A 576,716-nucleotide genomic window follows, 5' to 3' on the forward strand; every position below is an offset into this window, starting at 1 on the left:
TCCGGACTATTGTTAGACAGCACTTACATCGACAGCCATTACATCGACACCATTAGTTCAACAGCTCAATAGGTCGACATGGTTTTAGGTCGACATACCATTAGGTCGACATGTCATTATGTCGACAGCTCATTAGGTCGACAGCTCATTCGGTCGACATGTTTTTAGGTCGACACTGCCATTAGGTCGACAGTGTCTATGTCGACAGTCAAAAGGTCGACATGGGTTTTTTCACAGTTTATTGAGCCGACATGTGCCGACAGGTGGTATTTCATGCCCTACTATCCACTAGGGCGTGGTGGGAGAATAAAATAGTGTGCCCGAAGCATAGCGAGCGGCTGCGGTACACTTCAAACTGTGTTCATGTCGACTGTGTCGACATTTCGGCCAAAAAAAAAACAGTGAAAAAACCCATGTCGACCTTTTGACTGTCGACATAGACTCTGTCGACCTAATGGCAGTGTCGACCTAAAAACATGTCGACCTAATGAGCTGTCGACCTAATGAGCTGTCGACCTAATGAGCTGTCGACATAATGAGCTGTCGACATAATGACATGTCGACCTAATGGTTTGTCGACCTAAAACCATGTCGACCTATTGAGCTGTCGAACTAATGGTGTCGATGTAATGGCTGTCGATGTAAGTGCTGTCTAATATCCGTCCCAGACCCGACCACCCCCTCCCGCGATTCGCTGGACCTCCGCGACCACCCCCTCCCGCGAAACGCGGGACCCCCGCGACCCTCCCGCAAATCGCGGGACCCCAGCGACCCCTCCCGCGATTCGCAGGACCCCTGCATCCTCCCCTCCTGCGATTCGCGGGACCCCTGCGACCCCCCCTCCCGGCATTAAAAGGGCCCATGCCCCCCTCACGCAATTCACGGCACCCCCCATACCCCCCTTCCTGCGATTCGGAACCCCCCACGACCCCCCCTCCCGCGATTCATGCCCCCTCCCGCGATTCACGGACCCCCGCACCACCCCCCTGCGCCCACCCTCCCTTGATTCACGCCCCCCTCATGCAATTCACGGCAACCCCCCACACCCCCCCTCCTGCGATTCGCAGCCCCCCCACGACCCCCCCCCCTCCTGCGATTCATGACCCCTCCCGTGATTCACGGACCCCCGCACCACCCCCCCTTGACTCACGGCACCCCACGCGCCCCTCCCGCAATTCACGGACCTCCGCAACCCCCCCTCCCGCAATTCACTAACCCCGACAACCCCCCTCCCGCAATTTGCGGACCCCCCTTCCCACGATTCAAGCCCCCCGCGCCCCCGCCCACGATTTGCGGACCCCCGCCCCCTCCCGCTAACCGCGGATCCCCACACACCACCCCCCCTCCCGCAATTTGCAGACCCCCCAGACCCCCTTCCGGCAATTCCACCCCCCAGCGGACCACCGCGTCCCCCGCTCCCGCATTTCACGTAACCCCGTGACAATGGGGGATCCTGTACCACCACAAGCAGGTACTGCCCCTAGGTGGGAAATCCGGCCCTGGCTGCCGCACTGCAGGTTTCCCCACTGCCCTCTGCACCAGCGCCACAACTTTTATCAATGTCTTGCCCACATACCACTATTATACAGCCTCCTGCTCTCATGCACGCTCACTCCCTCCCAGTGGGAGGAGACGCTCACCCACTGCCGGGAGCTGCATACTGTCCCCCACCCTCCTCCAGTTCTAGGGATGCCCATCGACCATCAATGATTTTCAAATAATCAATGGTTTATGGCCGATGTTAAATACTTTTGCCATCAATGTGGGAGGACACTGCCCTGCCTCCTGTTCTCCTGCCACGTAACTTCCGCCAGTGGAGACCCGCTCACCCTGTGTTGCCCACATTCCCCTATCATGCTTTACCGCCCAGCCTCCTGCTCTCATGCACCCTAACTCCCACCCAGTCGGAGGAGACACTGACTCCTGTATTTCTGTGCTGCCACGCTGGACCCTCACCCACTGGCAGAAGCTGCACAGTGTCCACCACCCTCTTTAGTCCCCCGTATGCCCACACACCCCTATCACTACCCAGCTTCCTGCTCTCCTGAACCGTAACTTCCACCACTGGGTAATCGCTGATGCTGTGTTGCCCACATACCCCTATCATGCCTCATATCCCAGCCTCCTGCTCTCATGCACCCTAACTCCCACCCAGTAGGAGGAGACACTGACTCAGGGCCACCGTCCGGTACTCCTGTGCTGCCACGCTGGACCCTCACCCACTGCCAGAAGCTGCAATACAGGGCATCTTTCATACAATTCTAACCATATTTCTCACAATACAAATGTTCACAAATTAAGGGGCGTAGCCCCTTACGCCGGTGTGAAGAGCGCCCGTAGGGCGCGATGAATCACCTAGTAGTATTATAATTGCCTTACCTGGCCCAGAACTGGAGCACACAGATGGTGGCTTCGACTTGGTTTTAACATTGGGGATGGTCACAATTGGAAGAGGAGAGAGGATTGTGCCCCTTCCTCAGGGGTAGCTGCTCTACATTATTGGGGCTGGGCGGCAGTGGTGGCATGCAGAACAATATGTCAGGATAATGCTGCAGTGGTCCCCTTGTGTTTTAAAATAAAATCTTATTAAAAAAAATGACAGTGCCTTGGTGCCACCCCTCCTGAATCCGCCAATAAGAGAAAAAGGCTTATCGTTCAGTTTCTTATATTTTTAGGTTATTCTGTTCTATATTAAAGCACATTTAAATCCAACTGCTCTGACTTATATCTTACATAAAATAGCTTCTGTAAGTCGCAACAGGGATCTTTGATTAAAGGAGGCCACTTCTGAATTGAGGCATGTTTGCTACTCTACAATGTTAATGCAACAGAGGGTCAACTGCAGACCGTGCATGTGCCACGACCAAGGTATTTTTGTTAGGTATGCAGCCCCTGGGTCGACAATGTCTAGGATTGACAGTCACTAGGTTGACCAATAATGGTCGACAGTGACTAGATCTACACCTGAAAGGGTCGGCATTCCATAGATCAGCAATTAAAGAAGGTAGACACTCAAAATGTCAACACAAGTTTTTTACATTTTTGGAGGGCAAGAGAAGATCCCTCTCCAGAAACAAATTGTAGACCATAGGCTGCAATGGCCAATCTAGGTGGCGCCAGCTATCGGTGTAAATGCTTGCATTTTAGTGTTTGATCAAGAAGGAAGCAGCCCCCCCCCCCCATTTCCCAAAAATGGGCACTGTTGTAACCTTCTATACTTAGATGAAGGCAAGATATATATTTATGATATCCCTTTCATTCAGCCTATATCAAAATAAATTGAAATGAAACAAAAATCATGTGGATACTGATATTTCCTCAAGATTTAAAAAAAAAAGACCTGTAAGTCTGGGTCATAACTAGGGGTGTGTAGGGGGTGCTATTGCTGCTGGGTGTGAGGGGTTGCTGCCCCTTGCAGGGCCAGATTAAAGGGAAAGAGGTCCGCACACACAGGGGCCCCACCCTTGCTGCCTACTCCCAATCGTTGCCATGAGGCGGTGGTGGTATCAATGGAGGTGGGGCCGGGGTAGTCACTTCATCGGGGTGGGGCAAAAATTACACGTTTCCATAGAATCGTAAACCGGATTCCCTATGTTCCCTATATATGAGGGACTGGGGCTGTGAGGGACTACCCAAAATAGTCAGCTTTCTCTCACAGGTTCCACGGACAGTAGCCAAGTACACCTTGGGAATACTCTACTTCCTATACCACTTCCTATGCCTGAAGTCATGACATCAGAGGTGGAACTATCATTGGTGCAGGGAACTGGGGCCAACTGCTGCTGCCCCTCTCTCCCTCTTCCTGTCACCCACTATATTACCCTGTCACATCCTGCCTCCCCCTGCCTCTCTGTCACCCTCTGCTTCTCCCTGTCACCAACTACTGGGTTGCATATTGTGAACTTGTGTTTGGGTGGAAGAGGGGGGCCCAAATGATATTATTGCACCTGTGCCTACCACCCACAGGTTCCGCCACTGCATGACATCATGGGTTTAAGGTCTGGGCTGGCACAAGGCACATGTTGCATATAGGCAACAAATGCACTTCCCAAACACAGCAGTAAGAAACGTTTTCTGCCAGGTGACGCTGCGTCCTGCATGTGTCTTGTTTTTTTTTCCTTTAAATGCCAATTTTGCAGGTACACAACATTAATGTGAAGCCCAGAAGACAACGAATCCACATTATTTTATTTTGTCGGTCTCTTTAAATAAAAGTGCCTAGCTTTGAATACAGAGCGTTCTCTCATTCTGTCCTGAACGGCAGAGAAGTCATCCCACTTAGGGGATTAAATGTACAACATATCTTGGACACTTTGCATGAATGTTATCTTGTTACACTTTTTTGTCTTGTTCTTTCGGCGACAATAATACGATTTTTCGCAGGATTGAAATCGGGGTAATCAGCCTATCTCAGTCGTAATCCATTATCCTCAATGTACGATTCATTAGTGTACACCCAGTCTGGTTACTCTTCCTTTGAACGTACACGGAATACAGGTGAGTGACCATTTACTCTCATATATACATATAGAGAATGTGACTCAGCTTTTACAGTACTGTAGTTGCAGGATTATTTTGTATTGTCGTCTAGCAAGTACTGTATATAATGATTGTAGTTCACTTTAACTATCATTAAAATGTATTGAAAAATATGGCATCAAAAGGCCACATAGAAACTTTGCCTAAAATACATTTCTACAGTCAATGGGGGAAATTTACTAAGATGCGTATTCTGCTTCACATGTGATGTTGCTCTGGGCGACCAATCAGATCCTGTCTACTATTGTCTAGAGGGTGCTAAATAAATAAGTAGATTCTGATTCGTTGCCCATAGCAACATCACATGTGAATTAGAATATACATCTTAGTAAATTTGCCCCAATAGGTCTAAAAAACTTATTTTAAGATTATATCGGATAATAAAAGATACTTAGGGGAACATTTTCTAAAGTGTGAGTTTTCAGAAGTGAGAGACGTTACCCACAGCAACCATCAGCTCTTATCCTCTAGAAGTGGCTAGGTAAATGATAAGTAGAATCTTATTGGTTACGCAGGGCAACATCTCTGACATTCTAAAAACTCAGTCATTATTAATTGTACCCTTTATTCTCCTAATATCAACTGTACCTAATGAAACATCTTTCAAGTGACTTATTGGTGTAATATTAAGTACAGTAGGGGGTAATGAGAGTTATTGTATATTTCATTCTGTTTTAAAGAAATGATTTGGTGTCGTTTCCGGGAAACTTAATTGTAGCACTGCAACTATTTGGGCTACATGGCTAAATGACATCATTAACCCTTTGTGCGCCAACATCTCTCTGAGATGTTGGGGGAGATTCTCTAAACTAAAAATGCGGTAAAAATCCTGTTACCGGGTTTTTACCGCATTTTGGGATGCTCTAAACATCCCCTGCCGGGTCCACGACGGGGGGCATCGCCAGCAAAAGCCCATGGTTTTCTACCATGACCCACTGCCCCCCACCGACCGCCGCCGTCCCCGCACTGACCCCCCCCATCATCGGTGCCTGGGCAGCACAGTGCTGTGCTGCCCGGACCTGTGACCTCCTCCTACCTGCACTGTGATCCTCTTCCGGGCGCAGCCAGGTAAGGGAGGGAGGGGGGAGCCGCCGGGACCCGCTGTCTCTCACCGCAAAGGACAGCTCTTAACGCAAGAGCTGTCCTTTGCCATAATTATCGCATATGTTAGAGCATATGCGATAATTATGTAGGCGATGGGCGGTGAAGGGCGGCGGAGCTGGGCTGTGGATGTTAGAACATCCTGCCCATTGTCTGTACAGTGCTGTGGACTACGGGCGTGATTGAGTGAGTCTGCATACACATCCCCTGTGTACACATCCCCTGCGTACACATCCCCTTGCATGTACAGTAATAATTACCCAAATTTATTATATTGGAGGAAGAAGGATCATTTTAATATAACAAGCTTTCTCCTGATTCCCTTCTGCAGGCTTATAGATACTAGGGATGGCCGATGTTGAATACTTTAGCCATCAATGTGGAAGAACCGGATGGCTTTCCTACATCGAAGGCAAAGGAGAAACAAGGTTTCTTTTTTCTATAGGTGCCAAAGCATAGCTCCGCCCCTGACTCCCTGAAGCCCCACCCCTGAGTTCTGATAGTCCCATGGGCCATTCAGTGAAAAATAATGGATGACCATCGATAGCTAAAACTATCGATGTTTATCCATCAAAATAGTTTAATGCTATGGATGGATTTTTGCAGAATCACCATCGAGTGCGACTGCAACGATGGCCATCCCTAATAGATACAGACTACAGTGGCTTGCAATGCAGTGTTATGTAATGGGTGATACATTGCGGTAACACCTATTCTAACAATGCAACATAATAACATAGTAGTAGTCTCTGGAAGAGAGTTCCAGAACCTTACTGCCCTGACCGTAACAAAGGCCCTTATTCTGATCGGTGCGGCCGGAGCCGATTATGCGGCCAGGACCGTGCGTGCGAAACCCCGCCTTCCATACGGATCGCCAACTCCGTCCGTATGCGGTAAGAAGCTGGCCGAACGGACCGCACGTGTATTTTTCACGGAATACGCCTCCTCCATCTAAGGGAACCTCCCCCATCATTCGATGGTCGCAGACCATCGAATGCAGGACCGAGTGCTCCACCAGCTCCCGCAACCTCAGACCACACGGACATTTTTCCGTGCAAAAGCAGGGATCTGGGCGGGCAGCTGACATCCGGCGATGTCATATGTCCGCCCCCTACACGTGCGTCACGACTGCATTACCATACGTACGCCCAGCGTTTGCATGGGAACGCCCATGAAACGCGGGGCGTATGCATATGGTAATGAGCCCAAATAGCCCTTCACGCCCCTCTCCACCCCCTGTTCGGAGTGTTCACATATCATGCGGGATTTGGCCGTACGCCCCGCTCGCACATGCGCAGAGACGCCTCTGCACATGCGCAGACACAAAACATCGGCGGGCCGAACGCACGCGGATATATCCGCACCGATCAGAATAAGGGCCAAAGTCTTTCTTTTGCCCACGTGTCCTAATCTCCAACCTCAAAGCAAAGAGGTTGCCCGATACTGTAGTTCAGAATATTGTCTTCTTACATATATATTTGTACATGTTAATGTCTCCTCATTATCGTCTCTTTTCTGACGCAAACGTTCCTAATTTGTCTAATCTGTCCTCGTAGCTTAAATACTCTATCCCTTTTATTAGCTTGGTTGCCCTTCTCTGAACGTTTTCTAGTTCTGCCATGTCCTTTGTGTAGTGGGGCCCATGATTGCACCCCAAATTCCAGGTTAGGTCTTACCAGTGCCTATAGAGTGGAATGATTAAATTCTCGTTCCTAGTTTCCATACCCTTTTTATACTTGCTAGTATTCTGTTGGCCTTGCTGGCTGCCCCACGACACTGTGTGCTGCACTGCAGTTTGTTGTCAATTAGGACTCCAAGGTCCTTTTCCATTTCTGATTTCCCTAATTCAACCCCATTAAGGTTATAATTTGCCCCCAGGTTATGCCTCCCGAGATGCATAACCTTACATTTATCTACATTGAATGTCATTTTCCATTTGTCTGCCCATTTATGTAATTTATTTAAGTCCCTCTGTAGCATGGAGACATCGTCGGGGGATGCAGTTAAAATCCCGGCGGTCGGGATCCCGGCGTTCAGAATCCCGACCGCCGAAATCCCGACACATTCGCCCTCCGTGGGTGTCCACGACACCCCTGGAGGGAGAATAAATTAGTGTGCCGAGCGTAGCGAGGCACCGGGCCCGCAAGGGGGGGGCGATCCACGTCCCCCCCTTGTCGGCATTTCGGCTGTCGGGATTCCGGCCTCGGGATTCTGAACGCCGGGATCCCGACCGCCGGGAATCAGTACTGAATCCATCGTCGGCTGTTCTAATCACCCTACACAGTATAGTGTCATCCTCAAAGATGGATTCTTTGCTTAGTATTCCATCCTCTATGTCACTAATGAAAATGTTAAACAGAAGAGCCCCCAGCACCGAGCCCTGTGGTACCCCACTTAGTACTGGGGCACCATTTACCATCACTCTCTGTTCTCTATCCTTTAGGGGATACGGTCATTAGGTCTACACCAGCTAGGTTGACAAGCATTGGGTCAACACCACTAGGTCGACATGGGTTTAGGTCAACATGGGTCAAGGTCGACATGGGTCTAGGTCGACGTGGGTCTAGGTCGACGTGACATTTGGTCGACAGTCAAAATGTCGACATGTGGTTTTTCACTTTTTTTTTAGTCGACATGTGACGACTGGCAGTATTTCATGCCCTACCATCCACTAGGGCATGGTGGGAGAATAAAATAGTGTGCCAAGTGTAGCAAGGCACCGTGCCCAAGCAAGGCGAGGCACCGTGCCCGAGCGAGGCACCGTGCCCGAGCGAGGCGAGCGATGCGAGGGCATGCGGTGCACTGCAAACTGTGTCCATGTCAACTGTGTCGACATTCGGGTAAAAAAACTGTGAAAAACCCCATGTCGACCTTTTGACTGTAGACCTAGTGGTGTCGACCCAATGCAATCCCGATATTGGGTGAATGGCCATTGTATCGGTGCGTTCGGAATGTCAATGCAGGAACGGTATCCGATAAGTGGGTTATATCGGTCCTGCAGCAGTCAGTTACTATGTTCTGAATGTAGCTTAAACTACGTGACTGATGGAACATTCCATGTCACATTGGCAGCAGCAAGGTCGGTGGAACAATAATTTCTTTATCCACGCCTCTTTCTATTCCTATTAGTAATGGGGGACCAAAGCATGCCGAGCAAAGAGAGCCTGCGGGTTACACTTTGTGTGTGTCCTACTTTCATGCACCCCCTACCATCCCGGCTGAGATGGTATGTCCCGTCAGCCGGTAAATTCACTGTAGAGGATAGATACCCAACCATCAGGACTGGAATGGTTGCATCTCAGGTGCTATACAGCCGACCTCCATATAGGAGACTCTTAACCCACTTCCGGCTTCATTGGTAGCATTTCCCCGATCAGCAGTGGCGTAACTACTGTAAGGCAGGCCCAGCTGCCGCTTGGGGAGCAAGCGGCAGTGGGGTCTGTGTGGGGGCGCCGGCACCAGCTCCATGCACTGATATGCTGCTGCCTGCACTAGAGGCGAGCCAGCCGCAGCGCGGATGCGGCCATGGCAGAGACGACACATCCCCCCACTGATTCAATTGACTGTACACCGAGCCGGCTATTAGCTAGTGTACAGGATGGGCGGGCGAATGGGCATGCTAGGGTGGCCCGGGATGCATTGGAGCCAAGGGAAGCAGCAGTGTCTGCTGGTCTCTCTTCCTCTACCCTGCTTCTCTGTTATGCGTGGGGAAACACGCTGGAGAGGAGCCCGGGGTAGGGGGGGGGAGGACTACAAACTTTTTGGCAGGGGGGAGTAAAATTTATAATTACGCCACTGCCGATCAGCCATGCATAGAACAGGTGTGTACTCAGCCTTACCTTAACATGGTATAACATGAGACAATATTTCCTCAAGTTGGGGTTTAGAACCCTAGTCAGGGCCGGTGCTATGGTGTCCGGCGCCCTCCTGCAAACCATAAATTTTGCGCCCTTTCACATTGCCATTGCAATAAGCTGCAGCCCGGTTGTGGGAGCGTATGCAACATGCGATCCTATGGAGGATCTCAGGTGCATGTACATGTAGGCATACACCCTCTCAGTGCTGTGTCCACAAAATGTTGCAGGCACTAAAGGTGCCCATACACGCTGCGAGAATCGCATACGTTATGGGCTAGTTGCAATGTGTGTGCGATGCGATCCAAAAGCAGTACAAAAAGTATGTGCAGCACATACTTTTGTACTGTGCGATGCGATGCCCGCAGGAGCGCACATCGCATCGCACGCTAATATTGCAGCGTGTATGGCAACCTTTAGGCACATAACCCAGCCCATTATTTAAAGTGTCTAAACTAATATAAAAAAATCTACAATTATTAAAAAATTTGTTATAAACATGTATAATAAAAGACTCACTTTTTTTTTTTTTGCTGTTTAACTGAGGACGCCATTACACCCCTCTTGTGACTGAGGGGGAAAGGAGGTGAGAGAAGGAGGAGATGGAAGAAGAGGGGAGGAGATAGAGAGGGCGGAGTGTTGAGGACTGGCAGTGGCACAGCACACTGAGAAGAGGGCAGGAAGGGGAGGCGGCGCTGCTGCCTGTTAGTCCTTTGATTGACAGCTGAGAGGCGCAGGGAGCAATGGGTAGGGGGCGGATCCGGACATGGCATGTCATCCACGCATTCACAGACAGCGCTACATGCCTCAGCGCAAGTGTCCGTGAGGAAGAGGGGGCAGGTCACAGGAGGAGGATTGTGTGTGCGCGGTGCAGGGAGCTTCTCAGTCTCTCCATACTGCCACCTGCTGTCAGACAGGCCCTGCGGGCGACATGCAGGCTGTGTGCACTCGCGGTGCAGGGAGCAGCTCTTTATACTGTCAGACAGGGGCGGTGTGCAGGAGGCAGTGACAGTGAGGGCTGAGGCAGCTTTAGCAGAGCAGGGAGGGAGACAGCGCCTTTTCAGCATGGCGCCTCCCTGCTTTGCAGGAGCTGCTGAGTGGGTAGCGCCGGCCCTGACCCTAGTAAAGTAGACCAATACAGTGTTACTGAGGATCTATTGCTGTAATACTTGTCAGATATGTATTCTTCCAAATGTGAGAGCAAATGATCTTCCACGAGCCAGTTTTGTCACAAGCAGAGGCAGAACTCTGGGAGGCAATGGAGTGATCTGCCGCCGGGCTCCTGCTCTCAAGGGGTCACCTCACAACCACTTCCAGTTTAAATCCATTAATTGAAAGCCATCAAAATTGCTTCTGTGGCTGAGTTCTGAAATATATATGTGTTCTCCCTCTCTTTCTGTATATACATACAGTATATAATATATATTTGATAACAGACTATATATATTTTGAGTAACGTTGTGTGGGGGGGGGCACCAATATTCATCTTGCCTCCTGGGCAACTGGGACGAACTTACGCCACTGGTCACAAGCAGTCCTTTAGGACCCTAGGTCGCAGAATAGTTTATTTTCTAAGATCCTTAAATGTCATATATCATCTATCTTGTCGGATAATAACGCTCTGTGATGCAGGGTGCCAGTGGCGGATCCAAAGGTGGGGGCTGCAGGAAAGTTCAAAATTCAAATAGGGGATCCACACCAACTGCCATTCCAAACTGACTCAGTGGCAGTTGGTGATGCGAAAATGGAATCATACATAGAACATAAATTACTTATGTGTGTTTAGTTGTTTAGAAAAAGCTGGTTTTATTTATATTCCCTATTTGCTGTACAGTGATCCCTGTCTTTACCCGATGATCCAATATGCCATGGTTTCCAGAGAATGTCCCCATGAGTTCAGTTATCTCTCTGATGTGCTGCCTGCTTTTCCTGAGCATCGGTGAGTGGAAATAATACTCATATTTATTATCCAAATCAAAATGTTAAAAACATATATAGAACGTGTTTTGATTTTGGTTTTAACCGCTCTGTGAGCGATGTTCAAAATGTTGATTAAAAATACCGTCGCTCACATTTGTTATATAAATTAAAATAAAAAATGTGTAATAAAAGATGATATTTCCTATATGAGGTAACATTACAGGTCATTGATGAACAAAAATGTTTGCTTGGCAATTTTCACACCTACAGTATTTTAACAAATTCACTTGGCGCTCAAAGGCCTAATTCAGCATCTTGTTTTGTTTTCGGCATAACCACCCTCAAACATTTTGGTGCACATTTAGTTTTTGATTAGATTAAAAATTGTTAAAGTAAAAAAAAAAATATTTTTTTTTTATAAAACACAAATTCCGAGCTGAGGAAAGCACCAAACCGGATTTTAATTATGTTTGGATCCACAGAATGCATATGGATTTGGAAATCTGAACCCCTTCACTAATCAGAAGGTGACCAAATATGATAGGTAAAATAATGAGGAGACGGGATCCAGAATTCTGCAAAAATTTAACATTTTTAGTGTGTCGTTGACAGTGGTAATATGGCGCTGTGCAATGGGTCACAGAACTGTGTGCGATTTCACGCAGTTTCCACGGCTCCCTCTGCAAACGGTCCGGGCACGCTTGTGTTGTCCAGACCGCCCGAACCCCGATGCTGTGCCAATGTACCAAAAAGACGGCATCACCCCCCCCCCCCCCACACACACACACACACACTGGTACTAAGACTGCATTCGCCTTTTACTGAAGTGCTCAGTGTGTGTGCTGTCACGTGTACGCGCAGAGGTACAGAAATCGCTGATTAGTGATTTCTTCGCTTCTACAACTTGAGCTGAATTAGGCCCAATTATCTTTATTGCATTATACTAACACAACAATAAAACATTTGTTTCTGAACATTCCTCCTATCAGTGGTTTTTGCACTTATCAGAACCCGAGAAGACGTCAAATGAATTCAGAATACAAAATATAATCACTTACAGCCTTTCACATACCGGTGTCAGCTGAAATGTTATAAAAATACAAAAAATGGCCAAGGAAATAAAATGCATTACTGTGGTGTGCGCTTAGTACCTGATTCAGACCTGTTCGCTAGGCTGCGTGTGTTTGCAGCCAAGCAAACAGGCAGGGGCGGATTGGCTACGCAATCCGGCCCGGGAAGAATAGCGAAGCAGCTGGGGAGGTGCACGCGTTACTGCACAGGGGACGGGGGGTGCGCTATTGCCCGGGGGGGGGATGTTACTTACCAGGCTGAAGGCGGCTCGCGGGTGACGTCCCCAACCAGCCGCTGCCTGGTCATAAAGAGGGGCAGGATAGCCCAAAACAAATATGGCTGCCACACCACAGGGCTGATAGCACCGGCGCCGACACAGTTGGCGGCCCAGTCAGATGGAAATCTGGACCGGCCCACCGAGAAATGGCCCGGTTTCCCGGTTGGCCAATCCACCCATGCAAACAGGTAAACGCCTCCTAACCGAATGCCCGCCCCCAAGTGATTCCCCGCATTTGCATGCGAGGGTACGTGTACGCTTACACACCCCCTTGCATGGGGCCGCACGAGTGAAAAATCACCAACCATTGAAATATCCCCCCCCCTTCCCATATAAAATTCAGTCTAGGCTAACTTTTATTTCTGACGAAGATGGGCAAAAAGGGGGCAGGCGCTGATGTCATGTACTTTTCTGGGGAGGGCTTTCAGTTGCCCCGACCTTCTGCAGGCTGTCACTGTGCATACTACATGTACAGGGGGGTGCATCGGAGTATACATAATCTCCATCTTATGTTTATTGTATTTGATCATTTATTCTATGCGCTGTAGTCACTCATTTTAATAAATAGTAAATTCTAAAAAAAAAACAGATAATTAAAAACAGATGCTAAGAATGCAAAATACAGAGAATGTAATTATTCACTTGGTCAATACAGAAAAATAGTTTTGTTTTTTTTACAATTTTTTAAAAAAAATTCTAGGGACAAGTCTTCAGAACTTGTGACTTCCTTGGACATTAGGGGTGTCCAGCAGCTGTGATGTACTGTATGTACTGTGATATATTTTATGTTTTATAGGACCAAGTCTAACAGAAGATAAGCAGAGAGAAAAGAGAATAGCTATCCTGGGCACCACAGGTGACTCCATCTCCTGTACATGATGTTTCTTAAATGCACTTGTTTCTCAGACTCCCCCGAATGTCAGGTAGTTCCCCACAAACTCCCAGGAGGAGGCTCCCACCTGGATCCCGCCCACTTCCCCGGCGAGATAGGTGGTGGCTTGCTGTAGAGTTTTCCTGTGGCTGTGAGGGCCTGTCCACCCCTGCATGATTATTATTATTATTGATATGGCGGAACAAGGGATCCGCAAACGCCCAATTACAGAGTACATAAACAAATAAGCAAAACAGTGACTTACAGGTGAATGGAACAGAGGACAAGTACATGCTACATAAACATGGCGGCATCAGCAGAGGACACTGGGATAAGTATCAGGGTGATAGAAAACCAGGATTTGGTGCCATCAAAGAGGAGGAAAATCACAAGAGGAAAGAGGGCCCTGCTCATGAGAGCTTACATTCTAAAGAAGACATGTCATTAGGCTGCGTGAGGATGGGCATGATGATATCAAAGCATTACTGCACCCACTGCCCCAAACTCGCCGCCTCTTGGAGCCCACAGGGGAGGGAGGTCACAAACGTAGGCAAATATTGTGTATTCAATTATAAACCTTTCCCCCATGTGATTATATGGTACAGTTATATGAACTATTGTATTAAAATGCACTTACTGTGCTGCCTACTGTACTGTCTATATAGAATGGTGGCGGCCATTTTGTTGGTTGAAACAATATCAGTGAGAATACATCTGATTATGACAGGTTACATTTCAGAGGAATGAGGCACAGCACGAAGGACAAATCAAAGCAATCCATTCAGTAATAAGAACAGGCGACAGAATGACATCCCATGAACAAAAACCAGTACAAATTAGGAAAGGGGGTATGGGCATGCCTCCTTTCCTATACTTACAATGGGCAATTGGAGACCCATAAAAAGGGTACTGTACTTGTCTAAAAAGGTACAGTTGGAGGGTATGCGCTTTAGTAATCTAAAGGCATAAAACCATTTAAAGAACCTGTCTAGTGGGCAGTTATATCTCTTTATTTTTGGGACACAATAGGTTTTGTCTGAATGAAGCAGAGACAGAGACGGAATTATTTATACACCTGCTCATCCAGTGTGCATTTCATCCCTTTCTTTGCAGCCACACACCACCCTCACACACACACACACACACACACATACCACCGGTCCTTGCCCGCCCTCTTTTTGCTGTGCGTTCCCCCACCGCTGGCAAATGACGCTTGGAGGCTTGTGCCTAAAGGTAAGTTTACCAATCATAGGCGTGCGCAGCACATTTTATTAGGGGGTGCACCGTCAAAGGGGTGTGCCTAGCACCACATATTGGGCATGTATAACACTGCCCATTGGGTGTGTCTAACAGCGCCAATCAGGCGTGTCTACCATCATCTATTGGTACTCGCTACAATATAAAATGGCTCTCAGTATAATAATACATGCAAATAAAGTAAAAAACATATATGGATGATATGTAGTGATATGACAATGGCCTGGTACAAGTAACAATGCAAAACATACATAATTGATTGATGGGTGCTTCTTTCAATGGAATACAGTTCTAAAAAGCAAAAGTCTTTAGTAAAAGGTATTGTTGGTAGGGAGGCATTCATAAGGGTGGGCACAGCATTAGGGGGTGCCTGTGCACCCATAAGACTCAATGTGCGCACACCTATGTTACCAATGCCAAAATAAAAATGTAATTGTTGTAGTCTAGGTCAGTGGTCAGGGAACTCGGTCCTCATTACCCCACACAGTGCATGTTTTGCTGGTAACCCAGCAGGTGCACAGGTGTACTAATTACTCACAGACACATTTTTTAAGGTCCGCAGGTGGAGTTAATTATTTCACTTGTGATTCTGGGCCTTATTCTGATCGGTGCGGCCGGATCCGAATATGCGGGCAGGACCGTGCGTGCGAAACCCCGCCTTCCATACGGATCGCCAACTCCGTCCGTACACGGTAAGAAGCTGGCCGAACGGACCGCACTTTTTTTTTTCATGGAATACGCCTCCTCCATCTCAGGGAACCTCCCCCATCATTCGATGGTCGCAGACCATCGAATGCAGGACCGAGTGGTCCACCAGCTCCCGCAACCTCAGACCACACGGACATTTTTCCGTGCAAAAGCAGGGATCTGGGCGGGCAGCTGACATCCGGCGATGTCATATGTCCGCCCCCTACACGTGCGTCACGGCCGCATTACCATACGTACGCCCAGCGTTTGCATGGGAACGCCCATGAAACGCGGAGCGTATGCATATGGTAATGAGCCCAAATAGCCCTTCACGCCCCTCTCCACCTCCTGTTCGGAGTGTTCACATTTCATGCGGGATTTGGCCGTACGCCCCGCTCGCACATGCGCAGAGACGCCTCTGCACATGCGCAGACACAAAACATCGGCGGCACGAACGCACGCGGATATTACCGCACCAACCAGAATAAGGGCCTCTGTGAGGAGACCTGCAAAACATGCACTGCGTGGGGTAATGAGGACCGAGTTCTCTGACCACTGGACTAGGTAAACTTCCAGTAAAGGTGCACATAGTGAATAATCTGACAGAACTGTGCACTGGCTGATGCAGAATATACGGTAAATGCTGCAACATGCTATATACCCTGTATTTGGATTAAGTGCCATTTGTTTTTGTCACAGTGATCCCAGCAGCCTCCGTCGACCTTTCCCAGTTCAACTTTACTGACCTGGTGAACGGGATGCTCGGCAAGGCCCTGAAAGGTAAATACGCTTGTGTAAGGGGGAAGGGCTCATTTAAATCCATAGAATTGTGGCATAATCTCAAGAAATTCTATTGTCGATGTATCGATATCCGAGTAACATTTCTGTACTTACTGGAGAGAACCCACCTCAATGTTGGCTGCAAAATCAAACCACTCAAGATATTAATGTTGTATTTATTGCTTTAGTATATGGATGCTAGGTAGACAATACATAGGTAGGGTCAGGGTCAAAACTTCAACAAGGTAAATGATCAACATGATCAAAAGGTCAACAGACTAATGGTCGACACCGCAAAGTTTTAGATATTTTTTTTCATTGTTTAGAGTTAGTATAAATAGACATTTGAGAGAAAGGTTAGGTTTAGTCTGCCAAAGGAAACGGTTGGGGGGGGGGGGGGGTAGGGTGAGGCATTGGGTGGGGGGAGGGGTCTGGGGTAGGCCCTAGGGGAGGGTGAGGGTTGGGATAAGATTAAAATAACAAAACAAAAAAAACATTTGACCTTTTGTTCATGATGATCCTTTGACCCTGTAGACCAGAGGGGGCAAACCGGTCTTCGAGATTTACCAACAGTCCATGTATATCAGGCAACCTGTGGATCTATAGTAGGAAAAATACAGCAGGTTTCACAATGTGACAGTTAGTAATGACAACAGCTGTGCTCCAGCTAGGTGGGCTGGGAAATGTGACAGTTAGTAATGACTACACCTGGGCACCAGCTAGGTGATTTGGAAAACGTGGACCGTTGGTAGATCTCGAGGACCGGTTTGTCCACCCCTGCTGTAGACAACTTTTGTTGATGAGAACCCGGAATCTGCCACGCCGGAGGCACACCCCCAGCTGGAAAGGGGTTTGAGCCTCAATTGGAGGGGGGCGGATCATCATGCAGGGAGGTGTGGCCTTGCGGCATAACCCCCACCATCATCTTTTCGGGGGCATGCCCAGTGCTCCATGAGAAGCAGGGTACCCACCTGGTTCCCCTTTCATCTATTCTGTGATCCACAAACAGCGGGGTCACTGGCTCCCCCAACTGTCCCCCTGCCAGGCCCACGAATGGTACAGTGTCCAAATAACAGGATTGTTATCGGGACAGTTGGGAGGTACAGTATGCGGTAGACCATCTGGCATCGACCGATTGACTGTTTATCTATGTACTGTCTAGCCTTCAATCCACACCCTAACGCTACAGCCTGTATTAGACTAATGAAGCAATTAGGTTATTATTTGGACAACTGGTGTATTGAAATTGAGACAAGCATTGGCAGACCGTCAAAATACTGACATGTTTAAAATACTGATATTCATGATGTCGTCATGTTCAAAATGCCGTCACAGTCAAAATGTAGAAATATCAAAATTTAGAAAAGTCAAAAATTAGAAATGTCAACATTTAAAAAATGTACAAGTTTTGAAATGCCGACATTTCAAACAGTCAACAATGTTTTTGGGGGGGTCTATGTTGATATGGACACCGTATAAGTGTACCGCATACTTTTTACCCGGGCCCGGATCTATTAGAGAGGGGCCTGGGTCCTGCTCCCCTTTTGCACGGAACCTGGCAGTTGGGAGAGAGATTACAATCTGTCACCGCAGTACAGGCTCTCTCCCCAGCTCAGCACACACTGCTCAGTGCCGGCATGTACTGAGCTGGGAAGAGAGGCTGTGACAACCTGTTATCTCTCTCCCACGCAGTTATTTTTTCCCACAGGCTGTGGCCCTGCCCCCTCCCAGAGGCCCCACCCCTCAGGTGCCCCCCCTTCCATTTTACTGTAGCACCCCTGCCTCACTGCACTCAGCACACTATTAGAATCTACTGTAACTCTATGCCCACTTTGATCGTGAAAAAACTTTTTGATATGTCGACAGTTTAAATGTCGGTGTTTTGACCGATTCGGCGTAATGGATGTTGTCATATGAACATGTCGGAATTTTGTCTGCCAATGGTTGTTGTCTGTATTTTTGACGTGCGTATTTTGACTGTCCGTAAATTGACGGCATCCAAGTGACAGACGTGGTTGTTGCCACAACCGGATTTTGTGTTGCTCCGAATTAATTAATAAATCCTTATTTTTCAGGGAGCAGAAACTTCTTCTCCTTCCTGAGTGTGACGTCATACAGCTCCTTCGCCTTCCACAAGGTTACAGTCCTTATATATAACAGTAGGTTCCACTAACCCCACCTATTCCATCCGCTACACCACGTGGTTTCCGTGACTTTGTGTAACTTCTGGTTTTGATTTCTTTCCAGTTTCTAATTTGAAACATGTAGACTACCACAAATTTCCCATGAGATATTGCTACTGTTTAAACAACAGGACAAACGACTTGGCAGGTGAGGATTCAATCACTTTGTAATTAAGTACGTGATCATTATAATAATGTCTGGGGCATTTCTGTTGGTTGTTTTACTAATTCATCATGACAGCTATTCCGTATCTTCCTTTCTTTATAATAATTTAGGGGCAGGTTTAACAACGAGTCATATTCTTGTTATCACTCATTAGGGGCCAGATGTATCAAGCTTCAAAAAAGTGATAAAATGGAGAGTGATAAACAACCAGCCAATCAGCTCATACCTGTCATTTTTCAAACCCAGCCTGTGACATGGCAGGTAGGAGCTGATTGGCTGGTTGTTTATCACTCACCATTTTATCACTCCAGTAAATTGGATGGCCCTCCCGGCTCCCTGGAAGAATAGGCAAATCTCCCAACAACCACTTCACCCCGCGACCTGGCCAATGGTGCAATTTATGCTGAATCCCGTCATTGTAACTATGCCCTTCTGGTGTATGACACCTCAGCATTGTATGACAGGGGGCGTGGCCACGATGAAGAACATTTGGCCACCACACTGACCATAATGCATCCATTGCAGTGCCACACCCCCACCGCACTCACTCCCTGTGATGCATCATCCCACCCCATGCACCACCCACCACTGTTCCGACCTGGCTGACCCAGGAAACGAGCAACTATTCTATAAACCGATTGTATTTATAATAATAATAATCTTCAATTGTTTTTGTTAGATTACACCCTGTTGCTGCTAGATATAATTGGAAATTCATCTAGCTCACTTAAGGAACTCTTCAAATCCACTTCTATTGTCTCAGGTCAGTTTGTCTTTCCTTATTTATATGCAATAATATAAAACAATTTATTTTTAAACATCATTTATTTTAGTCAGAATAAAGATTAATTAGTAATTCCTGAAATATTTAGCAATTTGTTTTTCAATATAGAGCGATTGCCCTCATTATAAGTACATTGTGATTTCCCGCTTTCTAATTTGGCCCCACACACACACAGCAGCCATTGGAGTTTCTATCATTCTAATGGGGGGGGAAACTATTCTAACGTCTGATTTCTCAACAGCTTCCCGACGGTTTGGGCTTAAGTAACTCAACGGAATGCAATTTATTTTAAATTTTAACTTATAAATTATGGAAAAATCTCAACAATTAGCCCAAATATAGTAATGGTCAAAAATTCACTAATTATGTCAAAAATGATGGGGGAAAGTGGGGGCAATAGTTAACAAAGATCAGCCTTGTCGCCATTATACTACAGTACGTCAAAGTGTTGTTAAGGAACTGGATTGGCATTAGAACTTTTTTACACTTAAGTAATGAACAAAAAATGGGATAATTTCTAATAGCGCTCTAAATGGTATATATAAAAAAATAATAATTACGTATCCGCCCCATTATCCATTACCACCGTTGGATACATAATTTTTTTTTTTTACCATTTAGAGCGCTATTAGAAATTATCCCATTTTTTTGTTCATCACTTACGTTTTCTGGGGGATGGAAATATCCCCTTTGGGTATCTGTGGAACCCATTTTTTAGTGCACTTTTTCACACTTGTTCTGGTGTCCCCTTCAAAGTTATTGTACCTCTGGGCTCCAGCTTGGGATAACTAACATTCTGACCAGTCTGGCAATATCCCTCTGCCACCATGAATGAAACCTTTCTAAAGGATGGGAGGTACGTCACAGGGGGTTGTCGAAAATCCAAGCTCTGTCCCTGGCTCTGCTTAATGGGTGGAGGTACTGTATGTGGCAGGGGAAATGAGTTCCACCAGTGGCGTAACTACTGTAAGGCAGCCCCAGCTACCGCTTGGGGGAGCAAGCAGCAGCAGAGTCTGTGTGGGCGCCAGCACCCGCTCGACGCACTGACATGCTGCTGCCTGCCGCTGCCCACTGACTGAGCACTGGAGGTGAGCCAGCCACAGCGTGGGTGGGGCCATGTCAGAGATGTCAAATCCCCCCACTGATTCAATTGACTGTACACAGAGCCGGCTATTGGCTACTGTGTACAAGATGGGCGGGGGGATGGGTGTGCTAGGGCGGCCTGGGATGCGTCGGAGCCAAGGGAAGCAGCAGTGTCTGCTGGTCTCTCTTCCTCTCTCCTGCTTCAGTTTCTCCGTTATGTGTGTGACGTCATCACTTCACACGCTGGGGAAACATGCTGGAGAGGAGCCTGGAGGGGGAGGGCACAAACTTTTTGGCAGGGGGGAGCAAAATTTATAGTTACGCCACTGAGTTCCACCACCTCTTCAGGACCACTTTAAGCCCTGCTTGTAACTGCTCTGAATTGAATATGCAGTTTCCAATGTATGTGCAATTTGTTAAAGATTGCGACATAGGATTTGCGTGCATCTCAAGCAATGAAAAGAGTGGAAAAGTGTAGCTTCTACCTACCATTTTATAGGATGCATAAAAATCTGCAGGCCTTCACATAAAAATAGTCCCATCCTCGGGGCAGCACGATGATGATGACCAATTGCCTAGTTGGCCGCACAGTTGGTCCATAAACCGTAAGTTTAATTGTATTTCCAGTTTTCTCTCAAAATGAGGCAACATTTATAATTTTATCTATTTAAGGAGTATATGGGACCGATAATCTAGGGCAGGCATGCCCAAACTGTGGCCCTCCAGCTGTTGTGAAACTATGCATCCCAGCATGCCTTGCAATTGTTTCAGCAGTTACTAATAGCAAAACTGTGGCAAGGCATGATGGGACTTGTAGTTTCACAACAGCTGGAAGGCCGTAGTTTGGACATGCCTGATCTAGGGTGTCCCGCCCGGGGCCGTCAGTGTCCCACGGCCGGGGGGGGGGGGGGGGCGGCAGTTGGGAGCCCCCCCAGCCCGAAGTGACTGGGGCGTGACCCAATGATGGCTCATTTGCATATACCCCCTCGTTGGCATAGGCCACACCCCTTTTCAGATGCGCCACGCGAGTGTCCCTTTTTCCCTGCTGCAGAAGTTGGGAGGTATGATTTATGTGACACCGGCCACACCCACACAGCACTGGTCACAGCTCCTCCCCCTTCTCACTATAGGCCTATGAACATTTTCAGGTGCTAAGGGCAACTTGTAAACTCCTCCACTCTCTTCCCTGCTTGACACATCTCCTCCTAAGGTTGTTTTAACTTTCCTGCACAAGCAAAACTTTTGCCACTTTGCAGCCTATTTATTCTAAACACAGTAATGTAATTAGTGGCGTAACAAAATCAAATTCCAAATCTCACCACGGCGGAGGTACGATCCAGCCTGTTTCTGATGATTAATATGCGACGTCTTTTTTCTTTCAGTAAGCCAGAGCAATGAGTCAGATTGCATATATTTCTGTGTGATGACAGGCAGAACAGGTAAATGAAATGTCATTAGCGAAACAAGGGCCGAGGACAAGGATATTCTCCCGTTATTTATCAAAATCGATGTTTTTTTTTATTAGGAAGGAATTTATCCGACCTCTGGGATTTGACAGAGAAGTCTCCTGTCGTCAATCTCACCTTCCCCCAGAATTTCTCCTCTGCGCTGGGTAAGTCATGTTCGCTTTGGGTAAATAATTAATATGATTATATTAAAGCAACACTCTATTTGGGAGGGGGGAAGGGGGGGGGGAGATAAACTTGAAACATTTCAATCTCATAAATCGTGATAATTAAATAGCGCCATGATAAACAAAGCGTTGTTTTCGCCTGTACGCCGTGCATAATTGCTCATTCATCTCAATAAGTTCCGATTCTTTGTCTTGGAGAACACACTTGCATTTGTCAATCAGCTGATCGCGTAAGCCCGGCAGAAAACCACTAATTACATTTCTTGCAATTAATTTATTTTCATCACGTTTATTTTAACGCTTACCTACATAGAATGTTATAACTTTGGCTTAGAATTTTAATAATATCGGCTTGATCATTAGCAGTGTTGTCTAGACTCTCGACGAACAGTATGGAAGACTTTTGGTCCCATGGTGGCGGGGACACACACACCAGAAAGTACAGTATAGCAGTGAAGTCTACAGAGGTGGGGCTGCGGCACAGTCAAAAACTCAAATAGGGGCGCAACACCAGCTGCCAATGAGTCAGTTTGGAATGGCAGTTGGTGGCAGTGGGTGTGGCTCCCCTATTTGAATTTTGAAATGTGCTGCAGCCCCCTCCTCTGGATCCGCCACTGTAGTATAGTAAATAGTGGTAAATATTGGGTGACACTGGTACAGTCAATTGCCCTCCACAATAAGAGATGTGACCTCGTCAGAAGGTGTGTTACCTTATAGGTCTCCTGCTGACTTAACTGTAGGGTGTGGTCTTGTGAAAAGTCCCTCATTAACATAAATATGGGGGCGTGTCCATAGGTGGGGGGTGCCATGATAGGTACGGCGGATCAGGTGACACCACTGCATCTGTGCTGCTCCTCACCACTGGAACTCTCTTTCTCTCCCTACCATACTTTTGGTGCTTTTCCTTCCTTCACTTATATACCATTATATATACCACTATCTCCTCCCCATTGCCAACAATGGCAATGGAATGGGTCACAGGGTCAACAGAGTCGGAAGTTAATAGGTCAACACCAGTACATCAACATATGAAAAGGTCTTCATCAGTTTTTCATGGTTTTTTGGGATGTCGACATCTAAGCAAGTGGACCTCCAATTAGTAAGCAGTGTACCCTCCCATGGCTCACTCCGGGCTCTCTGTTCCTCATCTAGATAGTAAAGTGTGAAAAAAGTTTTGAAAAAGTTGAAAAAAATCATGAAAAACGTATTTGACCTTTTAATTCTTTGACCATTGTCACATTGACATTGTCTATGTTGGCTCTATGCATGTTGACCATATGGTGTCGGCATATTGCCTGAGGACATAGACACTGTCGACCAATCAGCCTGATCCAACACAACTACATTTTCAACAATGGTTATATATATCCTGTGTCCTATGTTATGAACATGTTGTACTGTATGTCTTCTGCGTGTTATCATGATACAGATGGGTGTACCGGCATGGAGCACATTATAACAGTCCCTCCACCGTGTTAATATAGTGCAGGAATATTACTACTGTAGCCGCAAGTGCAATATCAATATATTCCTCCAGCATTGCTCACATTTGTTATATAAATTCAAATGAAAAACGTTGTGTCAAAAAAGATTATATGTTCTATATAAGGTGACCATTACAGGTCATTATAATGAATAAAAATATTTGCTTTCCAATTTTCACACCTATTTTCGGCAGATTTTAATTGAATCATCCGCATTATGGTAATTACAGCTTTATTTGCACAGATTTGGACTCTATTCTTCCAAACTTGATAACATCGCCCGAAAACACAGAATTTATAATGAATGTTCCGACAAAACTCTGGACACTGAGAAGTAAGCACTGCACATGCCTTTCCGATGTTGTTTTATTTAAAACTAATTGCAACCAACAATTCAATTAGTATTAAGTATTAAATCTGGACATTTTGGGGAGCACATGGCAATTGACTATTGGCTCCTAACCATGGAAAACAGACAAAAATTGGTCCTACAGACAAATTGGTATATACAGTATATGCAGATGATTGCTTTTGTCCATTTTCCAGCTTTTGGGAGCAAACGGTTGATTGTACAGTAATTTGTTCCCAGAAATTTCCAGATTTTCATTCCAACCAGCCAGATTGGAAATATAATCTAGTATGTATGGGCAACCTTGAGGACCAAGGTTGGGAATGACTGCTCTAGACCAGTGTTAGCCAACTCCAGTCCTCGAGAGCTACCAACAGTTCACGTTTTCCAGACAACCTAGCTGCAGCACAGGTGCACTCATTACTGACTAACACATTTTAAAAGAGCCACAGGTGGAGCTAATTACTTCACTTGTGATTCTGTGAGGAGACCTGGGAAACATTAACTGTTGGTAGCTCTCGAGGACTGGAGTTGGCTACCCCAGCTCTAGACCAACCTGCAGCCAATTAGCTCATGAGACAAAGAATATATAATAAAATAAAATCACACTTTAAAATGTGTCATACACTCACAATAATGAGAACAATTTAGCAGCAAAGTATCTTTAAAATAACTGTAAATTGGGCTTATCCTCCAACATACATATAGGCCCTTATTCACATTGACACGTTCGCATGTGAATTTGCATGTATCACCCAACTGCTCCCATTGCGCATGTGCAAACTGCGAAATTCCTATTCGCAAGCAATCTTTCAAGCGGTTTCTGTCGTCCGAGCGAAGGTTTAGCCAGTAGGCGTGATGTGGGCGTTTGTATGGGCGCGTCCAGTATAATGAGCAAAACTGGGCGTACACATGGGCGTACACGTGGGCGTTCACTTCGAGTGGTGCATACCTCCCAACAGTCCCGATTTTATCGGGACAGTCCCGATTGTCAGGGCCTGTCCCGATGTCCCACCCGCGGGCGGCAGTGTCCCGCGGTGTGGGGGGCTGTTGGGAGTCCCCCCTGTCAGCTGCTAAGCAGCGGGGAATAAACGCTGTGCGCTTGCGCACAGCGTCTATTCCCGCAGCCAGGGGACTGGGGGCATGGCTAGAGGCTCACAGAGCCTCTGGGTCATGCCCCCATAGCGGCAAAATGGGGGCGTGGCCTCGCGGAAGAGCCACAAGTATAGGCCATGCCCCCAAATTAGGCCACGCCCCCCGAAAATTTCGGCGCACCTCCGGCGCGCTGGAGCATCGTCACGCTTCCAGGGCATCGAAAGTTGGGAGGTATGGTGGTGGGTTTGCTTTCGCATGACTGCAACAGGGATTGTTCCCACACAAACTCCAAAACTTTCGCAAGCTCAAAGCAGGTTTTCAGTTTCGCACACCATACTTCTTGTGAACTGCTCATTCGTACGCTTAAAACACAGTAGCGAAATGGGGAAATCAATAGCACCTGAACACCATTGTGACCAATTATTGGTTGATTGTGACAATCATTTAACTCTGCTCCACTTCAGTTTGCATCACAAAACCAAACAAGTGTTAGCAGACACATTTAAATTATTATGGTAAGGTGAATTGTAGGCCACAAATGCAAATGCACTTAACACATTTATTACTTGCCCTTATATAACAGACCTTTATGTACATTTTCACTCTGCCATGTGTAGCATGTTTGCACTGTCAACCAGGGCTATTTTTGTGCAGGCTCAAGCAGGAACTGTGGCCCTTATTCTAGCTTACTCTTTCTGACAAAATATTTCTTAGATGGACAAAACCATGTGCACTGCAGGTGAGGCAGAAGTAAAACCCCACCCAAATCTAATTATCTCTGCACAAGTAACACCTGCCTCACCTGCAGTGCTCATGGTTTTGTCCATCTAAGAAATATTTTGTCAGAAAGAGTGAGCTAGAATAAGGGCCACAGTTCCTGCTGGAGCCTGCACAAAAATAGCCCTGCTGTCAACATTAGTCGACATGTGTCAAGTCACATATGCAACATATATATTAGGGACAAGAGCATGTTCGCACGCACACTGTGGTGCATGTGCGTGTGAAAATGTGTTGGCGCGTGCGAGCAGTTTTAATTGCATGCAATGAAAGGCCACACCCTTTTTAGTATGGGTGCGAACGCATGAGTTCGCAAGCCCTATAGGCGTGACTCTGCAAGATGCGTATGTGCTGTTATCAAGTGTAACACTGCGTGCGTGCGTGTGTGCATGCGAACGAATGAACCTGAATAAGGGCCCTAGTCTTCATCTGAGTAATTCTGCATATTGGAGGATAAGCCAAATTTACAGTTATTTTATAGATACTTTGCTGCTAAATTGTTCTTATTATTGTGAATTTATGTCACATTTGAAAGCGTGATTTTATTTTATCATATATTCTTTGTCTCACCGGCCGGTGTGCGCATTTATTTTTATATTTTGCATGATAAATAAAACGTTTTATTAACAAAAAGTAACACATTTGTTTTCTGTTAGTTCTCTAGCGCTGTTCAACTTGGTGTCTGTATATTGTCTAATGCTGTGTACACACAGGGGCGATAGGGGCTATAATCGCTGGGAATATGGTCACTGGAGACCATATTGCCAGTGATGGGAGTATGCCCAGGCTATAAATCGTCGGGTGCGTGCTCCCGTTTTCAGCCCCATTCTAATCGCTGGTCGCAGGAGCGGGACCGCCGGCAGAGGTTCCCCTTCATCAGCGACCATCTCTGGTCGCTGATGAAAAGGAGACACTGAGCAATATATCTCCCCCGTGTGTACGCACCTTCAGCCGAGAGTTTCCCAAACTCTGCCATTACAGTACATATTTTAAGTCTATCCATACTTGTCGTAAATAAACTGACTGGGGTACTAGTTAGGTCACCTGAGCTTCACCATTGATATCCTGAACACTTGGACTGTAGTGGCAGATAATGGGAAACTCTGCAGTAGCCAATCAGAATACTACTACATTTACAAGACTGGACCAACCTGCAGCCAATTACAGTAGTTATTAGAACACTGGCTGGATTAGACCAACAGCTAGTATCATCCGATCTAACATTTTTAAATGAACTGTGCCGGACAGATAATGTACACTCAACTAAATGTGCATGAATGTTGCTCACTGTTTTGGGCAAATGTCTTGCAGGAGTCATGATAATCTGCCCGATTGTTGTGCAGTGTTTATGTGTCTAAAGGTGCATACACACTGTACAATTTTTTTGACCAATTTGGTTGAAAGACATTTCCATTGAAGCTTTGGATATCTTTCAAAAAGAGCCTATAAACTGTAGCTAGATCTTTTGTCTTTCGCCTGTCGTCAATATCTTTCGTCAACATCTTTCGTCCAGGACACTGGATTCAATGGAAATGTCTTTCAACCAAATTGGTCAAAAAAATTGTACAGTGTGTACGCATCTTTAAACTAACTTGCAAATTAAGCCCACAAGCTTTGAAATGGGTGCTATAAGAAACTGCTTTCTAAATCCTTTAGACTAAATAAGTATTTAATATACTGTACAATGCTTTGTGAATTTCCCGATCAGCATCTACAAGTTCTGCACTGGAAAACCCTGATGCTGACCGAGCCATCACCAAACATTTTAAAGGACATCAGGACCCTGTTCATAGAATATCTTCTACACCCAACTCTCTACAACACACTGTTTCTACTATTCCAAGGAAAAAACAAGACATTTATATTTTGCCCACACAAGAAATTCCATCAAAAGACCAAAACTTTCTGCTTTCCCAGTTACCCCCCATGATGCACGGAGTTGCCCCAAAAGAAAATAAAAATTTTCCTACCAGATCCTCTTCACTGGTAGGAACGGTTGAACAAAAAGGACATCAACAAGCTTCGGACAAAATATCTTTGTTTCCACACAACTCTTTAAAGGAACATAGTGTGTCCTTTTTGAGTCATAAAACGCAAGAGGGGTCTTCACTGAGACTGCCAGGTTGGACAACAATAGCTGCCTTAGAAATGTTACAAAGACCCTACACTATGATGCCCCTGTTGGCTGGACAAAGTCTACAGAGTACTAATAACTCTGCTACTGAAAAGATGCCGATATCGGAGGGGCAGTTCCCCAGTACGCAAAGAGGTCACTCAGTAAGGATGTCCTACACAAAAGTCTCCCCCGGGAATGTTGATACTGTACACCCAATAGTGGCTACTTTGGTGAAAACCATTTCTCCATCCCATCATGGAACCAATGTGGATATAGCACCACTTAGAGCAGACAGCGAAACCTTCGACAAACAGAAAGACTTCAGTACAAAAAGTGTTCCATGGTCACAATTAACAAATGGAAAGAAGGTCAATGACCCCTCGGGGACCCATTCCTCTTTGGGTAAGTTGTATTGTTTTGTCTTTCAATTAAATCTGCATAGCTCAATGTGACAAAAGTTTATCTAAACTACGTTATGTATCAACAGGCATTCTAATCAAGGGGTCTACAGTGGTCTTAAGTCCCATCTTGTAGAATACCATTTCCTGAGGGTGGGGCCAAATCAGGGGAGATGTGGCAATATATCCTCCCCCAAAAATGTAATTAAATACTGTATGTGCACATTTGAAAGAGGTGGATCCATTGGGAGGGGTGGTCAGTGTAACCCCCTCACCCCTAGTAAAGCTACTGCTAACCATTATGGGACATCAAACAAGGGGAGAGATCAACAGTCTCCTCTCTCTCCCTGCCTGATACTGACTCAGGTCCCTGTCAGGCCCCACCAACCAGCCCGAGTCTGGGTAAAGGGTAGCCTTTCTCCCCATGCTCTGTGCCAATCAGTAGTTAAAGTGGAGGGGAATGGGGTGGAATCAGCTAGAGGGACAGAGACAGATGTGACAGTGTAACTGGCACTACTACTACTGTTTGGATTATGTGTATGAGCAATACTACTGTGGAAATTATGTGTAAGCGACGCTACTGTGTGGCATACATGTAAACGGAGTACTACTGTGTAGCATAACTGGAACAAGGGGCACTAATGTGTGTCATAATGTGAATAAGCGGCATTACTATGTGTTGTAATATGAACCTGGGTCACTACATGTGGTTTAGTGTGAATATGATTTTGCTACTGTGTGGCATTATTTGTATTTACTCTTTATAAAGTATTGTAGGTAGTGCTCAAATATTGTAGTTTGCAGGGGTGCCAAAAACCCTGGCACTCACCCGTGCTCCACCTAATGGGGATGGGGGGGGGGGGAGTGGCAGGAGAAATGAGTTCCACCACCTCTCAAGGACCACTTTAAGCCCTGGTGCCAATGCATGGGAATCACAATAAATAAAAAAGGTACTCTTTACCTAGCACGGCGCCCACGATGTCCATCGCGGTCATCGGTGTAAAAAATCGCGATTTCCCATAGGGATCAATGTTAAATTTTTAAATGGACCCGATTTTTCAGTTCAATGCCTCAATGCCCGCGATTTTGCCATAGGAAACAATGTTAAATGGGCCACAGAGCCCAAATAGGCACCCTTAGCAGTGAAATGTCCCCCACAATTGTTAACGACAATTGTTTACCTGTGAAGGTATCCGCGTCCCCTCGCGGGGCTCGCTGCACTCGCCACGCTTCGGGCTCGGTGGCTCGCTGCGCTCGCCACACTATTCTATTCTCAACTCCACGCCGACGTGGATAGTGGGGGTATGAAAAGGTCGGAGGACGCGTACCGCCGCCCCTCGCGGGCTCGCTGCGCTCGCCACGCTTCGGGTTCGCGTGGATCGTGGGCTGTCGTTAACAATTGTGGGGGGCATTTCACTGCTAAGGGTGCCTATTTGGGCTCTGTGGCCCATTTAACATTGTTTCCTATGGCAAAATCGCGGGCATTGAGGCATTGAACTGAAAAATCGGGTCCATTGAAAAATTTAACATGCATCGCGTCGGTCGCGTCGCACCCGTTACTTTAGTGCATACGATGGACGCAATGCCCGCGATGCCCGCGATGGGCGCCGTCCTAGGTAAAGAGTACCAAAAAAAATTGTTCAAAGGGATGGAGATATTTTCTACCATAAAAAACGTTGGGCGTCACTCTTTAGCTGGCCAAGTGCTGGATCCTCTCTTACATACATAGTAACATACATAGTAATTAAGGCTGAAAAAAGATGTTAGTCCATTTAGTTCAACCTATCTAACTTGTAACTACTGACTTGAATAAGTCATATCTATAGGATTCCCTTAGTGGCCAAAAATGCATCCAGTTATGATTTAAATTCATTAACAGTAGTTGCTGTAATCACCCCCCACCGGCAATGAGTTCCAGAATGTTACTGCTCTAATGGTGAAGAATCCTCTTCTAAATTCAGTACGGAAATGTATTTTCCTCGAGCCTCAGTACATGCCCGCGTGTCCTAAGTATAGGCCTGTTAGTGAACAAATCATCTCCCAGTTCTATATGATTCCTAATCCTGTATTTGAACATACTAATAATATCACCTCTCAACCTCCGTTTCTCAAGTGAGAACATATTCAGCCTGGTTAATCTATCTTTGTATTCTAGTGATCCAATACCTTTACTAGCTTAGTCGCCCTTCTCTGTACCTGTTCCAATTAATTTATGTCCTTTTTAAGGTGCGGTGCCCAGAACTGAACACAATATTGCAAGTGTGGTTTCACCAATTCCTTGTAAAGAGGCATTATCACATTGGCAACCCTTGAATCCATACCCCTTTTAATGCATGCCAGTGTCTGGTTTGCTTTTGCTGCTGCACTTGAGCAGTGTGCACTATTACCCAATTTTTCATCTATGATGACCCCCAAGTCCTTCTCTACAGCAGAATTTCCTATAATAACTCCATTTAGCCTATAAGTAGCGTGTTCATTTTTGTTCAAATAATTAATTACTTTTTAATGTTAAAATGCATTTTCCACCTTTCCGCCCACCTTGCCAGTTTATTTAAGTCACTTTGTAGTATTTCCAATTCTCTCCTGAGTTAATTTCCTTACTCAATTTTGTGTCATCTGCAAATATTGCAATTTTACTCACTATGTCACTTCCAATATCATTAATGAATATATTAAACAAGATGGGTCCCAATATTGAACCTTGCAGGACTCCACTTTGGACCTTACCCCAGCTGGAATGTATGCCATTTACCACCACTCTCTGTCCCCGATTGTGCAACCAGTTTTTAATCCAATTAAATTTTTTATCTCCTAACCCTAAATTACCTAGTTTCATGAATAACCTTTTATGAGGCACTGTGTCGAGCATTTAATCTGTGGGAGATCTTCTGAAGATTCTCCCCTTGCAAATACAGAAGCAAAAAATTAATTGAATAATTCCGCTTTCTCTTTTCCTTCAATTACCAGGGTACCCTGCTTATTTTTTAGTGGGCCAATATTTTCCTTCCTTAACCATTTGCCGTTTATATAACTGTCTCATTTTTTTGGATTAGATTTGCTACATTATCTGCCGCTGTTTTATGTTCAGTCTCTAATTTAGCCATCTTGGTTGTATTTTTAAATTTCTTATTACATTCTTTATATGCTGGAAATGATTTCGGTGTCCCATCTTGTTTAAATGTTTTGAATGCCCTCCTTTTTTTCGCTATTTCAAATTTGACTTTGCTGCTAAGTCACATAGGTTTCCTTTTGACATTTGTTATTTTATTTACCCTAGGAATAAATTTATCAGTGCCCTCCAGCAGTATTTTTTTTAAAGTTTGGTGGAGGCTAAACTCTGCTGGCTACTAAAGTCTGTGTTTGCTGCCAGGGCTCAGCGATCCTAGAGTCCTGTGTCTTATGTCTTCTTTCTGTCTTATATCTTCAGCCACTTCCAGTCTTCTGTGTTCCAGTGCGGCATCTTCTGCGTTTCTTCAATGCTCCTTTACCCTGGCCGATGTCTTGCATTGACCATACAAACCTCTGCTCCTTCACAATTATGGCCATCTTAGTCTGCAATTCCTTAACCAGGGCTCCAGTTGAAATCTAGGTGTTTTTGAATTTCTGCATTATTTTCCAAAAAAAACTAGAATTCCAATATGTAACAAAACGTTTTCCCCACAGAATCTCTGCTACCTCAAGTTAAACCCACAATTGATGGCCCCAAAATATCTTTATATGCTTACACCCTTTCAAGTAAGTAACTTTGAGTAAAAGTGAGAAATGTTGGGAGAGTTTCCCCCCTTTTTTTTTAAAAGCGGCAATCATTTATAAAATCAACCTTTTTTTTTCATTGTAAATGATTGCCGCTTTAAAAAATAGGAAAAATCACCTAAAATCTATGACTTTCTGTATTTCACACAATATTACATTTAGCCCCTATATTAACTAATTAAAATCAGTATACAGTTTGTATACAGTATATAAAAGTTGTATATATTGTAACACATGCGCGCGCATTGGTGATGGGGCCGAATTTGGCCCTTAAAATATGGGTCTTACTCATCCCCTAAGTCAGGGTTGCCTACTTTGAGAAGCCAGCCCAGAGAGGAGACTGTCAGCAGCACTTCGGGGGCGGGACCTGATGTAGATGTCACCAACTCCCCCCCCCCCCCCGTATTGCAAATCCTGCAATTCGTGGGTCTTTGGGGAGGGAGCAGGGCTAAATGATGCTATTTGCATCTTTAGCCCCACCCCCTCACCCTGAAAAGCCCAGGCAGGGACATGCGTTGTGATGTTGATACATCAGGCAGCATTGCATCCCCCATAGAAACCAATGGGGGATGTGGCGATCGGCGGATCAGGGGGGATCGCAGCAGGGATCGAAGATTCCTGCTGCAGTCTCTCCTACAAGCATTTGGTGGATTCTTAATAGTTGCGTCTAACCCTGAAAACTAGAATTTGGGGGGAATTAGCTGCAAATTGTATATGCTAAATGGGCCCCTTCTCCTGGGATGTGGCAGCTGCCCATCGATATTGCTAAACTATGCAATGGATTACCATCAATATTTTTACCTATCGATGGTCATTCATTTTTTTTGAGTGATTGGCCTGTGGGCCAATGAAAACACAGGGGCGGGGCTTCGTGGGTGTTGGGGGTGGAGCTATGCTCCGTGTCCCGGCACTGGGGGGAAAAAAAGAAGCAAAACATCGGTTCTGCTTTGCCATCGATGGAGGGAATCCATCTGGTTCTACCCCATCGATGGCAAAAGTGTTCGTCATCCGCCATAAACCATCGATTATTTCAAATCATCGATGGTTGATGGCCATCCCTACACAAAACTCTTCCTGCTACACTAACAAGCAGGCAGAATGTGAGAGATCCACTTATTCCCGGACTGTGGGGGACTTCCCCAAACATCAGGAGCCCCCTGCGGGATCTGGGAGGTCAGGGAAGTACTGTATGTATAAACAGCTTATAGAAAGTTCAAGTAAACACATGGCTTTTAGAGGTTTCAGCAATGTATAGTAACGGCGCCCCATGACCACTTATGCCCCTTTCAGACCGCACTTTGTAAACGGTATATTGCCGTTTTTTTACCGTTTTAAAACGGTAATCTGTGCGGTCTGAAAGGTGCAGGACCACTTAACCGGTTAGAAAATACCGTTTTTTCTAACCGGTTAAAATGCAGGGTCCTACCCGTTTCGGAACCGGTATTTTAGGCTCAAAATTGGGTTCTGAAACGGTATTTAGGACCCAGCCAATGAGCTGGGTCCTAAATTCAGCACAGTGAATATTTAATGAGCGCTCATTAAATATTCACAGCACTGGAGCCGCCCCGCGCCCCCCGCGCGTGTCGACACCCCCCCGCGCGTGTCGACGCCCCCCCCCCCCGTGTCGACTTACCCCCGTGCAGCCGGTACCTCCGTTGTGGATCCCGGCACTGCAGTTCTGTATGGTCGGAAGCACTTATGAAAAAAAGTGTCTTTCAGAAAATGGCTGCCCCATAGGAAAACCAGTTTAAAAAAACTGTCTTTCGTATGGGGGCAGCCATTTTCCAAAAGTCACTTTTCTTATAAGAAAAGTGACTTTTGGAAAATGGCTGCCCCCATACGAAAGACAGTTTTTTTAAACTGGTTTTCCTATGGGGCAGCCATTTTCTGAAAGACACTTTTTTTCATAAGTGCTTCCGACCATACAGAACTGCAGTGCCGGGATCCACAACGGAGGTACCGGCTGCACGGGGGTAAGTCGACACGGGGGGGGGGGGGGGGGCGTCGACACGCGTAGGGGGAAGGGGGTGTCGACACGCGCGGGGGGTGTCGACACGCGCGGGGGGTGTCGACACGCGCGGGGGGTGTCGACACGCGCGCGGGGGGGGGAGCTGCACGGAGGGGAGGGGAGGGGAGGGCTGAAGGCTGAACTGGCTTTGACCCTGTATTTGGAAAGTTTCCAAAAACGGGTCTGCCAGTGTCAAAAAATCGGCACTTAAACGGTAATATACCGTTTAAGAGCTGCGGTGTGAAAGGGGTTTTATCTGGCAGACCCGTTTTTGGAAACGTTTTCAAATACAGGGTCAAAGCCAGTTATGCGGTCTGAAAGCAGCATTATTCAGCAGCATCTATGATGACTATGCGTTGTCCGCCTATCTGCTTATCCATTCTAGCGCTGCCCAAGATTCCAGCTGTCCTCCTGGTGCATGTGATCGGACTAGAACGCGACTGGCATAATCACCATATCGGCTGCTGAATCAGCGGCCATGCTCACAATACATAACATTTAATTTCTCCCCCCACAGAAGTTCTTCTACCTCAAGTTCAACCCACTATGAATGGTCCCAAAAAGTCTTATACCCAGTCAAGTAAGTACGTTTTTATGTAGACATTTTCCTCTGAGTTCCTTATTAATCCGTTGGAAAAATAATGTTTTGTCTCCACTTACCGAAAATGTTCTGAACTATTCCCATCGGCGACGACCACCATGTCTGAATCGCCCAAAAATGGAGCTAATGTGTTAGCGAGTTATCCAGCTGGTTCTGTAATTCTGGTTCCCGTTGATAGATCTACAGTGTCTAAAAAATAGATAGACAGTCAATAGTTTTACCCTAAAATGTCAACATGCAATAGGTCATCAGGGTCAAATGTTGACAATGTAAATGTGTCGACACGAAAAAGGCAGACACAAGAAAAGGTGATTTTTTAATAATAATGGCTATGTCGACATAGAGGGAGAAAATAATAGTGCGCCGAACGTAGCGAGGCACCGTGCTTGAAGCATGGCGAGCGCAGCCAGTTGTAGTCATTTCAACAGTTGTCGACATTGACACCAAAAAATTGCGAAAAACTCATGTCAACCTTTTTGTGTGTCTACCTTTTTCATGTCCACATTTTGACCATGTCCACATTAACCCATGTTGACGTATTGACCCTTTGGAATTTTTGCACATCGACCTTTTTGGGGAGACCTATTGGCTGTCTATCTATTCACCATCTATCTAATAATCCACACCCCTGAAATCAAAGCAATACCACTGGAGAAGCGGGCAGCGCTGGTTCCGTTTCCTTCACACTGCAAGCTCTCATGAGCAGGGCCCTCTTCTCACTTTCTCACCCTACTACATATGTGGGTGCTATGACTGCCGCAGCAGCAATGTTTATACACCTTCTGCATGTCCTGCCATGTTCTGTGCTGTAATCCACGTTTCTTATGTTCATACTGCTTCTGTGTATGCACCTTGGGAGGCGCTGCTGACCCTTTGTGATCCCATGTGAATAAAAGGTAATAGGAATAACAACAATGCGGTGAGACATCGCTGCCTTACCATTATTTCATGCAACAATACCAGGACACCGGGTTCCTCAGGCTGTGCAGTGTAGTGCTGGTGCCTCTGGTGGTGTCCAAAAATCATCATGCCCCCTTCTGCAGCCCCATGGATCCAGAGAGCACGTCAGGTTATAGATATTTTGAATGCCAAATTAATTGCCCTTGCCTTAACGCTAGCCCTCCCTTCCAGCGGTCTAACGCTAACCTCGGTAGCCAACTGCCTAAACCTAGCCCCCTACACCCCACAGTCTAACCCTCCCTCTAACCCTAACCCTCCCCACAGCACAATCATAACCTCACACCCACTGCAGCCTAACCCTAAGCCCCACCAACCCCCCCACTTTTGCCTAAACCTAAGCCCCCTTCCCCGGGCACATGCTGTCACATTCTTACCATTCGGCATCCCGACAGTTGGTATTCCGGTGCTGGCAGCATAATAGATGTAATAGATTTCAGGATTACTGTTCCGGTCTCCCGTTGGTAGTAGTGGTGCCAGCGTCGGTATAATGACTGCATCCCAATGAATGGTTTATTCAAATATTTTATTGTTCTGTTTTAGCCCTTGTAGTACAAATTGAAATGAAGGTGCAACCACTGAACAAGTTCTTTTAAAAGTTATATATTTTTTTATTTTAAATAAATTGATTGAAATTCTTGTACTCCCTGTGCTTGGAGCAGAGACTTGCTGAAGGTTCTAATGAAAATACGGTCAATGTCTGGGGCACCAGCGACCAATAAAAGTACATTTGTCTAGCTGCGGCTGTGCTAACATGAACACACTCCCGTGTGTCTGCCTGCATTGCATACTGTTCTCTGCACATTCTGACTGCCTGGTTCTGCTGCTGCATAAGAGGGACAGCTAGTGATGTCACTGTGTCACTGTGCTTCCCAGCAATTCGAAAACATTCATGCATCTAAAGTTGTCCAATTATTCCATCTGAAAAAAGGTCACTCAAACTGTCCCAGGAATATTTGAATAATGTCATTCTGTTGTCCTTTTGTGATATCACAACATATTTGACACATGAAGATTAAATGAAGCTCGCCCTTTTCGCTAAAATAATTGTCTGATGAATATGACCTGGCCTTTGACTGATCTTTATTGAAAACATCTTGCCAATGAGTTACTGCCGCCACTGACCTTTGCATCCTATCTTACAAATACCTGCAGATTGTTCTGGGTGTGGAGGGGAAATGTTTAACATATTAATATTTCAGCCAGAATATTAATTTTCAAGAATAGAAAAAGAAAATTATATTTTTGGCTTGGACAGTTTTTGGGGGCATTTTTTACCCCTTAAAAATGTAAACAAATTTGGGTACTTATGTAATATCTGGGCTCCCGTTTTTCTTATGAGACCGCGTCCCCTCGCGGGGCTCGCTGCGCTCGCCACACTATATAAAATCAACTCCATGCGTAGTTGGATAGTAGGGGTATGAAAAAAATGGGGTGCATTTAACATGGGAGCCCAGATAATACATAAGTACCCAAATTTGCAACTTAGCTTGTAGAACAAATGATTAAACCGGGAAGAATGTGGTAAATTACTTGTGTAACGTCCCCATGTTCAGCTTGACAAAGGCGACTTTTATTCTCGTTGAGAACAGACGCTAGACAAAGCTATGTCTGTCAGTGGAAGGGACCAATGTATAATTTGTCCATATGTTCCATGAGTCGGTATTAAGTTGTCAGAATCAAACATCGAAGGTGCTTTTCAGCACATCCTAATTAAGACCACCGAAGACTGCATGACCTTCCGTATCACATTACCTGGAATCTGAAGTGTGTCATACTAGAAAAAAAAAGATATTGGGCGAAATTTAATAGGATGAGAGATTCAGAAAATGAGAGATTTGGTAAGAAATCTCCATTTTTTTTTAAATCGGCAATCATTTACACTGCAAAATCAAACTGGTTTTGCAGTGTAAATGATTGCCGCTTTAAAAAAAAACCCGGGAGATTTCTGACCAAATCTCTCACTTTCTGATTCTCCTATTAAATGTCCTCCATTGTCACTTTACAAACACTTTATTCCATCACTACAAAATTCTGCATTGAAAACTATAGATGTACATTGACCCATGTGTTTTGGTTTTGGATCTGGATTCATTTTCATGTTTTGGTTTGGTTCTGGTTTCTCGAAACCACCCTCATGTGTTTTGGTTTTGGATCTGTGTTTTTTTAAAATGGCTAAAAACAACTAAAATCATGTAATCTGTGCCTGATTTTATTCCTACAGTATTACTAACTTCAATAACATTCATTGGTCAACTGCTGAAAAGCGTCAAGGAGCTGGCTGGTTACTAAGGAATGGAGCAGCGGCATAAACTTGCGACACATTGTACTGCACTTTAGTGTCTTCTGGTCCCAATACACCGTAGAGTAGAACCCCTTATAAATGTTTGGCAACCCAGTAGTACCCCTTATGCATGTTATACCACACAGTAGCACCCCCATTCACACATTATGCCACATAGTAGCATCCCTTATATATGTTATGCAACACAGAAGAGCCTCTTATACACTATGCAAATTACACAACAGTAGAGCTGCTTTTTTTTTTATACACCAGTAGAACCACTTATACAAATTACACCACACTAGAGCCCAGGGCTGTCTTAACACTAGAGCGGGCCCCTGGGCAAAATAATTTGAGCTATCCCCCCACAACCCCCCCCCCCCACCTATGTGTGGCAGCAGCAGCGGCGATCCGTGCAGTGGGGCTGGGAGCTTGTTGTAGCGCTATTTGCTGGGCGGCGGATGAGAGCACTATTTGCTGGGTGGCAGATGGGAAGCGCTGCTGATTTTAAAAAGACTGTCCAGATGCTGATTGGCCGTACGCCCAGTCTTTTCAAAATCACCAGCGCTTCCTACCTGGCAAATAGAGCTACATGCTCCCAGCCGCCGCCGCTCGGATCCCCACCACCTGCCGCCGCCGCAGCAGCTCCCCGGGGCAGTACCGTCTTCTCCATTGGGGTAGGCCTCTAGAGTCCTTAGGCCCCTGGGCAACTGCCAATTAAGCCAAATGGTGAAGGATGGCACTGCTAGAGCCACTTATACATGTTACACCACAGTAGAGCCCCTTTATACACATTATGCCATGTGGAGCCCCATATACATTTAATGCTATGTACACATTGGGGTCGATTCAGACCCGTTCGTTTGGTCTGAATTCGGCCCTGTCCCCAGTGTTTGGAGCGAACGGCTTTAACGACTTTCACATCCCCTGAGCCGTTTGCTCTTGGAAGGTAGGGCCAGTAGCAGGGGAATGCCCAGCATTTTATGGGCATCCCCGTAAAAACTCTGGGTGTTCCCATACGCACGCAGACGTGGCATAGCATGCTCGGGGCAGGCGGTTAACATCACATGACACCAGCGCTCACCCTCTAATTCACAGTAGATTCACTTATACATGTTACACCACAGTTGAGCCCCTTATACATATTATGCCATGTAGGGACCATTTTTTTTCTCAAAATGGACAAAACCATGCTGCACTGCAGGTGGGGCAGATGCAACATACTGCCTGCTTTTGCATGTAGCCAACAAATATATTAGACCGCTTCATATTTACATTGAAATATAGATTTGAGTTTGAACACATCCAGCCCAAATCTAAAGCCCCATATACATTAGGAGATATTGTTCACAAAGGTCTTTCTAAGAGATAATGTGAACAATATTGCCTAGTGTGTACACTCAGTATCATTAACGCATGTACGTAATTAACAACCCCCTCCCTAGTCCTGCATGTTCAGACGAGGGAGGTCCTCGTTAACGATGGACATACTGCAGCATGACTTCCGCTCCCCCCCCCACTGCCGGCCCCCTCGCGCCCGGCATCGGCAAGTTGGCAGGGATCGGGTAATGTGTGTTGGGCTTTACTCTCTCTGCACATGTTACATCTGCCCCCCTGTAGTGCAGCATGGTTTTGCCCAGTTGCTCAGAATGAGCAGCACTTTGTGATTCCCTTTTATTGTTATTGGTTACCTCATTTTGTGACAATGTTCCGGCTCTGGTGACTCTAGATGATTGCTGTCATTAAAGACGTTAGGATCGAGAAAAATGAATACTATGGGCCTGATACGGGCCCACTCGGGCGGGGCTGCATTCGGCCTTGTTTTGCATGGTCGTATATGCGCATGTGCAGACCCCTGTGCGACCATCAAATGATTTTTCACGTGTGCTGCCGCATGCGAGGGGATGTGTAAGCGTACTCACGCGGCGGAGGTGCGGCGGGCATTCGCTCGGGCTGCTATTTAAACTGTAGAAAAAAATATGCATCAAACCGTGCGCTACAAAAAAATGAGGCGTGCCGCCGTGGTGACTTATTCTGAACATGTATCTAGATGCTCAAATGGACATCACTAGCACAACAAATATTAAAAGTAACTACTAGTGGTTCCTCATTTAAGTGACGCCCAACTATATGGACACAGAGGGTGAAATGTAATAGGATGAGAGATTCAGAAAGTGAGAGATTTGGTAAGAAATCTACAGCCTTTTTTAAAGCGGCAATCATTTACACTGCAAAATCAAACTGGTTTTGCAGTGTAAATGATTGCCGCTTTAAATTTCCCCCAGAGTGTACAAAAAATATATTGGACATTCCAAATCATTTGGGAAGTAATTTGAATGGAATTATATGTCACCTGCGGTAAAAACACCAAACATGCTAACGGCTGATGAATGAACAAGGCCCTTATTCTAGTTGACTCGGATGGATGCGTATTTTCGGACAACCACCTAGTGTTCTTAGCCCTGCCTACCGTACGGATCGCTCACATCGTCCGAATGCGGTAAGACGCAGAGCGAACAGATCGCGAGTGGATGTTTCATGTGAACAACTCCCCCATCTGTGGGAGCCTCCCCCTTCCTCCGATGGTCGCCAACCATCGAATGATGGACCGAGTGGTCAGACAGCTCCGAGTGCTCCAGACCACTCGGATATTTCTCCGTATGAAAGCAGGGATATGGGCGGACAGCTGGCATTCGGCTATGTCAGCTGTCCGCCCCCCACACGTGCATCACGGCCGGATTACCATACGTACACCCAGCGTTTGGGCGTTTTCAATGCCCAAACAGCCCTTCATGCCCCTCTCCACCCCCTGTTCGGATTGTTCTGACCGATAGTTTTCTGTATAGAATTCACGCCGTATTCGGACTTGCGTGGCGTTCGCACATGCGCAGAAACGCCTCTGCACATGCGCAAACACAAAACATCAGCCGTCCGACCAAACACGCAGCCGTCCGACTCAATCAGAATAAGGGCCCATGTGCATGAAACACTACATAAACACTATGACATTACCTAAAATGAAGAGACTAATACTCCGTTCTCACTGCCGGCAAATTCCCGGGTCGACCCGGTAATTTGCCTTTTAACACAGGTTTTTGCAGTGTGAACTGTCTGCATACCCGGATCTCATACATGGGTAAAACCCTTCTTTCTACCCGTTTTTGAGATCCGGGTATGCAGACACGGGTTGACCCGTTGACACTGCACAAAAACCTGTGTTAAAAGGCAAATTACCGGGTAGAACTGCTTCACCCGGGGATTTGCCTTGCAGTGAGAACGGGGGTCCATTGCCGCCACTTCCGGCATTTAAATGCCGGGAAAATGCTGTGTAGTTCACATACTCAGTGTGAACACGGCATTACAGTAGGTTTGGCAGAGAATGTTAGCTGATTTATTTCAATAAACTCTGAACTTAAATATCTGTAAATAAAGGGATTAAATAATGGGGGCAAAGAAAGAACGGCTAAACTCCTACCCCCATCTACAGAACTACATCATTCATACCAAACAAGCTAACCAAACAAATGGTATCCACTCAACCTTCTATCCTGACTACCCACCTGTCCGGGTGGTGTCTCAGCCCCCGTTTCGGTGGTCCAGTAGTAGATATACACAGTCAACAAAAGTGAGCGCACCAAACCACAACTAATCAATTAATGATCATCTATAAATTACCTAAAACAGGTAATCTGCCGTTCTTTCCCGCCAAACAGCTAATGCAAAAGTTACCCCATCAACCGGAAAAAAAAGGTGAAGGAGGGTGGTAAGACAAAGGAAAAAGAAGCTGACTCCACCAACAGCTATTCGTTATGAACAAAACTACCCTTTCCATCTCTGCGTCCCTATTGGATTATACTGTATGTCAACTGATACCCACAATGATGTTTAACCCTCTCCACTCCTCTTCAGTCACTATGCTCCTCTTCTGTTATTTTTTGATTGCCGCTTTAAAAAAATGGAAAAAACTCTCCCAAAATCTATCACTTTCTGATTCTCACACCCTATTACATTTCACCCCCTGTGTCTATTTAAACTCTGTAGGGCACTATGGCCCTTATTCAGATCTGATCTCAGTACAAATTTGTTCTCAAAATGGGCAAAACCATTTGCACTGCAGGTGGGGCAGATGTAACATGTGCAGAGAGAGTTACATTTGGGTGGGGTGTGTTGAAACTGAAATCTAAATTGCAGTGTAAAAATAACGCAGCCAGTATTTACCCTGTACAGAAACAAAATAACTCACCCAAATCTAACTCTCTCTGCACATGTTACATCTGCCCCACCTGCAGTGCACATGGTTTTGCCTATTTTGAGAACAAATTTGTACTACGATCAGATCTGAATAAGGGCTTATGATTGTGGTCATTATCTCACATGATTTATAAACAGAATAAGAGGTTCTTCTATGCTGAGACTTAATTCCACACAAAAAAAAGAGAAAATGCAGGTGCACAGTCTAAGTACTATACACTGCTAATCAGAATTATTATAATACATTCAGAAATACAACATATGTATAACATAGAATCAAACTGAGGTGCTTAGCATAATTGTGGCCAGAAAATATAGTCCCAACAACCATTCATATGTTGTTATATTGCAGGGTTTATTATGTTTATTCTGAATAGCCGGTGCACCTGCATTTTTCTCTTTTTTTTTCCTGTGTGGGACAATTGAACCATTTCCTAAATTAATATAAATTTTGTTTCCGCTGACTGCTGAATTCTGTACTTGTTGTATATTCCCATGTTATGATGCGCTTAGATATCATTGTTTTTTTTTTTGTGTGTGTGTGTGTGTGCGCGTGCGTGTTTTGTTGCTTAAAAAGTGAAGTCATTTTCATTATATTTTTGCCATAGGAAGACCAGCACAATACATTACATGCTTTTTCTGGACAATTTTTCTGTGTGTTGCACTTAAATATTGTGGGGTAGATTTATTAAGCTCGGTGAAGTGATAAAGTGTTTGGTTTTTATCACCGGCCAATCAGCTCCTACCTGTCATTTTTCAAACCAAGTCTGTAACTTCATAGTTAGGAGCTGATTGGCCGGGGATAAAAACCAGACACTTCATCACTTCACCTAGTTTAATAAATCTGCCCCTGTGTCTCCTCTCTCTCTTTCTTTCTTTCTTTCTCTCCCTTCCCACTCTTTTTCTCTTCACTTCTCTCTCTCTCTCCCCACTTCTCTCTCCCACTGTCTTGCTCTCTCCCACTGTCTTGCTCTCTGTGTATTGCTCTCTCTCTCTCTCTCTGTCTCCCGTCTCTTCCCCTGCGTATTTGTCTCTCTCTCTCTTTCCTTGTCTATGTCATTCTCCCGTCCATCTCTCCTCCCCCGCCCCTCTTTCTCCCTCCCTCTCTCTTTCTTTCTCCCTCCATATATTTCCTTAATTCCTTGGGATTAATGAGATGGCATATTCGACACTCAAGTCCCAAGAAACAGGGTATCTACACAGAGCTTCAGGCAGCAGTCAACGCAAATATTCCCCCCCCTCCACATAAACACACACACTTTCCCCTGTCATGGGGCCCCCCTGTCATTTTGTTCTGGATCCGCCCTGTGTATGTATATGTATATATGCTGTGTGAGTGTTGAAAGTTTTCACATTTTTTTGTCCCGAATGTCAACATAGTCGACATGGACACCGTCAAAGTGTACCGCGTCCCCTCTCATGGCGCGCTGCGCACCCCATGCTTCAGGCTTGGTGCTTCACTATGCCCGGCACACTGTTATATTCTATATTCTCCACCTACCGACCCAATGACAGTATAGCATGTGTAGGGGGTGGGGTACAGGGGATGGGGGGGGGGGGGGGCATGGGCAAGGTAAGTATATTTTCCTGACCCCTGCTGGAATTACTTACATTGGGATGCCAGTGTCTGTATTCTGAATGCCGGCATCTTGTCCCCCGGTCACCCATATGTATCCCGGTATTTCATTGTTAAGTAGTCAATATCTATTGGTAGAACCTTTATTAGCTGTGTGTGGATATTGTGCTTTGTTTGTCTACATAGGCACGGAGAAAAATGTTAGTAAGCTAAAACTAATGAAAACATTTCCCTCCACGGAATAAAATTCTGCGTCTTCATTACTGTTCTTCATCTGGAATATTTTGCTTTAATCCTTCGCCCCACTACTTGTGAGCTGTCTTCTTTCAGGATGTCGGCAGACCAAGCTAATGGGGGCTGCGGCCTCTGTCCCGCCTCTCGTTCCAAAAGTAAACTCGTGCGTTATGGAACTCTGTAGGTTCTTCCAGCAGTGTCTCTGTGCTAGACAAGAAAAGTATTCAAGACACAAGAACCAGAGGTACAAACATTATGTCTGACTTGTCCTGCTATAGCGTAATACGATTATAATCCGGATGAAAGTGTCGACAGTGTCTAGATAGACAGTCAATAGGTCGACACCAAAAGGTCAACACGCACAATATTGATAGTAACAAAATGTCAACAAAAGACAAATGACGAAATGGAATTGATCAACACATGAAAATGCAGACGTGGGGTTTTCTGTTTTTTTTTTTTGGTGTCAATGTCGACCCCTCAGTATGTGGTCCTCCAATTAGTGTAGCACGGACCCTTGCGTGGCTCGCTTCACTTGCCATGCTTCGGCCCAGGTGTCTGGCTTTACTGTTTTCCACTTGGATGTAAAAGTATGAAAAAATCTAAAAGAAAATTAAAAAACAATCATGAAAAACTCTTCATGTGTCATCCATTGCCACGTCGACCTTTTGCAAGTGTTGACCTTTTGAGAATGTCAACAATGTATGGCGACCTTTTTTCAATGACTGTGTTGAACCTTTGCGCATGACATTTTGGTGTTGACCTCTTGACTGTATATCTAGACACTATCGACCTACAGTATCACCCAGATAGGCTACCGGCTATTGGACAGCCATTGCCATGATGATGTATATCCTTCCACACCAAGACAAATAATGGTTCTATAGGATACAACCAGCCATACACTCTGAATTGTTCAAATTTCCTGCCCCATAAGTACATAGGGCCTTATTCTGGTTGGAGCGGCCGGGCCGTACGCGCACGTCCCGGGGTTTTTAATGATCTGCGCATGCGTACATTCGCTAATGCGCAGGCGCGAACACTCCACAACGCTCACGGACGGGTCTCTACGTGCGAAAAAACCTGTACGCGAGTGTACGGGCATTGGGGGCGGCATAGGGGCGTGATGAGGGGAGCGGCCGAAATAATGAGGGAAAATGGGCGTAAATATGGGCGTACACGGGGGTGTGCACCAAAAATGAGCGGTGCTACTACCGCACGATCGACTAAAGCACCGTTCATTTCGGACACAAAACAGGCGGCCGCCAACCGCCATCTCAAACCACCCCTACAGATACCGCATGCCAGCGTGCGCCTGGGTTAGCTAATTTACGCGGATTACTACCAAACACATACACCTGAATGTAATAACCAATGCTGCAGTCTATTAAGTCCAAACCATGATTTCACTACCTGCAAGCCACACACAGCACTCAAACACATTGGAAGCTTATCTTTCTATACTTCTCTACATTTAAAGGTTTGTTTAATTTAAGGTAAGAATCTTTGTAAGACCTGCTTATATATGCAAAGGTAGGTATTTGTTAAACAGTTATACACATTCACTACGTGCTTTCATAGACTTTACACAGTAGCACACTCAATCGACACAAGTCGACATGTGTCAACGTGTTCACTCTAATACAAACATAGGTTTTGTATTTATGATACAATAACATAAACCACATCTAACACCTACAAAGGATGTTTCAGCAATGTTTTAATCCCATGGCCACTATTTAGCACATTAATTAATTCAATCAATTAATTAATTTTCATAATTATAGTTGAAAGGCAAGATTTGCAGGTCCATATATGTAAAGGGTATGTCAGCGTGCACGGACGTACGCTCACTCTCACGAGCGGTGCCATAAGCTGACTTTTCTATTGAAAACAATAGGGACCCGTCCGTGCAAGCTTGCGTACGCTCAGATAGCCGCAAGAAGTCGGTGGGAAGACGGACGAGAGACGTCCGTAAACGGTGGTGTACGCTCAGTTGTACGCCAGTTGTCGGAGTGTAAGGGCTGGCCCGTCCGTGTACGTTGGCGTACGCACATTTGTACGCCACTCCCCTTCGACGTTGTTTCTGGCCGTACGTATGCGGCTGAGTTGTGGGTGGACTTAACCCCAACGGCCGCGTGCGGATAGCGTACGTTAATAGCGAACGTACGCACGTTTGGCCGCTCCGATCAGAATAAGGCCCAATGTGTATGAGGCAACTGATTGGTCAGGTCATTGGTTAAAATGGGAAAAACAATTATGATTTTTTTTTTTTAGAATAGTCTTGGAAAATAATAAAAATAAAATACACAGAATATACACGTTAGTACAAATTATTACCATTTTATTTTATAGTAGAACATGTATATTATTCTGGCTGTGCATTAATAAAAACTTTTTAATAATCCCAAATTAGGATTATTGATTTGCTTTTTATTTTGTTTTAATTATTTTATAATTACTGTTTTTTTTTTTAAATGGTCGTTGAGTTCTCAGATCCAAACTTACACTGTTTACTGAATCTCTAGGCACTGTACACAGTACTATTCCTGGTACCTGAGAAATGCCACTTACATCTGTGACAAAGTTCAAAGAAATCCACTTAGGCGCAGTGAGTACTTTTTGTTTTGCCTGATTCCAGATGACATTCCTGCACAAATAGAGGTTATTATTTCTTAGAGAAGAACAGCACAGATCCTACTGTTGGATCACTATTCTATAACACAGCAGGGGGAGGGGACGTGGCGATAAATAGGGGGCGGTCTGAGAGCATCGAGAAGTGATTTCTTTATTGCAGCCCCTCCTCCACTTTACAATGCCAATACATCAGGCACTGCTAAATATGGGGCGGGGCTACAATGACGCAATTTAACATGAATCGTGTCATTGCCCCACCGGAGTTTTGTTCAGTGAGCAGCAGGTGGCAGTTGGATGCTAGAGACTTGCCCACTTTTCCGGGTGAATGAGAGTGCCAACCGATATTCAGGAGCCTCCTGCCTATTTCGGGAGTAGGCAAGTATGTCCTCACCTCTCTGGGGGGATTAAAGTATTTTGCATGATACGGCCACTAGATGTAGCCTAATGGAGCAATTCAAGTGTTGCCGCATTCTGGCGTGCACAACCACCGGCGCTGACTATACTGTTATTTAATTATAGGTGTATAAAGCATTGAAATTACATCACATTTTCATTACCATAACGCACAATGGGAAAAATCTAATCTTGGAGAGAGAAAATAAATGACCAACCAATCAGCTTGGAATTGTCAGTTTACAGGCTGTGTTTGAAAAATGACAGGAGCTGATTGGTCAGTACTTTATCAAGCTTTGGTAAATCTCATTTGGCAGCTCTATTATCCTATATGCAGAAGCATTTGATGCACCATCTGACATTGCGCTGGCTCTGAGACTGACACACTAAACAACTCACAGAGTCACTGTGCTCTGTAATGGGCAGACTCACTGTGACACTGTACCGCAGCCGAGACCTGCTGACTAACGGCTACACATTCCACACATGGTGCTGCCCCTCCCTAGGAACCTGCTGAATACTGTAGCTCTGGTTTGTCTTCCGACCCGCCTGGGTGGTGGTGGTCAGGCTAATGTGTAAAATAAATGTTAGCATAGCTTTAATGTGTGCAACTACAAGTTCCAGAAAGCCCTTGCATAGTATCCACCACCGCTTTGCACCACCAATGCAAGTTGTTACTTGGTAAATATGTGACATTCAACATTGTGACATATAAGGGCTATTTCACACGCTCCCGCTCCTGCCGGGCGGCGAAAACCCGTACGGCCAGGAAGCCGTGCAGCACACAGTAGTTTATCATGGAGGGGATGGCCACAGCCCGGCAGCCGTCCCTTCCAGTGGCGGGATCCGGCTTCAACCGTGAGGCCGGGCCGTGGCAGTCCCGTGTGAATGGACACAGTAGTGTCCATTCTCAACTAATGTGTGCGACACGGCTCCCTGGCCGTGCGGGATTTCACTGTCCGGCAGGAGCCGGAGTGTGTGAAACCGGCCTCACACTTGCTACATATATAAAATGTTAGCATGCCATGAAATAATGTGATATGATGAACATTGCATTAACACATGCTAAAACATTGAGTGAAAGCTATTCTCTAGTGTCAGCCATTCCGCTCATTAACTGTCCTTTAATTCAACTAATATACATTGATGTGCATAGAGTTTTTCTATATTATATTAAACACCTACAGCTAAATAATGATAGTTTTATATAAGTTATATTTACTGGGTATGCGCTGTTTTCCATTTCCAATGTTCCTAGATTTCCCAGTACTTCAGCCAATCATCAGCCTGGGTACATGCTAAGGCTCCTCCCCTGAGCTTCCCACGCATGTAGTCTGGAGTTCTGCAAGGGAGGGTCATTGCTGCAGGGGAGGGGCATTGATGTATTCTCAGCCTAAATGAATCCTGCATCTGAAAAGCAACTATTTCCCAGAAAGTATAACACTGTTATATATAGCTTCTTATAGTCTTCTAAAGCTTCTGCATAATGCTTTACTGAGTGCTGGCTCTTCTTTATTAGATAACTTGCAAATTATGCTTACTAGTTCTATAAATGAATAACGGATTGTTATATACTGCACAGTGCCGCATACTGTATTACTCTAACTACTTAGGAATTTGTACAAAAATCATGATCACAAGTCTATGACTAAAAGTTCATAATTGTACCACAGTAGGAGTTTTATATATCAGTTTCCTGTAGAATAAAGTTACAAGGTTCACACAGAAAGGCAAATGGTTTGGATGTAATAGGCATTTGTGTTCTCCTTACCATGCAACAGTAACTTCACTAATGAATCAGCTTCACCAACCTCTCTCTCCGGCTGGATGATCTGATCGAGTCTGGTGGTGTAGTGCTTAAAAGCAGAACAGGTTACTGGAAGTCATCGTTGTTATTGGAACGTTATAATGTGCTAGTTCCGAATTGGAAGGAAATTATCTTGTATAATGGACAATTTAACATTTACTGAATTGTATCTGTATTATCAAACACTTACTTTCTAAAACATTTATACATCAGGAGCCTAATTCAGGTATGCTTGCCAAAGCAAAATCTCTCTGTAATGGGAAAAAAAACCATGCTGCCCTGCCGGTGGGGCAGATGTAACATGAAAGTAGGAGTTTGCTTTTGCAAACCAACCGGAATAACCCCCTTGGTGCTTCACATGGAGAGTAACTCTGAGCACCCGCTGAATTCAGACAAATTCGCTGGGCTGCGAATTTGCAGCCTGAGGGATTATCAAAGGACCGCATGCACGTGGTACACAGTGCACATGCGCCAGCCGTAATTGCGATCACAGACAACAATGGCTAGCCATCATTGGTCATAGGCAAATTGATTGACAGGCAGTAGGGAGTACCCCAGAAAATGCAGGCAGCTCCTGGTTATTAGGAGGGAGGGATGCTGACATCGGTTCCTGATCTCCCCACAGCCATCTTAGCACCAAGTAAGTCTCGGCTTACATGGCGCTGCACATGGGGGTTGGGGGAAATTAATTTGATGGTTGAATGAATTTCCCCCTCTTTTCACAGCCGAGCACATGGGCGGGTTTTCACTCCTGCGGGGTGGTGTGGGGTGGTGTTTATCTGATCGCTAAGGTCCGAAAACTCATAGCCTGGCGATCAGGTCTGAATGGGACCCAAAGTCCTGGCTGTCCCCTCCTTACCTGTTCTTGGAACGTTATCTATCTTCTGTTAGTGTCTACTAGTACTTGCATGGACCATAGAATGTTGGGGCCATTTTGGAATAATAACTATTATCATCTTGGAGAGATGTTGGAGCCCATTTAAAAACAAATATTTGTGGCAAACCACCCAAAACATCTATTTTTGAGGTTACTCAGAAATATTAGGTATCCCCTTGATGTATCTGGAGAAGACCACTGCATATGTCAAGGAACTTTGCTGCGCTCAATTTTGTTAACAAAAGAAGCCACCATCCATTTCCATGGAAGCGGCTTCATTGCCATGAATTTACACAATAAACACATTTCCACTTTTAATGTGACAATTATCTTCAGCATTTCAGAGTATCTTTAAGTCTGATACTGACTCAGCTTATAATTAACACAATATGGCTTCAACTTGTTTACACTGTTAAACTTAGAGAGCCAGGCTCACTAAGCCTTGGAAAGTGATATAGTAGAGAGTGATAAAGCATGGGCCAAACAGCTGCTAACTGACACATTTCAATCACAGCCTGTAACATAGCAGTTAGGATCTGATTGGCTGAAACCTTACCACTCTCGACTTTATCACTTTTCAATTCTTAGTACATCTGGCACTATTGATCTACTACTGTATCAAACACAACCTATGTAGATGTATGGCATGAAGCAGTGAAAAGACTGGAGAAGTGAGCCGGTAGAGAATTTTGTCATCCCATTAAGTAATGGCATCCAATCAATTAATGCCTATAATTTTATGGAATACACTTAAAAAAGTGGTTGATGGGATGCCAAAATTCTCCACTGTTGCACAGAAACCCCCCTCCTCTTGGCAAGTCCCTTAAATTATGACAATAGGACTGGTATATAATATGATCAATAGAGCTGCCACCGCATCAGTGTAAGGGACAAAGAAGAGCTGCTGCAAATGCCCGGTCTGAGCAGCTTCTTCTACCAACTTTGCTGTGTGTGTGTGTGGATCTGAGCCCTCAAACATTGCAATAGACCAGAGTGTAGCTGCCAGGAGGAAGAGACAGGAGCCTTAGCATGAGGTGGGAGAATGTGAGCTTAGAAAGTGCATTACCGGTTCTATTATATCTGTGTATTTTTTTATTTATAATGGCATGTTTATCTTATTTAAATGTTTGAAACAGCCTATACTATAGACCATCTGTATTCATAAATATTAATACTGTATCCAGTGTATAAAAAATCTTATTTTTAGGGCTGTTACCGCTCCCCAGACTCCCGTACTTACTCCAATGTGCTGCAGAGTGGGAGACTTTGGAGTACATTTGGAAACCCCCTCTAAAAATCCTGTGTTTGCCACTGGTGCACCCTTACCCCTTCAGCAGCAATGATGATTTCCCCAGTCTCTTGTCCTCCAGAGAAAACCTGTGTCACCACACCCCACCTTATATTGCATTCCTTGGTGTATCCAGGTCTCAACATGCATAGGCAACCAGTATCTATTGGGCATGTTGCTGGTTTATCTCTGTTTTGGTGCATATTGCTCTATCTGTTGGCAGCCTTCTACATTGCAATACCCATTGGCTCCCATTGGAGCAAGGGGTATCACACAGACACTGACATAGAAAAACAGAGGGAAAGGTGAGGGGTGGATGAAGAGACAGACAGTTAGTCAGACCACCAGGGAGAGAAAGCAGATCAACCTTCGGTCTGTCAGGATACATATTTTTTCCAAGGGCGACAGTCAAGTAGTTGAAGGCGGCAAGCGCTATTCTAGTGTTATGGTAGCTTGTCACTGGGAAAGGCCATGACACAAGGAAGGACCATATCAGGGAGTGGTGCTGTACCAGAGTAGAGTGTGCATGAGCAGGTCTCCTGGATAATGGCATGGCGGCCATATTCCTGGTGATTTTCTTACTATGCCCCCCCCCCGCTGAGGAGGGTAAATGGGCTAAAGGGTAGTTTCAAGAAATAAGAAAACAACAAGCTAAGTGCAGACAATTGTAGTATTGTAAGGACAATTTGTGCCTTTGTGTAATTGTGTAATTGACTCTTAAGCTTTGTACTCTTAAAAAGCATTAAACCAGAATCCCTTTCTTGCATTCAGTAAAGATGCTTTAGTGTCCCCATTTTCCATTTGGTTCCCTTCTCCTGGTAGGATTGTAGGACTGTAGCAGTTTATTTATATCTTTATGTAATGGCATAATATCTACTGAAAGGAGAAGGAAATGTGAAAGTATAATGACGAATGAGCTTTGTGTTCCAAAAGTATTTATATCTCTAGTGATTTCAATTTTTAAAACTATAACTTACCTGGGAATAGAACATAACAAATGCAAAAGCATCAACAGAAAACGTAACTCGGAATATGTACAAAGATACATAACTAAAACATAAATTGCTTTAATAACAAAATAAAAAAAATGTAAAATAACCCTTATCACATACAGTATATAATGTGTGTGGTTAACTGAACAATCAGGGAAAAAGGAGTCTATACATTAAATATAATATACTAAATCTAAACACTAAAGGCCCCCATACACCAGAACGAGATTAGACCCAAATGTCCAATCTCGATTGGTCATTGAGCGCATTGAGCGCAGACGATGCAGGCTCCCGACGGTTGTGAGGTCAGCTCCCAGATGAGACGCGCGTTTCATTCATCAGCTCTCATTATGGTCATAAGCAGATCGTATGTGATTTTTAAGCAACTGAAATCAGTACTGAAAGCAACGGTCATCACTACAAACAGAACTCACACCTATACATTGTGGCTTCAGTCATGTCAAAAAGTGGTGTGCAAGTGACTTGGCTCCGTTCAGCATCTTTCTCTCTCAAAATGTGCATCTTATTTGCATAAGTCAAACAAATGGGAGTGACAAAACTACATAACTAGATTACACTGATGAATTTGATTTGCAATGCCTGTACCTCTCTATGTGATTAAAGTCACAAGCCTAGCAAATGGGGTTCACTGTGAGTGGTGGTGCACTGCGTAAGCAATAGAAAAACATTGAGAAAGAGAAGGTAGCTACACCTCTTGGTGCGGCTCAGTCAAGCAGGGTTGCTCTCGCCAATTAGCATATCGACACTAGGTATAGAAGAACATATCAGCACCCCATGCTTGACATAGGAGATATAACTGAAAATGATGTGCACTTTGCATATGCAAACACTCCAATGCGGCCCAGTGACACAGTGACACCCATTCAGTCGTCAGTGGCAAGTGACTAAATTGTATATTACTTGTTTGTTGCATGCAGATCCATGCAAACTTGCAACTTAGAATCTGGCCATTAACAGATTTTACAAATACTGGGGAATTATAAAATACAAATCATTGCCCATCAAATTAAACAAACTAAATATTTAATACAAATATAAACAGGTGAATTAAATATAAAAAATATAAATTACCTGGTATAAAATAAACACACTAAATATTATCTAAAAATCTAAACAAGAGAATTTAAAAAAAAAAAAAATAATTATCAGCAAAAATAAATACACTACATTTTAAATTAAAATCTAAACAACGGAATTATGCAAAAAAAAAAATCTTATTTACCAGCAAAAATAAATCCACTAAAGATGAAATAAAAATATAAATACATTATTTTAGGCTCCTACAGTATGTGATATTACATTTATTTTTCTGAATTAAAATTCTCTGAGTCTAAAATCAATGTGCAATAGATTATTTTTCAAGGAAGTTTTTTGTAAAATACTAGTAGTTAAATAAACCAAAATGTAATTTTAAATGAAATATGCTATCATATCTCTAATAAGCCATCCTAAGCTATGTTTTCTTTCTCTTTTTTTTACAGCATTAAAGCAAAAATGTCTAGCAAACATCTGCAAATCAATCTAAATTCCTGTGAGTTATTTTCTGGATATCACATACTTGAAATTATTTAGAGTATTTATTTCTACCAGTCTGAAGCTCAGTATTGAAGTATTATTTTTTAACTAACCTTATAGGTAATGTTAAATAAATAAAAATAATTTTGACTTACTGTTAATACATATTAATGTATTGTATGTAAACAATGACTGTCATGCTTAAAATTTAGATTGAATAATAATAAAAATAATAAATCTTTCTAAACTTTTCATAATTGTCATTTTAAATGTTTAAACTGTAAAACTAAACCAGCAATAAAACTAAAATTTTAATGTAAACATTGTTCTCAGTAGTTGATTTTTCAAAAAATCAAAAGTGGTGTGAAAATATGTGTAAACTCTAAATAATAAGGCATACTGTATGTAAGTGTCTGAGTTTGGCGGAAGTGCAGGATGCCGGATGATCTTAGATCATTTTTATAAAGCTTCAATCCTTAAGTAGCAAAAACTAGGTTTCGCCTTGTAAATAATGCTGCTTTAAAAAAAAAATCCAAAATTGGCCGGCACCCAGCAACTCCGTCAAACTCAGACACTATTACGTATTCCCCCAATATCTGTATCAGATCTTATGTCGTACTGTAGCTTCAGTGTAATTCTTGCGTGAGATTTGTCTAAGCTATGAAGAAGTGGAGAGAGAGTGCAGTATGGATGGTGTAATTGTTAGCATTACTGCCTCGGATCACTGAGGTTATGGTTTCAAATCCCACAAAGACTGTGCGGATTTTGCATATTGGATATTTTGCATATTGGGGGTTATTCTGATTCATTTGGAAAGGTACAATCACTCTCTAATGGACAAAACCATTTGCACTGCAGGTGGGGATGATGTAACATTTCCAGAGAGAGTTAGATTTTGGTCTTTTATTGTTTCTGTGCACGGTAAATACTGGCTGTTTTATTTTTACACTGCAATATATATATATATATATATATATATGTATATAGGGAGAAAAGGCTGGCACTCCGGGGTCTTTGAAAACGTGCTGTATTAATGGCAAAAACGACCAACGTTTCGGGGATGGTCCCCCTTTGTCAAGGTGCGTGGTGATAACCTTGACAAAGGGGGACCACCCCCGAAACGTTGGTCGTTTTTGCCATTAATACAGCACGTTTTCAAAGACCCCGGAGTGCCAGCCTTTTTCTTGATTCTCCATACTAACCTTTGGAAAGGCACCAGGGCAGCTGAACAGCAGCGGTGAGTGCCGGGCCGCACTAACCTGTATATATACTGTATATATATATCAGTTTGAAGTACACCCCCCACCCAAATCTAACTCTCTTTGCACATGTTAAATCAGCCCTACCTGCAGTGCATATGGTTTTGTCCATTAGAGAGTGATTGTGCCTTTCTGAGTGCCTTACATTATCCCGACGTATGCTTTTATTTTTTCACGTTTCATAAATCTACCAGTAGGGAACTTTGCTCCTGATAAAAGGTTGTGTGCATGTATATGTGTTTAGGGCAGACTATATGGGCCATGTGGTTCTTATTGGTGTCCAATTCTATGTATCTATAAGATACTGTATCAACCAAGTGTCATTTATCAAACACATTCCGCAACATGGCAGAAGCTGATTGGTCAGTACCTTATGTCTCTCCAAGCTTGGATAAGTCTTCTCCTTGTTTGGTATAATAAAGAGTAATGCACCCTCTACTGTATATTATATGGAGGTTAGAAGTCACTGGTTGCAATCACACAACACTCCACAGACACCTTTTCCATGCGTCTGAATGGTAGCCATACTGTACATTTCAAAGAAATTGTGATCTGAAAATGCATGACTCCACTGACCACTTCAGGGGTGGGCCAGGCTCCTCACATAATTAGTACACAACCCGACGTCAGTAGGGGGATGGCAGGGAATTTAAAGAATGCAATTTTTCTACACTTGTGTCATATTGGCCCCTCCTCGTCCATATCGACCCACAATTCCCATTATTATATCTCCATATTGCCCACTCCACAAGGCAGAATGTGGGAACAGCCACCAGTCACTATGTGGACCTTCCATTAAGTATGATCTACAGCAGGGGTCCTCAAACTATTTTGCTCAGGGACCCCATCAAACAATTAAAATAATGACAGGACCCCAGCCAGTGACTGCAGAAGGCTATCACATCACATGTGTAGTCAGCAGACAGCACATACATCGTAGCATTGTGGAGGCACAGAGTGATGGGAGGAGTCTAATATACCATAACCCATCACATCACATGTGTAGTCAGCAGACAGCACATACATGGCAGCATTGTGGAGGCACAGAGTGATGGGAGGAGTCTGATATACCATTACCCATCACATCACATGTGTATTCAGCAGACAGTACATACATGGCAGCATTGTGGGGGCACAGAGTTATGGGAGGAGTCTGATATACCATAACCCATCACATCACACGTGTAGTCAGCAGACAGCACATACATGGCAGCATTGTGGAGGCACAGAGTGATGGGAGGAGTCTAATATACCATAACCCATCACATCACATGTGTAGTCAGCAGCACATACATGGCAGCATTGTGGAGGCACAAAATGATGGGAGGAGTCTGAAGTAACAGACAACTCAACAGATTTTTCAGACTCCTTGAATCACTGACTGAGATTAGAAAAGTCATCAGCCTGATGTTCAGCATTATGGAGTCACGACCCCATGCTGAGAAGGTCGGGACCCACAGTTTGAGAACCGCTGATCTACAGTATATATCTATATATATCTATATATATATATGTCTTTGTTTATATATATATATATATATATATATATATATATATATTGTTCTCTTGTCATACAGTTGATTATTTTCTCCATTAATAGATAAGAGAGACAGAAATATAGATCATTTACTGAAGTGTAAGGGTTCTACCCCCTGAATGGTGGTGACACGCTACTGTTTTCACAAACAGAGGCCATTGCCGCCCCCTCCCTACCTCCCATGTGTCAGCAGACTATCAATCATTGACACTCTAAGTCCTACAGTATGTCACAAAGTACAGATAATCAGTACTTTCCAAAGATGGGCACAGGTATGATGCCCAATGTGCAGTTCAGTTTTTTAGATGTCCGAAATTCTTGGTATCTGAGTCGAACCAAGTTCTGATTTTGGAGCTTCAGAACTCAGAATCTTAGAGTTTTGGAATGCTTTGTAAGTCACTCTCTCCTGATATCAGGGGCCTTTTCTCACTGGTCAAAAAGACTGGAGAGAGAGATAAAGTGGAGTAGTTACCCAAACCAAACAATCAGCAATGACCATGTTTTGACTCGCTAAATGCTGGAAGCGATGGTGTGCCAGTGGTGGACTGCCCAGAACAAGCGGTGGTGCTACTACATGCAGGGGTGCATAAACTGAATGTCTCAGTGTTTACACAGGTCGGCACATGCTAAAAAAAGGAGACTAACATTAACATACAGTATTGTTGCATGTCCAGAGCACAATTTTTGTGTACATTCAGTGGTTTGTGGGTGGCTGTAGAGTCTTTTTTGAAAAATAACTTACTGTATTTTGGTAATTAGAAGTCCACATTGTGCAAATAAAGGGGGTGATTTAATAATGATCAGACGGTACCTTCAGATGGGGAGGGAGTGGGGCATATGGGGGCGGAAACTGGCCCAGAGCAGGGGAACGCCCAGAGTTTTATGGGCATCCCCATGAATACACTGGGCGTTCCCCTGGGATTGCAGGTGGGCCAATGTCTGCTCGGGGCAGGCGGTTGACGTCACATGACATCAGCGTCCGCCCTGTCTTCGGCGATTTGCGTAAGAAATAAAAGTCAGATCAGACTGACTTTTATTTCTGAAGGCGGGAGAATTAACTTGATGGTCGGTGACCATCGAACAATTCACCTGCAAGCGGCCGGAAGCGAGGGGATCTGTTAGCGAACACATCCCCTTGCATAGCAGGGAAGGGATTTGGGCATGGGGGGGGGGCTTCCCTTTGGTGGGGCAGCCTTATGGTGCTCGCTAAGCAGCGAATGACCGCTGCTTAGCGAGACAACCTGAATTAGACCATATGGGCTTTGAGCGGTTATTTACCTTGTGGTTCATAAATGGTCCTTTTAGTCTGTAATATAAGACAGAATTCCCGGGAACTGGGAGGGGATTTTTATGCCAAGTAAGTGTCTCAGTAGTTACCCAAACCAACCAATCGAATTGTAACTGTCAGTTATCTAGCACAATCTATGAAATTACAGTTAGAAGCTGATTGTTTGTTTGGGCAACTTCTCTACTTTAACTCTATCCTCAGCTTGATACATCTCCCCCTAATATATTGATAAATGTAATGCTTTTAATAAGCATTACAGCTGACAGTGACTATAAGTGGCTGGCTGGGCCATCTGCTACTTAGTGACACTCAATGGGGGCTGTCTCATCCCCCAGGTGTGAAGATGAGGAGCAGGAACTGCAAGACTCGCAGCCGTGAAGAACACTGTCTGCCAGAGAAGAATTTGAAATAATTTTTCACTTCAAATACATTATACACTGTATGTAATTAATCATTCCATCTTTTGCAATGTAACTCCTGCTAAATCAATGCACTCTCTAAAAATGGCTGGAAGGTTCTCATAAAATGGGTAGCACACCCGGCTCCTAGAGATGGGGGCAAGTATCCTGCTTTCCCCGCCATAGTCGCATTGCATCAGGCACCCCACCCCACCATAAAGTGCCTGCTTTTTTTCAGCACCTGAGCTATGATGACACATTTGTGATGCCATGGTTCTGGAAAGTCCACCTTCCCACCAGCCACCTTTCCACCAGAGGAGCTGAAGCAAATACAGTATATACTGTATGCAATTAATCATTCCATATTTTGCAATGTAACTCATGCTAAATCAATGCACACTTGCCTACTCTCCAAAAATGGCTGGGAGGTTCCCAAAAATGGGTAGCACTCCCAGCTCCTAGAGATGTGGGCAAGTATCCTGCTTTCCCTGCCATATTCACACTGTATTGCATCATGGTAGCCCCACCCCACCATAAAGTGCAATGAAATGTAAATGAATCCATCCATACATAATTAAATATATATTTTATAGTGATAATCTTAAATCTAATGTTCATATACAAAGACTAAAGTCACATATTTAAAATATTTATTTCTTAATAGAGCATATCTACCCACAATATCTATCTATCTATCTATCTATCTATCTATCTATCTATCTATCTATCTATCTATCTATCTCTCTGTCTGTCTGTCTGTCCCCAGGCAAGGTGGGATGGGAGGCGCCCCGGTGCCCACCCGCTACATGGGGGGGGGGGTGGTGGTGGGTCCGCACCGTGTGTGGGGTACCTGCGGCACCCGCAGCAACTTACAGAGCCCCGTCGGGTGCCGCCATCTGGCCAGGAGAGAGGGAGCCGCCCGCAGTACCGCCCAGTCGGAATGAAGTGGCTGCTCCGAACTGCCGCCCTACAGTGGCCGGCACCCTAGGCAAATGCCTAAAGCTGGTATCTATCTATCTATTTGATATTCTGAGCTCACACATCCTTGCGCACATGCGCACATGTAGCGTAACATACATTGAATGGCAGCCACCACTGCAGTTAACGTTTAACGTTTCATGCACTGAATATTGCAAACCCATCCACCCCTCCTTTTGCTAATTTTAAATCTTCCTTTCCAACCACAACCGTTAAAGGAGTATCGACATTTGCTCATCCTCATACAAAGTGAGGAAGCATCTTAATTAATGACATTTTTTATAAGCTATCAATTATCTTGCTTTAACTAATATTTATGAATAAACTTAAAAAAATGTTTACTTAGTAAAAAAAATAAAAGCCATAATACATCATGGCAGGCTGGTCATGAACGAAGAGGTTATGTATCTCTCACATATCTGTCATCATTATTAGTTACCTCACCACCCCATTAACCTCTCTGTTGTATCAACGTAACATTCACATAGAGCTTGTGTGACAAGAGAGGAACAATAGTCCAATTGTTATTTAATTAGTAGCTGAGCAGCGGGTCAGGCAGCCAAGCAAGGAATGGCCTTCACAACAAAGACCTTTAATATAGATGGGTTTGACATATTATTAAGAGAATATTGACCTTCAGGTATTCCATGAAGGGATTACTTTATGAATGTTGAACTGAGTTAAAAGAGTTTAAAAGAGGTGATCACATGGGTCTGACAGACATCAAAGTTGATATAAGTCACTATGTACTTTGCTTTTATAAGTCACTCGTCCTCTACCTTAAGGCTCTCCAGTAATATTCCTAAGGTAAGACACATATCTGTTACTTTTCCCTGCAGTTGATTTTGCTAGAACACTAATATATATCTATTATTGCTATCCTTTTTTATGTTTGTGTCTTGCTTTTTCTATTCTGTCCTTTATTCAAGTTAAATTAAAAATGTTGACCAAAAATACAAAAAAAAAAACTTTTAGATTTTTTTTTTTACACATTTATAACAAACGTGTGAAGTGAATGTGTAAAAACAAACTAGCCAGAGGGCAAGCAAAAATACCTTTTTTTTGCAGACTTCTTTAATAAAAAAAAAAAAAAAAAATTATCCAAAAGTGTATTTAGCTATTCAAATAATAAACCTGTTACATGAAAACTCTGTATAAAAGATGAAATACAAAATCTGTTCATTCTGTAACATTCCACATAATAGAGGATTAGTCTTCACAAATGCACAAAAATATATCACTTTTCATCACTAAAGGCAAAACAATGCAACTAAACTTTCTATTCAGTCACTCACCACTCACTAAATTATACATTATACTGTTTTATTTGTCAGGCAGAATTAAGCAATGGTTATTATACATCTGATCAGTTTGTTGATGGTTTTGCAGATAGGTAAGTTAAACAATTTATTTTCTTTTTTTTACATTTTAAGATTACTTTCAATTTGTCAATGCTAATCTAATATGAATATTGTATTGTATATTGTAATACTTTTTTTTAAATGTATATAATTGAAAACGTGCTATATGCTTAATGATTTAAAATCATAAATACATTTTACATTTTAAAATCGTTTCCATAATATTTTCTGTCATTTGTAATTCTTTTAATCAGTTATAATAAGTTCATGTAAATTAAAAATATTTTAAAAAAAATATTTTTTGTAATTTAGCATTTAGTTTAATCAGTTATAACTTATTCCATGTATACTATAAATCTTTTTATTTCCATAATCATTTTTATAATTAGTAATTTCTTTAAATCAATTACAACTTGGTTTATGTAAATTATTCTGTATAAAATACATAAAACTATTTTTGATATTTATTTAGATTTTTGATATTTATTTCACTTAGTTGTTCAGATTTTTTTTTAAATTCACTGTAAATTGTGAGACTGAGAGTAGCAATGTCTCCTTGAGGTGGAACAGTGAGTACGGGATTGCATGGGGATTTCTGCCTTTTGAAATTTTTAAAAAAGAATCTGTGTGGCTTCAATTGTATGTACTGTATTTCATTCTGCCTGAACTAGACCTCACCGAAGTCCTGTTCCTGTTGAAAAAGACCCATTATTTTATTCTCTGTAGAATGGGTTTGTAATGGAAATTATGTCAATTGCAGTGAATATGATAGGGAAGCTTTGTATGTGTTCTATTATGTTCGTTTTTATAATTTCTAGTATCAAAGCAAAAATGGCATAGAAAAGAACCTTACCTTGCCATACTAATGGCAGATACAAATTAGTTCATCCAATTTTACTTTTTGTTTTGTTTTTATGAATGGCTTTTGTCTCCGGATAGACCTGTTGTATACTATTGGCTTGTGTATACTGCTTTACTGTAGTGTTCTAATACAAATACTGGAAATCTAATCCAGTTGTCTACTGCTCCTTCTGTAAAAATCACATTTCTAAAAATGTAGCTCATAGATTTTAAAACCTAAAGTTTTAGACAGTGTTCTGGAATGTTAGTTATTTTGAAAACCCCTACATTTTTACACTCGAATGATTAAAATATTTTCTCAAAGCTATATATATATATATCTTGGCTTTTAGCTGAGTGGGTTCTAACTAAAGGCTCTGGGCCAGATGCACTAAGTGTCAAAAAGTGATAAAGTGGAGAGTGATAAAGTACCAACCAACTAGCTGCTAACTGTTACAGGCTCACAGCCTGTAACATGGCAGTTGGAAGCTGATTGGCTGGTACTTTATCACTCTCCCCCTTATCACTTTTTGAAGGTTAGTACATCTGGTTCATAGGTGTTTATAAGTTCATCATTGGGAATGTCAACAATAAAATGTTGACAGCCTTTTTTTAAATGGTTTTAGGTTCTCTGCCATTCTTTTCTACGGTTAGCATTAGGGTGTAGTTAGGGTCGGCAAGCCCTTGTCTTGGCACCACAAATCTGCATAGTTGACATACAGTACTGTACCAGCTGTCAAAATTCACAATGTTGACATTGTGTATGTTGACATTTAACATATCGAACTCCTGTCCATGTTGACTTTCTGAATGTCAACATCCTTAATAATTAGAGCTTTATTATTATTATTATTATTATTATTATTATTTTTATCATCTTTTAATTATATGGTGCCACAGGGGATCCACAGAGCCCAATTATAGAGTACATAAACAAATAGACAAATAAGAACACAGTGACTCACAGTATAGGACAAGTACAGGGTAGAAAACTTGGCTACATCAGCAAAGACACTGAAATAAGTATCAGGGAGGCAGAAAGCTGAGGAATTTGGTGCCATCCAAGGGACTATCGAGTAGAAGTTGGTTTAAATAAGAGTTGGAAAAGGACATAAGAGAGGGCCCTGATCATGAGAGCGTTCATTCTAACGGGGGGGGCAGACAGACAGGTGTGACATGGAGCGGAAGACAATGATTGTGGGTAAATTAATGATAATTGTTTTCTGATTAATAGTTTCTTAATTTTTAGACATTTAAAGTAACCGTCTACAAATTAGACACCATGCCCGAACCAATGGGAGGGCACATGGTACACTTGGTTGGTGTACATGTCAACATTCGGGACAAAAAGAAATGAAAATCTCAAGTCGACCTTTTTGACTGTCGACCTTTCCATTGTCGACCTAATGCTTATGTCGACCTTCCAACCCTGTCAACTGTGCCCATGTTGACCTATTTCATGTATCAACCTAAGTCCTAAAAGTGACCTAAAAGGGGTCAACCTAATGACCCATAACTGTTGTCCAGAGCATCTCAATGAACAAAGAACATGATACGATTTCTGTTCTGGAAGTCCTGACTTCGTCCAGGTCTACATTTGAGTTACATTTGAGTAACTCTATGATGAGGATATCTGTCAGATATAGACAATCATGTGTGACTACACTGATTGGTGCTCTCTTTCGTTCGGTGGTGACAGTATTTCACTTTTTGAGCTTTCAGTGTGTTTCAGAAATGTTACTTCTTATTTTCCCTTACCTTTACTGGTTTAGAATACAGGGACAATTTAAGGAAAGAGGTGGCCTGTGTGCAGCCACTGTGTGCCCCCTCCCTGTTACTGCAAGGTCTACTGTTAATGAGTAGATCTTCGGGAAAATGGTGCCTGAGCCGGTGATTTCTCTACTGCCTGGTTCTTAAAACATATCACTACTTTAAATTTGGCCTGAAATATGTCACCCGTTGTTAACTATAAATACAAAAAACAATGGAACAGCACTGGAACAATTAATACTTTTCTAACAAACTTTGTTCATTATTAGCTGTTAGTGGTCTGCTGTTAGTTCAACTCTAATGTCTAAAGTGTAATGTTAAGGTGAAATCAGGCCAATGTGGTTGATTCATTTAAATTTGTGCAATGCATATTTCAAGGCTGTGATGTCCAATAGGGCCATAGAATGGAGCAAGTTTATTTAAGAACATACAGTACTAGCATGTTTATTTATTTATTTGGTACTTGTGTAGTTTCACGGCACCACCGCACGCACAGTCTGTGTTTGAAACTTGGCAGCTTGCCAGACTCTGTGTTTACTGTGCGCGTGCCGCTCTAGCTGTTCTCAGCGCAGTACGTGCCTGCTTTACATATGTAATCTACGTTATCAGCGTAGCGTTAGCAGCAGCGTGCGCTGACAGGTCACTGTGGTACTTGTAGTTCCACAGTGAAATAGACAGTCCTGCACACCGCTGACAACGGGGGCATGTAAACTGGACACCCCGGCACAACGCTAACATACGGGGCTTCTAAACTAGACACCCCGGCACACGCTAAAATTTAGACGTTAAAGCGTCTAAATCCAGACTCCTTGGAAACCGCTAAGAAGGGGGCATCTACATAGGGGTGCACTGTGCAAAACACTCTTAAACCTGTTCACAATGACACTAGTCGACGTAACAGCTGTCGACCTTGTTAATTCCACTATCCACGCCACCCCGAAGCGTGGCGAGCACACGCGGTACGTGTCCAACCGACCTTTTCATACCCCCACTATCCACGTCGGCGTGGAGTTGATGTTATAAAGTGTGGCGAGCGCAGCGAGCCACCGAGCCCGAAGCGTGGCGAGCGGATGCAGATTACTTCACAGGTATACGCGCCCGCTCGCCATGCTTCGGGCTCGGTGGCTCGCTTTGCTCGCCACACTTTATAAAATCAACTCCACGCCGATGTGTATAGTGGGGGTATGAAAAGGTCGGTCGGACGCGTACCGCGTCCGCTCGCCACGCTTCGGGGTGGCGTGGATAGTGGAATTAACAAGGTCGACAGCTGTTACGTCGACTAGTGTCATTGTGAACAGGTTTAAGAGTGTTTTGCACAGTGCACCCCTATGTAGATGCCCCCTTCTTAGCGGTTTCCAGGGAGTCTGGATTTAGACGCTTTAGCGTCTAAATTTTAGCGTGTGCAGGGAGTCTGGATTTAGACGCTTTAGCGTCTAAATTTTTGCGTGTGCCGGGGTGTCTAGTTTAGAAGCCCCGTACGTTAGCGGTGTGCCGGGAGGGCCAGTTTACATGCCCCCGTTGTCAGCGGTGTGCAGGACGGTCTATTTCACTGTGGAACTACAAGTACCACAGTGACCTGTGCCAGCACTACGCTGATAACATAGAGTACATATGTAAAGCAGGCACGTGCTGCGCTGAGAACAGCTAGAGCGGCACGCGCACAGTAAACACAGAGTTTGGCAAGCTGCCAAGTTTCAAACACAGACTGTGCGCGCTGTGGCACCGTGAAACTACACAAGTACCATTTATTTATTTATTTACAGTTTCTTATATAGCACAGCAGATTCCGTTACAGTTTATTATATAGTGCAGCAGATTCCGTTACAGTGTCTTATATAGCGCAGCAGATTCCGTTACAGTTACTTATATAGCGCAGCAGATTCCGTTACAGTTACTTATATAGCGCAGCAGATTCCGTTACAGTTTCTTATATAGCGCAGCAGATTCCGTTGCGCTTTACAATAGTAGACAGTGATAAAACAAACTGGGTAACAACAGACAGACTTAGAGGTAGGAGGGCCCTGCTGTAGGCTTACAATCTATAGGGATATAGGAGGGAAACACAAGGACAGGCACCAGTAATAGCATAGCAGTCCCACCAAGTTACAAGTCCAGAAGGGAAGCTATATAACACATCAGTGCCTTAGAGGGTTATGCGTGTAGAATTTAAATATGATAGGCTTGTCTGAAGTGGTGAGTTTTCAGGGAACGCTTGAAAGTTTGGAGGCTAGCGGAGAGTCTTTTTGTGCATGGAAGGGCATTCCATAGGATGGGAGCAGCCGTAATAGTGAATGGGAGCTAGTGATCCGTGCAGAAGAGAGACGCAGATCTTGTGCAGAGCGGAGTGGTCGAGATGGGAGTTATTTTGTGATAAGTAGAGAGATATATGTTGACTTGTTCCATGCATCCTGCATCCCCGAGTACAGTGGTGACAAAGAAAGATCAATCTTGCTGCAGCATTAGGGAAAGACTGTAGAGTATAAAGACAATTGCCGAAGAGGATAAACAGGATGTGGTTTCAGTAGTCATGGTGAGAAATGATCAGAGGGGGATATCCAGATGGCTGATAGACAATTTTAGGGTCTACAGCGAATATATTGACACCATATGGTTGACATGGTCAATACAAGCCATAGGCTATGGTCAACACATTAAAGGTAAGCATGTGGAATTTTTCAATTTCAAAAAACTTTTTAATACGATGCCATCCATATGGACTCCGATTGGGAATGCTCGCCATGCAAGGGGACATGGTACACTAATCGGGGTCCACATACTCAGGTGTCAACGCACACCAAAAAAAGGTGAAAAACTGATGTTGATCTCTTCATGTGTCACCCTTTTTCATGTTGACCATTTGCTTGTGTTGGCAATTTTCCACCTCGACCTTGTGTATGGCTCCATTAGCATGGGAACGCCCAACTACTTGTTGCTGTCATAGAACTTCCAGTAGACCATGTTATCCATAGAAGGTAATACGTACCTGCTGAATACTGCTTTTTCTGCTGTGTCTACACAAATGTATTTTTTATTGACAGTCCCCATATATTGAGATGACCTATAACACTTCTAGAGCACAGAATTATTGAAGAGCTTTAAAAAGTTGGCAAAATCTGTGTCTTTGGTCCATTCAGTTCATTACTTTTATGGTTCCCAAAATTTACCACTTGCGGATAAGAATAATTGCAGAAATTCTACCATGAATCAAAGGTGCATGGTCACACATCGTGAGGCATAGTCACTCACTGTTCGGTGGTGGTCAGCAGTTCTGACAGCAAAGACCACCCCGCTGTGTCTTTCCCCTCCACTAAAAACACAATTTGAATTCAGCACACAACATGGCAAAGCTGCAGGGGGACAGAATATACCTCCCATACTTCCAGCACCAAATCAGAAAAAGCTATCCTGAACAGCAAAAAGGTAAAAAGCTTTCAGACTGGTACTGTGTAGACCGTTGGGATGTTTCATTTTGTCAAACTCATCAACTTTATTATTGCCTAGAGAAGTACTAAAGTATTTTGAGATCTGTATCATACAGTGCAAAACTTAACACTTATTGGAGTTCTTGCTAACTTTAAAAAACATTCTTTAAAGAGATGTACAGTTCGGTTCTCTAGAAATCAAAACCCACATGGATTTTCGTTGATTTGAACTGAACCGATATCCATTCCTGATATTATTAGGAAATCCGATCCAAATTGTGTCCTTGTCTGGATCTTTTTGAGTTTTGGAATTCAGATTTTAAATCTGAATTTTGGGTTTTGGACTGCAAAAATTATATAATTTCAACTGTTTTTATCAATTTTCAAAAAATCCAAAACCCAAGATTTGGATTTTAAATCCGAATTCCATCAAAACACTTGAGGGTGGTTTTGAAAAACGAAAACATGACGATGAAAATAGAACCAAAACCAAAATATGAAGCTTTTCACACATTGCCATGAGGCTGAATAATCATATGCTATTTACTATAAGGATTCCACAATCACTCATTTACATTTGGCAAACAAGCATTTTCTCCTAAATCACAGTTATGGGACTTACACTCGCGCAATTTCAGGGCATTTGCCACTACATCGCTTCGTTTGTAGGGGCCATAGCTATAGCGATGTGTGGCCCTACGTGTCGCTATCGTCCGGCGATTAATATCCAGCAGACATTGGCGAAATGCACTAAGGTCCAAATTTAATGCAAAAAGCAGATTCCATAGATTTCTATGGAGGCTACCACTGCCAAATTTACCAAGATCTGGAATGCTTCACATTCCAGAACTTGGCCCCAGTAGAAAAGTCCAGAGACTTTGCTAAATTTACTCGAAGAGGGGGGGATGCTTCCCCAGAAATGGCACCTTACACGACTTTGCAATGGTTAAATACCACTTGTTCTTTGATTTGACCAACTGCATGCGTGGATGTGTGCCTGACCACTTTAAATTGTGCAGCACGGATGGTGTAATGGTTAGCATTACTGCCTCACAGTGCTGAGGCCATGGGTTCAATTCCCATCACGGCCCTGACTGTGCAGAGTTTGTATATTCTCCCTGTACTTGCGTGGGTTTCCTCCGGGTACTCCGGTTTCCTCCCACAATCCAAAAAATATACTAGTAGGTTAATTGGCTCCCAAAAAATAAACTCTAGAATGTCTGTGTGCGTGTTCATGTGGTAGGGAATATAGATTGTAAGCTCCACTGGGGCAGGGACTGATGTCAGTGTTCAAATATTCTCTGTACAGCGCTGCGGAATATGTGTGCACTATATAAATAACTGTTAATAATAATAATGGATTAAACTGCTATGGGAAACTTTACTATATGTCAATTTTAGGGTGTTTGATACATCTCTTTGATACACATGCACAGATCCCAGATTGCAACAGTGAATAACTGTTTGGTGGAAGAATACATACTTGCAATAGCCATTGTGGGATATGATGGGGACATTATTTAAAGTTTTTGTGTAAGGCTCCTGCTTATTTTGGAAGTGTTTCCTGGGTGTACAGTATGTATTGGATGGATGTGGATACAAATTTAGGGCCAGATGCACTGTTTCAAAAGTGATAAAATGGAGAGTGATAAACTGCCAGCCAATCAGCTCCTACCTGCCATGTCACCGACTGTTTAGTCCATTCGCTCTTGAAAAAAAAATAAACCCTAGTTTTTAAGCTCTAGTGGGGTAGGGACTGATGTAAATACATATTTTCTAACTATGCTTTCTAAAGTGCTGCGGAATATGTCTGCACTATATAAATAACTGGTATTAAAATAAACAAAAAAAATAGAATAGAATATGTTTCTCTACAAAGGTAATGTAAGGTTTTGAAACGAGAACCTCTTATGAGTCGCTCAAATAGGGGTGTGGTTCAATTTATCTCCAGTAAAAAAGATAGACAGCCCATAGGTCAACATGCAACGGTTGACAAGGTCAAAAGGTCAACAGGGTCAAAATGTAGACAATAGACTAGTTCGACAGGTAAGAAATAAGTCTACAGTGTCAAAGGTCAACATGGCCTTTTCTATGATTCACCATATCTGAGCCACATTAGTGAAACTCAGTGGATTTGCTTCATAGTCCAAGTGGATGATGAAAAAGTAGAAAGAAAAATAATTTGTGCCAACCATTTGTGTGTTGAGTCATCACTACTGTCGTGTTGACCTTTTGAACTTGTATAGCTTTTGTATGTTGACTATTTCGGGTTTACCTATTGACTGTTTTTATACTGTAGATCTAAAAACCGGATACCCCTGAGTAGTGCCACAATTTCCACATCTGCAATGATGTATTTAAAAGTTTATTGGGTACTATTAATTATCATTCAACCTTGTTTTGTAGAAACCACATATGCTCAAGAATCCGGAGTCTCTCCTGTACTATCGGAACTTACCGATCTACCGTTAAGAAACATCAGTAAGTAAGAGGAAAGGATCTATTATGTACATTCCATTCTTATAAGGAAATGCCCCCACAGGCTCCTACTATAAGCTGCTACAGTAGGTATAGGCCTGGATGGATTTACATTGGTGTTATGGTCTATAACACCAATGTAAATCCGTCCAGGCCTATACCTAGCAGCTTATATATCAGTGTTCGATGTATGTTCACAACAATAATTATACTGTGGTATAATTAGATGGATTATCATTGTCACTATATAGTTTCACTCCACCTGAACCTTCCCTTCTTTCTCCATTCAGTTTGCCTTTTCTTCAAATGCCACCTTTTGTGTAGTAGTCATCTCCCATCTCCCAGGTCCATCTACCTATTTCCTCTATACTGTAACATTGCAGCTTGGCTTTACTACGTTATCTCCTTTGACCTCCCTTCCCTATCCTTGGTGACTTTCACATCCCTATTGGGAAACACCTTTGACACTGCTGATTCCAAAGTTCTCTCCCTTACATCCTCCATTTGCCTATCACAATGGTCATCCACTTCCACCCAAAGCCGTAGTCAACCCCTCAGTATCATCTTCACCCACTTATTTAATCTTTCTGGTTCTTTCTCTCCATTCCCAGTCTCCAACCACCCTCATCTCTACTTCACCTCTTGCTTCATTCCCAGCTCTTTAAACTTCATTCATCAAGCACAATCCTGATAACCTTAATCCAGCAGCCTTCTCCTCCTCCTCCTCCTCCTCCTCACCCAAATCCCCCCTTTCCACTATCACTGATCTGACTTGTCCTAACCAGATTGTCACCCTGTACAACCAATCCCTTGCCTCTGACTATGATTCACCTGTCCGTACCACTTTGATCAGCTTTCACCAGACTGAACTCCAACCCTAACATGCTCCAATATCTGCCTCTCTCCCCCTCCCTTCACCCATACCTGCCCCCTGGCTTTGCCTCCTTCTTCACCTCCAAAATACAATCTATCATGCAGGAAAACTCTGTATTTGCTCCTTCTATCCTCCCATCCTGCTCTCCATCCTTCTGGTCCTTCCTCTCTACTACTGGGGAGGAGATCCTGGCCTTCCCTCCCTTTACACACTCCACCTGCCCCCCTAATCCCAAGCCCTTCCATCGCCTGCATTAGCTTTTCATCAAACATCTGCCTGCATCTCACCCACCTTTTTAATTTCTTTCCTCTCCTGATATCCCACCCTCTACTCCTTCAAATCTCATCATAGTTTAGACATTTTCCATGGTAATCAAGGGCCATCTTTCTCACTGGGCTGGGTGGGCTATTGCATGGGGGCCCCACAAGCATAGGGGTCCCAGAGCAGCCCAAATCAAATAAATAAAATTAGATTTTATTTATGAATGTAGGGTGTGCTGTCATCATGCCTGACGTTGTCAGTGAATGTAGGGCAGGATGTCATCATGCCCAATGTTGTCAGTGAGGAGCACCAAGAGAGGTGAGGTTGTGTAGGTAAGGGCCCAACTGCACTACCCAGGAGTCCATAATGCTGTCAAGATGGTCCTGTGGAAATCCCATGAATATCGGCATAACGGTGGCCTTATTTGTTACATTTAATAGGAATACAGTATGTATTTGTTTTATCTTCTTGACTTCTTCCAGATAACATTACCTTCAATGGGGTCTTTAAAAATATAGAAGGCGTGACATCATTTCTAGGTAAGTACAAGTAACGAGTTTGTAAGTCACAACTAGCTACAGCAGAATTAATGCTAGAACTTTGTTTAAACAGGACGATTTGTGTTTCAAAAACTCATGTTCATTGAATAATAATTGAATGGTCCATTTGAGCGCATGAACTGTTTGTTTTTAGCTATTTTTATTACACTTGCATGGAAAGGTCACTATGTGGCCAGTCCGACTATGTGTTACTGTGGGTGAGATTTAATAGGATGAGATATTCAGAAAGTGAGAGATTTGGGAAGAAATCTCCAGGTTTTTTTTTAAAGCGGCAATCATTTACACTGCAAAACCAGTTTGATTTTGAAGTGTAAATGATTGCCGCTTTAAAAAAACTGGAGATTTCTTCCAAAATCTCTCACTTTCTGAATATCTCATCCTATTAAATTTCACCCACTGTGTCTGACAATTCCAGAATTTTTTTTTTTTTTTTTTTACAACTGTGTCTTCTTTGTCATGCAGATTGCCTCGGTTCCCACTTTACTTGGTTACAAGTTATATTTACAAATTTTCCCGCGCTGCTTAACTTTGTAAGCAAGTTGAAATGCGTCACCGGGCTCTGCCCCAAAGACTTGGAGGACTATGGCTGTGCCTGTAGATACGAGCTGGAGGGGCTTCCTGTAGATGCGGCCGACAGGTGAGGGTTATGGGGTCGATAGTGTATTGTCTGATGCATATTATACATGGGATAATGTAACCATTACTGTCAGGCCCTATGTATGGCTTCTTGGCACCTTAGGCAAAACTTAAACCTACTGCCTCCCCCACCAACCTCGCACTGCCACCAATACCCACTTTCCATCCCATCAAATGATAGTGTGGAGGTGGCATCTTAGAAGATCCACAGTTGACACCAGCATCAAGTACAACAAGGATGTCTTCCTCATAGACCTCCTTCATTTTGTGATAGGCAGACTCAGTGGCACCCCCCCCCCCCCCAGATCCCGCACCTTAGGCATTTTCCTTAATTTACCTAATGGTAGAGCTGGCCTATTATTTAAAGCAGTAATAAGACATTTATTTGTAGGGTTCTTTAGCCTTTATTTTGGTATAAACTTCCAACAAAACTATGGAGCAGAAGCTTTGCACGTTTGTGACTTGTTTTTAGTATACTCCATACAATTCATTGGATCTGCCCTTCTTAGTGGCAGACGTGTTGGGAACACGCCGGCAGCCATTTTATTGACTAGTTCCTAGTGAAGTAATGAGCCAGAACATTAAATCAGGCAACAAAATGGCTTCCGCAAAGCTAACAAAATGTGATAATAAAGACTAAAGCAATTCTAAGTTGTATGCATCCACAGAAATGACAGAAGGAATGTCAATGATCATCTTATTATTATCTTGCTGAGACAACACTATGGTCTATCTTCTAGCTGTTGTTTCCAACATCGCAAGTGCTATGAAGAGGCTCAGGAGATGGACTGTATCTGGGACCCATCCCAAATTATTGCTGAAGCCAGCTGCCTCTCAAAGAACCTAACATGTGGTAAGACACCAAGGGGACAAGGCCGAGATCCTCCACCACAAATGTATTTCAGCCTCTAATGACTAAAGAAATAATAATTATCCATTGCCAGTTGAGATTAGGCCTTGGTACTGACCAAGCAAAAGCAATTGGGCAGTACACATTATGATCTAATTTGCATATGTATGATCATCGCAGATCAGGTGAAGACCACACACATTGGCTTTTGCTCGGGCATCAAATGGTTTGGGTTCAGACAATTGGACTCAGGGTAATTTTTTTTATTGGCCAAAAGGACAAATTGTAGAGTTATACTTAGCTCATGTGGCAGCTATTTTTCTGTATATTTGCTCTTGTACAGTAGAAATATCTCTGGGATCATGGCATGGAAGCCATTTTCCCGGAGACCTACGCATTTACTGTAGGAAGTCTACTCCTCTTCACCGCACAAGAAAGAGGAGGGGGGCCCTCACATGATGGACCCCCTCTTCTCTTCAGCCACCCTGAACCAAGTGTGTGAGGGATACATACAGATGACCAGCAGTCAGAATACCAACCCTGGCATCCCAATGAGTATAATTACCATACCCCTGCCCCCCAAACCTTCCCATATAGCAGCCTAACCCTATCTCTCCCCGTGCAACTTGACCCTCCCCACTAGTACATTCCCCTAACCCCTCCACCTAAACCAAACCCCCCTCGCCACATCCAAAGCCTAACCCCCTCTAAATGCTAAACACTAACCATACCTCCCTGCAGCCTAACAATAACCTCCTCCACCCAAAACGTAATCCTGCCACTAGTGGCTAAATCAAACTCCCCTCCCCCCCAACCACCTCCAGCTCTGGTCAGATCCTAACCCTACCTGGCATAGTTACATTCTGCATCCCAGCAGTAGGGATTCTGGCGTGGAATTCATTGCACCTCTATATAGTGAACGTTGGCATCCTGACCACCATCCATCTGTGTATTTGAGTGATGCTAAATTTAGATTATAAGCTCCAATAGGGAAGCAACAGATGTGAATGACCCAAATGTTCTCTACAGGGCTGCAGAATATGTTTCTAAATAGAGGATAATTATTATATCGATCATTTTTGAAATAAGGTTCCCATCTAATAAGACTTAAGAGCCACAGTCATTGTGAATGACAAAGGTATACGAGAATTGTACACATAATTATTCCCCCGAGTCCTCATTGTAAAGCCGGACAGATGGTGGAAAGCAGATCTGTAAATGGGGTCTTGTGTTTCTTGTACCCCCCAGAGTCTGGCCATGAATGTGAGAAACTCCTCTGTGACTGTGACAAAGCCGCCATTGAGTGTTTTGTGAACACGCACATTAACTCTTCAATAAAAGGGATGGATATCGCCTTCTGCCCGGATACTGTTACAGGTAATAAATTGTACAATGTTAATCCCTGAGACCAGGCGACATTCCAGAAACGCAGGTGGCCCGGAGACTGAGAGAAGACCTCTGTTGCCCCCACAAGGCGGTTTCATGTGGCAAGCGACTGATTTACTTATTGAAAAATGGAAAAAACTGTGATTTTTGATATTGATACCCCTTTGTATCTTTTCTCCCCAAAATGCCAAATGGGTCTTCCAGACAAGCCAAATCCCTTATACCAGGGGTTCCCAATCTTTTTTGATTCACGGCACCCTAGAGAATAAGAATTTTTTTCACGGCACCCCTAGGTCCCAAAAATTGTATTTAGATTGGGTTTATATGCGATTCTTATCGGCACTTATGTGGTAAAGGGCAGATTTGCTTCTGTTGGTACACATTCTATGATTGGCAGCCACCAGCACTGGTTTTGCTCATAAATAATTAACCATTAATAATTTTGAGTTGGTCCTGGACCACCAAGCCGCGGCACCCCTGCATGTGTCCTGCGGCACCCCAGGGAACCACGGCACACAGTTTGGGAATCACTGCCTTATACCCATCTAGGAACGCCATGCCTCTGTGATGTCACTGGCTCCCAACTAATTCTCAGGTTCTTTAATGAGCTGATATAATCGTTTACATGTAGTATAACAAAATACGGGTAGAACCTTTCTCATAGATAATATGCCATCGATTTCAGGCACAATAAACAACAATAAACTTTTTTTTTTCTAGATTTCCCAGAAACTACAGTCGAGAAAAGTGAAATGATCTTGGATTCAAAATGTAAGTTCTATTGTCTGAAGTCCGAGCATGGCCACTTGTAGATACAAACGTAGATCCACATTTTCAGTTTGTTGAGTGCAGCAGCTGCGTTTGATCATTTATTTATGCAATAATGCTCACCGGGGGGGGGGGGGTTTGGCTCATCTGCTGCTGCTTCTTCAGTGCTGGCCGGGCGGAGGGGGAATGGGAACTGAGAGCCTGGGAGGTGCTGTGCGTGCATGCGCAGCAGCCCTCCCGCAGACATTTTGGAAGTGGGCAAAGTGCTGCGGCTGCTGCCCACGGCCCAGCCAGCCCAGGGGGGAGTGTGGCCGGCCCCTTTTTAATGACTTTTGGGCCGGCACACCGGGAAATGGCCCGGTTTCCCGGTGGGCCAATCCACCCCTGATTACACTTATTTGTTTTATAGCATTAGTGGCAATACAAACAATATAATTTACCCTCCGGCTTAGGGGTAAATTTACTAAAATTAGAGTTCTATTAAAGATGGAATGCTGCTCATTGCATTCAATCAGATTCCATCTATTGTCTTTTAGAAGATGATAAATAAATAAGAAGTAGAATCTGATTGGTCATTACAGACCATACAAAGAATAGTATACCCCTGATTTATCAAGCAGCAGTTTGCTTTTAAAATCGCCGGGCCAACCCTCCCAAGAAAATTACCCAGACAGGCACAATGGCTGAAAGAACGGTCACATGAATGATTTTGACCAGGGGAAGCCAACTCCTGTCCTTGAGAACTACCAAGGGTTAATGTTTTCCAGGTCTCCAATTAAGCGATCAACAAATCAATTAGAATAACCTCCAGAATCACACGTGAAGTAATTAGCTCCACCTGTGGATCTTTTAACATCTGAGTTATTAATGAGTGCACCTGTGCATCAGCTAGGGCCTTGATGGCTAACCTTGACACTCCAGCTGCTGTTGAACTACACATCCCAGCATGCTCTGCATCAAATTTAGCATGGTCAAATAGCAAAACTGAAGCAGAGCATGCTGGGATGTGTAGTTCGACAACAGCTGGAGTGTCAAGGTTAGCCATCAAGGAGCTAGGTGGTCTGGGAAATGTGAACTGTTGGTAGCTCTTGAGGACTGGATTTGGCTACCTCTGATTTTGACAGACAAAATGGATTGACAGGAATATCATCCAATTACATTACTCCCGACATTTGAAAATCGGATCCCGGGACTTCGTGCACCCGAAACCGCAGTCAATCTGCGGTGGTTTTTGACAGGTTCTAAACAACACCAAAACCACTGCTTAGTGAATTTAGCTATATGAAGCACGTAGGCTAGAATGGGATACAGCAGCGCATTTTCCCTTGTACTTTGCTGATAGGCAAGTTCTAGATTCAGTCAGCTCCCGAACTGCCTGCAACTACAAAGCAGCTGTCTGTATAATTCTCCTCCTTGTTATATCTCCCAGGCTGTGACTCACGCTTCCCCGTAAGGGCCTAGTCTCAGATAAATGCAGGAGAATATAGTTATAAATTACTGCAATTACAGCCGGAGTCACAGGGAATACCACATGTAGGTGCGTACTTGCATACTTTTGATAACTAGTTTGAGGGAGATTATTGTTGGAAATAGAATTTTGCACAGCGCCTTATTGAGGGGGCGTGTCATGCTCCACCCAAAGGGCGTGTCTAGTTCGATATATGGAGAGATTGTGAAAAGAGATTGTGAATGTGGCACCTAGAAGCGTGGGTGTGTACTGTTACATCTGAGATGAATATTTTCAAATTATTTCGATTCAAATGTAGATGAGCCCCAATGAAGTTAGTAACAGACTATACTTGCTAAAGTGCTGGAAAATGGTGCTGATGATTCAATGTAAATGTATCTATCTCTCATTCCTTTTTCCCCAAAAAAAGTATCAGTGTAATGTGGGCTAGGTGACATGAGGGAGATTTCTAGACCAATGAGGGAGAGAGGGAGATTGCTGCTATTTCAGGGAGTCTCCTGCAGAATGCAGGAGGGTAGGCAACTATGTGTAGGTGTAAGAGGAAGAATGCAGAATTATAATCCTTCTGCCAGACTATAGAACATACTGTACTTCCTACTTTAAATTTCACCTCTCCGGGAGAAGCCAGGAGAGGCAACACGTCAGGGGGGCGGGAGCAAGGCTGACATAATTTGGCCCTGCATCATATTGCATCATTTTAGCCCCGCCCCATCTGCACGGACCCGCGATTTGCGGTAGTTAAACCAGCGGGCAAGGGGGGGGGGGGGAGCGGGGGCTATGACCAGAAAGCGGGAGACTTCCCAGGGGGCCGGGAGGTGGACCCGATTTTCGGGAATGATTTCTCTCCCCTTCGGCCACATGCAAAGGGAATGCCACATGCTAGGGAGGGGATGCGGGCAGCGTGGGCGGGCGTTAGGCGGCGTGGCGCTGACATGCATGTGTAATGTTCCTATATCGCATGGTATATAATGACTATCTCCCGCATTGTATATATTCTCAGCACAGCACAATAGAAGTGTGGATACGGCGTATGTTGCACCACAAGAAGGTACGTCTGTGCTCCTCTCTCTCTATTGGTTAATCGAATCTTACTCATACAATTGGTGCCACCAGTTACTGACACCTGTAACGCCCATGTCCTGCATCAGCCACATTCCATACATTCTGTAAGATCTACTGGCATCACTGGGCTCGATTGGTCGATAGTAATTAGGTCGAGTCGATAGATAGACCACAGGCAATATGTTGACACAGGAAAAAGGATGACAATGACAAAAGGTTGACACAAGCAAAAGGTAAACATGGTCTACTCATGAAAAGGGTTATATGAGTTAATCATGATTTAGACATCCCAAAAAATCATGTCGACTTTTTCACGCGTCGTCCACTTCCATGGAAACCTTTTTTTTTTGCGTGTGTCCACTTTTTGTTAAATGCTGACCATGACCATGGCAACCTTTTCCATGTGTCGACTTATTGCCTGTCAACCAATAGTGATCGACTTATTGACTGTCGACCTGGGGCGCTTTGTGCCTCATACCTCAATGATGCCTTAGCAACCAAATACTACCGTTGGAAAAACTGTATGTGTGATTTACTAACTTATTTTTGGGCAATTTTGCTTTTATGTACGACAATGCCGGGCTGGTATTGATTGACAGTCAGAGTACTCGAAGCCAATCAGGGTCTCATTTCCACTATAGCGTCCTGTTCCCACAATCCCACAATAGCATCCTGTTCCTTACTTTAGCGGCCACTGATTGGTTGGCGACTGTGCAAATTACGGAAAATCATGTGGATTCTGTCATCTGACGCATGCATTTAGCATCCATTCACTGTGATACATGGACAGGGGGCATACCAGCAGCCAAATGGGGCGTGGCCTTGCAGAAAGTGCCACAATCAAAGGCCACGCCCCTGACCACGCCCCCAAAAGTGTGCATTTGTCCCTCTTGTCCGTTATTCAAAGTTGTCAGGTATGTTATTACAAAGAGAATATTTAAAGTACCAGTCAACCAGCTTCTAACTGTTATTTTTTCAAACCCAGCCTGTAACATGGCAGTTAGATGCTGATTGGCTGGTACTTTGGAGCCCTGGAGATTATTGTGGGACCACGCATGCACAAGTCCTCCGTGTGTGTGGCCACAGTCAGCGATGGTCTGTGATCGCCGGCCGTACGCTGGATGATTGACAGCCGGTCAATCCCCTAGCAACCTCCTGGATCATGAAATTCTTGCCCCACCCAAATCTAACTCTCTGCACATGTTACATCTGCCCCACCTGCAGTGCACATAGGGCCTGGTTCTGGTTCACTTGCAAAAGCCAATTCTCTAATGGACAAAACCTTGCTGCACTGCAGGTGGGGCAGATGTAACATGTGCAGAGAGAGTTAGATTTGGGTGGGGTGTACTTCAAACTGATATCTATATTGCAGTGTAAAAATGAAGCAGCCAGTATTTACTCTGCACAGAAACAAAATAACTACCACAAATCGAACTCTCTCTGCACACGTTACATCTGCCCCACCTGCAGTGCACATGGTTTTGTCCATTAGAGAGAAAATAGAGAGAGAATAACATATTTGCAAGTGAACCAGAATCAGGCCCTCATTCCGAGTCTTTGACCTTATGATCCCCCTGTGTTCTGCTGCCACCTGCTGCCCTGTGTGTGCATTACATGCCCTCTACCCTGTTCACGTTAACTGTCTCTCACATGTTAGTTGCAGTAATTGTGCTGCGTAGCTTTTGTCCCCTTGAGAACATCATAAGTAAAAAAAATGTAACTAGATCGGACCGTCTTCATAGGTTTCATTATTTTCACCTTAAAAGTGAAACTTCAGGCTTCTTGCCAGAACAGAAGATGTTGACTCAGATCAAAAAGCTTTTGCACGTTTCTTATTCAGGTCAAGTCACAACTTTTCCACACTGGCCGATTTTGAATATCTCAATTGAAATTTTTTCACTCCGCCCTAATATATATATATATATATATATAGAGGTCGAGAGGACCGGCACTTAGTATATCCAATAGGTCAACAGGTGAGGTGCCTTCCACATCAGAAATATATAATAACGATTTTCAAAAAAATGAAAACAGGAGGCGGCACTCAAAGAAAACGTGGGTAAATTGTATTAAAGCATAAAAGTGCAAAACTGGTCAGTATACATGGTCAACAGTTTCGGAGCTAACGCCCCTTCCTCAAGACCACTGACACATCAACTGAATCAAACAAAACATAATGGTGAAGTGCAGAAAACGAAAAACAGAATGCTGTAACAAATTGCATTTAAATAGTGTAGCACTTACGTGATACCAGGGCATTGCAGGACGCCAGAAGCAGCTTCCTGCTGTGTGTGTAATCACCTGACCTCTGACATCAGTCAGTTGTCCTGGCAACAGGATGAGCGTCCGTGCCTGTGTCTGGACGGAGAGAGCAATAAATCAAAGTTGTGTTAAGAGCGCTCTGTCCCTGTGTAGGGAGACGCATGTAAACATAAGTAGTGAAGCATGTTAGGTGCCTGTGCCGTGTTGAAGATATAAAGATTTAAAATGGATTAAAAAACGTGGAGCTCGAATAGAGACAAGCAGAGGATGTATTCTAATATATATTCAAACCGCTGGTGTCACGCATGTGTGTCTAATAAGATTAGCACATATACATATTAGGAAGTGTATAAGACAATTCAATATATCATATATTAACTCATTACATTACATCAAATATTTAAAGAAGACATATATAGTATGTGATACGCGGGCATCCTGCATTCTTGTCAGGTTCTGCTAGATTTGAAACTTGCAACACAATGTTGTATTGTTGTGGGAAATACTGTCCCACTGCATAATCTAGTTTTACTTCACCACAGAAAGGGAACCAATGAATGATAATTTAATACCCCGTTACTATACTGCTACCTGGAGGGCTGTTAGGGAAAATATTTTTACAGGAAGATATTTAAAGATGTTTTTTCATTGAGTCCGCGGGGAGCCATTGAGTCCAAAAGATGGATCCAATGGGTCTCCCGCTGGAGGAGCTTTCTCAGTCGATCACCCCCCCGGATTGGCATGGGTACATGTTCTATAATGAGATGTCTAAGCTGGGACAGAGAATGATTGTGTGCCCGGAAGTGTCTGGCGACTGGCTGGTCTATATCTTTGCCCGCTAGGCAATTTTTGATGGCCGAGCGGTGTGTCGCAGCCCTTTCGCGGAAAGGCCGACTGGTTTGGCCTACATACAAAAGACGACATGGACACTGGATAATGTAAACGACAAATGGTGTGGTGCAGGTCACCACCTGGTTGATCTTGTACTTGTGGCCAGATGTGGGATGTTGGAAATACGTACCAGTGTCCATGTGTCGACAAGTTGTACAGGTGGGGCATTGATAGCAGCCGGGGGCTTTAATTTGTGTGCCAATGGGTACCATGGGAATCAGATTCGTTTTAACAACATAATCTCTGATGTTGCGACCCCTTTTAAAGCTAGACATAAGAGATGTCCGGGAGAAACATGGAAGGTCTCGATCACTAGTGACCAGTGGCCAGGTGGCATTGAGAACCCTCGGTAGGGCTGCACTGGTGGATGAAAATGTAGTTACAAAAGGGATCTTTTTAGTATCTACCTTACTTTTGCTGGCTAAGAGTTTTGTGCGAGGTATTGCAAGAACTTCAGTTTTCTGCTTCTTGAGGAGTCTATAATCATAGCCCCGTTCTAAAAACCTATGCACTACAACATCTAAAGCCTGATCCAGAGCTTCATGATTGCTGGTGATGCGGGCAATGCGTAGCATCTGTGACCTAGGGAGGCCCTTCTTCAAGCTGGGGGCATGGTGACTGCCATGGTGAAGAAGGGTGTTCCGGTCGGTTGGTTTTGTAAAAACCGTGGTACTTATCGTACCTTTGTCAAGATGGATGGTCACATCCAAATAGTTGATAAAGACAGAGCTGCATTGCATAGTTAGCTTAATGGGGTTGTCCAGTGCATTGATTTTGCTTATAAGATTATTTAACTCATCCGCACTGCCACCCCACACCATTAGGAGATCGTCTATGTAGCGAGAGTAAAAAATAATGTGTTTGGAAATATTGACATCTGAAAAGAAAAAATTGAATTCCTTGAAAAACATGTATACATTGGCTAGCGATGGGGCCACATTGGACCCCATCGCACACCCAGTACGCTGTAAATAAAAATTGCCATTATGTAAGAAATAATTTTTGGTCAAAATGAACTCCAAAAGATTCAAAAACAAAGGAATATCCAGACGGTCAAAATTATTCGAAAAAAGAAACTCTCGCATAGTAGACAGTCCCCCGGAGTGTGGGATGACAGTGTACAGACTAGAAACGTCCATGGTACTCAATATGGCAGTGTCCGGGATGTCTTGTAACTGTTGGAGTTTGATGAGTAGCTGTGTGGTATCCTTCAGAAAGTATGGTTGTGACATGACTAGGGGCTGGATTAGAGTGTCCAGGAACTGGGAAATGGGTTGGCAGAGGGAGTTGCGAGCTGAAATGATGGGGCGGACCGGAGGGTTATTGCTGTCTTTGTGAATTTTGGGAATGGAATACATTACTGGGATAATTGGATGATCAGTGGAGAGGGATTTCCAAACTTTATTGCTGATATGTCCATCCTGTAGAGCTTGTTTTAATATGATGTCCAGTTCTTTTTTGAAATTTGTTGCCCGGTGACCCTACAGCCATTTTCAAAAAAGAACTGGACATCATATTAAAACAAGCTCTACAGGATGGACATATCAGCAATAAAGTTTGGAAATCCCTCTCCACTGATCATCCAATTATCCCAGTAATGTATTCCATTCCCAAAATTCACAAAGACAGCAATAACCCTCCGGTCCGCCCCATCATTTCAGCTCGCAACTCCCTCTGCCAACCCATTTCCCAGTTCCTGGACACTCTAATCCAGCCCCTAGTCATGTCACAACCATACTTTCTGAAGGATACCACACAGCTACTCATCAAACTCCAACAGTTACAAGACATCCCGGACACTGCCATATTGAGTACCATGGACGTTTCTAGTCTGTACACTGTCATCCCACACTCCGGGGGACTGTCTACTATGCGAGAGTTTCTTTTTTCGAATAATTTTGACCGTCTGGATATTCCTTTGTTTTTGAATCTTTTGGAGTTCATTTTGACCAAAAATTATTTCTTACATAATGGCAATTTTTATTTACAGCGTACTGGGTGTGCGATGGGGTCCAATGTGGCCCCATCGCTAGCCAATGTATACATGTTTTTCAAGGAATTCAATTTTTTCTTTTCAGATGTCAATATTTCCAAACACATTATTTTTTACTCTCGCTACATAGACGATCTCCTAATGGTGTGGGGTGGCAGTGCGGATGAGTTAAATAATCTTATAAGCAAAATCAATGCACTGGACAACCCCATTAAGCTAACTATGCAATGCAGCTCTGTCTTTATCAACTATTTGGATGTGACCATCCATCTTGACAAAGGTACGATAAGTACCACGGTTTTTACAAAACCAACTGACCGGAACACCCTTCTTCACCATGGCAGTCACCATGCCCCCAGCTTGAAGAAGGGCCTCCCTAGGTCACAGATGCTACGCATTGCCCGCATCACCAGCAATCATGAAGCTCTGGATCAGGCTTTAGATGTTGTAGTGCATAGGTTTTTAGAACGGGGCTATGATTATAGACTCCTCAAGAAGCAGAAAACTGAAGTTCTTGCAATACCTCGCACAAAACTCTTAGCCAGCAAAAGTAAGGTAGATACTAAAAAGATCCCTTTTGTAACTACATTTTCATCCACCAGTGCAGCCCTACCGAGGGTTCTCAATGCCACCTGGCCACTGGTCACTAGTGATCGAGACCTTCCATGTTTCTCCCGGACATCTCTTATGTCTAGCTTTAAAAGGGGTCGCAACATCAGAGATTATGTTGTTAAAACGAATCTGATTCCCATGGTACCCATTGGCACACAAATTAAAGCCCCCGGCTGCTATCAATGCCCCACCTGTACAACTTGTCGACACATGGACACTGGTACGTATTTCCAACATCCCACATCTGGCCACAAGTACAAGATCAACCAGGTGGTGACCTGCACCACACCATTTGTCGTTTACATTATCCAGTGTCCATGTCGTCTTTTGTATGTAGGCCAAACCAGTCGGCCTTTCCGCGAAAGGGCTGCGACACACCGCTCGGCCATCAAAAATTGCCTAGCGGGCAAAGATATAGACCAGCCAGTCGCCAGACACTTCCGGGCACACAATCATTCTCTGTCCCAGCTTAGACATCTCATTATAGAACATGTACCCATGCCAATCCGGGGGGGTGATCGACTGAGAAAGCTCCTCCAGCGGGAGACCCATTGGATCCATCTTTTGGACTCAATGGCTCCCCGCGGACTCAATGAAAAAACATCTTTAAATATCTTCCTGTAAAAATATTTTCCCTAACAGCCCTCCAGGTAGCAGTATAGTAACGGGGTATTAAATTATCATTCATTGGTTCCCTTTCTGTGGTGAAGTAAAACTAGATTATGCAGTGGGACAGTATTTCCCACAACAATACAACATTGTGTTGCAAGTTTCAAATCTAGCAGAACCTGACAAGAATGCAGGATGCCCGCGTATCACATACTATATATGTCTTCTTTAAATATTTGATGTAATGTAATGAGTTAATATATGATATATTGAATTGTCTTATACACTTCCTAATATGTATATGTGCTAATCTTATTAGACACACATGCGTGACACCAGCGGTTTGAATATATATTAGAATACATCCTCTGCTTGTCTCTATTCGAGCTCCACGTTTTTTAATCCATTTTAAATCTTTATATCTTCAACACGGCACAGGCACCTAACATGCTTCACTACTTATGTTTACATGCGTCTCCCTACACAGGGACAGAGCGCTCTTAACACAACTTTGATTTATTGCTCTCTCCGTCCAGACACAGGCACGGACGCTCATCCTGTTGCCAGGACAACTGACTGATGTCAGAGGTCAGGTGATTACACACACAGCAGGAAGCTGCTTCTGGCGTCCTGCAATGCCCTGGTATCACGTAAGTGCTACACTATTTAAATGCAATTTGTTACAGCATTCTGTTTTTCGTTTTCTGCACTTCACCATTATGTTTTGTTTGATTCAGTTGATGTGTCAGTGGTCTTGAGGAAGGGGCGTCAGCTCCGAAACTGTTGACCATGTATACTGACCAGTTTTGCACTTTTATGCTTTAATACAATTTACCCACGTTTTCTTTGAGTGCCGCCTCCTGTTTTCATTTTTTTGAAAATCGTTATTATATATATATATATATATATATATATATATATATATAAAAGCTAGCATAAGCCCCTATAGAAGCCTGCCTCCCAGCATGCCCCGCGGTTGCCACCGTCACTGAGCCCCAGATGTCCAGTGATGAGTGAGTTTCTATCGGAAGAGCTGTCCTTTGCATTAATAATCGCATATGTAAATGCATATGCGATTATTAAAAATGCGGTACTCTGCGATGTGCGGCGGGATGTACCAGCGGAGGTTAGTGCATCCCGCCCATAGTCTGAAAATGTGTACCAACGTAGAACTCTCTAACTGTGCTGGTGCTACAAGTCCCAACACTTTGGGTTTGCAAGATGTGCTGGGACTAGCAGAACACTACTCATAGGAACCCTGTGATTGCTCACCTCTCTCCATGCAGGAGCTGCGGAGGCCGCCAGGCTACTCTAGTTCATGCAGATATCGCAGGCATCACTGTGGCCGCTTCCTCTCTGCTCCCTCTCCTTTACATCCATACGTAGTTACATAGTAGTTACGCTTGAATAAAGACGTGCATTCATCGAGTTCAACCTGATCCATCTGCTACATCCCTTGGTACTTGTGTATTTTGGCGGTGCCCCCGATCTCCATCGCGCAATATTTTAATCGCATCGCATGCCATGCACCCGATGGCATGCGATGCGATGCAACGCGATTTTTGCCCCCTATGCGATGAAAGATTGTATAAGCACCCTAAAGGGTGCTTACAATGTTGAATGCACCCCCACGCCACCCCCCCCCACTATAAACGTGAACCTGAAGCGTGGCGAGCGCAGCGAGCCCGCGAGGGGCGGCGGTACGCGTCCTCCGACCTTTTCATACCCCCACTATCCACGTCGGCGTGGAGTTGAGAATAGAAAGTGTGGCGAGCGCAAAGAGCCACCGAGCCCGAAGCGTGGCGAGGGGACGCGGATACCTTCACAGGTATCGGAGTCCCCTCGCGGCCTTCACAGGTATCCGCGTCCCCTCACGGGGCTCGCCACGCTTCGGGCTCGGTGGCTTGCTACGCTCGCCACACTTTCTATTCTCAACTCCACGCCGACGTGGATAGTGGGGGTATGAAAAGGTCGGAGGACGCGTACCACCGCCCCTCGCGGGCTCGCTGCGCTCGCCACGCTTCGGGTTCACGTTTATAGTGGGGGGGGGGGGGTGGCGTGGGGGTGCATTTAACATTGTAAGCACCCATTAGGGTGCTTATACAATGTTTAATCGCATCGCATTGTATGGCATTGTATGCCATATACAATGTCATACAATTTAAAAATTGTATGGCATTGTACAATATCGCGCGATATTGCGTTGCATCGCATACCATCGCATGCCGTATGGTATGCGATGCGATGGGCGCCGCCAAACTACACAAGTACCCATCCCTTATTGTGCGTTGTGTATTCTGATTTATTTAAAGACAGATTATGATTGTTATTTGTACCCCTCAAAGTTTTTACCCAATAGATGTTTGTCCAACCTTATTTTAAATGTATTTATTGTGTCTGCCGACACCACCTCTCCAGGAAGAGAGTTCCATGATTTGGCTGCCATGACCGTAAAAATAAAATCTTCTTTCCTCTAGTCTAAACTCATGCCCACATGTCCTAGAGTCCTTCCTCAAAGTGAAAGGTTGCCTGACAGTTCCTTATATTGGCCCCTGATATATTTGTACATGGTTAGCTTAGCATGTCTCCCCTTAAATGTCTCTTTTCTAGCGTAAATAATCCCAATTTGTTTAATCTGTCATCATAGCTTCAATTCTCCAACCCCTTTATTAGCTTTGTTACATGAGATTGTCCTGGGCCTGGACCCCAGTAAGCTTACAGACCGCACAGTACTGCTGGGAAAGGGAGCAGAGAAGGAAGAGGCGGTACATTGCTCCTCCCCCTCCAACTAAATGTTATTTACATGATGTGCAGCTCAGCCTCCTCCGAGTCCATCCTGCACTGATCACTGGCAGTGCCGTGCGATGGGCGACACAGTGGAGCTGTGTAATGCAAGCAGCCTGAATGAGTGCTGGGGCGTAGGCGGTGTAGTGGAGGCGCCGGTTTAGTGTAATGCGGGTGGCCAGGATGGGGGGAGTGGAAGCGGCCGCAGAGTACATTGAGTGTGGACGGGCTGTGCGGCTCGTCCACCTGTAGAAATGGCCATTCAATCCCATGCATTAAGATGGCCCTGCCTCCCTGCACCCGGAAGGCTAGGGAGGAGTAGTTCACTGGTCTGGGCAGCACAGCAGGAGGTTTGCTTGGACACAGGTGAGAGGGGAGCGGTGGGTGGTCAGTGCAGGGCGGCGGGGTTCATGATAAGAAGGCCATAGGCTTCTATGGAGTATCACCAGCTTTTGCTGGCAATACCCCCCTTTGCGGTAACCTGGCGTGCAGGTTTTAGTTAACACCAAAATGCTGTAATAACCTGGATAACGGGGTTTTTACTGCATTTCTGCTTTAGTGCATCCCACCCAAAATCATTAAAACAATGGAACATAGAGGTTGGCGCAGACCTTTTGGGTAGTAACTTCTGCGAGTTATAAATTCCACCCACAATAGGTACCAGGTGAGGCAGCCATTTTGGATGCCCGTAGGGTTACCCTGTGTGGAAAGGTTAACCCTAGAAGAGATGACACAGAATGAGTGGTTGCATTGTCCTAGAGCTAGGGGTAGTGTCCTATCGTTGACCTATTGCTTGTGTCAACCTTTCAACCCTGTTGACCTTAGTCATGTCGACCTATTTTAGATGTTCACCTATCCCTGTCGACCTTTAGTGGTCAACCTAAGCCCTGTCGACCTTCAGCGGTCAACCCAATGCAAGTCAACCTAAATTGGGTAGACCCAAAGACAATACCCATAATGAGCGAACGAGAGAGAGACCATGTCAGGGAGAGTAAGAGAGAGAGAGAGAGAGAGGGAGAAGGAGCAAGCAAGAGAGACACTACTTGATTACTTGACTGGGGTGGAGACCTAGATGGGGGTCATGGATGGAAGCATGAGGGCATGGGTGAACGGATGGTAGGAAGAGCACCATATGGGGGCATAGATATATATTGGCAAACTCGAGGAATAACTGGACAAAGAGCACCACCTGGGGGCATAAATGAACAAATGGGGGTCATTAATGGACAGACAGATGGACGAAACGGGGCGTAAACGGTGTTTGTATCTGTTTGGCAACCCAGGTACAGTAAGCAATGTTTTTTCCCTGCCTGCCTGTATCTATTGAAGCTGCAATATAATTGTTGGCTGGAAAAATATGAAACCTCACAAATCATTCCATGGAATTCCCCCTCCCCCATAGCACATGACTCAATTAGTTTTACTCCGTCTCCATTTAGTGTCCTACATCAATTCCCGAACCGCTGCTCATTCACTGTGTATTTTTAAACCAATTCGCACAAAAAAACGTAAAAACTTTTAAATGACCTTTTTTTGCATTTGAGATATAAAAGGTTTGAAAATAATTCAACAGGAACAGAACTTTTGTTCCGACATTGAAGATATTTCTTTGAATGGAAGCTTGGATGGCAGACACGCACTTAATTAGGCAAGAGCCCCATACAAATAAATAGAACGCTTTGTCACGTAGAGTAACTACTAGTTCAATCCTATTATATTTATATATATATATATCAGTTTATACAACAATACTGAAGTTTGTTCTTCGTCCCGAACATGCGTTTTATATAAACGAGGACAGCTAGCTATTAAAGTAGAATGGTTCTTATTTTATATTATTATCTCTAGACAAGTCTTCACAGCTGCGGATCCAACGACCATGGAGGCAATTATTTTAGACTCCTGGAAAGTGTTTCAGTAATGACTGTGTATTTTTATTGTAATACAAAGCTCTTGGGAGACGACATCACTGATACGTTTTCTAGAGCAAAAAATAAAATCCCAGTTAGTGAATCTCTCCCACAGGCGCACTACTCTCAGACAAACGTACGGAAACTTGATGTAAAAGAATCTGCAACAAAAGTTATTCGATCTGTGGATGAGAGATACGGTTCTGTTCCTACATTAGCTTCTCAACTGAATGTATTTGTTTATTAAACATCCTAGCAACTGATGTGTAACCTTGTATTTGCATGATAATTAACACTTAATTTAAACCTGAAATAATGACTTGGAGACTTACTGTAGGGCAGTATTCAATGAGGCAAATTCGCCATATTTCACGGCAAATTTGTACTATTCGCGTTGGAAGGTGATTTTTTTTGTGTCAGAAAGCAAATCACCCTACTCAACATGCACTTTTCACCGCCTGTGAACAGTGAATGACGGAGAATTCGTCGTCTGATAGTCTCCGTAATTCGCTGTGGTTTTTCAATGGGTTTTTCAATGTGATTCCCCGTGAGTGTATTCAATGATCAGATGGCGAATTGCTTTCTAAGTGATTTTCGCTGTGTGTCACCGTATAGCAAAAATCAAAGGTTTTTTTTTTTTAAATTGGTGTAAAAAGATCAGGAATTTTATTCTGTGAAGGGGCCTGCTATTTTTATTCATGTGCTTACAGCACATGAATATATATTTAATTTAAAAATTTGCCCTTAGGTTTGGCAGAAAGTGTTAGCTGTATTTATTAAAGAACTTTAAACTAGTTTAATTGATTGTAATTAATTAATGGTGGCCAAGAAAGAACGGCTAATTATTTAAGCTCCGCCCACAACGATCCTACCTAATCAACAAATATCCTACCTAAACAACAAGCGGTATCCACTCAGCCTTCTACATTGACTGTCTTCCCGTCCGGGTGGTGTCGCTGTCCCCGTCCGGGTGATCCAGCGAAGGCCTATAGTCAACGAAGGTGAGCGCACCGAAAAGCAACTACTGTATATACAATGAAACATCCTTTAATGAAGACCTTAAATAAATTAACCTGCCGTTCTTTCCAGCCAAACAGCTAACGCAAAGAAACACCCACCAACACCCAAGTAAAGGGGAGGGAGGGAAACTCAGGAAAAAGAGGGAGACTCCTCCTCTTCCTGCAACTCATATCCACAGCTATCGTTGCCATACCCTACATCCTTATTGGATGCTTCCCTAAGGTTCACACAACCTTGGATGTTTAACCCACTACTACATGCATATTTCAGTCATTTTTTTTAATAGGATAGGCTGCACTCTCAGTAATGTCACTGGCTTCTAATGAATAGATAGGCTGCATACTCAGTAACGTCACTGTGAATAGGCAGTGACTGAATAGGCTGCACTCTCAAGGATGTCACTGGTTCCTAGTGAATGCATCAGTAATATCTGGTTCCTAGTGAATGGATAAGCTGTATTCTCAGTGATGTCACTGGTGCCTAGTGAATAGATAAGCTGAATTCTCAGTGATGTCACTGGTGCCTAGTGAATAGATAGGCTGCAATGTCAGTGATGTCACTGGGTCCTAGTGAATAGATAGGCTAGATTCTTAATGATGGGACTGGTTCCTAGTGAATGGATAGGCTGCATTCTTAGTGATGTCACTGATTCCTGGTGTAAGGATAGGCTGCATTCTCAGTGATGTCAATGGTTCCTAGTATAAGGATAGGCTGCATTCTCAGGTGATGTCAATGGCTCCTAATGACTGAATAGGCTGCACTCTCAGGAATGTTACTGGTTCCTAGTGAATGGATAGACTGCATAATCAGTGATGTCCCTGGTGCCTAGTTAATAGAAAGGCTGTAATGTCAGTGATGTCACTGGTTCATAGTGAATAGATAGGATAGATTATTAGTAATGAAACTGGTTCCTAATGAATGGATAGGCTATATTCTTAGTGATGGCAGCCTTCCTAGTGCATAGATAGGCTGCACTCTCAGTGATGTCACTGGCTCATAATGAATGGATAGGCTACAATGTCAGTGATGTCACTGGTTTCTAGTAAATGCATAGGCTGCACTCTCAGTAATGTCACTGGCTCCTTGTGACTGGATAGACTGCATTTTTAAGTTGCTAATGGATGGATATCCCTCACTCTCTGTGATGTCAATGGTTCCTAGAGACTGGATAGGCTGCATTCTTTGCGATGTCACTGGCTCCTAATGGATAGGTCGCATTCTCAGTGATGTCACTGGTATTTAGTGAATGAATAGACTGCAATCTCAGTGATGTCACTGGCTCCTAGAGACTGGATAGGCCGCATTCTCAGTGATGTTACTGGTTCCTAGTGGCTGGATAGGCTGCATTATCAGTGATGTCACTGGTTCCTAGTGGCTGGATAGGCTGCATTCTCAGTGATGTCACTTTTGCCTAAGTAATAAATAGGCCGCATTCGCAGTGATGTCACTGGTCTTAAGCGAATGGCTAGGCTGCCTCTATCTACTAAACCATTTAATTGTATTCAGCTATTGCTAGTTACAGTGCCGTGAAAGTATAAATGATGGATTTTCCTGCTTCAGAATGATTACAATAATAACACAATACAATTAATCGTACAGCATTTGTCTCAATTTTTGCTGGTTTGCGGGAAGACATTTTCTTAAACGTAACAAACTTGTTATTCCAGTTGCATTCCATATCGGCATTAAGTTTTCCTTCTCCTCAAGCTGTTCTGCCTTGGAAACATCTACATTTTGATTAATTGAACGACTCGCGAGCAATACACGAGGTGCAGATGTTCCAGACTTACTGTACGCTCCCCTGGGCTGTGAAGGAAGAAATGTTTTTGTCTGTGGGACTGTGGCAGCTGTCACTCCTGGTTATGAGCTGGTGGGCGATCTTCTACTAAAACACTCAATGCAGCATTAATCCCCCGACCCCCGATGAGATGGCCAAAACATCTAGCCTGCTCTCACATCTTCCTAGGCTTGTCACACAACAACACAAGATACACAGATGTATATTACGGGCAACAAATATTACAGCACATACACGAACTGCAGGTTTTAAAATTGCCCAGAGAGATAATTGTATTAGAATTTTTTACTGATTTATTTATAGTAAATGCTAGTGTACTAGACAAATCAGTTTATTTCTGCAGGAACCGCTGTTTTATGGCCAGAAAAGAGGGACTTATACTGTGCCCGTCTCTTACCAGAGGGGTGACATTCAATAGGATGCGAAAATGTGATTTTTGCGATTTTTTTCCGCCAAAAATGTCCGAAATCGCACTTTTTCCAGAATTCGCATATTTAATGAGATGCAAAAAGAGCAAAACCTCAGATTTTGCCGCAAAATCGCACATTCTGAAAGTGCGATTTTTCATCGCGCCGGAACTGGCATCCAGATATTTTCTCATTGAAAAGTATCCAATTCGCATATTTAATGATATGCGAAATCGGGAAAATGTGTCTAAAATTCGCCACATATGTTTTTTTTTAACACAAATTCGCATATTTCCTCAAATTCGCACATTTTCATGCCTAATTATCACACATTATCGCACTTATTCACACTTTTTACCCGGAATACGCACCTCATAAAATCTGCGAATTCGTGGCAAAAAAAATGCAATTTTAAAAAGTGCGATAATGGTAGAATTTGAAAGTGTCTAAAAATCGCATTCTATTAAATGTCACCCTTACCAGACGTGAGGGGGGAGGGGGGTATAGAAATGTTGTGCTACACACTCCCGCACCTTCTCCCCCATAACTCCATATTCTGGGGCGATTCAGACCTACTAAACGTGGGCCTAATTCGCTCCCCTGTCTGAGCGGACGGAAGTATGGCACAAATATGCGCATGTGCAAACTACAGGAGCGAACGGCTTTGTCGAGTTTCACACTTGCCAGTCCGTTCGCTCAAAGGTTGGCGGCATGGGGCGAAAGTAAGGGAAGGCCCAGCATTTTATGGCCGTGCCCATGAAAATGCTGGCAGTACGCATGAAGAAGCAAACATGGGTTGGCTGATGACATGTCACATGACGTCAGTGTCCGCCCCCTTTTCAGCCATCTCTGAGCGACCATCGAATGATTTTTGCTAGAGAGCGGATTAGGGAGCTGGAGAGGAGCAGATGTTCCACGGGATGGCAGGTGGCGTTTACCTGCGAATACACGCAGCCTAGCGAGCAGGTCTGAATCACCCCCCTCTGTGTGATGCATGCACAGAAGGTAGCAAAGGCTTTGGTGCAGTGTATTGCCAAATCTATTAACAGGCAGCTGCCTGGGGGCTCCGGAATCTGTGAGGCTCCCCTGAGTCTATCACAAAATTAAGGATGACTCTGAGAGAGGCTTCGCATTACGCATTTGTGCGTGCGTCGACCAAGCTGGCCGCTGCTTGTGAATGGAGGCTGGGGGTTGGGGGCTGACCAACATTTCATGGGAGTTGCCATGAGAACGCTGGGCTTTCTCATGCTACTGGAGCCGTGACGGACATGCAGGGGGGGGGGGCAGCTGTGTGCAAATGTACGCGCCTTGCGAATGGTGGGCCGGCGTACCACCATTCACAAGCCGGGATCTGAGTCACTCTCAAATTAAGTGAATCCGCATCCGAGTGAATGAACCAGAATACCCCCCCCCCCTCCTTAATGTAAACGACACTTTCATGTGAGGTTCTGGGTGCTGACACACCTTGCCAGGGCCGGTGCAAGGCACCGGAGCGCCCCAGGCGAGTCGGGGTGGGGGCGCCCCGGTGCCGGGGGAGGGGGGGGTACCTGTCCTGCAACGCTGTCCGGTGCCGGGGGAGGGGGGTACCTGTCCTGCGGCGCTGTCCGGTGCCGGGGAGGGGGGTACTTGTCCTGGGGCGCTGTCCGGTGCCGGGGGAGGGGGGTACCTGTCCTGCGGTGCTGTGTATTTAAAGCTGGCGGCGGAGGCAGCGGGGGTCCCTGCAGTCCATTAGAAATAACGAGCGCTATCCGCCGGGCTATGCGGAAGCGCTTCTGTTGTGAAAACACTGGTAGCATGCTGATTGGCTGAGATCAGCGTGCGCCGTGCTGCCAGTGTTTGGTTGGGTGATTTCATACCCCCACTATCCAACTACGCATGGAGTTGATTTTATATAGTGTGGCAAGCGCAGCGAGCCACCGAGCCTGAAGCGCGGCGAGCGGACGCAGAATACATGTAAAGTAATCCGTGTTCCCTCGCAGGGCACGCTGCGCTCGCCACACTGTATAAAATCAACTCCATGCGTAGTTGGATACTGGGGGTATGAAATCACCCATGGGTAACTATACAATTAAAAATCGGTTCTTTACAATGAAAAATCGCATTGCATGCCTTAAGTAGTGGCATGCGATGAAAAAATTGGGCGCCCAGATAAGTACCATTAATATAGAAACCGGCGTAAATGAATTAAACCGGATTAAACTTGGGTAATTGTTTTGCCATTTTTCTCTGGTGTACTACAGGTGCCAGGTCATGCTGGCATTTGTGGTTGTTTGAGTGCCAGCTTATTCTGACAGACAATTTGGGCACCAGGCCGTACTCGTACCTGTAATTAGCAGAGGAAATACTGTAATTCTTCTATTTTATATGACTCTTATGCCACCGGGGATGCCCTACTCAAGCAGTTATCTTACCGGTGGCGTATCTATAATAGATGCAATTTGCACAGTGCAAATGCCGGAATCACCCAAAAAATGGCCGCAGTGCGATTTTTCACAGTTCTGTGCATGCGCAGTAGAGTCTGAGCTCTTTCGTGTTTGCAGATGAATGACACTGTTTGTATTTGTTTTTTTTTTCATTTTACGAATGAGAACGCATTATTTACTAAGCTGCCAAGTTTGTTGAATTTGTACAGTATTTTCCGATTTCACAGCCCTACATGCATGCCTGAATTGGGCTCTATGTTTATATGGTAACGCATGATACAAATATGGTCATTGTTTTAATTCTAGGGGAACAGATTTCTTTGCAAACTGACATGGCGGCATTCCCTTCTGCGGAAGAGATCACACCGGTGACAGGTACGTTCTGTATCACACTATAATATAATATCCGACTCTTCACTGCTTGCAAATAGCATGAAGGGAATAGACACTGTGCAAATAGACACACATTACAGCGAGGACTCCCAAATGCCCCCCCCCCCCCGGCCGCGGGACACTGCCGGGCCCAGGAGGGATGCGGGAATATAAAAAAAAAGGGACAGTTCGGAGGTATGCATGATCCCCTCTTGCGGGAACCCCTGATGTAAGAGAGAGACAGCACATGATCACACAGGGTCTTCTGTGCTGGTGTTCAGTCATCCATAGCATGTTGCTGCTAGCGAGTTGTGACTTAGGGTAACAGTTTTTGCTAGTAGTCTTTCTTTAGTTAAACACATTTATTTAATTAAATTATCTGGTGTCTATAATGATTTGGCTAATGCTATAATGGTATGGAAACCAGCACATCCAATAAATATAAGTAGTGCCTGCAAGATGCATACAGTCCAGCTCCCAATAAAATAAAATTTCTATACCTTACACATACTTACAGTATATGTTTAGGGATGAATTCACACAAGGTCAAATTGCATTTGGAAATGATTGCATAGGCATCACAGTAAATTATAGTACTGTATATTGTGCTGAGTGAGAAGAAAATAAATATCACAGCAAATATATATATCAAGAAGCCCCATATTTCAGACTGTAAACAAAACTTCACAAAGGATAATGTCAAATAAACTACAATATGAAAGGGATTTAATTTATCCTGGAATGTTCTGAGAGATGCAATTTTGGTGGACGTTTCTGGGTGGTAACGGGCGGTGGCAGCTAGTAAGACATGGGTGTGTCACAGTACTTTCTTTAAAGTCACAATTGCACTGACATATGTAGGCAGCCATGTTCAGGCAGACAATCTGCATCTCCACAGGTCTGGTGCTACCTATACTGGTGAGATTTATGGTGCGTCTTAATACGCACATTGCTGGATTAGTGCTGCAGCCAATGGATGTCTCAGTAGGAAGGAAGACTATTGGCTGAGGAATTGGTATAAATATGCAGTCGCAGCTATCTAATCTCATTGATGATCATATACTCTTAAGGCACCCACCCATTACTGTGACTTTTTCGAGGGGAGAAGTCTCATCCGATCCCCTTTCAGCCACCCAGGAAGATGCTGGGTGGCAGGATTGCATGCAATAGATCGCACAAGGTCCTTCTGCATGTGATATATTGCATTCAATCCTATCCTGCAATGCCTGGAGGCTGTCTGTGTCGGAGATCCCGTAGGGGTGTACATCAGATTAGAAGTCAAAAACATGCAATTTGGCAACTTTCACACGATTTCTCTGCCTAAATCGGAGGAAAAGTGGCCAAACCGGACTAGTGGATGGGGGCCCTGCAATACCCTTTTTATCTAGCTTAGTCAAATCTTGCTATTGCCATTAAGGTACCATTAAAAGTTTTTTATAACCAGATGTAGAATACACTGAACTTCTGGAAGCCATTATAATAATTTATCTTTTCTTTAAAGTCTCACCCCCTCCTGCCAGCACAGCCCGTGCCATAGACCTGTCTGCTGGTAAATATTAATTTCTTGTTTCTCATTTATATGTAATGATTTGTAAGATGTAATGAAAATTTAAGAATGTACAGTATATATACGGAATTGGTCTGCTGTATATAATTAATAAATCATTTATAATGTACTTAAAATTGCAGAAGTTCCACAACGGGGGAAATTTTCTAACATTGGCGACTACGAAAGGGTAGGAATGGGTATGTCTGAGATCGGCCAAAATACGACCCGAGAATACAACTAATTTACTAAACTGCTGTACTCTCGGGATTCGTATTTTCCGATGGTGAAATGATTCGTATTTGGCTATCGAGTTTCCCGCCAGCCAAATACAGACGAGGCTGATGCATCGCATGGTTCAGTCAGATCCGTGTGTTGCTTCTCTGTGTAAAAGAAGAAAAAATAAATAAATTAAACAAACTGCACGGGATCCCCCCTCCCAAGCATAACCATCCCCAGGATCTTCAAGTCGTGCTGGTTGCAGAAATACAGTGGAACAAATTAAATTAGGTTCCCCTGTATTTCTATAACCAGCATCAGGCTATTGGAACAGGCCTGGTCCCAAAATAAAGGGGACAAAAAGAGTAGGTGATCCCCATATTTTGGCAACCAGCACCGTCCTTAAACAGCCATCAGGGTATTGCCATAGCTGGTGGACACTTATTAAATGGTCCTGGGGCCAAAGCATTACCTCTCTGGCTTGTCAGTCCAGGCCAAATCCATGGGGAGTGGAGACCCCCAAGTAAGGGGTCTCCTGACTCCAGGGCACCACCGTCCCAGGCTACAGCCCGAGGCTGTCACCGACACCCCTGGGTGGTGGGTGTCGGACTGATTGTGTAAAAAATAAAGGATTAAAACAATGTTTACACAAAGGTATTGGGTTTTGTAGTAGAACTACAAGACCCAGCAAGCCTCCCCTACATGCAGGAACTTGGAGAACAGAAGTCCCAGCATATGGAGCAATAATGGGAACCGATACCCAAATAAAACACACAAACACACACACATGATTAAAGTATACATTTATTACACACATCATACATACTTATCTTGAGAAGAAGGTTCGGTCCACTTCTCCAGTAGAACTCCAACAGGGTACCTGTGAAAAAAAAATGATACTCACCACTCCACCTGTGCAGATTGTGTCCTCTTCAGTCCCTGTAGGCATCCACAGTGTTAGAAAAAACAAACCGCAAAAACCTGGTCTGATGGGTTAATAATCGCATATGTTAGTGCACATGCAATTATTATGGATGCAGAAGCCTGCGAACGCCATTGAAGTGGGTCCCCAGATGCTAGTACATCCTGCCCACAGCTTGTAACATGGCAGTTAGGAGCTAATTGGCTGCTACTTTATCTCTTTCCACGGCTCAGTACACAGACCCCATTGTCTTAAAAATATCAGTTTGTAACTTATGCTAAACACTTTGCTTTCGTTCCAGATCCCTTCTGTGGTTTTAATCCATGTCTTTATATCATCAAAGACTTTTTTTATGTGGCCCCTGAAGGAACATGCAGTAGATTGTATCCAAAGCTCTGTCATGCCCATGGCCATCCCCCCCCCCCCCCCCTCTCCTACCTGAATATAGAAATGTCTAGCTATAAATAAGAAAGTTGAAAATTCAAAGTGATATATTTAGTAAAAGTTGCAGCAGGGCACGTTGGAGAAATGAAAGTCGTCTGAAGGTCAGCGTCATGTTTTATACTCGTCTCTTGCCTAAAGCTTATCCTTGAAACTTGTACTTTTAATCCCAGTACACGTAAGAGACAGACTTAAAATAAGTAACTGATGTATAAGAACATAAAAAGGTTATTCTGTGTAGAGCTGAGAAACGGGTGAAAGAAACACTATTTCAGGATGAGATAAAGTCCTTTATACATTTTAAACTTTGAATTGAACACCAGGCGGGTAGAACTTATTGTATTGTTCTGAGAATAATAATAAAAAAAAACAGCTGTTCTCATTCAGTAACAAAACACAATATATCTTTGCTAATTACTATTTATGCAGTATATTGTCTTCGGCAGTGTCTTGTTACTATGCTCAGTCTTGCCAGGGTTACGACCTGTGACACGAAACGTCTTCCACAGCTTCATCTTTGTAGCAGTTTCGCTGTTCCTCAACCACTTTAAGCCACCTACACAGCTGTTTCTGTTTCAGTTAATGACTGTGTTTCAACCTACATATGAAAATGAGGTTTATTAGCACCTGTTTGGGTAGCATACACCTGACTATAAACCTACAAAATCCCTGACTTTGTGCAAGGTCTCCCTAGTGACTTTGGTTAGGTCCTAACTGCATTTAAGCTGCAAAGGATAAATCCCACGGGTTTCGCGGTCCGGGCTGGTGAATGCGGAGAGAAGCCATATATGGTTTTATTTCTCCCAATTATAATTATGTTATCTTTTGATTTCTAACTCACAGCAGACTTAGACCAGCTACAAGGAACTCCTAAAATTGAAGGTAAACTTGGAACAAATGACTTTGAAGATGTATTTTTTTTTTAAATCAATTCATGGAGAGAGATAAAGTCATTAAAAAAAATGACAGATAAGGCCCCCATATACTTTTGCCTTAGCTGGGGGGCTAACCAACACCAATAAAGGGTTAAAGAGAGAACTAAACATTTTTTGGGGAAACTTACCAAGACAGTAGATCTATTTCAGATGGGATGTTGCTATCAGATACTATATTTTATCTTCTAGAAGGTGCTAAATCAATAAGTAGATTCTGATTGGTTGCCCATAGCAACATCCCGTGTGACATAGAACTCCCATCTTAGTCAATTTCCTCCTTTGCGTGTAGAATTAGCAAACCTTGGCTTTGGCTTCGCTCTGATTGGCCAGTGTGTGAGAAAGCTGTTGCGATTGGTTAGCAGCTGTCAGAACCCACATGGGATTTAGGTGAAATTAAATTCTCCGTCACTGCATCAATGAGGTTTATGGCTAAATCCTGTGAACGCTTTATAAAGTGTAACCACCTGCTTGGTCTATGTTTATAGGCGCTGCCAGCAGAGACACCGCGTTATCTGGAAGTAAGTTAGTGCGGACGCTTATATATGACTTTGTGGTCTATGTACTGTATTAAGACCCCTCTCACTGCTCATCGCACTGCACTACATTTATAAAACAAGTAACGTCATGGCGGCATCTGAGCGACGGTCAGAACCCCAGCAGCATTGGGCGATAATGGTCACGTCAGCCTATATCTCTACAGGCCAGTGAGTAGTCCACCAGCACACGTGTGACCCAGTTTATAGGGTTCTGTATGCACAATGGAGACTTGGGTTTCCTGCCTGTAGTAATCCTCTGTGGCGGTGGCCTGGACAAACCTAATCTCAGCAACCACTAAAACTTGGCCATGATAGGTCAGAGTGTCCAATGGCATTTGGGTGCCTCCTTTGACTACCATACAACCATCAGCCCAGTAGAAGGTTTAATACATTGCGAGGAATACAGCGTGTCTTGTGGTTTACTCATATAAGGCCTGATAATAGTGTGTTCCTGTTCCAGCTGCAGGTGACGCGGACAGCAACATAACGCCGGCGGATGAGAGTAAGTAAATGCCATTTACAGCTATAGATTATATTAGTAATTACTAACAAGCTGCGTGTGGCAGTATCATCAAAGATGGCGCTGATGAGCAGCTGATTCAGTGTGGGTCTGGATAGACCCCCCCACACACAGGGAAGAAAAGGGGCATGTAACCACTCCTACATGCTGCCATGTTGGCATACAGCCCAGGTGCGGCTGTTGGTGAGTACCTAGTGGCTAGGAAGCCTGTGCTCTTACCTGCAGGAGGCAGGGAGGACAAAAAACTACCCTCCCCAACTTTGTTAATGCCCTCAGTGGGACTCCTGAGCGCTGCAAGGTAGCGTGCTTCCAGTAAAGGGGAGTGGCCTATCCCGAAGGGGGCATGGCATCACATTACCCAATTACATAATTCTTGGAGCACGAGCCCCCAGCCCCTCTGACTCACTGAATAGACACTGTGACTCTCAACTGCCCCCCCACCCCCACTGTGGGACACTGCCGGACCTACAGGAAGGTCCTACGGAAAATGGGACAGTTGGGAGGTATGGATAAAGTACTGACCAACCAGCTCCCAACTGCCATTTCCCAGCCTGTAACATGACTGTCAGGAGCCTATTAGCCATACTTACCTACTCTTCCAGAATGGCCGAGTGGGTCCCGAATATCAGGTCCCCCTCCAGGCCCCTCGGAAAGGTAGGCAAAGCCTCAATCATCAGCCCCCACACCCCCTAGCTCTGCTGGTCAAATAATTCAACATATAGTACCACCCAGACTCGAAGTGCTACGAATCACGGCATTTACATTAATGGGGTAAGGGCTTAATGACATCAAGCCCGTTCCCCGAGAAACGCTGCAGAGAGTCTCTTCTCCGGGCTTCAGAGAGGAGACACTTAAGGTAGGCAAATAAGCTATTGGCTGGTACTTTATCTCGTTCCACTTTATCTTAGTAAATAAACCCCTAAATTTGAAAAGCTGTGGTGACCCAGCCAGGCCACAGCCTGGGATTTACTATACCTACAGGAAGCAGGCTGTGAGACCTTGCATCAGGGTTCCACCGGAAAGGTGGGCAATCCTCCTGGATTCCAAGGTGCCCACCCATTCACCCAGGGACCCGGTATTTAAATACCGCAACGCTGTTGCTTTTGGAGAGTGGTGGGGCTAAAATTACATATTTTAGCCCCGCCCCTACATGAAGACCCGCAAATCCCGTTTTTTGCAGGGCTGGGGGTGGGGCTTGATGATGCTGATATCAGGCCCCACCCCCCGCAGCTCTGCTGACAGTCTACTCTCCATGCTTATCCCGGAGAGGAGACTGTAGAAGTAGGCACCCCTGCCATGCATGCATGCTAGCTGCCGAATATAGTAAGGCACCATGCGCTCTGCGTGGGGCTAGGCTGTTTTTGTTTGGCCTCCTTTATGCTGACAAGAGTAAAGCAGTATTTCCATGTATCTAACCATGGACAGCTGCATGTGGACTCTTTTTCAGCAGCTGAACACTGCACCACTGGCCAACCGACCAATCTAATTACCCCTCATTGTCACAAGTGCTATAATCAAGTGCCCAAATGATCTCATTCATCATTCACACTGAGAAACGTGAGTGAGCTTCTTGTGACCTACAGTATAATAACATATATGTATTCTGATGTATTACAGGCACTTTTCACCCATCAGATATCACGCCCACAAGTAAGTGTCCAAGTGCAGCCACGGATATTAACCCCACAAGAATACTGTATATGAATTCTATAACTACCTGAAAAACTAGTTATTCAAGAACTTTAATAACACAAGTACAGAACATTACAACAGTCTTTTAATTTTTTTCTGGCATTCTTAACTTTTTTTATATATATATTTTACAGTGCTTTATTAGTTAAAGAATTACACATTTAGTGCTTTAATTCAGATAAGAGGCAATAAATAGATTTTTTTTGTACCGCAAACTTTCTTTTGCTATTTAATCTTAGTTTTATTAAATCCTTAATCATTTGATGTTGTAGAGATTTATAAGTTAAGTTACTGAGCTGCAGTCTCCTAATTATATAAACAAGGGGTGAGCTGAGGACAGTTATTTCTAGTCCCATAATGCCTCACGCTCCAGAGATAATAACACAAAACGGCAAGAAGAGACAAATATTTTAGATATGTTCTAATTCTTTTGATAGATCATTTAAAAACAATAAATAAATCTATATTTATCTTGAACAACACTTTAGGGATTTATCACTAATCTCAGTACGCAGTTGCGCTGCACTAATTACAGCCCAAGTCGCATTGCGGTAATGATAATTACTGCCTGCTTTTAGCATTTTGTAGGTGCTGAGAGCGGGCTTCCAAAAAAGTCCAACCACTAGGACTTTGCGTGGTCCCGTCACGCATTGGACCTTATGCTAATCCATATGCTCCCCTGCGCGTTCACACAGGGGAGTGAGGGTTTGCGAAACACATGTATGCGCATGTGCAGCCGTTTGGTGCGAACGGGCACAGTGAATTGATTATTCACTATCCCGTTCGCACCTAGCAGTGCAGGTGGGGGCCAGCGGCAAGGAGCCAGTGTTTCATGGGCATCCCCATGGAAATATAGCGATGACGGGGGGGTGGGGAGGGGGTGCCGATTGACATCAGCTGCCCATCCTCTTCCCGTACAGGGAGCCTGCAGATCTAAGATACCATAGAGGTGTCTTAGACCTGTGAGTGTTTGATGGTCCATCAAATGACTTTGTCCCCGCACACAAGGCTGCGAATGGATATTTATGCTAAACATCCATACACAAGGCGTGCGAGTGGAGGTGGGCAGGTGTTCGTGGAGGCCCTGGGCGGTGCATATGTGACACGCAAAGTTGCGAATTTCGTAGCTTCGCGTGTCAACCGGAATCACCCCCATTGTGCGCATGTTTGAAGGTTGGCCTGCATATATATCAGTGGAGCCGATTGAAAGGGACCCACAGGGTCCTCCCCAAAGTAATGATGCAGTAGCTCATAGACTCCTAGGGGTAAATTTACGAAGATGCTGCCCATAGCAACCAACCAGATTCTACTTATTTATTTTGCACCTTCTAGAAGTTGCTACGGGCAACACCCCCACCTTAGTAGATTCTGTTTGGTTGCCCATAGCAACTTCTTATGTAAAATAGGACTCCCATCTTAGTAAACCCCCCCCCCCCCCCCTATCTGCTCCTACCTCCAATCTCTGTCTTCACAGCTCCCTCTCTCCATGGGGGTTATTCTGATTCACTCAGAAAGGCACAATCCCTCTCTAATGGACAAAACCATGTGCACTGCAGGTGGGGCTGATGTAACATGTGCAGAGAGAGTTAGATGTGGGTGTTTTATAGTTTCTGTGCAGGTTAAATACTGGCTGCTTTATTTGTACACTGCAATACAGATATCAGTTTAAAGTACTCACCCCACCCAAATCTAACTCTCTCTGCACATATTACATCAGCCCCGTCTGCAGTGCACATGGTTTTGTCCATTAGAGAGTGATTGTGCCTTTCCGAGTCAATCAGAATAACCCCCATATCCAGCAAGTATCAAACAGATAATTTTGCTTTCACTTTCTATTAAGAAGTAATTTGGTCCCTCGAGTGACCTCTAGTGGTCACTGGCAGTACTCCCCCTAAAAGAGTTGAGGAGGATATAGCCTTTTATATATATAGATAATGATCTGTATTTCAGAGTCAGATATGAAAACAGCAGAAGAAAGTACATTGAATTCTGTGGGGTCTCCTGCGACAGATAACCACGCTCCCGAATCTATAGAACAAGGTAAGTGACAAACAAGGTAAACACTGTTATATATATACAAACACAATGGGTGCCGTGTGTATGCGTGCGGTGTCTGTCCAGTGCACAGAGGCTGGTGGCATTAGGCCACACCCCCAGTGTGACATCTATGGAGGGGTGTGTTCTAATGGGCCTAAGGCCACACATGAGGTCTTGATCTGCCAGATTCCCCAGCAATTCGAGATGATATCATCTCCAAGCTCCAGCTTCAAAAGACTGCAACCATTGGCAGTGTAAACGCCTCGATCCAGGAACATCCCCGGTTGGTGCTGTACTGTCCCAAATCCTAGGCCAGACCTGGGAATTTGGTGTAAAAGCGGTATTACTACGTGGCTGTATTAGCAGCAACAGGGGGAGATTTATCAACGAGAGATTAATTACTAACCAGCTTCTGTATTATTAGAGATGGTCTTTGGAAAAAACGTCAGGAACTGATTGGTTGGTCATTTATCTCTCTCTCCAAGCTTTGATCTATATCCCCCACAGTAAAATAAAAAATTGTCAGAGCGATAAGTGGGCCCTGCTGGCTAATTTACAGCTGGCCTTTCCCACTGAATGCTTTATCATAGGGACATAGGGATATCCATTGACCATCGATGATTCAAAATCATAGATGGTTTATGGCCGATGTCGTATACTTTTGCCATCAATGAACCAGATGCTTTCCCTACATGGATGGCACTGAAGAAAGGTGCCGGGACACTGAGCATAACTCCGCACCCTCGACAACCCTGATTCCCCACCCCCATGTTCTGATTGGCCCATGGACCAGTCAGTCAAAGAAAATGGATGACTGTCGATAGCTTAAACTATGGATGGTTGTCCATTACATAGTTTGTCACTATCGATGGCGACTTCAACAATGGCCATCCCTACCCCCATGTCTACACTGAAGACATCCAAATCTACCAGTCTTTCCATCTTCTATCATCTTATGTGGCCAACTGCATTTCTGCTATATACATACACCTGGGTGCGCTGATACTACAGTACATAGAACTCAGTATCCAAAGCTGAATCTCATCACCTCTTAATGGATTTATACCATTCAATCTATTTCATTGTCAATGTCCCATATTTCTTTTCTTACCCAAAACCAAACTCTTCTTCATTCTGCTACAAACATTTCCATTCTTTCATTTAGCCTATATTCAATACAACTCATTGGTGTTTCTATAATGTTCCACACCGCACACATTGGAACCATGTTTTATTACTGATCTTTCCTGAGTCTAGCTGAAAATCACAGCCAACATGGCCACTGTGAATGCACAGTAGTGAAAGTAGTCTCCTGCACATGGTGGGTACCATGTTTCTGGGGCCTTGCACTTACATAGTAGACTCTGGCACAATGCCAGAGCCTAGTGCACCGTAGAGAGGAGGGGGCCCAACTGATGTCTGCATACAGACCCCCTACTCTGTTAAAATGACCCAGATTCAACCTAAATGTTGCAGCTAGTCACCCCTAGTTACATCAGCATGAACAAAATAGTAAAAAACATGGTGGTATACTGCATAACCCCCCCCCAGCGACCCGCCGTGTCCCGCAGTTAACCCCCCCCAGCCTGAAGGGAATAAACATTGTGCGTGACCGGGCGTGTCCTCATTTGCATAGACCATGCCCCCTATTTACATAGGCCCCACCTCCTTTCAGATGCGCCGCACAAGTGTCCCTCTTAAGAGGGTTCAAAAGTTGGGAAGTATGATACTGTATATACCTGGTCCCAGCTTCATGGTGTTATAAATGCCTGTGTGTGTATACAAAACAATAAGACTGACTTTTATTACCAAAGGCGAGAAAAATCATTCGATAATGTGCGACCATCGAATGTTTTACCTCCCGTTCAGCCGCATGCGTGTCAGCGGGCGTCCAGTGTTTATCTGTTCTCTAGCCTGCGAGTATACGCAGCCTAGCACACAGATCTGAATGAGCCCCTCAGTTCAACCTTAGAATATAACACAAGGGAGCACCGGAACTTGGACATCCAAACTCTGACCGGCCCCATAAATGAGAACATATTCCGTAGAACATGGAGAGATGCAGTCTGTGAATTCTAATGGCCGCAGGGAAGAGCAGGAGAACACATTACCCAGTGAGGTGACTTTACAGCCCAGGAACTAAATATAGCGCAGGCTGCATCCAACCAGGGAGAGCGGAGGAGAAACATTAGAGGGCAGCAGGAGATCAGTTAGTACCAGGCCGTACCTCGGGGAGAACGCGCCTTATAAGTGACATTAATTGGAGGCTGATCCCAGATATTCTGCACACCCTGCCAAGCGCAGGACTAGTAATTGGACACTTAATTGCTTTAGAAAAAAAAAAAAAAAGCACGTAACACAGTATAACACTTGATGTAGCGATAATATGATAGTTATATAAATATATATTTACCAGGTATTTGCTGACAATGGGCTTCGCTCAGATATACTGTAGAATTAATACAGACGGAAGCGCAGATTTCCAGAGGGGGCTGTTAGCGTGATCCTCTGTTCGTTTAAAATGTGAAGACAGATTTATCTCACTCTCGTATTGCAGAAATACAGCTGCTTACTGTTTGCACACTATATCTAAAAGCAAAATTAATAGTGGTATCGAGAGAGGGGGGGGGGGGGTACTAAATATGTGGGCCCAGGTCTGATTTAGGGGCCCAGTGGGGGCCCCCATTACCTGGCAGCAGATTTTCTCAATTCAACACATGCTGCTGTGTGCTGGGCTGCAGTGCAGGTGCCCTAAGTACAGATTTTTTTCTGTATTTTATGCTAATGATGCACAGCCACGCCTTCCACAATTAGGCCACGCCCCCTGAAAAGTACCTGGGCCCAGACAGGCTCTCTTCTGCCCTGGGAATTAGTCACAGTATCGTTTGTCCAACTGTCCTGATTTTCACATGACAGTCCTGCTGTCACAAATGGCGCTGGCCATGCCCAAAGTGACAAGACAGGGGCGTGGCTCACCTGTGTGGCATTTATGCGAAGCCACGCCCCTTTTAGAGGGGCCATGCCCGATTTTGGAAGAGTCTCGCATCATGTTTTCAAATGTTGGGAGTAGGGATGGACTTCGGAAGCTCACCATCAAAAGCTGGCTCGTCATTCACATCTTTCGATTTAATGGTAACTGACTCGCATCAAAAGAATTTGATATTCGTAATAAAAACGTCTACCACTTGAAAAAGTGATATTCGTAATAAAAACGTCTACCACAAAACAGCCCTGTTTGCGCACGTAAATTATGCCACTATATAAAGCATTGGTGAGACCTCACCTCGAGTACGGAGTACAGTTCTGGGCCCCACACTATAAAAAGGACATCATAGAATTAGAAAAAGTCCAAAGGCGAGCAACAAAGCTTATTAGGGGAATGGGGAATTTAAGCTACGGGAAGAGATTAAGCAATTTGGGACTATTTACATTAGAAAAGAGACGTTTAAGGGGGGACATGCTCAACATGTACAAGTATATCAAGGGCCAATATAAGGAACTGTCACACACCCTCTTTTCTACTAGAAAGGAATCTAGGACGCGAGGGCATGAGTATAGATTAGAAGAAAAAAGATTTCACTCAGCTAGTAGAAAGAATTTCTTTACGGTCAGAACAGTCAAACTCTGGAACTTTCTTCCCAGAGAGGTGGTAACGGCTGGCTCATTAAATGCGTTCAAGGCAAAGTTGGACAAACATTTACTGGAGAAAAACATCCATGGGTACAAATAAGAAATATAATCTGTCTGTAAAATATCAGAACCTACCAAATCAGCAATGGATATCTATACCAGGTTGAACTAGATGGACGCAAAGTCTTTTTTCAGCCTTACCTACTATGTAACCTTAAGCAGGGTATCACACATCATTTTCTGCAGTAATACCTCTGCAGCATGGTTGGGGATGTGACTGGAGGGGGGACCATTGCAACACATGTTTATCGTTCGATGGCAGCAAACATTGGAACGCCACCATCGAATGGTAAAACCACTGCCCTCACGACAAAAATATTGATGGTAACATCATTATGAAATGCAGGTGATGCACAGGGGCAGAGGGCTGTTTGCGAATACCCCACTGATACGGGTTGGCTCTCTCTCTCTCCAATTGTGCACAGATCATTCTTCTCTCAGCAGGATAAAGCATTCTGCGCCTTATGCCCCCCTCAGTACAGATCCCCCAGCACACTGCGATGCACCAGTGATGTGTGCTGAAGGATCTGTCACGGTGAGAGAACACTGGTGATGACTAGATTTGTACTGCATGCAGTATAAATCTAGTCATGTGATCGCGACCAGTAGGACCGCGCATCGCCGTTGACAGTGGCCTAACACACGGAGCAATCCGTGCTTCATTTCTAAGCGATTTCTAGACAGATATCTTAGAAATGGGGCTGTTATCGCCCCATGTGTATGCCCCATGCCTGTCTCCACTTCAGGGAGACGGCCAGGGTTAGGTGGGTGCGGGGAGCTATGGGGGAGTGGCGGGAGTCTGCGGAGGGCTCAGTCAGAATGGGACGCACAAGCCCCCTCTTCTGGTGGATAGTGAGCAGCGGCGATTTGCGATAGAATCACCAGGAGCAGCTCTAATGCATACCTCCAAACTGTCCCGTTTACCGTGGGAACGTTCCGTTTTCTTGGGACGTTTCCGCATCCCTCCCGGGGCCGGCAGTGTCCCGCTGTGGGGGGTGGGAGCAGTTGGGAGTCCCCTGGTCACACATGAATAGACTCTTGCGCACAGCGTCTATTCCTGCAGCCAGAGGGGCTGGTGGCATAGCCAGCAGCTCACAGAGGCGAAAGCGGGGTGTGGCCTTGCGGCAGCAAGTACAGGACATGCCCCTTCCCACTAGGCCACACCCCCAAAATGTTGGCGCACTGTGCCTCTTTCATGGGATGAAAAGTTGTGGGGGAAGCTAATGAGAGCTGCTTCATCTGTACAGTATATGTCTGTGTTTGTTGCACATAAAGCATTACACCTGTGCTATTTAACCGGGTGGGCCAGTAAATAATGCAAGTGACTTTTTCTCTCTCTTGTAAGTGTGCGACAGGTTTCACTTCCACAAACTGAAAGACGATGGAAATGTGATGAGCGAGTTACCGCTGCTGGGAGAAATGCTGTACTGTCTGACGGGACGGTGCCCCGAGGAGTTTGAATCCTATGGCTGCTACTGTGGACATGAAGGGAAAGGGCAACCGCGGGATGTATTGGACAGGTAACATCCGAAGACCAATACCTACAATCTATATGACGAGGCAGCTGACACATCAATATAGGTTACTGAGGCAACCGCATAAAACTGTGGCGGTGGTGCATCAACCACTGGAAAGTGTAGTGAACTCACCCATAGCAACCAATCACATACCCTCCAACATGACCCATTCCATTAGGTACAAAATGCTCTGTTTCTGGACCAGTGAGTTACAGAGGTGGAGCTCCAGCACAGTCCAATATTCAAAAAGGGAGCCGAACCTAATGTCACTCCAAACATCACTGTGCAGGACTCACTGGCAGTTGATGTAACTCCCCCTCTTTGAATTTTGGACTGTACTGGAGTCCAACCTCTGTAACTGCCACTGGCAGGGAAGTCCATGAACAGAGCATTTGGTACTTGTTTCCTAGCACGGCCACAGCGATTTACATCGGGGTGGTCGTGTCGGAAAAATCGGGTCGATCGCGTCGCATGCGATGCGATCGACGCGACCGACCGATTTTGGACCCGATTTTTTTTTTTTAATGAAATGTAAATCGGGTCCCTGGGATCCGATTTTACATTGGATTCAATGTAAAATATTCCCAACCCCCCCAAATGTCACGGCGTACACCCCACCCCACGATAGACGCCAACCCGAAGCGTGGCGAGCGCAGCGAGCCCGCGAGGGGCGGCGGTGCGCGTCCTCCGACCTTTTCATTCCCCTACTATCCACGTCGGCGTGGAGAATAGAATAGTGTGGCGAGCGCAGCGAGCCAACGTGCCCGAAGCGTGGCGAGCGCAGCGAGCCCCGCGAGGGGACGCGTATACCTGTGAAGTTATACGCGTCCCCTCGCGGGGCTCGCTGCGCTCGCCACGCTTCGGGCTCGGTGGCTCGCTGCGCTCGCCACACTATTCTATTCTCAACTCCACGCCGACGTGGATAGTAGGGGAATGAAAAGGTCGGAGGACGCGCACCGCCGCCCCTCGCGGGCACGCTGCGCTCGCCACGCTTCGGGTTGGCGTCTATCGTGGGGTGACGACGGGGACATCTATAATGTGAAATGGGTCATATTGGCCCATTTCACATTTTTCACATTTTTTCAGGATTTCAATGTTAAAAAATCTTTTAACATTGAAGCCTATGGAAAAATCGGGGGCATCGCGTCGGGACCTATGTTAATGGTCCCGACCGACGCGATGCCCCCGATATTTTACCTTTCCCGACACGATTTCAATGTTAAAATATTTTTTAACATTGAAGCCTATGGGGAAATCGCGGGCATCGCGTCGGGACCATTGTTAACGGTCCCGACCGACGCGATGCCCCCGATATTTTGTCCTAGCCGGCCAAATGGACCTGATTTCAAAGGAAATCGGGTCCATCGTATGGATCGTGTACCTTAACTTAAAGGTACACGATCCATACGATTGTGGCCGTGCTAGGAAACAAGTACCGAGCATTTTGTACCTAATGGAATGGGTCATGTTGGAGGGTATGAAATCAGCTTTGAGGAACCATTTATAAAGTACACTTTCTAAAATAATACAGTAGGTAGTTGCTGATTGGTTGCTATGGGCAATATCACCGCTGGTCCACTTCTCCACTCTTTTTTACTGTTTGATACATTAAATGCAAAGTCAGCGAATAGTTTCGTTTTGCTTTTTCCTGGGACAAGGGAGCATAGCTCCGCCCAAGACACCTGTGAGGGCCCGCACCATATCCTGATTGGCCCACAGGCCAATCAGTCAAAGAATTGGGATGGCCATCGATATGTAAAAACATTGACGATCATCCATTGCATAGTTATGCACCATCGATGACAACATTGGCCATACCTATTCGATGGTCGCCGCCTATCGAACGATTTCTCTTCCCTTCTGAAGTAATAGTCAATGACTTTTATTTAAGCTGGAGATGGCTGAATAATGGGCGGGCTCTGACGTCATGTGACATCAGCCCCCCGCCTCGAACAGCTTGGCGACATGGAGATGAATGATGAAGGGGACATTTGCTTGGCCCACAGCATTTTCAGCCTATGGAACAGTTTTGCATAAAGTACAATGATTATATATAGCAAATTACTGGTACATAATTACTTTAATAATGCCCTTTCTATTCTCTGCATGATACCTGACCACCTTTACAGTTACCCTGTAATGACATCTTCCCGTTACTGTCATTAGCTGCTGTTTCTCCCATCAATGCTGCATTGAACATCTAAAGAAAATCGGCTGCTTGGCGGACAAGAACGTGAGGTCGGAGGTCGAGTGCGTAGACCAAACGCCTACATGTAAGTAGATTCTTTCTATAGGTATTTTCTGTGTTATATGATATAGGGGTACGTTTACCGAAGCTTCTAAAAATTAAAAGAGGTGCTGTTGCCCATAGCAACCAACCAGATTCTGGTTGGGAGTGATAGAGTGGAGGTAGTGTCAGTGTTATATAGCGCAGTGGGAGTGAGTGATAAAGTAGAGGTAGTGTCAGTGTTATATAGCGCAGTGGAAGGGAGTGAGTGGAGGTAGTGTCAGTGTTATATAGCGCAGTGGGAGTGAGTGATAAAGTAGAGGTAGTGTCAGTGTTATATAGCACAGTGGGAGGGAGTGAGTGGAGGTAGTGTCAGTGTGATATAGTGCAGTGGGAGGGAGTGATAGAGTGGAGGTAGTGTTAGTGTTATGTAGCGCAGTGGGAGGGAGTGAGTGGAGGTAGTGTCAGTGTTATATAGCGCAGTGGGAGGGAGTGAGTGGAGGTAGAGTCAGTGTTATATAGTGCAGTGGGAGGGAGTGATAGAGTGGAGGTAGTGTCAGTGTTATATAGCGCAGTGGGAGTGAGTGATAGAGTGGAGGTAGTGTCAGTGTGATATAGCGCAGTGGGAGGGAGGGAGTGAGTGGAGGTAGAGTCAGTGTTATATAGTGCAGTGGGAGGGAGTGATAGAGTGGAGGTAGTGTCAGTGTTATATAGCGCAGTGGGAGTGAGTGATAGAGTGGAGGTAGTGTCAGTGTGATATAGCGCAGTGGGAGGGAGTGAGTGGAGGTAGAGTCAGTGTTATATAGTGCAGTGGGAGGGAGTGATAGAGTGGAGGTAGTGTCAGTGTTATATAGCGCAGTGGGAGTGAGTGATAGAGTGGAGGTAGTGTCAGTGTTATATAGCGCAGTGGGAGGGAGTGAGTGGAGGTAGAGTCAGTGTTATATAGCGCAGTGGGAGTGAGTGATAGAGTGGAGGTAGTGTCAGTGTTATATAGCGCAGTGGGAGGGAGTGAGTGGAGGTAGAGTCAGTGTTATATAGCGCAGTGGGAGTGAGTGATAGAGTGGAGGTAGTGTCAGTGTTATATAGCGCAGTGGGAGGGAGTGAGTGGAGGTAGAGTCAGTGTTATATAGCGCAGTGGGAGGGAGTGAGTGGAGGTAGAGTCAGTGTTATATAGTGCAGTGGGAGTGAGTGAGTGATAGAGGGGCTGCAGTTTTTCGGTGTGATAGAGCGGAGGCTGCAGGGAGTGTTATAGAGCGCAGGCCATAGTGAGTGCGATCATTCTTACATTACAAACAACCGCAGAGTGCAGTCTCACTGGCTGGGCAGGCGTGGAACTGCAGCAGACTCTCCGCTGAGTCCCTGTGATGCCGGTGTCACAGCATGCCAATCCGCTACTCCAGTAGCAGGTTGCAGAGTGGGGCGAGCGTCTCTCCTGCCCGCCGCTGACTAGGTTTGTGCCAGCGTATACACCCACAGCGCAGATGGCACCACTGGCACACACCTAGTTACGGTGCTGGTCATCAACATGCAGATGAACAGATCATACATGGCCGAATTCTCCCATTAGCTTACTGAAGTACCCTGCCGCCACCGCCATACGAAAAACAGGCCTTGAATGTGTGCGAAAGAATCCCATTGTGTTTAGCAAAACCACCACTTTAGATTCTAGCAGCCGCCTCGAGTGGCCTCTGTATAAAGCCAGCATGGATTGTGTTACTGTACACGTTTCTCCTTACACACAGGTATAGGGTGGAGCATCTGCGACAAGCTCCTCTGTGCGTGCGACAAGGCGGCTGCCGAGTGCATGGCAGCTGCTCCATTTAATGCCACCATGAGGGCACTGAGCATGAGGCAGTGCCGGGAGGAAGAGCAGATGCTGTGCGGTAACGCAGGCGGGGAGGAGACACCGAAGCGGAACATCGAGACACACTCGGTGAGCTCCAGCTCGGAGGAAAGCAGCGAAGAGCACAGTCCCATGAGAGACATAGTGAGGTCCGGACACTCCAGATCACCGGTGCCAAGAGGGGGAAGACGGAGACGCTCTTTGTATTTGGGAAATTAATAGGAGAGGGCTCATATATGTGTCTATTATAAAAGATGAAGATTAGAAGTTTGAATTTGTGTATCCATAGAGATTAAATAGCATTGACTTGCAATATAAGCCAATAACCGTGACAGAGTTAGGCCATCGGGGGGGGTGTAAGGCCATTAAAAGCTCAATCAAATATGGGGAGAGGGGTATAACGCATAAAAAAAGATGGACTAAGCGTATTTCGGTCTTGAGGAATCCACGCGTTTCGCTTTTACTAATAGAAACTACTATACTGGTAGCACATGTTAACTCCATGAGTAAATGATATTGTGCTATATAAATGTATCATTATTATTACAGAATACAATATAGGGATTGAGCATATACCCACCCCCTCCCCTCCCCCGCTACACATGAAGGGATGCATGTGGCAATCGTTCAATCTGGACCTAGTTAGCACACGCAGTGGGGATCGGGATGCTAAGTCGACAGTCGTTCGACCTGGTCAAAAGGTTGACATGAGTTTTTGGTGATTTTTTAAATTATTGTTTAACTTTTTCATACTTGGTCTCCGATTGTGGCTGACCGTGGAGTTTCCCGAGGGCAGCAATAACGGACGGAAGCACGTGGTGCAATGCAAGCCGCACAACGGAATGCGGTACACTGATTGGGATCCATGTTCTCATGTGTCAACATTCACGGGAACGGTCGACCGCTGTTGGTTTACAGACAACAGGCTGACACATGAAAAAAGGTCGAATTTGACAAGTTTTTTTAAAACTCATGTTGACTTTGTTGGCGTTGACCTAATTAATATACCGCACCCCACACAGTGTAGGTAACAACGCTATTAATTAGTCCTGAGAAAAGGGTTTAAGATGAATTCTTAGAAGCTGGAAGACCCCCCATTAAGGCCTTGTTCGTTGTAGAAATACAGCAGGTTGTGTGCATTGGGATATTTCATAGTTGAGCTGCTTAGGACTCTGTCTCAGACAAACCTTTGGCCGTCATAAAGCCCCGGATGGGAATCGGAATGTTACTGTTTAAACGAACGGATACTTTTTTTATTTAGAATATTTTTGTGTGTGAATATTAAAATGTTTGATGACAAATGTATTAATGACAAATACATATTGACTATACCAGAGTTTTAAAAATGAACCTTAGCATGATTTACAGTAGCTCAAGTGTGAGGTGTATGAAGGCTTATGTAGGGTACACACCAGAACGACCATGATCGTCCGATGATTTCCTTGAAATCGTCCGATGGTCACATGATCTGTTGGAGCACACGATCTGCAAACCATTTTTTTTTTTTTTTACATACAATCGGTCAAAATTGCATCGAAATTGGGGGAATTGAGGCCAAATCGTTCTGGTGTGTACCCAGCATTACAGTTTTTTATGCTTATTCTGCATAGATGGGCTTACACTGTACAGTAGGCTGTTTGAATATAACGTGATATCATTTGAGAAACATTATTAAATATATTATGAAAACATTTTCTCTATGAACTTTTTTTCTAATTAAAATTAATTTACAGTAACTTTAGTGTTTCCACATACAGTAACTGTGACAAGAGCCTCATAACACTACTCTGTGCTGCAGGGACCCCCTGATCCTCCCACTATATAACTCTTAGTCTGTGGCTTCCTGCTGCCTTCATTCCCCTCCTCTCATCATGTCACTGCCCCTGTCACATGCAGCCCTGTCCTCACTGACACATCACTAATCTCCTGATATACTCTGTGCTGCTGGGGACCCTGCTCCTCCCACTATATAACTCTCAGTCTGTGGCTTCCTGCTGCCTCCATTCCCCTCCTCTCATCATGTCACTGCCCCTGTCACATGCAGCCCTGTCCTCACTGACACATCACTAATCTCCTGATATACTCTGTGCTGCTGGGGACCCTGCTCCTCCCACTATATAACTCTGTCTGTGGCTTCCTGCTGCCTTCATTCCCCTCCTCTCATCATGTCACTGCCCCTGTCACATGCAGCCCTGTCCTCACTGACACATCACTAATCTCCTGATATACTCTGTGCTGCTGGGGACCCTGCTCCTCCCACTATATAACTCTCAGTCTGTGGCTTCCTGCTGCCTCCATTCCCCTCCTCTCATCATGTCACTGCCCCTGTCACATGCAGCCCTGTCCTCACTGACATATCACTCATCTCCTGATATACTCTGTGCTGCTGGGGACCATGTCCCTCCCAATATATAACTCTCAGTCTGTGGCTTCCGGCTGCCTCCATTCCCTTCCTCACATCATGTTACTGCCCCTGTCACATGCAGCCCTGTCCTCACTGACACATCACTCATCTCCTGATATACTCTGTGCTGCTGGAGACCCTGCTCCTCCCACTATATAACTCTCAGTCTGGTGCTTCCTGCTGCCTCCATTCCCCTCCTCACATCATGTCACTGCCCCTGTCACATGCAGCCCTATCCTCACTGACACATCACTAATCTCCTGATATACTCTGTGCTGCTGGGGACCCTGCCTCTCCCACTATATAACTCTCTGCCTGTGGCTTCCTGCTGCCTCCATTCCCCTCCTCACATCATGTCACTGCCCCTGTCACATGCAGCCCGGTGCTCACTGACACATCCCTCATCCCGATATACTCTGTGCTGCTGAGGACCCTGCTCCTAACACTATATAACTCTCAGTCTGTGGCTTCCTGCTGCCTCCATTCCCCTCCTCACATCATGTCACTGCCCCTGTCACATGCAGCCATGTCCTCACTGACACATCACTCATCTCCTGATATACTCTGTGCTGCTGGGGACCCTGCTCCTCCCACTATATAACTCTCAGTCTGTGGCTTCCTGCTGCCTCTATTCCCCTCCTCACATCATGTCACTGCCCCTGTCACATGCAGCCATGTCCTCACTGACATCCCTCATCTCCTGATATACTCTGTGCTGCTGGGGACCCTGCTCCTCCCACTATATAACTCTCAGTCTGTGGCTTCCTGCTGCCCCCATTCCCCTCCTCACATCATGTCACTGCCCCTGTCACCTGCAGCCCTGTCCTCAATGACACATATCATTGAGGACATGGCTGCAGGTGTAAATGCTACAGTGTAAATGGTAAACATCTGTATACGACTTTTACTGGCAGCTCATATTCAGAGCCAAATCTAACTTTTAAAGACCTCTGATGTGATTACATTAGCCAACATGTGCGGAAAAATTGGACATTTTACAGGATCCCATTACATCCGGGCCCATATCTCTATATTGCTAAAATTCCTTTCACGTCGCTATGCTGGGTCATGCCTTTGACTATGTACATGGGTTTATTTCAGGTGTGACCTGGCTGAGAGCCATTTCAGCCTGGCGGTTGGACCCGGCTGACGGGGCCAGACCGGGCACTTAAAGATCTTCTGATGGCGTGAATGGATGCCGGCTTATCCATTCACACTGCACTGCGAGCCGGGTTGAACAAGTGTTTAACCCTGCTCACTACCTGAATTGAAATGCCGGACCGGACTTATTTCATCTGGTTGATTTCACACTGTACAGAATCCTGGGTTGCTCTGTGTTCACATGCAATAACCAGGTATATTGATGGCAGTCTGAAAAGGGTTATTAATGTGTGTGTATTATATAGATCTAGGTACACATATACAGGTTGAGGCTACAATATCCAAAATGCTTGGGACCGGAAGTATTTTAGAGATCGGATTTTTTCCATAATTTGGGATACTGGCATACCATAATGAGATTTCTTGGGGATAAGAAAGAAGTCTACATATATATATATATATATATATATATATATATCCTGACGACAATTGTGACAATACAATTGAAACGTTGATACAAACATTGTGTCCAGTAATTTCTTTACAAGTCGTCCAGAGTGCCGCACTGTATACCTGTCTATCTCTCCTCTACAATTGTGATTGGATGTGGGGCACTGGACCAAGCTGCATGACTTTATCACAATGACCCCAAGTGCGCCACCAGGGAGCAGCTACTCTATAAGTCTCCCCTGTCAGCGGGAGACGAAGAAGAAATGTAGACACCGAAGATATAGAGAGCGCTGATATAATCCTCCACCTATTGAGAGTGCAGTGTTATAAAGCATAATTGTATTCAAAACAACAGTATGTTATAAAACAAATACTTTTTATTAAAAGGTTTTTCTTTAAAATGTATTTTGTTGTCATTTCTTTCAAGTTGCCGTATTAAACCAACGCGTTTTGCCCTTTTACAAAGGCTTCCTCAGGGTTTTTTTTTTTTTTGGTATAGACCGAAAGAATAATGAATGATCAGACACTTGTGTACAATGTCGGTCTTAATCAGACTTCCCACAATCTAGGACAGTAGAACATCCAATCGCCATGATATAGGGAATGGATCCTTTCGAATCCCGACTTACAGAAAATAAAATTGATGGGGAGCCGTGTGCCGGACGGATACCACCACGCGATGTTCCACCTTCAGAATGGAACTTCTTTGTGAGAAATGGGGGCTCAAATTTCCCAACAATAAAAGGCCAGTTCCTGGCGTTTAGCTGAACTACTGTGTGACTTCCACCAGAACCACACAGTAGTATCATATTTGTGTTTAACAACCACCCCCAGTATTTCCTATGTAAATGAGGAAGTATAAAACAGAGAACAGGTACAGTAAATAAAAACACAGACATGGATTCCCTTGTTTCATTGCTTTAATGTAGAGTACACTGAAATCATGTAATGACTTTTCTATAAAACACACAGTGATATAAAACAAAACGGTACTTTAGGACTTGAACAACATGGCTTACAGCATTTCCACTGAAATCAACATTTCAATACAAATTACAGTATTAAAACATATATCGAGAACTCCACCTGAAATGTAATATCCGAATTGGCCATTCACTGAAATGCCGCCGCCTCCGTCCTGTATACTAACCCTACCCGAGCAGCGCCTGTAGAGCTGCCCCCAGAAAATTACTCCTGTAGTAACATTCGGGGCACGGAAGCCGGACTTGTGTACAGGACAGAGAGCATGCAGCACTTCAGGGGAAAATTGGGCAAATGGTTCATCCCATTGCATCAGCTGAACATAGTAAGCACCACCCAGTGAGCAATCTTTTGTTTTTGCGTGGAACTGCCAACGTCCGTTTCGCCTGCATAGAACACTAAAATTCAACACAAAAGCACAGTAATAATGCTTGAAAAAAAGCAAAACACCAGCGCGGTATAGAATAAGAACTCCAGTTCCAGCATTTCGATTCAAATTTATTTATATTTTTGCTACTAAGAAAAAGTTAAGGGGTAAATAGGAGTAAAGGAAAAAATAAAGAAGTTTATGCAAAGTGCTTTAAGCACAGACAAAGCCCTCCAGCATTCACTGCGGTTTACAGAATGCAGTGGACTAATACACATATTGTGCCATCTCCCAACAGGACGTAACACCATTAAGTACTGGCGATGGCGTCTATACTGTACTGATATACAAACCATGCTAAGAAGCTGAAACCGTGTGCACCAGGTAAAAATTGCACTGCGATTCCATCTAAAATGTTAGGCATGGTACACAGCCTGGGGGAAGGGGGTGGGGGGTGAGATATAAAGATATATCATTTATAAGTGCATTCCATAGTGCAGTGGTTTATGTTGAATTATATTATTTTGCTAACTTTCCATAATGTGCACCACCATCAGTGAAAAATGTGATGTCGCTGGGTTCTAGAATCAGGGGTGACGAGAGCAGTGTTGGGCCCTGGTAATTCGATGGGCCACACCCCCTTATGCAAATGTAAGTTTTGCAGGGGTAAATCCAGGAAGGGGGGGAGGGGGTTGCAATCTGTTTCATCGCTTAACCCTTCCCCTCCTGCACTAGTATTAGAGACCGATGCTGCTAAGCCGCAGCAACCTCCGTGCACCACCACAGCCCAGCCAGCACAACGCAGCGCATGCTGGCTAGAGAACAAAGCTGCTGCTGCTGCCGCTGGTGACTGATAAGGAGGGCAGGGGTATCGGTGCACCTGGGCCCTGCTAATTATTACCTGCTCCCCGCTTCCCCTTCTTGACGGTAGTGCCTAGAGAATGGACAAGGAGAATACTGGTTTCCAATCCACGGGACATCTTTCAGTTTAGAGAATATGGTTTCATTAAAGCAGGGACTAACCCTAGCTAAATGTTTGTCTGATTGTGAAGAGCTGAACGGATTTATTTGCATTGCTCGGTTCTTATAGTTTTAGCGGTACTTGTGTACAATCACGGCTCCCACGATGTCCATCGCATAGTAAAAAAATCGCATTGCATGAGATTTTTAACAGAAATGCATCCAAATGCATTGAAATTAGTATCAAACATGTTCAATGGCCCCCAAATGTCATTTTTGAGGCTGTACCTCCCCCACTATCAACGCGAACCCGAAGCGTGGCGAGCGCAGCGAGCCCGCGCGGGGCGGCGGTACGCGTCCTACGACCTTTTCATACCCCCACTATCCACGTCGGCGTGGATTTGAGAATAGAAAGTGCGGCGAGCGCAGCGAGCCGACACGGATACCTTCACAGGTATCCGCGTCCCCTCGCGGGCTTCACAGGTGTCCGCATCCCCTCGCGGGGCTCGCCACACTTTCTACTCTAAACTCCACGCCGACGTGGATAGTGGGGGTATGAAAAGGTCGTAGGACGCGTACCGCCGCCCCTCGCGGCCTTGCTGCGCTCGCCATGCTTCGCGTTGATAGTGGGGGTGGTACAGCCTCAAAAATGACATTTGGGGGCCATTGAACATGTTTGATACTAATTTCAATGCATTTGGATGCATTTCTGTTAAAAATCGCATGCGATCGCATGTGATTTAAAAAAAAAATGCTTAAAAACTGCAAAAATCGCATCCCATCGCATGCCACTACATTTGGCATGCGATGGGAGCCGTGAAAGTACACAAGTACCGTTTTAGCTATATTATCTGTAATATACAAAATATATAGGTAACCCTTCTGGCCAGTGAAGAGCTGGAAACATTTTCTTATATATATATATTTTTTTAACTATAACTTTACATGTAAAAATAATTTTCTAAGTCAGCATAAAGATACTTCACATCAGAGTTTATACAGCACTTGGTGTGACAATAAAACGACACACAGTGTGTGTACGAGGAACGTGAAAGCAGGGTTTTTTTTTTTTTAAACAAGATAACATCATCATTTGCAAGATCACTCCAAAAACTACAAGAGTAACTACTCGTACAATGCAGAACCAACCTCGATCTGGAACAACTGTATTTTTAGCTGACAAAAAACACAAAAAGACACAATACAAAGTCCTCAACACAACACTAAATTCAGCCTTTTCACACAATCACAGCCTAAATGTATTGCACTCTATCATAGTACAATGTATGTTTCTGCAATCCTGTATTTCGCACTGTTTTATATAAAGTTTACCTGCTCCCTATACATACGGTAGACCGCCGTTGTGGGAGCACATATTCACGAACATATATTACTGCAAAGCAAGTGCACAGTGCGTCAGCGGTGTAACGGTATTGTTGAGAGTTAACAGGTTACATATGACAAATGGCTGCCTCCAGTATTTGAAGGCGATGTGTACACTTTAATTGCAGATATATACAACCTCAAAGAAACACAGTGGTTCGGTTTTTTTCTTGTTACTGCAAGCCACACAAAATACATAGATCTGATATATTTTAACCCTTTGAGTGCCGAGTGAATTGGTCAAAATCGGTGTGAAAAATCGGGAAGCAAACATTTGTATTCATCATAATGAATGGTTACCTGGTACTTGTTTCCTAGCACGGCCACACCGATTCTAATCGGGGGCATCGCAGGTAAAAAAATCTAATCGGTCGCATCGCATGCGATGGTCCCGACGCGATGCCCCCGATTTCCCATAGGGAACAATGTTAAATTGCTCAATTTACCCAAATCAACAGGGAACAATGTTAAATGGTCCAGAAACCCCCAAACACCCCTGAACAGTGAAATGGCCCCCCAAAATGAGTTAACGCCACCCCACGATCAACGTGAACCCGAAGCGTGGCGAGCGGCGGCGGTACACGTCCTCCGACCTTTTCATACCCCCACTATCCACGTCGGCGTGGAGTTGAGAATAGAATAGTGTCGCGAGCGCAGCGAGCCACCGAGCCCGAAGCGTGGCGAGCGCAGCGAGCCCAGCGAGGGGACGCGGATACCTTCACAGTTATACGCGTCCCCTTGCGGGCTTCACAGGTGTCCGTGGCGACGCGGACACCTGTGAAGCCCACGAGGGGACGCGTTTACCTGTGAAGGTATCTGCGTGCGCTCGCCACGCTTTGGGCTTGGTGGCTCGCTACGCTCGCCACACTATTCTATTCTCAACTCCACGCCGACGTGGATAGTGGGGGTATGAAAAGGTCGGAGGACGCGTACCGCACCCCCCTCGCGGGCTCGCTGCGCTCGCCACGCTTCGGGTTCACGTTGATCGTGGGGTGGCGTTAACTAATTTTGGGGGGCCATTTCACTGTTCAGGGGTGTTTTGGGGGGTTTCTGGACCATTTAACATTGTTCCCTGTTGATTTGGGTAAATTGAGCCATTTAACATTGTTCCCTATGGGAAATCGGGGGCATCGCGTCGGGACCATTTAATGCTTATTTAGCCGCATGCGACGCGACCGACACGATTTTTTTACTTTTCAAGGCATTTCAATGGGAAATCGGGTCCATCGCGTCGGGGGGCCATCGCATACCACTATTAAGGGCACAAGATCAATGCGATTGTGGCCGTGCTAGGAAACAAGTACCGGTTACCTTATATTGGAAATATAATCTTTTTTATTTGAATTGATATAACAAATGTGAGCGGCTCTGAAATATTTAAGAGGATGTATTGCACATCTCTCAAAGAGATGTTGGCACTTAAAGGGTTAATATTAATCCCGAGATTTCTAGTAAAGTGGATGCCAAACAATTAAACAGATATTATAATTGCATGAATGATGGCGGCTTCTGCTACTGAACCTATACAAATGCGCCAAAGAAACAGTAGTTTGCCAGTAAAGCCATAGTATATATATATATATTTTTTAAGCCTACGGCAATATAAACAGCAAAAGTTGACGTTGATTTAAATTTTTATTTAAAAAATGTGTTAAAAGGAAAAAAAAAAAACACGATTTAAAAAGATAAACTAGTAAAACTGTGATCCCTTTACCTCGTTTTAAATTAAAAAAATTAGGAAAAAGAAATAAAAACAAGAATTGCACAAGTATAACCCAATACAAAAAAAATTAAAGCATCCCTTTTTTTTCCTGCAAAACCAAACCTGGCACTTTCAGACCCGGACAACCTTAAATTAAACATTTAGCCTAGACCTAAATGACTAGTGCCAAAAACTACGATCTGAACCAGAATTTTATCTTAAAATTATATATTAAAAAGGGCGCTCGATCTTTAGCGTGGTCAAATAAATACTTTTTTTTTTACATTAATAAAATAAAAAAAAGCAAAAAAAAATTAAATTTTTTTTTTTTCAAAAATGAAAGCTCGGCAAAACCAAAGCACTTGGGTTTAATGCGCTCTCTGGATCCCATAGCAAAATGTGGGCGTAATGTTAATGGATCACATCAATGGGGAGAATGAGAAATGGGGACAATCGGGATGAGCTGCGGAACCGTATCGGTAATTTATTTCATCGCACCAGTAATTGTAACTCATGCAGACAAATCAGCTGTTCGACTTTCCCTTTAGTGGTATTTGGTATTCATAGCTTGCGGTTCCGGTAAGTGCCTTTGGCTACGTAACAGTAATACATTCCTCCCTTACTGTATGCATTCTATACAGCCTCTGTGAATACTACGAAGCACACAAACCCTAGATGCCCGGGGTGAATGAATCGGGGGGTCTGCTATTCTAATAGACGCAAAGATCGGGAAATTTCATCTCATACACTGGGATGGAATGGTACTGGGCGTGTCCTGCCGTGATGGTGATTGTTCCGGACGGGCTGGGAGGCGGCCTGAAATGACAAAGGCAAAATGCAGTGAAAAAAAAAAAAAATCAAAGCACGACAAAAACATTATCCTACTAGTTAAAAGCTAGTCTTCTGCAATGTACTTTCACTTTGAGCTGTGACAGTTTTCCCCCCACAAACTCTCCACCCCACCCCCCAGTCCCTATCTGCTCCTACCTCCAATCTCTGTCTCCACAGCTCCCTCTCTCCATACCCAGCAAGTAACTGTTCATCTTGCTTTCACTTTGTATTAAGGAGCCCAGATGTTACATAAGTACCATATATATAAGCAAAGGGAGGGAGAACAGTTACTCAGGACTTATGTAAGCTTAGCAGTCACTCTACTCTGGTGAAGGTCAAGGACCTGGAAAAAGCTGCATTTGACCAGCGAAACTTGTCGGTGAGTGAGCTCTAGCACACAACTGGCACCTATTCCCTCCATCCAGATGAACTTGGCAAACATTTCATTCAATATTTAAACCACCAACTTGGAAAAATACCGCATCCTAGTGAGGACGGCTTTGACATACCGGCATAATGCAAAACTCCAGCGGCTAATTCACCCACTCCTTGCTCCAAATTCTTTGGCGAAGATACCAGGATTGTCACTTGTGAGGAGACTCCAGCGGTTAATACCACCAGTGGCGTAACTTCATAAATTGCACCCCCCCCCCCCCCGCCGTTGCTGTCTTTGTAAACAGTATGGTCCTGGTGCCTAACTTGTATTAGGCTTTAGTGTTTAGGCTATATGTAACTAATTGTTATATTCTTAGCGCTGCTTTTTCCTTTTCATGCTTCTAGCTTTTTATGTCGACCTTTAGGGGTAGACCAATTGACCCTTAGAAACATGGCACAATATCACACCTTTTATTTACATTACATTCATTATCTGAATATGCACAAAATCAGATTTATTTCATGTTACTGCAACCAGAACATTACCGGTAACCCTTTGGCTTAAATGGATCTTTTCGGCATTTCCGAAGCGTTCGTTCACATTCTGCGCAATTACCTTATAGTCAGCTCCAGGATCTGCGCTAGTTTATCGTGCAGCATGTTCGCCTGGAACACGGAAGCAAAAAAAAAGAAATTAATTTAAAATGACGGCGCAAATATTAATAGCGAACAGGAGAGAAACTACAGGGTTAGCCTTTACATGGTCAGTCATCTACTTAATCTTGGAAGTTAATTAGGAACGAGTAATTACAAACGTGTCCCGATACATCCATCGTTTCTGCACCATACACCGCGACACCAACACGGCACGACTCTCTATCATGGACAGTGACTCCCGGATATTTGCATGTACAGTAGGTCGCAGCCGCACCCAAATTCATCTATAGCAGGGGTGGCCAACCGGTCAGAGGTAAAGAGCCGAAAAATATCGGTAGTCAAGCTAAAGAGCCGACATCATGCGCGCGCCGAAGGTGCATGTGCCAAAAAAGGGGCGTAGTCTATTTTGACCCCTTGGGTGGGTGTGATACAAATATGCCTCCAATAGTGCAGTGCCATATATACATATGCCCCCAATTGTGCCAGATACACATATGCCCCCCACAGTGCCAGGTATGCACCACACAGTGCCGGGTATGACCCCACAGTGCCAAAAAGCTGGTATGCCCCCACAGTGCCACAAACTGCTATGCCCCCACAGTGCCACAAACTGCTATGCCCCCACAGTGCAAATTTCCCAGCAGCACTCACCATTGTTGTTGCTGCTGCTGCCAGGCGGGGAGAGGACAGTCTGGTGTCCCCCTGCAGTCCTCCTGTCATGTCACTGATGGGAGGAGAGCACAGCACACCGCGCGTCTCCTTCCCTCTCACTTCCCTGTGACTGGGCCGCCCACCAATTAAAGCTCACTGGCCGGCTCCTGATTGGCTGCTGGCCCACGAGCTCTGATTGGCAGATGGCCCACTCACAAGGATGCACAGTAAGGGGTAGGAGAGATGCGCGATGCGTGCTCTCCTCCCCTCAGAAGGAGAAGGGATTCAGGGAACCGGCAGCAGGGGGGACTGGGACAGACGGTGGGCGGCGGGCAGCAGGAGCCGCACTTTACAAGGGGGAGAGCCGCATGAGGCTCAAGAGCCACAGGTTGGCCACCACTGATCTATAGTGTACTGGATTTTTAGGATTTATATTTTTGTTGCAATTGAGTTGGTATAAAGTTGCACACAAAGCGCCAGGGAGCATAGTGCACCTTACACCTTACTCTTATTAGACCTTTTTGGATGGGCGGGCACAGGCAGGGGGGGGCAGGATGTCAGCAGCGGATGGATGGGCAGTGGGTGGTGCCTGTGTAACGCTTGAGTCAAAAAACCCGTGTAAGAGCAGTTTCCACAGCTAGTTACCTGGGTTTAACCCGCTAAAAGCCCTGCTTGGTTCCCAGGCAAGAATCTGATTTTTACCTGGTCACCATTTCCACTGACAAAAATCGGGCCGATGCGCGTTCGTGTGCAAAGTGGAAAAGGGGTGACATTACCGTCAAACAATTATATAATCCAGAACTGTTTTGGGTACTTGTGTACTATAGCGGCGCCCCCGATTTCCATTGCGCAATGTTTTATCGAATCGCATCGCATGCCAGTGGCGCCACGCTTGTACACCTAATTTGCACACACAGCTAACGGAGAAGCATTAGGCGGCGCATGGCGCAACGGTGTGATTCTGTGTTGTGGGTGTGTATTGCTGCGGGTTGTGGATTATTAGATGGATAGTCAATAGGTCTACCCCAAAAGGTAGACACAAAAAGGTTGACATGGCTCACATTTTTTATGGTGTCAATGTCGACATGGACCCCCTCTATGTCGGTATGGATGGTAAAATAAGAACAAGCCATTTTAAAACAAAAAATCATGAAAAACTCATGTCGACCTTGTCATGTGTCATCTTTTTCATGTCGACCTTTTGGAGTTGACCTATTGACTACCTATCTAGACGCTGTAGATCTATCATTCAGAACCACTTGTGGCGCGAACGGCCATAGAGCAGTAACGATGAGCCTGGTTACATCTGTATAGATCTAATGTGGATACAATGGTGAACATTAAATCTAGGTGCAGCACATAGGAGACAGTCACAGGATAGACAGATTGATGGATGTATATAGTCTTGTTTAATTGGTCACATTGGGGGGGGGTGAAGATACAAAGGGGCAGATGTATTAAGCTTTAACAAGAGATAAATGCAAGGGTGATAAGGAGATAAACGTCCAGCCAATCACCTGCTAACTGCCATGTTACAGGCTGTGTTTGAAACAAGTCAGTAAGGAGCTGATTGGCTGGACGTTTATCTCTCCTTATCACCCTTGCATTTATCTCTTGTTAAGGCTTAATACATCTGCCCCAAAGAGGGAAAAAGAAGTGTTAAATTGGAAGGTGATAAAGCACCAGCCAATCGGCTGTGTTTCAAAAATGACAGTTAGAAGCGGATTGGCTGGTTGTTTAGCACTCTCCATTTTAATCCGTCTTGCAGCTTGATACATCCGGTCCCATGCATAAAAAGTGCGGCATCACTAATAAAAGGGGAGGAGCCTCTCACTTTAGATTCACATTGGGCTGCGATCTCTTCAAACGGCGCCTTTTGGAACTTCTCTATAACGAGACGTCTCTTCTCCTTCTCCTGCTCTTCCATGCCGGTGTTATCTGAAGGAAGAAGACAGAACATGGAGAGACACAAACCCATTACATATTGCATTTTGCTAAACTATTTCTAGCAATTTATACCCTTTGAAAGGAAAGAAAAAAAACACAGAAATACTGATTGTTCCCAGTAATGTTGCATTTCTGTCATATTTGATAAAATATTTGTTCTGTTTGTTTCAGGGGGTCCTGACATTTAAACATTTCTGTGTGAATTTTAATTCTTTAAAGATGAATTCTACGCTAAAGGAAAATTGAGATCTGGGTGGATCAAATGGGGCCACCAGTGTGTTATGGGTGGAAGGTCCCCAAACTGGACCAGCTGGACTAAGCAGGGCCCTCAGCCTCCAGCAAACATGAGCGACTGCCAACGTGCAGCCAGTGTGAGCAAGTAGAAGCCAGAAGAGTGGCCCCAATACCGCTTTCAGACCGCACTCTAGACCCGGGTTATTGCCGTGTCCTTGCAGCCCCAACACGGGTTGAGGTGCGGTCTGAAAGGGCCACCTCAGGTCGAGCAACACGGGAGTTCAACCCTGGTTACGACCAGGGTTGAACACGGCTCTGGCCTGTGTCAAGTGCAGTGTGAACGGGTAGCCTGGGTCGAGCGACTCAGTTCCCGTTCACAGTATGGAGGATGCCAGTGCTGTCAGCTCCAAGCGCTGCCTCCTCTCCCCGGCCCCAGGTCGGATGTGGAGCTTTCAGACCGCAAAAGCCGAGTCGCTCCTAGGATGGACCAGTGTCCTAATCCCATGTGCAACTCTGCATTTGCACCCTGAAAGCGGTATTAGAGACCTGGAGACCTCGATAAGGCCTGGACCACAGATACAGATCAGTGAACTTTTGGGAAAGGGCCTAAGTTTTGGGTGCAATAATAATTAATAAATCATTTTTAAATTCTCCTATTCTAACATTTGCCAGTGGGGAGACGCTGTTTAACCTTTTAAAGGGCCTACACCTCTGTGAGAGACGTGCAAAATATTTGCTAAAAACCCCCAGTGTCGCTCACATTTGTTATATGAATTCAAATAAGAAAAGCTGTGAAAAAAAACAGATGATATTTCCTATATAAGGGAAACATTACGGGTCATTACGGTGAACAGAAAGGTTTGCGCTGCAGTTTTCACACCTATTTGGCACCCTTGGCACTCAAAGGGTTAATATAGTTGACATGAAAACTAACGAGCAAATCCGAAAGACGACAAAGTCATAAAGAATTCGGGAGAGCTTATACTGAACTTACCAATCGCCTTTTTCAGCGATTCAAAGGTAATCTCTTCGGTGTTGACCTACAGAAGAAACAGACTCATGGTCAGCTGTAACGTAAAGCAAGGAGACGCAGAGACAATGAAAACGATTCGTCCTGTAATACATTCTCGTGCATGTGCTTACGGTGTATCTCAACCCAAAAATAAAAGCAAAAACACTAGAATCAGAAAAGATTTGGTGCGCCATTGCCTGTGTATACCTGCCTCCTAATTGTGCTATCGTTTAAGGGCATTACACATTTTTTAGGACATTAACAATCTAGGTCCGCCTCCCGGTGCCTAGAGAATGCCCGCAGCAGCATGCGAATGGAGGTGTTCGCTGACATAACCATTCGCATGCGGCGGTGCGTGGGAAAAATCCTTCGATGGCCGATGACCATCGAAGGATTTTTTGAAGGGTCGCAGTTAAAATTCAGTCTGAGCTGACTTTTTTATGGCCCGGAGATGGCCGAACAGGGGCTGGGCGATGACGCCCTGTGACATCAGCCACCCGCCCGTGCAGGCTTTGGCATGCCTGAGTTCACATGGGGACGCCCACAGGTTTTTTTTGGCACACCCACCATTTTTTTGGGCACGCCCGGGACATGCTGGGAATCCCCATCCTCCAGCCCCCTGTCCGCACCACTGTGTGTACGCCTCAGCAACTGTGATAGTCACCGATGGCGTTCGCATTGCGGCCCTCTACATGCGTATATACGCATGTGCAGAGCCACACCGTCGGTCTCCTGTGAATACACCGGGGACCGATCACTGCTGAATCAGGATGAACATCCTTTTCTCTTTACAGGTGCGGCTGAGGAGCAGGACCCCTGCACCCATCTATAAGTAAATCTCTATTACATCATTACACAGATGACGATGACCATTGTACTCTAGGCCAGATTTTGCGCCATTTGCCTTCCCTTGCAGACCGGTATCAGGTGCTTTAACAAAGATTATGCTGCCATAGACCGTTCTGTAGCGCGGAACATAGGACTTGCTTTTCTTCAGGATCTAGTTAAAACGTTCTAAGAAAGACAGTACCTTGTCTTCTGTGTTGTTACCGGACATGATGTCCACTTGGATAGATATGGTGTCCACAATGCTCTTTCTTCTGGAAAGTCTATCTTCATCTATTGAAACAGAATAATGTTAGCACAGTGGGCTGGGGCGATAATTCCATAGTACTGGAAACCTGCCCCGTCCTTGCAGAACCCTTCCAATCCGCCACCATAACTCCTGGGATGTGGGACCAATGTTAGACAGCACTTACATAGACAGCCATTACATCGACACCATTAGTTCGACAGCTCAATAGGTTGACATGCTTTTAGGTCGACATACCATTAGGTCGACATGTCATTAGGTCGACAGCTCATTAGGTCGACATGTTTATGTCGACACTGCCATTAGGTCGACAGTGTCTATGTCGACAGTCAAAAGGACGACATTGTTTTTTTTTCACTGTTTTTTGGCCGAAATGTCGACACAGTCGACATGGACACAGTTTGAAGTGAACCGCAGCCCCTCGCATCGCTCGCTTCGCTCGCAATGCTTCGGGCACGGTGCCTCGCTGCGCTCGGCACACTATTTTATTCTCCCTCCACGCCCTAGTGGATAGTAGGGCATGAAATACCGCCTGTCGGCACATGTCAGCTCAAAAAACAGTGAAAAAAACCATGTCGACCTTTTGACTGTCGACATAGACACTGTCGACCTAATGGCAGTGTCGACCTAAAAACATGTCGACCTAATGAGCTGTCGACCCAATGACATGTCGACCTAATGGAATGTCGACCTAAAAGCATGTCGACCTATTGAGCTGTCGAACTAATGGTGTCGATGTAATGGCTGTCTATGTAAGTGCTGTCTAACAATAGTCCGGATACCAACTCCTGCCGGGAATGACCTCTCCTTAACCTGCCTGTCCTGGCAGAGCACTTCCAAACCACCACCATAACTCCTGCCGGGAATGACCTCTCCTTAACCTGCCTGTCCTTGCAGAGCACTTCCAATCCGCCACCATAACTCCAGCCGGGATTGACCTCTCCTTAACCTGCCCCGTCCTTGCAGAGCACCTCCAATCCGCCACCATAACTCCTACCGGGAATGACCTCTCCTTAACCTGCCTGTCCTTGCAGAGCACTTCCAATCCACCACCATAACGCCTACCGTGAATGACCTCTCCTTAACCTGCCTGTCCTTGCAGAGCACTTCCAATCCACCACCATAACGCCTACCGTGAATGACCTCTCCTTAACCTGCCTGTCCTTGCAGAGCACTTCCAATCCACCACCATAACGCCTACCGGGAATGACCTCTCTTTAACCTGCCTGTCCTTGCACAGCACTTCCAATCCGCCACCATAACTCCTACCGGGAATGACCTCTCCTTCTTGCTGGTTCCCACTATTTGCATACACAGGTTACAGAGAGTCAGCGTTACAATACCGTGATTCCTGGGCGATCTTATTGCACCTCTCTGAGGTCACTCTACAAATAAATGTCTTATTACCGGTTCTCACTAGACCACAACAAAGCTCCGATCTTCTAAACGGCAATGGATCATAGAGAAGACAGTGTCTAAGTCCACACCTATAGGACGGCACGTAACATGTCCACATTGACAAAGGGTCAACACAAACAAAAGGTGGACATAGAAAATGTTGACACAGGGAAATGTTGACATGCGTTTTTTCAAGGATTATTGTGTGAATGTCAACACCTGACCATGTTGACCCCCAATCAGTGCGCAAACCCCAAACATCGGCCGGGAGAGCGAATTCTTCCCGCAATGAGCGGGTCTTTAAAGTGTTAAAACAAAACAACTCATGTCAACCTTTACATTTTGTTGACCATTGCCATGTCGTCCTTTTGTTAATATCAACCTTGTGTATGTTGACCAATTCACTGTCGACTTATCATCCAGATCCCTTCTAAACCGGAATACTTACCGGACGGACACTGCGAGGTTTAAAGCGCCATTCAATGCACAATGAACGTACCGCTGTGACACTACACCGATGCCCAGGGTTACCAAGCATTGACACAACAGCAATTGGTCTGATTCAAGTAAAAGCATGTGATGCGCCATCGGAACGGCGTGGAAATGTGCAGCACACATCGCAAGTACAATGTTTTGCACTGTACGTAGTGACTGCACACAATCAAATCGCACCCTTAAAGCTACAGAGCAAAAAACTATTACAACAGCACATTAAAGATGGGAAATGTGTCTTGTATAACAGAAACTCATTAAAATGACGGTATTTCTGCTAATTACTAGAACACGTTTATGCAACAGCGGCTCCCAGCTATTGTGAATCTGCAAACCCTACAGTGCTGAGACTTCTAGTTCCACAAACGCAGAGATCCGGCGGCTGCCCGCCAAACTCTGCTGTAGCAACGCCGCGCAGCTGTCCACTGACTTCACCTGTGCTATGCAGAGAGAAAAATCATTCCATATACAGTAGTACTAGATGAAACATTTCCCACTGAGCGACCGCTCTTCTCCCCTGAGCCAATGCTTCACAATGATCTATAGATGTGACTTAGAACAATAGAAGCCCTGGGCTCCATACAATGCGACACTGTGTTAAAATAGACTAATGACTAAACAAATAACCACATTTCAAATCTAGAAAAGGACACGGATTAGAACAGATCTAATATTCTAGAGCAACTACTACAGTATCTTATTTACTACATGACTACATTAAGGGGGGATTCCACTTTAAATAAACCCTGCTCCAAAAACCCTCCCTTCCCAATGTCGGTACTCTGGTGGCATTCCATTGCTGGGGCCAGACCATTCCCAAGTCTAGTCCAGGGGTAGCCAAACTGGTCCTTGAGATCTACCAACGGTCCACGTTTTCCAAACCTCCTAGCTGGTGCACAGGTGTAGTCATTATTGTCACATTTCTCAGACCACCTAGCTGGTGCACAGCTGTAGTCATTACTGTCACATTTCTCAGACCACCTAGCTGGTGCACAGGTGTAGTCATTACTAACTGTCACATTTCTCAGACCACCTAGCTGGTACACAGGTGTAGTCATTGCTAACTGTCACATTTACCAGACTCCCTAGCTGGTGCACAGGTGTAGTCATTACCAACTCACATTTCTCAGACCACCTAGCTGGTGCACAGGTGTAGTCATTACTGTCATGTTTCCCAAACCACCTAGCTGGTGCACAGGTGTAGTCATTATTAACTGCCACATTTCCCAGACCCCCTAGCTGGTGCACAGGTGTAGTCATTACTAACTGCCACATTTCCCAGACCCCCTAGCTGGTGCACAGGTGTAGTCATTACTAACTGTCACATTTGCAAACCTTCTGCATTCATTCCTACTACAGATCCACAGGTTGCCTGAGACACAAACTGTTGGTAGATCTCAATGACCGGTTTGACCACCCCTGGCCTAGCCCGACTTACAGATGAGATCTTGGATGACCATGACCAAGGTGGGACCTTGGAATGACATGCCGGTCTGGCTCTCACTAGCCAAGGGGAGCACCAGAGGCGATGGACACCGCAAAATAAAAGGGAACCTTGAGAGTTTCCCCAGGATTTGGCGTTCACCAAAGTTCAATCATTGGGATGGGAGGAGATTTATTTATAGTGGAAACCCCACCGGATGTGGATCTCGGCAAACACTAAGCGGAGGTGGCACTACACAAGCAGAGATCACAAACTGGTTCCGCTATGTTACGCGGGGTGTGTACGGGAACAAGTCTAGGCTAGGTCAGTCTAGGAGGGCGCAGCCGGTGGGCGGTTTACCTTTCGATTGGCTTTTACGCAATTTTTTGAGTGATGGGAAGAAAGCTACGTTAAGAAAAGAGAATATATATTTTTTATGGTGAGAGAGATCCAATGGAATGATAAAAGCATTATTCATCGTGGGGGTTATGTACCAAGGTGATGAGGCAATTGAATAAAGATGCCATTGAGAACAATGGCAGTAATGAACTTCCATATCACAATATTGGTACATAGCCCCTATGCAACGCACTGCAATCACCGAGTCATACACACAGCAAAATAAAAATGAACCAGTTGTACTCTAAGCAGGAAAACATAAAAACATATTAAAGGACTAAATCGCAACGTCCATCAAACCCCTGAGGTCATAACACTCTCCCTGATACTGAGGACATAGAAACTTGCTCATAAAAAGTTGCAGTCACCTCTCTAATTTGTGGATAGCTCCAGTCCTCCACCCATCAGTATATAGACAGCCAATCTCTGTCTGGCTGGAGGCAGGTAAAGAATGGTGAACTCTGATTGGTGAATAACTCCAGCCATCCACCAATCAACATACAGACTGCAAATCACTGTCTGTCTGGCAGTAGGTAAAGAATGGTGCACTCTAATTGGTGAATAACAACAGTCAACCGCCCAATCAACATGCAGACAGCCATTCAGAGCAGCCGGGTAGTATTCTATTCCCGCCTCCCAAGAAAACCACCAGCCTTGGCAGCAGATCCCCACGCCAGCTCTCCTCTACTCGAAAGACCCTAGCAATATGGGGCCCTGGACAGCTGCCCAGTGTATCTATATGTGAAGATGGCCTTGATCAGTTGTTGTGGGAAACTTTGGTGACTACAAATATCCCTATAACGTAAAAGCAGAAGGCCGCAGACTAAATGTTTTAATAAATGTAAACACTTGCAAAGTGGAAACAGCAGCCAGCGATCAACACTACTTATAAAATCAATAGGTCTTTCTCTCTGAATTAAAAGAATTATTAAAATATCCTAAGTCTAGGAATAGAATCCATTGAACATCATACATGTTTTATCTGCAGTAGATTAGACAGGAGGGTTTTTAATTCCGCACAGAGTGCTCTTACTTGTTCGTCCTCCTACTTTTGTACCTCTGCTGTCCTGTTTATTATTATCTATTTGTGAGAGAATACTTTCTCTGGTCTTTGTGTTTTTCTCTTTCTTGTTTTTCTCTTCTTGTGTTTTATCTGCAGCACTTAGCACTGGTGAGGGACCCTATAAACTCCTGGGAAGAGTCTGTTACATACAGTAGCATTACACTGGAAGCGGACCCGTCCCTCCAGACTGGGGGGGGGAGCACAATATAGAGTTACAATGTTCTTTTAGATGTCATTGCTTTGGAATAACAGGAGGAACATAAAATAAGAGGTTGCACAATGATGTGTTGTAAGGAAATGCTATAATCAAAATTCAGGCAAAGCGGCTATTTTGGCTCCAGTGCATGTAAACAAACCAATTTCACAAAGCTATTCCGTGCGCTGCCTTTGGCGATGTCGGCGGTGAGTTAGGTCAGCCTCAATGTCAGCAGAACTTCCAGAATGATATTTTAGAACACTGAACTTAGTATAAATGCAGATATAAAAGTTACCCATTGCCTACAAGTGGGCGGGGCTGTTATGCCACTAGTGACATCACCATAGCACACACAGCACAATATCCAATGCACAATACAATGTACTCCAGTGAATTGCACCTCTTTAAGTACTAGGAAGTAAGATACAGTAAATGGCCGTGATATTATGTAGTGTAAATGAAAATAAAGGTTTCAACTGTTAAAAACGGTTTTAATGCGGGGGGGGGGGGGGGGGGGGGGGGGGGGGATCAGGCAACCCCAATCATTTTATGCCTGTTCGCCAGAGCCATCTTTAGTACGAGCAATTGCACCAGCCTCATGCGGAAACAGGCTTCGCTTCTTTGTAGGCATGGCTCGACCAATCAGCTTCTTGCTATTGTTTCACAGATGTAGTATTACCACAATGAGTAGGGAAAATACCTGGAAGCCCCAGGTAACCCTTTAGGTTACCTACTGACCATTACTGGTTTGTAACACTTATGAAAGGCGGGTGGGTATGAAAATGGCGCTATAGGTGATATACGATGTTGGAAGATACGGTACCATAAAAAAGTTTTGTTTTTTAAAACAAATCACAATTTATTCCATAAAGACAATGATAACAATATAATAGTGGACAGTGAACACAATGACTCCCAAAAGGATGGGAGACCTCCCCCTGGATTGGTGCTGCGAAGGACTATGCCAATAATAGCAAGTGTGGAAACCAAGCTATTCAGCCCGGCGCCACCGCAGAGAATGTGCCCAAAAAAGTGCTGTAGTATAAAGTGTCTGTGCTGTAAATGTTCCAGATCTTTCGCCAAGCTACGCGTTTCGGAGACTTAATTCTCCTTCATCAGGTCTGGATCCAGACAGCGGTATTTACAGCACGGACACTTTATACTACACCAGCACTTTTTTGGACACATTCTCTGCGGTGGCGCCGGGCTGAATAGCTTGGTTTCCACACTTGCTGTCATAGTCCACCACAGCACCAATCCAGGGTGAGGTCTCCCATCCTGTTGGGAGTCAATGACCTTTATTGTGCTTCATATATTAAGTGTTCACTGTCCACTATTGTATTGTTATCATTGTCTCTATGGAATAAATTGTGATTTGTTTTTCATGGTACCGTATCTTCCAACATCATATATCACCTGTAGTGCCATTTTCATACCCATCCTCTACTTTGTTGCATGTCAAGGAGTTGGTGTTTTCTCCTTTTGTGTATGAATAGGCTGCATGGTGCGATATTTTAACGTGCACAATTATTTAAAACAACTAACTTATTTATATTGACTTATGAAAGACCAGTGCAGAGTATTGATGTCCAGCCTCACATGGATACATGTATAACACTCGGCAGAAGACCATTATGCAAAATAGGAAGCTTAAGTTCATACTGCATGATCTAAGCTGCAGCTTCCGGATAGCCCCTGCTCTCCCGTCTTCCAAACTCCGCCATGACAGTCCAGGTTTTAAGAATACCCATGCTTAAGCACAAGTCATTTGATTAGTACAGTATCTCAGACAATTAGTTTAAGCCAAATGGACTCAAGTACAGATATCCCTAAGGGCTGGACTGTCATGGTGCAGTTTGGGCAACTCTGCTGTAAAAAACAGGATTCATCGCCCCAAATGAAGAGAATGATTTAAATAAAAGATTTAGATCAGGCATGTCCAACGTTGGCCCTCCAGATGTTTTGAAACTACACATCCCAGCATGCTTTGCAATAGTTTTAGCATTCTCTAATAGCAAAACTGTGGCAAAGTATGCTGGGATGTGTAGTTTCACAACATCTGGAGGGCCAACGTTGGACATGCCTGGTCTAGATCAAAGGAAAAAAATGTCACATATTGCAAGCTTACGGTATAGAGTTTAACAACCGTAAGCAATGGTACATATACTGAATGTTATTCGAGGGGTCAGTGTTACTCGAGAGGTGATGTGCTGTGTGGTGATACGGATGTCACAGAAGATGCAGTTACGGGTTCTTACCTGTCACTTGGGGCACGTACGGGACAGACAACCTCTCCACGCTGTATCCGCTGCCCCCAAGGGATTCAACTATTTTGTTGGTCAAAAAGAAAACACTTTTATCCAGCTTGTCCAGGGACTTTGGGAGGCTGTTAACACAAACGAGGCAGAGTGAGACCTTGGATACCCCAAAAACTGATTCTACACAAACAATAAAATAGCTGCATATCATTAATTACTAATCAGCCATTCTCATGTCTAAAGGGGCCCATACAGCAAGGGGCGGGGGCGATCTTCCCATCCCACAATCCGCCAGCACCGTCGCCTGGATGCGCCGATCAGCGCCCATTGATGATCAGCAATCCGTCGGGGCACCAGGGATATTAAGCATGTTAAAAAGTCCGAAATCTGCAATCCCAATCAGGGTCAGGATTTTTACACTTATTTAATATCCCCGATCCCCCGGCACAACCATCAGATTGTTGCTCCAATACACCGCTTGTGTATGGGCACCATAAGCCAGAGTTCTAAATGAATTCCTGTACTGTTTATCTTGCATTATTTGCCTCACAAACTTCACTGCAAGCATCAAATATCCGGTGAAGTAAGAGGAGATACTATAGAAATACAATCAGATATGAAAGAATTTGGGGTTTGGGTATTTCCTCTTCATTATCTATAGATTGTAAGCCTGCGAGCAGGGCCCTCCGACCTCTGTGTCAGTTTTTTTCTACCCAGTTTGTTTTAACACTGTTGTTTCCAATTGTAAAGAGCAACGGAATCTGCTGCGCTATATAAGAAACTGGAAATAAATAAATTATTAGCCCACATATCTTTCTTTTATTGCAGACGAGGCTGTATTATAGTGTTTGAGCAGCAGTAACCCATGGAAGGGACATTTCCAGTTGATCGCAAATGCAAAAGCTTCCTGAAACAGACAAAACCATGCTGCACTGCAGGTGGGGCAGACGTAACATGTGCAGAGAGTTAGATTTGGGGGGAGTTATTTTGTTTCAGTGCAGGGTAAATACTGGCTGCTTTATTCCTACACTGCAATTTAGATTTCAGTTTGAACACACCCCACCCAAATGTAACTCTCTCTCTGCACATGGAACATCTGCCCCACCTCGAATTTCGGAAAATCCCTGTTTAGTGGGTAACCGCAAATAGCTGTCACAGTTTCAAGACCACCCAGCAGGTCACATGTTCCAGGTCACCTGACAGGTGCACAGGGAAATTTGAGCAACTGTCACATTTACAAAGAGCACAATGGTGAGGCATTGTGATTGGCTGGTGGACGTTTTGCCACATAACTCTGGATCGAAGCAACCAATTACAATACGATTCTGCAAATGTATCGACCAAGAGCTTTCATTTGGTATATGCGCTTCTCAGACAACGTCATCATAAAAATAAGTCACTTATTTAGTAACATTACCTGCACTTATCTCTGAAAATTACTTCTGGCAAAAAGTAAGGAGCATCCATGTTTCTGGTCTCTATAACCTACAATATAAAAACAAGACACGGATTTAATAGAGAGGAAAGAAGTCCAAAAAATGCAAAACTCGTGAGTGAGCTAAAATCTGAGCAACTGATTCTGGGTAATTTGGGCAGCCACGTGTATGACATGAGATCTGCCGGAGCAGCAGCGATGGTCCTTGTGTCTCAGCTTTACAAATATCACCGCAAGTAACAAGATGATGAAGAGACCTATCAGAATGCCACAAAGATATAGGAGGAGACGGAACGGTACCTTGCTGGCATGCTGGCAGAAGGCCGGAACTGCGATCATCTGGCTCAGGAAGTTCAGGTACGCAGACACTAGGGCCATGATGCTGCACCTGTTAAACATCTGCAGGTTGTCCTCATTACTGATCGCTATATCCTAGGTGGGAGAAAGGGAAGAGAAAAAGCAGGTTCCGGGTTATTAGTAACATTAGCAGCAGCGGGAAACAGGAAGTGGAAGAAAGGACGGCATCAAAATGACCGCAATGCCTAGGCCACTATATGTTCATGGTCAAGACTAAGCTGTCAGTGTTGTTTCAAACATGGCCGCAGTTTCCGTTGCAACAATGTGTGTAGATGTACTGAGCGGAGAGGAGGCCTGGTTGCAGACCGAGATGGGGTGTCGGTTGTTCTTAAATAAAATATTGCTCTTTTTAAGAGTAGCAGAACGAGTGAGGGCCCATTGCTGGTTCTATTGGTGTTCCTAATATAACGCCCTGTTGGGCCCCTGTGATCTGTGAGTGAGGAGCAGTGACATAATCTCGGGCCTTTGTGATCTGTGGGTGAGGAGCAGTGACGTTACGCTGGGCCCCTGTGATCTGTGGGGGAGGAGCAGTGCCGTTACGCTGGGCCCCTGTGATCTGTGGGGGAGGAGCAGTGACGTTATGTCAAGGCCCTGTGATCTGTGGGGGAGGAGCAGTGACGTTATGTCAGGGCCCTGTTCTCTGTGGGTGAGGGCAGTGATGTTATGCTGGGGCCCTGTGATCTGTGGGTGAGGTGCAGTGATGTTATGTCAGGCTCCTGTGATCTGTGGGTGAGGAGCAGTGACGTTATGCCGGGGCCCTGTGATCTGTGGGGGAGGAGCAGTGACGTTATGCCGGGACCCTGTGATCTGTGGGGGAGGAGCAGTGACGTTATGTCAGGGCCCTGCTCTCTGTGGGGGAGGAGCAGTGACGTTATGTCGGGCCCCTGTGATCTGTGGGTGAGGAGCAATGACGTAATGTTGGGGATCTGCAATTGTTGGGTGAGGAGCAGTGAGGTTATGTCGCACCCCTTTGATCTTTGGATGACCAGCAGTGACTTTATGTCGGGTCCTGTGATCTTTGGGTGAGGAGCAGTGACGTCATGTCGGGGCCCTGTGATTTGTGAGTGAGGAGCAGTGACGTTATGTCGGGCCCTGTGATTTGTGTATGAGGAGCAGTGACGTTATGTCGGACCCCTGTGATCTGTGGAGGGAGGAGCAGTGACGGTATGTCGGGCCCTGTGATCTGTGGAGGAGGAGCAGTGACGTTACGCTTGGCCCTGTGATCTGTGGGTGAGGAGCAGTGACGTTATGTCGGGCCCCTGTGATCTGTGGGTGAGGAGCAGTGACGTTACGCTGGGCCCTGTGATCTATGGGTGAGGAGCAGTGACGTTATGTCGGGGCCCTGTGATCTGTGGGGGAGGAACAGTGACGTTATGTTGGGGCCCTGTGATCTGTGGGGGAGGAGCAGTGACGTTATGTCGGGCCCTGTGATCTGTGGGGGAGGAGCAGTGATGTTGTATTGGGGCTCTGCGATTGTTGGGTGAGGAGCAGTGACGTCATGTTGGGGCCCTTTGATCTGTGGGTGAGGAGCAGTGACGTTATGTTGGGGCCCTGTGATCTGTGGGTGAGGAGAAGTGACGTTATGTTGGGGCTCTGCGATTGTTGGGTGAGGAGCAGTGACGTCATGTTGGGGATCTGCAATTGTTGGGTGAGGAGCAGTGAGGTTATGTCGCACCCCTTTGATCTTTGGATGACCAGCAGTGACTTTATGTCGGGTCCTGTGATCTTTGGGTGAGGAGCAGTGACGTCATGTCGGGGCCCTGTGATTTGCGAGTGAGGAGCAGTGACGTTATGTCGGGCCCTGTGATTTGTGGGTGAGGAGCAGTGACGTTATGTCGGACCCCTGTGATCTGTGCAGGGAGGAGCAGTGACGGTATGTCGGGCCCTGTGATCTGTGGAGGAGGAGCAGTGACGTTACGCTTGGCCCTGTGATCTGTGGGTGAGGAGCAGTGACGTTATGTCGGGCCCCTGTGATCTGTGGGTGAGGAGCAGTGACGTTACGCTGGGCCCTGTGATCTATGGGTGAGGAGCAGTGACGTTATGTCGGGGCCCTGTGATCTGTGGGGGAGGAACAGTGACGTTATGTTGGGGCCCTGTGATCTGTGGGGGAGGAGCAGTGACGTTATGTCGGGCCCTGTGATCTGTGGGGGAGGAGCAGTGATGTTGTATTGGGGCTCTGCGATTGTTGGGTGAGGAGCAGTGACGTCATGTTGGGGCCCTTTGATCTGTGGGTGAGGAGCAGTGACGTTATGTTGGGGCCCTGTGATCTGTGGGTGAGGAGCAGTGACGTTATGTTGGGGCTCTGCGATTGTTGGGTGAGGAGCAGTGACATCATGTTGGGGCCCTTTGATCTGTGGGGGAGGAGCAGTGACGTTATGTTGGGGCCCTGTGATCTGTGGGTGAGGAGCAGTGACGTTATGTTGGGGCCCTGTGATCTGTGGGTGAGGAGCAGTGACGGTATGTTGGGGCCCTGTGATCTGTGGGTGAGGAGCAGTGACGTTATGTTGGGGCCCTGCGATCTGTGGGTGAGGAGAAGTGACGTTATGTTGGGCCCCTGTGATCTGTGGAACAACAAATAAAATACAGAGTCGTGGAACACACCTGCAAAGCAATGGCCACCCGGATCAGGTCGATCACCACTTCTTCATTGGCCAGTTCGATGGCCACCAGAGCCAAGGTGGTATAGAGCAGCTCATAGTTCTTATGTACGTTGTCCTCCTCCTTACAGCCCAGGTATATGTGTCTGTACAGCTGCTGGCCATGCTGCACACAAGCACAGGGACATGTAAGCAGGACCACAGCAAATGAGATCTTGATTTAATATATAGTTACACTAGTAAACATGGAGGTACAGCCATGTACCAAAGCCATAACTTATCGGCCCACAAGAAGACCCCACATCCAACAAGTGATCATTGGCTGAGAATCTTATACACCTGGAACCAATACATCAGTATAAGAACCTCCAAAGCCCATTGTTATACCGTGCTGTTCGTTACATCACTCAGGAACAGATTCTGCTCTGTCACTATGTAACTGATGACATAAGCAGATGACATCACTACAGAGGATGCTCTACAAATACTCATCTGCTCAGAATCCACGACAGTCAACATCCCAAGTGTAACTGTACCGGAGAGGGTAAGGGATAGGCAGAGGGGGTAAGGTACAGGTTAGGGAGCAGGAAGCGATGGTTAGGTTTGGGGAAAGGGATAGGCTGCAGGAAGGGAGGGGGTTTAGGAAGTGGAGAGGGTCAGCATCCTTATCCACCGGATGTCGGGATAGCAGCATCGGTTTTGTGAGGGCTGACATTCTAAGCCCCGGGATCCTGTACCTGACCCGTACACAATCAGCAAATAATTGTGGGAAATGACCAAATAAATTTGATTGCTCGCTTTGCGTCAATGGAGAAGTCCAAGTGTGTTAAAGGTCAGCAGAGCGGTGCAGAAACCCATTAGGGTTGTACAGCTGCTAATTATAACAGAGCAGATCCCCGTACCTGTGTCCTATCATAGCCACAAGTGCCAATTAAACTTAATTTATGTCTTAATAAAAAGTTTATATTGCACAATAAAACGAGCGTCTACATTTTAAACTTATAATAAAAATATTAGAACGACTATAAAAGGTGGCATTTAAAAAATGCAATAACCTGAGAATATAGCGAATAACAGAATTCTGAAATCCAAACTGGTATAAATAGGCAATTTACAAGCGAAGCACATCTGTGCATGTGAATGAGGACGCAGAATAATATTCGGTTTTCTTAAAAGTATGAATAAAATAAAGTCGGTAATGCACCTTTTGCTTCCTCGGTAAATAATGTTTTGAAATGTATTCAGAACAACGCCCGTATGTCTGGGCTCGGAGATAAAAGGGCCTACACACGGGGAGATGTGCTGAGAGATCTGAGCAATGTAGATCTCCCAGAATGCTCAGCGCACAGTGCTGCTCAGCATTCTGCGGGGTGGCGTTAACCTGCTCCATAGGCTCCAAATATACACAGCTTAGCGAGCAGGTCTGAATTACCCCGAAAATCGTCTGTAGCCCTCCCGGGTAGCTGCCGGGGAAGTTAAAGGGAAATGTTGGTAAAGTCTTATCTATGTATGTGGGCCTATAGCGTTCCAGCCAAAGGGCATTAGAATCCACAAACCACGATCAGGAAGATAGTTCCACGTTCTGAAGTTGTGCAGTCACCGTCAGGTACAGCCATGGAAGAAAGTTCTGGATCAACACTGGTCACAGGAATATGTATTGCAGAGCGCGAGCTGTCAGCGGGGACGGTCTGCACTGAGAGCGACACTAATTTCTCCGGCAAATTTCACATTGGGCGATGGGAAAAGGACAATCTAATGACATTTAGACTTCAATGACTGTCAGAGACTCGTCTTCAATTAACAGTCAGAGACATACATTCGTCAGATGGCCTTAAGACATAAACTACCTAAATGAAGGATGTATTTACCTATCCAGCCATTACAATAAATGCTGAGTCCTTATTCCTATATTTATTTACTCTATAAAGGGCAGATGGATTTCAGGAGAACAGCCGTCTGCAGAGCATGTGCCTGCGTCCAACCATGCTGCGTATACCCACCGTTGGGGTTTGCTGCGCTCCAGGAGTGGACCCGTTTACCCATCCCTGGTGTGAGTCGGCTTTTGCGGTCTGAAAGGGGTATTAATGATCTCCAAACACTTTTGGAACACAAGAAAAAAGATTGCAGTAAACGGCCGCATGGGTGGAGCTGTCCGCATCGGACCCCTGGGCTTCAGCATAAACCAGCACGCAATCTTTCTGAGGTCACCCCTCCACTGCCATTGGCTGGCTTCAACGGAGTCCAGGGGATTCCCAGGCGCCTGATGCGTACAGCGGTGCCGATCCCCGGGGATCCAACCAGCACATATATTGGTACTTGTGTATTATCACGGCGCCCCTGATTTCCATCGCAGGGCATTGTACAACCACAAAATCGCATCGCACCGCATGCCATATGATCGGATGCGATGCCCGATTTTAAATTGTACAGGCACCCAGACACGATTTTACATTGTACACCCACCCTGATGGGTACTGACAATGTTAAATGCCCCCCTATTGTTAACGCCACCACACTATCAACGCCAACCCGAAGCGTGGCGAGCACGAGCCCGCGAGGGGTGGCGGTACGCGTCCTCTGACCTGGAGTTGATTTCATATAGTGTGGCGAGCGAGGGTACGCGTAATACTTGTGAAGTAATGCGCGTCCGCTCGCCACGCTTCGGGCTCGGTGGCTCGCCACACTTTATAAAGTCAACTCCACGCCGACGTGGATAGTGGGGGTATAAAAAGATCGTAGGACGCGTACCTCCGCCCCTCGCGGGGCTCGCTGCACTTGTCACGCTTCGGGATCACGTTTATACTGGGGGGTGGCGTGGGGGTGAATTTAACAATCTAAGCACCCATTAGGGTGCTTATACAGTTTATAAATCACATCCCATCGCATTGTATGGCATTGTATGCCATACAATTTTAAAATTTTATGACATTGTAGAACATCGCGCTATATCGCATCGCATGCCTTATGGTATGCGATGCGATGGGCGCCGTGATAATACACAAGTACCACGTGTCCGCTCGCCACGCTTCGGACTCGGTGGCTCGCTACACTATATATAACCAACTCCACGCCGATGTGGATAGTGGGGGTATGAAAAGGTCGGTCGGACGCGTACTGCCGCCCCTAGCCACGCTTCGGGATGACGTGGATAGTGGGGGGCCAAATAAAAGACATGATATGTCATTAAATGCTATAGGCCATTAACTGGCATTATTATAGGTTCCATCAGAACCTATATCTCATTGCATCGCATGTGATGCTATTTTTCATCGCACACCATCGCATCGCATGCCATACGATGCGATTTTTTTATCGCACCCTATCTTTTTAATGGATTCACTGACACAGAGCAGTGAATACATTATATAGGAAAATCGCATTGCATCGAATGCCATACAATATGGCATGCGATGCGATTTCACTACCGTGAATAGCCCTCTACATAAACGGCGTAGTGGGCGCCGTGATAATACACAAGTACCAACAATTTTTCTAATGATAAATGTTCATATTCTGTACATCTAAGTAAAAGCATTCAGCCTCACAATCTCTGTAACTGGCACAGTGGGGTATATCGGGTTGGCACAGTAAGGTCCCGCCACATGTTTGAAAGTTCTCCTGTGTGACTCCATGTTCTCACATGCTAGGGAACTGGCGTATGACGTAGCAACGTCCTCGTGGCCTCCAGGCCACCACCAACGCATTTCGTCAGCAATGACTTCACCCACTGACACAGTAATTGCTGACGAAACGCGTTGGGCGTGGTCTGGAGAACACGAGAACGTTGCTACGTCATACACCTGTTCCCAAGCGTGTGAGAACATGGAAGGCACACTGGAGGACTTTCAAACAGGTGACAGGATCTTAAGATGCGTTTTCAAAGTTACACGAGACCTGGCGCATCTCCCTACTGCCAGGCCTTTCACCCTGCATCGGGTATTGAGGTTACATGCTTATCTGTAAGCACCCGACGTTTACATAATAAACCCCAAACAAGGCTACAGTAGATTATAAGTTTCAGGTTAAGCTCTTCGATAAGTCTCTGAACCGTTCACGAAGCGCTACAATGTAGAAGCGGCAGCTTCCAATACAAGTTGGCGCATGTCTACAACGGAGATCTGTTACTCACCTTCTTCATGAAGTTTACATCCTGTTTGCCGATTTTCTCACGTTTAATTTTAAGGTCTGCCACATCGGGAATAATTCTGGGGGGGGAGAAAAAAGCTCAGTGTATAAGGAGAACATTGAAACATTCTGTAGAAATGATCATCGGTCTCACATCTTTCGCTACAGCAAACTAAGGGTAGTGTTATTCCAAAATCAGTTGACCCAACATCAGTAGATGGCACTAAAGTATACAGTATAATTATTGTGTAATTTCCTAGACCGTCCTGGAAATAAGGTATTGCAAACAGATGTTTCAAATGAATCACACAGGTTTTGTTGCACTGAGATGTAAGCTGCCCATTATTATTATTATTATCATTCTCAGTTTCTCATATAGCGCACACATATTCCGCAGCGCTGTACAGAGGAAATATTTGAACATTCACATCAGTCCCTGCCCCAGTGGAGTTTACAATCTATACTCCCTACCACATGTACATGTGCACGCAGACATTCTAGGGTTAATTTTGTTGGGAGCCAATTAGCCTACCAGTATATTTTTGGATTGTGGGAGGAAACCGGAGTACCCGGAGGAAACCCACGCAAGTACGGGGAGAATATACAAACTCTGCACAGTTAGGGCCATGGTGGGAATCGAACCCATGACCTCAGCGCTGTGAGGCAGTAATGCTAACCATTACAACGTCCGTACTGACCCGTATATATAACACATGGTGGGAATAGAACCCGTGACCTCAGCGCTGTGAGGCAGTAATGCTAACCATTACACCGTCCGTACTGCCCCGTATATATAACACATGGTGGGGATAGAACCCATGACCTCAGCGCTGTGAGGCAGTAATGCTAACCATTACACCATCCGTACTGCCCGTATATATAACACATGGTGGGGATAGAACCCATGACCTCAGTGCTGTGAGGCAGTAATGCTAACCATTACACCATCCGTACTGCCCCGTATATATAACACATGGTGGGGATAGAACCCATGACCTCAGCGCTGTGAGGCAGTAATGCTAACCATTACACCATCCGTACTGCCCGTATATATAACACATGGTGGGGATAGAACCCATGACCTCAGTGCTGTGAGGCAGTAATGCTAACCATTACAACGTCCGTACTGACCCGTATATATAACACATGGTGGGAATAGAACCCGTGACCTCAGCGCTGTGAGGCAGTAATGCTAACCATTACACCGTCCGTACTGCCCATACACCTAAAGATTTATTGTCCGATCTAGTTGGTAGTAACAAAAATCTGGTAACATCTGAATGAACGTTTATGTCAGTTGACGATTTGCTTTGAAATGCTGGAAACGGTCAGTTGCTCCCATAAGTTACCAAGGGGCACACAAATTAAGCCTTCAGAAAGAGATACTGTAAATGCGAGGGGCAAAGAGTGATAAATGTCCATCCAATCAGCCCCCAACAGACATTTTTCAAACACCGCCTATAACCGCACAGTTAGGGGCCGATTGGCTGGACGTTTATCTTTTTAAGGCTTAATAAGTCTGCCCCCAGATATTTGCCCCAATCAGTCTGAATGGACAATACATTGTTAGGTGTATGGCAAGCTTAATAAGACGACTAATCAAGCAAAAAAAAAAGAGGCTACGCTGCTCAGCATAAAGTCAACAAGAAACATTTAGCCGCAACTTTGGGGAATTTTTAAACCTCTCTCATACTTTACCATCCATTTAGATTATGATTGTAAACTATAAACAATGCCTTGCGTGAAGTATGGCGAGCGAACTCCGCGCACAACCAGTCCTGATATTTCCGATCGTTGGAAATATTTGCACTGTCGTAAAGCCTGCGGGTTGTCGAAAACTTAAGAGTTACATTGTCAATTGTCGAAAACGGAAGCTAAATTGTTGAATTTACAGCTGGAAGTGGCGCATTGCGGAAAGCCCGGCAGGTAGTGAGAGAGGACAGGCTGCCGCTGCAGCACAGCCTCTCTCCCCAGCTCAGCACACGCTGCCCAGTGCTTGTGCTGAGCTGGGAAGAGAGGCAGCCTGTCATCTGTCCAAGTTTTCAATCACCACCCACCTGCACCCTGCTGCCAGTCTGAAATCCCCCCCCCCCCCACCCCCAACTCCCCCTCCATTTTACCGAAGCACGGCTGACCTGTCGGCGCCCCTGCTCCCTAAGGGGTAAATTTACTAATATGCGAGTTCTATTGAATCTGGGATGTTACCCATACAACCAGTCATATTCTATTTTGTTATTTAGGGGGGAGGGGTATGCAATCTGGGATCACGGCTGTCGATCCCCGCCCACAGCCGTGATCCTGGCCCGTTTGCGGTCAGATCGGCCGCATAACGACAGACAGGATTCAATGTCCCACCTGCCGATGGGCGCAAAGGGGGCGTGGCCGCGAAAACGGCCACAGATTGTCGATCTGCGGCCCGGATAACGACAATCCACGGCCGTGATCGGCAGAACCGCCCCGACAGCTTCTGAAGTCCGTCCCGTTCTGCCGTGATCCTGCATCAATGCTGTCGTTAATTGACAGCATTGAATAGGGAGCCGCCGCTGTTTCCCACGTCGGGGAGGATTTTTTTCCGTACAATGGTCCATATTTTAGTACAAGGAGGGATTTTAGTGCACGCGGATAAAAACCAAACCACTCGCATTTACAAAGGTCAGATAAATGACACTGCAGAAAATACAGAAGTCCGTCATTGAATAACATTTTCTCTCTGCGCTCATCAAAAATTCATGCCGTAACCAGTCTGCCTGTTTTATACCCCTCCAGAGAACACAAAGTTCAGTGTTTAAAAAAGATATCAAAAAAACCCCCACAAAACGGAACCAGCCTACTATGAAATATTAGAGAGTAATTACAGCCATGCCAGCAATTATGTTACATTCTCAATCTGCAGGGATGGAACTGTCAGAATAATTATCAGACATATTTTCCATAGCTACATATATTTGCGGGGCAAAACATCTTCCCTATTAAATAAAACACAATTACATACTTAATTAAGTCAATAATGAGTGCGAAAAGCTTTCAGCAGCGATGTGAAATATCTGGGGATAATTTAAACAGCAAAACATTTTTTTTTGCCTAAACTGCAAACTATATTAATGTAATGGGAACAAATCTGAAGATCTAAAAATAGCTGTAGACGCGGCGGCACCCTTCAGAGGGAACCGCAAGTTCTATAGGAAAACTTAATTGTTCACAATTCAATTTATCGTATAACAGATAGTTGCCGAGCTGGCCATACACTAGTGCGATTTGGCCACTTTCTATGCGGTTCTGAAGGAACGGGGTGAGAAATTGGGTGAAAAGTGACCAAATCGACTCCTACCTCCGACTAGGACAGCCTTTTGTTACACATTCTGGTGTTCGATCTCAGCAACAACTGAACCTCTTGACCATATATACATGCCATATATTTTGGCATACATTTTGTGCCGAGTTGCTGCCGCGTGATTGGTTGAAAAGATATTTTGAAAAACGAGCGGGTGTACCTAAGTGGCCAATAGATAACCATCTACCGACTTGTAAAGTGCAGTCCTTCATATCTCCTAAAAATAGTAATAATTACGAGTAAAATGACTATTTAACGGGCGGCGATCGTGGCTTTGCCAAGTACGTACCTGATGCCTCGGAGTTTAGCTCTGTTGTCATGGCGATCGATAAGATTGTGTAATATTTCCAGCACTAATTGGCGCAGCTCGCAGTCCTCCATGAGACACGGAGAGAGGAGGGGGTCCAGAAACGGCGAGGGGAGGGCCGCTGCGATCGTCCTGGATTTGTAACCCGAAGTCACCTGTGAGTCAGACACAAAATCGTTAAGTGTCCATTTAAACAGAGTTCAAAATTGTAGCTTTTCTACTGTAATTGCCTATTTATCCATAACTACAATTCAGACGCGGATTATCCTGGGGGGACAGATGTTCTGAATGAAAGTGGTATACGTGCCTCAAATTCTTCTTAGTGTTCATTCTAGCACCCGCTATCTTTGAAAACCCATGCAGTTCCTCTTCCCTGCCTGGGGTGTCGCTGTCTGCTTTGGTGTTTCTAGCACAGGTCTGGTTTGCATAGCAGTGCTGATATACAGACCACACTGTGCTAGAAGCACTACAGCACACAGCGACACCCCAGGCAGGGAAGAGGAACTGCATGGGTTTCCAAAGATAGCGGGTGCTAGAATGAACACTATCTTCTCATATGTAAAACGTACGTTTCAGTTTGCGGAACTAATTATTTTAAATAGATTCTAGGGGGGTAAATTTACTAAAGCGTCCGAAAATGACAAGAGGGGTGCAGTTGTCTATAGCAACCAATCAAATTTGGTCTATTATTTTCTAGAATGTGACAGGCAGAATCTGACAGTAGGCAGGACACTGAGGTATAGTTTTTACACAGTACTAGCGAAAAGCCCGTCAAAACGGCTTCTGCAATGTACTTTTACTTTGAGCTGTGACAGTTTTTACTTTCACTTTGAGCTGTGACAGTTTTTAGCCCACAAACTCTCCACCCCACAACCAGTCCGGATCTGCTCCAATCATTGTCTTAACGGCTCAATCTCTCCTTAGTAATTTGTTCTGTCGAGTGGCCTCTAGTGGTCAATGGCGGTACTTCACCGCATAGAGGTGGAGAGTGGTAGGCTTTTCTATACTGTACAGTATATTATATATATTGTATAGATAATGCAGTAAGCATCTAAACCTGGGCCTACAATACTGGAAACGTAACAGAACATTGCAGTTCTTACCATGAGTAGGGATCTCAGCAACATAAGCTGAATTCTCTTTGTTCCCAGGTCCCTGAAATACAGTAGAAACAATATTACAGTATAAAATGTACACCCCACTTACTGTATGATACACCTCCAGTATAGTAAACCGAAACAAAACCTAAAACTGCAGAAACACCAACAACATAGAGAGATCGATCGCTACCAAGAGGATATCGACACAAGCATTAGGTCAACATGGGCAAAGTCGGTTTTTTGAGCCGACATGTGCCGACAGGCGGTATTTCATGCCCTATCATCCACTAGGGCATGGTGGGAGAATAAAATAGTGTGCCGAACGTAGTGAGGCACCGTGCCTGAAGTGAGGGGATGCGGTACACTTCAAACTGTGTCCATGTCGACAGTGTTGACAATCGGATAAAAAAAAACGGCGAAAAACCCCATGTCGACCTTTTGACTGTCAACCTTGCCCATGTCGACCTAATGCTTGTGTCGACCCAATGTCCTGTCGACCTACACCCATGTTGACCTAGTTGCTGTAGACTGAACGATCCTAACCCAATGAAAGACAGTAGTTCCAAGATGATGGCGGTTTAATTGGACAGATTGTAAAACAGGGGCTTCTAAGAGGCACACTAAGAGTCCAGGTTTTCAGGATAGCCATAACCGAGCACAGGTGACTTAATTAGTACGTCAGTTATTTGGATATAATTATCTGTGCTTGAGCATTGGTATCACTAAAATGTGTGCCAGACCCCTCACAGCCTGACACATACATTTCTGTACATACCCCTATGTAGAAGAAAATCCTGCAGCTCTATTGCAGTGATACAGTAACATAAGACTGGGATCTACACACTCAGGGGCAGGTGGGAGAGTCCTCCCCTTATTTCTGGTGATCAGACCAGAAGAACCTACACTACAGGGAGTGATAGAGTCCAGACACAGCAAGGTCCTAGTGCAGGGGTTCCCAAACTGTGTGTCGTGGCACCCTGGGGTGCCGTGGAGGACTTGCAGGGGTGCCCTGGGTTGGTGGTCCAGGATCAATTCAAGTTATTTATGTTTAACATTATAGTCAAATTGTGCACAAACAGAAGTGAATCCTGTCCAATACCACATTACTGATCCTAAGGATGAGATATAAACACAATATATTTTAACTTAATATTTGTTTTTAACTTTCTCAATGAGAAACCTGTAGCCTAGGGGTGCCGCAAAATAATTCTGATGCTTCGGGGTGCCATGATTCCAAAAAGTTTGGGAACCCCTGTCCTAGTGACCAGATCTGCTCCGTCCTGACATCAGAGAACACAGGGGTCTGCTCATCTGATGCTATGGGGGGTTCTGTTGGCAACCACATTTTGCGTTTCCTTCAAACACCTTGTTAATGATAAATGAAAGGAAAGGTGATTATCGTCTTTATGTGCAAATAGAGAAAGAGAGGGATGGGGGGAGAGAAAGAAAAGGGAGGGAGGGAGAATGAGAGAGGGGACGGAAAGAGAGAGAGAGGGGCGGAGAGAGAAAGAAAGGAAAGGGAGGGAGGGAGAATGAGAGAGGGGACGGAAAGAGAGAGAGAGAGGGGTGGAGAGAGAAAGAAAGGAAAGGGAGGGAGAGAGAATGAGAGAGCGGACGGAAAGAGAGAGAGAGGGGCGGAGAGAGAAAGAAAGGAAAGGGAGGGAGAGAGAATGAGAGAGCGGACGGAAAGAGAGAGAGAGGGGCGGAGAGAGAAAGAAAGGAAAGGGAGGGAGAGAGAATGAGAGAGCGGACGGAAAGAGAGAGAGAGGGGCGGAGAAAAAGAAAGGAAAGGGAGGGAGAATGAGAGAGGGGACGGAAAGAGAGAGAGAGGGACGGAGAGAGAGAGAAAGAAAGGAAAGGGAGGGAGAGAGAATGGGAGAGGGGACAGAAAGCGAAATGGTGTGTACACGGGTTGGGATCGTTTGGTCTACGTATGTTGGTCGACAAGCAGTAGGTTGACACCACTAGGTTGACATGGGTCTAGGTCAACATAAGCATTAGGTCAACACAAGCATTAGGTCAACAGTCAAATGTCGACATGGGGGTTTTCACGGTTTCTTTTACCCGAATGTCGACACAGTCGACATTGACACAGTTTGAAGTGCATCGCATCCCCTCGCTATGCTTCGGGCACTATTTTATTCTCCCACCACACCCTAGTGGATGGTAGGGCATGAAATACCGCCCGTCGGCACATGTCGGCTCAAAAGACAGTGAAAAACCCCATGTCGACCTAGACACTGTTGACCTAATGCGTGTGTCGACCTAATGACCTGTCGACCTAAACCAATGTCAACCTTGACCCATGTCGACCTGATGGTGTCAACCAACATACTTTAGACCAAATGACCGTATCTCGTGTACACATGGTGAGATTCCTTTGCTATCCGACGTGCTATGCAATATTTGCTAACTCATGTGCTATTTACATACAATCAGCATTAGATTTCCACTGTATAGTCATTGCTGCCCTGTCTATCTGGGTTCTGATTTGTTCTGTCCTGGGAGCGCGCATCGGGAGCGCAAGGTAAAAACCTGTGTGATCTGCATACGATCCCGATACGATTCTGACTATATAGTCAAAATCTCATGCCAGATTGCACCCGTGTGTACACACAAGAGAGGGGACGTAGAGATAAATCGAGAGGGAAGGGGGAGAGAAAGAGGAAAGGAGAGATGAAGAGGAAACAGTTGAGAGAGAGAGAGAGAGGGACGGGAAAGAGGCAAAGGGAAGAGACGGCGGGAGAAAGAGAGGGAAGGAGAGAGAGCGAGCGAGATGGAGAGATGTTCATGAGTTTTTGGTTCCACTTTCAGCATGAACTGACAGAACAAGAGCCACGCGGTATAAGATATATGAGCTGGCAATGTGGATCCGCGAGTCTCTTGAAGACATAATTATGCCCCTGCAGGAATGTTCCTATCCCTGACAGATGATTAGAGAAGCAGCAGTAATAACCCATCTGTGCAGCTCCATAAATAGGACAGAGTATTTATAATGTCACAAAACAGAATGGTTGCTGCCGGTCATCCCTTATATACGCAGGCCTATTGGTCGGTCATGGATGAGGCCATTTCCAGCATCAAATACAACATCCCCATGTGGCGGAGGGAAGCAGAACCGTACCCCCCGATATAAATGAACTACTTCGCTGATGATATTTTCTCCTACAACACCGCTCAGAAAGTGACAGTTTGTTTTACTACTTATTGAAGTTTAAAAAGTATTTTTAATAATATGTCAAAAGATTTTATTTAAAAAACATATTATACCTTGGGGGTGTCCATAGGCCCCATTACAACCCCCCCTCCCCCCAACCCATTAGCAGAAAACCCACCATGTGGTTTTAATATATAATAATAGTACCCGACACACCCTCTTCGGATCCGACGGTCAGAAACTTTCCGAAACTCTAAAATTAAAATAAAGTGAATCGGCGAATCCACATTTTCTTGGCTCAGAAACGGACGTTAATTTGGTGAATTTAGCCGCCATTTCTGACAATGCAGAAAAGTTGAATAAGCCCTGTCCGATAACCAGAGGCGATGCAGCACATAGCGCAAAGTATTACGGTCGCATTAGGGCTGCAGAATATCAGTGATATGAGGTCCTTATGGACAAGGCCAAGATCTGGTCTCTCTGTTGGATTGGCAGTTGGGGGTCACGCAGTTGACCGTTGGTGTCGCCAGTTAATCAGATGCCTTGATGTGATGATTTTTTACCTCAAACATCATCATATATACTACAGTGACTCATAAACCAGCAAGTCATTTCTAGATATGATTAACATGTACAATGAATAATAATGGTTTAGAAGGGGTGGGGAACAAGCCGCAATCAACAGTAAAAAGGTGGACCACTATTGGTAGACAGTCAAAAGGTCAACATATTTGAAAGGCTGACATGGCCAAAGGTCGACATGGAAAAAGGAGTATATTCAAATTAAAATAGTGTTAAAAGACTTCCTTCTTACTTAATTGGCCCCCTACCCCTCCCCTCCAGGAAGGAACCTGCATTTCTTCAAGATCGTAACAATGTTAACATTTCCTAAGTAACAATAAAGACCATGCCTTCCTGCAGTGAATGGGAGAACTCTGAATCGCCATAGCAACCTGTGGCCGTTGCCAAGGTAACAGACACATGTATATTATGCTTCTCATCAGCGGAGTTTTTATACCATTGCAAATAATCCAACAAATCTAAACTAACAATAATAAAATAAGAGCAGAAGTAAATAAGAAGAAAGCGTCTGTGTAATGGGAGGGATAAGTAGAGAGGCAGCGTCACGGCCCGCGCACGTCAGGAGTAAAGTCGGGGGGCTACAGGTGCGCTCTGTGAGTAATACAGAAGTGTGTCTATTTCTGCCGGGCTAAATTTATAGACGCGTAGGAAGATCGGACAAGTGCACTGATGAGAGCATCTGTGTAACGGAAGACATCGCGCTGACGGTAAGCTGTACGGTAGGGCAAGGAAATGCGCACAACAACGTCATGTACAAGCCACCACACAGAGATCAATAAGGATTTAATTAGATTCTGATTGGTCGCTATGTTCACTTTCCCCTCTTTTCACTTTAGAAGCTTTAGTAAATGTACGTCTTAGAACGGGTCAGGTTCTTCTCTCCCAAATGACACCGGAAAACCAAAAATAGTAAACTGGAGGAAACGGTTTCAGAAGAGAAATGCAATCCCGGATCTCGGCTGTCGGTCTCTCCCGACAGCCGTGTTCCTGGCCCGTTTGTGGTTTGACAGACAGCAAATCGGCAGGCGGGGTTCAATGTCCTGCCTGCCGATTGGTGAAAAGGGGGCGTGTCTGTGTAAACGGGATTGTCAATATACGGCCGGGATCGCAAAAATCCGCGGCCCTTATTGGCAGAATGGGCCCGACAGCTTTTAAAGTCTAGCTCGTTCTGTCGTGATGCCACTTCGGTAAAGACAGCATTGAATAGGGACCCGGCGCTATTTCCCTCGTCGGAAAGAGCGTCGGAGGATTGCATAACCCCCCTTAGACTTCAAAATAAAAACTTATTATAGAAATAACGGTACTTGTTTCCTAGCACGGCCCCCGTCGGGGTACATCGCATGCCTTAAGTTAGGGTACTTAAGGCATGCGATGGACGCGATGGACCCGATTTTCTGTCTTTAACGAGCTCAATTGCCGGTAAAAGTGAAAATCGCGTTGATCGCGTCCATCGCGGCCCCTAATAAGGGACCGCAATGCGACCGACGCGATCAATGCGATTTTCCTATAGGGAACAATGTTAAATTAATTTAAAAGTGAAAATTGGGTTGATCGCGTCGATCGCGGGCAATTATAATCAACCCGATTTTACATAGGTGACAATGTGAAATGGGCCAATATGCGCTTGCCACACTTTATATGCTCAACTCCACGCCGACGTGGATAGTAGGGGTATGAAAAGGTCAGAGGACGCGTACTGCTGCGCTCGCCACGCTTCGGGTTGGCGTCAATACCGGGGTGGCGTTAACAATGGGGGGGCATTTGAAACATCAGGGGGGTTTTCTATGAAAATGGGGTGTTTTGGGGCATTTTACATTAAAATCAATGCAAAATCTGGTCTCAGAGATTCCAATGTAAAAATCGGGTCCATCGTGTCGATCGCATCGCATGCGATTTGGTTGGCATGCGATGCGATCGACGCAATTTTTCCGACCCGATGCTTACAATCAAAATCGGTGGCGCCGTGCTAGGAAACAAGTACCGAAAAGGGGATTTTTGTAAGAACTTACCGTTCGAACCCCTTTCTCTGAGTCCAGTCCGGTGACACAGCTAACCTTGGGATGTAGAGGGGTCCGCCAGGAGCCAGGCACCTATGCTTCAAAACTTTGGGAGCAGGCTCCTCCCTTCTGCATCCCATCATGCCTCAGTTCGACTTCAAAAGCACACTAGGATACATAACTCAGAACAATGCCTGAACATCTTTTATATATATATATATATGCACATATCTTTCAAGGCAACATAACATTAACCATAACATGGCAATACATGAACGGTACACTTAACTGAGCGTAAGGGAGGGATCGCTGTGTCACCGGACTGGACTCAGAGAAAGGGGTTCGAACGGTAAGTTCTTACAAAAATCCCCTTTTCTCTTTCGTCCAGTCCGGTGACACAGCTAACCTTGGGACGTTCACGAGCCGGTCCTTTGGGAGGGTACGCTCAGACTAGCAGTTCTCATCACTGCCCGTCCGAATGAAGCGTCCTCCGACGCGAACTCATGGAACCTGTAAAATTTTGTAAAGGTATGAACAGAGGACCAGGTGGCAGCCCTACACAACTGCTCCGCTGTAGCCCCATGGCGCACCGCCCAGGAAGAAGCAACCGACCTGGTAGTGTGTGCATTAATACGAGATGGAACAGGTCTACCCGCTTTACAGTAGGCAAAAGCAATGGTAGATCTTAACCAACGTGCAATGGTCTGCTTAGAAGCAGGCCACCCAATTTTATGCACATCATATAACACCAAGAGCAAATCTGATTTGCGAAAGTCCTTTACCCTCTCAATGTATATCCGCAAGGCGCGGACAACATCCAACCTCTTCATTTTGTCCCTATTTTTAACCCCTTCTGGGGGAACAAAAACTGGAAGTACAATATCCTGGTTCAAATGAAAAGACGTCACTACTTTAGGTAGGAATTTTGGAACTGTGCGTAACACAGCCCTGTCATCATGAAATATTAAAAATGGTGATTTACATGATAAAGCACCCAACTCTGACACACGTCTGGCTGATGCAATAGCCAATAAAAAAGTAAGTTTCCATGTCACATACTTCAATTCCGCAGATCTAAGTGGTTCAAAAGGAGGATTCTGTAGCATGGATAGAACCAAAGACAGATCCCAAGGTGCCACTGGCTGCTTATAAGGTGGTTTGAGTCTAGCAACTCCTTGTAAGAACGTCTGAACCTCCGGCAACAAAGCTACTCTTTTCTGAAAAAATATGGATAAGGCCGATAGTTGTACCTTCAGCGATTGCAGACTAAGGCCTGAAGAAAAACCATCCTGCAAGAAGTTCAAAAGTCTAGACAAATTGAATCTGGAGGTGTGTAGTTTCTGTCTCTCACACCATCTAATGTAGATTTTCCAGACCCTATGATAGTTAGCCGCAGACACTGGCTTGCGGGCCCTCAACATGGTCTGTATCACCTCATCAGAAAACCCCTTTTTCTTCAATAAGGCGGTTTCATAAACCACGCCGTCAAACTTAGACGAGCTGGGTCCTCGTGAAGGAACGGGCCTTGTAACAACAGGTCCTGGCGTAGAGGAAGTTTCCATGACTCCTTGGACAACCTCAGTACAGTGGAGTACCAAGACCTCCTGGGCCAGTCTGGAGCAATCAGAATTGCTCGAACCTTTTGGTCCCTTATTTTCCTCAATACCCTCGGCAACATGGGCAAGGGTGGAAAAATGTACACCATCTGGAACTCCCACGGCACTGTCATGGCGTCCACCGCCCATGCAGTCGGATCCCTTACTCGGGAGCAAAACGTCTGAACCTGACGGTTCGATCTCGTTGCCATAAGGTCTATGTCTGGGAGACCCCAACGACTGACAATTTCCTGAAAAACCTCCCGGTGGAGAGACCACTCTCCCTCCTGTAGGGATTCTCTGCTGAGATAATTCGCCTCCACATTTTTGACTCCCGGTATAAAAATGGCCGATAACGCTGGAACATTGATCTCCGCCCAGCTGAAGATTTTGGATACCTCGGCCATCGCCATCTTGCTGCGAGTCCCGCCCTGATGGTTCAAATAGGCCACCGTCGTGGCATTGTCCGATTGAATTTTCAGTGGAGACCCTCTGAGATACGTCTCCGCCTGTAGTAACGCATTCAGTACTGCCCTCAGTTCCAATATGTTTATGGGCAATTTTGTCTCCTCTACTGACCAAAGTCCTTGTAGTCTTAGATGAAGGGTCACTGCCCCCCAGCCCTTCAGACTGGCGTCGGTCGTTATGACCAGCCAATCCCAAGATCTGAGAGATTTTCCCAGTTGTAAATTCTCCACATCTGTCCACCACAAGAGAGACCTCCTGGACTCCGTGGACAGGTGAAGAATCTCCAATTTCATCCTTTTGGCATCTCCTGACCAACAAGCCAGGATGTTCCATTGAAAAATTCTGGAGTGGAACCTGGCGTACTGCAAGGTTTCGAAGGTTGCTACCATCTTTCCTAGTAGTCTGACTCCCTGCCACACTGATGGTGTCGGGGCTTGTAGAATTTCCAAAACCATCAGTCGAATCTCCAGCGCTTTGGATTCTGGGAGAAACACCCTGTGAAGATGTGTGTCTATGAACACCCCCAAAAATTTCAGATTTTGCGTCGGTGTCAAGTGGGACTTGGGTAGATTTAAAATCCAACCCTGATCTCTTAAAAACTGTGTCGCCCTCTCCAGGTGGACCTTCAACTTCTCTGCCGATTCCGCTTTGAAAAGCAGATCGTCCAGGTAAGGGATAACAGTTATCCCCCCCAACCTGAGAGCTGCCGCCATAATGGACATCACTTTGGTGAATACTCTCGGAGCCGTGGCTAGTCCAAAGGGGAGTGCCTGGAATTGCCAATGCTTCTCTCCTATTGCAAATCTTAGCAAGGACTGGAATTCTCTGTGAATTGGAACATGGAGATAGGCATCTTGAATGTCTACTGATGCTAAAAACTCCCCTGGTTCTATACTCAGCAGCACTGACCGTAGAGATTCCATGCGAAAGTGATCCACCCAGAGATGAGCATTCAAAGATTTTAAGTTTAGAATGGGTCTGAAAGACCCGTCTGGCTTGGGAACCAAAAAGAGTATCGAGTAAAACCCTTTTCTTCTCTCCCCTAGGGGCACTGGAATAACCACCCCCTTCTCCTCTAGAGATATGGCTGCTGCCAAAAGAGAAGCTCTGAGGGAGGCTGTTCTTGGTAATGGCGTTGGAAGGAATCTGTGAGGGGACGGTCCCCTTAGTTTTATCCGATATCCTTCTGAAACAATGGAAAGCACCCACGGATCCTCCGTGGCTACCTTCCAACTGTCCTGAAATTGCAGGAGTCGACCCCCTACCCTGATTCCAGAACAGGGAGTCTCCGCCCCGTCATGCCGAGGGTTTGTCCTCCCCCTTGGCAACGTGCTTCTTATTAAAGGCGCCAAACCTGGACTTGGAAGTCCTACCTCTGCCAGCTTGAAATCTTCCCCGGCCTGATTGACCTCTGCCAGATGCTCCCCCCCTAAAGGTGGAACGAAAGGACTGCTTGAACACTCCAAATTTCGACCCAGTGGACTTTGAAGTAGTGGGAAGAAAAGTGCTCTTACCACCCGTCGCCTGTTTGATTATCTCATCTAATTCTGAACCAAACAACAACTCCCCTTTAAAGGGAATATTCTCTAAGGACTTCTTGGACTCACTATCTGCGTCCCAAGCCTTTAGCCAGAGAGCCCTTCTGGCCGTGACAGACGTGACCGACACTTTTGACGCCATCTTGGCGCCCTCCTCGCTGGCCTCACCAATGTACTCTGCGGCACACTTTAATTTTTCAACCATGGCCAAAGCTTCTGCATCATGCTGCAGATGACTCTCCAAAGACTCAGTCCACTTGATCATGGCCTTAGCCACCCAAGCCGAGGCAATGATGGGCCTCATAGTGAAACCCACTCCCTCAAAAACTGCCTTTAAACAGCCTTCTACCTTTTTGTCAACCGGGTCCTTAAAAGCCGCGCCACCCTGCACTGGCAGTGCCGTGGCTTTTGACAATCTGGCCACGGAGGAGTCCACCAACGGAACTTTCTCCCATACCTTAACATGATTTTCCGGCATGGGATACATGTTTGCATATTTTTTAGCCATCAATAGCCTCTTGTCCGGGGCTTTGCCAGCCTCACCCAGCAGAGCTACCATGCCCTCATCAGATGGGAAAGACACTGGTTCCTTTTTACTCCGCTTAAACACACACTGTGCAGAGGACTTTTCCTCTACAGGTAAATCCAATGCCTGTTTGACGGCCCAAATGAGGTCCTCAATACCAGAGGCTGAAAAATCTGCTTCCTCCCCCTGTGACCAAGTTAAATCCTCTTCCTCCACATCATCATCAGCATATACAGGAGGAACCACTGTGGAACCCTGCCGTAGCATAAACTCATCAGAAACCTTTGTGAACTGCTCCAAAAGGGAAGACATTTTATGCACCCCCTGCGCAGTATCCTGCATTGTCTGCAGCAATATGGGGTCTCCCTGAGTAAGTGGGAGAGATCCCTGAGATGAGGGAATGGGACCTGGTGATCCTACCAACGATCCCCTTTGCCTGTTTAACGCCTCTGCCAAAGCTTTTACAGACTGTCCCAAAGCCACAGCCCAGGCCGGCTCAGCCTCCCTGGGACTAGTAATGCGAGTTCCACAGGGGACAGCTTCACAGGAAGGGCATAATTCCCCCTGGTCCAACTGTTCAACCGACATATTTACATTACATTTTTTGCAATGATAAAACATCTCAAGCGCTCCCTCCCCAGCAACAGAACTGCCCTCGTCCGCCATGATAATATACAGTACTAAACACTGCACAACGTTCAGGCAAAGTCACAGAGTAATGCACCAAGTGTACTTATCTGTGTTCCTGTTGCTAGCGATACCGTGGAGGAAACGTTCACCAGAGAGACTTCTGAGCAGGCTCTGTCTTTCTCAGCTCCGCAGCAAGCACAGAGTAATGGCGCCAGAAACGAGTGGAAGAGTCCACTCTTCCAAACCTTGAGGGAAGTCGCGCTTTTGGCGCCAAATCCCCTTCGGGCGCACCCACCTTGTCTCTCTCTATCTCCAGTAACTCCCCCTCTAGGGATTACTTGGAGTTGCCCAGAAACGCTGGGCGTCCTGTAAGGAGCTTCAACTCCCCTGGGGGATTTCGGCTCCCAAACCGTTAAAGATGGCGTCTGCCATCGCTGGAGGACCCTTCCCCAAGATCCCCTTCTAGCAAGGCGCTGGATGGGGTCCCCCGTGGCCCAGGACCAGTCTCCGTCTGAGCGGAGCTCAGCGCCGTGCAGAGTGCACATTCTCCTGAATGTACCTCTCTGCACACAGGACACTGACAGGACGCGCTTCTGTCTGTGTCCTGCTGCGCTCTCAGCATGTAATGACTTCCACAGAAGTCCTATGCTGGCAAAACCTGCACTATAAGTTAAGAAAATAATAAAACCTAACTAAAAACCAAAGAAAAAAAGTGTGGCTGCGCGCAGCCACTCAGCATTGCACCCACTCCTGTGGGCACCTAAACGAAACTGAGGCATGATGGGATGCAGAAGGGAGGAGCCTGCTCCCAAAGTTTTGAAGCATAGGTGCCTGGCTCCTGGCGGACCCCTCTACATCCCAAGGTTAGCTGTGTCACCGGACTGGACGAAAGAGAAATATCTGCTATTGCATGCACACTGGCCAGGCATGGCACCTTTGTATCAGCTTACCCGAGCTGGCTGGTATCGAGTGTGTGAGAGGACCCAAATATTGGAACCTTGCCCATGATGAACATCATGATCTCCGACCTCTGGTAATCTGGCAAATTACTTCCAAAGAATCCTGCGGGGTAATAATCATAGAAAAATTAGCAAAATCCAAAAATCTATATAAACACAGAATTGTTGAAACTGAAGGATGAAGATGATGATACGTTCTAGACCTACGTAACCTACTGTAAGACATGTGACCAAACATCGCTCAGTGCGTAAAAGCACGCTCTCTGTGACAGACAAATATTAATACAAATATCAAAGATGTAATAAATATTCTAAGAAATATGGCCACCCGATCCCCCGGGGCCCCCCCATATCTCTTCCAACATATTGGCCAATTCTCACAGAGAATTATTAGTGAATACAGGGGTATATTCAATGCATGTCGAAACTGCCGTCTTGCCGAAAAGTTTTTGACATGAGTAGATCAGAAGGGGATCCGATCTATTCAATGCTAGCTGTGTTTTTTCGGCAGGTAGAAATGTTTCGTCCTGCCGAAAACCAGGTGGATTGACGGAATAGCCGCTAATCCACCTGCTTTTGACGGAAACACAGCCTAAACCGAAAGGTTTTGGACATGTTTCCGGAAATCTCAATCCGACATAAAAAGATGACAGATTGAGGCAGGGAGGACTGTGCCGGATGAGCAGCAGCAGCAGCTTAAATGGGGCTGTCCTCCTGTCCGCCACCCGTCCGCACCCACCGCCGCCGGGCCGGGTGAGAGCAGCTCACCGGCCTCGTCCCGGCTCCCTCTGCCCCTCACCGCCAAACTCACCCGGTCCCCACACCGGCCAGGTGAGCATCAATCAGCGCCCAAATCCGACATCGGATTTGGCTGCTGCATAGAATAATGGATGCCAGATCCATGCCGGCAAAAGAATTTCGTTAGGATCCGGCATCAATTGAATATATATCATAATATTCAGTACTCACAACTGGGGTTAACTTACAAAGATGGGAGTGCTACAGTATTTCAGATAGGATGTTGCTATGGGCAACCAATCAGATTCTATCTATTATCTTCTAGAAGGTTCAAAATAAATAAGTAGATTCTGATTGGTTGCTATGGGCAACATCCCATGTGTTACAATTAGCATTTTGCCCTTCTTCTCCACAGGAGGATTCTGTCCTCCCTGAGCTTTCCTTTGGAATGTGGCATTTAAAGGCACAAAAGACCTGAGAAGCCGAAGACGGACGTCAAACACATTTGTTATGGACCAAATTCGTAACTCGCCGGCCCGTTCGTTCGAACTAGGTCACACATCTTACCCAATCAGAGGAGGAGGGGTGTGGATCAGGGGTGTGTCTGATCTTACCCAATCAGAGGAGGAGGGGTGTGGATCAGGGGTGTGTCTGATCTTACCCAATCAGAGGAGGAGGGGTGTGGATCAGGGGTGTGTCTGATCTTACCCAATCAGAGGAGGAGGGGTGTGGATCAGTTGGTCACCAGCAAGTTGTTAGACAGTCGCTAGGTCAAGACCATTAGGTCGACATGCATTTTGATCGACATGAGTCTAGGTCGACATACAGGAAGGTCGATACATAAGGTCCACATGGGTAAGGTCAACAGTCAAAAGGTTGACATGGGGTTTTCCACTGTTTTTTTACCCGAATGTCAACACAGTCGACATGGACACAGGTTAAAGTGCACTGCTGCGCTCGCCATGCTTCAGGTTCGGTGCCTCGCTACACTCGGCACACTATTTTATTCTTCCACCATGCTCTAGTGGACGGTAGAGCATGAAATACAGCCTGTCGGCACGTGTCGCCTCAGAAATCAGCTGTCGACCTAACCCATGTTGACCTTATATCCCGAGAAGAGACAGCAGTACAGGCTGCAGAACAGCGCCTGCCTTATATGACGGAACAGGATAATTTATGGGCAGGTTGGCATTTTTATCTAGTACAGTACATGGAAAATGTGTGTGAATTCCAGGGAAGTCAGGTGCGGGTTTGAGTAAATCGGAGGAAGCACAAACAGATTATCTGAGTGTATCTGGGAGCACGTGAGGCTTTTTGCAGTAGCGGGTGGCTTTTAGGAACAAGTTGGACCTCTGGGTGACGTGTACAAGGTGGTATGGACATGTTGGGGCATTTTGGATATAGGAGAGCAATTTGTAGCAAGAGGGGGAGAGGGCGGCATGCACTGGCTCAGAGGGCAATGTGCAGGATTTTTGGGACATGTTACAGAGGTAATTTTAGGGTTGTCTTTTAATTACTGAGACTAAAGGCAATGTGTGCTTCCCTCTGGAGGATTCAGAAATAATGATATTGTACTTCAGCCACATTGGGGTGACTGGCACCATTGTGATTTCCCAAAGCAGCCTCTTCTAGTGGGCACAGTGTTGCAGTCAGTAACACTTTCCAATCAAATCTGGCATCTTTAAAAGCACAAAAACATTAAACCACCTTTCAATTTTTGTATAGGTGGTGCAAGGATGATGATGCGGCCACCCAATACAGCCAGTTAGCCAAAGCCCTGGGTCACAATGCTCACCAATATGACAGAATGGGTAGTAGGGACATCACAGTCCAATGGTGGCTCAGGGGTTCTGGCGCCACGTGGAATGTGCTGCAAATGGCCCTCCAAAAATGCCCACCGTCTTGGAGGAGATGGATTCTAGAGATCCTACTGGTCCTATAGCGTCTGTTACGGAAGTGCAGCACGTATAGCATTACTTGTAAGTGCTGGATTCCAGGAACGCTTGCATGCCTGTAAGCAAGAAACCACTGGCCAGGGCACTGTACCAGTCCTAACGTCTCTTTGCGCTCTACAGTAACGCGTTTCGCTGCATAACGCGTTTCGCTATCAAAGTCTGACATCCTCTCAGTTGTGGAGATCTTTTTCCATGTTTTGGTATAAATCAACATTGACACCAGTCTACTTTTATTTATCAAACTGAGAATGCGCGGCAACCAAACCGAACTGATAAATCCGGTGAAAATCCCTTAGGACAAAGTACTCTTATGGCTCAATCTGAAAAATGGTAGTTCTGATATGGCGCTGGAAAATTTTAGGTTGCTGACTGCATGATCCCCGACTTCCTTTACTGCAAGAAAGGTCTTTGTGCCTATTCTACAGTATTAGAAGATTAGTTTGATCTCTAAGGCTCTGAAATGGAACCGCACAAACAGTAGATGCGCTGGAGCCATAAAGCCCGGCCCATCCTCCCCAACCGCACAACTTACAAGACTTAAAGGATCCGATGCTAAGCTCTTGGTGACTGCCACCACAAGATCCTCCATGCTTTATGCTAATTTACCGTCAGGCCAGAGCAGATAGCCCACTGCTTCCCCTCACAGCCATTAGACTGCTCCAACATCTGTAAGAAGGGGACGAGCGCGGCAACATGGTCACACAGTGAGGTGTGTAGTGTGATCGGATTTCTGTGTTTAAAGAGCAAATCACCGGCCAAAAATGTATTGACAACCTGTTGAGCTGAACGACGAGACCGCAGCGGAAGCCAGGTTGCTGCCTGGCCTGTGGCGGACATGAATGGCTGGCCGGATCACTGCTCATCTTGACCATCTGCCCTGCTGTTACCAGAGGCATCGCACCCATCCCATCTGGTTTAACAGAATTTTCTTTTATATCCTGTTTGAGGGATATGACTAACATTACAAGGCGGAGGGGTCTACATTGCAAACGCGTTGTAGCGGATTGAGTGCCAAATCCGGCATGGTGTTCTCAATACCATAAGGTCAGTAATGTCCCCCAAATGGTTACATATTGGGCAGGATGGACGATGTAATTGTTAGCATTAATGCCTCACAGCACTGAGGTCATGGGTTCGACTCCCCCTGTGGCCCTGTGTGAAGTTTGTATATTCTCCCTGTGCTTGTGTGGGTTTCCTCTGGGTACTCCGGTTTCCTCCCACAATCCAAAAATATACTGGTAGGTCAATTGGCTCCAAACAAATTAACCCTAGAATGTCTGTGTGTGCGTGTACACGTGGTAGGGAATATAGATTGTAAGCTCCACTGGGGCAGGGACTGATGTGAATGTTCTATATTCTCTGTACAGCGCTGCGGAATATGTATGCACTATATAAATAACTGGTAATAATTAAATAAATACAGAGAACCAAATTTAACAGCAATTACAAAAATCCTATCAAATATATAGGCAACATCAAAATTATAAAGAAAAAGTGACTTATTTCCCTATTAGATTTCATACGGCATCCAAACAACTTCTAGCCTTTAACAATGGTGCGATTCATTCCTTCGTTAGTCTTTAAAGCTTTGTTATATACTTTGGCATGCATTGTGGTCAATAGATCAGTATAGCGACATTTATCCCCTGTGTGGACAACAGTGATAACAGTTATACTTGGAAGGCAAAGAAGAAAAAAAAAAAACACAGCAAAAAAAATAATAATCAGAGAATATATGAACCAAGTTCAAGTATATTTATTTTGAAACAATATACTGCACTGCTACTGTAGGTCTTCAAAGCTTTCCTTTTAAAGGGTTCATCTGAAATCCTGCAATTCAGGAATGTATATCCCTCTCAAGTAAAAGAAAACAACGTGTCTTTGTGCATTGGTCCATTCTCAAAAACTAAAGGGCAGGTCATGGTCCTCTGAGTTGCCAATGCATTTATTACCACTGTTGCTGTGATCTAGAGTCTGGCTGTTCAAGTAGAACTCTCTAAGATTCAGACATATCCAACATTATCCCTAACAACCACCACCTAGTGTATGACCTTTTCCCTGAAATTGCCAGGGATACAGACAGAGCCTCAGATGTCTCAGACACTCGTGTAAAGGCAGAGGAGAGGACATTAGAATTTACATTACACAGGCAACTCCAAAGCCTTCCTCTATGCAAGGAATACAGACGTCAAGTTAACTTTATGCCAAAATGACTGTAACGCTTGTGTCATGCGACTGTGGTCGCCATGCATGCACAGTGTCATGCGACTGTGGTTGCCATGGTAGCCAACATGCGGCAACAATAAATTACTAGCAGACTTAAGAAATAAACTAAGTGAAATGGAAAACCCTAATATTGATATGCTTAATCAGTATAACAAATACAACCAGGCACAACCGGTTTCTAACGAGTTACATTTACAGAGCTATGCAAAAAAAAAAAAAAGAGATTTGCTGCTTATTAATACTTGATTTTTGTCTTGATTTTTGGAGGACAACAACATGCCAACATCTTGGTCTTTATTCAAATATCAGAGCAAGCTTTTGACATTAGATGTCACTGTTGTCTCTAGTGAAAACTTACGCGGTTATCTTAACTGCTCTTTAAAATTGAAAACAATTACCGTGTTTACCACCAAATACTAAACTTTGTATTGATTTTACGATAATCAGGGGCCTTATCTGCTCTATTATTATATGTTAATTTTGGGTGTGTTTCATTTACAGATGCCCCCTCCCTTCCTGTTCCGCCAGTAGATATAATTAGCAAAATTGTGCAGAAGGATCATGCCTTTATCTAAACATCACAGAAAATACTTTCATCCTCGAGAACTGAGAGGATGGAAGAGGAAGTGATAAGCACTAAGCAGAAGAGCTTTGTCTCGATGAAGGAGGATTGTTACGAGCGGCATATTTCTATGATGCGATTGTCTCAGCAAGGACGTCGTATACAAAATAAAAAAGGTCTTGGTGGGTAGATTTAAAAAAAAAAATATATTGGAGTTGCAACTGGTTGCTTTGTTTCGGAGTTATGTGGCAAAACGCCCACCCGCCGTTTACAATGCATCACCACTGTGCTCTGGAAAAACTTCCAGTGAACTCTCCCTGAGCACCTGCTGGATGACCTGGAACATGTGACCTGCTGGGTGGTCTGCAAACTGTGACAGTTATTTGCAGCCACCCACAAAGAAGGGATTTTTTTATTAAAAACCTTGGCTCCTAAGAAGGTGAAAAATGGGTAAAAAGGGGCCACCTAGCAAACCTTTGATTATATTAGGGATCAGTTCACATGATATCGCTGCAGGAAAAGAGAATGCCAGTGCACTGGCAGGTGACAAGCCGCTGGTTATAGATGTGCCCTCCTTTCCTGCAGGCACGCTAAACAGCCCCATCTTGGCGCACTAGCACCAGGGCCAGATTAACAATGGGGTGGATGGAGTTGCAGCGTCAGTCCCCAACATAAAAATAGGCCCGTCATGATAACAGCATGATGATCAAAGACAGACACCAAACTATTTGAAACATTTATGGACCTTTTGTAGTTTTCTATATTTAGGGAGACACCGGGGCGTATAGTGTACGAGTTCTACATGCCTACATGGTAATGGCCTCACATACTTTACTACTCGTAATAGGCTCTGGAACATTTCCAGCTCTGGGCCAGTTAGGCCCTTAATCCAGCCCCTGGCCTGGTCGCGTGAGAATCTTCTAGCATTAGATACATCTTAGCCACAACACAAGGTGGCTATGACGCATGAGGAGACCGAGCAGACTGATCTGATGTACACTTGTATGTGCGACTGAGTGCTTTGAGTCTGTACATGAAGTGCTACAATGTAGCAGCTGCAGCTTTTTCCCAATACAAGTTTATCCGGTGTGAGACCACTCAGTGCACAACAGGGATATGTTGGGTGTGTGTGAGACCATCCTCAGTGCACAACAGGGATATGTTGGGTGTGTGTGAGGCCATCCTCAGTGCACAACAGGGATATGTTGGGTGTGTGCGAGGCCATCCTCAGTGCACAACAGGGATATGTTGGGTGTGTGCGAGACCATCCTCAGTGCACAACAGGGATATGTTGGGTGTGTGCGAGACCATCCTCAGTGCACAACAGGGATATGTTGGGTGCGTGTGAGACCATCCTCAGTGCACAACAGGGATATGTTGGGTGTGTGCGAGACCATCCTCAGTGCACAACAGGGATATGTTGGGTGTGTGTGAGACCATCCTCAGTGCACAAGAGGGATATGTTGGGTGTGTGTGAGGCCATCCTCAGTGCACAAGAGGGATATGTTGGGTGTGTGTGAGGCCATCCTCAGTGCACAACAGGGATATGTTGGGTGCGTGCGAGACCATCCTCAGTGCACAACAGGGATATGTTGGGTGTGTGTGAGACCATCCTCAGTGCACAACAGGGATATGTTGGGTGCGTGCGAGACCATCCTCAGTGCACAACAGGGATATGTTGGGTGCATGTGAGGCCATCCTCAGTGCACAACAGGGATATGTTGGGTGTGTGCGAGACCATCCTCAGTGCACAAGAGGGATATGTTGGGTGTGTGTGAGACCATCCTCAGTGCACAACAGGGATATGTTGGGTGCGTGCGAGACCATCCTCAGTGCACAACAGGGATATGTTGGGTGCATGTGAGGCCATCCTCAGTGCACAACAGGGATATGTTGGGTGTGTGCGAGACCATCCTCGGTGCACAACAGGGATATGTTGGGTGTGTGTGAGACCCTACTCGGTGCACAACAGGGATATGTTGGGTGTGTGTGAGACCATCCTCAGTGCACAAGAGGGATATGTTGGGTGTGTGCGAGACCATCCTCAGTGCACAAGAGGGATATGTTGGGTGTGTGTGAGACCATCCTCAGTGCACAACAGGGATATGTTGGGTGTGTGCGAGACCATCCTCAGTGCACAAAAGGGATATGTTGGGTGTGTGCGAGACCATCCTCAGTGCACAAGAGGGATATGTTGGGTGCGTGTGAGACCATCCTCAGTGCACAACAGGGATATGTTGGGTGTGTGCGAGACCATCCTCAGTGCACAACTGGGATATGTTGGGTGTGTGCGAGACCATCCTCAGTGCACAACAGGGATATGTTGGGTGTGTGTGAGACCATCCTCAGTGCACAACCGGGATTTGCTGGGAGTGTATGAGACCATCCTCAGTGCACAAGAGGGATATGTTGGGTGTGTTTGAGACCCTCCTCAGTGCACAACAGGGATATGTTAGGTGCATGTGAACTACACATCCCAGCATGCCCTGCAACAGTTTTAGCATGGCCAAATAGCAATCATATAGAAAGGCATGCTGGGATGTATAGTTTAACAGCTGGGAGTCAAAGCTTCCCCATCACTGCACTAGGAGAACTGAAACACTGTCACACAAGGCCATATATAAAAAGGTAAAAAGCGCAGAAGTTAAAGTAGGAAACTTCCGAGGACATTACTTACCGATGGTCTGAATGATGGCGTTCTGAACAATCCGCTCGTCACTCTCCTTTGTGCTGGAACTGAGGACTGCGCTACCTGCGGAACTCCTTCGGTCTCCCAGCTCAAAGTCAACGCTAAGCGTCAGATGCTTCAGGAGAGTATTAAATACTTCCAGCACTGTAGGGCCTGGGGAATGGAAGACAAGCAATGAAACTGTGCGAGGGGACGGTAGTACATACAGATAAAATAAATGCTACACACATTTGTACAACATATTGTATTCTATATTCACTATTGTAACTAAAGTGCCATGCACACTGCCGGGGTGGTGAGGGAACATGAGACTGACACAATGTATCACACCACACATCATTCTGCTCCACCTGCAGATTAATACTAGTTCATCTGCAATCCTAAACGCCTTCCACACTATAATCAAAGTGCGGGAACTGTACTGTAAATGGCAAAGACGGGATTGCTGAGGACAATGTAGATCACTGTGCTGGTGTGGTATGGCAAGGGAACAACTGACGATACCTGCGTCCTCATGCTTTTTGGCCTATGAATATCCTTACACGCACAGCATCAGTGCATCTAATGTAAAAGTCTTAGGTGGCTTCTGTACTCTTTCCAAATATTATTGCAGAACATACCAGAGATGGTTTCCTGGCACTAGCTAAGCTCCACCAAGTCTGGTGGTCATCAAGCTGCTAGTCACTGCCGGAAGCCCCGCCCACTGGTGGATTTACCCTCTTTGCCATATTTATTACCTGTCACATGCAGCACTGTCCTCACTGACACATCACTCATCTCCTGATATACTCTGTGCTGCTGGGGACCCTGCTCCTCCCACTATATCACTCTCAGTATGTGGCTTCCTGCTGCCCCCATTCCCCTCCTCACATCATGTCGCTGCCCCTGTCACATGCAGCCCTGTCCTCACTGACATATCACCCATCTCCTGATATACTCTGTGCTGCTGGGGACCCTGCTCCTCCCACTATATAACTCTCAGCCTGTGGCTTCCTGCTGCCCCCATTCCCCTCCTCACATCATGTTTTCCAGGCAACCTGTGGATCTATAGTAGGAATGAATGAAGCCGGTTTTAAAATGTGACAGTTCATAATGACTACAGCTGGGCAGCAGCTAGGGGATATGGAAAACGTGGACCGTTGGTAGATCTCGAGGACTGGTTTGGCCACCCCTGTTTTAAAAGGTAATAAGAGAAAACCACAAAGATATACCAATGAATGACAGACTGAACAAAGTATATTGCAGCTATTTCCATCCAAAGAAAACATTTGCTTTGCAGATTTTCATTTTTTTCTATATAGTGTAAAAAATGAAGTAACAAAGATAAGTGCACTCTATGGGGAATACGATGATCACACATATGTAAGATGATAACCAAATGATCATGTTTTACTACACTACAGCTAAGGGGTACATCATTATCCGGTATGTAACCACACATTTGTTATCTGTGCCATCGTTTTGCTGAAGATCTGCTCCTGGTGAGTGCGACTTTATAGGCTGCCATCAGAAGATTGCTTCTAAGCACAGCGGTAATGCTCATCTCCTGCGCTGTACCACTGTGCGCTCCCCCCTCCTGTCTGATAAGGACGGCTCCTGCATTAAGCTGTACTTTTTGTTTGCTAGCAAGAGCCTGTGGGCAATGTGTCTAGCACTGCTGGAGCAAGCGTAGAGAGCTGGTAGTCAGGTGCATATTAACAGCCAACTGCCTGGATAGCACTCAAAATGTACAACACAATACTTTAAAACAGCGAAAACTTAGGTGTGTTTCTTCCGTATAGACCAGGCTAGAGATAGAATATTGATATTAGCTATTGTTTCTGCTTGTTTAATGAACCTGCTATTTATATTCTAAATTTCCACGGCAACCACAGTCAGACGGCACATGATGTAGAGATGCCGGAACTCCTCTATACTGCAAGTTCTGTTTTGACTGTGCCACTCTCACTGCTGAGAGCTGTGAGGCAGTGTTTGTGTAGCAGAAAGACTGCGTGGCGGACATTTTTGTTTGACGTCCAGAGAGATTTTGAAAACAATAAAAATGATTTGTAGAAAGACGACAAAGAAAGAAATACTCAAGCACAGAAAGTAATTAATTTGCTACTTAAATAAATCTCCGTGGGACTGCTGCATGAATGAGTCTAGCAAACAGAGCAGGACGTCTCAATCCACAAAACTGCCGTCTTCACAGTGTGTAATTACGGCTACTGCCTGGCAGGGGGTAAAACCATCAGTGGATGTGGGAGCACACTGATCAAATAAATGTATATGTAAGTGAATCATTTTTTTTTTGTTTTACTGAACATTAAAATAATGAAGAAAAATGCAACTTGATTCTGTAATGTTCCCTTATATAGGAAATAAACTTTTTTTTTTACACAAAATTGTTATTTTAATTTATATAACAAATGTGAGACATTTTTAGAGGATATTTTGCACATCTCTTGCAAAGATGTTGGAACTCAAAGGGTTAAACCCTTGAGCGCCAATGCACTGTATGATCATATATGTTTTTTCGGACATGATGTTACTAAAATAGGTTACAGATAAAATTGCTGAAATGATCCAACATCCCCCCCCCCCCCCCCCCCCCCCCCCCCCTGCGGCTTTCTGGATCTTAAAGGTCAGCCATCCCAGCTGAGAGAGCATTGTGCTACCAAAACAAGGGAGAGGGGAGCGAGTGCTGGATTTTCTGGGAAGGGAGAGGGGAGCTAGTGCTGGATTTTCTGGTAAGGGAGAGGGGAGCTAGTGCTGGATTTTCTGGGAAGGGAGAGGGGAGCTAGTGCTGGATTTTCGGGGAAGGGAGAGGGGAGCTAGTGCTGGATTTTCTGGGAAGGGAGAAGGGAGCGAGTGCTGGATTTTCTGGGAAGGGAGAGGGGAACCAGTGCTGGATTTTCGGGGAAGGGAGAGGGGAGCTAGTGCTGGATTTTCTGGGAAGGGAGAGGGGAACTAGTGCTGGATTTTCTCGGGAGGGAGAGGGGAACTAGTGCTGGATTTTCTGGGAAGGGAGAAGGGAGCGAGTGCTGGATTTTCTGGGAAGGGAGAAGGGAGCGAGTGCTGGATTTTCTGGGAAGGGAGAGGGGAACTAGTGCTGGATTTTCTCGGGAGGGAGAGGGGAACTAGTGCTGGATTTTCTGGGAAGGGAGAAGGGAGCGAGTGCTGGATTTTCTGGGAAGGGAGATTGGAGCGAGTGCTGGATTTTCAGGGAAGGGAGAGGGGAGTCAGTGCTGGATTTTCAGCATGTTTGAGAGGCAAATTAAGGAGAGTATTAGTATACAGAGGAGCAGGGGCTAAGCTTCTAAGGGCTCATCAGACTGGAACCCAAGGTAATTGAAATGTAATATATTACATAGTATATTACAACATAAAAATATATATATTTTAAAGATTGCCTTTTTCCCCTATATAAGCACTGGGACACAATTTCGGAGCCTGTGTGTATAATCTTTTCATAGTTTATGTCTTTACCAATAGACCCTTTAGCAGCAATGGCGACTGCTTCCAACAGAACCTGCACGATTCCGGCCCGTATCCGGGGAGAGTCCCTTTTATGGTGATCAAGGTGGCCCAGGATCTGCTGGATCACATGATGGGAGTACTGCGCCTACAACAGACAGGAATACATAATATTACCGTGACAGAATGGTCACCACATTCACCGCGACCCCGCCAGACTGCGCCGGATCCGCTACCGATGTGTCCTCATATACCTCTGCTGCCGCCATGCCCGACACCCCTTCTCGTCACATCAGGTCACGCGAGAATCTACTAGATCTTAATGGAACACTTATCCTTAACACCCAACACTCTAAGGAGGTAATTCAGACCTGCTTGCTAGGCTGCGTATATTCGCCCACATGCGCACAATCGCTCACCAATGGGGACAAATTCAGGTCTGAATCGGTCCCTAAGTGACTCGATGCAGCTACAATGTGAAATCGGGCACGCGACTAACTTTCTAATACCCGAAAGCTCCAACGCACTTGAACACCCGAGTGACTGAGCGCCCCAACTCCCAAATACCCGAACCTACTACCAGAGTCCCGCGGATCATTAACTGCATCTTCTGATCTTCCCTGCAGCAGGTACTGCAAGACCAGAAGCTCCAGCTAAAGATCCGTGGGAGTGCGCATTGGACTTTGACCGTTCGCGATTGCAAAGAATTTGCAGTAAAAATCGTCTGATTATCCGAAAAATCACTGTCGTGTGTGGGCACCTTAAGGCTCTTTGGGGATCCGTGGCTATACATATAAACAGTAACTAAATGTTCCGTCGTAGTTCTCAGCCTATCTCTAGGGCTGTAGACAGAAGTGCCCGACGCCGGTAATGCGGGAGGGGCGTGGCATAAACAGGGGGCGTGTCCAGGGAGCACCGCGTCTTACTTTGCTTACTCCTTGGCCTGTGCACTTGGAAGATGGCTCTGCCATGGTGGAGGAACCAGCTTCTCAGATATAGGTAAGCAAGGAGGGGATGGGAGGGGCAGTGGACCTGGGCCCCTCTAGCAAGCTTTGGAAATTACCCCTCCCCTCCCCTCCCCCTCACTGTGTTAGTATAATCATTACGGCTTGGCCACCTACCTGTATTGAATACATAATGATCCTGAAACATGAAACCGCAAACTCATTGGATTCCCACAGCTTGTGATGGTCTAAATGTCTGTAAAGGAGCGACAAAATTACATTTAGTATCGTACCAGAATAGCGCCATCTATAGGCTGAAAAAGCGTATAACATGCTAGCAGACAAAGGGCTGATTCAGGTTGGCTCGATAAGCTGTGAACGTTGCAGTTTACCGAGCGCCTAAGACGCCTCCTGTCCTAATACACACACCCCCCCTGCCCCCCGGTTCCCCTAATATGCCTCCACTGCAGGAGAAATCTTTCGATGGTTGCCGATCATCGAATGATTTCTCCTGCCTTCGCAAATAGAAGCCACCGGAACCGGACTTTTATTTGCGCGCTCCAGGGTGAAGACGGGGCGGCCAGTACCTGACTTCCATTGATGTCAGCCATCCGCTCCCGGCAGGCATCTACCCACAAGAAAACGCCCAGCGGTTTCACGGGGATGCCCACAAAACACTGGGCCATCACATGGGTGAGCCCCATTCCCGCCGCCATCCGCACACGGCCCGCTAAGACTCTTGCGTATGGCTCGGCGACTAGGCAAGTCTCCGAAGCCATTCGCAAAAGGGGGGCGGCACACGCGCATAACAGACCACGCGCAACGCCTTAAACATCGGAACGGGGCCGAATTCGCCCCGTTCCGATTGAATCGGAATTAGGCTCATACTGCGACAAACATATTTTACTCATGCGTGAAAATAACAATTTTCCACCATAAAACATTTTCTCACAAATAAGATTTTTTCCCCCCCAAATGTTCATCTGCTCATTTAAACCAGCAATTCCTAATGAGTTTCCCGCTGTGTTATAGGAGATGGGCTGTGTGCACGAGCGGTAACGACAATGCACATTACCTGTAACTTAATTAAGTGGCATGGCAACAGTACTGCGCGAGGAAACACCGCGCTAAATATCAGCATCCTACCCACAGGGAACATGAATCTCATTACGGGAGAAGGATACAAGCTGTTCCCAGCCTGCAGTGCAGAATTCTGAACCCTTTCCTGGTAAACTAAATACATTAAATCTACTACGCTAGAAATCAATTCTGTTATATTGGAATTACCGGATCTTACAGTGACGTACACAGCAGTGGTTCCCAAACTGGGTGATGTGGCTCCTTGGGCGGCCGTGGTAAACTTGCAGGGGTGTCCCAGGTTTCATTCGCAAAATGGCACTCGCTGCCTGACTGGACAGGCAGGGGGTGTTCCCATAGCCCATAGAAACGCTGGACAGACCCCTGCAGGTGCATTCGCATCACATGACGTCAGCGCCCGCCCCCAATTCGTCATGTGACCAAAGACCATATCAGCAAAAAAAGAAATCTGACGTAAGCAGAGTTGCATAGTATCCTGGAGGCTTGGTCGTGCCAGGCATTTTGGGCTTGGTGTACTGAGGTTAAATGTCGACTTTTTGACTATCAACCTTGCCATAGGTTGACAGTGTCTAGAACGACAGTCAAAAGGTCCATAGGCAAAAGGTTGACACGTGGAATGGTCAACGTGAATTTAAAAAAAATAATAATTTGCTCTTCTTGGTGTGCCGGGTGCAGTGGTAGCAGACACACAAAAAATAAACCCTCATATCAACATTTTGTTAATGTAGACCTTTGCTTGTGTCAACCTTTTCCACCTATTGACTTTTGACCCTTTGATCCACATCCATCCATAATCCAGTCTTTGGGGTTCATTTAATAAGAGGGAGTTCTTTGAAAGACGGGATATTGTCGCGGCCAAGCAACCAGATTCTCTCCATCCTCAGGGATGGGGGACCTTTGGCTCCCAGCTTTTGTTGAACTACACATCACAGCATGCCCTGCTACAGTTTTGCTATTTTGGCCATGCTAAAACTGTTGCAGGGCATGCTGGGTTGTGTAGTTCAACCACACCCGGGAGTCAAAAAGGTTCCCTATCTCTGTTCTAGAAGGTGATAAATAAATAAGAAGGAGCATCCGGGACGCATCGGAATCTCGGCGTGGGGGTGAAATCGCGCACATGCTTCCCAGACGAACTACCGCACCTCGCCCTGCATCAGAGCACTGAAGAAAACGTATTGGTATTGTGTGTTGCATATAGTGTGTAGAAAAACCACAGAGCAAAACCAGACGGAAGATTCTCTCCCGGGAGCCTCGCAGGCTGCGGGCGGGAGCACTGAGTCAGCCACAGTGAACCTTTCATGAACCTTTATGTCGAGAATTCATGTGAACTGAACACAGTGAGATGTATTATTCATTTTATATGATGGTGCGGAGAAGTCACGCTGTGCGGCCTCTTACTAATATAATATGGGCAGGTAGGAACACTCGCAAATAACGCAGCGTATATTAACAACCGTATGGCAGTACCAGTAATACCCGCTGTAACACCACACACATACACACACACACACACACACACACACTAAAGCTTATTGGAAATGAAAAGAGGGGAGATCAGATTCTGATCCCATTCTGTACTGGGTGGTTATGGTTTATGCTGAAGGGTTAGGCTGCGGGGAGGGAGGGTGAGGCTGCGGGAAGGGTGGGTTAGGTGCTGGTGGGGGTTAGGTTTAGGTACTGGGCGGTTATGGTTGGTGCTGGAGGGTTAGGCTGTGGGGAGGGAGGGTGAGGTACTGGGGGGTTAGGGTTGGGTTAGGCTGAGGGAAGGGTGGGTTAGGTGCTGGGGGGGTTAGGCTGTGTGGAGGGAGGGTTAGGCTGTGTGGAGGGGGGGTTAGGCTGTGTGGAGGGGGGGTTAGGCATGAAGGGGGGCGGTTTGGGGGTAAGGTACTAGGTGGTTATGGTTGGTGCTGGAGGGTTAGGCTGCGGGGAGGGAGGGTGAGGTACTGGGGGGTTAGGGTTGGGTTAGGCTGTGTGGAGGGGGGTGGTTAGGGGGTTAGGTTTAGATACTGGGTGGTTATGGTTGGTGCTGGAGGGTTAGGCTGCGGGGAGGTAGGGTGAGGTACTGGGGGTTAGGGTTGGTGGGGAGGGTTAGGCTGAGGGAAGGGTGGGTTAGGTGCTGGGGGGGGTTAGGCTGTGTGGAGGGAGGGTTAGGCATGAAGGGGGATGGTTAGGGGGTTAGGTTTAGGTACTGGGTGGTTATGGGTGGAGGGTTAGGCTGCGGGGAGGGAGGGTGAGGTAGTGGGGGGTTAGGTTTGGTGGGGAGGGTGGGTTAGGCTGTGTGGAGGGGGGGTTAGTCATGAAGGGGGGTGGTTTGGGGGTTAGGTTTAGGTACTGGGTGGTTATGGTCGGTGCAGGAGGGTTAGGCTATACTTAGCCAGCCTTTGTAGGGATTCTAATCATCAGGGCGCCGCTGTCTGTCCCTGGACCGTCAGCATCCCGTATGTATTCCTTGCAGAATACATGAAGCAGTATTTACTGCGTAACAAACACATACTCTAAATGTGCAGTAATTCAGGTTAGGTTCCCTGCAAATCCGCCAGCTACATAGGGGAGAAGCTGCTGTTGGGCTCTCATAAAGCCGTTAATGGACGGGAAGATAAATAACCCAGATCACCGTGTTAGCAGGGAAGGTGTGACTTTCAGCTGCCACATTCACAGTCTGCCAAAAACCGCTTGTGGAGCCCTAGGGAGATACTGAGACATCTCTCAGTAAGCGTGTTACCAACGGAACACTGTAATATAATAACACCACAGGGAAGATGATAATGATGATAAAATCTGACATCGGAGCCATAAACAATTTAGATTGTTTAATTCAACGACCTTATGCAACATTTATTTTGAGGAAGATCCGAACGCCCCTGTATTGAAAACCCCCTATATAAACTAAGCCTTGTTCCCAATGTTCCAATAACCGCCTGTTCTAGAGTAAAATCCAGGCAACCGGTATTAGTATTATTATTAGCTATTCATTAGAAGGTGCCATAAAGTTCCGCACCGGTAGGCTGATGTAGTGGATCACGGGGCAGAAGGGCCTTGACCATGGCAACCAATCAGTAACATCTGTAATTTGCATAATATAAAATTATACAGAGCAGCCGATTGGTTGGCATGGGCCAGTTCTCCTCAGGCTCGCTTCTCCTCCCTTATCACTGCTTCATACATCTACCCCATTATGTGAAAAGAAGACAACAGGCTTCTATTCAGCAACATCCTCTATATTTGGTGCTGCCTATTGGGAACAAGCTTTCTGGAGTTTTGTATATACGTATGGGAAAAGCAGTCACATCTCCCTGATCTGATAGGTCGGGAAGAACACCTCTAAAATGTATCTCTGCCATCGACGTCTTGCTAACACTATCTGTTTTTCTTCCCAACCTACTGTATATGCCGCCTGGATTGCTACGGTCCTCGGCATTGATAGAAAATCAGCTACTCTAAGTGGAAGGCTAAGTTGCTGCTGCACGTCTCCTCTGGGACTTGTCAGGTCAGTGCCATCGCCCATGCAAAAGAAGGTTTCATAGAGGGAGCATGGAGTCGTTTGACAGCCGGAACTGGCACGTCCGCACCGGAATGTTTCAAGGTGCAGAGGCGCTGATGCAATTTAGGCAAGGTATAATCTCACTAAAACTCTGTGGTTCTTATTGCGGAGATTTCCCGATTAATATCATGCCAGCAGCAGACTGCTTAAGCCCCATACACACTGTAGGATATTGTTAACAATCTCTCTTAGAAAGGGTCTTCTAAGTGATATTGTTCAAAATACACTACGATGGACACTAAGGGGGAAATCTAACAGGATGAGAGATTCAGGAAGTGAGAGATTTGGTTAGAAATCTCGAGGTTTTTTTTTAAAGCGGCAATCAATTACACTGCAGAACCAGTTTGATGTTGCAGTGTAAATGATTGTCGCTTTAAAAAACATGGAGATTTCTTACAAAATCTCTCTTCCTATTAAATAAACCTTAATATTGTAATTGATGTGCGCTCCTACGCATCGATAACGATGATTGATATCTACTGAACATGCAGGTCAATTTGACAATATACCCAAACGACCCGCATGTTCCGTGGTTCCCGATGACGTAGCCGACACCTTTCAGTGGGTATAGGCAATATCGGTAGCCCACGGCAATATGGTTAACATCAGCCACGGTTATGTAGTGTGTATGGGGCTTAACTCTTGTGCGTGCGTTCACTTTATCACACTTTACACTCCACATAGACTGAGACCCGTAAAGTGCCGCACTATAGGGTCTCAATAGGGTCCATGTTGACAGGTGTCGAAATTGACGCAACAAACTTTTAAAAACTCATGTGTGGACTTTTTGCATGGTGTCATTTTGCTTGCTTCGACCTTTTGCCAATGTCGACATTTGTGCCAATGTCTACCAACTGACTATCGATCTAGACCAGTGGTAGCCAACCCTAGCCCTCGAGAGCTACCAACAGTGCACATTTTCCAGACAACCTAGCTGCTGCACAGCTGCAATCATTAATCACTGACACATTTTAAAAGATACACAGATGGAGCTAATTAGCCCACTTGTGATTCTGTGAGGAGACCTGCAAAACATGCACTGTTGGTAGCTCTCAAGGACTAGGGTTGGCTACCCTAGATCTAGACACTGTCGACCCTTCCATTCACACTCTTAATAACAGACTATTCAAGTAAAAGACTAAGGAAGGGGGGGGGGGGGGGGATCCTGGGCTGTTTTCGCTGTGCTCAACTAAAACTCGACAGCAGGAATTCATTGTTCCAGCTGTCAAGCGTCGGAAAGTGGGCGTGTCGGTGAAAACGGCAGCGAGTTTTCAAAATAACGGTCGGGAGTTAGACAATCCGCAGCAGTTTCCGACAAAACAGATCCGACTTGTGTTAAAGTTGGATCTGTTTTGTCGGAATCTGTCCTCAATGTTGTCGGAAACTGAAGCAATGAATAGGCAGCGGCCACCATTTCTCCTGGCGGAAAAAGCATCCGAAATTGAACAACCCCCCCCCCCATATGGGGCCAATTCAGAGCAATTTGTTATGAGACGAATCCGGCCCCGTACCCGATGTTCAGGGTTTTCGCATGCGCAAACTCTGGGAGCATACGCGAGTTTCACATTTGCTGGGCTGTTCCCTCAAGGACGGGAAGGAAGGGGGCGGGACTGCAGACACAGGTGTGAACGCAAATTCAGTGGTCTGCAGGCATAATAAAACTCAGTATAGACTGCCTCTATGCTACAAAAATAATTTGCGTGGGGGGCATTCAGCCGGGCTGCGCGATTACACGCCGCTAGCGAACAGGCGTGAATCAGGCACTAAAAGCTATATTTTCGTACAGATAACCAACATAAGTCTAATCCTCCCTATAAACCACTGGACACTGGCTATTAAAGTATTGAGCCGCGGTAGTAAAAGAAAACAGGTATTAATGAGAAGGCTACACAAGAGCGCGGCATAATGGGAACGTAATTATAACCCTGCTTCATTACAGACACAACTCGCAGAGTGCATATTTTGTGATTTTCATCACGCTGAGATGTCGAGTATACACCAAACAATAAGCTCCCCTCTAATTAAGAGCAGAAAAACAGACAAAACCAAAAGGAGGTTTGATTTCTTCGCATTGAAAAGAAAAAATCAGAGACCGTTAGGGATGGGGCGGGGGTGGCTGGGATATTATAAAGAGAGACGAGAAATATCTGTTCAAAATGAGTTAAATCGACTTTTTTTTTTTGTATATTCAGGAGAAAATCAAGGACACGAAAGAAAACGTTTGGAACATTTTGTAGAATTTATGAAGTCGTTATTTTCGAATGAATTCGTAATTACGGTCTACAATGGGAATGAATGGTCATTGACTTCACTTTAAAGCACGATTGTCTTTAAAAAAAGCGAACAGCGTTCTCTCTTTAGAATTCCATAAATGTGCGTTAATGAGAAAATGATTTATAATTGATAATTAGGGTCTATGTTTTCCAAACACATTCAGAATAAAGCAGAGAAAGAAGGAACATGACGTGTTGGTTAGAACTGACGACAAGCTGGAAATTGTGATAAAAAGGACCCATATTATCTAAATGGAACAGGGCGGATTTCATCCTGGGAGCAGAGAATTACTTGGAGATGACGTGACCAGTGTTCAAAAGAATATGTGTCCATTGGAATATACGGCCATCGGGTATCTGGATGACCATTAGCACTTCTACCGCTAGCTTTGGCCAGACCACAAATGCTCATTAAAGCAACTAGCTCGGGAAGAATAGCAAATGTCTTACTGTATAACGCGAACGTGGCACAATAAGCAAAAGTAATAACCCATGGTTCAAGTTCTTAAATATATAAAGATTTTTTTTTTTAAACTGCAATATTGTGGTTACTCCATTCCCTGCTCCCAAACATTGGTTTCTGCTCATCTCCTGCTCCCAAACCTTCCTTCCCACTCGTCCTCTACTCCCAAACCTTCCTTCCCACTCGTCCTCTACTCCCAAACCTTCCTTCCAGCTCGTTCCCTGCTCCAAAACCTTCCATCCTGCTCGTCCCCTGCTTCAAGACCTTCCTTCCCACTCATTCACTGCTACCAAACCTTACTTCGCTCTCATGTCCCCTGCTCCCAAACAGTCTTTACCGCTCATGTTCCCTGCCCCCAAACCTTCCTTCCCGCTCATGTTCCCTGCCCCCAAACCTTCCTTCTCGCTGATGTTCCCTGCTCCCAAACCTTCCTTCCCGCTCATGTCCTGCTCCCAAACCTTTCTTCTCGCTCATGTTCCCTGCTCCCAAACCTTCCTTCCCATTCATCCCCTGCTCCCAAACCTTCCTTCCCGTTCATCCCCTGCTCCCAAACCTTCCTTCTCGTTCATGTCCTGCTCCCAAACCTTCCTTCCCGTTCATCCCCTGCTCCCAAACCTTCCTTCTCATTCATGTCCTGCTCCCAAACCTTCCTTCCCGTTCATCCCCTGCTCCCAAACCTTCCTTCTCGCTCATGTCCCCTACTCCCAAACCGTCTTTCCCGCTCATGTTCCCTGCTCCCAAACCTTCCTTCTCGCTCATGTCCCCTGCTCCCAAACCTTCCTTCCCGCTCATGTCCTGCTCCCAAACCTTCCTTCTCGCTCATGTTCCCTGCTCCCAAACCTTCCTTCCCGCTCATGTCCTGCTCCCAAACCTTCCTTCCTGTTCATCCCCTGCTCCCAAACCTTCCTTCCTGTTCATCCCCTGCTCCCAAACCTTCCTTCCCGTTCATCCCCTGCTCCCAAACCTTCCTTCCCGTTCATCCCCTGGTCCCAAACCTTCCTTCTCGTTCATGTCCTGCTCCCAAACCTTCCTTCTCGTTCATGTCCTGCTCCCAAACCTTCCTTCTCGCTCATGTCCCCTACTCCCAAACCTTCCTTCTCGTTCATCCCCTGCTCCCAAACCTTCCTTCTCGTTCATGTCCTGCTCCCAAACCTTCCTTCCCGTTCATCCCCTGCTCCCAAACCTTCCTTCTCGTTCATCCCCTGCTCCCAAACCTTCCTTCTCGTTCATCCCCTGCTCCCAAACCTTCCTTCCCGCTCATGTCCTGCTCCCAAACCTTCCTTCTCGTTCATGTCCTGCTCCCAAACCTTCCTTCTCGTTCATCCCCTGCTCCCAAACCTTCCTTCCCGCTCATGTCCTGCTCCCAAACCTTCCTTCCCACTCATCCCCTGCTCCCAAACCTTCCTACCCGCTCATGTTCCCTGCTCCCAAACCTTCCTACCCGCTCATGTTCCCTGCTCCCAAACCTTCCTTCCCGCTCATGTCCCCTGCTCCCAAACCTTCCTTCTCGCTCATGAGCCCTGCTCCCAAACCTTCCTTCTCGCTCATGTCCCCTGCTCCCAAACCTTCCTTCCCGCTCATGTCCCCTGCTCCCAAACCTTCCTTCTCGCTCATGAGCCCTGCTCCCAAACCTTCCTTCTCGCTCATGTCCCCTGCTCCCAAACCTTCCTTCCCACTCATTCCCTGCTCCCAAACATTCCTTTAAGTGCAATATTGAGAACATTCATCTAGCACCCTTCTCTGACTTGCTCAAATCCCTTCTCTCCCCTAGCACTGACATGGACTGTCCTAACCAGGCTTTTACCCAGTTTATGCAATCCCTTGCCTCAACTCATCTGCTCTGGTCATGATATCTTCACCTAAAAACATGTTATCGTGTCTCACATGCTCAACAAAAACATTTGACAGGCTAGTCCATGCTCAAATTCTCACCTCTCAGCCTACTCCATTTATGACCCCCTCCACTCCACAGAAGCCATCCGGTCTCAAAGACCTCCTCTCCGTTAAGCCAAGGGTCACTTTTCTATCCTCATACTTCTTGAGTTCTCAGTGGCCTTTGGTACAGTTTACCATCCACCCCCACTAAACCTCTCCCTGTGAAGGTCCCTCAAGGCTTAGTCCTAGGACCCTTATTTTCACGTCCTCTATTGGCAATCTATCAGCTTCAAACAGTGTTGCACTAATAACCATAGACAATGACTATCTCAGGTGAAAAAACAAGTGAGAAAACCAACTGAGCTTCAAAGAAGATAAAATAAAAACCTTTATTTTATCTGCATCTAAATGGGAATACTTAATTATTTATTACCAGTTATTTATATAGCGCACACATATTCTGCTGCACTTTACAGAGTAAATTTCACTAACATCAGTCCTGGTCCACGGGGAGCTTACAATCTATATTCCCTGTTAAATCTATACACAACAGGGTTATTTTTTTTTTTGTCAGAAACCAATTAACCTACCAGTATGCTTTGTGAGTGTGGAATAAAACTGGAGCAGTGAGGAGAACATACAAACTCTGCAGTTTTCCTTGGGCAGGAACAGAACTTATGAGCTAAAGGCTGTCACCAGATACAGCTGCAGGATGTTATAAGGACAGAATAGGAAAGAAAATATTTGATACATATTACAGGACAGAACGCTGTGGCATGGCTCTGCGTGGAACAACTAGTCGCCCCGACCAGGTATGGGGCTTGTCCAGGATCAGGCTTAACAGTTTCCTTACAAACGATTTAATAGTACCACTGCTATAACTTGCGTTAAGGGTCACAATTTGGTAGGTAGTTGTGATCTAGAAAACCGTACACGTTGTGTTATACTTACGCAAACACCGGCCTAACGGCATTATTCATGTTCCCGTAAGCCGCTCGGCCCAGGAGCTCCCTGAAGCAGTTCTCGGCCAGGACGCTGGGGCTTTCCTCTTTATCACCGACGCCGGACGGGGATGCAGGTGGCCCGAGGCGGCTGGGGAGAACAGGCATCATTCAGAATAGAAGGGACAATGGTGATGTACTGTAGGCATTCAATCAACAATACTGCGCTGACGGATTTCAGAAGTGCATATAAATTGTATACTTAATTCCCTGCTCTTTGAGCAGCGATATGCTGTACAAAAGCACAAAGAATGTTCACCGCCTGACTTATAAAGTCCAATATAGGTCTAAAATAAAATGCTATAAAAAGGTAAAAATAAATGTTCAGCCGCATTAACAGAGCCTGTAAATCCAGTATATTGGAACACACGATTTATTATAAGTATATATTCAGTGGATGTCTATCTTCATATATTCATACATAATATAATGGACATATAGGTCCCCATCGTGCCACCAAGATCTTTGTGACTCGTTGAGGCATGGATTCCTCATGACCTATAGAAGGTGTCATGTGGTTTCTGGCACCAAGACGTTAGCAGAAGGTCCTTAATTGTCAGTCCTATAGGTTGCGAGGTAGGGACTCAAAGACTTGGACCTTGTTTTCTCCAGCACATCCCACAGTTGCTGGTTCGGCTGAGATATGGGGAATTTGGAGGTCAACACCTTGACATCTGGTCCATGTTCCTCAAACCAACTGTGAACAACATCTTCAGTGTAACAGGGGGCAATATTCTACTGAAACAGGTGAATGCAATCAGGGAATACCGCTGCCATGTAGGGTATGTACAGAACTTGGTCTACAACAATGTTTAGGTAGATAGTACATATCAAAGTAACCTCTACATGAACAATGGGACCCAAGTTTTCCCAGCAGAACATTGACCAGAGAATCACACTTCCTCCACCGGCTTATCTTCTTTCGATAGTGCACCCAGGTGCTGTCGGTTCCCCAGTGACACCCTTGCCTCAAAACGGGTCAGTGGAAGTGACAACTGCTATTATTATTTAGCATCATGGTGTTCCATTAGAAAGGTGTAAATCCTGGGATTTCATCTACTCATATATCGTGCGTGTGAGCTACAGGTGGAGCAACTTTTGTTCATCTGCTCCGGCGCACCGAGACGGAAAGGCATCCGCGGGATGAGCGAAGGTGGCTCCATCTGTATATAAAACCGACCATGTGATTTGGTCAGCAGTAAACTCATACAGTAGTTTATGTATGTAGACTAAAATAAACGCGTGCTTTTAATATGCTGCCATGTTACGGAAGATAATCTCTTGCGGTAAGAACATTAATACTTTTTTACAGTGTCAAAAAGGTTTCGTCAACATTTTGTGTAGACTAATATCCCACTCCTTCTCATTGTTACAAGATAATCCATGTTTTAGTTGGTCTTAATGTTATGGCGGATGGGTGTGTACAGAAGCGAGAACAAGTATGCTGCAACGAGGCACGTTCCTCACCGAGCTTCTAAAACCCCTCCAAAAATTACATATCCAATTTGTGCAAGTGGTGCGGGGAAAACTGCCCCAGAAAAGCAGGTGTGGTGGTGTCCCACCGGGTTCTATACTATCCCCCATGCTTGTTGCAGTATACATCCCATCATTGGGTGAAATAATCAGATGTCATGACCGGGTCTACTGCTGCTATGCAGATGATCCACAACTCTACCTGCCCTGTGCTCCACGTACTGAGAACCCAATAACAACCCTAAATGGCGGTCTAGCTGAACCCCAAGAGTGGATGATGCCAGTTGGCTGTGACTGTACCCTGATAAACACAGAGGTCCTTATGATAGGTCATAGGAGAAGACTGCAGCATGGCCAACCAACAGGACTAATGCCTGGTACACACCAGAACGATGCAGGTAGTCAGCAGATCCTAAGACGATCGTACTATCGGCTCATGATCTGTTGGAGCAAACGATCTGCTCACCACTTGCACACGATCTGAGTTTGATCCGATCGCGACCTGTATCCAACTGAATGGTCGTTTCCAGATAATACCTGCAAGTAGGATCTGTGAAACAACCAAACGACCTGTGGTGCCGGGCATCAGATCGGAATCAGATCAGAAATGGCCCAAAACATGCCCAATTTACATACAATCGGTCGAGATTGTATCTAAATTGGGTGTTTTGAGGCCAAATCGTTCTGGTGTGTACCCTACATTACACTTGGAGGCTCAGAACTACAATACACTGGACATGTGCAGAATCCTGCTGTTGTCCTGGATGGAGAGGTAAGATATCGGCCACAATCAAATCCTAACCCTTTCATCTGAGGAACATAGCCGGAATGAAGCACCTCCTCACGCCAGAATAGGGGGCGCGAGCACGAGACGTTCACACCCCCCATTCTCGACAATGGGGCGTGCGAGTGAGAGAGACATTTGCACAACCCATCCGCCGGACCGCCCTCTGCCAGCTAGTGAAATCTGGTGAGCGCTGGGGATGAATGCGAGCGACTCAATCTGTACCTTGGTCTCCCAGAAAAATAACTGCACCTCTTGCAGATGGTACATACGGAGCTGCCAGGCTATGAACCAGCCAGCCCATAACACCCACTCTCTGCTCCCTCCAGTGGCTTTCTGTAAGATGGAGAATCTCTTTCAAGATTGGCTTTTGGATTTTCAAAGCCCTATATGACCAGGGCCCGAGGTATCCGAAGCAGCTTCTGATTCCTCACTGCCCCAATAGATTACGGTGATCTGGACTATTAACTGTACCTACAATCTCCCTGAACTCATCTGGGAGTCGAGGTTTCAAATTTGCGGCTCTGACTCTATGGAACTCTCTTCCCCACACGGTGCGAGAAGCCCCCACTCTAGGCTCCTTCACAAACAGACTCAACACTTTTGTTAGAAATTCACTAATATCCACTGGTTTTGTACTTTGTGCTGTAAATGCAAATGTGAGAAAATTGCACACGAGCCCTTATACTTGACATTTTCACTGATAATTACTAGCGGAAAGCATAACACTTATATTGTCGGGTTTGATACTAAGCTCAAGCATGGTAGAACACCACAAGGTATCAAGAACAGTCTGTTCATAGTACACAGGCCGCTATTTTGAGCTGAAAGCCGCCCAATGTGTACGGTCCGGTGATGAGCACTGATGCACGTTCCCACATCATTGCCGGCGGCTGACGCTCATCTGCTGGTATTACCAGTAGATGAGCAACAGGGTTGACGGCTTTCCATAGCGTCCTGCTACAGAAAGCCATCCACCCCCTGGAAAATCGCTTGGATAGGCAAAAGCCGCCCAGTGTGTATGGACCTTACGACAGAACAGAGCAGCAGACACTGCAGTATTTCCAGCCAAGGCTTCCATACCTCTCATTGTCTTCCATCTTCTGCATATTAAAAAGCAACGAAGGAACAATTTTATCCATGTGTTGGGGTTCCCATATGGTGGCGCGGAGCTCATCATTCACAGTTTTACGGACAACCCCTTGAATTCCGCGAATTCCCGCAATTCTGATTCTAAAGATAGAGACAAAGAAAATATAAGATTGCGAATGGAGAAAGGGAATTCATCTAGGGAAGGGAAGAATGGGTACGCCTCCTTGCAGAATATGAGAAATGAAAAAAAACTTTGGGGTAGATGTATAAAGCAGTGATAAGGGAGGAGAAGTGATAAAATGCCTGGTACTTTATCACCGGCCAATCAGACTGTTAAGTTACAGGCTGGGTTTAAAAAGGGACAGTCAGGAGCTGATTGGCCGGTAATAAAGCACCAGGCACTTTATCACTTCTCCTCCCTTATCACTGCTTCATACATCTACCCATTTGAGTTTAAATGTTACTATTTTACAGTTCTAGGTTAAAAAATAATGAATCATGCAACTCTGAGTACAATTAAGGGGTATGGATCATTGATGGACAAGTTTTAGGTCGGGAGTCATTGGGTCAACCACTATTAGTCAACAGGGTTAAAGGATCGACACAAGCAAAAGGTTGACATGATCTTCTGTGTCTATGTCCACCTAATGACCGCATACCTAATTGAGTACATCTATAAGAGTGTACCCGGGGCCTGATTCAACTGTGTTAGCAAAACAAAAGGAAAGCAAACAACTGGGCAATACATTGCAGCGCTGCAGGTGGGGCAGATGTAACACGTGCAGTGAGAGTTAGATTTTTGTGAGTTATTTTGTTTCTGCGCAGGGTAAATACTGACTGCATTATTTTTACACTGCAATTTACATTTCAGTTTGAACACACCCCACCCAGGCGACATTGCCATGATTTGCCATATCAGGACCACAAATTGTGCATATACAGTAGTCTGATGTGTGCGCTTAATTGGACGCCCCTGCTAGTCGCATGCAACACCTACCAATCGCCTGTGCCGGACACTGGGGGATATATATTAAGCCTGGTGAAGTGATAAAGCGGCCGGTGATAATGCACCCGCCAGTCAGCTCTTGACTTTCATTTTTGAAACCCAGCCTGTAACTTGACAGTTAGCAGCTGACTGGGTGGTAGGGATGGCCATCATTGCCATCGATAGTTGCTATAGGTAGCAATAGTCCAACTGGCCATCGATATTGGCATACTATGCAATGGATGACCACCAATGTTTTTACTTATCGATGGCCATCCATTTTCTTTGACTGCTTGGCCTGTGGGCCAATGAAAACATGGGGGCGGGGCTTCACAGGTGTCAAGGACAGCGCTATGCTCCATATACAAGACCCATGGGGGGTAAAAAAAAAAATGCTCGACATCAATGGAGGGAAACCATCTACGTTGACCATAAACCATCGAAGATTTTGATCATCGATGGTCGATGGCCATCCCTACTGGCTGGTAGATTATCACCAGCCACTTTATCACTGCAAAACGCTTAATAAATCTGGCCCAATATTGCATGCAGTGCTTACATGTTAAGGAAGGATGGAACGGCGCACGTTCTGTCATTAAATCTTCCTGGTGTTTACCGGCAATCTTGCATGATTAATCGCCCCAATCATTGGCTGGTTATTGCAGGTGATCTTTGTGTGTACCCAGTCTTAATGCGCAAACATGGATCCGACAAGATTTTGACTGCATGCAGTATTTCTCTACTCAAGCAATGGTAATGCGCGGGACCGTCACACGCACCAATATAGCACTCTGGGGCAGATGTTTGAAGGTAGGAGAATTGGCCCATGGCAACCAATCAGCACTGAAGTAACATCTATAATTTGCATAATATAAAACTATACAGAGCAGCTGATTGGTTGCCATGGGCCACTTCTCCTCTGGCTCACTTCTCCTCCCTTATCACTGCTTCATACATCTCCCCCACAGAGTAATTAACGGTCACTGGGCTTTTCAGAAATCAAGTGTCCCAGCTGCGGTTATCCAAGTTTTATTTTGGGGACATGTCTTATTAAATTTACCCTCACACGTCCCAAATGACTGAAGTGTTTCAGATTTAAAAAAATCTAGTTCTACTTAAAAATAATAGGCGAGACGTTCTATCGCATAACGTAGAATTGAAATATATATATATATATATATATATATATATATATATATATATATAGGCACCAGGGATCTGCAGTCATTTACAAAGTACATAAACAGTAACACTATGAACAATACATCAAACATAAAATAAAATATACTGCGATTCCTCATCTCTCTGTCATACGGAACCCAGCGGAAGTAAAAGGGGTGCTGGCGTTTGGTCGGCCATATTATAAACATGCAGAGTTGCTCATTGGAGCATTTTTCTGTTTAAACTATATTCAACACATAATGGGCCGGATGGAGAGTGATAAACAGCCAGCCAATCAGCTCCTGCCTGTCATGTCACCGGCTGTGTTTGAAAAATCTCAGGTAGGAGCTGATTAGTTAGTTGTTTATCACTCTCCATTTTATCACTTTTGAAGCTTAGTGCATCTGGCCCAATATATTTATCCGTCGCCGTCATACAATGACAGCGGCTGTGCCGCGCTCGGTGAGTGAGCGGCCCAGAGAAACGTAGAATGCGGCAGCAGATGAGAACCGCTTGGCCCATCTAGTTCGCCCCTCCGTGTCTTCAGGAATCAGTGGCACCTCATTAACGTGTTCACAAAGGTTGCACTTGTTGTTGGACCTACTCTGTTTGCACCTCTGGATCGCTGTTACATGAATGACACATGGCACTGAAGCGAGAAACAAAGAAATCATAACGTCTGTGATAGGAAGGGGTGTCTTCTTCTATGTTCGCAAACTTGACAAACTGCAAAAAAACAAGAGACACAACAGCGACAAAAAAAGGGACGTAAATAAAAGCATCAAACAGCAATGCTCAATAAACCTCACAAATAAAGGTTTGTCTGTGTGTGTGATTAAGTCAGTATGTATCACTCCTCCACATAAAATCACGGGCACTCAAGGTGCGGTCCTCCAGCGAATGTGGAACTACACATCCCAGCATGCCCTGATAAAAAAATTTCTATTAGGACATTATAAACCTGTGATGGGACATGCTGGGATGTGTAGTTCCACAGTAACTGGAGGGTTGCCTGTTGAATACCTTGGCAATCAGCTGTAATTAGCATTTGGTACATAGGGGTAGGTGTATGAAGCAGCGATAAAGGAGAACGGAGCCAGAGTGGCCCATGGCAACCAATCAGCACTGAAGGAACATCTATCATTTGCATAATACAAGATTATACAGAGCAGCTGATTGGTTGCCATGGGCCACTCCTCCTCTGGCTCAATTCTCCATACAGCTACCCCTCAGTTCACCAGGGACTGCTTATTGTGTTGCAGCAGTTGCTATGGTTCCCGAGGTAACTGCGGTGTGGATTGTAAGATCAACGGTGTCTAGGCCGACAGTCAATAGATTGTCATGCAATAGGTCAACACTGACAAAAGGTTGACACAAGCAAAAGTTCCAACTGGAAAAAAGGTCAACACATGGAAAAAAAAGTCAACATGAGTTTTTTCACGGGCTTGTGTGTCAGTGTCGACACAGGCCCTGATTATTGCAGTGCTTCGAGCATGGTGTCTCGCTACGCTCCGCACAATTTACTAGTGTTCATTCTAGCACCCGCTATCTTTGAAAACCCATGCAGTTCCCCTTCCCTGCCTGGGGTGTCGCTGTCTGCTGTGGTGCTTCTAGCACAGTGTGGTCTGTATATCAGCATTGATATGCAAACCAGACCTGTGCTAGAAACACAACAGCAGACAGCGACACCTCAGGCAGGGAAGGGGAACTGCATGGGTTTTCAAAGATAGCGGGTGGTAAAATGAACACTATTTACCCTTCCCAATAAGAGTCCATGTGGATATTAAAGTATGAAAATGTCCAAAAAAATAAACAGGAAAAAAAATGGTCAAAATCTCATGTCGACCATTGTCACTTGTGCTGACTTTTGTCAACGTCCACCTAACTGCATGCGGGGTTCTGGTAATGGTCCAATAATGGTCGACAGTGACTAGATCAACACCTAAAAGTGGTCGACACAAGTATTTCCTGTTTTTTGTATCTATGTCATCACTTGTCAACATGGACAAGTGTAACCGCGTCCCCTCGCATGGTTTGCTGCACTCGCCTCGCTGCGCTGGCCAGACTATTACAATCTAACGCTATACCCACTTAGATGGTAAAGTATGAACCAAGTCTTATGAAAGGATGAAAACTCATGTCATCCTTGTTTTGACAATGCCGACATATCATTCGTTTTCCTAGCATCCGCAGCAATGGGGCACAGTGTTTCCACGAGGGTGGAGGAGGGTACAATTACTGGGAGACACAGGGAAAATATTTTGCCGTTATAAGAGAAGTTTGTTCCATGAAATGTTGGGTTACTCATGCTTGGGACCCCCTAATACTAGGTCTTACTGCCGATAGGCCTCTGTGCTTTTCACTCCTTCATACAGCATCAGGCAGGCAGACTTATTGACTTGTAGACCTTGGATGTGACGCAGAACACTTATGCTGCATACTGTACACTGAACTGATCCCACAAAAATCAAGGGCTCAATTCCAGCTGGGCGTTCCCGTGGTCCAGCGCAGTTTCCGAACGCATGCGCAGAAATGCGACTGGACGAAAAGCACAGGAGTCAGACAGAAGTCAAAAGCTGCATATTAGAGCATAAGAAGCTAAACAAAGTCACCTGAAGGTAGAAAACAATCCCCTAAAACGCAACCACATTATATAAAGTACAAGAATGTAATATATTCCAACCGGTATTTCTACCTTCATATGCAAATATCCAGTGAGAGCGCCTTATTATTATTATTATTCATGGTTTGTGGTTATTTCTTCGAGTACTTTGTATTGTGTATATAAGATTATTGTTTAACTTTGTCCCAAAGATACAAAAGGGTAAAACTGCATCTCTTCCAGCGCCTGAAATGCAGCTTCTTAAAACAGGGAGTCAGGCTTATAAATAGCTCTGGTAACGATTACGGAGATAACATCAAACAGCGCTGCAAGTACCGAGCGAGGAGTTTCTTGACCTACTTTTGCGAGATGAGTATTTTATGAATATTTTACCGATAAGAATATCGCATCTAAATAAAGACTGAGATTCTGCGGCGGGGAACTTGACAGTATGGCATGAACTCACTGAGCCGCGAAAATACATGCGGGACTGCGGCAGCTACTGTAAAAACTGCGCGCTCCTTATAAATAACCTGCAAATAAAATCAAGACATAAAGGGAGCGAGACGTGATTGGTACTATTACAGATTAAACAATTATAATATATATAGGATTCATATCTATTCTGATTTCTATTTGTGTTGCTACATCGAATGCATTATTAATTGTATCCTGATGTTCTCTTATTACGTATTACTGTACACAATGGGCCTGATTCAAACGTGCCCACTATACTCACAGCCTAGCAAACAGGTAACTGCCACCCCATCACACGCCTGCCCCGCCAGCCCCCCAAATACCTTCACTAGCAGACACTACGGACAGTGGCGTCAGAATTGGAAAATTCAAAAGATAGGCTGGCCGCTGATTGGCTGAGAGAGAGAGAGCACTCTCAGCCAATCAGCGGCCAGCCTATCTTTTGAATTTTCAAATTCTGCTGCCGCTGTCCGCAGTATTCGCTCACTCAGCGCTTCCTGGACACTGCGGACTGCCCACTCCCGCTGCTGCACCCACAGCCCCCGGGCGATTCACACAGCCCGGACCCCATGCTGCCCAGATTTTTTTTCTTCCCCCGTGCGGACTGCTCGCCCCGCCGCGACCCTGCACCCACAGCCCCCAGGCGTTTCATGCTGCCTTCACATAGGTGTGCGCCAGCGGTGCTTGACCTCTGGCACACGCAGACGGATCGGACCAACAGTTAAAAAGCACCCGCAATGTGCAGCTGATGGGTCCGATCCAAAAGATTGAACGTGCAGCAGGATCAATTTGCAGGGTCTAACCCGATGCGCACGTGACCGCGCATCGGGTCGGATGGGATGTCAAACACATCCGATTTGGGCAGATTTCCCCCAATCTGTTGAAATCAGCCCAAATAGGATAAGTGTATGGGCTCCTTTACTTTTATCCTGGACGGAGATTTACAAAAAAGGGGCGTGAGCTGATGTCATGTGACATCAGACACCCACCCCATGCAGGTATTGACACACCTGCATTCCAAAGGGGGAACACCCAGCTCTCCCCTGCTGCCGCCTTCTGACCCGTCCTGTTCGGCGCAAACGGCTTGTCGGTGGAAAACTCACCAAAGCCGTTCCCTGTCAGGGTTTGGCCATAATCATATTCGCTCATGTACATGCGCAAATCCCCCACCATCGAACACAGCCAAATTCGTACCCAAGTGAACGGTTATGAATTGGCTCCAGTATTTTAAATGATAATGTTCGCAGATTCTCTTCCTACATTACAGAAGCCATTGTGTAAGAATGACAAGGTAATGGTGAAAGCATGGAAAAAGTCAACATAGTTTTTCACGATTTTTTTCATGCTTTACTTTTCCCAGTCATAGTCCAAGAGAACGGGAAGGTGTGCCCACTGCACAGAGCGAGGCACCTAGCCCTAAGCATGGCATTTGCATTGAGGGTCCATGTATTCAAATATACACACAGACATAAAAAAAAAGTGAAAAACCCATGTTGCCGTTTCATGTCAGCCGTTTCCAGTGTCAACATTCTCCCAGTGTTGACAATTTGCCACGTAGATATTTTGGGGTCAACCTAGACGCGGTCATCCCCAGTGGACTGGATTCATGTTTTCTCTGATCTAGTTATTTGTGTTACCTATCGGATAGCTCGTTAGGTTTTTATTTAACCTATGACAGCATATTAGTCCCTATCTGCTCCGGCCTCCAATCTGTCTTCACAACTTCCTCCCTCCATATCCAGCAGGTTTGAAACAGATCATTTTGCTTTCACTTTCTGCTAAGGTAATTTGGTCCGTTGAGTGGCCTCTAGTGGCCAGTGCCGGTACTTCACCTCAAAGAGGTGAGGAGACGTAGAGCTCAGTCTCTACTTTATTATATAAAAAAAAAAAAACAGAACCTATAAATCATTCCTTTTTCGCCTTCATTACAATGCACCGGGTCACACAATATGGGCCCGTTTCAGATGCATTTGGAGTTGCTATCACTGCTGCTTCCTTGGTAGTCTATCACCGACAGTCTCCTGCCCCCCAGTGTCACAGAATCTTTATACGCATGCGCAGAGCAGGTCCTGAGCACGCACAAAGCAGACCATAATCTCTTTTGAAAGTCTGCAAGAAGCTCAAACCAGAGCGTGTAGGTTTATTAAGCACGAGGAAGCCAATTGCAGCTTCCGACTAGACTGGCAGCGCAGGGGGCTCCATGCAGAGAACCGGAGGCGCTGAAGTCAGTTTATTTTTGCAGAGTAGTAAAAGAATTTAAATGATTCAAGTGGGACAATAAAACGTTCACCTATTGACAATGCTCATCTATCTTTCGAGGTGGAGGTGTCTTCTAAAGGTAGATGTACAGCCTTGCAGTGTTGTGATGTGAGGAGGGGAATGGGGGCAGCAGGAAGCCACAGACTGAGAGTTATATAGTGGGAGGACCAGGGTCTCCAGCAGCACAGAGTATATCAGGAGATGGGTGATGTGTCAGTGAGGACAGGGCTGCATGTGACAGGGGCAGTAACATGATGTGAGGAGGGGAATGGAGGCAGCAGGAAGCCACAGACTGAGAGTTATATAGTGGGAGGAGCAGGGTCCCCAGCAGCACAGAGTATATCAGGAGATGAATGATGTTAGTAAGGACACTATTAATAATACTGTAATTTGATGCAACTGAAATCAGCTATTTCACCTTTTAACACTATATGTACTATGTAAGGATTTAAGAGGACAAGCCATACATGGTTCAGTGTTTATAAGCAGTGAAGTTACAGATTTTAATTATTATTATTTTAATAAAATGTTTTGTAGGGTTTTTTGTTGTTGTTTTATATTATGTAATACATGGGCGCACACATGTCAGTTCCTGAGCAGTACCCGCTGCATCTGCCATGGAGTTGCACAGCACACTTCTTCCTTAGGATCAGTATTACCCAAGATGCATTAGACAGACGCTAGGAGTCCATGACGGTATAAAAAGCAGGACCCCCCCCCCACAAGCACAAAGGTCGTACAGTACGAGCTATGGACGCACAGGATAAGCAAGGTAGTGTGTTATACAGACGTATGGCGTGCGCTCCAAACCTAATAAATGCATTGTGCTACACCTTGCCCCATGGATGACACTCTAGCTTGTCTGTAGCTGCAAGTTACACCACCGCTGTGCCCAAATGCCTCACCCAGTCATGGCACGCACCACCTACCAACAGCGAGTACCAGAGAACACCACAGCCCAGCTTGGCAGCGTGTTTGGCATGTGAGGCCCTTGATCAAATCAAGCTGAAGCCTCTCCGATCATCGGCGCTGCACGGTCATGTGATACTCCGGTCACACAGAACGCGCCGCAGTGAAACGTTCCTCTCGCTGCACGGAACTTACACAGGCAACTTATTCTCCCAGGCTTGGAACCACACAATGCAGAGATCCCAGGAAACAATGTACACATATCACAATATTGAAATGTTTTCCGAGCCGTTAGACAAGGTTTAGATAACATTGTGCGCAATCATAACACTATTGTGGTTTAATCAGCTCTTCATGCCGCTGCTTGCTCTGTATTCAGAAAATAATTACTTTGCCTGATTAATGACAGTGTTAACTGGCAGCGTCTTTGAAATGAACACAGACGCGTCTTCCCGCTCAATAGGATCACGGAATACATAGAAGGTAATTAACCTTTCAAACACCTTACTGTCGGGGATCACAAATATTAACCCATAGAAATGAGGACAAATACATTCTCAGAATGATCCTATATAAAGAAAAGGCTAACACTGCTCCTCACCTCTATGTGCGGAAATCAAGTGTAGTGCATGCTGGCGGTCAATAGATGGCGTTGGATGGAGCAATTCCGGTGTTGCCGTGCACTGCTGGCAGTGTTGACATTGCTATTATGATGTTCCGGCATTTTGACGGGCTGGTAGTTAGATACATTATGAAGTATCCAGGAATTCGGCCTTTAACCCCTTCAGTGGCAATCCCGAGAATTTTCGGGCTGTGCCTCAGTGCCCAGTCTGGCAAGCCTGGAAAAATCTCGGGATTGCCACGGTTTACAGCCGGGCAGCGCTGCCGAGTTCAATCACTGAACTCAGGCAGCTTCGGCGCTGCCCGGCTCCCCCCCCCTGTGGCGCCTCCTCCTCCCCCCTCCCCTCCGGGATTTGTATTGGAAGTCCCCGGGGGCCGGCTTATGACAAGCCGGCTGCCGAGGACAGGGACGAGGTGTGGGGGTGCAGGTTCGGGCGGCCGCTGAATGACAGGTCAGCTGCGCTGCCCGGACCCAGGGAGGCAGTGGGGAGCGCTCCCAAACAAAAAACTCACCACTGAAGGGGTTAATCCGGAGCAATGAAACGGGACCTCTCAGAACTGGATTGGAAGATTGTTGATTGGCTGAACAGCGATGGATGGATAGTGGCACCCCAGTCCTGGAACATATACCTGGGCACATGGCAATGTCAGATGTTCTATAAGAGTACCCGGTCCGAGTATTGGTTATTGGGTCGACATCTGAAAATAGGTCAACGTGGCTAAGATCGACTGGGATGGAAGGTCGACACAAGCATTAGGTCAAGAATGACTAGGTCGACATGGGTTTTTCACTTTTTTTATGTCCCGAATGTTGACACGTGTCGGTGCGCCGCGTCCCATCATATGGCTCGCTACGCTCGGCACACTATTCTATTCTCGTTCCACGCCCTTGTGGACGGTAGGGCATGAAATACCGCCTGTCGGCCCAAAAAAAAAGTGGAAAACCCATGTCGTCCTTTTTGAATGTCAAACTTCCATCCATGTCGACCTTAGGCCCTATAGCAACAAATCAGATTGTATAATTTCTCTCCTAGATGATTAAAGACAGAATCTTATTGGTTGCTATTGGCAACATCACCTTTTTTAGAAGGGTTAGTAAATTTACCCCCTAGCCTTCTGCCTGAGCCCGGTGACAAGGGCACCAGGTGTACAATAAGGCTGGTTGGGTAGCTTAGTAAACATAGCGCCGTTCTGAGATAGACGGGACGCACTTGCGGAACACTTACAGAATTGGTCCCATACACCTGCAGCCCCGGTTCTCCCGACTCCAGCAGCTTCGCCACCATGCGCAGGAAGCTTTCCACGAAGGGCTTGATGCTCTGGGAGTGGCACGCCATCAGCAGCTGGTCCAATGCCTCCATCGCGATAAACACGTTGCTTAGAAAAAGAAATGCAAATGTCACTATATCAATCACCAAAAGAAAGAATATCATTATAACAGAAGTCTGCTTAGTTGTCCCTGAATCGGCGGAAATGCGGTCATTTGGTCTACAGCATGATGGTCGACAGTCATTAGGTCGACACCATTATGTCGACATGGGAAAAGGTTGACATAGGGTCTAGGTCGAAAGGTCATTAGTTTGACAGGTCGTTAGTTCGACAGGTCATTAGTTCAACAATGTCTAGGTTGACAGTCATAAGGTCGACATGGGTTTTCACTGTTTTTTGAGCTGACATGTGCCGACAGGCGGTATTTCATGCTCTACCATCCACTAGGGCGAGGTGTGAGAATAATATAATGTGCCGAGCGCATTAAGGCACCGTGCGATGCACTTGAAACTGTCCATGTCGACTGTGTTGATATTCAGGTAAAAAAAACTGTGAAAAACACCATGTCGACCTTTTGACTGTCGACATAGACATTGTCGAACTAATGACCTGTCGAACTAACGACCTTTCTACCTGGAACCATGTCGACCTTTTCCCATGTCGACCTAATGGTGTCGACCTAATGACTGTCGACCATCATGCTGTAGACCGAATGATCCCAACCCGAATCGGCTAAGGTGTCGATCCTATTAGTGCTCGGTGGCCAATAGGGTAGCCAACAATTTACAGCGAATTGTGGCTGAAACCAGCCTGCGAAGGGGGCGAGATCAGGTACTGTTGCCGGCGTTTAACCGCCATTGGAATGGCACCTCGCACCCATCAGTTTTAATAGGTTTGCAAAAGCATCATTTAAACTGGGGCACATTTATACTGGACACACATCACGGCTTTGCCCCGGCCAATAAAGTACAAGTGAGTGGCCAAGCTGTGAGATCTAGAGATTATTCTTAGGAGTTGCTGTATCATTACCAGCGACGGAACGTCACTATCCCATTATGGGATCAGCCGCACTCACCCATATCGGTGTCTGACTACGTCTCGGCTAAGTCTCTCCGCAAGGTAAGCCCCAATTCGGTCCAGCTTCTCCGGGGCAGAGACAGCATAGAACGTGAGCTTTTCCATGTCCGATTTAACCAGTCCATCCTTTAATAACAGTAATAATATTATTATAATTAGGTCATTTATAGGAGTCAAACTCTGTGGTGTTAGAAATATTTGTAGTGTGTTTCCCCAGGTAGTGCAAAGCTGCCATTGTACATGCAGGACTCATATGCACACAGATGACATTGTCATTACAAAGTGGTTGAATCTCATCGCAAACCGTTCAGTGCAGCCTTGTGGGATAACTTCATCCCAAACTAGTATAACCACCCTGTACACACTGCTAGCCCCGTACACAGTAGCCGATTAGCGGCACTGCCGATACAGGGGTAGGTGTATGAAGTAGTGATAAGGAAGGAGAAGTGATAAAGTGCCTGGTACTTTATCGCCAGCCAATCAGCTCCTGACTGTAAAGTTACAGGCTGGGTTTAAAAAAGGGACAGTCGGGAGCTGATTGGTTGGTGATCAAGTACCAGGCACTTTATCACGTTTCCTACCTTATCACTGCTTCATACATCTACCCCTAGTTAACTATATATGTGGTGCCGCTAGTGAAATACACACTGAACGATATCCGTTACCAGGACCCCCGTTATGCATGCAGTTTCTGACGATCTAGTCAGATTGAGCCGCATGCATAGATAAGCGGAGAGGTCGGAAATAACGTGCGGGAGAGCGCATGGTTAGCGATATTAAGCCTATGCACTAGCCAGAGGCGTAACTATAGCACCGCAGACCCCGCAGAGGTGGGGAGGCGCTGAGAAAGTGGGGGCACCGGGGGTCTGCGGGGCTACGGTTACGCTGCTGCAGCGTCTGTGGCCGGGACTCACTGTTACTGGTCTGTGCCGGCTGTGTGGTCCCGGCTTTCCTCGTCGCTTCTGCTGCAGTGAAAACGGACCCTCCCAAAATGGCTGCCCACATACATAAGACAGTTTTTCAGGATGCTATAGGAGGAGGTGGCGGCGGCGGCGCATTTTTCTTAGTTACGCCACTGGCACTAGCCACTGTATGTGGCTTTATACAGTCCTCAATCAGACCATTACCAGATCCCTCTCTACAACCTAGGGCCTGATTCAGACCCATCTTCTCATGTTTGCAGCCTAGCAAACAGATAAACGCCATCTGGCTGAACACCCGCCCTCCCCCGCCGCATCCTATTTGTTCATAGATATCATAAAGTCAACCGCTAGTTGCTTCAAATACTATGGGCTATATATATATATATATATATATATATATATTATATTATATTATATACATATACATACACACTATAGTGCAGCATTTAGATGTTTCCCACAGCAACCAATCAGATTGTAGTTGTTATGTTCTCGATGGTGCTAAATAAAGAAGTAGAATCCGATTGGTTTCTAGGGGGCACAAGCTCCACTCCTAAAAACCCGCACATCAGTAAATACACACTTAAGGCCCCCGTAGACTAGTGCAATTTGGGCAGTTTTCATCCGATTGTGATGCATCCGGACGATAAATCGGATGAAAAGTGTCAATTCACTTGCGTTTTCTCTCCGATTCTGATCCAATGTGCCGTCCCAAGGGCTGCACTACACATTTGTCGGATCCCGCAGCCCTTGATGGGATCGCATGCAAAATATCGTATGCAAGCGAACCGCAGACGATATATTGGATGTAATCCAGCCACTGGGTCACTTGCCAGGGTAATGGGATGCGATGGTAGCAAGCAATACCACAGCCTAGGGTACAAGCTTCTTAAGAGAGGAGTGGGCACTGATATCACAGTGCTCGGATAGAACGCTCTAGAACTCATGCAGTGTTACATCAACTCACCCTGGGGTCTTCAGGAAAGATATTATCCACCAGTCGTTTATATCGAGGCCGCAGCGCCCCACAGCACCCACAGACACCTAGAAGACAGAAAACGTGGCGTTACCCATACGTGGTGTGTACACACTGATTACCAAGGAGAACAAGCCACGTCCAAGTAAACAGAAATTATCAGGAGTTTATATAGAAAATACAAAAGTGTTCAGCTTCCGTGGCCGGTTCGGTTACTGCAGAGGCACTGGCACCGGGATAAATTACAGTTCTAGGCTCAGTGGCCAATAGAGCGTGGATCATAATTCTATCCTATAGATGTGAGATGCAGAACCTTAATAAACAATTACACAGCTGGCACTGGGACTTTCCAGGTAGAAATCCTATTAAGGGACACAGAAGTGCATCACTGGGTCCACAGTACAATTATGGAAAGTGCCCAGCAAAGCGTTCAGTGACTGTGCCCCAACAGTAAGGGTACCAGGTTATGCCAGGGCATTCACAGTCAGGCAGATATTCAGGGGTGGGGACGCCCTCTGAGAGTGCCCTGGCACTTACTGTTGGGGTACGGTCACGGAACTATAAGTGACCTTCTTCGTAAATGTATCCCATAGAATCTGAGGGCAGGTAAGAACCTCTTAGCCCATCTTTTCAACCCATTTTTGTTGAGAGACAATTAACCTACCGGTATATTTAGGGAGTGCGGGAGGAAATTCGAGCACCCGGAAGAAACCCACTCAAGTGCAAGGAGAATATACAAACTCTGCAAAGTTAGCTACATGATGGGAATTAAACCCAAGACCTCAGTATTGTGAGACAGTAACGCTGCCCATTACACCATCCATGCTGCCCTAGAACTCACCACCAGGTAACAGCGCTCATTAGGACAGATGACCTCACAATTTGCTACCAAGTAGCTGAATGGAGGAGGCCGCTCTACCAATAATATCAGGGATAAAAGGGAAGCCCTAGAGGCTGATAAATTAGCAAGTGGTTATGCAACCCATGGCTTCACATTTTGGGCCTAGAGGCTTCCATACATCTGGCCCCGTTTCCCGAACTCAACCGAAACCACCAACGGGATCCGCGATTTCGGTTAGGAACGGCGGAATCGAGATTTTTAAACATATTTAAACATTCCTCCTGTATACAAGAGAGCAGAAGGCCCAGGATCTGCCGAGCGACTTCTCCTTCTTGTACGATTTCAGAAAGTATCTGTCAATGTCTATCAATGCAAACCGTTACTGTGCCCTAGAAACGTCTGGAGGATTTAAGATTATGCTACAAAAAAAAAAAAAAAAAAATTTTGGAACCTGTTTTAAACTAGGTTGCCTCCAATCTGTACCTCAATCTTTTCTCAGACGTCATTACCTCCTTCTCAAATGTACATTTCTGAACTCATTAAAGTTTATTAATTATTAAGCGCGGGAGTCGGGTGACTTTACCTCAACGAATAATTCAAAGCAGAGCAAAAAAAAAAAAAACTCTCCCTTTCTACTCCGCTTGCGAAACGGCAAATAAAATAACGATGCAACGGGAAAATAATTTAAGTTGTTGGAGCTTTTAGTGGCTTGGCAGGCTAGGAATAAGATTAGAAGCCTTTTACGCGAAAATTATATTCTCAAAACATCTTGCCTCGTGGTTCGTTAATGCTGAAATGCTGCCTTGGTAGATCGAATGCATATCATTAACCCATTTAGGGCTAAGGATAAGTGGTAATCTTCCCAAATAAAGCAAATTTGTGTGTGCATGTAAAGGTGTGTGTGTTTGGCGGTACGGACACTTAACTAGAGCCATCGATTGGACCTGGAAGGGGCGGGACTTTGAAGCTATTATTGAGCCCTGTTTTTTTTTATTATTAGGGAGGCCAATCCCAGGGTCGGTCACGTCAAACACCTCCAATTCCAGTCGATTTCCCCGATAGATCGGCCCAATCCATCTGAATCAGTTGAAATTGGCCCATATCAGACCTGTGTATGGGCACAGATGCAGGAAGGTACTTCAAGTTACCTTTTCACACTGCCAAATAACCCCGGTCACTCCAAGGTTCAATCCTGCTCACTAACCAGGTTGAAATGCTGGGGCAGTCATGCTGAGTTATTTTCCATGACCCGGGTTGATCCGGCAATAAACTGGGCCAAAAGGTTGGTGTGAAAGGGGTATTGGATGCATCAACCCTTTCTTGTTCCTGCCGACTGGGTGAGTAACAGTCTGGAAGTGACGCTTTTATTTCACCAAGAAATAACAGACATTTGAGAATGATGTATTCTCTTTTACAATTATTATCCACACTATAAGACAAATACATCAAAGCTTAGAGAGAGAGATAAAGTGGAAGAGATAAAGTATCAACCAGTGGTGGTTCCAGAGGGGGGATTGCAGCCCGGTGCAAAATTCAAATTGGGGAGCCACACCCAATGCCAGCGAGTCAGTGGTTGGCAGTTGGTGCGGCTCCCTCATTTGAATTTTAAACTGTGCTGCAGCCCCACCTTTGGCTTCCCTACTGGTACCAACCAATCAGCTCCTGACAGTTTACAGACTGTTAAAAATGAAGTTCAGTTCACGTGCATTGAATAGCCTGAATAAGATGGGGTTGGATTGGTTGCTTACAATACAAACAGCAGCAATAGCACTAATATATTAATACAGTAGGGGGCGCCACACCCTGCATTACTGATCCATTGGGAATCCACACTCCGTGATCCCTAGTGTACGCATCACAGTACTGAGGGTGTATGCTTAGATGTTTCTGTGTACATACAACCACAAGGGGACTTTGTGTCGTAATGGTACTCTACAAAGACCTGTGCCGGTCCCGTCACATAAGCGTGTGACATTATGGTTGATCGCAGAGAGGTGCGACAGCCAAGCACCAGGATGTGCAGCACCGCTGGGAACATCCTCAGGTTCATAACATGGACAGATGGCAGAACATCCTGAGAGCATTCTGCGCACACTGCTATCCGGAAGCAAGGGCCGCGGAGTGGCTGTAATAGCGACCACAGAGCTCTGCATTCTGTGTGGATGTGCGGACGCACCGCTCAAATCTCAGGGGTGTAGCATAACGACCCTACATTTGGGTTTCCGATGGTCAGTATACTGACATCGGAATCCCAACCGCCGGCACTCTGACAGGGGAGCGAGTGCATCAATTCCCTTCGCGGGCTCAGTGACTCACAACAGGCTCTATTCTCCCTCTATGGGGGTCGTAGCTCCTGTAAATTGGGCTCCTGACTGTCGGGCATTTAACAGTCGGGATTCCGATGTCGGTATGCTGATTGTCGGAATCCCGACTGTCGGGAGTCCACGCGGATGGTCAAGTAGGAAAAAGTCCAAAAGAAGACATGTGGCCCTGTCCATGTGTCCACCATTATGTCACACCGGTTCCCTCCCACTCTACACATTTACTGGTAGGTTGTCTCCCAACAAATTACTCCTAGAATGCCTGTGTGCGCGTGTACATGTGGTAGGGAATATAGATTGTAAGCTCCACTGGGGCAGGAACTGATGTGAGTTTTCAACTATCCTCTGTAAAGCGCTGCGGAATATGTGTGCGCTATATAAAAAACTGTTCATAAATAAATAATGTTGATAGTCTTGTATCGACCTATCGACTGTCTACCGTTTTTCCGTGAGTTCAAGGGAATTACTGATGTGCCCACATTCATCTATCCTCCATGCGAGTCTTATACAAAGCTGTGGTGCTGCGCGTCTTTACCCGTTACATAGCGGCTTATACAACCGGGGCAAATGGGACGCAAAACAGATTCTGCTGATTAAAGTGTGTATGCAGCAAGTCTATATTTAGTGTGTGACTGCCGCCGTATCTGCACAAGAAATGGAACGCTATAGTGTTTTACTTGAAACGGTGTAACGTAGCATTTCATATGCAGATACATCAACAGTCACTGAATTCAGCATATCATTTTAATCAGCAGAAGCTGCTCGTGTCAATATTGAACAGAAAAAGTAGCAAAACAGATGAAGGGCGCTACCGAAGAAGGGCGGTTTAATGCGAAAGGAGGCTGTACGCGGACAGATCTGCAGTTGATGACGGCGTTTGTGTACTCTAATGTGTACCCATCTTTCTGCGGGATATGAGGCTTACTGTGATGTATAAATAACTGGGGGCATTTAAACCAGCTGTTAAAAGGACTGCGATATGTGTTGCTACTAACTGAATGTACCCATAGGTTTACTTTTGTGTTAGGGAAGGTCAGAGGGCTACAAGGGAGCATTATCTAGCAAAGTGCTATTACTGATATGGGATGGAGGGTGGGGGGGTAATTAAAATGGGATTCAGAGAGCCAGAGCCTCATTCCTCTGCAACGCATGCCACGTCGCATTCTGCGGCTGCCACCAATAGGTTGCAAACACCAGCCCTAACCTATACATCCTACCAGGTACAAATGAATCCCAAGCACACCTTAACCCTTTGAGTGCCAAGTGAATTTGTCAAAATAGGTGTAAAAATTGGCATGCAAACATTTTAATTCTTAAAAATGACCGGTAATGTTACCTTATATAGGAAATATAATCTATTTTTACAAAACATTTGTTACTTGAATTAATATAACAAATGTGAGCGACGCTGGCATTCTTAGCGGATATTTTGAACATCTTTCAAGGGGTGTACACATGGTCCGGCCCGGTGGCAGTCAATACAGATTTAATATCTTACATCCAACTCTGTCTGTTATATATATATATATATATACAGTGGTCGAAGTGGGGCGGTATACGGGGGTATGCCATTCCGCCACTTTAATCTGAAGATAAAAAAAAAAAGTTTTTTTCCCCCCTCAGGATGCTCTCTGATCACTCACAGCGCATATTGTGCTTTTGTAATACCCCTGTACAACGGGGCAGTCTGGCAGGGGACGTTGATGGACAGGGGGGTGTCCGAAGGTGCGCACTATATTCACTCTTTACTTTTCCATACCCCCACTTCAAAATTTCCATACCCCCACGTCAAAATTTCCACTTCGACCACTGTATATATATATATATATATATATATATATATATATATATATATATATATATATATATATATATATATATATATATATATATATATATATATATATATAAATATATAAATATATAAATATATATATATTTTTTTTTTTTATTGTGTATAAGATGTATCAAGTAATTTCTGTTAAATTAGTGTTGAATCCACAATAAAAAGATTTCTTAGATTTATGTAATGGTTACAATATTTAAAACATAACTTTTATTATTTATCTATAAAAAACTTGTTCTTTGACAAACTGACAAACAACACAAAAACAATTAAATGTGGAGTGCATCTAGGAAAAAAACTCAAATGAGTTCATCCAGCATTGGATAGCTGATAGTAGTTAGAGATGCACCCTGCTACCACCTCAAATCTGAGATAATGAGTACTGTATAAATTTAGCCCGTAAATTTGGGTATTGGTACAGAGGTCTTCTCAGTTGGTGACAGCAGATTGAACACTGTTAAGTCTCAAAACATTAGCGAAATGTTAAATTTGTAATATGGTCACATCAGAAATTCTTCTAATGGTATGTGGGTTAGACCTCAACACCTATTGTGGAGGTCGGCGTTACACAGTGCAGACAAAATGTAGCCACAATAGGTAGACCTCTGTACCAATACCCAAATTTACGGGCTAAATTTATACAGTACTCATTATCTCAGATTTGAGGTGGTAGCAGGGTGCATCTCTAACTACTATCAGCTACCCAATGCTGGATGAACTCATTTGAGTTTTTTCCTAGATGCACTCCACATTTAATTGTTTTTGTGTTGTTTGTCAGTTTGTCAAAGAACAAGTTTTTTATAGATAAATAATAAAAGTTATGTTTTAAATATTGTAACCATTACATAAATCTAAGAAATCTTTTTCTCTAAGCGTGCCCCCAAACAAAGGAGAGTACTTTTTTCTTCCTTTCATTAATTCTGTCTGTTGTTACCAAGTTTGTTTTATCACTGTCTACTATTGTAAAGCGCAATGGAATCTGCTGCGCTATATAAAAAACTGCAAGTAAATAAATAATATCGACAGCCGGCATCGGCCAGAAGGGAGGGACGGTGCAGAGGGGGAGACGGGGGGATGCGGCATTGAGCGGCATAGAACTGCTTTCGATCTGGCAGATCAAAGCAGAAATAGACTTAAAATATAAATATTACCGACCCGACGTTCTAGCACATCTATGTGCATTTCTCTCCTGTCTACGGCATTTCCGGCAACCAGAAACCCGTTCTGCCTTTATACCCCAGTTACGCATTGCTCTATATTCCGATTCTTTCCCGAGCAGAGCTTGTGACTGGATGGATAATAGGCTGCTCTCAGCGCTGGTGCCTGGCGTTTCCAGCTAGGAGGCAGATCATTACACCTCACAGCTTTTGAACAGATTATCCGTTTGAATAATACAAGATGATCCACTGAGATGGTGATTCATGGCTGCAGGTTGGAATGAATCACCTGAAAGGAAGAGCATGGAGGGGGGGGGGAGATCAGCGGGCCTGAATATTTTAATATGTATTAGGACAGGCACCATCCGATTCTCCGCTGTGCGCAGACTGGGTCTGGCTTTCAAGCTGAAGAGGTTCCTGGCTCGGGGGAAATATGAAATGTTCAAGCAAAATAAGGGCAGAGTTAGAGGATGAAAAGGAATTGATTTGGGAGCACGCTGCTTATAATAGTCAGATAAATGGAGAGAATCCGGAGATAAACACACGCAATTAGCCGCGGTTTAGACCATGTCGCCGGCAGCGCTGAGCATAGGCAGAGACATTTATATGGGTAATTAGTGAACACAAATTCATATGTAGGCACCAGGAGCTGATGCTTAATGATGTGTTCATGTTTGGCCTGTTTATGTACTCGGGGGCGCTGTGGATCCCTTGTGGCGCTGTATAAATAAAGGAGGATAATAATAATAAAGAGCGGTCGACATGAAACGGTCAACATGGTTGGAAGGTCTACACACACATTAGGTTGACAATGGCTAGGTCGACAGTCAAAAGGTCAACATGGGGTTTTCACTAATTATTTTGAGCCGACATGTGCTGACAGGTGGTATTTCATGCCCTACCATCCACTAGAGCAGGCATGTCCAACCTGCGGCCCTCCAGCTGTTGTGAAACTACACATCCCAGCATGCCTTGCCATAGTTTTAGCATGCCCTAATACACTGGTGTCAAACTCATGGCCCTCCAGCTGTTATGGAACTACATATCCCAGCATGCCCTGCCACAGTTTTAGCAATCCATTATATAAAATCTGTGGCAGGGCATGCTGGGACATTTAGTTCAACAACAGCTGGAAGGCCATGAGTTTGACACCACTGCCCTAATATCAAAACTGTGGCAAGGCATTCTGGAATGTATAGTTTCACAACAGCTGGAGGGCCGCAGGTTGGACATGCCTGCGCTAGAGTGTGGAGGGACAATAGATTAGTGTGTCCCTGAAGCACGGCAAGCGCAGCGAGGGGACGCGGTACACCGATATGGTGTCCGTGTCGACATTCTGGACAGAAAAAGTGAAAACCCCAAGTCGACCTTTTTGACTGTCAACCTAGCCATTATTGCACTAATACTTGTGTCGAGCTTCCAACCATGTCGACATTAGGCATGGGAACCTATTTCATGTCGACCTTCAGTGGTCGACACAACGCATGTCTATTTAATACTGGTCGACCCAATGACCCAGACCCAAATAGGCTGTGCAGGTAAGATTACATAGTACAGATCTGTACCATATAGTCTATATCGAATGTGTACACTGCGCAGTTGAATAGAAAGTACATTGCACCGTGTGTACACTACTTAACAGTAGTGCAGAGCCAATGAAACCCGTGCAAGAAACACAGAGGCAATGGTTATGAGGCCTATACCTCTCACCGCACACAGGAAGTGCAGGCACTGACGCAAGGCATGATGGGAAGGTCTTTCCGTTATCTATCATTTCCCACTGCATATTACTGTATCTATTACACGTACGAATTCTGACCATTGTGCCCTAGATACTTTCAAGGACGGACTGTGCAACCCATTGAATAATTTATGCAGTGGGGATCCGGTAAGCATTGTGTCCATGTTGTCCTTGTATCTCTTATTTGCATGTATTACTTATATTGCAAACAAAATGGCTGCCTCGCCGGGTGCTCTGTGTAGAATGAAAAAGAAAATGCATCATTCTGATGAATGCGTAATAATTAAGACAAAATGGTTGCCTCATTGGGATACAATTCAGACCTGATCGCTGCTATGTGAACTGGCACAGTGAGCGATTATCGATACACTGCGTACGGCCCGTGGTACGCATGCGCAATACCTGCCAGTAAAGGAATCCTGCTGCTTTTTTCCCTTCGGTAGCCAATCGCAAGGTGAATGACAGGAAGTAGGCATCTGGGCGGGTTTTCCCTCTAGCGGGGCGGCGTGTACCTGATCGCCGGCCCGCTGCTAATTCGCTCAGGAGCGATAAGGCCTGAATCTGGCCCTATATGGTTAGGATGAATAATTATTGTAACGGATGACCCAAAATGGCCGCCACACCCTTAGTTTTATGTCCATGGCGTCTGTATTGAATGCAAAGCTAAACCTTCTTTATTAGGTTGCACAAAACGAAGAAAACAACCCCTCAGATTGCCGTGCCCAATGCCGACCATCTGGAACATTCTCTGCAGTGACGAATCCCACTTCACCATCTTGTAGAGGAAAAACCCCAAATGGTGCGTACTACCAGCTTTATGGTGGAATAATGGCGTTATTCCTGCACAAGGCGAGGTCCATCAGAAAACAGTACTTCCTAACAGCAATAGAAGTTCTGTCACTGAGGCCCTTATTCTGATCTGTGCGGCCAGATCAGAATATGCGGCCAGGACCGTACGCGGATATGTGGCGGTCCGCATGAAAGTGGATGGGGATACGCCTCCTCCATCTTGGGAGCAGCCCCTGCATTCGATGGTCGCCGAACATCGAATGCAGGGCCGCACGCTCCACCAGCGCCCGCCACCCTAGACCACACGGACACTTGTCCGTATGAAATCATGTATGGGGGCGGGCAGCTGACATCCGGCGATGTCAGATGCCCGCCCCCTACACATGCGTCACGGCTTCATTACCATGCATACGCCCTGCGTTTGCATGGGAACGCCCATGAAACGCGGGGCGTATGCATAGGGTAATGAGGCTAAGTAGCCCCTCACGCCCCTCTCCGCCCCCTGTGCGGCGTCTAAAGAATAGGTACGGCGAAACCGCCTGCACATGCGCAGAGTGACCTCTGCACATGCGCAGTCGGAAACCATCAGCGGTACGACCGCATGCGGAAAAATCCGCACCGATCAGAATAAGGGCCTGAGTGTGGTGGTCTTCCTGATCACCTGTAGGTGTACACACCGCCCCCCAGTGGCTTCCAGGCACACTGTGCCCACTAAAAGTGCTGCAAAGCCAGACGCAAGCCTGTCATGTTGTGGGTGGCAGCAGCAGCTGCAGATGAAGACATCACGCAGCCACTGAGGCCCCAAACTGTCCGGACATGACTGCGTTGTCTGGACTGCTCCTATAAAAACACTGCGTCGTCACCCCCACAATGCCCCTCTCTACCTAAACTGCAGTCGTGAGGCGATCTGTGTCTGAATCAGTCCCAGAGTCAATTGTGTACTAATGCAATGTACCTTTATACTGCCACAGAGACAGTCACGCCCCCTTTCTGTAGCACTGCCTGTCGCCACCCCCAAATAGCTGCATCCTGTCCATCAGGCTACCGCAGGGGTAGCCAACTCCAGTCCTCGACAGCTACCAACAGTTCACGTTTTCCAGGTCTCCTCACAGAGGGGTGAATTTATGAAGCTTGGAGAAGTGTTATCTATCCCCAAAAAGAACGTTATGAGCAAGGTGATAATGGTTCAGCCAATCAGCTCTTACCTGTCAATTTACATATTGTAGCTGATTGGCTGAACCATTATCACCTTGCTCATAACGTTCTTTATGGGGATAGATAACACTTCTCCAAGCTTCATAAATTCACCCCAGAATCACAAGTGGAGTAATTATCTTCACCTGTGGATCTTTTGTAATTTGGCAGTGAGTAATGAGTGCACCTGTGCAGCAGCTAAGTGATCTGGAAACATGAACTGTTGGTAGCTCTCGAGGACTGGAGTTGGCTACCGCATCAAGGGTATCAAAAGCGATCCTGCAGAAGGAGACCTGCGCATCCGCAGTGCGGCATCTGTTCCCCACATGCACCAATCTCTCTCCATGGGCCAAATGTACTAAGTTCTGAAAAGTGAAAAAGTGGAAGCGAGTGATAACTACCAGCCAATAAGCTCCTAACAATAATTTTTCAAACATGTTGGGCAGATTTATTAAGCTCAGTGAAGAGATAAAGTGTCTGGTTTTTATCACCGGCCAATCAGCTCCTAACTGTGAAGTTACAGGCTTGGTTGGAAAAATGACAGGTAGGAGCTGATTGGCCGGTGATAAAAACCAGACACTTTATCACTTCACCGAGCTTAATAAATCTACCCCACAGCCTGTAACATGACAGTTGGCTGATAGTTTATCTTTCCCTATTTTATAACTTTTCTAGGCTTAGTACATCAGGTTCCATGTGAGATATACGCAAAACATCAGATTGACAGAAACCAGATTGCGAACCTGAAAACTTTATTAGTTCCAAACGAACGCAAAGTTCACTGCACTCCCTTCCTGCATTCTCATCGACCTCAGCACAACCCAGGCAAGAAAGACACTGTTAAAGATGACAACAGATGGCAACAAGACGAGATCTCAAATGAACATCTCCGGAAACAAATAGAACATGGGTCTCCCGAGGATTCCGTCACCTGCGCTCGCTCGCAGCCGCGGCAAATAAATATCACCAGCTGAGGTTATCATTTCCCAATCTCAGAGCATGAAATGAAATTATCACCAGTACACAAAATGCTATGTAGGTCATTACAGAGCGTGCCAGCGGGAATCGCTCCGATAACCAAAAGGAAAAGAAATGAGGCCATTGGGCGCTTCTATATAAGCAGAAGTAACGCCGGTCATTATTATCTGTTCCACCATCATTTATGGACTTACCCAGGCAAGTTGTCAGAGGGGGCGGCCAAGTAGGGTTAAAGACGTAGGTGTTGTCGCTGTCCGGGAGGGCCGGAGTGTATCGCTGCATAGCGGAGATGCTGGAAGGAATTTTTAGATGTGTTCTTTTTTTCCCTGCTCGGAGGTGCTCCCGTTAAGCTAAGTTACTGGATGATTAATTACTATGCCAACGCAGGGAGCAGGTGATCAGACCGTGACATCACAGCCAGCATACACCTGGGTACCCAGCAGATCAGGTTCATAGAACAATAAGGAGGAGAGCAGCCATGCGATACGCTGTGGAAACTCCTGCAGTCTCCAAGGGACCCTTTCCCGCACCTGATCAGATAAGTGAATATTCTGGAAAATTAGCAACAAGCTTACTTTGATTCCATTAGTGAAATTAATTTAGTCAATAATAGGCGTGCGGGGGGGGGGGGGGGGGGTGTGCTTTATTAAATGCTGAAACAGATTGGAGACGCAGCTCCGTATTATTATTACTGCAGACTGTCTTCATCTGTGTCACAAGAGGGGTAAGGGTCAAAGTTTGGCGAGAGATTAAGTACAAGCTGATTGGTTGGAACTTTATCTCTCTCCCTCCAAGTTTCGATATATCTCCCCACGGTCCCTTACAGTTGTTTGCATAGGACAGTGATGGCTAACCTTGACACTCCAGCTGTTGATGAACTACACATCCCAGCATGCCCTGCATCAATTTTAGCATGGCCAAATAGTAAAACTGTAGCAGGGCATGCTGGGATGTGTAGTTCAACAACACCTGGAGTGTCAAGGTTAGCCATCACTGGCATAGGATGACAGCACTGTGATGGATCCGCACTGTAGGCAGGCGGATACTTGCAGGCGTCACAAGTAACCGGCAATAACTCTAGGACATCTGTCCAACTCACACTGCGACATGGTCATTTCCCACATGGGTACCACCATTTCTGCTATCTGTACCCCCAACATTTGCACAGCATTACATTTAACGTAGAATGCAATTGCTGATAGATAAAATGGGATCCGATACGAAATCCCGGCGGTTGGGATCCCGACACTGGAATCCCGACCGCCGAAATCCCGACATGGGGGGGGACGTGGATCGCCACCCCTTGCGGGCTCGCTACGCAGCGGGCCCAGTGCCTCGCTACGCTCGGCACGCTATTTTATTCTCCCTCTATGGGTGTCGTGGACACCCACGGAGGGAGAAAGTTTCGGGATTTCGGCGGTCGGGATTCCAGTGTCGGGATTCTGAACGCCGGGATTCCGACCGCCGGCAAATTGACCGCATCCCATAAAATGTATGGGTACCGCTGTATATTAAAAGCTATAAATGTGCTATAAGTAATATTTCAAATACACAAATATAGAACCATTTGTACCTAATAAATACATTTTTCTACAACTTTAATATTCGGAATAATCTAGGCCAGGAATGGGGAACCTTCGGCCCTCCGGCTGTTGTTGAACTACACATCCCAGCATGCCCTGCTACAGTACTAAACCTGTTGCAGGGCATGCTGGGATGTGTAGTTCAACAACAGCTGGAGGGCCAAAGGTTCTCCATCCCTGATCTAGGCGCTGGTAAAATTGCCAGGGGTTACATGATCATGGTCAGGGGGGATACCTGCTTGTTATTAGGGGCTAGGTGTTCATAACACACCAGCGCTTCAAGAATGTGGAACCTCTGGGTTGGGTTTTACGCGCTGTGCTTCCCTGACCGATGCTAGGACAGTAGGAAAATCTAGCATCTGTCCCCCCCAAGACGGCGGACATTTTTGGAGGGACGTTTTCTGCAAATCCCATGGGGCATGACCAGATGGAATCTTCGGCAACTCTTCGCCTCCGGCCTAATGCATGTTGAACTTTATGCAGTTGACCTAGTGTCCATATCCCGTAAATACCTCTAGGACACGGCTTTTCCCATGTGTCTAATTATCGCCTGGATATTCCTCATCCTGTCCCAATCATTTAGGGATCCCTGAATGTGCCAAGTGCCCGAGGTTAGGAACCGCTGACTTACAGGACATAAGTGATCTCATGCACATTGCACCATCATACTGTTATAATGATGTGTATCATTGTGGTTCTAATCTAACCTGCATTATACAATGCTGAATCAGGGTGGAGCGTTTCTTTCCTCCCGTCGTCCTATACAGTGATCCGATCTCTGATGCCGCAATACCCTATAAATAACCACGCACAGGACTTTCATCACAACACACACAAAAATGAATATAAGCAGCTTAATTCTGCTGTGTGGGAAGGACGGAGGGATGAGATCGGTTTTACAATGAGCCGAATGTCACTGGATTCTCAGTGGATAAATGATTGCCTGGTGGGAGTCACAGAGGCTAAATGATCAATATAAATGCAGGCAGGCAGTGCTACCCACAAGGTCACCTCAATGCCATTACATCAGAATAACCTGGAATACATCCGCCAGCTGCGGAGGTAGAGGGGACCCGAGAGCCGGGAAGCCAGGCGCAGCCTTCTCCGGGGGACGCTCTCGCACCGATAAGGATTATGGCGTGGGAGAGGTTTATTTTTATGGTCAGGTTTTGGAATGAGAGACATTTTTCAAAGCGTTGTACAGTACAACCAGGGCAAGAGAATGACTGACCGTTTACAGGGATTCTTTTTCTTTCCTTGATTAGGGGCATCCATCACCCACATCTAGTATTATATGTGAATTTCCTAGGTGACCCCTTTTACACCAGAGCCGCGACCCGGATTATTGCCGCTCCAGTCCGGGCCGGGCCTTGGTGTAAAAGGGGAAAAAAGATAATAACCCGGGACCTGTTACCCGGTGTCCGACCCGGCAAATGTTCAGGGTCGGACACGGGGCTTCCCCGGAGTCAGGGGCCGTGTAACCCGGGTCATCCGACCCAGGGACCCATTTCCTCCAATCAGGGAGCCCCAACATCCGGACCACAGCGCCCTGAGGTCAGTCCGGAGGTTGGGCAGGGGCTGCATACAGCCTCCGGAACGGTCTGCGGTACTATGCAGACAGCAGCGGAGGCTGGGAGGAGGTGAATGGATGCCTGTGTGCGGCATCCATTCACCTCATGGACAGAGGCTGGGGGCAGCCCAGAAGCTTACCTGGGTGCTGGGTTTGCCCCCAGCGTGTCGGTCGGCGTTGCGGGGATGACAGTTGGCGGGTTTCCTGGAGCTTGGAGATTATGTCATCTCCGAGCACCGGCTCAGGGCCTGAATTCACCGGCGTCGCCCACCCGGCATATTGCCGGGGGACACCGGTGAAAAAGGGAACAACTGCCGGGTCGCACCCGGGGTTTTGCACCCGGATGCGACCCGGCAGTTTTGGTGTAAAAGTGGTATCATATGCAATTAATTCCTCTCTACACAGTTTACACAAAAAACTTACATGTGTTCTCTTTCTATTCTTTCTACAAATCCCCCTCTGACCAAAAGTACTATGCGACTGGTTGACCACACAACATATACACAGAAAACTGTAACCTAACTGTAATTGTAAAACAAAAATTAGCCTATTTCAACTTAAACTTCTAGAGCAGTGACAGAGAACCTCAGCACTCTAGCTGTTGTTGAACTACACATCCCAACATGCCCTGCAACAGTTTTAGCAAGGCCAAATAACAAAACCTTGATCAGGGCATGCTGAGATGTGTAGTTCAACAACAGCTGGAGGGTCACGGTTCTAGAGTATAGGGTACATAGACCGAATTAGACATTTTATAATATTGTTCTTTATCAGTCTGTCTGTTCGGGGCTAATCCAACAAATACGGAACCAATTTTGATAAAACCATTATTATTCTATCTGGTATATAAGGAAATAGATCTGGCTGTACATCATTGAGCACAAAGTAAATAGTATCCAAACCGTGTCGACCTGGTCACTTTAGAAAAGGGGTAGCCAACTCCAGTCCTCGAGAGCTACCAACAGTTAATGTTTTCCAGCTCACCTCACAGAATCACAAGTGAAGTAATTAGCTACACCTGTGGATCTTTTAAAAATTTGTCAGTCAGTAATAAGTGCACCTGTGAGGAGCTGGAAAACGTGAACTGTTGGTAGCTCTGGAGGAAGGGCTGGAGTTGGCTACCACTGCTTTAGACCAATAGTGGTCAAATTAGACACTGTCGATCTTATCTCAGAACCATCAAAACACATAAGGGCGCATAGGGTGCATGGCTTTGGTGGGAGTTGTATGGTCATCTCCATTGTGTACAAAGCTGGTTGCATTTCTGCCTCTTCACAATGTTTATACAACTATACAACAAATTTAGGGTTTCCTCAAAACTTTAAACAAAACAAAATAAAAACTGCTGGCAGAAGGGAGTTCGCACAATGTGGGACTCGAGCAAATCGCATGCGGTTTAGATCCGCAGACCCGTGCGCATCAGATCGGAAACCCTAGATCGCAAGTGCTGCACATAGGATCTGTCTGATCGTACAGCCTCCGGGCGGTTTCTCATACTTAACTATCCACACGGGGGAAGCGGTCATCTATTAGAATGAACTTAGGTCTACAGTCATTAGGTCGACCCCACTAGGTCGACTGGCAGGAAGGTCAACCTGACTTAAGGTCGACATGGGCCAAGGTCGACATGACTAAAGGTCGAATTTGCATAAAGGTCGACATGACTTAAGGTTGACTGGTCATAAGGTCGACATGGGGTTTTTCACTGTTTTTTGAGCCGACATGTGCCGACAGGCGGTATTTCATGCCCTACCATCCACTAGGGCTTGGAGGAGGTTATTAAAGCTGTGGCGAGCGAAGCGAGCCACCGTGCCCGAAGCATTGCGAGCGAAGCGAGCAATGCTAGGGTCCGATTCTCATTGCCAACTGTGTCCATGTCGACTGTGTCGACATCCGGATTAAAAAAACAGTGAAAAACCAATGTCGACCTTATGACCAGTCGACCTTCCTCATGTCGACCTTTATGCAAATTCGACCTTAAGTCATGTCGACCTTGGCCCATGTCGTGGAGTCAACCTAATGACTGTAGACCTAAATTCATTCTGACAGATGTACCGATTCCCCACACGGACAGAGGGATATATTAAATTGATGCTGAAAAGATGCCAGTTTTCTACATAAATGGGTCGGAAGGGGTCTATCTTCTATTCAATGCTAGAGGGGGGATTTTCTCGGCAGGTCAGAATGTTTCGACCTGCCGAAAACCAGGTGGACTGACGGAATAGCCGCTAATCCACCTGCTTTTGATGGAAACACGGCCATGTTTCAGGCAATTTCAATGCAACATGAAAAGATGTCGGATTAAGGCGGGGGGGGGGGGGGCGATGCCGGGGGAGCACGGCGCTGTCCTCCTGTACCCTCCCGCCGCCTCCTGTACCCACCCGCCGCACTCACCTGTCCCGCCGCTGAGCCGGGCGGGAGCAGCTCATCTGGCCCCGTTCCAGCTCCAGCTGCCTCCCGGCGCCGCGTTCACCCGGTCCCTGCGCCGGCCAGGTGAGCATCAATCAGTAGTCAAATCCGACATCCGATGACTGATCCATTCCATCAAGAGAATTTTGGAATGGATCCGGAATCCATTGAATATACCCCATAAAGGGAGAATTGAATAGTTTGCCGAACGTAGCTAGGCACTTTTACGATGTCCAGGTCAACAAAAAAACACACGAAAACTAATTTCAATCATGATTGTAGTGGTAGCGCCAGAGCAGCCTCGATTTACACATACTATAGTGCAGATTTACCAATGGGTAATATTCTTGTTGTCACTCATTACGAATGGTAAACGGCTCTTCGGCCAATCAGCTTCTGCTATTTTTTTAAACGCATGACAGTGTGGCCTTTCTTTACGTTGCTATGTAACTAGAGGATTCTACAGCTGTCATACAGTATTGCAGAGTCCTTTGACTTATCCGATAGCAACGACTTGTCAGAATCTATTCTGCTAGAAAGGTGCGTCTTCTGTTTTGGCGCCGCTTTTTACTTTTAATGAGTACGTGTAATAGTTATTATCAGCAGTGCGGTATAATGTGTCATGTGAATGCAGAAGATGCTAAGAGTCACTGCCATGTACTAGGATGAGACTCACAAAGTGTTTCCTCTGCTTTTGTCATTATCACTTTACCTGAGAACACTGGCACTTCATGGATCTGACAATTAGTGAGGCAACACTTTCATTGGTGAAAACCTGGAGATGTTTGTCATTCGCTGCAAATTAGGAAGTGGGACGGGGAAAATGGAACCGCTTATAGGCTGTGTCAATAGGGTCCTAACGACCATGTGACAGTGCTCCCTCTAAGCTTCTTTTGCAGCGTGCCGTACCCTGCCCAATTTTTAAAACCTCAAAATGCACCCTGCCCTTTTTGTGTGTGGTAATGTGTGCTCTTACGCTGGCAGCTCCCCCCCCCCCCACCATGCCACTGAAAACTTTCGGCGTGTGCTATCATGTGTAATGGGTATTACAGTGTGTGGTATAATGTGTAAGAGGCATTACAGTGTGTGCAATAATGTGTAATTGTGATTATTATTATTATTGTGACAGGATATGTAATGAGCATAGCAGAGTATGACAATGATTAATGGGCGTTACCCTATTGCAGTGTGCAATTTATAGATATATTTTTTGTTTGTTTGATTCTAAGGTAAAATTTGTAATATAAAACGTGCCCTCCCGATTGAAAAAGTGCCAATCAATCCTAGAGTGAAAACTATGTGAAATCTGATTAATACCAAGGAATGTGGTATCAACAAGACATTAAGGTACTTGTGTAGTTTCACGGCGGCAGTTACGTAGTCAGTGCAGCGTCCCTGTCAGAATGAGCGTAGTGTTCCCGCGTTGTTAAAAGTAGCGTAGTGTTTCCGTGAGCGTCCCTGTCAGAATCAGCGTAGCATAGTGTTCCCGTGGCCGCTTAACGTAACCAGCGTCCCTGTCAGAGCCAGCGTACTTCCTGAAACACCCCCACTATCCACGCCAGCCCGAAGCATTGCAAGCCCTGCGAGGGGACGTGTTACGCGTCCTACCGACCTTTTCATACTCCCACTATCCACGTCGGTGTGGAGTTGACTTTGTAAAGTCAACCGAGGCCGAAGCGTGGCGAGCGCAGCGAGCACCGCAAGGGGACGCGGATTACTTTACATGTATTCCGTGTCTGCTCGCCACACTTTATAAAATCAACTCCACGCCAACGTGGATAGTGGGGTATGAAAAGGTCGGGAGGCTCTCTGCGCTCGCCACGCTTCGGCTTGGCGTGGATAGTGGGGGTTTCAAATGAAGGCATTTGCCAGTATGTAACATGGAGCACTGCAAATGCCTCCTTTATTGTGCATGAGACCCACTTCCGTCCGCACCCCCCTCTCTGTGCAGTAGACGCATGCACTACCGAACCCCTAACACTGTCGGCAGGGTTGCTGTACCCTGCCGCAATACTTACTCAGACGCAGAAGCGTCTCAGACGCACCTGCGTCTCAAACAGATTGGAGCGCCTCTCCAGAGAGGAGATCATGCAGGTGCCGGCGCTGTGTGAGAGGTGCTCACTAGGCTTGCCAGGGACGCCGGGAACAGAGCTGCAGTTCCCAGCAACAGTACGGTGAGTAGCTGCCTCACGGGGACACTACGCTGACTACGCAGGGTTGCTGTGGAGTCTCTACGCTGACTATGCTAGGCAGCCGTTGGGCTACGTTGATAACGTAGCTTAGGCTGCCACCGTGAAACTACACAAGACAGGCAGCCGTTGGGCTACGCTAATAACGTAGCTTCAAACGTAGCGTAAGCTGCCGCCGTGAAACTACACAAGTATCGACATTAATGCTGGTGCCTAGAAGCAACATGGCCCCCAGAACTCAGAGGATGCTGCAGTGGCTGCTGGGAGTGGCGGGGTCAGAGCCAGAATGGATACTAGGTAGCAGACATGCAAGTGAGCTACTTCCCGGTCTGTTTTGCAGTGATGTTCAGATTGGTATGCGGTCAATCGGTCAACAGTGGTCGACGCACACTAATGGTCGACGCATTATAAATCCTCCCTGCAACCATAGTCAGGGCCACAGAGAACAGGTCCAGGCCTGGATACTTTGGGGTGTGGAATAATAAGTGTTCCGTAAACAACACAAAAAAAAAAAAAGAATCTACACAGATACAGTATATTGTATCTAATGCAGTGAAGAATGGTTACAGATTGACACATAGCGACAGACAAACGCACTTTAACCAATATAGAACGGCAACGAGATAAAAGGACGCTGTTCAGAAAATTGGTGACAGACGCTTTACAGATGCAAAGTCCTACGCCAACCGCCTCTGTCAAACTCAATTCATCAAGCCAGAGTTAAAGGGACATTTGGAAAAATAAAATGTGTATTCCCACTTAGCAAACCAAACCCCGTGTTCTAGACCAGCAGCTCACTGAGCACTTCTATGTCCTAATCCTATTAAAGCTCCGCGTTACAGGGAGAGATTTAGAGGCTGCGGCTTTGCTCAGACACGGGAGAGAAGCGGCGCATCCAGGCAATATGCCGGGTACTGAGTGCGAGACAGGAAAGGGCAGCGATGCTGCGCGCTTCTATTACACGGTGGCATTTCAATGATTAGGACTCTTGTCGGGATTGGTATGAAATCCCGGCGGTCAAAATCCCTATGCCGAAATCCCAACAAGGTGGGGACGTGGATCGATAGGTGACATGTCTATATTCAGCCTGTGATTGTCGCTGTATCGGCACACAAAATGCTACATTATACTGTTGTCCAGGAAAACGCTGTAAAATTCCATGCAGATAGAGCCGTAGTCACACACTGAACATAATGTATGCCGCATATCATTTTGCTCAGCAGAAGCTGCTTGTGCAGTGTATTCACTCAGTTTCACAAATAAGATGCTAGACGGGCTTCTTTCGCGAGAACGGTAATGGGTTGTCGAGCTCACGGGCGGATCTCGATGACTCATGGGCATTTCTAGAATCTCACCTTCCGATTTGCTGTGGAGCGTGCTGAGAACAGGACAGGGTCACAGCTGTTGGGCCATCCTGACAGTCATGACCCGGGATTGAATATGCCCAGCGTGTATGGACAGCGATGATCGTGTTCATCGCTGGGGGGAAAGCTGCTGCATACACACTAAACGGCTTTTCCCCTGCCCGGCCCTGATGACAGGGGGGGGGGGGGGGGTAGGACGGCCTTGCATAGCGCAGCACTAGGCAAAGCCGTCCTTAAAGCCGCTCATCTACTGGTATTACCAGCAGATGAACGGCTTTCCCAGTGATGATGCCGGAGCGCACAGCAGCGCTCACTACCGGGCCATAAACACTGGGCGGCTTTGAGCTGAAAGTCGTTCAAAACACCCAGTTTGAGCCTTTACTCAAATCTAGATAGTGTCTTAAAAACCCAAAACCCTAAATACAGTATTAATGCATTACTGCCAAACCGCACTATTTTTAGCGGGACAGTCCCGATAATATTATTTTAATCAGCAGAAGCTGCTTGTACGTCCTGTTCACATAATTTGGACCCTTTAACCCCTTCCCGACATTTGACGTACATGTACGTCATGGTCGGGAAGTACTTCCCGACATTTGACGTACATGTACGTCATGACTTCTAACTGTCACTGCGTCTAGAGACGCAGTGACAGTTAGGTGATGTCTGCTGTCCCTGACAGCAGACATCCCCCCTCGCCGCCCAGGGGGGGCAGGGGTGCCCCCCCCGGTCGGCGATCGCTGTGATTGGCTGTTCAAATCTGAACAGCCATTCACAGCGTTTCCTGTGTTACCGGCGGATAAGCCGCTCGGTAACACAGGGATCGGTGGTGATCGGTGCTGTCAAGTACAGCACCGATCACCTCCGATGTGCAGCCCCCCCTCGAACCCGCCGGGCACTCACCCGGCAGCAGCAGCAGCTCCCCCGGCTCCCCCGGAGCGTCTGAAGCGCACGCAGCGCTGACCTCCTCCCCCCTCCCCCCCGCAGCAGCAGCAGCAGCATCAAGCTGCAGAAAAAGTAAAAAAAATAAATATATGCACTGAAAAACTATATATATATATATATATATATATATATATATATATATATATATATATATATATATATATATATATATACACACACACATATATATATATATATATATGTGTGTGTATATATATATATATATATGTATATATATATATATATATATATATATATACATACACACACATATATATATGTGTGTGTGTGTGTGTGTGTGTGTGTGTGTGTGTGTGTGTGTGTGTGTGTGTGTGTGTGTGTGTATATACCGCACCGATTACCACCGATCGCCAGCCCCCCCCCCCCCCCTCCCACCCGGCAGCCCCCCTCCCTCCCACCCACCCGGCTGCCGCAGCACCAGCACCCCTCCCACCCCCCCGCCAGCCGCAGCGCCAGCCCCCCTCCCAAAGCTGGTGACTAAAATGGGGTCACTTGTGGGGGGGTTCCACTGTATTGGTGCTTCGGGGGTCTTGCTAATGCGACATAGCACCCACCATTCATTCCACCACCAAAAATCACTCCTTCCCTTCTGAGTCCTGCCATGCACCCAACTGGTATTTTTTGGTCACACGTGAGGCATTGCCGTACTCGGGAGAAATTGGGGCACAGATTTTGGGGTGCTTTGTCTCCTTCATTCCTTGTGAAAATAAAAAATTTTGAGCCAGAACTGCATTTTTCTGTAAAAAATTAAATTTTTTTACACAAAAATGCAGATCTGGCTCAAAATTTTTCATTTTCACAAGGAATGAAGGAGACAAAGCACCCCAAAATCTGTGCCCCAATTTCTCCCGAGTACGGCAATGCCTCATGTGTGACAAAAAATACCAGTTGGGTGCATGGCAGGACTCAGAAGGGAAGGAGTGATTTTTGGATTTTGCAGCACAGATTCTGGTTGAATGACCCCCGAAACACCCATACAGTGGAACCCCCCCACAAGTGACCCCATTTTGCAAACTACACCCTTCAGGGAATTCATCAAGGGGTATAGTGTACATTTCAAACCCCCCGGGGTTTCACCAATTTTGATACAACTGAGCTGTGAAAATGAAAAATTAATTTTTTTTCATTTTCACTGCCCAGTTGTACCACAATTGGTGAAACCCCTGGGGGTTTGAAATGTACACTATACCCCTAGATGAATTCCCTGAAGGGTGTAGTTTGCAAAATGGGGTCACTTGTGGGGGGGTACCTAACTTTTAGCATCTTATGGTGCCTAGAAACCTACATTGTGCCTAAAAAATAATCTCATAAAAAGGAGGCTCCAAAATCAAGTAGGTGCTCCTTCTATTATGAAGCCTGTGGTTTGGTCACCGTGCACACTAGGGCCACATATAGGATATTTATGAAAACCAAAGAATTGGGGGAATCAATTTTTAGTCACATTTCTCTAGTAAAATCTACTGTGTTCCTTAGAAAAATGTATTAAAATTGCAAATCTGCAAAAAAAATGAAATTTTGAAATTTCACCTACACTTTGTTTTAATTCCTGTGAAACACCTAAAGGGTTAACAAACTTCCAAAATGCTGTTTTGAATACTGTGAGGGGTGCAGTTTTTGAAATGGCATCATTTATGGGGGTGTCTCACATACAAGTCCCTCAAAGTCACATCAGAACTGAACTGGTCCCTAAAAAAATCAGAGTTTGAAATTTTCTTGAAAATTTGAGAATTTGCTATTCATATTTTAAGCCTCCTAGTGTCCAAAAAAATGAAAATGAGGTTGAAATAATGATGGAAACATAAAGTAGACATATGGTCTTTGTTAGTTATTCACTATTTTGAGTGGTATGATTATTTGTCTCACAAGCAGAAAATTTAACATTTTGCAAATCGCAAAATTTTCCATTTTTTTACGACATTTTGGTATTTTTCACAAAAAAACACAGACTGTATCGACGAAAATTTACCACTAACTTGAAGTACAATGTGTCACGAGAAAACAATCTCAAAATCACTGGGATAAGTAAAAGCAAAAAAAAGTTATCCCCACTTAAGTGATACCTGTCAGATTTGAAAAAAAGGGCTCTGTCAGGAACGCAAAAACTGGCTCTGTCAGGAAGGGGTTAAACCATAACAAGACATTGCCTAAACAGTGAATGGGGAAGAACTCAGGGGCATTGAAGGGCCTGTTTCCGGCTGATAGATCTACTGTACAGTGTCTGGATAGTTATTATTTCTACCCCAAAAAGTCGACATGCAATAGGTAGACAGGCTAACAAGGTCAACATGCAGCAGGTCAACGTGAAAAACAGGTCCACTCAAAAATGGTAGACCCATGACAAGGTCATCATGAGTTTTTCATAATTATTTTTTTTTTTAAACCTGCTTACTCAATCACGATGTTGTGGTAGAGGGAGAATGTAAGTGTGCCAAGCGTAGTGAGGCACCGAGCGTATAGCATGGTGAGCACATCGTGCCAAGCGTAATGAGGCACCGAGCGTATAGCATGGTGAGCAAATCCTGCCAAGCGTAATGAGGCACCGAGCGTATAGCATGGTGAGCAAATCCTGCCAAGCGTAATGAGGCACCGAGCGTATAGTATGGTGAGCACATCGTGCCATGCAAGGTACAAGTTACACTAACTGAAGGTCCATGTTGACATGGATACAAAAAATGTGAAAAACTCATGTTGTCCTATTCGTGGGTATACCTTTTGACCAATTGACTGTCTATCTAATAATCCACACCAATAGGGACATGTGGGAGTTAAAACTACCCCAATTTTAGGATCCCAATTTTCTAAAGTGAGGGGTCCTTGAGACTCACATATTTCCCGCTCTGTGCAATCAGACACTTGTGTGATGACAAATGACCGTGGTCACTACAATTAGTGTCCTCAAACAACAGAAAAAGATCAAAAGCAGGAACCATCAGACACCCATGGCAGAGACACAGATGAAAATACATAAAGTTTAACAATTGTCCAAACGGAGGATTCGTCTTATCGTGCTGGGAGGGTGGCCGCAGCTGCTTATTATCAGAGACCCCATTGAATAGACAATACAGTAGCGTGTAAAACACCAGAGGATAAAGGGATACAATCATTACAATGTGCCTGTATAGTGCTGTTTAGCTGTGTGCGACAAAGTCAGCCTATAGAGGAGCACAACGATTGACAATGGGAGTATGGGAATGATCATTCTTTTGCCAGTACAGGTGCGTAGGTAAAATCTATAGTCACATAGACCCAGCCCATGAAGCCGAATTACTAAAGACAAAACAAGTGAGATGTAACAAAAGGTTTAAGTTTGGGAGTTGGACAGAAAATTGCTGGGAGGGGGCCCTGTATCCATCATTACACAGGACATCCCCCTGGCACCCCAGGTGCTCTTAAGTCCAACTTAACCGTCCAACCCTGGCACATCTATTTCTTAAATAAACATTTGTAGTCAGGTTACCATTCCCATGTTCCGTCAGTGCAAAATAGGCCCTAATTGAGACGCTCTCTGTCTTTTACGAATTTGCTCCGGAGACCGATGTTGTGGGTCTGCACATGTGTACTGGGTGAAAATACGCATACAGTGCCTTACAAAAGTATTCACCCCCTTGGTTTTTTACCTATTTTATTACATTACAGCCTGTACATTAAATGCTTTTTTTTTTTATGTGATGGATCTGCACAAGTTGGTGTCTAAGTTGGTGTCTAAGTTGGTGAAGTGAATTTTTTTTATAAAAATCTGAAAATTAGCATATGTATTCACCCCCTTTGCTATAAAGCCCCTCAAAATTTCTGGTGCAACCAATTACCTTCAGAAGTCCCATAATTAGTGAAATGAAGTCCACCTGATCGGTCAGTAGAAGCACACCTTTTCTGAAAGGCCCCAGAGGCATCGCACCATGAAGACCAAGGAGGTCTCCAAACAGGTCAGGGACAAAGTTGTTGAGAAGTACAAGTTGGGGTTGGGTTATAAAAAAATATCCAAATCTTTCATGATCCCCCGGAGCACCATCAAATCCATCAGCACATGTATCACAACAAGCCTGCCGAGAGAGGGCCGCCCCCCAAAACTCACAGACCGGGCAAGGAGGGCATTAATCAGAGAGGCAGCATAGAGACCAAAGGAAACCCTGAAGGAGCCGCAGAGGTCCACAGCAGAGACTGTCCCGAATTTCTATACGGTCGACATGGACATTAAGCTGTAGCACAGACTACGCTCCGCACACTATTTTATTCTCACACCACGCCCTAGTGAATGGTAGGGCATGAAATACTGCCTGTCGGCACAGGTCACCTCAGAAAACAGTGAAAAACCCCATGTTGACATTTTCTGCATGTCGACCATCCTGCAGTAGACCTAGTGACCATATCCTATAAAAAGTAATCTTCACAAACTTCCCATACTGTGATCCACACACGCTTTTCCAGCTACAGGGTGAGTATCCCTTATCCAAAATGCTCGGGACCAGAAAAAATTTGGATAACGGATTATTCCGGATTTTGGAATATTTTTATCTTTGAATGAGGTATCTTGAAGTATCTTGCATTTATGTTGTATAAGCACATCAAACACATACAAATATATTTTATCTGTGCATAATACAAGGTTTTAAAACATGTTGTAAAATCTCAGGTATGAGATTATATATATTCATAAGAATATGAATGCCAAGCAATCATGCCCTTGCACATATTTAGGGGGGTATTCAATGTGAGGTCACAATGTGAGGTCACAGCTTGCTCGACCGCCGTGACCCAGTCCCGTTCTCGGTCAGCTTGACCGAGAACACGCAGGCGGGATTCAATGTCCCACCTGCAGTGGCACGAGAAGGGCGCGTGGCCGTGAGTTGCGGCCGGGAAGAGGCGCGCTGCAGCCGGCAGCTCGTCACTTCCCGGCCGTTCTCGGCAGAATGAGCCCGACAGCTTGTGATGTCCGGCTCATTCTGCAGAGAAACCCTGCTCAATGCTGTCGGGGAAGACCGCATTGAATAGGGCCCGGAGGGCATCTCCACGACGGGAGATGCTTGCCGGCGACTTAATAGTGTCAGTTACATGTTATTTCCCTGGTAGTGCCAGTTACAGATGTCCCCAGTAGGTTTTCAGCAAAAAATAAAAGTACATTTTGGGGGGGGGGGGGGGGGGGGGGGGGGGGGGGGGGGGGGGGGCGAAGGAGGGAGGATCTACAAGGAGAAAGACAATAGGAGTGTAATCTTCCTTCAATCTTGCGCCCATTACATCTATACATTATTTCACAAGCGATCATTTTTCTGGACTCGGACATATTCTAACGTGTGAATGGTCAATTTTATTTGTGACTCCTAGCGTGCTGTGCGATATTCATGCCGCCATATGGCGGGCTAGATTTGCTGTTTTTTCTCCCTGTAAGAGGATTAGGAGTCCTGTGTCCTTGTTTAGAAGCTGTAATAAGGGATACAAGCTCCATTGTCAGAGCCCGTGCCATCACAGTAACTGTAGCTGCATGTGCTTTATCTGTAGGAGAGCAGGCGCCATTGCAGACGCCAGCCCTGCCGGGGTGCAGCAAAACGCCTCTCTCTCTGCACGCATACATACATGTAACATACGGGGCTGGTGCAGGTTAATAACAGACACAGAAATGTGAACTTATAGATGAGGGAAAAAGCCACGAACGCCAGGGCAAGAGGAATTCATACATAGTCGACATACGTAGGAGTGTATTCAATCATCCATTCCAACATTCTATTGTGCTAATGGATCCCATATGGGCTATTTAATTAGCATCCAAATCCGACTTTTCGGATTTGGCTGCTGCTCTCACTAGGCCTGGCAGTGGGACAGTCAAGGTTGCCTACGCTCCCGGAATGGGCAGGGGCTAAATATGCAAATCACTTCTTTTTTTTAGCCCTGCTCCCTCACTGAAGACCCACAAATTGCGGGATTTGCCGTACTGGGGGGTGGGGCTTGATGAGGTCTACAGCAGGCCCCTCCCCCCAGAGGTGCTGCTGACAGTCTCCTCTCTGGGTTTCTCCCGTAAAGGAGACTTTAAAGGTAGGCAAGTATGAGGACAGGTGAACGCCGCAGGAGGACGGCGGATGGGAAGATGGCGCTGGGTGAGCCGCTGCTTCTCACCAGGCGCCCTCCTCCTCCTTACCTCAATCCGACTTTTTTTAAAGTCAGATTGAGATCATTAGAAACGGGGCTAAAACTTGTTGGCTTTGCTGTCGTTATGATTTAAAAAGAGTAAACACAGTTGTGTGACAATAAATGGCTTCACCTAACCACTAACCACGAGTGACAGAAAAGTTTGTCAGTTATCATTCATATTCTCTGACAAATGGTCAGAAAATCACAAATTCTGCTAGGGTGTGTAAACTTATGAGCACAACTGTAGAGTGTAAGCTCCACTGCGGCAGGGACTGATGTGAATGTTCAAATATTCTCTGTACAGCGCTGCGGAATAGGTGTGCGCTATCTAAAAAACGGTTAATAAATAGACGGAGAGCAGCCCAGGACACCAACACGCCGAGCTCCGCATAACAGGCTTCTTCTATAACCTCTGGGAATGTAGTTATCTGAGAGAACCAGAGACGGCTTAACAAATTCATCACACGGAATACATTTCCCCGCACTTGTAAACTGTCCCCTCGGCAATAATTCCTAGCAATCATTTTAGAGAGTGTCAGGAAAAAGGCTGCGGGAGTGTTCTCGCCGGATTGTCACACGATAAGACCAGCGTGCAATGTATATAGCGCCGCAGCCCATATATATCGGTGGCAGAAGTGACCCAGCGCACTGCAGACAGGAGAGATGGGTCGTACAAACACTTAAAGCCTCTTGCTGGTCAATTCCCTCTATTTATGCCAAATTCAAATCCCATATGAACATTAATATTAAATCTATGCCAATGTGTCTCTTACTAACCTTGGTGACGCACCTGCAGCTCATCGCCATGCTAAACATGTCTGTCCATGTTTGGTCTCCTCTAAACGGTATTGGTTACTTTGACGCACACTGCCTGGCAGCGCTATCCCACCCACCTTCTCCATTACAGCAGTGTGAGTCATAGGGGGCATATTTCAATTCCACTTTTAATTACTGATTAAAAAAAAGGACTTGGCAAGGTACCTGAACCTTAAGGAGCCCAGCCACCCATCAGCAAAGAGCAGCATAACTATGGGTTGGCAATAAGTCTAGGGGGCACCAACTGGCCTTACCAACTAAAACTTTTAACCGCTGCGGGACCTGCGCCCACCCAGCATTGCCGTTCGGTCGGAGCTCCTGGCTGTTGTGGCCCAGAAGTGCAGCGTGAGATGTCACGGCATTGCCTGCAGCTAAGTACAGATGTTAAGTAGTGCCGCCAGCGGCGCCCAGACACCTGGGTACAGTACTGCAGCCCATTCAGCAGGGCACAAAAGAAGATGGGACAGGTTTAACATACCTGTCTCCTTGGGACAGTCACAGCTAGCGAGTTATCCCTTAGGTGTGCCTTCGGAATGTTCCTTGCATGGAACATATATTATGCCACACTGCGGGCGCCGATGCACTTCGGGGCTCGGAATGATGAATAAAACAGTCCTTCAATGCCAGAGGTCTTTTGCCAATTCTGAACCTCTGGAGCTTACACCTTATCCCCCTCCGCTGCACTGTGTCCGCACCTCTTACCTGTAATTACTGTTTTTCAGGACATTATACAGGGAAAACTAACAGGTGATTTGGGAAACATTGTTATCACTCTCTCTCTCAGCTAATAAAGTCAGGGACAGATGTTATAAGCCTGGTAAAGTGGAAGGTGATAATGTACCACCCGAAACAGCTCCTAACTATAATTTTTCAACCCCAGGCTATAATGTGACAGTTTGGGGCTGATCCGCTGCTGCGTTATCACCTTACATTTTAGCCCATCAGTCCATGAATACAAAATGATACTTTATTAAAATGTCTAGTCTATGTTTTTGCCATTGATGAGATTATATTATATAGATACCAAATACCTATGACTGCGTCTGTGGTCGTAGAGGAATTTTACAAGTATTAAGGCCCATACACACTGGGCGACTTTGAGCTGAAAGTTGCTCAAAACCGCAAAAAAGCCGCCCAGTGTGTATGCCCCGGTATCCCAGCATCATCACAGGGAAAGCCGCTCATCTGCTGGTTACACCAGCAGATGGGCGGCTTTCAGGACGGCTTTGCATAGCGCTCCGCTATGCAATGCCGTCCTCCCCCCCTCCATCGGCGCCGGAACAGGGGGAAAGCCGCTCAGTGTGTATGCACTAAGCGGCTTTCCCCCCAGCGATGACAGTGGTCATCGCTGTCCATACAGGCTGGGCATAGTCGCCCAGTGTTAATGGACCTTTACACTGTATATAGCAGTGCAGTTTGAGCTGGATACTAAGACTCTAGGCAGGTATAAATAACTCCCCGCCCCCCCTATTCAATGCTGCCGTTTCTGACAGAATTGAGGGCGGATTTCAACAAATCAGATCCGACTTTAAAAACCAGTCTAATCTGTTTTGTCGGAAACAGCCGTGGATTGTCAAATTCACTTCCGGATCTCGACCATCCACGGACGTTTTCGCCGGTACGCCCCCTTGTCGCCACTCGACAGGCAGAACATTGAATTCCGTCTGTCGATAAACTGTCGAGCTGGGCGAAAATCTAAGATTTACCTTAATCTAAGAGTCTCTAAGGAGAACAGACAAATATAATTCAGCCAATGAAATCACTAGGGACCAGCACCAATACCGTAGGCACACCATAGCTGCCCCCACTGGTCCTCGCTAATATGGCGGAGCATTACGAGTGCTACGATTCACTCTCTTCTTCCGAACAATATGTTACGGAGTGCGAAAGAAAATACATTTTTTTCAGAACTTCTCTTTAGAATCTATAAAAGGACAGTTCAAGATTTAAAGTTCCCCAGAAGTAATAAATTATTAAATTTAATAAGTTGGAATAGTTATGTAATATATTTATATATTCTTTTGGAAGATTGAAAGCGCGTCTTCATACAGTATTTGATTCTATTAAACCTTTCTTTTTCTGGTCTTTCTTTGCCAATTACACTGAAACCTAAAAGAAAGATGAGGACGCTCAATAAATCATCACACTCGCTTAGGTGAGGATACAGGTTTGGGGCAGATGGAATTACAATAAGTGAGGAGTCATTGATAAATATTATTTATTTTATTAACATATATCCTTTATTAAAAGCCTAATCTGCTGAGACGGAATGAGGTTTGGCTCACAAGCTTGCAATCTATTTGATAACAGGTTTAATACAGGAGGATGGGTGCTACAAACTGCATATTGATCCGGCCAGAATACAGCGGTTCCTGGTGCGCTGTGTGATCTAGTCACACTGGCAATAATGCTCTGGGTTCAGAGGGATGTGTAGAAAGAGAACACATGTAAGTTTTGTGTGAACTGTGTCATTTGATATCAATCATGTAGAATAGCTTAAGGGGGTTGTATGGGCACTTAAGGAAATTGAGGAGCTTGTCCGCAGTGTTAAGAGTATACAATGAGATGCCAACGGTGTACGTTTTTCCGTAACTGTACATAAACTGGATTTTTATTTTTCTAGGTTATTGATGTTGTTTAACATTAACGTAAACAAAAGTAGTTTACTGAGCAAGGACAATGAATGACCCTAGTGGAAGTACAAAATATTGGCTACAATTCCTAAATGGACTGTTGGGAATATTGGACCAGATTCCGTACCAGTTGCACGTTTGTGGGGAAAACAAAAAGCAAACATACAGCTCCTTTCTCCTTTGCAATACCTCGGAGAAATGCGATGAAGCTGGGGTAGCCCTTGTCTGCACGCAGGCGCAAGGCCATTTTTTTCCCTCTTGCAGAGGCTGTGTGTGTCATCGAGCAGCTGCCCAAAGCGGTCCAGACACGACCAGTGGCGTTATAAAGGGGGGGGGGGGGTAATTTTTACCGGGGCCGGCATGATGGCCATGCACCCTCAATTTTACTGGGGCCGGGACCTGTCGGCGCCCCTGGACACGGCTGCAGTCCGTACTGCGCCCACCCAACGCTGTGTCACCACCCTGTCACGGATGCATATTCCAGTACGCAACCGAAGCTGCAATGGGGATGCCCATAAAAGCTGGCTGTTCCCATGACCCAGTGCCACCAATGTCCCCTCCCACCCCTTTCCCTCCCTCCCCTCTGAGAACTGCCTGGTGAGTGAGCAGGGCAGGGCCACGAATTCAGATCACTGAATTCACCCAGAATCGGCCCCTAAGACCGCACTGCCAACCAGTAACATTTACCCAAGATGCCATCTGCCCCAGGCATAGGGGTCCTCCTTTCTTCTTCAGCCCCGGCTGAAATCCAAGTAGCAATTAAGGAGGTTCCCGCTCAAACCCGCCATCCCAACGCATTTATATCAGCCGCGTCTGCGAGAAGGAGCGAAGTTAAACATTCAAAGCGAGTGTTGTTTTCAGTAACTACAATGGGAGTCCCTTCAGCATGATATGGTAATGTCCCAGACTATACACAAGCTGAGGGGACCGGCACTAATAGAGTTACACATGAAATCTGACAAATTACAAGAGATAAAGGGAGTTTAGCCGAAGAAGAATCCAAAGCTGTCATTTTAATCAAGAACAACAAAAACACACCATTATCATCTTCTAAATAAGCAGCAATCAGCCGCCGCGCGCAACAGAACTCAACCCGACGGCGGCAGAAGGAAAATACAAAACAAACGTTCAGCCTCCGAATGCAAAACAAGAAAAGACTCGATATTCGCCTTTACCGGAGGTTATATTATATCTATATCTAAAGTTCTAAAAATTAAAAGAGGTGGTGATGTTGCCCTTAGCAACAAGCCAACCAGATTCTATCATTTCTCGGTCACTTCCTAGAAAATGATACAGACTCTGGTTGCTATGGGCAACATCACCGCTTTTCATTTATAGAAGCGTTAGTAAACTCACCCCCCTTTATTTACTAGGATGCGTGTTCTAATGAAGATGGGATGTTGCTCTGGGCAACCAATCAGAATTGACTTCTTATTCATTTAGCAACTTCTAGAAGAGAATGGATCTGATTGGTTGCTATGGCAACATCCAATCTTCAATAGAATTCCCATTTTAGTAAATAAACCCCTATATATCTAGATTTACATAAACGGTAGACGTCCAAACAGGCCCGAGAACCTTAATTAAACACAATGAAGAAAACACTGTCGTGATAATAATCACATACATTTCTAATACTCAATGTGGCAGAGAGAAAGCGCAGGAAAGAACCGCAACTGGCTTGTAATAAGCGGCATAAAATGCGACAGCTATGGAGGCCAATCCCGGGGCATTTTTCAATCCCGGGATAACTCTTAGCGGGGGTATTCAATCCTGGGTCACAACCATCGGGTTGTCCCGGCAGTCATGACCCTGTCCCGTTCTCGGCCCGCTCGAAAGCGATTCAATGTCCCGCCTGCCGAGTGCCCAAGACGCGGTGTCGAGATGCGGCCGTGACTTCGACAATCCACAGTCGTTCTCGGTAAAACGAGCCCGACTGCTTTTAACTTGTTTTGCCGAGATGCCTCTTCAATGCTGTCGGGAAAGACAGCATTGAATAGGGACCCGCCTGTCGGAAATAGCGGCGGGGGATTGAATACCCCCCTAAATCCTTGGATTCCTGGGACATACGGGATTGAGTCAGTCAATGAAATAACAGTCATAGCGCCTATTCCCCCCCCCCCCCCCACCACCACCACACACACACACACACCAATTGTACGCATGCGCCACTTAATCCTACAAATCCCACCATTCCTGATCCTGGGATTGGCCTCCGTAGCGACATCGGTTCAACCTATAAATGTGTATACAATCATTCCCGCTTCTGTAGCAACAATCTATGCAACATAAATAATGTTTTGTTTATAATAAATATTTAAAATAGTAAACATAATAAATAGTTATAGTAAATAGGCTGTTTTCTATCACTGTTGCTACACTGCGCAGCAAAACAGAAGAAGTCCTGTAACACCACCCAAACATCCGCTCTACGGTGTCTAAGCCAGGGGTAGGCAACATGGCACTCCAGCCGCTGTGGGACTACACATCCCAGCATGCATTGCCCCCCCCCCCTCCATTTAGTTTCCAAAAACCAGGACTGTTGGGAGAAAAACAATATATAATATTGGGAGTAATTGAACGCTCTTTTGATAGTTGATCGCTGTTATGGGAATTTACAATACTATCGATTACGGAGTGACTGCGCTTGTACACGGATCGCATCGCGCATGCGCTAGCACAAACAGCAACAGGAATAGCGTATGGATCATAAACGCAACGCGGCTGCAGCTTGACTGACAGGAAGCCGGCGTTTGTGGGTGATAACCGGCGGTCTTCTGGGTGTGTCAGGAAAACCACAGACGTGCTCAGGCGTTTCCACCTCCGACCTCAGCCAGCCTGATTCTGTCGCACAGTTGTGGAAGGGACAGAGGGGTAAATGTATGACGCTCGGAGAAGTATCTATTCCCATAACGAATGTTATGTGCAAGGTGATAATGCTCCAGCCAATCAGCTCCTAACTGTTCATTTACATATTGTAGCTGATTGGCTGGTGCACATAACGTTCTTTATGGGGATAGATACCAATTCTCCAAGCGTCAGACATTCACCCCACAGAGCGGAAAACCATTAGATGCTTGGAATGGGATCATTGGTTGAGCTCATGGTGGTCGACAGGTGTCTAGGTCGACATGGCTCAAGGTCACCAGGTGTCTAGGTCGACACAGGACATGGTTGATAGGTGTCTAGGTCGACACATGCGTTAGGTCGACATGGAGTTATTCACTGTTTTCTTACCCGAATTTCGACACAGTCAACATGGGCACAGTTTAAGTGCACCGCGTCCCCTCGCTGCGCTCGCCATGCTTCAGGCACACTATTTTATTCTCCCACCACGCTCAAAAAACAGTGAAAAACCCCATGTCGACCTTTTGACTGTCGACCAAACGCATGTGTCGACCTAGACGCCTGTCGACCTTGAGCCATGTCGACCTTCCAGTATGTCGACCCATCAACCATATCCCAGATGCTTTGGGAACTGCATGAAATAGTCACGCCTACCTTTTGGTGGGTCAGCCCCACTTGGGCTCGAAGCGAATGAAAGAAGAAACATTACATACATATTTAGGGTTACTGTCCCTTTAAACAGTTTTGTTTTTAAAATGAAGCCGGGGACCCTTACCTGCCGGCATCTTATTACACGGTCTATCCAGTAAGCCCGCCTTTGTTCCAGGAGAGGAGGGAGCGCGAAACCTAGCAAATAAAACACATTACACAAGGTATTAGGTGACATAATACAGTTCTGATCCCTGAAGGACGTGCGGATAAGTCACTAACACACCACAGGAAGCTCAGGGCCTGATCCGACTATCCATATGACACTTACAGAAATACCACATGACGCTATTGGAACATACAATTCATCAACTAGTGCTCCCCATACACTTGTGCGATCGGATTCTATGCGACATCGCAGTGCGATGTCCATCAAACCCGATCGCATCTTGTGGTGCTAAAGTGCCCCCTTTGCAGCACCCGATGTCGCATGCCATCTTGAGATGGCACATTGGGTGCTGGAAGAGGGCGGGCAGAGGGCGGCGCTATGTAGCGCAAGAAGCGCTAGCAGGTGGCGGGGGTCAGTCAGTGGTCAGCCAATCAGAGGGCTGCACAGTGTTTTAAACACTTCTGCCACCACCGCCGACTGACCCCCACCGCCCGCTAGCACTACTTATTGCGCTACATAAAACCAGGTGTGATTGCTCCTCCAATTCGAGAAATATTATGTGCAGAACATAAGATCTTGAGACCCGACATTCGACCGGCATGCCCGCGCATCACGTCGAATATCCCCTTAAAAATGCATACAATCATTCAATTCATCGGCCAGATGTGGTCGAAATTGAATGATTGCATGCAATATCTCACAAGTGTATGGGCAGCATTACTGTATAGGATTTACTTGACTACAATGTAACACAGGGCAGAGGAACAGAAAACCGCATTATACGGTCTGGTGTGCCGGAAGGAGACGGACAGAGGCCGCGGAGAACCGGAAATATTATATAGAGTAAATGCTCTGTCTAGTGTCGCTGATCTAATGGGCCTGATTCAAAACCGTTAGCAAGGCTGCAAGTTTTGCAGATGGACAAGACCATGCTGCACCGCAGGTGGGGCAGATGTAACATGTGCAGAGAGAGAGAGATTTGGGTGAGTGATTTTGTTTCTGTGCAGGGTAAATATTAGCTGCTTTATTCTAACACTGCAATTTAGATTCCAGTTTGAACACTTCATCCAAATCTAACTCTCTCTGCACATGTTACATCTGCCCCACCTGCAGTGCAGCACGGTTATGTCCATGTGCAGCCTTGCTAACAGGTCTGCCCAGCCAGTGCGACTCGGAGGCTCCAGTCCGATGTGCACGGGTCCTCCTTTCATTCACCTGCAATTTGAGCTCTTTTCCTGCGACGGATCGCCGCAATTGCAGGAAAAGAGCAAAATTGCAGGTGAATTGCATAGCGTATTTTATTTGCAAATGGAGTGAATATGGTGCACAAGCAGCTTCTGCTGATTAATAGGATATGCCGCATGTGTATATTCAGTGTGTGACTGTGGACACATCTGCATACAAAATGCTACATTACACTGTTTACCACAAAAACACTTTCATTTCTTCTGCAGATAGTGTTCCCGCTAGGCTGTTTTAGGAGGCCCTGCCCCTCTCGCAGCGTCATGCTAGAACAGCCTGCCTGTCCATCCCCGCCGCATGAAGACGATGTGCACATTAACCAGCGCCATTGGGGGGGAAGCCCAGCACCGTCCCTAGGCACCAGCTGTGACGTTGGCAAGTTAGATTACAAGCTCAAAAAAAGTTTGAATATCAATACCTAGGACGGTGCAATTCAACCCTAAAGAGCTACAACCCCAAATATATCACTACATCTTCACACAGTGCAATGCAGAATAAAAAAAAAAGGGGGAGGGGGGGGGGGGGTAGGGGCAATAGGTTAATTCAATGACGCTGTGAAATTATAACACAAAAAAATACATAGACCGTCGGTCAGAACATCAACAAGATCCTTTTTGAATGGATGCAGTTCCAATGTGTGCAAACGATGTTTCCCAAATGTTCTTTCTCATTTTTTTTGCGTACTTAGCTCACCTCACAATGAGGGGAGAGAATGCATATTGAGGTATCTTTCTCCAAGGTAAAACTACCAACCAGAAGAAAAGCGTACCCCGCTCACGGGAAGTCAGGTGATTTTCAAACATCTAGTGGTGTCTTTTCAGGTATCACGACTATAGGAGCTTTCAAAAACCTGGATGCGATATCCAAGTGCTCCAAAAAGGTATGCAAAGTAAAGATAATTTCTAACTTATTTACAGTATGTGGTACTGTAGATTATAAATGAATATCGCAGTTTCTTCAGTTTAGAATACAGTTTTTCAGAAATATAGGCGTACCATTACTGACAATGGGTGTCGCATTTCCAGACACATCAGGGTTTTATCTTTATATAACCATGGAACAATTCTTAGGTCTTGAACAAAAATCCATATGTCAGATACAATTTTTCAAAAGGTTATGATAAAAACAAAAGGTTATGATAAAAACAAATCAGGAACACCCCCCCCCCCCCCCAACAAAAAAAAAAAACTTTGGGGGCCTCAAACAACAATAAAGTACTTCGTCCATAAAAACAAATGAAAACTGGAAGAGTAAAAATTCCAGCTGATGGTAGTTTTACCTTGGGGAAAGATACCTTGAGATGATTTCTCACCTCTCAAAGTGAGGTGCGCAAGAAATAAAAAATAAATCACATAGGAGGAATATATATTTTATTTTCATTATCGCCCTTTATTTTGTTGTAAAGATTTCACACAGGTTTTTTTTCTCCTATATTGAGCCAATCTGAACCACAAAGTTCAAATTAAAAGTTTACAAAGGAGAAAGAACATTTGGGAAACATCTTTTGCACACATTGGAACTGCATCCATTCAAAAAGGCTCTTCTTGAGGTTCTGAGGGACGTTCTATATGTAATTTTTTGTTATAGCGTTATAATTTCACAGCACCATTGAATTACACTATTGCCCCCCCCTTTTTTCCCCCTGAATATACAGTACACACACACTGCTATAGTAGTACGTTTATTTACACTGCTATCTTCCAAACCAATCAAATCTAGTAACAATTCCTTTTCTTTTTGGATTTTCCAAACTGATTTTTCCGGATAAAAGATAAATAATTGTTACTAGTGACCACAGACACTGAGAAACATAAAGTAAGGAAAATAACAATATATAACCAAACTTGTCTACAATCCCAGAAAAGCGGCGAGGCTCCCGAAAACTGAGTAGAGCTACTCTGAAGAACGCTTAACAACAGAGTAAGGTGGGTGGTCTGTGGGTTGATTCCCCCCCCCCCCCCTTCCATTAGGTATACAATAACTGCTTCTTTGGCACTGTGCAGTGGGGCAGAACCACAATAATGCGATTGTGATTCTGCGCTCCCCCCTCGCCCCCCGTTAACCCACCTTCCCACCTGGCCATACCGCATATGTGCCTACCACACTGCCCCCTCCTGGAGGAACATTCTCTTTTAATAGAGGGTACACACGGTGAGATATGAACTATTTTTCAATTGTAGAAGCAAAATCGAATGCTTGTAGCAGCATTCAATGCAAATTCAATCCCAATGCGCGTTCACTTATAGAGGAAACTGAATAGCAAAATAGTATTGCCAGACAAGACTATTGCACACACATGGTAAGATTTTATTTTCTATTGGACCCCTAGTACAGATCTGTACTGCAGCATATAGTCTTGCCTGCCAAGACTGTTTTTCTATATGATTTACACTACACGGGAGCGCGCATTGGGATTCAATCAGCATCGAATGTAGAAAAAACATTTGATGCCCATTCGATTTTCTATTCGATTCGACTTTGCTTCTATTATACCCCTTTCACATCGCCGACACGTTTTAAAAACCGGTATTTTAAAACGGTAATTAAAACGGGTCAGAGCCTTAACATTGCCGCAGATTACCATTTTAAATACCGGTTAAGTCTCATTCAACATAGCAGTCAAACCGTTTCAACCCGAACACGTTTCAAGCCAGAGTGTCAACATTGCCTGTCATTTTATAAAGGGGACAGCCTATCACTGCTCTGTAGCTTGTGTTGTTTGCCTGAAATACCGTTTCAGACACATTGTACACATTCACATTGCTCAAAAAACGGCAAGGAACCGTGTAGGACTTTGCTTTTTACACGGTTCGAAATACCAGTTAACTTTAAACGGTAAATCGGCTCTGGTGCATTCACAGTGCAGACTTAAACGTTTTAAAATGAAAAAAAATCGGCAATTTACCGTTTTAAAAGTGCGATGTGAAAGGGGTATAAGCAAATGTTATAGAAAAATAGAGGATATCTCACCGTGTGTACCCTCGATTAGGTGTAAGCAGTCCAAAGTTTGAAGATTATCTTCCAGGAACAGTCTGCAGCAAATACATACACATATCACACTGTATAGCATGTAAATGGACCATACACCCCCTCCCCAACCAGACACGACCATCATGAAACCTTCATATTAAAAAAAAATAAAAAAATAAAAACTCTTCAACGTAATCATGTATAAAGCAAGCGGAACATTGTGTTACACTGAAAGTGACAATTGCTATACGGACATTGGAAACTAGCACTATACAGCTTCCCATAGACCTGGCTTTCACAATACATAGGAGTACAGTCATAAGAGGGAAGTGGCACTGCGCAGAAGAACGTACACAAATACTGGGAATGTTCTAGTATACAGAGGGAAGTAGCACTGTGTAGATGAATGTACACAAATACTGGGAATGAATTAGTATACAGAGGGAAGTGGCACTGCATAGATGAACGTACACAAATACTGGGAATGTTCTAGTATACAGCGGGAAATAGCACTGCGCAGATGAATATACACAAATACTGGGAATGTTCTAGTATACAGCGGGAAGTAGCACTGTGCAGATGAACGTACACAAATACTGGGAATGTTCTAGTATACAGAGGGAAGTAGCACTGCGCAGATGAATGTACACAAATACTGGGAATGAATTAGTATACAGCGGGAAGTAGCACTGTGTAGATGAATGTACACAAATACTGGGAATGAATTAGTATACAGGGGGAAGTAGCACTGTGTATATGAATGTACACAAATACTGGGAATGAATTAGTATACAGCGGGAAGTAGCACTGTGTAGATGAATGTACACAAATACTGGGAATGAATTAGTATACAGCGGGAAGTAGCACTGTGTAGATGAATATACACAAATACTGAGAATGAATTAGTATACAGGGGGAAGTAGCACTGTGTAGATGAATGTACACAAATACTGGGAATGAATTAGTATACAGCGGGAAGTAGCACTGTGTAGGTGAATATACACAAATACTGAGAATGAATTAGTATACAGCGGGAAGTAGCACTGCGCAGATGAATGTACACAAATACTGGGAATGAATTAGTATACAGCAGGAAGTAGCACTGTGTAGATGAATGTACACAAATACTGGGAATGAATTAGTATACAGAGGGAAGTAGCACTGTGCAGATGAATGTACACACATACTAGGAATGTTCTAGTATACAGAGGGAAGTAGCACTGTGTAGATGAATGTACACAAATACTGGGAATGAATTAGTATACAGCGGGAAGTAGCACTGTGTAGATGAATATACACAAATACTGGGAATGAATTAGTATACAGGGGGAAGTAGCACTGCGCAGATGAATGTACACAAATACTGGGAATGTTCTAGTATACAGCGGGAAGTAGCACTGTGTAGATGAATGTACACAAATACTGAGAATGAATTAGTATACAGGGGGAAGTAGCACTGTGTAGATGAATGTACACAAATACTGGGAATGAATTAGTATACAGCAGGAAGTAGCACTGTGTAGATGAATGTACACAAATACTGGGAATGAATTAGTATACAGCAGGAAGTAGCACTGTGTAGATGAATGTACACAAATACTGGGAATGATTTAGTATACAGCGGGAAGTAGCACTGTGTAGATGAATGTACACAAATACTGGGAATGAATTAGTATACAGCGGGAAGCGGCACTGTGCAGATGAATATACACAAATACTGGGAATGAATTAGTATACAGCAGGAAGCAGCACTGCGCAGATGAATGTACACAAATACTGGGAATGAATTAGTATACAGAGGGAAGTAGCACTGTGTAGATGAATATACACAAATACTGGGAATGAATTAGTATACAGAGGGAAGTAGCACTGTGTAGATAAATGTACACAAATACTGGGAATGAATTAGTATACAGAGGGAAGTAGCACTGTGTAGATGAATATACACAAATACTGGGAATGAATTAGTATACAGCAGGAAATAGCACTGTGTAGATGAATGTACACAAATACTGGGAATGAATTAGTATACAGCAGGAAGTAGCACTGTGTAGATGAATGTACACAAATACTGGGAATGAATTAGTATATAGAGGGAAGTAGCACTGTGTAGATGAATATACACAAATACTGGGAATGAATTAGTATACAGTGGGAAGTAGCACTGTGTAGATGAATGTACACAAATACTGGGAATGAATTAGTATACAGCGGGAAGTAGCACTGTGTAGATGAATGTACACAAATACTGGGAATGAATTAGTATACAGCGGGAAGTAGCACTGTGTAGATGAATGTACACAAATACTGGGAATGAATTAGTATACAGTGGGAAGTAGCACTGTGTAGATGAATGTACACAAATACTGGGAATGAATTAGTATACAGCAGGAAGTAGCACTGTGTAGATGAATATACACAAATACTGGGAATGAATTAGTATACAGTGGGAAGTAGCACTGTGTAGATAAATATACACAAATACTGGGAATGAATTAGTATACAGAGGGAAGTAGCACTGTGTAGATGAATGTACACAAATACTGGGAATGAATTAGTATACAGAGGGAAGTAGCACTGTGTAGATGAATGTACACACATACTAGGATTGAATTAGTATACAGCGGGAAGTAGCACTGTGTATATGAATGTACACACATACTCCAACAAAAATTACCCTAGAATGTCTGTGTGTGCATGTACATGTGGTAGGGAATATAGATTGTAAGCTCCACTGGGGCAGGGACTGATGTGAATGGTGAAATATTCTCTGTAAAGCGCTGCGGAATCTGTGTGCGCTATATAAGAAACTGCTAATAAATAAATAAATAAATAATACTGGGAATGAATTAGTATACAGCGGGAAGTAGCACTGTGTAGATGAATGTACACAAATACTGGGAATGAATTAGTATACAGAGGGAAGTAGCACTGTGTAGATTAATGTACACAAATACTGGGAATGAATTAGTATACAGAGGGAAGTAGCACTGTGTAGATGAATGTACACACATACTAGGATTGAATAAGTATACAGCGGGAAGTAGCACTGTGTATATGAATGTACACACATACTGGGAATGAATTAGTATACAGCGGGAAGTAGCACTGTGTAGATGAATGTACACACATACTAGGAATGAATTAGTATACAGCGGGAAGTAGCACTGTGTAGATGAATGTACACAAATACTGGGAATGAATTAGTATACAGCAGGAAGTAGCACTGTGTAGATGAATGTACACAAATACTGGGAATGTTCTAGTATACAGAGGGAAGTAGCACTGTGTAGATAAATATACACAATTACTGGGAATGAATTAGTATACAGCGGGAAGTAGCACTGTGCAGATGAATGTACACAAATACTGGGAATGTTCTAGTATACAGAGGGAAGTAGCACTGTGTAGATGAATATACACAAATACTGGGAATGAATTAGTATACAGAGGGAAGTAGCACTGTGTAGATGAATGTACACAAATACTGGGAATGTTCTAGTATACAGCGGGAAGTAGCACTGTGTAGATGAATGTACACAAATACTGGGAATGTTCTAGTATACAGAGGGAAGTAGCACTGTGTAGATGAATGTACACAAATACTGGGAATGTTCTAGTATACAGCAGGAAGTAGCACTGTGTAGATGAATGTACACAAATACTGGGAATGTTCTAGTATACAGCGGGAAGTGGCACTGTGCAGATGAATATACACAAATACTGGGAATGAATTAGTATACAGCGGGAAGCAGCACTGCGCAGATGAATGTACACAAATACTGGGAATGAATTAGTATACAGGGGGAAGTAGCACTGTGTAGATGAATATACACAAATACTGGGAATGAATTAGTATACAGCGGGAAGTAGCACTGTGTAGATAAATATACACAAATACTGGGAATGAATTAGTATACAGAGGGAAGTAGCACTGTGTAGATGAATGTACACACATACTAGGATTGAATTAGTATACAGCGGGAAGTAGCACTGTGTAGATAAATATACACAAATACTGGGAATGAATTAGTATACAGCGGGAAGTAGCACTGTGTAGATGAATGTACACACATACTGGGAATGAATTAGTATACAGCGGGAAGTAGCACTGTGTAGATGAATGTACACACATACTAGGAATGAATTAGTATACAGCGGGAAGTAGCACTGTGCAGAAGAACGTACACAAATACTGGGAATGAATTAGTATACAGTGGGAAGTAGCACTGTGTAGATGAATGTACACAAATACTGGGAATGAATTAGTATACAGGGGGAAGTAGCACTGTGCAGAAGAACGTACACAAATACTGGGAATGAATTAGTATACAGTGGGAAGTAGCACTGTGTAGATGAATGTACACAAATACTGGGAATGAATTAGTATACAGGGGGAAGTAGCACTGTGCAGAAGAACGTACACACATACTGGGAATGAATTAGTATACAGCGGGAAGTAGCACTGTGTAGATGAATGTACACAAATACTGGGAATGAATTAGTATAGCGTTGGAGGTGGTACTGTGTAGATCAGGGATGGGGAACCATCGGCCCTCCAGATGTTGTGGAACTACACATCACAGCATGCCCTGCAACAGTTGTAGCATTCCCTAATAGCAAAACTGTGGTAAGGCATGATGGGACTTGTAGTTTAAAAACAGCTGGAGGGCCATAGGTTGGACATGCCTGGTGTAGATGGACAGGGACAGACATACTGAGAGAAGTGTTTAGCACACCGTGGGGATCTGTACTGTGCATTAGCTAAGCAGCAACACACAGGGACAAACCATGAGAGGTGGGGACTGGGGAGTCACCTGGGTCCCCCATGTGCATAGCACACATTCATACTGGCAGCAGTGTGACAGACAATACACAGCAACACCTACCTCCCGGCTGGCAAAGGGCAGTGTATCGGAGACCACACACAGGCAGTATACACCGGAAACAAGCAGGATATGAGGGATCACTCAGCCTCACACTTCCCTGCTGCTGCGTCAGGAGGAGACAGCCCCAATCTCACAGCACTCACAGCCTACCGGCAGAGTGACAGCACCTCCGCCAATGGGAGTGCGTCACACAATAGAGCCAGGGCCCGCAGCACCTTAGACGGCTCCTCCGATTGGCTGACAGCATTGTTGTGCCCGGGCAGCGTGTGCTGGTATGTCACTTTCAATCAGTGTTCTTGTTACTAGGGGAAAACCAGTGCTTAGGTAACAGTACGTGAGTGTGGCGGCCATGTTTGTGAAGCCTGACAGGATATATACAGTCCACAGGCTCGTACCAGAGATAAGGGCGGGGCTGCTACAGGGCAGAGCTTTGGAGAGAGATAAGATCCAATCAGCTCCTAACTGCCATTTGTCAAATGCAGCCTGTAACATGGCAGCTAGGAGCTGATTGGCTGGTGGTTTATTATCTCTCTTCAAGGTTTAGGAGTATATTTACAAAAGTGCAAATTTTTAGAAGTGGTGATGTTGCCCATAGCAACCAACCAGATTGTAGTAATTATATTCTAGACAGTGCTGGATAAATGATATGTTGAATATGATTAAGGTAACATATTCTCAATACCATCGCTAGTAAATATATACCCCTTAGTAGTTTATCTCCCACTATATCTATGGTTCATGTTGGGGGGAGGGGAGTAAATTCCCAGGTGAAAAATCTGAAACGGTTTTTCAGTACTTGTTTCAAAATAAAAAGTATTAAATTATGTAAATTTCTGTCTCCTATTCAAAGGGCTATATGTCTCCATATAGTGAGGAATTAAGAAACTTCAGCAATTAACATGCAACAGGTGTTCACTATTGCCTAATTATTTTTGGGTATATAAACGGGATGCAGTTAAAATCCCGGCGGTCGGGATCCCGGCATTCAAAATCCCGACGCCGGAATCCCGACCGCCGAAATCCCGACACATTCTCCCTCCGTGGGTGTCCACAACACCCCTGGAGGGAGAATAAATTAGTGTGCCGAGCGTAGCGAGGCACCGGGCCCGCTGCTTGGCGAGCGCAGCGAGCCCGCAAGGGGGGGCGATCCACGTCCCCCCCCTTGTCGGGATTCCGGCATCGGGATTCTGAACGCCGGGATCCCGACCGCCGGGATTCAGTACTGAATCCATATAAACCAGTCCAGTACACAGAGTGTCACCTTGTAAAAGCGGTTCCAGCGAAACGCGTCGGGACCTTCTTGTACAGACACGCCCCCACCTGGATATCCATCTGCACCGCTCCTGTGACCGGACCAGCTTCCCACAATTTTTCCATCTTAGCCTTACACAATTGACTTTTTAATGGTATCACAAAGTTTAATATCATTTTTACTACATTTATTTTATAATAAAGCATTGTGTTTTTATTGAACGTATTTATTGCATGTATCTGTATAGCGCAGTTTAAACCCTTCTTTTTATCATGAAAATCTAAAACCATATTATTCTACAGCTCACAAAAGGGGCTCATACACCAGCGGCGCCGTTCCGCCCAGTGGAAGTGCCGATCAGTAGAAGGGAAGAGAGCCCCAGGAGGATTTATATACACACAGGATGAGTGTATATAACAGGCTAACTACTCCTCACCTATATGAGGTGAAATATCACCACTGACCACTAGAGGCCACTCGACGGTCCAAAGTTAAAACTGTCAAAGTGAACGTAAAAACAGTCACAGCTCAAAGTGAAAGAACATTGCAGAAGCCGTCATTTTGAGGGGCTTTTAACTTGTATTGTTAATAAGTCGGCCCCTAATACCCCTTTCACACTGCACAAATAACTCAGGTCACTGTGCAGTGTGAAAGGGCCTTTTGAAAAATACCGGGTACAGCAACCCTGCAACCCAACCCGGGTAAAAAGAAGGGTTCTACCCGAGTCAGACCCGGGTTGCTGGGCAGTGTGTACGGGTAACCCGGCCCTGATGTTGGCCTGATGTTGACGCCATCAAGCCCCACCCCCAGTATGGCAATTCACACAATTTGCGGGTCTTCAAGGAGGGGGCGGGGCTAAATGACGCAATGTGCATTTTTGTCCCCACCTCCTTCCCCCAAAAAGCAGCGGTAAATTACCGCTGCGGCCAAGGGAATTCGGGGGCTGGAACCTGTATCCGGAAGGGTTGCCCACCTTCCGGGGGGGCCGGGAGGGGGACATGATTTCCGGGAGCCTCCTGTCCATTCCAGGAGGGTAGGCAACCCTGCGATAAATGCTCAGCTAAGTGAACATCGGCTTTGAATAAAAATCTGAACCAAGCACAAATGTAATAGCAGTGGCGTAACGATAAAACAAGCCCCCCCCCCCCCCCGGAAATTACGGCAGCGCTCCCCCACCCCCTGTAAAATGAAGCCTGCCTGCCTACCCCCCGCATGTAAAATAAAGCCTGTAACCCCACCCCTGCCTTACCCTGCTGCTTGCCTCCGCCACCTCCATCAGGTCTGTGGCCGGCACCCACACATCTGCTTGTCTCAGTCTGCTCACGACCCGTATTGTTCTGGTGTGTACCAGGCATTATTCGTTGACATCTTCTACACTCAGTGGCGTAACTATATAATTTGCTCCCCCCCGCCAAAAAATTTCGGCGCCCCCCCCTCCCCCTCCCCCTCCCCATACCTGACAGAGCGGCATCCAGTCTCCCTCAGCTCCACTGCTCCAGTCTCCGCTGCGCTGCTGCCCGGCCGCATCTGTGGTCACTGTCCCGTCACTCGCTCCCGGCGCCGGCTCCTGCTGATAATGAAAAGTGACTCTTAGAAAATGGCTGCCAAAACTCATTATCAGCAGGAGCCGGCGCCGGGAGCGAGTGACGGGACAGTGACCGAAGATGCGGCCGGGCAGCAGCGCAGCGGGTAACTATAGCACCGCAGCCCCCCCGGCGCCCATAGTTACTCTGCGCCTCCCCGCCATGGCGGGGGCTGTGGAGGCCTAGTTACGCCACTGTCTACACTGATAGCTAAATTGACACTTGCAGGTTACAATAAACAAAAATACCAAAACCCAACAAATCCTAACAAAATAATAAATCACAACAACAAAAAAATGAAAAAAGAAATTATTTTTTTACGAACACACTGTGAAGTCCAATTATGTCTAATTTGATAACGAATATTAATGAAACCTCTATCTTGATGATGTTTTCCCTTCCTTGCAGCCTAGCAGACTTGTATTATTTCTCAGTACAACAATCCCTCCTGCTCACATTTCCACATAAATGAAGCCCCAAGGTATCGCATTCAATCACAGTTAATAGCGCAGCAATCCAGTCGCTTTCCCCCCAGTCTGCTGTTTTCTGAGCACATACTGTAGCGCCTCTGCCTCCTTCCCTTCATAAATCACGCGCTTTATTTTGTTTGGGGTTTTGTTTATGCCACTAAGTTAAAACCCTTTACGGTATGTTTATGACAAGGATTTATCTACGGCACCGCATTCTGCTGTGTTATTATATCCATCTTTCCAAGCGAGCAGTCATTCCTGATCGATGAATAAAGAAGGTGACATATATATTATATACCTCAGCTGATGTACAGTAAATAGCAGCCAGGAACTGGCAGAATTCCTGAGTTCTATGACATTTTAAGTAACAGTGTTACGTTTAACCCCCAAGCGAAATGATTGGTGTTCTTCTAATCAAGGTAATAAAGTTGAAAAAAAAAAAATGTTGTTAATTTTCTTCCAAAAGCAAAAAGAAAATTGAGTTGAAAAAAATAATAATGTTAAAAGTGTTCTTTGAACTTTGAATTGCTTGTAGGTGGTTCAACAACAGTTCACATACTTATTGTCATCCCATTGTTCTCACCCTCTGCACTATGGCCCTTATTCTGGTTTGTTCGTAAAGGCAAATTCCTTCTCAACTGGACAAAACCATGTGTACTGCAGGGGGGGGGGGAGATGTAACTTGTGCAGAGAGGATTATATTTGGGTTATTTTGTTTCGGTGCAGGGAAAATACTGACTGCTTTATTTTTACACTGCAATATATCTCTCACTTTGAAGTAAAAGCCCACCCAAAGCTAATTCTCTCTGCATAAGTAACATCTGCCCCACCTGCAGTGCACATGGTTTTGTCCATTTGAGAAGGAATTTACCTTTGCAAGTGAACCAGAATAAGGGCCTATATACAGGGCCAGTGTATCTATATACAAAATTATTAATTTTGTCAATATGTTTATTATAAAAAAAACACACAATGGTCCCCACAGAGAAAAAAAAAATCACACACATTGTCCCCTAGGAAGAAAACACACACACACACACTCAAAACACTTGTCATGTTCTCCACAGGGGTGCTGACATTTCTTCCAGATGGCGATACAGGTTGGGGGTGTGGCCAAAACTGGAAGGTGTGGCCATAACCCTCTCTTAAAAATGATAGCTTATGTGGGACCAGGGGGGGGGGGGCACCACTGTCAGATCTTGTGGGCGGTGGTGGCACAGAAGGCAGCGCGAGGGTGGGTGCAGTCACTCTCCCCCACACATCATGCAGGGAGAGAGTGGACTGACTACTCTCTCCGCAGCCCAGCACACAGTAGCAGTCAGACCTCTCTCCCAGTCCGCGGGGCCCCTCCATCTCAAACAAAATGAATGAATACCTGCAGACTCCGGCCACAGCCCACACAAGTGTCTCTCCAGCCACCACACTTACTAAAGCGGCAGTGACAGAAATAAAGCTACAGCCTAAAATTGCTGATCAGAATTTGCTGCCAAGATGCCCCTAGGCTTTTCAGGTGCCCATAGGCATTTGACTATACTGTCTATGCCTAGGGATGACTCTGTGTAAGAGCCTTCATTATATAAATCATTCATTTATTATATATATATATATATATATATATATATATATATATATATATATATATATATATATATATATATATATATATATATATATATATATATATATATATACAGGTTGAGTATCCCGTATCCGAGTATCCGTTATCCAAATTATTCCGAAAACCATACATTCCAGAAAGTGGGAAAAAAATTTTTTTTTGCTAAAAACTCACTGGGGACATTTGTAACAGCATCACTGGGGACATGATATGTAACTGGCACTATATATGTTCAAGACAATGAATGCTTGGCATTCAAATTCAATATCTGAGATAGTACACAAATTTTGTTTCATGTTTTGAAACCTTGTTTTTTGAACAAATAAAATATATTTGTGTGTATTTTATGTGGTAATAAAATATATTTGTGTGTATTTAATGTGTTTATACAGCATACATGCAAGATACTTCAAAATACATAATTGAAATATTAAAATATTCCGAAATACGGAATAATCCGTTATCCAAAATTCTCCTGGTCCCAAGCATTTTGGATACGGGATACTCAACCTGTATATATATATATATATATATATATATATATATATATATATATATATATATATATATATATATATATATATATATATATACAGTGTGCTGGAATAAAATACACTTTTCCCCTGACATACAATTTGCATAGGCATAGCAGGGTATGAAAAGCACAACCCAGCCAATCGCAACATTATAGCCCCCTCAAGATCCGCAAATCGCAACTTTTACTGTACTGGGGGCGTGGCTTGATGATGTCACCCCCCTCCCATGGGAATGTAACAGAGAGTCTCCACTCCGGACTTCTCCAGAGTGAAAAGACTTAAAGTAGGCAATTATACAACTGCGTCTGTGTGTTTATACTAATGCTGCGGCTATTTTAGAGACATCTACCGTCAGCGGCACCACGTCATGACGTTTAAGTCTCACCATCGGTCGTAACATTGCAGCTTGCACAAGCTCTGTTGCAGATTTCATTTTGCGATCTAAACATGGTCTATATGGGGGTTGGGATCATTTGGTCTACAGAATGATGGTCGACAGTCATTAGGTCCACACCATTAGGTCGACATGGGAAAAGGTCGACATGGGTCTAGGTCGACATGGGAAAAGTTTGACATGGTTCTAGGTTGAAAGGGCATTAGTTCGACAGGTCGTTAGTTCGACAGGTCATTAGTTCGACAATGTCTATGTCGACAGTCAAAAGGTCAACATTGGGTTTTGAACTGTTTTTTTTTTACCTGAATGTCAACACAGTCAACATGGACACAGTTTCAAGTGCAACTGCGCTCGGCACACTATTTTATTCTCCCACCACGCCCTAGTGGATGGTAGGGCATGAAATACCGCCTGTCGGCACATGTCGGCTCCAAAAACAGTGGAAAAACCCATGTCGACCTTATGACTGTCGACCTAGACACTGTCGAACTAATGACCTGTCGAACTAACGACCTGTCGAACTACTGACCTTTCAACCTAGAACCATGTCGACCTTGTCCCATGTTGACCTAGACCCATATCAACCTTTTCCCATGTTGACCTAATGGTGTCGACCTAATGACTTTTGACCATCATGCTGTAGACCAAATGACCGCATCCCCTATATGGGTGAGCGTTAATGTATCTTTAGAAACAGCCTGTCACACACCCGCATCTGGATAGTCAACCCCTCATCCCACCCAGAAACACCCATTGAATCTCAGTCCCAATCTCTCTACGTGCAACGGTGCAAGACCTCTCTCCATCTCAGAGCAGAGGTAACCATCAGGATGGATGCGAGGTGCAGCTCGGGCCCATGCAAAGACTGAGAACATGGTTGCGTCAGACATCGCCACTGCCTGCACTCGTGAATCAGGCCCTTAGTCTGACAATAAATCCGTACACTACTGTCTAATGCTGTTTTTCACGGGCACACCGTGGTACAGAGAGCCAGAAGCGTTGATTGATGCATCTCAACATCGGATGCTATTTAAAGAACCCACATGTAAATAAATGAAAAGATTTTCCTTACGCTGCACCTGAGAACGCAGAGTAATATTTGCATGTGGCGATGAACATTTCTCATTTCATTGAGCATATCTGTGATCCCGGACGGTTCTCCTGGTGAACTGCAGCATCATTAAATCTCAGGCGGGTTCTAAAACAACCCTAAAACTGAAGCGAATTTGATACAGCTTCTGTTCCATAAAGAGCAGGGAAAATACCAGATACATTGGTTTGCCCTTTCAAAAATGAATTCATTGAATAAGAACCTATTTGTCTTTCTTGGGCTAAAAATAAAATAAAATATTCAGGGTCATTAAAGATACAGTTTATTATTCATGTTTTTTCCTACTGTAGATTCCTCAGACACTGAGGAATCTACCACAGGGCATGCTCTTATTTTGGATCTCTAGAAGAGCAAAGAAAATCCGATGGCTGAATAAGCAAAGAGGAGGCATGAACTACTAAAGGGTGCTTGCATGCTGACACTTTTGTTCGTAGGCAGGGGTATGCAAATGAGTTAGAGGATAGGCCAATCAGGATGTTTAGGGAGGAGTAGGCAGGATAGAAACGATCACGTGCTAGGGTGATCTTCCTCTTTCCTTCAGAAGCCCCACCCTCCCATCCCTATTTCTTTTTCCTCGGCGGCTGGTAAATAACGGTCATCTTGAGTATTTGATAGATAGTGGGTGCGCTCTCCCCGACATCGATTGTCATGAGCCATGCTTCTGCCCGGGAGATGGCCACACCATCGGCAAGGGTGGTTGTGCAGAGAGAGTGATCACCTGCGGTGTATGTGTGATATGGTGATGTTTACCCCCACTTTTTTTTTCTTGACTGTTCTTTGGTGCCGCCACCATTTTGATAGTCTATAATAAGTTGTCAAAATAAATTTGACATTCAAGTTTTGAAACACCAGCACTTGTGTCTGTGTCGTTATTTGTAGTGTTAAGGTACGGTTAAGTTATGTTTAAGTATGGTTTAGGTTTAATAAAGTGTTGGACATGAAGATACCCGATGATGAGTTCATGAACCCTTATATTATACTTGCTTCTCCCATAGTGGAGACCAGTAGGGTGGCCAATCCCAGGATCGGGATTGGCCAGATCCCGGGTTTGGAGCAGTGAAAAACTGCTCCAAACCCTTCAATTCTCATTTTTTTTGTAACCCGATCATACTTAAATGAAAAACAAAAAAAGTGAAAAACCCAGCTGTGAGCCCTGTGATAATAACGCCATCTTCAGCTGGGAAATCACATGTGAATCCCCTACACAGGCAAAGAAAGAAGTGTAGGGACAGTGCCAGTGTGATCAGCTGTGTGTGTGTGTTTGATGGGCACACAAGCTAATTACAGTGAAAAACATTAAACAAGTAATCATTGCAAATTTGGACGATATTATCACATCGGCATCTGAGGATGGTGATAAATCGACCCCTATTTCTGGTCAGACTCACTCAAACTGCACACGAGTGCAGCAGTGGCAAGAGTCTCTCAGCAGTGGTAGAGCCAGTCTTGGACTAGCCCGCCGGGGAACCAGGGATTCACAGTTAGGCCCTGGTGATTTATGACTCCACCCACCTTTTAGGGGGCAGAGCCTGACACAAATTTTTAATAAGTTAATGCTGCCGGCAAGTCATTTACTACTGACTGACCCGGTGCTTGCAAAATTGCTTTGGTATAGGCTGATTTCTGCTCCGTTCCCAGAGGAGTCGTGTGGGCGGGTTGGCAAGCAAATTTCGCATCACGTCATAACATAATGTACTGGACCCGCCCGCGCTCCCACCCCCCCACCCCCCTGGGCCTTTAACGACTCAGTCCGACACTGAGTAGAGCCAATTCTCCAACATTACTCACCCTCTGGATGTGTGACAGCTATTCAGGAAGCACCATCCCCAGGGTGGATCTCCCCCTGGTGTAAACCAGTGTACACTGCCCCTTATTCCAGATCCTTCCTGGGACCAACCCTGCAAGGCAAACTAGCCGAGTGGATTCCTGGGTCACTTGACCCAGATTAAGCGGCCGTTCGTTCAAATATGTTCATGTGCTAACCCCGAGAATGAACAGGGAGTTCCGGTGGTGGTAGCAGGGCGTGCCCATAAAAACACTGGGCATGTCGATGCCTGCCTGGAGCGGGGACGGCACATGATGTCAGCCCGTCCCCTTTTTTCGACCATCTCCGTCCAAGATAAAAGTATAGACTTATTTTTATCCACGAACGGAGAACAAATTTTTCGATGGTCTGCGAACATCGAATGTTTTTTTGTCCAGGTGGCCGCATGCGAGGGGATGGGCGGTATTCAATGTGAATACCGGCAACGTGCAGCGAATCCTGTTTAGGATTCGCTGCACATTCGCCACTGGTCGCCGCGTTCCGGAGCCTCGCCGGCTCCGGTATTCAACGAGTCAGGGGCACGCTGCCCCTGACCGGCGAATATGAGCTCCTGCGGCGAACGCCGCAGGGAGCCTGGGGACGGTGGCAGGCAGGGAGATGGAAGTCTTCCTGCCTGCCCCAGAACGTTTGTGGGGGGAGGTGGGCTCCCTGGGTGCCAGGCAGCACAGGCTGCCCCCCGGGGGTGCCAGCAGAGGACCGGGTATATTCACTACACCCAACCATGAATATGTAATGATCGGGTGAAGTGAATATATGAATATCTAATGAGGGGCTCGGCTTCGGCCCCCTGCTGGCTGGTCTGTGTAAAAAAATATATATATATATATTTTTTAAATTAAATATATATTCATGTGCTTACAGCACATGAATAAAAATAGCATGCCCCTCCTCAGAATAAAATTCCTGATTTTTTGACACCAATTGTAAAAAACAAAACACTTTATTTTAAAAGTTCACATTCCACTTCACCATAAAAAGATAGCGATTGCTACTCGGTGAATTATGGAGAAAAAAACCTTGAAATGTATTCGCCATCTGGTCATTGAATAGGGTGATTCACCGTTTTAGTCAGAAATTCGCCTTACAGCACAAAATCGCCATAAAAACCTGGCGAATCAGCCTCATTGAATACCGCCCGATGTGTTTCCGTATACATCCCATCGCATGCTAGAGAGAGAATTCGGGCAGGGGCGGGGCTTACCTGTTCCCCAGGTTGCGAGTATACGCAGGCCCTAAGTATTTTCCACTTTGCCGTGACCTGGGTTTCCATGGCAATATCCCGAGTTTTAGTGGCAGTAGAAAATGGGTATAAGATAATATGTGATTTAAAAGAAAGCCAAACCACTTCGCACTTCATTAGCTGTTTGCAAAGAAAACAAAATATTTATTTAATGCATTTTCATTAAAATCCATTTTTTTTTATAATGAGCTTGTCTGTGTTCCCGTCTGTAAAAGAAATGAACAAATAAACAGCACAGACCGGATAGCAAATCAAAAGTATAAATACCCATTGCGGTCAAAAGGCTTCTGTTCAGGCAAACAGAAAAACAGACATGAATAAAGCACATTCTCCTCAAACACAATTGTGTCCTTTTCTGATATAACACATAATGTAAAGTAAACAGCGGGTAACAATTTAATCCTTTAGAGGACAAACGCCGTGATGCCACAAATCCCAGCCGCCATGCGGGGTCAGGGAAGGGTCAGCGGCAAGCCATTCAGCACAAGAACTTCAGTTCATTAGTTTTGGGAACATTATTACTAGAGAACTCAGGCGGCTGAACTTCCGAAGAAGGCAGCTTGCGACAGATAGAGGAATGCTAATTAGCATGCAGGCGCACAGCGTGGAATAATGTGCCACTATTCAGTGCGCCCATTAGTCAGCCATTGTCCATACTCCTTTTAAAACAGCAATCCTACACAGAAGTATTTTTTTCTTTAACAGCGAGTCAAGTAGGGTGGATGGTTATTTTTCTGAGCTGTCCTCCTTTTCAAAGCATCTCTGGAGGGCAAACTAACATGGCTGCAAGTCACTCAGATAAGTCTGCATTTACGGAGTGGTATGCTTGGAGTCATATCACAGAAAGTCCCTCATGTTAAATTGTTATTATTTTTATTAAATTTTTATTAAATTATTTTATTTTCATGTCTAATGATAAAACGGACATCAATCCCTGTTGGTTTAGAAATGACAAACGCAGTGTTGTAATTCTACTTGGTAGTGGCATCTATCAGGGGCAGGTAAGGTTGTTGATAGGGGTTGGTACCTTTTCAGTAGGCCTCTTCGCGATTTAATGCCACGATTGTTGAGCATATGGGGGCTATTTGTCTGGGAATCCCGGGATTCTGATAGGTGGGATTTCGGCCCAAAATTGCCAGGATTTTGGGATCAGTTTGTGCTTGCGCATTTTGACCAGCAGCGCTCGTGTCAGACGCTACCTGACAATGAGGTTTTGTGGCTGTGTGGGGAGATGTTAGAGCAGCTTGTCCAAACTGTGGCCCTCCAGCTGTTGTGAAACTACACATCCCAGCATGCCATCCATAGGTTTAGTATTCCCTAATAGCAAAACTGTGGCAAGGCATGATGGGACTTGTAGTTTCACAACAACTGGAGGGCCATAGTTTGGGCATGCCTGTGTTAAAGGTAACGTTGTGCAGCCACGCACCTGCCCTTCCCTTCACCCGGGTCCACCTGGCGGCTTAAGGACTGCTAAACAGCGGTTTCCAGCGTGGCATGGAGGCCAATCCCAGGTATTGAAAAAAGTGTCCAGGATTGGCTTCCCTACCTGCAGAACTGTCAGCCATATTTTCTTCTTCCTCCGCCCTGTTGACCTTGCTGCCGGTAGGATGACAAAACCGTCCCTTAGTAAATTTACCCAGAGATGTGTGTCAGAAGTATCAGGTTGCCTAGGAGATAGAGCAGACTCTCTCTTCCTCTGAGCTATTGGTCTCTCATTAATACGAAGTCTGGATATTAGACCTGATCCAATTGGCCACCCAGATTTTAAATAACTGCTGTGCCATTGCACTTGTGCTGTACCGGTGATAGTTCCTTCCCCATTGTTGGCCAGTTTTGCTCATTTCTGATGTATTGGTTTCCCGCTTTGACGTTACTTATCTTCTGACTTTGATTCTGTCCTGTCAGCCCCGACCTTGGGATGTTCCTAACTATTTTTCTGCCTCAGCCTTTGATATTAAAGAAGTTTGCCATTTTGTTGATAGTTTATTATCTCCATTATTTCATGCTTAGCATTATCTTTATTTCTGTGGAGTGCAGTGGCACTAAAAGACTTAAGTCTTAAGGCCCCCATACACTTGTCCGACTTGTCTGAGGCACAAGTCCGACACAATTTCCCTTGAACTCCTCCGGCAGCTCTGTATGATTTGGTACTTGATGTGCCATTTTTTACATACGATTCTATAAATCGCAATTGATTTATCACCTGATCAGTTCCGATCAGATGTCATACACCTGCGATTTGGCCACTTTTTATCTGATTTCAAGCCGATTCGTCAAGATCGGATGAAAGCAGGCAAAAACTCAATATAGTATGCCCACCTTTAGAAATGTCAGTGGAAGGGGAGCTGTGGCCTGTAGAGGAGGGGCGGTGTAGTAGGGTGTCCACAAAATGAACACTTAATGGGTCCGATTCAGAATTGAACGCGGGGCTCCGAATCTTCAGATCCCAGCGACTAAGTAAATGCCACCCCATGCCACCCAGCACATGCAAATTCCCGCCCATGTGCATGTCTGCAAAATCGTTCACAGCCGTACCCATGAGGGGGAAAACCATTTGGAATCACTCACCAACGAATGGTTTTCCCCTTTGTACCCAGTGGAGAGCAAACCAGGACTTACTCAGTGTTTCAAAGACCATGGGGAGAAGGAGGCCGGTGTTGGCTTCATCCCTCCCAACAGCCGGGGAATGCCTGCATTTTCTGGGGCACTCACGGAAAACGCTGGGTTACTGTCCCCAAACGGTTGCAGGTTGGCAATAATCCTGCGAGCAGCCAGCGATGGCTAGTCAATGCTGACTTTCTTTGCCCGGATCACTCGCGCATGCACTTTTGTCTGATAATCGTCAGGACTGATTTGAGCCCAATGTCGACTAGCAGCAGATAAGGGTACCACATACATTCCCCTCTTATCTCAGCATACCCTGCTAAGATCACGCCTGTCTCCTGGGGTTGCGCCGGGTACACTGAGCTCCCCCAGAACTGAAGCACCCCTGATACAGATATTCCGCTGTTTTTGTGGCCCAGATGCGGTGCAATCTCAGGCAAAACGTGATTATTTTCATGCAGTACTTAGCTGGATTTGGCAAATTCCAGGAGAGCACGCCGCCTGCTGCGAGTTCAAGAGAAAAAGTCGTTTTCCTAAGATAATTTATCACAGAGACAAAACGTACCTCGTGACACAAATACCTATCACGGCTTTTTTTCTCCCTTTCCATATAACATGCTGCGTGTAAAGCAGAGGTGTCAGGGACCTCCATTACCATATCTTCCAAAAATAGGCTTTAATTATTCCCTTACATTTCTAGTCAGAACAAGAGGTTTTAAAGGCACTGATTAAAGCCAGGAGGAAAAGATTATCTATTAGCGGGTTCTGTCTGCTCGCGGAATGCATGTCAGGTCATTCCACTTTACTGTACAAAGTCATCTTGGGAGAATTAAAGGTCATGCCTGTGACTGTGTACAATGCTTTCTGTACCCCTGAGTTTCCCAGAACTTCTAAGACATTTGTGTTTATATTATTCCTGATTCTACTGTCATTAGCAATTACCTTGAGATTACATTTTTACATTTTATGCTAATTTGGACTATAACTAGCACATACTCGTCATATATATACATACCGGTATATATATATATATATATATATATATATATATATATATATAAATAATTGGGGAGTACAAGCTGCTTGCTGGTGTTGGTGGTGGGGCCGGGCAGCACATCACTAGGCTCCACCCAATTGATGCGATTTGCAGGTCCAAATCACGTCCACACAAATTTGCATATTTAGCTACACCTCTTCTATATGGCACTGCAATTACCCTTATCATACCTCCCAACTGTCCTGATTACAGAGGGACAGTCTGGCAAATTGAGCACTGTCCCACCCAGGGAGGGGCGACAGTTGGGGAGCCGGGCATCGATGAATAGATGCTAGGCGCATCTAATAGTGCCGATAGGGGCATGCTCCTAAAGTGACGACAATGGAGGATAGCTGCTCTAGGCCACATCCCATCCACATGAGGCCACACCCTCCCTTCTATGTCTCCTCCCCTTTTTAGGTCCAGGGAGATTATAGTTGGCAGTAGAATTTTGCAGAGGGCCCCATTAAGGGGTGTGTCATGCTCCACCCAAAGGGTGTGGCTATTTCCAATAAATGCCAAGTGCAATTCCCATCTGGTTATATATATCTCTGTTTTGTTTTTTGTTTTTCTCCAAAGAGGTAACAGCTGCATAAGGTGTGTTAGGAAAAATCAGGGAGATTTCTAGACACTTCAGGGAGAGAGGGAGATTGCTCCTATTTCAGGGAGTCTCCTGCAGAATGCAAGGAGATAGGCAACTATGAGGTGTTGGTTGGGGGGAACGGAGGTCTATGGAGTAGCTCTCATTACAGCTGCTCCTGGAGATCGAATCACCAACCGCTGCCATCCGCCGGAAAGGGGCGCACGCAGGAAATGCTTGCGCACCAATTTCCGACGGAGCCCTCCGCCACCCCCCGAAATGGGGCCTAATTCGCCCTGTTCTGATCAGATCAGAATGAATCCCTGTCACAAACGATGGAACAACTTTGGAGAGTGAATACTGCCAGAAGGAAAGATAGGAGACAGCAAATCATGGCCGTCCCAGCAGTGAGGTTTTCCTTTAATCCGCAGAGACGATCACATTTTTAGAGATAAATGGTCTCCAGATGCGTGTTATCACATAGAAGTGATTTATTAACATGCCCAACTTGATAGATGAGGTCTATTTAAAGACTTGATTTTTCTCAATAGTTCAGATACTGTAAGTAGGTCACACGCAGCCATGTTGTAAGTACATTGGGCCAGATGCACTAAGCTTCAAAAGTGATGAAATGGAGAGTGATAAACAGCCAGCCAATCAGCTCCTACCTGCCATGTCACAGGCTGTGTTTGAAAAATGTCAGGTAGGAGCTGATTGGTTGGTTATCACTCTCTATTTATCACTTTTTAAACTTAGTACATCTGGCCCATTGGGGAAGATTCTCTTAACTAAAAATGCGGTAAAAACCCAGTTATCAGGGTTTTTACCGCATTTTGGGATGCTCTAAGCATCCCCCGCCGGGTAACCGCGATGGGGGGCATCGCCAGAAAAATCTGGCGATGCCCCATAGAAGCCTATGGGCTTCTGCCGCGACCTCCCGCAGCCCTGCCCCGACCCCCCCTCACCTGTGTTCGGGCAGCACAGAGCTGTGCTGCCCGGGTCTGTGACCTCCTCCTCCCTGCACTATGATCCTCTTCCGGGTGCAGGGAGGAGGAGGAGAGCCTGCCCCTCCCCCTGCAGCAGCATCCAGGCCTGGTAAGAGAGGGAGAAGGAAGCCGCCGCTCATCGCCTGGTCACAGGGCTGGCGCCACTACTAGGCAAACCTAGGAATTTGCCTAGGGCGCCGGCCACTGGGGGGCGGTATTTCGCCCCCCTTGCCGCCCGGGTACCTGTCCTGTGGCGCTGTGCGTATATAAAGCTGGCGGCGGCGGCAGCGGGGGGTCCCTGCAGTCAATAAGAAATAACGAGCGCCATCCGCTGGGCTATGCGGAAGCTCTTCTGTTTTGGAAACACTGGCCGCATGCTGATTGGCTGAGATTCAGCCAATCAGCGTGCGCCGTGCGGCCAGTGTTTCCAAAACAGAAGCGCTTCTGCATAGCCCGGCGGATAGCGCTCGTTAGTTCTTATTGATTGCATGGACCCCCCGCTGCCAGCTTTACAGCGCCGCAGGACAGGTACCCGGGCGGCAGACACCGGGGCGCCCCCACCCCGACTTGCCTGGGGCTCTCCGGTGCCTTGCACCGACCCTGCCTGGTCACCGCAAAAGACAGCTCTTAATGCAAGAGCTGTCTTTTGTCATAATTATCGCATATGTTAGATCAAATGCGATAATTATGTTTGTGGCGATGGGCCGCGGTAAGGGGGCGCGGATGTTAATACAGTTAATCAGCTCTGTTCAGTATTAAAGGTTTGTTGTGAAATCGATGGGCTCATGTTTAATTGCAGTAAACATTAAACTAGCAAACATCAGACTCCCGAGTGGCCGACCTGTCTGAGGAACATCAATGCAGCCTACTACAGGGATAACTGTTCTAGGCATTCAATTACAGGTTGCCTTTATCACCACCTTGCTATGAAGAGGAGCTGTTAGTGCAGGGCACATTATTGTCAGTAAAACAAATGTATATGTAATCAGTTAGTCAAATGTTGCTGACATGCACACAGTATGGGGGTTATTCTGGTTGGCTCGCTTTGATACGAATTCACATCCTTGCGAGTCAACCAGGTCCTGCTCTGACCATCGAATGATGTGTAACATGCACGCAGATCTAAGGTTGCTCAGAGCAACCATAGATGTGTGTGTGAGATGAGATGAGAGAAGTGGGCGGGCAACTGACATCCTGTGATGTCAGCTGCCATCCTGTGATGTCAGCTGCCATCCCCCGGCAGCTGCGTCATCGGCCCATTAGCATAAGAATGCCCAGCATTCTCATGGAAATGCCCATGAAACACTGGGCGTTCCCATATGCTAATGTGCTGCCTCACGCCCCACCCTCTGCCCGCAAAGGATGGGTGCGCGGACAGTTTGTTCACCATGGCCGCATGCTGAGAATGCGTATGCGCAAACAACAAACATCGGTCCTGTGCGAACGAACGCGGCCCTGCAAATGGACCTGAGTAAGATCCAATAATGGTAGCACTGAAGCCCAAGAGGTGGCGGGAGCCCTGGCACTTCAGGGGTGCAGATTCCATGCGGTCTGGTGTCTGCAAATGACCCTACAAAAAATGGCCACCACCGTGCAGGAGACAGATGTTAGATGTCCATCGAGTGACCATCGAATGATTTCCCTTCCCTTCGGCCGCATGCGAGGGGAAGTGTTCTCGTACACATCCCCTCGCATGTTACTGAGGGGACGCGGGCGTCATGGGCAGCGCTGGATGCGCAGTGGGGGTGGGAGTTTGTTGGGTTGGTTTACCTGCTCGCCGAATCTACGCTGCTTAGCGAGCGGGTCTGAATCAAGGAGATCATTCTAGTTGGTGAACTCCCCCGGGGTTCAATGTTGAAGCTCTGCCCATGCGCATATTTGCTTATGCACATGTGTAGGGCTTCATTGCGGGCGCCTTCTGAGACTTGCATAGTCTCCATGGCAGACAGGGGGCGTTCACATGCGATAGGAAAATGCTGGGCGTCCCCATGCAAACACGGGTGGGCACCGGCAGCTGATGTCACCGGACGTCAGTTCTTAGAGACCTGGAGAAGTCATTTGATAGTCCGCAACCATCGAATGATTCCGGGCCCGCACGCTAGCCGGAAAATGCGCCGGGTACATTCGTCGTGCAGCGGGGGCGTGCACTCACATGCCCATCAGGCGGCGTTACAAGACTCGCTAATCACCGAACCAACGCCATAGTTGCCGACTTTTGGGCTGCCCTCTCTGGGAGAGGAACGCCAGCTCTTTGAAGTAAAGGGCAGGACCATCTATGGAGTCAAAAGAGGGCGGTTTGGGGGGCGGACCCACAGAAGCAATGCTCTATTGGGGGCGTGCCTAGAGAGATCATGGCATTTTAGCCCCGCCCCCGTAGTGCAATGCATGGTGGGGCTAAAATGCTGTGATTGCCTCATTTAACCCGTGGACCCCCCCCCCCCCCCCCCCGCCGATTTCCGGGACCCTCCCGGCCATTCCGAGAGGGTAGGCAACCCTGACTAACACTGCTTAGCCAGCCAAGCAGAATGACCTCCCAAGCCGCTAGTTTCAGTCCTGTATATTATATACTATTTTATATATTATAGAAATACTTCTGTTTTACAGATTCAGCATCAAATGCATATACACGTATGTTGTTGTTTTTTAAATGATACCACTGATAATACAGCTTCAATGCAGATTGTGTGGGTCTAACAGGAACAACCTAATTACAGTATAACAATAACTATATTAACTTTAAATGACACTGTTACTGGTTTCGGTAGAGCTATACCGCCACTGGCGCATACCGTATTATGATTTCACTTTCTTTTGTCCGCACACATACAGTGATGTTATTTAAACATCCATAAAAATACCGGATATTATTTAACAAAGCGCAGACTATAATTTGGAAGCGTGCAACATCTGAATAATGTACTTTGATTATTAAGAATTAAAACAACCCACTAGTTACTGTAATTATAATGCCATAGAACTTGAGAAGGATATCTGGTATGGAATGAAGTAGTATAATTACTAAGATAATCCTAATTACTGTATATACAAGATGCAATTGATCACGGCATTAAACATTCATCCGATCTGATGACATTTTGCGGCTAGGGATTATTAAACCCTGCAAAAGAAAATGCCAGCACTAGGGAACATTGCTCTTTTGTAGTATCAGTAGGTAATGTGTGCTGACAGTATGAAACCGGAATGCCATGTACACAACAGATTCTAAATATACTAATATTTAATGTACCCACCGCTTGCACGCAGCAGTCTGTATAGATACTGAATAAATATAGGTGTTCAGTAGGGATACACATACAGACGACCGGCCTTGAGGATGCTAGCGGTCAGAATACCAACACCGACAGGGGCGGATTAGGAGAAAGTGACAGGGGGAGCCCCAATAATTAAAGGGGGTGCAGTAGCATATGCAAGTTTCTACAAAATACAATGGGTTGTGACCTCAAGGGGAATGCTGAACCACTAGCCACAAACTTGTTTTCATCATGCTGGGTGCATGGGGAACAGGTCTGGTGGGTGAGTGTGCGAGGTCAGGTCTGCATACATCCCAACATGACCCTCTCCAGGAGGGACACATTGCTCTGTTTCTGGGCTTTCCGCTTAATTTATGATTACCATCACCTGTGGTGAAACGCCTTTCTTGTCCATTAACCTGTTTAAAACAGGTGATGGCAGTCATTAAGGTACTTGTGTATTATCACGGCGCCCACATTTTCCATCGTAGGGAATTGTACAACCAAAAAGTCGCGTTGCATCGCATGCGATATGATTTAATGCGATGCGGCGCGATTGGACCCGACTTTTAATTGTACAGGCACCCAGATGCCTGATTCCTATATTAAATGCCCCCCCAGACCCGATTTTTGATTGTACACCCACCCTGATGGGTAATGACTATGTTAAATGCCCCCCATTGTTAACACCAGCCCACTGTCAATGCCAACCCGAAGCGTGGCGAGCGCAGTGAGCCTGCCAGGGGCGGCGGTATGCGTCCTCCGACCTTTTCATACCCCCACTATCCACATCAGCGTGGAGTTGATTTTACATAGTGTAGCAAGCGCAGCGAGCCACCAAGCCCGAAGCGTGGCGAGGGGACGCGGATGACTTCACATATTTTCTGCATCCCCTCGCGGGGCTCGCTGCGCTCGCCACACTATATAGAATCAACTCCACACCGACGTGGATAGTGGGGGTATGAAAAGGTCGGAGGACGCCACCCCACTATCAACGCCCCTCCGGGCTCGCTGCGCTCGCCACGCTTCGGGTTGGCGTTGATAGTGGGGTGGCGTTAACAATGGGGCGGGGGGGGGGGGCATTTAACATACTCATTACCCATCAGGGTGGGTATACAATTAAAAATTGGGTCTGGGGGGGCATTTAACATGGGAATATGCCCAAATCGGCATGATCGCGTCGCATCGCATGCCATTATAATGGCATGCGATGCGACGCGATATTAAAATTGTATACTTAGCCCGGGGAAAGGCTCAAATCGGGTCCCATTGCATACCTTAATTAGTGGTATGCGATGCGATGGGTGCCGTGATAATACACAAGTACCGTCATTAATTAAGAGGAAAGTCCAGAAACACAACATTGTGTCCCACCTGGAGAGGGTCCTGTTAGGAGGTATGGGCATACCTCCCAACTTTTGAAGTTGGGAGGTCGGGACGTTTGCGCGCGCGCTCCCGAAAAAGGGGGAGTGGCCCCAAGAAAGGGCGTGGTCTTGAGAAAGGGGGCGTGGCCTCACGGGGTGACGCGAACTCCGGCCACGCCCCCGTTTTTGCTGCTCGTCGGCGCTGAATAGATGCTGTGCGCATGCGCACAGCGTCTATTCTCGGCAAGCTGGGGGGGCTCCCAACTGTCCCCCCCACCGCGGGACAATGGCGGCCCCGGGCGGGACGCGGGAACGTCCCCGAATATCGGGACGTTCCCGCGGAAATCGTGACAGTTGGGAGGTATGGGTATGGGTCTGGTGGGTGACAGGCAGTGGCGGCTCCTGCCATTAGACTTAAGGGTGGCTGCAATTTCCTGGGTACTGCTCGTTGCAAACAGTCATTATTGCAAATGCTGGCATTTTGAGTGTCGATGTTTTGTCCATGTCGACATTCAGATCATCTGGACATTCTGGTAAGGGTCTGGAAAGCATGAACAGTCATGAGGACCTTTGGACATACTGGCCTACCTGACCCTCTCCATGCGGGAGAAAATGCTCTGTTCCTGGACTCCCCTGGTAATGTATGATTGCCATCACCTGTGGGGAGCTAGGTAAAGGTGTTTCACCACAGGTGATGGCAATCATACATTACCAGGGAAGTCCAGGAACAGAGCATTTGCTCCCGCATGGAGAGGGTCAGGTAGGCAAGTATGCCTTTGGATTTTGTTCCCAAACTCGGTCCTCAGGGCCCCACACGGTGCATGTTTTGCAGGTCTCCTCACAGAATCACAAGTGAAATAATTAACCCCACCTGTGATCTTAACATGTGTCATTGAGTAATGAGTGCACCTGTGCACCTGCCGGGTGACCTGGAAAACGTGGACTGTGTGGGGTCCTGAGGACCGAGTTTGAGTAGCCCTGGTTTAGGTTATTAGTAGATAAATGTTCCTATTAGTAACAGACCTCTCCAGCCACCTCGGTAGTAACTGATTTGAGCAGATCACAGAGAGCAGAACAATGGCAAAATGTAATTTCTGAGTTATAGAGAAGCAATTTTACCTTTTATATAAAGCACCATTGAGTCTTAAATGCAATTATCTGTAAATAACACAAGCCATCGTGTTGAAGTGGAGCATTTATCTTATATAAAGTGGGGTGACAGATCAGCCACTGTACCTTGCACCTGCTCACTGTGCTTTAACCCTTGGAGTGCCAAGTGAATTGATCAAAATCGGTTTGAAAATTGCCAAGCAAACATTTTTCTTCCTCATAATGACCTGTAATGTCACCTTGTATAGGAAATACAATTTTTTTTTTACACAACATTTTTTATTTGAATTATAGAACAAATGTGAATGATGTCACCGGAAAAAGCAGCAGCGATGCAAATAGCGGACACCTCTGAATGAGGCCCATTGTGTCTTTCTGCATACCTCCCAACATGACCCTCTCCAGGAGGGACAGAATGCTCTGTTTCTGGGTTTCCTCTTAATTTATGGATTAACATCACCTGTGCTAAAACACCTTTCTTATCAATTACCCTGTTTAAAACAGGTGATGGCAATTATAAATTAAGATGGAAGTCCAGAAACAGAGAATTCTGTCCCTCCTGGAGAGGGTCATGTTGGGTGGTATGATTCTGTGCTTGACGGTTAGGTGAGCCGCAGACAAGGTCAAATCAGGACACTTCTTGAGACTGCTGGGAATTTGAATACTGTATGCGCCACATCCACGGTAGGGCTTTCCTCTGGATTATCCCCTCTACAGTATGCCACACGTTCACATCAGTCTCTGCCCCAGTGGAGCTTGCGCTCTCTTTCCTATCACACAGACAAACATAATAGTATCTTTGATAAATGTGGGACTACCAGGGCCGGTGTAAGGCTTCTCAGCACCCTAGACAAAACTTCAACCTACCCCCCCCCCCCCCCCCCCCCCATATACTGCCACCAATACCCACTTTCCAACCCCTTAATGCACACTTGTCTAACATTCCAGAAAACCAGGGAGGCCCCCAAAAATTGGATAGTTCTCCCAGCCCCTACGGAATGTGGGCAAGTTCCCTGCTTTCCCTGAAGGTCCCCTTTGCCACCTACAACAGAGTGCAGGGAGGAGGGCCAGCAAAGTAGGGAAGTATGCCTCTAAGAAAGTACGGAGGTGTGGTCTTAGAAGTTCCACAGCCTCCACCTGCATTAAATACAACAAGGATCCTCATAGACAACCTTAATTTTTGATAAGCAAATTCGTGGCGCCTCCCCAGATCCTGGCGCCCTAGGCAGCTGCCTAAAGCTGCCTAATGGTAGAGCCGGCCCTGGGGACTACATAGATACATACTGTATGCGTGTATTCACTTTCTGAGTAGGGATGGCCATCGACCATCGATGATTAGAAATCATCGATGGTTTATGGCCGATGTCGAATAGTTTTGACATCGATGGGGGGAGAACTAGATGGTTTCCGACCATCGATGTCAAGCTTAACTGAATAGTTTTGTTTTTATTTTTTCATTTTTTCATTATTTTTTCATCAAGGGGCCGGGAAACTGAGCATAGCTCCGCCCCAACACCCGTGAAGCCCCGCCCTGTATTTTGATTGTCCCACAGGCCAATCATTCAAAGCAAATGGATGACCATCGATATGTGAAAATATCGATGGTCATCCATTGCATACTTATACACCATCGATGGCCAGTTGCACTTTCTCCATCGATAGCTACCATCGGTGGCATCGATGGCAAAGGCAACGATGGCCATCCCTATTTCTGAGCACACACAGGGGGAGATGTATCAAGCCATGGAAAGATATAAAGGGAAGTAGTTGCCCAAGCAGCCAATCAGCTTCTGTAATAGACTGTGCTAGATCCAATGTTTTTGGGGGGGAACGGGGGGGGGGGGGGGGTTGTAATACCATTTTTGGTCAACCATGTGTCCGTCTACAACCACTAGGTCGACCACTTTCGGTTGACGGTGAGTAGGTTGACACATATCAATAGTCGACACACCCAAGGTGGACAGGGTCAGGAGGTTGACGCGTTCCTTAGGTGTCGACCTCCGACCCTGTCGACCTTGGGTGTGTCAACTATTCATACAGCATGTCGACCTACTCTCTGTCGATCAATGGTGGTTGACCTAGTTATTGTCAACATAGACACGGTTGACCCATGGTCCGAAAACACTTTGGTATCTCTACCCCACAGAGTTAAATCACGCAGGACATGCAATTGGCGTACTATGTCCTCTGCGCCAGGCTTCATCGCTGTGTTCCCTTTAATCTGTGCATACAAACCTTTATTTTTTAAACAATATGGGGGGGGGGGGGCAAGCAAAGAAGAAGTTCCACGTTCACGATAAACAGGGAACAGTAGCAATTAAAAGTTGACATTGATTTGAATCCACAGCAGATCAGTTGAGGGTTAGTATACAGAATATGTAACAAAGGCGTTTTCAGTTGACATCATTAAATAGGAAGTTCTGGCTCGTTACAAACTAAATGTCAAGCTTGTCACATTGTCATTTCTCAAGTGCTTTCCTGGGAGAAGAGAAGGAATCACTGTCCGTCTCTGGGACAACCTGACATGCCTCTAGTGTCATATCAGCGGCAGACCACCTGTGGGTAAGACTCGCGGAGACTGGATGGATCGCACTTGAATTCTGCATATCATCAGGTGTAGAGGCGTAGGGTGTTTAACCCTTTGGGTGCCAATGTCGCTGTGAGAGATCCTCAAAATATCCGCTAAAAAATGCCAGCGCCGCTCACAGCAAGAGCTGGCCTTTGCGATAATAATAGCATATGTTAGGGCATGCGCGATTATTATCGATGTGCGGCGAAGAGGTGCTGCTGATGTTAGTGCATCCCGCCCAATGGATGATTATTATTATTATAATTTTATTTATAAGGCGCCACAAGTGTTTCGCAGCGCCGTACAAAGGAACAGTACAGGGAGACAAAACTCGGAATTACATTGAATAAATAACAAAAATAGAGTACAAATAAAGAGCGCCACAGATCAATACACATTACAGCTTAACTATAAGTAGTGAGGACCCAATCAACATACAACTAGAGCATGGATCTTCAAACTGTGGCCCTCCAGATGTTGTGGAACTACATGTCCCAGCATGCCCTGACAGTTTTGGCATGCTCTTATAGGGAAAAATGTGGCAATGCATGCTGGGACATGTAGTTTCACAACATCTGGCGGGCCGCAGTTTGAAGACCCATGAACTAGAGGCTTGTGGCCAATGATGGAGATGGGTATGCGGACGAAGATGGTCACTTTGGGGGTTATTCTAGTTCACTCTTTCTGACAAATTCCTTCTTAGATGGACAAAACCATGTGCACTGCAGGTGGGGCAGATGTTACTTGTGCAGAGAGAATTAGATTTGGGTGGGGTTTTACTTCAAAGTGGGATCTATATTGCAGTGTAAAAATAAAGCAGCCAGTATTTACCCTGCACAGAAACAAAATAACTGACCCAAATCTAATTCTCTCTGCACATTTTACATCTGCCCCCCTGCAGTGCACATGGTTTTGTCCATCTAAGAAGGATTTTGTCAGAAAGAATGAACTAGAATAAGGCCCTGAGTGTTTGAGTATAGGAGAGCTTTGAGTGACATGTGAAGAGAAGTGGGCTTTGAGTTTGACAACAGAAGGGAAGAGGGCCCTGCTCTGAGGAGCTTACAATCTAATAGATAGAGGGGTTCTCTTTCTCCGCAGAAATCACAGGACCCCAACATCGGGCATAATGCAGGTTGGATCGCTTTATCGCAACCTGAATTAACCCCCTTGTGGGATTGGATTGTGTATACAATGATAGGATGCTGTTACTCTTGTTTTCCATTTCGGACAACATATTAGTGAGCCCAGGATCAATGTTTTTTCAGCTTTTTGTGGCTTTTAGGTTCCTGCAGTCAGCCAGGGACGGCAATACGCATATCAGTGCCGCCTTTGTCTGCTTCCAGTTCATTCAGTCCTCTCGAATCGCTGCCATTGTCTCCTGCTTTTGAATAGGAGATAATCTCCTCAATGTTTCTCAATGTTCTTGAAGGAAAAACATCACTTAGCAATTGGACAAACACAAAAACCCCTTTGCAATACAAGAATTCTGATGTTCTATCAGAACGAAAATAAATCAACACTTACTGTCGCATCTCCATTGATTTTCTTTTTTAGCAATGGTAATTCACCGGCGTGGGGATAAGTGCTGATATTTTTGGTTGAGGGACCGCGTCTCGGGCATTCAGTGGCTGTCAGATTCCTTTTGAATTGGTCTCTCGAGTGTCTGCACTTTGTTTTTGTACAATGTGATCTAGAAAATACTAATAAAAAGAACGGACTGTAGAACGTATTCAGTATATCGGGCTCCTTTTATTATCGATTGTTTTTATCGGTAGCACAATTTGTTTAACGTCACGGGGACTCCAAAGATTCTGTCTCCGCTATTTACCTTCACTGACTTACTTTATCCTCCCACCCCCAGGTTCAGTATTCCAGAGTGTTCCACTTTGTTGCGGGCTGACTACCACTGACAAAGACAGGCGTATAAGTAATGTACGTGTGCACTGGTTGCCTGGGCATTGGGCTTCCACCCTCAGAATACAGACTGTGGGGGAATAGGGGGTTTAGGGTTAGGCTGTGGGTAGTTAGGGTTAAGCCACAGGAGGAGAGGTTTGAGTTAGGCTGTTGGATATGTGGATTAGAGTTAGGCTGCGGGATGGGTGGGTTACAGTTAGGCTGCGGGATGGGTGGGTTATGGTGCGGGAGGGGTGGGTTAGGGTTAGGCTGTGGTAGGAGATGTTAGGGTTAGGCTGCGGGATGGGTTGGTTAGGGTTAGACTGCAGGATGGGTGGGTTAGGGTTAGACTGCAGGATGGGTGGCTTAGGGTTAGACTGCAGGATGGGAGGGTTAGGGTTAGACTGCAGGAGGGGTCGGTTAGGGTTAGACTGCGGGAAGGTTGGTTTAGGCTTAGACTGCAGGAGGGGAAAGTTAGGGTTAGACTGCTGGATGAGTGGGTTATTGTTAGACTGCGGGAGGAGACGGTTATGGTTAGACTGCGGAAGAGGATGGTTAGGGTTAGACTACAGGAGGGGATGGTTAGGGTTAGACTGCGGGAGGGGAGGATTAGGGTTAGACTGCGGGAGGGGACGGTTAGCATTAGACTGTGGGAGGCAAAGATTAGGGTAAAGCTGCGGGATGGGAGCAGTTAGGGTTAGACTGCAGGAGGGGACGTTTAGAGTGGTTAGAGTTAGACTGTGGAATGGGTGGGTTATGGTTAGACTGCAGGATGGGTGGGTTAGGGTCAGGCTGTGGGTTGGGTGGGTTAGGGTTCGACTGTGGGAGGGGACGGTTAGGGTTCGACTGTGGGAGGGGATGGGTAGAGTTTGGTTGCAGGATAAGTTGGTTAGAGTTAGGCTGCGGGAGGGGGCGGTTAGGGTTCGACTGTGGGAGGGGACGGTTAGGGTTCGACTGTGGGAGGGGACGGTTAGGGTTCGACTGTGGGAGGGGATGGGTAGGGTTTGGTTGCAGGATGAGTTGGTTAGAGTTAGGCTGCGGGACGGGGCGGTTAGGGTTAGGCAGCGGGATAGATGTGTTAGAGTCAGGCTGCAGGATGGGTGCATTAGGGTTAGTGGTAGGCTTTAAATACTTGGGATTGGTTGGAATTTTGACTTTCAGGATGCTCACTGGCTGCCACGATTCTCATTGCTGAGATTTCATAGCCAACCCGTGGAGAGAGATAATGCTCCAGCCTCCAACCAAATCAGCTCCTATCATTTTTCAAACAAAGTCTGTAATATTACAGCTATACACTGATTAGTTGGCACTGTAGCTCTCTCCACTCTATCTCTCCAAAGTTTGATACATCTCCCTCATAGGGCCTAATTCAGACTTGATCGCAGGACAAACTTGTTCTCAAAATGGGCAAAACCATGCTGCACTGCAGGTGGGGCAGATGTAACAGGTGCAGACAGAGTTCTAATTAAGGCCCTTTGGGGCAGATGTATTAAGCCTGGTGAAGAGATAAAGTGGAGATAAAGTGGAGATAAAGAGGAAGGAGATAAAGCACCAGCCAATCAACTCCCAACTGTCATTTTCAAATCTCCACTTTATCTCTTCTCAAGGCTTAATACATCATTCTGCCCCATTATTTCTTTAAAAAAAAAAAGAAACCAAATCTAGAATTTGCAAGACAAAGTACCAGCAGCTACCGTTATTCCTTCCAGCATGCAAACTGCGGTAAGCAGGAACAGAAAGAAAATGGGTCAGATGGAACACACATGGTATTAGCCACACCCACTCAGCACCGGCCCTCCCCAAAAGGTAACAGCCACACCCACACTACACGGGCCATGCCCACTCGGCTCTGACCACACCCACACAGCACTAGTCACATCCCTTCCACTTCACACAATAGACCCTTGAACATTTTATGCCCCAGGCCCATTTGGCCGTCAAAAACCATGGTAACAAGTCCCAATAATAATGTATACAAATATATTTTAACTGCTAGATACTCCGCTCAAACTTCCCAGTATTACTTTATAGGTCCATCAGATTAGCCGTATAAGATTATTTTTTTCATTGAATAAATTGAAATCATTTTATAACCAGACGTTCCCAGGAACCATTATATCGATTTGACTGCTTTGATAATTGTATTAACGAACACATTAAACAGCAAATTGTGTTTCGGTGCACTCAATGTGTCTGCTCTGGGACTCCGCGGAATACCCACGGCAATGATGAAGTCCCATTGGGTGAGCTTAAGTCATTAAATCAGATCACATATCCATTAGTTCAGCCAGGCATCTAAGCCGGACTTATTATCCGTAGGTTAAGTGCGTTTATTTAAAAGCGGATTACTTCTAAGTAACGTGGAGCCTTCAACGAGCTAATGGGAGTCATTCTGCAAATGGGACCAATATGACATTGTATTGGGAGATATCGTACGCAGGTCATGAAATTAGGTTATGAGGAATAAATAAATCAATTTGAGTATTTGCTGTAGTGTATATACATTATAGTGTATATACATTATACAGTAAAGGCCACAAGGAAATGCGTATTGTTACCTATGTAGCCTTGTGAGCACTTAAAAATGAAAGAATGTATACAGATGGAGCCAGCTTCAGCCAGGCCGTGGGTGGTGGCGGAGGCTGGTGGGGGGAGGGGGGGCATGGCCGGTAGATGGGGATGCGTGAGTGGCTCACTGTGCAAGGCGGCAGGGAGCGGGGACCGGGTACTTCCCTGCCCGTCTCTACTTCAGGTAGCGCAGCAAGCTGGAGAGATGGACAGCCTGCTGCAGGGCTTTCAAAAGAATAGAGTGCGTGCGCGCCCTATTCTGTCGGACTCTGGAGGAAGGGGCGGGAGACAGCACATGGCGATTCTATCGCCAGGAACCGCTCTAATGAGAGCGTGCAAATGCCGCCCTGACGAACACTCCCCCGTGATGCCAGCGCAGCCCGCATCCCATCGCTAGCATGCAAGGCGATGTGTAAGAGAACACATCCCCTCGCATGCTGCTGAAGGGGAGAGAAATCATTAGATACCCGCCAACCATCAGCGTGCGGCCAGTGTTTTCAAAATCAGAAGCGCTTCCCGCGCCGCCGCCCGGCGGATAACGCTTTTTATTTCCATGTCACTGCAGGGACCCCGCCAGCTTAATACATAGCGCCACAGGGAATTCTCTGACTGCTTTGCAGACAGCGCCGCAGGTACCCCTCAGACCCCCACACCCCCATCTTGCACCGGCCCTGTAAATAGTTCCCCTTCTACCCCTAAGGTAAAAGGGGACTATTAGAGGTTAGACCCACAGAGAACAATAGAATTGAGAAATCGAATGATCTGAGGACTATAACTAAGAAGCAACCTCAGGCGATGGTGGTAAGAATACAGTGACCTTAGCAGGGGAGGCTCCAGAAGTTGGGCTGCAACACAGTTCAAAATTCAAACAGGGGAGGCCCAGCAACTGCCACCAACTGCTATTACAATCTGACTCACTGGCAGTGGGTGTGGCTCCGCTATTTAAATTTTAAACTGTTCTGCAGCCCCTCCTTAAGAGCCACCACTGGACCTTAGTGAGATTGGTGCTGAGGAGTTGAGGAAATGGAAAGTGGACTTAAGTGGACCAAGAAAGGCATGAAGTGATTGGGAGATAGATAATTCTCTCATGGAACTTGGAGACACAAAGTACAAGATAGATATACTTACAGAAAGACTTATAGTCAAGTGAGACTTTGTTACAGATGCGTAAAACAAGTTTATATACTATAGGGCTGAAAGAGGGGGAAAGGCTGAAGAGATGGGCAAGGATGGAGCATGTTTTAGGTGAATGGGAGCAAAGATGAAAATGGGATCAGGAGAGGGAGATGATGATAGGAGGACACTGAGTTTGTCCTCAGTAGTGGGAGAAGGTGGAAATGGAGGTACTGTAGGGAAGAGATAAGAGGAGGTTGGAAAGAGCAGACATCCCTCTAGATCAGGGGTGGACAAAACGGTCCTCAAGATCTACCAACATTCCACGTTTTCCAAATTACCTAGCTTGTGCACAGGTGTAGTCATTACTAACTGTCACATTTCCAAGACTCCCTAGGTTGTGCACAGCTGTAGTCATTACTAACTGTCACATTTTCAAACCTGATGCATTCATTCCTACTATAGATCCACAGGTTGCCTGAGATACATGGACTGGTGGTAGATCTGGAGGAAGAATTTGGCCACCCCATTGTAATCTGGGATGTGAGCAAAGTTGTAAAGTTACGAACAGAGAAGATGGTGCTATGGTGCAGTGCTCCTCAAATGCAGCCCTAGGGACAAATTGACATGTTTTCGAGGTCTCCTCTCAGGACCACAAGTGAAATATTTAGAACCACCTGTGAAGCTCATAAAACGTGTCAATCAGTGATGAGCCCACTGAGCTTGAGCAAGGAGATAGAGAAAACATGATCTGTTAGTGTGTCCCGAAGACTGGATCTGTGAAGCACTGCTGTAGAGGTACTGTAGCTCGGACAGGGCAAATGTACCGCAGTGTCTGGAAGTTGAAGCATTACCTGCGATGCATTACTTGGTACTGTAGTCAGTTGAAACAGCTTTGTAGGGAAAATATACACAAAAGCAACAATAAAGGTTGCAAAGAAGAAAATACATCATGGATGGTGTAATGGTTAGCATTACTGCCTCACGGTGCTGAGTTCATTGCCCTAACTGCGCGGAGTTTGTATATTCTCCCCGTGTTTGCGTGGGTTTACCCCGGGTACTCCGGTTTCCTCCCACAATCCAAAAATATATTGGTAGGTCAATTGGCATCCAACAAAATTAACCCTAGAATGTCTGTGTCTGTGTGTACATGTAGTAGGGAATATAGATTGTAAGCTGTGAATGTTCAAATATTCTCTGTACAGTGCTGCGGAATATGTGTGCGCTATATAAGAAACTGTTAATAAATAAATAATAAGAGAGAAATGTTTCCAGCTATTCATGTTATTTCTTAAACCCATCATTCACCTTAACTTCTACCTTGTCCTCCATACATGATCACTACTCCACCCAAGACAATTCCACCATGTTTTCCTCCAGATGTTCAGTAGCCACGCTTATCATGGCTCTGATGCGGCGATGCATGCAAGCCTGGGGCGCCTAGTCACATCCATGACTCAGGGTTCCGTGCTGCACCAGGCTGCTGGCTCATATAAACCGAATGGCCATGGGCCATGTTGTTGAAGCCAATAAGACTCTACTTTCCTACATCCTCCATAGCCCTTTGTTCCCCTTGCCCAATAGTAATCCATATGTAACTTGTAAAAAATATATATATATACTGTATATAAATACTCACCTATTTCCTGTATAGATCGGTCCTCTTCAGCCCATGTAGGCATCCTAGGGGTTAAAAATAAAACTCAGAGAATCACAAACATATGGATTCAGTTTCCAAAATGGCAAGCCTCCATGTGACATACTGTATGTCACTTGGGGAACCACTATCCAATCAAGGAGTGCTCTCCTGACTCAAAAGGAGCCCATATGGTTTTATGGGGAAAAAGTTCAGAATGTAAAAGTTCTGTCTGGTTTTGCTTTTTTTTTATTTTATGCCACAGTGGCTTTAAATATTAGCTTTTGTGAAAGCACATTTTTGAAATATTTTTTTTTTTTTGCAAGAATGAATATGCAGCAGTAATCAGGCACAGCGGATGACAGAACAAGATAATACGCTGCATCAGTCTACCGAACGCAAGAGCACAAATGCTTAACCTCTGTAACCCACCTAAGGTTCCACGGAAACCCAGCAACACCTGATGTACGCAAGGAATGTGTTCTGTGCTTTTTCTCATTTGCAATAAAAAAAGAACCCCGCTGTAAAAAAGTAACTCTAATGAGAAAAATGATTAATTTTTTTACTCATCACCATAAGCTAATTATTCATTTGTGAGTTTGCAGCTTGCAAGGCTGTGAGTTTGAATTTAAAGCAATTTGCACAATGTGTGTCCCCCCAGGCTTTCATCATTTTAGTGATGTTGTGTGCGATTACTCTGATGCATATCAAAAAGGTAGTAGGTACACAATGAACTGTTATATTAGTTATATGATTATTATATATAAGGAGGAAACTTACATGTATTAGGATGATAACCAAACTTCCTTTTGTGAATACAACATTGTTCCATTTCTTTACCTTTTATTTTACAAAATGCCAACAGCAACTCTTGCTAAAATAGGGGGTTATTCAATCCTAGGTCCCAACTGTCAGTACGTCCCGACAGTCAGGACCCTGGCCCATTTTCTGCCTGCTCACTAGTTTATCGACAAGCAGAATTCAATGTCACTGTAGACGTTGACACTGGCATTTTGCAGGTGCCATTTATTGAAGCTGCCAGTTGAGGACCTGTGGGGCATCTATTTCTTAAACTAGAGACTCTAATGTACTTGTCTTCTTGCTTAGATGTGCACCAGGGACCTCTTACTTATCTTTCTACTCTGGTTAGAGCCTGTTTGTGATGTTCTCTGAAGGGAGTAGTACACACCATTGTAGGAAATGTCCAGTGTCTTAGCAATTTCTCGCATGGAATAGCCTTCCTTGGAGAGAACAAGAATAGACTGTTGAGTTTCACATGAAAGTTTACTTTTTCTGGCCATTTTGAAAGTATAATCGAACCCACAAATGTGATGCTCCAGATACTCAATTAGCTCAAAGGAAGGCCAGTTTTTTTAGCTTCTTTAAAAACCCATTTTCAGCTGTGCTAATATAGTTGCACATGGGCTTTCAAGGGTTTTCTAATCATCCAAAGTCTTCTAACATGATTAGCAAACACATTTGCTTGTTGAAGTTAATGAGCACTACTCCATTATGGCTATTCAGAGATACTTCTATCATCGTCCATGACAGCACTGGTATTAGGCTTGTCCTTAGCTCATGTGGCAGTGGTCATGGGGGTGTGCCCTGAGCCCACTGGTCCATTTCTCTGTATGCTGGGCATCCAAGCAGAGTTCCAGGAGGTGGAGCTTCTTGCCATCCCCTGTCTCTACAGCTGCTCAGCCAGGCTTTTGGACTGGCCATCAGGCAATCAGTCCTTCTGGCATCAGCCGGATTCCGTATATATGCTGGTATGTACGGTATCTTGTTTATAGATCATGCTAAAAAGATCAGTTAGCAGGTTGACCCTAATTAGTCGACATGCAAAATGTTGACAGGTAAAATGTATAAGGTTAAAGGTTGACAGGTCAACAGACCAACAGGTTTAACACGGTCGACATGACATTAGTCAACACACATATGGTTGACACCAGTTTTTTTTTTACTTTTTCCAACTTTGACATCATTTATTATCCATGTGGACCAGGACTGGGAATAGAAAGCTGCACTGTTACGATCCGATCACGTGATGGATCGAATAAATCCTGTCTCTTGTTATTATTATGCATGTTATCAATGTGTTTCTTCTGTACTGGTGAACTGTTAGTAACCCAAATGGAGGATGCTATGAGATTGATTCTGGGTTCCCTCAGAGTGACCATCTGTAGAGTTCTCTTAAGTTAAGGTCCCCTCATAAATCAGATTGGGGGTTGGATCAACATGGTCCAGAGCCGGACAAAGGTGCTCCTCCCCTCTCCAGTACAGATCTCTTGGCTGTTGCATTCCACTGGGTAAGGAATTTGTACAAATCATTTTCAAAGCAGTGGACCAATCCTTCACGTAAGAGGATCAATTATTTAGGGACATTCATTACTGTCCAGCAGGGAAGTGGTCAAAATCCCAAAGGTGGGGGGAGGAATCTTCAGGTATAATTAAACGCTTCTCCATATAGCTGTTGTTATTATTATTATTATTATTATTATAATTTTATCTATAAGGCGCCGCAAGTTTTTCGCAGCGCCGTACAAAGGAACAGTACAGGGAGACAAAACTTGGCATAACATTGAATAAATAACAAAAATACAGTACAAATAAAGAGCGCCACAGATCAATACACATTACAGCTTAACTATAAGTAGTGAGGACTCAATCAACATACAACTAGAGGCTTGAGGCCAATGATGGAGATGGGTATGCGGACGAAGATGGTCACTGAGTGTTTGAGTATGAGACAGCTGTGAGTGACATGTGAAGAGAAGAGGGCTTTGACAACAGGAGGGAAGAGGGCCCTGCTCGGAGGAGCTTACAATCTAGTAGGAAGGGGAGACAGACAGATTACAAGAGGTGTGCCAGCGCTGGCTGATCCAATAATAGAGCAAGACGGTTCTCAAAAAATTATACAAATTTGTTATCAATAAAAAAACACAATAAAATGACTAAATGAATATGAATCTGTTAGAGGTGAATCATAGAACAAAAAGTCAATGTATATTAAAAGTTATATCACAGGGATAATTATCTGTTGAAATTTCCAATGAATATAAAGCTGACAATATGATCATATTACCATCCTGGTAGATAGTGTATCCAAATTCGGGTGACTCGAGAGTCCTTTTGGTTTGCCCTATAATTTCAAGGGCTCAAGCCTCCCACTCGAACGATTTCCTCCTTCGCTGGATTTTTAGGAACAAAGCAGATATCCCATAGAAGATGGATCCAGATATTTGGAGTGGCGTCGGTGGGAGATGGACAGGTCACTTAGTGGACTGGATAGTGTCAGCAAGGAAAATGATGATTAACAGCTCAACGCGTTTCCCTGGATAATATAACGCAGGCTTCCTCAGGAGCAAGTGTCAGTCTGTGAGCTCAGTGCTCATATTTATACCAGAGTGCTTAACTGCTCAAATGATTCACCTCCTCCACTAAGATCCCGAGTGCCGCGGGGACCCCGATTGCCGGCATCGAAGGTGTAGACGGTGCGCACCCCATCGGCACATCAGGAAGTGTTATGCCGCGTTGCTAGGAAACGGCACCTGGTCACGTGTTACCACGCGACCAGGCCCGCATCCAGCATCTGAGGAGACGTCCCCCCATGCGCGCACCGCCCGGAAGCTGATGAGTGTGACACGCTCTGTCCTGTGACAGCTTCTGGGTATACGCACAGTGGGGGAAGCGTCCCTGCGTTGCCAAGCAACGCCCGGCATATGGGCCCTTATTCTGATCGGTGCGGCCGGATCCGAATATGCGGCCAGGACCGTGCGTGCGAAACCCCGCCTTCCATACGGATCGCCAACTCCGTCCGTACGCGGTAAGAAGCTGGCCGAACAGACCGCACGTGTATTTTTCACGGAATACGCCTCCTCCATCTAAGGGAACCTCCCCCATCATCATTCGATGCAGGACCGAGTGCTCCACCAGCTCCCGCAACCTCAGACCACACGGACATTTTTCCATGCAAAAGCAGGGATCTGGGCGGGCAGCTGACATCTGGCGATGTCATATGTCCGCCCCCTACACGTGCGTCACAGCCGCATTACCATACGTACGCCCAGCGTTTGCATGGGAACGCCCATAAAACGCGGGGCGTATGCATATGGTAATGAGCCCAAATAGCCCTTCACGCCCCTCTCCACCCCCTGTTCGGAGTGTTCACATATCATGCGGGATTTGGCCGTACGCCCCGCTCGCACATGCGCAGAGACGCCTCTGCACATGCGCAGACACAAAACATCGGCGGGCCGAACGCACGCGGATATATCCGCACCGACCAGAATAAGGGCCTTGGTCTCTCATAGAGAAACCCAAAGTGGGGGAGAAATTTGGGATATACATTTAGCATTTTGGCAAAACAGAAAGGAAAAAAGTATGGCACAAATAAAGGTTGACATGATTATCAGAGGAATATCAATAATTCATATATGGGTCAATAATGTTTCTAAGCGGAAATGATGAGAGAATGGTACAATATTTACAATATTTATATTACTGCATTCAATTCAATTGTTTCATTTAAACCATCAGGATGTAATAAATTATATTTGGGGGTCCAAAATACCTATCTTTTACATAATATATTGTATCTATCACCACCTCGGGGTGTATATGATATACGTTCTAAACCTATAATAGACAAACATTTAGGATCAGACTGATGACAGGATTTGTAGTGTCTAGAAACACTATGTTTCAGAAAACCTTTTATTATATTTCTGCGATGTTCCATAAATCTTGTACGAAGGGGTCTGGTAGTTCTCCCTATATATGGGAGATTGCAACCACACCGAAGTAGATAGATCAGAACTATAGGGAGAACTACCAGACCAGCAACGCGGCTAACACTTCCTGATGCGACAATGGGGTACGCACCGTCTACATCTCCAATAACGGCAATCGGAGGCCTATGACGGGGTCCCCGCGGCGCCCAGGATCTTAGTGGAGGACATCATTGTTACTTTCTTCATTTCAGGTATATATTTTCTAATTTCTAGTTTTCGATTTAGCACTTCCGGGTCACGTGACCTTTAACATAAACCAAAACGTTTCTTTATGTCTAAAAACATTTGTATTTTGTGTAAAATGATTATGTTATACTAAGGACTGCCTCCTATAGAATTTATGTTTATATGCAATACCTTTATAAGACGGTTCTCAAACTTTTAAGTATTTTAGCAGTTAATTAACTCGCAGGTGAATCATTTGAGCAATTAAGCACTCTGGTATAAATATGAGCACTGAGCTCACAGACTGACACTTGCTCCTGAGGAAGCCGGCGTTATATTATCCGGGGAAACGCGTTGAGCTGTTTATCATCATTTTCCTTGCTGACACCATCCAGTCTACTAAGTGACCTGTCCATCTCCCACCAACGCCACTCCAAATATCTGGATCCATTTTCTATGGAATTTCTGCTTTGTTCCTAAAAATCCACTGAAGGAGGAAATCGTCCTAGAGGGAGGCTTGAGCCCTTGAAATTATAAGGCAAACCAAAAGGACTCTCGAGTCACCCAAATTTGGATACACTACAAAAAGCCTGGAGATTAGCTGAGGTAGTGCCATTATTCAAAAAAGGAAAAAGGGACGACCCAGCTAATTGCAGGCCTGTAAGCTTAACATCAATAGTGGGTAAATTATTTGAGGTTTTTTTAAGGGATGGAATCCAGGAATATTTAGATCTTCATAGTTTAATTAATATCAACCAACATGGGTTTGTGAAAAATCGTTCATGCCAAACAAATTTACTAGGATTCTATGAGGATGTCAGCAAGAATCTTGATAGTGGAAATGCTGTAGATGTGGTCTTCTTAGATTTTGCTTAGGCCTCTGATACAGTGCCGCACAAGAGGTTGATAAACAAAATGGAGGAATTGGGATTAGGGACAAATATCTGCAGATGGGTAGGGAACGGGCTGTGTAATAGAAAACAAAGAGTGGTTGAGAATGGCATAGTATCAAATATGATACCAGTAGTAAGCTTCAGAACGATCTTAATAAACTAGATGAGTGGGCAAACAAATGGAAAATGAGGTTCTATGTGGATAAATGCAAGGTTATGCACGTTCGGAGACATAACCAGCATGCTAGTTATAACCTAAACGGGGAGGCATTGGGTAATTCAGAACTTGAAAAGGATCTAGGAGTCCAAATAGATAACAAACTGGGGTGTAGTGCTCAATGTCATATAGCAACAAACAAGGCCAACAGAATACTAGCATGTATAAAAAGGGGTATGGAAACTAGGGACTCAAAAGTAATTATGCCACTGTACAAAGCATTGGTTAGACCTCATCTTGAATATGGAGTACAATTCAGGGCCCCGTACTATAAAAAGGGCATCATAGAACTGGAAAAAATCCAAAGAAGAGCAACAAAGCTTATTAGGGGAATGGAGAATTATAGCTACGAAGACAGACTGAACAAATTGGGATTGTATACACTAGAGAATAGACGTTTGAGAGGGGACATGCTCAACATGTACAAATATATCAGGGGCCAATATAAGGAACTGTCAAGCACCCTTTTTACTACAAGGAAGGACTCTAGGACACGTGGGCACGAGTTTAGATTAGAAGAGAAAAAAAATTGTTCCCTCAGAAGGAACATTTTTTTCAGGGCAACCAAACTATGGAACTCCCTTCCTGGTGAGGTGCTGTCGGCCGACACATTAAATACGTTTAAAATAAGGTTGGACAAAAATGTATTAGGTAAAAACATCCACGGGTACAGATAACAATAACAATCTGTCTTTAAAATAAAATATCAGTATTTCCCTACATAAAACAAGGGTTAAGCTAATAAACCAAGGTTGAACTAGATGAACGCAAGTCTTTTTTTCAGCCTTAACTTCTATGTAACATTATTGCTTTAGTTTGACTCACCGTTAGGGTCAGTCACTTCTCTTGGACGCTAGAGACAATTAGAAAATTGGATGCCGGTTTAATATTGATTTGAAAGGAGCTGAATAGTGTTCTAGGTTTTTTGTTCATCTTATACTAGGTCAGACATCTTTGCATTTTAGGTTATTTTTAAACTGCCTATGGATTTATAGGCCGACACTGTAGCGGTTCCATGGGGAATACATGTTTTGTATCACGGTAAGCCTCCAGAATAGATAATATGTCAACAGAATTGAAATAAATTACCAAATTATTTCACCCTACATTGGGTGAGTTCTATTTTAGGCAATTCAATTCACCATTATTATTTTTATTATTATTATTATTATTATTATTATTATTATTATACCTCGAAAAAGGGCACAATTGGTGCCAGAAACGTGTTGATAGGTGGAGGAGCACCCAGGGTGAGGAGACTTTGGGCATGATTCAGACCTGTTTACTATGCTACGTACACTCGGAGCCTAGGGAAAAGGTCAACACCACCCATCCCCCACCAGCACCACCGACCTCGCTGCCCGCATTCCCTCGCTACGATGGTTACCGACCATTGAGTGATCTTACTCCCCTTTGGGTCTGAACTGACTTTTATTTTCGACGCTGATCGCGAAATACGGGGCGGTCGCTAACATCACGTGACATCAGCCGCCCGCCCGAGCAGACAACTCCACGCATGCGTTACTCGGGGAATGCCCAGCGTTTTTGTGGGGATGCCCATAAAATGTTGGGTGTTCCCCTGCTCCCATCCCCTCTGGAGCGAACGGCTTGACAAATGTGAAACTTGCCAAAACCGTTGGAACCCGGGGTTTGCACGTGCTCATAAACATGCATGCACAAACCCCAAACATCGGGGATAGGCACAGTGCTGGTTCTCAAAATACAGGGTATCCCTACTCATTTTGTCCCCCCCTGTATTTTGAGAACCAGGACCAGCCCTTGAGCCTGGTGCTGGTTTTAGAAACTGCAGGGTTCCCCTTTTTTTTTTAGCTCTGAACTTCTCTTTGAGCCCGGGGCTGGTTACGGCCGGGGTGGGGGGTCCCCCACATAATTTTTTTCAACTATTATTTATTTACACAGTGAAGCCCGCACGGATCTGACTCATCCGCGCTGGCTGACAATTCGTATTTGCCGATTCGTATTTGGCAGCCATATATACGGCCGCCAAATACAAATGCGAAAATATACGGCCACCTACGCCACCGGAGAATACGAATCCCGTAAATTCGGATTAGTATATTTGCCCTATTTACGAGTTGTATATTTTTCCGTATTTCTTAGTAACTTTCCCCCACTGGATCTTAGCAGTCAGTGGGAAGGGCGTGCAGTTCAGCACTCCATAAGCTTGAAGACCCCCTGAAGGTCAAGCATACAGAGTCAGAGTCACCGAAAGACGCAGTACACTTTGACGGTCTCCATTTACGATTATGTTGACCATTGGGACAATTTTTTTTTTTTAAAACTCAAGTTGACATTTAACTGTCGATCTTCCTATTGTCAACCTTCCAACACTGTCGGCCTAAGCCCTATCGACTTTTAGTGGTCGACCCAATACATTTTGACCTAAGATGGGTCAAGCCAATAACCGATACCTGTAAACTACATCTTTCAGTAGTAATCTCCCCTCCCAGAATGCTCCTCTGCAGTGAAAAAAATGGACGGGAGATGACCAGGAGCTGTGGCAAACCATAAGGTAAATATCTGACTTTATTTTGTAGGCTTAAGGGTTTTTTGTTTTTTTTTAAAAGAAGAAAACCCTGAGTGTATTTTTTCATACTGTGGGGATCGGGAGTGCAAATACCCAAAGTAATCCAAATTGGGCTCCGCAGGGACCTCAGCTGGATACCGGTAAATCAGGGTTGCCGACTTTTACAATCTCCTCTCCGGGATAACCCCAGAGAGGAGACTGTCAACATAATTTCTGGGGGTGGGGCCTGATGGAGACATCATCAGTCCCCTCCCCCAGTAATGCAAATACTTCAATGCGGGTCTCCGATGAGGGGGCGGGGCTAAATACGTGCACCGAAAAGCTTCCGCCACCAGGTACATTAGGGGGGGGAGAGGACCGCCGGAATCCGGGAGGGTGGCCTGATTTTCGGGATCCTCCCAGCTATTGCGGGAGGATTGGCAACCCTGCCCTAAATGTTTCTAAACAAAATATAAGTTCTAAATGGCTGATTATAATAATGGAGTGTTTTTTCATCCGAAGCGTTTGTAACTTCCTATCTCGTGAACTGTATACCCGGCATGAGCCCACACTGACATGGGCGGATTGGTCATTTAAAGTGGCCCTGGGAAAATTCCAGAAAGTGGACCACTAAGTTCATTCTGACAGATGTACCGATTCCCCTGCAGCATGGGCAGAGAGGCAAGGACAGTCTATGGATGCAATGTGAGCGGTGTGCAGGGGTACCTGGCTGTAGAAGTCAAAGGGAAGATTACCAGGGGGCCAGCGCACATGTAGAAGGTGACAGGCTGGCGATGCTGACGTGCAAGTGGTCCACTTTCTGGAATTTTCCCAGGGCCACTTTAAATGGAATCGGTACATCTGTCAGAATGAACTTAGGTCTACAGTCATTAGGTTGACCCCACTAGGTCGACTGGCAGGAAGGTCGACCTGACTTAAGGTCGACATGGGCAAAGGTCGACATGACTTAAGGTCGAATTTACATAAAGGTCGACATGAGGAATGTCGACTGGTCATAAGGTCGACATGGGTTTTTCACTGTTTTTTATCCGAATGTCGACACAGTCGACATGGACACAGTTGGCAATGAGAATCGGACCCTCGCATCGCTCGCTTCGCTCGCAATGCTTCGGGCACGGTGGCTCGCTTCGCTCGCCACAGCTTTAATAACCTCCTCCACGCCCTAGTGGATGGTAGGGCATGAAATACCGCCTGTCGGCACATGTCGGCTCAAAAAAACAGTGAAAAACCCCATGTCGACCGTATGACCAGTCGACCTTCCTCATGTCGACCTTTATGCAAATTCGACCTTAAGTCATGTCGACCTTGGCCCATGTCGACCTTAAGTCAGGTCGACCTTCCTGCCAGTCGACCTAGTGGGGTCGACCTAATGACTGTAGACCTAAGTTCATTCTAATAGATGACCGCTTCCCGCTGCAGGAATCCCTAGTAAAGTGGCAAGATTTGGGCATACAGAGAAGACACTGACACAGTGTATGTTTCAAAGGGATACGGTCATTAGGTCTACAGCATGTTGGTCGACAAGCATTGGGTTGACAACCTTTAGGTCGACATGGGGATAGGTCGACATGGTTCTAGGTTGACATGGGTCAAGGTCGACATGGGTCTAGGTCGACAGGTCATTAGGTCGACACATGCATTAGGTCAACAGTATCTAGGTCGACAGTCAAAAGGTCGACATGGGGTTTTTCACTGTTTTTTGAGCCGACATGTGCCGACAGGCGGTATTTCATGCCCTACCATCCACTATATAAATAAAATAGTGTGCCGAGCGTAGTGAGGCACCGTTGCCCGAAGCATTGCGAGCGAAGCGAGCGATGCAACTAGATGCGGTGCACTTCAAACTGTGTCCATGTTGACTGTGTCGACATTCGGGTAAAAAAAACTGCGAAAAACCCCATGTCGACATTTTGACTGTCGACCTAATGCTTGTTTCGACCTATAGACCTGTTGACCTAAACCCATGTTGACCTAGATCCATGTCGTTCGAGATCCATGTCGACCATGTCCCATTTGAACCTTTCCCTATGTCGACCTAACGGTGTCGACCTAATGCTTGTCCTGACCATTTTGGATAAGGGATACTCAACCTGTATTAGAAACGAGTGGTGTAAAGTGACATAATAGCCTTGTACTGTTTGCTACAACACAGAGTAACCTTACTCTCTAGAACCGTACCGCATATAAGTAACTTGGCGCTTACTCTGTAATCTCAGTGCTCTTCGTAGCTCGGATCTAATAGCAGGAAATAAATGATGACAATGCAATATACAAATAATATTTTTTTAATTAAAGACTTCAGTCTTTCCACGTCGTGGGCTGGCACTCCTGCTGACAGCGCTAAAGTTATCGTAGTTACTTTCTGTGTATGGGAGACATGCTCTGCAATGCAGCCTGGGTAATTATGGAGATTTCCAGTTTAACCAGACATCGTAAATTGTTTTACCTTCAGAACACAAAGTTCCTGGGGCCAAGCTAGGGAGCAGAGGAACATAAATCTGCAAGATTTGGGAGGCTTCGTGCATTTTATAAACACATTTTAGTTTCAGACACAGACAAGGGTAAAGTCTAGAACAAATGTATATGGGCCTTTTAATTGGAGGGGTTAAATCTGAGGCCATAACTAATGGTTTGTAAACTCTGGGGGCAACAGCACCACTACCCTACAGCCCTTACTTTTAGAACAGCATCTGCCAGCCAGTGACCACTGAATGATGTGGAACGTGCACACACATATCTCTCAGGTCAATTAGATTTGTGTGTACCGCATGCACCCTGTGTATGCACAGAAATGTGGCTGCGCATACGCCAAACAGGGATGCGGTCATTTGGTCTACAGCATGATGGTAGACAGTCATTAGGTCGACACCATTAGGTCGACATGTCGACCTAATGGTGTTAAACTAATGACTAGAGACAGGATTATATGCAACATAAAAAGCTTGAAATATGCATGCAAATATGCATGAAAAATACGTAAAATATGCATAAAAAGTGTTAAAATATGATACATTATATAATAAAAAAAGTAATTTTTAACTTATTTATTTAAAAATCAGCATACAATTAGTTGCAAATAAACCTCAAAAATAGGCCCACAGCATCTGCAGATGTCTAGTGCTGTACACCGGATTTTTTTCCTTCCTGGCTGCTACAGCAGACTGCAGCGTCCTAGGCTCTTCTTGCATCAACTACACGGACCCTCATCTCCAGCGCCGATGGACCAAATGTCAGAAAATTCCTCCATGCGCGGCATACTCACTGTGACACGGCATTTCCTCCATGCCGCGTGATGTCACAACCCTTCCGCCTATCTCCACTGCTGCAGAAGTCTGTCTCTTGGTGTAAAGTCCCAGGCCAGGGGCAGGCAAAGGTTCAGGAGCTTCGTAATGGCATCCGCTCCGACTGACTTTTATCAACATGGATTGGCAGCCTAGAGCAGTGTCAGATGCTATGTACATCCAAGGTTCCCCACACTGCGGACATATTGCCCCAGCCTGCACACTCTACCACTACCTGGCCAGCAGCAGCAGGGCAAAGCAGTGCTGTAACTCGCGGGTGGGAAGAGGGCGGGGCCTAAAATATGCACCATCACTAGATTTTAGGTAAAATATGCAATAACCAGTGAGAATGGGCAAAATATGCAAATGCATGTAATCCTGTCTCTACTAATGACTGTCGACCATCATGCTGTAGACCAAATGATCCCAACCCGCCAAACAATGCTGGCTGCAAATGGACCAGAATAATGTCCTAAGTGGACACATTTGTAGATAGCTAGATAGGTGGTTTATCACTCTACATTTTATCACTTTTTAAGGCTTAGTACATCTCGCCTATACTCTCTACCGACACTATAACTATAGTATATAGTATATATCTTTGGCTTGTACCTGGTGTGCGTAAAATAGTCTTGGATTCAGTAAAGCAGAAAAAGCAAGTCATTTTGAGTCTGGAACAAGCCACAATACTATAAAGGGGAACAAATACATTTTATTTTGCTTCTGTGCAGGGCAAATACTGGCTGCTTTTGCGCGCAGCCCACAGATGACAACTTTTTTTTTTTTTTACACTGCAATTTAGATTTCAGTTTGAACACACCCCACCCAAATCTAAAGATGCCCACACACTACGATTTTTCAACCTATATCGGACAATTTTACTACAAATCATTTGCAATCGCGAACGATAGCGATCCGATGCGCACTCCCGCAAATCTTTAGCTGGATGGTTTGATCTTACCTGCTGCAGGGAAGATTAGAAGATGCAGCTAAAGATCTGTGGGACTCTGGTATTCGGTTCTTCGCGCGTCGCTCAGGTGTTCAGGTGCTCGGGTGCGTTCGGGAGCGTCTGGCTACTTTTAGGTGCTCGGGTGTTCGGGCGCCTTCGGGTGCATTCGGACGCTTGGATATTTGGGCGTATTAGCGCGGTTGGGTAATTGGAGTCGGTGCGCTTGAGCGCGTTTGGGCGCTCAGGGATTCGGGTGCGTTCAGGCGCGTTCATGCGCTGGGGTGGTCAGCCAAGTTCGGGTGTCCTCATGCGAGTTTGGGCACTCATGGATTTGGTGCATTCGGATGCATTTGAATGCTCGGGTATTCAGGCACATTCACACATTTGGGTATTTTGGAGTTTGGGCGCTCGGCTAAATTCGCACGGTCGGATGAGTTTGGGTGTGCTCGCCCCACTTGGTTGTATGTTCGCTGTTTGTGCAAGCTTAGAGATTTGGGTGCTCGATTGCCTTCTGGTGTGTTCGAACGCTCAGGTATTCGAGTTATTGGGCGCGTTGGAGCATGTTCGGGTGCTCAGCAGTTCAGGCGCGCTTGGCGGTTTAGATGCTCATGGATTCGGGCGCATGGGTTTTCGGATGCACTGGAGCGCTCGGGTGCTGGGATACTCAGGCGTGTTTGGGCACTCAAGTGTTTGGGTGATTGGCAGGGGAGCAGCGATGGGGGCAGCATGCAGTCGACAAGGTAAGCGACGCCTTTCTAGTGTGTGGGCACCTTACATCAGGGTTGCCCACCCTCCCGTCCCCCAGAAAGAAGGGCAACCCTCCTGCAAAGCAGTTGGGCTCCCGGGACACCCCCGCCGCCACCCGCGACCTCCCCCATGGCCAGGGGGGGGGGGGTCCGCGGGTCAAATTACGCGAATCGTGCCATTTTAGCCCTGTCCACCGCAGTGCAATGCCTTAAAAATGTCATTGCACGTCAGGGGCGTGGCTAAAACGACACGATGCCTGGTCCATATGGGTTCATGGGTTCATATGGGCCTTCAATCTGATGCCTGGTCCATATGGGTTCATTGGTTCTAGAGATATTGGGGGAAAACCAATTTTTTTTTCATTTCTGAAATGTAATTTCATGGCTGTTCATGTTGTTTGAGGACAGGTTTCTCTGGAACCAAACGGCCCAGTTTCACAGCACCAAAATCATTAGAAGCCTACTTGTAAATGGGTCAGTTGGTTCCGAAGATATAGCTGGTTGTTTAAAGGGGGGCGGAGGTGGTTTTCTCTCCTCCTCACACCAGAAAATGCAGGGACTAGGCTGGTGTAAAAGGGGCCAGTCCGGGAATGTCCCTGCATGATCCTGAGACCATATTGCTGGGTAAGTCCCTGCATTTTCTGGTGTGAAAAGGGTATTATTTCAAATAGCAGTGCTCTGAATACAGCCTTGCAGCCCCCTGCTCTCTGCCCGGCTGTCAATGGCTGTCATTTCTGCCCGGTGGCGGCTGTCCCCCAGTTACCACAAGCATGGAACCCCTGGCAATGAGCATGGAACCCCTGGCAATGAGCATGGAACCCCTGGCAATGAACATGTAGATAAATTTTAATAGGCATTATGGTGTTTGGCATAATACGTAATGGAGATTATGGTGTGTGTCTTAACATGTAATGGGCATTATGGTGTAAATTTTAAGTGCCCCTATCAATGCCCCTATTTATGAAGCATATTGTGCATTATTGCTCAATCTGTTTGGTATAGTGCATGCATGTCCAAACTATGGCCCTCCAGCTGTTGTGAAACTAAAAGTCCCATCATACATTGCCACAGTTTTGCTATTAGGGAATGCTAAAACTATGTCAAGGCATGCTGGGACATGTAGTTTCACAACAGCTGGAGGGCCACTGTTTGGATATGCCTGGTATAGTGTGTATTTTGGCTCAATCCATGTGGCACAATGTGAATTTTGCCTTAATCTGTGTGGCATAACGTGAATTGTGACTCAATCTGTGTGCCATAGTGTGAACTTTGGCTCATTCGGTGTGAATTTTGGTTCATTTCATGTGGTCTAATGTGTAAGAAGCAAGTACAGTATAAGGGGGTTACTATTGTGTTGCATGATTTGTATAAGGGGAATATGGTGTGGTAAACTTAGGTTACCACATAAAAGGTGCTGACATATTGTCTACCAAGTTTCGGTTTTCAGTATTTTTTTTATGACTGCAGTGCCGCCTCACCCCGCAAGTATCTAAGGACATCGGCATCCTGCGGGTGCACCTTTGGAGTGCACCCGCCAATATATCTCCCTGCATTTTTCCTATGGCAGCCCCCTGCCTTTTCCAGGCATATATAATTAGTTGAAAGTATTTACACAAATAGAGACACACCCATGAGCAGACCACCCAACCAGAACACTGGTCACGCCTCCCACATTATTAGGTGCTGTCCACAACCCCTATTATTGCACATAATAGGCCCTTGATCATTTTCAGCTCCAGGCCTATTTAGACCTTAATCTGGCTCTGTGCAGTCCAACACGGTTTTGCCCATTTGCCTCCTTTTTGCTTTGCTAACAAACCAGGCCCAGCATCCGGAGAGCCAATCTCACACTACTCCACATGAATGGCGATAAGGTGTGAGTCTTATTAAAAAGCATTTGTCACTATAATCAATCCCGTTAAAAAAAAAAAAAAAAGCGCCTCAGTTTGAACGTCCAGCGCTGGAAGGGTTACTCAGCCGCAGAGCGCGGCGGAGTCATAATGGCAGAAATATAAGCTGTCATCCGGCCTAGGCAGATGATTAATAGCAGCAACAGGACCTTTGTAAAATAAATTCTAGAAATACGCTACGCTGTGGGAATAATTAATTCACTAAACAAAAGGCCAGACCTCCTTCCACACTCTAACATGCTTATACAAACACAACGACAAAGAGAAACATTGTTATTACAGATATGGCCCCTGTATAGACCGGCGGCTGGTAATAGGCAGTGGATGGAATGCCGGCGAATGATCAAATAATCCCTGTTTATTAAATCAGTGGTGGAAGGATATAATAAGGGTGAGGAGGTCCCAAGCTTCCACTCACATCAGTTGTGCAGACAGTTGTAGAACTCATTCAAAATATTTCCAACCCTTGTCTCATTACGGAAAGGGATTATATAACAGCAGATTGCGGGGAGGGTGAGTGGGAGATTTAGTCATGCTGAAACACCAATACAATGGCGCCCAAATTAGGTTATTCTAAATAAACAAATCTGCTGTTATATTTATTGTTATAAATCATAGAGGGGATAAATTACTATTATACAGATATGACTGCCAGTGCAATTGCGACTATGGGGGCGATTCGGAACTGCTCAGTGCGGGGCGAATTTGCTACCCAGGACGACTGTTGGTATTTGCGCATGCGCGAATATTTGCGCGTGCAAGCCCCTGGAGCGAACACCTTTGGCGAGTTTTACACTCGCCAGGGCATTTTCTCCAGGATGGGTGAACAGGGGGCGGACACGGGGGACCACCCAGCTTTTCAGGGGTGTGCCCAAAGAAAGACTGGGTGTACCCCTGCAAACGCAGGTGCGTGGATGCTTGCTTGGGGTGGACGGCTGATGTCACATGACGTTAGCACCCGCCCTCATTTCGACCATCTCCGTCCCGAAAAAAAGTAAGTATAACCAGACTTTTATCGTACATTTGACATGTGCAGATTGGTGTGATTTTTTTTTTACGTAACTAAGAAATCGCACCTTATTACATTTGGCCCCAATAAGGAGACATAGGGGGAGATTTACTAAAATGGGGGATTATGGCCAATCCGCGGTACAAATGGATACGACCGGGATATGAAAAGGGCTAATTTACAAATAAAGGCCCCCTTCCCCCTCCAGAGCACTCCTGGCCCAGACTGAAGCCCAGGGCTGTCCCTGGTGTTCCTGGGCGGTGGGCACCGAGGTGATAGCCCAGGTATAACTACCATCCCAGATTGGCCGGGAGGGTCCCAGAAATCGGGTCACCCTCCCGGCCCCCCGGAAAGAAGGGCAACCCTCCCGCAAAGCTGCCCAGCTCCCGCGACCCCCCACGCCGGCACCCGCGACCCCCCTCAGCAGGGGGTCCGCGGGTCAAATGACGTGAATCGCGGTGTTTTAGCCCTGCTCACCGCCATGCAGTCTTTAAAATGGCATTGCACGGCGGTGGCCGTGGCTAAAACGACACAACCACTCTTTACAAACAAGTAGCCACACGTGTGGCTCCGCCCCCGTCCCACCCCTTTTCACTCCCCACAGCCCCGCCCCCCCTGAGCTGGCTGCCCTCTCCCAGAAAGGGCAGCCAGAAAGTAGGTAGGTATGTGATAGCCATAAAGTGTAAAAGTAAGCTTAATAAACTATTGTGCTATGCTGTGGAACTACAAGTCCCAGCAAGCATCCCCGGCATGCAGGGACTTGGTGAACCACAGTACCAGACAGCAGCTGAATAGATATAAACAGTTACACCGAGAATGGCACACAGACTATAATAGAGCAGTATCTGCTGATACAATAGCAGCAAGCAACCAAAACAGTGACTCATTAAGATTCACACAGAGATAGCTGGAAAGTATTACACTGAGCTGCTGAAGCACCACTCTGTCAGCCATTTTGGTGCCATTAAACCTTCACATTAACTTTAACATGGGAAGCAGGGAGCATAGTTACCTCCCCTCCTGCATTCTGCAGGAGACTCCCTGAAATAGCAGCAATCTCCCTCTCTCCCTCATAGTCTAGCAATCTCCCTCATGTCACCTAGCCCACATTACACTGTTACATCATAGTTACCTCCCCTCCTGCATTCTGCAGGAGACTCCCTGACATAGCAGCAATCTCCCTCTCTACCTCATTAGTCTAGCAATCTCCCTCATGTCACCTAGCCCACATTACACTGTTACATCATAGTTACCTCCCCTCCTGCATTCTGCAGGAGACTCCCTGACATAGCAGCAATCTCCCTCTCTCCCTCATTAGTCTAGCAATCTCCCTCATGTCACCTAGCCCACATTACACTGTTACATCATAGTTACCTCCCCTCCTGCATTCTGCAGGAGACTCCCTGAAATAGCAGCAATCTCCCTCTCTCCCTCATTAGTTTAGCAATCTCCCTCATGTCACCTAGCCCACATTACACTGTTACATCATAGTTACCTCCCCTCCTGCATTCTGCAGGAGACTCCCTGACATAGCAGAAATCTCCCTCTCTCCCTCATTAGTCTAGCAATCTCCCTCATTTCACCTAGCCCACATTACACTGTTACATCAGTTATCTCCCCTCCTGCATTCTGCAGGAGGCTCCCTGACATAGCAGCAATCTTCCTCTCTCTCTCTCATTAGTCTAGCAATCGCCCTCATTTCACGTAGCCCACATTTATTTATTTATTTATTTGCAGTTTCTTATATAGCGCAGCAGATTCCGTTGCGCTTTACAATAGTAGACAGTGATAAAACAAACTGGGTAACAGACAGACTTGGAGGTAGGAGGGCCCTGCTGCAAGCTTACAATCTATAGGGACATAGGAGGGAAACACAAGGACAGGCATCAGTAATAGCATAACAGTCCCAACAAGTTACAAGTCCAGAAGGGAAGCTATATAATACATAAGTGCCTCAGAGGGTTATGCGTTTAGTACTTAAATATGATAGGCTTGCCTGAAGAGGTGAGTTTTCAGGGAACGCTTGAAAGTTTGGAGGCTAGCGGAGAGTTTTATTGTGCATGGAAGGGCATTCCATAGGATGGGAACAGCCCGATGAAAGTCCTGTAATAGTGAATGGGAGCTAGTGATCCGTGCAGAAGAGAGACGCAGATCTTGTGCAGAGCGGAGTGGTCGAGATGGGAGATATTTTGTGATAAGTGCAGAGATATATGTTACACTGTTACATCATAGTTCCCTCCCCTCCTGCATTCTGCAGACTTCCTGACATAGCAGCAATCTCCCTCTCTCCCTCATTAGTCTAGAAATCTCCCTCATGTCACCTAGCCCACATTACACTGTTACATCATAGTTACCTCCCCTCCTGCATTCTGTAGGAGACTCCCTGACATAGCAGCAATCTCCCTCTCTCCCTCATTAGTCTAGCAATCTCCCTCATTTCACCTAGCCCACAATACACTGTTACATCATAGTTCCCTCCCCTCCTGCATTCTGCAGGAGACTTCCTGACATAGAAGCAATCTCCCTCTTTCCAGAGCCGAATTTCCCATTAGCATAGGCGTGCGCAGCCCATTTTCTTTGGGGGTGCACCATTGAAGGGGCGTGTCCATCACCGCCTACTGGATGTGTCCATCGCTGCCTATTGGCCATTAATGCAAACTAAATAGAAGGGGACTTATTTATGTATAAGCACTTCACACTGAAATCATTACCCCCACACACATACCGGAAACAGAGACAGTGCGCGGCGAAGGCGCACTGCAAAAATTTACACTGTAATGTCCATTACACATAACGCCACACATAGTAATGCCCATCACACAAAATGCCATGCACCATGGGGCTCACACAGGAGGCCATATTTAGACAGATTCTGGGGCTGGTGCAAGTTTCAATTGGTCAGCTGAAATTGTGTCTATAGATGCACCAATTAGTACTTCAGCTCCTGTAGTCAATGCAAGTGGGTGTCTCAGCCCTTACATATAAACATACAGGTACAGTATGTATGTGTGTGTGTGTGTGTGTGTGTGTGTGTGTGATATCTATCTATAGATCACACACACACACACACATTGATAAGTCAACACACTCTCTTCACTGTAATTGCTGCACCCCCTCCCCCATATTACACCCTGTACAGTACATAAAGCACATTGCACAAAACACTATAGTATATTACATGCAGATTCCCCCATATTACCATATACACAGCACCCCCTCCCCCATATTACACCCTGTATAGTACACACAGCACATTGCACAAAACACTATAGTATATTACATGCAGATTCCCCCATATTACACATATTTACATATACACAGCACCCCTTTCCCCCATATTACACCATAATACATTACACACAGCTAATACATGCAGCACATTGCACACAACATATTCAATTATACATAGCTGCCCCATATTACACGCAGTACACACACATGATACACCAGCCCCCATTTCCTCAGTGCACACAGCACTCACCTGGCTGAGGGCTCATGTCAGGGACTTGCAGGGAACCAGCCATGTGGTGAGGGAGGGAGGCGGAGAGGCAGGAAGAGCTGCTGGTCTGTGTAACACGGAGCTGAGTGTGGGGGCGGGCCCAGCCTCAGGGAAGCCCCGACTGCAGTGCCAGATGAATGCTGCCTCGGCTAGGATCGTGGGAGGAAGGGTGACTACCTATGCGCTCTGCACTGCTGGCTGCTCCTGATCTCAACTCAGGCAAGCAGAGCTGGCTCTGCCTGGCTGTAATCGTGCGGGGGGTGCCCGTAATTAGGAGGTGCCTGTGCACCCCCGGCACCCCCTGTGCGCACGCCTATGCCCATTAGGCACGTGAGGCACCGGCCTAGGGGCGGCACATGTTTGGGGGCGGCACTTGGATGCCTGGGCAGGGCCGAAACTAGGGTTTCCGGCGCCCGGGGCAAGGCAGTCTTTTGGTGCCCCCCCCCCACCCTAGTGATGCTGCGCGCCGGAGGCCCGCCGAAATTTTCGGGGGACGTGGCCTAATTTGGGGGCGTGGCCTATAATCGCTGCTCCCCCGCGAGGCCACGCCCCCATTTTGCCGCTATGGGGGCATGACCCAGAGGCTCTGTGAGCCTCTAGCCATGCCCCCAGCCCCCATGCCCCCAGCCACACCGTAATGCCCATTACATACTACATGCCCCCAGCCCCCATGCCCCCAGCCACACCGTAATGCCCATTACATACTATACAACACTGCAATGCCCATTACATACTATATAACACTACGCAATGCCCATGACATACTATATAACACCGCAATGCCCATTACAAATAAATACTCCGTAATGCCCATGTCATACTTTATAACACTAAGCAATGCCCATGTCATACTATATAACACGACGCAATGCCCATGACATACTGTATAACACACCATACACATTTGACACATAAGTGCCACTTACCTATATGCTCAATGCCAGGGGCTTCATGCCGATGCCAAGGTGGACTGAATTTGCTTGTTGCCGAGGGGGATAGATCTGTGCCTCTGTGCTCGTTGCCGAGGGGGATAGATCTGTGCCTCTGCTCGTTGCCAAGGGGGATAGATATGTGCCAGTGTGCTCGTTGCCGAGGGGGATTGATCTGTGCCAGTGTGCTCGTTGCCGAGGGGGATAGATCTGTGCCTCTGCTCGTTGCCAAGGGGGATAGATATGTGCCAGTGTGCTCGTTGCCGAGGGGGATTGATCTGTGCCAGTGTGCTCGTTGCCGAGGGGGATTGATCTGTGCCTCTGTGCTCGTTGCCGAGGGGGATTGATCTGTGCTCGTTGCCGAGGGGGATAGATCTGTGCCTCTGTGCTCGTTGCCGAGGGGGATTGATCTGTGCCAGTGTGCTCGTTGCCGAGGGGGATTGATCTGTGCCAGTGTGCTCGTTGCCAAGGGGGATAGAATGCCAGTGTGCTCGTTGCCAAGGGGGATAGAATGCCAGTGTGCTCGTTGCCAAGGGGGATAGAACCCCCCCCCTCCCCCGCCTGCGGGAGGCAGACAGGCAGGCAGGCTTGTCAGTGTGCCTGTGCCTGCCTGCCCGTCCCCTCACGTCTCCCCCGCTGTATTCGCGGGAGAGACGTGCTGCTGCTGTGCTGTATGATTTTAACATTTCTAACTCCCGCTGCTGGACCGCTAGCCAATGGCCGTTCGCGGTCCAGCAGCCAATCAACTGGTGGCTGCTGGACCGCGAGCGGCCATTGGCTAGCGGTCCAGCAGCATATGCAATACCGCAGCAGCACGTCTCTCCCGCATACACAGCGGGGGAGACGTGAGGGGACGGGAGCAGGGCAGCCAGCGGGGGAGCGGGGAGACGAGGGGGCGGCGGCGGGCGGCCATCTTTGATGTGGCAGCGGCTGCGGCGCTAGCTCCCCGCTGCTGCCGCTGGTCACACCAGCGTCCCCCTGCCTCCAGCGCCCCCTGCCTCCAGCGCCCGGTGCGCGTGCCCCCCCAGCCCCCCCCTAGTTACGGCCCTGGCCTGGGATAGTACTGTCAGCCCAAAATGTACCAATAACTGCAAAATATCCACTGTACTGTACTATATTCCATCTTAAATAGAGTGTAAATGGATAGGACATGCAGATACTGCCCCTATAAACTGTCCTACTTAGTAAACATTATTGTTGTGCCTAGGGGCGCCCTCCTCCCTAAATCCGCCCCTGCCTCTTTCCCTCATTATTCTAGCAATCTCCCTCATGTCACCTAGCCACACATTACACTGTTACATCATAGTTACCCCCCCCCCCCCCCTGCATTCTGCAGGAGACTCCCTGAAATAACAGCAATCTCCCTCTCTCCCTCATTAGTCTAGCAATCTCCCTCATGTCACCTAGCCCACATTACACTGTTACATCATAGTTACCTCCCCTCCTGCATTCTGCAGGAGACTCCCTGACATAGCAGCAATCTCCCTCTCTCCCTCATTATTCTAGCAATCTCCCTCATGTCACCTAGCCCACATTACACTGTTACATTTTTGTGGGAAAAAAAAGGAATGAGAGACAGATACATTTACACTGGATCATCAGCACCATTTCCCAGCACGTTACCAAGTACAGTATCTCTTACTAACTGCTTTGGGATCATCTACATTTGGATATCAGTCATTTTACAAGATTCCTTTCAGATATAGCAGTACACACCCACGCTTCTAGGGGCCACGTTCACTTTCTCTTTTTCACAATCTCTCCATATATGGAACTAGACACGCCCTTTGGGTGGAGCATGACACGCCCCCTCAATGAGTGCAAAATTCTACTACCAACTATAATCTCCCTGAATATAGTTTTCAAAAGTAGGCAAGTATGGCAGAGAGTAAATGATGGGTAGCAGGGGGCACAGAGTGGGGTGACTGAGGCAGGGTGTGTGCGATGGGTAGCAGGGGCATGCAATGGGACATGATTGCAAATTAAAACTCAATGATTCTCTCAAATTTACAGTTTAATTTGAATCAAGTCCACTTCCTGATAATGGTTTGCTTTGCCATGACCTTTAATAAAGCACAAGGTCAAACACTTAATGTACCTGGAGATGACCTAAGTGGGGAATGTTTTTCCCATGGACAACTACATGTGGCCCTTTCGCGTATTACATAAAAAAAAAATAAAAAAAATCTGAAGGAAAAATGACAAATGTGGTTTATAAATAAATTTTAGTCACTCATTTCTTATATTTTATTTACAAACATCACCGTTACTAGAAAAATGTACCCATGCGAAGAAGGGGGGGGGGCGCTAATATATATATGTGTGTGTGTGTGTGTGTGTGTGTGTGTTGTCTTAAGTTTATTTTTATATTTCCTGCTTACTGACAGGCAGCCCTTTAACAAGCGTCACTGCCTGCTGGCAATCATTAATGATTTAGGAATAAAATGAGTGAGGTGTAAATCACTGCTGCTTATTGCATACTGTATATATTTCTATATACAGCTATTTATGGTTTGACTCTGTTTTATTATAGTGCTAAAAACATGAAATATTTATGGGAATCCTATAATGAAGAGCGGAGCATCCAGCCTGTCAGTCCTCCCAGACCTGGCATCTTAATGGGTTGAGATTTTACTCAAAATATCTGTTGGCTGTTTATCCATTGAAACTAACAAGTCCTGACAAAAGAAAAAGTTCAAACATTCCTTGAACTAACAAGGTATTTTCTACATTCTATATGGATGGATTTTACCCTTCTGCTGAGAGAATCCCCTAAGTGGATGAAGGATTGTTATATCTCTGTGTCTTCAGGTGATGCTTTGACCATTCTGTTGGTTGTTGCTTGCTGTGATACATGAGACAGATCAGGTTCATGTGTACATGCTTCATGTCACGTCATTCAAAAGTCAGATCATGTTACTGTATTGGAACCTAAGGCTGGGCGCTCACTTGTAGATGTATACAGGGCTGGATTAAGGAGGGGGGGCTCACTGATTGCACAAGTGTGCAGTGCATTACTGGGAGTTGACTAAATCCCATGAGACTTTGCACAATAGGTCAGAGGCCGAGAGGCTTGTGCTGAGCTCTGATTGGTGGAGCTCATCACATGCTTCTCAGGCCCGTGGAGGACAGCAGCAGCAGCCTCATCATGGGAGGGTTTTTAATCAGAGGCAGTGCTGAGACTGAGAGTTCTCCTACAGAGTAAGGTACAGAGGGACAAACACAGGCTTTTTTTTCATGTGGTGTGTGTGTATATATATATATATATATATATATATATATATATTAATCCCCCCCCCCCCCCCCGCAGTTATCCGTTCATCAGTTTTATGCTGCCTTTTCTCTGTGTTTTGATAGTGTAATATTCTCCCGTGCAGTTTGTGGCCAGTAATGACAAGTGGGAGGGGCCCCCCCTGTCAAAAGTGACCCAGACCCCGCAAAGGCTTAATTCAGCCCTGGATGTATAGGGACTGATTCAGGCTTGTTTGCTAATGGAACTACTGTATACTGGATTTTGGGGCCATTTCAGACCTGTTTGCACACACAATTTAAAAGTATTTGGGCTATGAGGAAAGTCTAGCCAAGTTAGGTACTGTTTACATTGGAGAAGAGGCCTATAAGAGGGGATATAATTAATATATACAAATACATTGTCAATGCAGAGAATTATCAGGTGATCAGTTTACTATGAGGACTGTGCACAGGACAAACGGGCACACCCTAAGTTTAGAGAAGAGAAGTTTCTCACCTAGGGTAGAAAGGGAGGTACTTGTGTATTATAGCGGCGCCCCCGATGTTCATCGCGCAATGTTTTTATCGAATCGCATGGCATGCACCCGATGGCATGCGATGCGACGCGATTTTTGCCCCTATGCGATTAAACATTGTATAAGCACCCTAAAGGGTGCTTTTAAGCACCCAAATGGGTGCTTACAATGTTAAATGCACCCCCACGCCACCCCCCCCACTATAAACGTGAACCCGAAGCACGGCGAGCACAGCGAGCCCGCGAGGGGCGGCAGTACGCGTCCTCCGACCTTTTCACACCCCCACTATCCACGTCGGAGTGGAGTTGGGAATAGAAAGTGTGGCAAGCGTACCGAGCCACCGAGCCTGAAGCGTGGCGAGCGCAGCGAGCCCCGCGTGGGGACGCGGATACCTTCACAGGTATCCGCGTCCCTTCACAGGTATCCGCGTCCCTTCGCGGGCTTCACAGGTATCCGCGTCCCCTTTTTTTATTTGAACTAATAATTACTTTTATCACGGGGAGTCTTATTATTTGGTGTGTCAGTGCTGCCATGGGCACCAGATTTGCCCCCAGTAATGTCAACCTATTTATGGCCTACTGGGAGGACCAAACCATCTGGTCCGGTGGCGTGCTGGCAACAAACCTGTTGTCATGACATAGTTACATAGTTACATAGTAGGTAAGGCTGAAAAAAGACTTGCGTCCATCTAGTTCAACCTGGTATAGATATCCATTGCTGATTTGGTAGGTTCTGGTATTTTACAGACAATTTATATTTCTTATTTGTACCCATGGATGTTTTTCTCCAGTAAATGTTTGTCCAACTTTGCCTTGAATGCATTTAATGAGCCAGCCGTTACCACCTCTCTGGGAAGAGAGTTCCAGAGTTTGACTGTTCTGACCGTAAAGAAATTCTTTCTACTAGCTGAATGAAATCTTTTTTCTTCTAATCTATACTCATGCCCTCGCGTCCTAGATTCCTTTCTAGTAGAAAAGAGGGTGTGTGACAGTTCCTTATATTGGCTCTTGATATACTTGTACATGTTGAGCATGTCCCCCCTTAAACGTCTCCTTTCTAATGTAAATAGTCCCAAATTGCTTAATCTCTCCCCATAGCTTAAATTCTCCATTCCCCTAATAAGCTTTGTTGCTCGCCTTTGGACTTTTTCTAATTCTATGATATCCTTTTTATAGTGTGGGGCCCAGAACTGTACTCCGTACTCTAGGTGAGGTCTCACCAATGCTTTATATAGTGGCATAATTACCCATGAGTCCCTAGTTTTCATTCCCCTCTTAATACATGCCAGAATTTTGTTGGACTTTTTTGTAGCTACATTACAATGGGCACTACATCCTAGTTTGCTGTCTATTTGGACTCCTAGATCCTTTTCAAGTATGGAATTACCCAGTTCCTCTACACTAAGGTTGTAACTTGCACACTGGTTGTGTCTCCCAAGGTGCATAACCTTACATTTATCTACATTGAACCTCATCTTCCATTTTTTTGCCCACTCATCTAGAATTTCAAGATCATTTTGAAGCATGTTGACATCTTCTGATGATTTGATGACTTTGCTAAGTTTTGTATCGTCCGCAAAGATGGATACATTGCTGAGTAACCCTATCCCAATATCGTTAATAAAAATGTTAAACAAAATGGGCCCCAAAACCGAACCCTGGGGCACTCCACTTAGTACCGGTATCATATCTGATACGGCACTATTCACAACCACTCTTTGTTTTCTATTACATAGCCAATTCCCTACCCATCTGCAAATATTTTCACCCAATCCTAGGTTCTCCATTTTATTAATCAATCTCTTGTGTGGGACAGTATCAAATGCTTTAGCGAAATCTAGGAAAATCACATCTACAGCATTTCCATTATTGAGGTTTTTGCTAACCTCTTCATAGAACCCTAGTAGATTAGTTTGGCATGAACGATTTTTCACGAACCCATGTTGGTTAGTACTGAGTAGACGGTGATGATCTAAATATTCCTGGATACCATCCCTTAAAAATCCTTCAAATAGTTTACCCACAATTGATGTTAAACTAACGGGTCTGTAATTAGCGGGATCTTCCTTTTTTCCTTTTTTGAATATTGGCACTACCTCTGCTATTCTCCAATCTTTTGGTACTATACCTGACGATAGTGACTTGCTAAAGATATAATGTAGGGGGGTAGCTAGTTCATCCCTTAATTCCATTAATACCCTTGGATTTATAGATGATGTATTTTTTTATTTGGAGAGGGAGTGAGCAAGATTTAGTTACTTTTAGCATTAATTTAAATATTAATTTGTTCAATATTAAATTATGATTTTCTTGGAGTAAAACGACAATTTATTATTTGGATCTAGAAATATATATATATATATATATGTTTTGAATAAAGACGACAAGTTTAAGTGGGCCTTTATCACTCAGTTAAATTCCAGTCCAGTCGAGAGATAGAGACATTTTTCCATAATATTTGGAAACTGTTATTAAGGGACCTATCATTGGAGAATTGTTAAAACCTCAATTAATTTACAGGAAAGCCCCTTCACTTAAGAATCATTTAGTAAGGAGCCGTACAGAAATGGAAGTTCGTTGTAGCAATAGAGTTAATGGTTTCCATCGCGGTGGGTCCTATCTAAAATTTAGAAAAGTGAGGTCTCAAATTAGGAAACTAACAGAGTTTACTGTGAATAATAAGACCAACCCTTTTAAACATTTTATCACATGCCATTCTGAAAATATCATCTATGTGTTGGAATGTGCATGTGGTTTTGCATGTGTTGGTAAAACTTCTAGGCAGTTGAAGACCAGGCTTACAGACAGCAGCGTAGCTACGTTTTGGGCCCCCCGCCGCCCATGCAAACCCCCCAATCCTACGCAGCCTTACCTTTTGCGCTGGCCCGGCGGCTCCGTTCTTTTGCTGAGGACCACCACAAAATGGCCGCCCCCATACAGCAGACAGTTTCAGTCTGCTGTATGGGGGCGGCCATTTTGTGGTGGTCCTCAGCAGAAGAATGGAGCCGCCGGGACCAGCGAAATAGGTAAGTCTGCGGGGGATTGGGGGGGTGTAACTATAGCACCGCAGCCCCCGGAGCCCCCATATGCACAGCGCCCCCCCCCCCCGCGGTGGCGGGGGCTGCGGAGCTATAGTTATGCCACTGCTTACAGAGCATGTGTATAATACAGGATTGCCTACCTAATGACACGAATGGCGTCCGCATAGCCACGCCCCCACCGTGCAATGCCTGCCCTCATCCCGTCCTGTCAGTGGCTCCGCCCGCCCCTGCTTCACTGAACTAGCTGCCCTCTCCCGGAGAGGTTAGCCAGGAAGTAGACAAATATAGTATAATATAAGGAAATCATTAATGACTCACACCTGCCTACGCTCCTGACACATTCCCCTGGTGTACCCAGCTACAACAATATTTTCACTCAAATAGTTTTGAAAGATGGTATTAAATAACATTTGTTATCCATTGTTTTTGACAAACAAGCTGTTTTAGTTATATTATAATAACACTATGATCTGCCTTGCGGTGTCGGAGCACAACTGCTCTGTGACTTTCTGCAGAATGAACCTTGGATAACATTAACGGAATAGTGTTTATAGGACAGTTAGAAGAGACACGTCTGACAGCTGCTGTGACAAGGGTAATATCAATGTGACTGTCAGAGCCTCGTCACTTGACATTTTAATAAAGTACTGAACATATTTTAATTATTTGTGTTAGATATGTCAGTTTGATGTTGTATTAATAATGGTAGGAACAGAAAAAAATCATATGTATTTGGCAAAGATCTGGGTTTTAAAGGGCAATTTTCTTCCAAAGGACAAAAGTGTTTTTTCCTTTTTTATCATCTAATCCTTGTATATTTTATTAATATTTTATTACTGTTTACTAAAGGAAGGGTGTCACGACCACCATAGCAGCTACCCTTGCTCCCTGTGCTGTCTCCGACCTGCAGTGCCCTGACTCTATGCTCTCTGCCCTGGCGCTCACCTCCGCTTCTGATGTCGGCGCCGATCTGCCACACTCTGTCACTCTGTCAACCACCAGGGTCCATGTCCCTTTGCCGGGTGTCAGTTCTGATGCACAGTGTCTTGGCGTTCTGGCTCCAGGTAGCGTGAGGCGCGATCCGCCATGATGGTGTCCGCGTCCTTGTAGGCCTCAGGCTGGGAAGCGCCGGCTGCAGCGCCTCTGCGTAGTATTCCTCGCCGGCTGGTTTGTGTCGCCACAATGGGCGGCGGCCATCTTGTTGGTTCCCAGAGCCTATACTTCGCAGCTCCAGCCGTGATGTCATCCCTGCGGCCAATCACAGTACAGCTCAGCACTTAAATACTGACTAGCCGGGCCAGACCAGCAGTCAGTACAATGTTGTCCATCTGATAGCATCTCCGTGCATCTCTGGCAATTCCTGCAGTCTCCGCTGCAGCCTGACTCCAATCCTCTGGGTGAAGTCTTCTCGTAATCCACTCCTGCTAGTCGTCCACTGCCTATCCATATTCTACCACGGAACCTTCATTGCCGCCATTAAGGATACAAGGTTAAACACCCCAAAGGTGTCATCTTCCTCCCTCTGATCCTGACGGTCATTATCCGTGGTCAGTTTCCCTGGTGTCTTTGCAGCCACGACCTCATTCAGCAAGACCCCTTCCATTTGACATCATCTTACTCCACTCCTTTCATTATTTTCAAATCATCATTATCCTCAATTCTTCCAATAACATCTTCAGTCGTCATTATCTTCAAACTCCTTCAGCAAGTTCTTCATTATTACCTTCAACAAGTTATTATTATTATTGTCTTTATTACTACTCATTCAATATCTACAGTTATATCATTGTATCGCAATATCTTTCATTAAAAAAAGTTTCATTTGATCCAATTGCCTCATTCCGCTCTGTTGTCCATGCAACAGCCCTACATCAAAGCACCCAGCCTCCGTTACACTGGTGCTTCACCAAGCTTACGAAACGTGACAAAGGGGAATTATACTGTCCACGCAGGGTTTAGGCGGTGCTGTCATGTGTAAAGTATGTAGCATACCTCCGAACTGTCCTGCTTTCTGTGGGAAGGTCCTGTTTTTTTGGGGACATTCCTCCACCCCAAACACTGCTAGCCCCCATGCAGGGCTAGCAGTGTTTTTCACATTTTTGGTGCTAATGACAAAAACTGTTGAAATGGACGCTCAAATAGTGTAACTTCATATAGGCACAGCATTTTTAGCTGGTGCCCTATGCCCCCCCCCCCCCAATAACTATAATGTGCCTCCCCTTCCCTATATTATAGACTACAATGTGCCTCCCCCTATCCGTTGTCCGTAGTGTAGACTATAATGTGCCTCCCCTTCCCTATATTATAGACTACAATGTGCCTCCCCCTATCCGTTGTCCGTAGTGTAGACTATAATGTGCCTCCCCTTCCCTATATTGAGGGCTGATTTAACCATGGGTTGACATCGGCATTCGTCTCGGGGCCCCCACACATCAGACCCCCCCACACTGGCACTGCTGCGGACTGGGGAGGGGGGTCCACAATTTTGTTGTCCAGGGCCCCCACAAAATAATCTTTCCTTAATCCGGCCCTGCCTGTAGTATAGACTATAAAGAGCCTCATCACTCCTTTAGTGAGGTTCGGAACCCCAAACCGCCTTTAGTTCCCATGCACTGACCCGCATCATGCAGGGAAGGAAGGTACCTGCCACCCCCAGCAGGTGCCGCCCCCTAGGCACGTGCCTCATGAGCCTAGCGGGAAATCCGGCACTAGGGCAGATGTCATGTAGCGGCAGCCACACGCCCCCCAGCAAGCATAGGCCTGCCTGCGATCCCAGGGCAAAGCCCAGCATTGTCATGGGGGCACCCATAATGCTGAACATCCCCATAGCACTATATATATTTGCTGCTGATTGCAGGCGGCATCAGTAGAGAACCATGGCTCGTGCACAGGCTAATGATAAATGCTCAACATTAGCATTGCGTACCATCTGAATAAGGCCATAGTTCTTTTGTAAGTAGGCTTAATACCTGTGTAACATGTACAGTAAACTGACTCCCCGCTTTTATTTACAAGCATTTTTTTGTCCTATCAAAGAACATCAGAGGAGTGTGGACAGGTCAGTGAGATGTCATGATGATGTCACGCGGTAGTCACGCAATGCTCCTCTGGGAACATTTTGGATGGCCAGGATATCTTTATGGGACCTGTTGGGCCCTATTTAGATGCCTAGGTTGCCCTGGGGAAAATCTGCCTCTGCTCACATCACTCCCCCTCTAATATCCACCAAAGACCACCACCTTACTGTCCAAACCACACAATCCTCCAGCAGCACCATGGTTACCAACTCCACTTGAGCGCTGACCATGGCATTTCCACGCACGGTAAGTAGCAAATGTCACAGGATGGAGGTCCTGTGGGAGTTGCGGCAAAACCTAGTGCCTGTCGGATCTATTACAATGGAGACAGAGCAGAGAAGGAGTGCTGCTGCCTGCTGTCTCCACCTATGGCCATATCTTCCATCTATAGCAGTGTTTTAGCTGTTCGTAAGTATGCCACCAGAGCTAGAGATGTCCGCACTGGTCTCTTGTTTCACGTGAGGGCCAAAGTATTACATTTTTCTTACCTGTGAGGACCAGAGTGAATTTGTTTCAAATGGGGGCCAATGGGTTCATTTTTTATCCTGTGGGGGTCACTGTGATTTTCCCTGTGGGGTAAATGTTTGAAGCAGTGATAAGGGAGGAGAAGTGATAAAGTGCCTGGCAATTTATCACCGGCCAATCAGCTACTAACTGTCCCTTTTTAAACCCAGCCTGTAACTTAACAGTCAGGAGCTGATTGGCCGGTGATAAAGTACCAGGCACTTTATCACTTCTCCTCACTTATCACTGCTTTATCACTTCTCCTCCCTTATCACATCTACTCCCTTGTTTGGTGTGCCGCGATTTGAAAAAGGTTGAAATCCATGATCTATAGACTGCTTATCTCTAAAAACAAGCATTGGAAAGTCCTATTTTTCTGTATGCATACGTTACAGTCCAGAAGAGCGCCACCTAATGTTCAAATTATCATGAGAGTGTTTAGCACTTATACCTTACTGTGAAACATAGTTCGGCTTAAGCTTTGCTCAGCCATAAGAACTATCCAGTAGTAATTTTATAATGAAGAAATAAGCACAATGTTATTTTCAAATCCCTTCGCTCCAAATAACCCATTAAATGCTCTTTATTTGCTTCTATAATACATGTCATTACCGTGTATTATGACAGGTATAATTTACGTGTATACATGACTCATATTCCTGCTTTGTACTATATTTGGGTAAAGTATGCAATTACATAGATGATATAATTAGTCATCAATATACTCCGTAATACGCAAGTCGCCTCAAAGCGCGTAGAATCATTGAGGCATTTCCTTGTTATACATAATTAGGGCGAGAGATGAACAACAAATACTGCACCCTATAAATGGGCACATTTCTATTGTCGCGTTTTTAGCTCTTTTCTTAAATTCCGATCTTTATTTTTCTTTTGCTTTGTCAGTTAAGTTTCTTTTTCTTTCTTATAAATAACCTTAAAAGTAAGTTTTAATTGCTCCTCATAGCGATAGTGTAGAAGAATCAGTATCTGTAACACTTCACCTCCTGGCATTCTGATGGTTTCCATGGTACCCGAATGTTCAGAAATAGATAACGGCATCTGCAGACCTTTCCTTCATGTGGTTCCGGCACACTCTCTCTCTCTCTCTCTCTCTCTCTCTCTCTATATATATATATATATATATATATATATATAATTATTTCTCGCACTTATTTGAATGCACATCCACTGCAGGGAGGTGATTCTCTTTTGGACTGGATTTCGGCCTGTATGTTCACACGGGGGAGCACAATGCGCAATTAGCGCATGTGCTTATGCTGGGTGCGTCCCGTTCTCACCCACCAGTGGGGTGGCGGCGATTGGACACACCCATGTTAGCGGCGGGCGGCGTTAAAGCCACACACAGTGCAGAGTACATAGGGCGGCACCCATCGCATGCGATTTAGCACAACACCCCAAGTATACATGTCTATGCGATGCAATGGGATTTAGCACACCCCCGAGGGGACTCAGATTACTTTACATGTGTTCCGTATCCGCTCGCCACGCTTCGGGCTCGGTGGTCGCTGCGCTCGCCACATTTTATAAAATCAACTCCCTGCCGACGTGGATAGTGGAGGTATGAAAAGGTCGGGAGGAAGCCTAACCGCGTCCCCTTGCGGGGCTCGATGCGCTCGACACGCTTCGGGGTGACGTGGATAGTGGGGGTGAGCAAAATAGCACGCGATACAATCGCATGGATGATTTTAAAATGGAGTACCATCACATATCATCGCATGGGTGCTTATAGAATGAAAAATGGCATGCGATCCGCGGGCAGGGGTGCACTTAAAATTAACTAAGGAAAATCGCCTTGCATTGCATATTCAATAAAAGCACTGTTTTGGAATGAAGATAACATTAAATTAATCAGAAATACACTCTATACATTGTTAATGTGGTAAATGACTATACTAGCTGCAAACGGCTAATTTTTAACGAAATAGGCTACATAGATGTATAGAGGTGCATTTCTAGCAACCATCACTCCAGTGTTTTAATGGTACATTGTGTTTGCTAACCATTGTAAACCCTTGTGCAATTACTGTATGTTAGCACAGCTGAAAATGAGTTTGCTCATTAGAAAAGCTATGAAACTGGCCTTCCTTTGAGCAACCAGAGTATCTGGAGTATCACATTTGTGGGTTTGATTATACTCTCAAAGTGGCCAGAAAAAGAGAACTTTCATGTGAAACTCGACAGTCTATTCTTGTTCTTCGCAATGAAGGCTATTCCATGCGAGAAATTGGCAAGAAACTCCTACAACGGTGTGTACTACTCATTTCAGAGTACAGCACAAACAGGCTCTAACCGGAGTAGAAAGAGAAGTGGGAGGCCCTGGTGCACAACTGAGCAAGAAAACAAGTACATTATAGTCACTAGTTTGAGAAATAGATGCCTCACAGGTCCTTAACTGGCAGCTTCATTAAATGGCACCTGCAAAATGCCAGTGTCATCCTCTACATTGAAGAGGCGACTCTGGGATGCTGGGCTTCTAGGCAGAGTGGCAAAGAAAAAGCCATATCTGAGATTGGCCAATAAAAGGAAAAGATTAATATGGTAAAAAGAACACATACATTGGACAGAGGAAGATTGGAATTCTGGGTTGTGGGTTATGGACAAATTAATCAAAGTTTGAGGTGTTTGAATCACTCAGAAAAACATTTGTGAGACGCAAGACAAGTGAAAAGATGCTGCAAGAGAGCCTGTCAAGCGTGGTGGTGGTAATGTGATGGTCTGGGGCTGCTTTCGTGCTGGTAAAGTGGGAGATTTGTACAAGGTACTGTAAAAGGATTTTGAATAGGGAAGTCTATCTCTCCATGTTGCATCGCCATGCCGTCCCCTGTGAACAGCGCTTGATTGGAGCCAATTTCCTCCTCCAACAGGACAATGACCCAAAGCTCACCTCCAAATTATGCAAGAACTATTTAAGGAAGAAGCAGGCAGCTGGTATTCTGTCTGTAATGGAGTGACCAGCGCAGTCACCAGATCTCAACCCCATTGAGCTGTTGTGGGAGCAGCTTGACCGTATGGTACGCAAGAAGTGCCCATCAAGCCAATCCCACTTGTGGGAGGAGCTTCAGGAAGCGAGGGGGAAATTTCTTCAGATTACCTCAACAAATTAACATCTAGAATGCCAAAGGTCTGCAGTGCTGTAATTGCTGCAAAAGGAGCATTCTCTGAGGAAAGCAAAGTTTGAAGGCCAAATCAAATTTTCAAATAAAGGTAATTTCTAACCTTAACAATGTCTTGACTATACTGTATGTTCTATTCATTTTGCAACTCCTCAGTTGATAAATAAAAGTCAGTTTTCAGGTAAAACACGAAACCTGTGACAGCTGCCCCTTTAATACTAATTCAGGTGCTGTGTTTGGGATTGTCTCACCTTTAAAAGCCATAAGGTACTTGGCAGTTGAGCTTTAACCCAAGAAAAAACACATGTCCACTTTAGCTATGATGTGTAAGCAGTGGCCAGGTTCCCATGAAAATCAGTTGTTAGCGTAGGACTTGCAGTGAAATGGGGTCCCTCAGTGATGGGCTGCAAGGATTGATCAATTCATGAACTAAAAACACATTATTTATTCAATTAATTATTTGAATGTTAAGGTGATTTAGTTTGTTGTAGTGAGTGCTGGGCCCCCTGTATATATATATATATATATATATATATATATATATATATATATATATATATATATATATATATATATATATATATATATATATATATATGAAATTAAGTATAGATACTTTGAAAACACTCTTCATTCATTTATATGAGGGGAAATTTGCATCCAAAAAAAAAGTATATTTGTGACCCACATATAGAAAACTTTGAATCAATAAAGTGTGAAAAGCGTCAGAATTGGTTCTACACTTTCAAACACCTCTTTTGCTGTATTCAAAAAGGAGAGAAAAAAACAACTGAAAGAGAGAGAGAGAGAGAGAGAGAGAGAGGGGGAGATGCTAGGCACCACTTGTGTGTCTCACCTCCGATATTAAAAGAAGATCTAAAGGTCCACAGCTCAGTATACAAGCAACAAAACGTTGTAAAAAAATACTCCCTTGTCTATAGGGTGTCAGCTATCCCCTATATATGAAGTATAGGTAATGTACCAGTATATAAACGTGAATAGGGGTTCAGCGACCACAGTTGTTGCACTTATATTCTATGGAAGTTCAAAAAGCTTAGCAATGACCCAAATAAAAATGGCTAAAAAATAAACATATTTTATTATTACAATAAAAATGTGAACAGACATGTAAACGTAAGTAAAATCACAGAAAATATAAACAAGATAATAATATCAGCTTCTTAATAGTGCAGATATAAGAGATACATATGAGATAACCAGAAGATAGCTTATTTCAGTTGGAAGAGGATAGAGGCAACACCCAACACACAATCCAGCAGGGGCGGGCTGGGCCGGGGAAAAGGGTGCCATCTGCCCCCCAGGCCGCTCTGGCAGGTGTCCGCGGCCGCCTTAACGTTTTTTTTGCACTGCCGGCGGCCATGTTCCTGTAGTCTTTTAAAAGACTGCGGCCACAGGAACATCGCCGCCGGCCTCCGCGGCTACGTGGAGGAGGGCCCCGCCGCCTGTTCCCTCTTATCCCCGGGCGGCCGTGGCAGACGCTGGGTGTGGAGTGGACGTCATGACGATGACGCCTCCCACCCACGCATCTACAGAGGTAGGCTGGCCGCAGGCAGGACAAGTCGGGGGGCCGCAGCCGCAGCAGGACAGGCCGCAGCAGCAGCAAGATAAGAGGGAGAAAATAAAGTAAGTGAGCATTAAACTAACAAATAAAAAAAACCATATTTCTGCTGTTTCCTGTATAATAATAATAATTATAATAATAATGCAATGACACCACAGGCTGCTCCCCCTGTATTGCATTACTATTATAATATTATACAGGGGGAGCAGCCTGTGGTGTCATGGCATTACTTTTATATTATACAGGGGGAGCAGCCTGTGGTGTCATAATTATTATTGTACAGGGGGAGGAGCCTGTGGTGTCATGGCATTATGCCATGACACCACAGGCTGCTCCCTCTGTATAATAATAATGCTCCCTCTGTATAATAATAATGCCATGACACCACAGGCTGCTCTCCCTGTCTAATATAAAAGTAATGCCATGACACCACAGGCTGCTCCCTCTGTATAATGATAATGCAATGACGCCACAGGCTGCTCCCCCTGTATAATAAATTGTGTCATGGCATTATTATTATATTATATAGTGGGAGCAGCCTGTGGTGTCATTGCATTATTATTATATGGAGGGAGCAGCCTGTGGTGTCATGGCATTACTATTATTATATTATATAGCGGGAGCAGCCTGTGGTGTCATTGCATTATTATTATACAGAGGGAGCAGCCTGTGGTGTCATGGCATTGCTTTTATATTATACAGGGGGAGCAGCCTGTGGTGTCATAATTATTATTGTACAGGGGGAGCAGCCTGTGGCGTCATGGCATTATGCCATGACACCACAGGCTGCTCCCTCTGTATAATAAAAATGCCATGACACCACAGGCTGCTCCCTCTGTATAATGATAATGCAATGACGCCACAGGCTGCATCCCCTGTATAATAATTTGTGTCATGGCATTACTATTATTATATTATACAGCGGGAGCAGCCTGTGGTGTCATTGCATTATTATTATACAGAGGGAGCAGCCTGTGGTGTCATGGCATTACTATTATTATATTATACAGCGGGAGCAGCCTGTGGTGTCATTGCATTATTATTATACAGAGGGAGCAGCCTGTGGTGTCATGGCATTACTTTTATATTATACAGGGGGAGCAGCCTGTGATGTCATAATTATTATTGTACAGGGGGAGCAGCCTGTGGTGTCATGGCATTATGCCATGACACCACAGGCTGCTCCCTCTGTGTAATAATAATGCCATGACACCACAGGCTGCTCCCCCCTGTATAATAATAATGCAATGACGCCACAGGCTGCTCCCCCTGTATAATAATTTGTGTCATGGAATTACTATTATTATATTATATAGCGGGAGCAGCCTGTGGTGTCATTGCATTATTATTATTATACAGAGGGAGCTGCCTGTGGTGTCATGGCATTACTATTATTATATTATAGAGCGGGAGGAGCCTGTGGTGTCATTGCATTATTATTATACAGAGGGAGTAGCCTGTGGTGTCATGGCATTACTTTTATATTATACAGGGGGAGCAGCCTGTGGTGTCATAATTATTATTGTACAGGGGGAGCAGCCTGTGGTGTCATGGCATAATGCCATGACACCACAGGCTGCTTCCTCTGTATAATAATAATGCCATGACACCACAGGCTGCTCCCCCTGTATAAACTAAAAGTAATGCCATGACACCATAGGCTGCTCCCTCAGTATAATAATAATGCCATGACACCACAGGCTGCTCCCCCTGTATAATATAATAATAGTAATTCCATTACACAAATTTTATACAGGGGGAGCAGCCTGTGGTGTCATTGCATTATTATTATACAGGGGGAGCAGCCTGTGGCATCATGGCATTATTATTACACAGAGGGAGCAGCCTGTGGTTTCATGGCATTACTTTTATATTATACAGGGAGAGCGGCCTGTAATGTCACGGCATGATTATTATACAGGGGGAGCAGCCTGTGGTGTCCTGTCTTTTACGCAAGGGTGCATCCTGTGGTGCTGTGTTCTTTATGCAGGAGAACAGCCTGTGGTGTCCTGTTCTTTATTTATGCAGGAGAACAGCCTGTGGTGTCCTGCTCTTTATTTATGCAGGAGATCATCATGTGGTGTCTAGACCAATGCGCTACTTATGGGCCAGTGCTCTGGACTTGCCCCCCAGGCTAAAATTTGCCAGCCAGCCCCTGCAATCCAGAAGGGTCCAATCCAAAGTGCGCTTCATACATCCCAGTATTCTCTTCTTGGATCATACACCCCATTTTAATTGTTGATAAAATAAATTATCTTTTATTCTCCAATTTGAGTGCCTACATTGTAAAGATACCTTGATAGGAGTAACTGAATACCTTATCATATGTATGGGTACGCCCCATTGAATCTACAAAGCTGTGCAAAGATACCTTGATGTGTTTATAATTTATGATCTAGATGTCAGATGGGTACGCAGTCATCATTACCTTCTGACCGAGCGACACCACAAACAGATTGTTTTTCAAAATATTGCTACATCCCTACTCAATTCCTTCTTCTTAATTTTTCTTCTCTCCACTTCGATATATGTACCCCCATTGCTGGAATATCTGGAGGAAATACCATTAAACCACACCAAATAGACAACAATTCCAAAAAGGAAGCACCACCCTTTTTTATTCATTATTTATTATTTTTGTACATTTTTTTTGTACATTTTTTTTTTTTAGTATTCATTTTCTATTTATTTTATTTTTTCATTTCTCTTATTATCCATAAGGATAGCACCGTATGTACTTACAGATGGAGCGCCTCTCGTTATTGCAGGTCCTGGCGATTCTATCACCAATCGCCATGACCCACCATCAGACAGAAGGGGGCGCGCGCGCGCATGAGACACTCGCACACCCCTTTACGTCTGAGCCCACTGCCACCATCCCCGCCGTTCCCCCGTTGCTGCTCGCAGACCCGGCACCCTGACCATCTCCCTGAAGCGAAGATGGTCAGGGGTTCCACCAAGTGACAGTCGCGCGTCCCCGTCAGGGGGAGCGCCTGTCCGCCAGCTCTCGCCAGAGCGGAGGATCTGGCAAAGCTGGCGCTGAATGAGAGGCGCTCCATCTGTACCACCTCTCTTTATAGATAGGGGAAAGAGGGAAATAGATTGGAGTACTATTTCACAGAGGATGTTGCTATGGGCAACCAACCAGCCAGATCTGAAGATAAATCTTACTAGTGTATGGGCACCTTTACACTGACATCCATTTTGGAGCGAGTTTAGGATTTTTCACCTTACCAAGATGCAGTACTCAATGCGTTTCGGCGAAATACTTGATCAAGACCCAAATATTCAATAGTACATTGGCCCATATGTTATCTAGGAAATGATGACTATGGATTTAAAGGCAGAAAGTGTCTCCATTTGAGACAGACCCAATCTCCTGCCTCTCCCCGAACTACAAATTGCTCCATTTCATCCGAAGACTCGTACACACGACACAATTTCTAAAGAGATATCCTTACATAAAAACTTGCATTGTGTATGTTAAATATCGTTGAACGATTTGCACACTGTTGCATAGTTAAGACCCCCCGCCCCTTCGTCCTGTCCCATCGGCCGTACATTCAGGTCAATTTTGGCTATGTAGCCAAAGACCCACCTGTTTAGCGGAGTTCTAGTGACATCACTGAACAATATCATTATCGATATTGTTCAGTGTGCTCAAAATCTATCACCTGTGTCTGCCGCCAATATCGTTAATCGGCTTAAGATTCAAAAGAGAGAAGACCCAGAAAATGCCGAACTAGTTGACAGACTGGTGTCGGTAATTATTATTAGTCACTGTTCGCCGGGATCTTCAGAACACTGACTGTCAGCCTCCGCCCTGACAACACGCACACGGATCATTTACTTTATATGTTGTCTTAGCGAGATGGTTTATAGGGCAATACTTGGAATTTTCACATCAGCGGCTCCCTTGTTTTGTCTCTAATAACTTCAGAGATTTCTTATTATAGATTAGCTATTGTTTCCATGACAACGATACTCCTGCAACACCAGCTGCTGGTCGTCTGGACTGACTTTCGCTGATTCTACACAAATCATTTTCAGATGGTTATTTTTTATTCTTAGATACAGTACGTCGCCGTTTCCGTCGTTATACTGTAGCTGTAAATTTCTGGATCAGACCCTGAGCTACAGGGTTATGGGTCATTGGATCGACACTGACAGTCAACTTGGCTAAGGTCGACAGTGTCAGAATGTCAACACTAGCATTAGGTCAACAATGGGAAGGTCGACAGTCAAAAAGTTGACCTGAGTTTTTCACGTTTTTTTTTGTCCCGAATTTTGACGTAAGTCGGCGTGGACACCGTATCAGTGTACCGCGATCCTTCGCATGGCTCGCTGCCCTCGGCACACTATTCTATTCTCTCTCCACACCCTATTGAATGGTAGAGTATGAAATACTGCCCGTTTTGTAAAGAAAACGTGAAAAACTCATGTAGACCCTGTCGGCATAAGCCCGGTCGACCTTTATTGGTTAGCATAATGTGTGTCGAACCTTCAGCCTGGGACCTTTGCCATAAGCCAGGCATGTCCAAATTGTGGCCCTCCAGCTGTTGTGAAACTACACATCCCAGCATGCCTTGCCACAGTTTTAGCATTCCTTAATAGCAATACTGTGGCAAGGCATGATGGGACTTGTAGTTTGGACATGGATTCGGCATGAAAAGCCGGCGGTCGGGATCCCGGCGTTCAAAATCCCGAACGCCGAAATCCCTACAAGGGGGGGACGTGAATTGCCCCCCCCCCCTTGCGGGCTCGCTGCGCTCGCCATGCAGCGGGCCCGGTGCATCGCTACGCTCGGCACACTAATTTATTCTCCCTCTGTGGGTGTCGTGGACATCCACGGGGGGAGAAAGTGTCGGGATTTCGGCGTTCGGGATTCCGGCGTCGGGATTTTGTACGCCGGGATTTAAACTGCATCCCTTTGGACATGCCTGCCTTAAGCCAATCACTTGCTTTATAAAATATCCATACAAGCACGTATCCCAGCTCTGTTGATAGATTAAGCCCACAAGCACTGCGACGTGCACCATCAAACATCCCCTGACCCGTACTAGGCAGGCAGGTCTCAAAGACTATGGGGGTAAACTTACTAAGGTTGGAGTTCTATTGCAGGTGGGCTGTTGCCCATAGCAACCCATCAGATTCTATTTATCTTCTAGAAGATGCTAAATAAATAAAAATTAGAATGTAATTAGTTGCTATGGGCAACATCTCATCTTCAATAGTGCGCCCATCATAGTAAATTTAACCCCTATTTTCCAAAAGTGGCCAACTTTTGTAATAATGACCTCACCTCGAGTACGGAGTGCAGTTCTGGGCCCCACACTATAATAAGGACATCATAGAATTAGAAAAAATCCAAAGGCGAGCAACAAAGCTTATTAGGGGAATGGAGAATTTAAGCTACGGGGAGAGATTAAGCAATTTGGGACTATTTACATTGGAAAAGAGACGTTTAAGGGGGGACATGCTCAACATGTACAAGTATATCAAGGGCCAATATAAGGAACTGTCACGCACCCTCTTTTCTACTAGAAAGGAATCTAGGACGCGAGGGCATGAGTATAGATTAGATGAAAAAAGATTTCATTCAGCTAGTAGAAAGAATTTCTTTACGGTCAGAACAGTCAAACTCTGGAACTCTCTTCCCAGAGAGGTGGTAACGGCTGGCTCAAATGCGTTCAAGGCAAAGTTGGACAAACATTTACTGGAGAAAAACATCCATGGGTACAAATAAGAAATATAATCTGACTGTAAAATATCAGAACCTACCAAATCAGCAATGGATATCTATACCAGGTTGAACTAGATGGACGCAAGTCTTTTTTCAGCCTTACCTACTATGTAACTATGTAATGCAGGGCTAGTGATTTTTTTTTTTCCGGTGGGAAACAATGTGGTTTTACTTTTTTCCTGTGGGGAACAATATATATTTTTCTCCTGTGGGGACAATGTGTGTTAAAGAAACCTTTTAGGGCCCCATTTATTATCCCTTGCGGACTTTCCTCTGAAAAGAAATATTCTTTATTACTACAAAAAGGAATCTTTATTTACTCAGATGACACAATGTTGACCTGCCAGGACAGGGGATCCCAAAAGAGCCCATCCCGGTGATCATTGAGAAGTAATGTGATAGCAATGTGACCATATTAGTTCCTCCATTGCCCCCTCAGCTGTGCTATCGCGCGTGCACCAATAGATGCCATTCAAGCTGAGCTACATTGTGTGCAAAAAGTCTGTGTGTACATAACTGTCATTACCGCTGAATAATCACAATCCTATTAAACAAATCACCCCAATGGTTAAGAACTTGGCTGTTCATGGACTCCGGGCATCCGCTGGTGTGCAAAGTCACTCTACCATACCTCCGCCACCTGCACACAAAAATTGCACACCCCAAATGTTTTTCAATTATTTTTTTTTTACCAGTGTTGCCTCCAAACCATCAGAAATGATTTTTTAATGAAATTAATTTTTAAAGTGTTTGCATCAACTAATATACACCGACGTAACCTTGAGGAGGACATCCAAAGTAATTTGTTCAATAAAATCTGTGAAATACAGTATGAAGGGAAGGCAGAATTGAAAAGCAGGAATCAGTCTCTAGAGCTCTTTTGAACATTAAATGAAATATCGTTGATCTAATATTATCGTCAGGGGCCGAGTACTCTAACTTGCGTTACACTTTGAAGACTTCAGTTTTGTGCTGGCTCTCATCGTAGGGTACGACCTCCTCTTTCAAGTGAACTTTGTAAGCAGAGTCCGCGCAGTTCTGAAGTATCGATCTGAGTGTTTGCAATAACCTGCTTCGGTTTTGTAAAAGAGATCAAGTTATCTATCGGCCGGGATCCTGCAAACAAAATAGCTTCAGACTTAGAGGTTGGGAACTTCTGCGATGACCCTACATTAGAGAAAGAAAGAAAGAAATAGTTGTTTAATAATGAGGCCCTCGGTGCGACCTAGGTACAGAGGAGTCTCCAAGGGGCTTTTAAGTCAACAATATTTTTACCACTTAGTTGTCAACAAAACATGGGTCTTTCTCCACAATATAGAGACGTTACCCCCCCCCCCCCCCCCAATAAAATAAATAAATAATAGAAACACTTATAATCATAATCATTTCACTGGCTATTTCATTTACTGATGTTAATTGTAAGAGGAGGTTTAGTAAATTAAAGTCAATAAAGACATTTGACAATGTCCTAGGAGAGGCTGACACAGTATATGTTCATTTAAGTGAAGACTGAGATGGTTGAAAACAGTTTGCTGCTGCAATTTATCAAAGCTCAGTGTTTTCCCACAGCTGGCACCCGCCGATGTGTGGCATATTGTGAGGGTCGGAGTGGAGGGGGGGGGGGATTATAGTTTCCTGTCTTGGGCACTCGCACCACAGGTGGATCCCGAGTTAGTGGCAAGTCTCCCCTCTGCTGGCACTTAGAGATGACATATTCTTTAAGTAATGGTAATCAGACTCTACAGGATTTGAGAAAGCTCCGGGTCACCCATGAAAAAGAAAATTTGGGTGGTGGAGCGCTTACGTTTAAAAGAATAATATATATTTTGACCAATTGGGTATTACATTTGGTAAACAATTTAAATAAATCATTAGCACATAAGTACAATAAAATCACAATATATATATATATATATATATATATATATATATATATATATATATATATGCTTGGATATCGGCACTCTCCCCTCCTGTAGATGATTGCAATAAGCCAGGTGCCCTCCGGGATATTCAGATGGATAACAAGATGTGGATGGCGGCACTCACGGCAAATGAAATAACTCAAGCAACACCAAAGAGGAAGCTTAACGTTTCAATTCTCGTCAGGAATTTTCATCAGAAGCAATGTGATAATAGAAAAAAACGATTTAAATACCTGATCCAGGGGGAGTGCATCGCCGTCCGTCCCGAGCGTCCACTTCCGCCGGCGTCCACGTGTGATGCTGGTCGCTATCCAATGATGTCATGGGCGTCTGCCGGTTGCTAGGAGACCATGCACGCTAGTAACCCGCGTGATGCTGCAATACCAGCTCCCGCACACAGCCTGTATCCATTGGCTGAATCTTTCATTCATCACGTGGTCCAAGGGACGGCTGTTGGTTGCTGGGCAACGGTCAGCTGTGGGGATAAATATAAACAAAGAAAAAAAGGGTGATTTAAAATCGGACAAGTAGATAAGACAAAACATATCAGTCAGAGAAAAGCAGGCTTCAGTAAAGACATTCAGTATAGGCCAAATATAGACAAGATATATAGAAAAAAATCATATATAGGAAAAAATTCATATATAGAGGAAAAAATCCATATATAGAAAAAATGCTGATATTATGAAAAAACTAATAGCAGCTGTTTAGAAAAAGCAGTTCAAATTCAGTTGTTCATTTAAGCCGTTAGGGCTAACAGTATCTAGGATGTGGATCCATCGGGCCTCCTTTTGTAAGAGGGCCCTTGCCCGGTCCCCTCCACGAGGATTGATCGGTACACTATCGATAATTTTATATCGGATAGTTGCTGGTCCATGCTTCATCATCCTAAAATGTCTTGCGACTGGCTGTTCTGTATCCCGTTCCACCGATGATAAACGGATGGCACTTCTGTGTTGTGCCATCCTCTCCTTGAATTTGCAAGTTGTTTTTCCAACGTATCCAAGGCCACAAGGGCATTTGACCAGATATATAACAAAAGAAGAGTTACACGTGTAGATATGTTTAATCTTGAACACCTTGCCTGTCCTTGGATGTGTAAATGTGTCACCTGTCTCCAAGAAGTTACAGGTGGCACATCCAAGACAACGATAATTTCCTGGTTTTTTAGTTAGGAAATGGGAAGGGTGTTCAACAGTAGGTTTTTTTGAGACGGTTTTTACAACCCAATCTCGGATACTGCGGTTCTTACGAAAACAAGGAACTAAAGTGGAGTCTCTCAGCAGTGGTAACTCAGGGTCTAGGTTTATAACCGGCCAAAGCCTTTTAGCTGTACCCATGATCTTCTTGTTGGTATCTGTAAAATCTGTAACAAAGATGGTTTTGTTATCCATCGATTTTTTGGGTTTGCTGATACATATCTGAGAGATACTACGATGTTTTTAAATGAATTAGCATTGGTCGACACATCAGAGGGTGACTATCTACTATGTACCATCGACGTCGTGAGTTTATACACGAGTATTCCTCATGACCGGGGACTTGAAGCCACCAGAAGGCTTATTATGGACAATCCAACGTACAAAGGCCCTAAGGTTGAACTGTTCCTGAAACTACTAGAGCTGACGCTCACTAGGAACTTTTTCATCTTTCAGGATGAGTTTTATATCCAAATACAGGGCGTGGCTATGGGGGCATGTGTGGCGCCAACCTACGCCAACTGTTTCATGTTTCAAGTGGAGAGAGATCTGTTCTTTGGCAACACAGTATTTGCCACCAAGTGTGCTTTTTTTTAAACGCTATATAGACGATATATTCGTTCTATGGAGAGGAACATCGGAGGAGTTTGTTGAAATTATGGAATCCATCAATCAACAGGATCAGGATATAAAATTCACGTATACCCATCATCCAGTAGAAATAACATTCTTGGACGTGAAGATTATCCTAACGGATGGTTCCATTAAGACAACACTTTACAGCAAACCCACAGATGGAAACTCATTATTGTTAGCTTCCAGCGCACACCCTGAACCACTTAAAAAATCGCTCCCATTTTCCCAGTTCTGTCGGGTCCGCAGAATATGCAGTGACCCAGAAGATGAAGTTCTTCAAATTGACCAGATGGTAAAGAGATTCCTGGAACGTGGTTATCTCAACAGTATAATTCAGGAAGCCAAGAGAAGGGTCATGGAAATCCCTAAAACAGAATTCCGCACCAGCAAACCCAAAAAATCGATGGATAACAAAACCATCTTTGTTACAGATTTTACAGATACCAACAAGAAGATCATGGGTACAGCTAAAAGGCTTTGGCCGGTTATAAACCTAGACCCTGAGTTACCACTGCTGAGAGACTCCACTTTAGTTCCTTGTTTTCGTAAGAACCGCAGTATCCGAGATTGGGTTGTAAAAACCGTCTCAAAAAAACCTACTGTTGAACACCCTTCCCATTTCCTAACTAAAAAACCAGGAAATTATCGTTGTCTTGGATGTGCCACCTGTAACTTCTTGGAGACAGGTGACACATTCACACATCCAAGGACAGGCAAGGTGTTCAAGATTAAACACATCTACACGTGTAACTCTTCTTTTGTTATATATCTGGTCAAATGCCCTTGTGGCCTTGGATACGTTGGAAAAACAACTTGCAAATTCAAGGAGAGGATGGCACAACACAGAAGTGCCATCCGTTTATCATCGATGGAACGGGATACAGAACAGCCAGTCGTAAGACATTTTAGGATGATGAAGCATGGACCAGCAACTATCCGATATAAAATTATCGATAGTGTACCGATCAATCCTCGTGGAGGGGACCGGGCAAGGGCCCTCTTACAAAAGGAGGCCCGATGGATCCACATCCTAGATACTGTTAGCCCTAACGGCTTAAATGAACAACTGAATTTGAACTGCTTTTTCTAAACAGCTGCTAATAGTTTTTTCATAATATCAGCATTTTTTCTATATATGGATTTTTTCCTATATATGAATTTTTTCTATATATCTTGTCTATATTTGGCCTATACTGAATGTCTTTACTGAAGCCTGCTTTTCTCTGACTGATATGTTTTGTCTTATCTACTTGTCCGATTTTAAATCACCCTTTTTTTCTCTGTTTATATTTATCCCCACAGCTGACCGTTGCCCAGCAACCAACAGCCGTCCCTTGGACCACGTGATGAATGAAAGATCCAGCCAATGGATACAGGCTGTGTGCGGGAGCTGGTATTGCAGCGTCACGCGGGTTACTAGCGTGCATGGTCTCCTAGCAACCGGCAGACGCCCATGACATCATTGGATAGCGACCAGCATCACACGTGGACGCCGGCGGAAGTGGACGCTCGGGACGGACGGCGATGCACTCCCCCTGGATCAGGTATTTAAATCGTTTTTTTCTATTATCACATTGCTTCTGATGAAAATTCCTGACGAGAATTGAAACTTTAAGCTTCCTCTTTGGTGTTGCTTGAGTTATTTCATTCGCCGTGAGTGCCGCCATCCACATCTTGTTATATATATATATATATATATATAGAATGGCAGAGTGTGGCACTCTCACGGACTCAACAAATAATTGACACAACAAATTCGTGTTGTGTCAATTATTTGTTGAGTCCGTGAGAGTGCCACACTCTGCCATTCTACATACCTTGCTCTCTGGCACCCCGGCAGCTGTTTCCAAGGAATTGATCGAGTGCCTGCACACTCCTGCTATATATATATATATATATATATATATGTGTGTATAATTAGCATGCTATAAAACAATAATAAACAATAAAAAGGGCAATAGTCACCCCTATAGAGATGGACCTGAATGTGGAATTAATTGATGGATAAAAAGTCTCACTTGTTCCTAGTATTGCTCTCTTAATTTAGGTAAATCAGATGCTACTGGATTGGCGGGTGTCCATATACCTGACTGGTAGCCTGATGTTGACAACTCCCGTCGTGAGGAAAGATGGTACACGTCTCACGGAATGGAGGGCTCCAAGAATTCAGCAGGTGGTGGTGTCCCTTTTTTTGAAAGTCCAGTTGGTGCCAATGGGTTGGAGAGCTGGTCCAAGTAAGAGTTGGTGTTTGTAATCCACAAAAGTCCAATAGGGCGTGCAGGACTAACGCGTTTCATCATCCACAGATGACTTTATCATGTTCCTGGATCCTTCTCAGTTCCTGAACTGGGTTATTCTTCAAGAACCTTTTTCCATTGAGCTGCCACCTGAACAGACTCGACAAATACTCCAGATATTACAGAAGTGTAAAAGCGGTATGGTAACGCTAGAACCCAGAATCCTCTGCAGATCTGTAATGATAACGAACTAAAACATGCAGGCGCTAATTAAAGTGTAATAAATCAGTAAATTGGATAAAATGTGTTTATTTCAATCCCTTAACTCTTCCATCTACCGTATCATTGCTGTGGTATCATGTTACCAACTCCAGTATTCAGTAATCATTCCTATTGTACATGATTAGGATTGATTTCTGTTATACAACATCTAATAGAACCACAATAACCGGATTCAGCTTTGTTGGGAAAGCAAAAAAAGCACACAAATGTGTAAAGCAATGCTGTACTGCAGGTGGGGCAGATGTAACATGGGCAGAGATAATTACATTTGGGTGGGTTATATTTTTTCTGTGCAGGGTAAATACTGTCAGTTTTATTTCTACACTGCATTTTCGATTTCAGTTTGAACACCCCCCCCTCGAAGCCTAAATCTCTCTGCACATGTTACATCTGATTCGGGCCCTTGGTGTCAGTTAAGGCTCTCATGACCCATTTCGTCTGCCTATTTATAGCCCTGCAATCCTCAGGACCTATTAAGCCTTATTTTATTCTTTGTAAATATTAATGCAAGGTTTATCTATGTCCCAAGCTTGTGTCATTACATCAGCTGCATTAGTCTTTACTACTTCTTATCTGACCCTACTCCACCTATAAACCACTCTCAGGACAGTAGTTCATCCTCAGATTACACCTAGCCAGTAGTGCGTCAGCACCCCCATTGTCCTTTCTTAGTACGAAGGAGCGTTCAGTTCAAAAATGGTTCTGGGTCAATGTTTGTAGGGAGTGCAGTCGGCAGGTTGACAATAAAAAGGTTGACAGTCAAGAGGACGACCACTATTGGTCGACAGGCCCCACATGAAAACGTTTGACATACACTTAGGTCGACCTGCTCAAAAGGTTTGTAGACCTAAGCATTCAGGAGTTAGCTGTGTGGAAGCCTTTCGTGAAGCTGATGAGGATTGTTTTCTACCCTAAAATTCTTCATCTTAACCAAGCCAAACTGTCAGGAAACTGCAGCGATAATGTCGGAAAAGCAGGGTTGCCGTCTTTTATATTCTCCTCCCCGGGAGAAGCCCAGAGAGGAGTCTTTCAGCAGCCGTTCTGGGGGCAGGACTTGGGCATGACATCATTAAACCACGCCCCCGAGATGTAAAATATCTGAATTGACGGATCTCCGTGGAGGGGGCGGGGTTAAAATGAAGCAATTGTCCATTTTAGCTCCGCCCCCTCCTCTGAGACATTTAAATGCTGAGGTAGGGATAAGATGGCCGCGATCGGGGGGCGCAGTGGGGGTCCCCCTGAATCCGGGAGGGTTTGGGGAGACTCCCGGCCATTCCGGGAGGGTAGGCAACCCTGCGGAAAAGACCCACTCAAATTTCAAAAACTCACTACAAATGTGTATCATGAATGAAGACCTGGATGATATATTCAAAACTAACTGAAAATAAACAGTATTCCAGAAACTTTTAGATTATGCAATAATAATTTACTATGCCTTTTCTTTTTGTTAACGTTTAAAATCTGGGAGTTTTTTGCCTCGCCTTGTACTGGTTTGGAGGTTTGTTCTAATTTTGCAGCAATTGATGAATACTTACGCTAATAGATCAATCATACTTATAACATTAAGCGCCTAATATTATATGATTGCAGATGGGGCCAAAGAATAAAATGTTGGGTGTAGACTTGATACATTATTTATTTATACGGTTGTTTAATATGGTACCTATGTTTTTGGTGCCATAATCAGTCACCACAGTTTACTATGGGGACTACGAAAATGCCTAATTACCAAGCTCTGTAAGATTTAACTTTCTGGAGCTTGGCCTCAACAGCTAATACCATGTTTACATTCTTTCAGTCAGTATGGCTACTGTATAGATGAAAAAATGGTGGCAATGCTCTAAGAACAGGTGTAGGTACTTAGGGGGAGATTCTCTAAGAATCTCTGCCCCCCTTCGCCGCCAATCGCATATTTAATTATCGCATATGTTGTAACATATGCGATAATTAAGGCAAAGGACAGCTCTTGCGTTAAGAGCTGTCCTTTGCGGTGAGAGTCGCCGGGTCCCAGCAGGTCCCGGCGGCTACCCCCTCCCTCACACACCCGGCGCTGCTGCTGCTGCGCCGGGCTCTCCTCCTCCCTGCACCCGGAAGAGGATCAGTGCAGGGAGGAGGTTACAGGTCCGGGCAGCACAGCTCTGTGCTGCCCGGACACAGGTGAGGGGGTGATGCGGGGCGGTGGGGGGTCGGCGCAGGGTGGCGGAGGGTTGCGGTAGAAGCCCATTGGCTTCTATGGAGCATCGCCAGATTTTTCTGGCGATGCCCCCCGCCGGGTTACTGCGGCGGGGGGCATCGCCAGAAAAATCTGGCGATTACAGCATCCCAAAATGCGGTAAAAAGCCTTAGAGAGAAGGCAGAGATACTCATAGGTGTAGGTGCTAGGAGAAAATGTGGAGATTCTGAGGTGGAGGTACTCAGGGGTGGTGGTGCTGAGAAAGAAGGTGGAGGTATTCAGGGGTGGAGGTGCTTAGAGAAAAGGTGGAGGTACTCAGGGGTGGAGGTGCTGAGAGAGAAGGTAGAGGTGCCGAGGGAGAAGGTGGAGGTACCAAGGGGTGAAGATGCTGAGAGAGAAGGAGGAGGTACTCAGGGGTGGAAATGTTGAGCGTGAAGGTGGAGGTACCCAGGGGTGAAGATGCTGAGAGAGAAAATGGAGGTACTTAGGGTGGTGGTACTGAGAGTGAAGGTGGGATACTCAGGAGTGGAGGTGCTCCGAGAAAAGGCAAAGGTGCTCAATTTAAGGGTTGATGAACTCAGATAAAAGGTAAAGATGCTCACAAAAAAAACAACAGTTCATAATCGGAAAGGTGGAGGTTCTCAGGAGAAAGGCAAATGTGCTCTGCAGAAAAGCAGAGATACTCATAGAAAAATTGGAGGTACTCAGAGAAAAGGCAGAGGCACTGTACTCAGAAACCACAGAGTTGTTCAGAGAAAAGTTAGAGATACTGTACTAATAGAAAACGTGGAGGTAGTTAGAGAAAAGGCAGAGCCTGAGTTATTCACTGAAATGGAAAAGATACTCATATAATAGAGAATGAGCAGAGGTGCTCAGTGAATGAGCAGAGGTGCTCAGTGAATGAGCAGAGGTGCTCAGTGAATGAGCAGAGGTGCTCAGAGAATTAGCAGAGGTGCTCAGAGAATTAGCAGAGGTGCTCAGAGAATTAGCAGAGGTGCTCAGAGAATTAGCAGAGGTGCTCAGAGAAAAGCAGAGGTGCTCAGAGAATGAGCAGAGGTGCTTAGAGATTTAGCAGAGGTGCTCAGAGAAAAAGCAGAGGTGCTAAGAGAATGAGCAGAGGTGCTCAGTGAATGAGCAGAGGTGCTCAGTGAATTATCAGAGGTGCTCAGAGAATTAGCAGAGGTGCTCAGAGAATTAGCAGAGGTGCTCAGAGAATTAGCAGAGGTGCTCAGAGAATTAGCAGAGGTGCTCAGAGAAAAACCAGAGGTGCTCAGAGAAAAACCAGAGGTGCTCAGAGAATTAGCAGAGGTGCTCAGAGAAAAAGCAGAGGTGCTCAGAGAATTAGCAGAGGTGCTCAGAGAATTAGCAGAGGTGCTCAGAGAATTAGCAGAGGTGCTCTTCAGAAAGGCAAAGGTACACAGAGAAGGGATATGGTCGCTAGGTCCACACTATGAAGGTCGACATACATTAGGTCAATCACTAAAGATTAACAGGCCTTAGGTCGACACATGCAATAGGTCCACAGGGTCGGAAGGTCAACACAAGCATTAGGTCAACAATGGGAAGTCCGGCAGTCAAAAAGTTTTTTTGAGCCGATTTGTGTCTTCAGGCGGTATGTCATACCCTGCCAACCACTCAGTGGTGTAACTATAAATTTTGCTCCCCCCTACCAAAAAGTTTGTGGTGCCCCCCCCCCCGGCCTCCTCTCCAGCATGTTTCCCCAGCATGAGGAATAATGGAGAAGCTGAAGAAGGATAGAGGAATAGGAATCAGCAGACACTGCTGATTCCCTTGGCTCCGACGCATCCCAGGCCGCCACAGCACGCCCATCCTGTACACAGTAGCCAATAGCCAGCTCTGTGTACAGTCAATTGAATCAGTGTGGGGGGGGGGGATTTGTCATCTCTGCCATGGCCATACTCGCGCTGCAGCTGACTCGCCTCCGGTGCTCAGGCAGTGGGCAGTGTCAGGCAGCAGCATGTCAGTGCGTCCAGACGGTGCTGGCGCTCACATAGAACCCGTGGCTTACTCCCCCAAGCGGCAGCTGGGGCTGCCTTACAGTAGTTACGCCACTGCAACCACTAGGGTGTGGAGGGAGTACATAATAGTGGATCCCTTGCCAGCCATTAATGCTTGTATGTATACAGCCCGGAGTCCTTTCATGTGCCATAGGCAAGCCGTGTTCAAACCTAACAGAATAATAAAAGCATAAGAAGCCGTAACATTTTAAAGCAACATTTAACTAAAAAGAATAAATCCACCCCATTTGTCTTTCATGGAAGCTTTCCGACCTACATACCATGGAACGCTCTGCAGTTCTGTAACTGTGATTGATGGATGGAGTAACCAGGTCATCGTGTTACACGTTTTAGGCTAGACTCTTTATCATTCAAATTCCGTGATGTCTCAAAAACTGAGCAGCAGACAGCTGCCCAAAGCTACAGATCTCCTCTATTAACGAGACAGAAAACAACAATCCAAAACATGAATGATCGCTCCCTTAAAACTGTGCGCTATGGCGGCGAAATTGTAGTTTGATTAATTGAACACGCATAGTGCTATTTACTAAAGCCACAAATGGATTGATTTTAAATCAAGGTGGCATGGTGTCGGGGACAGCTTGAAATGAGTTTCCGGCGATGTGGTGGACGCTGGAGAAGATGACTCTGCAGAGTGAATCGAGAGAGGTGGCCTGGTCTCAAGAATACAAGAACAGTAACTTGGAGCTGGACTGCATAAGCAAACTGGCTTCAGTAACTTCAGTAACTTGGAGCCAAACTAGAACTGCGCAATGATAATAGTAGTTCAGTAAATTGGAGCCAACTGTGGACTGGAAAAAAAGAACAGTTACTTGTCGCTGGAGTGGAGCTGAGGACTGGACTACTAACTATGGGGCAGATTTATTAAGCTTGATGAAGTGATAAAGGGGGAAATTTACTAAAGGAAATTTGTAAAAAATAGGTGTATTTGTATCCAGAAATACACTTATTTTTGACATTTACTTTCCCGAAAATACGGCAATTCGTATTGATAGCACATCAATCCGACAACGAATTGACGTATTTTCGGGATAGTAAATGTCAAAAATAAGTGTATTTTTGGATACAAATACACCTATTTTTTTACAAATTTCCTTTAGTAAATTTCCCCCAAAGTGTATTGTTTTTATCACCGACCAATCAGTTCCTAACTGTGAAGTTACAGGCTTGGTTTGAAAAATGACAGGTAGGAGCTGTTTGGCTGGTGATAAAAACCAGACAGGTACTTGTTTCCTAGCACATACGATGGTATGCGATGCGATGTTACGCGATGGCAGCAGATGTTATACAATTTTAAATTGTATACCATCGCATTTTATGCCATTACATGCGATTTAAATTTGTATAAGCACCCTAATGGGTGTTTTCAATGTTAAATGTGCCCCTCATAAGATAATTAACTGTAATGGGTGCTTAGTATGTTAAAAGCACCCCCAACTGCACCCTCACTATCAATGCCAACCCGAAGCGTGGTGAACGCAGCGCGCCCGTGAGGGGCGGTGGTACGCGCCATCCAACCCTTTCATACACCCACTATCCACGTCGGCGTGGAGTTGATTTTATATAGTGTGGCGAGTGCAGCGAGCGACCGAGCCCGAAGCGTGGCGAGCGCACGCGGAATACATGTAAAGTAATACGCGTCCCCTCGCGGGGCTCGCTGCGCTCGCCACACTTTGGGCTTGGTTGCTCGCTGCTCTCACCACACTATATGAAAACAATTCCACGCCGACGTGTATAGTGGGGGTATGAAAAGGTCAGAGGACGTGTACCGCCGTGCCTTGCGGGCTCGCTGCGCTCTCCACGCTTTGGATTGGCGTTGATAGTGGGGGTGTTGTGGGGGTGCATTTAACATTGTAAGCCCCCATTAGGGTGCTTATACAATTAAAAATCGTATAGGGGCTTATACAATTTTAAATCGCATTGCATCGGGTGTATGGCATGCAATGCGATTATATGTCGTACGACTTAAAATCGTGGGCGCCTGTCACGGACCCACCGGTCGCCTGCTCCGATACGTCAATCTGAGCAGCGCCGGCCGTGACTGGGGTTCACTCAGGACACTCGGGTCCTTTCCTTGAGGTACACTGCCACCAGCCAAAACCTGATTTTAGCGCCTGAAACTGCGCAAGGGGCGGCTTGGCTCGCCCCTGACCACACAATACAAGATAACAATGGTAACGTTTTCCAGCCTTTCTCTCCTGAGGCTAATGAGTCTTAGGAACACAGAACCAGAACTGGGAATATGTATTATTTATTCCTAGAAATACTACAGAGCTTTAGAAAATAGTTACAAGATTTTACAGTGATTTTAAAAGTACACACAAGTTTTAAAAATGCAATTTCAGAAATAAAATAAAAAGGTAAAAAAGACAGAACCGTATCTTACAATCCTGAAGTGGGGGGGTTCTCCACAAGAAATCTCTCGTCGCCTACAGCCTGATTGCTAGACCCCCAGGTAGTGACACTGACTATAGGGAGAAAAGGTCTTAGTTATACCTTGCAGACTCCCTCATCCCTCCCACCCTTGGGATTCCACTCTTTCCATGCTGAAGGAGTGTGGAAGGTCCCTGGCAATATATCTTCACAGTCTGCTGTTTTCAAAGTGATTGATCCTCCTTCCTTGCATAGCAGACCCACTGATAAGAGATGTGAAGGAAGGGGACAAACTCTAACCTCTTCTTCTGGACCATGGTTTATGAGGGCTCAGATCTTATCTTACATCCTAACTCCGGAGGAGTCCACCGGATGTCACACTGAGGGAATACAGGCCTCAAACTCAAACCAGGGTCACCTACAGTTTACATACAAGACATGTCCTGATTCCAATACTCACAGGAGACATAACTATTACACCAATATCAGACATACATTCAGCGGACAGATAATCATAACAGGAGGCATACGTTAATTTGATCGATCACCTGATCTGATCGTTACACCTCCCCCTTTTAAAATGGCGCACAGAGGCGGTGACCCACGTCACCGTCTCATCAGTGCGCTATTAACTACATCACCTGGACAGGTAGCAGTGGTCTCTGTGCTGAGACAGACTGCCACTGATTCTGCGGGATCTGTACTAACACTTCACTATACTTGACGTCTGTCATGGCACCACCTGACGCCATAGCCGTGGCTAGGGTGGGCAATGGGCATAGTCCCTGTCCCTCTCGCAGGAGATGGCAAACTAAAAGCACACAGGTGTCCTCGAACCCATAGTCTGTGAGCACACTGATATAGTGGGAGCTGTGTCCATCCCGGCTGATATTGACACAGCCCACCACAGCTGTGCGTCGTACTCCTGGGCACGGATTCTCCCCTGCAGCTGGCAGTTTGGCCTTACTCACTGAGATCAGTACCAGACCATTCCGCCACACCCCAAACGGCCATCCCCCTGGGACTCGCAGCTCGGCACGTTTAACTATACCACAGGTGTGGGGCATTCTCCCAGCACTATATACAGACTTAAAAATGTCTTCCCAGCACCTCTCCTGAGCTGACTGACCCCCCCTCCCCTTCACTGGGGGGAAGGTCCACTCACTCAACACCTCACACCTCATCCTTTTGTGAGGAGATTTGCCCTCTGTGTCTGTGTGTGTGAATTGTGAAGGGGGGCACGTTTCTGCAAGGGGGAATACCAGCAGGTCATTGTCCCCTGTCTTGGGAACATCCCAGCTCAGCTTTTCTGAGGTTAATGGAGCTGAGTTTACCTGTTCTTCACGGGCCCTCCTACCCTTCTGGTTACACACAGCAGCTTCCCTACTAGCCACTGGCTCTATTCCTGAAACAACCCTCTCACTATACCCAGGGGTATCTTTCCCACTTCCCAGGTATGGGGCAGCCTGTGCAGGGTTGATTCTCAGTTCTGCGTGGAAAGCCAAGCTTTCCATGGCAGTCCAGGACACCTTCCTGAGCCTGACCTTCCCTCCCAGACCCGCAGGTTCTGTGGCTGGGGTGGTGCCACTGAGGTTCTCAGGAGAGGCATCCGTTATCCAGTGATGCTGGAAAAATGCACTCTCTGGAGGGTTCTCAGTGTCTGGAGGGAACCCCTGCTGTGTTCCTGTATCTGTTCTTGTGTGGCTACAGTAAGGAGGGGGGTTTGGGGGGAAAGCTGCAGTAAGGGACACTCTCTCCCTATCTGACAGGTCTACAGTGCACACAGGACCCACCGGGTCACTTATTATACCTGGTACCACATTTCCCACAGTAGCGCAAGACATCACATTATCAACAGTAACATCAATATCATAACCTGGGGAGACATCCTGCAATACCTGCAAATTAGCCTGTGCATCTTCCACAACACATGGGGCCCATCCTGCTGGCTTACAATTGCACCGTGGCAAAAACGCTATATCTGGGTCCCATTGTCTCTGAGCAGGAATGGGGTTATCTGAGCATGTTGTCACCAGTAACTTATTGGCAGGTACATGCGCTGCCTGCAACCAACTCAGATCGGTCCCATTTGTGCAGTTAGCGTCCCCGGGCACCATGTCACAACCAGACATCACTGGAGGAACAGGGTTAACGTCTAGCACAGCAACCTTAATGACATCACCAGCAGCACTCCTACCACTGGTGAGTGAGGGTGTCTCATTCCCAACTAGATTAGGGCATTCATTTAACCCCACAAACTGGCAAGGATTACCCACTATACCTGTCTCTAACTCACCCTCCACCTCTACCGAAGGTACGGCACTATCACAGATCATCCCAGGGGCTTCACACAAAATAACAACATTGCAATGTTCAGCATGGTTACATACTACCTGAGATGCATCATATGGTTCAGAAGGGTTAGTGACAGATATGTGTGGAGTTAATAAAAGTCCCACATCAGTAGTCCCACACATACTTGTGTGCATACAGTCAGAAAGTCCCATTCCTATTTCCGACATAGTCTCTCCCCTGCATACTTTCACTATGCAGCCAGCCGCTTCCGGCAACAAATCTGGAGCAATGGGAGGGAACATGCTGCTCACATCTTCCAGCAGTTTAAACTGGACCTTGTGATGTGAGGTCTCTGGAACAGGTTCCTCACCGATTGTAGCAGGCCCGGGTACCATGTCCATGAGGGAAACCCTGCTGGCTGTGTCGTTGGTTCCCTAGCTGGTGATAGAAGCTGTTCCAGGCGATTCCTTTCAGCATCTGCCCAGCGGCACTGCTCTTTCCACCATGGAGTATCGAGCTTTTTACAATCATAAGCATATTGCTGCGCTATTTCAAAACAGTCCGTCAGGTCTCTCAGCAGTAACCAAGGAGTCGCATCGGGACCCCAGGTTAGAAACTCACCGCGATACATGCCGAAAACATTGCGCTCATCATTTCGTGCACGGGTGAGCCGCTTGATCATCTCCCAGCGGGAATTGTTGGGGCAGGAGATACCTTGCAGCTGACATTCTGTAGTGAGTTCTTCTGGGCTCATAAGCCTAAATGGATAATCATCACCATATGGGTCAGAATACTCACTGGGCTCTTCTGGTGCTGTAGGGGATTGGTACTCTGCAGTCTCCCTGACTGCCACACATCCTACAGTCTCCCTGGTACTAGCAGAGATGTCACCTCTCTGAGCATCGGTTGTAGTGTCCAGGGCCAGATCATTATTCACAACCAAGCTGACACTCACTTGGCTTCCTCTGTCTGCTTCCAAGACAGGGAACTGTGCATGACGCGGTCCGGTGAAATTCGCGTCAGCGGTCATTTGGGACCTCTGTCCCTTGTTAGGCTCCCCATGATTGATAACAGAGTCCACATCATGATCCAACACATTATTTACTTCTGCAGACAGTAAAAGTTCAGTACGAAGCCCATCTCCTGCTAACTCAGTAGCCACGGCAGATAAAGTTTCACGTAAAGGTTCGCCATCATGATGCCCTGTATCATCCTCCACTGGTTCACCAACAGCGATCAGCCCCCTGAGCCTCACCAGTTCCAACTGGTACTCACGCTCAGCCTGACGCTCCGCAGCCTCTCTGTCGACAATGGCTTTGCGCTCCGCAGCCTCTCTGTCGACAATGCCTTGGCAGAACTGCACCAGCTGCCAAGCGAATACGGGGTTCACATTCTTAATTTGCCTGATAACAGCTAGAAGGTCGCTCGGCAGTGTAGACTTGCTGGGTCCAGCAGAAGTGTTTGACCCTGGCGCGGAATCGTTTGTACTGTCCAGTGCTGACTGAGCCCCTGGGGTAGGATTGTCCATGGACTGGTTTCCTCCAGCAGCTAGAGTCCGATCGGCATCCACTAGTGCCTGAATCATACGTTTTCTACTCTGGCCAGACCAAGGGATATTCCTCTGCACACACACGACCGCCAGGTCATCTCTCCTCATCTGCTGGTAATCAGCCATCTGGAGTCTCACACTTGTCAAATAAAATGATAGGAAAGAAAAACAAGAGAAGGAAGGGGAACAGAAATTGCACTCACTGTGTGACTTTTAAAACTATAGTAAAGCTCTGAGTTCTGATTCTGGTGATGTGGGTATTTCTCACAAAATTCTACCCACACTCACTTAAGTTCTTAAAGAGAAAAATGAATTCTCCATCCCACCGCTGCCACCAAATGTCACGGACCCACCGGTCGCCTGCTCCGATACGTCAATCTGAGCAGCGCCGGCCGTGACTGGGGTTCACTCAGGACACTCGGGTCCTTTCCTTGAGGTACACTGCCACCAGCCAAAACCTGATTTTAGCGCCTGAAACTGCGCAAGGGGCGGCTTGGCTCGCCCCTGACCACACAATACAAGATAACAATGGTAACGTTTTCCAGCCTTTCTCTCCTGAGGCTAATGAGTCTTAGGAACACAGAACCAGAACTGGGAATATGTATTATTTATTCCTAGAAATACTACAGAGCTTTAGAAAATAGTTACAAGATTTTACAGTGATTGATCGTTACAGCGCCGTGCTAGGAAACAAGGACCACCAGACATTTTATCACTTCACCGAGCTTAATAAAACTACCCCTCAGTAACATGTAGCTGAACTGGAACTGTCAGAATAGTATTGAGATTGGCTGAGTCTGATAGGGGGGTTGAGCCAGGTCCGTTCGAACATGGATGGCAAGAAAGATATCCTGCACCGATGAGAGGACTATCAGGGAATTAACTGGACAGTGGCTCAGCATCTCTGACAAAAGCAACTCAGGGAGCACAGAAACAAGCTGCTTATTGAAAGTAGAGACTCGTTGCACTGCTGAATTCTGGTTGTAGTCAGAACCCTTTAAGAGGGCAGGCAAGAGAGGATTGTTAGAGATTAGCTGATGGTCTTCTACATATTGGTGCCCAGGGATGACAGACTGACCAGCATATTCACTGGGGCACACAGCAGAAGAGTTGTTTATGCCAGCATCCACAACTGTCCCCTGATGAACATGAACCCACTACGTGCTGCATTACAGGACCGCCAACATCCGGACTAGTAAGATCTGGGACTCCAGACTACCAGCCTTCCACTGGTTCCTTACAGATTTCCTTTAAAATAGAGATGTGTGCGGACCCTTGTGTTCTGGTGTCAGATCTATATTAATTTGGTGCTTTGCCCCAATAATTCAATTTCAGATGCCCTGTCTTTAACTTTCTGTCCCCTTTTGGCAGTGTTGACATTGTGCATGTCAATAGTAAATATTGTAGTGCTATCATGACTGACAGCAGGCACAGCACTAGTACTTAGTTATTGCTCCTGCTCTTCCATCAACTGTTCATGATCCATATTGACTCACAGCACTTATATTATTAACACAGTGGCATGGCACCTAATAAGTATCATTGTTGCCAAATGCAATTTCCTTTTCCTGAACACACACAATTTTTTGAAAAAAAAAAAACAACCACTTTTTTGTTTATCTAACAAATGCCAACTTCACACAGCACCTATATTATTAACACGTTGGAATGGTATCTACTGAGCATTACGGTAACACACTGCCAGTGTCCGGGCCTGAAGACACAGGGTTGTTTTGTATATTTATCCTTTTCCACAGTGCTGAAAATCAATACTTACATTATCGTAATGGTGGCACACACTAAAAACCAGTGTGTATCAATTAAGGGTTAATGTTGCCCTGTTTTACCATTCAGTAGGTCTACATTGACAAAAGGCCGACGTGCACTATGTCAACATTAGAAAAAAGGTCCAGGACTGGACACTATCAAGTATAATTTCTAAACAAAAGTAAAATTTCCCTTGAAGCAATGTAAAAGTAAAGTAGTGTGGTCAGTGCTGCGGACACCAAAGGTCCCACGCCAGGGGTTTGAGAGGGGGTGGGGGCCCCTGCCTATTTTGTCACTTCTAGGCCCAACAATTTCTGATGGCAACCCTGTTTAGCGCATACTGTAAGTTATGACCAATGGCACAGTTCAAAATTAAAATGTTGAAGCCACACCAACTGCCAGTGAGTCAGTTTGCAATGGCAGTTGGTGAGGCTCCGCTATTTGAATTTTGAACTGTGCTGCATCCCACCTCTGGATCCGCCACTGGTTACCACTGATTTTAACTTTCTATAGTGTAATTATATAATCTACCAAAAGTGCAGCCCAGATATCTTACTGTGATTCACATAAAGTACAGAAATATCCTGTCGTTTTGATTTTCCAACCAGTGGATTACTCTAATTTATACAATACTTTCTTACGGTGAGGAAAATGCAATAAGTGGTTGGCACGATTGAAAATTTCATTTGAAATGAAATAATCTATCCCTAAATCAAACCTGCCTTTTCCTGCAGAATGAAGATAGAGTTAATCAATAGACCTGTTGCGGAGATAGAATTGACGGGTGAAGAAGTCGCTGTAATTAATTAAAAGGTGACCTTTACAATGCTCTGGTCAAGCTGCGGAAACCAAAGATTCTCTCTGCCCGGCTGCTACTTTATCAATAGCAAATTAAAGATAGACAAAGGGCGCCGTATTATCTCCATGTCCACAACGCTATGACTTAGGGACCGCCAAATTGCCAGTAATTGCTAACATTCAACTACTACGCTTGTACAATGTGTTCTTAAGTACTTTCATTGAAGTCGTCAACAGAATTATTTTTTATTTAGAATATATAACGGCAAAAAGTTTATAAAGGAAGCAATATATGATACTGAATAAAAAGTATCTAATGCCCCCTTCAGACACAAATACTTGGTAGTATCCAGGATAATTGACGGTTTCAAATCGTGATGATTGATACTCCTTTCAGAATGAGAGAAGGGCCTGGAAAATCCCTGGTATGAAATGGTCAACCCAGGTTATTGATTTAGGTATGAAAGCATACCTCCCAATTATTCTGATTATAGCACGACAATCCTGCTATTTGGAGACCCGATTTCCCTCCAGTGGGTGGCATGTCTACGGGTGGAGGGGCAGTTGGGGGGAGTTCTGCAGAGCAGCTGGTGTCACTGCACTAGACCACGCCCTCCTCCTGAGGCCATGCCCGCCCACCCCTTAGCTCCACCCCTTTTCAGACCATCCGCGGCAGGTCCCAGTTTGGTTATTACAAAACTTGGGAGGTATGATGAAAGGAGTATAATAACCAGCAAATGAGGAGCAAAAGAGTATGTCACTGGGTGGTGCACTGGGTAGTGTTTAAAATGTAACCTTTATTCATTTGGTTAAAAAGTTGCGAAATAAAAGACACAAGAAATACATATAAGACACGGACAGAGATAATAAAAAGGATATAAATCCTCACACCGTGGGGCCCCGGGTTAGGTCTCCCTTCTAATTAATAGGGATTGTGTTGCGTTATATCATGTACTGTTATTATACACTGGCCGGCTCCTGTACAGTTGGACTAGGGGTATCACCGTCGTATGCGGGTCACACTTCAATGTGGTGTTATATGATTCCACCTTAGAGGGAGTCAGTTCTGTGTACACTGAATATGTTGGTACTCCTGGAATGGGTATTACACCATTCGCTGTGATCCGCAAATGTAATGCGGTCACAGCGCCACTTTAGTAGCGTGGACTCTGAGCGCTATGTGAGCTGTCCTGCCCTCCTGTCAACCAAGAGCTGAGACGCTCGTAGGTCGGCTGGGAAGACAGCTGTGTGTAGGTCGGCTGGGAGTTACAGCGGGGAGTGAGAACCGCCGTACTCCTGGATGCCCGTATGCCTGTAAGTGGAGGTGCGAGGTGCCACAACACTCAGGCTACAGACGGACCGGGTAACTTCGGACCAGAATGCAACAGTTTAAACTAAACAGATCAAAGTGACATTTCAAGAGGGAGGGAATGCGGGGCAAACACACAGCATGTGTGGTCTGTGTACGCTTTGCAGAAGGAGCTTCAATAGGATAATAACCATTTTATACCAAAATCTCAAGTGGCCCCTTTCAGACCACTATGCCAACCTTGGATATTCCTGAGTCAGCACCGTTCATGCTGCATCCATGTGCAATGGTTCTCTTCTGTCAGTGCTTGGAGATGATATCATCTCCAAGAGTCTTAAAATACAGATCTATCCCATGCTGTAAATGGGAGTCGGGATACCACATTATACCCCTTTCACATCACAGATGCCGGGTTGCTGACATCACATGGGCGGGGCGGAGCTGTAGTGTGTCATCGGGGGGCACGGGAGGAGGCAGAGCTTGGAGCTGACGCTGCCTCCTCCCTATAGTGTTAACAGGACTTCGATCCGGGTTACCCATTTACACTTCCCAGCAACCCGGGTCCGACCCGGGTAAAACTCTTCTTTTAACCTGGGTCAGAATGTTGGGTGTTGGACCCGGGGGTTTCTAAATTAAGCTTTTACACGGCACAGAGACCCGGGTTGTCCTGGCTACCAAGGTTGGACTCCTGGGTCACTAATCCTGTGGCCCTTTTACAATGAGCAGCGACCCAGGTTAACTCGGCAATAACCGCTATCCATTCACAAATCCATACGCAGTTCCTGAAACATAGATTGGACTCAATGGGGTTTATTTACTAAGATGGGAGATCTATTTCAGATGGGATGTTACCCAAATCAGCCAATCAGTACGTACTCCTTATTTATTTTGCACCTTCTAGAAGAAAATAGATAGAATAATATTAGTTGCCCATAACAACCTCCCATCTGTAATAAAACTCCCATCTTAGTAAATAACCGCCTATGACTTTTGAGCCCAGCAACTTCTCGAGTATAATATTTGGATGCCCGCACGGATGAAAAGAGAGGGCATGGTCTATGTCAATGGGGGCATGACCTCACGGATGCTGTAGCTGAAGCCACGCCACTGGTTTTTATCACTATGGGGCATGGTTACCGCAACGTCTCACTTTTCTGAGAAGGCTATTTTCTGAGGCTTGGCCACAATCCCCATATGTGCCAAGCTCCGGTAAGAAAAACCTTCTAGAGCCCAGACCAGATAGACAATACCACCGATAGATGGTGTGGCCTAATGTAAGCCTATGGGATGATCTTTACAATGTTTCCCTGAAAGGGATCCAATTGGATCCCTCCCAGTGTTCCCTGAAGCTCACGCATGCACTTGCCGAGGTCCACGCATGCACAGCAAAACTCCCAAATCGCAAACCTTGAAAGTCCCAACACCCCAAAGGACAGGTCTTATTGGGAGAGCTTTCCATTTTTTTTAATCTTAATGCATACAGTGTTAATAAATACAACCAGTGGTGGTGATGCTGCGGTGCTTGGTACATCCCACCCCATATCAGTTAAGTCATCCACCTCATTAGAAGCTGCTCAGTGGTTGCTATATGGCCTATAAACTTGTCCAGTTCTCACCTAAGAAAAATGAACTTAACCCTTATGTGGTTGATATCGCCTATGAATGTCCTGCAGGGTCTAGTAATTGCATTGGTGAGCCACATTAAAGAGTCGCCAAAGGCCGCAGGGCCAAAGAAGAGCGGTTTGCGATGTGACAACTCGAAATCTCTGTTCCCACAACTTAAGGTGCAGATGAGTATCTCCAGCCTGTAGATGAAAAAACAGATTTGAATTTCAAAAGCAGCATAAATAGTTGGCAAAAACTTCATGTGAAGATCCGCATCAAGCACAGTAGGAATTTTCCTTTACATCGGGAGCTTCAAAGATGTTGTCTTGTTTGTTAACCTTGGCTTCTTTCAACACTCTTCAACCCATCCACTTTTGGCTTCACCCTCATGATTCTATCTTCTCCAACTTACCAACTTCCGTTTATTCCCTTATGACCTCTGGAGGAACCACCTTGAATGGTCATAATGTTTTACTCATAGCTACCCCAGTCGAGTGATTCTTTCCTGTGGTCAACCAGTTCTATGACTTCCCATGATGATCCATCTGTAGAGCTTAAGCCCATGGCCACAGCACTGGAACTCTAGTAGTTTAAAACAAAAGCTCTCTCCCGTTATTGTATCACTGGGGAGATGGATAGAAATCTAACTGCACAAATTCTCTCTTTTCTCTCGAACACTCTGAGAAGAAGCCAAGACCTTGATTCTTTGTCTCCCGAGGAAACGAAAGTAGTTTTGTATGAATGAATGGATATGAAAGTATAGCAGGCAATTAACATAGTAGCGCAATGACATTTGCCGATCTATCAGCTGAACTTTTCTATTTTAAAACCATCATCAAAAGTTTTTTCCACTTTATCCTTTACAACTTTTATGTTTTCAGAAAAATTCTCTAAGTCAATATTACCTTTTATAATTAGAAACGTGTTCTCCGGGGCACGAGAACTATCTCTCAAATGTCACCGGCAAATACACTATCTTTCCAGGTCCAGATGCCGAGGAAAACTGATTATTAAATTGTACGATGAGAGAAAAATGATGTCTTTCCTAGACATTCTATGGAAACAAGTAAGGGTGGAAGGAGGGGGGGGGGGGGGGGGTTGGGGTGACATTCTATTACACACAAAGACATTGACAATCAGTCAAACATTCATAACTCTTCTAATTTAACGATACAAAGTTATATCCCATGCATTTATGCATAGACACATCCATAGGTGGAGCTAGACACTGTATTTGGGAAGACACCCACCCCTCGATGGTGCATCCTATTGTAATCTCCCTCATTCTAGTTTTCAAAATTAGACTAGTATGTTGCAACTTTAAATCAGGTGTAAGAACTTCCCCAGTTTCCATGTGCCAGCGATTTCTGTAGCTATGTTATGAGCCCGGGTTACATCACTGTACAATCCGGGAGATCAATATGAATGGTTGGCGAGGGAAGGGCAGCTGGCAGGGGCTCTTCTAGGATGCCATGTAGAGAGATGTGTCGTTCGCGAGTGAACCAGTTGTTTTGAACAGTTTTTTGGAAAGAGCAGGTAAGTTGTTGCTCATTCAAAATAAACGGTAGTTCTTCTTGGAGGATGTGAGCCGTTTGTGTGGCCATGATCCCATCCCAGAGACACAGCCCGATTGCATCCCCAATGGTCTTCGGCTTTGGCACTTTCCACCATGCATCTGCCACACCACCCCTTTCCCCCTCCACCCCTTTTTGTTCTGTTCCCCACTACACCAGCGCCGTTCATCCGCACCTGGAAAGATCGAGAAAGATCTAGTTCTCCGTTCCCGCGCTCGGCATTCAGTGCAGTGATTCAGATTCCGAGGTGAGCGTCTGAGTGATCCAGTCAGGGTAGTTTGTTAGAGTCTGACGTACCGCTCCGCTTCTCTCTCTCTCTCCGTTAAATTATATTACACTATGATAAGTTCTGTTTTGTTTTTAGTCTAAATTACGGCTCAAATGCAACTTGCATCTGAATTAGAACAAGAAAAGATTTGTAAGTGATTGTACTTTGTTTGTGCCAATAAATGATTGTAAAACTAATTATGCTTCATTATTATCAAAGTACCCTCTCAAGAATTCCCAGCAACCTGAACAATATTGACGCTTTAAAATGCCCTTTTTTTTTAGCAAAAATAATCTGGTAATATTTTTTTTTTTAAAGTGTCAGGATAAATAGAAAAATAAATGAAAATAACAGCCTGCAAGATTAACGTACGAAATTCGCTTTACATTACAAAATCAGTCGAAATGTAAATATAACGGACAGAAATAACCATTCTTTTTATTCAAAGTGAGCTAATGAACAAGTGAACCGGTCAAAAGAACTAGTTCTTTTCACTGAGTGATCAAATGAGCACAGCTCTCTATTTTGCGAGTCACTTTGCCCATCACTAATGCCCTGCAATGAAACACATCACATTGTTGGAACAGTATTCCTCTTGTTGCTCAATAAGCAATGAAAGCATCTGCCTGACATATGATATAGCACATGTCTTCGTGTGATACAGATGCAGGCCGTGTCTTCTTCCGCCGCATCGCATTTGGGTGCATTCAGACTATGCGGTAATATACAGTACTTATATATGACCTTAATTACCTCTGTCCACATGGCAGCTCCTGTTTCCATCTGTCCTGATTCAGTGCAGAAATCTGGGCAGTAGAACCTTAGCCCAGAGTCACATTCAGCATTGAGGTTGAATTGCAGGAGACTATTATATATAATTCCATTGACAAAAAACCTTACGGTTTCACATGTCCCATTAAGGCTTCTTACACATGATCTGGCATTTCTGAAACCTGTTGTAACTCTTCCACTCAAACTCCAAAAAGCAATGAAATTCCGATCATTAAGGCTGGCGCCTTAATGGACGTGTTCCTTGCGCAGTACAGATATGGTACGCCATCACAGCCTGTGGGTAAGTGCAGATTCAGCACTCTCACAGAGTGAGATTGCTGTCACTCACACAATGGTGGAGCTGCTAATTCACAGATTTGTGTGCTCATTGGAATACACACATGCAGTCTATGCAACTGAAGGTCTGAGCAGTTATGTGGTGCACTCATCCTAATAAGTACCTGCAATCATCTAAAACTGTCTATACCTCTGAGTTACTATAGTGTTCATTCTAGCACCCGCCATCTTTGAAAACCCATGCAGTTCCTCTTCCCTGCCTGGGGTGTAGCTGTCTGCTGTAGTAATTCTAGCACTGTGTGGTCTGTATATCAGCACTGCAAACCAGACCTGTGATAGAAACACTACAGCAGACAGCAACACCCCAGACAGGGTAGAGGAACTGCATGGGTTTTCAAAGATGGCAGGTACTAGAATAAACACTATTACTAGAACTATCCCACTGAGGGTCCAACAGCTTTCACACTCACTACATACAGTATATCCATTTCATTTAGTATTCACATGCAGTTACCAGAAACATCTTTCATAATTGCAAAAACTATAATACTCCCAACTACTATGCATCGACACTTTCTTCTCCTATACACCTTCATGCTGCTCTGTCTTCCCCGATACCTACTGCTGTGTGTATTGCCTCATCTGCACCAATGTGTCTTTCCCCATCTGCGCTGCCCTGTCTTTCCACACCGATGCCACTCTTTTTCTTTCTATCTGTGCCAATGCATCCCAGTCTATTAGTGATACTCTGTACCCCCTCCATCCATGCTGCTCTGCCCTTCTCATCCATGCCACAGTTTCCTTCCATCTATACTGCTATCTCTCTCCTATCTGGTCCACTCTGTCTTTTCTCCAACTGCTTCACTGTTTCCCACCCAATCGCATTTGTTAGTCTCCCATCAATACTGCTTAGCCTTTCCACCATCTACGCCAGGCATGTCCAACGTTGGCCCTCCAGATGTTGTCAAACTACACATCCCAGCATGCTTTGCCACAGTTTTGCTATTAGTTTTAGCATTCTCTATTGCAAAGCATGCTGGGATGTGTAGTTTCAAAACATCTGGAGGGCCAACGTTGGACATGCCTGATCTACGCATTTCTATTCCTCCTCAACTGCACCACACTGTCTCCTCCCCCAATCAACACCACTTTTACCCTATCCTCTCGGCTCTGTTTACTGCTCAGACCTTCAGTTGCATAGACTGCATGTGTGTATTCCAATGAGCACACAAATCTGTGAATTAGCAGCTCCACCATTGTGTGAGTGACAGCAATCTCACTCTGTGAGAGTGCTGAATCTGCACTTACCCACAGGCTGTGATGGCGTACCATATCTGTACTGCGCAAGGAACACGTCCATTAAGGCGCCAGCCTTAATGATCGGAATTTCATTGCTTTTTGGAGTTTGAGTGGAAGAGTTACAACAGGTTTCAGAAATGCCAGATCATGTGTAAGAAGCCTTAATGGGACATGTGAAACCGTAAGGTTTTTTGTCAATGGAATTTCATAGCTTTTTTTCAATTTATTTTTTTTAAATTCAGAAATGTAAAATTTCACTGTAAGAATAAACATTGGATTTTTAAAAAGGTTTAAAAATACACACCCTTTGCAATGAGCATTACCACTGGCTACAAGCATGACAAACCCCTGGCAATGAGTATGACACCCATCCCAGAGCATGAAAGCCCTGGCAATGAAGACACCCATCTCATGAAACCCCTGGTAATGAGCATGACACCCAGTGTGTAGAAGCTATCTTGTAGGGCATAATGTATCACGGGCATTGCAGTGTGGGGCATATGGTGCAGGGGACATTACCGTATGGGGCTTAATATGGTGAAAAAAAGTTCTTCCTGTGGTGGCAAATGTCTGTTGGTGCAGGGCCAAAAACTGGGGCGTACGGTAGTCTTCTCCGGTGAGGCCATGCCCATTTTAATGAGACCACTCCCCTTGCCTGGGGCAGAGATCAAATTACAAATGTATGGATAGGGTCAGGCTGCGAGTGTGTGTGTATGGACAGGGTTAGGCTATGGGTGTATGAATGGATAGGGTTAGGCTGTGTGTGTGTATGGATAGGGTTAGGCTGCAGGTGTGTGTGTGTGTATGTATATTGTGCGGATGGGCGTGTGTGCAGATAGGGTAGGCTACATGTGTGTATGGATACTGTTAGGTTACATGTGTAGTGTGTGTGTGTGTGCGTGCATGGATAGGGTTAGGCTATGGGTGTGTGTATGGACAGGGTTAGGCTACGTGTGTGTGTGTGCGTACAGTTGTAGCCACTCTCATCCATTCCTATAATAGGATTAAGTGAGTAATTGGATTACTATGCTAATCCCCTACTGTATTGTTCTATGTATTGTATTGCAGCTGAGAACAATAGGATAGCCATGGTGAGCCATGGCTTAAGGAAGATGAATGAGTGCTGCTCCATCTGTATGTATGAATAGGCTATGGGTGTGTGTGTGTGGATACAGGTGCCAGAGTCAATGATGCCTACCTATACATGACATGCTGACCCTACCAGGTCATGGAACTCCACCAGGCTGGGGGTTCCTTCCAAGGATGGCGACCAATCTGCTCCTTCTGTCTGACTTGATGGTTTTCCCTCCAGCAGCGAGTTCCAGGCAGCCGCTCCCCTCTGTCCACATATGCTGAGCAGGAACACAGAGCCAGGCCTCCTCCTTCTGGCAGTGGTGCAGTCTCCGGACTGGATCGCCGGAGTTAAGGGGAGTGTCGATGGGGTGACCAGGGTGGCAGGCTCCCTTTGGAGGGCTGCTGCACATGTGCCTCCTCCCATGGTCCTCCCTGCAAAGGACCGTGGGAGGAGCTACACACAACTGTGCATGCTCAGCAGCCCTCCCAGAGCCATTTTGGCTTTGTGCAATGATCAAATTTGTTTGGTGAGGGAGGTAGTGAGTCAAACCATACCTCTGGTGCTATATTGAATAAAAATAATAATAGCCAAGGAAAGCCGCATATGATAACAAGCAAACCAGCTTGTAAGAAATAAAAGAAAACAATTGGAAAGCTGTCACAGCATTAGCAATTATACCTTTGATTAAAGTTAAAAATTAAATGTAATATAGGTCCCCCTTTTCAATAATGGCACAAGACTCCGTTCAATTGAAATAACAAAAATATTTTATAAACACATAATAAAGTCATATACAAGAATATACATAAATCACACGTAATTAATGGTAAAACAATGTAATTTAAGGTGCTGGCGTCCCAATTAATTAAAAGAAATGAACGTAACAGCAGCAGACCTCACTTGAAGCTCAGACGTGATGGTGATGGAGCCGGCGGAAAAGAGCTGGGTGTGTGTATGGTTAGGGCTATAGGCTGCGGGGTGTGTGTGTATGGTTAGGGCTATAGGCTGCGGGGTGTGTGTGTATGGTTAGGGCTATAGGCTGCGGGGTGTGTGTGTATGGTTAGGGCTATAGGCTGCGGGGGTGTGTATGGTTAAGGTTATAGGCTGCGGGGGGTGTGCATGGTTAAGGTTATAGGGTGCGGGGGTGTGCATGGTTAAGGTTATAGGCTGCGGGGTGTGTGTATGGTTAGTGTTATTGACTGCGGGGTGTGTGTGTATGGTTAGGGATATAGACTGCCAGATGTGTGTGTATGGTTAGAGTTAAAGGCTACGGGGTGTGTGTATGGTTAGGGTTATAGGCTGCGGGATGTGTGTGTGTGGTTAGGGTTATAGGCTGCGGGATGTGTGTGTATGGTTAGGGTTATAGGCTGCGGGGTGTGTGTATGGTTAGGGTTATAGGCTGCGGGATGTGTGTGTGTGGTTAGGGTTATAGGCTGCGGGATGTGTGTGTGTATGGTTAGGGTTATAGGCTGCAGGGGGTGTGTGTATGGTTAGGGTTATAGGCTGCGGGGTGTGTGTGTGTATGGTTAGGGCTATAGGCTGCGGGTGTGTGTGTGTATGGTTAGGGTTCTAGGCTGCGGGTGTGTGTGTGTATGGTTAGGGTTATAGGCTGCGGGATGTGTGTGTGTATGGTTAGTGTTATAGGCTGCGGGATGTGTGTGTGTATGGTTAGGGTTATAGGCTGCGGGATGTGTGTGTGTATGGTTAGTGTTATAGGCTGCGGGATGTGTGTGTGTATGGTTAGTGTTATAGGCTGCGGGATGTGTGTGTGTATGGTTAGGGTTATAGGCTGCGGGATGTGTGTGTGTATGGTTAGGGTTATAGGCTGCGGGGTGTGTGTATGGTTAGGGTTATAGGCTGCGGGATGTGTGTGTGTGTATGGTTAGGGTTATAGGCTGCAGGGGGTGTGTGTATGGTTAGGGTTATAGGCTGCGGGGTGTGTGTGTGTATGGTTAGGGTTATAGGCTGCGGGTGTGTGTGTGTATGGTTAGGGTTATAGGCTGCGGGATGTGTGTGTATGGTTAGGGTTATAGGCTGCGGGATGTGTGTGTATGGTTAGGGTTATAGGCTGCGGGATGTGTGTGTATGGTTAGGGTTATAGGCTGCGGGATGTGTGTGTATGGTTAGGGTTACAGGCTGCAGTAGGTGTGCATGGTTAGTGTTATAGGCTGCGGGGTGTGTATGGTTAGGGTCAGGGCCAGATTTAAGAATCAGGCCGCCCCTAGGCACCACATTTTTGCCCCCCCATTCGGGAGGGAGTGCACACCGGCATGGGAAGAACCTACGGAGGGAGCACTAGCACGGGACACACTCTCCGGGTCTCTATGGGCAGCTGCGCAAGGGGTGATATCAGTGCTGCCGCTGCCCACTCGGCCATCTGATGCTTAGAGACCCAGAGCTAGTGAGCAGGAGTTAGGACCCTTTTAGCCGGCGCAGTGATACCCCTCACCTGGCAGATCGCTGAGGCTGCGTGTGATTGTGCTGTTGGCAGCCCGGAGCCTCCGTCTACAGTCTGCTATCAACGAGTTCTCGACGACTGCCCCAGGAGCCGCCTTCCGGGCATGATGGACAGGAGCACAGATTTCATGTTTAAGAGCACTCCAACGCCACGTAGAGCCCACCCAGTGCCTCGACCTGACACTGCTCGGAAGAGAGCAGCAGCGACAATGAGCACAGCAGTAGCCTCGGGCTCACTGAATGAGCTCCCGAGTCCCATCCCCCTTCTCCTGCCTCATTCGCACAGTGCAAACCACTTGCATACACAGCACCTGCCCGTACTGCACAGACCGGAGCTTTTACTGCGTTCACTTAACATTAGATAGCCGTGCACATACATAGAGTTACAGGGGATACCCCCGCTGACGTCACCTTACATGACGGCAACCCCGCACGGCGCGGCTGTCAGACACCGCTGACCCCGCCATAGGCACCAGCTGACAGCGTCAATGAAGGAGGAACTGGCACCCTTTCTTAAGGTATTTATATGGAGGGTATGCTGGCTGCGGCTGCTGCTGTAACTCCCCGCTACAGCCACGGGGTCCCTGAGTCGAATGGGCTGTCACTGGCAGAGTCCCTGCGGCGGATGGAAACTACTAGTTTCCATCCGCCTTAGGGACCCCCGCCACTGACATCCCATTCGCCGCAGGGACCTTGTGGCTGCAGGGGGTAGTTAAGCGTTACAGCAGCTGCCGCCAGCACCCTCTCCGTCTCCCCCCTCAGCAGCCTTACCGCTTCTCCCCCCCTCAGCAGCAGTAGACATCCCCCTCCTCCTGCAGCAGAGGGGACAGCGCTGCATGCCGTGGAAGGACCCACTGCGGGTGCTTCAACCCGCAGCGACCATTTACACCGGTCTCTACACGGGTCCTGACCGTGTTCTACCCAGGTCAGGACCTGGGTAGAGGACCCGTGTAAATGGACACGGCTTCACCCCATTTACACCGCCGCAGATCCGGGTCTGACCCGCCGCTGACCCGGATTTTTTGGCGGTGTAAAAGGGGTATTAGCCTCCCTCTCTTTAAGTCCCTCCCTTTCTGTCAGCCTCCCCTGTGTCTTACAGCCTCCCCATAACTTCCAGCCTCCTCTACAGCTCAGCCTCACTCTCTGTTAGTCTGTGTCCTCAGGCTGTAGCATTATCTTTAAATCTCTTAACATCCCCCTCGTCTGCACACACTAACCTGCGGCCTCTGACCACGGGGACCCGGCCCCTGCTGCTTGAATAGCTAGTCACATCGTGCGGCTGAGTAATGTGAGCATGCTCACCCAGTGACGGACTGGGGCATTAAGGGCCCACAAGGGAAATGTAGCTGCAGGGGCCCACTGAAGGGGTGTGGTCAACCACTGGTAGGTGTGGTCATCAATGTGAAGGGCGTAACCATGTAGCTGCAGGGGCCCACTGAAGGGGTGTGGTCAACCACTGGTAGGTGTGGTCATCAATGTGAAGGGCGTAACCACAAAGGACACATATTATGCATTCTCCGATTTAAGTACAATACATACACTGCTACTCCCATTCTTACATACATGCCCTGCTGCTCCCATTCATACATACATGCACTGACGCTCCCATTTATACATACATGCACTGACGCTCCCATTTATACATACATGCAACGACGCTCCCATTTATACATACATGCAGTGACGCTCCCATTTATACATACATGCAGTGACGCTCCCATTTATACATACATACACTGACGCTCCCATTTATACATATATGCACTGACGCTCCCATTCATACATACATACACTGACGCTCCCATTCATACATACATGCACTGACGCTCCAATTTATACATACATGCACTGACGCTCCCATTTATACATACATGCAGTGACGCTCCCATTTATACATACATACACTGACGCTCCCATTTATACATACATGCACTGACGCTCCCATTCATACATACATACACTGACGCTCCCATTCATACATACATGCACTGACGCTCCAATTTATACATACATGCACTGACGCTCCAATTTATACATACATACACTGACGCTCCCATTCATACATACATACACTGACGCTCCCATTCATACATACACTGACGCTCCCATTTATACATACATGCACTGACGCCCCCATTTATACATACATGCACTGACGCTCCCATTTATACATACATGCACTGACGCTCCCATTTATACATACATGCACTGACGCTCCCATTTATACATACATGCACTGACGCTCCCATTCATACATACATGCACTGACGCTCCCATTCATACATACATGCACTGACGCTCCCATTTATACATACATGCACTGACGCTCCCATTCATACATACATGCACTGACGCTCCCATTCATACATACATGCACTGACGCTCCCATTCATACATACATGCACTGACGCTCCCATTCATACATACATGCACTGACGCTCCCATTCATACATACATGCACTGACGCTCCCATTCATACATACATGCACTGACGCTCCCATTCATACATACATACACTGACGCTCCCATTTATACATACATGCACTGATGCTCCCATTCATACATACATGCACTGACGCTCCCATTCATACATACATACACTGACGCTCCCATTCATACATACATACACTGACGCTCCCATTTATACATACATACACTGACGCTCCCATTCATACATACATACACTGACGCTCCCATTCATACATACATGCACTGACGCTCCCATTCATACATACATGCACTGACGCTCCAATTTATACATACATACACTGACGCTCCCATTCATACATACATGCACTGACGCTCCCATTCATACATACACTGACGCTCTCATTTATACATACATACACTGACGCTCCCATTCATACATACATACACTGACACTCCATTCATACATACACTGAAGTTCCCATTTATACATACATACACTGACGCTCCCATTCATACATACATACACTGACGCTCCCATTCATACATACATACACTGACACTCCCATTTATACATACATGCACTGACGCTCCCATGTATACATACATACATACACTGACGCTCCCATTTATACATACTGTACATGCACTGACGCTCCCATGTATACATACATGCACTGACGCTCCCATTTATACATACATACACTGACGCTCCCATTTATACATACATGCACTGACGCTCCCATTCATACATACATGCACTGACGCTCCCATTCATACATACATGCACTGACGCTCCCATTCATACATACATGCACTGACGCTCCCATTCATACATACACTGACGCTCCCATTCATACATACATACACTGACACTCCCATTTATACATACATGCACTGACGCCCCCATTTATACATACATGCACTGACGCTCCCATTTATACATACATGCACTGACGCTCCCATTCATACATACATGCACTGACGCTCCCATTCATACATACATACACTGACGCTCCCATTCATACATACACTGACGCTCCCATTTATACATACATGCACTGACGCCCCCATTTATACATACATGCACTGACGCTCCCATTTATACATACATGCACTGACGCTCCCATTCATACATACATGCACTGACGCTCCCATTCATACATACATGCACTGACGCTCCCATTTATACATACATGCACTGACGCTCCCATTCATACATACATACACTGACGCTCCCATTTATACATACATGCACTGACGCTCCCATTCATACATGCACTGACGCTCCCATTCATACATACATACATACACTGACGCTCCCATTCATACATACATACACTGACGCTCCCATTTATACATACATACACTGACGCTCCCATTCATACATACATGCACTGACGCTCCCATTCATACATACATACACTGACACTCCCATTTATACATACATACACTGACGCTCCCATTTATACATACATGCACTGACGCTCCCATTCATACATACATACACTGACGCTCCCATTTATACATACATACATACACTGACGCTCCCATTTATACATACATACATACATACACTGACACTCCCATTTATACATACATGCACTGACGCTCCCATTTATACATACATACACTGACGCTCCCATTTATACATACTGTACATGCACTGACGCTCCCATTCATACATACATGCTGTGACGCCGCCATCCAATAGCTAACTCACCCAACAGCTCCCTCTTCTATTGCCGGCTCATGGAGTCTTTGGTGTGCATGTGCAGCTTGCTGTTGGGAGGGGGTAATGGTAAGTAATTCATTCTTCACTTTGGCGTCACCATGCACTGACGCTCCCATTCATACATACATACACTGACACTCCCATTCATACATACATGCACTGACGCGCCCATTTATACATACATGCACTGACGCTCCCATTCATACATACATACACTGACACTCCCATTCATACATACATACACTGACGCTCCCATTTATACATACATGCACTGACGCTCCCATTCATACATACATACACTGACGCTCCCATTTATACATACATGCACTGACGCTCCCATTCATACATACATACACTGACGCTCCCATTCATACATACATACACTGACGCTCCCATTCATACATACATGCACTGACGCTCCCATTCATACATACATACACTGACACTCCCATTTATACATACATACACTGACACTCCCATTTATACATACATGCACTGACACTCCCATTTATACATACATGCACTGACGCCCCCATTTATACATACATGCACTGACGTCCCCATTCATACATACATGCACTGACGCTCCCATTTATACATACATGCACTGACGCTCCCATTTATACATACATGCACTGACGCTCCCATTTATACATACATGCACTGACGCTCCAATTTATACATACATGCACTGACGCTCCCATTTATACATACATGCACTGACGCTCCCATTCATACATACATGCACTGACGCTCCCATTTATACATACATGCACTGACGCTCCCATTTATACATACATGCACTGACGCTCCCATTATACATACATACATACACTGACGGTCCCATTTATACATACATGCACTGACACTCCCATTTATACATACATGCACTGACGCTCTCATTCATACATACATACACTGACGCTCCCATTCATACATACATGCACTGACGCTCCCATTCATACATACATGCACTGACGCTCCCATTCATACATACATACACTGACGCTCCCATTCATACATACATGCACTGACGCTCCCATTCATACATACATGCACTGACGGTCCCATTCATACATACATACATACACTGACACTCCCATTTATACATACATACACTGACGCTCCCATTTATACATACATGCACTGACGCTCCCATTCATACATACATACACTGACGCTCCCATTTATACATACATACACTGACGCTCCCATTTATACATACATACATACATACACTGACGATCCCATTCATACATACATACACTGACGCTCCCATTTATACATACATACACTGACGCTCCCATTTATACATACATACATACATACATACACTGACGCTCCCATTTATACATACATACACTGACGCTCCCATTTATACATACATGCACTGACGCTCTCATTCATACATACATACACTGACGCTCCCATTCATACATACATGCACTGACGCTCCCATTCATACATACATACACTGACGCTCCCATTCATACATACATGCACTGACGCTCCCATTCATACATACATGCACTGACGCTCCCATTCATACATACATACATACACTGACACTCCCATTTATACATACATACACTGACGCTCCCATTTATACATACATGCACTGACGCTCCCATTCATACATACATACACTGACGCTCCCATTTATACATACATACATACATACACTGACGCTCCCATTTATACATACATACATACATACATACACTGACACTCCCATTTATACATACATACACTGACGCTCCCATTTATACATACATACACTGACGCTCCCATTTATACATACTGTACATGCACTGACACTCCCATTCATACATACATGCTGTGACGCCGCCATCCAATAGCTAACTCACCCAACAGCTCCCTCTTCTATTGCCGGCTCATGGAGTCTTTGGTGTGCATGTGCAGCTTGCTGTTGGGAGGGGGTAATGGTAAGTAATTCATTCTTCACTTTGGCGTCACCATGCACTGACGCTCCCATTCATACATACATACACTGACACTCCCATTCATACATACATGCACTGACGCTCCCATTTATACATACATGCACTGACGCTCCCATTTATACATACATACACTGACACTCCCATTCATACATACATGCACTGACGCTCCCATTCATACATACATGCACTGACGCTCCCATTTATACATACATGCACTGACGCTCCTATTCATACATACATACATACACTGACGCTCCCATTCATACATACATGCACTGACGCTCCCATTCATACATACATACACTGACGCTCCCATTTATACATACATACACTGACGCCCCCATTTATACATACATGCACTGACGCCCCCATTCATACATACATGCACTGACGCTCCCATTTATACATACATGCACTGACGCTCCCATTTATACATACATGCACTGACGCTCCCATTTATACATACATGCACTGACGCTCCCATTCATACATACATGCACTGACGCTCCCATTCATACATACATACACTGACACTCCCATTTATACATACATGCACTGACGCTACCATTCATACATACATACACTGACACTCCCATTCATACATACATACACTGACGGTCCCATTTATACATACATACACTGACACTCCCATTTATACATACATGCACTGACGCCCCCATTCATACATACATACACTGACGCTCCCATTCATACATACATACACTGACGGTCCCATTTATACATACATACACTGACACTCCCATTTATACATACATGCACTGACGCTCTCATTCATACATACATGCACTGACGCTCCCATTCATACATACATGCACTGACGCTCCCATTCATACATACATACACTGACGCTCCCATTCATACATACATGCACTGACGCTCCCATTCATACATACATGCACTGACGCTCCCATTCATACATACATACATACACTGACACTCCCATTTATACATACATACACTGACGCTCCCATTTATACATACATGCACTGACGCTCCCATTCATACATACATACACTGACGCTCCCATTTATACATACATACATACACTGACGCTCCCATTTATACATACATACATACATACACTGACACTCCCATTTATACATACATACACTGACGCTCCCATTTATACATACATACACTGACGCTCCCATTTATACATACTGTACATGCACTGACGCTCCCATTCATACATACATGCTGTGACGCCGCCATCCAATAGCTAACTCACCCAACAGCTCCCTCTTCTATTGCCGGCTCATGGAGTCTTTGGTGTGCATGTGCAGCTTGCTGTTGGGAGGGGGTAATGGTAAGTAATTCATTCTTCACTTTGGCGTCACCATGCACTGACGCTCCCATTCATACATACATACACTGACACTCCCATTCATACATACATGCACTGACGCTCCCATTTATACATACATGCACTGACACTCCCATTTATACATACATACACTGACACTCCCATTTATACATACATACACTGACACTCCCATTCATACATACATGCACTGACGCTCCCATTCATACATACATGCACTGACGCTCCCATTCATACATACATGCACTGACGCTCCCATTCATACATACATACACTGACGCTCCCATTTATACATACATGCACTGACGCTCCCATTCATACATGCACTGACGCTCCCATTCATACATACATACACTGACGCCCCCATTTATACATACATGCACTGACGCCCCCATTCATACATACATGCACTGACGCTCCCATTTATACATACATGCACTGACGCTCCCATTTATACATACATGCACTGACGCTCCCATTTATACATACATGCACTGACGCTCCCATTCATACATACATGCACTGACGCTCCCATTCATACATACATGCACTTATTCTCCCATTTATACATACATGCACTGACGCTCCCATTTATACATACATGCACTGACGCTCCCATTCATACATACATGCACTGACGCTCCCATTTATACATACATGCACTGACGCTCCCATTTATACATACATACACTGACACTCCCATTTATACATACATGCACTGACGCTCCCATTCATACATACATACACTGACGCTCCCATTCATACATACATGCACTGACGCTCCCATTCATACATACATACACTGACACTCCCATTCATACATACATACACTGACGGTCCCATTTATACATACATACACTGACACTCCCATTTATACATACATGCACTGACGCCCCCATTCATACATACACTGACGCTCCCATTCATACATACATACACTGACGCTCCCATTCATACATACATACACTGACGGTCCCATTTATACATACATACACTGACACTCCCATTTATACATACATGCACTGACGCTCTCATTCATACATACATACACTGACGCTCCCATTCATACATACATGCACTGACGCTCCCATTCATACATACATACACTGACGCTCCCATTCATACATACATACACTGACGCTCCCATTCATACATACATGCACTGACGCTCCCATTCATACATACATGCACTGACGGTCCCATTCATACATACATACACTGACGCTCCCATTTATACATACATACATACATACACTGACGCTCCCATACATACATACATACACTGACGCTCCCATTCATACATACATACACTGACGCTCCCATTTATACATACATACACTGACGCTCCCATTTATACATACATGCACTGACGCTCCCATTCATACATACATACACTGACGCTCCCATTTATACATACATGCACTGACGCTCCCATTTATACATACATACACTGACGCTCCCATTTATACATACTGTACATGCACTGACGCTCCCATTCATACATACATGCTGTGACGCCGCCATCCAATAGCTAACTCACCCAACAGCTCCCTCTTCTATTGCCGGCTCATGGAGTCTTTGGTGTGCATGTGCAGCTTGCTGTTGGGAGGGGGTAATGGTAAGTAATTCATTCTTCACTTTGGCGTCACCATGCACTGACGCTCCCATTCATACATACATACACTGACACTCCCATTCATACATACATGCACTGACGCTCCCATTTATACATACATGCACTGACACTCCCATTCATACATACATACACTGACACTCCCATTCATACATACATACACTGACGCTCCCATTTATACATACATGCACTGACGCTCCCATTCATACATACATACATACACTGACGCTCCCATTTATACATACATGCACTGACGCTCCCATTCATACATACATACACTGACGCTCCCATTCATACATACATACACTGACGCTCCCATTCATACATACATGCACTGACGCTCCCATTCATACATACACTGACACTCCCATTTATACATACATACACTGACACTCCCATTTATACATACATGCACTGACGCCCCCATTTATACATACATGCACTGACGCCCCCATTCATACATACATGCACTGACGCTCCCATTCATACATACATGCACTGACGCTCCCATTTATACATACATGCACTGACGCTCCCATTTATACATACATGCACTGACGCTCCCATTTATACATACATGCACTGACGCTCCCATTTATACATACATGCACTGACGCTCCCATTCATACATACATGCACTGACGCTCCCATTTATACATACATGCACTGACGCTCCCATTATACATACATGCACTGACGCTCCCATTTATACATACATACACTGACGCTCCCATTCATACATACATACACTGACGCTCCCATTCATACATACATACACTGACGGTCCCATTTATACATACATACACTGACACTCCCATTTATACATACATGCACTGACGCTCTCATTCATACATACATACACTGACGCTCCCATTCATACATACATGCACTGACGCTCCCATTCATACATACATACACTGTCGCTCCCATTCATACATGCATACACTGCCGCTCCCATTCATACATACATACACTGACGCTCCCATTCATACATACATACACTGACGCTCCCATTCATACATACATGCACTGACGCTCCCATTCATACATACATGCACTGACGGTCCCATTCATACATACATACACTGACGCTCCCATTTATACATACATACATACACTGACGCTCCCATTCATACATACATACACTGACGCTCCCATTTATACATACATGCACTGACGCTCCCATTCATACATACATACACTGACGCTCCCATTTATACATACATGCACTGACGCTCCCATTTATACATACATACACTGACGCTCCCATTTATACATACTGTACATGCACTGACGCTCCCATTCATACATACATGCTGTGACGCCGCCATCCAATAGCTAACTCACCCAACAGCTCCCTCTTCTATTGCCGGCTCATGGAGTCTTTGGTGTGCATGTGCAGCTTGCTGTTGGGAGGGGGTAATGGTAAGTAATTCATTCTTCACTTTGGCGTCACCATGCACTGACGCTCCCATTCATACATACATACACTGACACTCCCATTCATACATACATGCACTGACGCTCCCATTTATACATACATGCACTGACGCTCCCATTCATACATACATACACTGACACTCCCATTCATACATACATACACTGACGCTCCCATTTATACATACATGCACTGACGCTCCCATTCATACATACATACATACACTGACGCTCCCATTTATACATACATGCACTGACGCTCCCATTCATACATACATACACTGACGCTCCCATTCATACATACATACACTGACGCTCCCATTCATACATACATGCACTGACGCTCCCATTCATACATACATACACTGACACTCCCATTTATACATACATACACTGACACTCCCATTTATACATACATGCACTGACACTCCCATTTATACATACATGCACTGACGCCCCCATTTATACATACATGCACTGACGTCCCCATTCATACATACATGCACTGACGCTCCCATTTATACATACATGCACTGACGCTCCCATTTATACATACATGCACTGACGCTCCCATTTATACATACATGCACTGACGCTTCCATTTATACATACATGCACTGACGCTCCCATTTATACATACATGCACTGACGCTCCCATTCATACATACATGCACTGACGCTCCCATTTATACATACATGCACTGACGCTCCCATTATACATACATGCACTGACGCTCCCATTTATACATACATACACTGACGGTCCCATTTATACATACATGCACTGACACTCCCATTTATACATACATGCACTGACGCTCTCATTCATACATACATACACTGACGCTCCCATTCATACATACATGCACTGACGCTCCCATTCATACATACATGCACTGACGCTCCCATTCATACATACATACACTGACGCTCCCATTCATACATACATACACTGACGCTCCCATTCATACATACATGCACTGACGCTCCCATTCATACATACATGCACTGACGGTCCCATTCATACATACATACATACACTGACACTCCCATTTATACATACATACACTGACGCTCCCATTTATACATACATGCACTGACGCTCCCATTCATACATACATACACTGACGCTCCCATTTATACATACATACACTGACGCTCCCATTTATACATACATACATACATACACTGACGATCCCATTCATACATACATACACTGACGCTCCCATTTATACATACATACACTGACGCTCCCATTTATACATACATACATACATACATACATACACTGACGCTCCCATTCATACATACATACACTGACGCTCCCATTTATACATACATGCACTGACGCTCCCATTCATACATACATACACTGACGCTCCCATTTATACATACATGCACTGACGCTCCCATTTATACATACATGCACTGACGCTCCCATTTATACATACATGCACTGACGCTCCCATTCATACATACATGCACTGACGCTCCCATTTATACATACATGCACTGACGCTCCCATTTATACATAAATACACTGACGCTCCCATTTATACATACTGTACATGCACTGATGCTCCCATTCATACATACATGCTGTGACGCCGCCATCCAATAGCTAACTCACCCAACAGCTCCCTCTTCTATTGCCGGCTCATGGAGTCTTTGGTGTGCATGTGCAGCTTGCTGTTGGGAGGGGGTAATGGTAAGTAATTCATTCTTCACTTTGGTGCCACCAGCTCAGTGCTGTGCTGCTGTAGCAGCTAGCAGGAAGTGAGAGTGTGGTGCAGGGGGTGGCTTGCTGGGCCTATGGGCTCCGAGTCCTGAGACAGCTGTAGTGTACTCCATAGCAAGTGCACCCCCTTGACCACTGGTGATGGCTCCTTACATAATTAGGCCACGCCCCCTGCGGCAATTTACCGCGATTCGCGGGCCTGTGGGGAGGCGGAGCCAGGTTAATTCAATTAAAATTGCATCACATCATGTTTGCCATCAACCCACAGGCCCGCGAATCGCGGTAAAATGCCGTGGGGGGCGGAGCTACGATCTCGGTACAATTAGAAAAAAACGTGTGGCGAGGTCTATCAAGAGTACCTAGGTAGTCAAGCGCCCTCCCCTCCCCTTCCCTTCCCTTCCCTGCGTGCGCTACTTACACACATAAATGCTGTGCTGAATGTGCTAAGACAGCCTGTTACCCGGCATCTCTGTGTGGTGGCCCAGTCAGAGCCTGTGCTCACCCCCCTCATCAGCTCCCCCCTGCCCAAGCCCCCGAGTCCTAGTGAGCGCACACACTCACATGCAGCCTCTGACCACGGAGACCTGGCCCCTGCTGCATGAATAGATGGTCAGAGATGATCACGCAGCTGAGCCTCCCTCATCTCCAAGCACGCTCACAGGCAGCCTTTGACCAGGGACACCTGAGCAGAGGCGCGGAGCTGCACTAGAGGTGGGGAATGGGATGCAGATGGGGTGTGTGGGTGTACTGCACGGGGAGGGGAGAGGACGGGCTGCTGCTGCTCCTGCACTGGGAGTGGGGACTCCTCTCCCGCACGGGCTGCTGGCGGCAACACCCTGATGGCTGGAGTGTCACTCGGTTCAAGGCTGCCTGTGTGCACTGTGTTTGTGTGTAATGTAATTGTGTTACCTTCTGATCAGCGCCCCCTCCTCATCTGGTCACTGCCATTACATGTCCCACATGTGGAGGAGGTTCTGGCCGGAGCAATTCCTTGTGCTTCACAGTCGGCCATCTTGGTACACCGAAGTGAAGCTCTTCACCTTCAGTGTACTGCTCCCCCTACTGGCGACCGTCTGCGCATGCGCAACAAGTTAAGCTCTCCTATCTTTATAATGGGGGACGTTTCACTAAATTTAATAAAAACTGTACCTATCTGAAAAGCCTAAACCCCAAAAGGCACTCCACTGGGACAATATCTACCTAATAAAACAAACCCCAAGTCTCAATTGTTCCCCTACCCCGAGTTATGCTTTCCCAAAAAAACCCTCATAGACTAACATGGGTGACAAAGTGTCATTTCTGAAGTGTTAGAAAAAAACTGGCAGTTGGAAGTTTAGATCGCTCCCAATTGGTCATTTTTTTATATTTCGCCCTGAAATTTGGCATGCAGCACCGGTTGACGATTCTACGCGTACATGCCAAATTTCAGCTCAGTACGCCCAGTCACTTTTGAGGTGCAGTCCCTCGAACACCATGCCCCCATCCGAAAAGTTCCCTATGGGAAAAATCCGTTCGTTGGATTCAGCCTTAATATAAGGGCACTACCGTGCCCTTATAATAAATGCGTTGGAAACGGGATTGTGCAATAAAAACAACTGGCAGAATGAGAGCCGGGTGCCGTTCTTCAATGCAGCCTGTATCCTCTTATCTTTTTAATGCACTGTTAGTGAATATTGGGATATAGCGCCAACTTGCTTTACTTACTTTCCAACCTGCAAATTAAATGTCCTTATATTTATAAATTGCTTTTTGCACTCCATTTTCCTGAAGCCTGGAGCTATTTGCCCAGAGCCTTGTCTGCCCTTTACAGTATGTAATGACCAGTAGAGGGCATCGCATGAGTGTGACAACCTCTGTCTGTCTCTGTCCTCAGATAATGTTCCTGTGGTTAGAACGATGACATTTGTTATTCTCTGCTGAGTCTCATTCATACCTGATAGGTTCCATGTACATGTAACTGGTGCATTTATTACCCTGTTTAATGTCTGTACTCTGCTCTTCTGTGCCTAGCTATTGCTTCATATACTGTAGTAACATAATAGTATACTTGCCTACTTTTGAAAACTAGTTTCAGGGAGATTATAGTTGGTAATAGAATTTTGCAAAGCCCCCATTGAGGGGGCGTGTCATGCGCCACAAAAAGGGTGGGTCTAGTTCAATATATGGAGGGATTGTGAAAAGAGATTGTGAACGCGGCACCTGGAAGCGTGGGGGTTTAAATTAAAATGACTTATATCCAAATGTAGATGAGCCCCAGAGCAGTTAGTAAGAGCTACTATACTTGCTAAAGTGCTGGGAAATGGTGCTGATGATTCAATGTAAATGTATCTATCTCTCATTCCTTTTTTTTCCCCAAAAATGTAACAGTGTAATGTGGGCTAGGTGACATGAGGGAGATTGCTAGACTAATGAGGGAGAGAGGGAGATTGCTGCTATGTCAGGGAGTCTCCTGCAGAATGCAGGGGGGAGGTAACTATGATGTAACAGTGTAATGTGGGCTAGGTGAAATGAGGGAGATTGCTAGACTAATGAGGGAGAGAGGGAGATTGCTGCTATGTCAGGGAGTCTCCTGCAGAATGCAGGAGGGGAGGTAACTATGATGTAACAGTGTAATGTGGGCTAGGTGACATGAGGGAGATTGCTAGACTAATGAGGGAGAGAGGGAGATTGCTGCTGTCAGGGAGTGTCCTGCAGAATGCAGGAGGGAAGGTCACTATGATGTAACAGTGTAATGTGGGCTAGGTGACATGAGGGAGATTGCTAGACTAATGAGGGAGAGAGGGCGATTGCTGCTATGTCAGGGAGTCTCCTGCAGAATGCAGGAGGGGAGTTAACTATGATGTAACAGTGTAACGTGAGCTAGGTGACATGAGGGAGATTGCTAGACTGATGAGGGAGAGAGGGAGATTGCTGCTGTCAGGGAGTGTCCTGCAGAATGCAGGAGGGGAGGTAACTATGATGTAACAGTGTAATGTAAGCTAGGTGACATGAGGGAGATTGCTAGACTAATGAGGGAGAGAGGGAGATTGCTGCTGTCAGGGAGTCTCCTGCAGAATGCAGGGGGGAGGTAACTATGATGTATCAGTGTAATGTGGGCTAGGCGACATGAGGGAGATTGCTAGACTAATGAGGGAGAGAGGGAGATTGCTGCTATGTCAGGGAGTCTCCTGCAGAATGCAGGAGGGGAGGTAACGATGATGTAACAGTGTAATGTGGGCTAGGTGACATGAGGGAGATTGCTAGACTAATGAGGGAGAGAGGGAGATTGCTGCTATGTCAGGGAGTCTCCTGCAGAATGCAGGGGGGAGGTAACGATGATGTAACAGTGTAATGTGGGCTAGGTGACATGAGGGAGATTGCTAGACTAATGAGGGAGAGAGGGAGATTGCTGCTATGTCAGGGAGTCTCCTGCAGAATGCAGGGGGGAGGTAACTATGATGTATCAGTGTAATGTGGGCTAGGCGACATGAGGGAGATTGCTAGACTAATGAGGGAGAGAGGGAGATTGCTGCTATGTCAGGGAGTCTCCTGCAGAATGCAGGGGAGGTAACTATGATGTAACAGTGTAATGTGGGCTAGGTGACATGAGGGAGATTGCTAGACTAATGAGGGAGAGAGGGAGATTGCTGCTATGTCAGGGAGTCTCCTGCAGAATGCAGGGGGGAGGTAACTATGATGTATCAGTGTAATGTGGGCTAGGCGACATGAGGGAGATTGCTAGACTAATGAGGGAGAGATGGAGATTGCTGCTATGTCAGAGAGTCTCCTGCAGAATGCAGGAGGGGAGGTAACGATGATGTAACAGTGTAATGTGGGCTAGGTGACATGAGGGAGATTGCTAGACTAATGAGGGAGAGAGGGAGATTGCTGCTATGTCAGGGAGTCTCCTGCAGAATGCAGGAGGGGAGGTAACTATGATGTAACAGTGTAATGTGGGCTAGGTGACATGAGGGAGATTGCTAGACTAATGAGGGAGAGATGGAGATTGCTGCTATGTCAGGGAGTCTCCTGCAGAATGCAGGAGGGGAGGTAACTATGATGTAACAGTGTAATGTGGGCTAGGTGACATGAGGGAGATTGCTAGACTAATGAGGGAGAGCGGGAGATTGCTGCTATGTCAGGGAGTCTCCTGCAGAATGCAGGAGGGGAGGTAACTATGATGTAACAGTGTAATGTGGGCTAGGTGACATGAGGGAGATTGCTAGACTAATGAGGGAGAGAGGGCGATTGCTGCTATGTCAGGGAGTCTCCTGCAGAATGCAGGAGGGGAGGTAACTATGATGTAACAGTGTAATGTGGGCTAGGTGACATGAGGGAGATTGCTAGACTAATGAGGGAGAGATGGAGATTGCTGCTATGTCAGGGAGTCTCCTGCAGAATGCAGGAGGGGAGGTAACTATGATGTAACAGTGTAATGTGGGCTAGGTGACATGAGGGAGATTGTTAGACTAATGAGGGAGAGAGGGAGATTGCTGCTATGTCAGGGAGTCTCCTGCAGAATGCAGGGGGGAGGTAACTATGATGTATCAGTGTAATGTGGGCTAGGCGACATGAGGGAGATTGCTAGACTAATGAGGGAGAGAGGGAGATTGCTGCTATGTCAGGGAGTCTCCTGCAGAATGCAGGGGAGGTAACTATGATGTAACAGTGTAATGTGGGCTAGGTGACATGAGGGAGATTGCTAGACTAATGAGGGAGAGAGGGAGATTGCTGCTATGTCAGGGAGTCTCCTGCAGAATGCAGGGGGGAGGTAACTATGATGTATCAGTGTAATGTGGGCTAGGCGACATGAGGGAGATTGCTAGACTAATGAGGGAGAGATGGAGATTGCTGCTATGTCAGAGAGTCTCCTGCAGAATGCAGGAGGGGAGGTAACTATGATGTAACAGTGTAATGTGGGCTAGGTGACATGAGGGAGATTGCTAGACTAATGAGGGAGAGAGGGAGATTGCTGCTATGTCAGGGAGTCTCCTGCAGAATGCAGGGGGGAGGTAACTATGATGTAACAGTGTAATGTGGGCTAGGTGACATGAGGGAGATTGCTAGACTAATGAGGGAGAGAGGGAGATTGCTGCCATGGTCAGGGAGTCGCCTGCTGAATGCAGGAGGGGAGGTAACTATGATAGTAGTTTAGGTTGAAAGAAGACTTACTATGTGTCCATCAAGTTCAACCTTTTCCAGGACCCGATAGAGGGTGTTGTCTAGATATTAAGGGCCTGATTCTGGTTTGCTCTTTAAGCTGCAAAGATCATAGTTTACTGAGCGCCTGAGACTCCGCCCCACCGAATACCCCCCCGCGCCGCCTAATCCCCTCGCTACCCTGCGAGGGGATGTGTAACGAAAACATGCCTACGACCATTGAATGATTTCCTGCCTTAGCAAATAGAAGTCAGTGCCGAAGACAGGACGGCCAACTGACATCCTATGATGTCACCTGCCCGCCCCCTGCAGTACCCATGGGAACGCCCATAAAACGCCAGACATTCCCATGACCGCTGCTGTCCGCACCCGACCTGCCCTGCACCCGGCCCGCCCTGATGTTTGTAATCCCTGGCAACAAGAATGTGGGTAAAAAAAAATCTAATTAATGTTTGAATGGTGGGTGCCAGAATTTTTTTAGCTGAGGGGAGCAGAATTTCTAGTTACACCCCTGCTGGGGGTCGTGTGGGGGTCAGTAATTTGTAACCTGAGGATGAGCAGTGGGTGTCAGCCTGCATTCCAGGGGAGAGTGTGCACTGGGGGAAGGTGGAGGGGCTGTTGCACAACCCTTGACCAGCAGCTGTGCAAGCTTCTGCCTGCCCTTCATTTTGGCCTGGGCTATTTCCTTTGAGTACTGTATGAGGAGAACCACAACCAGCTTGTTATGCTAAAGTACAGTAACAGCCAGCTCCAGGCTGTGCAATATCGCAGGGTTGCCGACCCTCCCGGAATTACCGGGAGTCTCCCGAAAATTGGGTCCCACTGAGCCCCCCAATCGCGGCATTTAAATGCCGCAATCCACGGGTCTCAGAGGAGGGGGCGGAGCTAAAACGACAAACTTGTGTCATTTTAGCCTCGCCCCCTCCATGGAGATCAGTGATTTCGACTATTACCCGTAATGGAGGCGGGGCTTAATGACGTCACAGTCAAGCCCCACCCCCCGAACGGGTAATGAAAGTCTCCTCTCCCGGCTTCTCCCGGAGAGGAGCATTTTAAGGTCGGCAACCCTGCAATATCGTCTGCTTTGGACACAACCAGAAAGCTTGCAGCATTTAGCTTCCAGTCATAGATTGTGCTCCAGTCAGCTATCCAATGTGTGGCTCCTAACTGTCATGTTTTAGACACATGGCAGTTAGGGGCTGAACGCATGACAGCAGGGAGCGCCATTTATCATATGGAAATAGTTTTATCATTCACGAGTTTTATCATACAGAAGTTTTTTGGATCGTTGATAAATGAGCCCTTAAGTTTGCAAAATATCACAAACGCGTTTCCGGTGTGCAAATAATTCTACAGCTCTCTCCCTTTAAGTGTATCACGCTGATATTTCAGTGATCCGGCTATAATAACGTGGAACTTTAATTACATCAAAACTTCGGACTCTTTGCGGAAATGTCAGCGGCAATTATCCAAAAAGTCAATTTTTAGCAGCGTAAGAAAATTTTAGCACAATTTGCAATTCAACAAAACAGAACGTCTTGTGCAGGGCGAGCTGATAGAACAGTCATTTTAGGGTTATGCATTTTGGTCTTCAACATTGTCTCACACATCTTCTGATAGCATAGCTCTGAAGCCAAACCTTTAGCACATTTCATAAAGTACCCGTAAGGAAATGACTATGAGTGTTTGGTCTTGGCCTGATGCCGTATCTCCCTAACCTACTCATTAAATGAACATGGTTTGCACATTAACCCTTCCCGCGCTTTTGGCGTAGAATCTATGTCTTGTCAGACACACTTAGGTGCGCAATCACTTGGCATCTGTGCTCTTAGCGTTGGCTTATATTCTGTACACCTGACCTCTATAACAAGCCACATGTGTCTTAGTATGTCCCCAGGTGGTGATAGGCTCTACGAGTAGATCTGGATGACTGAGCTGAACTGATAATCTAGAATAGACTAGTGTCTCTGAGGCTGTTTAAATGCAGATCATGGCGCCCTGCATGGGTCCTCTGTGCTAGCTCTAAGTAGATAACTGTACTGGTTCTTGGGATAACCACTCAGGAATACTGAAGCAGAATCTGTACCGGACTGGACAACTGAAGAAGCTTTAGAACCAGACAATGACCAGATAGACTGGACTGGACCAATGAGGAACTGAACAACCTTCCACCACCCATCAGGTTTTCTGATTCCCTTACCTCCTTCAAACGCTCCCTCAAAACCCACTTCTTCCGACTAGCCTATCCCTCCTCCTCCTAAGCTAACCTTTAGCTCCACCCATCCTGCCTACCATACCCCTTCATCTGTTCCCATCCGTTCCTACTTATCCTATTGTTTTTCGTTCGTCCATCCACCTCCTTTTAGTCTGTTAACTCTTATGAGTAGGGCCCTCCTTCCTCATGTACTCACCCTACCTCTTTACCTCACCAGTGCTCCTGCCCTGTTCTTCCCTTCCTCTACTTCATCTTCAGTCTCCTCGACAATTTCGACTCCTACTTCAGAACTGATGCTGATTTTAGTTCTACCAGCTATACCCCTATTTATGCTGTATTTTATCATCACACCCTGTACGTTACCTTGTAATTAGTTTTTTGTTTGCTATGTACGGTGCTGCGGACACTTTGTGGCACCTTATAAATAAACGTACTACTACTAAATACTTGAATCTGGAAAAACACTCTATGCTATATAAAGCTTTGCTTTGGGGTCTGGGAATCCTGGGAAGAATCCTTATAAACCTTTAGGGACAATCTGATTGGCCAGATCAGAATTGCCGGCCCCCGACTGGTCAATCTGCAGTCACCTGACTATAAGCAAAAACAGCAATCGAAATAAGCCTTGGCGACCACCATGCACCAGAGAGCAATCCCTAACGGATGGATGGAGGCCCAGGCCAGACTGTGCAGCTGTGGAGACAATAACCTCATGCAATGGACGTGCTTTGATTTAAGTAATAAACTGAATATAATGCTCACGCTACTTTAAATAAAACGCTCATTACAATTCTTGTCAGAGATCCACAACCCATATAAAAGCACTCAGGCTGCTGACTTAGAAATGGTCATGGAAATACTCAACTGCTTCTAATACATTAATCCCATTATACTATTTTCTATTCTATATAGTGCTTGGCCATGGTGTACCGGCATTATCTGGGTACCAGGTGCACACTTACATGAATGCACTATAGTAATACAAAAACTAAATGCTTAGTGCCGTAGCTTAGTGCAACTCTGTATACAGATGTAGCGCCTGTTATTCAGGCTGGGGCTGGTGATCGCCAGCCTCCGCCAGCGGCCGCCAGCCTCCGGGAGGGGGCGGGCGCAAGAGACGTTCATGCGCCAGTTACGACGGAGCTCCCAGTCAGTCCCCGCCACCTGTATATCCTGCAAAAACATATGGTATTGGTCCATATACATATGTGTCCCCATACATATTGTCAGACACCTTCAAGTCTTTAGATGCAGAGCGGACATGAGCAAGGAGGTTAGTCCACATGATAACCCCAAACCAGAATAATTTATAATAAAGATAACAGGATACAGATGATGTTATATTAATCTCTCTTGGGCTACGTACTGCTGTACAGCACTGTGGTACTGCAATAACACAGTGACCAGTTTTGGCACATGCAGGCTCCTTTATAGAGCCAAGTAAACAACACGCACCTGTACAGAGATTGTGATTGTCCACATGCTTTCTGATTGGTAGCCACAAGTGTAGTCCTCACTGGTAAGTATCTTCTACTTTACAGGTAAGTATCGCTTTTCATTTACAGGATATCCAGATATACACTTATGGACAGTTCATTACAATAAAACACAAATAAAACAATAAGGTAGTTTTATTACACTGGAACTCTGCTTTCGATGAAAGCCTGCTTGAAATCAAGGTTATTATTGGGCATGAGATATCAACATGCAAATACAAACATTCACTCACATAACATTTGTGAGAAGTTACTGTCTAACAATAATACTTAAGAATCAGTTCCACCGTTTGACAGCAGAATAAATAAGTATTTAGCACTTCAATTATAATGGATAATCAAAACGTTACGATGGTAAATAACGCAAATAAATACTCTACCAACACCCAGAGGCCTCTGTCTAAATTGTTACCCTAGGTAGTTATTACTTTTATAAATAGGCAAACTAATTTGCTGCTAAAACATTTACTCTATATCAATTACATTAGAACGTTAAACATTTCCCCAGTACCTTTCGTTTCCTATAAGGCCTTTAGTTACCCAAATGGGTTATTATTGCGCAATAATATTTCTGACTGATAATAGTCTGGAGTTAGCTCTTTTTATGACTATAGTCACCTGTAATATAAACGCTTTTAATAACTGTCTATCCTTTCTATTGTAGGATTTCAGGTCCCACGCTGCGATGTTTATTCCTAGATATTTGTAATCCAAAGTGGGAAACGTATCAGGTAAGTCTTCCTAAATAATGTCCTGCCTTGGTATATACCCAATTCGAAGAATAAACTGTCAATAAAGGAATAACCTGCGCTGACACTTTTCTTTATAATAATTCTCTGTGCTCTGCCTTGAACTCTCTGCTGTTTGCAATGCAGAATTAATTTCTGTTCACTGGAGACTGTGCTCTATGAATTGTCCCTGTGATTACTGAATGAGGCTTAAGATTGTACTGGTGCACTGCTGCTAGTAATGCTATCTCCAGATGTAGTTTCCTAAAGTTCTAGTTGGATTGGCAGCTGTGGTCTAAAGCTCCCAGGTTAGAGAGTCTATTGGGTACTATGAGAGCAATAAAAGTCTTTAATGATAAAGTTCTTCTATAATCACTGTCGCCTCAGTAATAGCTGCTGACCCAGAATATACTGGCTGGGAGATTTGCTTCCCCTAATACTTGAGAATAGACTTGTAATTAAGTCCTGAACATAGGTCACTCATAGAGTTAATGCTGGCTTAGCACACAAATATGCGGCTTTGGCTGAGCGGAGCAGCGGGGTGCTACTTGTGAACTGTCACTTAGACTTAGTAAGGTGTCATATGCTGTGCGGGAGGCGGGACTGGGGAGGTGTTGGGCCACCTGTTTGGGGCTGGGTCACGACTCACCACACCTCCTCTCTTTTCAGTGTCTGCTGCAGATTCCGGACGATCACCGCTTTGGTTGCCGCCCCTCTCCACCTCCTGGATGACGCTGCGGCCCGCCTGGTCGCCGCCTCCTTGATGACACCTCTGGACTCCGGAGCTCCCCGTCTGAAGCTGGGAAGCGTAACACCGCTGAGGCTCCCTCCGACACTCACTGCTGGATCACCGCAGATTTAGGGGGATCGTCTGAACGCTGGTAAGCAGTCCGGTTCTCCCCAGCACCTCTCTCCACCTTCCTCTCCAGCTGCGTAGCTCTGCTAACTTTCTCACTGCTCCAGCAACTGCCCAACAGCCCTTAACGGCTGTCAGTTTTTTACCAAGGCTCTTGTGGCTCACGGTGCCAGTCCTGTGCATGGGCTGAATAACTTTATCGACATAGGGGTTTTCTGCCAGCAGTTCGTTGCTCCCTGTCTAATGTCTCTCTGGCGGGGAGCACAGTGTAAAACCATTAAAAGAACAGTCTCTTGCCTTCTGTGGAGGCATGCCCATAGACATACATTTAATGTCCCCTATGGGGTTTAATTATCACACAAAACATAAAATATTCTCTATGAGTCTTGCAGTATGACATTAAATGTACATTCATAATATATACATATCTACAACAAGGGTATATATCTACCGCTAAGGTGGCGGCTACCACACAAGCACTAATTTTGCCTATTACTTTGACCAAAACTACTTTTGATTTGGTCCAAGATCAGATGAAGCAGGCACCCCTACAAGAGCCTTGCAGAGCCTCAGCTTATTCAGATCTAATCGCGGTACAAATTTGGGGCAGATGTAACATGTGCAGAGAGAGTTATATTTGGGTGGGGTGTGTTGAAACTGATATCTATATTGCAGTGTAAAAATAAACCAGCCAGTGTTTACCCTGCACAGAAACAAAATAACTCACAGTTTTGCCCATTTTAAGAACAAATTTGTACTGCGATCAGATCTGAATAAGGGCCACAGTTTGGGAACCACTGGCATTCACGTTCGCCAGTGCCGGCAGCGACAGAGTACTGGTGACAACCATGATGCAGAATGCTCAGTTCAATGCGATGTTCATAATACTGTCTAGTGTGTACACAGCTGTACTGTTCATGAATGCTATCGTCTTATGTATTTATGTATTACAGCATATTATTATTATAGTGCTTTTGTGAGATATATATATATATATACCTGAGGTCTTTATAACAAGATCACAGCTGCAGTAACTCCAATGTCCATGGAAAATAACAGTGGGACGATCATTTCTCAGCGTTCCGTTAAGCCGGTCCTTTGTCACCCTGATTGCTGTGTGGTTTGGTCTAACTGTGAAATGTCACTACGCCTTTCAAAAAATGATGATATATTGTCTCATTTTATAAGCCCTTCACTGCATACAGTAGCAAGTCATTTGATTGATACCCTCTGTGAAGCCTTTGTATGTGTATATACATTGTACGTAATGCCAGAGAGAGAGCTGATGATCCACAAACTACACTTTCTGGGTAATTGCATGAAGCCAATTTGATTCACACTATCATTATCCCGGAACCGTGATCTCTTTCCTTTATCAAAGGGTGGTACCTGGAGTGCAATCCCTGTCGGCAACTGGAGTTGAATAACTGTGGGGTGTATTTAATTAGGGGAGAAGTAATAGGATATCCCACAGCTACTGAACCGGGGTGATTTCTATAAGCCTTTTTCATGGACCAGAGCCTGCAACAACACAGCATCCTTACAGGGAGCTGTCCAAGGTCCTGAAACAAAGAAGAACTAGATACTGTGGGGTCTATTGACTATGGGACCCTGAGAATGGAACACTGTGCACATGAGCCGTACGTGCGACAGAAGCCAGCGAAGGCTATCTGTTGCTGGCTGCTCGCAGGGTGATTGACACCTTGCGGCCGTATGGGGGCGGTAACCGTGTGTTTTCAGGGAGTGCCCCAGAAAATGCAGGATTCCCCGGCTGTTGGGAGGGAGGGCCGATGACCTCAGCAAGGACCTCCTTCTCAGCACAGCCAACGCAGCACCGAGTACAGACGGATCGCCCTCAGCCAGCGCTGGGAATATCCAGATTCTCTTAGCTGCGGTGGAGAGGCGCTCCATCTGATGGTGACGCATGAGCGTTTCACACGCACGCGTGTCCCCGTCAACACAGCGGTGGGGAGCACTTTCCCCGCCCGTCTCCGCTTCAGGGAGATGGGCAGGGGTTGGGAGGGAGAGCTGGGGGCAGCTGGGGGAGGGCAAAAGGGGAGCTGCACCAGGCAGCGGAGGGCTCCATTGGAACGGGGTGCACATTCCCCCTTCCGGCGGCTGGCGGTGGCTGGCGATTCGATCGCCTGCAGCAGCTCCGACGGGAGCTGCTAGATCTGTAAGTCCTGTCTTACTCAGCGATGCATCCAGAGGGGAAACATTCGATGGTGAGTTATTTTTAATGGTTTCCCCTCATGTGCAAAGGTGCAATCGCATTCGTAGCCATGCGCATGGGCGGCGGAAGTGCGGATGGCAGGGCTGCATTAACCTGACCGCTGGGCTCCGAAAACACGCAGCCCAGCGATCAGGCCTGAATGGGGCCCTAAGATGGGAGTTCTAGTGAAGATGGGATTTTGCGCATAGCAACCAATCAGAATCTAATTCTTATTTATTTAGCAAATCCTAGAAGATAAAAGATAGAATCTGATTGGTTGCCCATAGCAACATCCCATGTGAAATAGAAGTCCCATATTAATAAATCAACAAACAATAAAATTCACCTATTTCTGTTGCTTAAGCGAAATGCCTATTTTAACCTTTTGAAAGCCAACAGCTCCGTGAGAGATGTTCAAAATATCTGCAAAAAAAATGCCGGCGTCGCTCACATTTGTTATATAAATTCAAACATAAAATGACATGTAAAAAATAAAAAAGATTGTATTTCCTATATAAGGTAACATTACGGGTCATTATGATGGGTAACAAAGTTTTCTTGGCCATTTTCACACCTATTTTAATAACAAATTCACTTGGCACTCACAGGGTTAAAAGGTTATTTCGGGAGTCCGCAATCAACGATTAATATTCAATTAGGAAATAAACTTTGCATAAGAGGTGTCACTTACTGTATTCGGGAAGTGGAAACACCTGCCTCTCTGCTAAGGTGGATGTTCTGTACATTACAATCTACGTTTGTCAAACTGTTTGCATTAAAGTGTACAACTATACAGTACTTGGTTGTCATTACTTTGTGACGTTTTATTTATAGTACCCCCTTTCTGGAAGCTGGCCATGCCACTTTGGGAGCAGTGCTAATACAGGTGGGCTTGTATCTGGCACGAAGGTATACTGCACTGATCCTTGAGCGGCTATCAATCTGTAAAATACGTTTTTAGGTGTATAATATGACTTTTCAAAGGAAAATAGTCCTTCCACAGGAGAAAACAGAAGTCGTTGCTGGCACAAGGGTTTGGGTCTTAAACCTGCACAGTATGGGGGAAATTTACTAAAGGAAATTTGTAAAAAATTAGGTGTATTTGTATCCAGAAATACACTTATTTTTGACATTTACTATCCCGAAAATACGGCAATTCGTATTCGTATTGATGTGCTATTAATACGAATACGAATTGCCGTATTTTCGGGATAGTAAATGTCAAAAATAAGGGTATTTCTGGATACAAATACACCTATTTTTTACAAATTTCCTTTAGTAAATTTCCCCCTTTATGCCAGCGGTTTCCCCACGCACACCAACAGCTCCAATTGCAGCACTGGGATGGACAGACCACTGCTCCAGGAGCGTACCAATTACGACAGCCAGGAGACTGACAGCGGGACATCAAGGGCCAGAATCTCATCACATTCCGAAAAGTATTTTCTCACTACCCTTACTCCTAATCTTAAATCCTTACCCAATCTTCCTACAACCTAGCTCTAACCATCCAACCACCCTTATCCTCAAGCTGCGCCTAGATCCAACCCCTGTACTTACCACGGACCTGGATGTGTCAGATGTCTAGCAACCAGGATGCCGCTGTCAGTCTCCTGATTTTTGATATTTTGACCGCATCCCGTCATTGGTGATATATTTATCACGCATCAAGGCAGTACACCCTGTTCTGGTAACACAAGTCTCTGCAGAATTAGGGGAGCTGGTTTTATAATTACCATGAAATATTATTTTTAAAACATTACTGGTTTAATTTGTTTTTATGTATTTATTTACTTTTATTAAAAGCAAAGGCTCTTATTAATTGTATGGACACGACCACGGTAGCTCACTACTTCTGAGTCACAGGCCAAAACCTCCAATAAGAGTTCCGCTTGGGGCCGGCACTAGCTTACCAACGGGTGCCGGACGCAGTCCTGACACTCATTTAACCGACGTCGGGATCCCGACTGTCGATACTCCGACAGGCGGTTGCCCGACGGCCACCGGCTATTCTCCCTCGTGGGGGTCCACGACCCCCATAGAAGGAGAATACAATAGGTGGTGAGCCTAGCGAGCCACCGTGCCCGCAGCGTGGCGAGCGCTGCGAGCCCCAAGGGGCTTTGTTGCGCTCACCATGCTGTCTCAGTCCGGGCAGTCGGGATCCCCACGTCGGGGTAATGACTTTCGGGAACCCGACTGTCGGTACCCTATACCACACCCCTTACCACCAGCACCTGCAGCTGTATATTCAGTTGTTGGCTCTTTATACCCTAGTCCAGGGTGGTCCTCGAGATCTACCAACAGTTCCATGTTTTCCTGACCACCTGTGGATCTGTAGAATGTGTCAGTTTTAGGAATGAATGCAGCACAGGTTTGAAAAGGTGACCGTTAATAATGTATACACCTGTGCACCAGCTAGGTGGTCTGGGAAATGTGACAGTTAGTAATGACTGCACCTGTGCACCAGCTGGGTGGTCTGGGAAATGTGACAGTTAGTAATGACTGCACCTGTGCACCAGCTGGGTGATCTGTGGAATGTGACAGTTTGTAATGACTACACCTGTGCGCCAGCTAGGTGGTCTGGGAAATGCGACAGTTAGTAATGACTACAGCTGTTCACCAGCTGGGTGGTCTGGGAAATGTGACAGTTAGTAATGACTGCACCTGTGCACCAGGTGGGTGATCTGGGGAATGTGACAGTTAGTAATGACTACAACTGTGCGCCAGCTGGGTGGTCTGGGAAATGTGACAGTTAGTGATGACTACACTAGGTAGTAGTTCCTTTATTTATATATTTATAAGGCGCCACATAGAGTCCGCAGAGCCGTACATAGCAAACAAAAAAACTAATTACAAGGTAACGTACAGGGTGTGTTGATAAAATACAGCATAAATAGGGGTATAGCTGGTAGAACTAAAATCAGCATCAGTTCAGAAGTAGGTGTCGAAATTGTCGAGGAGACTGAAGATGAAGTAGAGGAAGGGAAGAACAGGGCAGGAGCACAGGTGAGGTAAAGAGGTAGGGTGAGTACGTGAGGAAGAAGGACCCTACTCATAAGAGTAAACATACTAAAAGGAGGTGGGTGGACGAACAAAAAACAATAGGATAAGTAGGAACAAATGGGAACAGATGGAGGGGTAGGGAAGGCAGGATAGGAGGAGTGAAAGAGGTTAGGAGGAGGAGGGATAGGCTAGTCGGAAGAAGTGGGTTTTGAGGGAACGCTTGAAGGAGGAAAGGGAGGTGGTCTGGGAAATATGACAGTAATGACTACACCTGTGCACCAGTAAGGAGGTCTGGGAAATTTGACAGTTAGTAATGACTACACCTGTGCACCAGCTATGTGGTCTGGGAAATGTAACAGTTAGTAATGACTGCACCTGTGCACCAACTAGGGGTTTAAAAAACGTGGGCTGTTGGTTGATCTCAAGTACCGGTTGGCCAGTCCTGTCCTAGTCTAACCAGCCACATCCTACATATTTCTGACAAATGCCGCAGGAATGTCACGTCACCCGTTATCCATGTTGTACAGTCACTCAGATATATTATTATCGTCTGATAGAATAATTATAGTTGATTGCTAACATCACTGCTTGGCACAATTGAATAATAGCACCATCACTGTAATGTAAATGAGCAGTGCTGAGCCAGTATTGGCACATAACACCCACCTTGTCCCGTACTCTTCTGGTATTGCTGAACACCTTTCATCTCAGCATTAATTGGCTTTTATCTTTGCAATACCCGTCTAGATGAGATTGGTGAGATGTTCTTTGATCTATGCACACAGTCATCTGCATAATAATCATCAGACCTTGACAGATCCAGGCAGATTTCACACAGACCGTGCCAGAGCCTGATCCGCCACTCATACCTCTGCCAAATTCTGCTCCCTCTAAGTGTTATTCACATCCAATCACTATTTTAGTTTCATTTAGGCACATTTCTAAGGAAACTGGGCACGCTGACAGTTCTAAGGGACGAGGGGATTAAATAAAAGTTCATAGAAAATGTAACAGAAGCAAAAACAATCTAAAAAAATAGTAATACAATAGATTTACTCATATACACAGGAAGAATATTTGACTCTGGGATTTAGGGGGTTATTTTGGTTCACTCTTTCTGACAAATTCCTTCTTAGATGGACAAAACCATGTGCACTGCAGGTGGGGCAGATGTAACTTGTGCAGAGAGAATGAGATTTGGGTGGGGTTTTACTTCAAAGTGAGATCTATATTGCAGTGTAAAAATAAAGCACAGAAACAAAATAACTCACCCAAATCTAAATCTCTCTGCACCTGTTACATCTGCCCCCCTGCAGTGCACATGGTTTTGTCCATCTAAGAAGGATTTTGTCAGAAAGAGTAAACCAAAAGAACCCCCTAAGGAACTACCAGGATTACAGTGAGTTTGCTAAATTTAAAGCGGCAATCAGTTATAGGGCAAGCGGGACATCAAAGGCGCATAATCGCGCATTCGCCTGCGCAAACCCCAAACATCGGGGTCAGCGCCAAATTCTTGACCTAAACGAATGGGTCTGAATCGGCCAACAAAAATTCTGCCTTTTATCGATTTTCGATAGTGTACTTGTAGATTGTATACTGTCTATGGAGGAAGACTCGCCCTATCTAAAGGGCCAATTTATTATGCTTTATTTTATATCACCTAAATGCATTAAAGTAATTTACTAAGAAAATTATATATAAAAAAACCTGCAGGGAGCCCTGTGATAATAACGCAGGGATCCCTGTGATAATAACGCCAGCTCCAGCTGTTTGAGCTCTGTATCAGCTGCCAACTCAGCTATGTGTTCTCACTGTTCCTGTGCCTGGCTCCCGCATGCTTAACACTGCGGCTGACTGAGCACACATCGGCACTGACTGATGGCACGTTTCACACACTGGGGGGGTCACACAGACTGACAGGAAGTCACTGCAGTGTATACATATGGGGGGGGGGAATTTACTAAGATGGGAGTTTTTTTATGTTGGTCCATTTGCAAAGCAGCAGTAGCAAAGAGGGGAACCGGGACCACACCGCAGAGATCTGCAGGTCCCTGCTAAGCGGAGGGGTAAGGCATCACCGGGGGGGCATGGGCGGATGGGGGGGGGCGCTGCCGACGCTTCCAAAGTGTCTACAGTCTGTGCAGCGGACGTGTTAAATCGGAGGTGGCGGCAGCGTTACAATAGCCCTGCAGACCCCAGGCACCCACACTTACACAGCGCCTCCCCGTGACGGCGTGGTCTGCGGGGCTATTGTTACGCAACTGATCTCAACATTGACAGAAAGTCGACATTGACAAAATTCAGCACAAGAAAAAGGCCGACATATAAAAGATTGACAAAAGAAAAAAAGCCTGACCCTAGAATATTGTCACGTGACCTGGCGTGCCAAGAGCGGCTGTTTGGCATGACTGCAGCAATGAAGTACGAGGACATATCTGTGACAATCAGAATCATACTGTACATAGGCAAAGATTGTCACCTAAGCTCTGATGAGATTGCGCTACCAGCCAGCTGGCACACTACCAGCCAGCTGGCACACTAGCGCTGTACGTGTAACGGCACGGGATATTTTCCTTGAATCACACGACTGCAGTTTGCAAAAGTCAATTGGGCACTTTAAAGCAGACACGAAAACATTACCCAAATGGTTGACCTATCTTCTTGTCAAAAGCCAGTGATTTGTGCTGAAGTGGGGACATTATCGCCGGCAAATTGCTGCTTTATAAGTGCTGGGAAATCACTTGAACAAGGAGGATAATTTCATCATCTTCATCCATCTGAATTCCTGGCGCAATGAGCAGTCAGCTGTCAAACTTGGCTTTCACCGGCCAAAGCTCTGCTGTCCCATGGTGAGACCATAACATTTCTTCTATTTGTGATGTACTTGGAGAAAATAATTTAATAAACCCAACAACCGCCCCCTAATTGCTTTCACTTTGTTCTATACATGATGATTGTATCATTTACTAAAAATCGGCATTTGCTGGAACTCAATTTTTTTGCTGTCCTCTGTACTTAACAAAACAGGCCCTGCCCACTTGTGTCACATGACTAGGGATTTTGCATGCATTCACCCATTGGGGAATTGGAGAAGTGGACAGGTGGGGTCATAGAAACCAATCAGCTTATAGATATCACTGATCAAGTACAGTCCATAAAATGTTATATCTTATCCGATTGGTTGCTAAGAACAACTTCACTTGCACATGTTGGAGATCTGAGTAGAGTTTGAAGGTTTTTGCAGAGTTACGGAATTAATGAATCAAGGGCACTTTGGCTGCCTCACCTGTTGCATGAAACTTAACCCAGATAACTTCTAATCTTAAAATCTTATCCAAGGGCTTACAACTAATACCCCTTTTACACCAAAATCCCTGGTCGGACCCTGGTCTTTGAACACAGGAGTTTCCAGGGTTGGACCCAGCTTCATACCCCATTTATGTGACCCAGGTCGGACCCAGGTCTGCGCCGTTTACACTGAACCTGGGTCAGCACTGCTTTTCCCTATGGATGACATTAAAAATGTCCATTTTAGGACTGATAAACTGCCATCCAACCTTCCTTCAATGATTTAAAATAAAAATTAAAAGACAAGACAAGTTAGCATTGAAAAATGTTGGTTTGTTTATTTTGTGAAATATTTTTCAAAAAGTTTTATTCAGTGCTCATGCACACATAGCGGTATAAAAGTGCAGCATCACCCATGTGCTCTCCCCAGCCCCTTCCCCTGCAGCAGCAGACCGAATCTCACATGTGCTCCCCCCAATCACCCCCCCCCCCCCCCAAAAAAAAGATAATAATATAAATGATGCTGCATCCAATTATGATTTCTGTGTGCACTGCTCATATCCTTCCTGGCTGCTGTCTTTTGCCACTGCAGCGCACTGTGGAAAGGCGCCCAGCACTTCTGGTATCCTTTCAGCACTACCCGGATGTCCCAACCTGGGTTGGGACCATATACACCGCCCACGATTCAGGTCCAACCAGTGTTCAACCCTGGTCAGGACCTGGGTAGGAGACCAGTGTTACTGGACCTGGGTTGACCCCTTTTACACCAACGTTGACCTGGGTCCGACCTGGGTCCAACCTGGGTTATTCCTTGATGTAAAAGGGGTATAACTTGTACTACTCCAAAATTAACTGATTACACTCAGATTCACATTGGATTAAGAACTTCTTCCACTAAGGGGGGTATTCAATCCCACCAGTAACAGTCCGAATTTTCGAGCATTTGTTTTTCTCGTTTTGCTCGACATGAATATTTAGCTCGACAAGTCGAGTTCTCGTCTATTCAAACTGTAATTTCAATCCCACCAGTAACAGTCCGAATTGTCGTGCATTTGTTTTTCTCGTTTTGCTCGACATGAATATTTAGCTCGACAAGTCGAGTTCTCGTCTATTTAAACTGTAATTTCAATCCCACCAGTAACAGTCCGAATTGTCGAGCATTTGCATTTGTTTTTCTCATTTTGCTAACTGAAAATGTAGCTCGACAAGTCGAGTTCTCCCCTAGAGAGGAAAGTGGCAATTGTGTCAGAGATAGGCTTCATTTTTATAGTCAATTATATAAAAGTAGATATCTTATTAAAAATGAAAACTCTCCTATAAAAACCATTTCCAAATCAGCAGACTGCACAATGCTGGTATCTCCCTGAAGTCTCAGTACGGGAATGAGAGCTCTGAGGTAAATTGCAATGCATTGCATTGTAGAAGTAAACAAAATAATGGCAACAAACAAACATTGTATCCTGAGTAATGGCCCTTTCCCACTGCAGCTAAAAAACGGTAAATTGCAGATTTTCAGCGCAATATACCGTTTTAAGGCTGCAGTGGGAAAGTGACAGAGTTGAAATACCGTTTAAAGCTAAATGGTATTTCAACCCGTTTATAAAGCAGAGTCCTACACGTTAAAATAACGTTTAAAAGGCAGTGGGAATGCCTCTTAAACGTTATTTAGCCTCCAGGCAGTCCCAGTGCCTGATGAGACCTAGTAGTTCTCACTTTGTGCATGTGTAATGAGTGCACGTGCATAATAATGAGCCGCTCATTACATATGCGCATATGTAATGAGCGGCTCTTTATTATGCACGTGCACTCATTACATATGCGCAAAGTGAGAACTACTAGTTCTCATCAGGCCCTGGGACTGCCTGTACCCCGTATGGACCCCCGCTGCCTCCCCACTGCCCTGCATCCCCGTGCAGGTAAGTACAAGGGGAGGGGAGGTGGGGGCACAGGGCAGGTACGGGGGTTAGGCACTCTTTACACTTGGGGGGAGGGATTAGGCACTCTTTACACTGGGATTGGGGGGGGTAGGCACTGTACATTTTACACGGTTCACTGCAATGGGAATGGTACTTAAATGGTATTTAAAATGTTAATCTGCTGCAGTGGGAATGCTAATACCGTTTTAAATACCATTTAAGATTACCAGTACTTTAAACCAGCGGCTCTCAAACTGTGGGTCCTGACCCCAAAGTGGGTCCCGACCTTCCCAGTATGGGGTCGCGACTCCATGTTGCTGACCATCAGGCTGATGATTTTTCTAATCTCAGTCAGTGATTCAAGGAGTCTGAAAAGTCTGTTGAGTTGTCAGAAAACCGATGGCTGAATAAGCTGGAGGTAACATAAACTACCGAAGGAGTCTGAGATGCCTGCACTTTGGTTGTGGTTTGTGTTTAGGCTATGATGCTGCGGCCATAGCCAATTAGGGAGTAGGGAGGAGTTTCCTGTGTAGGAATAGCCAGAGAGTCAGGTGATCTGCACTCTGGTCCGATTTTCCAAGGAGCAGGTTGGTTTCAGACTCTCTCCTGTACTTATTCCTCTTTCATCGCTACTTATTCCTCTGCTGTCAAGCATACTTCTCTATCATTTCCTTTTGCACCTACCTCTCTCTCTCTTTCATTCCAGCTGCTCCTTGGGGGATTTGGGCCAGATAGTGTAGCGCTGCTGCTGCCCGGCCTAGCCATGCCGCGCCCGCGGAGAACCATCCACCCTCCCTCCCGTTTTGCACAGCCCGGCTCCCCCTCTGCTCCCCCAACGGCCAGCGTCACGCAGGCCGGGCGGGGAGGCAGAGCGGCGGCGAGAGCGGGTACACTGCGGCGGGGCGCGAGGTCCGCGTCGTCGGCTGATGACGCGGTGGCGCGCGGCGCCAGGCCGCAAGCTAACAGAGCGAGTAGCGCTCCCGCCCGGGGTAGCGGAGGCACCCCCGGCGGAGGTAGTCAGCGGGGCAGGCGCACGCGGTCCCAGGGTCCCGCAGCAGCAGGCACAGGTGCATCCGCGCCTGTCCAAGATGGCCGCCGGACGCGAGCTGCGGGTTCTGGGACACAGCCCAGGGATTCTGCTGCCCAGCCAGCCCAGCCTACTTTGCCCACGCAGGGCCACCCCTCCACGGGGTCCCCCATGACTCCCTTAAGGAGGGCAAGGAGCGGGTGGCTCTCTAGGGCGCGCTTGCTATCCCAGCGCGTCAGGCTCTCACAGGCAGCGCAGGCTATTTCAGCCACGGCTGCAGAGACAGTGTCCCCTGGAGTTGCGCAGGCACCCTCCACAGAGGTGGATATGGCGGTGGTGCGGCAGCTGGTAGCGATGCTGACGCCGCGGGCGGGTCAGCAACCTGTACAGTCAGGGCCTGGGAATCAATCTACTGCTGTCCTCCCTTCTGTTCTTTCTAACCGGGACCCTGCGGCGCACGTGCTGGCAGCTCTGGGCACGCCTTTCGCGAGGATGGCTTCCACACCACCAAGGGACACAGTCTTGCCGACACCGTCGCAGCACCAGGCAGAAGGGGCCATTGCCGGGCCGTCAGAGGTGGCTGGTCCTTCCGGAACAGCAGGTGCGGCTACAGCGGGAGCTGTGTCAGGTGGGTCAGCCAGAGCACGCAAGAAGCGCAGGCGCAGGTATTCCCGTACATCCTCCTCCTCGGGGTCAGAGTCGGTGACCTCCGGCGAGGAGGGGGGACGCAGATCCAGGCACAGGCGCAGACGCTCTAGGAGACACCGGAGGCGCTCGCAGTCCTCCAGTGGCGACTCGGGCTCCCCGTTGTTCCCTAGGGGGCAGGTGGTCCACTGCGAGAATACGGCAGTACTAAGAGGCCTCAGGCGCAGCGTAAGGGATAGGATAAGGGAGGGCAGATACGTCAGCTTCTTTACCATGACGGCGCAAGATGAGAAGGACTATCGCGAGGCGAAGCGTAAAGGGGGGATTGGCGAGGCGCCCTACTGCACGTATCAGAGATGGCAAGTGGGGCTGTTCATGTTTGCTGCATGCTACTTGGAGACCAGACCCCAGGAGCATATGAATGTTATTAGATACATCCATATGATGCACGCCATGTATATGGATGACGGCGAGAACGTCTGGCGGGCTTATGACGAGCAATTCCGACGGAAGCAGTCGGGTTGTGAGATCATGGCCCTTGGCGCTAAGGATGTCGAGGTGTGGATGGGTAAGAAACCGTCGGTTTCGACCTCCGCCACCCCGGCTCCGGCGGCCCCTACACCTGCGTCAGCCCCGCGCAGGGCCCCCTCGTCCTTTCTTGGGGGCTCTGGAGGGGGGCAGTCGGCGGGCAGATGTTTCGCTTACAACGGGGCAGGATGCGCAGCGGGTTCCCGCTGTAAGTTTCGTCACCAATGCTCAATGTGCTGGGGAGGACACCCGGTTAAGGAGTGCACGCGTGGCAAGCAGGCTGGGGGGGCGCCCAGGCAAAATGCCGGGGCCAACCCAGCCCCTGCTCCTCCTCAGTAAGGCCCCGTCTCCGGTGAGGGGCGACCGCCTAGCCAGTTGGCTGGGGCGTTATCCCCTCCGGGAGGAAGCGCGGTTTCTGGCCGCGGGTTTCTCGCAAGGATTCCTCCTCCCCATTCAAGGGGAGGTGGCGTCCGGGTCTCCAAGAAACCTGAAGTCAGCAATCGACATGCCTCAGGTCGTCCTGGAGAAGGTCGAGAAGGAGGAAAACTTGGGCAGGATGGTGGGGCCATTTCCTGAACCTCCGGTTCAGGGTTTGGTGCTGTCACCTATTGGAGTGGTCCCCAAGAAAGAGACAGGCAAGTTTCGCTTGATACAGCATCTGTCCCACCCACCTGGATTGTCCGTGAATGATGCAATTCCTATGGAGTTGTGTCACGTACGGTACCAATCCTTTGAGGAGGCTCTGGCTATTGTGCGCGGCTTCGGGGGGCGGGCCCTGCTAGGCAAGGTTGACATTGAGTCGGCATTCCGACTGCTGCCCCTGCACCCGGAATCCTTTAGGTTCATGGGGTTTAGGCTGCCTTCCGGTTATTATGTAGACCGTTGCTTGCCTATGGGCTGCTCCGTGTCCTGCGCATATTTCGAGTGTTTTAGCAGCTTCCTGCATTGGTGCGTCACGGAGTATACGGGCGAGCCGGGGGTCGCCCATTATCTGGACGACTTCCTGTGCGTAGGCCCGGCTGATTCCCCGCGTTGCGGGGCTCTCCTGAACGCAATGCAGCAGCTGTTCTTACATTTCGGAGTCCCAGTCGCGGCGGACAAGACGGAGGGGCCGACTGAGTGCCTTTCATTCTTGGGCATCGAGATTGACACGCGGGCCGGGTGCTGCAGGTTGCCCCTTGATAAGCTTGCACGGCTGCAAGGGGCGATCTCCCAGTCCCTGGCCTCCGGCAAACTCCGGGTACGCCAGCTACAGTCCCTGCTGGGCCTGTTTCACTTCTCCTGCCGGGTTATCCCCATGGGGAGGGTTTTCTGTCGAAAACTGGAACGGGCCATGGCAGGTCCAAATAGGCCCCAATTCTTCGTCCGCTTGAATGCGGAACTCAAACGGGATCTTAGAGTTTGGGAAGTTTTCCTCCGCGACTTTAACGGTGTGTTGCTGTGGCCTAGCCCTCCGCGGTACAGCGGGGACTTGCAGCTATACACCGATGCGGCGGGGGGAGTCGGCTTTGGAGCCTTCCTGCACGGCTCTTGGTGCGCTGAGACCTGGCCGGAGGAATGGGCTCTGGAAGGGCTCACCAGGAACATGCTTCTGCTGGAGCTGTTCCCTATTGTGGTGGCCCTGGAACTGTGGGGCGACCGCCTACGTGATGCCTGCATCACCTTCTGGTGTGATAACCTGGGGGTGGTGCAGGCCATCAACAGACAGAGCTCTTCTTCTCTGCCTGTTGTGCGCTTGCTCTCTCGACTTGTATTGGTTTGTCTGCGGCTTAACCTGCATTTTGTGGCCAGGCACGTTCCCGGGGTGGACAACTCGGTGGCCGACGCCCTGTCCAGGCGTGACTGGGCTAGGTTCCGGTCCCTAGCTCCGGGAGCGGATTTGGTTGGTGAGCCGTGTCCTCCTTATGTTTGGCAGGTCATCAGGCCGGCATGGAGGAACTAGCGATGCGGGCTATTGCTCCAAGGACGCTGCGTTGTTACCAAGCTGGCTGGCTGGAATGGGAACAATTCAGAATGTCCGCGTCACAACAAGGTAAGGCCCCTGGCGACGCCATGCTGGCGTTTGTGTGGAGTTTGTACTCCGGAGGGCGGACTGTGTCAGCCATGAGACGGCTGTTGGCCGGCGTGTCGTTCTTCTCATCGCTGTATGGGAGATCGGACCCCGGTCGGTCTTTTCTTGTGTCTCGGGCCCTGAGGGGCTGGCGGCGCGCTTCCCCTGTGGCTCCAGATAGCAGAAGGCCCATTGACGTGTCCCTGCTGCCTCCCTTATTGGGGGCAGTTTGGGATGTATGTCACTCTGAGTATGAGGTCCGACTGTTTCGCTTGGCATATGCCATGGCATTCCATGGAGCTTTCAGGGTCGGCGAGCTGGTAGCCCCATCGAGGCATCGACCTTCTCCTCTGTTGTTAGAGGATGTATTGATACAGGGCGATTTGGTTTGGTGCCGGGTAAGACGTTCCAAGACGGATCAGACTGGGAGAGGCCAATGGCTGTCATTGCAACCGTGCCCGGTGGAAGGGATTTGCCCAGTGGCGATGGCAAGCGCCTACGCCCTGCTGCGTCCTGACCGCCCCGGGGCATGGTTAATGCATGCAGACGGCTCTTCATTGACAAAGTACCAGTTCTGCCATGTTTTGCGACGTGCCCTGGGATCTCTTGGCCTGGATCCAAGGGAGTTTGGCACACACTCCTTTCGGATCGGGCGGCCACATCTGCTGCTGCTGGGGGTCAATCCGACGCAGAGATACAGTCTCTGGGTCGATGGCGCTCGGCAGCGTTCTGCAGATACATTCGGCCTGGTCTGTCTCTCCATCTGCAAGACCGTAATCGACTGGACGCATAAGTACTCGTCTCACTTTAGCGGGAGTCTTGAGGTGGTCCACTTTCCCCCGGGGGCACAATTCGGCTTAATTCCAATCTGACATGGCGTCCTGGTTAGTTTACTCCGGGGGTTTTCTGTGCAGTGTGCCTCAAGGTCTGGTCGGTTACGGTTTACTTTATCTTTGCCTTCTCCAGTGTGGTTGGTCTGTCAAGTGAGGTGTGATTTTGATGGCATGTGTCCTAACCTGTTTACATCTTTCAGGTCGCAGGGACTCCAAGACGGTGTGGGTGATGGGACACTCTTTTGTCCATTGGGCATCGAGGGCATGTGGCAGTTTGAATGACAGTATGCGAGTGAAAGCTCAGAAAGTGCGATGGTTGGGTGTGCGAGGCATGCGCTGGGGAGCGCTACAGGGTCTGTTGCTAAGGTCGGTGCGGGACTTGAGTCCCTGAGGTGCTAATTTTGCACCTGGGCGGAAGCGATCTAGGCCAATGCACCGCCTTAGAACTGCGGTCGATTATCATCAGAGACCTGCATATTGTGGCTCAGGCGCTCCCTTGCTGCCAACTGATTTGGTCCGCAATGATTCCTAGGCGAGTTTGGAGGAATGCTAGGTCAGGGCCCCGCTTAGATAGCGCACGGAGGAAGGTCAATGCTGCGGTGCAGCGACACCTGTTGGCTAATAGGGGGGGGGGTCATCAGGCATGACTCCATCACCTATAAGCGGGGTTCCCTGTATAGGCCGGACGGTGTCCATCTGAGTCCCGAGGGAATGGCCATATTCCTGGAGAAGTTTTTAGTTGATGTGTTGTTGTTTAGTAAGTGCTGAGCGTTTAGGGTGGCGGGCTGCAGCCTAAGGCTTGGCTTGTGGCGGTAAAGAACGGTCCTTGTTCAAATGAAGTGTTATGAGGATAGTGGGGTGCGCTCTCCCGTCAATGATACGCTTGTAGCCCATGCCCCTTGGACAGGGGTGGGATGCACCACTTGCCCGAGTGGGTAGCATGGGAGAGTTGAACACCAATGATGTGTGAATGGTGTGATGTCATCTTACCCCTCTTTTCTCTATGACCGTTCTTTAGGGCCACCACCCTCTTCTATAGATTAATATATATAGTTGTCAATTAATAAATTTGACATTCATTATTTGAAACGCCAGCACTTGTGTCTGTCTCTTTATTTGTAGTGTTAAGTTAGATAAGTTTAGATAAGTTATTAAAGTGTTATGGCATAAAGATTGCCGATGGTACGTTTAAGAAAACCGATGGCTGAATAAGCTGGAGGTAACATAAACTACCGAAGGAGTCTGAGATGCCTGCACTTTGGTTGTGGTTTGTGTTTAGGCTATGATGCTGCGGCCATAGCCAATTAGGGAGTAGGGAGGAGTTTCCTGTGTAGGAATAGCCAGAGAGTCAGGTGATCTGCACTCTGGTCCGATTTTCCCCACCCTCCCTCCCTATTTTTCTATCCTTTCTTGGCGGCGGTAAAGAACGGTCCTTGTTCAAATGAAGTGTTATGAGGATAGTGGGGTGCGCTCTCCCGTCAATGATACGCTTGTAGCCCATGCCCCTTGGACAGGGGTGGGATGCACCACTTGCCCGAGTGGGTAGCGTGGGAGAGTTGAACACCAATGATGTGTGAATGGTGTGATGTCATCTTACCCCTCTTTTCTCTATGACCGTTCTTTAGGGCCGCCACCCTCTTCTATAGATTAATATATATAGTTGTCAATTAATAAATTTGACATTCATTATTTGAAACGCCAGCACTTGTGTCTGTCTCTTTATTTGTAGTGTTAAGTTAGATAAGTTTAGATAAGTTATTAAAGTGTTATGGCATAAAGATTGCCGATGGTACGTTTATGTTATTTCAGACTCCCCACATCATTTTGTTGCCTCCACAATGCTGCCATGTATGTGCTGTCTGCTGACTACACATGTGATGTGATGACCTTCTGCAGTTACCTGCTGGGGTCCCGTCATTATTTTTATTTTCTGATGGGGTCCCAGAGCAAAATAGTTTGAGGACCCCTGCTTTAAACTGGTCTGCAGTGGGAAAGCAGCATAATTCTGCCCCAGCATGGATACAAGGGACCTAAACATAGGTGTTTGATCAAACCAGAAGTAGACAAATAGACATGTATACAGAAGACTTTCAATGGGCAAAATGCAGCACAGTGAGAAAGGTGAGCAAAAAAAAAGGTAATACTTCTTATATGGCAAATGGAATAATTTAAACAAATGCGTAATAATACAAGCTGAAAACAGATGCTGACCAAGGGCGTAACTACCATAGGTGCAAGGGTTGCAGCTGCTATGGGGCCCAGAGCTGGAGGGGGCCCATCTTTGCTGTCTAAGTAATATGTTTTACATACATGTATCACCATCACTTGCTAACTAGGGGGCCCTTCAAAACTTTTGCTATGGGGCCTAGGAATATATAGTTACGCCCCTGATGCTGACAATGGAATAAAGCATACATATAAACATGCAGCAAATGAAGTTAATCAAAAGAGGAATATTTAGCAAAATATCACAAAGACAGAAGTCAAGATAAGCGCTACAAACATTAGTACAATCCTGCATATACACTTAACACAATTTCTGAACATGCAACAAGAGAAACTCCCTTGTCACGACAGAAAGAATTGTCGAGTTAAATTTGAGGGAAGAGTGATTTGAAACAGTCGAGGTCGGGTGTACTCTTTGACATTGAATAGGCTGCAGGAATTATTTTGACAGATTTTACCCAAAATAACTCGACAGTCGAGCAAACCGAAAACCAAATCAGGCGAGCTCTGCTCGACAAGTCGAGAAAACTAGACAATGAATAGGCGACCTCATAAATAACCAACCTCTCGTCGAGAAAACAACAAAACTCGACAAAAATAACGAGCTCAACAGACATTGAATACCCCCCTAAGGGGGGTATTCAATGTCAGGGGTACGGCTGTCGAGCAAGCTCGACAGCCGTGCCCCTGTCCCGTTCTCGGTCAGCTCGTCTGGAGCTCGGCAGTTGGGATTCAATGTCCCGGCCGCCGAGCGACGAGAAGGGGGCGTGGCCGCCAGTTGAGGACGGAAATAGACGAGCTCCGGCAGGGAGCTCGTCTATTTCCGGCTTTTCTCGGCAGAACAAGCCCGACAGCTTGTGATGTCGGGCTCGTTCTGCGCAGAACCCCTGTTCAATGCTGTCGGGGAAGACAGCATTGAATAGGGCCCCGCAGCCATCTCCCCCGTCGGGAGATGGCTGCGGGAGCTCGAATGACATTGCATACCCCCCTAAGTCTCACACGCACGCGCGCCCGATTCTCCTTGTACAGCACACAGAGATGGAGCGCTTTGGTGCACCGGCGGGATGAACAACAACAGCTACATCTGTATCTACCCATCCGTCTCCTTCTTTAGAAATAATTCACCTCTGATTTCTTGCATTGATATTCTAAAATACAAAATCCCCATCTATATATTTCTGGTTGTCTGTTCATTTTATAACACAGGATCACATGTAATTCCCAGGAGACATGTTGGGGCTCCGAGTCTTTATAGGCTCAGGGGCAGATTTATTAAGCTTGGTGAAGTGATAAAGTGGCTGGTACTTTATCACCGGACAATCAGCTCCTAACTGTCATTTTTCAAACCAAGCCTGTAACTTCACAGTTAGCAGCTGATTGGCTGGTGAGAAAAAACAGCCACATCATCACTTCACCGAGCTTAACAAATCTGCCCCTCAGCGTCTTTCGGCACCACTTCTCCCCACGCTTCCCAAACAGGGCACAGATCTGCAGTGGGGGGGGGGGGGGGGGGAATGTTCAGACTTGTTGCATACCTCCCAACAGTCCCAAAAACCGTGGGACCGTCCCTGTTATCGGGGACATTCCCGCGTCCCTCACGCGGCTGGCAGTGTCCCGCGGTGAGGGGGGGGGCTGTTGGGAGTCCCCCCTGTCAGCTGCTGAGCAGTGGGTCATGGGTCATGTCCCCATAGCGTCAAAATGGGGGTGTGGCTTCGCGAGAGAGCCGCAAGTATAGACCACTCCCCTTTAATTAGGCCCCCCTAAATTTTCGGCCCGCCTACGCCAAGGATTGATCTGTCCCTCCTCCAGGGGAGTTGGGAGGTATGTTGTTGGATCACTTACTAATACCCCTTTCACACCGCAGCTGTAACAGAAGGATCCAAAACAGTTCAGAACCAATTCATTTGGCAGTGTGAAAGCCTCAGACCCGGTATTTTGAAACCAAGGGTGACATTCTATGGGATGAGATAAATGCGCGGTTTTTTTATCGCACCACTTCGCCCTTTTTCAAATCGCAAGATTGGGCCGTTTTTCGCATATTTAATGAGATGCGAAAAACGGGCCAAATAGTGCGAATAGGTGCGAGGTGGTGCGATGTCTTTAGTCCTGAAAATGTGCGATTTTCATGTCTGAAAATCGCACTTTTGCAGGAAAGCGCAAATTAAAAAAAGAAAAACGAGCGCGGGGTCCCCCGCCAGAGCATCACCAGCCCCGGGCTCATTGAGCCGGTGCTGGTGACATAAAATCAGGGTCCCCGACAAATAGGGGTCCCCTTGATTTAATGAAACCAGCACCAGGCTCAAGGTCTGGCGCTGGTTCCCAAAATACGGGGGACAAAATGACTAGGGGTCCCCCGTATTTTAAGAACCAGCACCGGACCCAACCAGCCAGCAGGGTAATGCCACAGCCGGGGGACACTTATTATATAAGGTCCCGCGGCCAAAAGCATTATCCCCGTGGCTGGTCAGCATGGGCAGGGGTCCTGGGGAAGTGGGAACCCCCCCAATGAAGGCCCCCCCCCCCCTCCAGGACTTACCAGCCCATGCTGAAAGTCCGGGGCTGTCCCCGATGCCCCTGGACGGTGGGCATCGGGCTGATGTAAAGTGTAAAAAAAAGAAGATAAACTATTGTCTTATGCTGAAGAACTATGGCCCTAATTCAGATCTGATTGCAGTACAAACTTGTTCTCAAAATGGGCAAAACCATGTGCACTGCAGGTGGGGCAGATGTAACAGGTGCAGAGAGAGTTAGATTTGTGTGAGATATTTTGTTTCTGTGCAGGGTAAATATTGGCTGCATTATTTTTACATTGCAATTTAGATTTCAGTTTCAACACACCCCACCCAAATGTAACTCTCTCTGCATATGTTACATCTGCCCCACCTGCAGTGCACATGGTTTTGCCCATTTTGAGAACAAATTTGTACTGCGATCAGATCTGAATTAGGGCCTATGAGTCCCAGCAAGCCTACCCCGCATGCTGGGACTTGGAGAACCTCAAGTCCCAGCATGCTGGGCATTAAAGGGCCCGCTGGCACTTGTAGTTCTACAGTACAAAAAATAGTTAAATAAAACACACTGACACCCTGAAAAATAAAAGTTTAATACATACACAGCCCACACACACTGATACTTACCTACCTTGAGCCCGTAGGTCGGTCCCTGGATCCTGGGTCCGGGCTCCGGGGCTCCAGGGCTGAAGAGTCCGGTTCCGGGGCCTTGGTCCTGGTTCCGGGGCTGGTCCTGGGGTTCCGGGGCTCCAGGGCTGAAGAGTCCGGTTCCGGGGCCTTGGTCCTGGTTCCGGGGCTGGTCTGGGGTCCAGGATCCGATGAAGTCCACAGGGGTACCTGAGGAAGGAAATCCTACTCACCTGGTCCCCGGCGACGACATCGGCATCCTCTCCGGCAGACGCGCTGCTCCCGGCTGCTGTGGTACCCGCTCTCGGACTGGAGAGGCGCAGAGATTTTCATCTTCCGCGCCTTTCCTCCGGATGATTCTATTGGCCGCCTAGCGGCCAATCAGGAGCCGACTTTCTCGGCTCCTGATTGGCCGCTAGGCGGCCAATGGAATCATTCTGGGCCGTTTGATGTAAGGAGGGAAAGGTTGGGGGCGGACGGCGGCAGAGACATGGATCGCCCATGGGAACACCCAATATTTTATTGGCTTCCCCATGAAAACACTGGGCATCAACGCCTGTCCCATCTTAGGCGATTTGCGGAGGACATAAAAGTCAGTCTACTAGTGGTGGTGGGGGGGACTGAGCATTCAGTGCGGCTGCATTCCGAGCTAACGTGAATCAGGGCCACAATTCAGTGGTTACCTTGCGGTATTTATTCCCTGGGCTGTAGAGTGTTCTGCGATGATGAAGTGATCAGGTTAGAAATGCAGCAAACTGAATACCGCGTCCATTGATTGACATTGATGAGAATCACTTCCTGTTTCACTGTGGTCAATGTTACTGTTTGCATTACATATTTGTGTAGCGGTAAGCAGCCCTCCACGTCTCTGTAATAGCTGTCACCGCAGTCAGTCATTATTTACAGACGGGTGATCTCTGGATCTTCTCATTATAGCTGCAATATAGAAGGGAAATGGTAACACTGAAAGAAACACAGGAGGTGAGATGTACAGTATCAAGGTTCTAGGAGAGATCAAGTGGAGAAATTGGCCAAAGCAACCATACACCCAGGGCCTGATTAAGGGGGAGGTCAGCACCCCTGGGCCCCCTCTTTCTAGGCTCCCCTGTGGTCGGCAAAAATTTAAAACTGTTTTTATTTTTTTTTTATTTAACTAAAGGTTTTGTGCACGGGAGTGGGATAGTGCTGCAGCTTTACCTACAGTATCTGCCAATGTGACAAGGATTCATGGAGCTGAGCCAAGGCACACTGACAGCGCAAGTGTGCAGCGCATTACTGGGAGTTGACTTAGTCCCATTAGACTGTACAAGAGGTCAGAGGCTAAGAGGCTTGGGCTGAGCTATGACTGGTGGAGCTCATCTCATGCTTCTCAGGCCCATGGAGGACAGCAGCAGTGACATCGTCATGGGAGGGTTTTTAATCAGAGGCAGCACTGAGCCTGTGAAGTCTCCTACAGAGTAAGGTACAGAAGGACAAGCACAGGCTTTTCATATGGTGTATATATGGTGTATATTTATTTATCCCCCCCCCCCCCCCCCGCAGTTACCTATTGACCATGTTTATACTGCCATTACTCAGTTTTCACAGTGTAATATTCTCCCGTACAGTTTGCGGCTAATAATGGCAAGTGGGAGGGGGCTCCCCTGTCTAAAGTGACCCAGGCCCCCCAAAGGTTTAATCCAGCCCTGCATATACATCCCAACTTTTAGGCAAATGAGAATTATAACATGCTGTGCCGGAGGCGCGTCTGGCCTGGGAAGGAGGTGGAGCCACGGGGGTGGGTATGGCCTCTGGCAACTCCTCTGCAGAGCAGCAGTAATCACAGGCTACCCCATCCTGCCCCCCACTAGACTTGTACACCCCAAAATCTGATGTTTCGGAAAAGCTAGCATCCGTACACTATTATATTTGCCTTGGTTCAGCCATATTCCCTAATGAATCCTTGTTAATTTTCTACTTCTTTAAAGGGCATCCCTCATTTCTATTGGCCAGCAGTGATACATTCAATGGGAAAAGAGGCGTAGAATGGGGTCTAATGGATGAGGTGGTGGTCGTCTGAGTGTAAGGCGCCAATCAAGGCGATGGTCCTAATTGTCCAGATTTCCAATCCTAATTCTTGAAACGTACAGTATAGTACCCAGCAACTGTGGGGTCATTTACTTCCGCTGGCCATACACCTCTCCGATTGTGCACGATTTCATTTGATTTCAAGGCATCAGGCCAATAAGTCAGATGAGAACTGGCAAATTGGATGTGTTTAATCTCCGCTCAAATGCATGGTCTGTATAAATCTAGCCCGGCGATGACAACGTGCGGGACCGCGCATCACCGTCACTGGGGTGCCTGCGCACACAGCAATCCCTGCTTCATTGTAAGCAATCTAGTCAGATCGGACGAAGTCTGGCGGGGGGCAGGCAGCTGGCGTCACATGATGTCAGCCGCCCACCCTGTCTTCTTCCCTGCACCCGCCATCCTCATAAGTCTCAACTGACATATTTGCGAAGGCAGGGGAAATCAATCAATGGTTGCCGACCATTGAATGATTTTTCCTGCTGCGGGCACATGCGAGGTGATGTGTCTTTGTAACACATCCCCTCACAGGGTTGCAAGGGGGAAACGGCTGTGGGCTGGGGGGGCTGTATTCGTCGGGGCCTGGGGTGTCGTCACAAGGACTCGGTGAGTTTCGCAGCTTTCTGAGTCAATTATAATCAGGCCCTATACATACCTCCCAACTGTCCCGCTTTTCACAGGAATGTCCCAGTTTTTTGGGGCCGGCAGTGTCCCGCGGCAAGGGGCGCAGTTGGGGAACCCCCCTGTATACGCACAGCATCTATTCCTGCAGCCAGTGGGGCTGGGGGCATAGCCAGCAGCTCACAGCGGCACAAATGGGGGACGTGGCCTCAAGGTAGCATCGCGAGTACAGGCCATGCCTCCTTCCCGCTAGGCCACACCGAAGGCACGCGCAATGTCCCTCCTCGCAGGAATCAAATGTTGGGAGTTATGCCATATCCAATACCCTAAAATCCGAACTTTTCTAAATAGAATAGGCCATATTTGTATACTCTGTAACAAAAGTTTTAAAAAAAATAAAATAAAAAATAAAACAAATAATAAAACCTGATACAATAAACATCAAGGGGCAGAGATAAAACATAAAAGTACATGGCGACAGATTTGTAACAATCTGATTACAATCTGCGGATGAAGGGAAGCTTTCAGTAAGATGACATGCACAATGGGAAAGGTGGATTTGCAGGTAATACTTTAAATACATGGAAATCACTTCTAAATCTGTACCATTCTCTAAACAAATTGCAGCGCTCCCTGACCTGTAATATGAATATGTAACGCTTCTAGCGGTAACAGTTGTCACTGCAGAGGTGCGAGACGCGAGTTCTGCTGTGATCAAATGATCGGCAATGTCTGATTTTTTCTTTCGTGCAGAATTGTAGCTTTATTAATATAATTATGCAGACAAACAAACTGTCTTCAAAACTTTATTTTAAAAGGAAAACTTGACAACTATGGGGGTTATTCAGTCTTGATCGCATGGCTGCAATTTTGCAAGGCCTGACGATTATGAAATGACTGCACATGCGCACGGATTGCAGTGCACATGTGCGTGGCTGTCCTACGATACAATGCACCGTCTTATCTGAACACAAGCCGTGCGCAAGTTGATTGACAGGAAGCAGCTGTTTGGGGGTGGTAACCGGATGTTTTCTGGGAGTGTCAGGGAAAAAGTAGGTGTGGCCAGGTGTTTAAGGGGAAAGCGTGTCAGCTCCGGCCCCGATCAGCCTGTGGGGGTGGGGGTGGGTGGGGGTGTTCATACACTTATCCAGAATGTGTAAGCAACTATCAATCTTGTGTCCTTTAGGTGAGTGCCAGGACTCTTTGACATTGCTGGTTTGGGCATACCGCTCAATTGCCCTGCTTTTCGCGGGATGTCCTGTTTTTTTGGGGGGTGTTTGCACGTCCCACCCAGGGCCGGCAGTGTCCCGTGGCAGGGGATGGGGAGGGTGCAGTTGGGATTTCCCTCTCCAGAGGGGCTTGGGGCATCACCACACCTGCGTTCGTAGGGGAACGCTCCCGGCCCTCTCTTCCCGAAGCAAACAGTACAGCAAGCGTGAATCTCGCCGAAGCCACTTACTCCTTCGTTAGCAGATGCGCATAATGCGCAACCCCAAACATCGGTAATGGGGACGAATTCGGACCCAAAGAAACGATACTGAGTCGGCACCAATGTCTTTTCTCCCATCCCTTTAAAACAACCCTGTCATTTAATACGTAATGTTTAACTAGTTAAAGTCTAGCTTTCATACAGATTGTCACAGACGCAGGATAAAATCAGGCGGTTAATCCAGCATTCATTTAGCTTTACCGTAGCTGCAAAAGTTGAAATCGGAAAGCGAATATTTCAGGGCTTATCCCGGCACATTTATCTCGTTTCCTATCTTTTAATCTTGATCCTTCTTTTGGCCGCTTCACCAACAGCCAGAGGATTAGGAAAAAATAGGCCATTGAATTTCTGTTTCTGTTTGTTTGTTTTCTTATAGACGGTCTGAAACACTGTATGCAATTATATCGCACCCGGGAAGCTGCATTAATCCCGGGACCTGCTAAAAGAGCAGCAAGTTCTGCAATCCAGGAGCAGGGCCCGATTCAGACACATTTATTCGGCTGCGTATTCAGCCCGAGCGATTATCGAATGACAGCTCATTCGTACGGTCTACAGTGCGCATGCAGAAGCCGTCCGTGCGAACCAAGCCAGGGATTGCTGGTGATTGACAGCCATTGCTGGTGATTGACAGCCGGGGGCGTTAGTACTGCACAGATCGATTCTGCTGCACTGCTGCCTCTGATGTTGAACTCCGAAGCCTAAGCATTTAATAAATGGGTGCAGCGTGTGCGGTGTGGGCCCCCCGGGACTCGTGTGCACCAGGCACACTGCACCCATTATAAATACACAACTGGACACAGCACATCTCTGTAGGTAATGTTGTGGCCAGTGGTATTCCAACTGATTGGGTCAGGTGCTAAACCGTCATTGTGTTATTAAAATGCACCATTGGTCGTGCCCTTGAACATTGAACCAGACCTTTAGACAAGTTGCTGACTGCAATGCGCCCACGTCTTGGCTTGCCAACTCTCTTTACCACCCAGAAATGGCCACCGAAATTGTATGTACCTGCGTGCAAATCTGTTCTATGTCTTAGTGTGGTAACCATCAGAATGCACACACAGTGCGACTCAGATAGATGTGCAGACTTTAATCATTAACCTGGAGGGAGTGTTGAACTGGGTCATGAAGGGCTCATCACGGAATGCAAGGAGTGGTAGGAGCCTACGGGGGGGGGGGTACTTTTTTTTGCAGCCTCTCTCCCCAGCTCAGCACACGCTGGGGAGACCGAAAGCTGCAGCGGAAGCCTGTCTTTTTTCTCCCTCTTGTTTATTTTTTTTCCATAGAGGCGTGGCCACGCCCCTTCCCATAGGCCTCGCCCTTGGGGTCATGCCCCTCCATTTACCGTGGCCTGGTCAACCTGCCGACACCCCTGGGAGCCCAAGCATAATTGTAGTCGCCAGACACCAAAAGGGGTGTGGCCATCCACCACAGAGGAACTTGGTCATCAAGACAGAATGTATAGGCACCCTTTATGAAGGTGGTGTAGGGGTGGTTCAGGAGCACCCAATTTAATTTACAGGAGGGCTAATTTTGGTGTAGTTTCCATAGAAACAAATCAACCACTGCAATTCATCCATGATCCAGTTCCACCAAGTTACTGAACACTAGAGGAAAAAGTAGGGCTCTCAGGTAGTGGGGTCCTCCAGGCATTTCCCCTGTATACCTGGGAGTCAATCCAACCTTGACTGTAGGGTGCGATCATTAGTAGTTGCTGAGAATAAAAAATACAGTGTACCTCTGACTAAATGAGAATAAGGCAGACATAACAGACATATAGCCCTTGACTGCAAGGCTACTCTTTGTAATGCTTTGTGCTTATGATGCACATTTATGCAGCAGCAGCGTCTATTGGTGGTCTCCTGTCTGCAAATGTATGCAAATGGCCTACAAACCTCTTCCCTTGTCTTCATCCATGGGGCTGCACTGCAGATGCACGGTCTGACACGCCCACTTTTAGTCCTGCAACACTGATTGGTTCACCAGCCGAGGCAGCCACTTGCGTTGACACGCCTATCATTTGCTTGCATCAATAAAAGGGCAGAGGCCTCAGGTGGAAGGGAGGGGCTAAACCTGTTTTCACCATTTTGGGGGCATGCCCCAATACTCCCAGAACAGCTCGGTAGGCCCCAGCTCCCCTCCCTGTACTGTTAGATGCTGTGCACATGCGCACAGTATCTATTTTGTGATCACCTGCTGCTTTGCAAAGGGGTGCTCACTGGTTTCACCTACTGATCCCCCCTCCACACACACACACACTTAGAAAACACAGGCAGTACTAATATGGCCGCTGTGCCTGCAGCCCTCATGCTATTACATAAGGCAATGCAGTAAAAACCTGATAACAATGCATTTTTCCCATCATACAGTATGTACCTCAGTCTTATCCACTGTTAGTGCATTTTTTTTACTTATGGTTTATATACATACTGGTTAAAAGCCTGTCAAAACTAAGGCTTCTGCAATTTCACTTTGATCTGTGACAGTTTTTACTTTCACTTTGAGCTGTGACAGTTTTTAGCCCACAAACTCTCCACCTCACCCACAGTTCCCCTCCAGTCTCTGTCTTCACAGCTCTCTCTCTCCATATCCAGCAAGTTATAAACAGACCAGTGTCCCTGCTAAAATTGCTTTCACTTTCTGTTATGACATCCTTTAGCACACAAAGGAGTAATTTGGCCTGTTGAGTGTCCTCTAGTGGTCAGTGGTGGTACTTCACCTCATAGAGGTGAGGAGTAGTTAGCCATATATATATATATATATATATATATATATATATATATATGTATCTATCTATGTATAGATAGATAGATAGATAGATAGATAGATAGATAGATAGATAAACACCCTACATACCAATGTGTATGCAGCACACAGAATGCACATATATTACATGAATATTGAACAATTTATTATGGTAGTAAAACGGTTTGTTGATTCCTAGATAGCCAGCACATAACTGTAGATATTATTCCTTTCTCTGAATGGTATGCAGAGCAGCCTGTACAAGGTTACTGGTATCGCTGTCATTGTTATATGTAGTGTTAGTATTGTTATCATTTATGCTGTTGATCTAAAAATAAATGTAATAATATTTTAGTCAAGGACACAGTGTATACACAAATTCCACTATAAAGCAGGAAATGATGATTGATATATAATACTGTATCTAGCTGCACAAGAACCCAAAGTACAGTATTTTAGCTTGCCGTTATTCTGTGTAATCAAGACATTTGGCTGCAGGAATAACCCAGGCTTATTGGCGGGTTGTTGCCGGTTCGACCTGGGTCAAGGTGCGGTGTGAAAGCATCAAACTGAATAACCTGGGTCAAACAACCTGGAAAATCAACCCGGGTTATAAGCATGGTTAACCTGTGTATAATACCCCTTTCACGTCGCCAAAATAACCAGGTTGAGGCAGCTCGACCCGGGTTGAAGTGTCTAAAGCACCACTTTTAAATATCCCGGGTCGAGCAACAAGGCATTTCAACCCAGGATATCAGCAGTTTTGACGGGTTGGATCCGGGTCAATGTGCTCTTAAATTGACCGGCCCGGGTTATTCAACCTGGGAATCATGGAAAAGTGCTGATTGGCTGCTGTCAGTTTAGAAAAATAATTTATTTCCCTTCTAGCCACATGCTGGGGGGATGTGTTCACGTACATGCCCTCGCATGGTACCGAGGGGATTCGGCAAAAGCAAATGTTAATGGTTTTACGCCATGAAATGATTTTCTAAATGCTAAAAATACACAACACAATTTCTATACACAGTATCACATGAGTGGACTAACTAAAAAGTCAAATTCACCAATTAGACAAATACTAAAATAGAATTTTCATTAAGATCAAAATGATGTGAACATTTGACACCCTCCCCTGTAAATGTAAACATTCGCTATAGCTGCGGAACAATTGCTAATTTTACTGTAATATGTTAATAGATCACAGCTAGACTTCATTATAATATTAGTTCAGCCCCTTTTCTACCTGGCCTTTATTATCCCAGGGACCACAGGAGCTACATATACACAGACCATCCCAAAATGGTGACCTCCTGTATGGACTTCTCCAAGATGTCCGAAGCTTGATCAAAGGGCAAGTAGCTGTGACTGGTCTAGAAGGGAGTGATGGGATAAGAGGAATACAGCATCCAAATGGAGAAGCTGAGGACCAGTAGACATAAAAGAGGATGTTTTTTTGGAAATATGTGTGTACAGGCGTGATGTTGTAGTAAAGTTTATGTACACACAATGGAGTTATTTTTTTTATATAAAGCTGGTACAGTTGTACTCACTGTTATATACGCTGGTGGATGGAGTAGAGTTTGGACAGAGCAGGGTGTCATACAACCCATGGGCTATTGTGTATTGGAATCACAGGTCTTTCTGTAGCTAAGTACAGTAGGAGACTTTTGTTTCCCAACAAGACACTCAGAAAAGACAAAATGTCCCTTGCATATGCTCAGTAGAGATGTTTGTGGCCATATTGGGATAGGGCATAAGCCACTCTGGAGAACAGGATGACTGGAGTCTGCACAGCAGCGCACTCCTCTTTCAATGCGATTGATGCGAACTAGGTGGCTGACTGTGCCTTTGAAGTCAGACCTGTCTGGGTGTGTGGCTGCTGGAGAACACCCACCATGGGGTTTACCACCCTGTGGTACTAGAGTTCGAGAGTGTGCTGTGGTAGACAGCAGAAGACACTATGGATACACACAAAGCTATGTAAAGCTGACACTGACCCTTTAGGAAAGCCAGGTCAGTTGGCTACTTACAGTGCAGGGCATTTGCACGCTAGTCCCTGATCAAGAGGAAGTCTCCAGAGGTTTTCTTAAAGCGAGAAAGAACCTCCTATTGCCAGTCTTAATTTTTTGAGAAATAAGTTACTGTAATATATTTGCAAAATGATTTACCATAATATAGTATTATACAGTGCAGATAGGACAAATATCACACAAAGAGCAGGTGTGGTATTGAAGCACTACACCATCTAGATAGACAGTTATTAGGTTGACCCAATTTCACCACTCATGGAAAAAATCCTCAACACAGACCCTGCTGCTCACCGGCAGGCCACTTGGCACTCCACCGCTGGCTTCCAGAAGAGCCTGTCCCGCAGTGCTGGGCCATTGGCTAGCTCCAGGCATTCTACTCACTGGATGACTGTGCAGACTATCCATGCTGGCGTTTCACATGGTCTGTTTCTCTCCAAGCCAACGCATGAGCAGTATCTTCTTGTCCACTATCATGTGATCCTGATCCGCCCAATACTGAGAAGCCTGGAAGTCAGCTTATTACTGCAGCCAATCTGATGGCACCTCAGTGTATAAAGCTTCCTGATTCACAAAGCCCAAATAGCCAGTGCCAAGTCATACAGCTCTGTGTGAGCTTAGATCCTGTGCTCCTCTATGTACCTGCTAGTCTGTTAGTACAGACTGTTCTCATGAGCTGAAGCCTGACCATTGACACCATCAGTCAGCCGATCTTCCTACCATCGCTTATCTGGTTCTGCATACCATTGATACCATCAACATCATGTTACCTGATCTGCATAATCATCAATACCATTGATACCATCAGTCATTCTATTCAGCACAAAATCAATACCACCTTTGCCAAAAGCTATCTGGTCCTGCCCTCCAAAGATCCCAGCCGATTCTACTCACCATCAGTCCCAGCAGATTCTTTTCACCATCTTTTCCAGACGATCCTGAAATCCATCGGTTCCAGTTGATCCTGCTCTCCATCGATACCAGATGATCTGCTCGCCATCAATCCCAGTCAATCCTACTCTCCATTGGTTCCAACTGATCCTGCTCTCCACCGGTCCCAGCTGATCCTACTCTCCATCGATACCAGATGAACTGCTCGCCACTGATCTCAGCCGGCCGTGCTCTCCATTGGTCCCAACCAATCTGGCTCTCCACCGGTCCCAGCTGATCCTGCTCTCCATAGGTCCCAGCCGATCCTGCTCTCCACCGGTCCCAGCCGATCTCGCTCTACACTGGTCCCAGCCAATCCTGCTCTCCATCCCAGCCAATCCTGCTCTCCACCGGCCCCAGCCGATCCTGCTCTCCACTGGCCCCAGCCGATCCTGCCGTACCAAGGTTTGCATGGTCAAAAGGTTGACCGATAAAGGGTAGACTGTCCTTAAGGTACGAGGACAACATGTGCAAAAGGTCAACTTTGAAATGCTCAACACACGTTGTTTGGGGATTCCCATGTTTTCCCAACCACCACATCCAGCTCCTGGATGTGGTGGTTGTTGCTCCTAGACCAGTGATGGCTAACCTTGACACTCCAGCTGTTGTTGAACTAAACATCCCAGCATGCCCTTCATCAGTTTTGGCATGGCCAAATAGCAAAGCTGTAGCAGGGCATGCTGGGATGTGTCGTTCAACAACAGCTGGAGTGTCAAGGTTAGCCATCACTGCTATAGAGCAATGTGGCCTAAATTGCACCCTTGCATTAATTCAGAGCATTTCATGATTGTCAAACTAATTACAACAAATGTTTCCAGTGAGCGAAAGGTCACTTATTAGTGTTAGTCTGACACTAATGAAAATTGTTGTATAGGACATACATGAGATTCAAAGTATTTCAATTGCATTAACCATCCATTCATCAGAGCTGACTTCATATTTCTGTGACCTTTGCAAGTTCCTAAATTGCTCACTTTAACAATTTATTAAATACTAAATAATGGAGATTACTAATGTAATGTAATGAGATATTGTAACTGGCAAATACTGTATGCTGTTCCAATGTCATTTTAACAACATGTGTTTGATCATTATTCATGTTAAAAATATCTGTCCTTGCCCATAAATCACAGGGTACTTTGCACATGAAGCTTTTGCATCAATTTTACTTTCATGTTCCCTTTCTGCTGGTTTAATTAATATGGAAGAAGAACAAATTAGAGCACCGTTTATTTCTCTTCATTATATAAGATTCTATTAACCCAGTGGTTCCCAAACTGTGTGCCGCGGCTCCCTGGGGTGCCTCGGGACACTTGCAGGGGTGCCTCGGGTTGGTTGTCCAGGACCAATTAAAATTATTTATGATCAATTATTTCTGGACAAAACCAGTGGTGGTGGCTGCCAATCATAAAATGTGTACACTCAGAACCAAATCCTGCCCTTTACCACATAACTGAACCTAAGAACCACATATACACACAATCTACTTCATTTGATATATATTTTTGGGGCCTAGGGGTGCCGTGGAAAAATTCTGATACTCTAGGGTGCCGTGATTAGAAAAAGATTGGGAACCCCTGTATTAACCCATTGAGCGACAACATCTTTGTGAGAGATGTTCAAGATATCTGATAAAAATGCCTGCGTCGTTTATATTTTTATATAAATTAAAATAAAAAATGTTGTGTAAAAAAAAAAAGATTTTGTAAGGACTCTGGAAGGCACCACCAAACCTGAACCCTAACTCTATTGCCTCTACCCGGGATTGGCGGATACGTGCGGTGCTAAGCTTCACCTTTAACAGCCGCGTTTGAAGGAGCTGGATATGCCGGCTCCAACTCTGATGCCGCCAGGTCTTACGTGAGACAACGTATGACAACGAGACAGAGAGAGAGCAAGAGGATTTCTAACTAAGGAACGAACAGGATGGGATACCCCCAGAGTCTATGAACCCACGAGAGGGATCTCGGAGCAGTCTCCCCAAGACCCCGGGGAAAGAAACAATGCAAAAAAAAGGTGACACACTAAATATCAAATACTAGGTGTAACAATGCACAAGATGTAATAAAAGAAATGACAAGAGCTGTGATGCAACAATGCACAAGATGACACTGAGAAGATAATAAATGCAGAGAACCCCTGACTTATCTGGGTGGGTGATGGAAATCCACAGGATGCTCAGGGGTAGCAGACTGACAGGCTGGAGCCTGGAACAAGCTGACTGCTGGACAGCACAGGACAGGCACAGTGAATGCTGGCAGAGAAAGTCTTGGAACCGGGAACACACTGATCCCAAATGCAGAACTACAGTATAACCGGCGTCTGCTCAGCAGATGCCGGCCTTAGATTTCAAACACGCCGCCCTGCGATGTCAGCCGCTGCAACCGGACGCGTGCGGCCGCTTGCACATTAATCCAGCACCACCAAGTCACCGCAGTGCCTCTAAGTATTAGGTCTGCATTGGTCAATAGTCAATAGTCAAAAGTTCAAAGTGGGTTTTTCACTCTTTTTTTATCCAGGTCTACATGGGCTATTGCTACGGCATTGGGTTAGTGCTGACCCAGCAAATGCCAAGTCTATTTTAATAATAAATATATATCAAAAGGGCATTTTTAATATGTTGATTAAACTTTTACTGTATATAGTGGAGCTTTGCGTTTAATTACACTATAAAAAAAACGCGGTACTTGTTTCCTAGCACGGTGCCACCGATTTTAATTGTATCCATCGGGTCGGAAAAATCGTGTCGATCGCATCGAATGCCAACCAAATCGCATGTGATGCGATTGACGCGATCGACCCGATTTTTACATTGGAATCAATGTAAAATGGTCCCTGAGACCCGATTTTACATTGATTTCAATGTAAAAAGCCCCAAAACCCCCATTTTAATACCAAAGGCCCCCTCATGTTTGAAATGCCCCCCCCCCAGTGTTAACGCCACCCCACTATTAACGCCAACCCGAAGCATGGCGAGCGCAGCGAGCGCAGCGAGCCCGCGAGGGGCGGCGGTACGCGTCCTCCGACCTTTTCATACCCCCACTATCCACGCCAACGTGGAGTTGATTTTATAAAGTGTGGCGAGCGCAGCGAGCCACCGAGCCCGAAGCGTGGCGAGCGCAGCGAGACCTGCGAGGGGACGCGCATAACTTGACAGGTATACACGTTCCCTCGCGGGGCTCGCTGCGCTCGCCACACTTCGGGCTCGGTGGCGCGCTTCGCTCGCCACACTTTATAACATCAACTCCACGCCGACGTGGATAGTAGGGGTATGTAAAGGTCGGAGGACGCGTACCTCAATAGTGGGGTGGCGTTAACAATGGGGGGGCATTAAACATACTTTTTAACCATATTCAATGTGAATTGGGCCATATTGGCCCATTTCACATTGTCACCTATGTAAAATCGGGTTGATCGCGTTGATTGCATCGCGGGCCATTATAATGGCCCTCGACCGATCAACACGATTTTCACTTTAAAAATAATTTAACATTAATCTCTATGGGAAAATCGCGTTGATCGCGTCGGTCGCATCGTGGCCCCTTATTAAGGGCCGCGATGGACGCGATCAATGCAATTTTCTCTTTCACCGGCAAATTAGCTGGTGATTGACAGAAAATGGGGTCCATCGCGTTGATTGTATGCCTTAAGTACCTTAAACTTAAGGCATACAATCAACGAGATGGGCGCCGTGCTAGGAAACAAGTACCAAAAACGCATTAATTATGATGTGTCTTTGTTATTTTGTTATAATATTACTACTACATTGATCTTTTGTTCCGATTAGTTATCAGCCAGCTATTGTAATATTCCTATGAGTCTAAAGCTGGGTACCCCCTATACAATATACGGCACTGCCGATGTAATTAGTGATGCCAGCGGTGCGGCGGGACAAACGAGCTAGCACTAAAACACTAAATGTCAAGGATAAAATTCAGTGACGTCACCTGGACACGCCGATGATACAGTCATATTGGACTACATGTTCAGACAACCGGGGTTCGGTAATGACTTGTGTATAGCGGGTAATGATATAGTGGGTAAACACAGAGACAGATTAAGCCTTCGGGGGGCCCGGGGCACTTTAGAAAGGGGGGCCCCCTCCTACTTGTCATTACTGGCAGCAAACTGCACGGGAGAATATTACACTGTCAAAACACAGAGTAAAAGCAGTATAAATATGGTAAATGGTCAAATGCAGGGGGGGGGGTAGGGGATTAATATTAACATATATATATATATATATAATAAAAATACAGTATGAAAAGCCTGTGTTTGTCCCTCTGGACCTTACTCTGTAGGAGCCCTGACAGGCTCAGCGCTGCCTCTGATTGAAAACCCTACCATGACAAGGCAGCTGCTGCTGCTGCTGCTATCCTTCATGGGCCTGAGAAGCATATGATGAGCACCACCAAGCAGAGCATAGCACAAGCCTCTCAGCCTCTGGCCTCTTGTGCAAAGTCTCATCGGACTTTGTCATCTCCCAGTAGTGCAGTCAGTGTGCCTTGGCTCCTGATGCTCGGCACAATTAATCATTGTCACATTGGCAGATAGGTGAAGCTGCAGCACTACCCCACCTGCCCCCATTATAATCCGGCGCTGGGTAAACACTATGAACGATAATATTGTTAATGGTATCGTTTATCATGCATATCGCTTCAGTTTACAGATTCACATCCTTTGCGGAATCCTTTTACAATAGGTTTTATATACATAGAATTACAGAACAGCACAAATAAAAGCACTTCTATTAATCAAAACAAAGAAAGTATATTTTATGTGAGTGTCAGATTGCATAGATGGATCTGTCTTGTCATTATTACCTTTCATTCGTGTTTTGTTACTTAGCAGCTATTCCGGAACAGCCTCAGACATACATCAAGCATACCACCATGGATTCTATATAGATCATTCACAGTGAGTCATGTTCTACAAGTCAGTGGTAATCCCCCATTTTAACAAATTGGGCTCTCAATCATTTGCCTTCGATCCAAACCCCTTAACTTGGCATAGATGTAAAGTTAACACAAATGATTTCAACGACGGTGACGACCTTAGGTTAATTTAGGACACCAGATGACTGACCTTTTCATGGCAAAAGTAAAAAAAGTAATCCCAGCTGAATGTAATAGAGCAAAACTATTGATGATAACATACATTTATAAAAAATGAAATAAACTTAAATGTGTTTTATTTCCCATTTGTATGATGTTGTCTATTGGTATGTGTATTGTGTTTTATTTCACTTTAATATTATTTTGTCTATAGGTATGTGTATTGTTTTATTTCACATGTATTATATAGCTTCCCTTCTGGACTTGTAACGTGGTGGGACTGCTATGCTATTACTGGTGCCTGTCCTTGTGTTTCCCTCCTATATCCCTATAGATTGTAAGCTTGCAGCAGGGCCCTCCTACCTCCAAGTCTGTCTGTTATTACCCAGTTTGTTCTATCACTGTCTACAATTGTAATACGCGACGGAATCTGCTGCGCTATATAAGACACTGTAACGGAATCTGCTGCGCTATATAAGAACCTGTAACGGAATCTGCTGCGCTATATAAGACACCGTAACAGAATCTGCTGCGCTATATTAGACACTGTAACGGAATCTGCTGCGCTATATAAGACACTGTAACGGAATCTGCTGCGCTATATAAGAACCTGTAACGGAATCTGCTGCGCTATATAAGACACCGTAACAGAATCTGCTGCGCTATATAAGACACCGTAACAGAATCTGCTGCGCTATATTAGACACTGTAACGGAATCTGCTGTCCTATATAAGACACTGTAACGGAATCTGCTGCGCTATATAAGACACTGTAACGGAATCTGCTGCGCTATATAAGACACTGTAACGGAATCTGCTGCGCTATGTAAGACACTGTAACGGAATCTGCTGCGCTATATAAGACACTGTAACGGAATCTGCTGCGCTATATAAGACACTGTAACGGAATCCGCTGCACTATATAAGACACTGTAACGGAATCTGCTGCGCTATGTAAGACACTGTAACGGAATCTGCTGCGCTATATAAGACACTGTAACGGAATCTGCTGCGCTATATAAGAAACTGTAAATAAATAAATAATAAATGTATTTGATTTTGTCTGTTGGTATGTGTATTGTATTTTATCTTTGTATGTGTACTGTATTTTATCATTTGTCTGATTTTGTCTTTTGGTATATGTATTGTATTTCATATTTCTATGATTTTGTCTTTTGGTATGTGTATTGTTTTTTATTTCACATTACTATGATTTTGTCTATTGTTATGTGTGTTGTTTTATTTCACATTTGTATGATTTTGTGTTTTGGTATGTGTACTGTGTTTTATTTCACATTTCTATGATTTTGTCTTTTGGTATGTGTGTTGTTTTATTTCACATTTGTATGATTTTGTCTTTTGGTTTGTGTATTGTGTTTTATTTCCCCAAAAATGTATCCATTAAACAAAAATGTATTTTATTGTTTAGGCTCAATTAACCCTTTGTGTGCCAAGTGAATTTGTCAAAATAGGGGTGAAAATTGTAAAGTATACATTTTTATGCATCATAATGACTTGTAATGTTCATTTTACATTTAAATGTATGATACAAATGAGGGAGACGCTGTCATTTTTAGCAGATATTTTGCACATCTGTCACAGAGATGTTGGCACTTAAAAGGTAAATTAGGTATAAATTAGAGATAATTAAATCTACATATGCAATGTGCCTCCTATTTTGGTCTGGCAAGAAATCTGGCTGTTTGAGGAATCTCTTCAGCCAGATGTCGCTTTGTTCTGAATGTTTCTGCTTATTTTATTATTATTATCATTTATTTATATGGGGCCACAAGGGATCCACAGCGCCCAATTACAGAGTACATAGCCGAAAAAGCAAAAGAATGACTTACAGTCAAATACAATAGAGGACAAACAAACTTTGAGGACGCATCAATTACCCATTTGATTGTGGGCAGAAGTGCAAAAAGAAGTTTCCTTAATGGGAGGGGTGTGGCTTTATGGAGGGGGCGTGTCTAAATGTAACAATCCCCTTTACGTCAACCTTGAGGTCTAGGAGATGCGGCCTGCTCCATGTAGACTGCCCACTACAGTGCCGGCTTCTACGCGGCCACAGGAGCCAGATGTTGCACGTCATTTTAGAAGGAGCTGGAACTTTGGTGTAACCCCTTGGTGGTTGACACCCGGATGTGGCCCACACTGCCTCCTCCTTGTGATGCCACTGGAGGATTCCAACCATTTCTCCTAAAAATCTAATGGGGTGTACACACAGTTCGTTTTTGACTACATTTCTATAAAATTTTGCTAATATAAGCAAAATCGAAATTGTACAGTCTCCAACAGCATTCAGGCGCTTATTGTAGTTGACCTGGACAGGATGCGTATTTTGGACAGGCACCGAGTGTTCTACCGTACAGATCGCTCACACCGTCCGAATGCGGTAAGACGCCGAGCGTACGGACAGCGAGTGGATGTTTCATGTAAACACCTCCTCCTTCTGGTGGTGGGAACCACCCCCATCCTCCGATGGTCGCCGACCATCGAATGATGGACCGAGCGGTCAGACAGCTCCAGACCACTCGGACATTTCTCCGTGTGAAAGCAGGTATATGGGCGGGCAGCTGACATCCGGCTATGTCAGATGTCCGCCCCTACACGTGCGCCACAGCCGCATTACCATATGTACGTTTTCATGGGAACGCCCATGAAACGCGGGGCGTACACATATGGTAATGAGCAAAATCAGCCCTTCACGCCACCAACTGCTCGGATGGTTCCGTACAATCGTTTTCTGCACGGACCTCACTCCGTGTTCGGACGTGCGAGGCGTTCGCACATGCGCAGAAACGCCTCTGCACATGCGCAAATAGCAAACATCGGCCGTCCGACCGCACATGGAGCCGTCCGACTCAATCAGAATAAGGGCCTCAATCCCAATTCAATCTCAATGCACGGCCCGCAGCACCGAAATCTAATAGAAAAATAGACTGTGCAAGTAACACTATATACTGGTAGTACAGATCTGTACTATATAGTCTAAATCTAATGTGTACTCGGCGCCGTTCATTCTCTATCGAATGTGAATCTGATGTCTATGGTTTATGTACTTTAAGTTGGTAATGAGTTAGATTGAAGATGGGATGTTGCCTGTAGCAACCAATCACATTCTCCTTTTTATTTAGCACCTTCTACTAGGTACTGATATACTGTAGATAGAATCTAAATGGTTGCTGTGGGCAACATCTCATCTTCAATTAAACTCCCATCTCAGTAAATTTACCCCTCTACATTAATACAGTATTTTCTCTATAGAACATTTAATATAAAATTTGTGTTTCTTTGAGTTGATTGATTTTTTATTTTTCTATCGTTTAGAAACAATTTAAAAAATTTGAATGTAATTTTCTTTCAAGATCAAATCGATATTATTTTGATCCGTTGTCATGGGACATCCAATAGGAGCCGGTGCCTACTCTGCCTATTTGGTAATCCGGCACTGAGGGTAAGGTAGAGATTGTGAAGGATTTGAGGTTGAGTTAGAGATCTGTCAGGAACATTTACGGATCTTACAGGAGAGAAAATATTTATTTCCATTTCCCTGTGTGAAACGTGTTATTGATTTTGGAATTATTTTCTACGTGTGCAAAGAAGGGGGCAGAAACGAGATCATTGTACAACAGGACACATTGATCAGTGTAAATTGATTAAAGGCGAAATCTCTGAAAGGTCTGACAGCAATCGGTTCTGCTGTTTGCGTTACAGAAATGTTTTTTTACATGGGAATTATGTATGTTGCTGAACAATTCATCAAGAAATGGCATTCGTACAATGGCCAATGTCATCTCTCTAGTTGTCTCTTCATGTTCATATTTTGGAGTCCGATGCTCACGTACTGTACTTCATTTGTTACTACACCTGCACGACCACTACTACTACTACAGAAACCCGACACAGCACATCCGTTACGCTGAGTTACCTCCAACATGACCCATCCCATTAGGTATAAAATGCTCTGTTCCTGGACTTCCCTGCCAGTGGCAGTTACAGATGTGAGCCTACAGCACAGTCCAATATTCAAAGAGGGGGGTCACATCAACTCTCAGTGATGTTTGGGATGGCAGCTGGTAGGGCTCCCCTTTTTGAATATTGGACTGTGCTGCAGGCTCACATCTGTAACTGCCACTGGCAGGGAAGTCCAGGAACAGAGCATTTTATACCTAATGGAATGGGTCATGTTGGAGGGTATGTGAGTATACACACAAAGGTGCTATTGTGTATGCATCACAAACACACACACACGCAGTGGCGCGCGGAACTACAATTTTTGCACTACCCAGCCCCCAAAAAATTATGCCCCCCACTGCTTTTCATACATAAGGTATTTTTTACCTACATGCTCAATGCCAAGGGTTTCTTGCTCATTGCCACGGGTTACATGTTTGTTGCCAGGGGTTACTCGTTTGCTGGAAAGGGTTTCCTGCTCATTGCCAGAGCTAACATGTGTTGCAGGTGTGCAAGAGTTCTCAGAATCCAGCACCTCTGGGTAATGCTATGGGCCAGACGGGGAGAGTGATAAACAACCAGCCAATCAGCTCCCAGCTGTCATTTTTCAAACCCAGCCTGTAACATGACAGTTAGGAGCCCATTGGCTGGTTATTTGTTACTCTCCACATTACAACTTTTTGAAGCTTGATACATTTGGTTCTATGTGTGCTGCACCACCCTGACCGGCACTAGACTGTAGGACCTCTAGAATCCATCTCCTCAAAGGCAGTGGCCATTTTTGGAGGGCCATTTTCAGCAGATTCCATGCAGACAGTCATACCGCATGAAATCTGCAGAGATCCTGCACCCATGTGGCACTGTCTTCACCAAGCCACTGCTTGAACTTCGGTGGCAGTGTTAAACTGCTCAGACAGTACCAGCGATAGTGACTGGTGGCCTGTTATGGGCGTGTCAGTAAAAGCAGCTGCAGACTATGATCCACAGCCACTCCCACAGAATCCATGCTTAGACAGGGAAATGGCAGCAGGTGCATGTGTGGATGGCGTACACTTGTACGCCAATGGTACTGTGTCAAGAATCATCAGTGATGTCACAGAGGGCAGAGACAGAGTAAAGGGCGCCTCAGGACTTGCACATTCAAGGGCATGCTGGGACATCAGGGCAGTGGCGTAACTACCTATTTTGCGACCCCCCCGCCGCAAATTTTTTTGCGCCCCCCTCCCACTCTCCCCAACCCACCTCGACGCCCCCGCATGCCCGTACCTGCCCGGCCGCATCTGCGGTCACGGTCCCGTCTCTCCCAGTGCTGGCTCCTGCTGCTATAATGAAAAGTGACTCTTAGAAAATGGCTGCCCCCATACTGCAGACAGAAAACTGTCTGCAGTATGGGGGCAGCCATTTTCTAAGTGTCAGTTTTCAATATAGAAGCAGGAGCCAGCACTGGGAGAGACGGGACTGTGACGGCACGGCAGGCAGGTACCGGCAGACAGCAGCGGGTAACTATAGCCCCGCAGACCCCCGGCGCCCAAACTTTCTCTCCGCCTCCACGCCACCACGGGGGCTGCGGAGCTATAGTTACACCACTGCATCAGGGGAAGGCTGACACCAGCATTTACATATTGTGATTGCCAGTGGCGGCTCCAGGGGTGGGGCTGCAGCATGGTTCCAAATTCAAACAGGGGAGCCGCACCAACTGCCAGTAAGTCTGTTTGAATGGCAGTTGTGTGGTTAGCCTATTTAAATTTTGAACCGTGCTGAAGCCCCACCTCTGGAGCTGCCGCTAATGATTGCCATGACTCTGCTAACATATACTGAGGGTTTTATTTACTAAGATGGGAGATATGATGTTGCCCATTGCAACCAATTAGAATCTACTTCTTATTTATTTAGCAGCTCCTAGCAACATCCCATCTTCAATAAAACTCCCATAAATAGCCAAGGAGTCGCTAGTTTCATATAAGAAAGAGAGATTTACTGTAAATTCAAGTGTTTTGTGCACAGGCAGCCACTAGGTGGTGCTCTACAGAGCAATTCAAGTGTTGCTTTGTTTGATCACGCACAGCCGGGGGCACTGACATTACTTTTATGTTGTTCTGTCCTTATGACAGGCTGGTAATTAGGTAACTATTATACTTACAAAAGATTTGCGCCCCAACCCCCCCCGCCGGGACAATTTCGGGGAAGCCCCCCCCCCCCCAGTCAGGGTCCGGGAGAGGTCCCAGCGGCGCTGAGTATGACGTTGCCGGGGTCCCTGCAGTGACCTGGAAACAACGCGCTGTCCGCCGCCTTGCGGCGTGGGAAGCACTTCTAACTTTGAAAACACTGGGCAAACGCTGATTGGCTGAGATTCAGCCAATCAGCGTGCGCCCAGTGTTTTTGAAGTTACAATCGCTTCCTGCGCTGCCGGGCAGTTGCAAGAGCGTTGTTTCCAGGTCACTGCAGGGACCCTGGCAACGTCATACTCAGCGCCGCAGGGACCTCCAGGCTCTCCCTGACCGCAGGTACCCCGCGCCGCATGGACCCCCCTGCCCGCTCCCCGCTGCACCCACAAGGAAGGGGGGAGCTGGGGGAGTAACAATAGCACCCGCAGACCCCCCGGCGCCTCCCCGCCGTCGCGGGGGCTGCGGGGCTATAGTTACGCCACTGTACTTACTGTATATTATGCTCTATATACATTGCTGTTGTTGGCATGGAATCGGAAAGTCTGCAAGAAAGGAACTTCTACTGTTTGTGTCAGAAAGCCACTACGATGGTGGTGATAATTAAGATAAATATGGAGAAATAAACCACATTTACATTTTTTTATTGTCATGCTGTGACATTTCTATAAACATGGCTATCCAAATAGCATTGCCTACGCATGATCGCATTGGCAATTACTTGATTTATTTAATCAGCAACAGTTGACATTATACAAGGAGATATTTTACCCTCATTCCATAAAGGCTTTCATTTCTTGTCAATTATCATCTCACAAATCAACAATTAGAATGACACATTCAAACTACACACAAGAAAGGTAAAAACTCCCCCTCCCCCCCCCCCCCACACACACACACAAATTATCCATTATCTTTCAAGCTGATCTACCATTCTTCATCACAATACTGTCTGAACACATTTTATTTTCAAAAGTAAAACATCTCCAGCAAGTACGGTTCATACACAATGGAGGAAATGTATCAAAACTTTGAACGAGATACAGTAAAGAAAGATAAATCATCAGCTTCTGTAATCTTTAAAACAGCCTGCTAGTAGCTGATTGGTCAGTACATTCTTTTTCTCTATCTGTCTTTGATAAGTCTCTCCAAATAAATAATACAGAGAGCGCCTTCTTGCATCCCACTTGTCCATAGACAGAGAGAAGACTTTCTACTGAAAGGACCGGACCCTCAAAGAAAGAATGCAGGTCAATGACAATGACTTAAAGATTCCTTCTATTGCGGAACAGGACCAGGTACCGCTGCTCCTGGAGCCTCTAATCTTTATTATAATGCAGGAATGATGTTTGCAAATAATTGGAAGTCATAACCCAGGGGTGGCCAAACCTGTCCTCAAGATCTACCAACAGTTCATTTATCTCAGGCAACCTGTGGATCTATAGTAGGAGCGAATGCAGCAGGTTTACTATTGTGACAGTTAGTAATGACTACAGTCGTGCACCAGCTAGGTTGACTGGGAAATGTGAGTTTGTAATGACTGCACCTGTGCACCAGCTAGGAGGTCTGGGAAATGTGACAATAATGACTGCACCTGTGTACCAGCTAGGGGGTCTGGGGAATGTGACAGTTAGTAATGACTGCACCTGTGCACCAGCTAGGGGGTCTGGGGAATGTGACAGTTAGTAATGACTGCACCTGTGAACCAACTAGGTGGTCTGGGGAATGTGACAGTTTGTAATGGCTGTACCTGTGCACCAGCAAGGGAGTCTGGGAAATGTGACAGTTAATAATGACTGCACCTGTGAACCAGCTAGGTGGTCTGGGGAATGTGACAGTTAATAATGACTGCACCTGTGAACCAGCTAGTTGGTCTGGGGAATGTGACAGTTAGTAATGGCTGCACCTGTGCACCAGCTAGGTGGTCTGGGGAATGTGACAGTTAGTAATGGCTGCGCCTGTGCACCAGCTAGGGAATTTGAAAAACGTGGATTGTTGGTAGATCTCGAGGACTGGTTTGGCCACCACTGTCATAACCTCTCTACCTGTCTATTCACAACCGACATTATACAACTGTATAATGTCCCAATTACCAGCTTTTCATTATTACTCAACCAATAAGGGCGCTTTTTCATTCAACACACCCATTTTTAACTTTTTGGGCAACTTTTTTCATAATTTTTAGAGCACCACAAAGTTTCAATATTGAGAGGGGTAGACATAGTTACATTATCCCAGACGACCAGCATGTACAAAAATATCCATCATTTTAAGCATGTGATGCCCCACATCTTAGGGCATGGGTGTCAAACACAAGGCCCGCGGGCCAAATCCGGCCCGCCAGACCTCGTCATGTGGCCCGCGCGAGGAGATAGCACGCAGGGGCAGTGTGTCCCAGCTCCTGCCTAGGCCACCTACTCTCACCCACCCTGCGCGCACTCACTCGCCGGAGCTGCGGGGTTGGTTGCTGGGACTGGGACGTCACGCAGCTGGCGATCCGTGCTGGACTACTGGTAGTAGCGGTAACCGTGTGTGCGAGGCGGCTGACTGAAATAGGTTAGTAGGGTATAGCTCGGGCTTGATGGCCCACCATTTTTGTTATCGCTTTATGGTTATATGCATGTCCTGTTTCATACTGCTTTAAAGTACACCTTGTACAAGTTTTCTGTCATTTGTACTTTTTGGGGGACCGGCCCTTTGAGGGTGACCAAACTGCTGATGCAGCCCCCGATGAATTTGACACCCCTGTCTTAGGGTATCACTAAATGCAGCTCCAGCCCTAAGAGAACCCACCAAGATGTGGCTGCGACTTAATGTAATATGGACCCAAAACTTGTGTGCTTTTGCAGATAAGGTGGGGGATGGGCATAGGCGTGCGCAGCCCATTTTATTAGGGGGTGCACCATTGGAGGGGCGTGTCTATCACCGCCTACTGGGCGTGTCTATCACCACCTACTGGGCGTGTCTATCACCGCATACTGGGCATCAATACAAACTAAACAGATGGTGACTTATTTATGTATATGGGCTTCAGAATAAGTCCCCCCCCCCCATATACACACAGTAGAAACAGGGACAAAAATTTACATCATAATGCCCATTACACATTATGCCACACTCCGTAATGCCCATTACACATTAGGTCACAATCCATAATGCCTGTTAAACGTTATGCCACACTCCGAAATGCCTATTACACATTATACCAAACACCGTAATGCCCATTACATAGTATGCCAAATGCTGTAATGCCCATTACATCATATGCCACACACCATAAATCCCATTGCACATTATACCACACACTGTAATGCCAATTCCACATTAGAACACATGCCTTATTATGCCACATTAGTGCCGGGCAGGGACAGTGGACGGGCAGAGAGCGGTGGGCAACCCGCCCAATTCCCTTGATACATCGGGTGCAATGTATCAAATGGAATCCACGTTTTCTGCTGTTGGAAAGGGGGTCCAACATGGAGATCATATGTGCAGCACAAATGATCTCCGGGTCTGATCCGATCGGACGTCAGACACATGCTATTTGGCCCAGTTTCTCATGAAATCGGGCCCAAATTAGATAGTGTATGGGGGCTGTTAATCTGCCACATCTTACATATAAACATAATGTAAAATCCTTAAATATTTAATGTCCCTCCCCCATATGACGCACCCTATATATGTATAATTCACTTTTCCCACCCCTAACCTTATCAAATATATTTAACGATACCTCTCTGCTTTGATAAACTGACCCCCACAAAGCATAGGTAGCTTCCTAAACCTCTGACTCATGTGTGCCTGATGCTGCCGTGAGTCTGCTCTGTTGTCTGCGCTGCGGTGAAGCCTACTGCAGCCGCATGGATAGTGCCGGGCGGCACTTATGTCATGACAGCGCAGCTATGCTACAGAGAAATAGCAGCAGCGCGTAAGTGTGTGGGCGGGCTGGGGAATGGATTCGGAGAGATCGTGTATATGGGGGACTGCGCCGCAGCCAATACCCGCTCCAGCCAGTGCTACTGTGTGCATGCGGCTCAGCTCAGAAGCCAGGGCCATCTTAAGAGCATTAGGGGCCCCTTGGCAAGGCAGTACAGTGGGTCCTTAAATAATAATACACAGCACTAAGCAAAAATATGTGTACATAAAATGTTTGATTAAAGGTGAAATAGTTACAAAATGCCCATATACTGTACATATACTCCAAATAATAGCACCCTCCCACCCCACCCTTCTCCATTCACACAGAGTGCGACCACTACCAATTGCACAACCAGCTCTTCCTCCCCCTCTTTCTTCCCTGTCCCATCCCATCCTGAATTATCTCACCTGAGCTAATGGGCAGCACCGCATCCTATCTTCATGGCTCCTCTTTCCCTGAATGTGGCATGTCAATTGTAGCACACTGTGACAGTGTATGGGGGGCACGGGGGGAGATCCACACAGCGCCGGCACATGTAATAATAGAACGTTTATGCAGCAGAGCAAGTGTAGTGGACACCATGAGCCCGGCACCGCCAACAGGGTTATTTAATAAAGCCTATCATAGGCTCTATTAAATAATTCTGTCAGCGGTTCCGGGCTCATGGTGTCCACTACACTTGCTCTGCTGCAAATATGCCTCTGCATAAGTGCTATCAGTGGAGGAATGAAAGGGGATCCTTGCCGCGGCAATTGGAAGCTGAGGGTGCAGGGCTACCGGCGTCACTGCTTACCAGTCCATTCTCCACCACATGCTGGGCTCCAGAGCCACGATCACCGGACCGTAAGTCCTGCACCCGAACTTCCGTTACTTTCTAGCTGTGCGCAAAGCAGGGATCGCCTGTCTGCAACGTTACACCTGCCCCACTTCCTGAATGTCACCATTCAGGAAGCGGGGCAGGTGAAACGTTGCAGACAGGGGAGGGGGAGCATGAGGAGAGCCGCCGCTGCCATTGAGCACCCTACTGTGCCAGTAAAACTGGTACTGTGTTAAAGCGTGGGGCGGGTCATTAGGAGGTGCCTGTGCACCCCCGGCACCCCCCGTGCGCACGCCTATGGGGATGGGTAATGTTGAGTGCATCCGGCAGAAGTAGAAGCATGTGCCCAGAAGCTTTAAAAAGGCCGAAGCTGCCAGTATATTGCCGGATGGTTTTTAGATGTCTCGGATAGAAGTTGGATCTGCGGTGATGGTCCATGATGGTGGGATCACTGAAGAAGGAAGATTGGCCTGCGAAAGATGAAGCCAAACTTTCCTGGAGATGCACTAACCCAGCAGAGATGGCTCTTCCCAATTGCAGCACCGGGAGTGTCATCTTGGGGCATTGGCAGCCTATTCCAATCACATCATTGAGGTTGGTCAGCCCAGAACTTCACCAGAGGAGCTCTACGGGAGACCATTGGTGATGGAGTAAGAAGAAGATAGGTCTGTTGGTGCTTTATTCAACTCACCTCATCTCTATAATAAGAGTGGAGCTATACCTGGACCTCATGGAACACAGCCTCCATAAAGTAGCACTATAATATACATATATCCCACAGAGACTCTCAAAGACTGTAATAAATAATTATCTATCAATGTGGCAGATGTATTAAGCCTGGCAAAGAGATAAACTGGAGATAAAGTGGAAGGGTACTCTTTACCTAGAAGGGCGCCCATCGTGGTGATCGCGGGCATCGCGGGCAGTACATTAACGGCCGCGACGCGATGCCGGCGATCACCGCGATTTCCCATAGGGTTCAATGTTAAATTTAGTGCTGACCGCGATTTTCCATTCAATGCTTCAATGGCCGCGATTTGGCCATAGGAATCAATGTTAAATGGGCTACAGAGCCCAAATAGGCACAATAAACCCTTAAATGTCCCCCCAAATTTGTAACGCCACCCCACGATCCACGCCAACCCGAAGCGTGGCGAGCGCAGCGAGCCCGCGAGGGGCGGCGGTACGCGTCCTCCGACCTTTTCATGCCCTACTATCCACGTCGGCGTGGAGTTGAGAATAGAATAGTGTGGCGAGCGCAGCGAGCCACCGAGCCCGAAGCGTGGCGAGCGCAGCGTGCCCCGCGAGGGGACGCGGATACCTTCACAGTTATACGCGTCCCCTCGCGGGCTTCACAGGTGTCCGTGGCCACGCGGACACCTGTGAAGTCCGCGAAGGGACGCGTTTACCTGTGAAGGTATCCGCGTCCGCTCGCCACGCTTCGGGCTCGGTGGCTCGCTGCGCTCGCCACACTATTCTATTCTCAACTCCACGCCGACGTGGATAGTAGGGCATGAAAAGGTCGGAGGACGCGTACCGACGCCCCTCGCGGGCTCGCTGCGCTCGCCACGCTTCGGGTTGGCGTGGATCGTGGGGTGGCGTTAAAAATTTGGGGGGACATTTAAGGGTTAATTGTGCCTATTTGGGCTCTGTAGCCCATTTAACATTGATTCCTATGGTAAAATCGCGGGCATTGAGGCATTTTACATGAAAATCGCGGTCAATCAGCCTTTTTAACATTGTTCCCTATGGGAAAATCGCGGTCATCGCGGGCAGCAGATTTTTATGTACCCGCGATGCCCGCGATTTTTTACCCCCGACGCCCGCGATTCCAATCGCTGGCGCCCTTCTAGGTAAAGAGTACCAGTGGAAGCACCAGCCAATCACATGTGTCTGAAATATGACAGTTGGGAGTTGATTGGCTGGTGCATTATCTCCTTCCACTTCATGTCCACTTCTTCTGCAGTTTCTCTCTTTGCCAGGCTTATTTCATCTGCCCCATTATTAGATAAGAGATTCATTGTTCTCATGGAGCGGTAGCCATAGTTATCTGTTACCCCTCAGCCTGTTATAGAGCCGATATAGCTTCTAACAAACCAGCAGCAATGAAATGATCATTAGATTATTCAGCAGATTTCCATATCTTGGGTTACACTGTACAGTAGATCGGCGATAGCTTTAAATGAACTTGCAACTAAGGCGCCGATTCAGAAACGCTCATGGCGGGCCAAATTCGACCCCTTTCCTGAAGGTCGGGGTTTGCGTGTTGCGCATGGGTGAATATGCTCATGTGCGAAGCCCGGGAGCTCTATAACGGGCTTGCAGGAGGTGGACGCAGGGAACCGCCCAGTGTTTCATGGGCGTGCCAAAAAAATGGTGGATGCGCCCATGATAACTGCTGGCCATTTCCCTGCATGCACAGGCATTTCGATACATGCTTGAGGCAGGTGGCTGACATCACATGTAGTTAGCTCCAACCCCCAATTCAGTGGATAGCGGGCCCTGAAAAAGTCCAGGCTGACTCTTCTTAGTGATGAGCAATCACTCAGTTTTTAATTTCCTCATTTCCATCGTACTTTCCACCACGTTCCTCTTTTTTCGGGTTTGTTTTCCTTCTAAAATATCTATAGAAATTGAATTGATTTGATCCATTGTGAAATAAAGTCTATGTTCCACGGTTGTAATATTTGTAGATTTAAATGTTCCCCATATGAAGTATTTGTAGACGAAACGCATCGGGTCGTTTTTCATATTGCTACAACATCTGAGAATATTCATTGAAGAATAAAACTTTTATCTTGGAAGAATACTCTGCTGTACTTCATTAAAGCCTCTATGGAACATATGGACTTATATAGGCGCTATTTCACTATTGGGGAGTATATGGTGATCTGTGTTCCTTAACCCTCAGGGAACTTTGTGGTTCAGCAGCCAAGACTTTAAAATTAAACTTGAAATTAAGTGTAAATTCAAATTGGAATTGAACAGCATATAGCATAACCACCGCGATTTGGAGTATTGGGATTACATATATATATGTTTCCGGTCACACACATGCGAGCTCCCATCCACCGTAGCTTCCATCCCCGGCCCCCGGAGAGAGGGTGCCCTGGACCGAGGAGGACGGAGGGAGAGAGAGGACGGAGGGGGTGGATGGATGGCGGCACGATGACCCTCCCCAGCCAGGATGGGTACACCGCCCCGGCAGGAGAAGCAAGGAGACGCACAGCCGCTGGTGGGCGCACCGCCTCGACAGTGATATGCAGCACTGGACCAGGCTGCAGCCGCCGGCACAACACCAGCAGCGGCACAGCAGCGCACAGTCCTGCCTCTGGGGCACCAGAGGCTCTAGACCCGGCCGCGGGATAGGCCCCCCGGCAACAAAGGAAGATCAGGCCCCAGCCGCTGTCCCCCAGCATCAGCGCAGATGCGGGAGCCCTCTATGGTGTGGAGGAGGTACAATTAGACTATAGAGGGCAGCAGCATGGAACTCAGCCTGGTGAGGGCCCCACTCCAGCCCCAGGCCTCACTGTCTCTCCCTAGGCCTCAGTGACTCTAAGCCCCCTCCCCACCCACCACCACCGGTTCTCCTACAGGAAGTTGGTGCCGCAAATGGCTGCCTGGTATCTGTGCACTCAGCCACATGACTGAGCTGTATTTGCCCATAATGTACTGTCCCTGGTTATATCATTACCTACCTGGTGGCTGCAGCGACCAGTGGCACCGCTGATGGCTGCCTAGGCGCTGTGCTGCTCGGCGGGTATGTGTTCCCTGTGTGATACTGTACTGTCCCTGCTTATACCATTACCTACCCGGCTGCTGCTCCTCCCTGGCCCAGGCCTTGTTGGGTCCATGTTGCCTGACACAGTGCTGCCTCTCCCTCTCACTCTGTTGGGAGTTGGTGTGGCTCTGCTGCCTCTCCCCCTGGCTCCTCTGCTTGTGCTGGCTGTGACTGGCCCCCTGCTGCCTCTGCCACCTGCAGTCCCCGACATTCCTCCTCTCCATGCTCCTTACTACCTTTCAAAGGTCAAAATGGTGCCTGTGCCCCTTTATATAGGGGAGTGATGCATATTGTAGGGGACTTAGGTGGGCCAATAGGTTAGGGGTTATTTGCTATGTGGAGACAGTGCAATAATTTGCTATCTGGTTGGTCAGAAAATCGCACATGACCTGTGCCGGAAATTGCACTTTTCTGTGTTTAAATATCGCACCACATCGCACCACATTGCACCTCATCGAACTTTATCACACTTTTTGGCCGCCAATATGCATCCCATTAAATAATTGGATTCAGGGGAAAAAAATGTGAAGTGAAAAAATGTGATAATGTGCGATTTAGGAAAGTGACTAAAAATCGCTTCCCATTAAATGTCATCTTACATTTCAAAGTCTGTGGGGCTCATGTAAAGTTGGACATATATCTGGGTTTTTTAGCTTAAGATGCGCATTGTCTATGCTACGCATGTCACAAAGACGAGATACAGATGTAGAGCCTCTCAGCCAGTCCAGGGAATCACATGCATGTGCTTACCCTTTACTCTTTACCCTTTACTCCCTGCCCGTCTCTGCTTCAGGAAGACGGGCAGGGTTAAGGGGGTGTACGGGGAGGCGGTGGCAGGCTCCGTCAGAATGGGGCGTGCGAGTGTCTCGTGCACACGTGCCCCTTTCTGGAGGTTGGCAAACGGAGGCAGATGGCGATTCTATCACCAAGAGCTGCTCCATCTGTACACACCCAACTGTCTGTAGAGTTTGATGTATTTTCCACTAATGACTTCTTACGCCCGAAGAGTGTGCATGAGGATGATGATGATGATGATGAGATGATTATATTGACCCCTCTCTTACATTCTCCTTTACTAGCTGTCCTCACCAATACCACCGTTTGACCAAGCTTGGACCTTTGAGAGGGTAAACTTTATATTAATATAAATGCCACCTTTCTGATATATTTTACTTGAAGTAAAAATATTTCAACTTTTAGAAACTTGATGGATGTTTCTTAATCTGCCAAGATCCAACATTACCTACAGCTAAGGTGCTTCTTACTATCAGTACAAGGCCCCCGCTCAGGACAGATTATCTGCCGATTGTGACACTTTGCTTTGAGGCTTGACATCCATCCGTCTTGATAACGTTACTTATACTCTGGATTCTTAACTACTGCCTCCGAGTTTAGACAGTCATACTGTACATGTCAAGATGGGTGTTAGGAGTAGCGACAGATGCAATGAAATGCGTAGGACACTTTAACAAACTAGAAATCATCAAGAATTCATATTGACAGCGTTTCAGGGTTCCTCAGGCCAGAGGGACATCTCCGGATTGATGTTTGCCACAGAAGTATAGCATGATGCCGGGAATAGTCTTTCCAAAAGATGTGTCATGAGATGTGTCCAATGTGATTGGAGAAATCGTAATTGGATTATTGACCCCTGGGTTGGCTAGGGGTCAATAAGGGTCAATGCGTAGTAAAATCAAGAGGCAGAGACGGAAATTACTGTTGATGAGGAAATGCTGGCCACGGATGAGTGCTATATTGTAAACTTACTGTTAATGTGGACTGAATACAGTCCGGGTGCTAACATGGGATTGCTCACCGGTGGCAAGGTCATAGTAGCACATTGTTGCACAATGGTAGCCAGAAAAGCCTCCCAACAAATTAACAATTCTAGAAGATGAAGCTCAGATCATTAGCGCTTCCAAAAATGTCTTCTCTCAAGCGTTATATTTCTCTTCGTGGCCCAATTTGGCAGTCCCTTCTACAAGAGAACGGGTTTCTGATCAATGAAACAAACTAAATCGGGTCAATCAGATATCAATATATTGATAAAATTTAATGTCAATATATTTTTCTGTTAAGTGCCTTCCAAATGGTCTGCTCTCTCATCTATCTTCAGGTGGGTATGGGGGATACTGGGGTATGGGGCCCGGGGTAGCCAGGAAGTTGTGACTGGCCAGGGGTCTCTCTACCAGATAATGATCCAAGGAATTGAGTTGCTTTTAGCCATGTTCTCTGCAACAGGTAAAGTGGGACTGTGTATTTTTAACTGGGCGGAGTCATACTCCCGCATCCTACAGTAACAGGCAGTTGGAATTGATCAGATCTTAAATGGCCAAATGAATTCATGGTACTCCTATGACTGTGAATGACATAAGTGTGTCAGCATTCACTATTTATCAAATCATATATTTAATGGTAGCCAATCCATGTTTACATTGTCAAAAATGTTTAGCAACTGGCTGATCGGAGAGTTTACCCTCCAAAGCCAATCGTATGGCCCTGCGACACATCAGTGCTGATTACTATGGTTATAGCATGTTTACCGTGTAACACCAGTTCATAGACAAGCCCAACCGCCAATCACGCTGTAGCAGGACCGTATATTCCCCTGATGCCAGAGTGATCCCATATTGATTGATCAGGATACCCCAAATAGTTATGATTGACATTTCCCCTTTTAACCCAGGTCGTAATTTGTTTGGAGTTTGTACGTATTCCTAGTGTTCACATGGGTTTTCCTCCCACAATCCAAATAAACTAAGAACGGAATGACTGAAATGGACATGTAGTGGGTTAAACATCCCAGACTGTGACCTTAGTGAAGCATGTGACTTGGCATCCAATAAGGATGCAGGGATGGCAAAGATAGCTACAGATATTAGCTGCAGGAAGAGGAGGAGTCTCCCTCTTTTTCCTGAGTTTCCCGCCCTTTATTTGGGTGTTAGTGGGTGTTTCTTTGCCTTGGCTGTTTGGCTGGAAAGAACGGCAGGTTAATTGATTTAAGGTCTTTGTTAAAGGATGATTCGTTGTATATAGTTGTTTATCGGTGCGCTCACCTTTGTTGACTATAGGCCTTCGCTGGATCACCTGGTCGGGGACAGCGACACCACCCGGACCGGTGGGCCGTCAATGTAGAAGGCTGAGCTGATATTTCATGATTAGGTAGGATAGTTATGGTGGAGTTAAATAATTAGCCATTCTTTCTTGGCCACCATTAATTAATTACAATCGATTAAATTAGTTTCAAGTTCTTTAACCTCTTCAGTGGCAATCCCGAGAATTTTCCGGGCTGTGCCTCAGTGCCCAGTCTGGCAAGCCCGGAAAATTCTCGGGATTGCCACTGTTTGCCCTCCCCTCTGCGGCGTCGCCTCCTCCTCCCTCCTCCTTCCTCCTCCCCCCTCCCCTCCGGGTGTTCAATAGAAGTACCCGGCGCCGGCTTATGACAAGCCGGCTGCCGGGGACAGCGATGCGGCGCGGGGGGCGCAGGTCCGGGCAGCCGCTGATTGACAGTTCAGCGGCGCTGCCCGGACCCAGGGGGGTAGTGGTGGTTTTTTTTTAAAGGGAGCGCTCCCCATAAAAAACTCGCCCAGTGGGGAGCGCTCCCAAAAAAAAAAACCACCACTGAAGGGGTTAATAAATACAGCTAACACTTTCTGCCAAACCTCCAAGTCATTATTTCAGGTTTAAGTTAAGTGTTCATTATCATGCAAATACAAGGTCACACATGAGTTTCTAGGATGTTTAAACTCACAATCAAAAAACAAACTAAAACTCACAACAATAAAATAAAATAAAATTGACAATAATAAAATAAAAAAATTAAAAACTGTCAAATGTATTTTTTTTCTATTTCAAACAACATTTACAAATGGAATGACTGTTTAAGTCTACAAAACTAATAAAGATATTAGTGTGACACTAGCAATGATACAATGATTTAGCAATTATCCAGCGCGTAAACACACTTTTTGGCAGAAAACCTATCATTTATCTTTCCTTATTTTGACTGCCGTTTGTCACATCAGATTTTCTGCTCCTGTGCACATCAGAACACTTGGATTAAGGGGACTAAGAAAATCGTGCAATTAAACAGTGCTTAGGATATGCTAAATTATGTCTACTGAATATATTATTTCAGCAATTTGCTGTGATCTTTAGGATAAGTGCTAAGCAACACTGCTGTCATAACTGGTTAACCAGTAAATGTATATCGCCTTGTAACATAACATATCATAAGTAAGGAATAAAATATCTATTTTTAACAGACTTAACTTAAGTGCCCGGAGCAGGGTAATACCGATGATTCGGGAACCTACGGCTATTTTGATTTCCTATACGCAAACAGTAACAAAATATGTGCTCGATTCCAGACCACTGACCTGTCTCTATCAATGCGTGTCAATGCGATCATCCTATCAAACAAGAAATAAGAAATAACCATCAGTTTGAAGCTAAAAGTTGGGGCCAACCAGCTATTAACTGCCATTTTTCAAACACAGCCAGTAACATGGCAGTTAAAAGCTGATTGGCTGGTCGTTTATCCATCTTCGTTTTAGCTATCTTCAAGTCTTAGTACATCTCCCTGAATATTTTTATTAATTAATATTTATTATTTATTTATTTACAGTTTCTTATATAGCGCAGAAGATTCCATTACAGTCTCTTATACAGCATAGCGCAGCATATTCCGTTATGGTGTCTTATATAGCGCAGCAGATTCCGTTACAGTGCCTTATATAGCGCAGCAGATTCCGTTATGGTGTCTTATATAGTGCAGCAGGTTCCGTTACAGCGTCTTATATAGCGCAGCAGATTCCGTTACAGTGTCTTATATAGTGCAGCAGATTCCGTTACAGTGTCTTATATAGCGCAGCAGATTCCGTTACAGAGTCTTATATAGAGCAGCCGATTCCGTTACAGCGTCTTATATAGTGCAGCAGATTCCGTTACAGCGTCTTATATAGCGCAGCAGATTCCGTTACAGTGTCTTATATAGTGCAGCAGATTCCGTTACAGTGTCTTATATAGCGCAGCAGATTCCGTTACAGCATCTTATATAGCGCAACAGATTCCGTTACAGCGTCTTATATAGTGCAGCAGATTCCATTACAGTCTCTTATATAGTGCAGCAGATTCCGTTACAGTGTCTTATATAGTGCAGCAGATTCCGTTACAGCGTCTTATATAGCGCAGCAGATTCCGTTACAGCGTCTTATATAGCGCAGCAGATTCCGTTACAGTGTCTTATATAGCGCAGCAGATTCCGTTACAGTGTCTTATATAACGCAGCAGATTCCGTTACAGTGTCTTATATATTGCAGCAGATTCCGTTACAGTGTCTTATATAGCGCAGCAGATTCTGTTACAGTGTCTTATATAGCGCAGGAGGTTCCGTTACAGTGTCTTATATAGCGCAGCAGATTCCGTTACAGTGTCTTATATAGCGCAGCAGATTCCGTAACAGGTTCGTATATAGTGCAGCAGATTCCGTTACAGTGTCTTATATAGCGCAGCAGATTCCGTTGCAGTGTCTTATATATCGCAGCAGATTCCGTTACAGTGTCTTATATAGCGCAGCAGATTCCGTTACAGTGTCTTATATAGCGCAGCAGATTCCGTTACAGGTTCGTATATAGTGCAGCAGATTCCGTTACAGTGTCTTATATAGCGCAGCAGATTCCGTTACAGCGTCTTATATAGCGCAGCAGATTCCGTTACAGTGTCTTAAGGGCCCCATACATCAGCAATTAATTGTGACAATTTTCAGATATGGAGATGATTGCCACAATTAATTTTAGATGTGTGGGCTCCCCCGTTTGGCAATCCCAATCAAAATCGCCAATCGATTGCTTAATCAGGTTTTTAAACATGTTTAATAATCTGGTAATATCTGTAGATCTTTTTTATATGTGTGGGCATTCCCAATTCGTCTTCTTCATCTATTTACATTATGAACAGCAATCGATTGGGCAATTTCCAGATATGAAGATGCAATCTTTAGATGGAAAAATCTGCCGATCACTAAAATAAATCTGTAATGTGTGGGCAAAGTCAGATAGATTGTAAAATCCATTTATCTGGCCAAAAAATCCCTGGATCTGGAAATCCATAAATTGTGATTGCTGATGTATGGGGCCCATTATATAGCGCAGCAGATTCCGTTACATCGTCTTATATAGCGCAGCAGATTCCGTTACAGAGTCTTATATAGAGCAGCAGATTCCGTTACAGCTAGGGATGCCAATCCCGGGGCATTTTTTCAATCCCGGGATTCGGGATTGAAAAATGCTCAATCCCGGGATTCCCGGGATCCCGGGATTGGCTTCCCTAATAATAAAAAAACACCCTGGCCGCCCAAGCGCTGGGCGGGTGGGTGGCAGGGACCGCTGGGTGGGAGGGCGGGTGGGTAGCAGGGACCGCTGGGTGGGAGGGCGGGTGGGTAGCAGGGACCGCTGGGTGGGAGGGCGGGTGGGTAGCAGGGACTGCTGGGTGGCACGGTGCGCTTGGTGGGAGGGCTGGTGTGTGGCAGGGACTGCTAGGTGGGTGGCAGGTACCGCTGGGTGGGCGGGTGGGTGGCAGGTACCGCTGGGTGGGCGGGTGGGTGGCAGGGACCGCTGGGTCCCCGTGAGCGCTGGGTGGGTGAGCGGGCGGGTGGCCGGCCGTGAGTGCTGCCGGCCGTCAGCGCTGGGTGGGTGGGTGGGCGGGCAGGTGGCCGGGAGCGCTGGGCGGGCGGGCAGCCGTGGACGTGCGGCTGTGCCCTGCGCAGCGTGACCTCGCAGCGTGACCTCGTCACGCTGCGCACTGCGGGGATTCGGAGAAGCCGGGCAGCGTCTGAGTGCTCAGACGCTGCCCGGCATTAAACTGCGCATGCGCAGTTTAATCCCGAAATCCCGGGATTGGAAATTCCAATCCCGGGATTGAAATCCCGGCGTTTTGGGGGCCAAATCCCGGGATCCCGCCGATCCCGATCCCGGGATTGGCCACCCTAGTTACAGCGTCTTATATAGTGCAGCAGATTCCGTTACAGCGTCTTATATAGCGCAGCAGATTCCGTTACAGCGTCTTATATAGCGCAGCAGATTCCGTTACAGCGTCTTATATAGCGAAGCAGATTCCGTTACAGAGTCTTATATAGAGCAGCAGATTCCGTTACAGCGTCTTATATAGCGCAGCAGATTCCGTTACAGCGTCTTATATAGCGCAGCAGTTTCCGTTACAGTGTCTTATATAGCGCAGCAGATTCCGTTACAGTGTCTTATATAGCGCAGCAGATTCCGTTACAGTGTCTTATATAGCGCAGCAGATTCCGTTACAGTGTCTTATATTGCGCAGCAGATTCCATTGCGCTTTACAATTGTTGACAGTTATAGAACAAACTGGGTAACAACAGACAGACATGGAGGTAGGAGGGCCCTGCTGCAAGCTTTCAATCCATATTCAAATGTTGTGTTTACAGAGCACTAATATTATTAGGTCTTGTAGCACTGGGCCACATCCTAGATTTAAATGAAACAGACCATACCACTGCTCTAACCAAATCGGAATCAGTTCTGCAAAACACCAGTTTTTTTTTGTTTAAGCCGCTCCAATTTCTCAATGGCCCCACCCATTTCAGTGGGAAATTCTGTGACTATTGGCTGGTACTGTATGTCATTTACATGGTCACCTGGAAAATAACCATTAAAATTAATTATTAGCATATAACGGGTAAAATTTAGAACTGTAACAGCAGTAAAAAAAAAGCATTTTTTTTTGTACTGTGAAGAACAAAAATGTTATTTTAAACTGCTGTTTTTATACTCAATGCTATAAAATGCAAACTTTTATGTCCAAAATGTGAAAAAAAAAGTGAAGTAAAACTGAGTAAATACAGATTATATACACTTTAAAATAAACATAGGGGAAATTTACTAAAATGGGATTTTATTTCCCATGGGATGTTGCTATGGGCAATCAGATTCCATTATCTTCTAGAAGGCGCTAAATAAATAAAAAGTCGATTCTGAGTGGTTGCCCATAGCAACATCCCCTCTTAGTATCTTTTGGCCTTTGTGTGATGTCACAGGAGATTGCGTAAAACATTTCCCCTCACATGCTAGCCAGCAGACTCTGGCCGGCGCGCGCCGGAGGGAATAGGCGTTCGTCGGGGCTAGCGTTTACCTGTTCACTAGGCTGAGCGTATACACTGCCTAGCGAACCGATCTGAATCAGGCCCTTCAAGTAATAATCAACACCCATAGTCCTCATTCACTGTATACAAATAGGAAATCTATAACTTTTAATAATAGGAAATGTTTTTCATTCCTGTTCCTGTCGAATAGAAGTAAATGACATGCAGAAATCATGTCTTTGTTTTAATCATAATAATTGTGCGCCTTTTATTATCAGCGAGTTAATTGAAAAGCCAAATCTAATAAAGAACTTTGAATCCCATAATCCCGTTTCTATTGCGTTTAATATCAGCCGTAATCACTAATTCTGCCATATCACTTCTCATTGAAAACTTTTGCTTTTGGTTCATCAAAGTGTGAACAAGTGAACCTGGGAGGCCGGTTTAATTTTATACAATTGGTTCATCACATTGAAATGATTTCAAACAGGTTTACGTGAGAATCGCAAATTATGTATGCAGTGTACTGTATCTGCCGAGCTATCTTTGATGTCATTGTGAACAGAATAATTGCTAATTTAGTGTTCGACAGCAATAATAATGTTACATTTAAATCTGTGTGTGAGGAGAAGGCGTTAACTGACGAGCGTTACCATAGCGATGAATTTCATTAAGGATCAAAAGAAGTCTTTTAATAGTTCTTCTATTTCACACATTAACATAGGATTTAAAGTGTTATGAAAGGGACGGCGTCACGCGTGAAGCGCGCAGAATGGGGAGTTTATACAGCACCTCTTTTTCTATTTTGATAGATGCCATCAAGTTTCCCAAGCAACTGGAAGATCATTCTTAAATCACAAAGAACAATGAGGAGTGTACAAAAACATAGAACAGTATCCAAGAGCTGCTAGTAGCCTACCTGAAGTGTCTCCTCTCCATGAGAAGTCCAGGGAGGAGACTCTCTGCAGCTTTTAAGGGGGTCGGGGCTTGCTTCCAATAAGCACCGCCCCTTTCCTGTAAATGCTGTGATTCGTGGCTCTTTGAGGATGGGGGTGGCACTATATGACACAATTTACATAATTTTAGCACCACCCCCTCCCTAAAGAGCCGCCAATGCCGGTATTTGACCAGCAGAGGGAGGAATTGTGGGGCTGATGTGAGGGCCCCGCTAAATGCGGGAGACTTGCCCACCATTCCAGGGGGGGCGGGGGGGGGCAGGAGGGGGATCCGATTTTTGAGACTTCCGGGAGGGTAGGTAAGTATGCTTAAAGTCAACAGTTACAAGACTACAACAATTAATGGGTTATGGTAAAAGGGGGGTGACAATTCACCTGAAATTGCTCGATATAATATAGTTAGGAATTGGCAGAAGGTCGACACAAACTTAAGATCAACATGGACATGGTAGACACTTAAAAGGTCAACTTGACGTTTTTGGCGTTTATGTTGACATGGACACCGGTTAAATGTACTATGGCTATGCTTGGGGCATGGTTCCTCGCTATGCTCGCCATGTTTCGGGCACGGCGCCTCATTACGCTGGGCACATTATTATATTCTCACTCTATGCCCACTTGGATTGTAAAGTATGAACCAAGTCAGTCTACTCTACACCAAAAAAAAACTGAAAAACTGGTGTCTACCATGTCCCTGTGGAACTTAAGCTTGTGTCGACCTTCTGTCAATGACGACCTCTGGTGTGTCGACCACTTTCAGTTGTCGACCTAGTCACTGTTGACCACTGATGACTGTCAGCCCAGGGACCAGATACCCAATTACTGTTGCCTAAAGGAGATTCGCCCACTCTACTTTGTAAATGATCACCCTCGCCCTTACCAGATGGGATCTGGATGATAGGTCGACAAGGTTCAAAGTCAATAGGGGGAAATGGGGTGAAAGGTCAAAATGGGGAAATGGTCGACACATGAAACGGTCAACATGTTCTTTTTTTTTTTTTTAACTATGCTTTACCATAAACCTGGACACCGACTGGGAACAGTAAAGTGTGCAGAGCGTATCGGTAGTGTAGTAAGGCACCTTGACCGAAGTATGGTGAGTAAAGCGAGCCATATGAGGGGTGCACTAATTTGGGGTCGCAGAAAGACGTGTACGTGTAGTTTCAGAAATGTTCGACTCAGATATAGCATTCGTGGACGGGATGCAGTTATAATCCTAGTGGTCGGAATCCCGGTGTTCAAAATCCCGACACTGGAATCTTGACCGCCAAAATCCTGACACTTTCTCCCTCTATCCATGTCCCCCTTGTCGGGATTTCAGCGTTCGGGATTCCGGCGTTGGGAATTTGAACACCGGGATTCCGACCGCCGGGATTTCGTATCAAACCCTTGTGGACACCCCTAGACTCTCCTCATGGATTTATGAAGACACAGTTTGTTCTTCAGCCTTAGGGGGACATTTACTACAATTGAATGGGTACGAATGCACAAATTCGATCTTAATTACGGCTGGGCACCCCGCATCGGCCACTTTATAATAAGTTTAATTTGGCTGATTTGGGGGGGTCAGCCCTGGCTGGTCAGCCCTGGCCGGGTCCCTGGAGAGTGGGAGCCCCCCAATAAAAGGTTCCACATCTCCATGGCACCTTTGCCTGGGCTGAAGCCTGTGGCTGTCCCCAGCACATCTGGGCGGTAGGTGTTGGGTTGATGTTAAAAGGGTAAAAGTACTGTAGATAAAATAAAGGTATTATGGTTTTTGGTTAAATTACAAGACCCAGAAAGCCTCTCCCGCATGCTGGGACTTGGTGAACTACAAGTCCATGCATGCAGGACTTTAATAGGCCCACTGGGTCTTGTAGTCCCACCACCAATACCCAAATACAACAAACACACAAATAAAGTATACGTTTATTACACAGAACACCCATACATACTCCCCTATCTTGACACATACATTAGGTTCGGTCCACTTGTCCCATAAACCAAAGACTACCTGTAAAAAAATTATACTTACCACCTCCGGTGTAGACTAGTCCTCTTTGGTCCATGTAGGCATCCATGGGGTTAAAAAAACAAACTACAAAAACCCGAACCAAACAGACTGAGAAGCCGCAAGTGTGTTTACACTTGCAGCTCCTCTCTGAGAATGAGGGAGGAGCAGCGCACCTCATAGGACGTTCGCTCCTCCATAAACATGCATGTTATGAATTTAAAGTTGACTCCAGTTGACTTTTCAGTCAACCTGTATTGCCAGTCCCACCATAGACGCCTATGTAAAGATTTAAACATAGGCTTCTATGGCGTGAACCGGCCATAGGCACCCATGTTAAATTCATAACATGCGCATCTATGGAGGAGCAAACAGCCTATTAGATTCGGTGAAATGTAAAATGGATCCTGATCATGAGGGACAGACTCCAATACAAGCAATCCAAAACACTTGAGATTTGGCACCAGAAAATGGCTACGCTCGCCACAGGTTCTATTCTCTCTTTATGGGGGTCGTGGACCACCACAAGGGAGAATAGCCCCTTTGAGTCGAGATCCCCCTGTCGGGATCCCCAGTGTTGGAGCATCATACCGCACCCCAGAAAATGATGTTTTGCCTCATTTGAGAGTTAAATATGACAGAAAGACCCAATCTGGGGCACAGATCTACACATAACAGCAAATTACAGGTGTGGTCCATGAAAACCGAAATGCACATCTTTAGATGAGGCACTTGTATGTCCTCGTAATTCCACTGCTTCAATTAGATTTCAACAAATTCAATTGTTTATTTTACACAGAACCTACCTGACTCCGGTTAGATTAGTACAATTTGGTGGAAGAACTTCTGATATATGTCCCAAATGTAAATGTAACATAGGAACATTTTGGCATCTATTATGGGATTGTCCGGTGGTTAAACTATTTTGGACTAAAGTGCTTCAAGCTATATCTGTAACAGGAATTCCCTTAAATAACTTAACACCAAGATTTTGCTGCCTTGGGGTATCGGGTAATGATGTCCTGGATAAACATTCTAGACAATATATAATTAATTTGTGTACATTGGCTAAGGTTTGTATAGCTAGACTCTGGATGGATTCATCAGGGCCTGATTTTAAGGCCTGGATTTCCTTGGTCAATGTAACAGTGCTACATGAGAAATATTTATATATTAATCGTAAGGCTGAAGTTAAATATTATCGTATTTGGTCCCGATGGCTTTCATGTTAATTTGGAAAAGACATGTGTTCGAATGAAAAGATATTGATACTGTAAATTATTTATTAATATTGTATTGATGTTTTTTTTTTTTTTCTTTATATAATTTAATAAATTTATTTGTTTATTTATTTATTTTTATTTATTTATTTATTTATCTATTTATTTATTATTTTTTCTACTTCATCTTCTCAAAATTTCAGTCGATAAATTTGGCTGTTTGCTATGTTAATCTGTGTATCAGAAAATTTAATAAAAATCACTCAATTTAAAAAAAAAAGATATCACAGCTGAGCACCTAAAGCAGACCGAGATCCTTCATGCCAGGCAGAGGCGGGCTGGGCCGGGGGGCAGAGTGCCACATGCCCCCCAGGCCGGTATGACTATCTACTGGCTGGGCCGCTGTGTGCATCTTGCACACGCTGCCGCAGCCCAGCCATCATCGCAGCAGCCTCCGGCCACCTCCGTGTGTTCAGCACAAGCTTACGAATGTAAGGTGACGGCCTCTCCCAAAATGGCCACCACCTTATAGGAGACAGACACTAGAGGTATTGATATATTGTCTGTCAGAAGAGAACAGTGCGGCCAGCGCTACCCGGAAGTGCGGATTCGGGTAGCGCTGGCGCGCTATTTAAATCGCTGACAGAGAGCTGACAGCCAGGGCTTGCCTCTGCTGCTTCCCGGAGGCTGGCCCCGCCCACCACAAACACTGAGCACGGCAGGAGGCTCGCTGTCCATCCATCAGGCCAGCCCTGCTCTATGTCCCTGCTCCTATGCTGCTGTCAACTGCCTCCCTCAGACCTTCTCCAGGAAGTCCCTGCTCCTCCCAGGAAGGAGCAACACAGTCATGTGAGTGTGTACTGGGGGAGAGGGAGGCTGTGTATAATGTGTGTGTGTGTGTATAATTTAATGCAGAGGGGGGAGGGAAGGGTGTATAATGTAACACAGTGTGTGTGTGTGTGGGGGGGGGTTGTATAATGTATCACAGTGTGTGTGTGTGTGTGTGGGGGAGTGTATAATGTATCACAGTGTTTGGGGGGTAGTGTATAATGTATCACAGTGTTTGGGGGGGGGAGTGTATAATGTATCACAGTGGTTTTTTTTGGGGGGGGGAGGATGTATAATGTAACACAGTGTTTGGGGGGGGAGGGTGTATGATGCATCACAGTGTGGGGGGGGGTGTATAATATATCAGTGTGTGGGGGGGGGGGCAGGGGGCTACATAATGTAATATAATGTTATGGTTATGTGGACAGGCTGTAATACATACCTCCCAACTTGAGCGTCCGAAGGGGGCGGGGCGTATGCAAATGAGGGCGCGGCTTATGCTAATTAGCCGCGACCTCATTTTCATACGAGAATAGACGCTGTGCGCATGCGCACAACGTCTATTCTACTAGATTGGGGGTCTCCCAACTGTCACCCCCCCCGCAGCGGGACAATGCCTGCCGCGGGTGGGACAGCGGGACAGGACCCGAAAATCGGGACTGTCCCTCTAAAATCGTGACAGTTGGGAGGTATGTGTAATATGGGGGGGCTGGTGTGCAATGTATTGGCTGATATATGGGGGATGTGTGTAATATAATGGTACTGTATATGTTCTGCACGTTTTTTTATTTTTTTAAGAGGCCTGTGATTGATGTTTATAAGTGAATGAGGTGTATGTATAATGTATGTTTTTTAAAGTGACAGAGGTGTGTGGGATGTATTCAATGCTGTGGGCAAGCGGCGACAGCGAGCAGGGCTTCCTACTCGCTGTCAACACTCACCCTGTCAGTATTAAACTCACCCCCTTCATACGCCAATTCCCCCTCGCTCCGTTTTTTTGAGCGAGGGAGAATTGGTGGATGCGGCTGCAGAAGCAGCGAGACTCGCGGCTATATACAGCGGGTTCACTGCATTAGCCGCGGGTCTCGCTGTTTGGGGGAATCCTCGCCGTCCTGTGATGGAGAGGATTCCCCCAGAACGTTGAATAGGGAAAGCGGCTGGCGAGGGGGTTAAACAGGGATGATCGCTGGTTTTCTGTGATCCTCACTGTTTAACCCCCTCGCCGGCCGCATTGAATACTACCCTGAGTGTGTGCAGTGAAAGGTGTATGTGCATGTGTGTTTTTAGTGAAACAGGTATGTGGTGTATTTAAGTGAGGGGTTTTGAGGGTTTTTAAGTGATAGAACAGGAGCCAGACGACCCGCAAGCCACCTTTCACAGTAGCCAGACGACAAGCAAACCACCTCTCACAGTAGCCAGACGACCCACAAGCCCCCTCTTGAGGTGGCTGGGACACACATCGGGAGCTGTGACACATCAGTGGGACAGAGGTGTGTGTTTTTATTGAGTGACAGAGGTGTCTATGTGTGTGTATATAGATGCTGTATACATTGGTGAGGGGACTGTGGTAGACCAACATTTATCTTGCCTCCGGTCAAGGACCACTGATGGCGCATGCAAATGGTCGCCCTTTCTCCCTCACACTCTCTCCCTGTCTGTCTCTCTCACAAACTCTCTTTTCATTCCTCACACTCTCCCTCTCACACACATTCCCACTCTCTCTCCCACCTCTGTCTCACACACTCCGCCCCTCTGTCTCTTAAGCTGTGTACACACGGGGCGATATTTCGCACATATCGTTGGCAATATGGTCGCTGAGCGACCATATTGCCAGTGATTTCATGTGCTATGGGCGATAAATTGCCGGGAGTGCACTCCCGTGGCGAGCCCTGCAATGGTCGCTTGTCGCAGGAGCATGCTCCTGCCACCAGCGCTTTCCCCGGCAGTCAGCTGTTTCCCCCAGTTTCTCCTTCTCATCAGCGATCATCTCTGGTCGCTGATGAAAAGGAGACATTGAGCAATATATTGCTTGAAAACAGGACACTGAGCAATATATTGCTCAGCGATATATTGCTCCGTGTGTACACAGTATTACACATGCATTCTCGGTCTCTCTTTACTTCTCTCTTTGTCTCAGGATAGGCAGCAAGAGAGGCAGAAATATTTTCTTTAAAACATATAATGCAGTGTTGCATACAGCAGCATCGACATCTTAATCAGGCCCAGAGTTTTCCAGAGTATTCTTCTGCTACTGTAGGGCACACCCCCAAGTGGCAATAGGTACATCTATAGGTGGAGTTAGACACACCCCCTGGGCGGATCATGACTCACGCTCTCAGCAGCATGGAGCATTCCACTAGCAGCTAAAATCTCCCTGAAACTAGTTTTCAAAAGTAGGCAAGTATGATTTAAATGTATCCCCTTGGCGACGAGCATGTACCCTGGCTCTCCCCTGCAAAAAAATCCCTATGGCAAGAATGAAACACCTGGCAAGAAGCATGTAACCCCTGGCAACAAGCGATATAGGTAAGCAGCATTTATATGGTATAATTATTTAGTTTAATGGGCATTACGGTATTGGCATTATGTTTTATGGGCATTACGTTGCTGGTATTATGTGTAATGGGTATTATGGTGATGGCATTATGTGTAATGGGCATTACGGTGTTGGCATTATGTGTAATGGGCATTACGGTGTTGGCATTATGTGTAATGGGCATTTCGGTGTGTGGCATTATATGTAATTGGCATTAAGGTGTGGCATTATGTGTAATGGGCATTACGGTGTGGCATTATGTGTAATGGGCATTACGGTGTGTGGCATTATGTTTAATGGGCATTACGGTGATGGCTTTATGTGTAATGGGCATTACGGTGTTGGCATTATGTGTAATGGGCATTTCGGTGTTGGCATTATGTGTAATGGGCATTTCGGTGTGTGGCATTATATGTAATTGGCATTAAGGTGTGGCATTATGTGTAATGGGCATTACGGTGTGGCATTATGTTTGATGGGCATTACGGTGTGTGGCATTATGTTTAATTGGCATTACGGTGATGGCTTTATGTGTAATGGGCATTGCGGTGTTGGCTTTATGTGTAATGTGCATTGTGGTGTTTGCTTTATGTGTAATGGGCATTACGCTGTTGGCATTATGTGTAATGGGCATTACAGTGTGTGGCATTATGTTTTGGCATTACGGTGTGGCATTATCTTTAATTGGCATTACGTCTGTGATGGCTTTATGTGTAATGGGCATTACGGTGTGTGGCATTATGTGTAATTAGCATTACAGTGATGGCTTTAGGTGTAATGGGCATCACAGTGTAAATTTTTGTAACGCGCATACGGCACGCACTTTCCCCGTTTCTGTTGTATGTGTGTGTGTGGGGGGAAGTATTGTTTAATCCTTGCTGCATACTAGACGGGAGAGGATAGGGAGGTGAAACGATGGCGATGGTGATGGGCCACTTGCTTGTGTTGCCCCCCAGGCTGAAAGTTGCCAGCCAGCCCCTGATGCCAGGGCAGAATACATTTTATAGTGAGTAAAGCGCTAAGATTATTTGCTTGTCGATTTTGTATACAATCCAGGTTTGGTGTTTGATGTTGATGACTCTTTTCCATACTCCCCTGGACTGTCCGGGAGGCTCCTGAAAATGACCCTCCCAAAATGACCCACCCAGCCCTCTGGAAGGGAGGGGAAATCTTCCAACATCACTGCACATCCTAGTCATGCCCCCAACTGTATAAGGCCAGTAATCTTGGCATTATGTAGTGGAGACATGGCTATGATGATGTGTCTCAGCCACCATGCTCCTCCATACTACCCCATCACCTCCACCTCTGCCCCCTTTGAAACCCCCCCCTCCATACCCCTTTCAGTTCGCATTGACGGGTCAGACCTGGGTCGACATGCCGAGTTGGTAATTATGTGTGATTCTTTCACACCGCAACTCAACCCGGGTCAACCTTGCAATTACCCAGGTTATTTTTGCGAACTAAAAGGGGTATATCTAAGATGGGAGTTCTAGTGAAGATAGCAACCAATCAGAATCTACTTCTCATTTGTTTAGCACCTTCTAAAATATGATACAATCTGATTGGTTGCTATGGTTAACATCCCATCTTCAATAGAATCCCATCTTAGTAAATTTACCCCACAATGGGGTATGGCCAAACCCCCTATGTTTGGTTACCCCTATCCAGTGTCGGACTGGAGCATGAAGGACCCACCAGAGAAATGCATTGTTAGGGGCTTATTTTTAAGTGGTGTGGTCAATTAATTAACCCCTTCCTGACAGAGCCAGTTTTTGCGTTCCTGACAGAGCCCTTTTTTTCAAATCTGACATGTCTCACTTAAGTGGGGATAACTTTTTTTTGCTTTTACTTATCCCAGTGATTTTGAGATTGTTTTTTCGTGACACATTGTACTTCAAATTAGTGGTAAATTTGGGTCGATACAGTCTGTGTTTTTTTGTGAAAAATACCAAAATGTCGTGAAAAAATGGAAAATTTAGCGATTTGCAAAATGTTAAATTTTCTGCTTGTGAGACAAATAAACATACCACTCAAAATAGTTAATAACTAACATAGACCATATGTCTACTTTATGTTTCCATCATTATTTCAACTTCCTTTTAATTTTTTTGGACACTAGGAGGCTTACAATATGAATAGCAAATTCTCAAATTTTCAAGAAAATTTCAAACACTGATTTTTTTAGGGACCAGTTCAGTTCTCATGTGACTTTGAGGGACTTGTATGTGAGACACCCCCATAAATGATGCCATTTCAAAAACTGCACCCCTCACAGTATTCAAAACAGCATTTTGGAAGTTTGTTAACCCTTTAGGTGTTTCACAGGAATTAAAACAAAGTGTAGGTGAAATTTCAAAATTTTATTTTTTTTGCAGATTTGCAATTTTAATACATTTTTCTAAGGAACACAGTACATTTTACTAGAGAAATGTGACTAAAAATTGATTCCCCCAATTCTTTTGTTTTCATAAATATCCTATATGTGGCCCTAGTGTGCACGTTGACCAAACCACAGGCTTCATAATAGAAGGAGCACCTACTTGATTTTGGAGCCTCCTTTTTATGAGATTATTTTTTAGGCACCATGTAGGTTTCTAGGCACCATAAGATGCTAAAATTTAGGAACTCCCCCACAAGTGACCCCATTTTGCAAACTACACCCCTCAGGGAATTCATCTAGGGGTATAGTGTACATTTCAAACCCCCAGGGGTTTCACCAATTGTGGTACAACTGGGCAGTGAAAATGAAAAATTAAATTTTTTACACAAAAATGCAGTTCTGGCTCAAAATTTTTCATTTTCACAAGGAATGAAGGAGACAAAGCACCCCAAAATCTGTGCCCCAATTTCTCCCGAGTACGGCAATGCCTCACATGTGACCAAAAAATACCATTTGGGTGCATGGCAGGACTCAGAAGGGAAGGAGTGATTTTTGGATTTTGCAGCTCAGATTCTGGTGGAATTTTGGTGGGTGCTATGTTGCATTAGCAAGACCCCCCAAGCACCAATACAGTGGAACCCCCCCACAAGTGACCCCATTTTGCAAACCACACCCCTCAGGGAATTCATCTAGGGGTATAGTGTACATTTCAAACCCCCAGGGGTTTCACCAATTTTGATACAAGTGGGCAGTGAACATGAAAAATTTCATTTTTTTACACAAAAATGCAGTTCTGGCTCAAAATTTTTCATTTTCAGAAGGTATGAAGGAGAAAAAGCACCCCAAAATCTGTGCCCCAATTTCTCCCGAGTACGGCAATGCCTCACATGTGACCAAAAAATACCAGTTGGGTGCATGGCAGGACTCAGAAGGGAAGGAGTGATTTTTGGATTTTGCAGCACAGATTTTGGTGGAATGAATGGTGGGTGCTATGTTGCACCAATACAGTGGAACCCCCCCACAAGTCACCCCATTTTGCAAAGTACACCCCTCAGGGAATTCATCTAGGGGTATAGTGTACATTTCAAACCCCCAGGGGTTTCACCAATTTTGATACAAGTGGGCAGTGAAAATGAAAAATTACATTTTTTTACACAAAAATGCAGTTCTGGCTCAAAATTTTTCATTTTCAGAAGGTATGAAGGAGACAAAGCACCCCAAAATCTGTGCCCCAATTTCTCCCGAGTATGGCAATGCCTCACATGTGACCAAAAAATACCAGTTGGGTGCATGGCAGGACTCAGAAGGGAAGGAGTGATTTTTGGATTTTGCAGCTCAGATTCTGGTGGAATTTTGGTGGGTGCTATGTCGCATTAGCAAGACCCCCCAAGCACCAATACAGTGGAACCCCCCCACAAGTGACCCCATTTTGCAAACTACACCCCTCAGGGAATTCATCTAGGGGTATAGTGTACATTTCAAACCCCCAGGGGTTTCACCAATTTTGATACAAGTGGGCAGTGAACATGAAAAATTACATTTTTTTACACAAAAATGCAGTTCTGGCTCAAAATTTTTCATTTTCAGAAGGTATGAAGGAGACAAAGCACCCCAAAATCTGTGCCCCAATTTCTCCCGAGTACGGCAATGCCTCACATGTGACCAAAAAATACCAGTTGGGTGCATGGCAGGACTCAGAAGGGAAGGAGTGATTTTTGGATTTTGCAGCTCAGATTCTGGTGGAATTTTGGTGGGTGCTATGTCGCATTAGCAAGACCCCCCAAGCACCAATACAGTGGAACCCCCCCACAAGTGACCCCATTTTGCAAACTACACCCCTCAGGGAATTCATCTAGGGGTATAGTGTACATTTCAAACCCCCAGGGGTTTCACCAATTTTGATACAAGTGGGCAGTGAACATGAAAAATTACATTTTTTTACACAAAAATGCAGTTCTGGCTCAAAATTTTTCATTTTCAGAAGGTATGAAGGAGACAAAGCACCCCAAAATCTGTGCCCCAATTTCTCCCGAGTACGGCAATGCCTCACATGTGAACAAAAAATACCAGTTGGGTGCATGGCAGGACTCAGAAGGGAAGGAGTGATTTTTGGATTTTGCAGCTCAGATTCTGGTGGAATTTTGGTGGGTGCTATGTCGCATTAGCAAGACCCCCCAAGCACCAATACAGTGGAACCCCCCCACAAGTGACCCCATTTTGCAAACTACACCCCTCAGGGAATTCATCTAGGGGTATAGTGTACATTTCAAACCCCCAGGGGTTTCACCAATTTTGATACAAGTGGGCAGTGAACATGAAAAATTACATTTTTTTACACAAAAATGCAGTTCTGGCTCAAAATTTTTCATTTTCAGAAGGTATGATGGAGACAAAGCACCCCAAAATCTGTGCCCCAATTTCTCCCGAGTACGGCAATGCCTCACATGTGACCAAAAAATACCAGTTGGGTGCATGGCAGGACTCAGAAGGGAAGGAGTGATTTTTGGATTTTGCAGCTCAGATTCTGGTGGAATTTTGGTGGGTGCTATGTCGCATTAGCAAGACCCCCCAAGCACCAATACAGTGGAACCCCCCACAAGTGACCCCATTTTGCAAACTACACCCCTCAGGGAATTCATCTAGGGGTATAGTGTACATTTCAAACCCCCAGGGGTTTCACCAATTTTGATACAAGTGGGCAGTGAACATGAAAAATTACATTTTTTTACACAAAAATGCAGTTCTGGCTCAAAATTTTTCATTTTCAGAAGGTATGAAGGAGACAAAGCACCCCAAAATCTGTGCCCCAATTTCTCCCGAGTACGGCAATGCCTCACATGTGAACAAAAAATACCAGTTGGGTGCATGGCAGGACTCAGAAGGGAAGGAGTGATTTTTGGATTTTGCAGCTCAGATTCTGGTGGAATTTTGGTGGGTGCTATGTCGCATTAGCAAGACCCCCCAAGCACCAATACAGTGGAACCCCCCCACAAGTGACCCCATTTTGCAAACTACACCCCTCAGGGAATTCATCTAGGGGTATAGTGTACATTTCAAACCCCCAGGGGTTTCACCAATTTTGATACAAGTGGGCAGTGAACATGAAAAATTACATTTTTTTACACAAAAATGCAGTTCTGGCTCAAAATTTTTCATTTTCAGAAGGTATGAAGGAGACAAAGCACCCCAAAATCTGTGCCCCAATTTCTCCCGAGTACGGCAATGCCTCACATGTGACCAAAAAATACCATTTGGGTGCATGGCAGGACTCAGAAGGGAAGGAGTGATTTTTGGATTTTGCAGCACAGATTTTGGTGGAATGAATGGTGGGTGCTATGTTGCACCAATACAGTGGAACCCCCCCACAAGTCACCCCATTTTGCAAAGTACACCCCTCAGGGAATTCATCTAGGGGTATAGTGTACATTTCAAACCCCCAGGGGTTTCACCAATTTTGATACAAGTGGGCAGTGAACATGAAAAATTACATTTTTTTACACAAAAATGCAGTTCTGGCTCAAAATTTTTCATTTTCAGAAGGTATGAAGGAGACAAAGCACCCCAAAATCTGTGCCCCAATTTCTCCCGAGTACGGCAATGCCTCACATGTGACCAAAAAATACCATTTGGGTGCATGGCAGGACTCAGAAGGGAAGGAGTGATTTTTGGATTTTGCAGCTCAGATTCTGGTGGAATTTTGGTGGGTGCTATGTCGCATTAGCAAGACCCCCCAAGCACCAAGACAGTGGAACCCCCCCACAAGTGACCCCATTTTGCAAACTACACCCCTCAGGGAATTCATCTAGGGGTATAGTGTACATTTCAAACCCCCAGGGGTTTCACCAATTTTGATACAAGTGGGCAGTGAACATGAAAAATTACATTTTTTTACACAAAAATGCAGTTCTGGCTCAAAATTTTTCATTTTCAGAAGGTATGAAGGAGACAAAGCACCCCAAAATCTGTGCCCCAATTTCTCCCGAGTACGGCAATGCCTCATGTGTGACCAAAAAGTGGCAGGACTCAGAAGGGAAGGAGTGATATTTGGATTTTGCAGCACAAATTCTGGTGGAATGATGGTGGGTGCTATGTCGCATTAGCAAGACCCCCAAAGCACCAATACAGTGGAACCCCCCCACAAGTGACCCCATTTTGCAAACTACACCCCTCAGGGAATTCATCTAGGGGTATAGTGTACATTTCAAACCCCCAGGGGTTTCACCAATTTTGATACAAGTGGGCAGTGAACATGAAAAATTACATTTTTTTACACAAAAATGCAGTTCTGGCTCAAAATTTTTCATTTTCACAAGGAATGAAGGAGAAAAAGCACCCCAAAATCTGTGCCCCAATTTCTCCCAAGTACGGCAATGCCTCACATGTGACCAAAAAATACCAGTTGGGTGCATGGCAGGACTCAGAAGGGAAGGAGTGATTTTTGGATTTTGCGGCTCAGATTCTGGTGGAATGAATGGTGGGTGCTATGTGGCATTAGCAAGACCCCCGAAGCACGGTGAAATTATGAACCTAATATTCCATAGATGTGTGGTATATTTTAAAACACTCCTTTATACATAGGCCGGGTTTGTCGGGGCAAGTGTCACACTGGAAAATAGTTTGCTTTCTTATTCCCTTTTTATAGCAAACTTTGCACCTTTTTTGTGTCCTGCCCTTTTTTCCAGTGGAGGGGATTTCATCAGGAAAATGCTGCCCTGGTACAATACGGGGGCCAGTATTAGAAGTACTGGGGCCCTCTGCCTGCTGGTTCCCAAATATTAGGCCCTTTATGACTTCCTCTTGAAAGTGCATAAATGTCCCCCTCTGGCCGGTAGAACGGAATAGCACGTAAGCGTTATACAGTGCCATCTGGATGATATACACGGCCACCTTCTTGTACCAGATTTTTGTTTTCCGCAGGGCACTGTACGGCTTCAGTACCTGATCTGAAAGATCCACTCCGCCCATGTACCTATTGTAATCCAGGATACAATTAGGTTTGGAGGTGTGGGTACTGGTACCTCGTACAGGGACGGAGGTGGTACTGTCTCCGTGAATTGTTGTCAGTATAAGGACATCCCTCTTGTCCTTATATTTGACCAACAACATATTTTCGTTGCATATTCCCCTGCTTTCACCCCTTCTCATTACTTGGGCAATGTGCGTTTTTGGGAGGCCTCTTTGGTTCTTGCGCACAGTACCGCAAGCTGCTGTACCTCTTGAACCAAGGGCCTTAAACAGGGGGATGCTGGTGTAAAAGTTATCCACATAGAGGTGATAACCTTTATCCAGGAAGGGGTGCACTAAATCCCAGACAATTTTCCCACTAACACCTACGAGGGAGGGGGGGCATTCTGGCGGTTCAATTCTTGAATCCTTCCCTTCATAAACCCTAAACCTGTGGGTGTACCCTGAGGTGCTTTCACACAGTTTATACATTTTTATGCCATACCTTGCCCTCTTACTGGGAAGGTACTGGCGGAATTTAACCCTTCCTTTAAAATGTATAAGGGACTCGTCGATACAAATAAATTTTTCAGGGATGTACACCTCTTCAAATTTGGCACTGAAATGATCAATGACCGGCCTGACTTTGAATAGCCGGTCAAAGGTGGGATCATCTCTGGGTGGGCACTGTGCATTATCGGTGTAATGTATAAATTTAAGAATTGTCTCAAAACGAGTCCGGGGCATGGCCATACGGTAAAATGGGGTGCTGTACAGAACATCTGTACTCCAATATTGCCTAATTTCTGGCTTTTTTACTATGCCCATATGAAACACCAGACCCCAAAACGTCATCATCTCTACTGCATCTACAGGGGTCCACCTAGCAAATGATGACGTGGGGTTTTGAGCAATAAACTGCTGGGCATATAAATTAGTTTGGTCCACCATTAAATTTATAAAATCATCAGAGAAAAATAATTTGAAAAAGTCAATTTCTCTGAGACCTGTGGAATCAAATTGGATTCCTGGCATGGCCAAAAACTCAGGAACCTGGGGCTCAAAATTGTCTGGTGGTGGGGTCCATACGAGATCAATTATTGGGGGGGGGGTCTCAGCTGCTCTACGGGGGCGTCTTTGAGGGGGTCCCTCATCACCAGAGGAGGAAGAGGAGCTTAAGACGAATCCTTCAAATTCCCCACTTCCCTCACTGGCTGTGTCAGAGTCAGAGGCAAGCATGGCATATGCCTCCTCCGCTGAATACATTCTTCTGGATGACTGGGATGACATTTGGGATGACATTTGGGATGACATTTGGGATGCCATTTTTATTTTTGTGTTACTGGTAGTGAAATGTTTCAACACGTGTATAGTGTAGGGGGGGGTACAAACTTTATTTCAACCCGGGGGGTATGTAGTGTGTAGTGTGTATGTAGTGCAGAAAAAAAAAAATACTTTATACCAATAAAAAAAAAAAAATGAAGGGGTTAAAAATAAAAAAATGAAGGGGTTAAAAATAAAAAATTGAAGGGGTTAAAAAAAAAAAAAAAAAGGTCCTGCGCCAAAAATTGAGCACAGATGTTGGTCAGTAACGTCCGTCACTGAACAGCGCTCAAAGGCAACAGGAATTTGATAAAAAAAAAAAAAAATAGATCAACCCTGTGCCGAAAAAGCTGATCAGTGATGTACGTCACTGATCGGCGCACAGTGGCCACAGGACACCCACAAAATCACAGTGTGTGTAAAAAAAAAATTAAAAAAAGACCCCACAGCACTCACAAAAAAAAAAAAGGTGATCAGTGATGCGACACTGATTACCAGTGAGTGACAGCAGGTGCACAACCTTTGGTGCAACTGACAGTGCAACTGGCAGCAACTGACAGGTATATATAAAAAAAAAAAACCTCTGCGCCCCCAAAAAGTTGCTGATCAGCACAGTTATACTGATCAGCGCAAAAGGGGGGGTAGCAGACACAGAATATACACTCTCTATCACTCTCTGTCACTATCTCTCTCTATCTCTCACTATCTCTCACTATCTATCACTCTAGGACACTGCAGCAGCAGCACTGACAGTTATATGTATAAAAAAAAACTGCACCCCCAAAAAGGGGGGGTAGCAGACACAAAATATACACTCTCTATCACTCTCTGTCACTATCTCTCTCTATCTCTCTATCTCTCACTATCTATCACTATCTATCACTCTATGACACTGCAGCAGCAGCACTGACAGTTATATATATAAAATAAAACCCCTGCACCCCCAAAAAGGGGGGGTAGCAGACACAAATCTCTCTATCTCTCTACCTCTCACTATCTATCACTATCTATCACTATCTATCACTGTATGACACTGCAGCAGCAGCACTGACAGTTATTTATATATAGAAAACCCCTGCACCCCCAAAAAGGGGGGGTAGCAGACACAAAATATAGCTCTCTCTGTCACTATCTCTCTATCTCTCTCTATCTCTCTCTATCTCTCTCTCTATCTCTCTATCTCTCTATCACACTGCAGCAGCAGCAGGAAGTCTCAGGAAGTCAGATCCAGGAAGCATCCAGCACGCTACAAGCAGTGAGCAGGTGATCAGGTAAGGTATTTGCAAGGATCAGGTAAGTATTAGCAAGGATCAGGTCGGTATTCACGGCAGACAGGCACGGTGACCGTTCTGCACGCTATTCCAGACCGGAATGGCGTCTGCAGCGCAGTCACCGTTAGTTTAAATGTCGCGCCTTGGCTGTGATTGGTCCGTGGGTCCCACGGACCAATCACAGCCTTGGGGGCAGGTGGGGTGAGGGTGGGGTGAGGTGTCATCGTCACCGATGACCCCCTCATGCCCCCTGACGCCCGGCGGTGATTGACACCTGTGTTACCGAGCGTCTGATTCGCTGGTAACACAGGAAAACGCTGTGAATGGCTGTTCACACTGAACAGCCAATCACAGCGATCGCCGACGGGGGGGCGGCATCGCAGCCCCCCCTGGGCATGCAGGGACATGTCTGCTGTCAGGGACAGCAGACATCGTCCCTCTGTCACTGCGTCTCGAGACGCAGTGACAGTTTAAAGTCATGACGTACATTTATGCCATGTGTCGGGAAGTACCTCCCGGCCATGACGTAAATGTACGTCAAATGTCGGGAAGGGGTTAATGGGTGTGGACAACTCCACCATAGACTTGACCAGCCATTACAGACCATATAATGGACCCACTAGTAGAGTAGTGATGTATAATGTGATAGCACAGTCTGGAACCTGACATTAGAGGATGGGTATGGCCCTCAGGCAGTTAGGCCTACTTGGTATTTCCCCTTTGTCCTTGTTGCCTAGTCCAACACTGCCACTTCCCCTTGGTAGCGAGGTCTTATGGCAGCCCTGGTGATGAGGAACACAACATTAAAAATTGTTAAGACAAAAATATGCTGCACACTCAATCTACAAACATACAGTGTGATTCTATTCATATCCTCGCTGTTATAATTCCATAAGAACAGCTGCAACACTACATAATGACTACGTGTAAAATCTCAAAATTGCACATAGCAGGAGTTCTAGTTATCGGCTAACAAATGCTCAGCAAATTAAAAAGAATAAAATAAAACGGTACGTATAATACAGTATGTGTTTGCTTGGAAATCATTATACAGCTTGGTTAAATTGTTAAGTTAAGAACATTCAGCCTCCCGAAAAGAGCCACAACCAACCCCTTAGAACCATTGAAGTTAAAAAAATTATAAGGGGGGATGTATCAAATCTTCTAGCTATCGTTTTATAGAATGTACTAGATAAATGCTAGGCAGGGCCGGCGCCACCACTAGGCAAGTCTAGGCATTTGCCTAGGGCGCCGGCCACTGGAGGGCGGCAGTTCGCCCCTCGCCCCCCGTGCAAAGGGGGTCCATGCCGGCTTCTGACAAAAGCCTGCAGTGGTGTCCTTGATGCGCGGGTACCTCCTGCGGCGCTGAGTATAAAGCTTAAGCTGGCGGCGGTGGGGGGTCCCTTCAGTGAATAAGAAATAACTAGCTGCTAGCGCTATGCGGCGGCGAGAGAAGCGCTTCTGTTTTGAAAACACTGGCCGCACGGTGCACGCAGATTGGCTGAGATTCAGCCAATCAGCGTGCACCGCCGCCAGCTTTATACTTAGCGCCGCAGGAGGTACCCGCGCGGCAAGGACACCACTGCAGGGCTGGCTCCTGTCAGACGCCAGCCTGGACCCCCCTGCACACACCCCAGACGGCGCCTCAGGTACCCCGGCACCGGGGCGACCCCACCCCGACTCGCCTGGGGCGCTCCGTGCCTTGCACCGGCCCTGATGCTAGGTACAAGCTGATTGATTGCTATGGGCAAGGTCTGAAAGGTTTGATACATTTCCCCCTATGGGCCCGATTCTGAGAAGCACATTGAGGTGTGCGCAACAGTGTCTGGTGGTGGTTACGCATCTGCGACTTTATGTAAATGTCTTCACTTGTACACATCCATGTGTCCGAAGGTGCAAGGTCTGGGAGGTTCCGGGTGATAGGTCAAGAGTGTCTAAGTCAAACGGTCAATACCATATGCATGATCTGCATAAGGTCGACAGAGTCATAACGATCAACATATGATGAAACATACAAAATCACAACCCAAAACTTTCAAAACCATTTTTATTTCAACCATTTGACCTTGTTGACCTTTTGTACATATATTAAAATAAATAAGAACGGGGCACTCAAAAAAGGCTGCTGGTTCAAATGCAGTACAGATGGAACCACTGCCATATATCTCTATAATAGGATTAAGTGAGTATTTGGATTACTCTGCTAATCCCCTACTCTATTGTTCTATGTATTGTATTGTAGCTGAGAACAATAGGATAACCATGGCTAGCCATCCTGAGCCATGGCCTAAGGAAGATAGATGAGATGGGATCCTACTATATAAAGGGTTAAGGTTAGGAACTTAGATGGGGCGGTTAGGGTAAATCGACTGGGGGGGGGTATGTTTAGGCTGCAGGGAGGCAGGGTTAAGGTAAGCCACTATTTTAGTAGGGTTAGGGTTAGACTGCAGGTGTGGAGGGTTAGGATGAAGGGGTGGAGGGTTACCAGGGACTAGGGGAATTAAGTATATTTACCGGACATTAGCTTTAGTATATCACAGCGGGTCTGAGATGCGATGCTCCCTTTTAATGTCCATGCACGGTGTAATAATGATTGGTGCATCCTTATATGTCACCATTGCGGAGTCTGGCCTCCTGCATCCTTAGCGGAGCGTCTGAGAACACAGCGACTGTAACTGGCAAGCCCATTACACACCCACGGAACAGACCATGTTAATTTACAGGCACGTCCGGGGCTCCTGAAAATCTCTGGAAGGATAAGCAAATCGGCCAACATATCTGCACATCCTAGTCATGCCCCTGGCTGTATAATGCCGTTTGGCATTGATGATGGGTACAGATACACTGCGATGCATACGCAACAGATATTCGATAGACGCTCGATCTGCAAATTTGTTTATCAGTGATCGACTCTGAATCAGTTGGGAAGATGGTGACCTGAACTATACTTGCTTACTGTTCAAAAAATATTGTCAGGGAAATTGTGATGGTGACACCTAGAGGCGTGGAGGTGCACTGCTACATCTGAGAGGCGTGTCATATAATGACTTACAACCAAAAGTAGGTTAGTCCCAAATAAGTTAGTTAGAAAAGAAAAGACACTGATACGTGTCATGGCTTGTTCTTGTATTGTATTTTACATGTGGTTCCATATAAGTGGCCATGAGAAACCTTATGTGGAAATGCATGTATCCATAGGGATCATTGGGGCAGGGGTATTAACCCTTTGAGTGTCAAGCTAATTTGTCAAAATAGGTGTGAAAATTGGCAAGCAAACATTTTTTTTTTTCACAACATTTTTATTTGAATTTATATAACTGTGAGCGATGCCGGCATTTTTAGTGCATATTTTGCACATTTCTCACAGAGATGTTGGCACTCAAAGGTCAAGTGGTGATAAAGTGGAAGGCACCAGCCAGTCAGCTGTGTTTGAAAAATGACAGTTAGGAGTTGATTTATATCTCTGATCTCCTAATTAGCCATTTTATTGAGTCTCTGACAATCATGGAGAGATGGCAAGTACAGTGTGACCGGGATAAACCCTCTTCTTGATGAAGGGGAATTAGCTCCCCTGGCTCAGTACACAGAAATAAAATGATGTTTGCAGCCAAAACCTAAGTGCTTCAGCACAATGTTCCGTCAAACTAGAAGTGCAGCACTAAGCCAGGATGGATTTGGTTGAGGCTGAGATGAAATGAGAGCTAGAAAAATAGATTTCTTACTGTAGCAAGCTTGTTGGGTCTAGAACAAGTAACAATCTGTACTGTAACCAGTGTCTAGGCCCCGTAAGCTTCTGGGCCCCATAGCAATGACTTGAACCAACTGTAGTTATGCTCATGGCCCAACTACCAGGGCAGATTTGGGGCTCAGGCTGCCGCTAGGAACAATATTACTGATTATTGGATGCCTTGAGGACCACGTTTGGGAACCATTGATCTAGCCAAGCAAGAATAAAGACTAGTAAATCTATAACAAGCGTCTTATGAAGCCTCCATTCACAGCTGGTACCCCCCGAGGATAATGTTCCACCAGTGGCTTCTGATTCAATCCACTCCATACACCATAAGCATCACGGGTTACTTTAACTTTAATTCTCCGTCACAAATTGTTATTTCCCTTCTATGAAATATAAATGTTGGTGCAGTTGGCATCCGATTTACACAAAGCAAACTTAGCTTAACGTAGCGTATTAATCCTAGGGTTACCACCTTTCCCCTTTAATTCCAGACACATATTATTTACACAGGTTCTGTGGAAGTTTGAAACCAGGTGAAATGGAGTCTTGAAGTCAGCCAGCCACAGAACCTGTGTAATTAACCCCTTCCTGACAGAGCCAGTTTTTGCGTTCCTGACAGAGCCCTTTTTTTCAAATCTGACATGTCTCACTTAAGTGGGGATAACTTTTTTTTGCTTTTACTTATCCCAGTGATTTTGAGATTGTTTTTTCGTGACACATTGTACTTCAAATTAGTGGTAAATTTGGGTCGATACAGTCTGTGTTTTTTTGTGAAAAATACCAAAATATCGTGAAAAAATGGAAAATTTAGCGATTTGCAAAATGTTAAATTTTCTGCTTGTGAGACAAATAATCTTACCACTCAAAATAGTGAATAACTAACATAGACCATATGTCTACTTTATGTTGACATCATTATTTCAACTTCCTTTTAATTTTTTGGGACACTAGGAGGCTTACAATATGAATAGCAAATTCTCAAATTTTCAAGAAAATTTCAAACACTGATTTTTTTAGGGACCAGTTCAGTTCTGATGTGACTTTGAGGGACTTGTATGTGAGACACCCCCATAAATGATGCCATTTCAAAAACTGCACCCCTCACAGTATTCAAAACAGCATTTTGGAAGTTTGTTAACCCTTTAGGTGTTTCACAGGAATTAAAACAAAGTGTAGGTGAAATTTCAAAATTTCTTTTTTTTTGCAGATTTGCAATTTTAATACATTTTTCTAAGGAACACAGTACATTTTACTAGAGAAATGTGACTGAAAATTGATTCCCCCAATTCTTTTGTTTTCATAAATATCCTATATGTGGCCCTAGTGTGCACGGTGACCAAACCACAGGCTTCATAATAGAAGGAGCACCTACTTGATTTTGGAGCCTCCTTTTTATGAGATTATTTTTTAGGCACCATGTAGGTTTCTAGGCACCATAAGATGCTAAAAGTTAGGAACCCCCCCACAAGTGACCCCATTTTGCAAACTACACCCCTCAGGGAATTCATCTAGGGGTATAGTGTACATTTCAAACCCCCAGGGGTTTCACCAATTGTGGTACAACTGGGCAGTGAAAATGAAAAATTATTTTTTTTACACAAAAATACAGTTCTGGCTCCAAATTTGTCATTTTCAGAAGGTATGAAGGAGACAAAGCACCCCAAAATCTGTGCCCCAATTTCTCCCGAGTACGGCAATGCCTCACATGTGACCAAAAAATACCAGTTGGGTGCATGGCAGGACTCAGAAGGGAAGGAGTGATTTTTGGATTTTGCAGCTCAGATTCTGGTGGAATTTTGGTGGGTGCTATGTCGCATTAGCAAGACCCCCAAAGCACCAATACAGTGGAACCCTCCCACAAGTGACCCCATTTTGCAAAGTACACCCCTCAGGGAATTCATCTAGGGGTATAGTGTACATTTCAAACCCCCAGGGGTTTCACCAATTTTGATACAAGTGGGCAGTGAAAATGAAAAATTACATTTTTTTACACAAAAATGCAGTTCTGGCTCAAAATTTTTCATTTTCAGAAGGTATGAAGGAGAAAAATCACCCCAAAATCTGTGCCCCAATTTCTCCCGAGTACGGCAATGCCTCACATGTGACCAAAAAATACCAGTTGGGTGCATGGCAGGACTCAGAAGGGAAGGAGTGATTTTTGGATTTTGCAGCACAGATTCTGGTGGAATGAATGGTGGGTGCTATGTTGCACCAATACAGTGGAACCCCCCACAAGTCACCCCATTTAGCAAAGTACACCCCTCAGGGAATTCATCTAGGGGTATAGTGTACATTTCAAACCCCCAGGGGTTTCACCAATTTTGATACAAGTGGGCAGTGAAAATGAAAAATTACATTTTTTTACACAAAAATGCAGTTCTGGCTCAAAATTTTTCATTTTCAGAAGGTATGAAGGAGAAAAAGCACCCCAAAATATGTGCCCCAATTTCTCCCGAGTACGGCAATGCCTCACATGTGACCAAAAAATACCAGTTGGGTGCATGGCAGGACTCAGAACGGAAGGAGTGATTTTTGGATTTTGCGGCTCAGATTCTGGTGGAATTTTGGTGGGTGCTATGTCGCATTAGCAAGACCCCACAAGCACCAATACAGTGGAACCCCCCCACAAGTCACCCCATTTTGAAAACTACACCCCTCAGGGAATTCATCTAGGGGTATAGTGTACATTTCAAACCCCCAGGGGTTTCACCAATTTTGATACAAGTGGGCAGTGAAAATGAAAAATTACATTTTTTACACAAAAATGCAGTTCTGGCTCGAAATTTTTCATTTTCAGAAGGTATGAAGGAGAAAAAGCACCCCAAAATCTGTGCCCCAATTTCTCCCGAGTACGGCAATGCCTCACATGTGACCAAAAAATACCAGTTGGGTGCATGACAGGACTCAGAACGGAAGGAGTGATTTTTGGATTTTGCAGCTCAGATTCTGGTGGAATTTTGGTGGGTGCTATGTCGCATTAGCAAGACCCCCCAAGCACCAATACAGTGGAACCCCCCCACAAGTCACCCCATTTTGAAAACTACACCCCTCAGGGAATTCATCTAGGGGTATAGTGTACATTTCAAACCCCCAGGGGTTTCACCAATTTTGATACAAGTGGGCAGTGAAAATGAAAAATTACATTTTTTTACACAAAAATGCAGTTCTGGCTCAAAATTTTTCATTTTCAGAAGGTATGAAGGAGAAAAAGCACCCCAAAATCTGTGCCCCAATTTCTCCCGAGTACGGAAATGCCTCACATGTGACCAAAAAATACCAGTTGGGTGCATGGCAGGACTCAGAACGGAAGGAGTGATTTTTGGATTTTGCAGCACAGATTTTGGTGGAATGAATGGTGGGTGCTATGTTGCACCAATACAGTGGAACCCCCCCACAAGTCACCCCATTTTGCAAAGTACACCCCTTAGGGAATTCATCTAGGGGTATAGTGTACATTTCAAACCCCCAGGGGTTTCACCAATTTTGATACAAGTGGGCAGTGAAAATGAAAAATTACATTTTTTTACACAAAAATGCAGTTCTGGCTCAAAATTTTTCATTTTCAGAAGGTATGAAGGAGACAAAGCACCCCAAAATCTGTGCCCCAATTTCTCCCGAGTACGGCAATGCCTCACATGTGACCAAAAAATACCAGTTGGGTGCATGGCAGGACTCAGAAGGGAAGGAGTGATTTTTGGATTTTGCAGCTCAGATTCTGGTGGAATTTTGGTGGGTGCTATGTCGCATTAGCAAGACCCCCCAAGCACCAATACAGTGGAACCCCCCCACAAGTGACCCCATTTTGCAAACTACACCCCTCAGGGAATTCATCTAGGGGTATAGTGTACATTTCAAACCCCCAGGGGTTTCACCAATTTTGATACAAGTGGGCAGTGAACATGAAAAATTACATTTTTTACACAAAAATGCAGTTCTGGCTCAAAATTTTTCATTTTCAGAAGGTATGAAGGAGAAAAAGCACCCCAAAATCTGTGCCCCAATTTCTCCCGAGTACGGCAATGCCTCACATGTGACCAAAAAATACCAGTTGGGTGCATGGCAGGACTCAAAAGGGAAGGAGTGATTTTTGGATTTTGCAGCTCAGATTCTGGTGGAATTTTGGTGGGTGCTATGTCGCATTAGCAAGACCCCCCAAGCACCAATACAGTGGAACCCCCCCACAAGTGACCCCATTTTGCAAACTACACCCCTCAGGGAATTCATCTAGGGGTATAGTGTACATTTAAAACCCCCAGGGGTTTCACCAATTTTGATACAAGTGGGCAGTGAAAATGAAAAATTACATTTTTTACACAAAAATGCAGTTCTGGCTCAAAATTTTTCATTTTCAGAAGGTATGAAGGAGAAAAAGCACCCCAAAATCTGTGCCCCAATTTCTCCCGAGTACGGCAATGCCTCACATGTGACCAAAAAATACCAGTTGGGTGCATGGCAGGACTCAGAAGGGAAGGAGTGATTTTTGGATTTTGCAGCACAGATTCTGGTGGAATGAATGGTGGGTGCTATGTTGCACCAATACAGTGGAACCCCCCCACAAGTCACCCCATTTTGCAAACTACACCCCTCAGGGAATTCATCTAGGGGTATAGTGTACATTTCAAACCCCCAGGGGTTTCACCAATTTTGATACAAGTGGGCAGTGAAAATGAAAAATTACATTTTTTTACACAAAAATGCAGTTCTGGCTCAAAATTTTTCATTTTCAGAAGGAATGAAGGAGACAAAGCACCCCAAAATCTGTGCCCCAATTTCTCCCGAGTACGGCAATGCCTCATGTGTGACCAAAAAGTGGCAGGACTCAGAAGGGAAGGAGTGATATTTGGATTTTGCAGCACAAATTCTGGTGGAATGATGGTGGGTGCTATGTCGCATTAGCAAGACCCCCAAAGCACCAATACAGTGGAACCCCCCCACAAGTGACCCCATTTTGCAAACTACACCCCTCAGGGAATTCATCTAGGGGTATAGTGTACATTTCAAACCCCCAGGGGTTTCACCAATTTTGATAAAACTGGGCAGTGAACATGAAAAATTACATTTTTTTACACAAAAATGCAGTTCTGGCTCAAAATTTTTCATTTTCACAAGGAATGAAGGAGACAAAGCACCCCAAAATCTGTGCCCCAATTTCTCCCGAGTACGGCAATGCCTCACATGTGACCAAAAAATACCAGTTGGGTGCATGGCAGGACTCAGAAGGGAAGGAGTGATTTTTGGATTTTGCGGCTCAGATTCTGGTGGAATGAATGGTGGGTGCTATGTGGCATTAGCAAGACCCCCGAAGCACGGTGAAATTATGAACCTAATATTCCATAGATGTGTGGTATATTTTAAAACACTCCTTTATACATAGGCCGGGTTTGTCGGGGCAAGTGTCACACTGGAAAATAGTTTGCTTTCTTATTCCCTTTTTATAGCAAACTTTGCACCTTTTTTGTGTCCTGCCCTTTTTTCCAGTGGAGGGGATTTCATCAGGAAAATGCTGCCCTGGTACAATACGGGGGCCAGTACTAGAAGTACTGGGGCCCTCTGCCTGCTGGTTCCCAAATATTAGGCCCTTTATGACTTCCTCTTGAAAGTGCATAAATGTCCCCCTCTGGCCGGTAGAACGGAATAGCACGTAAGCGTTATACAGTGCCATCTGGATGATATACACGGCCACCTTCTTGTATTTTTGTTTTCCGCAGGGCACTGTACGGCTTCAGTACCTGATCTGAAAGATCCACTCCGCCCATGTACCTATTGTAATCCAGGATACAATTAGGTTTTGAGGTGTGGGTACTGGTACCTCGTACAGGGACGGAGGTGGTACTGTCTCCGTGAATTGTTGTCAGTATAAGGACATCCCTCTTGTCCTTATATTTGACCAACAACATATTTTCGTTGCATATTCCCCTGCTTTCACCCCTTCTCATTACTTGGGCAATGTGCGTTTTTGGGAGGCCTCTTTGGTTCTTGCGCACAGTACCGCAAGCTGCTGTACCTCTTGAACCAAGGGCCTTAAACAGGGGGATGCTAGTGTAAAAGTTATCCACATAGAGGTGATAACCTTTATCCAGGAAGGGGTGCACTAAATCCCAGACAATTTTCCCACTAACACCTACGAGGGAGGGGGGGCATTCTGGCGGTTCAATTCTTGAATCCTTCCCTTCATAAACCCTAAACCTGTGGGTGTACCCTGAGGTGCTTTCACACAGTTTATACATTTTTATGCCATACCTTGCCCTCTTACTGGGAAGGTACTGGCGGAATTTAACCCTTCCTTTAAAATGTATAAGGGACTCGTCGATACAAATAAATTTTTCAGGGATGTACACCTCTTCAAATTTGGCACTGAAATGATCAATGACCGGCCTGACTTTGAATAGCCGGTCAAAGGTGGGATCATCTCTGGGTGGGCACTGTGCATTATCGGTGTAATGTATAAATTTAAGAATTGTCTCAAATCGAGTCCGGGTCATGGCCATACGGTAAAATGGAGTACTGTACAGAACATCTGTACTCCAATATTGCCTAATTTCTGGCTTTTTTACTATGCCCATATGAAACACCAGACCCCAAAACGTCATCATCTCTACTGCATCTACAGGGGTCCACCTAGCAAATGATGACGTGGGGTTTTGAGCAATAAACTGCTGGGCATATAAATTAGTTTGGTCCACCATTAAATTTACAAAATCATCAGAGAAAAATAATTTGAAAAAGTCAATTTCTCTGAGACCTGTGGAATCAAATTGGATTCCTGGCATGGCCAAAAACTCAGGAACCTGGGGCTCAAAATTGTCTGGTGGTGGGGTCCATACGAGATCAATTATTGGGGGGGGGGGTCTCAGCTGCTCTACGGGGGCGTCTTTGAGGGGGTCCCTCATCATCAGAGGAGGAAGAGGAGCTTAAGGCGAATCCTTCAAATTCCCCGCTTGCATCACTGGCTGTGTCAGAGTCAGAAGCAAGCAGGGCATATGCCTCCTCCGCTGAATACATTCTTCTGGATGACTGTGATGACATTTGGGAGGACATTTGGGAGGACATTTGGGATGCCATTTTTATTTTTGTGTTACTGGTAGTGAAATGTTTCAACACGTGTATAGTGTAGGGGGGGGTACAAACTTTAAAAAGCTGATCAGTGATGTACGTCACTGATCAGCGCACAGTGGCCACAGGACACCCACAAAATCACAGTGTGTGTAAAAAAAAAATTAAAAAAAGACCCCACAGCACTCACAAAAAAAAAAAAAGGTGATCAGTGATGCGACACTGATTACCAGTGAGGTGCAGCAGGTGCACAACCTTTGGTGCAACTGACAGGTATATATATAAAAAAAAAAAAACCTCTGCACCCCCAAAAAAGTTGCTGATCACCTCAGATATAGGCCCTTATTCTGATCGGTGCGGATATTCCCGCATTCTTACGGAGCGGTCCGTACGCCACGGTGTTTTGCCGCGTGCGGCCATCGTCCGTAGAAACGCCCACGTGTCCTCCGCATTCGGACGGACTCACTCTTTAAGAACAGGGCGTGTTTACGGACGACATACAAACCATGCGTGTGCGGGAGAAACACTCCGATTATGCACGGTATTACAGAGTATTACAGAGTATGCTCGGGAATACCGCATCCGAACGGGAGCCAAGCGGTGCTACCGCAGGTAAGCGGAGTATTTACGCCAAACAACCCACTATTATGTATCTTCTGCAATACATCACATGCCCCACTTATTCAATTACCTATCCTCATAAAAAACTTCTTATTTGGAATTGGAATCAATTAGATGCCAATATATCCTTACAAGCATGCCTAACACATGCATTGCACACATTAACCCTTACAGCAATTGAAGCAGCAATGGTTTCAATTAAAGCACTGACAAGCGTCCTATTAGTGAGTAATGAGTAAAGGAGTCGATTCTATTGGGTTCAGGTGTTAATGCTTGTAGTCATTAGGCGTACGTTCGCCTACCGCATGAACGAGTGGTGTCCGCAAAGCAATAGTACACTTGTGGACACCGCACATTTCTGCCCTTTTTGGTCGCGTGCATTCGGAGTGCTATCCGAATGTACGCCCCCCAACATAAGTGTACTCCCCCGTGTCCGCCCATGTTTCCGCCCCGTTTTGCCCACTTTGAAACTACGCCCATGTGTCATTCCGCATGACGCCCATAATACGCCCATATTTCCCGACTGATTGCGGTGCACAGTTTTGTACGGGATTTGCCCGAACAGGTACGGAGTCAATGCGTGGCACATGCGCGTTGCGTTCTCCACGCATGCGCAGACGCCGTAAAGACGCGATCCGAAAGTATGCGGTAAAGTACGCGTCAATCAGAATAAGGGCCATAGTGATCAGCACAAAAGGCGGGGGCAGCAGACACAAAATTTAGCACTCTCTGTCACTCTCTATCACTCTCTGTCACTATCTCTCACTATCTATCACTCTAGGACACTAAAAAACCTGCACCCCCAAAAAGGGGGGGTAGCAGACACAAAATATACACTCTCTATCACTCTCTGTCACTATCTCTCTCTATCTCTCACTATCTATCACTATCTATCACTATCTATCACTCTATGACACTACAGCAGCAGCACTGACAGGTATATCTATATATAAAAAAAAACCTGCGCCCCCAAAAAGTTGCTGATCAGTTAATTTATACTGATCAGCACAAAAGGAGGGGGCAGCAGTCAGTTATATAAAAAATATATAGCACAATCTGTCACTATCTCTCTCTATCTCTCTCTCTCTATCTCTCTCTATCTCTCTATAACTATCACACTGCAGCAGCACAAAATATAGCACTCTGTCACTAGGCCTCTCTATCTATCTCTCTCTCTCTATCTCTCTCTATCTCTCTATCTCTCTCTCTCTATCTATAACTATATCACACTGCAGCAGCACAAAATATAGCACTCTCTGACACTATCTCTCTCTCTATCTCTCTCTATCTCTCTCTCTCTCTCTATCTCTCTCTATCTATCTCTCTATCTAGCTATTACACTGCAGCAGCACAATTTCACAGCACAGGAAGGCACAAGTAGCAACAGGATCCAGGAAGCATCCAGCACACTACTAGGCACAGATCAAGCAGTGATCAAGCAGCGATGAAGCAGTGATCAGGTAAGTATGGAGCAAGGTTCTGGTCAGTATATGGCGGCAGGTGGCACGGTGACCGCACTGCACGCTATTCCAGACCGGAATGGCGTCTGCAGTGCAGTCACCGTTAGTTTAAACCCCCCTCCATGGCTGTGATTGGTCCGTCGGTCCGACGGACCAATCACGGCCTTTGGGGGCGGGCGGGGTGAGGTGGGGTGACACCAGTGTCACCCTTACACCCCGCGGTGATTGGTGCTGTACTTTACAGCACCAATCACCTCCGATCCCGTGTCACCGGCGAACGTTATTCGCCGGTGACACAGGAAAACGCTGTAATTGGCTGTTCACACTGAACAGCCAATCACAGCGATCGCCGACGGGGGGGCGGCATCGCAGCCCCCCCTGGGCATGCACGGACATGTCTGCTGTCAGGGACAGCAGACATGTTGAAACTGTCACCGCGTCTATAGACGCGGTGACAGTTTAAATCCATGACGTACATTTACGCCATGTGTCGGGAAGTGCTTCCCGACCATGACGTAAATGTACGTCAAATGTCGGGAAGGGGTTAATATGTGTCCGGAATTAAAGGGGAAAGGTGGTAACCCTAATTAATCCCCATCGCATGACATCTGGACAAAGATCTGAAGACAAGGGGTGAAATAGGATGAGAGATTGAGAAAGTGAGAGATTTGGTAAGAAATCTCCATTTTTTTTTTAAACGGCAATCATTTACACTGCAACATTAAACTGGGTTTGCAGTGTAAATGATTGCCGCTTTAAAAAAACTTTCTTACCAAATCTCTCACTTGAGGTCTAATCTGATAGATTGTGGAGTTAAGACCCCATACACTAGTCTGACTTGTCCCATGTCAGACCAAATTCCCCTTGAGCTCCCCGGCAGCTCCCTGAGATGGCTCACTTATGATTTTACACTCAATTGTGCCATTGTTAAGCTGGCCAAACATCTACAGATCGATTGTCAGATTGGGCTGGTTGGAACAAAAACCTGGTAATATCTGAGTGACAGTTTGTCAGTTTTCCAGCATTTCAAAGCAAATGGTCAAATGTCATCTGCTCTCATCCATTACCAGGATTTTAGCTGGGTACACATATGTACAATTTCATACCTCCCAACATGACCCTCTCCAGGAGGGACACATTGCTCTGCTCCTGCTCTTCCCTCTTAATGTATGATTACCATCACCTGTGTTAAACAGGTAAATTGCTAAGAAAGGTGCTTCAACACAGGTGATGGCAATCATACATTAAGAGGTAAGTGCAGGAAAAGAGCATTGTGTCCCTCCTGGAGAGGGTCATGTTGGGAGGTATGCAATTTCATTTTTCTTGCGACCGTTCGATTGACCGAATACACGTTCGGCCGTCCAAAACATATGACCGTTCTGCGCGTACACATATGTACAATTTTACTTGCGATGTCCGATGTACTCCCGTCCAAACAATCGCAAGAAGAAGTATATGAGAGACCCTGTAACCCTTTGCCTGCTGTTTTAACTAATGTGTGTTTAATGCCTCACTGCCCAACACTTTAGAGGCATCACTTTAAGACATTAATCAATGTTGAAGTTTTAATAGTGTGTTATGGTGCCCTGCAAAGAGCTTCCAGCACACTCTATTAAAACTTCAACATTGATTAATGTCTTAAAGTGATGCCTCTAAAGTGTTGGGCAGTGAGGCATTAAACACACATTAGTTAAAACAGCAGGCAAAGGGTTACAGGGTCTCTCATAATGCAGCATACCACCGTGCTTTGTCAAACTGTCAAGCATATCGATCGAACATGCGTACACACTTCACTTTTGTTCCGATATGGAGCCGTCCTGTCGGATGAAATATTAAGCAGCAAAGAACCTTCGACCGACCGACCGTGGACGGCCAAGAGCGTTTTTGGCCGTTTATCGGTCGCACAGCAGCAATTGGGACAGCGTACACACCTATACAATCGAACGGCCGTTTGCCCCCAGATTGGAAGAACGGCCCGACGATTGTATATATGTGTACCTAGCTTTTGTTCCATCCAGCCAGATCTGACAACCAATCTGTAGATGTATGGCCAGCTTTACATGTGATAAATCGAATGTGATTTACCGCATGTAAAGACTCCCGGAGCGGGCAGGAGAATTAGGGGGAAAAAAGCTGTCAAAGATTGGTGGGCCGTTGATTGGCTGAGAGAGCTCTCTCAGCCAATTAGCGGTCTCCCATCTGGGCGTCTACTGATTGGCTGAAAGAACTCTCGCAGTCAATCAGTGACCGGCTATTCTTTTGAAAATGTTTTCTTTAATATTCTGCTGCTTGACCGCTGACACACACCTACAGAATTGGACCCAACAGACTGCGGGTGCTAAAAAGCATGTTGACCTTTTCACAAGCTGACTTTTTGTTTGTGTCAACATTTTGGCTATGTTGACCTTGTCCATGTCGAACATCAGAAAGTAAGAGATTTAGTAAGAAATCTCCAGTTTTTTTTAAAGCGGCAATCATTTACACTGCAAAACCAGTTTGATGTTGCAGTGCAAATGATTGCCGCTTTAAAAAACCTGGAGCTTTCTTACCAAATCTCTCACTTTCTGATTCTCTCATCCTATTACATTTCTCCCATAATCTGCCAGATTATTTGTCACCTGTGACCTCTCCTCATTGGCTGGGTCCGGCTTCTGCATCAATACATTGCGATCCCTCTAAGCCTTGCTTTGTGCATGTACTGATGCGTGCGGCTGTCAGTTTCCTTTAGCAGACTGTATAGAATATGACGTAACTAAGGGCCAGAGCCGCTTTGCAGATGGATACCTCGCGTTACGGTGGGCACTGGGGGGATTGCTTATGAGATGATTAGTAGAGTAATACTGACAGAGCCATTTCTTTCCCCAGGTGACTTCATCTTACTGTCTGCACACAGATGTGGTTCTGTCAATGCACACACACCTGGTTACCCGGACAAAGAGCGCACAAATATAGTCCATCTGACAGAGGCAGCTGGTCGTACCGGTATATAACAGTACATAACAGTCATCCTTATCAAATGCACACAGTGGATATGCGCACACAAAGGGCCACATTATTATTATTACCAGTTATTTATATAGTGCACACATATTCCGCAGTGCTGTACAGAGAATCTTTGAACATTTATATCAGTCCCTGCCCCAGTGGAGCTTAAAATCTAAATTCCCTACCACATGTACACACACAGAGATATTCTAGAGGTCATTTTAGCCAAATAACCAGTATATTTTTGAATTGTGGGAGGAAACCGCCGCAAGCACAGGGACAATACACAAACTCCACACAGTAAGGGGCTTTGATGGTAATTGAACCCGTGAGCTCAGTGCTGTGAGGCAGCATTGCTAACCACTACACCTCCCATGCTTATAGGGACCTAGTTTTGGAAATGTGAAAGTTTAGAAATCGGACAAGGCAAACTTGCAATGGACAAACTCGCATCTTCATGTTGATGTTCTTCCATTTTGTACATAAAAAACTTACCATAAATTGGCAAAAACAAAGACCTGGTACAGATAAGTGAGTTAATGTAACATTATGCTACAAAAAAAAATAGTGTAAAAACCCATTTAAAATAACTAAACATATCCAAATATATATATATACATATAAGTTTAAAAATAGATTTACAATAATTAAACCCTAAAAAATGGTGTACCTACCTGTACGCATGTAAGTGCTAAAAATCCATTACCCTTAATATAACCCCTAAATAGTGTACCTACATGTAAGTGTAAATTACATTATAATAAAATTACATTACTTTACCCCCTAAAAAAGGACACTTTGTATGTAGATACGGCTGAGGTTGCACACAGAATAAAACATAATAACATTATCTCTTATATATTTGGCTACATCTGTCACTCAAAGTGTGTGAGTGTGTGTATAACAGGAGGGACACATTGCTCTGTTTCAATTAATAACATGTGTGAAACAGCTGATGGCAATCATACATTAAGGTGGAAGTCCAGAAACAGATCAATGTGTCCCTCCTGGAGAGGGTCATGTTGGGAGGTATGTAATACCTCCCAACATGACCCTCTCCAGGAGGGACACATTGCTCTGTTTCTGGACTTCCCTCATAATGTATGATTGCCATCACCTGTTTCACACATGTTATTAATTGATTAGAAAGGTTCTTCAACACAGGTGCTGGCAATCATTAATTAAGGGAGAAGTCCAGAAACAGAGCAATGTGTCCCTCCTGTTATACACACACTCACACACTTTGAGTGACAGATGTAGCCAAATATATAAGAGACTAGGTGATTCATCGCGCCCTACGGGCGCTCTTCACATCCGCGTAAGGGGCTACGCCCCTTAATTTGTGAACATTTGTATTGTGAGAAATATGGTTAGAATTGTATGAAAGATGCCTGTATTGCAACTTCTGGCAGTGGGTGAGGGTCCAGCGTGGCAGCACAGGAGTACCGGACGGTGGCCCTGAGTCAGTGTCTCCTCCTACTGGGTGGGAGTTAGGGTGCATGAGAGCAGGAGGCTGGGATATGAGGCATGATAGGGGTATGTGGGCAACACAGCGTCAGCGATTACCCAGTGGTGGAAGTTACGGTTCAGGAAAGCAGGAAGCTGGGTAGTGATAGGGGTGTGTGGGCATACGGGGGACTAAAGAGGGTGGTGGACACTGTGCAGCTTCTGCCAGTGGGTGAGGGTGCAGCGTGGCAGCACAGAAATACAGGAGTCAGTGTCTCCTCCGACTGGGTGGGAGTTAGGGTGCATGAGAGCAGGAGGCTGGGCGGTAAAGCATGATAGGGGAATGTGGGCAACACAGGGTGAGCGGGTCTCCACTGGCGGAAGTTACGGGGCAGGAGAACAGGAGGCAGGGCAGTGTCCTCCCACATTGATGGCAAAAGTATTTAACATCGGCCATAAACCATCGATTATTTGAAAATCATTGATGGTCGATGGGCATCCCTAGAACTGGAGGAGGGTGGGGGACAGTATGCAGCTCCCGGCAGTGGGTGAGCGTCTCCTCCCACTGGGAGGGAGTGAGCGTGCATGAGAGCAGGAGGCTGTATAATAGTGGTATGTGGGCAAGACATTGATAAAAGTTGTGGCGCTGGTGCAGAGGGCAGTGGGGAAACCTGCAGTGCAGCAGCCAGGGCCGGATTTCCCACCTAGGGGCGGTACCTGCTTGTGGTGGTACAGGATCCCCCATTGTCACGGGGTTACGTGAAATGCGGGAGCGGGGGCCGCGGTGGTCCGCTGGGGGGTGGAATTGCTGGAAGGGGGTCTGGGGGGTCTGCAAATTGCGGGAGGGGGGGTGGTGTGTGGGGATCCGCGGTTAGCGGGAGGGGGCGGGGGTCCGCAAATCGTGGGCGGGGGCGCGGGGGGGCTTGAATCGTGGGAAGGGGGGTCCGCAAATTGCGGGAGGGGGGGTTGTGGAGGTCCGTGAATTGCGGGAGGGGCGTGTGGGGTGCCGTGAGTCAAGGGGGGGTGGTGCGGGGGTCCGTGAATCACGGGAGGGGTCATGAATCGCAGGAGGGGGGGGTCGTGGGGGGGCTGCGAATCGCAGGAGGGGGGGTGTGGGGGGTTGCCGTGAATTGCATGAGGGGGGCGTGAATCAAGGGAGGGTGGGCGCAGGGGGGTGGTGCGGGGGTCCGTGAATCGCGGGAGGGGGCATAAATCGCGGGAGGGGGGGTCGTGGGGGGTTCCGAATCGCAGGAAGGGGGGTATGGGGGGTGCCGTGAATTGCGTGAGGGGGGCATGGGCCCTTTTAATGCCGGGAGGGGGGGTCGCAGGGGTCCCGCGAATCGCGGGAGGGGAGGATGCAGGGGTCCTGCGAATCGCGGGAGGGGTCTCGCGGGAGGGAGGGGTCGCTGGGGTCCTGCGATTTGCGGGAGGGTCGCGGGGGTCCCGCGTTTCGCGGGAGGGGGTGGTCGCGGAGGTCCCGCGAATCGCGGGAGGGGGGGTTGCGGGGGGGTCCCGCAAATCGCGGGAGGGGGGGTCCCGCAAATCGCGGGAGGGGGGGGGTCGCGGGGGGTCCCGCGGGTCCTGGCAGAGGGTAGGGATGTGCAGGAGTAATGGTGGATGGTGGCTGTGGAGTAATGGTGGATGGTGGGCGTGTACTGTAGCCCTGGCTGGGCGGGGGGAGGTGATGTCAAGGGGGTGGAACGTCAGACACATGAAAGTGAAACTGTTTTACACAGGAACGTTCTCCACAGGGGTTGAGTGACAGATCTGGCTAAATATATAAGAGATAGAGGGTGACATTTAATAGGAAGCGATTGTTGCATTTTCCAAAATTGCAAAATAGCGTACTTTTTAAAATCGCATTTTGTTTGCCTGAATTGGCTATTTAATCAGATGCAAATTTGCGTTAAAAAAAACAATATGGTGCGATAATGTGCGATTTTTAGTCATGAAAATGTGCGATTTTGCGGACATGTGCGATTTGGGAGACATGGTAATGTGTGTTTTTTTTCTTTTGTAAACAGTGTGGGCCCCCCCCCCCCCCCTTCCTGAGCATAACCAGCCCTGGACTCATTGAGCCGGACATGGTTCCAAAAATATGGGGACAAAAAGTGTAGAGGTCCCCATATTTCTGAAACCAGCCCCAGACTATTGGATCGGTCTGGGTTCCAAAAATATGGGGGACAAAAAACTGGGTGTTCCCCATATTTTGGAACCAGAACCGGGCTCCAACAGCCCACAGTGTCATGCCACACCCGGGAGAAACTTTTTACATAAGGTCCCCTGGCCGTATCATGCTCACCGTGGCTGCTCAGCCCTGGACGGGGCACCTAGGGGAGTGGGGACCCCCCCCCCAATAAAGGGGTCCCCTCCCCAGGCTTCATCTATCCAGGGCTGAAGCCCGGGACTGTCCCAGGCGTCCGTGGGCTGAGGACGTCGGGCTGATACGCATAAAAGCGTAAAAATAAAATCACACTTTTTGTGGCAAATTCGCGGCAAAAAGTGTGATTCCCCCCCCCCCCCCCCCTCAATTCGCATCCTATAAACAGTGCGATTTTCTAAAAAGTAAAAAGTGCGATGATTACCAGCTGGGAACAAAAACTTTTTATGTATTAGAATTGCAGTTCTATTTTCCAAACATATTTTATATATTAGGTAGACACTGGGGTATATAGTGGGTTATTCTGGTTTAATCGGTCCCCTGTGCATTCGTCATCTGCTTCTACATGCTACATGGCATTAGCCTCATCTCCTCCACTTCCCATAATAGGCCCTTGAACATTTTTGTAGCGGTGAGTATGCGGATGTGTCTCTAGACCCCAGATTCTCTTATTACATGTAGAAAGGAAATTCCACAGGACCCATGCGGGGAGGAGGAGAAACTGGCATCCCTGGGTCATCTACAGCCCTCTCTCACCTACTATTTCTCCTAAGGTTGGAAAAGCCCAATCAGTAGAACATTGAGGGGGAGATTCTCTAAGAATCTCCGCCCCCCTTCGCCGCCCATCGCATATTTAATTATCGCATATGTTGTAGCATATGCGATAATTAAGGCAAAGGACAGCTCTTGCGTTAAGAGCTGTCCTTTGCGGTGAGAGTCGCCGGGTCCCAGCAGGTCCCGGCGGCTCCCCCTCCCTCACACACCCGGCACTGCTGCTGCTGTGCCGGGCTCTCCTCCTCCCTGCACCCGGAAGAGGATCAGTGCAGGGAGGAGGTAACAGGTCCGGGCAGCACAGCTCTGTGCTGCCCGGACACAGGTGAGGGGGGAGGGGGCGATGCGGGGCGGCGGGGGGTCGGCGCGGGGCGGCGGAGGGTTGCGGTAGAAGGCCATTGGCTTCTGTGGGGCATCGCCAGATTTTTCTGGCGATGCCCCCCCGCCGCGGTAACCCAACGGGGGATGCTTACAGTATTCCAAAATGCGGTAAAAACCCCGATAACGGGGTTTTTACCGCATTTTTCGCTTAGAGAATCTCCCCCTGAATCTGATACTCCTGCTTCTCTAGCTACACTGCATACTATTCTGGCTGCCTGGATCTTCTGCTGCACAAGAGGGAGACCTAGTACAGTCACTGTGCTCTGGTTGAGGAAGGAGGGCCCAGACATAGGGGGCCCTGGGGTAAAGCATGTCTCTTTAATCTGGGTATGACATAAAGGTCTCTGCACTATCACATTCTTTTCATTTTCTGGTATTCCCCTTACACCTCATTGTGAGGGCTGGGCTTAAAGGGGATACGTGCATCTTTTCCAGATGGAAGTATAATTGGAGACACTTACCTGGTGAAGAGTGAGAATTAAGGATCAGAATTTAAAAGCACTTGTCCCATCCTAAAGGATGAACATCAGATGAAAGTATATATTTGTCATGACTCCATGGGGTTTATTCTAGTTCATTCTTTCTGACAAAATCCTTCTTAGATGGACAAAACCATGTGCACTGCAGGGGGGCAGATGTAACATGTGTAGAGAAAATTAGATTTGGGTGAGTTATTTTGTTTCTATGCAGGGAAAATACTGACTGCATGATTTTACACTTCAATATAGATCTCACTTTGAAGAAAAACCCCACCCAAATCTAATTCTCTCTGCACAAGTTACATCTGCCCCACCCGCAGTGCACATGGTTTTGTCCATCTAAGAAGGATTTTGTCAGAAAGAATGGACTAGAATAACCCCCATGTATAGGACATTTGCGCCAAGGGCTACACTATATTTTTGTTTTATAAAAGTCAATATATTTGGGATTGATGAGTGATCCTATTAAAAGTGTCAGGTTAGGTCATCTCTGCAATTACTAGTTCACAATTTGCCATTCGTTATATAATACATAAATGAGGCTCTAGGAAATGATATAAAAAAGGACAAGATCAATTTAATCACAAGTAAAGCAAAATGTGTTAGTAGACAGTACAATGAGGTGATGTGTTAGTAGGTTAGTAGACAGTATAAATGTGTTAGTAGAACAATGTGATGTGTTAGTAGACAGTATAAATGTGTTAGTAGACAGTGCAATGAGGTGTGTTAGTAGACAGTATAAATGTGTTAGTAGAACAATGTGATGTGTTAGTAGACAGTATAAATGTGTTAGTAGACAGTACAATGAGGTGTGTTAGTAGACAGTATAAATGTGTTAGTAGACAGTACAATGAGGTGATGTGTTAGTAGGTTAGTAGACAGTACAAATGTGTTAGTATACAGTACAATGAGGTGTGTTAGTAGACAGTATAAATGTGTTAGTAGACAGTACAATGAGGTGTGTTAGTAGACAGTATAAATGTGTTAGTAGACAGTACAATGAGGTGATGTGTTAGTAGGCAGTATAAATGTGTTAGTAGTCAGTACAATGAGGTGATATTTTGGTAGGCAGTATAAATGTGTTAGTAGACAGTGCAATGAGGTGATGTGTAAGTAGGCAGTATAAATGTGTTAGTAGACAGTACAATGAGGTGATGTGTTAATAGGCAGTATAAATGTGTTAGTAGACAGTACAATGAGGTGTGTTAGTAGACAGTATAAATGTGTTAGTAGACAGTACAATGAGGTGATGTGTTAGTAGACAGTACAATGAGGTGTGTTAGTAGGCAGTATAAATGTGTTAGTAGACAGTACAATGAGGTGATGTGTTAGTAGACAGTACAATGAGGTGTGTTAGTAGGCAGTATAAATGTGTTAGTAGACAGTACAATGAGGTGTGTTAGTAGGCAGTATAAATGTGTTAGTACACAGTGCAATGAGGTGATTTGTTAGTATACAGATTGGAAAATGCAGAATACAGAGAGGTAGGCAACCTCTGGGTCTCCTGCTGAGTAAATGGCTATGCGCAGTAGGGCTGCTGCTGGATGGACACAGTTCTCTACTTTTTTCTTTTTTATAGCACATTCCATATTATTATTATTGTAAACCCTGAGGGAATGTGGCAGCACATAATGACACGCTTGATGTGCCTCCGTACATAAAGGCTTATTATTTATTTAGAAGTATTCTGTACAATCTGTGTATCAGGACCCCAGGCACTAAGGACGTAGTAATGCAATACTAAATTCTTTCATTCTGAGGCTGAAAGCAGGGCTGGCAGTGCCCGGTGGCTGGATGCCACACAATATGCAATGTGAAGAGCATAGATGGGGATGTATCAAAGCTTGGAGAGTGATAAAGCGGAGAGAAACAAAGCTACTATTGTAACTGTCATGTTACAGGCAGCATTTGAAAAATGACAGTTGGGCGCTAATGCATACCTCACAATTTTGTACAAAGTGAAAGAAGGTTGTCTGTAACTATTGGGAATGATCTAGCCATCGGGGGGAGTGTGGCCTGGGATAGTGGCACTTCCTTGAGGCAACATCCCCATTTTTGCCACTGTGGGGTATGGCCAGCACTCGCCACACCCCAAGTCCCACCCTCCCAATGAATAGACGCTGTGCCCATGCACTCGGCATCTATTCACCACCAGCGAGTGACAAAAGGAGTGGTCACTGAAAACAGAGACAGACCCCTCAGCAGGGCCGGAGTTTTCAAATCTGCCCCACCTGCAGTGCAGCATGGTTTTGTCCATTTGAGAAGGAATTTGCCTTTTGCGAGTGAACCAGAATAAGGGTCAATGTGTAATGGTGCAGTGTGTCTAAGTGGCTCACCCAGTTCCCCCTCACTTCAACCCCTGAGTACAGCCACACTTCTACAGTATCAGTGGAGAGGGAACAGCTGTCAGTGCGGCTGCATATGGAGAGATTAGCCGGTAGCATAGCCGTACCCGAATGAGATATGCGAGAGCAGCTGAAAGTGCGGCCCTGCGCTAAAAGAAAGGGTCACGGAGAACCTGCGGTGCAGCTTAGCAGGAATCCCGGGAGTAAGACACTTCTGCACAACAAACCCCAGACCGGAGAAGAGGAACGCACAGGGTTTTATGAGTGTCCCCCTGAAAACTCTGCGTGTTCCCCTTGGAACACAGATGGGACTTCGCATGACGTCACTGCCGGCCCAGTCTTCGGTGGACACCGACGGAAATAAAAATCAATTTAGCTGCTCCCTAAGCAGGGAAGGACTGCTGCATAGTGAGTGCTACTGAAGCAGGCCCAGGGTCTCCGTCTGAACTGCGGCTAAACATGGTCTCCTGCAGTCCTAATGTTTGTAGACTGTATCCTTATTTTTTCAAAACCACTACATCAGGCATGTCCATTGCGGCCTGTGCTGTCATTTCAAGCGGCCCGCAGCCTCCAGCTGGAAGCGGGCAGAGCATCAGATGTGGGAAGCACAGCGCAGGACACTAAAGGTGGGGCCACAGTGAGGGTGCTTTTACCTTTCTGTCTGCTGCAGTGAGGAGGTGCCGGCCGCCACAGCCAGATGTGTTTGGTGTCCTACCCCTGCTGCAGCAATCGTATATCACCCTACTCCACAGTCACAGTGACAGCAGTGTTTGGGGAGGGGGGCAGCAAGGGGGAAGCTTGCAGAGCAGAGGAGGGCGGCAGCGGGAGCCCAAGCATCTCCAGTCCTTACAGTGCCTGCTTTGGCTCTCCTTCCTCTGGCTCACACAAGGGGCTGGGAAACATACAGAGAAGGGAGGGGGCAGAGTGGGGGACATACAGTGGAGGGTCAGGCTGGGGGACATACAGTGAATGGAGGCAGTGATGGCCATTCAGAGAAGGAGGAGCAGGGGCAGGCTGAGGGACATACAGTGAATGGGGGTCATACAGTGAAGGAGGGGCAGGCTTGGGGACATACAATGAATGAAGGCACTGATGGACATTAAGAGAAGGGGGGCAGGCTGGGGGACAGAGTGAATGGGTGCAGAGTGGGGAACATACAGTGAATGGGGGACATACAGTAAAGGAGGGGCAGGCTGGGGACATACAATGAATGGAGGCACTGATGGACATTAAGAGAAGGGGGGCAGGCTGGGGGACAGAGTGAATGGGTGCAGAGTGGGGAACATACAGTGAATGGGGGACATACAGTGAAGGAGGGGCAGGCTGGGGGAAATACAGTGCAGGGGCAGGCTGGGGGACATAGAGTGAATGGGGGCAGGCTGGGAAACATACAGTGAATAGGGGCAGGCTGGGGGACATAGAGTGAATGGGGGCAGAGTGGGGTCCATTCTGATGTGATTAATGATTCAAAGAATGTCAGGCTGAAGGGTCGGCCCCCACAAATTTACACTTCACCAAATCTGGCCCCCGTTGCAAAAAGTTTGGACACCCCTGCACTACATGAATATCTTTTATATGCGCTTAAATTCGCCGACATTGCCATTGGTTACCGTCAGTTCTGTTACATTTAGCATTGTTTAAGTTGACGGTGCACATTTCTTCATTAATTCCCACCTGGAGAAAGTATTTTGTGATTGGAGAGTGGGAGCTAAAGTACTGCACTCATCTGCGATCGCCTTCTGATGAAGGAGTATCTCATGCTCTCAATACGCGTCAAGTATTATTTGCCACAGTTTTTTCCCCCAAAGTGCAACGTTCTAAGCTGAGACTTCCGGGAATGCGGCTAGCAGCACTGAGCCTGGACGGTATGCATCGGAAGTAATCACTACAGCAGCAGAGATATGAGGACATTCATCAGCCAAGATTTATACTGACAGCAATTAGGATGAGGAACAGTGACAATATGTAGGGACATCCTGATCCGTAAGACTGCTGACTGCTTTGCATTTCTCATGTTCTACTTCTCTCCCTCCAAGTGATAATAAATTGTCAGTTGTTCAAAATGAGCACATTGACGATTATCGATTACCTCTCTCTCTCTCTCTCTCTTTCTCTCTCTCTCTCTCTCTCTATATATATATAAAGGGCTAATTACTCCTCACCTCTCTAAGCCGAAGTTCGTACACTGACCACTAGAGGCCAAACAATGGACCAAATGACTCCTTTGTGTACTAAAAGATGACAGATATGATAACAGAAAGCGGAAGCAATTTTGCAGGGACACTGATCTGTTTTAAACTTGCTGGATTATGGAGAGAGCTGGGAAGACAGAGATTGGAGGTCGGAGCAGATAGGGACTGGGGGTGGGGGTGGAGAGTTTGTGGGCTAAAAACTGTCACAGCTCAAAGTGAAAGTAAAAACTGTCACAGCTCAAAATGAGTACATTGCAGAAGCCGTCATTTCGCTGGGCATTTAACTAGTATTGAATAATAATACTAATGCCAAGATGGGGATCCGGGTGGCTCACAGGTCCCAAAGGTCAACATATATAGGTCGACCCAAAGGTCAACATATATGCTAGGCAGTGGCGTAGCTATAGCACCGCAGCCCCCGCGGTCGCGGGGGGGCGCTGTGCATATGGGGGCGCCGGGGGGGCTGCGGTGCTATAGTAATCCCCCCGCCCCCCATCCCCCGCAGGCTTACCTGTCCAGTGTCCGCGCGTCCCGGCTCCCCTCCTGGCTTCAATCAATGCTATGGAGACGGACCACGATAAAATGGCCGCCCCATAAAGCAGACTGTTCTCTGAAACTGTCTGCGGTATGGGGGCGGCCATTTTATCGTGGTCCGTCTGCATAGAATTAATTGAAGCCAGGAGGGGAGCCGGGACGTGCAGACAGGTAAGCCTGCGACGATGGGGGGGGGGGCATGGGCAGCCGGGGGGGAGAGGGGGGGCGCCCCCCCATTAACGGCGGGGGCGCCCCAAACAAAGCTACGCCACTGACGCTAGGTGGACCTTGATAAAAAGTCGACACAAGTAAAAGCTCAACATGGCAATGGTATACACATGAAAAGGGCGACATGAGTTTTTTTTGTGGGGGAAAACTCTGATTGGGAACAATAAAGGCTCGAAACGAGCCACGTTAGATTCCACGCTACAATAAGTTCTGCTCCACATGCTCAGGTGTCCACATTGTCACAAAATAAAAAGGTAAAAATTATTCATGTCGACCTTTTGTCTGTCAACATTTTGCTCGTGTCGACCTTTTGTCACGGTTGACATGTACAGTATCTCAACCTACTGACTGTCATTCTAGACCTTGGGCCTGATTCAGATTGGATTGTATATGATAAGCTACAAACTCCTTCCTCGTGTAGATCCGTGCAGCCGAATGCACAGTGGCCCTTATTCAGATGTGATCGCAGCACAAATTTGTTCTCAAAATGGGCAAAACCATGCGCACTGCAGGTGGGGCAGATGTAACATGTGCAGAGAGAGGTAAACTTGGGTGTGTTGAAACTGTAATCTAAATTGCAGTGTAAAAATAATGAAGCCAGTATTTACCCTGCACAGAAACAAAATAATTCACCCAAATCTAACTCTCTCTGCACATGTTACATCTGCCCCACCTGCAGTGCATCATGGTTTTGCCCAGATCTGAATAAGGACCACTAACCTATATCATTCATGCGTGCTGTAATACAGATTGGTGCATGCTATACGCCAGCAACTGTTGCACCGGACCACAGCCTCCTAGGTCAGTAAACGCAGCCGTTTGCATTGACACATTACCATTACACCCATAACACGACCATTAAAATCTAACCCCCTCCTGGTCACCGCCCAGTAATGCTCAGCACTTTACTGGCAGGGGTTTTTAAAAGAGGAAGGGGTGAGCATTGGGAGCAAGGGGAAACTCGTGCAAGCACGGGGAGAATATACAAACTCCACACAGATTTGGCCATGTTGGGAATCAAACCCACGGCCTCAGTGCTGTAGACTCTTTTCATTTGTCGACCTTCTGCCTGTCGAACAATAATGGTCAACCTTTTGACTGTTGACCTAGACACTGTCAACCTTCGTATGACAGCATACCCAGTAAATGTCACTTTATTTTATTACATTGCTAGAACCAATTAGTGTCTGGTCTCCTCTGCACGCTCCTGTCCCGGAGACGAGAATCTAGCCATCATATTAAATTAACAGTCTAATGTTTTCAGTTCGGCAATTGCAATTTGCACTAAGGATTGGAGAATTATGGCAATTTCGTTGATTTCTACACTGATAGCCCAGACTGAATTGGGTCCCTAAGGTTAAAATTAATTACTGTTACGAGAGCAGCACTGAACAATGAATGGATGCGATCTGGCAGAAGATGACAGTAATTGTTATTTCAATAGCAATAAAGAAAATGGTTTTGACAATAAATGTCTTTCATGTGTTCGGTATAAATAGGCATCAGTGTCACATAATAAAAAAACAAGGCTCCTTAGATATAGCATATCACCACCGGTCTATTAGAATAGGGCAACAAGGTGTACACATCACGGATTCCTGGGGGAAAGGTTACATAATTAGTTGCATTGTGGGTGATGATGGAACCGTCTATCACATGCAACCTTTTCTAAATAAGAGCCGGGATGGTATGGAGCAAAAGCGATGAGACAGCTGCCAAATTATTTTGGGGGGGAGAGTCCTTCCTGACCTCATCAAAGGCACCGGGATGGAGATCCTAAAGAATACATCTCGTTCATGAAATTTGCTAATTAAAGTAGTGTGGAGCTGGTCCTCTTAGTCCCTGGTCCCTGAATTATAGGCACGCTTAGTTGCTCTCTGTGTACACAGGGATAACATCTTCCCTGAAGTCAGTTTATATAAATACAGACATCACATGGTCTTATTAGGAACTAGGAGCGATGGGATGCAGTTGTGATCAGTGGTGGCTCCAGAGGAGTGGCTGTAGTACGGTTCAAGATTCAAATAGGGGAGAAACACCAACTGTCACCAACGGCCATTCCAAACTGACTCAATGGCAGTTGGTGTGGCTCCCATATTCAAATTTTTTAACTGTGCTACAGCCCTACCACCGGAGGCTCCCCTGGTTACGATGCTGGCCTTCTTAAAATGTTGACAGATGACATGCAAAATGTTGACATTGTTCACAATTCACAATTTGTCAATACCGCAAATGTTGACAAATGAAATGCTGATTTGTTGCATGTTAGCTGCTCGTGGTTAGTGGCTAAGTGTGCCGTTATCCATGCTCGGAGATTACCCTTAGTGGATAAGTGTGCCGTTATCCATGCTCGGAGATTACCCTTAGTGGATAAGTGTGCCGTTATCCATGCTCGGAGATTACCCTTAGTGGATAAGTGCGCCGTTATCCATGCTCGGAGATTACCCTTAGTGGATAAGTGTGCCGTTATCCATGCTCGGAGATTACCCTTAGTGGATAAGTGCGCCGTTATCCATGCTCGGAGATTACCCTTAGTGGATAAGTGTGCCGTTATCCATGCTTGGAGATTACCCTTAGTGGATAAGTGTGCCGGTATCCATGCTCGGAGATTACCCTTAGTGGATAAGTGCGCCGTTATCCATGCTCGGAGATTACCCTTAGTGCATAAGTGCGCCGTTATCCATGCTCGGAGATTACCCTTAGTGGATAAGTGCGCCGTTATCCATGCTCGGAGATTACCCTTAGTGGATAAGTGTGCCGTTATCCATGCTCGGAGATTACCCTTAGTGGATAAGTGTGCCGTTATCCATGCTCGGAGATTACCCTTAGTGGATAAGTGTGCCGTTATCCATGCTCGGAGATTACCCTTAGTGGATAAGTGCGCCGTTATCCATGCTCGGAGATTACCCTTAGTGGATAAGTGTGCCGTTATCCATGCTTGGAGATTACCCTTAGTGGATAAGTGTGCCGGTATCCATGCTCGGAGATTACCCTTAGTGGATAAGTGCGCCGTTATCCATGCTCGGAGATTACCCTTAGTGCATAAGTGTGCCGTTATCCATGCTCGGAGATTACCCTTAGTGGATAAGTGCGCCGTTATCCATGCTCGGAGATTACCCTTAGTGGATAAGTGTGCCGTTATCCATGCTCGGAGATTACCCTTAGTGGATAAGTGTGCCGTTATCCATGCTCGGAGATTACCCTTAGTGGATAAGTGCGCCGTTATCCATGCTCGGAGATTACCCTTACTGGATAAGTGTGCCGTTATCCATGCTCGGAGATTACCCTTAGTGGATAAGTGTGCCGTTATCCATGCTCGGAGATTACCCTTAGTGGATAAGTGTGCCGTTATCCATGCTCGGAGATTACCCTTAGTGGATAAATGTGCCGTTATCCATGCTCGGAGATTACCCTTAGTGGATAAGTGTGCCGTTATCCATGCTCGGAGATTACCCTTAGTGGATAAGTGCGCCGTTATCCATGCTCGGAGATTACCCTTACTGGATAAGTGTGCCGTTATCCATGCTCGGAGATTACCCTTAGTGGATAAGTGTGCCGTTATCCATGCTCGGAGATTACCCTTAGTGGATAAGTGCGCCGTTATCCATGCTCGGAGATTACCCTTAGTGGATAAGTGTGCCGTTATCCATGCTCGGAGATTACCCTTAGTGGATAAGTGTGCCGTTATCCATGCTCGGAGATTACCCTTAGTGGATAAGTGTGCCGTTATCCATGCTCGGAGATTACCCTTAGTGGATAAGTGTGCCGTTATCCATGCTCGGAGATTACCCTTAGTGGATAAGTGTGCCGTTATCCATGCTCAGAGATTACCCTTAGTGGATAAGTGCGCCGTTATCCATGCTCGGAGATTACCCTTAGTGGATAAGTGCGCCGTTATCCATGCTCGGAGATTACCCTTAGTGGATAAGTGCGCCGTTATCCATGCTCAGAGACCCGGGTTCAATTCTTTAAGTCACTTTTTTTTTTCATGAAACATTTACGAGACTTACATTTAATATAAATACAGTATGCGCACACAGGAAAACTGACTGAACTGACTTTTTTCTGGTCCGGAGATGGCCGAGAACGGGGCGTGAGCTGACGTCATGTGACATCAGAACCCGCCCCATGGAGGCTTCGCTGCGCCTGCGCTCGCATGGGGACATTTTTCTGGGCGCACCCACTGTTTTTGTGGGCATGCCTAGGAAATGCTGGGCACCCCATGCGACTGCCCCCTGCCCGCCCACTACCCCCCCCCCCCCCTGTGTGTGACCGCCTCAGCGACTTTGATAGTCGCTAATGGCATTCACATATCGGGTCTGCACATACGTATACTGACAGATACGCATGTGCAGACCCGAAACATCGGTTTCTGCAGCGAATTCACATGGCACTGGGTCAACTAGAATCACCCCCTATATATATAGAATCTGATTGGTTGCCCATAGCAACATCCCATCTTAGAACTTCCAAATTAGTAAATAAACCCCTAAGGGGTCCGATTATTAAATATTTTTTAGTAAAATAATTTGAAAATGGGAGTTTTCAGTTTCACACACTTTTCACGTTACTTTAGTATCACCTGAATGCATTAGAGGATGACTGAAGCAGTTTCATGAAAAATTGCCCCAAACCCTTTAATTCGTATTATTTTAGTAATCAGATCACATTTCCCATACTTATAATGGGCAATGCGATCTGGACAAACTTACTAAAAAAATTGAAAAAAATTGAAAAAAAAAAAACACAGTGAGCCATGTGATAATAACGCCAGCTTCAGCTGGGAAATCCCAGGGCTCACCGCAGTTTGTTCTCAGATTGAGCCACACAGAGAACAGAGCAGTTACAGTATAGAAAATAACTTTTCTATTTTCAGTTACCCTTTTTCTTTCTTCTTGACAATGAAATAAAGTGCCAAATCGTAAGCTCAAGGGCAATTTGGTCCGACTTGTCCTTAGGACAAATCAGATTAGTGTATGGAGGCCTTAAGAGGAACAGAACGATTGCATAAGAGTGGAGTGGGTTATACCTTAAAGGCCCCCATACCCTGAGGCAATTTGGTCCGATTTCGGCTGAATGCGACCTATTGGCCCATTAAATAGGGAAAAAAATCATCCCTCCCTGACATGCCGTCAGGTCCGATGCGCATCGTACCGGACCAGGTGGTCGGACCGGCAGGGCGTCCGACCACCCGTTCCTCCTGGCGGCGAGGCGGGCGGGAAGCAGGAACGCATGCGATCCATCATAACGGATCGCATGCGTCCCTGCCGCCGGGAGGTCCCAGCGGCTCGCAGGCTGTCGGGTGTCCGTACACTGCTGCGAGACATCGCATAGTGTATGGCGGCCTTAAGTCTGTGGGCGGTCTCATGAGGCACCTCGTGATCAGTTTGTCCAATTATGATTTACGGCATGTAGGTAGATGTGTGAGACTTTTGTGCTTTATCAAAGGCCGCTTTGTTCCTGTTTTCCCACTCTCTCTCTAGTGTTCATTTTAAGTGGGTGCTTGATGTTAGCTTTTTTTTGGCTTTTTTTTGTTGTTGTTGCTTCAGGTGCAAATTTAGTTAAGTTAATTAGTGTTATGGTTTTGGGTGCACTCATTCTTGTTGACTTGTTTGATTGCTGGACCACCCTGACGGTTGTTTAGTCATTTTAGAGGATTAAGTGAATACCTGTTGTTGATAACTAATGAGATTTATTTGTTTGTGTGCACCTTGGTGATATCTTATCTCTTATATATTTGGCTACATCTGTCACTCAAAGTGTGTCTGAAGCTGTAACGCTGGGTGGAGCCTCTGACTCACATGACTGACTCACATGACAGAGAACCAGCCCAGTGAGCCCACAGACAGTCTCTGCCTCTCCATGTTACACAGCAAAGACACAGCTACTCACCAGACACACCAGGTGAGCGCCCCACACCTCCATACCTCCCAACATGACCCTTTCCAGGAGGGACAGAATGCTCTGTTTGTGGACTGACTTCCATCTTAATTTATGATTGTCATCACCTGTCATTTCAAACAGGGTAATTGATAAGAAAGGTGTTTAAGCACAGGTGATGGTAATCCATAAATTAAGAAGAAAGTCCAGAAACAGAGCAATGTGTCCCTCCTGGAGAGGGTCATGTTGGGAGGTATGCACCTCCCTCCACCCCCCACCCCCCCATTCACGGCATCCCCACGATTAAATGGCACAAGCAAAACACTGACATGGCTATGGTCGACAATGAAAAAGGTTGACAAGATTTATTTTTCACTTTTTCAATGTTTCCATATTCATTCTCATGTGTCGACATGGACACCAATGAAGTGCCACACTTATGTCAACATTTAAATGTGTTGACCTTTCTGTGTTGATTTTTTCTTGTGGCGATTCGCGGCACCCCCCGCGACCCCCCTCCCGCGATTTTCAGCACACCCCCCGCAATTCGCGGCACCCCCGGTGACTCCCGCGATTCGAGGCCCCACCCCGTGACACACCCCCCTCCTGCGATTCGCGGCACCCCGCGACCCCCCCTCTCACGATTCGCACCAACCCTCCGGGCCCCCCCTCCCGTGGTTCACGGTGCCCCCCACGACCCCCCCTACCGCGATTCCCCACCCCTGACCCCCCTCCTGTCATTCACTGCAACCCCCCGCGCCCCCCCCTCCCACGATTCGCGGCACCCATACCCCCCCCGCGACCCCCCCCTCCCGCAATTCACGGCATCCACCCACGACCCCTCCTCCCGTGATTCGCGGACACCCCTCACCTCCTCCCTCCCCCCCCGCGCGCGATTCACGGCAACCCCAGGAGTAAATGGCACATGCAAAACACTGGTACGGCTATGGTCGACAATGAAAAAGGTTGACATGAGTTTTTTTCTTTTTTTGAATGTTTTCTTATTCATTCTTATGTGTCGACATGGACACCGATGAAGTGCCACACTTATGTCAACATTTACATGTGTTGAACTTTCAGTGTTGATTTTTTCTTGTAGCAATTTTTTTCCAGTGACAACTATGAACTATGTGCACGTCAACCTACACATCATCAACCAATTCTTTGTATAATATATAACACCTGTTCTGTTTTACTGTAGGTGTTTTAAGTCAGACCTTTTACTGCTACTATTACTGTTTATGTAAATGCATTCTGAATGACAGCAACATCCTACCATCCTTCTACAAGAATATATAACGTGCCTCCCCCCCCCCCTGCAAGTCACGGACCCCCCGCGCACCCCCCTCCCGCGATTCGCAACCCCCTATCGCGCAATTCACGCCCCCTCCCACGCTTTGCGAACCCCCGCCCTCTCCCGCGATTCGCCGACACCTGCACCCCCTCCCTCCCTTGATTCACGGCACCCCCCGCAATTCACGGCACCCCTAAGCCCCTCTTTAGTCCCCTGTATACTCACACACCCCTATCACTACCCAGCTTCCTGCTCTCCTGAACCGTAATTTCCACCACTGGGGAGTCGCTGACGCTGTTTTGCCCACATGCCCCTATCATGCCTCATAGCCCAGCCTCCTGCTCTCATGCACCCGAACTCCCACCCAGTAGGAGGAGACACTGACTAAGGGCCACCATCCTGTACTCCTGTACTGCCACGCTGGACCCTCACCCACTGGCAGAAGCTGCACAGTATCTCCCACCCTCCTCTTTAGTCCCCCTTATGCCCACACACCCCTATCACTACCCAGCCTCCTGCTCTCATGCACCCAAACTCCCACCCAGTAGGAGGAGACACTGACTCAGGGGCACCGTCCTGTACTCCTGTGCTGCCACGCTGGACCCTCACCCACTGGCAGAAGCTGCACAGTGTCCCCCACCCTCCTCTTTAGTCCCCCTTATGCCCACACACCCCTATCACTACCCAGTCTCCTGTTTTCCTGTGTCGTGACCTCCGCCAGTGGGGAGCCGCTGACTCAGAAACACCCTACTATACTATTGCACACACACACACCTAAACAACATGCACACACAGCCCCCCCCCCACACCCACAAATGTCACTGTACCATCCACACTATCAATGTACATCTTACTCTGTAACCGCTTTTTAATTAAACAAAACAATACACACCGCCTTCCACATCATATGCTCTCTATTTAACACATTTCACCTATAACTCAAGTTGCAATACAGGCCATCTTTCATACAATTCTAACCATCTTTCTCATATACAAATGTTCACAAATTAAGGGGGCGCAGCCCCTTACGACGGTGTGAAGAGCACCCGTAGGGCACGATGAATCACCTAGTGAAATTTATATGTTGCTAAGTGATAATGCAGTGATTTTCAACCTTTTTCAACTTGCGGCACACCAGACAAGATCTTTAAATAGGCAAGGCACGCCATCAGACACCCCACAACATACCTCCCAACTGTCCCGCTTAACAGGGGAACGTCCCGGTATTTGGGGACTTTCCCGCATCCCGCCCTGGGCCGCCATTGTCCCGTGGTGGTGGGGCTGTTGGGAGCTCCCCCCCATACTGAACAGAATAGACTCTGTGCGCATGTGCACAGCGTCTATTCAGCGGCGCAGATCGACAGAAAACGGGGGCGTGGCCTTAGGACTTAGGTCGCATCATCCGGTGTGACCACGCCCTATCCGGGTGCGCACGGCTTCGTCGCGCGCCGGTCCCAAACTGTATATGCAGAAAGTTGGGAGGTATGCACAGGGAAAAACACATCGGACTCCATAGGAAAAAGAAAACATTGGCCCCACAGGTAACAAAAAAAAACTCACAGGTCTATGAATTCATTCAGAATTAATATAAAAAACCGGTGTGGGGCAGTTTGTGGCCGCAATCTTGTGATTTCCAGTCATCGGACAAATAGGCACAACAGCCCCAGGGTAAGATAAGGATTCATTGAAGACAACCACGGCAATAGGTGGCGACAGCTTTAGCCAAATTCTTACAACTTTCAGCGATCCAAGAGCAGTAAACAAATAAAAATCTCCTAAAATTCTGCATTTTTAAAAATGTATTTTTTATTTTTGTATTTGTTACAAAATGTCAAAACATAACAGATTGAACAAATGTATGATACACGATAAATGACCTTTAAGTTCGTAAAAAAAAATGAACAATACTTGTACAGCGCATATAAAAGGGCACAGAATGTCAATTGAGAGATCATTTCATGGCAACGGTTTTAGACGCTGACCTCTATAGACTCACAGGGGGGCATTTACTAAGATGGAAGTTCTATTTCACATGGGATGTTTGCTATGGGCAACCAATCAGAATCCATCTACAGTATTATCTTCTAGACGGGGCTAAATAAATAAGAAGTTAATTCTGATTGGGTGCCCATATGAACATACCATGTGAAAAATAACTCACATTTCTGGGAGGCTCCGCCCTTTTCTGTCCTACAGAGAGGCATTCAAATGTTTGGAAGTATGTTTAAGCAGTCTAGCGGCTCTAGCCACGCCCCCTATATAACGGGTGATGCCTGGCCCTACCCACTTGTTGTGAAAATCATCTTTGTTTTGCTTTTCCTCAACTGGTGAGACTAATACCCCTTTCACATCGCACTTTTAAAACGGTATATTGCCGTTTTTTCCATTTTAAAGCGTTTAAGGCTGCAATGTGAAAGTGCCAAAGTTGATTTACCGGTTAAAGTTAACCGGTATTTCAACACGGTTAAAAAGCAGAGTCCTACACGTTTTAAAGCCGTTTTTTGGGCAGTTTGAACAGCTCTATTTCAATGGCTTGAAACATATCCCTTGGGGGTTAAACGGGTTGAATGTTTGAATGGTATTAAATGATTTTTAAAACGGTTTTCACCTGAAATGTGAAAGGTCTCAAGGCTCAGACCCGTTTTAAAGTCCCATTTAAGAATACCGTGTCATTACCCATTTCTGCAATGTGAAAGCAGTATAAGTAAAAACCTAGAACTGGACAGAACCAAGGAACGCCAGACCTAGGTGGTGCCTGTCCGGGGGGGGGGGGGGGGTGTACTATCTGGGGGATGCCTGCTTTTACCGGGGACATAGGGATGGGCAGATAACAGTCTCCCTGTATGGCAGGGGTGGGGAACCTCAGGCCCAGGCGGCTTTGCTGGGAGTCAAGTACAGGGGAATTGTCGTGAGAGGTCGGTAGTTCTCGCAAGATTCCTCTTAATCAACAGCAGCCGGAGACTGTCAGTCCTATTCAGCGGCAGCCGCCGGAGCGTGGGACGGCTGCAGCAGGACAATTTCTAAGAGACATTTTTACATATGGCCCCCTAAGGATTTTTTCCCCATACAAACGACCCTTGGCACAAAAAAGGTTCCCCACCCCTGCTGTATGGTATGGACCCTTTGGGTGTTTACCCCATCCCCGTACCCTAGAGGGAAGCTTTAATCTCTGCCGCAGTCCAGTTTTTTTTTTTATTACATCCCGCAAGTTACACTGTGCACCCAATGGTCTTACTGCAGTATTTACCCTGTATTAAATAAAATATCAATGTATTTGTTCCCCTAGAATATCAACATGGGCCATTATTCAGATCTGATCGCAGTACAAATGTGTTCTCAAAATGGGCAAAACCATGTGCGCTGCAGGTGGGGCAGATGTAACATGTGCAGAGAGAGTTAGATTTGTGTGAGTTATTTTGTTTCTGTGCAGGGTAAATACTGGCTGCTTTATTTTTACACTGCTATTTAGATTGCAGTTTCAACACACCCCACCCAAATCTAACTCTCTCTGCACATGTTACATCTGCCCCACCTGCAGGGCACATGGTTTTGCCCATTTTGAGAACACATTTGTACTGCGATCAGATCTGAGTAAGGGCCATGGTTTGTTCCAGGCACAAAATGACTTGCTCTTTTGCATCACTGAATCTGGCTCTACAGTACATGCGGCACCGTGTTCTATTTGTCTCAAATTTCTCTATCATTATTCTTATTTTTGGTTATATGCTTATAATGAATATTTCAGTGCTAAACTCGTTGCATGGAAACTTTTTGTTGCCCGGCTAGCTAATTGGGTATTGTCTGTTTATAAGCTTTCCAGCATATTGTGCTCTATATGTAAATTAAATAATTAGATCCAGGAACCCCTCAGCTAATCATCAATTACTCACTTGGAAGAAGGGTGATACTAATGAACACATTTTATTTCCTAAGAACATCTATGAATGAAGAGGCTGTTGCCAGTTGTGTAGTGTTATCTGTACATAATTCATACTTCCCTGTAAGGGCTGTATTCAATGCCGGGGGCGAGCGCTGACAGGGAGCAGGGCTGCCTGCTCGCTGTCACCGCTCGCCTGGTCAGTATCAAACATGCGCAGTTGCCAAAAATCGGTCCCCCGTTGCGAACGTGCAGGGGACCGATTCAATGAGAATCACCCCCATGGACTCTTGTACAACTCCACATCAGACTGTATGGAGCTACTGTAAATTACTAAAATGGAAGTTCTATTGAAGATGGGACGTTTCCCATAGCAACCGATTCCACTTCTTATTTATTTAGCAACCTCCAGAAGATAATAGATCAAATCTGATTGGTTGATATGTGCAACATCACATCTTCTATAAACCCTTTGAGTGCCGAGTGAATTTTTAAAAAATTGGTGTGAAAATTTGCTAGCCAAATTTTTTATTCATCATAATGTCCTGTATTGTTACCTTATCAACAGGATTTAGCTATTTACAACTCGTCTTGTATGATAAGTGGCGCTCCAGCCAATCAGTTTTCAAATGTCACATGGCAGTTATGAGCTGATTGAATGAAGCCCCATTTATCATATGTAATGAGTTGTAAATAGCTAAAACTCGTTGATAAATGGGCACCATAGTACAAACTGATTTCAATAAATATTTGTCACAATGTGGACCATTTTTTACAATATTTTGTTTTGTTTTGTACTTACAACGCTACTTTTTTAAATTAGCACCTCTTCGCACTACTCCATTTTAATAATGGGCTTTTTTCAGTGGCAAAAGTTGTGGGTGGTGAGCCCAGGTACAAACATATAATTTGGGCCCCCTCCTCCACCCCAAACCAAGTTCACAATATGCAGCACGGCAGTGGGTGACAGGGGGAGGCAGAGTGTGACCGGGAAAAACAGTGTGTGTGTCAGGAAGAGGGTGACGGGGCAGCAGTGGTCCCCTCATACCACTTCTATCTGTAATTTCTCTAGCACAGCCATTGAAGCGGCTTATCTGCTTTTGGGTGAATCGTCCACTCTCTCCAAGGATTGATCATCTCCCCGCCCAGTCCAGGCCGTGTTGAGGCCAGATGTACAAAGCTTCAAAAAGTGATAAAATCGAGAATGATTAAGAACAGAGCCAATCCACTCCTAACAGCCATGTTACAGACTGGGTTTGAAAAATGACAGTTAGGGTCTGGTTGTATATCACTCTCCACTTCATCACTTCTTGGAGCTTGTACATCTGGCCCTTAATCTCTTTCTTAAAATTCTAACATTCTAACTTTTCTTTCCCATAAACCTAGCAACAGATTTTTAATTGATAGTCTAACTACATAATGACACATTGGTATGCACAGAGTGGGATAATTAGATCAAAATATGTAGGTAAACAGATGGTAAACATAAGAGGAAAAAAAGATAAATCATATCCTAAGGCATAAAAAGAAATTGTTCTTAGTACTGAAACACGGATTACAGGATGGATAAAGCATTTATTTATCAGTTATCAGCCTAGATCAGTGGTTCCCAAACTGGGTGCCTAGGGACCCAGGGGTGCCTTGGAATAATTGCAGGGGTGCCTTGCCTTGGTGATCTACGCCCAAAACAAATTATGTTGCTCAAAGTAAACGGTAAATTTGTGATGGTGGCTGCCAATCATAAATTATACAGACAATTAGAACCAAAACTAAAGTATGTCCACCACCACATAACTGAACATAAGGCTGACAGATAAGCATTCTTTACTTCAATTAACCTCTTGAGTGGTGGGTTTTGTTGGGGCAGGATAACCTACCAGGGCAGGTTTTTCCTGCCCCTGCAAAACCCACCACAGAATGTAGGGCCCCCCCTTCACCTCCGCTCCGGAGCTCCCCTGCCACTGCCCCAGCCGCCAATCACAGCAGTGCCCACAAGTGGCAGGCTCGGGGATGTTTGCGGCGGCTTGGAAGGACTTGGGCGCTGACTATTCCAAGCGCAGCAAGCTGTGTGAGGGGACACGGTACACTGATACGGTGTCCATGTTGACTTACTCATGTCGACATTTTGACTGTCAACATTCCCATTGTCAATTTAATGCTTGCGTCGATCTTAGCCATATTGACCTATTTCATGTGTTGACCTTTAGTGGTCGACCTAAAGTATGTCAACCTTTATAGTGTCAACCCTGGCTATGACCCATACCCAGTTGTATCTATACAGCAGTAACACCCTACATGCGAAACCTACTCAAGTGCTGCTCGCCAGTCTCTATAGGAGGTGATGGACAGCTGCGGCAACAGACTCAGCCAATGGGAGGCAGAGAGAGAGAGAGCCTCAGATGTAGTCTCTATAGGAGGTGATGGACAGCTGCGGCAACAGACTCAGCCAATGGGAGGCCGAGAGAGAGAGAGACTCAGATGTAGTCTCTATAGGAGGTGATGGACAGCTGCGGCAACAGACTCAGCCAATGGGAGGCAGAGAGAGAGAGAGACTCAGATGTAGTCTCTATAGGAGGTGATTCACAGCTGCGGCAACAGACTCAGCCAATGGGAGGCCGAGAGAGAGAGAGACTCAGATGTAGTCTCTATAGGAGGTGATTCACAGCTGCGGCAACAGACTCAGCCAATGGGAGGCAGAGAGTGAGAGAGACTCAGATGTAGTCTCTATAGGAGGTGATGGACAGCTGCGGCAACAGACTCAGCCAATGGGAGGCAGAGAGAGAGAGAGCCTCAGATGTAGTCTCTATAGGAGGTGATGGACAGCTGCGGCAACAGACTCAGCCAATGGGAGGCAGAGAGAGAGAGAGACTCAGATGTAGTCTCTATAGGAGGTGATTCACAGCTGCGGCAACAGACTCAGCCAGTGGGAGGCAGAGAGAGAGAGAGACTCAGATGTAGTCTCTGTAGGGAGTGATAGACAGCTGCGGCAACAGACTCAGCCAATGGGAGGCAGAGAGAGAGAGAGACTCAGATGTAGTCTCTATAGGAGGTGATGGACAGCTGTAACAACAGACTTAGTCAATGGGAGGCAGAGAGTGAGAGAGACTCAGATGTAGTCTCTATAGGAGGTGATGGACAGATGTGACAACAGACTCAGTCAATGGGAGGCAGAGAGTGAGAGAGCCTCAGATGTAGTCTCTATAGGAGGTGATGGACAGCTGCGGCAACAGACTTAGCCAATGGGAGGCAGAGAGAGAGAGAGCCTCAGATGTAGTCTCTGTAGGGGGTGATGGAAAGCTGCGGCAACAGACTCAGCCAATGGGAGGGAGAGAGAGAGAGCCTCAGATGTAGTCTCTATAGGAGGTGATAGACAGCTGCGGCAACAGACTCAGTCAATGGGAGGCAGAGAGAGAGAGAGACTCAGATGTAGTCTCTGTAGGGGGTGATGGACAGCTCCGGCAACAGCCTCAGCCAGTGGGAGGCAGAGAGAGAGAGAGCCTCAGATGTAGTCTCTGTAGGGGGTGATGGACAGCTCCGGCAACAGCCTCAGCCAGTGGGAGGCAGAGAGAGAGGGAGCCTCAGATGTAGTCTCTGTAGGGAGTGATGGACAGCTCCGGCAACAGACTCCGGCAATATTAAAACATGGACAGAGACAATCTCTCATTCAATGTTACGACAAATAAAAGAATCTAATTGTCCACAGTGATTTAATTGAAATTCTTCTTGTAATCCACTGTAAAATTGGTAATCCAAGTGAAATACATTTGTCATTTTAATTGAATTTGTCATGCAAGTGAACTGCTAATAATCCAAGAAAAGTGTCTTTCAGCTAAACTGATACATTACTAGTAATACAAAACCCACTCGGTCACCTGCTTTAAAATTATAAAATAGGAATCAAGGTATAGTACACTGGATATAATAAACTCTACAAAATGACATTATACTGGTCTGTACTTTTCTTCTTTGAGTAACAGCAGGACCCCCAGCAAATCATCCCTGCTGCATAACACAATGCATTCTGATGAAACAGACAGCTGCCCAGCGAAACGCGTCAATATGTGTACCCATACCCTCAGCCATTTAATTACCCCTCTTCCTCTCCAGGGCCAGTGGTAGGGCTTTTTGCACCCCCAGCAAACTAAAATGCTTTTCTGTTAGAATTACTGTTTAGGGCCAAGGTGGAGGTTGAACAAGTTCCACCTCACTATTAAAAGTGGTGGAACTTTTTTGTCTGAGAACCAGTAAGCAGGTCGATAGCATAAGCTGCTGTAATTCACTGCAGTTTGGAGGTTTGACATTATCATGCATAACTGCCCCACCAACATATAATGGGGCTGATTCACCCACGTTCGTTGGGTCTGAATTTGTCCCCGTCTTCGATATTCGGGGTTTGCGCATGCTTCGACGAGCTCCTCCGTGCTGTCTGCAATCAAGTGCGGGAATCAAGACGGCGCCGATGACCAGGACTTATATCGAGTCCGGATTGTGAGATCCGATACAGGATGATGACATATTGCCGCGTTCTGCGCTACGAGTCTGGGCAGGAATACCCCAACATCGCTCGGGTCTGTAATCAGATTGGGGGTGTCCGGGTGTATTCGGATTCCCAAAATCCCAAAATCCGAGTCCGCTCAACCCTATTACAAACAGCTTTGGATCTGTTTTTTTGACCTAGACATTGTCAAACTAACGACCTGTCGAACTAATGACCTTTCGACCTAGAACAATGTCGACCTTTTCCCATGTAGACCTAGACCCATTTCAACCTATTCCCATGTCGACCGAATGGTGTCGACCTAATGACTGTCGACCATCATGCTGTAGATCAAATGATCCCAACCCTCATAATCATAACCAGGCCCAGGCTCTTTCGGTTGGTTCAGGTTCCAAAAATACAAGGAAAAATTCAGCATGGGGTTACCCTGTATTTAAATAACCAACACTGGGGTCTTGTACTGGTCCTGGTTCCAAAAATACAGGGTAGAAAAGAAACCCTCCAGGTTCCCCAAGGGTCATGGATGAATGCTGTTTCTTGGAGAAACACACATACCAGCATGGGGGATATTATAGGGCCTGCTGGCACTTGTAGTTCTACAGCTGAACCAATAATTAAAAATAAGGCGTGACACGTGGGCTCAGTCCACTTGTCCAAAAGCAATCCATTAGGGCACCTGTGGGTAGGGGGAAAATACTCACCAAAGTCCAGTGTAGATCGGTTCTCTTCTGTCCCTGTAGGCATCTAAGGCAGGGTTGCCGACTTTCTTCTTCTCCTCTCCGGGAGAAGCCCGGAGAGGAGAGATTCAGTAGCCGCTCAGGGGGCGGGGCTTAAACGTGACATCACTAAGCCCCGCCCCCATGCTGTTAAACCAGCTAATTCAGTGATCTCCGTGGAGGGGGCGGAGCTAAAATGACGCGATTGTGTCATTTTAGCTCCGCCCCCTCCTCTGAGACCCGAGGATTGCGGCATTTTAATGCCGCGATCCGGGGGACAGCGGGGGTCCCCCCTGAATCCGGGAGGGTTGCCCACCCTTCCGGGGGGCCGGGAGGGAGCCCCGATTTTCGGGAGACTCCCGGAAATTCCGGGAGGGTCGGCAACCCTGATCTAAGGGGTTAAAAAAAACATTACCCGGACCAGTCGGACTGAGGGGCAGCATGTGTTTGGATTGTAAGCTTGCGAGCAGGGCCCGCCTACCTTTGTGTAAGCGTGCGAGCAGGGCCCGCCTACCTTTGTGTAAGCGTGCGAGCAGGGCCCGCCTACCTTTGTGTAAGCGTGCGAGCAGGGCCCGCCTACCTTTGTGTTTCTACCCAGTTTGTTTAATCACCGTTGTTTCCAATTGTAAAGAGCAACAGACTATTCTGCGCTATATAAGACACTGTAATAATAATAATAATAATAATAATAATAATAATAATAATGATGTGTTTCCAGACACATATACATTTTGAAGCATAACACCTTTAGGCAAAGCATTTCTTTGCCGAATACAGTAAATAAAATCCATCCACATCTACTTGCATCTCAGTGAAATCTCCATTTTGGGCAGATTTTCTTTGACATAAAAAGCCAATTGTACTTTCTTAAAAATGCAAAGTCTTCTAAATGAGGCCAATCTGTTAAAGCGATGCGACTAAATATTCCGTACCTGAATGAGTTACTTGGCAAAATTATTGTTGAATAACTGCTGGGTGCTGAAAACTTTGCATATATTTAGAGAAAAGGACATTTGCATTTGCAAATGAACAGTTAATATATACAGGAATAAAAACGTCAAAAATATAACACCTTTTTCCTAAGACACATTCCGAGCAGTAAGGGAACATTGGAGAAAAGCTGTACAAAACTATACAAAGGTTTGTTTGCTTGACATAAATGCAGGATTGTGTGCTTGCCATACTGTAATTGCAGGATTGTGTGCTTGCCATACAGTATTTGCAATCAAATATGTTTCTCACATAGTTATTGATCCTTTTGCAGCGTGAGCACAGATTGCACACCATGTTATCTGTCAATGCAGTGGTGTAGCTACGTTTTGGGCGCCCCCCCGCCGTTAGGGGGGGGGGGGGGGCGCCCCCCCTCGCCGCCGCCCCGCCAAGCACCAGTGGCAAACGCAGGATTTTCAGAAGGGGGTTTCCAGAGGGGCGGAGCAAAGCACGGAGATGGACACTTAGGTGACCCAGTATATGCCGGGTCAGTTAAAGTATTATAGATAGACCAAATGTATATAAATAATTATAATAAAATCTATATATACATACATACATACATACATATACATACATACAGGGGTGTCAACAACAGTGTAGACCCCTGGGCATAGCAATGTATTGGGGCCCCTACCGATCCTCCAGTGGTAGGGGTGGGAGAAGCTTTGATGTCCCGCGGGTGATAGGGGGTATTATATCAACCGCTCAGCATGTAGGGCCTGGATCAGTAATTTCCACTAATTACCCCTTTACTGCACAGATGGTGGGAAATGGGGTGGGAGAAGGGGGCATTGGGCTGAATGAAGGGGCCCTTATACATAACTTCCAGGGTGGTAGAGGATGTTTAATATGCAGAGGAGGGGTGTATATTGGGCTTATTATTCATAATTTTCTGGTGGGAGGACAGCTTGCTTGACTGCAGATATCTCCAGTTCCCGGAAATAGATTTCTTAGATTTTAAATGAATTAAAAACTAGAGAGTCCCACCTACCAAATGGTATTGGGGACTAGGGGATCAGAGTTCTGGAGGCAGAGCAATCTGCCAACGAGTATATAAAACTACATACCAGGTGTGTGTAGCTGGAGCAGTAACCAGCTGCTGGAAGGCTGATATCTCTGGTTTTGGGAATAGTAGAGACAAGCTACTAGTGTCCCTCAAAAGGAAAGAGTCTCAGCTTTTGGAATATATCCTCAGCAAAACTCCAAGTCAGACAGAACCTGAAATATCTGACTGGGAAGAGCAATTAACAGGCTTGGATGGGGACCACTGCTTTGAAGTCAGATATCTCCGGTTCCCAAGGGCCGATTTTTACAATTCTTGTACCCATGGAAAGAGGGGAGCCTCAGCTTTCAGCACCCCTACCCCCTGCCCTTCCACCCCGCCGCCCCGCCACCTATGCAACCCCCCCAATCCCCAACAGCCTTACCTATCGCGCTGGTCCCGGCGGCTCTGTTCTTCTGCTGAGGACCACCACAGAATGGCCGCCCCCATACAGCAGACAGTTTCAGAGAACTGTGTGCTATATGGGGGCGGCCATTTTGTGGTGGTCCTCAGCAGAAGAACGGAGCCGCCGGGACCAGCGCGATAAGTAAGTCTGCGGGGGATTGGGGGGGGGGTTAACTATAGCACCGCAGCCCCCGGCGCCCCCACATGCACAGCGCCCCCCACGGTGGCGGGGGCTGCGGTGCTATAGTTACGCCGCTGTGTCAATGGCTCGGCATCCAATGGAAGAGGCTTGGGGCCATGCCGCACACAGTAGTTAATAATGGACACGATTGTGTCAATTCACACGGGACGGACACGGCCCGGACGCCCGGTTGCAACCGGATCCCACCACTGGAAGGGACGGCTGCCGGGCTGTGGCCATCCCTACCATTGAAAACTTCTGAGTGCTGCACGGCATCTTGGACGTGCAGGGTTTCGGCGCCCGTCCGGACCCGGAGCGTGTGAAATAGCCCTTAGACAGTAGGGCAATTTATACAAACCAGGGTTAGGTATATGAATATCCTTACAAGGAGCTAAGGGCCCCATTCATACCTACCAGCTGGGCTGCTTTATTCGCTGCCGCGTGAGCAGGTAAGCACCACCCCGAAGCCCGGCCAAATGCCCGCGCCCCCGACTAGCGAATCCATGGGGCACAATGCGTGTGGGTGTGCACCCTTACACATCCGTTTAGAGAAAGGTTTGTCAGTCGCACAGAGGTAGATTTATTGTAACAAACGGGTGGACCCTCATAGCATAATTGATTAATTGAATATATGTAAATGCGAGGGTGTGCTACCAGAGGCACAGACAGGATATTTTAAGGAGGACAGAAAAGAGTGCCTTTTCTTGGTGCACCTAGAGAAATAATACTTAGTAAAACATCACTTTTATTGAGTTCATTTAAAATAGTTGCGAAGATATAAAAAGGACTGGACAACACATAAGACAACAAATAGTGATTTTTAAAAAGGATAAGAATCCTCACCTAGCGGGACCCCACTACCCGTTATCACCGTTATTATTTATAATAGATATAGTGTGGCACGGAAGACTTGTTTATATTACCAAAGTCATGTAATGTGGATAAGTCAGGTTTGTAACTTTATCATATACAATGTATCACAATAGTCCTGAGGCTCACTTAGTGCAGCCACCAGCACGCGCTTGAACACGGATGTGATGCCGTTTCAGCGCTGCTGTTAGGCTTGCTGAAGCCAGTAGTTCCACAACCTGCGTTCCAACCGCAGAGCTGAGTCTGAGGTGTGCCTGTGTGCACTCCCTCGCTCATGTGGATCTAGAACAGGCAGGGACACACACGGCTCTGGCGCCAGAGACCGTGTCAGTGTACTGATTGGGGACCGTGTCCAACGGAAACCCCAATGTAGCCAACAACAAATATATATACAGTTTGTAAGTGGGGAGGGGAAAGTGGGGTATTAGACACACTAGGTGTGTAGTTAGTCGAGCGTACGCTTTCGCAAAAAAGCTTCCTCAGGACCAGGTCCTGAGGAAGCTTTTTTGCGAAAGCGTACGCTCGACTAACTACACACCTAGTGTGTCTAATACCCCACTTTCCCCTCCCCACTTACAAACTGTATATATATTTGTTGTTGGCTACATTGGGGTTTCCGTTGGACACGGTCCCCAATCAGTACACTGACACGGTCTCTGGCGCCAGAGCCGTGTGTGTCCCTGCCTGTTCTAGATCCACATGAGCGAGGGAGTGCACACAGGCACACCTCAGACTCAGCTCTGCGGTTGGAACGCAGGTTGTGGAACTACTGGCTCCAGCAAGCCTAACAGCAGCGCTGAAACGGCATCACATCCGTGTTCAAGCGCGTGCTGGTGGCTGCACTAAGTGAGCCTCAGGACTATTGTGATACATTGTATATGATAAAGTTACAAACCTGACTTATCCACATTACATGACTTTGGTAATATAAACAAGTCTTCCGTGCCACACTATATCTATTATAAATAATAACGGTGATAATGGGTAGTGGGGTCCCGCTAGGTGAGGATTCTTATCCTTTTTAAAAATCACTATTTGTTGTCTTATGTGTTGTCCAGTCCTTTTTATATCTTCGCAACTATTTTAAATGAACTCAATAAAAGTGATGTTTTACTAAGTATTATTTCTCTAGGTGCACCAAGAAAAGGCACTCTTCCCTTACACATCCGCTCGCTTGGTGCCGCACAGAGAAGAAAACATCTGATGGTTGCTCACAATCGAATGATTTTTGCACCATTCGTTATGAAAACTAAGTCTCTAATTACATTTTAGATGGCCACTTCCTGTCAAATTGGGGCGGGCGCTGATGTCATGTGACGTCAGCCACCCGCCTCGAGCAGGCATGGGCACACCTGCGTTCACATGGGTACACCCAGGGTTTGTATGGGCATGCCCACCATTTTTGTGGACATGCCCATAAAACGCTGGGAAGACCCCTGCGCCCCACCCTCTGCCTGCCCATCATGTAGCGAATGCCCTGGCGAGTGTTCAACTTTCACCCCCCCGAAAAGTAGACAAGTCTCCGGGCAGCCTCCCGCGACACCCGTTAACATATCTTGGAAAATATTAGCTTATTTAGAGTCTGAAATATTTATTTTTTAGGCAAAATATATATTTTTTAACAGTATTGAATTGAATTTATAGTGAAATATAATATTGAAACATTTGTGTACAGGTAAAAGGGTTTCCTTATATAGGGGCAGAGAGAGGGTGAGCAGGGACATCTTTGGGGCCACGGTCCTGGGGAGGGGTAACCGTGCCCACCAAAATGCTGCAACCACTTTTGCCACCATCAGGTTGGCCTTTTCCTTTGGCATTGGCAATGTATGTTGCAAAGGTAAATGTACTCTATAAATACTTCTAGGGCAAATATGAGGCCACTGGCGACACCACACCAAGAGGTGTGCAAATATACAGAACTGTCCTTACTCAGCATTGCTATCACATATACTGTTCTCACGAGAGTCGTGGGTAGGCTTCCCGAGTGCATGTCACACTGACATCACTAGTGTAATACTGTAGTGACATCACAAGAGGATGCAGTCAAAATCCCGACGGTCAAAATCCCGACAAGGTCAAAATACCTTTTAAACAAGTCAGATCTGTTTTGTCGGAACCAATGTGGATTGTCGAATTCACGGCCAATTCTCGACAATCCACGGCCGCTTCGGCCAACACGACTACTTTTTGCCGCTCGAATAATGGAACATTGAATTCTGTACAGCAAAAGCAGAGGCGAAACTACAGTAACATTGGTGCCCCTGAGGACTAATACCCCTTTCACACCAGAAAATGCAGGGACTTACCAGGGAATATAAACCCTGGATCATACATGGACATTCCCGGGTTGGTTTCTTTCACAGCGGCCTAGTCCCTGCATTTTCTGGTGCGAGGGGAGCAGTGGGGTCAGGGCAGCGGGGTCAGGGCAGTGGGTGGCAGGGTCTGGGCAGCAGATGGCAGGGTCCAGGGTCCAGACTGCTGGGATCTGGCAGCGGAGGCTGGGCGCTTGTATTGCTATTCGCCGTGCAGCGCGGCGGGAGAATTTGAAAACATTCCGTATGCTGATTGGCTGAGAGCATCCAGCCAGTCTTTTCAAATTCAGCAGCGCTTCCTGCCACTGCTGGCCATCAAATAGCACTACAAGCGCCCAGCCTCCACTGACGGATGCCCACATGTCTGGACCCCGCTGCCCAGACCCCCTGCCCCCCGCCCGGACCACGCTGCCCTGATCGGAGTTTGTTCCATGAACCTTGCACACCAGTGCTAGACGCGGGTTGTTCCCGGGGCCAGCCTGGGAATTCAGGCTGGTGTGAAAAGGGTATAAGGGGCCCACTGCTGCCCCTGTCACCCATTGTTTTCCCTGTCACACTCTGCCTCCTCCTGCCTCTTCCTGTCTCCCTCTGCCTCTTCCTGTCACCCACTGTGGTGTTGCATATTGTGAACTGGGGTTGGGGTGGAGGAGGGGGCCCAAATGATATTTTGGCACCTGGGCCCACCATCCACAAATTCCACCACGTGGAAAACGGTGCCCTCTCCCCCTCCCCCTTCCTGAACATTTCGGTGTTAACCCCCCCCCACACACACACACACTCCTGGAAAATATCAAGTAGTGTAGCCACGCCCACTTTTTAGGCCATAACCTATAACCCATAAAAATCTTATGTTGACCTTTTTACTGTCAACCTTACCATTGTCAATCTATTGCTTCTGTCGACCTTTCGACCTATTTCTGGTGTCGACTTAATGACCCTTACCCTTCGTAACATAGTAAAACAGTATTTGCATTGCAATAATGGCATTTAGGTGCGTATTCTTCCTCCTGCTAATAGTTACTGTATTAATAGGCGATCCCAGGGCTAAGTATTGATGCAGCATTGTTCTTATTCTGCTTTTCCATGTAGCCGTCCGGACAGTTTATTCCACACAACTGTGAAGTTAGTTACAAAGCTGAACACCAGCCGCGCTGCAGCCTTCAATGCTTTGTATCATACGTCTCCGGAGACCACAAACACCGTGGTTTAAAGCAATAAATCTGTACAGAAATGTAGCTCTGCTTAGCTTCAGACATCAGTGTGCAGGGATAGGTCAGTGTGTTCTGCCCCCGGAGGCTTGTGGCAAGAGTTGAGTTGACAATTTTAAGCGGAGTATCCATGACATCTTTCATATTCGGTATTTTATCACACATCTGCCTCATCTCTTATTCCGCTGCATAGAACACAATGCTCTATGGTGGGCTAATATACAGTGTGTGTTTATAAATATATATATATGTAGTGCAGTTTGCAGAGTATATTGTCTAGTGGCAAGCAGGGCCGGATTAAAAGGGGGGCAAAAGGGGTCAGTACCCCTGGGCCCCCCTCTAGCTAGGGGCTCCTTGTGGTTGGCATGTATCTGCCAATGTGACCATGATTAATGGTGCTGAGCATCGGGAACCATGGCACACTGACTGCACAAGTGTGCAGTGCATTACTAGGAGTTAACTCAGTCCCATGACACTTTGCGCAAGAGGTCAGAGGCTGAAAGGTTTGTGCTGAGCTCCGATTGGTGGAGCTCATTGCAAGCTTCTAAGGCCCATGGAGGACAGCAGCAGCGAGCCACCGAGCCCGAAGTGTGGCAAGCGCAGTGAGCCCCACAAGGGGACGCGGAATACATGTTATACGCGTCCCCTTGCCACGCTTCGGGCTCGGTAGCTTGCTGCGCTCGCCACACTATCTAAAATCAACTCCACGCCGACGTGATTAGTGGCTGGCATTGACAATGGGGGGCATTTAAGATTGTATGGACCCATCAGGGTGGTTGTACAACAAAAAATCGTATACAATCGCATTGTATGCCATTGTATGGCATACGATGCAATACGATATTTTATTGTACAATATCGCGTCGCATCGCATGCATCGTATGTGGGTATATGGCATAAGATGCATGCGATGGCATAAGATGAAAATCGTGGGTGCCGTGCTAGGAAACAAGTACCCACGATTTTAATACTGCGGTGGCTGGAGGTACTGTTTAAGTGTGTGAGCCGGAACTATTACTGCACCTACCTGTCTGTGGTCCCTGCGCAACTCCTGATACCTTTAAAAATGTACCCCCTCACAGCTGACAGTTATTGGGGATGCTAGAGGAGATCTTGTTGGATTGCTTTTCTTTGCATTACTTATTACATATGTAGGCAGTACGGATGGTATAATGGTTAGCATTACTGCCTCACAGCACTGAGGTCATGGGTTCAATTCCCATCATGTCCCTAACTTTGCAGAGTTTGTATATTCTCCCCGTACTTCCGTGGGTTTCCTCCGGGTACTCTGGTTTTCTCCCACATTCCAAAAATATACTGGTGGTTATTTGGCTCCCAACAAATTAACCCTAGAATGTCTGTGTGTGCGTGTACATGTGGGAGGGAATATAGATTGTAAGCTCCACTGGGGCAGGGACTGATGTGAGTGTTCAGCAATTCTCTGTACAGCGCTGCGGAATATGTGTGCGCTATATAAGAAACTGTTAATAAATAAATATGGGTACTTATGTAATATCTGGGCTCCCGTTTTTCTTATGAGACCGCGGGGCTCGCTGCGCTCGCCACGCTTCGGGCACGGAGGCTCGCTGCGCTCGCCACACTATATAAAATCAACTCCATGCGTATTTGGATAGTAGGGGTATGAAAAAATGGGGTGCATTTAACATGGTAGCCCAGATAATACTTAAGTACCTAAATATGTGATTAGTATAGATACATAAAAAATAATACCTCCTAACCTTTCAGTTGGAGAAAACGGGATTTACGCAGAAATGTCGCAGCGAAAAAAATTTGGCCATTTGGGAAGTATGAAAAACGTGTGACCTACTGTAATGATGCTTGGTTTAAAATAATGTCATTTCATTTCCAAACACCTATCGGACTCTGATGAGATGTTTGGCATCCGTTTCTTCTCCGGCACCTGCCATTGGTGGTACATATCCTGGCATCCGATGGTCCAGATCAAATGGGAGATTGTTTTTTTTTATTCCATTTGAAATTGCTGCAATTTTAGTTTTTGTTCACAGAACTTATCACCATTTCAGTATCGTTTCCTCCTTGTAACTGTACATTCAAGCTGAGGGGTCAGTTCAGGAGATAAACTGAAGAGCAGCCGCATCTGATTGTGGGAAGCATCTCTCTGGGGACTCCGGAATCTCAGGAAAAAGATACCTGGATCTTGGCAGGAATTTACCCCTTAACTCTTGGACATCAGCGTGCAGCGAAAGGTCAGCGTGTTCCGCCTCGAGAGACTCCTGCCATGGATTGAACTGACAATCTATAGCGCTATATCCATGACATCTTCCATATTCAGCATTTCTGCGCACAGCACCTGTTAGTGAATCATGCAGATGATAATACAGGAAGCCAGGAATCGTGTTATCACGTTGGCACAGAGGGATGAGCCCATTAACCCGGCCAGTCACAGCAGAAGCAGGGGCTCTATCAGCGGTTATGGGAAGAAATGGTTAAATTGCTCAATAGTACGAGAGGTTCCTGATGCCTCAATGTGTTCTCCCCTTAGTCTACCCTTTTAGCAGTTGGGTTATGACCATCTCCTCTTTGGGATACAGTCATTAGGGCAACAATGACAATGTTCAGATTCATAATGTCGACACCCCAATGTCGACAATTATGGTGTCAAAAATTGTTCCCGATGTTGACATCTGCAGTGTGGACATGAGGAATCTTGTCATTGTCAGAATGCCGGCATTAGGGTTAGGCTGCCGGATGAGATGGTAGAGCTGGGTTACGGGTGAGTCACTAGAGGTAGGGATTAGGAGGAGGCTCTACCACTAGACTAGGCTTAGATATTGGGGAGAATACTCATTAGAATGCTGCTGGAACAGGATGCATATCATATCACATCCAGGGCCGTCTAGATGGGGGGGGGGGTACTAATTAGCCAGGCTTGCCGGAGGGGCCTGGCGGGGGCCCTGGTCCCCCCCTTCCCATTGACAACGCGAGAGCTCATGCTGAGCCAGTTGTCAGCACAGAATGCCTCCCACAAATGCTTTTCCCGGGGCCCGCCATACCTCTCGGCGGCCCTGATCACATCAGACAAAAGACCAACCCCTGCATTCCAATCCCGACAGTTGTTCTGTTAGGAACCTAACCCTGTTCCCCTACCCCCTTACCCTAAGTCTCCCTAGTAGCAGCCTACCCCTAACCTCCCCTCTCGCAGCCTGACCCTAACCCTTCCCATTAGTGCCTAACTACGTAACCCGCCGCCTAAGACTAACCCGACCCAAACCCAACTCATTTGTCAGAGACAGTGAGTGTACACTGCCTAGCAAGCAGATCTGAATTAGGCCCTTTGTTTGGGGCAGTCTGTAGCTTTTTACATGCTATTTATGCACCCTTTATGTGCTGGCGACAATCGCTCTCAAAACCAAGCACTTGGAAACCCCCCCTCCAGAAATCCATGTACCCCTGGTTGAACCTCTCCAACAGATTCATGAAATGTAATTTTCGCTGCCTCTAAAAATCCCTCTTTGACTTTTTCTCCTTTAAAATATATTTTTTGTCACTATCCATCAGAGTTTCTCATCCAACTTCTTCAGAGCAGCAACTGCGCCCAGGGCCGCCGATAGGGGGGTGCCATTGGTACAGCTGTCCTGGGCCCTGGCAGCTCATTTTGCAACACCACGCCCCCCCCCCGACTCCCTCCGATGTGCTGTCTGCGCTGCGCTCAGTGCACTGAAGACTTCTTCAATGCAGGACGGCGGCGCCCAATTAAATTGCTGCACCGTCTTTTGAGCCAATCAGAGCTTGTGTACCATTAGCCAATCAGAATGGCTGCCGGTACATGAGCCCTGATTGGCTCGCCAGCCGGTGCTGCATTTTAATTGGCCGCCGTCCTGCATTGAAGAAACCTGTGCTTTGTGACCTGCAACGTTAATCAGGAGAGGATGAGGGAGCAGCAGTCGGGCAGAAAGTGAATGGAGGGGGGGGGGGGGGGATGAGGGGAGGGCCCCGAGGAAAATCAGTCCCGGGCCCCAAAATTCCTAGTGGCAACCCTGACTGCGCCCGTTTGCAAACTCTCTTTCTGGCGCAACAAAGTTACGGACGCTGGTTTAGCCGGCACTAAGCCTTGCCGCGTATCTACAAAACCGGCAGCATTTCAGGCTGGGCAATTTTATAAAGGTAAATATTATTAAGATGATAATCACTGCGACAATAAAGAACATTATGCTCACTGTAAGTGATCCATGAGGGTTTATAATAAACGCGGCTAGAATTTCCCACTTTTCGGTCGGCCTTTATTATGTCACATTACCAAACCAACTGAAATGTTACAGAGAGAAATAGGCCAAAGTTGTCTGCGGACGGACAGATGTGACAGTTTGTGTTCAGCAGAGATGACACGGTAGCAGCGAGGCACAGACAGCTCGCAGAGTAACAAGGCAGAATGTGCCAGCGTTGTTTGCAGAGTAATGTAATTAGCATATATACATCTGGTCCTATAAAATTTCAAAGCAGTGAATCATCTTTGTTCACAAATAACACAACGTTAATGTATTCAGACAGTCCTCGTTACTTGTCACATCCCATTACAAGAGACGCTTTCGCATTATATCAGCCGTTGTCGAGTCTGTACGATGCAGAGGTAGCCACGGTACAAATGACCATGGAAACGGCAACCAACAACTCAATCCAAAGGTCTCTTATAGCAAACAGATACTTATGGAAATAGGAATGTCAGGAAACCTGAAGACATATTTCTACTTTATTGCACTGTGGATCTTATTCTGGTCCACACGCAACGCTGCGAATTTCGTGGCGCCACCACAACTACAAAATCATGTCCCTAAACCCTAGACCACCCCCTATTTCGGAATCATTCCCTACCAGCCCTCTCAGAGTGAGCGAACAAAGAGTTGACAAGTAAAGCTCAAGTCACAATGCTGGTGTTTGAACCAGTCTTACAATTGGCCAGAGTCAGAGGTGAACTGTTGGGAGTATTACGTGTGACCTTGGTGGTCCAGTGGAGGGCGCTAGAAACATGAAGTTAGGAGATTTTATATATCGGTAGTGCATGCAATGACATGAGATCACATTGGGAACAGGAAATTGACTAATACCAGGTACAGCGGCACGGGGTCTACCCCACCAGGGATCCACACACGGAGCTTTGGGCTTTTTTGCTACTGATGGGCCGGTTGCAGCCCCCTGTATTGGTCTCCTATACCCTATTGTGTATGCATGTTCAAGTGAGCGACCTAGGGTACAATAATGAGAGTTTACAGTATGTCGGTCTGGGAACCAATTGTGACACGGTGAATCAGGAAACCAATGGTGCAATTCTTTGACCTAGGAGCCAGTAGTAGAGGTGATCAGTCTGGTAACCCATGATGTAGTATTTTGTCCTGGGAACCAATGGTGATTCATTCGGTCTGGGAACCAATGGTGCAGCCTGGAAACCGATGGTATAAACGGTCTGGGAGCCGATGGTATAATCGGTCTGGGAACCGATGGTGCGGTCTGGGAGTCGATGGTATAATCGGGCTGGGAACTGATGGTGCAGCCTGGGAACCGATGGTATAATCAGTCTGGGAACCGATGTGCGGCCTGGGAACCGATGGTATAATCAGTCTGAGAACTGGGAGATGATGGTGAACATGGCTAGTACTGTAATTCCTGGACAGAGCACAGATATCCCAACAGGACTACTGGAGGCGGTATACAGCAGGAGGGAAACTGGCAGCTGGATATCCAGGGAAAGAGTAGCAGAACTCCCGAGCCTACAGTATGTGCAGTTGCTGGAGATTCATTACAGGACATAGACACTGGAGGAGTCTGGGAGCCTGGCTTATATCCACCAAGGTGGCTGCTGATTGGTGGCTGAATATTTACAACGCTTCTGCTTCACTGTTCCCAATCGGAGCCCAAATGGATGAAAAAGTAAAAAAAAAAAATCCCCAAAAAACCTTGTGTCGATCCTTTTTATGTGTCGACAACAGCCATATTGACCTTTTGACCTCCTTAACCATATGGTGTCTCCCTTTCGACCTTAACACTGAAGGTTTGCTGTCTGTGAAAAGGGTTAAATGTGCAATGAACCTTAGTTGCGCTATGTTCAGTTTACAGACTCTTCCCAACTTCTGGCGGACTGCAGTGGCGGCTCCGACTTACAACGCCAGCACACATCAGATGTAACAGTAGGCGAACGGCAGGTTAATAAATAATGCAGTCTGTGTTCTAAAACACATCACATTTATAACAGTTTCTTAGAATACTAAGCCAACCATTTACCTCATTTACCCCCCATTACTTTGCTCTGTTGACTGTCTGTGCAGGAAACTAAAGGTGTTGCCGCATATTTACTAAAGAGTGTATTTATAGAAGTGGAAATATTGTCCAGACATACCTCCCAACTGTCCCGATTACAGCGGGATTGTCTCGCTATTTGGAGATTGTCCTGCTGTCCCTCCCAATGTCCTGCATGGGGGGCGGGGGCAGTTGGGGGGGGGGGGGGTGGAGCAGGAGATCACCGCTGCTCTCCAGTTTTAGCGGTGATCGCTGAAGCATCTCTTCAGTGCAGAGAAGAGCAGGGAGGGGGCCGGAAGCCGCCCAGTCGCTAGGAGAGTGCTTGCACGCCCCCGAAAATGGTAAAAAGTAGGCCATGCCCCATGTACCTGAGGACCCCACCCTCTTTTCTTAACTGCACCCCTTTTCGGGCTGGTCCCAATTTCAAACTTAGCAACGCTGGGAGGTATGTCCATAGTAACCAAATAGATTTCGCTTATTAATAAAATCTTCCAAAAATATAATAGATTTAATCTGATTGGTTGCTAAGGGCAACATCTCAACTTGTATAAACCTGCACTTTGGTAAATATACATCTCTGTGTCTGACACCGTTGCTGATACACTCGGTCATATAGGCCCTTATTCTGATCGGTGCGTACTTTCCCGATTTCTTTCGGATAGCGTTTTTTAGCCGTCTGCGCATGCGTGGGGAACGCCATGCGCATGTGCCACGCATGGTCTCCGTACTTGTTCTCACTAATACCGTACAGAAATGTGCACCGCAATCACTCGGGAAATATGGGCGTGATATGGGCGTCATTCGGAATGACACAGGGGCGTAGTTTCAAAGTGGGCTAAACTGGGCGGAAACATGGGCGGACACGGGGGAGTGCACTTATTTTGGTAGACGTGCATTCGGATAGCACGCCGAATGCACGCGAACAAAAAGGCAAGAAATGTGCGGTGTCCAAAAGGCAAGTATTGCTTTGCGGACACCACTCGGTCATGCGCTAGGCAATCGAAACGCCTAATCAGGACGGACGCACCTCAATCAATGTCAGCTGAACACAATACAATCACCTAATTTACTCATTACTTGTTAATTACACGCTTCTCACTGCTTCAATTGAAACCATTGCACCTTAAATGGACCATTACTAAACACACACATATATGCTGCAGTTTTCACACACTTTTACACTGCAAATAATGAACACAACTTAATATTAATAATACAAATACACATGTCACTTCTGCATGTATCAATTAATCCAGACATTTGGGGGATAAAAATAACATTTATTAAATGAACTTAGAAATTAATTTCGAAACCATCACAAAATAAATGGTACCATAGCAGGACTAAAAGTAAATAATATATAATAAATACATGTATTATACACATACATAGCCACAGCAGAATCATTAGGAACACATCAGGTGGCTTCACAACAAAAGTAGAGCACCAACACTTCAAGTACAGCACACAGTAATGCTAGCCGAAACAGGGCACCAGGGGAACCAAACATGACATTTGAACCGAGGGCAAATGTGGTGACCCTCGGCACGGAATTTGACACAGGATGCTGACACTCACAGCTCAATGGAAGATTTGGGAAGACATAAGGGTGGAGATTAATGGGGACACAAGTTCATTTGCGGCTACGTTTGCCCCTGGCAGGCTCCTTGCCACGTGCAGCAGCTCTTCGGCCTCGGCCACGGCCACAGTCAGATGGTGGGTCACGTGGAGCACATGCTGGGGAGGGGGTGGATGTTCTTCCCCCTCTGCCAGCAGGGAGTGATGATGGTGGTAATGCACCAGAAACGGGTGACATTAGGACCCTATTGGTGGTAACTAGCTCCACCATAAGTTCATTATGGCGGAGGAGGAGTTCATTTTGCCGCAGGGCTTGATCAGCCAGCACCTGCAGGCTAGCAGCAATAGCCTGCAGGCTCGCAGCAATACTCTGCTGGCTGGTGGTCAAACCCTGCAGCACCTCCTCGGCCCTACGCACCCGCTCTGATGCCGACTCTCCCTGCTGCACAATATTTTCAAGCACATGCCCCCACGTGGCCAATTCAGCCGCGGACATTGCCGCCTGCTGCTGCACGGGCCTGCTACTGGGGCCAGGTGGCACAGACTCCACAACCTCCTCAAGAGATTGTTGACCAAGCGGTGGGGATGCTGTTGAAAGAGAACATTACAATTACCACACATTCCATGCAAAATTAGAACCAGCTACTTATGGCCTGGCAAATAATTACCTTCAAGCATAGAAGCCATGACTTCCGCTGGGGCCTCGCTGTCCATGGTGCTCACCCCCCGGACCTCCTCCACTGCAATGCAGCACTCTGCCATCTCTTCCAGGGGGGTGAGCTGCAGCTTTGATGGCATGGGGCCAGCCCCAGAGGTGTGGCTGTGTTCCCACCGCTGGGTCAATTTCTTCTTGAGGTTCCCTTTGAAGTCGTGCCACCTGCAATCAAAGTGTACATATTAATACATGTCACTCCTCATGTTTGCTGTAGCACCCATTGCAATCTGAAACATAATACAACATGTGCCTCCTGACACCAAACTTAGATTATATTCATTTTGAAACACAACCCTTCGAAGATACAATCACACTAACCCTACAATAACTATCAATTCAATGACATGGCAAACATGTCTGTGCCTCCAAGCAACGTGACCACCCATTGACCAACTCCATCTAATATCGAATGTAAACATTACTGGACTTGTACTGCTCAAATGTAACACACATGTACTTGCCTCTTCTTAACGTGCTCCGCCTCACGAACTTGTGGAGCCACCGCATTAATCTCCGCCGTTATCTCCTCCCAGATCTTCCATCTCCTTGTGTGTGTCAACTTTACCGGTGGGCACTCGATCAAATCCCGTGCCCGGGTCACCAGGATGGCAAGCTCCTGCGGTTCATATGCCATGTTTCTGGTGGTTGGTTCCTCTGTTGCCCGATTGCGGCCACGGGCACGACCACTGGCACCGAGACTGCCACTGGCACCGCCACTGCCACTGGCACCGCCACGGCCACCGGTTGCTGTATTTGAAGTGCTGGCCAGGCTACTCTGTTGGGAAGCCACCTGCTGTGTTCCCAATGATTCTGCTGATGCTGAGGATGGGCCAGCAGCCGATTGTCGTGATGTTGATGGCCCATCTGGCTGCTCTGGGTTGAGGGGGACATAGGTGGTGTTGGACTCCATGCGGGCCAAGAGGTTCTGCACCACCTGTTCTTCCTCTGACTCTGAGCCAGCCATGTTTGCAACAACTGTTTGCCTTTCTAGCACAACTTTAAATACTATTTCTGTAATTGGCGTTAATCAGCTACAACCTGAGTTCCGTACGGCCGCGTTCCGTACGGCAGCGTCAACCGTGCGGCGCATACGCCACGCCCCTTGCTGTGGAAAAATATTTAAAAAAAACCTGGCAAACTGAGTAAGTCTGATTTAGTAGGTAAATGCAGATTTGAACACCAATGACCAAATAAAACTGAGGTCACACATGAAATGTATATTTGAATGTACATCTGTACTGTGCACTTGTTTGGTATGTAGTACAACTGACACTACCCATTCCATATGTAAATCCAGTCCATCACTTAGGCACAAGTAATCAGTGCTAGCATCCAAATCACATGTGAAAGCACTCCAAATTCAGCCTGGATGCTAGCTACTTTTCATTCCACCTCTCTAGTATGGGCCAGTAGAAGGTAAGTGTACACATGGCAGCATGGCCTAATTTTGGGAAAAGGTCTGGCACTATTTGCTATGTTTCTGCTGCATAGCTTTCATTATAAAATAGCTGTTTAGTACCTTGTTGAGTTAGGTGTAAGTGTCTAGTGATGCAGACTATTTCACCTGTTGCTTATACCCATGTTTGGTGATTGTTATAGATTCTATATAATGGGTTCCCATCTTATTTGACACTGTCTGTTTAGGATGGTGTGCGATGCAATGGGTTAGCCATCTGTTCGGGCGCATACATGCTGTTAGTGTAAAAATGAACAATAAAGTTAATACCAAATATCACTCTGATCAACCAATGACAGCACATGATTGCTTGATTTGTGCCATTGCTAAGATGGCGGCTTATGGAAGAGCAGCACCGTTCTCAGCTGCGGAGCTCAGGACACTGGTCTCCGTTATGGAGACCAGGCTGGGGCGGACGGGCCCATTTATTACAAACCGCCAAAAGCGCAATGCGTATGCGGTGGCCCGCCGCCGCATATTCGCACGCACACAGGTGCGGCGGACCATCGCTCAGCTGGAGCGGCGGTGGTCTGACCTGAGGCGTCGGCAGCCGGATTTGCTTCAGCAACTCAGGGGCAGTATTGCTAGATGTGAGTGTTTCCACATGAAATGTCCATTTGTACATGATTGCTTAACTGACATTATTTAAGCCACTAAGGTCACCAGCCTGATCATAAGTTAAACATGGCATACACTATATGTGTGCTACTTCCTGTTTGACACCCTGTAATGGTCATACAATATGTTATTGGGGAGGATTAATGCTTGTGATGCTTACAATGGCCCAAATGTCACAGCATACCTGGCATGTTACAGGCTGTGTTTTGTAAAGGCCACTAAGGAGCTGTTTGCCTGTACAATTATCTGTACTTATAACCTTTGCATTTATAGCTTGATAAGGCTTAATAGTAATTACCACTAATTGGCACTTTTTTGAATTTCCCCATACACAGCACGTGATCGAGCAAGACAGGCCCGGGAGGAGGCAGAGGTGGGCCAGGAGGACCTTCCTCAGGAAGGGAGGCCGGAGGAGGGGGCCGAAGAAGCGGAGGAGGAGGCAGAGGTGGCCCTGGAGGAGCTTCCGCAGGAAGGGAGGCCGGAGGAGGTGCCCCTAGAAGTGGAGTATGAGGAGGGGTGGGCTGTGGAGGCGCTGCCACCCGAGGAGGAGGTCGTCCAAGCAGAGGACGAGGTGGGACAATTGGAGGCCCCTGAGGAGGAGGTGGAGGCCTGTGAGGTCGTCCAGGCGGCCGGAATTGGTATGTATACATAAGGATTAATTTATCCTTTTGGCATATACTATATGCTATGTAGCACTGGTGATTCAATAGATTTTTACAATACTATAAAGTGATAAAACAAACGGGATAGCAACAGACACACTTTGGGGTTAGATAGGGTGGCCAAACCATCCCTTTCATCCTGGACACATATTAATGACACAGGTTGTGCAGATGGCTGTCAGGTCGATTTTAAGTGGCACTGAACCTGTGTAGTTAATCTGTATCCTGGAAGAAAGTGATGACTTGCTCATGTAAGGGTTACATGTCCCTGCTGCAAGCATACAATCTGTAGCCTCATATAGGTGAGTAGAGTTTACTGGTGATTGATCTTTCCAAACTAGATTAAGTATGGCATAAATGGAGTATGGACAGGCGTGGCTTAGACTGGAGTAACAAGTGGTCAGTGGCCCTGGGCCCTCCTCTAGCTAACCACCCCCTGCGGTCTGCATGTATGTTTTGCACCATAATTGTGTGTTGATTTGGTCTTAGTAATGATTTTGAGCATGGGAGTGGGTTAGTGCTGCAGCTTCCCCTAACTGGCATTATGACAATGATTTCTGGAGCAGACCATCAGCAGGCAAGCTATGCTTGATTGCACAAATGTACTGAGCATTCCTGAGAGTTGTGTAACTCCCCTGCCAGGCTCCATCATATAACAGACACTGAACTTTGTTAGCAGAATTGTGATTGGTGCAGCGCGTGACATGCTTCTCAGAGCTTAGTCATGGGTGGGTTTGGATTGAGAAGGAGCAGTATGACTGTGAGGTGTTCTACAGAGTAAAGGGTATAGGGCAAAAATCAGGCTTTCCATGTAGTATGTATGCATGTATGTATAGGTGTATGTGTCATATATATAGTTATATATGTGTCTATATATATATATATATATATATATATATATATATATATATATATATATATATATATTAGAGATGTGCACCGGCCACTTTTCGGGTTTTGGGTTTTGGGTTCTGATTACCTTGAGGTTTTGGGTTCTAATGGGTTTTGGCAAAACACCTCCTAAGTGTTTTGTGTTTGGATTTATTTGGGTTTTGGGTTCTGATTTTTTTGTTAAAAAAGCCTAAAAACAGCAAAAATTGCAGAATTATGTTTTTTTTTTTTGCTCCTACGCTATATTGACCTCAATAACATTCATTTACACTCATTTCCAGTGTATTCTGAACACCTCACACCTCACAATATTGTTTTTATTGCCAAAGTTTGCACTGAGGTAGCTGGATAACTATGCTAAGCCACACAAGTGTGCGGCACAAACACGTGGCTCATGTAAGAGTGGCACTGCAGTGGCAGACATGATGGCAGTTTAAAAAAATAGGCCCATAAAAGATACCTATCTGGCTTGATCATGCACTGTTTACCATGTGCAGCCAAGGAGCGGTGGGCATTTTGTGCAGCACAGAGTTTGTCTGCAAGTGTGTAACTGTTTCGATCACTTTAACATCCAACAAGACCCCTATATGGCTTGATTGTGTGATAATGTAATCTGATTGTTTAATTTTGTGATTATTATTCATTTATTATTACCAGTCGTCTCTTAAATCATTGCCTAATGGGTGTAGGGGAGTGGGCTAATCAATTTTAAGGTGGCAGATGGAAGATGTAATGTAATGTAAACCATCACTAGCATTGGTTGCAGCAGTGGCAGTAACTAACGGACCCGGCTGTGCAGATAAGGAGGAAGCTGACAGCGATGATGTCAAAGGGAGAGCCAGCGAACTGTTGCTCCATGCAGCGCTGGAAAACTTCGCTGCCCGTGGTGATGCCATAGGGCATGCGTAACCATCACTAGCATTGGTTGCAGCAGTGGCAGTAACTGATGGACCCGGCTGTGCAGATAAGGAGGATGCAGACAGCGATAATGTCAAAGGGAGAGCCAGCGAACTGTTGCTCCATGCAGCGCTGGAAAACTTCGCTGCCCGTGGTGATGCCATAGGGCATGCGTAGGAAGACGTAGCACCCAATAGGGGTCATGAAGGCAGTAAGCATGGAAGAGGCTCTGTCCAGAGGGATCTGCCAAAACCCACACTTGGCATTCAGGGTGCTAAAGACCGTTGCACCTGGCATGTCAGTGATCACCTGCTCGATGGTGCAGAGTGTGTATCTGTTTTGGTCAGTTTAATATTTCATAAGACCCCTATCTGTCTTGATTGTGATTATGATTATTTTTATAATTAATTTCATCTGATTTTTAATTTGGTGATTCATTTATTATTTATTATTACCATTCGTCTCGTCAATCATTGCCTAATGGGTGGAGTGGAGGGGGCTAATCAATGACTAGGTGGCAGCTGGAAGAGTTCTATCTGGCTGCGACTTCTATAACTCTATTGATCGCTAGGGTGGATTCAGGTGATCTGGCTCGCTAGGCGGGTGTTCCCTTTGCTCACTGCTTCACATGCGTCCCTCGTGAAGCTGTGCGCTCTGTCGAGGAGGATGTCCTTTGCCGTTAGAGAAGTACTGATCTTCTCTCAAGGTGTTACGACTCGTAGCTGCACTCCCCTGCTACAACCTCAAAACAAGCACCAAGACCCCTATCTGGCTTGATTGTGCACTGTTTACACAGTGCAGCCGAGGAGCAGTGGGCGATTGGTGCAGCAATCAATTACTCTCATTAGTGGAATGCAATCAGTTGTATGCATTTAAAAGACAAGTCCCTCATACGAATGACTCTCAGCAGTGGGCACCAGACCAGACAGGTAGATGAAGCAGTACTAGACACCACACGGTAGATACTGCAGTACTAGGCACAAGACCGGTAGATAAGGCAGTACTAGGAAGTACTAGGCACCAGACGGTAGATACGGTAGTACTAGGCAGTGGGCACTAGACCAGACAGGTAGATGAGGCAGTATTAGTTGTGTGTGTATCTGTTTTGGTCAGTTTAATATTTAACAAGACCCCTATCTGGCTTGATTGTGATTATGATTGATTGATTATTAAGTAATTTAATGATGTGATTGATTCATGGTCGAAACCCCGTTTAACAACTTTCCTAATCCTGACCCTGATGTGCAGTTTGTCTCTGTGCTGAAAGATCCCAATCTCAAATGGCAGAATGAACAACCTGTGGATAGCCATATTTCAAAAAATGTGAATGGGCTTGTGTGGCAGCCCACTACAGGATACCCCCTGTGCCCCTGGAGTGCCCCCAAAGAAGTTTAATTGCAGCCAATGCTGCTCAGAGGAAAACTGCAGGGATGTGAGGGGTTAAACAGCCCCAGCTCAGTCCACGTGCAGGGAGCCTGACACCCCCCTGATTGGCTGCCCAGGGAGTGTGGCAGTCCACCCCTGGTGTACTCTTGTGCCCCCAAAGAGATTTTAATTGGGTATTTGAATCCTTTGTTTCACCCAAACTCCACTTAAATGTCATTGTTGATTCTGAAACTGGGTGTTCTTGAATGATACTAAAATGTACACGTTAAAATGTATCTACCCTTTAGGTAAGTCTTTGCAAAAAGAAACACTGTATGCATATGTTGTGTTATCTGTCAGAGCTATTTCTAGGTTGTCTAGTTCATGGGTGTCGGGGTTACCGTGGTTATTATGCCAAGGTATATTTCTGAGATAAAGATCTACCTGCAAGAATGAAAGTGCTTGTTTAGTATTTCTAGAAATTTGCATTTTTATGGCAAAAAAAATCAATGTACATTGAAGTTGTAAAGTGTAAATTTTTTGTAAGTAGAATAAATCTCTACAACGGTTAATTTTGATTATTCTCTTATTCATAAATTGTTCACTTTACATATTTTGAGCAAGTGCTTTATAGAAAGCTACATTTTCTAATAAAATCTTGGTTTTGTATGTTTTCTACACAAAATTTTTTTTAATTTAATTTAATTGCTCAGAGGAAAACCTCCTTTGCTTGTGGAAGCTGCAGGTCTGTGAGGGGTTAACAGACTCAGCTAGTGTCCTAGTGTCCCAGCTCCCCTGCACATGAGACAGGAAGCTGGGAGGTCAGATGTGATCCCAGCAGCAGTGTGTGAGAGAGAGAGAAAGTGTGCAGAGGGGAGAAGAGCTTGTATCCTGAGCCAGGAAGCATGCAGACAGAGATGCTGTGCAGAGAGAAGCACACATCTGAGACCAGGCACTGGGAGCAAGGACCCAGCAGTTAATGACAGCCAGCACTGCTGACCAGAAGAAGGGGTGAGCAGCATGTGAAGGGAGATAGAGCCCAGTAGGAGTGACTGCAGAGACCTACAGCACGGAACTAGGCAGAGAGGGACATTGCCGCCCATCTGGGAGTCACCCAGAGGACCACACAGCACCCAAGACAGGCAGTGGCCAGCCAAGAGTCGTGACCAGCAGGAGCTGGCAACTGCAGCTGATTGTTCAGGTACTGGGGTGTTGGATACCCCCACTAACAGGACTGCCTGTTTGCCTCTGATACAGGAGATTGCCCTAAGGGATGGGAATCTGCCTGCCCCTCTTAGAGAGGATTTTTGATCACTTTTGTTATACATAAAAGTAGTGTGCACACTAAGTTATGGCCTAATCACCTTGTGAGGATTTCCTTCGCGGGACCGTTATTCAAATTCAGGAACTGTGTTGTTTTGCACCAGGGACTACCGCGCAGTGTATATAGGGTGCATAGCGCCACTTGGCGGACATGTTGTGACGTAATATTATTCTGTCATATTGTTATTGTTGTGATGTAATTTATTGCGTAATCGTTCTCTCTTTAATCTGGTCATTGATTAGTTATAGCTTTAATTACTGAATGATATAAAGTGACTGTTTTGCATAAGTACGTGAGTGTATTGCAGCAACCCATTTACATATCTCCTTTAAATAAATATTTGTTGCTGCTAGCCGTAGTAGCCTTGTCTTTTGTGGGTTCTCCTTGGGTTGTGCCATTCCCTGCCACAGGTTCTCCGGAAGAAGCCGTGAGGAATCCAGAAGCTGCCGCCGTAATCAGCTCCAGATTCAGGTACTATTTTGCACCACACCGTTACAGGGGCACTGGCACAGGAGCGCAAAAGGAGAGGTCAGAGGTGAAATGAAACTGTGCCGGAGGAGGGTTTGCAGCAGCGTGAGAGAGGATGACACGTGCTTAGAGAGAGAAGACAGGCTGGGCACCCTAAAGATCCACAGAGAGGAGAGCAGCAGAGTGCGCAGCCTGGAAGCATGCAGAAGTGAGACCCGCTAGAGAGGAGAGAGCCGGGCAGCGTTTCCGTGCAGGAGACCCGGCGGTGATGGACAGCAGCGCACACAGAGAGAGCCAGCAGCCAGCATCATGAGGAAGGCAAAAGGGGGGCCCTGCAGAGTGCCAGCCGTGACACCAGGGAGACGCTACCGGCCGGAGCCGGCAAAAGCAGCAGAGTACAAGGGTGCCCTACCCCCACTCAGCCTGTACCCTTCCTGCCCCAGCCCTGACTCCCCCAAGTCAGGGAGATCACATTCTCACCCATGAAGATGGTGACACAATTTTAAAAGAGGACAGAGAACAATCTCATGCACATGAGACCACTGTGCTTGATACAAGACAGACCAGAGTCCACCTAAAGTTGTCGGCTAGTACAGCATCCCTAAAAGTCTCAAGGCTCCAAAAAAAATTAGGCAGTGAGCCCCTGACCAGACAGGTACAGCAGTATTAGGCAGTGAGCCCCAGATCAGACAGGTAGATACGGCAGTATTAGGCAGTGAGCCCCAGACCAGACAGGTAGATAATGGTATACGGCAGTATTTAGGCAGTGAGCCCCAGACCAGAGGGTAGATACGGCAGTATTGGGCAGTGAGCCACACACCAGACAGGTACGGCAGTATTAGGCAGAGAGCCCCAGACCAGAGGGTAGATACGGCAGTATTGGGCAGTGAGCCACACACCACACAGGTACGGCAGTATTAGGCAGAGAGCCCCAGACCAGACAGGTAGATAATGGTATACGGCAGTATTTAGGCAGTGAGCCCCAGACCAGAGGGTAGATACGGCAGTATTGGGCAGTGAGCCACACACCACACAGGTACGGCAGTATTAGGCAGAGAGCCCCAGACCAGACAGGTAGATAATGGTATACGGCAGTATTTAGGCAGTGAGCCCCAGACCAGAGGGTAGATACGGCAGTATTGGGCAGTGAGCCACACACCACACAGGTACGGCAGTATTAGGCAGAGAGCCCCAGACCAGACAGGTAGATAATGATATACGGCAGTATTTAGGCAGTGAGCCCCAGACCACAGACCGCCAGACTGGCAGATTCAGTGCAGGCAGCAGTGCAGCACCAGTGGACTATATATATTTATATTTAATATAATTAATAATTATATATATAATAAATGGCACAGCACAGCACCAGAGGTATGCCCCAGCACAGAGGAGACAGTAGTACTACAGGCAGGTACACACACAGTTAGACTGTTCTTCTAATCAGAGGACAACATAGTATAGTACACAGCAGCACTGAGGGAGACAGCCCTAGCAAATAAAATAATTAATTACAGCACAGCTCACCAGAGGTAGACCGCACAGAGGAGACAGTAGTACTACAAGTACACAGTTAGACTGTTGTCCTAAGCTGAGAACAGAGTACACAGCAGCACTGAGGGAGACAGCCCCAGCAAATAAAATAATCAATTACAGGCAGCACAGCACACCAGAGGTAGACCGCACAGAGGAGACAGTAGTACTACAAGTACACAGTTAGACTACTACACAGCAGCACTGAGAGACAGCACCAGCGATTGCAAAAGCTCAAGCTCAAGTTTAAGCCCCAGCAGCAGCACCAACACACCCTCTCCCAACCCACTACTTGACTGGAGTGAAGATGGCGGGGCGCGGCAGCTGCTTATAAAGCCTCGCGAAATCCGACGCCGGGAGATGACGTTTTAATCACGCGGACGGACCGAGTCAGGCGGGAATCTCCGAGCGCTGCTCGGAATCGGGCTCGGAATGATGACGTCCGTGGGGGCTCGGATCTCTGAAATCCGAGCCCGCACATCTCTAATATATATATATATACATATACACACACACCTGTCACGGTGCATGTTTAAAATTTAGGTATGACTATGTTAAATGTATGCATGAATATTATTATTAATTTTTCTATTTGTATTTGGTCCACAGATGAGCCAGCCCAAGCAGAAGAGGGTCTCCGTGGGGCCCTCCTCCGAATGAGAGGCCACATGCGCCAGATGATGGCCGAATTGGACCGGCTCCTGGATGGGGCTAATTTATTTTTTTATTAATTTTTTTGAAAGTTTTTGTTTATATTAATAAATAGTTAATTACAGTTCAAAGTTGCCCGTGTTTTTTTATAACATGCAAAAGTATATGTGTAACTTGTTTACAATCTTTTAAATAAGCCAAATGTAAATAGTCTATATAGATGTATGTTAGGGTCACATGCTGTAAGGGTTAATGTGTGTAATGAATATAGTAGGAATGTGGGTCAGTATAGATTAGGATTTAATTGATTGAAATAGATAACAAACCCTTTTTAATGAGGTTGCCTAATTGCCTAAGTGGGTCATGTGATCGCTGTGTGTACTCAGTAAAAAAGTGTGGTATTTAGCGTAAAGACTCCGCATCGGTGCGTACGGACAGCTTCCCGTCCGTTTTACCGCGGTAAGACCGTGCTTGTGCGGGAAGACCGTGCAAGAATCTGTACGTGTCCACCGCACACGCACGGTTTGTATGTCGTCCGTACACACGCCCTGTTCTTAAAGAGTGAGTCCGTCCAAATGCGGAGGACACGTGGGCGTTTCTACGGACGTTGCCCATACGCCACCGCACAGCGTGGCGTGCGGACCGCACCGTAAGAATTCGGGAAAGTACGCACTGATCAGAATAAGGGCCATAGTGACAGCTTTGTTTTCTGTGGCCGGGTTAAGAACAGATCTTCATTGATGGTTGGGGGAGAGCAGCCTAGTCAAGGAGGAGGTTAGGCTTGAGTAGCAGAGTTAGGCCAAGAAAGATGGGCCTCTGCGGTTGGGCTGTCACCTCATGTCGACATCGATGAGGGCAGATGACCTCACCAGTTTTAGAGACTTCCCAGTAAGTGTTGGGTGGCTGGCATGATTGTATGGCAAACGGGGAGCTCCTGCAATCGTGCCTCGGCGTGACCAGACCACCCCCTATGCTAGAGCAAACAAGGGCGCAACCAGGGGCTGGCTGGCAACTTTTAGCCTAGGGGGCAAGTCCAGAGCACTGGCCCATAATCAGCCAAGTCACCGTCGGAAGGAATGCTTTTGCGCGCCGTAGGCGCGCCGAAAAATTAGGGGCGTGGCCTATCATAAGGGGCGTTGCCTGTACCATGATTGTATTGTGTACCTGCAGATTGCACATTTTAGCGAACCTTGTAATACCCATTACACATAAAGCCACATGCCGTAATGCCAATTACACATTATGCTGAACACCATGATGCCAGTTACACATTACGCCCAACACTGCGATGCTAATTACTCAATACACCGCACACTGTGATGCTAATTACACATTATGCTGCACACCTTGATGCCCATTACACCCCATACTGTGATGGCAATTACCCAATGCTCCCCACACCGTAATGTCCATTACGCCCCATACCATGATGCCCATTACACCGCACAATGTGATGTCCACAGTGCCAGATATGCCCCCACAGTGCAAGATATTCCGCCACAGTACCAAATACACATATGCCCCCACAGTGCCAGACACAAATGCCGCCACAGTGCCAGATATTCTGCCACAGTGCCAAATACGCATATTCCTCCACAGTGCCAGATATGCCCCCAGAGTGCCAGAGACACATATGCCCCCACAGTGCCAGAGACACATATGCCCCCACAGTGCCAGAGACACATATTCCCCCACAGTGCCAAAGACACATATGCCCCCACAGTGCCAGATATGCCCCCACAGTGCCAGAGACACATATGCCCCCACAGTGCCAGAGACACATATGCCCCCTCAGTGCCAGAGACACATATTCCCCCACAGTGCCAAAGACACATATGCCCCCACAGTGCCAGATATGCCCCCACAGTGCCAGAGACACATATGCCCCCACAGTGCCAGAGACACATATGCCCCCACAGTGCCAGAGACACATATGCCCCCACAGTGCCAAATACACATATGCCCCCACAGTGCCAGACACATATGCCCCCACAGTGCCAGATACACATATGTCCCCACAGTGCCAGATACACATATGCCCCCACAGTGCCAGATACACATATGCCCCCACAGTGCCAGATATGCCCCCACAGTGCCAAATACACATATGCCCCACAGTGCCAGATACACATATGCCCCCACAGTGCCAAATACACATATGCCCCCACAGTGCCAGATACACATATGCCCCCACAGTGCCAAATACACATATGCCCCACTGTGCCAGATACACATATGCCCCCACAGTGCCAAATACATATATGCCCCCACAGTGCCAGATATGCCCCCCACAGTGCCAGATACACATATGCCCCCACACAGTGCCAGATATGCCCCCACACAGTGCCAGATATGCCCCCACACAGTGCCAGATATGCCCCCACACAGTGCCAGATATGCCCCCACAGTGACAGAAACACATATGCTGGGGTGAGGGAGGGGGGGGGGGGGAGAGCGCTTACCCACGCTAGCTGCGGGCCGTGCTGCGGCTGGATCAGCTTCTCCAGCCCTCCTGCGCTGGCCGCGGCTTCCAGAACACGGGCGCGGCTACAGGAAAATGGCCGCCGGCCTCCTGCACTGAGAACATGTCCTCAGTGCAGGGGGCCGGCGGCCATTTTCCTGTAGCCGCGGCCGTGTTCTGTAAGCCGCGGCCAGTGCAGGAGGGCTGGAGAAGCTGATCCAGCCGCAGCACGGCCCGCAGCCAGTGGGTGGGTAAGCGGCCCGGGGGGCATATGGCACTCTGCCCCCCGGCCCAGCCCGCCCCTGGGCGCAACCCCCCCGAAAAAGGAGGCATGGCTCCAAGGTGGGTGGGCGGAGCCTTGGACAGAGGCCCGTGGCCTAGCGTAGCAGCCCCGCTGTAATCGGTACATTTGGGAGGTACAGTATGCATCATAGCCCTTTAGTCTGTTATTTACAAAGGTTCTGTGTCTGATTAAAACTAAGGGAACTGCAAACTTGAATTGTATAAGTGTATATAAGAAGGGCCCTAGACTGAAACCCTACAGTACGGAATGGGAAGTGCTAACTTGCTGAGGCTCATAGGGCTACAGAGAGAAAAAACATGCAGGTGCACTATTCAAACATTACTAATTAGAATTATAATACATTTTGCAATAAGTGTTGCAATAAGCAGAGTTTTATGTATGATCTTGTCCAGGATTATAGGCTTACCCACCATACCCCTTTTACACCGCCGTAAAACCCCGGGTCTTCAGCGGCTCATACCCGGGTCAGCAGCGGTGTAAATGGTCAGCAGCGGTGTAAGTGTCCCTTTACACGGGACTTCTACCCAGGTCCTGACCTGGGTAGAACACCTGGGTAGAGGGCAGTGTAAATGGGTACGCCGGGTCATCCGACCCGGCTCCCATTTACATCAATGGGGGACGTACAACCTGCGGACTGCAGAGTCCGCAGGTTGGACGGGGGGCACAGACAGCCTGCGCTGCTGTCTGCTATACTCTGCAGACAACAGCAGTGGCAGTGGAGGAGGTGAATGGATTGCTGTGTGCGTCATCCATTCACCTCCCGGACAAGGGCTGGGGGGGGGCTGGGGGCAGGCCAGCAGATTACCTTAGTGCTGGGCTTTCCCCCAGCGCAGCGTTACGTGTCCCAGTGGTGGCGATCAGCGCTTGGAGATGACTTCCCCATATGTTAATCGATCAGCCCGACGCCTCCCACCCTTCTCCTCCGCCCGCACGCCATCTAGGGTGCGTGCACCAGGTGAACCGAAAGTTTGCCATGGGTGCATGCAGAGGCGTAACTACGAATTTTGAGCTCCCCGCTGCAAATTTTTTGTGCGCCCCCACTCCCCCTCCCCTCTCCGCCCCCCGCTGCTGTCTCTGCCGGTACCTGCCTGCCGTGCCCGGTGCCGTCACGGTCCCGTCTCTCCCAGCGCTGGCTAGTGGCTCCTGCTGCTATAATGAAAAGTCTCTTAGAAAATGGCTGCCCCCATACTGCAGACAGAAAACTGTCTGCAGTATGGGGGCAGCCATTTTCTAAGTGTCCGTTTTCATTATAGCAGCAGGAGCCACTAGCCAGCGTTGGGAGAGACGGGAGTCGGGACCGTGACGGCACCGGGCACGGCAGGCAGGTACCGGCAGAGACAGCAGCGGGTAACTATAGCCCCGCAGACCCCCGACGCCCAAACTTTCTCTGCGCCTGCCCGCCACCGCAGGGGCTGCGGAGCTATAGTTACGCCACTGGGTGCATGCACCCTACGTCTGCACATTCACAGAAACACTAGTTAGTCTAACAATCTCCCTCATGTCACCTAGCCCACATTACACTGTTACATATTTGGGGAAAAAAGGAATGAGCGATAGATACATTTAAGGTGCGTACACACGGGGCAATATGATCGCTGGCAATATATTGCTCAGCAATCATATTTCCCCTGTGTCCCGTTTTCATCTGCGACCAGAGATGGTCGCAGATGAAAATTTAAACACTGCTGGGTGAAGAGGCAGGGGATGTCGCTGGTCGGAGGAGCATGCTCCTCCGACCAGCGACCATTCAGGGGCTGAAAATGGGAGCGTGCACCCGGCGATTTATTGATTTATTGCACACTCCAATCACTGGCAATATGGTCGCTCAGCGACCATATTCCCAGCGATTTCAGCCCCTATCGCCCCCGTGTGTACACAGCATTACACTGAATCATCAGCACCATTTCCCAGCACTTTACCAAGTATCGTATCTCTTACTGACTGCTTTGGGGCTCATCTACATTTGGATATAAGTCATTTTACAAGATTCCTCTCAGATGTAGCAGTGCACACCCACGCTTCTAGGTGCCACGTTCACAATCTCTTTCCACAATCTCTCCATATATGGAGCTAGACACGCCCTTTGGGTGGAGCATAACACGCCCCCTAAGTGCAAAATTCTACTACCAACTATAATCTCCCTGAAACTAGTTTTCAAAAGTAGGCAAGTATGCATCACACTCATGGATCAAGTGAAGCGTTAAAGAGTGTTAGAGAGATAAGAGCAGCTACTGCAGGTGTTAGGAGTGTTACAGAGGTGAAAGATATTTGTGTGAAAAATGTAGCATAGATGAAAGCAAACAATAGGAATACTATTCAGCGCTACAATAAGTGTTATACATGCCCCAGATTAAAGGGATTTCATGGCAACCACCCTATGCGTAAACAACAAATGCCAATGATAATACAGTAGATGCACGTTTTTAAATTGCACTATTTCCCAAGCAGCCATTTCCTGCGCCACTTTGAAATGACATCAGAAGGCTGCGGTTACATAAACTTCTGCCTTATACATCCTGATTCAAATTGTCCTAAACGAAGAGCTGTTAGCAGCGATTTTCTCTCTGGAATGTAAATGCAGAGTGAGGAGAAAGTTTCTGCAGGTGGCAATGCGATAGCAGATGCTCAGATTTCCAAATATAGTCGCAGTTAATTACTGTGCTTCAGACTCAGTGACACATCTCACTTAAATTTAGAGGTTTTTTTTTTTCAAGTGAAATAATTTATTAGCAGCCTGGAAAAATATCTCCCCCCCCCCCCCCACACACACACCCTACCTCCCCCCCTCTGAAATCAAACTGCATGAATAACCTTTTTGCTTTGGTTGATTTCACCGAGATGGCAAGATAACATTTTTGAAAATATATTTAAACTAGGATAGTACAACAGTAGGGGATTGGGCCGCCGGATGCTCGTCAAGGTCTTTTGGTGCCTTATAATATGTATAATATACAATACAATATTAATCTTTAATAAAAACACTCACATGAAAAAATATACCCAGCATATACAGAACAAAGGGCCTGATTCTAAGTGATTTGGTACCTGATGTGTTCGCACGATGTTTCTGCCCTGCGCATATTAGCATTCGACCTTTGAATGATTTTTCATACATACTGTACTACATTGCAGTGACTGCCATACAGTACATACTACATTTAGGTGATTGCCATATACTATATACCCCATCAGTACAAACGGGTGTGGATCGTTTTATCGATCACACTTAGGTCGACAGTCATTAGTGATAAGCTGGTTGCTTATCACTCTCCAGTTTATCACTTTTTGAAGCTTGAAACATCTAAATGCTTTTCCCAAATGTTGAACCAGGTAAGTTCCGATTCTTTTTCTCTAGCAGGTAGAACATTTTCTATTCCGTCTCAGTTCGGCAGATCACACGCAGGAAAGTTATTTATCTGGCACTGAAATTCTAATTAGCATTTGATGCCAAAAACAGCCATATCAAAGTCAAACGACAAGAAAGCAAAATAGCTTGAAAATAACATGAGGATAATTAACTCGATAAATCACAGGCAGCGCAAAGTGCACAGCATCTGTCCCATACACAGACAACTCTATGCAAATATGCTCTTTTGACCTACAAAGATTCATGTTTGTGTGCAATGGTCCATTATCTCCTTGGCCAGATTAAAATATTGGGGCTGATGGAGCTGCAGCTCCAGGCCCAACCTCAAAAATAGGCCCACAGCATCTGCAGATGTTTTTAATACTGTACACAGGATGTTGTTTCTTCCTGGCTGCTGCAGCAGATTGCAGCGTCCTAGGCTCCGCCGTCTTCTGGCATCAACTACACCCCCATCCCCAGCACGGATGGATTAAATGTCGGCATAGATGCATGTTAGGGCGGTGTAGTGGAAGGCTTCCTCCCTGCGCCGCATACTCACTGTGACCCGGAACGTCGTCCACACCGCCTGATGTCGCAATGATTCCACCCCGCCTCCACCGCACCAAGAAACTTCTGCGGCAAAGTCCCAGGCCAGGGGCAGGCAAAGGTTCAGGAGCTTCATGACTGCATCCGGCCTGACTGACTGTTATTAAAGTTTGAAGGACGTCTTTTACAACAATATAATTCCCTAATAGGGAAGGGATTACACCAGGACTATTGTTGGGTATGCTTCCATGTGCCGCAGGGACAAGATAATGAAGGGTTAGTTCCCGATCCTTTAGAATGTCCTGAGCTGTTGACCATCCCTGAAGGGAGGACCACTGAAAGGAAGTTCAATGTAAGCAAGCCCCCTAGTTTGAGACATTGCAATACTCTGTAGATAAATCCTTGGTTCAGAAGATACGGGTATTGGAAGGTTGTATGGTATAATCAGACAATGACTCATCCGCAGAGGGCAGATGGTAAGGAAATTGATCTTGAGATGGTCATTAAACAGGTAAATGGTTATCGAAGGACTGGATACATCAGCACACCAGGAAAGGTCTTGTTAGGTGAGCTGTCCCCTGGTTATTGTGCTCTCACTATTCAGGAAAGAACATGTTATACACAGATGAAGTCTTAAGGTGCAAGTAACTTCAGTAAGACGCTATGTAATAACATCCTAGGTTACTCCATATTTTTCATCCTTCCCGATGACATTTACTACTTGTGTGGCCGCAGGGCCCATAAATGGTTATCTCTAAACTCCGAGGGAGTATGTTTCATTGAAAGAGTTGCACCTGAAGTATTAACCCTGTCACATGAAAAGACGGTAGAGATACATAGTAAATTTTTGCCTCCCTACAGCCATACACAGTATGAACACCAGGGTAAAAGATCTGTCATCCATGATGATAGATCAGTAGCAAAACGCCTGATCGATGAATCCACCGGACTCCAGTTTTAGGTACAATTAGACATAACTAAAACTGCTCATGGAGTACGGAATTTCAAGTACATTCAGGCTCTAGCACTTTTTATAGATAAAATCCCTGACTTGTACAGTATGATGATACCTTCCGTGATACCGGCAAGGAGCTTCAAGCATATAAGACAGAACTAATACAACATAGCATGGTACTCGAGTATTTGACAGCTACTAAATATAACGTTAAGGTATTCTTCAATTACTCTGGCCACACAGTTTGGAGCTAAATGCTGCACATATGTCACAAATAACACAGATAGTCCACAAGAAAGTGAAAGACCACAAGATGGATGAGATTCGGCAGTTGAAATTGGAATTGTGTGTTCCCGTGACCACTGTAGGAGAAAGCTTGACAGGTTGGATGTCTTGGTTGAATCTACTGACTTGGTGGGTCGGTTAAAGAACTAGCATCATTTGGTAAGCTCTTTTTCTTGATAATAAGTGTCATCATCATTGTCATTTTAGGAGTGAAACGTGTTGGTATTGTGTTAAGATGTAACAGAAAGTAAACTGAGAATTTTATGGTATTGACCTCTGTAGAGCACGCAATCACAGAAGAAGAAATGTTACACTATGACCCAACAGGCGAAACTCAGTTGTGATGGTTACCATCAAAAGGTGTTCTGTTAAAGTCCTATGAAGGCTGTAAGTATGGCCGCTTGTGTATTTTTGTAAGGCTGCTGGTACTTGTGTGAGAACAAAGACAGGTTCCAGTGGTGGTGAAGAGGCTCCACGTGGTTTCTGTTGGCACAAGTCATACTGTGTGTGTATGGCTGGAGAGTATGTGTGTGTGTGTGTGTGTGTGTGTAGGTCCGCATAAGTACTGGCATGTTTGTATTCATAACTGTTTACAGGTCAAACTCATTCTTTCAGTATATTGCTAAATTACTAAATACCTGTTTGTGTTCGCCAGATTTCCTAATGAACAGCTATCTAATATATAGGGCAGTGGTTCCCAAACTGTGTGCCGTGGCTCCCTGGGGTGCCTCGGGATACTTGCAGGGGTGCCTCGGGTTGATGTTCCTGTCACTGGTTTAAACTCAGAAAGGTGAATACCAGACCGGGAATTGGCTTTACCTGACTCAGGGGTGCGGAGTCTAACTGTATTGGTGGTTTTCACCAGTGACCCCTCCAAGCGGGATTTGAGCATCGCTTCACTCGGTATGCCGGTCACGGTCCTCTGGTCAGGTTTCCCACATGGTGCTGGTATACACTGGGAGTAAGGCAGGGTAAGCTCTGGAGTACTCATTGTCAAACTAGCCAGGTCAGAAATGTGCGGACAGATATAGGTAACAAGAAGCAGGCGTGAGCGAGAGTCCAAGTACTAGCTGGGTCATTCAAAGGGAGTCACGGAATGCGGTACACTGGGAGCAGTCAATGGAATGGTCACAAGGCAAGCCGAGGTCATACACTGGATATCACTGGTACGCAGTACACTTGGAGCAAGCAGGAGAATGTTCAGAGGAATAGCCGGAATCATACACTGGAAACCACAGATGCAGTACACTGGGAGCAGACAGGAGAATGGTCAGAGGAATAGCCGGAATCATATACGGGAAACCACAGATGCTGTACACTGGGAGCAGACAGGAGAATGGTCAGAGGAATAGCCAGAATCATATACGGGAAACCACTGATGCAGTACACTTGGAGCAAGCAGGAGAATGTTCAGAGGAATAGCCGGAATCATATACGGGAAACCACAGATGCAGTACACTGGGAGCAGACAGGAGAATGGTCAGAGGAATAGCCGGAATCATACACGGGAAACCACAGATGCAGTACACTGGGAGCAGACAGGAGAATGGTCAGAGGAATAGCCGGAATCATACACTGGAAACCACAGATGCAGTACACTGGGAGCAGACAGGAGAATGTTCAGAGGAATAGCCGGAATCATATACGGGAAACCACAGATGCAGTACACTGGGAGCAGACAGGAGAATGGTCAGAGGAATAGCCGGAATCATATACGGGAAACCACAGATGCAGTACACTGGGAGCAGACAGGAGAATGGTCAGAGGAATAGCCGGAATCATACACGGGAAACCACAGATGCAGTACACTTGGAGCAAGCAGGAGAATGGTCAGAGGAATAGCCGGAATCATACACTGGAAACCACAGATGCAGTACACTGGGAGCAGACAGGAGAATGGTCAGAGGAATAGCCGGAATCATATACGGGAAACCACAGATGCAGTACACTGGGAGCAGACAGGAGAATGTTCAGAGGAATAGCCGGAATCATATACGGGAAACCACAGATGCAGTACACTGGGAGCAGACAGGAGAATGGTCAGAGGAATAGCCGGAATCATATACGGGAAACCACAGATGCAGTACACTGGGAGCAGACAGGAGAATGGTCAGAGGAATAGCCGGAATCATATACGGGAAACCACAGATGCAGTACACTGGGAGCAGACAGGAGAATGGTCAGAGGAATAGCCGGAATCATACACTGGAAACCACAGATGCAGTACACTGGGAGCAGACAGGAGAATGGTCAGAGGAATAGCCGGAATCATACACTGGAAACCACAGATGCAGTACACTGGGAGCAGAGAGGAGAATGGTCAGAGGAATAGCCAGAATCATATACGGGAAACCACTGATGCAGTACACTGGGAGCAGACAGGAGAATGGTCAGAGGAATAGCCAGAATCATACACGGGATACACAGGATATCTTACAAGCACTGGGACCGCTGGAGCAGTTTAGTGACCCTATACTCTGGCAGGGAATACCTGCCTGGAAGTGCCTTTTATAAGGGGCTAATGAGCTCAGCTGTCAGACACTGGGCTATAACCTCACAGGTTGCTAATCATGGAGACTGTGCAAGGTCTCACCCAGGTGCTGCAATCAGCCTGCAGTGTTCACACTAACACAGAACTGTTTAGCGGCATGGAGCAGAGCAGAACCAGACGGATTTCACAAGCAGGTAACACTAAAATACTGAATATTGTGACAGGTCCAAGACCAACTCAAATTATTTATGGACAAAACCAGCTCTGGTGACTACCAATCATAACATTTGTGTACAATGTGTATTTTTTCTACATTTTTTTGGCCTAGGGGTGACGTGATAAAACTCTTGTACTCTAGGGTGCCATGCTTCAAAAATGATTGGGAACCCCTGATATAAGGGGGATATTCAGTCAGGGTCATTACTGTTGGACAAATGATGGTGGGAGGCCCCTGCATGATGATTGGACTAACCCGTAGATATGCTGAATCCAACTCATGAACGTGAACAAAGGACCAAGTTACCTTCCAACCAGCTCCCAGTTACCTTAGAAGACCCTAGGGAATGACCAATAGAAGACACCTAAGCAGTGACATCATCACCTTTTGTTTGTTGTTGATGAATACAGCTTAAAGCCCCCATACACTGGGATGATTTCGGGCGATTCTGACGAATGGAGCTGTCAAATCGGCACAAATCGGACAGTTTGATGTCCCCTCAGGTGCAATGCGTGTTCCTTTGCGCATTGGACCTGAGTCGGTGGTCGGACCGGCAAGACATCTGCTGCAGTGGAATGCACAGCTTTTTATGGATGTCCCCATGAAAATGATGGGCGTTTCCCTGGGAACGCAGACAGACCAATACCTGCGTGGGGTGGGTGGCTGACATCACATGACATCAGCGCCCACCCCCTTTTTGGCTGACTGTCAGTTTAGACTGACTTGTATTACCAAAGGCAGGAGAAATCATTCAATGGTCGGCCCCTACCGAAGGGATTCGGGGGGCGGGGGGGGGTGTTCCTTGGGGCAGTGGGTGGTGCTTATCCACTGCATTACAGCGTACGCTGCCTAACTGAATCTGACTGAGGCCCAAGTACCCGGATCCCCAGCACAGTCTGATCACTGCAATGGGAAGCTGGAGCATGTACTGTACCCGTTGTGCTTCTAAAAATAATTAAAATACAAAAAGTTATTTAACTGATTGTTCCACGAGGTTGTTCAGTCTCTTCTAGTGATGCATATAAAAAATGTAGTGTATTGTGCTTTTCACACATAACATGTTCCCAAAAGAGGATGGTAACGATACGACAAAGCCTATTGATAAGAGAACAATATAAGTTTCTGTTTAACAATTGAACCTCAGATTGTTTAACATGTGCTGAATAATATCCTAAATGTGCAACATGATGCTGAGCTGCAATCCCACGGGATGTCAATTTTGATGCTACGCTTTTCATTTAAATGAGGTTGCCTAGAAGGTGAGATCCAGTACGGCGGTGACTCACACTGAATCATAGAGGATGCGGCATTAAGAAATGCTGGGTAATTCCTTTCATATTTAATACATCTCATATTGCATTTTATAAATCCATTGTTACATTTCCTCATATTTATTGCAAAGTACTGTACGCTCAGCTCTGCAGCGGAGTTTCAAAAAGGTGGATACGAGAAAAAGCAGATAGCTTTGGTATTATACCTTAATCATTAGGCCTTTTGTGCAAAGGAGAAGAAGGACTCTATGGTATCTGGATGATAGGTCATGAATGTCAACCCATATGGTCAACTTGCAATATTTCGCCATGGTCAAAACGTTGTCATGGTCAATAGGTCTTCGGTGTAAAATATTGACAGTGCTTAAGGTCGAGATGCATAGAAGATCATCAGATTCAAATGGTCGACATGACAATGGCCAACACACATGGGCAACTTAAGGGTTTTTTCAACTTTTCTATCTTTTACCATCCAAGTGAACTAAGAATGAGAATAGTAACCCAACGCATGGTCAGCGAAGCACCCAAAAAGCAAAAATATTTTCTCCACCGTTTTTGTCAAACATTTCCATGTCAACTTCTTTGATGTGACAAACTTTTGTACCTGTTGACCTTTTCATCTGTTTATCTTTCTCCGTGTTGACCTAATGACCTGTCAACCATTTGACCTGGTCGACTTGTGCCATGTCAACAAGTACGGTCAACTTTGACTGTCACACTGAGTAGACTTAGCCCAATAATCCATAACCAAACTCTACATATACCTCTAAAATGTTAAGAAAGTATCCCATTCAGAACCACTCACCGTTTCGTTGTTGCCAGTAGGGACCACGGATGGGCAGCAGCGATTTAGAGTGGGAGAGAATTGTTGGAAGACGAGGTGACATTAGCTGAGAGAAGTGAGTGGTGGTTTTGTACAGAGGTTAGATATATTGGAGGGGTGGGAGTGGGTGAGGACTTTCTAAGAGTTTAGGAGTTTCAAGTGCATCCTTAAGGGATATAGGAGCAGGTGGCATTACCCTTCATACTGTAGCATTGTGTATTGAGACACAACCCACACACAATAGGGTTGAAAGGTGGGGAGCGGGTACTAATTACCCAGGTCTGGAATAGTCCCCCCCCCCTTGAGTATACTTACACTTATATGCACACCACCCTGCCCCCTCAGATTGTCACCCCCTGTGGAGCTCTTAGGGAGGATTTGTGGCCCCACAAATAATCATTTTTTAGTGGATGTGATCATGACCCCCTTTTTGGCAGCCCCCGCCATTCTTTACCGGGGCCCGACGTGGCTCTCTCTGTTCTTTTGTTCATACATAAATTAGTAACAGCAAATTAAGCTCCATTTTTGTCTATTGTCTCGGTCATGGCTGGTGGTTGGGTCATCTAGGTAGAACATCTCTCAATTTTAAGCGAAGCCGCACAGGTGCTGAAAATACAAGATTCAATCATCGTGCAGTCCAGTGAATACTTATACACCAAGCGGCAAGTTACAGAACTTTTGTCAATTATGCACTAGACGTGAATTTAGGACATTGCTATTCAGAAGCTGCAACAAACCGCACGGATGCTCATTGCAGTTCAACCTACGAAAAAACAAGAATACGTGCTCAACGGTAATGTCTGTGTCCAAGCAAGTAGCTTGAATTAGATCTGGCTGACCCATACGCATAATGGTCTCGATACCATAGATGTACGCAGTGCCTACGCAATGCCTCTGCTCACAGATTGGATTCGGATGCAGATTGATTGAAAACGGACGCGTATTGTTAAAACATGGCCGTGAATTCGACAATCCATGGCTGTTTCCGACAAAACAGATTTATAGTCAAATCTGTTTTGTCGGAATCTGCTTTCAATGCTGTCGGAAACGGCAACATTGAATAGGCGGCGGACAGTATTTCCCCATGCGGAAATAGCAGCTGAGATTGAATACTCTCCTTTGCTTTCTGCAACAGAACACCCTACATCAGTGATGGCTAACCTTGACATTGTTGTGTGATGCAGGGCATGCTGGGATGTGTAGTTTAACAACAGCTGGAGTGTCAAGGTTAGCCATCACTGCCCTACATAGCCACAATTGTTGCCCTGAGGCTATTTGAGCCTCAAATGAATATTAACAGTTCCAGTGCCTCAGAATTATTCATGGTATGGTTTTCTTCACAAATATTTTGACCTGAAATGGATTTACTGTCTAGATCAGACATTCCCAACCACGGTCCTCAAGGCACAGCAACAGTGCAGGTTTTAGTGATATCCAGGCTTCAGCACAGATGGTTTAATCAGAATCCCTCAGAAACTAATTAAGTCACCTGTGCTCAAGCCTGGATATCTACAAAACCTGCTCTGTTGGTGTGCCTTGAGGACCGTGGTTGGGAATGCCTGGTCTAGATTTTAGCTATCAATTCTCTACTGTATTCTAGAAAATTATATTTAGTTGCTAATGACAACACTCCTTGAGTTGGGTATACTTGAAAAAATGGGATTGGTTTGAAATCCAGGAGGTCGGAATCCCGGCGGTCAAAGTCCCGACGCTGGAATCCCGACGGCCGAAATCCCAACAAGGGGGTACTTGGATCGCACCCCCTTGCAGGCCCGGTGCATCGCTACGCTTGGCACACTAATTTATTCTCCCTCTATGGGTGTCATGGACACCCACAGAGGGACAAAGTGCCGGGATTCCGACCGCCGGGATTTCCCCGTAAAATGATTGCACATAATATAAAATGCATTAGAATCCTGCTAATTATGCTCAAATTTAGCTAATGTTTTTAGCACCGATATGGTCATTGTTATTACCCCGGGGTAGTAGGTCTCTGCTGCCCAATGTGATAATTTTGGAAAAAATGTAAACAAATTCTGTTTATAACTGTTTTTTTTTTGTGCCTACATCAGTGATCTTCAACCTTTTTACCTTGCGGCACTCTAAATAAGATTCTAAAATTGCCAAGGCACTCCATGAGATCCCCACAGGGCAAAACACATTGGCCCCCACAAGAAAAAAAAAAAAAACCTATTGGCCCCCATAAAAAAAAAAAAAACAATCACACTGGACCCCACAGGTAACAAAAATAAAATGAAAAGAAGAGACCAGTAAATAACAGTTGAACTGGTTGTGTCTGTAAACTGGTTTGGGCATCTCTAGATCTGGGGGCACACTTGGGAACAGCTCAGGGCACAGGAGTGTGCCACGGCACAGTGGTTGAAAAACACTGGCCTACATAAATACTGTACCACACATTTAAGTTGTTGTGTCTCTTTAAGATGATAATAAGTAGCTAGAAAAAAAAAATCTCGGCATCTCTGTTGAAGACTGCAGATCTTCCTGAGGCCTGCAGGTGTCACCATTCCTATTGTATTCTATTGTTTTCATGCTTCCAGTGGATATAGACTTCAACAGGTAAAAGACCTTAATGTCCATCTTGTTAAAAATTAAAATACCACAAGCGTTGATTGTGTCCTTTTGTATGACCACTAAACACCTACTTAAATTGGTTTGTTTGTTTCTTTACAGTATTAAAAACACAGAGGGATATTTATTAATACTGTATATGTCATAGTAATACCATACCCCCCAACATTGAGGAGGCAGTGGGTGGGACGCTTTTGTGCGCACAAAAATTTGGGGGTGTGGCCTGTACTCGCGATGGTGATGGAAAATATAGCTGGGACAGTTGAGAAATACTATCATAGCTGAGCTGTCGTTACTGGCCTTGAACTTACTGACATAACAAACCGGGGGAGAGCAGTGGAAGCATAGTGCAGGTCCCAGCTGACCATGAGAGGGGGGATACGCAACTCAGTAAATATATGTTCCCCATGTCCATGTCCCTCATCAGGATACGTCTAGTGCATATCTGTACTTGTTATATACATCTGTACGGTCACTGTTTACTTGCTTCTACCCTTGATGAAAACCTAGTTTCAGGGAGATTATAGTTGGTAGTAGAATTTTGCTCAGCGCCCCAAGCAAATATGGCAATCCAAGATTGAAGTATTGTAGGGGAGCTGGTCGAAGTGGGATGTGCGGTCAAGAGTCCAGTGTCCAACATACAGGTGCAACCTTGAGTCTGCATGTTGGACACTGGACTCTTGACCGCACACAGGGGTGCCGAGAGGGGGGGGGGGAGCAGGTACAGTTTACCTGGGCCCAGGCCTGTCAGGGGGGCCCTGGTCTGGACACACAGTTTAAATAAAATTTGGTGGCGAATACGCCAGGTCTGAGTGCGCCGGAGTCAGCTGTTCAGCAGCGGCAGTGGGAGTGCGGATGTGGGCGGACGTGGGGGCAGCATCACAGAGGTCCTTCTGAGCGTTGTTCCGCTCTCAGACTCGAGGGCCTGCCACATGACTTGGGAGTTTACCGTGACTCAGCAAAAGGAGGATACTTAGAGTAGGTAGTCCCTGGGTGCTGGGAGGAACTGGGTCAGAGAGAGGCCACCTCCCACGGGAGTAACACCCACTCTGCAGAATCCACCCCGTTCCCCACATTCCCATCCCAACCGCCACCAGCAGCAGCAGGTACCAGTGCCATGTCTCCAGCCCAGCAGTCCCAGACCTGGTTCCCCACCCATGTCCAGATCACTGTGTTACAAGGTGGAAGGTGGGTGGCTGGTTGCTCTGTGTCTGCAGTCTCCCTGCATGTTGCTGGGGCTGAGATCCAACTCTTGAAGTCAGCATTTAACCTCTGACAGAGCATGTACTGTAACTCCATAGCAACGAGCATGTTAACCCCTGGCAGAGCAGGTTAACCCCATGGCAACGAGCATGATAACCCCTGGCAAAGCATGTAACCCATAGCAGAGCATGTAAATCCATGGCAAAAAGCATGTTAAACCCTGGCAGAGCATGTAACACCTGGCAGAGCAGGTTAATCCCATGGCAACGAGCATTTTAACCCCCTTATATGCAATGAGCATTACAGTGTGTGGAATAATGTTTAATGGGCATTATGGCATGTGGTAAAATATGTAATAGGTATTATGGTGTATGGCATAATGTGTACTTCCCACTACGGTGTGTGGCATAACGTGTAATGAGCATTATGGCATGTGGTATAATATGTAATGGTTGTGTAATAGGCATTACGGCAGGGCTGGGCAATTGCGGCCCTCCAGATGTTGATGAACTACACATTCCAGGATGCTTTGCATTAGTTTTGCTATGTGGCCATGCTGAAACTGATGCAAGGCATGCTGGGATGTGTAGTTCATCAACATCTGGAGGGCCGCAATTGCCCAGCCCTGCATTACGGTGTAAATTTCTGTCCCTGTATCCACCTTGGAAGCAGTGGCGTAACAACAGGTCCACAGAGGAGCTCCGTCCCTGGGGGCCTCAGGAAGTTGTTGTACCGGGGCCCAGGATTTCTCTTGGAAACCCTGACTGCACATCCCACTTGGATCAGCTCCCCTACAATACTTCCATCTTGGATCCCCATATTTGCTTTACATCCTTCCAACTGGACATTTCAATCCGGGACACCACCACCTGTTCATTATTGGAGACCGCCTGCTTGAAGACGGGGAGACCTGATCCTCATACCATCAGGAACAAGCTGTAGGGTTACCAGCCAGGTCTATGGACACCCAAAATACCAGTTTCCATTAGGGATGTGCACCGGCCACTTTTCGGGTTTTGGGATTTGGGTTCTGATTACCTTGAGGTTTTGGGTTCTAATGGGTTTTGGCAAAACACCTCCTAAGTGTTTTGTGTTTGGATTTTTTGGGTTTTGGGTTCTGATATTTTTGTTAAAAAAGCATAAAAACTGCTAAAATCGCAGAATTTGGTTTTTTTTTTTTTTGCTCCTACGCTATATTAACCTTGATAACATTCATTTCCACTCATTTCCAGTCTATTCTGAACACCTCACACCTCACACCTCACAATATTGTTTTTAGGACAAAAGGTTGCACCGAGGTAGCTGGATAACTATGATAAGCCACACATGTAAGAGTAGCACTGCAGCGGTAGATACGGCAGTACTAGGCACCAGACAGGTAGATACGGCAGTACTAGGCACCAGACAGGTAGATACGGCAGTATTAGGCAGTGGGCCCCAGACCAGACAGGTAGATATGGCAGTACTAGGCATCAGACAGGTAGATAAGACAGTACTAGGCACAAGACAGGTAGATACGTCAGCAATACTAGTACTGTGCACCAGCAGAATTTATAATAATTAATTTTATTATTAGGTACTGCTTGGCAGTGGCACTCAGTGGCACACGTCAGTGCACAAGCAGCATGGAATTATTTTTTACAGTCCCACACAGCACAAGTATTTTTTAATTAAATTAGATATAGCAGCCTAGTATGTACTTGTACTACTAGGTAGGTACACTTAGGCAGTAACACTGCCAGTGGCAACAGTGGACTGAGTCAATAATACTGGCAACCTCTATTCACAGTATTCAGTGCAGGCAGCACCAGTGGACTATATATAATTTAATTAATGAATTATTAATAATATAGCAGCCTAGTAGGTAGAGAAAATAAACTACTAGGTAGGTAGGCAGGCAGGCAGTAGCACTGCCAGTGGTCACCACAAAAGGTAGTTATATTACACACCACCAGTAGCTTTATGCAGTGCACCAGCAGAATTTATAATAATTAATTATATATTAGGTACTGCTTGGCAGTGGCACTCAGTGGCACACGTCAGTGCACCAGCAGCATGGAATTATTTTTTACAGTCCCACACAGCACAAGTATTATTTTTTTATTAAATTAGATATAGCAGCCTAGTACGTACTAGGTAGGTACACTAGGTAGGCAGTAGCACTGCCAGTGGCAGCAGTGGACTGAGTAACTAAATAGTACTGGCAGATTCAGTGCAGGCAGCACCAGTGGACTATATATATAATATAATTAATTATTAATATAATATATAATATTACAGCACAGCACCAGAGGTAGGCCCCAGCACAGAGGAGACAGTAGTACTACAGGTACACAGTTAGACTGTCCTCCTTGCTAGGGAGAACCCACCCTAAGCAGAGAGGAGAACAGAGTACACAGCAGCACTGAGGGAGACAGCCCCAGCGAATAAAATAATTAATTACAGCACAGCACACCAGAGGTAGACCGCACAGAGGAGACAGTAGTACTACAAGTACACAGTTAGACTACACAGCAGCACTGAGAGACAGCCCCAGCGATTGAAAAATATTGTGCTCAAGGTCAAGTTTAAGCCCCAGCAGCAGCACCAACACACCCTCTCCCAACCAACTACTAGACTGGAGTGAAGATGGCGGGCGCAGCAGCCGCTTTTAAAGCCTTGCGAAATCCAGCGCCGGGAGATGACGTTCTGACCACGCGGACGGACCAGGCGGGAATCTCTGAGCGCTGCTAGGAACCGGGCTCGGAATGATGACGTCCGTGGGGGCTCGGATCTCTGGAATCCGAGTCTGCACATCTCTAGTTTCCATATGGATTACAAAATGGGAGACCAAGTTTAACCATCAGAAGGGAGCACCAATAGGAACAAGCGGGACTGACATTAAGTTAAACCTTCCACTGTTCTAACAATATTTTTATTTTTGCATATATATATTTTATATGTTCCTTTAAGAAGAATTTTTATAATATTTCATGTATTAATTTGCAAATGATTTGTTTATTAGATGCTGCTTTTTAAATAAATTCAATTTTTTTATATGTGATACCCAATTGATCATTTATATATATTCTGTTTTGATGATTTTTGCATAGGTAAGCGCTCCACCACCACTTTGTTTTTTAGGAGTCAGAACAGGCTCGGACTGGCCTGGCGGGGCACCGGGAGATTCCCCGGTGGGCCCCATTCAATCGTAACCCCTCCCACTTTTCAAAGGGGGAGGGGCCGCCTGCCGTCAGCTACTGATGTGAGCGTGTGTACCTCGAGTGACGAGTCCGTCCTCTAGGCTCGCGCGGCATGTTGTGGGTGGCGGCGTTGAGGCGCAGGGCGGGCTGAGCCTGCCTGCCCTGCGGTGATTGACACAGGCAGCCAGGTCACGTCACAGCAGGCGGCAGCTGCTGCCGCTCGCTGGGCTGGGCATCATCGGCGGACGGCGCCGGCGGAGTAGCGCACAGACAGTGCGTCACGTGACTGCGTGTTGACGTCACACGCCGGCCGACGCCACGCCGCCCAGCCCCAGACGTCCACACTCCGCAGCCGCCCCGCCCGCATCATCAGGTCAGGTGACAATCCACTCGTCTCAGTCAGTGTGACACAGAGACTGTGGACCTGCCCTCGCTTTCTTCCCGCGCTTGCTTCCCGCGCTCAGCCTCTATCTGCAGGCAGCCTCAGCCAGCCTGCACCAGATCAATCTGGTCCTGGGCAGAAACCCGTGACCAGTCACCAGACTCCCGCCAGAACTAGTGCCACCCGCCCACCAGTACTATAAATAGCAGCACCCACTGCAGCAGGGGCTCACTCAACAACGCGTGACCTGACCTGGCTGCTGGCTTCAAGATCAAGTGCTGCTGTGCTGCCTTCAACCTTGGGTGGGTGAGTGACTGCCTGCCTGGCACTGGCAGACTGTCACTGCCTAGTGCCTACTAGCTTTATTTTTATTACAGTCTGAATTGATGGCCTGCCCTGGTGCTGCTGTTAATTTTATTATGGTGTTTTAATTACAGCAGAGAGAGCAGTTAGAGAGATATTTAAGCTTGCCCCCCTGTCTGCCTAGCCTAGGTAGGGAAGGTCACTGGCTGGCTCAGCCTCAGACCTCAGTCTGTTCTGTTGTGTCTGTGGTGTAGTCACAGTGTGCTTGATATTGGTGCTTTAGACATTGTCAGACCTAGCTGTTGTTAACTGTATGCAGTATGAGAGTCAAGAAGATACAGTTTTGTAATTCCTGGCTGCTAAACAAATTTACCTTTATTATGATGATTGATCTGGTCACTGGTGCTGTAGCCAGCAGGGGCTATCTGACTTGCCTCAGCCAAGTCAGATAGTCCCTGTTGGCTGCAGCACCGCACCAGATCAAACAACTAGGTTGATTAGACTTTAATGGTGCTTTTAAGGGATTAGCTAGGTAGCCAGGCTCAGCAGCAGGTATTTAACTGCCACTGCAATGTTGCCCCCCTTTCTTGTCAGTGGCACTGTGACTAACCAATGCTCTGCCAGTCTGCCCACACAGTGAGACAGAATCTGTTTCATTGCAGATCCAGCATCTCCAATTTGGAGAAATTAAAGATGCTGGATCTGAAATGAAACCGATTCTGTCATTGTGAATTTACCAACTGGAAAGGGGTCCACTCTATGGGGCTTATTTCTTAATGAGACCCCATGGTGACAGTGAGTACATGTCACGGTGTGTGTGTAAAGTGCTTTCATTGTGTGTGCTGTGCCGTATTAGTGCTTTGACTTCATGGGCAGGCATTTGACCAAGGGCGGGGCCCCATTATAACCCTATGGGCGGCCCAACGCACTGCATACCTCAAATAGCCTTAACAAGAGATAAATGCAAGGGGGATAAGGAGAGATAAACGTCCAGCCAATCACCTGATAACTGCCATGTTACAGCCTGTGTTCGAAAAAAATCATTAAGGAGCTGATTGGCTGGACGTTTATCTCTCCTTATCCCCCTTGCATTCATCTCTTGTTAAGGCTTAATACATCTGCCTATGTTTTTTTTAAACCCATCATTTGAAACCTATGTTGATGGGTCTACGACACTATACAACAAATGTTTTTAAGTGATTTTGAATACTTTTTTATTCCCTGGCCTGAAGTCATCTGAAATTTCAGTGTCATAGATTAGAAAGTTCTCATGCTGAATCTCCCTTTATGAATCTCTGGCCCAATCTCTCCGTGTGTAGGGCCCTAAGATTGTTTTATCTTTGCTCATACATGGTACATTTTAGCAGGTATCAATTAAACATCACAAGCCTCTGCCAGCCTCCTCATCCAGCAGCCTCATCCGGCCTCTGCCAGCCTCCTCATCCAGCAGCCTCATCCGGCCTCTGCCAGCCTCCTCATCCAGCAGCCTCATCCGGCCTCTGCCAGCCTCCTCATCCAGCAGCCTCATCCGGCCTCTGCCAGCCTCCTCATCCAGCAGCCTCATCCGGCCTCTGCCAGCCTCCTCATCCAGCAGCCTCATCCGGCCTCTGCCAGCCTCCTCATCCAGCAGCCTCATCCGGCCTCTGCCAGCCTCCTCATCCAGCCTCCTCATCCAGCAGCCTCATCCGGCCTCTGCCAGCCTCCTCATCCAGCAGCCTCATCCGGCCTCTGCCAGCCTCCTCATCCAGCAGCCTCATCCGGCCTCTGCCAGCCTCCTCATCCAGCAGCCTCATCCGGCCTCTGCCAGCCTCCTCATCCAGCAGCCTCATCCGGCCTCTGCCAGCCTCCTCATCCAGCAGCCTCATCCGGCCTCTGCCAGCCTCCTCATCCAGCCTCCTCATCCGGCCTCTGCCAGCCTCCTGCGGCCTCTGCCATTCTGGTTTACACGGTGACTTCTGGTATGTGTGTAAATTGCAGTTGAATAGGGAATGATCTGAATGATTACATGTTTCAACCTCCTAAACATTCTGATCTCTATTTTCAGCTGGACAATCCTACTTTTTGAGAAGCATCACAAGTAGGGTGGCCAATCCCGGGATCGGGATCCGCGGGATCCCGGGATTTGGCCCCCAAAACACCGGGATTTCAATCCCGGGATTGGAGTTTCCAATCCCGGGATTTCGGGATTAGACTGCGCATGCGCAGTCTAATGCCGGGCAGCGTCTGAGCGGGTGCTCAGCAGCTGCCCGGCTTCTCCCGTCCCGGGCAGCGCGGCTCTGCGCAGCGTGACGACGTCAGAGGTCACGCTGCGCAGGCCGCACAGGCTGTCTGCCTCGATACTGTTCCAGCCTGCCCAGCCGCCCTGTCCCCGGACCAGCCCGCCCAGCCGTCCTGTCACCGGACCAGCCCGTCCAGCCAGCAGCGGACCTGCCGGCATGCCACCAGTGGACCAGCCCGGTCTCCATCACCCCGGCTCGCCCACCCACCCGGCCGCACCACGCATCTGTAAGTAAATATGCGGGGCGGCCGAGGTGGGTTTTTAATACGTAGGGAAGCCAATCCCGGGATCCCGGGGATCCCGGGATTGGGCATTTTTCAATCCCGAATTCCGGGATTGAAAAAATGCCCCGGGATTGGCTTCCCTAATCACAAGCCTCTGCCAGCCTCCTCATCCAGCCTCCTCATCCGGCCTCTGCCAGCCTCCTCATCCGGCCTCTGCCAGCCTCCTCATCCAGCAGCCTCATCCGGCCTCTGCCAGCCTCCTCATCCAGCAGCCTCATCCGGCCTCTGCCAGCCTCCTCATCCAGCAGCCTCATCCGGCCTCTGCCAGCCTCCTCATCCAGCAGCCTCATCCGGCCTCTGCCAGCCTCCTCATCCAGCCTCCTCATCCGGCCTCATCCAGCAGCCTCATCCGGCCTCTGCCAGCCTCCTGCGGCCTCTGCCATTCTGGTTTACACGGTGACTTCTGGTATGTGTGTAAATTGCTGTTGAATAGGGAATGATCTGAATGATTACATGTTTCAACCTCCTAAACATTCTGATTTCTATTTTCAGCTGGACAATCCTACTTTTTGGGAAGCATCACAGGCCTCTGCCAGCCTCCTCATCAGGCCTCTGCCAGCCTCCTCATCCAGCAGCCTCATCCGGCCTCTGCCAGCCTCCTCATCCGGCCTCTGCCAGCCTCCTCATCCAGCAGCCTCATCCGGCCTCTGCCAGCCTCCTGCGGCCTCTGCCATTCTGGTTTACACAGTGACTTCTGGTATGTGTGTAAATTGCAGTTGAATATGGAATGATCTGAATGATTACATGTTTCAACCTCCTAAACATTCTGATTTCTATTTTCAGCTGGACAATCCTACTTTTTGGGAAGCATCACAAGCCTCTGCCAGCCTCCTCATCAGGCCTCTGCCAGCCTCCTCATCCAGCAGCCTCATCCGGCCTCTGCCAGCCTCCTCATCCGGCCTCTGCCAGCCTCCTCATCCAGCCTCCTCATCCGGCCTCTGCCAGCCTCCTGCGGCCTCTGCCATTCTGGTTTACACGGTGACTTCTGGTATGTGTGTAAATTGCAGTTGAATAGGGAATGATCTGAATGATTACATGTTTCAACCTCCTAAACATTCTGATCTCTATTTTCAGCTGGACAATCCTACTTTTTGGGAAGCATCACAGGCCTCTGCCAGCCTCCTCATCAGGCCTCTGCCAGCCTCCTCATCCAGCAGCCTCATCCGGCCTCTGCCAGCCTCCTCATCCGGCCTCTGCCAGCCTCCTCATCCAGCAGCCTCATCCGGCCTCTGCCAGCCTCCTGCGGCCTCTGCCATTCTGGTTTACACAGTGACTTCTGGTATGTGTGTAAATTGCAGTTGAATAGGGAATGATCTGAATGATTACATGTTTCAACCTCCTAAACATTCTGATCTCTATTTTCAGCTGGACAATCCTACTTTTTGAGAAGCATCACAAGCCTCTGCCAGCCTCCTCATCCGGCCTCTGCCAGCCTCCTCATCCGGCCTCTGCCAGCCTCCTCATCCGGCCTCTGCCAGCCTCCTCATCCAGCAGCCTCATCCGGCCTCTGCCAGCCTCCTCATCCAGCAGCCTCATCCGGCCTCTGCCAGCCTCCTCATCCAGCAGCCTCATCCGGCCTCTGCCAGCCTCCTCATCCAGCAGCCTCATCCGGCCTCTGCCAGCCTCCTCATCCAGCAGCCTCATCCGGCCTCTGCCAGCCTCCTCATCCAGCAGCCTCATCCGGCCTCTGCCAGCCTCCTCATCCAGCAGCCTCATCCGGCCTCTGCCAGCCTCCTCATCCAGCAGCCTCATCCGGCCTCTGCCAGCCTCCTCATCCAGCCTCCTCATCCGGCCTCTGCCAGCCTCCTCATCCAGCCTCCTCATCCGGCCTCATCCGGCCTCTGCCAGCCTCCTGCGGCCTCTGCCATTCTGGTTTACACGGTGACTTCTGGTATGTGTGTAAATTCCAGTTGAATAGGGAATGATCTGAATGATTACATGTTTCAACCTCCTAAACATTCTGATCTCTATTTTCAGCTGGACAATCCTACTTTTTGAGAAGCATCACAAGCCTCTGCCAGCCTCCTCATCCAGCAGCCTCATCCGGCCTCTGCCAGCCTCCTCATCCAGCAGCCTCATCCGGCCTCTGCCAGCCTCCTCATCCGGCCTCTGCCAGCCTCCTCATCCAGCCGCCTCATCCGGCCTCTGCCAGCCTCCTCATCCGGCCTCTGCCAGCCTCCTCATCCGGCCTCATCCAGCCTCCTCATCCGGCCTCTGCCAGCAGCCTCATACGGCCCCTGCCAGCCTCCTCATCCTGCTTCTTCTGGACTCATCCAGCCTGGGTTACACCTCTGGTATGTATCATGTCTCAATCATGTTTTTGTAAAATATCAAAAGCTTATTGGTTGGTACTTTTTCCATTTCATAACTGTAATGCTAGCTATACAATGGTATGGTTTGGCTTCTTTTTTTTCCCACCAATAGTGAATGGCAACACCATCAACATATATTTTATGCGATCCTGTGACCCGTATAGGTTCAGTGCAGTTTATAGGGGGATTGGCTGCCACTTCTCCCCCAGTCAGGGACTTATTATAATCTGTGCTCAGTACACATTTGTTTGTAAAATGTCAAAGCATGTGCACTGAAGGCGGGGCTGGGGCAGATGTAACATGTGCAGAGTTAAATTTGGATGTTTTCTTTTTGTTTCTGTGCAGGGTAAATACTGGCTTTTTTTTTACACACTCATTTTATATTACAGTTTCAGCACACCCCACCTGAAGTGCACATGGTTTTGGCCATTTTACGAACAAATTTGGACTGCGATCAGATCAGAATTAGGACCTAAGTTCTGTTTTGCATAACATGAATTGAGGGTGCCATGTGACATTTATTGTTGCAGCAGTACATTGTGGCATATTGTTAACTTGGGCCACTACAATGTGACATAATATACTTGAGCACTGTGGTATAATGTAACCAGGGCACTATTATGGTACATAACCATTATGGTTTATAAAATAGGGCACAACTATACTGCATTAATTAAGTAAATTTTGTCAAGATAAGTTGCTCTAGAAGGAGGAAGGGGTGATGTGGATATTTAGAAGATATATAAAGAATTAGTTAATGGGGGACAGCATTGGATATCTGTCAATGTATCTACATATGGCCTATTTCATATGACAAATAACACTGTTTGTATTCTTGCTAGGCACTATAAAATGTGTTCAAAGAAAAGTTCTTCACAAGACAAAGAGGACTTGGCAAAAAAGAAAAAATATAAAAGTGGCTCTGTAAAAAGACTGCAGGCTTCACAAAAGAGTCTTAAAGAAGCAGGACATGCACCAGGCCAACTGAAGCTATGGCAGCCAAAGAACATCTGTGCAGATGCTGCTGGAGAATCAACGGGTCAAAATGTTTCTGAAGGAACAATAGAAAAGGAAGCTGCAGCATCAGTATTAAGTGCCGGTGAAATGCCATCTCTTGAGCCAAGTGAACCTGAATGCTCCGGAGAAAACATCGGTACTGCCAGCGTCACTGAAGCCCAGGCTGAGGATTCAGACGGTTCGACAGACTGTGAGATATCATTTACCCTTGTTCCATCTTTATCTGAGAACTGTAATGTTTTTGATGCGCCTGAAGTATCATGCAGTATTTCTGTTAAATTACATTTTATGAAAGCTCATCCTGTGCAGCCATCTTCAGATGCTACCCATACACTGCCATTCCAGGCACATAAGGTCTACTATAGGCATGTACCTGGAGGAAGTGCCATTCAAAGGAAATGGTTGTCTTATTGTCTTGACAGTGAAAAAATGTTTTGTTCCACATGTATGGCATTTTGTGGTAATAGGAAGAGTAATTTTATTATTGGATGGCAGGTTAATAAGGACCATGTTTATGACAGAGTTAGGGAACATGAGGAATCTAACCTGCACCATGTAGCTGTGAATGCATATTTATCTGCTGACAAAAGAAGTGACATCGAAACTTTAATTAATGTAAATTTAGCCAACAAAAAGAGAGAATTAGTACAGCACAATCGCATGGTAATCTGTCGATTGATTGCTATCATACTATACATCGCTAGGCAATGCCTTGCTTATAGGGGGAAGGATGAGGCTGCTCATACATTGTTTGACAGTGAAGTCAACCATGGTAACTTTCTGGAATTGGTTCTACTTCTAGCCAAATTTGATTCTGTCCTTGAAAAACAGATTGAGATAGCAGTAGCAAAAAGCAAGGCCAGGAAAAAACGTCATGAAAGGTCTAAAGGAAGGGGAGGACTCGTAACATTTCTTAGCAAAACAACCATTAACAAATTGATCCTAATAATGGGAAATATGATAAAGGAGAGAATTAGCCACTATGTACAAGATGCTGTGAAATACAGTGTGGAAATGGATAGTACACAGGACATAGGTGTTGTTGAACAATGTAGCATTATTTTAAGGTATACCAAAGATGGTATGGTCTATGAGAGACTCTTTGGTCTGGTTAATGTCCAAAGTACAACAGGTGAAGCCTTATTTTCAGCTCTGAAGGAGCGACTACAGAGGTTTTCATTGACCATAGGTAACGTAATTGGGTGCTCTTTTGATGGTGCTGCTAACATGAGTGGGTGCTACAACGGATTACAGGCACACATCAAAAATGAATCATGTAAGGCTGTGTACACTTGGTGTTATGCACACATTCTAAATTTGGTAATTGTAGATATTACTCAATGTGTCACTACTGTTAAGTCGTTATTTGGGCTTCTGGAGAAAACAGCATGTTTTTTTTCTGAATCCTACAAAAGATTATCTGTGTGGACAGAACAGGTATCCAAACAACGACATGGGCAGGAAAAACTTTCCAGGCTAAAGAAAATTGGTGACACACGCTGGTGGAGTAAACCTAGGGCATTAGGTACAATTTTTGGGTCATCTTTTGATCAATCTAATGAATTGTACAGCATCTTACTTTATTGTCTGGAGTACATTTCACTATCTCCACAGTTTGAAAATAAAATCACTAGTGAGGCAAAGTACTTGCTCCATGCTTGGACAAGATACGAAACACTACTTGTCTCCTTTCTGTTTATGCAGATCTTTGAAATTGTGAGTCCAGTTTCAGACTATCTGCAGACTGCTGGTCTTGATATTTTACAGGCTTGGCGAATGGTTGGCATTGCAAAAAATCAGATTCAGAAGCTTAGACCTTCATTTTCTAAACTCACTACAATAGTAGATTCATTTATTGAAAATATGGATAGTTCTCTTGATAGGCTTTCTGTTAGTGCAGAAGTTGAGAATAGTCTGCCACAAAAAAGGATTAACAAAAAAAAAATGATGCCTGGTGAGTTATGTCAAGATGATCCTATAGCAGACTCCCTTAGAGCTTTTGAAATTAAGACCTTCTATGTTGTACTTGATCAAGCATCTGCGAGTATTGATAGAAGGTTTTCAAAGAATGAAAGTATCATTCGGGATTTAAACTACTTTGACCCAAGGCAGTTTGAGCAAGTGAGGCAGAGAGAGATCCCAACAGAAGCTCTGAAAACAGTCGCTGATTTGGCCGAGGTAGACGTTGTTCTACTTAAAGTTGAGCTGCTTAATTTTGTGGAGAATTATTCCGCGCTTAAAAATCCAGATTCTCCACAGGTAACACATGTTACTGGAGAAGAATACGATGATGAGGACATATTGCCCTTGGATATTAAAAATAATGCATGTGAAAACTGCCTGACCTGTTGCTACAGGCTTTTGTATAATCATAATTTGCACTCTGCTGCATATACAAATCTATTTGTAGTTTACAAAACTCTCCTTACATTAGCTTGTACACAGGTATCTTGTGAAAGAGTTTTTTCTAAACTTAAAATAGTCAAAAATCGACTGAGATCAATGATAGGACAAGAACTGTTAGAATCATTTCTGCTTCTCAATATAGAAAGGGACATAGCAAATAGCTTTGTATGTGATGAGATCATTGACAAATTTGCACACTCTTCTTCCCTCCTCAAAAACCTCCTTCTTTAAGTTTTAGTTGCTGTTCACTAAATACTGCAGCAATACCACTCAAGGATGTGAATGAGGCAGAATATGCGAGTAGTTTCATAGTCTCAGTACTGTAGTGCAGTGCAAGTTTCTTTACCGTCCACATGTCTTTTTCAATAAATGTAATGTATACATTTTAGGGGACTTTTAGTCACTTATTTGGCCTATTGGGCCATCAGCTGTTGTGACCAATTAGTCAGTTTTCATAATTCAGGGTACTACTGTTTGTTACAGGATAGCAATAAACCTTGTACTCCCTAACGGTAACGACAGGATTTTCATTGCTGGGTTCATGTGTTAGTGGTAGAACAGTCAATGTTCAGTTTTATATTCCAGGAGTTGCATGCAGTCTTAGAATAAAAAGCACCCTAAACTGTAGTCTGGCCAGGCTTTAAATGGCAACAATGCTGTACTTCTTTTTGGTGCATACTGTCCATTGTCCACGCTCTGTGTCCTTATTTGTGCAAAGCAGTTTTTTTTTTTTTCCTGGGGAGATTTTCCGGCCTGCAGGTCTCATAGTGATCAGGTACGGAGCATAAGTGTCTTGTTTTTTTCCCATGATCATACTATCACTTTTTATGCGTTACAACGCCTGACCTCTTATATCCGCAGCTTCCTCAAAGTGGTGATACGCGAGTAGTTTCATAGTCACAGTACTGTAGTGCAGTGCAAGTTTCTTTACCGTCCACATGTCTTTTTCAATAAATGTAATGTATACATTTTAGGGGACTTTTAGTCACTTATTTGGCCTATTGGGCCATCAGCTGTTGTGACCAATTAGTCAGTTTTCATAATTCAGGGTACTACTGTTTGTTACAGGATAGCAATAAACCTTGTACTCCCTAACGGTAACGACAGGATTTTCATTGCTGGGTTCATGTGTTAGTGGTAGAACAGTCAATGTTCAGTTTTATATATAGGTTCTAATCTTATTATTATCCAGGAGTTGCATGCAGTGTTTTATATCAGCCATTCTGTTTTGAAATATGTCCAAAACAGTGAGATAAAACAGCAATTATGGTTAATGTGTGCTTAAATTCAAATGCTGTCATTTATAATATTTTTGTACCTTTGTGTATGTATGTATATGTATATATGTATGTGTGTGTATATGTGTGTATATATATATATATATATATATATATATGGTTGCCGGTATAAATAAAATATTTTATTGATATCCATTTTATCTCTGTAGTTATTTGAACATGTTTGCATGAGTGAAACTGGTCTTGTTTGAAAGGCACATTTAGTTTTAGTTATATACTATGCAATGGGGCTCCTTGGAAATTTAGACACTCCTCTCTGGTCGAGTGGCCACGCCCCTTCAAAAAGACCACGCCCCTTCAAAAAGACCACACCCCTTCAAAAAGACCACGCCCCTTCCAAAAGACCACGCCCCTTGGTGGGCCCCTATGAGTGCATTCCCCTGTGGGCCCTACATGCCCCAGTCCGACACTGAGTCAGAATGTGTCTTTGCCCAATTGCACTGTACTCTAAAAGGACAATAATGTTCTGAAGATGTTTCTAAAAGTTTGGAATTTTTGTCACCATGCAGAATTGGTTATAATTATTCATCCCGGCTCAGGTACGTGCATAAGATTCTGTGTGAAATATGCAGCGTGAGTTGAAGCTGCTGTTAAACAAGTATTAACAGTTCTATCACAATCACATTTCTGCCTCGGCTCAATGCTGTCATTTTATCAATTGTTTTCACAGTTTGTCAATCCTCAGGAACTGTGTAAAATGTGTGCACAGCAATCCCAAAGGATATGAGGAATGATTGTGCCATTGGTCAGGATGGTTGTAACTTCATACCAGGCATCTGAGAGCCAGTGGAGAATTTTAAGGCATATAAGGGGGGCAGCACACTTAGGTGTCAATTCAGGATTGTTCGAAGCGATACGAATACCTCCCAACTGTCCCACTTATCGGGGGGAACGTCCCATTTTTTGGGGACATTACCACATCCCTGCCATGGCCTGCAGTGTCCCGCGGTGGGGGGTGGCAGTTGGTAGTCCCTCCCTGTCACCCTGAATAGACACTTGCACATGCGCACAGCGTCTAATCCTGCTGCCGGAGGGGGTGAGGGCATAGCCAGCAGCTCACGGGCTAAAATGGGGGCGTGTCCTCACAGGGGAGCCGCACGTAGAGGCGACACCCGGCACATTTCTAAACAGCAGAACTTCTAACTGTGTATCTCCAGCTACATCTTCCGATTGCCTGTTTTAGGTGGATTGTGGTGGTACAGTGCAACCCAATTGCCGCTATAACTGTTGTCCAGGGGTGTATGGAGGGTGGATCAGTAGAGCATGAGCTTCACGAGCTGGTTCTCCTCCCACCAGTGCCCAGCAGTAGCAACCACCGGCTTCTCTCCTCTCCCCACTCCTTGGCCGGAGCACAGTGGCTCCAGGACAGCACATTTGAAATGTGGTGCCAGCCACCAACCAAACAGAGCTTGCAGACCAGCAGCCTCGATTAGTGATTATCCGCCAGACCGCGAGCTCCAATTGGCTCTAGGGGCACTATTTTAGAGGCACCAGTGGGGGGCACTATGTGAGAGGCACCGGTGGTGGCACTATGTGAGAGGCACCAGTGGAGGCACTGTGTATAATTGGCACTACTGGGGGCATTGTGTGTGAATGTCACTACTGGGGGCATTATGTAAAGGTGACATTAAAATGCCATGGGGGAGGCCAATGGAGGACATGAGCTGGCTTTGGTTACCATGGCTCCACGCTACACCTCTTTGACCAGGATGACGAAATCAGGTGAAGTCCACAGAAATGAATTGGTTTTAATTAAATTGTATTAATTTTTCTTTCAAATAAAATCAGATTACCTAGGCAGGTAGTGTATGAGTGACAGATTTGTAGAGTTGCTGTGCAGAAATGATGCAGGGGCAGTGATGCACCAGTGATGTCACAAGGGGGATGCAGGCCGCACCGGAGTGTCACCCAGCTAGGGGTGACACTGGAGTGTCAGCTCCTGATCAGTGACAGAAGCTGGGTGCTGCAGCATCTGGCTCCTCTCACCAGGTAGAAACCAGCACTGCAGACAATACAGTCTCTTGGAGCAGCCCGCATCTCTTGGACCTCCGTTGTGATGTACAGGTGGTAGTTAGGTTGGCCACACCTCCTTCCACAAATTCATGCTCCCATTCTTCGAATACATGCCCCATTTTATCAGCCACTGCATAAGGTGTCAAAAGGTTAGGTGATGGCACTGTGATATATGTAGATCCGGGTTCTCCCTAGATGACACTAAACACACTGGAGACTGTGGCCTATATCCGACAAGTTCACCTGTAAGAAGCTTCCGGCTCTTGCTCCGCCAAGCCATTCAGTGTTTTATGTGCTCCCTAGTCATTGGCGCTAGGCTCTTGTGGTTTCTATACGTATAGGCTGTAAGTCCGTAGGTCAACCCAATATAGTCAACTGGGTCAAATGGTTGACAAGCAAATGGTAGACAGTGAAGTCAAACTATGTAACCTGTTGAACTTACCAACTGTCTACCCTTTGCTTATTGGGTATTGACCTAATGCTTGTCAACCATATGACCTCATGACTGTCTCTCTATACAGTGTAGACCAACTTGTACCACAGCCGGCACTTGCATAGGTGCACTTAATGTTAAAGACAGTGCTGCAGTAATATCGGAGCAGCTCAGATGATGGCATTTTCTGATTTTAACCTTTATGTAATCCAGGGTCAACTGACACCATTGGCAAATGTACCAATGGTCTTATAGAAAGTCCAAGTCGAGAGTCCTAGGTGGAGTCATTCATAGGTCTGGCCAGGTACAGTAGATCTGTACCTGACGCATCGCTCGGTGGGATGGATAATGGATGATTCTTGTTATGCATATGGGTAAGGTTGGGAGCCAATATGAGGACTTTCTGAAAAGTTAGCAAGATAATCACATTTTATTAACAGTTGTCTAGTTTTACCGTCAAAGATTTCCCTGTAGGTCAGTAATGTGCTGAAACGAACTGAAAGTCAACCAGAAAAATGCTCTCAACTTTAATGCTAATCAGAAAAAAATGTTTCTGATCAATTTCTATGGATACCTTTAACATCGCCAAGAAGGATTCACGGCTGTACAAACTTCTTTCTTCTTATTCCGTTTTGGTTTTAATGATCGGCACACAATGCAGGATATTCCTATAGACTCTACAGTTCCCTTTTCACATCTTTTAGACTTAGTCATGAAACGGCACAAGTCACACATCACTCAGGCTTCCAACAGCTGGAGATCAAAGCTGGTCTTCTGCTCTTGACTTCGACTTCAATTCAAGACTGTCGATCACTCATTGGTCGCTGGGTGGACTATTCGGCTTTTTAGGTTTTTCCTTTTTTGCCTCCAAGAATTACATGCTTTATGACTCATAACATATATTTCATCTTATAAAATCTGTTCTTTAGTCTTTCATACTATTTTTTTTACTGAATACTAGAGATTTGTCCCCATCCCTTGATTTGGTTTTGGTTCTAAATTATCATTGTGTTTTGATTTTTGTTTTGCAAAACCATCTTTTAGTGTATTGGGTTTGGTTTTTGAAAAATTGATAAATGGGTACACCCATTGTTTTATGGGTGACCGTGAGCTTATAAAAACGTTGGGCATTCCCCAGGTGTGTTGATGTCACATGACGTCAGTGCCTGCCCCGAATTCGTCGATCTCCGGCCAAGATAAAAGTCAGTTCAGGCTCATGAAAATTAGGTCCCCATCCCGGCCCCCTGTAGGGGTGGGCAAGCCTACCGAATTTAGCTGGCGCCCCCACAGCCCCATTCTCCATCAGTTCAAATACCGGTATTCACAGCTCTTCTGGGAGGGGCTCAAACAATGCAAAACACATCATTTTTGCCCCTTCTCAAAGAACCATGAATCACAGCAGTTACTCGGCTGAGGGCGGGGCTTGATGACGAAATGTTTGTAGTCTCCGCATCGGGCTTTTCCCAGCACAACAATATAGTTCCTGTATCAATCAAAGCCTAGAACTCCTGTCTTTCTATTGAGGGAAAATAGCATGTGGCCGCCGGGAACCCGGCTGTCGGTGTTTTGACAGTCGGGATCCCGACGTCGGGTGAAGGCCTGTCGGGATCCCGACTGTCGGGACCTCGTCCGGCACCCCTTTACCTCACAACAGTACATTGGTTCTCCCTGGTCTGGGCTGTTCCAGTTACCACAGTGAAAACATGCAACTGTAACCCTTATGTTGCTTTCCCACTGCAGACCAGTTTAAAGTACTGGTAATCTTAAATGGTATTTAAAACGGTATTATTATTCCCACTGCAGCAGATTACCGTTTTAAAGACCATTTAAGTACCATTCCCATTGCAGTGAACCGTGTAAAATGTAGAGTGCCTACCCCCCCAGTGTAAAGAGTGCCTAATCCCTCCCCCCCTCCAAGTGTAAAGAGTGCCTAACCCCCGTACCTGCCCTGTGCCCCCACCTCCCCTCCCCTTGTACTTACCTGCACGGGGATGCAGGGCAGTGGGGAGGCAGCGGGGGTCAATGCGGGGTACAGGCAGTCCCAGTGCCTGATGAGAACTAGTAGTTCTCACTTTGCGCATATGTAATGAGTGCATGTGCATACTAATGAGCCTCTCATTACATATGCACATATGTAATGAGCGGCTCTTTATTATGCACGTGCACTCATTACACATGCACAAAGTGAGAACTACTAGGTCTCATCAGGCACTGGGACTGCCTGGAGGCTAAATAACGTTTAAGAGGCATTCCCACTGCCTATTAAATATTATTTTAACGTGTAGGACTCTGCTTTAAAATCGGGTTGAAATACCATTTAGCTGTAAACGGTATTTCAACTCTGGCACTTTCCCACTGCAGCCTTAAAACGATAAATTGCGCTGAAAATCGGCAATTTACCGTTTTTTAGCTGCAGTGGGAAAGGGGCATGAGTTGTAGTAAAGGCCTAATAACCATAAATGTTGTTTGTAAACTGTATAATCTGATACATGTCTAAAATAGTCCTGCAAATCTAAATGATCACAGACTGTAGGAATAGGGAGAGTTGAATGCAGCCCCGAATGAGTTCCTGTGATGGAAATTCTTTACCGTTAGGCTCAATGGGACCAGCTCCACTGATACCATTTATTAATGGGCATCCTTGCAGTGTCATATTGAACAGTGGATCCCAGGCATCCATCATATTTGAGGGGTGCTATAGGCAAAATCTAACTGATGTTCCTATCTTGCCTTTGTCAGGCCTTGTAATATGGGGACTTATACCTCTTTTCTACTAGCAAAAATAATTCAACAATTCAATCATTTTTGTTAGTGGAAACATGTCCCAAATCAAAATCCCATTTCAACTGACCTGGAACACAAACCTTTGTCAGGGTCCCGGAAATCGGGTCCCCCTCCCGCCCCCCCCCCCCCCCCCCCCCGGAAAGGTGGGCAATCCTCCCGGATTCTGCCTCACCCTCCGGATCTCCCTTGCAGCTACCCGGCCGTATTGTTGAGTTACCGCGATTCGCGGCTATTTGCAGGGAGAGGCGGGGCTAAATATGCAAATAGCGCCATTTAGCCCCGCCCCTCCACGAGGCCCCGCAAATCGGGGGGAGTTCCAGTGCTGGTGGCGGGGCTTGATGCCGTCTACATCAGGCTCCCACCCCCACACGTGATGCCTACAGACTCCTCTCAGGGCTTCTCCCGGAGAGGAGAAATTATAAGTAGGCAAGTATGACCTTTGTAGTTACACTGCCCATGGATGCCCCCAGGTCCGGAGGCAGTGGTAATGGGTCAATGAGACCCGGGCCCCATTCACTCCAATACAAAGACACCCCTGCCTCCCGATGACATCACATACCCAGCTTTATGCTGTGTCGGGCTGCTAATGGGAAAGGTACAAAATCCCAGGTGCAACCTAGATTGCATAATGGAAAAGGAGTATAAGTGATCGTAGCTATACTTACCTAGGGTATATAACAATACGTCATGCCTGGGGTCTGAGTCACTGTGACGAAGGCCTCAGGCATAGGCTCGGACTGATGGATGAATCGGGTAGTCTTGATTAGACCCTCGACCATAATTTGTACTGTAGCGCACCCAGACGCAGGATGAGCAGGAAGCAGGCAGGAGTAAAAGTACAATCAGTTTTATTGAAACAGATGATAACAAGGTAGATTGTACTTGGCAACTGTCAGAGAGTAAAGTATGGACGGCAACAATGAATGAAGTTCATATGTGGCAATAAGCCGATAACCACACTGGGAATACTGCTGACTTGGAATGATGATTAGAGCATCGATGATTGAAACGATGGTTGGAACATCAATGACTGGAACGATGGTTTAGGACATCGAATGCAGGAACGATGGTTAGAACATCAACAACAGGAACGATGGTTGGAACATCAAATGCAGGGAATGATGGTTAGAACATTGACAGCAGGAACGATGGCTGGAACATCCATTGCAGGAGCTAGGCAAGGAACTGCTGAAGTGAGTATCCTTCTCTGGACAGAGGATCACAGGAGCTGGAATACCTGGAAGCAAACACACGGGAGCAGATAAACACAATAGGCCAACAGGAGACAATTGAAGCACTAGCCATGTGTCTTGGATTTCCCAGCATACATATACCCACTGAGAAGCCGGTATTGGCAGGGCAATTATGACAGGGAACCAGACTACACATGATTGGCTGCAGAATATCTCACACAGCCTACCACAGGTGTTAATTATGCTGCGTTCTCTTTGCCACTCCTGCAAAATCCCGGGTTTTTGTTCCCGGAATTTTGGCGGGGCACAGAGCATCTCAGCTCTACAGACCCCATTCATACTGCACCTTAGACCCAGGAAATTCCTGTGTCTGCCCCGTTCACACAGCTTTCCCTGGTATGCCTGCCATCAAGTGTGTGGCATCTAAGAGCAGCTTTGATTTGCTGTATAAAAAGCAGCTTTGAGCAATGCAATGAACTTGCTTTTTTTGCATTTTGTGAGAAAAACCCGGGTCTAACCTGTTCACACTGCCACACACCCGTGTAGTACCCAGGAAAAACCCTGCAAAAAACACTGTGTGTAATTCCCAGGGCATAACACCTGGGAATTTCACAAAGACCATTTCACACAGGAAATTACTGCTTGCCCTGGCAAATACCCAGGTTTTTGCGGCAGTGAGAACGGGGTATTACTAGCAAGCATAGTCTCTCTAGGAAGCATGATTGCAGTCTAAGTGCAGCTGGCTGGAATACACAGTAGTGAATAACAGACATGACTGGCCTGTGACACAATATCCCTTATATATTTCCATCAGAAGTAGTAGGAGTTAATGGGGAGATCATAACAATGGCCCTTTTATAGTCAAAAGGAGAAGATCCAAATATCCCAATCATCTTCAGGACAAATACTAATACTAATCTATTTAGGACTTTGGCACAATGGTGTCAGGAAATAACGGGAGCGACCTACTTACGACCTACTTGCAGTCGTTAAGTATGCACCTACCTTGCTTAAATGTCTATTTAAAAAAAAAGAAGAGTTTCCTGCTTTTGAATGTAGCCCAGACACTCAGACAGTTTCTCTTTCTTAAACTGCAAATTAGATTTCAGTATGAAAACACCCCGTCCAAATCTAACTCTCTCTCTCTGCACCTGTTACATCTGCCCCACCTGCAACACAGCAGGGTATTGCCTTGTTGTTTTTTTTGCTTTTCTAACAAACATGAATCAGAGCCTTAGTTCAAAAGTATTTAAAAGCGGATGGATCTTCAATGATTAACTTTGACGAAAAAACAAACCTCAGCCCGCTGCTGTATTTACTACTGCAGATGCATGCATTATTTATAGCGAGAATTCTTCCCGAACACTCCGCAACCGACTCTGAGTAAACATTTCACTTTCCGGCCTATCATTTTCTGCACAGAAGACCTTAAATTGCCGGGAGGTAATTTGTATCCTTTATAACATTTATTTGGCTGCTCTAAAGAGAAACCATACACATAAATGTGAAATTACACGTGGAAAGACAGAAGCCATCCAGCATGATGAGAGCTAATCGCCCTCGTGCAACCATTTCTCCACCTAATGAATGGCATCTTCAAGCAGGTGTCATGTAAGTAAATAGGCCTGACAGAGGGGGATTATGGTCTATTGTGCTCCGCTGAAATCATCCATCCGTCTCTGTCATTACCCAGCTTGTCCTTCTGGGTTATACTTGTTTCATAACAGCTAAAAAAAAATCCAAATAGGAAACATCTGCCGGAGCTAAGTGCAAATATTAGATATGTACTCTGCATTTCGTCTAGAACCAAATGTGCTTTTTTTATGGAATATGAGCCATACAGTACTTGCCTTCCCTCCGGGAATGGCCGGGAGGCTCCGGAAAATAAGGGTCCGCCTCCATGGAAAAGTGGACAAGTCCCCCAGCCTCCTGCAGCCCCCCCCCCCTTTTTGGTGGGAGGTCCGCGGTGACGCATGTTGGGTCATCGTGGCCCCTCCCCTCCACTGTGTAATGCCTGTAACACTGGCATTACACAGCGGAGGACGTGGCCATGATGATGTAATGGCAATGACCACGCCCACTTGCGCACTTATTTGAATAGTCCCACCCCTGCCTCCGCCCCTGTATTCGCAGATCCATCTGCAACAATCGAACCAGGGATGAATTAGGATGGAAAAGCAGCCAGGGACATTTCTGGAAGCAGCCCTCATGGAGGCGGGGTCTGTAGAGGGGGTGGGATTCTGTTGAAATGATGGGATCCCCACTCATAGGGCCTGATACTCAGTAGGACACTGTTGCAGCCGGCCTTGTGTCTTTTCCTGCAGGGGTGTCCGTGATATTATGCTAATTCAACTACAACGCCCTTTCCTGGTGTTTTGGGTGGATTGGAAATTTAAATGGCCCAATTTTCCAAAAAATTGTCGACCCTTTCACACCCACATCACTGGCCTGCTACCTTGTACCCGCTATTATACACACACCACCAATCGGTCACCCTCTCCCACCCACAAGCGGCCCACCGGGGATCTTCCCTGTGGTTTCAATGGCCAATAATCCACCCCTCAAACCACTTTCACTCATCTGCTAAAGAACCAGGCTGGAAGTGATCATCGCTGACAGCAGAGCCACCTACAAAATTCCTGGGTACCCCTACGCTTTCACAGACATACCCAGAAAATGCCATGATTCCGCTCAATGCAGGCATCCTACCAGCACTGTAGTGTACCCATAACACAGGATTATGCCAGCGCTGTAGTGTACCCATAACACAGGATTTTGCCAGCACTGTACCCATAACACAGGATTATGCCAGTGCTGTAGTGTACCCCATAACACAGGATTATGCCAGCACTGTAGTGTACCCATAAAACAGGATTATGCCAGCACTGTACCCATAACACAGGATTATGCCAGTGCTGTAGTGTACCCCATAACACAGGATTATGCCAGCGCTGTAGTGTACCCATAACACAGGATTATGCCAGCACTGTAGTGTACCCATAAAACAGGATTATGCCAGCGCTGTACCCATAACACAGGATTATGCCAGCGCTGTAGTGTACCCATGGCACAGAATTATGCCAGCGCTGTAGTGTACCAATAACACAGGATTATGCCAGCGCTGTAGTATACCCATGACACAGGATTATGCCAGCGCTGTAGTGTACCCATAACATAGGATTATGCCAGCGCTGTAGTGTACCCATAACACAGGACTATGCCAGCACTGTAGTGTACCCATAACACAGGATTATGCCAGCACTGTACCCATAACACAGGATTATGCCAGCACTGTAGTGTACCCATAACACAGGATTATGCCAGCGCTGTAGTGTACCCTTAATATAGGATTATGCCAGCGCTGTAGTGTACCCATAACACAGGATTATGCCAGCACTGTAGTGTACCCGTAACGCAGAATTATGCCAGTGCTGTAGTGTACCCATGGCACAGGATTATGCCAGCACTGTAGTGTACCCATAACACAGGATTATGCAAGCACTGTAGTGTACCCATAACACAGGATTATGCCAGTGCTGTAGTGTACCCATAACACAGGATTATGCCAGTGCTGTAGTGTACCCATAACACAGGATTATGCCAGTGCTGTAGTGTACCCATAACACAGGACTATGCCAGCACTGTAGTGTACCCATAACACAGGATTATGCCAGCACTGTACCCATAACACAGGATTATGCCAGCACTGTAGTGTACCCATGACACAGGATTATGCCAGCGCTGTAGTGTACCCATAACATAGGATTATGCCAGCGCTGTAGTGTACCCATAACACAGGACTATGCCAGAACTGTAGTGTACCCATAACACAGGATTATGCCAGCACTGTACCCATAACACAGGATTATGCCAGCACTGTAGTGTACCCATAACACAGGATTATGCCAGCGCTGTAGTGTACCCTTAATATAGGATTATTGCCAGCGCTGTAGTGTACCCATAACACAGGATTATGCCAGCACTGTAGTGAACCCGTAACGCAGAATTATGCCAGTGCTGTAGTGTACCCATGGCACAGGATTATGCCAGCACTGTAGTGTACCCATAACACAGGATTATGCAAGCACTGTAGTGTACCCATAACACAGGATTATGCCAGTGCTGTAGTGTACCCATAACACAGGATTATGCCAGTGCTGTAGTGTACCCATAACACAGGATTATGCCAGTGCTGTAGTGTACCCATGGCACAGAAATATGCCAGCGCTGTAGTGTACCCATAACACAGGATTATGCCAGCGCTGTAGTGTACCAATAACACAGGATTATGCCAGTGCTGTAGTGTACCCATAACATAGGAATATGCCAGCGCTGTAGTGTACCCATAACACAGGATTATGCCAGTGCTGTAGTGTACCCATAGCACAGGATTATGCCAGCGCTGTAGTGTACCAATAACACAGGATTATGCCAGTGCTGTAGTGTACCCATAACATAGGATTATGCCAGCGCTGTAGTGTACCCATAACACAGGATTATGCCAGTGCTGTAGTGTACCCATGGCACAGAAATATGCCAGCGCTGTAGTGTACCCATAACACAGGATTATGCCAGCGCTGTAGTGTACCCCATAACACAGGATTATGCCAGCGCTGTAGTGTACCCATAACACAGGATTATGCCAGCACTGTAGTGTACCCATAACTCAGGATTATGCCAGCACTGTAGTGTACCCGTAACGCAGAATTATGCCAGCACTGTAGTGTACCCATAACACAGGATTATGCCAGCACTGTACCCATAACACAGGATTATGCCAGCACTGTAGTGTACCCGTAACGCAGAATTATGCCAGCGCTGTAGTGTACCCATAACACAGGATTATGCCAGCGCTATAGTGTACCCATAACACAGGATTATGCCAGTGCTGTAGTGTAACCATAGCACAGAATTATGCCAGCACTGTAGTGTACCCATAACACAGGATTATGCCAGCGCTGTAGTGTACCCATAAAACAGGATTATGCCAGCGCTGTAGTGTACCCATGGCACAGGATTATGCCAGCACTGTAGTGTACCCATAACACAGGATTATGCCAGCGCTGTAGTGTACCCATGGCACAGGATTATGCCAGCGCTGTAGTGTACCCATGGCACAGGATTATGCCAGCACTGTACCCATAACACAGGATTATGCCAGCGCTGTAGTGTACCCCATAACACAGGATTATGCCAGCACTGTAGTGTACCCATAACACAGGATTATGCCAGTGCTGTACCCATGACACAGGATTATGCCAGTGCTGTAGTGTACCCATAACACAGGATTATGCCAGCACTGTAGTGTACCCCATAACACAGGATTATGCCAGCGCTGTAGTGTACCCATAATACAGGATTATACCAGCGCTGTAGTGTACCCATAACACAGGATTATTCCAGCACTGTACCCATAACACAGGATTATGCCAGCACTGTAGTGTACCCGTAACGCAGAATTATGCCAGCGCTGTAGTGTACCCATAACACAGGATTATGCCAGCGCTGTAGTGTACCCATAACACAGGATTATGCCAGTGCTGTAGTTTAACCATAGCACAGAATTATGCCAGCACTGTAGTGTACCCATAACACAGGATTATGCCAGCGCTGTAGTGTACCCATAAAACAGGATTATGCCAGCGCTGTAGTGTACCCATAACACAGGATTATGCCAGCGCTGTAGTGTACCCCATAACACAGGATTATGCCAGCACTGTACCCATGACACAGGATTATGCCAGTGCTGTAGTGTACCCATAACACAGGATTATGCCACCACTGTAGTGTACCCCATAACACAGGATTATGCCAGTGCTGTAGTGTACCCATAACACAGGATTATGCCAGCGCTGTAGTGTACCCATAACACAGGATTATGCCAGCACTGTAGTGTACCCATAACACAGGATTATGCCAGCACTGTACCCATAACACAGGATTATGCCAGCGCTGTAGTGTACCCATAACACAGGATTATGCCAGCACTGTAGTGTACCCATTACACAGGATTATGCCAGCACTGTACCCATGACACAGGATTATGCCAGTGCTGTAGTGTACCCATAACACAGGATTATGCCAGCACTGTAGTGTACCCATAACACAGGATTATGCCAGCACTGTAGTGTACCCCATAACACAGGATTATGCCAGCACTGTAGTGTACCCATAACACAGGATTATGCCAGCGCTGTAGTGTCCCCCTGGCACAGGATTATGCCAGCACTGTAGTGTTCCCATAACACAGGATTATGCCAGCGCTGTAGTGTACCCATGGCACAGGATTATGCCAGCACTGTAGTGTACCCATAACACAGGATTATGCCAGCGCTGTAGTGTACCCATAACACAGGATTATGCCAGCGCTGTAGTGTACCCATAACATAGGATTATGCCAGCACTGTAGTGTACCCATGGCACAGGATTATGCCAGCGCTGTAGTGTACCCATAAAACAGGATTATGCCAGTGCTGTACCCATAACACAGGATTATGCCAGCACTGTAATGTACCTGTAGTGCCCCTGGGACCCCCGCGGGGGTGCTAGAGGTGTTTTACCCCCACAGTATTTATTTCCAGATTGTAAATGATTTATATGTGTACCAAGTTTGGCGTAAAAGGCTCCAAGCATTATTAGTTATGCTGGAACATACATACATACATACATACATACACACATACATACATACATACATACATACATACACACACACATACATACACACACACATACACACATACATACATACATACATACATACACACACACACACATACATACATACATACATACACACATACATACATACATACATACATACACACATACATACATACATACATACATACACACATACATACATACATACACACACACACATACATACATACATACATACATACATACACACATACATACATACATACATACATACATACACACATACATACATACATACATACATACATACATACATACATACATACATACACACATACACACATACATACATACATACATACATACACACATACATACATACATACATACACATACATACATACATTTATATATACAGTATATATGCTGTAGATTTATTTACAGTATATTGGGTCAAGTGAACATTATGCCATTCATTTCATTGTATAATCTGTAAGTATTTCCTATAACAACAGGGCGGCAGCTTGTGGAATGCTGAATTCTGCAGCATCAGAATATAATTCCATGTACATCGCTTCGTCGTCACTGGCCTGGAAATTATCCCCAGAAAGACAGAAATTGCTGCAATTCGCACAGTTTACCGATATGGAGAAATGAAGCACAAACAACAAACCCGAATCACAGAGAACCTGCGAACGTTACCCAGCTATTTTTAAACACTGCAAAAGCTTTGGATGGAGTCAGTAAATGAGAACGGCGTCGGCTGGGGAACAATTAACACTATGTAGTCACACGTCGGCAGAGTAAGACTTCTGTCACTGTGCAATGCAGTCTGCTCTCTATGGGGGTAATTCAGACCTGCTCAGTAGGCTGCTTATATTCGCTGCCTAGCAATCAGAACACGCCCACGTCGAACGCACGCCCCCTCCCCGCCCACCGAATCCCCGAGACATGATGCGAGCAGGTGTGTAGGCTTCCATGCGTCCACTCATTGATTGGTTACTCACCATTTAATGATTTCTTCTCTCTTCGCAGATAAAGTAAGCCTACAGATATAGCGCCCCTCATTCAGCGCTAGTTCTCGTCAGATCCCCTCTGCTGGTGAGAGCTGGCGGGGCTGCGCGAGCGTCTTATATGCACGTGCGTCCCAATCCCTCTGCAGCAGGAGCGGAATCCTTGCCCGTCTCCGCTTCAGGGACATGGGCAGGGTTAGTCGGGGTGCGGGGGGGCTGCGGGCACCAACGGGAGAGCAGCGGGGAAGCGACAGGAGGGGACAGTGGGCTCAGATGGAACGGGGCGTGCGAGCATCTTGTACGCGCGTCCCCCTTCCGTCTGATGGCGGGTTCTGGCGATTGGCAATAGAATCGCCAGGACCCGCAAGCATGAGGCCCGCTCCATCTGTTTACTCACTTTTATCTTGCCCGATCTTGTGCGAAATCGGGGTGGGCACTGACATCATGTGACATCTTCTGAATGCCTAGGCATGGGGACATTTGCGTTTGCAGGGGTATGCCCAGCATTTCCATGGGTGTGCCCACCGTTTTCGTAAGCACGCCCATGAAACACTTGGCAGACCCCAGCGAACATGGCGAAGGTGCTTTATTCGGGGTAGTTATTATACTTCTTGAATATTTCGTCTGCGCTTTCAGACATACAGTATGAGTAAAAAGACAGCTATAACAATGCATATACCTGCCTACCAACTGTCCCGCATACCGCGGGAATGTCCCGGTTTTTGAGTCCCCCCTGCAATCCACTGAATAGGCGCTGTGCTCATGCGCACAGCATCTATTCCTGCAGCAGAGACGCTGGTCAGCCCCCCAGAGCAGCGAAAACGATTTTCAGGCAACACCTTTGGCGCGCACAGGTGTCCCTCCTCCCTGGTGAGAAAAGTTGGGAGGTATGCATACATATTTGCTACAATATACAGTAACAGTTACATTCCTATAACGTATGCCACTGCAGACATCCGGGAACCTACCTGCACAGAACCGGATTTAAAACGTGTGCAAACCCAGGATTTTCGCATGGCCAACTATGGGGGTATTCTGTTAGCTGCAACTGCAAAAAAAGTGGTGGGCGTTTTGCGTTTGATTCACCCCTATCCTATTATGGCGTCAGAAAACCCCCCATAGAAGCTGGAGCTTGAATAAGAAGCTGGCCGAATAAGAAGCCAACTTCAGCCTCGTCCATAGCTCTGTGTATTTTCCTGGGGCATAGCGAGGTAAAAACAGGGGCTTATTGCGGATTTGGTTTTGCACACCTGAAGCATGTGAAGCCAATCTCTAGGAAGCCCTGGCAATGGATAAGGGATAATTGGCAGCTATCAGGGCTAATAGGACAGACCATGGCGAATCCATTAGTTGCAGCAAATTACCGCAGCTAATTGGACCTGAGACCAGGGACATTCCTGCTCCGACCCCTCTCAGATATTATACAGTAAGCTGGGTCAGCCTGGAATTCTACAAGCCAGGGTAACCAGGCTGCTGTCATACACACATACATCGTGTTGTCACACTCACACACACACATCACACTAACACACACACATTGATACACACACATGACACACTCATACACACACACACACGTCCCACTCACACACATATCTTAGATACACACTCAAACACATAATACAGAGCTCAACACAACAGGCAGGTTTGTCGATTTGCAGCTTTGCAAATGTGATCCATAGCAGTGCAGTAGCAGGTGTTAAACATCTCCTTGCTGCATTTGCAATCCTAGAAATGCACCTAAAGTCACAATCTGGGATCAACATCGCAAAGGCAAGCACGCTGAGCCCAGGGCCGGCGCTACCCACTCAGCAGCTCCTGCAAAGCAGGGAGGCGCCATGCTGAAAAGGCGCTGTCTCCCTCCATGCTCTGCTAAAGCTGCCTCTGCCCTCACTGTCACTGCCTCCTGCACACTGCCCGCAGCGCCTGTCTGACAGCGGGCGGCAGTATGGCGAAGCTGAGCAGCTCCCTGCACCACGCACACACTGTCCTCCTTCTGCGACCTGCCCCCTCTTCCTCACGGACACTTGCGCTGAGGCATGTAGCGTTGTTTGTGAATGCCTGGATGACTTGTCATGCCCGGATCTGCTTCCTACCCATTGCTCCCTGTCAGCTGTCAATCAAATGACGAACAGGCAGCAGCTCCGCCTCCCCTTTCTTCCCTCTTCTCAGTGTGCTGTGCCAGTGCCACTGCCAGTCCTCAACACTCTGCCCCCTCTATCTCCTCCCCTCTTCTTCCATCTCCTCCTTCTCTCCCCTCCTTTCCCAATCAGTCTGGATAGGGGTGTAATGGCGTCCTCAGTGTCCTGCCTATGCAGATAGAAGAGGAGGGACTGCACAAGAGTTAACAGCAAAAGAACAGGGAGTCTTATTATACATATTTATAACCAATTTTTTTATAATTGTAGATTTTTTATATTAATTTAGACACTTTTTAAATAATGGGCTGGGTTATGTGCCTAAAGGTGGTCATACAGGCTGCAATAGCAGCGTGCGATGTGATGTGCGCTCTTGTGGGCATCGATCGCACAGTATAAAAAGTATGTGCTGCACATACTTTTTGTACTGTTTTCGGATCACATCGCACACACATTGCATGCATGCCATGCGTTGCGATCTAGCCCATAACGTATGCGATTCTTGCAGTGTGTATGGGCACCTTTAGTGCCTGCAACATTTTGCGGACACACCACTGAGATGGTGTATGCATACATGTACATGCACCCGAGATCCTCCATAGGATTGCATGTTGCATACGCTCCCACAATCGGGCTGCAGATTGTTGCAATGGCAATGGCAATGTGAAAGGGCGCAAAATGTATGGTTTGCAGGAGGGCGCCAGACACCCTTGCACCGGCCCTGGCTGAGCCCCTCCCCAATGCTTATCCTCTATAGCTGCGGCCTGCTATAATCATTGATTGTTCTGTCAATAGGCTGGGATGCAGAGGGATCGGCCCTGGAAGTAGTGCGGGCCCTATAACAGCCGCATCATGGTAGTTATGCCAATGCGTACCAGTATATTCTGCCCTGTTCCGATGTTTGGGGCTCTGGACATGCGCATGGCATTTTATGCGCATATGCAGGTCCAAGAATCGGGGTGGACGGCGGCGGGGACTGGGGTCTCCCAAGGGAGCGTTTTATGGGTGTCCTAATGAAAACGCTGGGCGTTCCCATGGTTACGCGGGCGGACAGGCCAATGCCTCCTTTTGAAGCTTAGTGCATCTGGCCCAATATACTTTGCTATCAGCGGCGTAGCTCTGTTTGGGGCGCCCCCCCCGTCGTTAATGGGGGGGCGGGGGCGCCCCCCCTCTCTCCCCCCTCGGCTGCCCGTGCCCCCCATGTCCCCTCCCCCATTGCCACAGGCTTATCTGTCCGCCGCGCGTCCCGGCTTCATTTAATTCTATGCAGACGGACCACGATAAAATGGCCGCCCCCGTACCGCAGACAGTTTCCGAGAACAGTCTGCTTTATGGGGCGGCCATTTTATCGTGGTCCGTCTCCATAGCATTGATTGAAGCCAGGAGGGGAGCCGGGACGCGCGGACACTGGACAGGTAAGCCTGCGGGGGATGGGGGGCGGGGGGATTACTATAGCACCGCAGCCCCCCCGGCGCCCCCATATGCACAGCGCCCCCCCGCGACCGCGGGGGCTGCGGTGCTATAGCTACGCCCCTGTTGGCTATTGTTTTTTCTTTAGGAAATAATTCAGGGCGTAACTTTGCTATACGCCTTAGTCTAAATGGCCCCGCTGATGTAACAAAATCAATAGTACTGTTTGTGACCCACATCGGCGTCTCTGCTATTGCAAGATAACCCTAAATTAAAAAAGAACATTGCGGACATACTGATAACACATAAACAGTGTTTTAATCATTGCTCTATACTCCAGACTTGTGTCATTTAAACAGCGCTGGTCCTGAAGACATTAATTCATATTTATGTTCTGAATTATGCAAAACTATTCTGCAAATGTATTGTACCCAACCTCCAACTCTGCCTGTGAGACACGGTAATAAGAGGTAGACATTACTGATGTAATGAAATACGCCAATCTGCGCGGCATAGGAATGGAGGGTGCAATTCTCAGGAACTGCACAGTAAGATTAAACGCATAGTGGGGAAATGTATTACATCTTCCAGAGAGATAAAGGGCCTTATTCTAGTTCACTCTTTCTGACAAAATCCTTCTTAGATGGACAAAACCATGTGCACTGCAGGTGGGGCAGATGTTAGTTGTGCAGAGAGAATTAGATTTGGGTGGGGTTTTTATTTTGAAGTGAGATCTATATTGCAGTGTAAAAATAAAGCAGCCAGTATTTACCCTGCACAGAAACAAAATAACTCACCAAAACTAATTCTCTCTGCACAAGTTACATCTGCCCCCCTGCAGTGCACATGGTTTTGTCCATCTAAGAAGGATTTTGTCAGAAAGAGTGAACTGGAATAAGGCCCAAAGTGAGGAAGTTTCCCATAGCAACCAGCTTCTCGCTGTCTCTGTGTACCGCTGTTACCAATAAATCTGCAAGCCTGGTTAAGGACCCACTGAGTAGATTTACATCCATTTCACGTCCCGCTTTTACCTACTGAAACCACAGAAATTCCACCCCACTAGTCAGTGCAAGGCAGGGAGCGTTGTTCTGCAGCATCTGTTGAGAGTGTTAAGGTAGCCATACACACGCAGATTTATCTGCAGATCTCTCTGGTTGGAACAAAAACATGGTTATGGATGAGAGCAAATGACAGTTGACCATTTGCTTGGAAATGCTGGAAAACTGACAAACTGTCACTCATCCATAACCATGTTTTTGTTCCAGACAGCCAGATCTGAAGATAAATCTTACTAGTGTATGGGCACCTTTAGAGAGAGACACAGAGTCAGGGAGATAATTAGAGAGAGTTAGGAAGAGGGAGGCAGAGAGAGAATGTCAGGGAGAGAGAGAGAGACAGTGTCAGAGAGATAGACAGTGGTGGAGAAAGAAAGAGAATATCAGCAAGAGTCTCAGGGAGAGAGGGAAACAGTGTCAGGGAGAGAGGGAGACAGTGTCAGGGAGAGAGGGAGACCGTGTTTAGGAGAGAAGTAGTACCGAGGATTGAGAGATGGAAAGAGAGACAATGGCACTTATTCTGGTTCACTCGTAAATGCAAATTCCTTCTCAAATGGACAAAACCATGGCAGATGTAACTTTTGCAGAGAGAATTAGATTTGGGTGAGGTTTTACTTCAAAGGGAGATCTATATTGCAGTGTAAAAATAAAGCACAGAAACAAAATAACTCACCCAAATCTAAATCCCTCTGCACATGCGTGGCGAGCGCAGCGAGCCCCGCGTGGGGACGCGAATTACATGTGAAGTAATACGCGTCCCCTCGCTCGCCATGCTTCGGGCTCTATATACAACTCCACGCCGACGTGGATAGTGGGGGTATGAAAAGGTCGGAGGACGCGTACCGCCGCCCCGCGCGGGCTTGCTACGCTCACCACGCTTAAGGTTGGCGTTGATAGTGGGGTGGCGTTAACAATGGGGGGCATTTAGCCATCAGGGTGGGTATACAATTAAAAATGGGGTCTGGGGGGGCCATTTCACATATTTTACAGGCATCTGGGTGCCTGTACATATAAAAATGGGGGGCATTTAGCCAAAATCGCGTCGCATCGCGTCACATTGTATACCATACATAGCATACAATCGCATGCTTTAGGTACTGGCATACAATTTCAACATTGGGCACCCAGATAATACACAAGTATCCATCTGCGCCCCCCCCTGCAGTGCATATGGTTTTGTCCATTTGAGAAGGAATTTGCCTTTGCGAGTGAACCAGAATAATGGCCAATGTCAGGGAGCTAGATAGACAGTGTAGGGGAGAGAGAGTATGTGTCAGGGAGCGAGACCTGCTCGCTGGACTGCAAGTGTCCAGAGGCTAGTGAGCAGGTAGCTGCTGCCCCACTGAATGCACCCGCCACTGTGCACGGCAGCAAACACATACTCAGCCGTGCGCACAATTTAGAAAATCCATTTACCTTTGAATGATTTTCCCCCTGGGCCAGGGCCGTCTTAACAGCAGTGTGGGCCCCTGGGCAAAGCAATGAACTGGGGCCTTTACCCATTCACCCCTCCTAGGGGTGGGGGGTGCTATCAGCAGCAGCTTTGATGACCCACAGGTGGCAGGGGGTGCTCTATCTTCCACTCAACATGTAGGACATGGAGCAGTAACTTCTGCTAATTACTCCTTTACTGCACAGGTGGTGGGAGGGAGAACACTAACGTGTGGAAGGGGGCACTGATCTGTATGAAGGGTCCCTTGTAAATGACTTCCAGGGAGGTAGGGGGTGTTTTATTTGCAGGGGAGGGTTGGATAATGGAGTGGGCTTAATATTCATCATTTTCCGGTGGAACTAAGTGCAGCTTGTTTGACGGCAGATATTGCCATTATCTGGAATTAGATTTCTTAGCCTTCAATAGTATAAAACCCTAGAGTCCCAACTTTCAGGAGGTGCTGGGAACTTGGGGATCAGAGATCAGGAGCCAGAGCAATCCATTGACAAAACTATAAAACTGTACACAAGACGTTTGGAGCTGGAGCAGTGACCGGCTGCTGGAAGGCTGATATCTCTGGTTCTGGGCATAATAGAGACAAGCCGCTAGTATAGACAGAAAGGGGAGAGTCCCAGCTTTTGGAATATTCTCTAACTCTAAGTTAGAGAGAACCTGAGAAATATTACTGGGAATTGCAATTAATAGGCTGGATGTGGACTGCTGCTTTGAAGTTGGATATCTCCAGTTCCCCAGGGCCGATTTTCAAAATTCTGGTATCCCTGGAAAAAGGGGATCCTCAGCTATCAGTATAGGGCTCTACATCTGGGGCCCCTGGGCAAGTGCCCATTAAGCCCATATGAAAAGACGGCCCTGCCCTGGGCCATGGGGAGAAGGATGCCCCCCAACAGCTGGGGAATGCCTGACAATTTGCATTTTATTTGCCCATAAATGAAGCCTCCAAAAGCCGCTTTGTTAAATACGTTTCGGGAATGTGCTGCATCCAGTCACTATACTTAGCACAAGCTGTTGGCCAGAGAATTTGCACCGCCTTCGCCTTGTCAGACACTGCGCTCTTCAGGTAGATGCATTAAGACATTAAAGTGCCGTCATTCAGAATCTGAAACTCCGGCTATTTATACACTTCCAGCCCTGAACTCAGCAAAAGGCGGCCTCGGAAACGCTATTAATGGCTCATCATGATTCAGTGTTGCAGAACTCTGCATTGTACTCTATGAGAACAATCCATCTCAGGCCAATAACCTAGTCTATGCCGGCTGTTTATAATGGATTAGTTACAAAGAAAACAAAATAGGGTTTGACATTCGCTATGATGCTATAAAGAGGTGATGGAGAATATGAGGGATATCTGTATGGCCGGTACTTGTTTCCTAGCACGGCCACACCGATTAAGATCGGGGTGGTCGTGCTGAAAAAAATCGGGTCGATCGCAGCGCATGCGATTTGGTCGCATGCGATGCGATCGACGCGACCGACCGATTTTTGACCCGATTTTTTCATTAAATCCAATGTAAATTGGGTCCCTGGGACCCAATTTTACATTGGATTGAATGAAAAAAATTCCAAACCCCCCCAAATTGAAGCGCGTACACAGCGCCCCACGATAGACGGCAACCCGAAGCGTGGCGAGCGCAGCGAGCCCGCGAGGGGCGGCGGTACGCGTCCTCCGACCTTTTCATGCCCTACTATCCACTAGGGCGTGGAGTGAGAATAGAATAGTGTGGCGAGCGCAGCGAGCCACCGAGCCCGAAGCGTGGCGAGCGCAGCGAGCCCCGCGAGGGGACGCGGATACCTTCACAGGTAATCGCGTCCCTTCGCGGGCTTCACAGGTGTCCGCGTCGCCACGGACACCTGTGAAGCCCGCGAAGGGACGCGTTTACCTGTGAAGGTATCCGCGTCCCCTCGCGGGGCTCGCTGCGCTCGCCACGCTTCGGGCTCGGTGGCTCGCTGCGCTCGCCACACTATTCTATTCTCACTCCACGCCCTAGTGGATAGTAGGGCATGAAAAGGTCGGAGGACGCGTACCGCCGCCCCTCGCGGGCTCGCTGCGCTCGCCACGCTTCGGGTTGCCGTCTATCGTGGGGCGACGACGGGGACATTTATAATGTGAAATGGGTCATATTGACCCATTTCACATTTTTTTACATTTCAATGTTAACATTTTTTTTAACATTGAATCCTATGTAAAAATCGGGTGCATCGCGTCGGGACCAATGTTAATGGTCCCGACCGACGCGATGCCCCCGATATTTTACCGTTCCCGACAAGATTTCAATGTTAAAATTTTTTTTAACATTGAAGTCAATGGAAATATCGGGGGCATCGCGTCGGTCGCGTCGGGACCAATGTTAATGGTCCCGACCGACGCGATGCCCCCGATTTTTGTTTCCTAGCCGGCAAAATGGACCTGATTTCAAAAGAAATCGGGTCCATCGGGGTAATCGTGTCCCTTAATTAAGGGACACGATTACTTACGATTGTGGCCGTGCTAGGAAACAAGTACCGTATGGCCTTATTCATTCATTGCAAATATCTGCATTCTGGGCCTAATTCAGTGTCGGCTACAAATCGGTGAAAATCTCAATCTTTGGCAATGTGCACATGTGCACGCGGGTGCTCTTAGATTTGCGCAAAATTGCGACTGTAGTGTAAGGGACCAAGGGGGCAGCGATTCTGCATTTGTGGGGTGGATGGAGTGTTGCTGGGATGCGGTTCCGGACCATTTGGGGTGGGCGGCTGTGATTGGTTGCCCATACACATCTTACTAATTTTCCCCCTATGTCTTTTTCTACTCTCTCAGGCTCTCTCCAAGCAGTCATTTGGTCTACAGCATTATGGTTGACAGTCATTAGGTTGACACCATTAGGTCGACATGGGGGAAAGGTCGACATGGAAAAAGGTCGACATGGTTCTAGGTCGAAAGGTCATTAGTTCGACAGGTCATTAGTTCGACAGGTCATTAGTTCGACAGGTCATTAGTTCGACATTGTCTAGGTCAACAGTCAAAAGGTTGACATGGAGTTTTTCACTGTTTTTTGAGCCAACATGTGCCGACAGGCGGTATTTCATGCCCTACCATCCACTTGGGCCTGGCGGGAGAATAAAATAGTGTGCCGAGCGCAGCGAGGCACCGTGCCCGACGCATTGCAATCGCAGCGAGTGATGCGAGGGGATGCGGTGCACTTTAAACTGTGTCCATGTCGACTGTGTTGACATCCAGGTTAAAAAAACAGTGAAAAACCCCATGTCGACCTTTTGACTGTCGACCTAGACAATGTCGAACTAATGAACTGTCAAACTAATGACCTTTCGACCTAGAACCATGTTGACCTTTTCCAAAGTCGACCTAGACCCATGTAGACCTTTTCCAATGTTGATCTAATGGTGTCGACCTAATGACTGTCGACCATAATGCTTTAGACCAAATGATCCCAACCCGATAAATCTTCCCCTAACTGGCTGTTTCATGTAGAAAATGATTGTAATTATGAAGTATGCAAAACAGTAGTACAGTATACAGTGCCACCGGCATGATTTTAATGATGAACTTCAAACATGGTGCTACTGGAGTGGAACATTGTTTACATTCTCTGTGCTCCTAATTCACCCATTAATCATTCGTTTAATGTACACGCTTATTAAATTTTGCGGGGGTCGCCTGTAATTGAAAAAAAACATTAGCGATATCCAGGTTACCCAAAGCTTAATAGGTCATAGGTCATACGAGTCCAACGCACACTCTACATGGTTTCTTTGTGATTTATACAGTATACTGTCATTTTTATTCCTCTTCACTGTGAATAGTCTGGATTGGATTCTGAATTCCATCCTGGTTTTATTACAGAAATTTTTGCCGAGCGTGAAGTCTGAATTTTTTATTTTGCAGCAGAACCTAATTGAAAGTATAAATAATCTCGGCTGATAGATCTCGCTGCCTGAAGGAAATGAATTTATACGTCGGGCTTGGCAGGCGTGCGGTTTAGTTTTCAAGGTGCGGCTCCATGCAAAAAAAAATTAATTACAATCTTTTAAAAAAATTCCAGGGGTATTATGGACTGTTGAACTCCATGTATGCCCGACACGAACAGGAGAAATGGCGCATACGGTTGGTATAGGCGCCCCCATGTTTCTGGCGGATATGCAGTGAGCTCACTAATCGGTTGGGGCTGCACCAATTGGGAGATTTATTAAATATTGGAGAGAGATAGAGTGGAAACAGATAGGGGTAGATGTAGGAAGCAGTGATAATGGAGGAGAAGCGAGCCAGAGGAGGAGTGGCCCATGGCAACCAATCAGCTGCTCTGTATAATTTTATGCAAATTATAGATGTTACTTCAGTGCCATGGGCAACTTATCCACGGTTCACTTCTCCCTTATCACTGATTAATACTTCTGCCCCATAAAGGACCAATTCATCAGCGCCTTATGTCATGTTACAGGCTGTGTTTGAAAAATGGCAGTTAAGAGCTGATTGATAGGTACTTTAACTCTGTCCAAGCTTGAATAAGTCTCTCCCGTATAATTGACGAAACATCCATTTGAATACATTTTTACTCTACTCCCATAACTGAAACTGGAAAGCAGGCGATAGCCTTACTGAATTATCATTGCAATAAATGGAGACATTTCAAGAAAAGAGATTTAGTAATGGCGGTGGGATATCTAGTTCATCTTATACGATGTAGTGTCTCAGGTTCCAATAACGGTGAGGGGTTTAGTAAGAAAAGGTTTTCAGATTATCTTCCTGCTCTCACGCAGGGGGGAGTTTCCGGGAAACACTTTGTCCCACCTGCATTTGCATAATGTAATGCCCATGATTTATATTATACCATAGAAGTGCTCCTTATTCACATAAGAATCACATAGTAATGCACTTTATCCACATGACATCACTCGGTAATGTCCCTTATTAATATTATGCTACACAGTAGTATCCCTTATACATATTATACCACACAGTAGTGTCCTTTATACACAATGCCCACAGTAGTGTCCCTTATACACAATTTCCCCAGTAGTAGTGCCCCTTACACATAATGTCCACAGTAGTAATGCAGCTTATACACATAATACCCACAGTAGTAATAATACTCATGCACACATTGCTCACAGTAAAGCCCCTTATACACATATGTGCCTCTGTCACTCTAGCAGCTCACCGCCTGTGTTCCTCCAGCAGCTCCATGTGCTGTGTCCCTCTAGCATCTTCCCCACCTCTCTGTGTCACTCCAGCCCCCTCTCACCTCGTCTTCAGCATGCACAGAGGCAGCTCCTCAGGCACTGGCATAACTATAGCACCGCAAAACTGTCTGCTGTATGGGGGCGGCCATTTTGTGGTGGTCCTCAGCAGAAGAACGGAGCCGCCGGGACCAGCGCGAAAGGTAAGGCTGTGGGGGATTGGGGGGGTTTGAATGGGCGGCGGGGGGCGCCCCCCTAACGGCGGGTGGGGCACCCAAAACTTAGCTACGCCGCTGTCCTCAGGGGTGGTGGGCAAGGCTTTTCTCTTGGAATTTCTGGGTACTCAGAACCCCCCCTCCCCCCTGCATGCGCTATTGGGGGGGGTCCAAAGGGAAAAAGGTGGGCAGCCCAAGAATCCTACTCCCTCCCTAATCATAATGACACAAATATTTAAGAACATTTAAAACTGTACCAATTTTAAATCTATGAGACCATTGTACCCTGATGATTTTTTTCTTTCATCAAGCAGAATGACCAATAACAGTGGCTCACGTAATGTGATCTGAGTGCATATCACTGCAGAGCTCTGGAGAGCTGCAGAAGTGTGTCTTTACTACCTGCACGTCATAATGTACAATGGCTGCAAATTACCTGTGCGAAAACACTTGCTGTACGACAGGTGGATAACAATAATGCAATCCACATTCATCTATGAAAAAACCTCTTCAGATGTGTTCAAGATAGATTGGAACAGCCGTGAAAATATCATAAATGCGCAGCAATGCGTTACACCCAGCTTGCCTCTGGCTGTTACGAGTTGAAGAAGGTTTCCTATGGAAAGGAGAATGTCTTTAATGGAAAACGATATAAGTGAAAATGTAAATGCGGAGCTGTGAGGTGAATGTGAGATTCCTACTTCTGCTCCCAGATTCTATTCACACATTCTCCATTTAAGACATATGGGAGGTTATATATAGAGGTGCCAATGTTTAGTGCGGTTTATAAATCTCTGATTAGCAATGACATGCTGTACATATGTCAGACCGCCTTAGCGCTAAGTGTTACGTGACCAACACAAGTACGTTATCAAATGGGTAAAGTAACAAGAAGTATTTTATCCTCTTAAATATTGCACCATAAGATAACAAAATGATAACACAATGGCCCTTATTCTGATTGAGTCGGATGGCTCCGAGTGCGGTCGGACGGCCGATGTTTGGTATCTGCGCATGTGCAAATGCTTCACACGTCCAAACACGGCGTGAGGTCCGTGCAGAAAATGATCGTACGGAACCATCCGAGCAGGGGGTGGAGAGGGTTGTGAAGGGCTGATTTTGCTCATCACATATGCGTACGCCCCGCGTTTCATAGGCGTTCCCATGAAAATGCTGGGCGTACGTATGGTAATCCGGCCGTGATGCACGTGTGGGGTACGGACATATGACATAGCCGGATGCCAGCTGCCGCCCATATCCCTGCTTTTGCACAAAGAAATGCCCAAGTGGTCTGGAGCACTCGGTGCTGCCTGACTATTTGGTCCAGCATTCGATGGTCGGCGACTGTCGAATGATGGGGGAGGTTCCCACAGATGGAGGAGGTGTTCACATGAAAAATCCACTCGCGGTCCGTTCGGTCGGCGTCTTACTGCATTTGGACGGTGTGAGTGATCCGTAAGGAAGGCGGGGCTAAGAACACTCGGTTCCTGTCCGAAAATATGCATCAGTCTGAGTCAACTAGAATAAGGGCCAATGTGCCAGACTCACCAAGTGCCAGTGGCACTGTATACAAATGAGATTGGGAGACAGATTCAGGAGATTTTTTGCTTATCTACATATTCGGTCTATCTTATTCAAGGTTGCCAGAATTAAAATTTCTGTTCCTTGTAGCCTATGAGAAACAGATATGTGGCGCTGCAACAATGGTGCCGTATCCAGGATCCAGTGCCCAAGGGGTGGGTCCCACTTGCAGTTTACATATGTGTCCACATACATCTCATCTTCTTTTGCATTAAACAGCCCTTCTAGTGGCGCGACTGTAGTTGGTTGTTAGTTTTACAATTTTTTCTATGAAATAACATTTTATTTGCAAACGGAATAGGATGCACAAGCAGCTTCTGCTGATTCAAATTATGTGGGTGATTATGACTTAATCGGTCCCCTGCGTGTTCGTGATTTTTTATGACTGAGCATGTACAAGGGGCGGCATTTAGGGGACTCGCAAGGCCGTGAAAATCGCCTTACGACTCAACCAGAACAATAACGCCTATTTTATAAGTATTTGTATTTTTGGCATTTACTATGCCAAAAATACTGCAATTCCTATTTGTATTCATGGGACATTCGTATTTACCAATACGAATGTATACGCCATCGAAAGAATACGAATAGGAATCACCATTCAAAAAAATGGTGATTCCTTATATACTAAGCGGCCGGAACGCCATAAAAAGTAATTATATAATTTTACCTATAATTACAGATCCATTGGCGACTCCCCCCCACTCCGTGGAATCGCCAATGGATCTGACCTTTCCTGTTTTGTTAAAGGCTAATTCTGACTCTGTGAATTTATTTCTCTTACAGATTAAATAAGCAACTGTGAGGGTTTATATGTTCCTTTTCTTTCATTTGTATTTACATAATCCATTATGTAGCATTATCTGCGGCTCTAGCGATTCCTCCTTTCCAGCCCCTACCCTAGTGTGTGCACTCGTTGACTTCTGGGATGGGAACAAAAACTACAACAACAGCTACTCAGTTGACACCTGATGATGTTGATTCCATGATTCTGAAGACAAAAGCCGCAATATGGCTACAGATGACAGGGCTGCTTCACATGTAAAGGCTGTATACGGGAAACAGTTACAGATAGGTTACAGAGGTCACATTCGCACAACAAAAACCTTGTCGCAGCTGAAACTTAAGAGTAAAAAAAAAGAAAAAAAATTAGGGTACTTGTGTATTATCACGGCGCCCCCGATTTCCATCGCAGGGCATTGTACGATGAAAAATCGTGTCACATCGCATCGCATGCGATATGAACGCATGCGATGCGACGCGGTTTCACCCGATTTCTAATTGTACAGGCACCTAGATGCCTTATCACCATGTTAAATGCCCCCCAGACCCGATTTTTAATTGTATACCCACCCTCATGGGTCATGAGTATGTGAAATGCCCCCATTGTTAACGCCACCCCACTATGAACACCAACCCGAAGCGTGGCGAGCTGCGGCGGTACGCGTCCTCCGACCTTTTCATACCCCCACTATCCACGTCGGCGTGGAGTTGATTTCATAAAGTGTGGCGAGCGCAGCGAGCCACCGAGCCCGAAACGTGGCGAGCGCAGCTTGCCCCGCGAGGGGACGCGTATACCTGTGAAGTAATGCTCGCTGCGCTCGCCACGCTTCGGGCTCGGTGGCTCGCCACACTTTATAAAATCAACTCCACGCCGACGTGGATAGTGGGGGTATGAAAAGGTCGAAGGACGCGTACCGCCGCCCCTCGTGGGCTCGCCATGCTTCGGGTTGGCGTTGATAGTGGGGGGCCGTTAACAATGTTTCACCCGATTTCTAATTGTACAGGCACCCAGATGCCTTATCACCATGTTAAATGCCCCCCAGACCCGATTTTTAATTGTATACCCACCCTCATGGGTCATGAGTATGTGAAATGCCCCCATTGTTAACGCCACCCCACTATGAACACCAACCCGAAGCGTGGCGAGCGGCGGCGGTACGCGTCCTCCGACCTTTTCATACCCCCACTATCCACGTCGGCGTGGAGTTGACTTTATGAAGTGTGGCGAGCGCAGCGAGCCACCGAGCCCGAAACGTGGCAAGCGCAGCTTGCCCCGCGAGGGGACTCGTATACCTGTGAAGTAATGCTCGCTGCGCTCGCCACGCTTCGGGCTCGCTGCGCTCGCCACACTTTATAAAATCAACTCCACGCCGACGTGGATAGTGGGGGTATGAAAAGGTCGAAGGACGCGTACCGCCGCCCCTCGTGGACTCGCCATGCTTCGGGTTGGCGTTGATAGTGGGGGGCCGTTAACAATGTGGGGGCATTTTACATAATTATTACCCATCAGGGTGGGTATACAATTAAAAATCGGGACATGGGACTCAATGGGAAATCGCGTCGCATCACATCGCATGCCCGGGAAAAGGCTGAAATTGGGTGCATCGCATACCTTAATTAGTGGTATGCGATGCCATAGGCGCCGTGATAATACACAAGTACCAAAATTAGTCCAGATGATGTCACTATTAGAAATAAAGGGGCTCATTCAGACCTGTTCGCACAGGCCATAATTGCTCACGCGCACGTTCAAACCCCCAGAGTGACCGCTTTTGGTGAGTTTTACACTCGCCGGGGATTAGAAATCCTGGGCGTATCCCTGCAAACAACGGCTGCCCAGGCCTGCTCGGGGTGGGCATGTGACCTCACATAGTAGCGCGGGGATTCGCTCGGCAGGGGGGCGTGTGTTCAGCTGGATGGCGTTTATCTGCCTTCTAGGCAGTGTATGTATGCAGCCTAGCAAGCAGCCCTGAATCAGGCCTGAAGTTACCTCTGACCAGACCTGAGACAAATAAAAACAAAATATTAATCGGTATATCCCCTATTTACAAAACCACATGCGGACAGGGGGCGCTGAAGATGTTGGATAGATGTGCTGCGGCCCCTCTATTTTTATTTGACACTTTGACATTTCTATTTTACACAGTGGCGTAACTAGCGCACAGCAGCCCTAGCGGTGGCGGGGGTGCCGGCGCTACAGGGGCACAGCAGCACGGGTAGAACGCTGTACATGTATGCCCTGGGCAGCCCTCTCATTCCTCCCTTCCCCCCCCCCCCCCCCCCAGACACCGAAAATGCTCGCCCTGCGTTGCCCTTTCACCCCCCACCAAGACGCCGGAAATGCGCACCCTGTGCGGGGAATGTAGGGGAATGTCTGGGGACGGGGCTGCCGTGGACGGAGATACTGGGAGCATCTGCAGCAGCAGGACCAGGTGAGCGGCAGACACCGCACATCAAAATATTTTGGCTGGGGGGAGCAGTATTTATAGTTACGCCACTAGGATCACAATCGTTTGGAATGTATCTACAACAGTGGCGTGTATTAAGCCTTAACAAGGGATAAATGTAAGGGTGATAAAGAGAGATAAATCTCCAGCCAATCACCTGCTCACTGCCATGTTACAGGCTGTGTTTGAAAAAAAGTCAGTAAGGAGCTGATTGGCTGGACATTTATCTCTCTTTATCACCCTTGCATTTATCTCTTGTTAAGTCTTAATACACCTTCCCCATTATAAAATATCATAGCTGCCTACCCTCCAGCATTTTTCAGGAGACTCCTTGAAATAGTAGCAATCTCCTCGACTCCCTGAAGAGTCTATTAATCTGCCTGATTACCCATATTATGCACCTGTTAATTATTATTATTTTTTTTTTTGGGGGGGGGGGGGGGGAGAAATCAGAGATATGGGTTACATAGTTACATAGTAGGTGAGGCTGAATAAAGACTTGCGTCCATCTACTGTAGTTCAACCTATGTTTATAGTAGCTTATCCCTTGTTGTACTGTATGTTCTGATATTTTAAAGACATATTTTGTTACTTATTCGTACCCATGGATGTTTTTAACCAATAAATGTTTATCCAACCTTATTTTAAAAAAAATTCTGTGGAGGGCTCTTGTCCCCAGTCCAATGTGCTCCAGTACAGACTGCATAAAATCCCAGGACACCCTATCAAACGCCTTCTCGGCGTCTGTGGATATAAGAATGGTGGGAATGCTATGGTGAGAGGCCAAATGTATTAAATTTAGTACCTTGGTGGTATTATCTTTTGCCTCGCGGCCCGGAACAAATCCCACCTGATCATTTTGGATCAGAGCAGGGAGGAGTCTATTTAGCCTGTTCGCCATTAGCTTTGCATACAATTTGATATCCACATTGAGGAGAGAGATGGGTCTATAACTGGAGCACATCGCGGGGTCCTTACCTGGTTTTGGTATCACTGTTATGTGTGCTTCTAGAGATTGTTTGGAAAAGTGGGTTTCTGCCGAAATAGAGTTAAAGGCTCGTAGCAATTTAGGGGCAAGTATTTCCTTAAAAATCTTATAGTAAGTTGCTGTAAAGCCGTCTGGGCCAGGGCTTTTGCCTAGGGGAAGGGACGATATGGCCGACTCTATCTCTATCTGGGAAAACGGTTCTTCTAGTAGGTCTCTATCGTCAGGGGCAAGGGTTGGGAAAGCGACTGAAGACAGGTATTCCTTCGCTTGGAGCATTTTCTGTAGGTGTTCTGTTGCTGTGGGTGTTTTATGCAGGTTGTAAAGTGAGGAGTAGTAGTTTTTAAAACAAGACGCAATCTCAGGTGTTTTAAAGCAGAGAGTATCGGTGTCTTTCTTTATCTTATTGATAAAGGAGGTGGATCTTTGAGCTTTGAGGGCTTGTGCAAGCAGACGGCCCGGCTTATTACCCCATTGGTAGTACTTGCTCTTACACTTACGTAATTCTAGTTTGGTGCGTTCAGCAAGGAGACTATTTAATTTGTTACGGGATTCAACTAGTTCTGTTAAAAGTGTCATAGAAGACCCTGACTTATGTAGGGTTTCAAGCTTATGAATTTTATCTAGTAATGCGGTTACCTCTGCAGCTTTTTGTTTTTTCCTGTACGTGCCTAGCTGTATCAATTTACCTCTGATAACACACTTATGTGCTTCCCATAAAGTGATCGCGGATATGTCTGCGGTGTCGTTCAAGTTAAAATAGTCTAGTAGTGTTTTGTCTAACTCCAGTTTGCAGTAGCTATCTTGGAGTAGTAGCTCGTTAAGTCTCCACGTCCATTGGCCAGGGGTCTGTTGAGAGATTTCTAACATTATTGAAACTGGAGCATGATCTGACCAGGTGATGGAGCCCACCGAGGCTTCTAGTAGTCGGGGAAGATGTCTGTGGCTGAGGAATATGTAGTCTAATCTAGAATAAGTCTGGTGGGGATGGGAGTAAAATGAGTAGTCTCTCCCAGAAGGGTTAAGAGTTCTCCAAGAATCGGCCAGTTGAAGGTCGTGGAAGATTTTTTGAACTCTAGCATATTTCCGGGCCGGAAACCTGCCAGAGTTAGTGGAGGTGTCAATGGATGGGTTCAGGGTCCAGTTGAGGTCCCCTCCCAGAACAGTCGTGCCTTCTAATAAAGAGTCTAAGTGTGACAAGTGTGTGCTAAAAAAAACATGCTGGTCTTGATTTGGGGCGTAAACCACAACAAAAGTGTAAGGTTGAGCGGATATTTTACATTTTAAGAGGAGTACTCTGCCAGGGACAGGTTTCAGAGTTGACACATCAGAAAGCTGGAGATTCCTAGAAAACAATATTGCTACTCCCTTAGATTTGCTGCCAGGGGTATTGCAGTAATAGGCAGTGGGAAACCGGTGATTGTATCCAACCTTATTTTAAATGTATTTATAGTGTCTACCGACACCACTTATTCAGGAAGAGAGTTCCAAAGTTTGACTGTTCCGACTGTAAATAATTTTTTTCTTCTAGATGAACAAAATTTTTTTTCTTCTAATCTATACTCATGCCCTCTTGTCCTATATTCCGGTCTAGCAGAAAAAAAGGGTGTTTGACACTTCCTTATATTGGCCCCTTGAAGGTCTCTTCTCTAGTGTAAATAGTCCCAGATTGCTTAATCTCTCCTCGTAGCTTAAATTCTCCATTACCCTAATAAGCTTTGTTGCTCTTCTTTGGATTTTTTCAAATTCTATGATGTCCTTTTTATAGTGCGGGGCCCAGAACTGCACTGCGTATTCGAGGTGAGGCCTTACCAATGATTTGTACAGAGGCATAATTACTTTTGAGTCCCTAGTTTCCATGCTCCTTTTAATACATGCTAGAGTTTTATTGGCCTTTTTAGTTGCTATATTACATTGAGCACTACACCCCAGTTTGTTGTCTATTTGGACTCCTAGATCCTTTTCGAGTACTGAATTACCCAATTCATCCCCGCTTTTTGCGGTTATAACTAGCACACTGGTTATGTCTCCCAAGGTGCATGACCTTGCATTTGTCTACATTGAACCTCATCTTTCACTTTTTTTACCACAAATCTAGATTGTCAAGATCATTTTGAAGCATGGTGACATCTTCTGATGATTTAATAACTTTGCTCAGTTTTGTATTGTCCACACAGATGGATACATTCCTGAGTAACCCTATCCCAATATCTTTAATAAAAATGTTAAACAAAATGGGCCCTAGAACCGAACCCTGTGGCCCTCCACTGGTATCTGGTATCATATTTGAAACTGCACTGTTTACGACCACTCTTTGTTCTCTATTACACAGCCAGTTCCCTACTCATCTGCAGATATTTGCCCCTAATCCCAGGTCCTTCATTTTATTTATCAACCTCTTGTGTGGTACGGTGTCGAAGGCTTTAGCAAAATCTAGGAAAATCACATCTACAGCGTTTCCATTATCAAGGTTTTTGCTAACCTCTTCATAGAAACCAAGTAGATTAGTTTGGAATGAACGATTTTTCACGAACAGATGCTGGTCATTACTGAGTAAACTATGAAGGTCTAAATATTCCTGGATCCCATCTCTTAAAAATCCTTCAAATAGTATACCCACTATTGATGTTAAACTAACAGGTCTGTAATTAGCGGGATCCTCCTTTTTTCCTTGTTTGAATAATGGCACTACCTCTGCTATTCTCCAGTCTTTTGGTACCTTTCCTGATGATAGTGAATTATTGAAGATATAATGTAGTGGGGAAGCTAATTCTTCACTTATTTCCATTAGTACCCTAGGATGAATCCCATCTGGTCCAGGTTATTTATTTGTTTTGATTTTGCTGAGTCTCAATATTATTTCCTCGGTAGAGAAATCAATATTGAGGTCCGGCTTGTTCATCCCATTTGTGGTATGTGTGCGTTCCACAGTCTGCTCCAGGGCCGTCTTTTCATATGGGCTTAATGGGCACTTTGCCAGGGGCCCCAGGTGTATAATACTGATAGCTGAGGATCCCCTTTTTCCAGGGATACCAGAATTTTGAAAATCGGCCCTGGGGAACTGGAGATATCCAACTTCAAAGCAGCAGTCCACATCCGACCTGTTAATTGCAATACCCAGTCATATTTCTCAGGTTCTCTCTGATTTACTGAGAGTATACTCCAAAAGTTGGAACTCTCCCCTTTCTGTCGACACTAGCGACTTGTCTCTATCATGCCCAGAACCAGAGATATCAGCCTTCCAGCAGCCGGTCCCTGCTCCAGCTCCAAACGTCTGGTGTACAGTTTTATATTTTTGTCAATGGATTGCTCTGGCTCCTGATCTCTGATCCCCAAGTTCCCAGCACCTCCT

The 576,716-nt window shown here is 46.0% G+C and overlaps 3 protein-coding genes and 2 long non-coding RNA genes across 10 annotated transcripts; 2 read left to right on the top strand and 3 right to left on the bottom strand.

The window, feature by feature from the left end:
- Positions 1-16,306: 16,306 nt before the first annotated feature.
- Positions 16,307-113,712, top strand: LOC146005573 (uncharacterized). Of its 3 annotated transcripts, XM_083144864.1 has the most exons (28): positions 16,307-16,357; positions 18,433-18,516; positions 18,605-18,688; positions 19,386-19,469; positions 21,956-22,012; positions 22,099-22,185; positions 23,935-24,024; positions 27,620-28,429; positions 34,704-34,766; positions 44,186-44,333; positions 46,618-46,700; positions 68,879-68,953; positions 70,568-70,624; positions 71,108-71,282; positions 72,022-72,134; positions 73,380-73,508; positions 74,238-74,288; positions 76,754-76,801; positions 93,831-93,899; positions 95,398-95,445; positions 97,868-97,906; positions 98,445-98,477; positions 98,956-98,997; positions 100,633-100,665; positions 102,658-102,747; positions 107,780-107,954; positions 110,118-110,224; positions 111,921-113,712. In XM_083144864.1, exons 1-28 carry the CDS (start codon positions 16,336-16,338, stop codon positions 112,238-112,240), a joined length of 3,216 nt encoding a protein of 1,071 aa, XP_083000990.1. In that variant the 5' UTR covers positions 16,307-16,335; the 3' UTR covers positions 112,241-113,712. The 3 variants fall into 3 exon arrangements, with proteins under 3 accessions (XP_083000990.1, XP_083000991.1, XP_083000992.1); XM_083144865.1 differs by lacking the exon at positions 97,868-97,906; XM_083144866.1 differs by lacking the exons at positions 44,186-44,333; positions 46,618-46,700.
- LOC146005575 (uncharacterized) lies at positions 43,952-79,288 on the bottom strand. The gene is made up of 3 exons (XR_014444028.1): positions 79,060-79,288; positions 46,664-46,739; positions 43,952-44,296 (listed from the first exon to the last, which is right to left on the bottom strand). It is a non-coding gene; the product is annotated as an uncharacterized LOC146005575 (long non-coding RNA).
- On the bottom strand, positions 97,317-105,491 carry LOC146005574 (uncharacterized). Its single transcript, XR_014444027.1, has 3 exons — positions 105,434-105,491; positions 105,158-105,333; positions 97,317-97,622 (listed from the first exon to the last, which is right to left on the bottom strand). It is a non-coding gene; the product is annotated as an uncharacterized LOC146005574 (long non-coding RNA).
- Positions 113,713-119,709: 5,997 nt separating the features above from the next.
- EFR3A (EFR3 homolog A) lies at positions 119,710-293,821 on the bottom strand. Of its 4 annotated transcripts, XR_014444029.1 has the most exons (26): positions 293,545-293,821; positions 267,867-268,042; positions 233,671-233,741; positions 199,523-199,599; positions 197,631-197,758; positions 196,513-196,663; positions 189,023-189,144; positions 186,264-186,413; positions 182,874-183,014; positions 172,850-172,928; positions 171,741-171,876; positions 168,261-168,425; positions 160,094-160,205; positions 148,654-148,705; positions 147,533-147,705; positions 143,917-143,992; positions 139,792-139,953; positions 137,134-137,265; positions 136,816-136,883; positions 135,399-135,526; positions 128,107-128,195; positions 127,059-127,104; positions 125,718-125,821; positions 123,192-123,241; positions 120,979-122,185; positions 119,710-119,967 (listed from the first exon to the last, which is right to left on the bottom strand). XR_014444029.1 is itself a non-coding variant. In XM_083144867.1 (25 exons), the coding sequence occupies exons 2-25, from the start codon at positions 267,878-267,880 to the stop codon at positions 122,080-122,082; spliced, it is 2,532 nt and encodes an 843-aa protein (XP_083000993.1). In that variant the 5' UTR covers positions 267,881-268,042; positions 293,545-293,821; the 3' UTR covers positions 120,768-122,079. The 4 variants fall into 4 exon arrangements, 3 of the variants coding, with proteins under 3 accessions (XP_083000993.1, XP_083000995.1, XP_083000994.1); XM_083144867.1 differs by lacking the exon at positions 119,710-119,967 and having other exon boundaries at positions 120,768-122,185; XM_083144869.1 differs by lacking the exons at positions 119,710-119,967; positions 267,867-268,042; positions 293,545-293,821 and adding exons at positions 237,925-237,986; positions 242,814-242,993 and having other exon boundaries at positions 120,768-122,185.
- A 241,417-nt stretch (positions 293,822-535,238) lies between these two features.
- LOC146079776 (uncharacterized) lies at positions 535,239-536,501 on the top strand. The gene is made up of 4 exons (XM_083186421.1): positions 535,239-535,687; positions 535,774-535,978; positions 536,065-536,269; positions 536,356-536,501. Exons 1-3 carry the CDS (start codon positions 535,444-535,446, stop codon positions 536,261-536,263), a joined length of 648 nt encoding a protein of 215 aa, XP_083042547.1. The 5' UTR covers positions 535,239-535,443; the 3' UTR covers positions 536,264-536,269; positions 536,356-536,501.
- The last annotated feature ends 40,215 nt before the right edge of the window (positions 536,502-576,716 follow it).

Source organism: Crinia signifera, chromosome 5 (genome assembly GCF_055691185.1).
Source record: "Crinia signifera chromosome 5, ASM5569118v1, whole genome shotgun sequence".
In the NCBI taxonomy this organism is placed as follows: domain Eukaryota; kingdom Metazoa; phylum Chordata; class Amphibia; order Anura; family Myobatrachidae; genus Crinia; species Crinia signifera.

Bases quoted from the DNA above. Each gene is read 5' to 3' on its own strand.
- LOC146005573 (XM_083144864.1), top strand. From the start codon at position 16,336: ATGCTCGGCAAGGCCCTGAAAG. The intron at 22,186-23,934 runs GTAAGTCATGTT...TTATTTGCACAG, and splicing joins GAATTTCTCCTCTGCGCTGG to ATTTGGACTCTATTCTTCCA. The intron at 97,907-98,444 runs GTAAACTTGGAA...CTATGTTTATAG, and splicing joins AGGAACTCCTAAAATTGAAG to GCGCTGCCAGCAGAGACACC.
- EFR3A (XM_083144867.1), bottom strand. The intron at 189,145-196,512 runs GTAAGTGTTCCG...GTTTTTTTGCAG, and splicing joins AGGTGTATGGGACCAATTCT to TTTGTCAAGTTTGCGAACAT. The intron at 186,414-189,022 runs GTAGGTCCAACA...CTCTATCTTTAG, and splicing joins GATCCAGAGGTGCAAACAGA to AATCAGAATTGCGGGAATTC.
- LOC146079776 (XM_083186421.1), top strand. From the start codon at position 535,444: ATGTTTCAACCTCCTAAACATTCTGATTTCTATTTTCAGCTGGACAAT. The intron at 535,688-535,773 runs GTATGTGTGTAA...TTCTATTTTCAG, and splicing joins GGTTTACACAGTGACTTCTG to CTGGACAATCCTACTTTTTG. The intron at 535,979-536,064 runs GTATGTGTGTAA...CTCTATTTTCAG, and splicing joins GGTTTACACGGTGACTTCTG to CTGGACAATCCTACTTTTTG.